The sequence below is a fragment of the Bactrocera oleae genome, chromosome 5 (assembly GCF_042242935.1).
Source record: "Bactrocera oleae isolate idBacOlea1 chromosome 5, idBacOlea1, whole genome shotgun sequence".
Lineage (NCBI taxonomy): Eukaryota > Metazoa > Arthropoda > Insecta > Diptera > Tephritidae > Bactrocera > Bactrocera oleae.
The window spans coordinates 65,022,518-65,444,878 of NC_091539.1; the positions used below are offsets into that span (position 1 = coordinate 65,022,518).

Here is a 422,361-nt window from a genome sequence, read left to right on the forward strand (position 1 = left end):
GAAAAAAAGTGAAAAGCAAATAAATAAAAGCGTAAAAAAGTGGAGCAGCAGCCGTTTGGCAGCGGTGCGCGGGGCCTATTGGCGTTCGTACGCGCTCGCGTATGAGCAACTAATTCGCAAAGCAAAAGGCAAGTGGCTAATGATAGCGCAGCAGTGATTCGAATGCTCGTCTATTTTACTATAGATACTTCACATTAGTGTAAATATTTTATATATAAATTGCATATATCTTCGGTTGTCTCGAAAGAAATGAGAGCCTTTGCTGTTCCTGAATGCTTTTGCGCTCAGCTCGGAGCTCGGGCTTGTAAGCTTTCTGTAGCGAGCCGAGCAAAAAATCGTAAAAAAAAATGTATATAACAGTATATATTTGCCTCTTACTATTGCTGCAATCTATATATATATAATAAACAAGGCCAACAAAAATAAGTTAGTAAGGAAAAAAAATGTGCAGAAGTAGCAAAGGCAGACGACAGATACTCGGTAGCTTTAAGGCTCGTAATGTGTGCGTACGGTCTCCATTGCTCATTTCCACGACAAACACACACATACACAGACATATTTATATATAAATGTGCAACGGCAGGAGCAGCAAAGAGCGCACGAAGCATAGCACGACTAACTGTAGAGTAGAGTAGGTTATGCATTCGTGTTAAAAATAGCACAAACCACTACAACAACAACAATAACACTGCGAACATTAACAATGTCTACAACAACAATTTACAACCATCCACTAATAAGTTGCTGTTCGCAGTTATCCTTTGACGCCGACGAGACGTGCCGATGTTTATATGCTTGAGGTAGGATTGTGGGCGTGAGCTGTGAAAATCCACACACATACATACAAACTACATATTAAGTAATGCATGCAAGGCCGAGGTAAGGGTGGAAGGTAGCTAAGCTGCAGCTGGTTCAGCAGCTGAAAGTCGAAGCATATGATAAGCAAAGCTGCGCAGGGGATTGAAGAGCGGTCAGGGGAGCTGTATTTGGCGAGAATATGCTTCTTTTGTTATGCATGTATGTAGTGGTATCATGTAGTGTGCATGCGTGTGTTTTTTTTTTTTTTTATCACACAAGTGTAGTGGTTAGCTGGCGGCACTGCGATTTTCGTGGCATTGGAGACGTTTAAACGGCGCGACGCAACGGCTGTGGCATTGCTTTGCGCAAATGAGGTCTCGTGGGCTATGGTGATTAAAAAGAAAACCCCCACAAAAAGTACTAAGTGACAAAAAATACAAAAACGAACGCAATATTAATGCTGAGGCTGTAGAGGTAAAATGACCTTTTTTAATTTTTGACAAGGGTTTTTCGCAATATACTCATATCATAAGGTAAATAGATGTATGCATGCATACTAACGGTGCTAAAAATAAAACTTGAAAGCGTAAAATAAATAATTCAAATTATTTTCGTAAAGTGAAGTGTGAAAGGTTATATAAAATTAATTTTCGCATTCTAATTGGAATAAAAACAAAATGTTTTTGGGATCATTCAACATTCTGAGGTGCCTCCCAAAACCCTTTTTAATCAGATTCTTCCATTTTTTGGATTATTAGCATTATTCCTAAGGTTAGTTCAGTTTTTGTACTCATGCCGATAATCAATGGATTCGAACTATGTAGTACGAAAGGCAGATCTACGTGTGCGAAAAGACCTTAGATTTTTATCTGAATTTATTTTATAAGAATTTTCAACAACAGCAAAATTCCTCCAAAATTCCAAAATTATGTGGGAAATGATTTCTGCTCCGACAAAACAAAACAAAAAAATATATAACATTAGCTTGAGGGGAAAAAAATCGTAACCTGTGATATGAATGTATCGAGAATAATTTTTGAATCTTGCTGATCGATCAAAGTTGCTACGCTGTGTTATTGACATTTGCACAAGATTTGCCATTATTATGAGAAAATCTACTATCTGTTTTATCTGTCTTATTTAATTTTTTTTATTGCGAATATGAGAAATTTTTGTGAAATTTTGATAGTTTCCTTTAAGGAAAAAATTTGGTCCTTTTTTAAATGCCAAAACTGAATTTCACATGATCACATCAAAAATTGGTAGATCATTTAATGGAGAATTATTTAGAAAAAATGTAGAAAAATCTTCAAGTGATTGGTTCGTGTGTCACCGAGTAATAACTGAAGTAAATTTGAAAAATATAGCTTGAGAACAACGCGTTTAAAAATTGATTGAGCTGACTAAACTCACCGGCTATACTTTATAAGGCTGTAACCCAAAACCTATTCGTAATATAGATTTAAAATTCTAGTATGTTATTTGTAAAGGTATCGACAGACTATGGAAATATGAAAAATAAATCGTTTTTTTTTAAGTTTTTTCAAACTAGGTGTGCCTTTGCCGGGTTAACGGATTTTAAACATTTTTATTCCATGTTGAAAATATTTCTTTTGATAGCCTTTCTTCAGTGCTAGAAAGTACAAAGTCTTGATAATTTTATATAAGGTAATGAGCACAGTTCAGAATAAAGAATCCGAATAAAGTTTATTTGTATTAAACGAATCGCGGTATCGTTCGATTTTTTTGCAGTATAACCATCCTTGCAACGAATATATTATATTTTATTCATTCATTATAATGAATTAAGCATTTATCTTTTTTTTTGAGAAAGGCAACTTAAATGAAAAATTATAATTTAATGCCATATTTCACAAAAAAAATTAATGGACAAAAATATTATTTTTGGCTTGTTGGGTGAAACAAACACTCAGACATAAGGCATACACACAAAGAAGAGATGTTGAAAGCTATGTTGAAAATATAGTTGTAAAGAGCTGCTGAATTATTGACGAACCAATGTCGTTGTAGCAAAAGAAGAAAGGCACAAGAAACATCAGTGATAATCATCAAATTATAATTTTATGCGCATATGCAAGTGTTTTATAAATAAATTTGGTGGGCAGTGCAGAATAACGCAGTAGACTCGGTTGTAGATTTAGGTTGGTGGAGGCTTAAGCTCCAAATTTTAAAGCTTAGTTGTACCAAAATTCAAACACATACATATACTATAGTATATACAGTAGCATATGCATATATTTCTCCATTTTCTTTCCTCCCATTTCCTTCGATCTAACAGATAGCGAGAATTTCAGTGCAATAACGTGGCTTAACCCACATCCAAGCGCTTCGGAATTATGCTAATCTTTTGCGAAAAACACTTGACTACACGATTACACCAACGTTTGCTAAGACTGATAGAATGGGGAAAGCCACGCTGGAACAGCAAAAGGGTAAATGATGTCGGCGGAAAGGGTAATGGGTTGGCGGCAATTGCGTTAAAAGCAAATTTACTGACATTGAAGCACAGTGATATAAATAAAAAATGTAAAATACCTTCACACACACATGCATACATATAAAACGGTAAATACCTTTATTAGCTGCTAAGGCAACAGACAGCTGATCCCAGAGTGGGACTGGAAGCTAATATGCATAAGTGCGCATTTACTCCTGTGCTTTTGCTGTTGTTGCGTGGTGGAGACGCGTTGTGGGAGTTGTCTGCATTAAAGATTTAAGGTAAATGCGGGGGCACACTAGAAATATGCTTGTACATACATGTATTGAGAATTGAGTTTTCATTTTTGAGACGATGACACATACAATACATTGCATACAATAATACATTGCAAAGTTGCCTTACCTAAAATGGGAAAACAAAAGTGCGGTATGACAACTTTGTATACAGAAGACTACCAGCATCTTAATATTATTTTGGAGCGCTTTGAAATTGATTTGACAAAGTGTTTGAAAAATGTCGAGCAAATCTATATCTATTGATATCATCTTTAAAATTTCACAATAAAATTTAGTGTTGCCAATTTTTGTAGAATATTTTTTTAAATTTAACTCTAAATTTCTAACCTATATGCTTATCCGTTTTTATCTCAGAAGAACGCTTTTGAAAATGTTTGGAAACTGTTTTTGCAAACTGCTATCGATTCCAACATTTTTTTAAAATTTTTTTGAACATGAATTATAATGACCCCACGGATGGCAAAAAGGTTTAACTGTAACACTTAGTGTAAAAAAAATCGATTTTTTCATAGAATATATGTTCAAAGATAAATACTAAAATTTTAAGTCAATATCTCAAATAGTTTTTGAGTTACATACTTCTACTAGTGTAGCCGCTCAGTTTAAATATGTATCTTCTTTAAATCCGTTTTTCTCGAAACAATATTTTTCAAATTTGCTTAGGTATTTATTACCTGGAGACAAATGATCCGAACAGTATCAAATTTTTTCTACATGTTGTATATATACCTAGCTCTCCATACAATGACCTACAATTTTTGTGATCGAAACAAAAATCGAATTTTGGGAGACCAAAAACTTAACTAAAACAAAAAATCCAACTCTTTTTTTAAACGCAGCTCTTTTTCAACCTTTGATTTTCATCCACACAGAAGGCCGGAGTGCAGCAGTTGAGAAATTTTTTAACACTGTCAGAGATCACGTGTATATTTATTCTAAAAATATGTATAAATATATAAATATAGTTTTTTTAATTCCCTTTTTTTATAATTTTCCCACATTATGTGTGCCCCATGAAATCCAAAAAATATATGCTATTAAAAACTGCAAAATTTATGGCAGAAGACGGATCGATCCCTTTGAAGATTCATCATGTTCTTAATTGTCTTTTCAAATTTTTGACTCTTCTTGGCAGTTACTTAGTAATATTTCATCTTCCATAGACATATATATTGTGGATTTGAGTTACCTTTTGGTGGCGTTGAACTACCAAGCCACCGATTACAAGTCCTGCACTGAAATATTTTTATAAAACTTTTAATTTATTTTTTTTGTTATATTATATTTAGTGTATAATTTATAAGGTTTCTTTCAAACCGGACCATATCTATAATAAAACCACGATCAATATCATAATAAAAATATTGATATAAATCATCAGTTCTTATGGGGAATAATATAGGCAAAGAAAACTAGCAGATTAGAAGACCGAGATATTATAAGGTATAGATGAGCGGTAGGTTTCAGACCAAAGAGTTGAACGCTTTCCCATGACAGTCGAATCTATCAAATCCTTGTTTTGTATATTTTTGAAATTTACATAACGAAAGAACAAGCTCTAATACATATTAAGGAATCAATCTTATTTAGTTTTTAAATCACCTTATTCAGATAACAATTATTATTCTTTCCTAGAGAAATGTGAATGTATATACATAAAGTGAGAGATAAAAGCAACATAAACCTCTTTTGCTTGATCATGAAACTTTTCAGTCTAATATTAATCTATTCCGCTACATTCTTCTTCTTTCTAAATGCAATGTCATTTAAACCAAATTATTCCAAATTTCTTTAGTCTCGATTGGGTTGCCATTTGCCACAAATTAGCCGAGTAAATGGCCAGAGTGTAAAAGTAATAAAAATATTCGCAAAAACAGCTTTATCACCAATTGTCTCGTTCTCAGGCGGCTAAAAAGCTTTATTATCGTCCTAATGGCTATTCTTGTCTTATATTTGTGTGTGTGTGGGTGTTTTATGAGTTAGGCCGACATGGCGTATGCGGCATATTTTCGCAATTGTTAATAAACCACAATAAAGCGGAATGTGAGAGTCGGGTAAAGACTTTTTACGAAAACTAACACACAAATGTACCGTTATACTGTGCATATGTGTTAATGCATTTCGGTAGTTTCCTACATAAATTTGCTTGTTATGGCCTTGCCTTTGGAATTTCTGCCACATTTGCCATATTTACTAATGGTGCAATCGCGTCAGCAGAAAAAACAACAATGCACAATATGTGGCTGACAGCAAGCTGTGGCAATAAAAACGGCTATCCTTAACGGCTTTCCAAAAACATATTATTGTCACTATGGAGAATTAAAGTTTTACGGTTAGCTCGAATTTGTAAGCCTCAAATTAAATTTGCTCACTTTAGTGTATAAGTGGATTGTTAATATGTAGGGTATGCGAATATTCTTTTTTAAATTGTTTGAAGCATGTCAAAAATAAATTGTTTCGGGAATGCGAGAATGATAAAAATAGAATTGTACAAAAGAGTAAACAATAATGTTCAATATAAAAAGAAGAGATTGCCTGTTGGCAATGCTGTACCATATGTAGCATAATTTATTAAACAATATGTAAAAAATATAATGAAATAGTTTATAATACAAGTTTAAGCCCCAAAGAGAAAAAAAGAAATCAAAAGCAAAAATTTTATGATAGATATGGCAACTCTTTAAACTTTGCAGAAAACTTGAATGGGGTTTTAGAAAAATTTTGTGGTCTAAATAGTAATTATAGCAACAAAATTATATATATTTTTTATTTTTATAGTGACTTTATATAATATATTCGCCTCGTCCTACCTGCTGAAAAAAAGAAGAGTATTGATTATAAATCAACAATAAAGAAAAAAGGGCTAGAAGATTATGAGAGAGAACATACATACACTATAAAAACTTGAAATACTCTGGGGTAACTTTCAGCTTGCATAAAAATTAAGCAAACAAGAAAAAACAAGTTTTCCATACTTAAACTTGATTTGGATCAGTCAGTTTGTATGGCAGCTATATGCTATATTAGTCCGATCTGAACAATTTTTGATTGTAGCGTCGAATACAAAAGCTTTCCATACAAGAACTTGATTCTGATCGTTTACTTTGTATGACAGCTACCATATATGCTATAGTGGTCCGATATCGGTGATTCAGACCAATGATCAGCTTCTTGGGGAGAAAAGAACATGGTTAAATTGACTCAGCTTGTCACTCTGAACATTTCTATGCCAAATTTATAAGGTCTTCGACATTTACTTCTGGGTTAACAAACACCGTGCTCAGAGCAGAGCAATAAACAATTTCGGATTTATTTTTATATATACAAAACGCTGTCATAACACTATTTTCATTACGGAAACATTAGTGATGCAATTTATTGACGTATTGCCTTTAGTTGCTGACGGATCTACTCAACTATTTCACTTCTATAATTAATTTCTTTCAATTTTATAAACTTAAGAACATGTACGCAAAAACATTTAAATAGTTCAGTAGAAGAAAATAAAAATATGAACAGCTCCAATTTACTGTCATATTCTCTTGTATTTACTAGCAAGGGTAAAGCTTGTGTACACACATATGTATTTATATTATATTGTATGTTTACACTTGACGCTGTTTTGTTTGTCAGTTTGCTGTTGTGTTCCAGTTCTCTCATTTATTTATACACAATTTTTCGGAAATCAATAAAACCACACCAGGGTACATATTAAGGCTTTTACCTACAAGTGTTTGTGTGTGTGTGTGTATTGCACATGTAGCAAAACGTTATGTGGGTGAATGTTTAACCCAATTTTTAGTATGTAAATATATGTACATAGATAATATGTACGACAAAAATAAATAAGAGAGTTGCTGGCTTAAAAGTATTTCTTCATGTTTATATAAATAAATAGTTTAATTATGGACATATTTTGATTTCAGAGCATGCAAATTTCGCCGAGATACTACATCCATATAATTTCGTAAATGAAAAAAATATGCAGTTTTTGTTTTAAAATAAATAAGATTCTACTGAAATTAAGTGCTTTGGGTTTATATTGTTTGTTTTTTCACCACAGGTGAACAGCAATAAAAAGTTTTTTTCTTATGGAAATAGAACGATTTTCAATCGAGTTCTCAGATAGGGTGCTTGTGAATAGTTTACTAAGATTCTTTTGATAAAAATTAATACCAATTTATGTATATAATACTATGGCTAAAATTATGTAAGTATGTACCATATATACTCGATAACTATCGAATCGATTTTTCTGAAAATTTCGGTAGAGACCTATTTCATCCTTTATTTAGTTTAGGTTAAGTTTGAAGGGCGATCCAAAAACGTATTGGATAAAACGGAAAGTTTCGGCAAAGCCCAATTCACACTTTTATTTAGATTAAGTCGATCAAAAACGGATAACACTTGGATAATGAAAAACCCTGTCCATTGTAATACCGAAGTAAGCTCAACTAATGATCTAGAAGAACAATTCTCAAATATCGACAAAGCGCTTTGAACCTATTACAAATTTGTTGGGGCGGCTGATATCAATTCCGGCTATTTCGCCAAGTTCGCCGAAGTCTTTGCAGCCCAAACGTCTTAACCTCAGTTTCGCCAAAGCTTAACAATGTAGAAGAAAATGTCTAGATTTTTCCTGATGGGAACTCTTGCGATTGCGGCAAGACGAACCCTATCTGAGAGCTAATAGTTCAGAGGATCTCTAGCGTTCTGCACTAAGCCAGAAAGATCTCGCAGTCGCACAGAAGGTAGTTGTTGACCACCACTAAGCTCACGAGAAGTCCAGAGATCCAGCGCTAGAACGAAGACCGAACTCGTTCCCAACCCGCTGTAATCGATACAAAGGTGTTAGGAGGTCATCGGCTTTGAAGTTCCAAGCGATTCCGCTATGACAAGGCACCTAAATGAATCTGATAATGAAGTAGCTTGATGCTATTGATGAATACAGATACTCCTTGACTACTTTTATGCGCACAATGAACGAGTTAAAAGCCAGTATTGCCGCTCTGCTGTCGGATTGAATGCCCACCTCCCTGAAAGAGGCTGAATTTTGAAGGCAATATATCTACTGCACCCTTAATGACAGCCACATCTGCTTGAAAATAGTGATTCTACAGTGGTAGCCAAAAACTATGCTTGAGGGAGAGCTCCTTACAGAAAACTCACGTTCCACCTTTCGCTCTAATTAACGAACTATTCGTGAAAAAGATCAAAAGTCTTGTTTTAATAAAGAGAAGTTTCGTGCTGTATTGTGAACAGAATGTGTCTCCATTTCCAGTTAACCTTTTAAGATCTGCTGTTTATTTCAAATTGCTGTGATGTTCAATAGAGTAATACTTAATTTTTTATACAAATATTACTGGATATGGAAAGGATATTATTTATTCTATGAACTATCAAGCAAATATTTATTTTTTGAGGAAGTCTTATAAGTACCGTATGAGGTTTGAGGCATAGAAATTAAGTCAAATGCTATCATAAATGCTTTTACCTTTACCTTACTCTCTCGAAGCCAATTTTTGAGCTTTCGAAAACCTCAAAAAATATTTTTCACATATTTATCAATACACTCGTACGCATATTTACATACAATATATATAAATACATACATACATATGCATGTTTAATTACTTCCATTAATAAGTCAAATAATATTCATAACATGTACATACATAAATGATCGGTGAATGCGTAAATTATAACTGCGGCAGCATATAAAAAGGCTTAAGTCAACTTATGCGGAGTTAGCGTTTTTAGCCTGTTGTAAAATTTTTTCATTATATTTAAATGCAGTTATATTGAAATTTCAATCATTTACTTATAAAATATTGTTTAAGACAAAACTTAACAACGATTTGCGATAAAGTAACTCAGAATAACTCAAAATATTCAAATTCAAATAAACGGACTTAAGCTATTCTACAATATTGCTACATATTTATAGTACACCAGGCGCTGTCGGCAATGTGTGAGTTTATAAATATTCATTTACCAAATTGGTAGATGAAAATGTTTCGTCAAAAAGCTGTGGTCACACCAAACGGAGATTACAATGCAGCGCTCGGCTATGTATCCAAAATGAATGATGTTGTGTGTTTAAAATATGCATGACTTTATATAACAGCATAGAGACAGAAATAAGTATTGTGTGCCTTGTAAATATTAATCTGTACAAGGCTGTGCTTAACTTATCTTATTGAGGATGCAGCTAAATCCGCACGCATACTGCCAAACCGTTATTGCGCCATCACTTGCGGCCACGTGTTTTGCGTTATTTGAAGCATCAACGGGGGGTGTGTTGTTGTAGACAATGTGAATAGCTATGGGTTGACAGCGCATATCTTGTTAATCCACCCTTCCCTTTGGTACAAGCGCCAACACGTGAACAGGAAAACTCAATTTTAGCCTTTGGCGGCAGGTGTAATTAAGGCTCCCGAATGCGTCGAGGAAAATACAACAATAATTATAATCTCGAATATGGAAACAAGCAGCACATAAAATTAACAACACCGAAAAGGTAGCGCCAAGTACAAAATGTGCGTGGGGTGGGGTTTGTTAATAATAGAAGATAGCAAGGATAACTGCTGTTGGCAAGCTGTGAAAGGTTTCATTATACACACACATACCCGCTGGCGAATGTGTGTTTGTGTGTAGCTAATGTTTTCTATGAAACACGTCATTGTGATTGCTTGGTCCGCAGATATCTGCATTCAAAGTCCTTACATAATTATCACCGAGTAAATGCTGCAATTAAAGCGCAAAATTATTACCCGTCACAGAATTATTATGCTAGCGATGTAAAAAAAAACACACACACATATATATATACATGTTAGGCCACCACAAAAGTCACATAAACACGGCAGTAACTGCCGAGTGCTGAAAGGATCTGCCACGTCGGTCAAATGATAAGCCGCACAATAATGATTTATGTGTCCATTAGCACTAACAACAGCAGCATCATCGTGATATGCATGCTTATTTTTACCGTTGGTGGGTAAAGTAGTCTTCAGTATTTCAATTGACGTTTCATCACTGAAATGAAAATGCAGCCCCTTTCGGCTTGTGCTAGCAGCTACAAGCGCTAAGAGTGTCATGTCGAAAGAGCGCCCCAGTAACCTTGAATGAAGGATATGCACATGTCAAACATTTTCTCTACGTACTTATGTGTGTATGACCGTATTTGTGTACATGTATGTATATTTTAGGGTGATTAAAAAAAAACGAATATTTTTTTTTCGCTTGGTACTCTGAAAGATAGGTTCTTAGACACCTCGAAGAAAGCATCTCCAAGTATGAGCTCTTAAGTGTAACGGTAAGGTCCTCCGTCTTACAGTTTTACATATATTTTAGTTTTAGCTTATAGAAAAGTTTTATCATAATCTCGTTTTCAACTCCTTCAAAAAAAATATCTTATTTCATAAATTTTTTAGGAAATTGTATGCTCTATAAAAAGGTCTCGTACGATTCTTCGTAAACCTAGATGTTTAAGACTTATTAACGGTTGAAATTTTAGTTATTTTAAGGCAACTTTTTTCTTGAATTTTATAAATCGATTAAAAAAGTCATTATAAATCGGAATTGATCACGAACACAAGTATTTGCGTGGCACAAGGCATTCAGCGAAGGTCGTGAAGTCATCGAAAACTTGCCTCATGCGTGTCGTCCATCCACCTCTGTTAATGACAATAACGTCGATAAAGTTACAGAAACAATGCTTGAAAATTGTCGGGTAAGCATCAGAGAGATAGCAGAGGATCTCAACATCTCTTATGGATCGGCTCAACAAATTTTGATTAATGTTTTAGGTATGAAGCGTGTTAATGATACACTCGTACCAAAAGACATGCATCTTTTGCAAAAACGACGTAGAGTAGAGGTCGCAAAGAGATGTTTGACAACGTAGCTGAGGACCCTACACTCATCAAACGCATCACTACCGGTGACCAGACGTGGGTTGATGAATATGATGTCGAAGCAGTCCAACAATCTGGCGAATAGCGCTCCAAAAATGAGCCAAAAGCCAAAAGACCAAAATTCGCTGAAGGCACTTAAGGCCATCCAAGCCGAGGTTTATAACAAGTGTATAGAAAATTGGATTAAACATTGGCATGCTTGTACGAGTATTGGCTTAGGATCCTATTTTGAAGACGATATTAAATATTTGTATTAAAATACGTGAAAATATAGCGGGTACCAAAATAAGTCTGAATTTTTCAAATATTTGCATTCAACATTTCGTTTCATTTACTAAAGTAAATTTCCATTATTTAAGGGAAAATTCCAAATTCCCTTAGTGTTTATAGGCGTCGCCATTTTGTACATAAAGCAATGTTTACGCAACTAATTTACTTTCGGTTTTTCTTAAATTCCTTTTCATTACTTTCGCCTTAGTTCCACAACATAAACGTCTTATTGCATTGTCTTCGAATTCATTTACAGTTATATAATGAGAACGTGCATGACAAAACATTGTGGGCTTTAAGTTAAAGAGTTTCTATCATCCACCCTCCCCCCACCTATCCCTGGTGACACTTTCACATGCTTAATATGGGCGTGTTGTACTTGCTTGAGCCGCTTGGCAGCGTGTACATTTTTAGCTCCGCACAGTTAGTTTTATTTATGTAGATACATAATGGGTGCAGCAAGGCGAAAACAAGGCAATAACACGGCGAAAAGTTTGTGCTTTCAGCACAGACAAGTTGGCGGCGATGACAACAATGAAAAAACATTGCGTGGTATTTTAATTTCCCCTACCGTCTTCGCAAGCAAAAAATTATCATTCAGCCTGCGCATTTGGTTGGTTAGCTTTTTATACCCTGAACAGGGTATACTCGCATTAAGTTGTCCACTATTGCATAAAGCTGTCATACAAACTGACTGATCAAAATTAAGTTCTTGTATGGAAACTTTTTTATTTCTGAAGTGTATTACAGCCAACTTAACGTTTTTCTTGTTTTTCTTTTTCATTGTTTATTTTTTTGTTTTTTTTTTTATATCGTTTTTGTACTCAATATAGAAGGCATTAGCGCACAAATCTACGAGCAAACAACTGAGCAATAAAGAGAATATACAAGTGTGTGGCTGTGTGCTTACAATGCGGTCGACTTTCGAACACACATTTTTGCACTTCTATTATCCTTTCTATTTCGTGTTCCCTCGCGAGGCGAATTGGCAGGCCATTTGGCAGGTGTGTGAATAGCAAACCTCGTGAGCTTTAAATATAGCTTACGATATAATACAGTGTACACATTTGCATATATGTATGTATATGTTAATATAACGGTGATGCCTTAGCGCTGTGACAACAATATAATAACCGCTGAAAATAATAACAACAACAATAATAATTCTGTGTCGCAGCCTATAACAATAGTTGGCATTGGTCGAAGAAACGGTATCATTGCCGCGTAATGACGACAGCGCAGGCAAAACAAGCGCCAAGCTACGGCCAACAACAGCAACGCACTTGTATCATGCAAATTTTGTATATACATACATATCTACTCTTTCACTTTTCACTAATATACACACACACACACACACTCATCTTTATTGTACATTTTTTAAATTGTTGTCTGCTTTCTTTTTCATTTACCTTCGCCAGCAGCGTCGTTGGCATTCCGATTCATGTAAATTAACTGTTTTTCGTCCTTGTAGCCGTCATTTTGATGTATATTTCTCGGCTATTGCTTAGATTCTATTTGTTCTTGTTGCTGTTTGTTATGGGTGTGTTGTCTGTTTATATATGTGTCTACAGTTGTTATTCTTTTTGCAGTATCGTTATGGCAAATGACTTTAGGTTCGTAGTAATTTTTCTTTGAAATAGCATCAATATTAAGTGGAAGCTGTTTTGCGCCTAAAATGCCATTACTGTGTGCTCAAAAATGTAATTGAAATATTGGAAATTGCTCTAATATCAGTTGCACTGAAAAGCTACAGTTCTTTTGCTTCGCTGAAACAAAGTGATCCCAGTGAATATACCAAATTCATAAGTTTTCTATTGTAATGTTCATTTGCCACTGATTTGGTTACTGGTGTTGGTAATAGCATAAATATCGGTATGAGTTTTCGTATAAGTATTGTTACAGGTATTATATTAATAATGTTATTTGTATTGGTCTTGGTATTGATACTGGCATTTGTAATTGTATTGGTATTGGTAATCGTACTTTTATTGGTATTGGCAGAAGTATTGGTTTTGGTTATAATACTGGCACTGATGTTGATACAGATATTGATGCTTTCGGTATTTGTTTTATTTTGGTATTCACATAGACATAGGTATTGGTATTGGTGTTGGTATTGGTATTAGTATTGGTATTGGCGTTGGTATTGGTTATGGTGTTGATGTTTGTATTGATACTAGTCTCGGTATTGGTACTGGCATTAGTATTGTTATTGGTAATGGTACATTTTTATTGTTTTTGGCAGAGATAGTGGTATTAGTATTTGTATTGATAGTGGCTGTTGTAATGGTAATGGTACTGTTGTTGATATTCGTATTACTGTTCGTAATTTTATTATTATTGCTATTTATATTGGCGTAATGGTATTGGTAATGTTACTTGGTAATGGTACTGTTGCTAATATTTAATTGATATTGGTATAGGTTATTGGTTTTTGTTTTTGTCTGGTATGGGTGTGGTATTAATATTGGTTTTGATATATATATTGACTTTAATATAAGTTTGGTATTAGTACTGACATTACTATTTGTATGGATGTTGATACGATTACGATTTTTGTAACTACTTATAATTATAATAATATAATCTCCAAAAAAGTTCATTTTGACTTAACAAGAACTTATGATAAAACTTCTAAATTAGGTTATTTTGACAGGCTTTCCTAAGCTCAATACTCACTGGCAATAGTTAAAAGCAGAAACCTGTAAGCACATTTCTTATACCATAACATATTTCCAATTGTTTGTGCTGGGACTTAAGCTAATACATATTTATGTACTAGGCGAATTTGAAACGAAGCAAAACGACAGAATATGAAAGTAAACTGAAATTATATACAGCGAGTGCAGACAAAGCAATAAACTTAACAAATTTAATTTAGCCAACAGACAGACACTCAGACACAAAGACGAAAAGAGCGGCAAACACCACGAAAGAAGGCATTTTGTGCCCTTATCAGCAGCGGCAAAGCGTTTCTGCCTATTGGCAGTCAAAGAATGTACGCGACAGTAATTTTCCACGTGTTTGAGTTAACTGCAGTTTAAAACAGTTTAGCTGTCTTGTTGAAATATCGACAGACATTACAATTAAAATTGAGATAATACTTGAACGAAACAATGCGCCTAAAATGGTAATGTTACGTATACGCACTGGCAGACTGGCGTTTTACCATGCAAACAGTTTATTCGTACGGCGCGCCTATTTACAAACTTGTAAGAACATGCGTGCAAACACACCCACAAATGCTGATTTGTATAGGTATGAGTGCGTGTGTACCATGTGTATGTGTGTTTGGTAGTCTGTCTGCCTTCATCAGCTCTGTCTACCGCGGCTGAATAACTAGCATTCAGTATAAGTATTTCTATATATATGATTATATAGACGGTTCTTGTACGTTTTTATGGCTCCCAGCAAGCTCTCCTGTCACTCTTCATCACCCGTTGTTCTCGCTTTTGCCACACTGTCTGCATTGAATACTCCTCGTTATACCTGCCCCGCACATAATGCTCAATTGCGTCGTACTACGTGATAACAGTTTTGATAAGAATTATGCCCGATACTTAAAGGCATCTACTCGGGCCTTAGGCAATTTAAATAAAATTCTCTGCACGTTTGTTGTTATCTGAAGTAGCAAAAACATTGAACGCCAAATTATGTTGTATAATGTCAATATCATTGCACTACACCCTGCTGCTTTGTGTTTAGGTGTGTGTATGTGTGTGCTTTGTAGTGTTGTGCGAATTTATGGTTCGTTTTCGGCAAAGTAACCCAACTAACTCGTTTAAATGCTTTGACGAGGAGTGCTTTTGTGCAGCAAAAGGGGTTTATTATTGCTATTGTTGTCTTTACGTTAGAGATAAAGGATAAAGATAGTTACTTGCGCAATAAGCTCTTAGTTACAGCACTGATTCTAATTTGAAATATTGTTATAGTTTTTTGCATTATGAAATCAAAATCTGTGTCTTTAGAAAGCGCAAAAGTAATAAAAACTTGTTCAAACAAATTTATCGCTTTATTAATAGAAGCAGTTTCATAATAAAAACTCCTTATCAGTTAAGCAAATAGGCATGTAATTAAAAAATTGTGGTTCAAAAAAACAATACATATAATGTAAAATAAAAAAAATATTTATATACACTTCAAAAGGTGCCCGTTAGACGCCAGTTCACTGTAATGTATAAGTCAGCAAGCGTGAGAAACAAAATAAAGCAAACGCTTGAGAGTGACACTTTCATTTTATTTAAGCCAAAAATTGCTTTAGTCCTTGACCTGATTGCAACCCATCATATTAATTTGTGTATCCAAACGGATTTTTGTACATATTTAGGCCTGTATATGGGTGTGTGTATCAGCGAGCACTTGTGAAATGTAAATAGAAATCAGTGTCAACCCTTTTCTGAACTTGAATTACACATGCTTGTACATACATGTGTACATGTTTATACACATAAAAAAATATTTAAAAAATTTCCAAATCACCCCTCTTACTTCTCGAATATGTTTTGGTTGTCCTTACTGTTTTGTTGTTTTTTGCTTGGAACATTTTTTTTTATTGAAATACAAATAATGTTAAATAAATAAGCACATGAAGTAAATATTTCCTTATTTACTACTAAATTGTTTATACCCTCAACAGGGTATATTAAGTTTAACACGAAGTTTCTAAGTTGTGTGGAAATTTGTCAAAACATCTTCACGAAATTCGACATGGATTATTGTGCAAGGCAACGCTACAATCTCCGAACATATTCTTTGAATCGGACCCTTGTAGCATATAGCCGCTATATAAACTGACCGATCAAAATCAAGATATTGATCTTTTAATACCTTTTTTTGCTATAAGAAATGCACTTGTGTAGGGTATTATTAATTCGGTACTGAGTTTATATAAAAATATCAGCCACTTAGCACTTGACTGCGAAATGAGAGAATTTTAATTTACATTTCTTTAATGCAAATACTTCGAATCCACGATAAGTATGTATATTATTTTGTCGAATATTGCACGTTGGTAAAGTTTTGCAGGAAGAGTAGGTGTTGTACAGTGGCTCAATCATTAAACCTGTGGTATGTATATTTCTACACGGTAAAAAAAATTCTCTACATAACAATTATCTATTATATTCATCGCCTTTGAATACCTCTTTAGGACATAAGATTGTGAGGCTATATGAGTTTGAAAAGTAAATTTTACATTTTTCATAGATCAGACGATCTATAGTTCCGATATCTAAGCAGACATTTAAAGGAAATTCACTATTCGTTGAGAATAACCTTGAATACTATGTGCTGATTAAACAAAAATGTTTCTAGAAAAAGATAAAAGTTTGAATATGAAAATAAATAAAATATTTTATACTAACATATAACATTTGCTACTACATTTCGATTAAATTTTTTGTTACTTTCAAAATAGCGATAAAAAGCTTATAGAAAACTTATAGAAAAATCTTATAGAAAGGCTTTTTATTTATCGAAGATGTTTCCAAAAAATAATTTTATTTTTTGAAAAAGCTACTCACATACAGACCTTAGGTTAATTCTGTGGGTTTCTATGCTTCTTTCAGACTCACACTGCCTCGGAAATATATATTATTCGCTATTTTATTTAAAAAATATCTTTGTTTTTCACCCCTTCTTTTACAGAGTATCAATTCAAATTTAGGTGTACTTTTGGATCACCTCTTATTTTTGTTACATATTCCTAACATAGGCAGCAATCACAATATATGAAGAATCCGTAAATGGCAGAGACAACTACAAGGTCTAACTGAGTCTGCCTTCTTTACTATCCTAAAAAATCGAAAAAATTAAATGTTTCGAATATTTCTTCTTCTTCGTACGTTTCCTAATAAAATCCTCAATCGTCTATATTATGTATGTGTAGATACATAACTTTTGCGAAGAAGCTGCAATGCCCTTTTGTCGTCGTCGATTTTCATATCGTGTAGTACTAGAAGTCTTATAGGTACACAGCAACGATCCAAAAGTAATTAGCAGCTGACAAAATTTACTGAGTAAACTGTTAATTGTGTTTAGGGTGCATAATAAATACAGGGAGGTTTTGGTTTTTGCCTAAATTTAACTCAACAATTTTTTATATTTTTTAATTAGCTAAATCACGTAAAATATTTAAACATTCAATTGAAACTAGTAAATGTTTCCATTTCATATACCTAAATACTTGATTGGAAAAATTCCCTCGCCTTTGAACCACCCGTTAGTGCACTTGTAATATTTGCTCTTATAAAGTGAGCAGTAGTGAGTGGTGGCGCCGATGATGAACTGTGTAAACATTCAATTCGAATGCCAATTATCGTCAGGAAAATGCCAAATAAACTTCTACCTGCCAACTTTTAAAGTGGGCCGACCGAAGGGGTGGGTGTTAATCAAATTGTGTTATGTAAAATTCATTTTCAATATAAATTGTGTTGCTTGAACATCGTATTTACCAACTGCAAGCACAGTCAACTACATATTTGTTATAATATATATACAATACATATATTTAAACGAGTATATGTACACACTGCCTTTGAGTTCGCTTCCTTCAATTATTGATTATTGTGTTTTTGATTAGCATCTGGCTTGAAGTGAATAATCTAATTAAAAACAGTTTAGACGTACGTGTATAATACATATAATATAGTATTCACGGTCAAATATGGAGACTTCAACGATAATAAAAAAATAATGCAATAAAACTGACAGAGAATGGAATAGTACAAATATATGTGTGTGTATGTATTTGTATTTGTTTTAATATTTGGCTGTGTGCATATTTTATTATGTAGTCATATGAAAGATATATTTTATATCCAAAGGGGCGACTGTATTAAAAATGCTTTTGATTTGGTACCAGAAGAATTTTATTTATCGGGCATAAGAACTTCTTATTTGCAAAAATATAAGCAAAGTGCAATCGAACACAAGGTTGCCACCTATTTCTAAAGCAACATTAGTTAAAAATTATAAGTCATGCGAATTAATAATAAAAAACTGCAAATTGTAATAATTTAAATAGTGCAAAATAGAACGTTGCCACCTATTTGAAAATTTTCAAACAAAAATGGCTAAGATTTTTCAAGTCATGCAAACTACTATGAAAAAATACTGCAAACTAAAATAGTTTAAAAAGTGGAAAATTAAAAGTTGCCACCTATTTGAAATAAAAAAATTAAAAATAGTTGGTTGCCACATTTTTTAAATTTTTGAAAACCAAAAATGCTAGACGGATGCGCTTCTGTTTGAAATATGTATGAAATAAATACTGATAAATACTGTCTAGAAAGGTTTAAGAAAGCTTACCGTTGAAACTATTTTGCTAGTTTGTATTTAAATTAAATTTTGAATTTTAGTAAAATTTAAAATAAAAACATACTACCGTGGAAATATTTTTGATTAATTTCATCAGCGGCTTATATACTGTAATAAATAAAAATTGAAATATAAAAATATAAAAAATAAAAATATATTTGAGAAAGGTTGCCACATTTATGTTTTGTATTAAATTAAATTGAACACACTGTGGAACATATTTTTGAGAAAGATTATCATCAGATAATTTATATTATTCAACTAAATTAAAAAGTAAAATATTACAATGGAACATTTTTTAAGCAATGTTGCCACCTGTTTAATTTTCACACAATTAAATTTAAATAAAACAAAATATCATGAAATGAGCATCATACTTAAAAGTTTTACGAAAGATTTATGACGAAGTCATACACAGTTATGTAGGATTGCCAATCTTCGAAATAATTAAAAAAATATCAAATTTAAACAATTTTTGTCATATCTTTCATATCGTAAATGTTGATTTCTAAAACAACCGCTTAGTATAATCAAATCTGTGCCAAATAATATTCAAAAATTTGTAGTATTTACCTATAATGAAACTTGTGACTATACTAATCTCACTTTTGAGTATCACACACTTAACGACAAAGCAATTTAGATAAAATGCCACAATAAAAGTTTCAATGGACTTACCAAGTACTGTCTATGAATTCATTTTCTATGAAAAATGAGTGATAGCAAGGTGGGAGGCGAACTGCAATTGAATATAGGCAACTAAATCACAACTCACGTGACACAATCACCGAAAGTGTGAAATTTTTTTGTGGAAAAAACCAAAAACAAATATCATATCAGCATATTAAAATTTTCCATGATTTTGGAAAAAAAAATCATACGAGCGTGAACGAGTACTTAAATATTTATGACCGCGAGGAAGTAGTTTGTATGGTGATTGTATAAAAATTGTGTGATTTTTAGTTAGTTGGAAATTCAAATATGCAAAATCTTGGAAGATTTTCCAAAGCGGCTTGTCTTTAGAGAAATAAATCATAATTAAATATGACAATAAAAGACGCTCGTAATAGCGACCCGCAGTGTCAAATAAATAAATTGTATATTTATTGTTGTCAAACAAATCATTTGAGTACTTTGTAAAAGTTAAATTTTCTAATAAATATTTTTCATAAGCAAACAGTATTTACTAGCGCATTATTAGCACCTAAGTGTTACTGAACTACTAATTTACATTGGAATCACCCTTCGCACTATTTTATCCTTTAACGGTTATTGGCAGCAACGTGTTGTGTAGTGGGCAAACACTTGCCTACGAAAGTAAATAATAATAAAACTTTTAATAAATATTTTCTTGTTATGCTAAGTTTATGCTTATCATGCTGTCATACATTGATAAAGCGGTTGAGAAGTCGCAAGATGTTTTTTATTTGGGTAAAATAACTGAAATAAGCCAAGAGTCAAAAAGAGATTGGTGCTAATTTTTAAGATAAAGTCTGTCTGAAAACAAGGCAAACATAAATCTGTAAACATATACGGTGAGCCAAACGACCGGAAAAATAAAAAAATTTACTTGTAAGAAAAACGCCGTTTACTTAGAAAAAAGAAACTCTGGAGGTTTTAAAAGAGCCCTATTTTATTCTGGTTTCCCTTTGCTTTCATTTTAAACTTTGTTTTAAAAAAAATGCTGTTTTTATATACAAGCAATTTTTTTTTAACATCTTCTTCCTGTAATTTTAATTACTGCTACAAAGCTCGGTTTTGCCAAACCGAATAATAAAATAAAGTCTTTCTTAAGAGAGTCGCTTATTGATTTGAATTTTGGACAAAATTAAGAAGGCTGATGAGAGACATAAAAAAAATTGTTTTTGCTACAAAGCCTCGCCAAGTGACTTCTGATCTCTTCTCAATGGTCGCTGAAGATTGTTTATCTACTTTTTAAAGGTAATTTATGCATCTGGTGCAATATAGCAGTTCCCTTCTACGCAATTTGCCACTCTTTTTCATTTGCTCGTATTTTTTGTATGTAATACCCATAATATAACAGTAATGTTTTAAAAAAGAATGAATAGGGATATAAACACCGAATTAACCGAAGCTATAATACCCTTGACAAATTATATACTTATAGGGTCTCCAACGTTACCTTCTGGGTGTTACAAACTTTGGGGCAAACTTAATGTACCCTGTTTAGGGTATAATTAACTAATCAAAAATATATTTGTGCACTGCGTTCATGAAACGTACAAGAATTTGAGAATGTGATATGAAAGGGAATGCCGAAAATTGTTCGAACAAGTTGGCAGAATTGTGTGAATGCAATGAGCGACACGAAAAATAAATTTTCCTACAATAAGTGACAAAAGACTCCTCGTATGAATGCAGTCTTACTCAGTTCGCAGTTGCTCTTGTAAGTGAGGGAAAGTCTACAATCAATATGTAGGTGAAATTACTTTCGTTATTATAACTTTCCAAATTGACGTACACCATAGAGACTCATACTGTCCATAACTATAGTTAGGTTTTAATTTTTCGAAAGACTTTTCCAAGTATATCATATACCATTCGTACATTTTCAAAGCAACAGTTACCCGTGAAGCAATTAGTTGGTTGACGATGGGCTTCAATATCTTGTTATAAATTCTATATTCCTAAGCGAATCGAATTACTTAGAAGCAAGGTATGAAACGTGTTGACTTTGAAAATATTTTCTGTGTACAAGCAGCCAAGTTTCTAGATGTTTATTTGTATACACATCCAATTTATATATTTGGTATATAAACTCGTGTAGACGTCGGATTAAGAAGTGAAAAAAGGCATTCTTCGATAATGTGCATTTTTGCTACAATTTATGATTATTGCCACGATTCATTTTCGCCGCTTGATATCCGCCTACTGTCTGCCTGCCTGCGGTATTTATTTAATATATTTGCGTTTAAGAAAATAGCTTTCTTCTCTGCTGTGTTGGCTTAGAAGCGCGCAAATGCTCTCATATATATGCATATGTATGTGTATAATATGCATTTAATAGACGCAGTTTTATAATTCTCACAAATTTAATTTTGGCATCAAGGCTGCTTAACTTCATATTAGCGAAGATTTCTTAATAATATGTTTTTCTATACTACTTGTATATGTACATGGATTAAAAATTTTTGTGAAGAGCTTTAATTCTCGAATTGTTGAAATGTGAATTCCTTTACAATTTAACAAGAATTAATGACTGTCACGAATTCCATATACAAAAGACAAAATAAGATTGCTATAGACACCGTCGAGTTAACGTTTACCCTTTCACACCTCGGTTGTATAATACAGCTGTACTTGTAGTAAACGTTATTTATTCGCCATTTTTCTACCCGCTTACCTTGAGCGTGGCTCTCTTGTTCACTATATTTCCCCATTATAATCTTTATATGGATTATAAGGCTTAAAGCATACCAAGAGCTGCATATCATTCGAAGATACTACCTATATACTCAATAATTTAACATATTTTACTCAGATGAAAGTATCTTTTATTAAAAATAATATCACATTTTTGCGCTCAAAAGAGCTTTTTACAAATCAAACATAAAATAATTAACAATACTTTTTAATAACATTAACTGCCAACTGTAATCGCCATTCCGTTTGACTGTAAAACTGTTATTCTCCCTGTGTCTGCCTGCATCTTCTTATGCGCTTGAATTTGCGACTCCACTATTTATTTTGTAGAAATTTTTTATCAAGGGCTGAAACCTAGCTCTACGTCTTTTATCTGCGTCTTTCTATTTCCGGCCTAGTTCGACCAATCCACCTGCACATATATGTACTGGTTTTTCCTGGGCATGCTTTAACCTGTTGCTGTATATATTATATTTGTAAGCTTCTTTTACATCTTGTAAACTTTTCACTGCAATAGATGCGGTCCTACGTCTAATATTTCTACATTTGATTTGTTTTTTATTGAATATTAAACTCTTCTAAAAAAGATTTTATCAATTTATTGTTCAAGCGATTACTATATTTCTATGGTTGTGTATCGAGACTAAATTTTAAAGTTTGAAAATGTTCCTTATCTAGAAAAGATTGTGAACTGATTGTAAAAACTTTATGTCTACGAGGGCGAATGATTTTTTGGGGAATCAGTTTGAAGGCCAACACTAAATCAATTAAGCAATTCCGAATAGACCACATCAGATACACAAATATCTTTATTTACTGGGTCGGTAACTAACGCACCCGATTCTGCGACCTTGACATAAACGAAAAGAGTTATTTCTTTGAAATCATTCAATGCATTGTTAAAAAGTGTTCTTACTTCTTACCTGTTTATTATCTGCATGTTAATATAATTAATTATGGCATTGTCTGTAACTCTTTCGACAAGGAAATGTTAAACTTTAGTCTTAAAATGTTCGGTTCTACTACAAACTTACTTATTTAATTATGTACGTGCTATAACATTTATATTATATTTTAAAAGTGAGCTTGTTTTTTTCTTAGAATTACATAATTCATTTAAGCATTCTTCTGATTACCGCAAGAATCATACGCCTTTGGAGATATACAATTCTTAAGTGAACATTTTTTGCAATTAACAAATGTCTTCTAAATTTAGAATTCAGTCATGAATGAAGGTCGGAGAAATAAAGTAGACCTTTGAATAATATATTAAAAAATTCCTGTTTAGTTTGCTTCATCTAATGTCGGACAGAGTAGAATCAAAATTTGATGATGAAATCGAAAGTAATTGAAAAGCTCCAGAATGCAACGGAAGTTATCAGTGTAATTAAAAAACCTGAAAAAGCGTTAACTGCGGCTTCACCGAAGGTATAATACTCTTGAGAGGTAAATTTCTTCTGTGTGTTACAAACTTCCTGGTAAACTTAATATACCCAGTTCAGGATAAAAAAATCGTGTATAATTGTGTTACTTAAAGCGACTAAAAGTAGTTAGAGTCAGACTGTGGCCAAACTCTTTAGGTGGCCAAGGAACACAAGGTTACAAAGTTTTATCTGTATATCTGAAAGTTTTTTCATACAATCGCTTGGACTATAAGACGGATGGATAGTGGAATATTCAGAGATGAATTCGTTTCATCATCTTTATAAATAATTCTCATATATATACTAGATATAGATAGTTATGGCTCGGTTAGTATTAAGTATTACAAACAACCGTTATTTGAAAGAAAAAGTTATAGTATGCGCCAAATTCTGCGAGGTCCGGCTTCCGATCGTCAGTTGGAGTTTTGGTAGACTTTCAATAGTAGACAATTTGGTACTTAAATTTCTATATAGAACCCATTTGAATTGACAAAATATCTAAATAATTTCGTTTCTTAAGATATTAAAGTTAAAGAACATAGTAAAATAGTTAAAAGGAATAATTAAATAAATCCTTACCTGTGCGTGAGAAATATAAAGCTTTAAACTAATAACTATATATTTTACGCTTAAAAGCATTTAACATTGAAATTTATTTAATTATGCCATTAAATTACAAGCCTCGCCAAGGGGCTTTACTTCGTAAACCATTTAAAATGTCACCTGTTCGCCCGTCCAGAAATAAACTCCTATTTGCTCGACTAGCTGGCGACAACTCTATTTTTGACGGTCATAATTGAAATGTACATTTATTTACGTATCTACCTATACATATATAAGTACATATGTATGTATTTATTCATGCATTTATGGAGATACGCGGAGTACACATTCTGACGTAAGGTGACAGCGAGTGGGCGTTTGACACGAGCGTCGCGTACTATTTCGTAAGCGAGTAATATAGTTTGTATAAACCGAAAGCTCTAACTCTATGGCGTGTAGATTAGAACATATGTACGTATTTTGTGGGTTTTACTCGTCAAAATACTTATTTATTCTGGCATTTACTAGTTTCATTTATAAAAATTCGATGCGTAAGTAGATTTGTTGGGACGTCATATCGAGTCGAGTCATCTGTTGGCGTTCGCATAAAAGTTTAACTGATAGCTAACAAGCATACATATATTTCATATATAATTTAATTTATACATTCATTTATATAATTTAAACGCGCGGACGCAACATGCGACATTTTTTACAATTTATGATTAGATACTCACCTGATTTTTTGTGCAATTTTTATTGTGTTTGTTGGCATAGTGGTTAGAGAGTTGTGACATTAGAAACATATAATAAGAGTATATATGGTATTTTTAGAAAATATTTCGGTCAAAATTTTTCATGTTGAGCAACAGAATTGTGAACAAATTGACAATGCCGATATAGCTGATACCAGGGTTGCTTGTTACTTTTCTACATAAGACCTCAAAAATCTATATGAGAACTAGAAATTTTCTTTTTTTTTAATTTTTTATGGATAATAATATTATGTTTATATGTAATAAGTTTTTGCATACAAGCAACCATATTTGCAAATATTTTCGATAACATATAATAATTAAGACTGGGTTCCAAAAGAGCTCAGAACCTTAGTGTGAATACAAAAAACAGTTAACAAGACTCTTTTGCACATAATCGTTTTAAAATGGTCTTGCAATCAACATTTGTAAAGGAAATAAAATATATTTGTGAACTTGGACTTACAAGTTGTTTCAGTCTAAATCATTTCAAAACCCTCTTCACCTAAATATTTTTGTGCTGTATAAATATTCAACAGAAATAAGATTTATGATAAAGCACACTTTATTAACATTAATTAAAATTTTTAGTTTTTTCGTAGGGCTTGAAAATTTTATGTTTTTATTTTAGACGCACGTGCCGTTTAGTCAATCTAGTCATATACCAAAAAAATTTCTTGAATGCTCTGCAAAACTAAATTTAAAACATAAAATTCATGTGACAATTAACAAACCACTCAACAATGAAGAAAAATTGAGGAAAATAAATAAGAAATGAGTGTATAAATCTTAAACGTAAAAAGGGAAATATTTATTTTTTTAGTCTTTCTTCCGACGCATGAATTTTTATATATGGGATGTATACTCGTAAAAGAGGGTGCCCATTTTGTGTAAATGTTTGTATTTTCTTTATAAAATATGTAATCTTGAAACCGAATTATGCTGCTAAGTGTTCTTTTACATCCTTTAGAGGTCTTTTATAGTCCGTAAAGATTGCTAAAATATAGTTTTTGTAGCAAAAACTAATTTCACAAGGGAAAATCATTAAAAAGAAATTTTACCTTAATAAATATTTATAACATGTCTTCCTATACCTAATATACCTTCCATAACTTTATTTTAGAGGTTAACATTTTTTAAAATGAAAATAAAAATTTATATACATATTAATTAATCGCTTAAATAAATAAAATAATAAAATAAATACCCCGTATAGTATGCAAAAAAATATGTCTATACATATTTATGCGCTATATAGGTATATGTATGTAAATAGATATATCGAAATTAAAAGTGAAATATTTCAAGCTTTTTTTAAATTTATTTTCATATTGTTTTGTGGCATTTAAATCTTGTCAAACTGCCAACACAACTATTCATTTTAATTTACGATAGCGAGCAATGGTACTGAGATACTGCGAGGGGCTGGTGCAACTATGCTCGTATTAATACAGTGATGGCGGAAAATTTTGAAGTACTCGCCACAAAAGTACTGACTGAAATCTGAAATTGGACATCATATTGTAATTAGCACTTCTCAGAAGTTAACGCAGAGTCGGTGCAAAGTTCTGCTGGTGTTGTCAGACTTTTCTTTTTAGCATTACTCAGAACAGGGTCTATTAAATTTGCCACGAAATTTGTAACACCCAGAAGGGAGCGTTGGATACCCTATAAATACAAACATTTATATAAAAGATCTGCGTAACCTTCTGTCATCTGTATATATGGCACCTAGTTCCTCAGTTTTTGAAGTATTGACATGAAATTTAACACACGTTCTTTTCTCCATAGAAAACTGCTTATTTGTCGGATGACTTAAACAAACTATCAAAGTCAAGTGCTTGTATGGGAAACTCGGCTATTACAACGTCATTTCCCGCAGTCCCTCGGAAGAAAGGTCCAACCGCGTTGATAGCAGAACTTCATACAGGATATTACAGAAAAAAATACGATTTTAATGAAGACCATAAAGTAGGTATTGGACGAGGGAAAAACAAGTGAAAATTGTATTTTAGGTCGACATTTTACAAAAAATTGCAAGTTTTGGTGCAAATTGTTCGAAGTTTGTGTTTTAAATAGTAGTAATTGAACACACAATTCTTTGTTCAAGAACATTTAAATTATATCTCGAAGACCTGTGTAAAATTTCTTTAAGATCGGTTGAGTATTTCGCGAGAAATCTTGACAACCGTCTTTAAAAATACAGTTTGGAACAAAACGCGTTTAAACTTTTAAATGACTAGTAAATACTATATATATAGCTGACCTTCAAGGCTGTATCTGCAAAAGATTTCAATACAAAAAAAAAAAAAATTTTTTGAAGCCTTGAAACCCATGTAATCTCTTAAAAAAGAGAATGCGATAGCAGCTCAGTAGCTGCTATTATTTGTTCCAACAGTATTTGCATACCTCTACATGTGGCTACGCCTATATATATTATATATGTACTCATAAATTATACGCAATCATAAAAATGCTCTAATCAATTCTGTCACAGTTATACATAACGGTATATTCATTAATTTATCACTTTTTGATGATGCGAGTAATGAATGCGATTCAAAATTCAATTAAACACATTAATTGTATGGCAATTAAGTTTGCACGCAAAACGCACTGTCATGCAAAGAAATAACGGTGCACGTGCCGATCAATAGTGGCCTGTTTTTTTCTGTGGCAGAAAGGGAAAATAGGTGAAATTTAATTACACTGTTCTTAATTAAATGTTAAGAAATTCAAGGAAATATTTACAGTACAGTACAGTATACTTTTGTATTGTGCAGCGAGATATGCCGAAACGCATAAATAACTTAAAGAAAATTCGTTATTCTGGGTTTAAGGAATGGGCACGGAGAAGGCTTTTGACATGTCAAGAACTTTCAACTCGGTTGCATTCTTCAAAGTATTATTAGGGTAGTGCTTTCTTTCCCTTCAATTTCAGTAATAATTTAAACTATAGAATAAGAAATTCAGTGAAGTGTAATGCAGATTTTAATATATACTTTTAAGGGGCACATCTCTGTTCAATCAGCTCCATCTGATCAAAAACCGAATTTTGCCGACCAAAAGTTTGGGTAAAATTTAACTTTTGTTTAAAAACCCTGCCATTTAGAGAAGTTTTGATTTGTTACCGATATTATTTTCGAAATGGAAGTTTTTTAGAGAATTTCCTTCACGGAGAAGCCCGGAATCGCTGCAGCAGGGGAGGACCTTTTTTTTAGAGTCGTGGGAGATCGCATGTAACCGAAAAATATTTAATTGTTTTCTTTAAGAAATTTAGTGTGTTTCTGTTTAATATGTATATATATACCCTTAAAATTTTACTATAAATTAATATAGCAAACTTTTTTTAATTCCCAAAATTGTATTTTTTAAAATTTTTTTAAGCTATTCCACTAGGTATGCCCTTTAACATGCTTTAAGTGGGAAAATTAGAGGTGTGGAAGTTTTAAATTGTTCAAAAGAAAAAAAAACGTGATACCGAAGACTCTTACCGTCTAAAATTTTAGTCGGTAATCTTGTTGGTGTTTTAGAAATCTAATTTTATGTCACAATTAGGAATCATTTGAGAGGAGTAAGAAGTAGCATCTATAAACTAGCATATATTAAATAATTTGACCCAGTTAGTCATCTAAAAACAATTAAAGTCTCTTTTACTAATTTTTTAAAGTTTATATATTATACTTTGAGTATGTATCGTATATATAATATTTCTGTATTAATATGCTGTTGTCACCTGATTATAACACGATCTTACATCTACGCACAGAGCAATGTTTTACTGGCGCTCCCAACCTTGAAAAAAATATTTACTTTCAGAAGGTAAGTGAAAATATCATATCTCAACATATTTGTCATTTGTTCACACATAAATAATAGTGTACTCGTATGTATGTATAAGCATATGTGTTGTGTGTATTTAGGCACACATCTTTTATTTGCTTTGCTTTTGCATTAAATATTTTTAGTTTCACTGACGTTTGTCACCGAAATTCCTCACGAAAGACGCAATTTTGTTTTTAAAGAAAAATTTAGTATATTTTTTTATTTTTATTTGCACAAAAACTTAGATAAAACTGTTCTTCTTTGACTAGTTGTTATTTGTGATTTGCAAATTTTATATGTACATATGTTACATATATTTGCAATATATATATATTATATATATTTGTTTGTATTATAAACTTTTTATATACAAATATATTGCGCTTTAGTGACGTTTATCTTGAAATGCTTGTATTACCATAATTTATTTTCTTTATAAAATATTTAATTTTCGTCGTTTTGTATATTATGTTATATGTACATATATACATACATATCTGTGTATGTGTCTCTATTGTTGTCAACCAATAATGGAATTTTTTGCCAAAATGAGGAACAAGTGCAGAAAATTTCGCAATAAATAATTAACAGTAAATTACAAATGCTTTAGCTGCGCCTTTGTTTTTAAGCCGCTGAAGAAAGAATAACAATTAATTGTTAAAAAATAAATGTACATTTAAGTATTTAAATATATGAAGTGCGTAATATATTTTTATATAATATTTAGTTACAGGTTTAACAATGAAACTGATAGGGTTGCCAACTGAAATATTAAGTAAAAAAAAAATCAAATAACATAAGCAAAAAAACTACAAACTGGCTAACAAACTGCAGAGTTTTATAAACGTTTACTGCTGAAAGTATTTTTGAGCAGACTGCCACTTGTTTAGAATTAATGTGGCAAATGAATCATTAAAATTTGAGTATCATGCTAAAATGGTTTAAGAGTGCTTATATGTAGTTAAAATTTATTAATTATTATTGAACTTCATAAAATTGGAAGATAGCGCCATTTTTACAATATGGGTGTGATTTCAATTGCACATATTCGGGAAAAATTTATTGATAAATATATAAGAACATAGGCTACGAGCTAAAGAGGTTGAAAACGCAGTCTGTTGGAATTTTTTTTATAAGGGTTGCCAACAGTTTTAAATTTTTTTTGCATAAATTAATAAAATATTATATTAAAATATTAGTATCCAACGAAACTGATTCGAGAAAAATTTCATATATATGTATATAAAATTAAAATGATTGCCAATACAAAATACAAAATTGTTCGAGAATTTTTCGTCAAATATGGTTTGTACTGTAATTTTCATATCTATCAACAGTTTTTTGTCACCTTAACCGATGCCAATACACTGAAGCTACATGTATGCATGGAAATTCAATTGTCAAAATGATTCAGTAAGCATAAGAACGCAAAACCACTTCAGAGTACTCATATCTTCAAAACACTCGAAGTACTCACTCATCTCTGTACTCAGGAGCAACTCTAGGTGCTTACTGATTAAGTGTCAGATGCATAGTACTGATATGTTTTAAATAAATTGAAATTAACATCGAATTTTGAATGTATCTTGTAAACAACGGGGTTTTTCATAAAATTAAAAATGATTGAGAAATATTTAAGAGAACTTTCGAATCTTTCAAAAAAGAGTGATACTTAGAAATAATGGCAAAACTTTATATTACTAAAATTTGTATATAGTTTTTCTTACTGTAAACTATTTTCTTACGGTTCTAGATTTATGACATGCTATCTCAAAATCAAGCGTTTATTTATAAATTGTTATAGAATATACTATTATATATTTTATTTAACACATTTATAGGTTTTGAAAATAATATTGCAAGCAAAGATGGATGGAATAAGTAGAAAACATGTTTAACACCTGAGACACTAAAACTAACTGAATATATGCATTTACAATATAAAATATATAAAAATTGAAGGAATAGTATAACATAATTTTTACCTCTGTAGCCTGGACCAAAAAATATTATTTCATTTTAAATAAAATATTTAAAAAATAATGTATTAAAATTATTTATCCATTCTTTCTGTGCTATATTTTTAACAACCGTATCTAGTTTAAAGTCTTCAAACTAAATTCAAATTGTTTGCATGGTTTTAACTGAAAGTTGTTGTTGGCAAAACTAAAACGACACACCAAAATGTGTCTGTATATAATCCACCATAAAGCAATATTTTTTAGCGAATTTGTCACGCAATTCCCATTGTTATCGTAAAACTTATGTTGAAAATTTAATAGCAGTGTTTAAAAGTTTGTAAGCCGCGTTAAAAATAACGATCATTTACACACGAGTGTAAGTACATACTTATATACAAAGTATATAGTATTTGTATGTACCCTAAGGCAAACAGATTGATAACAAACTTGCGAATGTAAACACTAGCGATTATATAAGCCACTGTAAGTATATACAAATAATTGAAAAAATAAAATAGAATACACAGATAATTTTATTTTTACTAATATGTAGAACAAATTTTACGGCTGAATGAACTTGAAAATTGCGTAACAAAATCTATACTGCCAACATTTACAGCGCTTCCTTGATAAGTGTAACTAATACAACTCTGTGTCGTCATTCATGTCTTGTTATTGTAAGAATCATAATTTGTAATAAAATATACTTTAGCCAAATTAGTGTTCTAAAAATATAGCAGCGATTTCAACAATTTCATGTTAGTATTACATTTGTAATCTTCAAGCTTAAATTTTTGAACCTTTCGATAAAAACTTTTTTCTACTCAAGTATTTAGACATCGCTTTGGTCAAGTTTGAAAACATCACCAGTGCAAAGTCTAAGCACTCGAATATAGTGTTTTTGAGACACGAAAGATGTGTGTTCCTACTGGAGACTTGATCAGATTAGAATCTTTGATTAATTTGCATTTAGTAAATATATTAGTGTACTTATATACTTACACACCCCTTTCATGAAATTAAATGTAGAAAAAACTTCAGCTGCGCCGAAGCATTAATACTCTTCACATGTGCATTTCTTATAGCATGAAAGGGTCTAAAAAGATCTTTATCTTGATTTTGATCTATCAGTTTATATGGCAACAATTCGGTACAGTGGTCCGTACAATATGCTCGGATATTGTGGCGATGCCTGAGATAATAATCGATGCTAAATTTTGTGACAAATAAAAAAGTCTTCGATACAAGAACTTGAGTTTGATCGGTCAGTTTGTATTAGAACTATATGCTATAGTAGTCCAATATCCACGTTTATTTCAGTAAAACAGTTTAAATTGATAGGAAACTTTTACAAGTTTATTGGGCAGGTATTTGAAGAATTTTAAGTAGAGAACTCTAAGAAAAATGTATGCTTTTAATTTAAGCTATCAATTCATACAACAACAGATTTAGCATGTATGAAATCTAACAAGTCTATATATACAGAATATATTAATAAAATCGAGGATTACTTATTTACTATACACAACATAACGGTGGTTTATCGGTATTTTTAATTATAAGTTATTTGACCAGCGTTTTCATTTTGACAGTTTGACTTTTGTCCGAAATGAGAAACATACCAGATCTCTTGGAAGGTTTTGCGAAAACATTGAGGGGCTAGCAACAATATCGGTCATGATAAGGAGAATTAGGAGCTAAACATTTTTCGTTTGGTTTCTATTTTGTCAGCATAAGAGTATACTGGTGTGGCAATATCTTGGTCACCTTGTAGCCCCGATTTGAAGTTGTTAAAATTTTTATATGAGATTTATTAAAAGATCGATCTTATGTGATCCAACTGTTAATGATTCAGATTCTTAAAGCAAATTTGGAAAAGTGGGAGATGGCCAGAAACAGTCGCAAGGTCTGACGTTCACAAGTTTAAGATGAACTGAGGCTGCAAAATGGATGAAAAAAATTAATTTTATATCGAGAAGAAAATGTTGAATTTACAAAACAATGTTTAATATCTACATAGGTAGGTAAGAAGCACCGTTACATTGTTGATTAATTTGAAGTTAGGAATAAGAGATTAACAAATACATAAGGAGCACTCTTTCTTTATAAAGTGATTTATACTAAAACACAAAACTAACGACATATGGACTACCTTGTTCGAATAAATGCATATAATTTCAAACATTACATGCTACTGAAGGCATACGAATCACCCTGTCTCCGAAAATCAATTTGAATTTAAAACGTTAAAACTGAAAAATACGTATGTTCCTCCCTGCTTTTAAAAATTAATGAAGTTAAACACTGTAAACTACAAAATCCATTACGACAACCTCCTTAATAATTATCGTTTACTTAAAAACTTAAAACTACTAAAAATATTAGAACCACCCTGTCTTAGTTATTTAAATATATAAGAACTACTAAATATATAAGAACAAGCCTGCCTCTAAAAACAATTAGGTCTGAAAAAAATAAAGCCAGTAAAGCAAAAGAACCACCCTATCATCCTACAGCTATTTCAAAACTCTATGCATGTCTGTACAAATTTCCATTTCTCATTTCATTGAGGGATTTATTGGATTGTATACGGAAGTCGGGGAGCACAATGTCACAGTTGCAGCACAATAGAATCGATAATTGGACAAAGTGGAATGCATGTGTATGTCCGTCCATCCCGATACAACACAAATTGCCTAATTGATCGCATACTTGTCGACATGTGGTTGTACGGATGCAAATACGAGCGATTGTGGAGGCATTTCATGCTGATTAGCAGGCGGCGGCGGGCAGGCGCGTGCAGCGCTGCACACTTAACAAACACAAAGCTCATTTAATTAGCGCTTTCGCGTGGTAGTGAAGCCGCACTCGCCACACGCCAACATTCGCAGCGTCCCTCGCCGCCGCCACCACTAACGCCTACAACAACGCTGCAGTCGCTCGTGTCGTAAGTTATGTCACACGAAATGCGCCAGCAAATACAACTGGAAGACAAACAATAAAATTAGCAAATAAACGCCAACGCCGAACAGACAGATCGACAGATAGACTGACTGAAGGGCTGATAGTCAGCGCGCGCTATCAACGAATATGAGCCGCTAAGGGCGGGTGGAGTCGCTAATGAGCCGTCGCTCTAAATACCAAGTGGACGCTCGCACATGCCAGCGCGCCAGCGAGCTGAGTCGCAATGCAGTTGGCGCGTCAAATGTATCAAGTGACAAATGCGCTGAGCAGCGTTGTTGCCATTGATCAAGCGCTTGAGAAACATTCTAGCTGAGTGAACTGCTAAACCGCTTATCGTCAGCGCCCTGAAGACGGTCAAACAATGCGTAGACCACAAAGGCCACAACGGTTATGTGTGGTGTGTTAACGGTTAATGTGCGCTAGCCTCATAGTAACTGTTTTTGTGTATACATATATTTATATGTACGTCATGTTGGCCAAGTAACATATTTGTACACAACATTTGACGCGGTCACATTGAACGCTCACCTCAGCGTCTGCGCTATCATCACGCCTTCGATCACAAGACGCGCATTAAATTTTATATGCATACTTGTACAATAGACGTCATGTTCATATCGAAAAAGGTAAATAAACAAACAATAAAACACGAACCACGCGAAAGCAAGTAAACACGCGTGAAAAAAAATGAATACACTCATATGTTAATTGTGGAAGCGGTTAGTAAGAGAACTGGCAACACCTTATCAACAAAGAATAAATGCACATGTACATATACCATAGACATGGCGAGGCGCAGAGCGATAGCTTCGAAACTGTGTCAACTCTTTAAAGTCGTTGTCAAGCACGCGCTTCGCTCCAATTTCCATTTCATAGGTATCTGTCAATTTGCTTTAGGCTACAACTTCTTAGTGTTTATCAATATTCCGTGTCTTTTTTTTTTGGTGAAAAAGCTGTTAGTAGAGTAAATGAGGAATTTTCGGTATTAAACGTAAGCTCAGTAAGACGAACACCAAATCCAAGTGTACGATTATCACGAACTTAAAATATATGAAAGAAGAAATCGTAAAATTTAATATAATTACATAATTTTAATAAAACTGCCAGCAGAAAATGTTAATCTAGAAACGGTTGTATTTTTACCTTGGAAAGGCTGCATGTCATAGCCGTAGCAGTATAAACCATATCCAAGCTTGCTTTTGGGCATGCTACTGAGATAAAAATTCGGTTACGTAACACTTACGTAACTTGTAACTGACTAAAAAAATCTTAAACCTTTAGGAGAGTGATCAAATATACCTAACTCTCACATATCATTTGAGTAACGACAAGAACAGAAGTAGAAAGAAGCAGCGAAAAATCATAAGCAATGAATACCTGATTTAATTTTATATTTATATGCAACAAAAATCTTGGAAAACTAATGAGTAATTAAAGAGGTATTATACCAGAATCGGTAAGATTTTAAATACTTTTTAGAATATATCTTGAAAAAATATTTTGTCAAAATTAGATATTGATTGGAATATTGAATAAAATGGAGTTAAAAATTCAAATTTGCAAGAAGCTTTTATTCAGGAGAGCGATGGTAATTCCTACGCTAAAGTGACTTCAGCAGATTATTTTTTACTCAATCTATTGCGAAACGTTTTGTGCCTTTGAAAACGAATTATTTTTTCGAAAGAGCTAGTGCGTCCATTGCCATTATGTCTAAATTGCCTATAGTTGACTATAAGAACTCTATAGGGGAATTCCTATGTCAATTGATGAGAAACCAATAGATTTTAATAAAGGCTCGAGGAAATTTTTATATATAAATTAAATAGTTGTGTTCTGAAGCTATTCCATAATAAAATTCTGAAACAAAAATTTACCAAACCATTGACTATTGTTCGTATCTGAGGAGTCGAAGAGTGGAGAAAAGACGGTGACAAGAATGTTTCACTTAATTAACCTAAACAACTGTCGAAATTTTAAAGAAGTGATGCTATGTGTCAAATTTACTGAGAGAGCGCTCTCCTTCGAACATAAGGGCATAGTGTGTTTTTGAAATTAAAAAAAAAAAAACTACCGTATCGATTGTTTTGAGGTTCAGCGTATATATAGACATGTTTTAAGAATACACAGTAAAATTTAAAAAAAATATGAAATATTTTTTGAGTTATACGAGATTGCCGAAAAATAAATCAAAAAATTACAAAATGGCGGTGTTTTAAAAATAAAAATTGAATTTTATCCAAAATTTTGGTCGTTTTTGGCCACCCAAAATACAAGTTTTGTTCAGATTAAAAATCGATAGGTCATTGTGTGTGTGTAATTATATAAAATACAGATAAATGATTTTTGATGATCGGATCATTTGTCTCAAACAAATCAAATAAAAATTTGTCGTTTGAGAAAATCGAGTTTAAAGATAAATTGATTGAGTGGACTTAACTGAGCAGCTTCACTTTGGAAGGTTGTAACTCAAAAACTATGTGAGATATTGATTTGAAATTTTAGCATGTTATTTTTAAAGTAATAAATTATTGAAATATAAAAAAAAGTCGACTAGTCACTAGGTGCATGCTAGGTGTGAAATTTTTACTAAATATAATCGTAATAGTTTTGCTGCTTCAATAAAGAACTATAAGTTGTTTTCGATTCGCCATTTCTCTGTTCGCTATCTCTTCCCACGGCTCTCTTGTCAAAAATGGTTTGTGTAAAAGCAGCGATAAAGTTAACGAGCTGAATAATGACACGATGGTTGAATGATATCTCATTAAAGTGGCATCTTCAATGCTATCAAGTTTTGTTTTATAGATTTCAGAAAATTTTTACAGCTATAAATGACTCAAATGAGAAATTATTGCAAAAATTAAAACATTTTTTCTAATGATTTCAAAAACTTAACTTGAACTAGTATGTAAATATATGTATGGTATATGTAATATAATATTTATATTTTATTGTAGACCGAAAGTAGTTGAAAATTTTAAAAATTGTAGCTAGTGTCTCTCTGATGAACTGCTCATTCGGCTCTGAAAAATTATCAAAATTTTAGTGATAATAATTTCCGCTACAAATTTAATTGTATTTTAATTTCAATACTTCAAACTTTTTTTCCAATAAATCTTCTCATATGTATAAATATTTTTTTTTAATTGTTATGTAAGTCTCAACATCTCCTCATACTATAATACTTCAGATCATAATTCAACAATTGAAAATAACTTCCTCAATATTTATATACATACATTTTATTTAAACAATTTTATTTCTGGCTGTGAATATTAATAAATATTTGTATTTTTACTAGCTGCTAATGAAGTGAAACTATTCACATTTTGGAATTTGGTTTAATGAGTTTGCAAAACTAAATACACGCTGAACTCAACACACACAATATTTTTAAAATATATATGCATGTTATGTATTTATTTATTTATTTATATATATTTTAGAAAAATTTTAATTTATTTATTTTTCGCCATTTCTAAAGATATTAGTAATTGAAAATAATACAGTTTATTTATAAAGCAACTAACAAGCTCCCTGCGTAGTGGCATATGTATGTATTAAGAAAAATAAATAAATATACTACAAGTACATAGTTTACCTTTGCAATATTTAGTTTATTTATTGTTTTTGTTAATTTTTGACTATTTGTTGCGGCTAAGCTCGCTCATCGCTAGCATTTGTTATCGCATTTAACACGCTACTAAAATGACGCAGTTTCGCAACTAGAAAAGCGTCGAAAAATGTATATGTGTATGTGTATATGTGTGTGTTTAGTTTTACGCATAATTCAATATAATTTCTACTGCCTGCGGCTTCTTAGTCTACAAAGGCAACTCACGCACTTTGATTTCACGCTTGTACTCAACGATATGTGTGTGTGAACGAATATGTATATGTGTGGTTATATGTTAATACATACCTATATTTATGCATGTTTATATCATGGGGTTGTGCACAAATATTTTCGTGGCTACATATTTGTTTAGTTTCCCCAATTGTAACACCCTCCTCTGCCTGCTGTCCGCTAAATGTACATAGTCACTTCCTGCTTTTTCAAAGTTATGCGTTTTGGTTGTTGTTGTAAATAGTTAGTATTTCAGTGTGCGTGATGTAGCTTTAATTATCTCATCATCAGCGTAATCATCATTACTGTGGGAATTACTGTATTCGTAGATAATGCCTTGAGCATGATAGTTCAGTTGTTGATAGTTCAGTTGTTGAGACGAACACTGCTTCAAGCGAAATTCAAATCTTATCAGTGGCGTTCGCATGTAAATCTGTATATATGTAAATATGTATATACATAGATATATGTATGTATTTATGTTTTATAATAGATTGGTATGTTGTTGTGAATTTCCAAGCGCTAAAGTATAATATCATGCGACTAGTCACCACTTTGGGCCTGGCACTTATCTTATCAGATATCTTGCGAATGGCGCTTGAATTTGAACGCTTTTTGCGCGTCGGCATTCTGACTATGCCAATTTTGACGTTGATGAAATACACAGTTATAAACACAATTATGCGGTAAGTTGACGAGATTTGAGAGAATTTAGATACCTTCACGTGTTCGACCTCCAAACGCAAGAGAGCCTGTACTCGTATGTAAGTGTGTGACATAGATAAGTGTTGCCATTTTGATTAAAATTAAATTAAATTGTTTTCTTCATTTATGCATTATAACGATCACCAGTATTTTAGTGAAACAAAGCGTTCAGTGAAGGCCGAGAAGTCATCAAAACGTTGCCTCAATCGAATATATCATCCACCTGTGTTAATGATAATAACGTGGAATAGATCAAAAAATACGGCTTAATAATCATCATACTGGTATCAGAAAGATGACAGAGGATCTCAACATCTCTTATGGATCGACTCAACACATTTTAGTTAGTGTATTGGGTATAAAGCGTGTTCTTGATAGACCCGTACCTAAAGGTTCTGAATCTTTTGCAAAAAGGATGTTAAGTTGGGTTTGAAAAAGAGGTTGAAGAAGAGATGACAACATAACATAGCTGAAGAAAATACATACATCAAACGCATCCATACTGGTGACGAGACATGGATTTATGAATACGATGTCAATCTAGCGAATGGTGCTCCAAAAATGAGCAGAAACCGAAAAATACAAAATGCGCTGAAAGCTAAAGACTATACCAGCCGAGGCTTAGAACAAGTGAATTAAAAATTCGATCACGAATTGACATGTATTCGCTTAAAAGGAGACCTTTTTGAAAACGATAATTTTTTTGCAAATTCGGGTCAAATTAGATCAGAGGTCTAAGGACAGAAAAAGAATCGCTGGCGTTCATATCCGAAAAATTATGAAGTTGATTAGGCAATTTGAAGACTAGTCCCTCTTCAAATGGTTGAAAATCTTTATATACATCTCAAAGTATAAGTAGACCTATTAACTTTATTAACTGAAAGATGCATTTTTTCCATGCTTCAAAAAAATTCCAAAATTCAAAAAATTCTAGTTTTCACGATTGAACAGCCCTAAACAAAATTTCAAAAAGTACTCAGTATCTATATCTTTCTCTAGGGAATTAAAAAATAATATAAACAATATAAAAATAAATAAAAAATATCAGAACTTTTTTTCAAGAAAAATTTGTGTTTTGGTAAAATTTTACACTTATTACTTGTATATATTGTTGTTGTCATTTTAAGGTTAGGTTTAACTATAGAAATTTTTATTACACTCTAGTGGTGCTCTTTCATAAAATTGATACCAACTTATATTATATTCGAGGAATTTATTTTGAAACTGATGTATTGATACATTTATTCTCAAAAATATCAACAATTTGGAAAGAACTACTTTCTGTAATACACAGTGGAGCTAACGTTTTGTGGATTTACACCTATCAATTTTAACAGTAATTAACTTTGACACATTTAACGGGAATACAAAACAAATTTTTATTATCACAAGAGCATCGTCAATATATCATTTGAAACTAAAAATAACAGCAGCATTGTTAACTCACAACTTGCCATTATCAAATTGATTGTTTGATTCGAGCGATAACCTTGTTTAGTGCGCAATAGATCGATCGCATTGATAGCCCGAGTGCGATGACGCGCCATTCTGATTTGAAAACAAAGCTAAAATTGGGTTAATTTCCTCAAACAATGCAAATATTTATGAGATGTTATGTAAGCAATTACTGGCGTGCTGGAAAAGCGGTAACAAGCTAGTAAACACACTATTTTTAGTATCTTCATATGATTTGGCATTTAATCGCTTCTCTTGGAGAGTTTCATCAGTTTTACTACGTAATTTAGCATGTTTGCTCAGAGCAAATAATTAAATCACTTAACTGCAATATTTAAATGATAAACAGCACTTAAACAAACTTCATAAATTACATTCAAGAGCAATTAAACAACACACAATGACACACACATACAGACATATTCACTTATTAAAAAATTAGCGAGTAAACACGAGCTGAGAATGAATCTGACGAAGTTTGTGTGGTAAATGAAGCACAAAAATGAAGATCAGCGACAACAATTACAACAACGGAAATACGCAGAGGCAAAGTGAGATAGAAGATAACATGTAATTAAGTACACAAATGCATAGAAAAATATTTTGCTGCGAAATAAAAGCAAATAAGCAGTTAAAATATGAATCAGAGAGAAAGAGAGAGAAAAAGTGTGAGAACTATTGTAGTATGAGAAATGCTACTTTTCAAAAAGCCTTAAAAACTTACAAAATAATTTAAAGTGGGGAAATCATTTTGGATGTATTCGAATAATAATAATGTTAATATCTACAAATACACACATAATAAAAATAAAATAGTGACACGAAAGTGCTAGGTAGATGCTCTCTATGCCTTAAACATTATTATATATTATAATTTAGTACAGTTACAGAAAATTACAAAGTGTAATAAACATCGAAAGTGCAAAGCAGAGCCAACATATAATAGTATTTTTATACTCTCGCAACCTGTTGCTACAGAGTATAATAGTTTTGTTCACCTAACGGTTGTTTGTATAACCTAAAACTAATCGAGTTAGATATAGGGTTATATAAATATAAATGATCAGGATGAAGAGACGAGTTGAAATCCGGGTGACTGTATGTCCGTCTGTCCGTCCGTGCAAGCTCTAACTTGAGTAAAAATTGAGATACCTTTATGAAACTTGGTAGACATGTTTCTTGGTACGGTGAGACGGTTGGTATTGCAGATGGGCGTAATCGGACCACTGCCACGCCCACAAAACGCCATTAATCAAAAACAAATAACTTGCCATAACTAAGCTCCACAATAAGATACAAGACTGTTATTTGGTACACAGGATCACATTAGGGAGGGGCATCTGCAGTTAAATTTTGTTTTAAAAAGTGGGCGTGGTCCCGCCTCTAATAGGTTTAATGTGCATATCTCCTAAACCGCTAGTGTTATAATAACAAAATTTACTGGAAGCAAATTTCTTATAGAACCTCTACCCACAGTGTGAAAATAGTTGAAATCGGGTGGCAACTCCGCCCACTCCCCATATAACGGTACTGTTAAAAACTACTAAAAGCGCGATAAATCAAGCACTAAACACGCCAGAGACATTAAATTTTATCTCTGAGATGGTATAAGATGACTTTATAGGAACCGCGTTCAAAATTAGTCAGCGGGCGTGGCACAGCCCACTTTTAGGGGAAAACCCATATCTTGAGATCTGCTTAACCGATTTCAACCAAATTCGGTGCATAACGTTCTTTTCATGTTTCTATGGCATAGTGCGAAAATGGGCGAAATCGGACTACAACCACGCTTACTTCCTATGTAACACCATTTTCAATTCCATCTGATTCTTTCACTTTCCACTATGGAAATCAGGTAACAATGATTAAATCGGCGTAAAACTTTGCGTGAATAATACGTTTAAAGTATGCCACCTTGTGACCAAAAATTGTCTAAATCGAACCAAAACTGTTCAAGCCCCTAAGTACCAAATATGTGGACCCCAGTGCCTATAGTTGACCTTCTACCGAAAATATCAGCCAATCCACAAAGAAATCTCAAACGAGTATACCATTTGACTTTGCGAGAGTATAAAATGTTCGGTTACATCCGAACTTAGCCCTTCCTTAGTTGTTTTTTATAGAAAACGGTAGATCAAGCAAAAGATGTTAATGGCTCCATAGAATTTTTTTGGTATTATTTACTCTATGAAACATTTCGCTATCAAAAATTTATTCGAAGCATTGGTGCTGAAGTTTCTATGTTCTATGTGAGTTATAAAACAAAAAATTATGTAGTAAATAATATTAATATGGTTATGTAAAATTCATTTCAATTACAAATATCTAAAGTTATATTCTTCTACAACCCAAAGAATTTTAGAAAAATTTTCAACCCAACGGTGAATAATGAAGAGATTGCATTTAAAGTTTTTTTTAGATTACCTCATAAAAGTCTCCAACATGTGAAAGAAATTGCTTTAGATTTTATAAAATGTCAACAACAGAAAGATATATTACTAAATGTTCTCATAAACGTTGACATTTATGCAGGGATTACTCGTTACATATCGTAATACAGGGCGTATACGTAACTTCACACTTTGAGTTTGAATGGAGGAAATATATGTTATTATACCACCCAAGTAATAGTAGTACAGGAAATGATAAAAAAAATATTTTAAAATTTGAAATATTTATTTAAATACATTAAAGGTTCAGAAACCTTCAGAAAACTGTTCAAAGTACAAACTATACCTCTTTTCGGCACAGTTTTTAACTGAGAATACTATATATGCCGTACAAAAAATTTAAATATAAAGTTTTTATAGAGAAATGTAATGTGATGTCTATCCAAATCTATTATAAAAACGGCGGCAAAATCAGTGAAAATAGAAAAATAATTGTTGGAGTTACTGTGCGCATATTACGACTTCTTAATAACATTGAATCTTATGGTGGAGAAAATATACATATGTATAACTAAATTATGACACTTATAATCCATATGTATCGTAAACTCACCAGAGGAACGGAAAACATTTTATTCCCATACTATTAATATCCAGATTTATGCGTGTAATAGAGTTTCTACAGAAAATGATGATCAATTGTAATTGTAAATAAGCTTATCAGTTTCCAAATCACAAAAATAACAAAAGTAAGCGTTGTTTTGATTTCATTAAATTTTTATTATTTAAAATTACTTTGAGAGGATTTTGTAAGTGTTTTTCTTTAAATTTGATTCCAATCGATCGGGCGAAACATAAAATTTTCGTTTTATCTCGAGCATTTCAAGGGTTACAAACAGCCGTTAGCGTAAACAAAGCAATCATACTCTACGCAATATGTTACTTTAGTATAAAAATAGGTAATACATAATTTTTTAAAAAAATTTTATGAGATTAAATAACATAACACCATAAATAATGCAATAAATGCGAAATTTGGAAAATATTTTAATGCAAATAAGTAGAAAAACCAATAATTTCGAGTATTTTTATAAACTTTCCAAAAAAATAATAATTTAATTTCAAAAATGTTTTCAACTTCTAATTATATAAGCTAATGATCAAAAAATTGTACACATATTAGTGTTAGATTGATTTATATACAATTAAGCTTTATTTACATAAGTACACATTAACAGATATACACCTCTACGACCATTTATGCACTGCTTCGTTAATGCTACCTGCGAAATTATGTTTATTGACAAATACTTTTCACGCGCGAATTATTATGTTTTGCTATTCTTTTGGTGATGTTTATTTTTTTGTATTTATTTGTTTATTTTTCGCAAAATTTCCGTTGACTTTTTCAACTCTATATAATTTGGCAAGCGAGTATGCGTACATCGCAATTGCGCGTTCATTTCGCAATTTAGCAATCATAGACTTGAATACACAAAATTTTGAGTATAAACGGTCACACATATTTGTAAATTAGTAAATATGACAACCCAGTGGAGCAAATAATAGATTTCTTTAAAGAATTGAATTTTTTGCCCGAGTTATTCGATTTTATATGAAAGTAAGTTTAAGTGAGATTCACAGGTGGTTAAGTTTCGCAAGATCCAAGTAAGTATATGTTTAGAGTTGGTGATGTAAAATTAAAGACTCGAACATTTTCTAGTTGCTATTGAGGGCTGTACACTGATATGAGCGATCTTCCAACTTTCTGAAAACAGCTTTGTATTACGTTTATTTTTTGCTACAAAATATGCCGCAGTCGTTGGTATTTTCTTAAGATCTGTGTACAAAGAAAACATCAAAATCTCTGGGGCCAAATCCTTAAAAAACGACAAGTCGTAATATAGGTGAAACACTTGCACCATGGTGTTTCTGAGGTATAGTCTCTCATTTGATATTCACGCTCTTTTACTGTTGCACTATCAAAAGGGTAAAAATGCAGTCAAGCAAGTCGAAAATTATGTGGAGTCTACGCAGAAGATATGTTGACCAAACACCAATGCCAAAATGGGTTTGCACAATTTCGTTTTGGCAATATCGCTCTTGGACATGCCCCACGTCTTGAAAGGCCTCGTGAAGCCTATGCGGATAAAATAAAGTCGTTAGCCGATGCAAATCGTCGAATAACAACTCGAGAGATTGCTGAAAGATTACATTTTTCGAATTTTTCATAAAATATTTTACACAATAAAAAACTCGTATTTAAATTGCACTAAAAAACGAAATGACTTAGTGAACGACCCAATAGCTAACAAACTATCTACATAAAAGCCATTTCCAACAGGGTGTTTATAGAACTAATACACTTACCATACACACGACTCATACGTAAGTATGATTACATATATCAGTACTTGCGTTGATATTTCTATTTGCTAGAGAATTTAGCTTATAAAATAAATTTGTTGTTGTTGTCACTATTTACGCAAATGATAGCGCGTGATTCACGAAATGACTAGGCACTGCTTATCAGCTGATAATATTCCCAGTTGTGTATATGCATATGTACGATGTATATACACATATAGGCGGTTAGTCAATGGGCTTTTATTATTTGCACTGGGTCAAGCAATCAAGTGTGAAATTCGGCTGAATCATTTTAATGAGGAAACCCCACAAAAGCGCAGGAGAGTGCATTATAACATGTGCTTGCATTTTATAGATTGCATGTGATTTTCCAAAGTTTGCCTAATTAATCAATAAACTTGAATTACTCAGAAACATACATATATGATAATTAAATGTCTACATTATTATAGATTATTTTCTAATTGTATCAGGAATTATTGTATATATGGAATATTCAAGCACTTTATTGATCAAAATACGGAAATGTCTTCTAGAAATACCTAAAAATACAAATACATATAATACTAAATAACTCTTGTTGAATTTTCTACTTTAGGAAGAGTGTATAAAGTTTTGCAATTAAGTATTAATCAAGGTTTCCAATAAAAACAAATCCACCTCAAAATGTATTTTCGCTTATCCAATTCAATCGAACTTATGGTTATACTAACTTACGAACTAAACAAAGTAGATCACCGAAAAACAGTTCTTGGATGGATAAAATGCGGTAGGAATCCGATAACGTAGAATGAACACTCGTTGCATTGGAACCACGCATGAAACTAACCACCTCTTTTTATGCTTCCTTAAGTCTAATTAACCGCTACAACAATAAAATACATACAAATACTTACATAACTTATTTTAATTTATTTATACACTCAAATAAAGTTTCTGTTTGAAGACTTTTTCGTGTTTAATTCACATGCTTCTCTTTTAAGACACTGAGCCGAAATTTATTTTAAAATAATTACATCCTTTGGTACGAGACCTATTGAAAGACATAACATTTCAAGCAAAGAAATATTTTTCTATGGAAATGTCAACAGATTAACTTTTTAGGTTATAATAAAAAGTCATAGAGGTTAAAAAAGTTCAGATAGAAACGAGTTCCAATAAGATAGATAACGCTCTGAAAATTTGCGCACGTCTTTTTCTCCCCTAGAAGCTGCTCATTTGTCGAAACGGCCGTTATCAGCTCTCATATAAACGGAATGATTAAAATCAAGTTCTTGTATGGAAAACTTTTTTATTTGATGAGATATCTTCACGAAATTTGTATGGGATAATTTTCTATGCTGCAATATTTGAAGAAATTTTACATATCGGACTATGGCAGAAGTTTGTATTGTATGGAAGTTTATTGCAACCGAACTTCATGTTTTTTCCTGTTACTCAATATTTTTTCGATTCGAAATTTCAAGTTATCAGAAAATAACCTTAAACTAACAACAACTATAAAAAAGTACAAAATCATTGAGTTACATACATTTTCTACAGAAAACCCTACAAAAAATTTAATATGCTCGGTTGACAGGTTAAAAAATTCTCAACAAATTCCATACTTTAAAAACGTAGTGTACTTTTAACCTTTTGAAAAGTAAGAAAAAATGTTTTGAATTTTTTCGGTGTTTTTATGAAACCCATAAAAGCTTTAATAAAGCCGCATAAATACTCTTTGGCACGCAGTTTTATTTATTACAGGTGAAATCAAAGTTAAATGAATCCAATTGATAAACATAAACTCATTAATAATTCGAATAATAAATGATTTTATTAGCACCAAAATAAAAGCCAACAAAATTAATTTCATACAAAATTTGATAAGTCGAAACAACGCCTAACCACATAACTTTATAAGCACATGTGTTTGGATATACAAAAAGTGCCCCAGAGGTTGGCGCATTTGTGGGTGCATAAATAATTCTCGGAAAAAAGACTGCGCAATTAAACGAATTGGCGCATATCAGAAATGAAGAATGCCACGAATAAAAACAATGGGCCAACAACGTGGAGCGTTTAGCAAACAGGTTGGAGAATGAAGACTGGAGATGGACGCAGGTGTGTAAGTAGCGCGAGTGCGGCTGTGGCGCTATCAAGCTTAACAGCTGCTGCTGCTTCTGCTTGCTGGCAAAAACGCAATGGTCTGAATCATAACAACAGCACGTTCGCCTTGCTGATTACCAAACAATTAATAACAACACTAGAAAAGTATGAAAACAAAACAACAAGAATTAATAAAGATACTGCCACAATGCCAAAGAAACACAATTGAACCTAACGCAGTGGTTTTTTCAACAAATTTATATTTATCTATAATTATTTTAGGTTGCAATACATAAACATTTCAATAGTTTTTTTTACCCTGGACAAGGTATATAAACAATTTTCTACGATGCTTGTGAAACTCAGAAGGAAACATCGGGGATCCTATAAAATAATATATAATATAAATGATCAGCGTTTCGTCGAGCCACGTCCGTTTGTCGGTACATACGCGAAGTAGTGCCTTAGATTTTGAAATATCGATCTGAAATTTTGCACACTTGCTTTTCTCTCAAATAAACAGATAAACTTCTTAGTCATTTGGCAACTCTGCAATATATGGAGCGCCGAAATGCGTATGAGGAAAATAATACTTTTTTGCACCTAAATGAAATCAATAAACTATTTGCCATAGATAAATCTAACCTTCTGTGAGCGAGACATTTAGCGCATGTCTGATTCATATCCAGAATAGAAAGATAGCAGAGACTTGAAATATTTCTTATAACTCGACTGTCCAACTTTTGTTTGTTATTGTGATATACAAGTTGTATCTATAAAAGATACCACCATCAAAAAGATGGATTTTTTATGACAGTACAGTCAATATAGTGAAGATCGTAAAACACATACGAACGCATCAACTTTTGGTCAGTTGTTTTATTCGCGAGATTAATTTCTTCCTGACTCTAGTTGTTCCGCAAATATTTGCGCCGGAACCCGCGCTATGTGTCTCTTGAGGTAATAAAAAATTGTAGGAGGAACTGAATATTATGCCTGCCAAGGCCTGTAGGAAAGTCAAGTTACATAAAAATCAGTTACCTAATCTGAAAAAGTTTCTTCATTAGTTAAGTCAGTTAAGAAAATGTTTACAAGAAATTCTCTTAAATGATATTATACAATAAAATACAATTCTGACGAGTTCTTTATTACTAAGTCATATGTAAGTCATTAAATTTCTATTTAAGCTGTTTGGTCATCAAATGTTTTTGAAGGTTCCTCGGCATTTATTGGAAATTTCTAAAAATTTCAGCGAATTTAGGTTTCAATATACAAATTTCGTAGAATAAAAAACTAAATATAACGCTGACCTGTACAACAACAAGAGCTATTGCAAAACTCGTCAAAATACAATGTTTATTTCACACCGAAAATAAATTCGTCTGGGGAGAAATATTCATAACATTTCATTAATTTGTACATTCAAGTGAAATGGACGCAAAAATATTGTGAATGAGTACACAAATATAATATTATATAATATATCTACACATGTAGTTCAAATAGTATAGCGGCTTGTTATATGGTAAAATAATTTTCATTTATTCTGCATAAACCATTTTTTTTAAAGTACTATAATATGTATATAGCAATATACACACATACATATGTGCAAGTTATAACAAGTAAAACATGTAGATATGTATATAATATATATGTATATATATGACATTTATGTATGAACATACATATGTGCGGTGCGATGCGTGCTTTCAAAACGCCAAATGCGTTTGCTTAGCGAAATATTTGTTTGTATGTATGACATTGCAGAACATTACTCGCTGTCTACAGATGCCAGCTGAAGAACAAACAAAAAGTTAATTGAAATATTGAGAACCGAAACTAAATTAAAACTGTACAACACATGTATGTAGTATACTACGAGTACATGAATATTTGACAGCAAATGTTGCCGTTCCCACGTAGCAGAGCATATTTTGTGTGTTGCAAGTCAAATGCTTAGCAATGTGATAATGTACACAATTGTTATGCATGAATTTAAACTTCGGTGTATAGTTATATTGTACTTAGACAATTATGTTGTACGAAAAGTATTAACCAATGCATTGATGTTTTCGGTACACATAGTTTAAATATTTAAACTTAAACGCGTTGTTCGCAAAATAATCGGTGAAGAAAATTTACCCTAAACGATTGAACTGATTAACTTGAAATTTTCACACGACCTTCTTAGACATATTTATATTTTGATTTTTTTAAACGATTCTAAAGTGTAAATTTTTTCACAAAAAGCTACTTTTTTTTAAAAACCGCGATTTCAAATTTTTGACTATTCGTTCTTTCGATCATTACTTGTATTCATTTATAATAATAATACGTTTTTTAGTTTTCCTTCTGGAGATCGGATACCGAATAAGGGAATACACAATTTTTAAAAATGAGTCACCGGTGATTGCAAGTGAATATAACTCCTTAAATCAATTGAGAGGCTATCACAATGTAAATGAGTAAGAAGAAAGCCGAGCTTGACTAAAAGGTTATACATCTGAGCTCTAGCATTATATGCATTAATTAACCATGTTTAATATTTCAATAATTAAGTCTATAACAATACATAAATATATATTATTTCAACTAACATATACAGATAAAATGATGGTTGTGACATATGTTTTTAAATTCGAGCAGATTTTTGCGTAAAGCGGCCTCATTCATTCATTATATCGCCCATTCACTAAATTTAAGCTTGACGTTTTCTACATAAAAAATTTTCCGCATCGATGTTAAGGTATGAAAGCAGTGAACTTCAGACAAGCATTTTCGAAATCTCTCTCGACGCCTTAAATATTGTAAACAAAACATATTTCCCTTTTCCACTGATACTCCCCCTGATATACATTTTTCATCACTATTTTATTATTACCGAACTATCATTCGCAGATTTTTGATGGATTTGACACCCAAAACCATCCCGTAGATCCACACTGCATATACATAGATATGTAAATAATGCTTAGAAATTTGCTAGATGCTCGCAGAAGCTTTTCTTCTCATTTGTAGCGGACTCTTCGATGTTGTGCTACAAAAGAAAGGATCTACAAGTCGCAAGTGGAATCGATTAAAAGCATTTTCATAGCATATACGAGTATGCGCACGCAAAGTTACAGTTTTTTGCGAAGTTGTGACGGTTATCAGAAAATAATATTGCTGTTATTCGTCGAAAACAGGATTAACGCAAAGAAATTGTGGTTATACACAACTCCCAACAAATTAATGTGAATTTCTATATACATGGTGACTATAAATCCAGCGCATAAAATCAGTCGTATATATTTCTTTTCGGCTGAAGGAACTGGTTTTGGAATCCTTCAAAAACATGGACACCACAAAAATAATTCGAGGTAGTGTGGATGGTGGAATGACCGCTTTTAGGAAGTAGAGTATTAAATAAGGAAGTAGGGCTCCAAAGCGTAATAAACTCTGGGATATCACCGGCAGTAACTTGAAAATGTGGTATTAGCAGAATTTAGAGCAAGCACGGAGTAAGTAAGTAAGATGGGACGCTATCACATTACCTTTGCTTATGTCCAGCCTTCAGGCATTTAAGATGGGATATCTTTCCCTCCTTATATTCCAATCTAAAGGAAACTGGACTGCTCGATTTCAAACATGACGTAACAATACTCTCCCAAAATTTATTCAGAAAGTTTAAAAAATTCAGTAAGTTTTGTTGCTTAAATTTATTGCTACCAAACACTTCACCAAAATACCCCAAATTACCAATTTAGATCGCCACCCAACTTTTCGTTTTTTTAAATTAAATTTTTTTTAATTACGCTGAAACGTTGTAATGCAGTACAAACCTAATTATTTCATCATTTGTGTCAGTTAGATAACACATACTGGAGTTCTGATAACATGATCCGAACACTTTATGTAAACAATTAATTTCAAATTAAATCCATTTAAGGATTTTAAAATTCATCGATCAAAACTTTTTAATACCATCACTTTGCATTTGCAAGCAATTGAATGTGGTACATGAAAGTGGGAAATTTCAGACCCCACAATGTCAACGAATGACGAACGAATTTCACTTGCGGTAATTTTCGGCACTCGAATGTCGCCGCTTCGGCTTTAATGTCATGTCAACCGCAATCAATCATAAAATTCTACTCGTACTACCGCAAACAACCCCCAAACTGTGTTTTGTGTGCATTTGCCTATTTGCACATAAACATTTCGTGAGTTTTTTTTTTTCGTATACCCACCCATAACGTGCTTTATGAAATATTTTATAATCGTTTGTGGCGCCTTTATGTGTACTTAAACTCTTCCGGCAATCAGAGGGAAAAATAAAAAAATAATAATGAAAACAAATTTCGGAGGCGTTTGACATGCGATTTTAGCATTAAAATTCTTAAACAACGTATTTGCGTACAATACAATTAAAATTTGAATTTTTGTCATCAGTAGCTGTGTTGAGTTAATGAATTTCTTATTGAAATTCTTTTTATGACTTGTTGACTCTATTTTTTAGACTTCAAATACTTAATGGCATGTATTCATTATATACAATAATTATAAGCTATATTTAGAATTTGACTGAAAAGCAATAGTATCGATAACTCAACTCTCTAGGTGGCGTCGGTGTCCAGATTTTTATAAAGCGGTTATTTATGGTCTGAAATTGTTCATTTTTAAACAAAATATATAACTTGAAAAACTAGAAAATATCCAAAATATGGTGGTATAGAGGTTTAATCTTCGAACCGAATTTATTTGAGCTATGATATGCTATGTAAGTAGTGTTCAAAATCAATTTTCTTAGAGAAGTTATTTCCAATCTTTTGTAGTCACTTGACTTTAAAATTGTAAGATTTGTTGAAGAGCATAGCATGGAGACTATTTTATCGAGTCCCCTAAATTTCATTCTAATGACTCCTTTTAATAGCAATATATTTTCGAAGGCAACTCTCCTTTATTTACGTAACTATATTGCGTAACTTTCCTGCAACCTTGAGATACTCCTGCACCCAAATATATTCTTACTTTTGACGTCACTCTGATATATACATAAGCTTAGTAAGCACATTAGGGTGGCTTGATATTTCGTTTCTGATTAAATATCTTTAGAAACCACAGTAAAATCGATCGCCTGCAACGAAATTGAGTATTTTTTTGTTATCCAATGCAATAATCAGCTGATATAAAGCAAAGAAAGTGTTGCCATCTACTTGAAAATTTTAAAACATAAAAATCTATAAATAAACATTATCTACAATATGGGCATAAAACAGAAAAGCTTTAAGAAATATTTTTATGTAGGGTTGCCAACAGTTGAAAAGCAGTTAGTGAATAACTGTTTTGAAGGTATTTTGAAGCAATTATTACAACTTGGGGAAAAAACTAAAGATGTTCAAAAATCCTTACTGCCGAAAATATTAGAATGAGGGTTGCCACCTATTTCATTTTTGTATACAATTAATTTGATAATATAAATGAAATAAATGAGAAATGGGCAATAAACTAAACAACGTTGTGGGCAATTTCAGTAGCAGATATTTTAAAGAAAGATTGCCACCTTTTGAAAAAAAATTTTGTCAAACTAATTCAGTAAAATAAATTTAAAAAAAAAATTATTAAAATATTGACTTGGAACGAAATATAATTGACACTTAAAGGTGCATATAAATATTTTCAATATCGTTGTCACTTGTTTAAATAGTAAAAGTTGAAAATCAGCAATCAATATAAATGAAGCAATCATAAATAAGAAGCAATTCGCATAACAGCCTGCTGTACAGTATCGGAACTGATCCAGATTTTATCCAGCCAAGGGCTTTCGAAGATATAACCCTGTTTGAATCGGTAAGGAAAAAAGTAAAGAAAGTACAACGAAGAGTTAATTAATTTCACCGGAAAACATTTCTTTCCCCTCTTGAAAAAAAGTACGAGAAAAACATAAAAAACTACTACCAACCTAATATAAATATATGTATATTTGTATCACCCCCATTTCAACTTTTGTTTTTCCATTTTTATTTCACCAATTATAAGCCTCAAATTAATTACAACCCCACCCAGTTGCATGCATTTGGCATTCTGGTCTTCCGGGCGATTAAGTCCGAAAGCGGAAGTAAAAAATTATGTACTATACGTACATACATACATACGTATCTACGCCCTTCGATCAGCTTAATTCACCCAAAAAATACTAAAAAAAAAACAAAAAAGATTGGAGAAAAGGCAAACAAAAACGAGGAAGTAAAACACAGAGCCAAAATTACAAATTACAACAATGTTCGTATAACGAGTCCACCGCCACCATATGTTCGTACTCGCATACCCATACTTGCGGCCTTCTGGTGTTCTGGTGTGTGGCCTTTGAAAAACGGTGGGGGCATGGTGGCAATTAAAGCACTTGATCCACTGACCTGTCATGTATCCGCTGATAAGTGTGTGTGCTTGCGTGTTGCCCTCGAACATTTTCCGTTTACCAACGGCAAACCGACGATTTTCCAATACACCCACAACATTGTTACGTGTATATATCTCCCCTTCCTCTACCGCGACAATTCGTGGATATCAGAGGAAACCATTCAACGTCGGTTTTAAATTTAATTTCACACATTGAGCGTGCTTACAAGCACTCACACATAGATGTGAAATCATGACCATTTTTACGAGGGTAGCTGGTGGGGTGTCCCTGTTGAGTGCTGTCCATTTACAAGTATATGAGTCTTCATGTCCCCCAACATTGACAACGTTATTAATGTTTAAATAATTAACAGCAGCGGAAAGCCTGAATGCAAATGATGACATTAAGAGCTTTTTTTCGGTTAGCTTTGTTTAAATTGCCGTTAGAAATACGTCGAATAGATTGCCAATGCAGTAAAAGCCCTAACCTCAAAAATCTTCTGTAGTAAATCTATGGTATTTAAGTACAGTATAACAAATATAATAAATAAAGATAATTATATATTATATATAATTAAATCCATTATTTTTCCAATAGATATTGCAAAATAGATCATGGTGTAGTAAAACACCTAATGCTTGTATTATGGAGGCCTTCCATAAGAAAAAAAACAAGATTCATATTCATATAAAAAAAAAAATAAGAAAAATATTTGCCAAATACATAGAAAACCTGCCTTAAATTTAGAAATATTTTTAAATGGAGACCCTCCTACTAAGAAAAGTTATCTTAAACAAAATGTTATAAAGCGTACACTAATGTATGAAATTTATGGGACTTTCATCGATGATTTTCAATACACAAAGCAAACCCAGCAGTTTTCTCCACATTCAATCGCCTCCCATTCGGCTGCACGACCTACATGGTCAGATTTATAAGCTCTTCACATAGTCCTCTCGCTAATTTTCTACAGATCTCTGATCAATTTCATCGAATTATATTATGTATACAAGGCTTTTGACGGACGGACATTGTTTACGGAACATTGATATGGTCGCCGAGAACCTTTTTTGACAACGGGCTTGAGTTCTAAACCCAGGATAAACTTTGCACAATCAGATTATAATCGCTCACAGGTAATTTCTATGAGGATTGCCTAAGACTAATGTTTATCGACTCTACTGGTCCTCGAAACATAGTTATCCTTGTCTTTGGTTTGTGATCCGCTTTTCTAACAGCCAATGACAATTGGCCAAGTGATTTGCCAATACATTAGGGTTTCTTTATCCATACGCACACATCAATTGATATTAAACGTAATAATTTCGCTGAAATATCTTACAGGTTGGTAACCTAGACACTGCCCCTGATCTACGTATGTAGTTATGCTGTCCAATTAATGCCAGCAATATCAAAACCAGAAAGACAATATGTTCACTAGCGACAGGGTGATAAATGCAAACAATTGGCAGGCCATCGAAGCCATTCAAATGCGTATCTACCACATGAGTGGCGACACATCTTTGACCCATTATTTTTCGCATTCTCTGCGTTTTCATTTTCTCTACTATACAGCAACCAACGAGAGGAGAGCGGTGTACACCTGACTGCCACGAGGCGTTAAAATTATGCAAGCACAACAAATAACTTGCTAATGAGGCGCCGTTGGATTTTTGCAAGACCAGCGTCGAAAGGGTTCTACTCAAAAACAGTAACAACAACAACATAAAGCGATATGCAACGAGCTCAAGGTGGCATGCAGGTCGCTGGTTGATGGAAAATTACGCACATACTCGCACACGCGTGCACATGTCCAGCGGCTATCTCGACGGTCAAGTGAAGGCGGGTGAGCGCCGGAAGGAGGCGTAAACTCGTAAATTGGCATCGTAGTAGGTCGTCATGCACGGCACAAATGATTGAATCAAGTGCAACGTAAAATGTGCACCTCTTCTATGGATGCACAACAGCAAAGTGTGTGAACTCGCACACAACCAAACAACAACAAGAGTCGAATACGCAAACACACGCTCAATATACTATATACAGTTTGTGCTGTTAAACACTTTAAATGCACGTTTTCTTTTCGTGATACTGATACATAGGTACTTTCTAGGTCAAAACTCTTCACTTGTCTTTTGTTTTCCTCACATACACATTTTTTTTTTTTGTTATATTTATTCCTCCTTATAGTATACATTTTTGCCTTGAAATCGTAGTGGTATTTGAGTGTGATACTCAATGCATTTAGTTTTCAACTTTGAGCTGAAATTGGTTGTTGTAGGGCGTGGCTAACGATAGAGTTGTTGACACGTGTCGCTGGAATGTGACGAATTTTTGTGAAAAAAATGTGAATAAATAAAAATAAACCATTTGAGTGGTAGCAAGTGTATGGAACCGCATAAATTGCTGCTTAGTGAAGGTGACACCATTAAACCTGCATACTTTATTTATAAGTCCTTAATGATACATGCAACGATGCTTTTTTAACTCTCTTTTCAAACAACCAAGAATTTTGTATTTTTATAACCGTCGTTTATTGTTAGCTTTCAATTTTTCGCAACTACAATGAAAGGCAAGTTTTTTTTACTTAAAAACATCAGTCCCGATCAAGGCCGAACCAATACTTGATTAGATCAAACAACTATGGTTATACACGTCTCAAAAGCAAAGAAAAATCTTAACCGCTGCATTTTGATAACGCTTTGAACGATATTCTTAAACAAAACGCATCGTGCGAAAATCGTCTCTTTTGGAGTGATGGGTAGAGGGAATCATTGGTTCATATTTCTTCAAAAATGAAGTCGACCATAATGTTACAGTCAATGGGGAACGCTATAGAGCCATGATTAATTACTTTTTCGTGCCTGAATTTGTGGTTGTGGATGTGGACGATCTTTAGCTCCAACAAGGCGGCGCTACATGCCATACAGCCAACGAAAAAATCAATTTATTGAAGAAAACTTTTGATAAGCGTCCCAGATCGTGCAATTTAACACCGCTGAACTATTTTCTGTGAGGTTATGTGAAGTCGCTTATCTGCGCAGATAAGCCTGAAACGATGCTCCGTTTGAATTTATTCGAACCAGTCGCGACGGTCACTTTCCCGAAGTCATTTATAAAACATAAGGCAAACCCTTATCTTTTTAATGAAGCAAAATTCTTGGCCATAAAGTTAATTTTTTTGCGTTTAATTTTTTCTTGAAAACCACACGTCTAAAAAAAACCAATTTATAAGAGCACTGCCTGAACTACAGGTGTGCGAAGAGTGTAAAGCTTGAAAACCTTTGAGTATGCGTTCGGTATCCGAGATAGTATGTTGCTAACGTCATTACAGTTGAATCTAAGATCTTAAAATATTACAGTACGTGATTTTTCCTAATATTGTATACTAGATCTTCGCGAGTTTTCAAAGAAGTTTCAGATGGTCTGGCGACTTTGACAAACACTTTGCAGGCACAATTTACGATTTTATACCCAAACGAGATAGAAATATGGTTTCGTAGTCAAAAGATGTTAATGTAGACGTATAGACTCTGAGAACACCAACTATTTTATTGTTAAAGACTCCATAAAAACTTATAAAATATTTTGATTTCTTTAAAGATAAGAAAAGTTAAAAGAAAGCAAATTTTTCTTTCCAAGAACTATTGTTTTTTGTTATTGGTTAAAAGGAAATGTATTTGTATTTGCATGATAATTTTAGATAATGAACAATACCTTCCGAAATCATCAATAAATAAGCTTTGCTTTTGATAATTTTCCAAAGAAAATATTTTTATTTGGTGCATTCATAAAATGTTAATAGCCAAAAGTTATGTTTAAGAACTTCTGTAGGACACTTACATGGACTTGCTATATTTTCAAAAACAGATTTCTTAAAATCCTTACACGAAATGACAAAATCTCCAAGACAAAAACCAACAACGCGCAACCCAATCCTATGCCAAGCATAACAAACACAGCATAATAATCTGCCAAAATGATGACATCAACCTGATTTTGTTCTTGTTTTCTCTCGCCTATCTCTAGCCGATACCAGCCCTGCACCAAGCCCGCCGAGCGTATCCACCAAATCACGTGCTCAAGCTGATCAATCAAGAATGAGTGCTTAGCCAAATACATGGTCCTTTGAAAATTCATAAAATCCTTACTCAAAATCACAAAATTATCCGTCGTTTTGTGCCGCTTCTCGTAGTAATGCAAGAAATCTAGCGTTTCAATAGCGAAGTAATTCCGCTTGGAGATGTGTTTTATATAATCAAAGACGCTCATACCATCCAAGCCCGTTGTCGTAATCGCCGGTAGTTTTCTCAAAAAATCCACATCAGTTAGTAAACCCCGATTCATAAACGATATAACGGTTGTAAAATTGCGCGCAACAAGCTCATAAAAATCCGACGGGACGCACGCAATCGTATCATGATGTGCATAAGTGAAGAGTATACCCTGATAGACGGCACGTATCAGTAGGGTAAAGCATAACCAGATGATGAATAGTAGGCGTCCATAATGCCGCATTGGAGTATGTGTTGTTGGCATGCCAAGTAAAATAGCTAGAGAGTTCAGGAACGTCTGTACATTCTTCTCAAAACCTTGCTTACAATATTTGCTCAACATTGACAACAAGGCCCAGCATACGAGGTACGTGCACCAAATGAGTAACCAAGTAATCGCATCGAAGGGAAAAATGAACTGCTCCAAGGAATTTAAAAAATATGCCTTCCTCGAGATGAATAAAATTTGACGGGTCTGGTAATAGCTGGAGACGCCTGAAACAACATCCAGCAGTACTGGACTTTGACTGAAAGCACCCAAAGCCATATCGGCTTCGCCGTGCTGTAGCTAAAGCAAGACAGGCAGACAAATATAAATTAGTTTGTAATTCTGCACAAGTGGCCGTTTTTTTTTTGTTAAATGATTTACCATTTTAATTGCGCCAAATTGAAATATATTATCTGATGGTACTTTCACTTCGATTGTGAAATTCAATATTTTACTTAGCTCACGTAGCAGATAACCCTCAATACCGCCCACTACATGATTGACGCCCTGATCATCAGTACGCAAGTAGGCGAAAGGTGGTATGTGCCAAATGGCGGCGCGCAAGACACAACCATGGAAATTCATTAACTTGCGTGGAAATAGTGTCGGGTTCACGAAGTGCGTGCCATTGAAGCGGCTTATAAGTACCGGTTCCACGCCACCGCAAAAGTCGTCCGTATATGGAAAATACGAGTATACCATTATCTCACCATGAGCATTCTGTGTCTGTACACTACAGTTAATCATGGAATTCTCCCAACAATATGCAAATATCTGCTGGAGATTGGCCTGCATTTGATCATCGCGCACTTGCAAAAAGATATAATAATACTCGTTGTAGTTGTTGTGACGCGTGTCGGACGCAATGTCAATCTCACTGCAATTGATAAAGAATTATATTATAGTCTAATATTCCAACGATTTTTGTCTCACCGAAATGCTTCAAATGAGTCCGTCAGTATGACATTATAACGTTTTGTGCCGTCCACGCGTTGCTTGGAGTTCTTGTGGAGCACCACAAAGCGTACCATAGACAGACCCCACATATGAAAGAGCTTTTCCATGAGATTATTGTAAAAATTGCACGTGTGCGGATTACGACAGCATATAATGAGCGTAAAGAATGTACCCATCTGGAGAAGTTGATTGTGTATGACTTGCATGGTCGCATGAGCAGCTATGAGATTCGCCTCGTCATGCTGTTCGCCCGACTTGCTGTGATAGCTCAAGTACAATTGCGTTATGTTCATTTTAAACAGAAATGAATCAGTTGCCAGAGATCTATTCGACTATATAGTCAAAGTGCTACTGCAACCATAACCTTAGAGGATCCACTATTTATGAATAATCCTTTGGTGTACCATCTATTTCTCGACAGTTTAAGTATGGATTTGCTTGCTTAAATTAATGTGGTATTAATTACGCCATAAACTTAAATTTATTTACTAGAAAGTTAAACAAAAGTCACTTAATTTCTGATTATGGAAATATTTTTCAACAAACATAAACATTTTGTTTAGGTTAATCAAACTGTCAGAATTGAATCACTTCATGTAAAACAGCTGGTATACTTACACCAACGTAACCCATTTGAACAGCCGAGTGCTTACTTTTAAGTTATCCAAACTAAACAAACCAGCTGGACGAATATATTAGGTGATTAATGAGAACTAGGTAAATAGTAAACAATAACGCGGACACGGACGCGCTATAGCGAATAAGTACCAGTTAGTGTTGAAAATACTTGATAGTTAAAGTGTCTTCTAAGAAAATATAGTAAAATAAACAACACTCAATAAGTCATTACATGGAACGTGGTTACAATAATTAATAAGAATAAATAATAAAAATGTTCAGTTTACACCATCTTTAGTAAATCGTTTGAAAAACCATGGCCGATATATTTAAGGTATTAAAACGCAAATATTACGCTGACCAGTTCAAATGGGCTAATGACTGTGTAAGTCCTCGAAAAACATTAACGTTAGTATTTTATGTTCAGATGAGAGAAATGAAAGCCATATTGTGGTGTTTCTCGAACTTAATTTCGTTTAATTTTGAATTCTTTCTTCTTTTCAGCAAATACTCATAAAAAACAGTAAAAACAGGACTACCAAACATAAGAAGACTTGATTTGCTTGACTTTTTGGTATTTCACTGATTTCTTTTTTTGCTCTAAAGAGACGTAGAAATTCAATATTTTGACCTTATTATTAAATTTGTACATTTTTTAGACATTTTTTAAGCAAATAATACCGACAACAAGAGAAGCCTTTCAATTTATTTGATCATTAATTTCTTCAATTTCTCTGTATTATGGTGACTTAATAGACTTCGTAATGCTAGTACCATAGAGCATCGCCAGAAGTAGAAGGTCGCTTGGAAGACAACAATCGCACGAGAAGTCTACTAGTATATCCAATATTCTACGAGCCGTACCATCTCTAGCTCCATATATCGAGTATGAGCTTTTCCATTCTTCCAGTTCGCTTTGATCAACTGATGATCGAGATAGCTCAGTAAAATTTAGTAAAAATTTTACGTTTTTGGAATAATGTAACCCGGTCATAAAATTGTGTGCTATTAATAATGGTAATGATTATATCATGTCCGTCAATCATGCTGATATTACAGTCATGTCTTCATATTTATAGTGTGGTTATCTTAATGAAACTAAGTCAGCAACCGCCCTATGGTACATGGATTCAAAATTTTGCCCCGGAATAAAATTACAAATTTTTATAATACATTTTGGCAGGTGATTTCAAACATTTCATATATGTATTTATTTCTTGCAAATTGAGATCTTATCAAACCGTCGTTAAACTCGAAATAGCTTTTTAAAGACTTACTTACCAGAAATTGTCTTTACATTAAATATAAGAAATATTTAAAATATATTTCTTTTTGCAAAATATTTTTCACTCGACATATGTATAATAAATATAGATAATATACATGTGTCAGTATCAGGAAGATATTTTACAAACTTCTCCAGAATTCATAGCAGACACAATGCATTTCTAAGAAATCTAGAATTTTCTATTACTCGAACAATTTCTATGACTTTGTGTGTTTGCTTCTTTCTTATCATGCTTTCATTGCTTCCAATTTTCTTGTGCAATTTCTTTGTAAAAAGCGAAACGGATGATTTGAATGAATGAATGAATATATTGTGGAAGTGTGAAAATCTGCATTGCAAATTTAACATTCAATTTGAATACAAAACTGTCAGTATAGTTCGCAATACCACGGAAATGATGCTGTGGGTAAATATGATGAATGACTGCATATATGCGCATGTTATGAAGGGTGTTCTGAAGAATTTTAAAATTTTTTTCTAGTACTTTGCTGTACGCCATATGAGATGAACAGAAATAGTTATAAATCTAAGTAAAAATAAAACAGAGTTGCATCTTTGGTTCCGGTTTGGTATTGTTGGCTTGAAAACAAAATTTTGATAAGAATTATGTGGTGGTACTGATTGTAATCCGAAAATCAGTAAATTGGTGAGCCTTTTTTTACTTGAATTTTTTTTGTTTTTAAGTGGCATGTGGGGGTAGGTTTCTCTCTGGTCTGGAATTTAAAAGAGATGAGAGACAAAAATTTATTTGTGAGAGTCAGAATTTTTAATTAGCATTTGGTGGGAGTTTTCCCTGGCATTTATAGCGAGATGAAAAATAAAGAAACAGTTGTGAGAATAAAATTTGTTAGCAGAAGTGTTTTATAGCAGTTTCGAGAATAAAAATCATATAGCTATAAGACTACTGTTATACACCAACTACCAATAACTCGAATAAGCGTAGCAAATGCTATTTTTAAGTATAACAGAACGAAAGTCAAAACATAAATTTTTTTAGAAAAAATGTTGGAGAAATAAAGCTACGTGAATGTATACATATGTCAGGCTCCCACATGAATCATCATCGAAAAATGGAGTATAAGCTAGATTATCAGGTATAGAATAAGCATAATTATAAAGCTCGGTTTCTGTTCAACAATTTCTATTCTAACTGCAGCTTAGTCTGAACTTTTTCTTAACTGGATATTTTGTCTAAGGTATTTCGATACATTAATATCAAACTTCAAAAAAATATCCGCTCAACCCATCGATAAGTTATCATAACCTACAATTCTCTGCTCACTAAAGATCCAATAATAAGCTAACAAGCACACAATACATAGATCATACACCTCTCAAAGCGCATACACTCTGACACACTTTCCACAATTGAAATGAGGCAAAATTAAATTTATTCAAAAACTACAAATGCCCATTCATAAAATTTCATTGCAGAAATTTAGAACACTTGCACTATCGCTAGCAGAAAAAACTACAGCAGAAACAACAACGCGATGAAATGAAATGAAAGTGTAACAAATGAAATAGTTCAATTGATGAGAGTGGCGAATCGTATTTGGCAAATCAACAGACGTGTGAAGACGGACAGGCAGAAGACAGACACACAACTTATCTTAGCGCAAATTTGGTCATCATAATGGCAATTGAAGCGACGATGATAGTGCTAGTGAAAATGTCATCAATGTTAATGAAAGTGTTGCCAATGAGCGACACACATACAAACACACACACACACGCATTCTCACACTTTCGCTTACAACGCCGCATTCAACTAATGACCGCGTACGCAAAAGAATTTTCACTTATCGACTTATAAAAGCGAACGCCAACGATGATGAATATGGCAATTGTAGAAATGATTTCGCATAAAAATTAATCAAATGAAAAACAAATAATAAAAAGAAAAAATAAGTTATTATTACGTTCAGAATGCGTCAGCGAAATCAAAATATAATAAATAGTTGACTAAATAAATCTATGAATATACAGTTATGGCTAGAAAAAACATGGGCAATTGACATGCTTTGCGATCTTACTTCTTCGACAAAAGAAGATTTCATTGCTAAGTGTCAGCTAACGGTTTGCTTGTACTCGGTAATGTTTTCATAGAAAGTAAAAGGAAAATACGAAGAAGTACGCGAAATGAAACGTCAAAAGACTTAATTAACTGCTTCATTTATTGATGGAAGAATTAGACAAAGATAATTGACGTGTGTATATGGGTAATTATATATGTATGTATACCTATTATGAGTAGTAAAAAACTTAAGTGCTTGATATAAATCAGTTGGTTTATTTAACTAGACATACCAACATATAATAGAAACTACGAAATTTTTACACAAAAAAATTTATGAATTTTTGAAATTAGTGAACTAAAAATTCAGTGAGTTTTATACCTAAATTATTGAATCTTTTATATACTATTATTTAGGAATTTTTTAAATCAATCATGTCAAAAATAGAGTGAATTTTATGACAAGTATCCGAAATTTTTAGATTTCCATTGGACTTTAATTAAAACAAAAAAACAAGAAACAAGAAAAAACGTTAACTTCAGCTGCACTGAAGCTATAATACCCTTCACAAATACGAAAGATTCCTTACAAGAACTTGTTTTTGATCGGTCAGTTTGTATGGCAGCTTTATGCTTTAGGCATTCGATCTGGAAAATTTCTTTGTAGATTCTACCATTGCTTTAGGCAATAACCCACGCAAAATTGAATTCGATCGGTCAGTTTGTACGGCAACTACATATATGCTATAGTGATCCGATCTAAACAATAGTTTCATAATCATTTATTAATATAGGTACATATACATATGTATATACAATTCGTCCGGTCCACCAAACATAATTTTAACCTCAGTCTGGAGAAAGTCTCGAGATGTTTCTATATCGCCTTCTTCTAAACAACTTTGACAATTGGCGTTTTTCAAAAATTTTACCTGAGGTATATTCAAATCAATTTTGACCGAACTTGCATACCTGATATCATTTTACATTCGAAATAAAATATTTTATATTACATTACGCAGAAAATCTTGCTTCATAAATTTGCTATTTCCAAAAGTGCTAATTTTATACACTGAAGAGCTCAACCGCCGGCATATTGAGCTGTGTTGATTTATTATATTCTATTGGGTATTTAAGATGTCAAAATCGTGCATTTGTTGTAAAATGTTGACACTATAAAGAGAAAAATTATAATTTTCGTCTTTTTGTTTTTACTCTACTGCTCCGAACTCAACCCACTCTTAATCAACGCGCCTTGCTTTAAAACAAAAACTCACAATTCCTTTAAAAGCCTCTACTGTATTCAAATAATCCATTTTATATTTAAATATATTGTAAACAAGTAAGGAAGAGCTAAGTTCGGATGTAACCGAACATTTCGTACTCTTGCAACTTGCCACGATCAAAGCCAGGGAAATATCTTCAGGTGCATACGGTTTGTTAGAGCAAAGAAAATCAATATATATAATATGTAGTATATGATAGTTTGGGGAATTTGTGAACCAATTTCACATATTTTCGGCATTAACTTATATCTATCTCGATTAGTTTTAGGTGATACAAACAACCGTTAGATGAACAAAACTATTATACTCTGTAGCAACAGGTTGCGAGAGTATAAATATATATATGTGCTTGTTCAGAGGATTAACAGCCAGGTAAACGAGTTCTGCTCAAACCAGTTGACTAACTTCTGTGTTGCGAAGGGAAGGGAAAGCTGTGACAGCTGTCCATCAGCCAGCCAATTAAAGTTGAAACAGGTAAATGGACGCATGGCTAAAAAAAGGATATCCAATTTCCAGCTCTCAGCTAATTATATATGCACAAAGGTATATAGCAACTTATATATTTAGAGACCAACAAAAAATGGATGAAATTTGTGCGTGAATACAATCGAGTACAATTGCAGATTCACACTTTAACGAACACAAATACATTCATACGATATATAAACAGTATGGGGCGGAGGGGCTTTAAGTCTGATACACCTGCAAGGAACGAAAGAATGAAATTTAATTAAATTAGTGAGTGCGCCAAGAAAAACCGATGCAAATATGATGAAGCCAAATAATCAAGCGTAAAATCGCGCCATTCCACTGATGGCTTCGAAGAAAGCGAATATAAATTGTGCTTAGCTGGCAGGCTATTCAATTAAGTCGCTGGAGAATGCAAGAAACGCGGGTGGATGTAAAGAGAAATTGATGGAATTAATGATAAAACGTCTGACTTTGTGAATACCTGCCGCTCGAGATCTGGCATCATCATACATCAATAATTACCTTGAAGAAAAGATGAGTTATTTCATTAACATAGAAAATTTGCGAAAAGCGAAAGCTCGATTTAATGATTATTCTAAAAATTTAATGCAAACAGTGCCTATGCAATTGGGAATTAGAGTGTAAAATAAATAATATAATATGGAATCAATTTGTTTTTAAATTATGAGCTTTGTACCTCAAATGTTGCTCGTATACGAAAAGATACTAGCTTTCTGCGTTTGAGAAGTTATGCTTTGGTTAATTATGTATCATAATTTAGGATGGTTCGGTAAACAAAATGCGACCAACTAACTCCTAAAAAAAAGAGAAAAGTTAAACTTCTTTCACCCAAAACTCCGTGGAGCAGAAGGATTCTACAGGAGTCATATTAGAAAATTTTCCGTAGAAAAAACAAATGTAATTTAAAATCGGGAACCTGAGCTCAACAGGAACCTCATTTCATCTATAACTTTCTTAATCTAGAACATAAAAAACATGCATTATTTTTTTTAAAATCACCAATGATAGACGACCGAATTCTTTGGTATCAACAAACAAGTTTTATCTTTCAATTTATTGGCAAGAAAACAATCAAAGAGATATATAACAGAAACCATACTATGTGGTGTCAAAAATAGTTGTAGCTGTTGTTATAAACATTTGCCAAAAAAAAAATAACAGATCTAATACCGATATTACACAGCGACAATATATACGAAAGGCTACAAAAAATTAGTATTTAAATAAGCTATATACCTTTTTTAAAGTACTACAGAATATATCTCGATACCATCAAACAATCCTCCTACACTCAATAAAAATCTAGGCTCTGGGTCAGCTTAAAATTCGTAGATACTCCGATGTGTCGTGCAATATTAAAAGACTCACAAATGAGTGAGTCTCAAAATAAATCTGTCCGCCACAATTCCCCTCAACACATTTCAATTCTATTAAATTAAGAATATTCAGTTATGGATCCATAATTTATAATTCGTTGCAGCGAATTTGTATACAAATAGCTTTCATTGACGCTCTTTACTGTTAGCTCACAAAATTTGAAACAAAATCGGAGAATTCTGCCGAAATTTCTTATACACTTTAGTCATTACTGCGAATTAAATGAAGTTTGTCGTAGTGAAATGTTTACGAACTCCGCATTCACTTCTCCCGCACACATCTAATGTTCTACCGTAAAATTAGAGCAATTCCATTAACTCGTAGAAAAAGCGTTTTCGGTTAAGAATCGTCGTTGTATAAATTAACATAGAAAATGTGAAATGCAAATGAAATGAAAGAAAAAAGGAAAATGAAAGAAAGAGTGTTTTCATCAACCGTAAATTTGTGAGACTTTAGAGAAAGCGAAAGTAAGTTAATATTTTAAGGTATTCTAGTTAAGTATAAATAGTACCGGGTCATATAAAGATTAACGGCTATATATGTATCTACACGATGGTTTAAATATTAATGATAAATTTTTAAAATTAATTTCAGTTTCTCTAGTTGCCTTAGTTTTTAACTTTTCTTAGCAAAACTAAAATCATTCGATAAAAACAAGTGTAAAGCAAATTAAAATTTTTTATTACATCCGTTTAGAGTTTGCTCGAATGATAATAGAATTAATGTGAAAGCTTAGCTAACTACTTAACTGAGCTTTTACACTCACTTGAGGTGTGGAGCTTTTACAACGGAATATTGTTTCTACAAATTTCGAGAAATCAGTAATCTATTTTATTTTGTTTATCTAGCTCTGCGGCTAAATCGATTCAGCTCGTCATGCTGTTCATTTATATATAATATACATTCTATAGGGTCTCCCGTTCAGGATATAAAAAGAAAATTAGAAGAAAGTAGAAAGCGAATAAATTTTCAAACTCGTACACTTAAGATGCCAGGCCAAACTTAGTAACACAGGCAAAATAAACTTTTATTAGCTTGCAGCAATTTTCCGGCTTTATTTTAATTTACATTTGTGTAATGCGCTCTCTGCACCTCCCATCTCCCGCTCTGAGTAATTCACACTTCAACTGCCATGCCAATTACCGTAACGTTGACAATAGATTCAGCGGCCGCAAAAGCAAACAGCCTCGGTTGCACTAAGGAAAGAATGAGACGTGTGTTGTTGGTTTAGCCACACGTTTTTGTCACAACAACCATCCAACAATAACAGCATAATCAACCGAAGTGCAAAGCTAAATTGAAGCGACCCTCAAGTTAAGGCCAAGGTTACTGGTACGTTGGTATTTACGTGTACATTTCAATTCCTTTGCCACCACCAAGGGCCAAATCACATTTTCCATTACCCCGCACACGTGCCACCCACCCCTCTGTGGCGCCGTCTCCCCTGCGGTTTTACGTTGAAAATGGTTTGTCGTGACTACTAATTATAACATTTTTATTTATCTTTTTCCCTTGTTTTTCGTCATCTTCATCAGTCTCACTCAACGACACGAGTCACGGATTGATGGCGGTGAGTCGAATTGGATGGAAGCTGCAAAGATTTTGCATACATTTATATACTTATGGTTGTCATGAGAAGAGCTGTAGCATAAAATTTCAAATTTTCCACCGTTTGACAGCGATTTCCATCTTAACTACCGTTTAGAAAAGTGCGTTACTCAGAGGTGTGCTCGTGCCGGAGCGGGTAGTTGCAAGTAAGGGATCTCAGCGACAACTTTTTGCTATGGTGATAATGAGTTTAATGCTGTTGTTGTTGCTGATATTTATTATTCTTTTATTTGAGTGCCAAATACTCTGATTATATACCCAACTTGACTTGTACTCTCTCCGTCTCTTTGCTCACACTTTTAATGACTTTCAATTTGTCCAATTTTAATGCAATGTCTCTAATTAGAATTTCTTTTTACTTAAGATTGACCCAGTTTACAAACTTTTTCGTTTTAATACAGCATGTTGTAAAAAATAATATTGCCAGGGTTGTCATATAAATTTGGAATTGTAAAGAAATACATAAACTATAAATGTAGTTTGAATGGTTCTAGTGATACCAACTGCCATCGAAACATCAAAAATTTTCCAAAGTTCATATAACATATATAAAATAATTCTTCATTTTATTCGAAAATGTGTGTGTATATTTTTTGTTAACTCAATTATATTTAGAACATGCTTAGTAAATATATGGTATTGTTTGGAAAGTATTTCTCTGGTGATATTACTTACGCTCTGTTATTAATAAAATATGCTTTTTAACGTCCTAAGTTTTATTGTCCTTTCTATTATTCTCTTATTACTGCAGCAATAATTAACTTTTATTACGAAAGCAGAACACTGAAAGTTTTTCAAGTACTCCCATCATTTTTCTTATATTTATGTTGTCATTTATTTTTAATTTTCGCAAATTTACTGTATACTCCAAAAAATATTGTAAAAAACGAATATTACACCAAATATTAGAAAGTTAATTAAATTTTCTCTAAAGTTTTGCATATTTAATAAAAACTTAAAATATATATAACAAATTTACAGAACTCATAAATAGATCTAATTTAGGAAATATGAAAAACAAATAGGATGTATCAAAAAGTCATAAAGACAAGTATAGTCATAAGTTAGGAAATATTTACAGAAATCAAAAAATTTCTAAAATTAGTTATACGTGTAATTTAACTCCAGCTATGAAATTTATTTTTAGTTTTTAGATGAATTAATTTATAAGTCATAATCTGCGCGCACAATTCGAAATTTTATTACTTAATTTTTGACTCAGAGCTCTTATGTTCATATACATATGACCTAGTATATATACATCTATTTTTGTTAATTTTTTTCAATTTTACATCTCCGTATCCCCCACAAAACAATCTCTCGACTCGATTTTATAAATTTGCAACTTCACAGTGCTGACTACAAATTTGCACAAACAAGAAATAATTTTTCACTAAACTGTGAAATATCACACTAATTTTAACAAAAGCAGATCAGTAACAAAGCTCTTATGAAATAAGCAAAAGTACTTATATAATGTTCAAACTGAGGTGAGGTACATATGTAAAGGGTCTACCAACAAGAACGACGGGATGTTAAAATGAAATTTGGTCAAAATGTGTACTGTTTTTTTTTATATTTTTATTTTTATTTTTTGTGTTATATATTATTTACGAATTGAACAAAATGTCGGCGAAATAGCCACCACGCCGTTTGCATATCTCCACCCATTTACTCCAATTTTCGATGACCCCCTGCAGCATTTCGACATTTTGTTTAAACATACCCCCAGATAAAATAATATACGGTCAAACGGTAAATTTTCGGGAATGCATTTGCGTTTCCTGAACCACACGATAATTTGACTCACCCCAATACCGACAATTTGGTTTGTTAACAAAGCCATTAAGCCAAAAATGGTGCTCATCTGGGAAGATGATATTTCGATGAACGTGAATTTGTAAATTTTTCGGAGAACGTAAATTTTTGAAATAATCTTGGACAATTTCCAAGAATTGCACCAAAATGAAATGTGAAATGATGAAATGGCAAACCTTACTGAACACACTGACAAAATTTGACACAAATTCGTAAAGAAACACGGCCGCCACGAGCTGTCAAAATCACGTCATCCCTATTGGTAGATGCTGTATGTGAGTTTTTATGTAATTTAGTATGAACTTTAACTATTTATTTGTTCCGTAAAAAAAATTATTATAAAATTTAGGAACGAAAATAAAGAATAAATTGATTTTAATACATATAAAAATTTTTTTATAAAAGTTTTAAATAAAATTCATACAGTTAATTAGCAAAATAGTTAAGTTTCTCATATTTTTTTTTCAACTGATTGGGTTGTCAAATTGAGAGGTGCATATGTTTGAAATTTAATAATCTGCTCCATCTACATGCATTTTTTAATTATAATATTTATATTAATAACTACAATTTGATTAGACATGGAATTGAAAAGTTTTATAAAAGTAATTAAGTAGGGAGTACACATCACCAGTATATTTTCAGACTTATCTTTTTAAGCCCATAGTAACTAAAAATATATATTTTTTTATTTTCTTAACTTTACTTAAATAAAAAACTCTGTAGTCCGCCCACTTTTCAGATCTGTATATGTATTTAAGTATTTTCCATTAGCATTTACGTTCTTATTAAGCGCTACTTGTTTAATTTTACGTTCGTATTATTATTACCGTAATTAGCGTGACATTGTGAACAACATCAAGGCGACAGTCAATGTCTAATAGGGCGGCACAATGTCAGAAACATTTGTGTGTACTTATGTACAGATATAAAGGAACCTTAATATATACTCATTTCTATTTTTAGTTAGGTTGTGGAAGGTATTTTAGGGCTATCTGTCATAGATATGCGCCGCAAAATTCTCTTATATTCGCAAAATTAATTTAAATGCCAAATAATTTCAAAAAGCGCTTAAGTTATGTTTTAGGTTTGGTCAATGTAGGTGTTTTAAAAATATTAAAACAGCTATTTTGTTGAAAAGTAGTTATAATATAATTTATAATATGCAAATTATTCGATGTTATAGTTGTAATTTTCTTTTTTATTAAATTATATTTAACATTCCTCAACTCGTGATTGTTTCCAGTCAATAAAATTACCGTCACTCCGTCGTCAAATCATTTTCTGTCAATTCGGCAAATCAAAATGAACATAAGTTCTGCCTGTCACTGGCAAAAATTTTATTTGATTTCTAGTATTTTAATGCAAATTAACCCTGTCTTGATTACAAATAAAATTTATATAAAATTTACATACTAATAAAATTTGTATACATGCATAAAAATTATATTAAACTTAAATGATAATAAAATTTATATACATATGTACATCTCTCTACTCCCCCACTTTAATTAGTGTCTTTCAATGAGTTTGTTTCCATTGACTCACACGTTGATTTTGCGTCAGCTCATTCGTCAGCTGATTGTCAATCAACGAAGCATTTTAGCTAAACAGGCAAACACACAGATAAAAGAGAAACAATATCGCCTAAACAATAACAAAAAACAACTGTATCCGCTGGAAAGACGATCCCAACCAACAAACAACAAAAACTTTTATTGTAAACAAAACGTGAGAAGGCAAAAGCATAAGCGGTAAAGGCCGGTAAGCGCCAGTAAGATATATAAAAGCGTTTAAAAATATAAGTCGATGTGTCAAGCTTTATACACATACACAAAAGTACATATGTATATATAAAGAGCGTTGAAAAATTATATACTCATTGTATACAAATTAAGCGATCATTTCAAGATCATAAAGATCACAATTATGATCCCATTAAGATTTGCTACATGACATGCGTTTTTTTGCCACCAACTTTTTATTATTTTGTTTTAAATTTTTTTGCTAAATACGCTCACACTTATCATTATGTGAACGCATGCGCATACACTTATTTGCCGGGAAACTTGTTCGAATATAACATTCAAATCAATTAAACGCACTCAGCACGCCACAAAATCGAAGTAGCAATGAAATACACAAATAACTTTAATGTAGCCTAATGACCAACAGTAAAAGTGCGTACGCAAGCTAGTTAGCGGCCAAGATACAAGCTGGTAAACGCGTGCACTGCGCCAATAAGCCGGTGAGTGTTAGCCAAACCCATTACCGTACATGCATACACACTCACACAAACACATACGCAATCAGGCAATTCTTAACGGTAAATGTGTGCGAACATTTAAATTGATTTAAATTGGCTTTGCGTTCGCGCCATTCAAGCATTGTGCGATTCCAGATCACTTTTAGAGGTCGCTCAAATGACTGAATGTCACCGTGTGAGGTCAAGTTTTGCACTACACCTTTGTGGTTTTGCATAGTGCGCATGCGCACATGATCACTTTTCGAGTGGCGTGGCCATTTGTCAAATAGTGGCTTGGTTGACGCCTCTATTGCGTTAACTCCATACAATGTTTGTCAGTGTGTCGATATGTATGAACCATGCATTTGTTTGCGTGTCATGCAACATTTAATTAAGACACTGAAATTTCGGCTCCGGCTTAATTAATTATGGCAAGTGAAGCGTATAAAGTGACAATGAGTTGTAATACAATGCACACGAGTGTATTTACATACATATATATAGGTATATATATATATTCGTAATAAATGTATTGTATGTACCAATGCAAACCATTTGGATAATTACATTTGAGAAATTTGTTGTAGTGTTGCAGTAGAAAAATCAATTAAAAGTCTGAAAAATCTGTAATAGGTATACCATCCGAATATAATTTCCAACAGCGTATTTTAAATTGCATTAGAAGCTGGCTTCGATTCACTTGTCGTTAGAGGATTGCATATCGAGCACAATTATTAAGCTTTTAAAAGATACTGGAAATTCTTACTGAGAAATCTAGCGCTGACATGACCTTTACCGCTTGCGCGATTGTTTTGCGCTTCATTCTTTGATGTAGAAATACATTCCGTGCCAAATAACATTTAATAGCCCTTTGGTTTCGAGCAATGTCCACGGCTTAGCGTTTCTATAAAGAATTTTATTTAATAATTAAACTTAAGTTTTTAAAATCCCTCATACATTTTTTGGATTTTTCATTTTTGACAGAAAGTTTTCGTTTGTGCCATTTACAATATAAAAACTGGTCTAAAATCTGTAAAACAAAAAACTAAAAAACTTAGCAGCACTGAAGAAAGCGGCTATACCAAATTAATAAGGTGTCCACATACTCGCTTGTATCCAATTCAACTCGCCAAACTTCTTATTCTTTTACATGTAAATGTTTTGACAAAAGAGCAGCATTCAAAATTCAGCGAGTGTAGAAATGACGAATGGTTAGAATATCCGTGTTTAACCTTTAACCCGTTTAAAAGGCACTTTTTGCTTCATATAAATTGTAAGAGAATGAGGATTTTTAACAGTTCTTTGACACTTGATTATGTGACTTATGGATGGATGAGTTTAGATGGCTTCGATTAGTCTAGATTGTGAAAATGAAATAGACAAAAAAATTGATAACCTATATTAAGGAAATTTGGAGCAAGACTCTCCCATTTAGCCAAAAAAAAACTAATAAGCTGAGCAAAAATACGTGTTAAGGGGCAGACCTTGTTTGACGGCCTAAAAAAAGGCGTCATTGTCCGTACACTGACCTACGTTCGGAAAAAATCAACGTTTTTTAACACGAAGAAGTCGAATTTTAATGAAATGGATAGCAGAAATTGGATTTTTGATCTGATCACTGAGCGGCTACACTTTAGAAGGCTGTGACTCAAAAACTATTTGAGATATCGATTTGCAATTTTAGGATGTTATTTTTACTGGTATAACCTAACGATATAAAAAATCGATCGAGAAAACAAAACGTTATAGATATTCGAATTTGCAATATACAAAACTAGATTGATCAGAAAAGAGCGGGATATAACTACACTCCGTCACTCCGGGAAAAAGTATCATAAATTGTTAAGACTCACATCTCCTGGAGTGAAACCTTTTTGATCGACGCCTATTAGGAGGTTTGATATTGAATGCCTATATGAAAAAAATACTTTTTAGTAAAATATGTCTTGTTTAATGAGATTTATATGAAAACTTACAACAAAAAATCAGTGAAAATATTTCACTATAGCCCTGGTCGCTTGAAACAAAGCTGCAAGAAAAGGACAGCATTGCAATAACTGTACAAAAAAGTGTATTCAAATTATTTTATTAGGAAATAGACGAGGTAAAATTGTTTAAGCAGAAACGAAAATACTCATGACTTCTTGATATTCGAAGCCGATCAATAAGTGATAACTTTTTCTATTTATCACGTAGTTCAATCTAATAGCTTTATTGTATTAGCATTCTGACTTACAACTAAGTTAAAATATTGTCAAAATCAAAGAATAATTTTTTAGAAGAACCTACAAACACCACATTTGAAACCCACTGCTTCAAATAAGTAATTTCTCGAACGATATTATATTACATATACTAATTTGAGGCACATTTATAATATACTTGTAAGTATAGCTACATGCATATGTAAGTACTTCGATAGTAGCTCATATATGTATGCATGAGTTTGATCATGATAAATGAAATGGGTAAATAACCCGCAATTAAATCACGGTATTTTGTTCAACTCTCAACCGTGAATAGTTGACCTTGACCGACTCACAAAATCGATGACACTAATTTTCCATTTATATTCGTAATAAATGTACCCACCCACCTGAGGAGAAAAACCAAATAGCGAAAACAATAAAACAGCAAAAAATAGAAATGAGCGAAGACAGTCACATTGACGGCACAGAATGACATTTGTTTGGGCTTTTTTCAGCACTTTTTTCCACTCCACTGGGCAACTCGTGCAACAGCGAATGGTGGCTAAATGTTGTAAATGACTATGTCGGAGCTATTAATGTGTATACATATATATTCATTTGTTTATGCAATTTATATTTAAAACTACTATCATTATTTAATTCATAAAACATTTACACAATAATTTCTAAATTAGGGGCATTGACTAAACTCTTTGCCGTTATATAGTTGCAGACGACATTTCGCTCATTTCTTGGACAAAAAAAATCAACAAAAACTACTTAAAATCACTTTTCATATTAATGAAGTCAACATTTTCTAGAGCAAACAAATAGAAAAAATCACTCAAAAAATATTGAAATTTTACGAACTCATGTATAAATTTATTTTTCAGACTTAACAAACCAAGAATATCTTACATATAAATATATATAATTTTGAAAAATATTTTTTTTTTCAAAAAAAATTGTCAAAATTGTCTTTAAAACTTTTTTACACAACTTTGTTACTGCAAAATTCAATTCAAACCCATCTCAATTTCAACAAGTTTGAGTTACAACTATACATAATTACTAACGCAAAGATCCACATTTGCTCCACTGTGCTTGACTTCATGGCAATTTTCCACACAACCGTTCATATTGCAATCGTTCGCCATTAACTTAAGCATGCTCTGTGAGTTATTTGGTGAAGTCACACCGATTTTCCAGCGCTATGAATTTGTGTTAGCTCTCGCTTGTGTCTAAATAAAGGTTCCTGGTTTGATTTCGAGCAGAGCGCGTGGAAAATGTGCATGAAAATGCAAACACGAGCGGCAGTTAATGTGAAGGTAATCGCAAGTACTCATTCTTTTTAAATGCGCAAAGTGGCGAATTACAAATGCCCCGTAATTATTGGCTAATTATGCGGATAAATGTTTACAAATTCGTTTTGTCTCTTATGTAATAACATTATTGTCTGCTTTCAGTGTCAATAACAGTTAAACGTGGAAATGTATTCCAAGCGTAGAACTGTTATATTATTGCTTTTTTATCTACAGTTTGTTTATTTTTATCGCTTTTAATTGTTAGGTAATAATGCATTCTTATGTTAAAATGGCTTAAGTCGACTTAAGTCAATGTTGACAACTTAAGCAATTCTGACCAACGTATTCAACATTTGTTGTTATATTTTATCATAAACACTGCTTTCATATTTGAAATTTATAAATACGATCAAATAAACGTATAGAATAAGTCTGGACTTTTACAAGAAATTGATGTACCTACTTTGGCTTAATTCAATTTAAGTTAATTTAATATTTCGAGACAGTATTTTTTTAATTTTTGTGAAACTACAAATGTTATTTCCTAATAATATTACATAATTATCCGGAAATGTAAAATTTTTTTCTCTCTTACTTTTAACGCTAGAATTCATTATAGCAGTTTCTTTTCAAATATGTTCTCAACTCTGTTTCGCAAAAGTTATTTTTAGAGTTTTAAAATATTTTCCGTTGGGTTTCCGTGTCGTCTAATATTATAGTTATCTATGCTATCTTTCAAATTTTGGTTTTAGGTCCTCCGGAACCACATTTAGGCCTATATACATAGGGGCCGTCCATATATTACGTCATTCTAAATTAGGGGGGGGTTGGTCTGCGGATGACGGTAAAGTCAAAGTCGGTAAAGACGGTGTCTTTAAGAAATGACGATAGGATGATTATAGAGGGGGGGGGGGGGGGGGGGGGTCTAAAATCTGAAAAAATCGATGACGTAATTTATGGACAGCCCCATATGTATATATTTTAGGGAACTGTTTGGTGTTTTATAATCAATTGTAGTTTCAATGTCACTTTTTTATGCATAATTAATAGACCAAGTAGTTTTGAAGTCTATAGCTAGCATACCTACAACGACCATCATCCGTGCAAATGTCCTTTCGGAGACCCTTTATAAAATTATATTTCCGAAATAAGTAAACATAAATATTATTTATATCCATCGATCGGAGAATTCTCAAAAATACATGGCAAGATACGGATTATGACTTTTTATACCAAAAAATAAACACATCCCTATTGAATACACTTAATTTCTTTGTGATTTTTAATATTTAAATACCATTTACAACATACCCTACAATTATTGTGACAACATTAACCTATGTTATGCGTCACGCTTTGTGCTTTCGTGTTGAAACAGCTGAATTGTTCAAAGTTAATTTTGTGCCCAAAAAGTTCAAGGTTATTCATTTGGATAAACAGCGACGTCATATTCAGTTTATATTCACTAAGCAAATCTACAAATAAATTTAATTCTAAATAAAACACTTTTAGTTTGTCTTTCCGGTAGAAATTTTACCTTAAAGTTTTTAAGTTACCAGAGCTCTGCTTACATCCACCTCAGTCTCCTGAACACACACCATTCGCTGACTGCCTGTATCCTGTTGCCAGCACAATCTCACAAGCGCACACTTTCGCTTATTCTCAACTCTAATTACACCATTAAGGCTAAATATGTTGCAGAATTGCCAATAAGTTTAAACTTGCTTGCCACAACGGTGCTTGTCGATACTCAGTAGACCACATTCAGAACCCACCACCTCTCCACCAGTTTGCTCCTTCGATTCTCTTTGCTGCGTATCCGATCTCCATGCCACCTTGTGCAGGGCGTATGTGTGGAGGTTCACCTCGTGACCGATGTCTTGCAGCGTTGTAATAAATTGTCAGCAATTTGGTGCAAATAAAAGTTGAATTGGTTGTTATACATACAAGTATGTGATTTGATAGCACTTACTTTTTGTTGGCAAAACGATTTGAAATACATATGTATGCCTTGGAAATATTGTTACGGGAAATATCCAACTCGTGTGGATATAGAGTTAATTTAAATGTGTGCTTCAAGTTGTAACATACGAACCCTTTGTAAGAATTAAATAGCATGTGACTTTTAATTGTATTTATAAAGTTTCCTAGAGGGATAGCTGTCAAAGTAAACTCATATAGTTAACATTTATGTTCAGTATTGTTATTTTATTTTCAAAATTTACTTCTTTAGCGATGAGCCAACTATTTTACTCATGTTGTAATTAATCCCAGGCTCTCTTATATCTATAAAAAGTTACTGACATACTTGGTTTGCAGGTCGAAGATATTAGTGATCGATACTTTCTTCAAAACAAACCTCAATGTTGCTTTATAGTTGCAGACTTCGGTACATCTTAGTGCTAAATGGTTACAGAAGAATGGTAAAACAAACCATACAGAGCTGAAACCATCAAAAAAAGGGTATTCCTACCACAAAATTGTTAGGTATCAAGAACTAAACCTCATTTGTATTGAATATACACATATACGTATATGTAGGTATTTTTATTTTTTTATCTTCGATTGGCCAAGATATGGAGAGTGGACAAATGAAACAAATATGGCATAAAATATAATATATATACTAGTTACGTTCTTGAATTGAATATATGTATATTGGGTAAGAATATTGTCTGTAAAATTTCTTGAGAAAAGACCATAGCCTAAACATATCGAAAACATGCTCATAGACACCACTTTTGGAGCTATAACTTAACCTCCAATAAACTACTACAAACTAGCAAGGCTAAAACATAGTGATAATATTGAAATCAGAACTGCCTCTCGCACAGTTGAAGCATTAATTTTTTTTTATCGTTAATGACTCATTTTGTCAGCTTATGTTTAAGGGCTGCTATTGGTGATGTATTTTCTTGATTTTCTTAAAAATTTTAACAGACACTTGTACAAGTAAAGGATTGCATAGTTTTCAGAATTAACTTTACTCTAAAGCATAACCATTAAGTCCGAAAAGCCATCGTCAACTGTTGTTCGATTTTGCTCGCTTTGGAGTACCCCTCAGTGAATTATTTCAATAATTTAAGTGTTGGTTGGTGGCAAAGTCTGATTGTGACCTGTAATATGAGGTCGCTAATATCACCGCACCATTTAACATACAATTGAAAGTACAAGTATGCAATGTTTTGAAATATGTAAATTGTAAGTTTTATTAAAATTCTCTGGAATGCACTCAGGAACTACGCTGCCATAATTGTTGCAAATGAATATTTCATTTATATGCAAACATATTGAAAAATTTACTCGTTCCATTACGTTATTTATTTGCATAAATAACCATTGAGCAGAGGGTGTCGGCATAAGCACTTATAATTCAGAATTCATAACCATTACTTAATGCAACGGTGCATTTAACGAATTTAAAATAATTAGGTCAGCGGGCAGATAAACTGGCGCAGCAAATGTTGTTGGAATATTGTTGTGAATGTATGTAGTGTATTTACTTGTACATGTGTCTATGTGGATGGGTGCACATATGTAATCAGAAATGTACACAAAATTACATGAATGAGTATATAAGTGTATTGCATGAGTCAAGTAGTACGCTGCCGGCGAGTGGCAACGCTGCAAAACGATGCATTTCATAAGGCTGGCTGTGCTGGGGTTGAATAGGTGGCTGGTGGTAGACCGACTGATGGATTGATGGCCAATGATGATAATGTTGTTAATAATGGAAGTAATGATGACAATGATGGAAGCGATGGAAGCGATGCGCGTACGTGGGTGACATTGCCGATGATGTTGCACAAAAATACATACATACACACATATTTATTCATGCATGCTTCCATGCCTTCATCATTTACAACGCTGCGACTTGCCAGCGCACTGGTGAGCAGTAATGCTCACATAAAAGCAAGAGAGTATAAATAAGGTTTATATGTAATTTATGCTTTCACAGACATACACACACACACCCAAGTGTAATGCATATACACAATACTAAGTGCGGTTTTTCATGTACTTCTGAGCGGCTATATGCAACATGCTGCATGTAAGGATTGCTGTAAATGTAATTTTGTGGTGTTGGTGAATGCTTTTGTAGCATGCTACCAATAAAGGATATGTGCATGGACATTGCAACCGCTGAATGAAAGCAATAATCATAATCATAAGTAGTTAATGTCGCATACGCGGCAATATTAACGAGCTACAGTAGTTTTACAAATTATTGTGCATGCGGCTGTGGTTGCAGCGTTGACGGCAACAAATTGTGGTAATATTTCACTGTGAGAAATGCAAGCGACTTTTTGCGAAAGGCAACAAAACATTAATAAGGTCAGAAATATGTAGGGAAGAGAGGAAGTATTAATTTGTTGAAATCGAAAAATTATTTAATTTGACGCTTCCTCTTCAATGGTTACCATCGTCGGTTTTCGATGAACCACTCCCAAGTATCCCGAAAACGGTTACCACGGAAGATAGCGTAACAAAAGTCCTCGATATCGTACTAATAAATCGCCGTGATCTCCACCTCTTGGCAAGAGCTATTTTGCGCTTAATCTCTAGGCTCAGATTTTTGGTGGCATTTATGTTCGTTTCGAGATGGACGAACTATTCACTTTTCAAATTTATAGCTGCCTAAAACTTTTATAGTGATTTACGTGAGAACCTGCCGACGACGGCCTAACCTCACGGTGCTCAAAAACACGACGGATCAAAACAATGCGTTGATCAGCGCTCCAAATAACGCAAGCTATTTGCAAGAATTTTTTGGATACCAATTTGTAGTGTGAAAGAGACACCTATTCCACCTTGGTTCGAGGCCGACCTAAAACTTCTGCCGTGCTGTGGTCCGGCACTTGGTTGCTTATGCAACTCCAAATTGAATTGAATTTTTCAGTTCTTCCAGCTTTTAGGTTTAAACCACAGCCACCACGAATCTCCCCGAAGGCCCAAACCCAATGAGTATATTGGACCGAAATCCAAGGGCTTTCTACACCCTGTGTAGCCGAAGCGACAGCCAGTTGAGCAATATGAAGCAGTTACTGTATCGTTTCATGAGCGCCACCGAAATATAGATCCACTGATACCTTCCAGGGACCAAGGAAGAGCCGTAACAGTGGACTTCACTTGGTGTTCTTGCGCCGAAGAAGGCGAAGACTGTCCATTCGGTGCCGTTCCTTTTATTTTACAAAATGGAACAAACGTATTTGTCAGACGGGTTAAAGAAATTGGAACATCGTTGTATCAACTGTATCGAGCCAAACAAAGTCTGTCTATAAATTGCATAGCAAAAACTCTCGTTTGTCTAGTTAAACACTCGGTTTTTCTAAACAAATACATATGAGAAAGCTTCTCTAATATTGCAAATAAAGTCCGCAAAGTTGAATGTTGCAAGTCCACCACGAAGCGGCGAGTCGGTCGAGTAGCGCTGAATGAACAGAAATGCGCAAACTTGAACTAGTTACTTTGTTTTTGTTTTCCATTTATATATATATATATATATATAATATTACAACATTCTTTCATATATACATGTATGTATATCTATATGTGCATTGTTGTCTTGCTAGCACAGTTTAGAAGTGTTTAGTGCTCGAATACTCGTCTGTGGCACATTTTACACTCTTCACTAGTTGCTAGTTTTGTGTCTGGCGGGCAACTAAATTAGCTAGTAATTTATTTATGTCAATAGAAGAGTCGGCCGGACGGACGCGTGTTAAGTGCTAGTGCACGCCGTTATACAAGCAAACTTGCAACCAGAGTGAGAAGTGCATATATGTATATAAAAACTACATATATACAAACATATATATATATATATATGTATATGTATTATATATGCATGTATATATATACTTATGTGTGCATGACTGTACCTTTGCGAGTATAAATGTTGCATTGTATAACTCTGAACACCAACTATCGCTTAACAAGCTATTTATGAATGTGTATGTGTGTGTGGCAAGTGGCCTTCATGTAGTGGTTTGTAGTGTAAAGTTTGTGGTGGCAGACCTAGAAAAAGGGGGAAAAAATTGAAAAATATTGTTTACGGTAATCTAACTTATTTCTCTATTCTATTTGACACAACAACACAAACGAGCAGTTTAATCTGGGATTATCTCTATTTGACCGTTTATCTTACTTTAAATCGCGAACGTTTTTTGTTTGGTTATCATTTAGCTGAGGTTATCTTTTTGTAATTTTATTTACATTTCCTACATATTCTGACATAAACTACGCCAACTTCCGGAGAATCAGACCACATGGCAGGGGTTGTAAATATGCAGTTGAGTTGACAATTAAATTATTTTTTTTTTAGTCCCAAAAACCTTATTTAAAAATAATTTTAAATTTATTTCCAAATACCTCATTGAAAATTAAAAATTAATAAAATGCCGGACTCAAAAATAAAATAAAATTTTAATTTCCAGTTTATAACTAAAAAAATTAAGTTTTCAATTTTTAATTTTAATCTGATGCCACGCAGGATTGCGAATTTTCTAATTAAAAATTTTAGTTCAAAATTAAATTTTACGAAAATCTGTATGCGTTTTCTTTAAAAAATAATTATAAATACATTCTTCCAATATTATATTAATAGCTTTAGAACTGATAAGACTTGCACCGGCTAATAATTCAACTCAGATTCCTATTTAATAATAAACCTAGATTGTTTAAAAAACAAAATGTTTACTTTAGCTGGACAGAAGCTATAATATCCTTTACTGGATTAAGTTAATCTTACAAAAACTTGATTTTGATCGTTCAGTTTGCATGGCAGCTATATGCTATAGGGGTCCGATATCGGCGGCTCCGACAAATTAGTTGCTTTTTTGGGAGATAAGGACGTGTGTACAATTTAAGTTCGATATACCAACAACCGACTGTCTAGACAGACGGACGGACGGATAGAGAGACGGGTAGAGAGCAAATTTTAACTAAATCGACTGAGCTCGTCACGCTGAAACAAAATAAAATATTCGTATAGTCAACGACCCAGACCAAACCGACCAGAGCAACTGGCTACTTCGGTGATATCTCAAATTGATCGGAGAAAGTGGATTGAAAATGTATTGAAACGAATACTAAATCTCTTAAGCAGCTCGAAGAATATTTCTAGAAATAAATACATATAATATAAAATAGTTGGCTAAATTTTTTATGTGGAAATATGTCTACCAAGCATTGTCACGTGAGACAATATTCAAAACATGAAAAACTCATCGATTTATTGGCTATAAAAAAACACTTAAAGCGATCATCGATTTCATTTCAAAAAATCTTCCCCTCCCTTTTACATCTTATAACTTGTTGGCAACCCTGAATTCACTATTTTCTAAACAAATTTAAATTGCATGTGTATTTTGCTTGCCTAGATATCCTAAAAGTATAATAGTATTCATTGTTTTCTAAGCTCTGCCAACTCATCAAATTTAAAGTAATAAAGTATTTCATTCATTATCTTATTAATCTCAAAACATCCAACCTTCAATACAATTCAAGCATATGTGAATAACCATAATAAGCAACCATAAATAATTATCGACAATTCACATAAACAAAGAAAGAAGAAAACACAAATTTAATATACAAAATAATGAAAGAAAAATTACATCACGAATAAGCATTCGTAAATAATTGAAAATTAAAACAGAAACAACTCAATTAACGTGGGCAATAAAAATAATTAATAACACATTGAAACGATCATAAAGTGACCATTAGACTTATGCAAATTAAGAGCTACAGACAAATTGCCGCCCACATATTTGCAAGTCTGTGCGCGAAATGGGAAATAAATAAGCTAAACGAAATGCTAAACGGCGGCTAAGCAATGCATGCATTCGTTTTCCATTTCGTCAAAGACCCAATAAGAAAAAAGATAAATTTTTAATTGTAAATAATTGATTGATAATGCTTCGAGCAAATTTTAACGAATTATAAATATTGCTAATTTATTTTCATAAATTCTTTTAAAAAGACTGGCAGTCTCTGCTCTTTCTTTCACCATCTCAGTTGAACATTTCTGATATAATAGATAGGTTTGCTATGTAGTCAGAGAACTTTTCAAAAAAAATATGTATTCCATTGACAATCAGAATTCGTAAGTAAATATATATTTTCAAGAGTTTTCTCTTCATAAGCATCAATTTAGTTATTTACCCTCCATATACGCTCATGAAAATTGAGGCATTGCATAACACAAGTTTTAATTTCCTACTGGGTGACATAATATGGAAGCTTTTAAGGCATTGTGATGTGATATGATTTCAAATGTATAAATCATTTTGCGACTCATAAAAGTTCTCCATATAAATATATTATTATAAAACAATCTCACCTTAAGCTGCTCTTTTCAAAAGGCAAAAATAATTAATAATATGATTAAATACAATTATTCGGAGAGGAAATACGAAATAGTGAGATTTTCGTCCAAAAAAAGCGTACTCGAAACTCATGAAAATCATATAATACCTATATGTATGTACATACATATCTTTATAAAAATAGTTTTATTTTGAATAATGCTTAAAAATTTTATCTGGCAACTTTAAAATAGATAAAAAGATAGAAATTGTTTACTTTAACATTTGCCGTTTCGAATGGAAATATGTTTGCCGAAAAGATCGCTAAACTGTTTTGGGGAGTCTACTTTAAGTAGGCCGTAGAGAACCATGATCATAACATCGGAAAAATGAAAGCAAGCATCCGGACAATCGATGTGTTGGCACCAAAAGAGAAGAGGTGGGGCTCTTAGCATCGCTCTTGGATCGACTTAACTGATTTTTATTAATGTTTTGTGATGAAAATTATCGCCAAGAGACTCAGAAAGAGATTTTTTTGGGTAACCAATGCATTGATTAGGTTTCACAAAAGAGTAGCTTGACGCTTAAATGCAAAAAACAGACTCTTTATTGATCAGATTTTATGTCGCTGGGACTTTTTCCTCTCACTGAAAGTTTAAAATACGCTCCCAGAAAAGCACCATAACTTAAGTGAGGCGCCCCCCCTAAGGCCACCCCTGCGGATACCTTTAAAAAGTTTATAAAAGATTTATGAAAAGGTGAGATGCTTATACCGACTTAAAAAGAGATTATTTCGGAGAACATAATAATGATTTGTACTAAAGCAATTTCTTTCCTTTATACAATTTACTTTTTAATTTGATGAACTGGCAATTTGCGCTCAACAGTGTGTCTAGTAACTCAATATCCAAAACGTGTGTATTTTGCACATAATTGTTTGGTTTTGTATACAAATATATACTGGTATGTATATGTACTTATGTCCTATACCAGAGATAACCACAATCCCAACAGCAACTGAGAGTGTTCTGACTACTAAATAAATTTCTAATTTGCCAACGGTCTCCAAGCACACATATTTACATGTTTACTTATGTGTAATCCCACTTAAGGTGCGCAACAACGCCCTAAAGTATACAACACAAATCTCTACAGTAAACTTATTGTTTGCTATTTATGCAAAAATTTACCAAAAAAAAACAAAAACAAAAAAAACGGTATAACTTTTCCACATTACTCCTGTAATTAAGGGCACAACAACAGTGTACCAGTCCCCCGAACTATGCCATGCAACATTAAAAGTAGCAATAACAACATTACAATAATATTTTTAAGAAGCCGTTGAAAAGTCTAAAATGCAAAGTAAATATGGCAAGTGAAAAAGGTCGCTTTCATGTTAATAAATTTCAATTTTCAAATGAAAGATAACCGAAAGTTGCCAGCAACAACAAAGCAACAAAAAAAGTTACCTTTTTTCATGCACAAAACATTGCGGTTTGGAGGCAAAAACAATAAACTGGCAAAAATATGAAACAAAGAATATCAAAGTGTTGTTCAGTTTTGCCAGCGACGGAAAACGCTTGTGGGTTGCATAGCCGACAGTGCGCAGGACATGATAAATGCCACAAAACATATGCCGAAACACACGCACACATGTGCAGTTATCTAAAGGCACTTCATGTGCACAGATCGCAAACGAAAATTTACACGCACACACATACACACAAACTTACAAGCTACATATATATATACGCTTACTACCAAATGCACAGTTAAGTTTTTGCATTAGATAGTTTCTCCATATAGTGGTGTGTAAGTATGTATATATATACAATATATGGTGGAAAGGGTTGTGCGTTTGAAAAAATATCCGAAAAAGCCATTTACTAGGTCAGACTCAGCATCTGCTATCTGTGTTGCACAGGTAGATGGCAGTTGAGCTGCTGCTGTTTTTGTTGTTTCTGGCTTGCGAAGTAGGTGAAATAATAGCAGCGAACGAAGTTGGCGCAGAGCGTGCAATAACAAAATCATTGCTAAGTGCATACACGAGATGGTATGTTTGTATGTATGTAGGTGCTTGCAAGGAATTACTGCGTTAAAGTAAAGGCTGTGGTAAATATACAAAAAAGTGCTAAAATCCTGGCAGATTTGTAAAAAAAAAAAATACAACTTCTTAAGTTGCTTTTGAGCAGTATTTCGGAATGCTAAATTCATTTTGGATTAGACACTTTCTAGTGGTAGTTTTTGGGCTCTGTAAGGCAAAAAAAAATGTCTGACCTGTCAAAGTTTTAAGTAAAAGGGTTAAAATGGAATTTGAGATAATTTTAGACAACGCGCTATCACATATTTAGGGAATTAACTGTTACTAGAACTAGTAAACTTAGCGAATAAATGAGTGGCTCAAGGTTACTAGAATTTGTAAACTTGGCGAATTTATGAGTGACCCAAGGGGTTATATCCACTTTCAACGAGTTTTTTGAAAGAGTATATAAATAAATAAATAAAAATTATATTTAAAGAGTTTAATGTAATTTAATAAGCGTTGATTTATTATGAAAAATTTTGGATTCCGTAGCTGACCTTCAGGAAATGCTTCGCAAAAAGGTGTCTGGCGGTGAGAAAGACTGAAATCATTACTTCTGTTCAAGAATTTAAGAAAACTGATTTATTTCCCGAAAAATTTAGCAATGTGTCCCAGCTAAAAAAGTATACTATTCCAAAACATGTGGCAACCTAAAGCAATATCCCTATCAATCTTACAAAAAAATTTAATTTAAATTTTATACATATTTTTCATTTCTATAGTGATTTTCCTGTATTAAAATCACCTTTGGACTATCATTATAAAAAATTTCATTATATTAATTATTGCTTTAAGAAAAGAGTCATCAAAGATCAAAACTTTATGCCAACTAAATATTAAAAGCGAAGTATATAGCTGTCTATATGAGTTTTATTAGTACCACTTGCATATACTAAACAATTATTAACTTAAAGATAGGGAAATTTATAACCTAACGAAATTGTAAATGTTGATGTTGCGTAGCCATGTGATAAGTCTTACTCAGAAATTGAAATTAAGAAACACTTTTGCTATTAAATTTTTAATACCATAAGCAAAAAATGCAATAAATATATACATATCTTGTTAAATAACAATAAAAATCTTAATAGTAGTAATTGCAACCACTTTATAACAGAATACTTTTGTATAATAATTCGTTTTCAAAAAATTTCGAAATTTATAGAAACCTTTAGTGAGAAACTTAAATCTATTTGATTGAAATTTTACAGCATAATTATTGATGGTATACACTAGACCATATAACAACCACAACTTTCAATACATATTAACATTTACTTCGAATTAATTGCAAGCACTTTAAGCAATAATCCAGACATGTGCTCTAAATGATTTATTTAAATAAAAACACAAATAAAATTAATTATGACAAAGAAAAGCACGGTCTGGTGGAATAAAGCCATCGCCCATTTCCAGCATTTGCATTTGCAGGGTACTCGCTCAGTCGTACATGTCCAGCAGTGCGTATACGCAACATGGCGACACAATTATATTGACGGAAAATAGGGCACACACATACACTTAATTTCCAAAACATATGTAATGTAAGAATTGAAATATACAAATAACCAACACATATCACTCTAAATATACACATCTATCTGGATTAGCAGCAAATACCAATAGAAATGGCAACAAATGCAATAAGTGTATCCTTTTTACCAGCATTAAAGTGCTTAAAGTAAATACATATGCAATTGGCAGCAACTATCTCATTTACTTTGTTATATACTATGTACAAACAATTATTGTGTACTCGGCTACAATAAAAGCTACAAAGCGCGCACCACTGACACAGAAAATGCAAGTTGCAGCGATTTGAGCTCAAACACGCTGTCGCACATAGCATAATGCCTTATTGTATATATACTTATGCATATAGTGATATACATATATATTGCCCAGCTCAGCCTACGCATTAATACAATTCGAACATATACATACATGCTTGAAATTTTGTTGTACACACACACACACACATTTGCATTCTTGCAAGCACATAATGCAATTGTTGCCGGTAAACTATATAGTCTACTGAAACCATAAGTATATATGAATGTATATATATATATATGTATAAAGGTATAGTCTATCTACTTCATGCAATAACTCAAACTTTAGCCCACCATTTACCACTCTACCCAGCGAGCTTTCTCTCGCTTTCACTCTTTGTGACTTCATTGCGCAGAGTTGCAATGTATGGCTTCGAAGCTTTTGTGGCTTGTGGCAGTCAACCATGTCTTGTACATATGTGCATGCATACATAGTTGGCTCTTATATATTTTAGTGATATATAGCAGTTTCATTTAAAGTTTTCAGGATTTATTTTAATATCAATTTTAAAGTACTTTAAAAACATAGTTTTTATGCGCTGTAAACTTGCAAACTACAAAGATTTAACTAGTTTGAGTTTATTTTAAGAAAATATTCACATAAAGGAAGAGGTTGACAAAGAGTAGTACAGATAACCGCAGTAGATACTTTTTGAATTTTTTTTAGTTTAACTCTTTATGTCGGCTGAGGAGAAGTTGCTTATCAAGTAAAAGGAATTTTTCACAAAGCAACGTTTTTTCTCATTTTTTCATCGTATTTTAATATCTTTAAGATGAAGTCACTTTAGACATATATAGATTCTTTTATGCATCTATTCTCTTGCAAAGGGAATTACATAAAATTGCTTCATTATCGATCGACAAAAATATATATTTGTATATACCAGCTGATCAAATTTGACCCAGACTGGTCCATTTAAAATGCGCGCGCAAGCCGAATCGATATAAAATGTTTCTCTATATTGGTACAAACTTTTTTAAGTTCTTTTGAAATCTGTATTCCAAAGTCAATTATGTTAGTATGTGTTTGACAGCTGTTTTTTTACGACCCAAAAAGTTCGGAAGAACGAGTTATTACTTGGTCATTCTGAGGGGTCTACAATTTGTCGTAAACGACCGTATTCATGGACCGTAAAATTCATGGATGTTTCAACACGAGAATGCGCCGTTAAATTCTAACATGATGATGACTAACCTCTTGGCCAAATACGAAACGAGATTCATCGCTTAGTCATCATATTTGACATATTTGGTTTCCTGTGACTTTTTATTGTTTTTGAAACAGAAAAATAGCTTCAGGGAATGCGCCATTAATCCGTTGAAGCTGTGAAAAAGTATCAAACTGCAATCTTTTTCGCGTTTACTTTAATTTAAAATTATATAATTATATATTTTCGAGAAAAAATTTAAAGACAAGCTTGGTATGACAATAACATATAATATATAGACTTTATCCAACTTATAAGTTGATCGAAAATTTTAGTGACGATATTTATAGAGGAAAGTTTTCGAGAACCTGTTTTGTGACAATATTACAATATATTACACACTACTAAGCATGTGCCCAAACTAGAACTTCAGCAAACTTAAGGCATTCGAATCCCTCGTATGCCTTAACGTCTCGATTTTCTTCCTATGCATAATATATATATGTGAATGCATGTTTTTCTAACTAAATAGGTACATACATATGTACACACGTTTCGCCAAGAGCTCTTTATAAGCTTGTTCATAAAATATTGAGCTTTCTTTTCTAATATCCGGTTAGCAAGCTGATATTGCGAGTCATTAACTGTTTCTTTTGCAGCTCCTCAGCTCAGCTACAGCAATCAATCTAGCTCTTTTTCTTTAACAGTTAACTATTTGTTTATATATGTGTGCACTTTGCATGTCATACACACATTTACCGTTTTATTTCTTCAATTTTTTATTCCAGTCATATGGTATATATCGGTATAAAACTTAAGCAAGCAATTAAGATGCCTTTAGTTTTTTCAGACCGCCAGCATATTAAATGTCAATAACAGATTTGCGAGAGTAGCTAGAGTAGATGTTAGATGACAATGAATAAAAGCAGTAAAAATAAAAGTAAAGCGTATAAATATAAAGCTGAGAAAACAGAAAAAATATTTCAGTTATGAAAAAATATGAGTACATAGGTATACATATATTATATACGAGTATAAGTATATATGTGCATAAATAGAAATCATATTTTCTATGCTATACGCTTACACTGTTTCAAAGCTCATACCCTCACACATATTTACATACCTAAATATGTTTCGTGCTGCATGCTTCTTTTGCTGGATTGCGATTGCCTCGTTAAAATTTTGTATGCTGTTTACAGCCTGAAGCCACTAATAATCTCATCCCTGTCATGCTTTTTTACATAATATTTATTTTGCCTTCAGGCGAAAAGCTTACCAAATCAAATTCCCTTCCTACACTCAATTTTATTTATGCAGCTTTAAGACACATGGCTGCCAGCCAGCCTGGCAGCCATATTGGTCATCCTGCTGCTCTCTTATATTTTTGTTTGTTTTGCCGCAAATGTTTTTTTTCAACTTTTTCAAATTTGTATCATTTCTTTTATAGACGTTCTTTCCTTTCCTTTCGTTTTGATCAGTTTACCGAAGCCCTAAAAGTATGCTTTGAATGTCAAACTTGTTTGGACAGCTGTAAGTTGTTGGTCGATTAGAAGGCTCTCGGATGAAAAGAAGGCATAATTTTGTCGTAGGGGGTATAACTTTGTAGAAAATGTAAACACAGCTGCTTTTAGGAAGCATGAAGAACTTAGCACTTCATAAAAATAGATATTGTTAATAGAGTTGCCGTTTGGAAATAATTTTTGTATATTTTTTCAACTATTATTTTCAATTTCTTTTCAAGATACAGATTCATGACATTCCGACTATATGACATCAAAACTACTCATTCACTATGATGTCTCACTCTCAAAGATTACGCAAAAGGCCTCAAAGCCATTTTAGCAACCCTTTATGTGTGCCAATTAGGTTTCCCAAATATATATACAGAATAAAATAAATATAATTTCAATATTTCCTTTTTTTGTGTAGGTAACACTGTTTATCACCGAGCAAATTTCTCTCACTCTCAAAAAAACCACATATAAATATTTTTACTTAATCATTCGCCTAGTCTCTAAACAACGCTCACTCTCTCATTCAACATTTACTCATGCTACCACTCAGTACTACTCTCACACCAGTATACGCTCTCCGCTCTTTCTCTCAGTTATCCTTTGCGCTTATTAGCCGGAACTAAAGCTTTTATATAATCTGCGAAGCATTTATGATGACGTCAAATAGCTCCAAAATATTTCATGCGCATCATCACGCCACTCATCCCGCAATCTGAGTGGCCTTCCGCTACTGTTTGGTTTGGCTGGTTCGTGTCCATACCGATGCTGTTGTTGTTATTGTTGCTCAGAAGAGTCCTTGTACGAAGGGTAAGGAACGGTTTGTTTTTGTTGCTGCTGAATTTTCCTCAATGTTGTGACGTCAGACGATTTTAGATACGTCAAATGGCGCTGACTTACGTCGTTGTTGTTTGCTATCGTTGGCAATATTCTACAGCAGCGCCTACGATTATATCCATACACGGGTACAAACATTGATATGGTACGAGACAGCTAGCCTCAGCATTATATTAATTTTATTTTTTTCATTCCAGCGTATTCGCACTTCCGTCATCTGCGTCCGTTGCGTTGACTATGTGCGAACGAATGTTGAAATTTTACGCATCAACTGAACACAACTGACGTTGAGGCCTCCGCGGCCCCTTAAAGAAGAAACAAAAAAATTGAGATTGTGCAGATTTAAGTGCAAATAAGTAGTCCTCCCACGATTTGCTGTAAATGAAAAAATATAATGAAATAAAAATATGCATATAAATAATAAAAATGAAAGAGTATGTGAAAATGGAGCCACTTAAATGGGACAATGAAAATTCCTCTGCGGGAAAAGATAAAAATAACTCGTTTAGGGGAATTCAATTATTCCCATTTTGATATTCTCGATTTACTGTTGACGTAATTATGAAATGTCAAAGTAGCTGTGGCTACACAAAACTGCTGGCAATGACCAACACAAGCAGGAGAAAAGTTAATTTATATATTTCTTATACGAACTTTGTTGATATATGATTAAAGAGCAGTTCTCGAACAAGTTCTTTGCAGAGTAATTAAAAAATGATATAATGAAAATGGAAAATAATTAATTTTTATAATTATATAAAGAAATATATTTTATTATTATAGTAACCAAAATTTTTGTAAATATTTAAAACAACCTGATTCTTAATTCTGTCACAATAATTAGGAGTGCCGCCGCAACACCGTAATGCTTCTGAAAATCAATGAAAAAATTTTTAAATAATTTTTCTTGAATTAACACTGATCGTTTTAAATGCAGAAATTTCGACCAACCGAATTTGGACAAAGACTCTTCAGTAGAGAGAAAGCTAGAGAGAATTGGAGGGATCCCCAGTTTTAGGCAGCACACAATTTTATCATCATATTTTAAACTAAGATATTGCCATTTTTTTTTTAACTTTCATTTTATCTAAGGCCAAAGCATATACAGTGTTAACCAAAAGTCGTCTAAAAATTTGTTTTTTACGAAAGTATACAAATAAAAAGTAATTTTTTCCATAACTGTCTCTTCCATGTGATCCTCGGTTAATTCGATTCTGCTATAAACTGGTGTAGAAATTTTTAATATATGCCTTAGGTCCCATATAGTCACTAGGTTACTGCCATAAAACATCGCTTTTAAGATTTGTTAGGAAGAGAAACTTATTATCACCGACTCTGAAAACAGCGTTTCAAGAAAAACGCGTTTAAAGTTAAAAAATACACTTACATTACTCTCAATCTCACATGTATTTACACTATATATACATATATGTAATTCGTTTTTTTGAAGTACTGTGAATATAACCCCCTAAGAGATAGATTTTCGTCCAATAGAGAGAATGTCGTATATAGATACAGAGACACAAAAATACCAACTAATATAATTTATGTTCGTTATTCATCTGCTTACTAGAAAGAGATGTCAGATAATTTGACAATTACACAAAATTACGCTGAATTATGGATATGAGAGAGTTATATTTCAATAAGTCTCTCAAAATGGCTCTCAGTAGCCTGGGTAATATCAAAAGAAACACCAAATGAATAGTTTTAGGTACATATACGAGATCACTAAAAGTAATAGAAATATTACATAATTTTTTAGAGCTTATGTTGGAGCAAAATTTACAGAAATTACTTTAAAGTTAAGTTGAATATTTTAATTAATGAAGATTATGAAAATATTATTGGAAATATTAAATAATAGGATAACCAATAACCTTGAAAAGTTTTGTCAAATAAGATATATTATACACTAATTTCTAGAGGAAATAAAGCCAAGTACAAGTCATAAGACAGCTCCAATACGAATGAACTGATCGGGTATCTGCTTAAAATGCCTAACCTCTGATATTTGTATTAGCATTTGTAGACACCAATTCCTTGATAAACAAAACACCTACCATCTTAGACCTACTAAATCAGTCCTAAAAAATTTACGACGCGCTTAGCGGAAATCAGATGCATTACGAGTTTACCGTGCTATAAAATTCTAAAGTAATATTTAGCCTTTGCCGTCAACTCCATAACGGCGCCAGAATATGTTATGAAAATCTCTCTCGAGTTTAGATTTGCCAAGCCACACCATGAAATCTACCACAATAATGAATGTAAAATAACACTAAAATAACAACAACACCACACACAAAGAAACAACAAACAAACCTAGATGTTTATAGTAGTTGCAATAAATTGTACAATAAAATTGCCGAAGGCGCTGCCGCAAAACGGAATTGACGCAAAATTATGCGAAGCGAAAGGCGATACCGCAAACCCACCGACCGACCGTTATAACGAACGCGCAAACAACAACGAAACAACAATTGTTCGGAAATAGCGCCGCGGGCGAGGGAAGGCGGGCGACCGCCAAGCGGTGCGCGTTGCAAGCAATGTGTTGCACATTCCCAGGGATGCATTTTATTGCGTGGGCGTCGAGCTGAAGAGCTGACAGCTGCATAGCTTGTTGGCTGGCGTCGCTGGGAAAATAGGTCAGGAGGCAATATGAGATGCAAAAACACATACATACATATGTACATATTATGCAGCACACATATACACAAATCCAATACTGCCGCCGACCACACGCTTTTTGCTTTTGCTTTCGTATATATGTATGTATGTATATACTGACGAATATGTTGTATGTACTACGCACTTATGGGCGGATACATCTTGAAAACGATACATTAATGCATACATATGTGCGTGTGGGTGTGTGTGCAAGCGCAAGGATACGTATAAATCTTGTGTGTGTACATGTGTATATATTTGCATTTTCATCGCTTTGTGGTGTTGAATAGCGCGGTCGTGTTGCCGTTATAGCAGTTGTTAGCACCATGGCGTACCACCATTACCATTGTGTTGGTGCAATGTGGCACGCACGTAGCAGCAACACTAGCAACTTGTGCATGCATTGCAAGCATATTGAAGCAGTTGTGCATGTGTATGTTTGTATGTATGTGAGTTTCGTATATAATTTGTACATCATTTGAAGTTATGTAGTGGAGTGTGTTTGTATGCTTATGTGACGAAAATTCAATTGGATTTCCACACGCCTCTTTAACTTGGTAACCCTCTGTCACATTTACCACTTTAACGGTATTTTTACAAGTGTTAATATGTTTTTTTTGGCTCTTGGATGTTGTTCATTGGCGTTGCTGACATCTCATTGCACGGTGGAATAATTCAAAAAAAGTGATGTAGAATATGTGTAGGGGCTTATAGTTTGAATGGGGGAATATATCTCGTGATTAAGAAAAAAAATGTTTTCGGAAGTTTTCCTCTTATTATTTCTAAAAGTTTCCTAACTGTTCAGATTGACAAGCTTCGGAGAATTTAAACAATTGAGTGAAATCTGATAAATATATGCACTCATGCAATTTTCGAAATCATTACATTTTACTCCAAACATAACGAATTGTTCTTCGAAATCCATATAACGCATGAAACTCCATTTCGTACACTATATGGTGACTTTGTTTATAATTTTGCTTGCGAGTAGGTATATGAAAACGTTCTAGGTCTCTCCGAGGTACGCGAGAAAGAGATGCGGACTGTCGGAGAAAGTTTACAGTTTTATTCCTAATTCCCTGGGAGGCTTAAACATTGACAATGGATATTATACGTAGGGCGATTTTAATAGAATATTCTCCAAATAACCTAAAAATACTCGTACTTCTTCCCGATCTATTCGGGAGGCCCTGATTCCTATAATATTGCATCTTTTTGAATTAGAAGTTCATATATTGTCTTCTCAGAAATCTGTGTAGATTTAAGTGACGTCCTTGTTGAACCTTAGAAAGTTGATAAGTCTAATCACGCTTACGAAAAACTTGATCCATATTTGCTTTCCCATGGGTGGTTTTCCCTTCGCCCACATTTGTATTCATAACCTCAAATTACAAAAGATATGGCATCATATTTCCAGATTAGGTGCTGTTAGAATATTAGAAATGCCTGACACAAAATGATAATATATACATAATTTGAGGTCTAAAACATCAGAATCTCTGTTAAATTTATCAAAACACTAATAGAAGAAACTAAAAATCTTCCACTGTGTATAATTATGGTTTTTACTCCTCTTCCAACTGATGCCAAAGTTCGTTCCACATTTTTCATTATACCCTGAACAAGGTATATTAAGTTTGCCACGAAGTTTGTAACACCCAGAAGGAAACGTCGGAGACCCTATAAAACACATACATAAATGATCAGCATGATGAGTTGAGTTGATTTAGCAATGCCCATCTGTCTGTCCGTCTGTCTGTATATATAAAAATTGATCCCTCAGTTTTTAAGGTGTCGATCTGAAATTTTGCACCTATTCTTTTCTCACAAAGAAGCTGCTAATTTGTCGGAACGGCCGATATCGGACCACTATAGCATATAGCTGCCATATTAACTGAATGATCGGAATCAAGTGTTTGTATGGAAAACTCTTTCATTTGACGAGGTATCTTCACGAAACTTGGCATGGATTATTATTTAAGGCAATAGTCTAATCGCCGAAGAAATTGTATAGATCGAATGACTATAGCATGTAGCTGCTATACAAACTGAACAATCGGAGTAATGTGCTTGCATGGAAAATTTGTTTATTTGACGAGGTATCTTCACGAAATCAGGCACGAGTTATCGCCTAAGGCAACAAATTATTCTCCGCAGAAATTGGTCAGATCAGATCATTATACTTGTATTATATAGCTGCCATACAAATTCAACGTTCGGAATCAAGTTCTTGTAAGGGACCTTTGTGTTTGTGAAGGGTATTATAGCTTCGGTGCAAACGAAGTTAACGTTTTTTTTTTGTTTTTACTTCTATTTGTGCCCTGCACCCCATTGTGCGCCGCGCAGGCGAGTGCCACCCATTGAGCGCATTTCACACGCATTCAAGCCACTCGACACTACGAAGCGTGCTCCATGCGGGTGAGCTGCGGCAAAATAGCTGAAAATTTTCGCCAAACTTATTTATGATATTATAACACGACAGCAACGCTTTCGAAAATGTGTGGCAGTGGTGCTTCGCGATTGTCTGCGGAATAGAAAAATCCTTGACACGCTGAAATTCTATAACAAGCTATGATAAGTAAATAAAATGGTGTATCAAATTTACGATTTTAACATTTCGTGAGATTTTCCACGCGTAAGTAGGGCAGATAAGCAAATGCCAAACTCATTTATGTAAGATACTTACATACATTTACTTACGACTACTTGTAAATATATAACAAGTGACATATTTTGGGTGGATTCAAGAAGGCAAGATTCTTCTTCTCAATTTCAAAAATCATACTACTATTGCGTTATTAATGTCACAGTACAACAAGTCTTAGGAAAAAAATCTATGAGGGAATTTCCTCGATTGACACATAATACCATCTTGGCTCTTTACATGGTCTACAGGACCAAGTGGAATCACTAGAAACTTCAAGTATAAAGCCGTTGAACTACTTGCTTTCAGCAGGGTTCTTCTTTACGCAGTTTTACGAATTTTAACCGACACTAGTCATTAGACAGTACAGGCGTTGACGCTAAAATTTAGACGGATGCCTATTGTAAAAATCGTCTGGAGAAAGGCTGAGCCTAAGTAAAAATATGAGTGAACCCCGACTGTCTAGCTTTCGCAAGATTGAGTTTAAAAAATCTTGGATATCATACTTTCGGGAAACCGGGAGAATTGACTAGAATCCATAGATTTATGGTTGGCTCAAAAAACTTCGTCGAAAACTTAGAGTATTTTGATTTATACCTAGGAGTTTTGGCACCACAGGTATTCAAGTGGGATTGCTATGATGCTCATAGCGAAAATGAACCTGAAACTTAACCTAATCAAGCTCTGTATGAATAGTACATTATTATTCTTTTGGTTTCTACAAGGCTCACAAAAAAACTGTTAGCTCCAATGCACCAACTTTTTTATAACTTCTTCTCAATTTCGAACAACTTTTTATGGCTGCAATCAAAATATACATCTGCCAAACATATTTCATGCAATTATGTTTTATAAAAAAGGTCAGGATGAAAATATACTAAATTTGCTAGCTTAGACGATAAGCCTCATACAAAGCTTACTTAGCTGTTACGGCATTAAATAACATTTATATTTTTGGTTTTTTTTTTTTAAATCGATTTTTGTGATAAGCCTGCTGGATTTTGATTTTATTTGGGGTTCATCACTCACAATTACACCATTTTTCGGTTATAGACACACAAACAACTTACTCAAACACGAAATCTAAAACAAATATCTCTCACGCTCTCATGTGTATTCACTTTATGCCCTGAAAATTCTGTTACAAATAAACCCAAAAACAAACAGCTATTTACATAAAAAACTACTCAAATTACTTAGCATTCGAAGGCAGGAATGTGAACTTTCAAATAATATTTACCACAAATTGGTTTTTGTTCGTGAATATTCAATTTGACCTGATTTTCCCCTCCATGTATGTACATATATGCATTTAATATGTTCTACTTATACATATGTAAACTTGTCAGTATATTTGCAGTAATTTCACCTCATAGCAAAATGTTTTAGAACTCGGGTAAGTTGATTGTTTGGTGTAGAAGCTCAACTCGCTACTCGTTATTTTTTGTTCGCTTTCAGACTCGTTTCCATACTGGCATTTGGAGAATGCTGTGATGGCTCAATTGATTTGATTGAAGATGTGGGGATGCCTGCCCCTATACATAAAGAGCGCATCACTTTACAAACCTATCAAGAGACTGGTAAGTGAAATATTTTCAGCACCGGTAGAAATCTTTTGAAGACTTTCAATTCTCGACAAAAGCGATTTAATAAACCAGAAACTTTACTTATCGGCAAACAAAGATTGCTGTATGCTATTGGCATCTGATATAGTCCAATGAGCTCAGTTGTGCTTAGAAGGTCTAAAAATATATAATACACGTAAGAGCCATTCAGTTGAACCACCGAGTAAATATCTCAAAGAATTATTTTTATCGCTTCACATATGAATACCCAACAGTACCTCGCAGCAGAAAAAGCTCACATGGGTTTTCTGAGCGAAGCTTTAACCTTCAAAAGACATGTGACTCCTTTCATAGCTTACGAATAATTGGTTTCTGGGATATATAGTGTTTTTAGTGAGGTTTTTTTTCGTATTTTTCGAATATTGATTTGTTGTCCCCGTTTCCAAAATTCAGTCTAAAAATCTTTAATATTATCCAATACAATGCTGCAAGCTGTTCAAGACTCGAAGAATTTAAATTTTACTTTCTCATGTATTTCTCAATAAACTTAGAAACTTTTTTTTTATTATAAATGGATCCTTGCTTAAGTAATGATTGTAAGAAAAAAATATTTTTTTTAAGAATAAATTTTTATATTGATTCCTTTCCACCACTCTAGGTACCTCATATCAACTTAAAAGAAGTGAACACCATTTGCACCACCTAAATCGAATGGTGATCGATTAAGGAAATTACTGTCTCATACTAGAAACGCAGTCAGCACACAACCGATATACTTGTAGTATATAGCTGGTATATGAAGCTTAAGGGTAATTTTTGGAATGATATGCATAGTACGTTTTCCAATCGATTTGCATCTGAACACGCAATGGTCAAACGGAAATTAAGGCGGACTATACTGGATACATAAAACGCTTATACAAATCGTAAACTGACAGAAAAAAGGAAGGGCAAAGTGGAACTAAAAATAAATGAAAAATAATTAATGAATATATGGATATATATACGACCCTATATATATTTGTTAGCGTTTCTTAGTGCCTAAGTTTAAGGAAGCACATACTTATGGACACATTAAGTGAAATTACTTTTTTGTTTTAGCATTGGTTGCTTTGTATAATTTCAACTTCCCCTCTACATTAAGTCGCCGTTTAGAGACACCTTCTGTTGCAGGATATGCCAACGTGCTGCGTGACGACGGCGACGACGACGACGACGCTTAATGTACCGTAACGAATGCACTCACTTAAACGGTACTAAAAGAAGCACTTTTTATGTGTAACGGTTCATGTATACACTATATAAAGATATGTAAATATATATATATGTGGTGGTGTTCAGCAGAGAATTCGATACACTTGACACCCACAATTGCCCCACAACAGCATAAGCATATACTCGAAGTATGTGTGTATGTGTATATTTATATATTTATGGGGTATTGTATGTATGTGTGTGAGTATGTGCGGCTCTTTTCAACTCTCACAACCTTCAAGTGAATAAATCGTTTTTTAGCACGAGAAAGTTGTGTCAAAACGCCAAAGAAATTAACACCTTAAAGAATATGCTTTTATAGTCGCACACAAAAAACACACATATACATGCACGTACAGCTAGATATGCATATATATAAACTTTCAATGCAGTATTTGTGCTTTTGACGCTGATACTGTAATGTACCTGGCTTGAAAAGCGCATTGAATTTTACACCTTGGCACACATACATTGTCACATTATGCAGATGACAAAAATACCGAAACTGGGAACAAAAATGTTGTAAGAGGTTGTTGGGCATGTGATCTGTACCTTTAGAGTGAAAGTAAAGTAAGAATTTAAGTTGATTATATTACATTGACTATTTCATCCTATTTACGGACTCGAATGAAGTTAATAGCTCTGAGCGTAAGGAACTTTGTCAACAGTTTTTTGACTGTAGAAAGCATGCATAATCATTTATAACACACAAAAAGAGCTTCATATATATTTAGTTCCAACTAAAGATATTTAAATGACATTGAATTCTAGCTAAGATTTTCTAAAAAACCACACAGATCTTCAGATTCATCTATAGATCAGACCAAAGCATCATTACTCGCTTTCAATGGACATAAATTCTCATACATTTTCTATTTAAACAATATTTTCAGAGGCTACTCTTGGAGACTGTATCCCCGCTCACATACCGACGAGGTATATGTGGAAACGCGGAAGTCATTGGAGAAGGAGGCGGCATAAGAAAGGAAACTTCAGTTTCAGACTCGTTTGGGTGCTTGGTCATAGCGGAATCGCTGGAAACTGAAAAGCCGATGAGCTAGCAAGAAGGTGCACTCTTACCCCGGAGATATGGGCCTCACGTGTGCTTATCAGGTTGGTCGACGACCAGTTTCTTCGCGATTGCGACTTCCTTCTGGTCTATATATTTTTTTTTGTTGTAGTGAAATAGCATCTGAACTTCGAATTGCCAACAATAATTCGGTGGTTTCAAAGCCAATTAAAATCAAGGAAAGCTTTAAAACTCAGTGATAGGAGGTCATCAAATGCATATAGTTATGAAACGAATTGTTGTTGTTGGAAAACCACTAAATAATAACATTTCTATTTTAACAGCGTCTAAATTTTCTCTCCACCATCAACTTACACTAATGCAAACTATTGATTCCTGACCGCAGCAACCAACCAAGCGAACGTATAAGTTTTGTAGCATCTTTACTACTTAAAAAGTAGCACAGTAAATTTTACGGACCAAGCAATAAGTACTTCAACTCTGCATACAACAACAACTATAGCAATATAAAAAGTGAACCCCTCTTCCAAGGGTATTGCAGCGCTAAGACGCGAATTTGCCACACTTCATTGAATAAATGCGAATGTATATACGCCATGTTTTCTATATACAAACATACACACTTACACACAAACGCAAATGCATTAAACTACAAGTATAAGTAGCAGTCAAACAAAGTTGAATTGATGTCAAATGGGTTTGTGCCACATAATCGAAAATCGTGAAAAGGTCCAGCAAATAGCAATACCCTCGAATAAAAATCTGTTGTTAATAAAAGAAAGCAAAAAAAAAAAACAAACAAAAAAAAAATTAATGAAAACGAAATATGAAATGAAGTGGAATATATTTGGGGCGAATCAAAGCATTGAGGGTTCGAAGCAAAACCCAAAAACAAAAAACAAAAAATGTTGAAGGATAAAATAAAACAGCAGCGCTAACCATAAACAGTTTGGGAAGTTGCTGACAATAAGTTGGAAACGAAATTCGAGCATAATCTGTGGCAACAACAATAGTGGCTTGCACAATTAAGTCGAAACAGAAAGCAGAAACGGCACTTGGTTCAAATGTGTTTCCTTTCATGTTGCGAATTTTGATGATGTCTTCATATTTTATGATTTTTTTTAAAATAGTTTTTTGTTGTTATTTTATTTTTATATATATTTTTGTTTTGTTTTGATTTCTTATAGGCGTGCTCTGGTGACATAAGGAGTAGTAATAACTCAAATGAGTATTCATAGAAAAGTGCTTGAAAGCATATGTGATAAATTACTACAGCAACTACATGCTCATACACATATGTATTTATGTGTATACAAATGTCGGTTATACATAAGCATTCAATCAGTGGTTGGTTGGGTGACATTAGTAAATATGCTGACAGGAAAATGAATTGGAAATGAAAGCACTTTATCTCTTTTCTATGTCAGCTTAGCTGCCTTGCTGCAAAATTATCACTTTGGCTTTGCTAACTTGCCTATATATTTTTCTTAATCTGAGGCAAATAAACATATGAACAGAGAAAACTAGAAAATTTTTCTTTTGTATATTTTTTTATTGTAATAACTATTATATCCTCTGCATTTATTAAAAAAAATTAATATCTTTATTTAAAAATATTTTTCTACACATGGCAATCCAATTCATGCATACTTTTATTTTTAAAATTTATATCATGTTGTATATATAATATACTTATTTTTTCAATGAATATATCGAAAATTTTTAAAGCCACGTGTCTTTACATATAAGTATATATGTATGTATGTACATTTACAGATATGGAGGAATTAATATCGAAAACTGAATAACTGACAGTTCTAAAATGATGCAAATAACAAGTCTACAGTGAATGGCATTTATCCAGAATAAAAAATTAAGAAATCGATTTTTATAATTTTATCGATTAAGCGCTAGAAAATTTTTTTTAATAATATATTATAAAAAGCATATGTATTTTTATATAAATTTATCGATTTTTTATATTTTTATCAATTAATCAACAGATTTTTTCATTAATCGATTAGTCCATGCAATAATATTTTCTTATAATTTTATCGATTACTCAAACTACAATTACTATTGCTACGTAGCTAATTCAATTTACTGCTGGGTGATAATATAGTATCTCGTCATATGTACAATCATACGCTTGTTCGCATACGAGTATTGTATATAACTGTACTTACACGCCGCTGGACAGGATATCCGCAATAGAAACAAATCATTGAGCTTACGGCACAACCAAATGACAAATGACTCCAACAAAACTCACATAAGTATTTTTTCGATTTATGTGCACATTGAAATGATACAGAGCCACTGGGCGTATGAGTTATATTTAATGAGTAATACACATGTATGCCATATAAAAAGACACTCAAACGCACTGCACGACCCACACGTTTTGCAAAGGAAATAGCAAAGCAAAGTCAAATAGATATCAATAAGTTGGGGAACACATGAAAACCATTAAAGAAATCATGACAAGACAAAATCCGTATATTTAAGCAGAAAAAAATCAATTTCAATTTATAAAACGTACTTGCATATTTTATTATTTTTTTTAGAAATTTTCTTTATTTTTCGTGCATGAATAATTATTCAAAGCCGAGTTTTTCACTTTTCATACATCATCTATTAAAAAAAATAATAAACCACCAAAATCACATAGTTTGAATATTTCATGAAATTGAGGTTTGATTTCAATTAAAATAAAATATTTTAAATAATACCAACCCAAAAAAATCCGCAAATAGATTTATTCATGAAGTTTGCATTTCATTTACATAAGCTCCACGCTTTTTTAATCTATTCGTCATATATTAAAGTTTTTATTTAAAATAAATCCTATTAAAAACACCGCAACCGCAACCATCGCCAACAATTCACATTTACATTTCGGTGCTTGTTTTGTTGGTTCATCTGTTTAACTCCCTGCAAATAAATAGCAAAACTGTAAATTGAAAATTGGAAAATTGCAGCTGTGTCACCACATCTATTATTGGGTAGTATTGGCATTTTATTGACAAATGCTGATGGCAATAGGAATTTTTTTGTTGTTTGTACTTAAATCGTTGTTGCTAAAATTGCTAGGAATTACTACAACCACAACATTTATTACAAATTTTACTCGCGGCACAAATTGAATAGCTTTTCTATTAGCATATACACTCATACATATATACAATACATTATGCCTTGCATGACAACGCCATTCGAGCCTCGCACGAGCACCACAGATTGCGAAATCAATTTTTGGTGCTCATAAATTCTGCCTCAAATATTATTTGCCAAATTATTAATGAGTTTATGCGGAACACGTACGCTCCTGTCGTTGGCATAATTTTATACTACATTCCTTTGCCACCACCACCCCTCTAAACTCATTAGATGGATTTTAGATATATTTTCCTCCCTACGCCCACTCTCATGCCTCATGGCGCCTCCGTATTAAGTAGATAATTTATTAATAAACAGTGGGAAATTGTTATTGTATTCCGATATGAGTTATTGTTTTCAGCTGCGCAAGGCTTTGCCATATTCGCACATTTTGGTATGCGTCGCCGTCACTCTAATTTGTAGGGACATGTTTGCGCGCGCATTGTTTCGGTTTATTAGAATTTCAGCCTGTGCCGTTGTATGAGAGCGGCCCATACATCAACACATTCCTCTTCTTGCAGCCTTTCAGGGTCAGGATAATTTAATTTTGACCTAAATGTGGCACGTGACATGTTACCACAATAAATCTGCCGTCACGTAAATTTTAGTGTTTCCTCTTGTCGTTCAAAGTTTTGTATGTGTTTGCATATGTATATATGTATTTTGCTTGAATTTCTAAATATATAAAAAGTGGTTGCATAATAAATATCTTTGGTGTAAAGCAAAAGGCTTACATCTCATACTTCAAAGGCTGCATCCGGTTTAAATAAAGAAATTTATGAGAGAAAATATAACTTTTGAACCTTCCATATTAGTTCCGTAAATTTGTACTACAAAAGTTACTGCAAGTTCTAACTAAACAATTTCGTATTATTTCAAGAGTAATATTTAATTATATAAACTTCAGAAAAATACACCTGGTTTGTAATGTAGCACTCTAAAACTAGAGTAGTTTTTCAGATTTCGAGGCACATGCTTTAAGAGGCAATGCTGGAAGACCTTATATGGTTGGGAAACCGTTCGAGTCAAGGTTGTACAGGTTTTGCCTTGTACTTCACATTGAGCGTCATTTGATTATTTACAAGAACTTGATTTTGATCGGTCAGTTTGTATGACAGCTATATGCTATATATATGTGACTATATGTGACTCGACCTGAATAAGTTTTGCGGAGATTGCATTATTGCCTTTAATAATGATCCATGCTAAATTTCGTGACGATATCTGATGAAATGAAAATGCTTTCCATACAAGTATGGTATTCCGATCGTTTAGTTTGTATGGCAGTTATATGCTATAGCAATTAGATATCAGCGCTGCTGATAAATGAGCAGCTCCTTGGAGAGAAAGGAACGTGTGCAAAATTTCAGATCGATTCAAATGGTACAATGAATATTTTTTTTGGGTTTTTTTTACTTATTTTCGTTGATAATTATATTTGCGCAAAGGTATGTTAATTTTTAATTGATTATAACTCCGATTATATTCCGTTTCTTATCTAGAACAGGGTCCACAAAAATGGATTCTCGAAATTTCATAAAATTTTGTTAAACCATTTAAGCACATTTATGGATTTTTTTTTCAAAATTTATACTATTATGTATTTATTACTCTCCACAACAGCAAAATTACTACAAATATTCATTTTAAAAAATTTCATATTCCATAATAATTTTTTTACAATTCATTTTTAAAACGTTGCTCCGTATACACACTAAACTTTATGAATAAAAAGGTATATTAGAATATTAGGTAGATAAAATTGTCAATGTAAATGCACAAAGTCAAATATATACATATATACATACTATATATCTATGTATGTATACGCAAAATATTTGCATACTGCAATAATGACGACAATGAGTAGAGCAATAACAGGGCTTTACCGCACAGGAGGGTGCCTCGATGCTGACGTCGCCGTTGGCGTTGGCGTCACTGTCGACGAGCTGCAATTTTGCGCATGACCTTCAACTTTGATTGTGATTTTACGCTGAGATTTTTAAGAACAACAACAAAATACCAGATTTTATTGCAAGGGTGAGATTTTTTTATAATATATACATAGCAGTATAGAGATAAAAACATCTATATCTATCTCAAATGTACATATATATATAAATATTTATATAGATATATATAAATATATATACGTCTGCGTACGGGTATATTGTATATAAAATACACTTAAACAACCACCTTTATTGAGTGAATTGGAAATTGTAGCATACTCCTGGGCGCCACTGGTTGACCGTATCTGTTGAACCCACCGCCTGGTGACTTTACCTTTTGGTCAGTCAACTGGATGACACGCGAACGGATATGCAACAGGACGCGTTGGCGTCATCATCCCAAAGCGGTGCTACTAACTCAACTCTATTGCAGCGGACCCCTCTCCGCTCTGGCCGTCAACCTGCCTTTGCTACGTGAACTCTGACATTTCTATGCTGGGAGCTTTGCCCGGGCTCGTCTACGCACAGTTGACGTTGTTGCTGCGCCACGTGCTGCACTTGAATCGCATCGTCTTCGTACACATTCCGCCCGCGCACAAGGGCGCCCTCGTGCAAATGCAAAGCTGCATTGCAGCTCGACGAGTCGTTTTAAATTTGGTTGCAACAGCAGATATGAAATTCATGCTGTCGATTTTAGCTACAACGGCAGCATGTGGGACGAACCATTGTAGGAAGTGTTTCATATAAGTGTGTGTAAGTGTGTAAGTGCATGTGTGCCGTAGCTATGTACAGCTGTGATTACGTAACAGCAATTGAGTGAAGGAAATTTCACAGGAGATGGTATGCAAATTCCTAAACGCCTACGCAGCAAGACGGATATACATATGTATATATTACATGTGTGTATATATGTATGTATGATGTGCTCCCTACAAATTTGCATATATAGAGTATATTCGGTAGTGCCTTGGTTCATATAAAATAATTGTTTTAGTATTGCGTTGTTTTGTCAAGAGTATTAAAGATGGCCTCCACTTTGTAGCAAGGAACTAGCACTCAGCAAAGTTCTCTTAGCTTATAATACCATTAAAGTAGATAAAGTTAAATTAAGTGAGTTTAGCTCAAGATAGTGGTAATTGTCATAAAAGGATACAGTGCAGAAGCATACTTATGAAGAAAATGTATAAGCAGAAGAAAGGAATGGAAGTGTAATATATAAATGGATCTACGAAATGTTGATAAGTATTTACCAACGAATAACAATCAATATTGACGGTCTTAGCAAACATATACGCAGCTATAGGTGTGTATCCGAGGCTTTTAAGTCATAGTACCCTAAAATGGCTGATTTTCATATTGATGAAGAGTTTTCGGCAGTTAAGCTCCACTGACTTCCTTTGCTTTAAACAATCGTCAAAAAAAAGTATCAATTCCTATCTCAGATAAAAAAAACTATACCGAATGATACGTGCTAGTGTTAGATCTTCACGGAACTAACTTAAGCACAAATTAGTTTTACCTCTCAAGTACGAACATTAAGAAGATTTGAGTATAGATCCGTGCTTCAATTTTAATAATTTAGATATATCAAGCAAAACCAATATGGAGTTCATAAGAACAAATCTTTTCGTCATATACAACATGGCACTTCTGTTCTCATTATATTTTAGATCTGCTCTCTTGTCCAAAAATCTTCATATCTAAGCAAAAATAAATTAAATTTAAAACAAAAAAATATATATGTGTATACCTTATTCAAGCAGCATAAGCGCTTGCTCTCATATCTCTAACTAATTATACCATAACATATTTTATTTATGCCAGTTGTTTGTTTGCTCCGCCACTCACCACATTTTGACGAATCGTAGAAAATTCTTATATACCAGAAAATATGCTTATATAAATATACCAATATATTCAACTTGTAAAGATCATCCAGAAATGTTTCACCTATCAAAAGTTGTCAAACATATACAAGGAACATTCAATTAATTTACTTTGTTAGACAACTTTATTATTAATTGTTAGAATGTTCATAAAAATTATTTTTAAAATTTAACCTTCACAATTTTAAAGTTTTCCCGACTATTGTTTATCTCTCGCTTCACTAAATATTCGTTTTCAAATATCAAATAAATTATCTAGTGTTCAAATATATACATACTTTAATGTATATACTTATATGTATCTACGTGCACACAAAATTCCATCCACTCGTGGGCGCGCAAAATTAATTACATTTATTTTCGCCATAAAAAGTTTTGAATGCTGTTTTCCGGGAGCTTGGTGCGTGTACTATGCGAGTATGTGTTAGTGTTGTTGCTTTGCCGTAGCTTACAAAAAATAAATTTCTTTCATCTTTCAAAAAGTTTCGTTGTTTGGCTGCGCTTATTATAACCAAGCACAAAGCTGTGCGCATGAGTATTATCGATTTTTAGTCACGATCCGCCAGAAAACAACATTTTCAGCAAACATTTTTTAAAGATTTTGGCCAGAAAGGATAATGTTATGATCGTATTCGCAGACATTTGAGTTTCAAAAATAAAAAATTCACAGAGTTAGATCTGAGCTGACTTAGAAATTACATTTATTTTTGTCTCATAAGTATGCTTTTTTTGGCCATTTTCAAAATTTCAAACTTATCACTCGAAAATGGTATTTTGAAAACGAAAACTTTAATTGGCTAATTTGAACCGTTAAACAATATGAATAATACAATGAAAGTTCGATACAACAGAACTTACCGCATTTTAATTTTTTAAATAAGTGGCAACTTTATTCAAAAATATCTTCAACCTAAAGCTTTGTCAAATACTCATATAGTAAATGATGCCAAATATACCATAGATTTGAGTACTTAAATTTTTCTTAATAAAGTGGCAACGTTGGTTGAAATATTTTTCCGTATATGATATATTACTGAAATATTACATTTGATATTAATTTGTTTTTCAAACATATTGTAGTAATTGATTTCAAGCTATATATCTTTGTGAATTTCGTTTTCTTAAATATGTGCTAACCTTTGTTAAAAAAAAATTATTGATTTATGTGATTTTAAAAATGTATCTGATATATCTGAAATAACGTTCATACCTTACATATCACACCAGAATTTTAAATTTGCCATATATGAATTTTTATCGATTTTTTTAATAAGTTAATTTGTTTAATTTTTATTAATTTAAAAAGAACAGTGAATGTCCTAGTAAAAAAAAAAAATAATAATAATAATTTTGATGCCTACTTTATGATTTTATTCATTTAAATACCGACAAGGTCGATTGCGTGCTCTAGTTTTGTCGCACACCGTATACGTGTGTTTATAGGAAGAGATGAATTTTGATTTTTCGCGAGCTGTGTACATTCGATTATCGATATTTTGTTTTTGTTACAATCGGACACATATGTTTATCATGTGCTTGTATTAGGAGCCAATTTCGACTAGTAGTTTGTTATTGACAACAGAAAAGGTTAGTCACATGTTAGTGTGTTCTTCGATTTTTGACTTTTGAAAGAAAGAGCGCATTTCAGAAGTGCTTCGAGGATTGGAAAAAGCGTTGGCACATGTGTATTATATCCAAAGGGGATTACTTTGAAGGGGAGAAAATAGTTATTGATGAATAAATAAATACTTTTTAAAAGTATTCAAAATTATTTTATTATTATTATTTTATTAGCAGATGGCATTCACGATTAGCGAATTCTTTTAAGCGAAACCTTTAAAATGTTTAAAAATTAATATAGGTGAATTATTTTACATCTTCCCTTTATTGGGGTTGCGATCGAATCTAGCCGTACTTTACTTGTTTTTATACCCTTAACAGGGTATATTAAGTTTATCACGAAGTTTTTTACACCTAGGAGGACCTCTACAACACACGAGTATATACAAATAATTGGCGATTTAGCCATGTCCGTTCGTCCCTCAGTTTTTGAGATTTTCCTCTTCAAAAAGCTACTTTTTCGTAGAAACCACCGATATCGAATAACTATGGCATATACAAACGAACCGATCGAAATCCGGTTGTTGTAAGGAGTCTTTTGTATTTGTAAAGGGTATTATAGCTGCGTTGCAACCGAAGTTAACGTTTTTTATTGTTTTTCTTTGTTTCTGCTTCTTTGAACTTCTATTTTTTTGTGCAACTTTAGATTTCAGTTTCTGCTTTTGTTTTTTGTTTTTGACATCGCCTCTATTTGAGCAAGCAAACAATTTTAATTAATTTCGCAAGTGAAAGTTTTCGGGTATGCGTTGCCTTGGTTACCCAATTACAATTATAAGCACATTAGGGCTGAACAAAATGCGATGAAGTGCTTAATGGAAAAGCTGGTTGTAAGTGTAAGCTTACTCATTATTGTTTTTTTCTTGTTCAGTACTTTCGATAAAAAAATCAATTCAGAATAATTATTTCGCGTCGCAGTAAGAATTGAATTTCTATCGTAGACTTTTTCTACTCACTGCAAGTCCTTGTAGCGAGCAATCTAGCACTCGTAGATTTGCTTTTAGCAATCACTTCCTACTATACAAAAGCATTGAAGTCCTTCGAGAGCTTTTCAAGAGGTTGCACTTAAGATTCATCGATTTTTACTTTCGCTCAACGACAGCAAATGTTTTTGTCATTTTTCGGTATGTGATGTACATATATGTACGAGTGTATGTATGTGTGTTCGTTTCATTAAAATTGCTATGCACATACTTTTTCGTTTCACTGTTAATTTCACCACTGACCTTGAATACTTTGCAATTTACAGCGCTAGTAAATCTTATTTATGTATGCAAGCATACAGTGGCGGACATATTTATAGATACATAACTGTATATAAATATTATTTTTGTGTAATAACACACGTATGTGTGTGCACTTCAACCTCTACGAAGGATAGCTTCTGTTTTTTGTATGCGTGTGTGTATTGATGTCGGATTAAATATCCTGCAGTAAATGCAACTGGCTCCAGCTGGTGGACTTTAACCTTGGCAATTTTTTTTCCAGACTTTTAGAGGAAATTATATTATATATAATATATATTAATTGTAGTATCAAATTTCGGAAACTTCTTGGATGAGGTAATGTATGAAACTGTTTGCTAATACAATTTCTTTTGTTTTGTAAAAATGTAGTCACTTTTAAACTAGTCCATGTATAAATACTCAAATAACTAATCTCATTTTTACAGTTAAAGAGTTATGTGACATGGCTTTACACACACACACACTCAAATCTTTTTGTTCACATAGTTAAAGATATGTATGTATGTATTTGTTGTTTCATAGGTAAATATTTATGCATATGATAGCAGGTCAACCTTTGAAGTGGTTACACGTGCAAATGGCAGCTGTGCCTTTGTTTTCTCATATTTTCCCTTCCTCTCTGACTCTCAGTTCCTAAATCGCCATCGTTGCATGTATATGCCTTAAAACATATGCAGCAATTCTGCTGGCTCAAATTAGAATATACATTTTGAAAAGGAAAAGGTTATCAATTTCACTTGGAAAGAATTTTGTATTAGAAATTATAAATCAAGACTTTCGTGCCAAATATTATAATTCTTAAAAGCCTTTAATTTAATAAATGTTTATATTTTAAATTATAAACTAAAATTTTTTATTGTTTACATAACATTCCTTTAATTTGCAACATAATTGTGTGACGAAACGAAATCTAGTCACGCTAGTAAAATATATAGCGCCAAAATGAAGGCTGAAATCAGTTCTATATATTTTTTGGAATGTTCGCAGAAAGTAACTTGATAATTTTAAGCAATAATTTAAGTATTGCCACCTGTTTGATAATTCTCAGTAATAAAAATTGTTAATATGAATATAATACATACTGAAACGTTTAAAAAAAGCTAAAAGTCCAAATATTTTACATATATAGTGTGAAAACGTTTCAGATAGCTATAGATCATAAATTTTAATATTTTTATAAAGGGTTGCCACCTGTTCAAATATTTGAGTAACAAAAAACCCAAAAAGGGTTTAAAGCTTATAGCTAAAAGAAAGCTTATAACTAAAAATATTTTTGTTAAGAGTTGCCACCTATTTAAATATATCTTTCCACTGAAATTGATGTTATGGAAAAATTATTACAACATTGGTATAAACTACACAGTTTACAGAAATATTAAAGCTGAAAATATTTGTGTGAAGGGTTGTCAATATTTTTTAAATGTGATATTCAAGTCTAAATTGTCAAAATAAATGGCATATTGCTATAGAAGCAGCAAGCTAAACTGGTTTAAGAATTATTTCTGCTGAAAGTATTAAACTTTCAATATTTTATTATTAAAACAAACAGTTTTCTAGAAATCTTAGAAGGACCACAACTTCTTTTTTTATAATCATGATAAACAAAGGATTTTAATTTTATACTATTTCTATGCATTCATTTTGTAGTCGGCTTTAGTTTCTTATCCAATAGGGTTTTATTATGAGCATTTTTTTCTATTCCTCCCACGGGGAAACCATATTGACCGACATGGTTTATAGCCGTACCATCAACCAATTGCAAAATTAATGACTATGCTACTGCTATTGCCATAAAAACTACCGTCTCAGAAGTTTATTTTCTTTTCATTCCATTTAATTGGACACCTACACAATTTTCTAACTAAGTAAGATGGTAAGCTTACAGTGGGCTAATTTTAAACTGGCAGTCTTTGAAGGATAAAAATGAGTTTATTGAGCATAATATCAGAAAAAAATAAATGAAAATTTAAAATTTTGGAATGAAACTGTATTAATTTCCTTAGAGGCTTCTTAAATAATAGATCTAAAATGGTAGGTGAATGAATGGTAGAGAGTTTATTTCACACATATTCTCAACCCATGGATGGATGATGTAATCGTATTCGATGATTTATTTATTTTTTTATCTAATATTGGTGGTAACACTGCGTCATCATCGTTTCAAATAAATATTCCTCAAATGTATTTTCATATTTCTGGCAAATTTTCTCGACTCATCTAAAAAAAGTAAAGACTTTGCGCTCTTGATTTCGGTCCGAATTCGAGTTGTTGATTTCAGTTAACAAATAATATCAAAATTGATTCTTTATAATCTAATTCTATTGTTGGCATCTTATCTCAAGCACCTTTCTTGTACCATTTTAGTCACCTTGCCGTCATTACGAACGATACAAACCATATATTGTACAAGTAGTTGCCCATTTATTTGATGTGCACACTCTTTCTTTTCGCTACCATCTAGCAAATCCCCTCTGCGATCTCCTCCATTTAGGCATCCTACATTATTTTGCCACCTTTTTGTTATCGTTGTTGCCATTTTAGTTAATGATGATAAACACAAATTATTGTTATAAGCTTTTTACTTTTCTCATTGTCTCAGCAAGGCTATTTTCTTTTATTCCTGTTATCTGTCAAATCAAATGACCATGAGAATTTGGACTTCCCGTCCTACATAATTTCCATAGATTACTTATATACACATATATTATATAATGTACTATATAGAATATAGCTGCCAGCATACATATTTACATTAGTTTTTCTCACTTCCAAGCGCAAACGTTATGTTTGTAGTTATGCCTTGATGTAATTTTTTTTTGTGTGAGCGGTTTTTTCCTGTGAGCGGTTTTATTTACTTTTTATTGTATTTGTTTCTCCCTCTACCAATATTTGCCGCCTTCAACATCAGAGCTGTCAATTTTAGCATTTTTACTTGAAAAGTGTTTTAAATAAATGATGCTGTCAAGGCAACAATCATCAACATGGTGTCAAGCGGAAGCGAAAGGATACGGAAACGGCGACTGTTACCGGCGCGCTGCAACTCTGATGTCGACATTGTTTATTTTTTTGTTCTTTTCCTTAAAATAACAGCTGCTGCTCTTACATACAAGTATGTATATCTGAGTATCTGCATAAGTAAATAGATGAAAATATACTCATAAGTACCCTAAAGGAAACGCTCTGTTCGACAACTGACAAATTTGAGGTAAGGATTTCGTAGAATTTGCATAAATTTTCAATACTATAGAAAAAAATAAAGTTCAAAATTTTGAAAGAGTGAATTAAAATCTAACCAAACCTTGAATTAAAATCTAAGCTTAGATGCACTTTATAGTTTTGCGGTTATGTTTTATCATATTTTTATCGTTTTTGATTTTTTATCCACGATATTTTCACTTACAAATTTTTCAAAATTATTGTTTGTTTTTTACCATATTTTATTTCTTTCGAATAATTTTTATTTTTTTTTTTGAAATTCATTACGCCATTATCAGTGTTCCCTTTATTTTTAAGGCTGCGACAACCTTGAACAGATCTTATATATATATTTTGCAACTCGATTGGAAAGTTCATGTTTCTCATATTTATTTATCGATTTCATGATTCTGTCAAAGTCTTTCAACAAGTTGTTGGTTTTAAGAGAGCTGTCAGCATTTTCGAACATTAAACGACATTAATTATTAAATTGTTATAAGTGAAAGTCATATTTTAAGTTATTTAGAATTCATTTTGAATTCAAAGTTAATGTGTAAATGGTCATTAAAATAATTCTAGTTTGCTCCAAAGAATTTAAATTCGAAAATGCAAAAAGATAATGTATGGCTTTTGTAATCTTATTACTGTTAAAAGTGATTCGTTCCAAAAATTGGCTTTCAAGGACATTCTTGGAAGCTCGTATCTCACATTTATATAAAATATTTTTTTGGAATTTCCTGATTTTACATTAAAATTCGTTTTACGCAGATTTCGAATAATGGATTCGGAATGCAAAAACCAACTACCAAACACGAAAAAATCGAGTTCAAGCAACCTGCACCGAATTTGGAAAAATGTTCGGAATCAGAAACTCGTCTGAGTTGTATCCGTTTACCTGCAGGGTAAACTCGAATAAGTTAACATATTATATAAGAGGTAAAAACAAAACAGACTTGCGTGGGCGCGTACAAACAACGCACATCGATTCCATGAGGCAACAGGAGGCACCATGAAATATTGTAGCGCAACAGCGAAGATAAATGAGGCAGCAGTTCGGTTTCATTGCGTGCAAAAATAAAAAATAACGTATTAAATCGGAGTCGAATTGCTCAAGTTATTTCAGAGAGTAGGAGTAAGTGATATTAAATAATACGCATATAAATTATATAAAATGGATTAATGATTAATTTTTTTGAATCATTAACATGTCAGTTCTATAAATGTGCTCGCAAACACAGTATTCCACGAACCATTGATAACTGTCAAATTAAGCAATGACTGCTGTCAATTTTATATGAGACTCTTAATTTGTACATAAAGCGAACGCTCGACAAGGTTTCGTACTTAACAAAAACAACAGCTAATAGAACTTAGAACATGTGGAATATATATTTCTGTAAACAATTAAATGCAAATATATAAATATATAAGTAATAAAATAACTCGCAAACCAAAGTATGTCAATAACATTTTCTGTCATTGAGTACTTTCCTTTTTCTACCCGGACCAGCTTCTCTAAACATATTAGTCCAAAGCGAGCACAGCACATCCAGACAACGGCCACGGCAACTCAGGCATATCCTTGAAGTTTCTGCGCGTTTCCATGCAAAACGTTTCCACCTTAGTCAGCGTGCGTTTCTTGATGGTGGAGACGCCGCCAACAATAACAATTCGGTCATTAAGCGTGGCAATATCATGCCCATGTCTAAAGTTAGGTAAATGCGGAAATTAATGAATGAAGTGACTGTTGCATAATAAAAAGAGTTAAGCACAAAAGTTAGTAAGTGCTTCGTAAAAGCGCGAGTAACAACAAAGTAAAAGTATTATTATATAACTAATTGTTTTTTAATGACCAACTTACATTGCTCACAAGTTATAACCTAGGTAACAATGTAAGCAAAAGCCTGTTAAAAGTCGATCATTAGTAATATTTTACGTACCTGGCCCATTTAATATCGCCATAATGATGCCAATGACCTTCGCTAAAGTCGTAGTGGTCAACGGAGGATAAAGATGTCAGTATATTATTCGAATCAAATCCTATACCACCGACAAGGTAAAGTTCATTGTCCGAAGGTCTACAGAATTTTCCAAATAATCTAAAAAGATTAATAAAATATTTAAAAAAAAAAAATTTTAACAGAATTTGAGCTCAAAAGTTTAAACTATAGTAGTAGCCATAGTTTAGATTTTTGAGTTTTCAAATATTGAGTGAAGTTGAGAGGTAGAACTTCTGAACCTTTTTTCAAGTTTGTCCACTAAGTTATTTCGTTATCAGTAGGTGAAGTAAGTCGTAAGTGAAAAATTGGTTACATTAGTTAATGGAGAAAGAATCACAACAAATATTTAAATAATATTATTGTACAGGGTTGAGATCGCTTGAAAAGTTAAAAAAGCATTATTTGAGGTCTACTTATTTCATTTATTGTATATATTCATTTCACAGCTTTCGGATAATTGGTGCGTGAGATATAGCATTTGGAGTACCATGATTTTGGAATTTTGATCCTATGTTGATGAAACTGGTGTTACGCGGGATCCGCGCCAAGCGAAGCAAATATACGTTAGTGGCCATATGCTCGTAAGCCTCGAAGGCGATGATTAGCTGTTACGGATGAAAACATAAATTTACCACAAATGATGTTGAATGACCCTACAGTGAAATTGATCCAAGGACAGTGACAGTTGGATATATCGTTCATGAATATTTGAATGTGAGTTACATTTTCTGTGCTTAGACCTCAAGAGAGTGGTTGCTGGAACGAAATCGGATTTTTCAAAAAATAAGTTCCTCCTAGCACAAAAAATGTAATAGAACCCTTGTTAACTCCTACTATACTATGCTGTTTCATATGGCTGTTCCTTATAAATATTTAGGTGTGAGTTGTATCTCCTGTCCTTGGAACCCAAGTAAATGGTTACTGGAAAAAGATCGAATATATCACATAAGTTCACTGTAGAACAGAAAACCGTTATAGAACCGCCCCTATTATCCCATGTAGTTTCATATTGGCGACTCTCATAAAGTATTGCTTTAATTTTTCTAGGAAACCAGGATGGAACAAATGTATATCCAGTTTCTTTATCGAACTAGCTACTATTAAAAAGACCGATATATTGCAAAAAATGCGCTCTCCATATGTTTTTTAATATTGTCCTGATCTTTTTTTAATTCACTACTCTGGATACTTCTTTTTATAAAGATATTTACTCAAAAACCAAACCCGTCATAAATGAATCAACAATTTCACTATGGCTCCCTCCAACCGCACAACAAAGTTAATCTAGCGCAAATGCCACTCAATATTTGTTGAAATCCACAAGAGTATTTTGTCGTAAAATCGAAATTTAAACCGCTTACCGGGGTATGCGCAAACGCTGCTTTGCTTTAATCCAACGTCCACTCTCAAAGCTTCTACCCATCCGTCCAATAGTGGGTTGAGTGCCATCACCAGCGCCAGCAACTACGGCAGCATCACTATTCACATCATTGACTTTAGCCATTGGCACATCCGAAACGTATTCGTCGCTGTAAGCACACTTCAAACTGTAATACTCCATCGTATCGGTGATTACATCCACGACTGCACTTTTTGTTGCCTCGACAGCAAAACTGTCACCACTACCATTGTTATCTCTGGCCCCGCCACCATCGGCACCATCTATGGCAGCACCCCTGCCACCTTGATTATTACCATCCACGGTCGGCATTGAAGTAGCGACGAAGCCATCATAGTTGTCGGATGCTCTCGTTTTGGTTTCGATTATGCCGCCAGCTATCCAAATCTCGTTATTCACCATAGCAGCCATCAAGCCGTAGCGACCCACATGCAAAGGGGCTTTCTAAAATCCATAAATGACAGGCAATGTAGTTAAACAGTCATAAACCAGTGTACATATGTGTTTGATTGTGTTCTGTGAGAGGAAGAGCGGGCCGGATATGAGAAAACACTTGTGCATTTGTAGATATTTAGAGTCCTTATGAATTGTAGTTGTATTTTAAGTAAATTATTTAAGTTATTTGTCATGACATTTGATACGTTCAATAATTGAAAGTCATTAAACGAAAAAAAAAATATTTTTTAAATATTCAGTTGATATTTTTTTTTTTTGATTTTTCGTATTATCAGATATCACGCAACATCGTAAACGAAACGAACTGTCAAACTTCCATAGTACAAGTATATGTTAAGATTGTCACCATGACGTCACTAGCTAATGTATTTTTCTGTCAAACCCGAAACAAAGTAGTAATAAAGCGAAACTGTCGCAACATCTATTTCTATGGTTCTTGATTATTTTTATTTTCGCTCCTTCTTGACTAAAAAATTAACTTCGCTAATTTATTTACCTTTTTCCATGTTTTGCGCACAACATTGTAATACCACACTGTACGCAAAGCGGTACCATTCACCCCTTCTCCACCAATCACGAAGAAACCGTTAACTGCTTTGATATTCCTTTGCCTGTGCTGTTCTTTTATGCCTTTGCAATGTTCGCACGCCACTTCGCCACCACAGTACTCATCAGACACAATCGCCGCGAAATCGCGTCGCAACTCTGGTAAATTGCTCTCAAATGTCCACTTCAGAGTCAGTGGATCGAAGCTCCACACCGATTTTTCGAAAATCTATAAAATTATAAAGATTTTGGAATATGCGAAATTAAATTCGTGAATTAACCCAAAAATTGTTCGATGTTCTCGGTTTTTCACTGAGTCAAAATGTGAGTATTTCATATAGATACAGTTATGTATAAAAGTTTTTAGCCTTTTAAGCTATCTAAGGTATCATTTAAAGAAAATTTAGTTAGAGAACCTTAAGGATTTTATCAGTTTCACAAGAGAAATTATTACTTCCTCTCATCTCATGTATAGGTATGGATGATATAACAATTCTAAGGTGCGATATCACAGTCGATATATATGATTCGATTAACCTAGTAGCCCACGATCCACCCCAGATCTTAAAAGGGTTAATAAAAATACTAAATATGACAGACTTCAAGAACCAAAAAGAGTGTTTAGATTAGTCGAAAACGAGATCCGCCAACTTTGAATCCGCTGGCGACACTGTATGAAAAGTGTACATAGATTTTTTATCTCTTTTTTAGCGAAATACTCGTATGCGACTACTATTTCTATTATTTTTCTTTTCTCAGTAGTTCTTAGAAGAAATAACGAAGTTATGAAAAATATTTACCTGGTAGTCATGACTTCGTCTGTTAAGTACAATTTGGAGATCAGAGAAGATGATTTTAAATTAAGAAAAGAAATAATTATGATGAATTTGAAATTAAGATTTCAATAACAAGGCAAACTCAATTTTTCCATAATTTTCGTTTCTAACTCAATGAGCTCGTTAGTTTCTTTCGTGACTGTCGTGCCAACCATTTTACTCTTAATTTGAGATTTGGATTCGCATTCTAAGAAAAGATCTTGACTAATATCAATAAGTCCATAGACCGTTGCAAAACCTTTCCAAGCCATTATCCACTTCTCAATTCCCATAAATTCAACCGAATCGCTAGAATAGTCAGAGAGAGTCTATGCAACTCACCGACTTTTTAGTGCAACCTAGCGCCGTCTTCGTGCCACCTATAATATAGATGAGTCCGTTGCAGACAACAGCTGCATGATGATGACGTGAACCGAAGGGCAAATAACACAAATGTTTCCACTGCAACGCGCCAGCATCGTAGTACAGCACACGATCACCAAAATTATCCATCTGATTGATTTGAGGATTAAGACCGCCGCAAGCACTGCAACCACCAATACCGTTATGATAATGCAACGGATCCAAAATATCAGCATCGCTGCCACCCAAAGTTTGTGTTCGCTTGCGTTGCTGTTGTTGTTGCAATGCCATAACTTTATCCTGCTGGCAATGCTGACAGTACGGATCGATGCCACCAAATATGAGAATCTTACGACCTTTGATGCTTTAAAGTAGCCAAACAAAATATTTATGAAAAATCTCGGCACTTCATATACATATATATACGTAACTCACGCTTTAAACTCAATTTCCTCGACTGTGGGCAAACCAAACTGTGGTGATTGCACTATTTGTGTCACATGTTGCTGCCGCTCCTGCTGCCCCATAGGCGGCTCATTGCGACATTCTATACGTGGCAAAACTGTCGTCTTCGAGTCACCGCCATTGTTGCATGGCTTTTGTGACCGCTTGGTATGCAAACGCGTCGGCTGTGTCATTGTCTTAGGCCCGTCGATTGTGCCGTCGGCGATAGCACAGACGCCACGTTGCATGCAACCATCCTCAATACAATGATGCACTTCAATGTTTTGTTCGCAGTCATCATTCAATATGCGTTGAACGTCATATTTCATCTCATGCAATTCACTCGGAATTGCTTTGTTCTCGTTGTTATTGTTGTTTGCGTTGCTGCATTGATAACTGTACTTAAATGGCTGTGGATCTAGTTCTTGAAATTGTGCATATCGTTGCGGATATCGATGGCGTTTGTGGTGTAGTTGATCCTGTTGCAGCCTATATGGAAACTCATAGCAGCTAGAGGCGGTAGAAGGCAACACTTGACTTGTTGTTATTTTGCTGAGGTTTTTCAGACTCGCCGAATTCACCATGGTGGTCATGTGGTCACCAAAACAACGTTGATCTGAAAAGTGTAGAAACACATACATATTGTACATAGCTGGATAGTAGACCCTTTCTGTAAGCTTAGCTAAGTTTATTATCTTATTTGAGAAGAATCTTTAGATATTGTTCAATAAAAGGTGAGCCGTTCAAGTTCTCGGCAGCTCTAAATGCATGCGAGACTGTATCATATAAAAAATAGCCCCTGGCAAAGGGTGACTGCGATTATTTTTTGAACTTGAGTCGAAATGTTTCGTTGAACCCCGGTCTTGCAGTGTGGACACACTGTTATGCCACATCGGTCCCACCAAGTTTAAGTACTTTTAAATTTTAGTGATCTTAGATCCACATAGTAGTGTTCAAAAACACTTCAGCTCACTTTATCAAGGTAAAAAACTTAGGCGCCTGAGAAGCCTATATGTTTCATTATTCAGACATTGCTAAAACCTGTGATGGATCTTTGGGATAGATTACTAAGTCTAAGTGATTTCGGCTTACTGAAACCTCTCCAGACCAGTATACGCAACTTGAGAGTTTTATCTCTAAACCACCTTAAACTAAGTATTTTAGAGACAAAGTGAGCACGTAAAGAGGATTGCATAAGTACTACTGTTTCACTTGTTCAGTAAGCTGAAGTAAGCCCAGAGTGCGAAATTAATTGAATTTCGATTCGAGAAGCTTGTAACATTATAGTGTAAATCAGGACGAATGCATACGAGTTCTATATAACTTTGACTATTAGTATACTCGTTAATATTTTCAGCAATAAGTTATACTTAATTTAAGTACTACGTATTTACCTCGAAGAACCGGTTTACGTTGCCTTAAACTGGTCTCAACTTGTACGCCCTGATCGCGACATTGCATTGTGAAAACGCTGGCCTGGAATGCAGAGAAAAGAAAAAGAATAGGAAATGAAATCTCGGTCTCAATTTTAATCATCAGTAGTCTTTATTTAATTTTTTTTTTTTTCTAAGATTTAATTATATATAAATTGAGTCACAATAATTTTCGAATAAAATGCCAAATCACAAATTTCAACAAAAATTTTTATAAATCAAATCTTCTAACAATATTTACTTGCAATATATATATATTTAGTTCGTATACGCGTAAGTTGTCTTCTAAAATAGGTGATTTGGTGTTGGTAAGTGACTAGAAAATATATTAACATACTAAATTTTGCTCGTTCAATTTGCGGCAATCGGAGCGTACGCAACACTGCATCGACTTCTCCACACCCTTAGCCATTTCCAGCGAGCGCCAATAATCCTTGCCAATCGTATGGATCATCTCCAGATATTCTAGATAAGATTTGTATGTCACATACTGCATATTCGGGCATTCGAGCCGATGGTGGTAGCTGCATTCTTTGTCGAAAACCCACTGACGTTGAACCGGTGCAACGAGCTGGTAGCGTTCCAGGAAATGCAAGAACTCTTCACGATTTTCACCATAGTATAATTGAGTGGTCGTATAGCTGGAAAGAATTGTAGAGAATAAAAAAAAAATTAGGCAGAGTTTAGGAGTGCCAGAGGCGGCTTCACTTACGAGATGCCGTCGTTGATCATGCGTTTAACCTCCGGATGACTAGCAATACGATCGATCTCAACGCAATCAATATTTTTGTTGAGTGTCACAAGAAACCACGGTGGCATCAAGCTGAAACGTACGCACTTCACAACCTGCAGCATATCCGCCTCGCGTTCTTCCCAATTGTAGTTCAACCAACGCACCACCGACATGAAGATCTGGAAGTGAAGAAAATAAATGAAAATATAAGGGGTTTGGTTAAAATAACGGAACTAAACAACAGTTGTACAATCTAATTATGTTTAGGATATCTTTTAGGGGCAAGATATATATGTTCAACTGATTTAGATTCCTGATGACCTTCATAAAAGCTTCAACATATCCATCGATCATTTGAAAAGAGCTTAAAATTTATAAGACCCTGCAGTTACCGGTAATATGTAGAGTCTTGAACCTCATATTAGACACATTTCACAGGTGGACCATTTTGAGTGGCACACACTGCAAATATGTCTTCCCCCCTTGTCAGTGGCGTAAAAATTCTTATCTTAATTTAGATATTAAGTCTGAAAAGCCCGATTATTAACTTAAAAGGCAGTCGTTTACAAGGACTGAGCTCTGGAAGAACTGCTCCAACAAAATCATTGAGCCTAAGGATTTTTGGTCGTGTGAAATATATTACAAATTCCTAGTCTATATAACGCATCTCTGTGGACTCACCTCAATTTCCGAGTTGACGCCAATTGTATTTGAACTCAGAAGCGTACAAATCTCTTTCGTGGTCAGTTCCAAGTACTCTTTGGAGGCGACAAGTGTTAGGAAAAATTTACAAATGCGTGTCAACATTAGCTGTTCCAAACTCTCCAGACCATAATTCCGAGCCTCAAGATAGAGTAAGAATGCAGTATCTTCCCGAAAGCGCACATCGTCGTCCAAGCAGAGCCAGCACTGATTCACCAAATTTTTAATGCGCAGAAAATTAGCCGCATTAAATAATTCCAGTATGCCCTCACGCTGCACCAACGGCTCCTCAGCCAACATCCAGTCGTAGACCATCATAAAAGCGCCCGGTGTTATCTTTTCTTCGGGCAATTGGATCAACACCTCATTGTTGCATTCCATGAAGAAATCCGAGTAACACTGCAGCACCATCATGTGACAGTTGAAGGTCACACCACCGATACGTATCTGCACATTCGGTTTGATGTGGTTGTCAATCATGTTACGTAACAATTTGTAGAGATTCTCTTTGGGCGGCTGGACTATATCTTCCCAACCCTGTATTTCATTAGTTTTGAAACCCATTTCGAGTAGAGACTTTTCTTTGAGCGTGCAGACCGTTTTCTGTTTTTGGCTATCATATTTGCCCGGTAATGGAATACTGGACGGTAGTATCTTGCTGGGTGGTGGTTTTGCAGCTTTGGACGCGGCAGCATCAAAGGTTTCTATAAAATAGAGAATAATGTAGATGCAATGCAAAATTGGCTGTTAGCAAACTTACGTGGCAACTTTTGAAAATCAATGCCTTGATCTTTAGCTTGACTTGAAGACTCGGAATTGTCGACAAAATTTAAACTGTAAAGAGAATGTAACGGAAATATTAAGCGCTGGCTTGGAATACTTGCACTTCATCAGTTACTCACTTCATGTACTTCACATTGTTCTCTAATGTGTCGGAAAACTGTGGTGAGCCCGTGGTACCGGTGGTTGAAATGCTCGACTCATTACTCTGAAATGCGAAACAAGTTGTACATATAGTCTAGTTGTCTTTTCGGCATTCAGCAAATGCCATTATATGTATATTACCTGAATTACCTTATTCAGCGGTTTATCCATTTGAAAAGATTTCTATAGCTAAGAATTGAATTAAAAATAGCTCTAACTGGTAAAAATGTTGTTTAATTTGGACAGCAAAATCAAATAAAATATATTTTATTTGAATTAACTGAAAATGAAAAAATCGACGAAATTTCTTGGCAGCAAAGTTTCTTTTAAAAAAATTTTCCCAATATGAAATGACATAGACGATTGAGTAATTAACGATAAGAAAAAGGTATATTTTCCTAAAACGATATTTTTATTACATTTTTTCTTAGCGTAAATCGAACTCGACAAAAACAAAAATCTTATACTCTCTCTAAAAATTAATTATAGTATTTATAGGAGTCGGTTTATGACTACTTTTACATTTATAGTGTTAGTGTACGAATCATTCTCGAAAAATGTTTCCAATTTACAAAAATTATTTAGGCGATCAAAAAGAATAACAACTTTTGAAGGTCACACCTCAAACCGCGGTTACACGGATCCGTTACAAGGTGTATTCGGTCCTAGTTCTCTTTAATATTAATATTTTGAAGAATACAATATAGCAACAAATTAGACTTGATAAATCTATATTTTAGTGAGATTAGACAAATACAGCCCAAAAATTTTTTTTAATTTAAACCAACGAACTAACAAAAAACGAACGAAAGCAAAAAACTTTAAAAAACAATTCGGTTGCACCGAAGCTAATCTTTCATTTTCCATATAAGGACCGATTCCTAGCTTCTTAAAGAGAAAAGGACGTATGCAAAATTCCCGATGAATAACTCAAAAACTGAGGGACTAGTTATACAAACAGACAGACGGACATGGCTAAATCGACACAGTTCGTCACGTAAATCATTTATATTATATATACATTTTATAGGCTTTCGGACGTATCCGTTTGGTGTAACAAGCCTCGTGACTAACTTAATATACCCTATTCAGAATAGAATAAATAGTCTATATACAAATACCATAGTAAATATTTTGCACTAGTGTTAGAGCTAATAAGTTATGAATTCTTTCTATTCTTTCTTATACCTTATGTGTATATATATACAGATATATATATATATAAATATTTAGCATATTATTGCTAATTACAACAATTACTTAATTTTCATTAAAGTTTAATTAATAATTTTTCTGGCATGGCTTAGAATTCGTCAAATATTACAAAAGCATAAATATCTACATATATGGCAACCCTGTAATTGACTATTTACATTCAGGACGTAAACAATCAAATTGCATTTGGACCAGGTGGAAATGTTCGAATTTGTAAAACATCTTTTTAAACCACAATTTCTACTAATAGTGATCGCTATTTTTACCGGTGTGTATTACAATGAAATTATTAATTGGATTGTGTACAAATATGCAGATCCGGCAAGTGAAAGTATAGCTATTAAACTCCAAAATCCCGAAGAGGCAGCGTTAAGTGAAGGGCTTTTCACGCGTGATGATTTGGCACAATTCAATGGTGAAAATGACGCACCATTATATTTGGCCATAATTGGTACGGTATTCGATGTAACGAAAGGGATAAAGCATTATGGGCCAGGATGCGCCTATAATTTTTTCGTAGGTCGTGATGCTTCTGTCTCATTCATAAATGGTCAATTCGAAAAGTTTGACGAAGAAAAGGCCGATGATGTCGTCTCGTTAAGACCCAGTGACCTAATCAGTCTAGAAAATTGGCAACAATTTTACAGGAAAGAATATGTATACAAAGGTAAACTTATAGGACGCTTTTATGACGAAAAGGGTGAAGCTACCGTCTACAATCACAAATACATGATGCTTTTGGAACAAGCGAAAGCTGCCAAAGCGCAAGCCGAACAATTACGCGAAGTGTATCCAGATTGCAATATTGAATGGTCAGTAGAGCGGGGATCACATGTCTGGTGCACCACAACCAGTGGTGCCAAACAACGTGAATGGGTGGGTTATCCACGAAAGTTGTTCGAAATTGGTGCCAACAACTTCCGCTGCGCTTGTGTGCAAGAAAAAGATTTGGACACAACTGAGGTGATGCTGAAGGAGTATGATAATTGCGCGCCACATTCTCATGAGTGTTACTATAAGGTGGATTAGCAAAATTAAACGTGCATGTGTGTGTGTGTATGTGTTTCTAGAACTGTTTTAAAATATTATACAAAGTTATTTATAACGAAACACTTTTTTATAAATTTTTGTGGAAAATCAACATTTTTATAAATTTTAGTAAAAAAAACAAAACGTATTTAACCTGTTACACTTTATACTAAAGCATTTTAAGTACTTAATCATTTTACAAAAAAAAAGTATTTGCTCTTAACATAACCAACAATAAGAGAGGCCTTAGTGTTCAATTTTTGTACAAAATAATAAATAAAAGCATATTTACCCGAAATATTGGTTATTTTATTTTACACAGTTTTTTAATCAACAAACTTAGTTCATTAGCATCAGTTATATTAATAAGATTGATGGTAAGTTTGGTTGTATTATTTCTTCATTTGCACAAATGAAAATACTTTGGTTTATTTTTAGTTAAAATAAAAAAAGGATACATATTCATGAGATATTAGAAAACTTGATAGGAATTCATCTAATTGACTTAAACAAAAGTAAACACCTGATGTTTTTGATAAAATCATATTGTAGGAAATAATTTTTATTTTAATGGAATTGTAAATTTTATATATTTCTTCATTTACAGCACTACCTCATTCGAAATAGCGCTAAGATCCATATGTTTGAATGACATTGGCCGGTGCCTGCGATTTTCCGCCCATTCTTTTGGATGTTTCCTCTTCCGATGATGATGCATATTGGCATTCACTTTGAATGTACGTGGGCAATGTGGACATTGGTACAAGTCCTCGCCTGTATGCGTTGTCATATGTTCCTACATAATTGTAATATTAATAATTACGGAAAATAATTGATATATTTCGAGTACATACTTTTAACACTTTTGAAGCCTTAAACGCTTTATCACACACCGTACATTTGTGTATACGCTCTCGTTGATGTACGTAGCGTTTATGGGACTTTAGTGCATCCTCGGTTAAAGCTACTTTTCCGCATTCACCGCATACGTACACAGTGGAACCGTCATGATGGGTTATGCGTTTATGTCGTTTCAAACTAAATTTGGAATGTAATTTGGCATCACATTGGTCGCAAGGCCAAAGTTGTTTGCCTGCACCATCATGTTCTAGCAAATGATATTTGAGTGCATAACGTCCACGAAAAGATTTACCACACTGGTCACAAACACTGTGATAAGCTGTACTATGCACATTGCGAATGTGAATGTTAAGGCGGCTCTCTAAAATAAAGCTGGAAACAGCAGAAAATACGATGTTTTGACAAATAAATACATAAATGCATAATGACAAATAATAAATTTATTTACCCCTTTCCGCATTCTTTGCAGATGTGGTCGGGATTACCCTCCGCATGTGTCTCCATGTGCGTTTTTAGAATTGGTAATTTTGCGAATTTTTTATGGCAAACTTCACATTCGAAACGCCGCTCTAATGCTTCAGGCTTGTGCATAGAATTCATATGCGCCACTAAACTTCTGCCATTAGCACTACATTTCCCACATTCGGCGCACTGAAACTTTTGTGGATTCAAATGCACTTGCAAATGTTCAACGAAGTGAAATCGTTGACTGTATTTATGCTTACAGCACAATACATAGCCTTTATTATTGTTATGCACTTCGCGAAAGTGTGTGCGTAGTTCAGTAAAATCAGCAGATAAATGGCCGCACAATTCACATGGTAACTGATCCTTGAAATGCTGAGCAATAAAGGCATCAAACTCCTTGGTTTTCGAGCTTTTTTCTTTAACTTTTTCAACACCATTAGCATCATTCTTATTTTCATCATCATCATAATCCAAATCAGTATCTATATCTGAAGCTTTTTTAGCAACTTTTTTTACTTTTTTTCGTCTTCCGGTCTTTTTCTTAGTAAGTGCTGATGTTTTGGTTTTCCTTAAATTTTTTCTGCTTAATAATGGCATATCGTCATAGAGACTGTCATTATCGTCATTTTCTACGTCTTCATCAGGAGGCGATTTCTTTGGCGATGTTGAAAGTTTGGCTTCACATATAGCTACAGGATCTTCAGTGTCCTCATTGAAATAGTCGTCGTTATCACAAGTATCGTCAGCAAATGATTCTGCATATATATTTAAGTTGTTTACATCCATTTCCATCTCCAATTTAACACTTTCTACCAGTTCCCTTTGATATGGTTGCTGTAGTAGTTTCAAACGTTCATCTTTTAAGATAACTAACTCCTTCTGCCATTGATGGAAATCATCTATGTGCCGCCAGCAGTTCACGCAAATCACCTGTGACGTAAACTCTGCTGCTCCCTGGCACTGTTCTGCATCTAATTCTGCTTTTACTTTGTCCATATTCTTTATCTAATGCATTTTATATACAAAATAACGTTTTAATACAAGTGGAAGCTATTATTTTGAACAACCTACCTCCTTTTCAAAATATTTCGCAACAACATTGTAAATTGTGGTATTTTCCCCACCAGAATCAAATAATTCTAAAGAATCGTGATCACAATCACTAATGCACAATCGGCATAACATCTTTTTCGATTTATTGTTTATTACAATTTTGTAAAAAATTTTGTTTAGCTTTCCAACGAAAAGACATCTAATAACATTTGCACAGGGTTGTATCAAAAAGCAAGCTGACGTTTATAAACCTATAGAGGTATTCACAGACGAAAGTAGTATTTACGTTTTCAATATAAATTTTACTGACCGTTAAATGCCGGTGAACCAACTTTCCCAACTACGAGATCTTCAGCATCAGTACCTTCAACTACAGTAATAACTGTTATTGAACGAATTAAGCAAATTGTTAATTTTCAAATCACGAATCTATTATAAGGTATTCACTACTATAGTTCCGTTTCACCGAAACCCTGTAAATAACATCAAATAATTTCAAACTAGAGAATTGTTTTAAAAATTTATTTTATTTATAAAACTACATCATTGGATTTAGTTGTCTGGCAATGAGCGGATGATGTCCGAGTCTCCAGGATCGGTGATGGACATTGTGCACACACGGAAGTATTTACCGCAAGCGGTACCCAATTCGATGTTGGTGCCACTGTAATGTTGCACTTCGGTCTTGGCCAACATAGCGTAATATTCAATCTCAGATTTCCTAAAAGTAAACAAATTCACTTTATAAAATAAAATATATACGACTGATCTGAGTGAATAGCATTTAGCCATCTCAGAAAGAGTCTCTAGTAGTAATTGCATATCAACACAATAGGTCTGATTCTAATACATTCATCATTTAGAAGCATTCTAAAGCTAATGAAACTAAAAAATTTCATTACCTGTATTACTACGCTGGAACCATTTGGATGTCTGTTATTGCAAGGTAGTTTTAAACCGCAAATTTTCGAGTACTATGCAACATTGGCTGAGAGTATCCACTCCATAGCTTCCATTACAAATGATTAAAAGAATGCAAACAAATATGGGAAACTTGTGTGGGAGCATACTTCTCAGTCTCGTAAGACTCCATATGGCTCCAGCAAGTAATTCTACTTTTACATTGCAAATGGTTGTATATGCGGCTCACCTCAACGCTGGGGTGTTGCTGGCAATCAATACCAATTTCGCTTTGCCTTGACGTAACGTCTTCAAAGCTTGTTTGTAACCTAAGCAGTATTTGCCCGATTTCATTACCAAAGCCAAACGGGCATTGGTGCTTTCCAAAGCCTTTTTCTGTAAACAGAATAGAAATTCACATAGTTAGGTTATGTTTAAATAAGGCGTCGGGACAGATCACCACGTGTCAATGAACAAATTAATTTATACCTGTTTCTTTACGGCAACCATGTTTGCTGATCTCTAGTTATGAATACAAAGTCAGATGGAAATCTGAAATATGTTTTAAAATAAAAAAAAACTTTTTAGATTTTTGAATTTACTTCGGAATAATTGAAAAATGCACCCACCTCCAAAGACGATTTGTAAGAAAAGAAATAATATTAAGTTGACAGCTGTCAAGAAAACTTCAAGTGCAGGGTTGTATTTAAATTTAATGCATTTAACTCTTTTTGAAATTCTTTTCCATCAAGTCATTAATTATATTGATAAATCAAATAGAAATAGGATAATATAATGTTTTTAAACAATTTTTATTAAGTAAGCTAATATGATAATGACATGGTAGAAATTATATACCTATAATCGATAACTAAGCAAATTGTTCGAGTAGCACTAAAAAAAAAATAACATCCTCTGCAGCATGTGTACAGATATAACGAAACGTCAAAATATTTTGTTTTGATTTTCACAACACAAGTCTAATCTACGTCAAACAAAAATATCTTTTGATTTTATTAAAACTATAAGAATAAAGAAATGAACAAAATAAAAAAGCCAAAATCTTTCCAAAAGCCTCCTCCATTAGTAGCGCCCCGTCGAGAGACACCTGAAAATGAGGCACAAATAGAATTGGAACTTTGTTGGTGTGTTCAGCAGTTGGAAAACGCACTTAATTCAGGAAAGCTATCTCAAAAGATAGGTCAGTTTCTACATACACATATTATATGAGTAGCTATTAATTGTTGAATTACTATCACAGCCGATGATACTGTGAAGAATGTACGGGTGCTTAAAAGTTCAACTGCACCGCTTGTTAAAAAGCGTCAGGTTATGAAAGCCGCACTTGGAGATTACCGTGCTAAAATGAAAGAAGAGGAAAAGAAAATGGCTCTTGGTATGCAAATATACATTTAATTTATATATCTTGCCTTAATCTATGTTTTTTTTATTTTAGCGGCTAAACAAATTAAATTTACACAAACTATTGAAGCAAATAAAAAGTCAAGCTTCTTAAAAAAAGCTGCTATTATCCAAACGGGGAAAGAGTTCCGCTTCAATTTTTCGACTCCTAACGTTGATGATGTTTCTGAATCAACGGAAAACGATTTAAGTGGCATAAAGAGTTTAGATATTAAAAACGAAAACGGGTCAACCATATCCAAAGACTTACATTTAACTGGCGGTGGTTTTAAATTTAACTTTATAGTAAATGAAAATAATGATGATTTAAATTTAAGTGGACTGTCCATTAAAAGCTAAAACTAAATTGAGAAAATAAAGAATTATGTTGAATTTAAGATGGGAGTGATATGCCTACGATTTCATTATGATAAGAGACTGCATACTTTTTCTTTGTACAAGTACTTCTGTTTTTTAATTAAATAAAATAGTAATTTTCGGTGAGATTTTTATTTGTAAAAAGATGTAATTTTATATCGCACAGAATTAACCCTTGATGTCGAAACCGTTTTCTTCGCTTTATATACTTTCTACGTAGTGATATGGCAGCACTGAAACATCAGTCAAGCAGATATCGAACGAGACAACGAAACGAAAAACGAGAAAATTTTGCAAGATTTTATTTGATAGGAATCGAGAATCGGCGAAAAAATTGGAAAAGGATAAGTTTAAGAAATACTGATCGGTTAATATTGGCGGCAAATTTTTAATGAAAATTATCTAATAAAGGCGTTGAATATTTGCACTGTAAAATGTTTTAGAAAATATTACCAAATTAGGAGAAAAGTGACATTTGGAGTAAGTTAATGTGTTGCGAGCGCGAGCCCACACGAAACGAGGTAGAAAGCCAATCCGAAAATAAAAGGTAAATGTGTATGGAGCCGCGAAAATTCCAAATTTGGGAAAACTCAAAATAGTCTTAGGACGACAAAACTTCAAATATTACCACAGAAAAAACTGTTAGTAGTCAAAAAGTGTTTACATCCCCTCGAAAACTCGCTTAAGGTCGAAAAAGGTCGGTTGACCAGAAATACCTACATTTACATTGGTAAATATTATTACGCTACCTGTACTCCGTAATAGTTTATAACTTAAAAAAATGGCTGGAAGGCAACGACCCGGTTTCAAATTTGTTATCCAGAAGGAACCCGAGCCGGAAATGTATGTTGTATATTCATTTAAAGCACCCTGTTATGTTTGATTTTAATCTATGTATGTATTCACCCGCAGTATGCCACCAAGAAATTTAGACTCGAGTGCTACAATTAATATAGGTAATCAACAATTTGAAATCAATGCAGACAGCTTGGAAAAGATTGCCGATTTAGGACGTGGAGCTTATGGTATTGTGGAAAAAATGAGGCATGAACAGACAGGCACGGTAATGGCGGTGAAACGCATAACAGCGACAGTTAACCGAAATGAACAGAAACGCCTACTTATGGACTTGGACATATCCATGCGTTCGAGCGACTGCCCATACACAGTGCATTTTTATGGCGCACTATTCCGAGAAGGTGACGTTTGGATTTGTATGGAAGTAATGGACACAAGCTTGGATAAATTTTACCCAAAGGTGTTTAGAAACAACCTAACTATGGAAGAAAGTGTGCTGGGCAAAGTATGCAACTAAGTGACCTTTTTGTTTACAGAATTTTTATAAGTAATTGTTGTTATAGATTGCCATGTCGGTTGTGAATGCGCTGCATTATCTGCATGCACAACTAAAAGTTATTCATCGCGATGTTAAACCATCAAACATTTTAATCAACCGGAGTGGTGAAGTAAAAATGTGTGATTTTGGTATCTCAGGTAAGCGAAAATGCGTAATGTTGCTGCCCATAAATGTCCACAATAAGTTTGACATTATAACAGCATGCTTGAAGCGAAAGCAATTGCATAACGCTTCTAAATGCCACTTGTTGATGTTGATATAACAGTAATTTGTATTATATGTTTTTATCTTAAGGTTACTTGGTTGATTCTGTTGCAAAAACGATTGATGCTGGGTGTAAACCATACATGGCACCCGAGCGCATCGACCCACAGGGCAATCCAGCTCAATATGATATACGTTCTGATGTCTGGTCGCTGGGTATCAGTATGATTGAAATGGCAACCGGCAGATTTCCATACAATCACTGGACTACACCATTTGAGCAATTGAAACAGGTAATTTTTTTGTAAATAAATTTTGTATCATTCTAAAATTGTTAAAACAATTAAAGGTGGTGAATGAGAGTCCACCACGTCTTGAACCTGGTCAATTTTCACCCCAATTCGAAGACTTTATAGTTAAGTGCTTGCAGAAAAATTATAAGGCACGTCCCAATTACGAACAGCTGCTGAAACACGAATTCATTGTCGAACACATAGAACGCGACACGGATATTTCAGAATTTGTGTCCAGAATATTGGATTTGCCGGAGTAATGGGTTCGTACATTGGCTACTTCCTTACTGAACTGTAAAATATTAATAATTGAAGAAAAAATAATAGTGGTTAAGTAAACGATTTATAATAAACAATTAACACTCCTATAAACACTTTAAACTAATTTAGCGCAGTGAGTTAAAAAAATATAAAAGGCTAAAATTACGAAATGAAAAAACGATACTTACTAATTATGCCTTAAAAACAAGTGTATCAGATGTTACATTATGTAGGACGTGAAGATGTAATTGTTTCATAGTATTTTGAAAACTGTTGTCTTATAAAGAGAAAAACATACATGTTTTATAAAAACAAAATGCGTAATGATGAGAGATTTATCATTCGACAACCAATAACAATTAATTAATAAAATATAAAGATCTATGAATATTATAAATTCAATCTTGGAGAATTAAGTGTGCCTATTTAGATTTTAATATAAAATTGTTATTCATGCCGTAATAAAAAAGCATAAAATACTTTAAGTATGTGCTGAAAATAAAAATATAAATAATATCGAAGCAAAAAATCAAAAAAAAAAACCATAAATATTTACGAAAGAAATGTAATGTGGTAAAATAATACTAAGCGCATAATTCATGAAAAACTGAAATAAACTGTGTGCTAATCGCCTAAAGCTTTGTAGTTGTTATTCTTTTTAAGGGTGTTAAAAATGTTAAATTTTATTCGCACAAATTAATTATTTTTATTTGTAAAATATGCATAAACAACAAAAATTGGACCGGCGCATTGAATATGCTGCAGTATGTCCTGTCAATTATCTGTCACTTTATGCAACTGCATACATATTTATACCAACAAACTTACAAAATACGGAAACGATAAAAATCAACTTTATTTTTCACTTCATTTGTCTCAAAAGTAAGAAAATCAGATTGTCATTTTAGCTCCAATTGGAATTATGAATTTCGCCGGTCGTTTACAATTCCGGCGTCTCATGTGTTTGATGGTGCGACAAAATTTTGCCAGCGAATGCGAAAATGCTATTAACAAACAAATACATTTGGAATTGAAGTCAAGCTACGATTACTTAGCTATGGTATGCATAAAGAGTATTTAATTTACAAAATACGTTTGTTTCTATATATGTATGTACATACATATACCATAAAATGTAAATATATATTTTTTGAAAGGCTCATCATTTCGACCGCAGCGATGTCGCCTTACCTGGATTATATGGATTTTTCAAGTCTGCTAGTTCAGAAGAGCGTGAACACGCAGTACAATTGATGACATACATAAACAAACGAGGCGGCACCATATGCTTGGAGGAGTTACCAGCGCCGCAATTTCAGTTTACAACCGTTAAGGCGGCGCTAATTGAAGCTTTGGATATGGAAAAGACAGTTAACGAGGTGAGCTCCACTACTTATTGAATCTATGCACATAATCGTAGTAATATTATATTTAAATTTTCCTCATTAAGTCCTTGTTGGCTTTGCATGCTTTGGCAAATGAGCACAACGATCCACATTTAAGTGACTTTTTAGAAACAAATTTCCTTGTTGAACAAGTGGATGCGCAGAAACAGTTAGCCGATTATATAACCCAAATAGAAAGATGTGAAAAAGAATTGGGTGTGCATATATTTGATAAAGATATTAAGGGCAAGGATATGCATTAGAGTATTGAAAATACAAAATCAAATGGCAAACAATTTAATATTTTGCGTAAAAGGTAAACTAATATATTTTGAATGTTAAGATGAAAATAGAATACACAGACAGAGTATTGCTTGCACTCGCTACCTATGTTTATACAAAACTTTTGTGATATGTACTGTGAATATATATCTTTTATCAACTATTACGCATATTTTATGTTTAAATTTATGCTTGAATCGTTAAAACGTCTACATATATGTATGTATGTCAATTATGTACTTTTATTTTGGTGAAAAAATATGCTCCTAAGGAAAGCTGAGAGTAAAAGCTACAGTATGGTGTGCTATTGCTACTAATATAAAAAATATATGTTAAAAATATATATATTAGATAATAATAAAACGGAAATTAAAAACAATAATAAATTTGTCTATCATTTGCAGATAACTTTCGTACAGAGATATAAGTTATTCAGTACATTTCTTCAAGGCAATGCTTTTAGGGCGATAAAGGCATAAAAAAATGCTAAAATGACTGTGGTGGCAGCGTTTACTTTTACAAAAAAAATTATATAATTAATAAAAACTATCGAATTTTTTAATATTTAATCGAAAAATTGTTATATATATATAAACAATCTCAGCTAATTGATATAAATTATATACTATATATCTTATATTTATTCAAATTTGAACAAAACAACTACGTTTGTGAGTAGATAGTTTGAAAAAAATATATTTAAAAGCATCATTGGACAATTGAGCAGCTACCGGATACACAGATAACCGGTTTTTCTCTTATCAGTAGAAATACGCAAACAGCTGATTTCAGTTGTCAACGTTTAACAACTGCAATTGTTGTTGATTGTTATTCTTCTTCGTATAGCTAAAATCGATAATAAGCCTTATCTTTAACAGTATCTTTTTTTATTATTTCAGTAAATTAAATGTGTAGTAAAGTTGTCTACACATAAATAATTTGATTCGCAACCATCTGCACAAACGGTACAAAGCTCTTGCTCTGCGCGAATTCTCAGACTTAATTTCCATAGTTTCGAAAGTGTGGTGATAAAAAATGTCACCTCGTTCAATTTTTTTGCTATCCTCTTCACGCGTCCATGGTTATGAGTTCTTGGAGCATGCGAAAGAACATTTAAAGGAATTTTTATCAAAGTAAGTACAAATTCACTACAATGCATAAAAATAATTTTAACCAATATATCTTTTACATACTTCGTGTGTAGACGCAATGTGAAAACGGTGCTCTTTGTTCCGTATGCACAGAACGATTACAATAAATACACAGAGCTTGTTGAAAACACACTATCTCCATGGGGTTTTAAAGTTGAAGGCTTACACGTAAAACAGAATCCCATACAAGCAGTGCTGCAGGCGGAGGCACTGTTCATCGGTGGTGGCAATACTTTTGTATTGCTTAAAGCGCTTTACGATGAAAATCTATTACCTATAATACGTGAACGTGTACTCAAAAAAGGTATACCGTATATTGGTTCGAGTGCCGGCACTAATGTGGCCACACTTTCCATACATACAACAAACGATATGCCGGTGACGTTTCCACCCACATTTGACGCATTGCGTCTGGTGCCATTCAACATCAATCCACATTATATGGAACCCGACGCAACGACACGTCATAAAGGTGAGACGCGTGACGAACGCATTAACGAATTTATTGAGTATCATAAAAAGCCGGTGTTGGGCTTACGCGAGGGCACCGCTTTATTGGTGGAGGGCGATAAGGCCGTTTTAATTGGCGATCGTAATGCGAAATTGTTTATGGCGTAAGTAAAGTAGTTTTTGTAGCTATGTAAAGTTAAACACAAAATGTTTAACTTTTCTTTTGCAGTAATAAGGAGCAAGTTGAATTTGCACCAAACACCGACCTGAGTTTTCTTTTAAGTCGATCTTAAATTGTATGAGCGAATGAAATACATTCGTTTAAATTGAATTTAAATGTCAAACTGAAGTATTTATATCTAGTGCATTGTTGTGTTTTTCACTGTCATTGTACATACATATATATATGTACATTGTTCTTGCATTCGTGCTGAATTATTGTGCTGCTGCTATTAACTGTTATGCTTAACGTATAATATTTGACAAATAAAAGGCATTTACTCCACATTCAACTTTTGATTTTTATTATTTTATTTGCTTGAATCGATATTATAACTGCATTTTATCTACATACGAATGTATGTATGTATAACAAAGTTTATTTTAAAGTATACACATGTAAAATAACTTAAACAGCTTATCATTTATTCATTTGTTTTGCGCCGCTAGTTCTAGTGTCCAATTTAATTACGAAACATAAAATACCTTTATGTATATGCAGATTGGTATTATGAATAAGCGCTGCAATATACATGCGCAGATATTCGATAGAAGTGAAATTTAAATATTATATATGTAACTTTAGGCACTCAACTGAATTTATTATACTTCTGCAAATCAATATACATACATACATACATATATTATTATAAAACAAAATTGTATGAGATATCGTTACTTGAGACGTTTAACACTTATTTTCTTGCATATAAATGAGTATATAAATTATAATAAGTAATTTTATTCTACGAACTGTTTAGATTAAAAAAAAGTTTTAGCGACAACATTTTTAACCGCCACAACATATATCGAATATCTTTTCGTAGGGAACATTCGCACACAAATACAAAATTTTTGTGAAATTATATATTTTTCCTATATGAAATGATTTTTAAATAACAAATTTTAATTATATCATCATTTTATACAATAGATCTTTGAGTTTTGCTTACTTTTACTGCCCTGCTAATATAATTTGCCTATTACTAAATATAATACTTTAATTATTTCGTTGTTCATATTCTTAAAACAAATTAGAGCATATCAAATTAATAGAAATTTAAAAGCTTTGGCACCTTTAATCATATAACAGCTACAGTATAATTTCTTTTAAAACTAAACATTAAACTATTTACAAATTCTTTTATTTTTTTTATATATTTTTTTTTTTAGTTTCCTATGGAAAATGAGAAAGAGGTAGAAAGAAACGGAAATTCACTTAATTACACTGGAAACTGCAAATATATACATACATAGGTTTGCATGTATGTATATAGCACGCTCCTTTTTACATAAGGAATGAAATTCATTTACGTACAATATTTAATTACAATCTGTTATACAAAAATATATTAACATATGTATGTGCGTCCGTGCATACATTTATATACATTTTTTTAAATTACATATTTCATGCAAACAGAATACTTGGCAGTCATGGCGAGATGAATATAAAATACTTAAGGCACTAAAATGATAGGACACATGCGAGAGGCTAACAAATAGAGTGTAATTTGAAAGTCGCATATTAGTAACTGAACACCAAATTACTTTAAAATGCTTGCTTACAAATTATCACGTACATTTGTATGTATGCGTAGATAGGTAAATATATATATATATACGTATTTGCAATTGGAAAGGAGAAGTTTGGGCATTTTTCTACTTCGATGACGTAGATAAAACACACTTAACAGCCATTATACATACAAAAATAACTACAAACAAATAGTTCCTGCGCCACTTACAAAACTACATATTTACACACTAGATAGATTTATATGTATGTATATGATAGCACTAATGCACTTGTAAATTACATAATTACATAAAAAAGTCATTTCGTTACATTCAATCGATAGGAATCAACTGTAGCTCAGCCGTTTTAATACGAAAAATAAAATAATTATAATAAATTAATTAACACTAAAATACACACACAACTCGCATGTAACATAATTAAAAAATTGTGCAAGCATTTTGGCATAGTAGACTAAAATAAAAAAGTACTAACTTTTTTCGTTTCTTAAGAAAAAAGAAAAATCATAAAATATGCTTAAACGAAAGCAAATGTTTGAGCATTAAATAGTTAGCATGCCCTTGACGCATGCAGTTTAACTGCGCAGTAGCCAAGTTGGCATTAAAAAAAACAAAAAAAAAAGAGTACAAAAAAAAAATCAAACACTACGCTCATTCACAATGAGTTAGTGCAGATTTTCTTCAACCGCTTAAATTCGCACGTTATTGCTTTGTGCAACTGTACACTTAACTATCTATTTGTGCAGAATGCTACGATCTTCGAAACGCAAGATCGCGTCGCCGATTTGTTTGCGCGACGCCAAATGTATGCATTTGCGACTGTCCAAGCCGTGCGCATGCGCCGTGTCACTCTCAACGCGCAACGCATCGTAACGCTGTGGTATTTCGTTGTATAACTGTGGCGGTACCTTATTACCCGCTTCGGCATTAGATTGTAGCGCCGGACAATTAAGCATTTCTTTACCATTACTTATATGATTCCTGATCGCGAAGCCATAACGCAAATTGGGCTCGGTGCCGCGCAGTATATGCACCGGCAGCTGCGAGGCCACAAACATATCCAAAATGGTGTTGATTTTCTGAACGCTGCGGCTGAGTAGCAGCTCAATGTCATTGTCGGTGCGTGTGATGGGCAATGTTGACTCAATCAATTTGCGCGCTGAAATGGTAAGAGACATTATTGTGAGCGTTAAGAAATTTGTAGTTGTTATATTTATATATGAGCAAACCTTGCACATAATCACGACTGTAGAAGGCGATTAGATCATAATTCCACTTGTCGAAATAGCCAGAACTTTGGCTCACATCACAGCTCTCACATTGTTTGCAAAAGTGCGCCAGTCTGCAGGGATACATCATGAAGCCGATGGGTGAGTATATTTGGAAACCCTGTATGGTGTTCATGCGCACCTAAGGTAGTATGGAAATGTAGTTGTAATTACAGTTATGCAACAGTAAACCTACTCTATTCAAGAAGTCCGCTTTGAAGCTAATATCTGTGGAGGCCATTAGTACCAGACTATCCAGGCCGATTTTCGGCAGCGCCAGATCAGCGACTGCTACGCTTAAAATATCATTGCGTCCATATATGGAGTTCAGCATAATATCCGCCATTGGCGGCATATCACTAAGCATTGGCGGCAGCCGTATGGATACCCAAGCTATGCGTGAACCATCGCTTTTGTACTTCGTTGACAGATTCAAAGCGAGTGTTTTGAGACTTTTGAAGGGATCATGCTCACCTTTGCTTATGGAGTCGTAGCGATAGAGGAAAATCTGTGCAGTAAAACAGTAATAAACAACAAAACTAAAATAAAACAAAGGATTAGCTTAACACGCACCATCAGCAGAAACGTGTTGTCTTGATTCTGCATGCAAATGCGTTCATATTCCGTTATGAAATTCACACCATTCACCGCCTGATGTTCGAAAGTCGGCACCATTATAGCGATGCGCGTGCTTTCGGTGACATATGGTGATGGTATCACCTCGACACGACCGAGCGGTTTAACAACTTGAAAACTCTTCGTCACCGATTCGTCGGTGTAGCGTGTGGTGTCGCGCATATTCAAATGAAACTGATAGTCCATGCCACGCGTTGCATCGAATTTCCTGTAAACCGTATGCAAATTAACATATTGCAAGTGTGGATATTTCCGCTTGCCATAGGCAATTGCAATTTCAAGCACTTTGTCGAAATCCAACTTGTCAGTGTGACTCAGTGGCTCGACGATATTTTCGGCGTTGGGTAGGAAGATGTGTGTGCTGTTGATGAGGTGCCATGTTATGATGTCATGTCGCGTTTCGGGCGCTGAGCCAAGTGGCACACCGAGTGGCCAGCGTATTTCGAGTATGTTATTCGATATTGAACCGTTAGCTATTTGATATGATTTGCGCTCCAAGTCAAAGCTGCGCTGCTGCACCAGTTCTAAGTGATGCTGAAAAAAGTAAATAAATTATATCCGGCTTGAATACTCGTATATATTGTATTATATATTCGTTGTTATGTATGGGTGTTATTTTAATCACGTAAAAAAGAATGCCAAAAATTACCCGAGAAAAATAGGCATGCAGTCGATAGAAATCGTCCATCGATGTTACGGGATACACAGCAGCCGCTTTTCGGAAAGCTTCATCTCTGGCAAGTATATTTAAATCCTTGAACAATTTCATGTGTGGCTGTAAACCGTAAATGTCTTCATGCACACCCTAAAAAATATGATTGAAATTTCAGTTAATTTGATAAATTGGTAGAATAGTTTTAGCAAATAAATTTAAGCTTAAAATATTTGTATAAAAAACTTTAAAACCAGAAAAGAATTTAGTGGACACACTTGAGAAAAGTAGCAGAATTTTTGAAAACTACAATTTCGTTGAACAGTTTTTTTTAAAAAAGAATGTTAGAGATATAAGAAAGTATTATAAAGGGTGTTTTTTTTTAGAGGTATAGAACTTTAAATTGCAATAAAACAACGATGATTATTCGATTGACATGAATTTTATTTATCCGAAAGATAATCTTGTGACATTACATTTTAAATATGATTTCTGGCATACCACCGCCACGGATAGCTCGGATGTGGTCCAATCTGGACGTCCAATTTTCGGCGACTTTTTCCAACATTTGTGGCCGTATATCGTATCGCATAGACCAATGGCTTTACATAACTCCACAGAAAGTAGTCTAGCGGTGTTAAATCACAAGATCTTGGAGGCCAATTCCCAGGTCCAAAACGTGAAATTAGGCGGTCACCAAACATGTCTTTCAATAAATCGATTATGGCACGAGCTGTGTGACATGTTGCGCCGTCTTGTTGGCTGTATCTACGCTTCGTTCAGATATTTTGTATTTGGTCTTTGCAATTCAGAGAAGGTGATTTGGGACTAAGTATCATATTGAGCACTATCAAAGGGGGGTCCCACTAAATTTTAATTACTGCCACAACGTTGTTGTCGTTTAAGAGTTCGTACAGCACATCCTTTAATTTTATTGGATATTCAATTATAAATTGAACATCCTAATAGCAGTTTTTGGGACGCCTTCGCCAAACGATCACAAAACACTCACTTCAGTGTCTATCGCTCTCATGGAAACTGTTAAAAGCTGTTACAACAAGAATATTATGTCGACCACGCCGTGCACAACAAATTACGACTAGCAATAATGAGAAATTTTCTATTCGTTAATAATAAACGAATCGTAATCGTGTCGCGATCTTAGTTTCGACTAAGATATTTTTTTTTTATAATAGCGGTGGCCCCACTACGAAAATAATATAATGATATGATCGGAGAAAAGAAATATGTATGTAGGTCTCTTCACTTAAGGGGTTATACCCGCTCGATTTTTACATTTTGCAGAATGTTGTGTATTTATGTATGCTGTGTATTTATGAATATGACGTCGAAACTGTCCAACAATTTAGCGAATGGCGCTCCATAAATGAACCAAAAACGAAAAAACCAAATTTCGCTGAAGGTACTGAAGTCCATCCCAGCCGAGGCTTATAAAAAGTATAAGGAAAATTGGATTCTCGCTAAAATTACTCTTCTTTTCATTTCATTTTCAGTTCTCAACTACGCTGCGTTAGTGAGTTCTGCTCTTGAAAACAAAGGAAACATAGGAAATTAACTACAATTTTTCCAGCAAGAATCTAATACCAGAGGGTATGTGGTTTCGATGGTTTAAAAAATACTATCGATAGTTTTTCCCCATGAAAGTTACTTCTCTTCGATGCTATCGATTGTTTTACAGCATTACTAGATGGTATTACCAAATGCTACTCTTTAAACTTATGTTGATTATGAAAGTATATTTGATTCATACCAGTTGTTGTTCGATTCGTCACTCTTAATTTTTTCATATTGCCATTATAATCGACGGATTTTTATCAGTGCTCCAAAAAGTAGACAACAATTATTATACCGAATCGGTTGCAAAGCTTTTGGTGCACCATTTTGAGAAGATGGGTTATCCAAAAAGTGAACTGTCCATAATTTTTGGGTATTTTCAAAACAATGATATACGATAAATTGATCTCCTTTACGTGTTCGGGCCTAAGCAGTTATTATTAAAAAAACAATCTGGCCGATGCTACAATTATATGATTTAACAAATTTGTGGTACTTGTGAGTATGTACGAGTATATGCCAATACATACATACATATGTACATCTGTGTTGCATATGTCTTCATAACAAATAAACATATACATATGTATGTATACTTTGTATGCACGAGTACATTTTTGTATTTTATTAGTGGGTTGGTGAGATCTGCGCCAGTTTAACCGCCATTAAAGTCATGCATTGAAAAATTTTGCGAGTTATGTACTCGCTTTATGAGCATTTTATTTTAACCTTGAGTTAAATGCTGCCGCGACACTGCTCTGCTTTTTTTTACTAGGCGACAGACCTTTAATGATTTCCAAGAATCTTCCTTTTTGTGTGGTTTCTTGTGCTTGTGCGCTTGACAATAGCGCTTTTTGGAGAATCTTCACGCGTTGTCAACGTTTTGTGTGTGTGCTTTCAACTTCGCATTTCATCTCTTGTGCTATTTAATGCTTGCCAGAAAGCAAATACATACTTGTAGATGCGCGAAAGATCAAAATCAACAACAACAACACCAACAAACGTTTTATGTTTACAAATGTTTATGCCTCAACTAGGAAGTCAATACTCTAGGCACACACATGGGGGCCTTGTTGTTGGTAGCCGCATATTACTATTTCATATATCTGTTTTAATAAATTTTCCGCAAAAGAAGTTTTATTGTTTAGATTGCCAAAGTAGAACGCTGCATGTTGGGAATCTACTAACTTAAGAAATATATACTTATGTGTGTGTGTGTGTGTGATCATTTTCGCAGAAGAATTGAATCATCAAAAAACAGTGTTAGGGGTGTGGGGGGTATTGGAAATATCAAAAGGCGTAAACTTCAAATTTTAATAATGACTCAGCAGGAAACCTTTATGATTTTACAAATACAAATAAAAATGCGTTTATGGTAAACATTATGCATCGTGTGTGTTTGCTTTTGCATATTTGTTTTCGGTTGTGGCGTGCAGGCATTTTTACTGTTTGTTTTCCACTGAAAAAGTAGTGAGTCTAAGACCGCAAATTTTGTGTTGAATATATAGAAGAACGTATATCGAAGTCATATTATGATTTGACAACCCTGACCCACTTCACTTTGCTTTCAAGGGGGTAGTGTTCAGTTAGAAACTAGCTAGGAATGCTTCTTTGCCTTAAATTTACATTTTAAGTCATATTATAAAATAAGATACCAAATGAAAAAGTACAGTACATCACGGGAACGTACCCATATTTATATTCGGAGAAAGACTGTTGACGCGGTAGTATTTCTCAATATTGTTTGGGGAAATTTACAAGATCAATAACAACGATAAAATGAATTCCTACGACATCTGTAGAAAATTTAACTTTATCATTTACATATACTTTAGATCCTTAAATTACATACAGTGCGATCCCTTGTCAGTATTTATCAATAAGAAACTTTCTAAGTTGGGTTACAAGCCTCTGATTTTGAGTTATCGAAGTGGAATTTTTTACACGTCCTTTTCTCCCCAAAATGTTGTATATTTATCGGAATCACCGATATCGAATAATTATAGCATATAGCCGGCATACAAACTGATCGATCAAATTCAAGTCTTTGTATGAAAAACAATTACATTTGACGAGATATCATCACGAAAAACGCATAAGTTCAAGGCCTCGGTATAATATCCGAACAAATTGTGCAAATCAGACTACTATAGCATATAGTATGTAGCTGTCATTCAAACTGACCGATCGAAATAGAGATTATTTTATACTTTTCTATGATATAAGAAACGCAACTGTTTTTTGAGTGTGCTACTCTATCAGCTGTATCTGTTTACTTTTTTTATTATTGACGTTTAAGTATCTCAAATTAATTAATTAAATAAGTTTCATCAATTTCTTTAAAAATATGGAAGGAAGCCACGATATTCAGGTAAATTAAGATGAAGAAAAGTGATATATAAGTATAAATATTTTATTGTTTTTGTGGTTGCAATGCAAACTAAAATGCCGGCGGTTCAATATCAAGAAGCTTTAATTTTATTATTTTTATTTTCTCGTGGCATAGTTATATTATTAATTTTTCACTACCAGCTGGTGAAGTGAAGAAATATTACACAATATGACATACAACAATTAAGGGGTGCTCACAAGTGTCGTATTTTTTAAGACTATTGAAATACGACATAAGACATAAGACGAAGCTTGTGAATTGCTTAAATATTTGTTTTGAGTTTATCCACAAATAATTTGGTTGAAATGCGGCATGAAATTATTTCGAATTCTGCTGACCAATCTCTCGTTGTGACGGATAAGTTAAGTGGACATCGATATGAAACCGACTCTGTTATTAACACGCCCACAAAAGGTAAGGGTCCCATGGGGAGCGGAGGAATTGTAACAAGTTTTAAAAGTGGGCCTGATTACCCTTAATTGCCTTCAAAATGACCAATTCGTAATTGCCAATCCGTCAATGATTTCGGGTAAACGAGCTGTTGTGTCAAGATATTCATTAGTGGAACTGTTGTGTCCACGTTCAATTTTTACAAAATAGTCCGATAATTATCAGGAGTATTAATCGGAAGTAGTCTGTTATAACGGGGAGCGTAAATTTCTCCCTTAGTTATTTGGATTCTTGGCTGAATTTAGAGTGAGATATAACTGTTAGTATGTATACGACGTGCAATTTACCTTTGAAGAAAATATGATTGCTGCTTTATCAAGAATGCAAGTGTACTCAAAGTGATAAAAAGCCAGTGAGGATCCTGAGTATGACGAAAACATGAGAACGTCGGTAAATTAACGAAAAAAGTCAGAGCAATACTTCTGAAACTTTTAAGTGTTAGCAATAGAGGGACAGCAGTTTGGTTGATACGCAACAAATTCGTTAGTTTTTCTATGCGAAAGTCTGCAGAGAGTTTATTGCCAATGTAGTGACAACCAAGAGTCATCGCTCGGCAATTATATACGGCCTTGAGCCGAATGACGATAAGTACTCCACGGCGAACCAAAGACGTAACGTACTTTGGTCAATATTCACAAAACCAGACGTTAATTGTAGAAGATTTAATAGTACTACATATTTGCCAACACATATCTATGTATAATCATTTCAACGAGTAAATGCGCTCGTAAAAGTAGCAAGCAATAATTTTCCACCATTAAAATTTAACGATTCAAGAATTAAGTGCAATAATAAATTAAAATGCATTATCCGCTTATATCAAGTTGATCTAAACTTGCTTGTAGTAATACAATTAAGTTGAATTGTTATGAATTTTAAACAAATTGTTTTGTAATCAATATTTACTGCCGCCGAGTGTGCATTTCATTGACCTTTGCCGATGAACGCGCAGCCGTTGGCACAATAAAAATTGCAATCAGCAGCTTGCTTTTTAATTAAGCGCGCCAGTTAACGGGCCATTGCAATTTCGCTTGAACAATTTGTAGAGTGCAAATACATTTGACGATAATTACATTAAGCATGTCAAATGCCAAAGCAAACACCATTAACTAATGCGCGAATGAGTGACAGACTAGCGATTGCGCTCCGAGCGCGGTATTGCTTGTGTGTGTGCCTGAATTTGAGAGACACGCGGAAGATGCGCAGTCGTGCCTGCACAGCCGACGACATTGCCGCGCATTTGACTCACCAACTCACCACAGCAGCTGCGGCGCACCAAACCGTTATCAACGAACGGCAATTCGAGCAATCAAAATTAATTGAAAATACAGAAATAACTGAAGAAAACGAATAATAATAAACGTCAGATGCAAATTAGTTAAGTACTCTAACATTTAATTGAGCAGCCGTAGCCAAATGCCCAGTCGGCCTCGATTTATTCGTTGAGCATAGCGGCTGCAGCAGTCGACACTTGACTGAGTCGCGCATTGCCTGTCTGTCCTCGCGTCTGCTAGTGGTTTGGCGTACCTCACAATTTATGCGGTCTTTAAGAGCCTACAATGCCGCTTGGTAAGTCCGCGGAGAAAGACGCAGAACTATCTGCTATCAAATTCTAAATTTAATATACCGACAGTGTGGAAGAGTAGGAGACTCTGTTGTGATACAATTTCAAGAAATTACTGTTATAAATACATTTGTACGTATGCATGTACGAGGGCGGTCTGATAATTATTTGGTCTACAAACAAAAAAAAAACGAAAATTTTGGTAAAATGATTAAGTCTCAACGTAGTCTCTTTTCAGCTTGATACACTTGACGCAGCGACCAAATTCGTACAGTCTCTCCTTCGGAAAAATGTTATTTTTGGTGTTCTGCAAAGTGGGCCTTCGTGTCTTCCATTATCACCATATTCGACTCAAATTATAGCAAGCTAGTGACGGTTCCAAATATGAAGAATCGGGAGGATATGGTAGCCTATTTCGGCGTTTTAGCCGTGGCGACGACGGAGGTGTGATCCGCTGGTTTGCCATGTTGAAAGAGAATTGTTTCTTCTTCAAAAGAGACCATATTTTCTGTAATTCAGCGAATTGGCACAGTAGAATCCTGTGACCTTTGAGTCTTTCTGTAGATTACACCTTGTGAACACTAGAAAACGGTGGCATCTTTCTGGTCGTTAGAACAATCTTCGCCTTTTCTCGAGCATGTTCGCTGGGGATAGCTTACTGTTTCTACAGTTTCTTGCCTTGTGGTGTGTGTGTGTGCCAGTGGATCCATGTTTCGTTGACGCAGCTTATGCAGAAAATGCTTCGTATTGGGCTTGAACAGCAACAAACTCTAATGTTGTTGTTTCAACTATTTGAATTCATTGCTTCGAATCACCGTTAGATATTGCTTTTTCCGAATTCGTCTAAAATCTATGGACACGCCGCTTCCACATGCCGTCAAAACAAAACTTCGAGTCTGATTCGGCAGACAGTAGTCGTCTATGATGGAACAATTTGAGTGGGAATATGAATAGGAGGTCATTGCCCGATAGCAAGTATATCTTGTGATAATTCAGCTATCGGGCGGTGAGGTTAAGTATTTGCTGAGCCATCCTCGTACGCATATATGTATGTCGCTATGTATGTATGTATATTTACTTACGATATTTATTTTTGTAATGAAATGCTTGGTGGCGTTGCTTCTTTTTACATATTTTCAGGGTCAGCAATAAATCATTGAACTCGAATAAAAAATCACTGACGAATTCTCACCTCATATTTTTGAAATGGTATCGAATTATTTTGTATGTTAACAGTATATGCATAACTAAATGTATATATGTACATATATGACTTACATACATACATATATACTAGTATTTACGTTAATCTGAGTGGTCGCAAAGTGGCATGACTTGATTTACGTGCCCGTCCGTTGGCCTGTTCGCCTGACTGTTTGATTAGGCTTGTGTAATTTCACTGCTAGTTTGCGCGTGCATGCTTATTCGGGAAGTCAACACATAATTTATAGAACAAATAAAATATAAAATTTAATTAAAGCGCAACTAAAACCGAAATATAGCTTATGTTAAACGAAAAAACGCCAAAGCGTGGCACGATCAACTTTTAAACGTACATTTAGCATAAGTATATATACCTATATACATATTTACATAAGCACATCCACGCATGTATCTAAATGTTCGCAAGTCAAGAGCATGCGTCCAAAATTCTGCTGTCATCACATTTTCATGTCGCTGACACCCAGAAGATTGCCGAGCAAGCCTTTTGATTAACGCTTTTCAATGGACTACATGCGTGACTATGCGGCGAACATGTCTGCAGTTTTTTCACCCATTCCGTTTGTTTTCGATTAAAAGATAACAGAAAAATATTTGCTTCAAAATATTTAAACATTCTGAATGAAATAATTTAAGTGGGAATATGGTTAGCAGGTCATTGCCCAAAAGAGACGTCAAATATAATCCGAAATATTTGGGCAAAATTCACATATCAAACAAACTAAGCGAAAATGTGGAGCGATATGATAATTTTTTGGTGTTAATCTTAATACACAGATCTAATTTGATACCATACATATATCTTACTTAATAACTGATATACCATAAAGAATAAGGATCAAGCGGAGCATACTTTGATCGATTTATGGGAAGAAGGTATACACGAATTTCACACATTTTTCGATAATTGTTTACTGCCTATTCTGTACTATAGTACGTAGGTGAGGATGAAATAAAGTAGAGGGTTTCAAAAGAGTTTTATATCGTTGTTGTCTGGAAATAATTCGATGAGCATTGCAACTTTACTTACTCTGCGACGCCTATTGTCTAATTTGAACGTTATTCATATAGAGAATCCTTAAAGAGGTGTGGAACTTTTAATAGTTTTGAACAATATATTAATATATTATATATCAAGTATATTATGACTTGCAAATAGTTGGACCGTATTTTGTGGAACTCAAACCTCAAAAAATATGCTCGCAGGAAAAAAATTTTACGATAGAAATCTTCGATCGGTCTTGATCAACATAATCAAAGACTGGATTCATAGGTACATATATTATATTATATAAATCTTTAAATACCTCCGATTTTGTACTTCCGTCATATTAAAAATGTGAACTAGATTTTTATTACTTTCGTGAGTGATACTGACTGTTTCAAGATAATACACAGTTCCATTATAATAAATATTGGAAACACTGTAGAGCGTTAAAAATATTCGCCAAACTGATTATTCTTAATCAATGCCTCATGGCCACAGCGAAAATGTGTAGGTCCCGTGACGATTTGTATTACAGTTCGAACATCACAAAACTCTTATCAGACTAATCCTTTGCTATTTATAAAATGACAGCATTATTTATTATTAAGTGTAGTCTATATTGTTTTTGGCGGATTTTTATTCTCTATTATTATTAAAGAGGCCGTTCAATGGTAATAAGATTTTTAAATATAAAAACAATGAGTATTGAAACGGAGTAGAATGGTATGGGAGAAAATATGTTTAGCAATGATAATTGATGTTATCTATTGATTAAAGTATACAGTTATTTATGTAAGGCCCTATAAAATTGTTTTAGGTGTTTACTGGGTAGTCTCTCAGTTTTTGAGACACGCCCTTTTTTCTCCAAGAAGCTGCTCATTTGTCGGAACCGCAGATATCGGACCACTGAAGCATATAGCTGCCCTACCAACTGACCGATCAAAAGCAATTCTTGGATGAAAAATTTTTTATTTGTGATTGATATTGTAGCTAACGTGTTGTCTTGTTTTTGTCAAAAAATCTGAAAACCAGACACGAAGTACTTAACCTATCAATACCACCACCACAAACGATTTACTGAATTATTGATAAAAATCGATTAAATGCTGTGAAGAACAATTAAACGCTTTAATAAAGACTGCAAAATCGAAACTAATTGAAGGAAAGTAAAGTAAAAACTTTTTCTGACGTTTATGTTACTGTTCTGAAATTCAATCAGAGTAAGTCTCCTTACCTTTAGTATTCTAAAATGGACTAAAAAGCTTAAAATTAGTAAGAATATTTATGGCAATTGCAAACCCAGAAGAATGAGTATAACGTGCGAATGCCACAGAAATATTTTTTAGTTATTTTTACCAGTTAAAATTATTCATTAAAAAATCGATCTACAATTAGTACCATGCAATACAATACAGTATGTCTGATGTTTTTATGCCTGGTTAAATTTCAGTTAGGCGTTTCTACTTGTAAACTCTTATTTTTCTCGACCAGGTCGACGCTAAGACCCAACTGTTGTGGGTATGTTGTTAAGGCTTTATAATATACATTTATATCAATATATTAAACTAAAAAGTAAGTGTGTGTTTTAATCGTTAAATTCACTTTATTTACAATATGTGCTAATAAGTTTTAAATTAAAATATATAAAATATTTACTTTTCTGCTATTTCGTCTGAAATTAAATTTTGTACAACAGTTCGACAACTTCTAACGCCGCAATGTTATATAAGCATTTTTGTTGATATTATGTTGAATGAGTGGCGGTGTTATCGTAATAATATAAAATATACAAAATGACGTTGCAACTTATTATCTTTCAAACAAATCGCTTATCGATTATTTTGAAATTAAACTAATATGTATATATTTACATATGTATTATATATATTTCCATTTAAATTTCTATTTATAATATATTTTATATTTTTCGCAGCACTTGCGACTTTTTTGACTACCCACTATCTACCATAAGGCTTCTGCTCTTCAACGCAGTCTGCATTTATAAATACTTATAATTCGCCTGCTGTCTAACTGACGCCTGTCTTCAATACTTATTTGTTGCAATCATCATTAACTCTTGTTAACATTCAATTATTCGTTGTATTCAACTAAATTTGGCTTGACTGAGATCTGTGAAGTTTACTATTAGGTACGCCGTTTGAATGCTTTAATTAATTTTACAATTTTTTTGCCAACATTTTCGATTGCATTGCGCGTAAGAAAAAAAAGCATTAATATTTTTAGAGAAGTATTTCGCAAAAGCCATGTTTGCTATTTATTTCACATAATTCTAGCTATTTTGCTAAGTTTGAGGTAGTTGCGTTAATAAGAATGCATATGATTATAACGGAAAAGGCAAACAGGCATGTATAATATATACAATATTTACATATTCACTTAACTACTACTATTTAGTACATCTATTTAAGTCAAGTATTCGCTCACCTGAAAGCTTGTCTGACATCCGGACAAATTACTTGAATACTTTACACAACGACCGATATTGACGCTATGCACATTGCTGACGCCATTACGCACACACCAATCCAGATTGTTGCGCATCTTGCGTATCACGCTGCTGCTGAGCACAATGCCAGCATTTAAATCACAGTAATTACGATCACTTTGACTGCCGAGATCGTCAACACCATTGGAATTCGAGATACGTCCGGACGCGACAGCCTCCGCCGCCGCCGCACTGTTACCGCCATTCGCGATATTCAGCTCCAGTCTGGCACCCATATATAGATCGAAAGTGATGCTGATGTGATAAAGCAGTGCTTTCAGTTTACGTGCATCCACATATACCGTATCTGGCATGATCAGAAAGTAATCGTAGTCATCGAGGTAATTATCCGCAATGTATTTTATCACATGGAATGGACGTAGACTCTCGCGTGTGTCCGTGAAGCCGACAATATTCTTGAGTTTATAGTTCGTTTTCACATTGTCGGCATTAATGAAAAACTTAATTTTATTCACCAAATGCGCTGTGGTGCGATTAATCGCTGTCGCTAATGTATTGATATTATCCTGTGACGTCATCACGCCAATGAAGATCTTCTCGCGTATACCCAACTCGGAGGAGTAATAGCGCGGACGAATGACATTCGTTGCCTGAAAGTGGAGTTAATAATTACAGTATTTAATAAAGCATATGCGTTGTTGAGTGTAATTGTGTATATTGTATGTATACCGCGAAGTAACTCCTATGGAAGGAATGGAAGGAGAGAAAAAACCAGAAGTGTGGTAGGTTTATTGCGCATAAGCGCAAGATAAAAAAAAGTGCCAAAGCATCGAAAAATCTCCAATTTATAAGACTAGTAAGAGCTGTAAAGTACTTGCCCCTGTCTTCTATCTTCAATTCGACTTGTACAGATATTGTTTCAAGCAGATGATAATGAGATATTCAACGATTTTTTATACCTTTTGTGGGGATAAGCGTAAATGTCATAAAATAAACTTATAACATAAGCAGACTTGCAATTTTTTATAAATAATATGATAAGTGAAGAAGGAAGATAATTTCTACATTACTTTATCATTATACCCGCGCGCAACGTGTTACTTACGGTTTTTGAAAACAATTAAATCGTGTATATTTTGTTCATCAAATTATAATTTGAGTTTTATTTTTTCTAGGTATCCAAAGAAGTATTCATCGAGATAATTTCATAAATATAGTAGTAGCACTAACAAAGCAAGGACTGTAAATTATTACTTACTTATTAAGACTGAGCGGTCCAGTTTAATAAGATTTTCTCATACAAAATTGTAACAACCGTCTCGTCGAGTAGGCCTGTAATATACTGCACTTCTATTTCGGAAGGCTACTATATTATAGTTGTTGGCTTACTTGCGTTGCCTATAACATAATTTCACTTTTGCGGAAAGCTACAGCAGCTAGTGTACTTGAAAACGAAGATAACAACCCCGAGTTTACATTTTTAGGAAGCACTGTTCAAAGTATTGGGTAATACTGCTATGCAATGGAGATTATTCGTTCATATCATTACAACGGATAATTCATAATGACTTAAATCTGTTTCCGTACAAAGTTCAAATAACAAGCCGTTTAAATGCTCTAGCATTGCCATTTTGCCAAAAAATGATTGAAATGGCCGAAGAAGACAATAACTTGATAAATTGCCTGTTTATGTCTGAGTAGGCCCATTTTGATCTAAACGGCAATGTAAACAAGCAAAAATGTCGTATATGGAGTGAATCAAATCCAGAAATAATTCACGAGACGGAACTTCACCCAGAATAAGTCACTGTGTGGTGCATAGTTTCATTAAGGTGTATTGTCAGGCCATACTTCTTTGAAGAAAACGGTGTAACAGTAACTGCCAATGGGCACCGTTATTTAAAGATGTTGAATTAGAATGATTAGGGTTGTCACAATGCCCATATGTATAAGGTTGATTTCGCTCAATTTTAGATGCTCCTTACTATCGAAGCTTTACAGACTAGTAATGCTACTTATGAGATTTAAAAGTGATTATTTTGAAAGCATTTTTTAATGTAAATATCCCATTCTATTGTAGTAGAATATGACTTTGCATTACAAATAAACTGATTTTAATCGTATTAGAACGTCAAATAGTTATTGGATTTGTACATTAATAGACAAGCTTTGACATCATCAGCTAAGCTGCTCATTTCATTTCATTTACTCGTACTTCGTACTTTACCAAAGTCAGAAAAATGTATTTGTTCAGAAAATTTAGTATTTAAGTATTTAAACAGAAAAGCTGTCTTCGCTACGTAAAGTCTTGGAGAGTAGTGAATCGAATAGCAAATGGGCGTATGTCATACAGTTTTCAAATATTGATATTCAGTTTTATCGCTTGAGAAATGTGTACACACCCGCTTATATTGAAAACAACTGAACTATATGGTAAGTATATTGTTGTTTTACCACAACATCATATTTGTAAAATATTCATACAATATTATTTTTAAAAGATTTTACTATGAATCAAATGACCTAGTTTGTTAAGCAAGCACATTTTTCCTACCAGGTGTACCAGTATGAAGTGTGCGTTTCGATACAAATGTAGGGTAGAATATATTTGTTGTGAACCAGCCATAATTTCTTTTTTGTTTAGTTGGCATGACATCTGTCAAACATATTCAATAACCTTACAGTCACTGAACCAACAACATGATATTTTTTCATTGTGTTGAAAATGTCAAATTTTGTATCGGAAAGTGATGATTTGCGGAAAGCATTAATTTTTTGTTTCCATTTGAAGAAAATTGCTGCAGAGTCGTATATGGATAATGATTTTAATGTGAGAAAGACAAATGGAAAACATGAAAGACATGAAAGAAAATCAGTTTTGCATCGAATTGTCACTGGCAATGGAAAATGTATTTATATTAAGAAACCTAAACAGAGAAAATCATAGGTTAATCTGGGACAATTATCATCAACGACTGCAAAAACAGATCGATTCGGTAAGAAGGCAATGCTCTGTGTTTGGTGTGATCAGAAGGGTATGGTATATCATAAGCATCTATAACCTGGTGAAACGGTTAATACTAATCGCTACAGACAACAAATTACCAATTAGAACTATGCATTGTTCAAAAAGCGACCATAATGCGCCAGAAGACACGGCAAAGTAGATTTGTTACACGACAATGAACCTGCACATTAAAAGGTTAGGGGTGGTCAGAATTTTCAAAAAATCAATTTGCTTTTTTTTGCATTTTTGTTAAGTATAATATCTTGAAAATATTCTCTGAAAATTTCAAGTTGATCCGATAATTACTTTTTGAGTTATTCGACAAATAACAAAGAGCGCTCGGGCACTTCAAAGCGCTCGGAAGCAGGTAGCTAGCGGCAGCTGCAAGGAACTTTAAATGCGTTTTTCTCAAAACTATGTTTTTCGAACTGGTGACAACTGTAACTCGTAAGCCGCTCAGTAGATCAAAATTAAATTTGTACAGCTTTTAGAATACATTATAAACTCGGGTCTGATCGAAGGAGTTTTTTTTGTTTCAAAAATTTTCCTTTTTAAGACCAATTAACTGTTGAAATTTCCTGAGGCCGCCATTTTGTTAATTTTTGAAAAAAAGCTTCGATCAGGCCCAGGATTATCTATTTATAAAACTGATTTTTTTTATCCGATTGATTTTAGATGAATTTCCAAGGACTTAAGATTGTCACCGCAAGGACCTTTTTTTGGAACTGGCACAGACAGCTATAGCTTTGGAATAAAAAAATTTTTTTCTTGAAATTTTCGTGACTTCATATTACGCGATATTACTACTTTTGTGAAATAACATGATTTAATAGCAAAAAAATTACTGAAATCTCCTCCGATTACTATATGTTTTCATCGATGTGACTTGTATTGGCTGAGTAGCACTGCGATACACCTGGTATACTGTTGGGTTTAGACGCTGCAAATATTAAAAAAATTGCATGAATTTGGCTTCGAATTGCTTCAGTATAAACAATGAACACCGGACCTGGCCTCCAGCGATTTGGAAAAAAACTTAAGACTTTGAATTTGCAATTAATTTTTACCAAAACGTTCACTTGGCTGCGCTCTGCGCAAAAAACATGAACCAAAAAATGTATATAAATTGGTTGGAACATTATGAAACTGGTTTGAATGGACAATATATGTTATTCATTTTATTTATTCTCCGTATTTATTTCTCCATATTTCAAAATGATAGATAATTATAAATTTTTTGGGATAAAAAGCCATACAAAAAAATGCAAAATAAAAAGGATTTTTACTTGTTAATGATTTTTTAACTAACTGATTTTATTTTATGCATCACAGCGCACCTTATCGGCTTAAAAAGCAGTCAGAACTTAATCCCCAAGAATACGCAATACCCATACTAGTTGGTATGCAAATGTCAAGATTGGCGCTATCGATCAATTTAAAAGCGGCAAACAACAACAGTAATCCACTGTTAAAATAAAAAATAAATAAAAATTTAAATTGTAAAAAATATATGAAAAACTTTTGAAAAATTGAGCACGCATAAACTTCATTGTATTACAAGTGGCTGTATTCTTAATTCTTAAATTGAAACAGAATACACATATGCATATACATATGTATGTACATGCAAATACATATACGAAATGCATACAGCTTTCAGCAATTGCTCCAGTTTTCTACCTGAGCATGAGCGCTTCTTTTGTACTCTTTGCACTACGACATGTAGTTCCAAAGCAAATATACAAGAGGAAAGTCTAGTAATGTGGGTTTCGTGGAATTTCGCAGAGCAACATGCGAAATATCTATTATTTATAAATAAAGATAAGATAAAAAATTTGCAAATCGACCAACTATGTTCGGCGAAATTGTGCTTCTGGGCCAAATCTTCTTCAAGGATAAACAAAACTTTGCTGAAAATGTACATACGTCGGCTAATGTGTAGGTACATACATATGTATATAAGTTGGTATGTAGAGATGTTTTTTTTAATTGCAAAACTCACATTGGCAAATCATAACTCAAGGCCGACGCATGAAATGTGATAAATACACAAATACACAAGCGCATGTTACTCATGGGTTAAGAGTAAAACCGCAGAGCATTAGTAAGTTTTAGCAGCAACTGTACTTTTTCCACTTAATGACCGCATAAATAAACTAATTTGCGTAAGCTAATAAATTGAAAGCGAAAAAATGAGATGAACTCATTTGATTAAAAGCAAATAAACTTATATATGTATATAAGTATATATAGAAACATACATACATAATACATAAACACTATTGCGGAGCACAACAAATACTAGCCATTTATTATGTATTAATTATTTATATGTATAATCGCCGCATGCATGCACAACTATACATAGAATATCTACATATATTGCATGTATATTTGTACAAATATGTATGTGTGTATATTAGTGCAAAAATTTTCAAAACTGAAACCAATTGAAAATAAATATTTGAAATATTTCAAACTAGTGAGCATATAAATTAGCAACACAAAGTAACATCTGGCCACACTAAGAAATAAAAAATCAAAATAAAAAAAAAAAACGCATGCAAAAAATTTGAACTGAAGTTGAGCTAATTTTCCGAGTGTGATTCCGAGTATTGATCGGTTTGTATTTATAGTGAATGATATAACAAAATAATGACTGTTGATTAAATTAAGAAATAAACTTATGTGGTGCAATAAATACCATAATATGGTGAAGATTTATAAAAATATTTTTTTTTTTTACTTTTCACGTTTATTTAATAATTACATGTACAATATCTGAAGCTATAACTTGTTCCCATCTTTCTGGCAATTTTTGCATTCTATCCCAAAAGAACTGCGCCGGCTTGGTGACCAAAATTGAATCAAGCCAATTTTTGATACACTGTTCTGGTGTGAATCGCATTCCAGTGAGGGCATTTTGCATCGATCGGAACAAATGATGGTCAGAAGGGGCAAGGTCTGGGTTATAAGGCGGGTGAGACAAAACTTTTGAGCCGCTGTTTTCCAAATAGTTTTTAACCGATCTTGCAACATGAGGCCGATCGTTTTCAAGATGAAGAATTATTGCCTCGTATTGTTGGTAAAACGACGAACTTTTCTGAAATGCAAAAACGTCTTTCAAAATGCTTTTAAATGTTTCCGGCTTCGTTTAAACCCAAAGATTCTAACAGCTGTGCTTCCCGTTCTTCATACTTAAACTTTTTTCGACGTCTAGAACTTTCTTGGTCTTCCAAGCCAAAATCACAGCTTTTAAATAGTGCAAATCACTTCTCCCATTCCGACGCTCTAAGATCGATCGGTCATCAGATCACCTGGCTTTCATTATCTCGATCGATAGTAAATGAGATTTTGGTTTCTTGGAAAAGCACGCCGACTTTAAGAAAATTTTAACTTTCACCAAACACACACATACACTCGAGGAATAGATTTTCCAGAACCTTAATTGTGAGACTAGGCGAATCAACGACAAACATAATCATATTAAATAATTGGAACATCTGGGCACAAGCAACGTAAGTGCCAAGTCCAGTAGAGAATTAGTAAAACCATTTCACAGCAAAATTGGAGTCAAAACATAGCGGACTTCCGAAATTACCTTGAGCTTTATTGAGCTTTTAAGGAATTTCCATAATCACCCGAGAAATTAGGAACGCAGCAAGCATCTGCCTTAGAATGCGCTTATCATAAGTGGCACGAGATTAAATGACAAAGTGATAGTGATGCATACCTCAAGCCATACCAAAATGCCGTACGAGGAGATTCCCTGACTACAATTTTTCTCTCGTTACGAAGATCAATGCCACCCTCCCATTTTTAACCCAAATCTTCAGTCATTTCCTAAAAAAAAATCGAATGAAATTAAATTTATTATAATTTATAATTTTTAATCTTCTTTCAATTTTGTCCACTAGTCGAATTAATACAACAGGGGTTATTTCAAGTCCACTTAATCTTAGATAAGTACATATAAACATACATATATGTATATACTCGTATGGTTATAAGCAGATATTCCCAAAAATTTGAAGTTTTTAACAAATTTCGTTCAAGACAATGTATGTATAAGAGTGCGCAGTCTACGGAAATTGAATCGTCTGACGTCGAAATTCCAGCTGAAACACTTAACTTCAATGACATGTGCACACAAACACATACAAACATGCATATGACATAGAGCAGATACGAGTGGCTTCGTAGGCTCTTGCGGGCATGGCTGCAGCCATAAATACACAAACCTCCGGTTACAAGACTACGAATAGGTGTCACTCAGAGAATCTAACGCAGTAAAAGGTGTGTCATTTGCTTCAAGTACTTTAATACTAATCCATTAAGTATAAGAAAATGTAAACGGGCATATTTACGTATGTCCACAGAAGTATGAGTGCACTTAAGTGTTTAAACATACAGTTATTGAAAATAAAACCAAATGCCGCTATAATTGCTGAAACAGCTTCTTAAGTCGCTGCACGGTGAATCAGATTACGAACACACACGAAAGCAAAACGATTATTTAGAACTATTGAAGAAACAATATTGATTTTAAGAGCAATGATAACAAATCTAATGCATGGGGGAAGGTAATTACGTTCAGAGGCAGAAGTACGCTATTACGTGTCTGCTGACATGAGTATATACACATATGTATTAGGGTGGTTAAAAAACAAGTAATGCTTTTTTTCGCTTTGGATTGTGAAAAATTTGTTGATCGACACCTCTTGGAAAGGCTCTCCAAGTATGCGCTATTAATAGTAACGAGAAGGTTCTCCTAATAACGGTTTTATATTTTTTTCTTATTATCAGATAGTAAGTTAATATCTCGCTTCCAACTACTTGAAAACATTTTTCGTTTCATAGATTTCGTAGGAAATAGCATGCTCTTCGAAATAATCTCTTACGGCTTTTTTGTAAACCTAACCCCTTAATATATATTAAAGGTTGAAGTTGGACTATTTTAAGACAAATAAATTTTTTTCTCTTGAACTTTATAACTCAATGAAAAAATATCATTTTAAATTGCAAAGTTCATAGTCTTGTAGGAAATTTTCTGCTCTACAAAAGCTCATATTTGGTGGTCTTATCCAAGCGACATCAACCAATTTATCAGAGTATGAATTAAAAAAAAATTTTTTTTTGACCTACCCTAATATAATATACTAATTATATATACCAAACGAAATGTATGTGTGTGCACCTCACTAGCAAATAAAAAAAGATAGATTGCTAGGGGAATTCTCTTTAAATTGCACATTTCATTTCTAAGAATATAATAAAGGCTACTTTGCAAGTCGATTTTATTTATAAATTATATGGAAATACATTAGTGAACTTTTTATTAAGAAAGTTATTCATTTAATTAATAATAAATTTGCATAACAATTTACACAGGAAAATTTGTTAATTTTCTATTAGTAATACACGAATCGATGCGAGTCTTGAATAGTGGCGAATCGAACAAGCCGCTAGTATAAATCACAAATACTGGCATAGTCAAGTAGAGAGATATAGAATATAGCCGTCATACAAACAAGCCAATCCAAGTTTTTGTAAGAAATCTTTTGATTTGTGAAGGAATTATAGCTTCGGTGCAACCGTAGTTAACGTTTTTTCTTGTTTTTCTTCCATTTTTTTCTTGGTAGCAAAAAATGCCACTAAGTATTGGTTCAGTGAAAGCTGAAGGATGATGATTTATACAATCTTGTTATCATTTCATTGATTTGTGACACTGTAAATTGATCGATTGCGAGCTCGCGCGGCTATCAATTTTTCGTGAGCTTTCGCAAACCCGAATATTTATGAACAATATGTTCAACAATTTTTTTTTGATAATGTTTGCGTCTTAGCTATATAGATCAACTTCATTTTAAGTCAACCCAAAATCAATTTTATGAATTTATATATATATTTTTTTTTTGTTTGCAACAGTCTCTTTTATGTGTTTTTTTTATTATAATTTTTACATCATAAAACAGTGTTTCAATTACTCCATCATTATGTATTGTTTGCCATGTCAAAAACCAATTGTCCGACAATACTGAAATTTATTATCTATTTCATTACCCTGGAAAGATGATACAACTTGACTGAAATTCAAATATATTAAAACGTTTCTAATCAGTTAGGCTGTGTGTGCTGTAATTAGTTAGTAGTGTGTATTTTTCTATCGGTAACTTTAATTAAAATTTTATATTGGCTCCGTATAAGAACCGAGCTTCACACACGAGCGTTTCCTGATAAAAATTGCCTCATAAATACATGTACAAAATACAGGTTGGTAGAAAAGTTTCTGCGCTCGAAATGAAAAAATGCTGTTTTTGGTACGAAATATATTTTAATCTCTCTAAACTTCAATACACTTATTCCAATGATCCTCCAATAATTTTATGCCGTCCCTTAAATGACTTTCCAGAAGCTCTGCAAAATACTTCTTCATTCGACGAAAAACGCTTTCCACGAAGGAATTGTTTCAGGTTTCTAAAGAGTTAATAGTCGCTGGGAGCCAAATTTGGTGAATACGGTGAATGCTTAAGCAATTCGTACTTTAATTCGTTTAATTTTGTCATTGTTAAAACACCTTTGTGAGCAGATGCATTCTCTTGAAAAAAAAATTATTTTTTTGTGCTGCAAACCAGGTCTTTTCTTATGAATTTTTTCCATCCAGCTGATTCAAATGGCTGCAATAATATTCAGAGTTTATTGTTTTATCTTTTTGCAGATAGTCAATCAACAAAACTACTTTTGCATCCCAAAAAACGGATGCCATAACCTTCTTTTTTCCTTGTGACTTCACCTGCTTTGGCGCTGAACAACCAGCTTCAGTCCAACTTAAACGTTTTTGTTTTAATTTAGGATCATGGTGGTAGTTCCAAGTCTCATCCATAGTTGTAAAACGACGCAAGAAATCGGTTTTATTCTGCTTAAAACGCTCTAAATTCTGCTGAGAAATTTGTTTTCGATCCAGTTTTTGTTGAATTGTTAACGTGTGCGGCAATAACTTTCCAAACAGCTTTTCATATGTGATTCTTCATGAAAAATATGAAGAAAAAAAATTGGAGCTAGTAGTGCTATTTCTTGGTAAGGTAACTTTTTAACCAACCTGTATATGTACATATGTATGTATGTACGTCAGTGCTTAGTTCTGTGCATTGTGAATATGGGTAAAGAGCAAATACATACTTTTAGGTTATCACAAACTTTCATAGAAACCATGCGATTACACGTGAGTAAATACAATAAGAAGTGGACAAGGTTAAGGTGAATTGTGCGCACATATACTTATATAATACATGCACACCATCATATCAAGTCAGTCTTCTTTAGTTGAAAATATAATCCATAGTGAATTTTTTTCTTTCTATTTTTACGGCCATACTTTGATGCCTGCCGCATAAACGCGTGAACTCACAACTAAAATATCCATATATGTATTTATTTATGAGCATGCAACAAGACGCTTAGCAACATTTTATTGTTGCATTTAGAACACGCGCCAGAAGTGATCTGCAATCTACAAATCTTATGCAAATATCAATTAACCGCTGCATAGCAATTGCCTCGTTCGCACATCGCGGCCACTTAGAAAAAAAAGAAAACAGAGAAACAACAACAACAAATAAGTAAACAATGAAACAGAAATCCGTGCAGCCTGCAAAGCAATCAGTTGTAATCTACGTGAATTGTTTGTAATTGAAAAATTCGAATACCCATTCATAAAGCCAGCCAACGCTGCCGATTCCACACAATTTGCGACTGTATTTCAATTTCCTTCTTTAACGGATCGCCAACGGATTTGTGTGTATGTGTGTGTGTATGGATGCGAGTGCATAGTGCCGGAGGCGACACGATCGACGGCTTGTACTTACGTTCGGTATGCTTTTACACTACACATACATACATACTTGTACAAACATTTACGCGAAGTGCAGAAAGCTCAATATTCTGGCATTCATGAATGCACTTGCATAGTTTTGTTTGTGTGTGTGCAAAAACACGAAATAATAACAAACACTCATTCTCTCACTGAAATATATCTGAATCGGATGTGTTACAGTTTATGGTTGGTAACTGATGAAGCAAATCGAACATTTGCAAGTGTTCGTCTTTTGACGTTTGACGTTAGTTACAAAAGACTGGCATAAATAACAAAAAGTTAACTTAACGATGCGAAATTCCTACATGTTGTAATGTCCATCAGTTTGACAGAAAGTCCAGAAAATTATGATTTATTTTGAAAAACTACGATTTCAAAATTCAGTATGCAACAAATCAAATTGGAAAAAATCTCATCAAAAACAGAATGAGCGGATCGTATGAGGCCATATCCACATTTTGCATCCCCAAAAGCTGATATGACTGTGCAAATTTTCATTGGTGAACTTCAAAATTGCAATCAGAATTTGAAGTAGGCTTGCAGAAACATACTTGAATGCTGATTACATTAACACCTTTGATCTCCAAAATATCACTGTTGAAAGCTTTAGTACCGAAATTGTAGACTATATTGTCTAGTTTGGGAACAGACACAAAATCATATTGTATAAGTGCGATCCAGTTGCACTATATAAATTTGAAAAATAACGTCACACGCTCTGGAGGGCCAAATGTCGAACACCTCGGTAAAATAATGGAAATCGTCGGATACGACCCTCATCTAAGTACTTTTTCGATTGCCTAGGAGCTAAAAATTGCTTATACAGCTTTTTGGAACCATTTAAATAAGTCCGTATACAAAAAAAAGCTCAATATATGGGTGCGACACGAGCTAACGCAAAAAAATCGCATTGACAGATTTTCACTCTGCAAATTGCTGCTGAATGTCAACAAAATCGATCACTTACAGCAACGTCTGGTGAAAACCAGCGCAAACCGTGGCCTTACCAGGATTGACGATCTGGTAGATTTTGCTATATGGTATGTTTGGTGGGTTGCGCAGGGAATCATTTACTATGAACTGCTTTTCTACAGCCAAACTCTTGATTCGGACCTGTACTCTCAACATTTGAACCGCATGAAGAAAGCAATCGTTCAAAAGCGGCCAGCTTTGGCCAATAGGTGAAGAATGCTAGTGACTCACCAGAAGCTCCGGGAGTTTGGTTGCAAGATTCCTATGCAACCACCTTATATTCCGGTTCTGGCACCAAGTGATTACTACCTGTTGCTATCTATGTATGGTGAATGATTTTGCTGCTGAAGAAATCGACTCAAGAGAAGCTTGTGAAAATCGACTGTCTCAGTTTTTCTTTGTCAATAGGGAAGAGGTTTTAAATGAAAGTGGCATTATGAAATGAACTTCGAAACGGTTTCGAACAAAACAGTGCTTACTTGACCAAAATCGTATTCAAACTTTCAATTTAAAGCAAAAATAATGGAACTAAAAGAAATATCTACAATGGTCTGTCGAATATAGCTATTATTATTGCTACTCCATTGAATTGGCAGTGGAATAGTAATGAAAAATGCTTTGTAGTTCTATTGTTTCTCCAAAAAAGTTTCGAATTATTGTAAATTTTTGTTAGAATTATAAAAAAATATATAATGGATGTTGCACTTGTAAAACCAGTTCAAATTATTAAAAATGTAGCAAACACTGTAAGAAAAACGTCACATATTTTACATCTGAATAAAGTTTTCCTAAATAAATTATAAACATATATACATAAACATTTTTTTTATTATTTTACATAATTGCAAAATTTTGAATTACTACTCCACATTTTCCCTTTTGTTAGAGGTAATGACATGAATGACTTATGGCCCACTCGACTACATTGTTGTTATGTATTTTTGATGTTACGCCTCACTAACATAAGTATGGTACATAGTAAATATTGTAGTTTTCGCGATAGAGATATGTGAATGGCAGCGAATATCTTACAGAAATAACTTTATGTCACACTATTTATATTTAGTCGTTACTACGCCAGTTAACTAAACAAAGTTACTGCGTACGAATTATGTTGGACTTTGATTCGAAAAGCGACGAGGAAAGATATTAGTGACTAGGGTTATTACTTGCCCGTAGCTTGCATACCCATTTGTAGTCTGTATATACAAGTACATATGTATACACCTAAGTTGCTATAGTTGTGGCAAATGAAGCAATCAGACATACAACACTTAATATAATGAAATTTGAGCGATTTACTCGGCGTGAGTGCGTTTAGATGAAGAAATATTTAAGCTGAAATTTAGCCACATATCTGTGTGTCTACTATAAGATGAGCAGCAATGAGGAAAATCTTATGAGGGAAATCTCACAGTAATTCAACGAGGCGATATAGATATACACACATACGAGTACATATGCTTGATATGTTGTACTTAAATGTGTTTGACAGCTAATGTTATTTATAATTTAGACAATTTTGCAAAAATAGGTCAAATGGACACAGGAAATATTATAGTAATAAATATTTGCGCCTTTTAAAATGTGTTTTTATTTAATTTTAAACATAGGACGTGGTATTTATAGTAACCTTAGAGTTATTATTGGCAAAAGGAAACTATAAATGATATACAGTGATGGTCTTATGATTAGAAACGGCTTAGTTCTTCTGTTTCTGCTTATATACGTCAAAATTTTCATTCACCAAATATAATACTATAACTTAGATATAGTTGTAAAAAGTAAGTATGGTATAAAAATCGAAAATACCAGTGAAATATTGAAGAAAACTCACTGAACATTATAGAAAATCTAAACCAGCATGCTCTCATAATTAGGACAATAATAATTATGTCATGAATCTCCAAAATATCATTAAAATTATTTAATATTTTAGTGAGTAACTATTACTTTTGACAATATGAGCCAGTCTTCTTCTCTACAAACTTTCAACTAAATTATGGCACGTTTGCACAGATATGTATGTACTTGCAATTTTGTTGCAACCATTGAACCGAGTCTTAATTTGCAAATAAGTTTTCAATTGTATATAATATATAACATTTATCTAATTTTAGTAGGTTTTAACCCATTATCAGATTGGAAAAGGTAAATTGCCGGCATATTTTCAAAAGAATACGGGTACATTAAATTAAACCTCGGTTCGGAATTATGGTTTTTTCGGTTTCGGTTTATTTTTGGAGCAACATTAGCTAGATTGTTGAACAATTTCGTACGTCTCATCGCCAGTAATGATGTGTTTGATGAATGTAGGGTCCTCAGCTACATTGTCGAGATTCAGGTTTTTCTGGTACGAGTCACCGCTTCATACCCAAAACATGATGAGTTGATCCACAAGAGATCTTGAAATCCTCTGCTAACTCTCGAATGCCAACACGCCGATTTTTAAGCAATGTTTCTTTAACTTTAATGAAGTTATCGTCATTTACAGCGGTGGATGGACGACTCACATGAGGCAAGTTTTCGTTGGCTTCGCGACCTTCCCAAAAACACTTCTGCAACATTTTCAACGATTCCGTAGCCGTGATTCCATTAGAAACATAAAATTTCTTTCCCTGCACATAGTTTCTAATTAAAAGACCACCACTGTATATACATATGTATAGTATATGTATGTTTTTAACCCAAAATATTGTCTGCTGCCAAATCTTGAATCTTACCAAGAAGCAATAATCCATATAATTTTCCATAATCACGGCAATTGATAGGGTGGTGTGTTTGGGAAAACCCTACTAAACTATTTTGCCGTGATTAAATGAAAATAATGGATTTATAAACGAGTAATCTAACTAAAAAGCAATATAAAGTTATTTATTATAGTATTTCACTTAATAATAATAAAACACATATTATTAATTTTAGCGATGTTTAAAAAATGCCATATAATGTATGTACACATGAACAATGTATGATCATACATATGTATGAATATTAATCTACAACAGAACTGTTAATGATAACAGCAATGAATGAGTGTTCGGCGTTTTGACGTAATCATGTGCGAAAAATGCTTTGACAAGACTATATACATATATATATATATAAGTACATATGTATGTATGTGCATATATTTATCGAAGCGATCGGTTTAAACGCAAAATTGTGTGGAAGCCAAAGAACAAATTAAAGGTGGCCCACCTTTGCAATATAGATAACTATATGGCGTTCGGCCACACAACGAACACATTTATTTATCATTACCGCGAACTTTATTGGGTATATATCCAAACACACACATGCACATTCATAGTTCATGTTCGTAGTCACCTATTCCCAAAAAAAAAATAAATAAAAAAAATTAACTAAAAAACAACAAGAAAAATAAACTTAAAAAGCTAGCGAAGAGCTAAAATAAAAATATTAACGCGTTCAACAGGCGAATTGAATTGAAAAGAAAATTGGCACAGTATAGCATACCTATGTATGTATGTATATATGTCCATGTATAATTGCAATGAAGCGAAGAAGGAAGACGGAGGTTGACGTGTTCAATAATAAGCCAGATAAGCGAAAGGTCAAAAAGCAAAAAACTAATAAAAAACAATATAGAAAAAAATATTAAATAAATAAAAATAAATAAATAAATAAAAATTAATAAATAAATAAAAATAAATAAATAAATAAAAATAAAGAAAAAAAATTTAAATAAAAAAGAGTAAAAATTGTAAATAAAATTTATAAATGATATTTTTATGTCTGTACGTTTTTGTAAAACACATGTACACAACAGCGGCGTAAATCGTTTCAACTGAAAACTAATGCGTCGATAATTGTGAACTTTGGTGCCGCTTTGTATTTCTGAAGTAGTCCAAGTACGAGTAATGGGTTGTTAACAAAACACGTGCTTTTCGCCTAATGAACTTCATACACATATGTATGTATGCATATAATATATGTGCAGGTGTATTTACAGACGTGTAAATAGCGGCGTCAATCTATTTGCAATGCTCTTAACAACAAAACGCATACAATAGTCATATTTATGTATAACGGAAATGGAATTAACAAGGATGATAATTGTTATTTGCATAAATATGTACTTAAGCAAATTGAATAAGTTCTATATGATTACATGGCATATTTCTAAATTTCTAATTACTAATATAAACACTTATAATTACTGCAATAAGAATAACAAGCACCGTTAATATTATATTATACTACGACTACCAATGGGACAGAACGCAGACCAACAAAGTCGCTCGTCTTAAGATTTTAAGAAAGTAAACAAATAGACGAAGAACAAGTGGCATGGCACCTTCATTCATGCCTACATTCATATGTATGTCATGTATTACATATGTACATATATAAATACTATACATATTTACTCGTATTTGTGTAGGCAGACTTCTGAATGGCATTAAAGCATATGGTGACATAAATACATACATACAAACAAACGAAAAATCAAGTCAATTAGAAAAGTACACAAACGGCAAATTTAATAGCGTGAGTGAAGAAATTGTATGTATTTATATGCATACTTAACTATGTATGAATATTTAAGTGGCTTTTGTTTATCAATTAATATTGAATCCATTAAAACAAAATTAAAGTCGAAACAAACAAGTACGAAGCCAAGTAAAGAGTTGTAAGTTAATACAAGAAAATACCTAAATCGACGACAAAATGTTAATAAAACTTTTAATTATATATTTTTTGTGGAAATATTTAAAATATTATGCATATTGAACTGAAAGTTAATATGTTTAAGTACTGAAGTAACTGAAATATCGAACCAAAACTAGGCTTGCAAATAATACGTTAAGAAGACAATTAATTTAAAAAAAAATAAAGTCCTGGTTGTAAAAGATTTGACAGTCATACTAATGAAATCAGCTGTCAACTCGTATAGCTTACACATACACACAAGTATATGCGTACATAATTTAAATTTAAATTTCCAATCTTCATCACTTACACTTACCGGTTTCTTAGCCGCCAAAGGTTTACTAATTAAATTCAAATGTGGCTCGAATTCTTCGCCGAACTTTTCTATCAGACTATTCTCGGCAGCCTCTTGGGGGCATTCCTCTTTTTGCACCAGATCCCAAACATCTTCTGGCAAATAGAAACTTAGCGCCAAACCCACGAGTATGCCGAATACGAAGTAGTGATTTCGGCTAAGCGCTGATCTACGCATGATCAGTTTTGTAAAATTTTAAAATATTAAAATCCAATTGGCACGACAGTGTGCTGCAGTCAAACAGCTGATTGAAGGTGAACAGGGCAAAACGGTGGACTCTCAGGAATAAGCAAAAACAGCAATTTCAAATTACAAACAGCTACCTAACTGTAACTGTTTAAGGTGTCAAACGTTGGGAGTAAACATCATCTTGACGAGGAACAATTAAAGCCTGCACTGTAGGTACTAGGTATGTAGTAATTATTTTTATTTTTTGCTGTTGTTATTGGAGATGAGCTGCTTTTGCTGGCAGCAAAGTGTGCGCTATCACTCTTGTATCTGCTGCTTGGTGAGCGCCAGCGCAAGATGTTGATCTGGCAATGAAGCTTGCCACTTGCTCCACGCGTTGCACCGCACGTACGCACACATGCATATAATTATCACGCTGTAACACAAACACACGCGCAAATGGTGAACCACGCACGCAACAGGCGAAGAAGCACTCAAACCGGCAGACGCAAACCGATTGGCCAAACAGCAGACAAAAACAAGATACACATTAAACAGACAATTGGATGCGCCACCAAAAGATATTTTGCCGATTCTTTTTCTGTCACGCCACTCTTTAAACACTTTTTATTTTGCAAAATCGTAAATTATTATTTTTTTAAGGTCACTATTTACATGTTAATTGATTTATCTTTTAAATATTTTCTTTTTAATTTTTGGCACAAGCATACTCTTCACTAATCGGTGGTGCTCGATAAATCACGTTTTACCGGTGTTTTGCCGACATATTCCATTCATATTTCACAACACACTTTATTTCATTCAATGGCAAGCTTAGAGCAACTGATTAAATTAATTTAAAAATCAGCATTAATTAACAGCATACAACGCAACAACAACAAAAGAGCACGGCAAATAATAATCAAAAATTTAATGCGAAAGAAATCGCGACATGCCGCTCGGAAAACACTACCGCACTCCACAACAGAATTAATAAATCTATTCACCAGCGAGGTGAATAACACAACACTGTTGTTGTTTTTTCTTATTTTTCATTTGGTAAATGCTTCAAGCATGTTCAAGCAAGCAAGATTTAGCGACATCCGACGGAGTGGGCTAATGTTAATGATTTGTTGGGAAATTGGACAACGATCTTCATTCGGTAATTTTACGAACACAATTGGCGTTTAAATCAGCAATATTATACGGAGATAGCAGCGCATATTTATTCATAAAAATAGAAAGCTAAATTCGTAAGACAACAATTAATATTATCTCCTTAACAAAAATATAAATATGTTCGCAAATAGTTAATTTTTTGTTAGGAAATTCTAAGAGGAAATGTACTCTTCGCTTGTCAAGTCAAGACAGCAACACCCACAGTGGCGACACCTGACATGCGTTACACAGCGAAAGGAGAGCGACATCTTGAGTGGCCTTTCGTTGTAAAATCAACTTGGCAGCACCGAGGAGAGCTAGTCATGTATTAGCAGAGAACGAAAAATATTAGTTTTTCTTTCACATCATTTTGTCGCGGACGGGGAAAATTTTTGGTCGCAGTGAAATTGATAGTTTTTTGTTTTGTGCAATTCTAATTGGAAATTAACAAGAACTAAATAAAATCAACTAACAGTGTTGAATGTGAGTACATTAAGTTGGTCAAGTGTGTATTGGTGAATTGAATTTTGCAGGAAATGCAATGAAAATTTATCACCAGGCTCCAGAAAAATTAGCAGAAAGTTGAAGTTCGAAAAACGCAACGGTGAACGAGAAGAAGCACACAAAAGTTACCTATTAGGAAAGGAGATTAGTTTTTCCTTTACTTAACTGTGGTGGTGTGAAGGGACATTTTCGAAAATTACCGCCCCCGCCCCCTTTAGTAGGGTGGTTGACTGGTGTGTAGCGACTGCGACTGAATGCTAACCAACGGTTGCTTGGTGGTTGCCGAATGAAATATGGGTTGCGTGGTAGCTCACATATACACACATGCATACATGCACACGTAAATATGTTTATGCGTCTGTAAGTAGGAGAACATCCCATAAGCTGCGCTAGGTGGGTCGTTAAAAGCAGAGTTAGTCAGTCAGGAATTTTTCAATGCTTCCCAATTTTGTGTGCGCATACCCAGTGAGCGCAAGGATTAAAATTTTACTCGCGCAATGCAGTGACCTGGATGTGGTTGTTAATATTGCGAGTGGGAGAAGAAGTACATATTGGTGTATGGCGATATGCGCACAAATTACCGTTGCTTTTATATTTGCTTTTCATATTCTTGTGTTGTTTTTGTTTTTTTTTCTTTTGCTACTTATTGCAGTGCTTGTTATTGTTTACGAGTACAAGCACGAACAACGTTTCATAGAAGAAAAATGAAGCAAGAAGCAAAAAATGTCTGGGCTGACCGCATAGGTACTACATAGTACCGATATTGAAATGAAAGTAAGGCAATACAAGCAGGTAACAGGTAATAATGTTTTAAGGCTACATTGTAGCAACATAATGGAAAACAGGGCACTGGTGTTGGAAAAAAAAATGTCAGAAATGTGTGCGTTTCGGCTGCGCGTTGTCAAATACACTATTATTACTGCTGCACAAATGATTTTCCATAGACTTTTTCATGTTCATATGTAAAAGTATGTGTGTGTGAGATATAAAATTTTAATTACAAATATTTCTGTTAAGCACCTATATGCATACATACAGATATGTACTCGTGCCTGAGTTTATTGTGGCGTTGAAAAAGTGGCTGCCACCCAAAGTAAACGAAAGTTGTGCGAAAAATGTCGGTGAAGTAATACTTTTATGGCCCCAAGTACCTACTTTAATACAAAAAAATATGTAGATATACATTTATTGCGCACACATACACAAACGCACATACTTATTTTCTAAATGTATGGCACTACATATGCGAGTATGTTACGAGTAACTGTGCTGAGAATTTGGCATGAATACAAATGTGCTGCTGCTGTTGTAGGCATTAGCGAACAGAATAAGCAAAGCGTATCGTAAAATAATTGAAGAAATTAACAAAACCACCAAAAATAAAAATATAATAAAGTAAAATTAGAAAACTACACTAAATACTTGTGAAATTTTTTTAAACAAAATACAAGAAAAATACAACAAAAAACGATAACAAATGAGAATTTGTTTCAACTTTGCTGCGTTGTGGCCGACGCTGTTGCTGCTACTACAACACGCTAAAAATAGCAGGAACATTAGAAAACCAAACACGGTTTGGCTCAAATTAATGGCGCTATATAGTAATTTTGCATTTAAAGAACAGAAGTAACGTGCTTTTTTAAATTCAAATGCTTTACAACGCCACATTCCGACATACGCGCTGCTTCCAGGTAAAAAGTGTGTATATGTATGCATATACATATCTACATAGCTATAAATAGTATTGAAAGCAGCAACAGCTATGCAAATATCGCAGTTATTTGCTAAGGTCTGACGTAAATATGTATGTGTGTGTATAGAAACGCTTATCGGCAGCTCTCAAGTCGCTATGATATCAAATAAATATCCACACGAATTTTCAAAACACATTTACATACATAAATGTATATACATATGTGTTTTGAATAAAATTTACGCTTTCGAAATCAACAAGTTTGATAATTATGCTGCGCACTGATAAACATTTATGAAACACCGAAACCAGTTTATCAAATTAGCTTGGCATAAGTGCGTGTATTCCTATTAAACTCTAAAAACGTGTGGATTTCTGGTGTTTTTTTTTTATTTTTTAATATTATTCATTAACATTTCAACGCTAATACGTAAACATTTTGTCAAAATACTGAGTAGTGTGGTACACACGCACTTTTGTCTATTTACATATATACCATATTTTCAGAAAAAGTTTTTATTTGAGATACATGGGGATAATTTGTGTATTTATTATATTCTGAAAGCAGATGAAAACGTTGGAGAACCTATCAAATATATACATATATATAAATGATCAGTGTGTCGAGCTGAGTCGATTTAGCCACATCCGTCTGCCTGTATATATGTGCACTACAAGTATTCCCTAATTTTTTGAGCTATTGTACCTGTAAAGGGTATTATTGTTTCCGTAAGCCGAAGTTCACGTTTTTCTTATTTTTTTTACCAAATTTACATAATTAAAATTTTTTCAAACAGATAAACACAATAGGACATGTTAATCTGGTAATTCTTTAGTTGTCTATCTCAGCAGTGTGGTAAATTTTGTTTCAAAACAGTTGGTTCAATATTATTGAATATTTATTTTTAAAAAATTTGTCTAAAATAATTTTGTAGCATATGTATTTTTTCGCCACGAATCAAATGAACTATTTAGGTTACGACGCAAAACAAACAGCTGATTTAATGTTAAAAGTAACGAAAAAAGTATCAAGTTGGTCACACTGATACTTCGTTACACGGTAGAACGAAAATCTGTTAATTTTACAAAAACAAAATGTATGTAAAAAACTACCGAATACCTCTAATATTTACCGCACATATTTATTTTCTAAAATCACATGCAGGTAAATAACAAAAATACAAAAAAAATTAAAATAAAAAGCAAAGCAAATTTATTTGTTTAGTTAAATATAATTAGCTTAATTCGCACAACAAATAGCGTTATCTGATATTTTTATCGCAAACAATCTTCAAGTTAGTTTAAAAATATATATGAAAATTAACGTGCTCAGCGCAGATGAATCGCAAATAGAGCGTTTAGACACTATTTTGCCTTTAGATTTTCATAAGTACGTTTAGTATTGATTTTTGCATAAATAAGCAACAGGCAAAAAGCCAAAAAGTGCAGAAATTTGATAACACGTTAAAATACTTGAAATAATTAGTTAGCAAATATCAAAATTCGAAACAATTTTGACAAAGTTCTGCAAATTTGGCTTATTCCTTTGAATAAAACAAAATAACCAGCGTTAAAGCTGACAAAATAGTTTTATTGGTGTGACCTTGCGTGTGCATGCGCAAATATGTAGAATATATGAAGAGTTGTACACATGGGTCGTATTGGAAAATTGTTGGGTAAAACTTTTTATCTACAGCTGTTCTAATCAGCAAGTTTTTGTTTAAAACTAAAAAAATTAAAATTTACAGTGCCGCTGGTACGTTTACCCGCTGCGCGTTGACGCTGTTGTCTCATTTCGAATTGTCTTACAACGCGCCAACAGCTTTTGTTATTATTTTTGTTTTTTAAATAAGTATGAAACAGTACGCGCGCACATAACAACAACCACCGTGACACTATATGCAAGTGAGCACACACACTTATATACATATATGTTGTGTGTACCAGATATTTCGCCACAGTGTCGGCAGCACACAGAACGATGGCCACCCAACTTCCCACTAACGTGTCAGCGTTAGTACGAATGAGCACAGCCAAACAAGTAGCTTACTATATTCGCATTAGTATAGGCACAAGGAATATAATATACTTTCTATGCATACAAATAGCAGCGGATGATGTACATACCACACACACATACATATGTACATGCAAGCGAGAGTACACAATGAAGCATGTAACAAACATAAATGCATACATATATAGATATGTATGTGTGTGGCTATCTATGCAAATGTGTGTGTGTGTGCTTGCATGTCATCGTGCAACAGTAGAGCAACACTTTACTTCAAAAACGATAAAATTAGACAAAGTGTCTGCCTGCCAGCTAGCCTGCCTACCTACTACCTGCTGGCGACCGAACGCTAAGTCTCCCATGCGTACGCGTTTGTTTTTCCTGGCACAATGCTCGCCACCTTTTTGTTGCCACACCTGTCAACCCGCAAGTGTTTGCAAGTTTGCGTTATTCGTGTTTTTTTTTCACTTTTCCTTTATTTGCACTGCAGCACAGAGCAGAGCAGCGGTGGCAGCAACAAGCCGAAACTGTGCAACTGTAAAAGTTTTTCGCTTAAACAAAACGGACTGTGAAGTAATTAGAGAGATGTGCTTTCGGTCACCTACATATCCAAATGGTAGATTGGTACCAAAATAGACTTTGGTAGTTGTTGTTATTTTTTTCTTTAGAGACATAATTTTTAAAAAATACCAGAAATAATTAAGCGTAATTTTTATTTGAAGATTGTTATTTAATTTTAAGTTTCATATACTAAAAAGTAATGTAATTATAATTCAAGTAATAATTACTTTCATGATTTTCAAAAAATTTAACGTTTTTTCATATAAAAATAACGCATGTACATACATATGTATGTACTTTTGAAAATATTCGCCGATAATTTGAAATTGATCAGGCAAATAGTTTCAGAGATTTGAGCGTATTTGTAAGAATTTGTTAACTTAGTGTAGCCGGCTCCTAAAACCTTTAGCGCATTTTTTTCGAAATGCGGTTTTCAGTGTCGGTTAAAAATTTTTTTCCGAAACGGCTGTACCGTTCAACTTGAAATTTTCCCACAATCTTCTTCAATAAATTGTCAGGTTATTGTCGCAGCAATACAATTTTTAATAGTAATTTCGATTTTTAAGCCACTCCGAAGTTGTTACACAAGAAACCACTGCTTTTTTGCGAAGCCTCCATTTTGTAAAAAATCAAAATTTTGATCAATCCTTCGATCATTGCCTGCTCTTTACTAATATTACGTTTTTTTTGTTTTTGTATTTGAGAAAATTTAAGCAGAAAAATCTTCCTCGCTGTCAGACAACTTTTTTCGGAGGTCCTCCTTGAGATCGGCTTCGGGATCAAGGGAAAACAAAATTATTTAAAATAAATCGCTGATTATGAAATTACAACATTAAATTCTATAAATGTACATTATGTTTATTAAACAAAATGCCTCTTCAAAAAACAAAAACAAAAATTTTCTGACTTCAAAGTGGATCAAACCCCTTAAAGGTTTTTTAAAATTTCAAAAATTTCTCCTCGTAAAATAGACTTAGAAGTTCGCCAAAAAAAATGTAAACTACCAACTAGGATACAAGGAGTGAGGTCATAAGCCAAATTTTGGTTATATAAAATTTGGTTATTATAAGGTTGGTAAAGGTTTGAGAGACTTTTAGGTCAAGGTCGTCGACAACGCCGTTGATAGCACAATTTTTAATCTAAGGCGTATAAATTGATTCGTTAAACGGAAATGTGCGATTTCATCATTATTCGTTACGATATCTCTCGTACTTGCAGTAGTTTATAACAAAACTCTTATATTATATTTAATGTAGTATCGATTATTACACGATTTTTCTGTTTTCATATTCTAGCATAGTCAACATACTTGTAATGTGCTGAAACATAACAAAGATTTGCTCTGCTTTTGTTCATGACGTCCCGAACACATATGTATATATATTTACTGTCAAAATGCACTTTAAAAGAAAAACAGAAGGAAACTGCTGAAATCTCTATTTCTATACATATATTCTATATATTCTTTAGCACGCAAATAGAGATGACCTGATACAAAAATTTTCGTGACAGAGCTATCAATTTCACTTATCAAACCTTATAGTTCCATTATCTGGCTTTATTGGTAGTCCAAAAAGACACTGAGATCTTGAAATAGGGATTGACGTTTTAATTTTTTTAAAATATTTTAATGGGTTCAAATATTAGTTTTACACTATAGAGACCAGAAAAAAAATTTCGTTTTTTTTGTTTTTATTCTCTTGGCAGCAACCTGTTCAATGTGCCTTGACCTTTATTTGGTGTAACCTTTACATTAAGCATTATTATTTTATTATATACAATAGTCGATTGCTGATTATCGATTATTTTTTTGAAAAGCCGATTGTTAGGTAAATATTATGTCAACCAACTTTGTCATCAGTTCTATTTGGTAATTTAATTTTTTTTTTGAAAGTACAGGATTAGCTTATTTCAGTTTGACGTTTCCACACACACAAACACACGCATAAAATAAGCTCATATGAGAATTTCGTACTGTTATGTGATCACTTTAATAAGCCCGTTGTATATAATATATACTACATATGTATGTATACGATCAGTCACAGATGGACGAAAGCGAAGGAAATGCCAAACTGCTGACCAATACGCGATGTACTCGCCAAAATAATAATAAAGCAGCGATGAAAATAAAAGAAAATTGCAGGTGTTTGTACGACAGCTAAACAATAAGTTGGCATACACGCACCCACACACACACACTCACTCACAGTGAATACCGTATAGCGGTGTCTTGTAGATAATTGTGTATTTCCTTACATGTGTTCGAGTAATTAAAGTTTATACTTGTAGGTATATACATATCTATGTGTTGTATGTTTACATATTTGCGTATATAAATAAATACATACCTCAAGAATTTGTAGTTTACAAACGGCTGAACTTTTATGCGACATAACATGCTTATGAGATGGTGCTGCGCGAAAAGGAGTATGCTCATATGTGTATATATGTATGTATATATGTGCTATGTACCTTTGCTGTCATGTTCGTGTGTGCAATTGAAGATCGTTTGCATTGTAGTCGCGAAGCCGTAGCTGTGTATGTGTGTGCACAAATGTAGGTGCAAATTAATTGTGCAAACACGCGCATGTACGAGTATTTATAAACCTTATTTGCCTACTTTACACTCGTGCTCAGATAAAATAAAAGTGTTCAAATGCTGGAATGCAGGCCGAAAAAAAACTTTATTGCTAAAACTTCTTCAGAGTTCGTTGCAGCTATTGCCATCTGTTATGTTTTATGTCTGGGTACACAACTTTTGTACAGTGAAACCTCAATATAATGATAATTAAAAAAAGCTCAAAAATTTTGCTCTTTCTGGTGGAGGGAACAACTATTTCGAAAGACCTTTTTGATAGAGTTTGACTTTGTCGGTCGAGACAATGTGTAATACGCACAAAAATCACGCCTACTTTTCATAGAGGGCAATTTTCGAACCCATCAGTTTAAATAACTCTTCAAAAGAAAGCTGAAGCAAAGATAGTGAAAGCCAACAAACAAATAGTGAACCTGACCTGTAGAAACTTTTTTCCAAATATGGTGAAATCGAAATCGGTGTAGGCAATAACCTAGCACCCGTATATTAAATATTAGGATCTTCAAATTTCCGGTTAAAATTTATACTAAAAAATAATTTATATTAAATATAAGGGTTAATAAAACAAATATCGATATTTTGCTTTGAACAATCTGAGTTGGTAACATAACGGGAGAAAACTTTATTTTAGTCCAAATATAACGGATGTGACGAATTATGGCCTTCCAATTACTTTTTCCTCATATATAATATATTCTTTGATATATAATATATCTAAATATAAATATATCCTTAGGTATACTTGTATGATATAACTGAATAAAGTTATGTAAAAATATTGTACCAAGTACATAAAGACATTTGGTACGGAAAATGATTGGAATTACATATATTATATCTTTCGCTAGACCTAAAATACTGAGTATACTGGTTTCCGTCTGTCCAGTTTATTTTAATATGTAATTGGAGTTTTTACTGTCACATATTTCGTTGCCGTGCTTTATTCATTCGACGATCGTTATTATTTTAAATCTGTGACTCTGCTGACACATGTGTGTTGTGAAAGTTACTCATACCACACGGCGAACATGTGTCAGCTCAAAATATAATACCATCTGTCAAACATGTGGCAACTTGTTGAAATCATATTTCAGTGGAAATGGTAAACAAAAACTTTATTTCATATGTATGAGTAGCATGATTTAATTTTAGTTATTGGTAAGCTTTCGCATCTTAGTCTTTCGGCGTAAAATTATTCATAGACACATTTATTTAGTTTCGCTGAATTTTTCGCAAGTTCGGTCTAAAATCTAGTATTGCTTATCTATGTTTACAAGTGGAAAGTACTGATTGCCTTTCGTATATTTATTCCAATTTCATGCCAAAGTAGTTTTATACAACTGCGTGAAATAAAAATAACAATAAAATAGAATTTCATTAATTTTAATTTGATGAGAAGTAATTAAAATCAGTAACACATGCGAATGAAATAAAAATTACATATACATAACATATGTATGTAAATGTATAAATACATATATATATACATATATGTTTTATTTTTGAAATTATATTACATGTACTTCGTCTCAACTTAATGGTTCCGTTGATGTGAGCAATTCCATGAAGTATTTATTTGTGTTATTATTTCTACTTTTCATTTTGAAATCTCTTTTTTTATTGTGCTCTAATAGACATACATATATATAAATATTTAATAAGTATTCAATTAGCTATCATTAAAAATTCAACTGAAAGGCTGAACGTTCGTATCGTTTCTATGAGTGATAGCCACTATAATTGAATTTATACGTTTCGTAATAAAACATAACCTTCAAAATATGATCAATTTTGAACCGGACTGACAAAAAAATGAACATTTTCATGTATTTTATTTCAAATCTTTATTATCGCCTTCAAACTAGCCTCCTTATGAGCCAACACAATCATGCCACGCTCATACTTGTAGAAATAGCCAATCTGGATAAAAAAATTTTCGTTCGGTTTGCGAGTCAAAGTTCATAGTTGTCGGTCAACTGTCGAAAATGTTGGTATTTAGATAATTCGACTTTTCATGAGCTAATGATGACGAAAGGTCAAATGAGGAGAATTTCTATGTAAAGCTCACCTAAGCGAACTCAATGAAAATGATGACGAAAATGAAAAAAACCGGTTTAGAATTCTTAAGCACACACCATATTTGTACGCATCTGGCTTTTAATCACTTTTTTTTTGTTTTTAGACCTCAAGAGAATTGTCGCTAGAAAATTTGGAAAATTTCTATAATCGTTCACATTTGAATATTTTTGTTGCTCATTTTCTCGTCGCCCTCACGCCTACAAACTACGAGTTTGGGCAACAAAAGTCCTCGTGAAACCTCGTGTATGTTAATAATGATATCGAATTTCGCCATATTGATGCGGGTTTCTTTCAAATTTAAAACCGAACTGTCAAACTCCCCTAGTATTTGTAAACAAAGCCTTGCTCTGCGTTAGTAATATTTCTATACACATCATTCTTGAAAAATCTGCTTTAGGTGATTTCAGGAAGTCCGTTATATAAAAAGGCACAACTGATTGAAAATTTATCTTATAGTTTCACGTCTACAAAAAATGTTAATCTCTTTATTATACGATATGATCAAATATGACGCGGATTGACCAAAAATAAAACTGCATTTTCACGTATTATCACTTGCAAAACAGGCTCCTGCGCCAACACAAGCTTACCAACGCTTAATCCAATTTTTCAGACATTGTTGTAAGTCTCGGCAGGCATGGCCTTCAACGAATTTTTGTTTTTTCGGTTTCAGCTCATTTTTGGAGCGCCATTCACTAGTTAGCTGGACAGTTTGGACTACATATTTATAAACCAATTTCTCGTCCCAACGAATAATGCGTTTGATATATGTAGGATACTCAGCTACGTTGTCAAGCATATCTTTTGTGATTTCTACTCAACGTACTTTTTCCAAAATATTCAAGTCTTTTGGTACGAGTCTATCTTTGACACGCTTCATACCCAAACCATTAATCAGAATGTAACAAAGAGAGATGGAATAAACTGCTGCTCACTACTGTACATGAGGAATAAGTATGCGCGTGCAAAAAATTAAAATCATCAAACTATTAAGATGATAAATGAATTGTTTAACTTCTGTTCAGATTTTATTGAAGTCACTTCACACATACATAAAAGCATTTGTGTTAATTTATATATATGTATGTACATACATTCGTGTTTACACATAAATTAACAATCAATTCATATTCGAGACATTGCATTCTAATTGATTTCTTTAAGTCACTTATTTCGAAGGCAAATAACGGAATTTCATGTTCAAGCACATTTTTGAAAGGAGTAAATTTGAGAAATTATTGTAAAATGAATCAATTAATAATAATTGTTGAAGAGAAATGTGAATTCGATGCGTAGTACATATATATGTACATATGGTATAATATATAATAACTTTAGAGGGCAATTGCCGAAATTGTATAAAAATTATATAATTTTTTTTTTCATTTTTGACAGCGCTTTACGACTTCAAGTTGGTTGCTCTTTCACATAGACGATAAAAATGACAAATGGAAAAATTTTTTTTTATTATAATAACCATATTTTTATTGAAAAATATTTGTATAATTTCAAAGATTTACAATTTCTTCTTCGCTAAGTACAAAATACAACAAATTTCGAGAAAATAAGAAAACGTAAAAAAATTTAACACTTTATTTGGTTGGCGGTAGGAAGCATAACGTCTGACATTTAATTAAATTATTTTTAAACTATATATATTTTAACTATGTCATACAGACATATATACATATGTTTACTATATATACATATATGTACAATTTATGAATTTAGTAGCTTTTGGGTTTATGAAGACCACACATATGTAGGTATATGCAACGTAACCGAGAGCGTGACTACCAAACGTTACGATTTGAGTTGAAAACCCAACGGCAACAATATTAAAAATTATAAAAAAATATCCGACACACCTGAACGGGCATAATCATACTGAAATATGATCATAAAAATCTTGCTTGTCATACAGAACTGACTTAACAAATAATTTGGGGTGTAAATTCAACACGCGCGGAACGAATGTCGGATGACAAGCTTGACCAAAGGCCTAGAAAAGTTAGCAAAGTGTATATATGAAAATACAAGGTAATCATATGCAGATTTGTATGTGTATATGAAAGTCGTTGCGGCAACGTTTGTTAGGCTTTACGGCACACAGGTATGTCGCCGACAAAAACACACCACCAAAAACTAACTGTAAAATAAATTATTTTAAAATTATATGTTAAAATACAAAAAAAAAAAAAATGAAAAATGAAAAACACGAAGAACAAAGTCACAATTGTTTTGCGAGATATTGAACAATGGAAGTTTCTGCTCAGCTGCGGGCCACATGTCGTATAAGTAATATGTACACAAACGCACACACTCACCTACATTTCATATGTGCATAGACATACACGCTAAATGCGGGTGCAAACGCTAACAGTGCCAAATACACATTTGTTTAAAAGAAACACATTTGCATACATACATTCACACACACATACACGAACAAGCAATAACACACACATGCATACATACACATATATGTAAGTCCATTAGTATATAGCAGTTTGTATACTTTGGTAGGCAGTGCATATTATTTGCCAACAAGTGTGCGCTTGCCTTCGTGCATCTGCATGCATGCGCTCATATATACATATATATGCATGTGTGTGTGTGTAAAAGTGTGCTTTAGCAAATCGTTCTCTCATTACGTTCTAAATTAATTGAAATAATTTACTTGGGCTTGTGCAAATGAATATGCATTGCTGCATTTCACCTCACTTCATCTCTCCCTCTCCCTATCCCCACCGTTAGGTTGTGTGTGTGTGCGAAATTTAAAGAGGATTTGCGGGATTAAAATGCAATCGCCTATGACACCGCATTGCCATTGTAAATATGCCGATTGTCAGCGTCGCAATGCATAAGCGACCACTTAATGAGAAATATCGCAAATATGTTTGCTTTGCAACGCCAGTGCACACAGCGTCGCCTAATTGATGGTGCATTTATCAAACAAAGCAATATTTGCAAATGCTGTTTTTAAAATGAATAATTTGAATTAATAAGGGATATGAGCCGCAAACAACTTTGGCAGGAAGACACAAGGGCAGCTTGCTTTACCTATCATTTGTTGTGCGCGCCGTCGAAATTCACTACAAATGATCACCGAGAACTGGGGCTGACATTGCGACATCCTTTGTCATATTGCAATAAAACACCTGACACTTTTTAATTCGTCCAAATATTACGCAGTGCTGGCAATTTAATTAACTTAATAAGTAGTAGTTTGACGCCGGCGGTTCCGACGAATGAGCAGCTTCTTGAAGCGAAAAGAACGTGTGCAAATTATCAGAACATTATCTCAAAAACTGAGGGACTAGTTCACGTAACATATATACAGGACAGCTTAATGGCTAAATCGACTCAGCTCGTCACGCTGATCATTTATATTCAAGTATATACTTTATAGGCTCTCCAACCTTTCCTACTCTGTGAAATTAAAAAACTAAAATAGTTGTTTCTAGTATATCTATAAACGCCTTGAACACTTTACTAATCTGTTTAAGAGTTTTATTTCTATACACGTTAGCTAACCTGGGTGGGTTAAATTGCGAAATCCAAAGTTTTTAAGCCTAGAAGATCTCGCAAAGACGAGATAATCAAGAAGGACATTATAGAATGAGTACACCTCGTCTTCTTCTTAGCAACTTCAATCACTGCCGCCCGGCAAGACTTTTAACATATTCGCATGGATGCTGATTATGATTAAAATGATACTGTGGAAATGATAGCTTGTTGCCAAGCTCAAGTGAGGCTCAACGATCCAGTAGCAAATCAAGAAGATCAAAGGAAGGCAGAGGAACTCCGATTTGTTCCCATTTTGCTCATAATGAAACTGAAGTGCCTTTTCCGGCAAGCTCATCTGCTTTAAAATGCAAAACCGTCGTGGCCAGCATCCATGCTGGTTTTATTATGAAAACACCGATTATTAGTTGCGCAATCCGAAAGACAGAGGCCCGTAAAACCGATGTTAGATGAAATTATTAATATTAGTCCAGTAAAAAGGGTTTTTAGCATAGTAGCATAATTAGTTTGTTCGATAACTTGTTGCCATTTTGAAAGTTATTTCATAATGACACACGCATAGAAATCCTACCCCTATCGGCAAAAAACCGGGACAGTTGAGTTTCAGAAGCTTCTTTTGTGGCGAATTTTTCGCCATATAAAGCCACAGATACTAATCACTTGATGCTAGATCCAAACTATAGAGTAGAGAGCTTCTGGCGAGCCAAAGCTAGTCGTTTCTGAACGTTTGCTTACTTCAGATATTCCAATTGTTGACAATACAGGTACGAATTAAGAGTTTCGCCGTAGGGTAGCTGCTAATGGTAGATGATTCCCTGCCAATCCCACCAAACACTCAGCCAGCCACTCCTGACAGTCAATTCTGACTTGGCCACCGTTAGCGCCGGCTAACTTCGCTCGACCACGATCCAAGATCACGATTCACCATTATTCCTCATCGTTATAAGAGGCTAATGATAGCTACGGACCTGTCGTTATCCATTTTTGGTACCGTCATTCATTGTCCGCTATATATAAAGCAAGTTCAACCGGAAGAAGGCAAAGCCAAATAAGCTAATGGAAACCAAAATCGCGCTGGTGTATGAGAAGAAGGCGTGGTACGGTTTAGACATTTTGGAAACTCTTTTAAGAACCGGAAAAATTTAAGACGAATTTACGTAAACGTCAATTATATCATGATCTTAAAAAACATATTATATGTTTAGTGGCAATGATCGTTGGCATAAATGTAAATGTTTTTATTTCTGAAGAATACATATATTTTTTCTTGAATTCATAATTTCTTTTAAAAGCATTATTCAGCGCATTTCAAGACGAACCATTCACATTATATACCAAAGTAGATTCAAGTTTAGTGAAAGCTTTTGCCACAACATTACGACCACAAATGCGAACTGTAGAAAAATGTAGCCGCTGTGATTGCAAAAGTTCATATGTTGCGAACTATTCATTAACCACAAATGCACTTAACCTTATCTGTAAATTGTTTTTAAATCGAAATTAAACAAAAAACTAAAAAAAAGTATGCATGTAAATGGTTTTATTAAATTGCAAAATACTCATACTCATACGGCGAATGTTAAAATTATACCCTTGGTGTTGAGATTATGGGTGCCGTTGAAACAGAGCTTTATTGTTCAAAGTATGTAATGCACACAAGCATATCTTGTATGAGCAAAGGCACAGCCGGGATTTCAGAGAGGAGGCGCATAATAAAAAGGCCCTGCAATGCAATGAGTGCAAAGCATACATTTATTAACTCAAATACTTATAATATATTATATGATAATTAAACACATCCATAAACTCGATATCCTTAATGGGGGGCATTCATACCCCATTTCATCAATACCTTTTTGGCTGAGCCACTGCATACGGCTATGCTTCTAAAATACAATTATTTAATTTAATTTGTCTGAAACGATTTTATGTACAATTTTTTGTAAATTTTAGATTTTTTTAAATATTTTTTTTTAATACTACTTTAGTGTGCAGGCAGAAATATAAAAACTAACAATATGTAAATTGTTGTACTTGCAGGCAGATTGTGCATTACCACTGCTAGCGACGGCCAAAAGTAGCCGCACCGCAGACAGTTTCTGGCAAATCGCTCAACAAATCACAGCGTATAACCAAAGCAAATTTAAATAGAACCAACAAACATGTCTTCGGTTACACAGCACACGGGCAATCAGCCGGTGGCGCAACAGAATGGTAAACAGCAATCAAATGCAGCCAACTCTGCAGGCACAACCACCACCAACAATAACATACACGACAAAGTGGCCGGCGGCAATGGGTCAGCTGGCAATGGCGCCGGTGGTGCGAACTCAGACACGCCATCACAACAAAGCCCCACCAAAAAGACAGGTCTCTCGACTAAAGAGCGCGTGATTGCCAGTGTACCCTTTCCGCCGAGTCGCAAACTAACTGTGGCCGATGTATTTGATGCACGCACCGGTAAGCCACAACATGACGTACTTAAACAACACTTTATACTCGAGGGACGCATCGAGGATGCCGCAGCTTTGCGTATCATCCAAGAGGGCGCTGCTTTGTTGCGGCAAGAAAAGACCATGATCGATATCGAGGCACCGGTAACAGTGTGTGGCGATATACATGGTCAATTCTATGATTTAATGAAGTTGTTCGAAATCGGTGGTTCACCCGCCTCTACCAAGTATCTCTTCCTGGGCGATTATGTGGATCGAGGTTACTTTAGTATTGAGTGTGTTTTGTATTTGTGGTCATTGAAAATCACATACCCAAATACATTATTCTTACTGCGTGGCAATCACGAATGCCGACATTTAACAGAGTATTTCACTTTCAAACAAGAGTGTAAGATCAAATACTCGGAACGTGTTTATGATGCGTGCATGGATGCTTTCGATTGTTTGCCGCTAGCGGCACTAATGAATCAACAATTTCTGTGTGTCCATGGTGGTTTGTCACCGGAAATACACGAACTGGAAGATATACGTCGTTTGGATAGATTTAAGGAGCCACCAGCATTCGGACCTATGTGCGATTTATTATGGTCAGATCCCTTAGAGGATTTTGGAAATGAGAAAAATTCCGACTTCTACACGCACAACTCGGTGCGCGGCTGTTCGTATTTCTATAGTTATGCAGCATGCTGTGACTTTTTGCAAAATAACAATCTTTTATCGATTATACGTGCACACGAGGCGCAGGACGCCGGCTATCGCATGTATCGCAAAAGTCAAACCACTGGGTTCCCATCGCTAATTACTATCTTCTCGGCACCGAATTATTTAGATGTATACAACAACAAAGCGGCGGTGTTGAAATATGAAAATAATGTAATGAACATCAGACAGTTCAACTGTTCTCCACATCCTTACTGGCTTCCCAATTTCATGGACGTATTCACTTGGTCGTTGCCGTTCGTGGGCGAGAAAGTTACCGAGATGCTGGTGAATGTATTGAATATTTGCTCGGACGATGAACTCATGACCGAGGAAAGTGAAGAGCCGTGCTCCGATGATGAAGCGGCGTTACGCAAGGAAGTCATACGAAATAAAATACGTGCGATCGGTAAAATGGCGCGTGTATTCTCAGTGTTACGTGAAGAATCTGAATCTGTACTGCAATTGAAGGGACTCACACCAACTGGTGCACTACCTTTGGGCGCACTATCTGGTGGCAAGCAGTCGTTGAAGAATGCGATGCAAGGCTTCTCGCCCAATCACAAGATCACTTCATTTGCCGAAGCGAAGGGTCTGGATGCTGTGAACGAGCGCATGCCGCCGCGACGCGACTCGACGCCATCGCCCGCTGAGGAGGGACAAAAGTCGTTGTCGGCTGCCGCTGCAGCAGCGGCGAATGCCAATGCCAACGCCAATGCGAATGCAATCAATGGATAATTCTAAGTCCATAGTGTTTTAGTAACCATGTATGTCTGTATTTAGCCTAAGCGGCCGATTGCAACGTTACGTTTCATAATAACATTGTGTTTGTTGTACTACGGGTAATACATATACGAGTAAACGAGTGGTCAAGCCACCAGTCAGTGGCGTAAATATTTGAAAAGGCGGTGAAGTGAGCGTAACTCTTAAGTTAATAAACAATTCAAAAGTTTAGGTATGAAATATCAAAATACAAATTGAATGCATCGTGGAGTTGTGTCAAAAGTATAACAGAAGCAGAAGAAGAAGAAAAGTAAACATTATTAAATTAAATATACATAAATGAAAACAAAAGCAGAAAAAAGGAAGGAAATGAAAGAATTTCATAGAAAATTTAATAAATATCTCGTTGTTGTTATTTCATCTCGTCCTACTTTCGATGCACGGTCGTACGCTATTTTATTCAATGTAACTGAAACTGGAAACGCATGCATCGGCGATGCCCTACTGCATTGGTGATCCGTGCTAAAACGGTAATATTTTGTATTTACCGTTAGTATATAATACAAGCAGTTCAAGTGCATACACACCCGTCCACACATATAGACATTAACATGGCTTTGTGTCGTGTAGGGGGGCATGTGTGGAGCGAGCTTCACGCATTGATGGCGCCGTGCACACTCATCTGGTGATCGTTTTGTGGTCTTATACGTGCCATCTTCGTTGTAGTCATACATACATATGTAATTGCTGCCTTTATTCGTTCTGTTCGCTCGGTCCTACATATACATATATATTTTATCTAAGTCATATATGCATTTTCCAAAAATGCCTAACAATTAGAAGAAAAAAAACGTATTTGTAAAGCGATTTATTGTAAAAAAATATATATATTTTAGTTAACATGTAGTTAAAAAAAATAGTATGTGTATACCCCTGTTCAACTGGCAGGGATGCTGTTGCTAACAATGATTATATACATACATACATACGTAGTATATGTATATGTAGTATCTATAAGATACAAACATATATATAAATTTTCTACTTTCTAGCGCTTGAGGAGTGAAACACTGTATGCTCTCGTTATAAGAAGTTTGTCCAACCGCACTCACTTCGCTCTATACATGTATAACTGCATATTGCCTAACTCTCACACTCTCTCTCTATCTATCTATCTAACTCTCAATTACTTAGACCGAGCCGAAAAAGAATCTCGAAATAATCATAAAGCTTAGCAATTTTTATTTTGGTATTTTTATAATGATTACATGTAATCTATATTGATCTACAAATTAATATTTACAAATACTATGCATAAAATGAAAATATGAATAAAGAATGATTGTTAACCAATTGTGTGCAGATCGCATTAAAAATTACTTAGTTAATTGTTAATCAATGAATAGAGACTATCATTTTTGGTTTTATATTATTTCCTTTCTATGTAAGCGAAATGTAACTATCTACTATAAAGAATTTAATGAAATTTTTCTTAAATAATATTACATTTACTTATAATTGAAATGTGAATTTACAATTAAGATTAAAGCTAAATAAATAAATAAAATTAAATAAATAATAAATGAATAAGTTAAATACAACAAAAATACAAAAAATATATATATGCAGAACAGAGAAAAAATGTTGAAACTAGTATCAACGCAATCAGCAAAGCAAATGCTAAGTTAATAAAAGCAAAGTACATGCATACATACTTTTTCATTAATTCAAAATTATTATACATATATAAATATAAAACTTATAGCAATTTGAAGTACTTTACATTATAGAAATACGTACATATAACTTTAAATATCGCCCAAAGTACAGCAAAGATAAAACAGTTTAAACTCAATGCACGAATACACAAAATTAACCAGAGACTTTCGGTATATAAGCGCTGCAAAACTGTGTTTTCAAACAAAATTGGTGTCTGATTTTCCCACAACTTTGTTATTATTATTATTTTTTTAATGAATTTGATTTGTGTAGACATATAAAGACACATAAGTACTGACATAAAAACGTAATTCGCAAGTAAAAATTATCGTTATCGTTATCGTTTTTCGTATTTTAATTATGTTTAGAAATCGTTAAACAAATAACTGTGAATTTAATTAAATATTTTTAATTAGATGATTTATTAGTTTTGAACTCTTAGTATAATGATTGATGATACCCACAAATTTTGAACGTAAGTTTGATAAAGTAATATGGCAAGAAATGTTTACAGTTCACAAACATAGTTTTGAGAAAAACACATTTGAAGTTTTACGCTCAATTTATCAAGCGCTTGCAGCTGCTGCTAGCTACCTGTTCTCAAACGTTCCACAGCGGCCGAAACCCCTTTACTAATTATCGAATGACTCACAAAGTATTTGTCGCACTTACTTCAAATACTCAGTGAATATTTCTAAGATATTATACTTAAAGAATGTGCAAACCAAATCGACTTTTCGAAAATTCTGACTACACCTTACCCCTTAGATAATTCAGATATTTTCATAATCTTTTTTATTAAACATGAGAAAACCTAATTTTTTTTTTTTAAATTAACGTAACCAGATTTTATAAATTCAGTTTGTGATCAGTGAAGATCAGCAATAAATTTTGATTACTTAAAAATTTTTAATTTTTTTTCTTAATATTATAAGTTTTTGAACTTTTCGTAAATTTGCTCATGAGAACTTATTATTAATTTTCATAATGATAGCACAAACTGAAATTATAGAAGAGTGAAATAAAAGCAAATTGATTACAGCTCGAAGAATTAAAAGAAAAAATTTGTGGACAGGAGTGAGAGAACAGAGCTGAAATTGACTAAAACAATCTTTTTTAATTTGTTAGAAAGTATAAGTTTCATACTTGAAAACTACACAATATTATGAAAGAGTTCGTATATATTTCCTTTCCGAAATCTAACCTCAATATTTTTGTTATGTAAAATAATAATTTCTTATGATGAAAATACTAGAGGAAGTTCGATCATAATTGTTCAATACATGTTGAACTTATTTAATGCCTCAAAACACATTTTCATTAAAAAAAAAATTTGTTTTCATAACAGACATCGCAAAGAGCAAAGCGAAAAACAATTGCACTGACTCCGTTTTAATAGCGAAAAGCAGCTGCGAAAGTCTCTATAGTAAAGCAACAAGAAATTCAAACACATAATATCAAAATATAACATACATATACATATATAACAAATATACATATTAGGAAATTATTATGAACAAGTTTGTAATCGTCAGAGAATGTTGCGAAAAAAATTGGAAAAAACTTATACACAAAAATGTAGTTTGAGTGAGGGAATACATATATTGTGAGAAAAAGAAAATCGAGAACGCCATAAATAAAAAACAAAAATTGCAAAGTAGCAGAGAGCACATCTTCATTTCTAGATAAATCTTTAAAATTTTTAAATTTTATTGTAAAAGTTACATATTAATTACGTATATCGTAAAAAAAAATTAAACAAAAACAACTTAATAACAATCCAAATCATATTGCAAAGCATTAAAAAGTCATGCAAAAAGTAATAAACAATTATTATAAAAACAACAAATAGCAAAACCAAAAGAAAACAAAAAAATCAACAAAAAAATATTTGCGAGCAAGAAATTACCTTTTAACGGTATACAAATCTTAATGCAATCCCTTATAAAATTTTTAAACATTTAAGTAACAAAACCAAATTATCAATGTTATTTAAATAAAAAGTATAATAAAAACAACCAAACGTTTACAGACTACAAAATTGAAAACAAAAAAATAATAACAATAAAAAAGAAACAAAAACAAAACAAAATATAAGTACCTATCCTCAAAATAAAATGCGCACATTTATTTATTTCCTTTCAAACGATTGTTTTATATCTAAAACTTTTTAATTTATCTTGCAATATCAGCTATTATGTAATGTTTTGCAAAATTAAACCAAAAATTGTACCGATTACTTATTCTGAAGATTCTAAAATTTTATACAATCTTTATCAAAACTGGCTTTGTAATTTTCTCTAGCAACCATTTTACTTCAACTTTTCTGCATTTCCGCTTTTACACCTATAAATTAAAATTTTTTTACAATTTTCAAAAATTTCAATACAATGTTTTGTAAATTTCTTTTTGACAGCTGATTGTTTTTCAGATCAGTACACAGTTGCTAGAAGGAGCATAATTAACGGTTGTAAATTAATGTTAGTGCAACGTCCACAATTAGTTATTTTTGCTGTTAGTATGTGAGAAAAGAGTAAGCTTGAATCAAGATATTTTCGCTCAATCGAAAAAACTCTTCAGTGAAATTATTAACAACGACGACCAAAAATTATTCCAAACTCATAAGTAAAGCAATAATAATAATTTCATATGCATATATAGGGTGCTTGGTACAGACACTCCTATTTCTTGAGATGAGAGAAGAATAAGCGGTTTTTTATTCCAGATATACATAAACGAGGGTTTGAGTGATGACTGCAAATGTAAAATAAGTTGTAATATAAATATTGGAACATGGAAATCACTGTGATTGGATGCAGGGGGTGTTAGTCACCAAAATAATTCACTGCATCCAATACTTGGCTAAATATTGTCATTAGACTTATTCAATAAATATTTAATATTTCTGGATATGATAAATAGAGTTCAAAGCAGCAATATCATCTGTTCAACTATAACCCAGACGGTCCATTTAAATTGACACGCCAATCAATAAAAAGTTTTCTCCTCGGCTGTTATAACCTTTTATATTCGTGTGATCTCCATAATTAGTTATAATTAATGAGTGTTTGGCAGCCGTTTGTTAGAAACGCGAAAGGTTTTTCTGGCGATTTTTACCATGGAAACAATTTAACAAGGAGTTTGCTTGAAACTTTCTTTCTAATGGAATCACAGAAATGTTTTTCGGCGTCTACTTTATCACGATCACAACTATTCGAGTGGCACACTGCATTCAGCGAGGTCGTTAATTTATAAAAAACTTGCTTCATGCATTAAGAAAATCGTGCTTGAATTCGTCGTGTTGGCATCAGAGCGATATCAGAGGACCTTAACCTCTTTAATGGATCGACTCAACAAATGTTGCTTAATGTTTTGGGTATAAAGCATGCCAATGATATACACGTACCAAAAGACCTGAATCTTTTGCAAAAACGATGTCGAGGTCTCGAAAGAGATGCTCGACAACGTATCTGAGGATCCTACATTCATCAAACGCATCATTACTGTTGACGAGATGGGGACTTGGGGACCAAAAAACTAAAATTTCCTGAAGGCACATCCCAGACTATGTTTATAAAATCTGTAAGAAAAATTGGATTAAGCACTGACATGCTTTTATTAGCTCGGGAGCCTGTTTTAAAGGTGTTAGTAAAGATTTGTCAGTCCGAGTAAAATTTGATCAGGTGTCAAAAACGTTTAACATAAACATATATGTAGTCTTCGATAATGAAGGAAACTGAAAGTCACGTTTGGAGTGTTATTGTAAAAAAATATATATCTATACATAATCATTAAAACTTGGAACATGACAACTCGTTTCAATATAAATAGGATTTTTTTGATTAAGCTCTGTAATTTTATATGTCATCTACGAACAAATTCATCAGATCAGACCACTATCTGTCATACAAACTGACCGAATTCTTGCCGTGTAACAAATAGCTCGTACCTTTGTATAAAAGTGTCTATATTTGTTCATTCAATTTATTTTCCATTTCAAACGAGCAGAAAAAGATAGAAATAAATAAATATTTGGTTAGGTTATTAAAGTTCTTAGAGGATTCAGCCGCTAAAAGCTTTGTTTTTCATTATTATTAGATACATGAAGATTACACGTGAAATAATTCCAAGTCAAACAAAGCTTGTTTTCATTATCGTTTCAGAAACAATAAAAAAAAGCCAATTGGTTGCTGCGTCTCAAGGTTAATTTATGTTCCATTCAGTAATTAGAATCGTAGGCATGTAATTTCCGGTGGAGAATTCAAATTACCTGAATTAGTAAGCTATAAGCTTTAAGTTTCAAGGTTACACGAGAAGAATGCATTATCAAGTGCAAGGAAAAACCTCTATATATTTTAATTTTTATTGTTCTCTCAGATAAATTATTAGATTAACGACTTTTATTGTAAAGGCACCCTTATATCATACAGACCTACGCATGCGACCATGTAGCAAAAAAGCGATATAGCAACACTGTAATATTGGATTGTCAAATAGAAAAGAAATGAAAATTTTTTCACCATTTAGGACTTGAGCAAATTAGCACAAAACTTGATAAAAATCGTTTAGAAAATTATATAAAATAGTGAAGTTTAAAAGTAAACGATGCAAAGATGAATTTTTCATAAAAAGTAGAAAAACTAACGTAGCCAGTGGAATAAAAATTTTTTTGCAGAAGCTGGCAGTGAGCAGAGTGCAATAAAACGATAGGTAAAAAAAAATAAGGCAAAGAGCAATAGTAGTGCATTGGCGAGTAGCAGTCAAAAAGGCAAAACAGGTACAAGGCAAGCAAGTAGTGAAAAAGGGAGACAGTGCAAGAAAACAGTGATTGAAAAGAGACCTAGAAAAGGAGTATACGTACAGAAACGAAAAGAGGAATATCAATAAAGCAGTGCGGAAAAAAATGAAATATCACTAAATACGGAAAAAATCAAAATTACGCAGACACAGTAAATTGTATCACAAACAAATTCGCGCATCATATTATATTAAAATTTCAGAGGTAATACCTCTATATTGTGGTGTAGTGATCAAGATAAGTGCTCGAATTCTGAGCAATTTATTTTTAGGCTCATAAGTAAAAACAATTCTATAAGAAAAAAATGTCTTCGAATAATCAATCATCCGCCTCGCAGGGTGTAAACCCCAGTTCAAATACAGCAAATGCAGCTAGTGGGGCAACAAGTGCGGTTTCAGATCAGCGCAGTGCTCCAACAGACACTCCATCTGCTGCTGGTGGCAGCAGCGCTACAACGACTGCTGGTGGACCAGCAGATAGTCCAACTCGAGTTGCAAAAACACCTGCTGTTAATACAAAGGAACGTGTAATTGATAATGTTCCATTTCCACCCAGCCATAAGTTAACTATGACCGAAGTGTTTGATCTGAGAACTGGCAAACCTAATCATGACATATTAAAACAGCATTTCATTCTTGAAGGTCGCATAGAGGAGGCACCTGCATTACGAATTATTCAAGAGGGGGCTGCTTTGTTGCGGCAAGAAAAAACTATGATAGACATCGAGGCGCCAGTGACCGTATGCGGTGATATACATGGACAGTTTTATGACCTCATGAAATTATTTGAAGTAGGAGGGTCACCAGCCTCCACTAAATACCTCTTCCTGGGCGATTATGTGGATCGAGGTTACTTTAGTATTGAGTGTGTTTTGTATTTGTGGTCATTGAAAATCACATACCCAAATACATTATTCTTACTGCGTGGCAATCACGAATGCCGACATTTAACAGAGTATTTCACTTTCAAACAAGAGTGTAAGATCAAATACTCGGAACGTGTTTATGATGCATGCATGGATGCTTTCGATTGTTTACCTCTAGCGGCTTTAATGAATCAACAATTTCTGTGTGTCCATGGTGGTTTGTCACCGGAAATACACGAACTGGAAGACATACGTCGTTTGGATAGATTTAAGGAGCCACCAGCATTCGGACCTATGTGCGATTTATTATGGTCAGATCCCTTAGAGGATTTCGGTAACGAAAAAAATTCAGACTTTTACTCGCACAACTCGGTGCGCGGCTGTTCGTATTTCTATAGTTATGCAGCATGCTGCGACTTTTTGCAAAATAACAATCTTTTATCGATTATACGTGCACACGAGGCGCAGGACGCCGGCTATCGCATGTATCGCAAAAGTCAAACCACTGGGTTCCCATCGCTAATTACTATCTTCTCGGCACCAAATTATTTAGATGTATACAACAACAAAGCGGCGGTGTTGAAATATGAAAATAATGTAATGAACATCAGACAGTTCAACTGTTCTCCACATCCTTACTGGCTTCCCAATTTCATGGACGTATTCACTTGGTCGTTGCCATTCGTGGGCGAGAAAGTTACCGAAATGCTGGTGAATGTATTGAATATTTGCTCGGACGATGAACTCATGACCGAGGAAAGTGAAGAGCCGTGCTCCGATGATGAAGCGGCGTTACGCAAGGAAGTCATACGAAATAAAATACGTGCGATCGGTAAAATGGCGCGTGTATTCTCAGTGTTACGTGAAGAATCTGAATCTGTACTGCAATTGAAGGGGCTCACACCAACTGGTGCACTACCTTTGGGCGCACTATCTGGTGGAAAGCAGTCGTTGAAGAATGCGATGCAAGGCTTCTCGCCCAATCACAAGATCACTTCATTTGCCGAAGCGAAGGGTCTGGATGCTGTGAACGAGCGCATGCCGCCGCGGAGAGATCAACCGCCAACACCCAGTGAAGAGCATATAAATAGTCAAGGAGGCACAACTGCGCATAACGGGTAATTAGACTAAAGTGTGTAAGTTATGAATATTTCATATGCAATAATAAACGATATATGTATGTGAGAGACATGTAGAGGGATGCATAAAACTTTGAAAGTGTAATACCTACATACGTTCAAATGTGCAATGCAATTAAATTATGCAAAATGTTAAATACCATTTATTAATTCATTCAAGTTTAAAGTTAATGAAAGAAATTACATATAAAATAAAAACAAAGCATTATTTAAGCCAAGCACCTATTGCAAGTTACAACTTTTGTTGTTGTAAAATATTGAAAAAACAAAATGCAAGAAAAAACTATGCCAGTCATTACTGTTTTTATAATACATACTATCTTTAGTTATGGACTACATTTTAATGTAAACATACATTTACTTTAATAAGCGACGTTAAAAATATATAAAAAAAAATTAAGGACCCTGTAAAAATTTCTTGAGTTTTATTTATTTAAAATGGCATTCCATTTTGGTACTCCTACACATTTTTTCACTTATTCTGGTGTTTTTGTTTAATTATTAAAAAATATTTTTTTCACAAAATACAAAACCAGCGACATGAAACTCATACAAACTTATACATTTTGTATTTCAACTTTCTTCACTTTTTTAAAGCAAGCTTGGATCAGTCAAGCTGTTATGTTATGGTGCCACCATTAACTAAAAGATTATTTTTAATGAACTCTCTCTATAAACGGTCTGTTGGCACTAAAATATTTTTCCAGTGTCCCATAGCAAAAAAGCACGGTGGAAAATTGGTAACAGTTTTTGGAGAACTTTTTAAATATAAATTGCACACATGGGGAAAATTTGTTAACTTAGATAAAGACATAAAAAATTAAAATAGTTACAAATAAAAAAATTATGATGAATATATAATGGAGTTTAGGTATTAAAACAGTCTTATTGTGTTGAGCAAGTACAAGTTCTTTAAGAGTTATATGTTTTGCCAACTTTTAAATGTAAGAATCAGAGCATATTCAAAACCAGTGACATTTTTATCGTTTGATCAATATTCACCAAGCTCATTACGAACATTAAGGAAGTGAAAATGCGTTTAGATTCAAACTGGAACGTTTTAATAACAATTAAATATTTATTTATAATGTTTACAAACCACTTAGTAACAAAAAATATATTCATATGTTTTATAAAAGAAACAACAAAGAGGGCAAAACAGAAGCTTAGTGTAAAATACATAAATTATGTATAATGAATCAGTGAAACGACAAAACTGTGAATGGCATAATTGAATGGCCAAAAAGTTGGCAAAGCAAACTGCTTGTTGTTGGAATATTTACGGTGTTAAAACATAACGTTGCTGACAGCGAAAACAAACCAAGTCACTTTTACAATAATTCTACCTTATCACATCATATTTCTCCCACTTTTATAAATAAGGAAAATAATGCAACGTATATTTTCAGAAAATACTTGTGAAGATTTGCTTTCGTAACTTCAAATTTGTATTTTTACTTACTTTGAAAACTTTCGCTTTCGGCAACAAATGTCACCTCTGTATGTATGAATATTCCAATGAAATGTGTACGGCGTGCGAGCGAATGACAAATGCATAACACATGTTATGTATAAATGTATAATGACAATGCAAACATATACATATACTCGCAAAAGAAAAGCAAAAAACACATATAAATATTAAAATTATAGTTAAAAAGTGCAGTACGAAAGATCAAAGTAAACGGACTTACATTTAAGTGTGTTTCATGTCAAAAGGCTAATAACAAAACTACATAAGTATAATTGCGATTAATATAAATTTGATGCCAAATCAAATTAATAAAAATACAATACAGATATTATAAGGTCCCAAGCTTGCTAAGCACTAATTAAGCAGCGTAATTATTAAATAACACTAAGTAAAAATGTTTATGAATGTAATACACACTGAATTTCTCTAAAAGCAAAGCAATTTAAATTCCACGCGGACAGTGTTACAAGAAGTGCAAGTATCATGTAAAAAATGGGAGTCGTGAAAATATTAAATAATAATTATAATGAAACACTTAAAATCACGTTAATTCAAAACTAGGCAAACAAAAAAGAAATGCTGCATATTTACGATATATAAACGTGTGTTTAATAACGCCGCAATTTAATACTGAAATGCATTTTAAAATTTAAACTCACCATTGATTTATGTGTTTTTCCTTTGCAATATAACAAAAAACAATTGCCTTCAATTTAATGGCAAATTATAGGAGTATTTTTACATTTCAAAATCAAATTAATTAAAATTATGTGAATGTATAGTTAATGTTTAAAGCAAATAGCATTTGAGAGCATTTAATTTGAAAACAAAAGAAAAGCAACAAGTGAAATTTAATCAAAAATATAAATAAAGAATTTTAAACTACTAGGAATGGTATGAAACAACATAAATGAATTAATGCTTAAAAGATGTAAAAGATAAGATAATATATATATATATATATATATTGCATTTCATGTATTGTAATATCTATTTAAGTGTAAGTAATGAAATTATTTTTTTATGTTATTGTATATAAAAAGAAATGCTGTACTTTGTGCTTAAACGAAACTTTTTTTTAACTACTGTTGTCATTATGTTATGCCATTTTAAATGAATTTTTAAACATAGATAAATATAATAATATAATCGAATAATTGTAACTTATTTAATTTTTTACAATTTTAATAATTAAATTATTTGTTCGATAAATAAATTTACATGTACTTATTTAATAGGAAATATGAAATACAAAAAATAAATAAAAAATAATAATGAACTAGCAATTATTAATAATATATCTCGAAAAATTAAACATAATTTAGTAATAAAATGAAGAGACAAATGCAAACAAGATAAAGTGTGATAAGCACAGATTTGAAGAATTGGATTTTCGAAGTTTAACTTGAATGAAATTGAAATTAGAGCATGCAGTGAAATGTGCAAACAAATTGAGATTGTTTCGGCGTGGTAGAACCTGTACTTCAAATAAACTCGTTCACACACTCATTAAGAGCTGATAACTACTACAATATATGAGTTGAATAGTTAAAATGGATTCAATTTAAAATCACCTTTATTAAAAACGAAAAACTGAGTGTCACAAAAAGAAAACACAGTGTGTCATTGTCGGTGCCACTTCTAACTAGCGATTATTCTTTACGCATTGTTAATGTGTATAACAGCACATGAGTTCTAATACCTAAACATCATATACGATGCGATAATTATAATTTTCAAAATATGAAATACTTATAGAATCTTCTTTGCCATAGCATACGGTTACTAAGAATTAAACATCAGTTAATCAACCTTCAGCAAATATCGAATCGCATTGTCACAAAAAAAAAAAGAAATAAACATAATAAAAATTTCATCTTCAGCGCAATGCAAATGTTTTTAAAAGTGTACTAAACACACATGTTTTTGAAAAATAGTTAAAACTGAAAAAAACACCATATATGCGGGTATAAATTAAAGAAAACTAGTTGTTTGTAGCGATTGCATACAAAGCTAACAACTAGATAGTGGTTTTGAAATATATTTCCAATGTGCAATATTGAGTATTAAGCCGAAACTGGCAAAAAAATATATATATAATATATGCTAAATACAGTTGATTGATACGTGAGATCAGATTGCAAGCGTGAAAGCAAACAAATTTGTAGAAATAGTACCAGGGAAAGAAAAAATTCGCTTAACGCTCAACTTTTGATTGGCGCGCAAATTTTTTCCAACGCTGATATCATTTTGTACATTTTTGTATACATATACACAATCAAAATTTTTAAAAATATAGATATGCAATGTAAAGTTTACTTGAAAATCTAAATACACCAAATGTTACAGAGTGACCCTTGAAGCAACATTATTCACCTTTCGAAACGCTCGTACAAGCACTACGAAATTGTAATGGATTAAAAAGTTTCACGCATAAATTACATAAATTGGTATGTGAAATGAAATATAAATAGAGTTGACATTTATTGTTGCCAGAGATTTGTTAAAAAATACAAAAAACTGCACTTTGTAACATTTAAAAAAAATTTAGCATAAGCAGCAATTAAATTCGCAACAGTGGAAAGGACGTTAAGATGTGATTAGCGTAAAGCTGCATATGAAATTACTCAAATATCAAAAAAAAAAAAATTATAATAACAAAACGAGATCATTGATTAGTATTAATGATAATATTAATAATTTTAAAGATATAGCAAAAGCACACTTAATTCTAAAACTAACAGAATCACAATCACAATACTATAACATACTTATAAATAAATACTTATGTATATTAAATATATGTACGTATATACAAAATTAACACATATTTTCTTAATTTCATAACATAACCATCTAGCACAATTTCGTTTGACTATTATTAAGATTGTTAAAAAATGATTTGAATATACGTACGTGCAAACTTATGTATGTATAACGTATGTGGGCCCGAACCGAGTACACAGTCGTCCATATAAGTGGTTAAAATGGCTTTTAGTTTAAAATTAGTATCTGCGCTATTATTTTGGTATCGTAAAAAATTAGGTTGAATTTGTTTACAATTTGAAATTTTAATAAAATTTGCTATAAACTTAAAGTAAATGATCAACACTACGAAAATATTCATCATTAAAATTTCTTCCGCTATTCGGTGTGGAAATAGCTTTACTGTTTGAATCTCTAAAGAAAGTTGTGTTCATATTTCAATCTACAATAATACACTGCAAATTAAACTATTTCCTGCTACGTCACAATTATTTGTAAACTATTATATCTCAAATAACCAGCTGCTTTGTGCCATACTTGTGTATACGAGTTTTGAGTGTAATTTATTTAAAACGTCACTATACCAACACTTCAACTACCAGTGATTAAATTTAAAAATGTAGAGAAGCAAAAATGTCAAAAAATAATCTTAATTAAAATTTTGTTTTATTATTTCTATACTTTTTGTCAAGCACCTCCTAAAAGTTATTATTTATTTAAAGTTAATATTTTTTAAATTATTTTTATTTGTATTTTAAATTTTAATTTAATTTGAAATTTTATTCGATTCATAATTACCAATTTTCCGTAGCAGTTTAGTGTTACCACATTGCTTTTACAGCATTTTGACCTTTATATTATTATTTTTTCAAAACAACTCCTAGATTACAAATAGCATTCGCCTACTAAAGCAATTCTAAAAGTTAATAAAAAATTAATATATATAATACATATATATATATATATATATAAATTGTAATTTATAAGCAAAATAATGTTAATTAAATTTTAAGTGTCTATGATATAAGAGTACACGCATGCATTGTATCATTGAACAACAACTACAACACCAATATCACGATTCCTTAGCTGGACAATTTCCTCAAAAGAAAAACAAAAAATAATAACTAAAAGTTCACTACTAAAATCTATTAGCACTTTTACATCACCTACATATTTATATAATATATATCGTGCACTATGTATGGCAAATATGTAGCTACATAATATATGCATAACATGTATTGTACTACAAATGTTTACATACATACATACTAATATAAATACATATGTAAAATTACTCCCATTACAAATAAATTCATAATTCAACATACACTTAGGTCAATCATTAAAAATCTACAAACGCAAACTTCTCAAACTCTTTCCAATTTAGTCATAAAATCTTAAGGGCAAAGTTGCGTACGAACAAAAGTTATTAACATAAGCTAATACAAAACAAAGGAAAGCGAAAAGAATATTGCAAATGAAAAGTCAGTATAAAAATAGCATAAATATTCATTCCGTATTGGGGCTTTAATAAAATTAAAATACAATCTCTTCTAAGAGAAGTTATTAAAAAAAAATATAAGGTTACACATAAATAAAATACATCATATGTATCATAAAAATATAACAACATGGTACAGCTGAGAGGAATATTGATTTAATGAATAATGAACCTAGTTACATTTCTACTAAACTAACTTAACTAAACTATTGTAACTTAACTTACTAAACTATAGAAACAAAGGAATGAAGAAATACCAACTATGAAAACGCTATGTGGAATACATTTTTTTACTTATACATCTACTTATATTTTAAACTTAATATATTCAATTTTATGAATTTAAATTATATACAAATAAAATAATCAACAACAAAGCAAGATATTGATGAAATCCGAAATAAAGAAAAACGAAATGTCTTTTACTTACACAGCTACTAATTTTCGTGAAACCCAGTGCAAGATATTTGAATTTGATTTGTAAAGTCCTTCTAATAGTTTAACGAAAGGCAACTGACAAAAAAGCTATTTCCTTTGTAAACGCTTGTTGCAGAAATTCAACATATTATTAAAATTAGATAATGCTTTTATATATAGCTAAATTACTTACCAACATTTAAATGTTTATGAATTAATAGGTTTATAAAAAAAGCGCTACAAAAATTTTTTTTCACAAATTTCATGTATGACGGCCATGCCACGTTTTAAATTATTTTGTTGTTTTATCTCTTTTGCTAAAGCAACGTTATTTCGTTTTCCGGCCATAACTTACACATCTACCGGAAACTAGGCAAACTATTGAACAAAGCAGATAAGATTTTCGAACTACGAAATAGCATAACGTAGAAACGTATTAAATTGCAACACTGTACGTAAATATCAAAATTACAATAGCAACTCTTATCAAAAACATTTAGCTGTCACTTTGGTCAACAGTTGTTTTAGCTAATTTTGTGAGTGAAAAGTGTAGATTTATTGTATATTCCTGCAATTAAAGAGTAAACAATATGCCTTGTTGGTATTGGGATAAAAAGGAGCTGCGTGATACACCATCCATTTTGGATGGAATATCGTTTGAAACTGAACGCCGCTACCGCAAAGAGGGCGCACGCTTTATAATGAATTGTGGCACAGAGATGGGACTAGGTCACAACACTATGGCTACCGGTGTAGTGTATTTTCATCGCTTTTATATGTTTCATTCCTTCAAAAGTTTTCCAAGATATGTTACTGCTTGCTGTTGCCTCTTTCTTGCTGGTAAAGTTGAAGAAACACCGAAGAAGTGTCGTGACATAATAAAAATAGCAAGGACTTTGCTGTCAGATACCTATTTTTATTCCTTCGGAGAAGATCCCAAAGAAGTAAGTAGTGCAAATTATGTATTTTTTGTTGGATTAATAACTGAAGTTTCTATTATGTTGTAGGAGGTTATGACATTGGAGCGCATTTTGCTGCAAACTATAAAATTTGACTTGCAAGTGGAACACCCCTACACATTTCTTTTAAAATATGCGAAATGCTTCCGTGGTGATCAAGTGAAATTACAAAAAATGGTGCAAATGGCTTGGAATTTCGTTAATGACTCCCTTAGCACAGTTGTATGCTTGCAATGGGAACCCGAAATCATCGCAGTAGCACTTATCCATCTTGCCAGTAAGCTGAGCAAATTTACAGTCGCCGATTGGGCTGGACGTCAACCGAATCATAACCGTTGGTGGGACATGTTTGTATCAGATGTAACAATGGAGATACTTGAGGATATATGCCATCAAGTTTTAGACTTATATCAACCCAACCAAAAAGAGACACCTGAATCCAATAGTCCACCGCAAAAACCACCTAGTCGCGCAGATAGTCCTACACCAACAAAACCTGTCATTACCATTGCCAACACAGGTTCACCCGCTGCAAAATTAAAACCAACACAACCTAGTACTTTTAACTCAGCCACAATTGCGCAATCCGCGATACCAGCTGCTAGTGAGCTAAGTAATATTCAGACCATTAGATCATTGGCAAATTCTGGCCCAGTTCCACCCACAGTAGGAGAACCTGCCGCTATACCTACGGTCGGTATGGCCTCAACTTATCACAACATGTATCCGCCACCTTCATCAGTAACTGCGCATCCAATACACTCGCTTTATAATTCATCAGTTCCTGCTCCACCTCAACCGCCACCACATAATTACGCAGGTCCTGGTGGACCATCAAATGTCGTACCACCACCACTTCCACCACCTATAGCACCATATAATATGGCACCAGCAGCACCATGGGGAGGCCCAGCTTTGAATACAAATTCACATTACCCATCAAATGTACAACCGCCTATGCCACCTGGACCAAGTGGTGGGGGCTCACAGCACGGATACCAGGGAACTTCTCAATATTCGCGACGTAATTACATGTGATTTACATTCTCATTAAACGCGAATGTGTATTCATGCAAAGCAGGTTATAGAATATTAAGAGGTCTACTAATCGCGTTAATGAATATTTGATACATATAAGAGATAATAAAAAATAAAGACAACTATAAAAAAAATTGTGTAAAATGTCTTTCTTTGGAAGTTTAGATACAGATGAAATCAAAGGTTTAAGACTTAAAGCATTAAAATTATTCTTATTTATATTTGCTTTAATACGATCGCATCTGGCAACTTTATGTGCATATGTCATCATCAAGCACCTACAAATATACAGCTGAAATCGGTTTTAAATTTTTAGTAAAGTGCTCATGGAGTGAATAATTACACTAAAAATCTATTTAAATAAAATAAGTGATATTAATATAACAGCGACAAGACATACAAAAACAATAATTAATACTAACAATTGTGTGTTGTTAAAAAACACGATTGCAATTGGCGTGTACTTCCAAGATTCTAAAAAGTGAGTGCTTCGTGGCTGCAATTAGCACCGATACGGCGGTGATGAAAGGCATATAGGAAGTTAGTAAGATGTTAACAGCAATTCCGCCTGATTTGTACCATCTCCATTCGACATAGCTTCCGGTGGAGAAACAATGGGAGGCGTTGTGAAATTACCATAAATACTGACGTGTTACATTGTAGTTATTACAAAAATTATTTCATGTCTTCTTCCAACACAATATGTATTAAAAGAGTAGGATCAATGAGTTCAATCAGTGTAATCATTGCATGTATTAAATTGCTATTAGTACAGCTAGATTGTCAGAATATTAGCTTCATATTTGACGCTATTTTCGTTATCTTTATTAAGTGTGTCACGAAAATATGATTTAGCATAGGATTTTTATACTTGTAGTTGACGCATTTCATGCAAACATAAACAAACTTTTGACAGTTCACAACTGTATGTAACAAAAATAATTACTTCCTAGTTATAGCATGCTATTTTTTTTCAAATATCATGTTATAACTATATCGTAAACGTAATATACGATATATTTTTATTAATACACTTTACATTGTAAAGACTCTTACAAACTTTAAAACTGTTTAAATTTAACAGAAGATTGCATAATTGTTAATTCAAAATATTATGCAAAACATATTAATATAAGATAACATATTAAGAAAACAACTGTCAAATGTTCATTCAACATGATTGTTGACTTCCGTAATTCGAATATTGAGGATAGTTTGTACGTTATTATGTTACTGCTCTTATGCTATTGTATAAAAATACTATACAATTCTTTATAATATATTTTAATAATATTTTAACGTTTTTTTTTTATCTAATGATATAAATATAATAAATTTAAGCAAACAAGAATTATAAAGATTTCGATGGATTAGTTCATTTTGGAATTTTTGCTTCGCAGGTAAATTGCATACATGTCAATTTATGGATCGATATTCGGAATAAGCAGTGAAAGAACAAGCAGCTACCCTTATTTTCCCTGGATTTTTTCTCCAAAGCAGCAGTCGGGCTAGATACTTTCGCAATTAAGAAGATAGTCAATAATTGAATTCTATTTGTGCAGTGTGTAATAGCAAAATGTCCTACGTAGGTTGAATAACAGTTTCATAAGTCAATTGCGGTGTTAAAATTAATTGACATATCTTTTTACAGCGTTTGAAAGCAACAAAATGTCCCACAGACGAATTGTCGGTAACAAACAAGGCCATCGTGAATATTAACGATTTTCCAGAGGATGTTAAGTACGTATGAAAAAAAAATGTTAAAAATATATTAACTGCATAAAATAATTTCCATAGTATATAACGGTAATTTGTAACATTTTTCAAGGTATGCCGACATATCGCCTGGTCCTGGACAACATTATATATTTGCACTTTTGCATACGAATGAGGTGGCACGGGGTCATGTTGGATTTTCGCTAGTGCAACGAAAATGGGCCACACTATCCATCAATCAGGATATCGACGTGAGACCTTATCGTTTTGATGCCAATTCCGATGTCATAACACTTGTCTCCTTCGAGACAGACTTTTTGCAGAAGAAAATGTAAAGTAGTTTTTATGCAATATTTCACATTATCGATTTATTCACTACTCTCTTTCGTAAACATAAACATATAATTGTTAATTTTGCTTTAATATCTCATCTGCAGTACCTCCCAGGAACCCTATGACTCTGACCAGATGGCTAAAGAATTTTTAATGCAATTTGCTGGTATGCCACTAACTGTTGGTCAGACCTTGGTCTTTGACTTTCAGGGTAAAAAGCTGCTAGGACTTGCTGTCAAAACATTAGAAGGTAAGTTTGAAAACCCCACAACACACAAAGAAAAAAGTTTGACGCGATTTGGGTAGTAATTCTTGTTTACTCAGCTCAACCGTTTTGCAATAATTTTGTTTTTCTTTTTCGAAATTTTTGGCACTAATAACGTTTGTTTTCACGTTCTAGCTGTGGATCCCAAATCACTTGGCGAAGGCAAAGAAACGAGTACTAAAAATGTACGCTTTGGCCGTATACTGGGCAATACAATCGTACAATTTGAGAAAGCTGAGAATTCCTCGCTAAACTTGCAAGGCAAGTCAAAGGGTAAAATTGTACGCCAATCAATTATCAATCCCGATTGGGATTTCGGCAAGATGGGCATCGGTGGTTTGGATAAGGAGTTCAATGCAATATTCCGACGTGCTTTCGCATCCCGTGTCTTCCCACCGGAACTTGTGGAGCAGCTGGGCTGCAAACACGTTAAAGGCATACTCTTGTATGGCCCACCTGGTACTGGTAAAACGCTGATGGCACGTCAAATTGGCACTATGTTAAATGCGCGCGAGCCGAAAATTGTTAATGGACCACAAATTTTGGACAAATACGTAGGCGAATCGGAGGCCAATATACGACGACTCTTTGCCGAGGCTGAGGAAGAGGAAAAACGGGTAAGCAGAAAATATTCATAACAAAAATAAAAAAAAAAACAATATAATTCACATTGCTTGCAGCTTGGTCCCAACAGCGGCTTGCATATTATAATTTTCGATGAAATAGATGCGATCTGCAAAGCTCGTGGCTCGGTCGCTGGCAATAGTGGCGTACACGATACCGTAGTCAATCAATTGCTTGCTAAAATTGATGGTGTCGAACAGTTGAACAACATACTGGTGATCGGCATGACAAACAGACGTGACATGATTGACGAAGCTTTGATGCGACCCGGTCGCTTGGAGGTGCAAATGGAGATTAGTTTGCCGAACGAAGAAGGTCGTGTGCAAATTCTAAATATACATACGAAGCGTATGCGGGAATTTAACAAGATAGCCGGTGATGTTGACTCGAAGGAAATTGCTACATTAACGAAGAACTTTAGTGGCGCTGAGCTGGAGGGTTTGGTGCGCGCAGCACAATCTACCGCTATGAATCGGCTGATTAAAGCCGACGCGAAGGTACATGTCGATCCACAAGCAATGGAGAAGCTTAAAGTTACACGCTCTGATTTCATGCACGCGCTAGAGAATGACATTAAGCCGGTAGGTTGACAACTGCTAGATAAAAAAAAACTTCTAACTCAATATTAGTTAATTGCATTGTATCCCATTAGGCATTCGGTACAGCACAGGAGATATTAGATAACATGCTATCACGTGGCATAATCAACTGGGGACAACCTGTGGCCAGTCTACTTGAGGACGGTATGCTATATGTGCAACAGGCGAAGGCGACCGAAAGCTCCGGCCTGGTGTCGGTGCTTATTGAGGGCTCACCCAATTCTGGCAAAACTGCATTGGCTGCTAAATTGGCAAAAATGTCAGATTTTCCATTCGTTAAAGTATGCTCACCCGAAGATATGGTCGGCTATACCGAATCGGCCAAATGCTTACACATTCGAAAAGTAAATATAAAACAGCTGATCGCATGAAAGAAACATTTTCCTAACATTTTACTCTACTGCTTTACCATAGATATTCGATGACGCTTACCGTTCCACTTTAAGCTGCATTGTTGTCGACAATGTTGAACGTTTGTTAGACTACGGTTCAATTGGTCCACGTTATTCCAATTTGACACTGCAAGCATTGTTGGTTTTGTTAAAGAAGCAGCCGCCAAAAGGACGCAAACTGCTCATCTTGGTTACTTCAAGCAGACGGTAAGGCGACTACAACAGTTTATATCTTAAAATATTTATTAAAATAATTGTGTACTTTGCATGGCATGCATCTAGTGCGGTTTTGGAGGAAATGGAAATGTTGACGGCGTTCACTTCCATCTTGCATGTACCCAATCTGTCTAGTCCAGAACATGTATTAGCCGTGCTCGAACATGCCGAGATATTCAGCAAGGGCGAATTGCAGGCTATTGGCAAGAAGATGTCTGGCAAAAAGTGAGTAACAAAACAAAAACAAAAAAAAAAAAAAAATTTCTGCTAATTCATTCATTTGTGCTTTCTTGTTGCATAGAATATTCATTGGAATCAAAACATTACTCGGACTGATTGATATGGCGCGACAAACGGAACCACAGCATAGAGCCATAAAATTCCTCTCAAAAATGGAAGAAGAAAATTTCTTAGGATTGTCTAAGGATCAGTAACTAGTACGAAAGGAATTCAACATGTCGATAGTGGAGCTTAAGGATATTTTCTAAATATAAAGACAACATTATGTTAAAAGTATAAACTAACAAAATGCATATATATATATACATATATACAAATTGCTTAACATTAAATTAAACAACTTATTAAAAATCATATAATATGCTAAAGAGTTGATAATGTGTACGCAATACAATTAAAAAATGGTGCATAAATATTGCAAAAGTGAAGCAATAGTTGAGCAACGGTGGTGGGCGGATATCGAGCGAGGCATTCATGAGAAAATAGAAAATAAAGCGTTTAAACGTGTACAGCTCAGCGTAAATAAAATAGTATTGATTTGTAGGCTTTTTAACATACATAGAGAAATTAATAGTGAAAGTATTAAATGCTTATATTTGGCACAAGGGATAGCGGTTTATATGTGATTGATTTATAGTTGTTAAATAAGCAATTGCGAAAGTGAAAAATTAAAATTAATTTAATAATTAATGCATAAGCACATTTAAGGCTCTCGTTTTGCAACAGCTGTGCACCAAACATACAATTTCAAAAATCGTTAGCTTTGCATCGTTTTAACCGTCCTACTATCAATTGGCGCTAGTAAACACATATTTCTTTTAAACAAGTATAGCGTATTCAGTTATGTTTGCATATATATAAAAAAAAATTTAATTACTTATTTATTATTCCACATTCCAAACTAAAATCTGTATATGCTAAACGTTTTGACATACACATGAAATAACTGTATAGTGCAGTTGGATTTTGCTGAAAACAAAGCAAAACAAAGTGAATTAATAACGCATGAATGTCAAAATGTCTGCACATAAGGCAAGCGCCATACTCACAATTTCTCGAAATTAATTTATTGGCATAAAACAAAAAAAAAAAAAAAAAATTATATAAAATAAAGAAATGAATTTTAATGCAATGAAAACTTGCTTGTGTTAATTAAAATTGGCCAAATTATATTAGCGTGCTTGCTTTTTCGTACAAGAATTTACGAAATGTTATAAATGTTTAATTATGGTGCAAGGCCCGCAGAAACTTAACCTCAATTAATAGTATTAAGAAAATCAACGACACATTGTAGTAAAATTTCTATTATAATATTATTCATAAAGTATAAATATAATTTATATTGTTATAAGGCTAGCGTGCAAGCTGTTGGAAAAAGTATTGGATGAATCGCTAGAATTACAGACCTAATTATTTTAGTTTGCTTGCACTTAAAGCACCAGCACTAATCATATATGGGTGCTAAAGTTCTAAATAGTGCACTGTTAACTTTTCCGTGTAGCTTAAATATATTTCTCGGAATAATATAAAATCTGAAAATTAGAACTATCATAAACGTATTGTTCGAGAGAGAGTTATTTTAGATGGCAAACTTTTCACTAGCATTTTATTAGCCAATATAAAAACTTTAAACGAATAGAAAAAATTAGACATTTAACTTTTTATAGGTTAGGAATAGTGTATTTTAATAGAATGATGACAGTGAAAAAATTTAAATTCCTATAATTCATTTTGGTGACAGAAATACTAAATAAACGAATAGTTTGCGCTTATGTGCTCTAGCGATTTGTTTTTTTTTGTTTTTGCTTTATATTTTACTCGAAAGTAAGCGTTATCAGGCTACAAAAGGCACGAGTGTTTTTATCAACGTATTGTTTTTAATAAGGTATTTATGAAAAAAGTGTTTACATAAAAAATTGTATTGAATAGTTAAATGAAACTCAATGTAAAAAAAAATGTTATTATGCTGTTGACTTCCCTATAAACCATGTTAAAACATCAACTTATTTCAATATGTGTATGTAATTAAAATTGACAACTAACATAATTATATATAACCAATGCTAATGCATAAAAAATATTAAATAAATACAAAAAAACAAAAACAAAATTAAAAAAAAAAATAAAAAAAAAAATTTAAAAACAAAAAAAAAAATACAAAAAAAATGTACAAAAATAAATAAATAAAAACAAATAACAAAAACTCACGATTTTGGAAAATGACTTCGAATAAACGCCAGAATGTGTCTATAGTTCGCTGAAACCGTAATATTTTTCGAAAATTCGAGGCGCTTGCACTTGAAATGCATTAATAATTTTCGATATTATAAACAGCAAGCTGCAGCAACAACTAAATTGTAATGATATAACTTATCAGAAATCTTTAGTAACCGCGTGCAAGCCAACAAAGCAGCATTTATCCGTACAATTTTCGTAATTCATATAAAACATTTGAACACAACGCATTTTTAGCCACAATTTTTAACGCAAATTTTAATTTCTTTTCGATTACAACAAGCCTTGCATTATTATTTATTTATTTTATTAACTAAATTTTAATTTCACTATATAAATATATTTTGCGCAAATAAATGCAGTGTGGTTTGGCCTCTTCTTTTAAATAACAGTTTTACTATGGTTTAATGACAATTTTCCGGTGCGCACACGACGTTGCAAACGCTGCAAAAAAAAAAATAATAATAAATAACAATAAATGACAATTAAGTAACTAACAGTAAATATAGCAAATAAAAGCACCTGATTAAATATATCTCTGATTAGGCGATTTCCATGACGGCGACGTTCTTCACGCTTGCGTTCCCGTTGCTTCAATATCTCGGGTAAATTCTCACAATGCCGCTGTGTCATTGCCTTCATCTCTTTGGTGGCGAAAATTCGCAAACGCTCTAAAAGTGCAATGTTAAATTAAGTAAAACAAAAAAAAAAAAGGATTATATATATATATATATAACATATGCACATCTTAGACACATACTAGTTGCGGGTGGCGGTAAATGTTGCAAACGCGTTTCCAACGAGTTTTCACTGGCATTCTCAATGATATCGCGCAATTCCTTACCACGCTCCTCACGCAGCACTTGTATTTGATTGAGTATAGCCTTACGCTCCTTTGTGTGCGCAATGAATTGGGGTTTGGCACGTACTAGATAGTCCTGCAAGGCGCACACTTCCGTCTCTTCACGCTGCAAATCGATGGACTCGCTGCTGGGTTTCGATGTATATTGATTGCTGGCGGCTGATGTGGCGCTGGTTGTTGTGGTGGTTGTTGTAGTTGTAGACGATGTAGTTTTCTTTTCGAATTGTATAACATATGCGATGGCTTTCGGCTTCACCTGCACGCAAATCGATTGGCCAGAACAAACGGGTTGTGGATTATAGGCAAAACACGTTGGGACATTCATACGTGCGCAGTTATATTGTAAACGTTTACCGAAAATCGGCTGTGAGCGACGTAAAGAATCGCCAGTTTGTACACCCACTCCTGGAGCTGGTACAGTCACGGCTGTCACGTCGTCATACTGATGTGTAGTCGTGGTGGTGGAACTAGTTGTGCTGCTTGATCCCATCGGTATGGAGACCTCGGATGAAATGCAAAATATTGACGAAGTCGATTGCTCGCTGTGTATTGTTTGTGTTTTATGGGAGTAATTGATGGCATCGCCTTGTTGCGATTGCACACGTGGCGGACAAGGTGGAGGAGCCGGTTGCGATCGTTTCATATTTGTTTGTGCTTGCGCTGCACACATATTGTTGTGCTGTTGATGAAAATACGTTTGATTATAAGGTCGCTGCGTTGAGGCACACTGACAATACGCATTGGGCGGCATATGGTGTGGCACAGAATAGTGTCCAGTTGTTGGCGCTGCTGGCGCATGCGTTATTGTATTGCAGCGCTGCTGCAGCTCATGTATAATCTGCTGTTGTTGTTGGATTAGCATTTGTTGTTGTTGGTGTAGCAATGACACGTACTGGCTGCGTTTCTTTAAGCGATATTGCTCTAAAAACTCACGCTTGCGTTGTTGTGCGTATGAGCCAACACTCTCGCCGTCATTACTGTCACCGGAAGGCGTGTCAATTTTGGAGCGCTGCTGTTGGCGTTGTTTGGCACTTGGCAATGGTCGGTTCGGTGGAGCTGTTATTGCAGATTCTTGCGTTAATATAGCAGCTGTTGGCAGAACTTGTTCTTCTTTAGTTGTAACTGTCTCGGTCATAGTGCGAAAAAGCGCTTTACCAGGCACTAAGTTGTCATATATGTTTGTCGTTTCAACGGGCTTGTCGTAAATGATTTGGGTTTCGCGCTTGCGTTGTTTCGTAGATTTGGTTTTCTCATCTAATTTAATAACATCCTCATTTGACTCCTCAATAATTATTTCGATTTCCTGCATCGCTTTGTCATTTTCACTGCTATGTGCGCTGGTTGTCGTCGAGCTGGTCACTGAAGCCAACTTTGTGTCCGTAAAAACAGTGTCGTATAACTTTTCCACATTTAGTGGCATCGATTCATGTATTTCCAAAGAATTTGCACGCTCTATATTCGGCTTGAGCAATAGACAGCGTAATGTTTCTAAGCGTTCAATTTCCGATTGTATCCATTGTAGTTGTGATTTTCGTTCCGGCTCGATTTTCTCGCTTGCAAAGCATTTGGTAAGTTTATTTTTTTTGGCGGCTAGCTTTACCATTTCCAACTTCTTCTGCTCATATTCAATTTCAGATTGTGTCATAGGATTCAGCCACTCGCGCATTGTAGAATGCGCAGCGGCGTCTACGTCTGTGTCAGAGGCGCCACCACTTTCAATATTTATTAGGGCTTTCTGTGTGGTGACATCTTTAGATGTAGTGCTAGCTTTAGATGCTGAAGAATCTTTGTCTGCATCTTTATTTATATTTACTGGTGCATTTGGCGGTGAGTTTTCTGAAATTTCCTGCACATTACTGTATTTCGTTTGTGTTAGATCCATCTCTTCCACTTGTGTGCCAGCACTTATACGCGCGTGCGCTATGCGTAACTTTTGTACATGCTCAGTATTTTCAGCAGCCAGTCGAGCCCTTGCCTTGGCAGAGGTTGTCGGCAGCGATGGTTTATTTATAACTTGAAAACGATAACAGTTAAAAATTAATTTGCTTAAATTTCAAAACACTTACCATCGACACTTATAAGATGTTCGTCAACTCCTTCGCTGCTTGTACTCGAAGGTAAATTACTCGCTAAATCGCTCATGTCCATCGTAGCTTTGCCAGTTCTTGCCACTGTAACCGCAGAACTTGTTTGGAGTGTTGCTTCCATATTTTCATTTACATTCTTATGTGTTTCACTTCTCTCCGTTTGTGCTGTTAATGCACTACTAAACTGTGCGACAGCAATCTCAGCGGCATCACCTTCGTCTTCGGCGTTGAGAGTTGATATGCGTTTAACGATATCTCGCACGAGTCTTTTCTTTTGCTTTTGACTTAAGCTTCGTGCATCTATTAGCGAACACAACAGTTGGATGCCTAAATCTAGCTGTGGCGAGTTGAGTATCGAGGAAGTAGATGAGGAGTTTTCTTTATTTTCGCTCAGAACTTTTTTCAAAGTATCGTGTACTTTTTGTAAGTCCGCTACTATACTCTCTTGTTTGGAACTGTGTTTTCTTGAGTCAGCTATTTTACAAGACGATAACATTTCATTAATTTCTGCTACGAATGGGTGCACGGATTCTTCGTTTACTTTGGACTTCATTACATTTTGATGGACACTTTTCAAAGCGCTTTTTTCAACACGTTTTTCTTCGTCTGTTGTGGATCGTCCTGAACGAGAAGAATAGTAATCGAAACTGCTCGGAGTTGCAGTGCCCGCTGCGGTTGAAGATGTAACAGAAGGCGTATTGGATAACGTCACTTGCACTTCCCGCGATATGTGCTGCGGTGGCACATATGTAGAAGTTTGCGCATATTGATCATATTTCTTTTGTAGTGACATTGATGTGCTTTTAGAAACCAATTTTGGTTGTAGCTTGCTACTCTTTCCTTTATCCAATTGCATCATTGTGCTGGAAGCTAAAGGTGGTGTATTACTTTCGGGTATATGTTGCTTTGTGGTTGTCGCCGGTTTGTGTATTTCGACATGTTTTTTCGTACTTTTCGAACACTCAACAGTATCGGTTTCCTTTTTCGAACTGCTGATAGATGAAATTTCTTGAAAATATTCTTTAAGCACAGAACGTTCTAAAATGCTGATATTGCTAGTTGATAATGACTTTCTATAGCCGACATCACCCAAAGAATCCCATTCCAGACGTTTGTGTGACTTTGTTATCGATTCGGGAGTCTGTGTTTGTTTACTTTGTCCTTTCCTAAGATTACTGGGTGGAGGTGTATGCAAGTCAGGAGCAGATGATGTACACTAAATATTAAAAATTTAATTGTCAAAAAGTAATCTGTATTTTTAATGTTTGCCTCACCTCGTCTGCTTTCGACTTTAGACCCTTTCCAATAGTGTTACTAGACTGCATTTCTATTGGTACTATAAATTCTTTCGGCTCACAATCACTTTCTGTGGTCGTATCCGTTTCTTGATGAAACAATCGTCTCATACTGCGTCCTTCATCTTCACTACGGCAACTGCTGTTTGTTGTTGTACTGCTACGGCTTTTGCAATCGCTGCGACTCCCGCATGGTGAATATAGACGCATGTACTTTTCTAAATCACGATCCTGTCCAAATTTTAAGTAATATTCGATAATTTTTTCATTAACTCGTGATGTGCGAGGAAGTTTCGCACTTTTACGCATTTTTATTTATGCTTCCTTTTGCGCCATTAGGCGCTTTTACAAAATTCGAATAGTTTTTGCTTCTTCTACGTTGAAGAGCGTAAATAAATTCACAATAAAAATCAATTCAATTATATTGACACACAACTTTCAAATTGTGGTGAGAATTCAAAGCACAATAATATTAGCTGAGCTTCCGATTAAGAGGAATGTAGCACAGGAAATGTATAAATTTTATAAATGTCTTACCATATAACTATCTATTTTCGTTCTTTTGATTTTTAAAATAGAAAAGTACAATAGCCAAATTAAGAAAAACATCTCTATACATATTTTTTTATTATAGTTTAGTGACGGATTGAAATAATTTAATTACAAATTTATGAGAAGATCATTCTAAATACATATTTTATTTACCCAGGAAACAAAGTTATCCGAAGTCTACCACTCATAAGTTCACCATCTAAAAGAAATTCAGAGTTCGTGCACTGTTTAGATCCTAAAGGTGAAAATGTTGATAGAAATAAATTTCGGATTCAGCTGTGCATATTTACCTACAGGAATGGATATACAAATGTATTATTAAAACTAATCTTTTATAGTGCTGCTATTTAAGAATACAAAATACAAAAGTTGTAGTTTTAGCCGCTTATTTTCGTCGATTAATAAATATAGCTTGTGTTTTGTTACTCGTATATAATTGTTGATTTTAGTTTAATCCGTAGTGCGAAAATCGTAGGTAGCTTGAGCCGCTATTGCGACACGTCGACAGATTTTAATGTGGCTGAAAGTGGAATTGTAGCATATCAAGTAACATTGTAGTAAAGCAGTTGGAAGCATTTATTTTATTTACATTATAACTTTTGTTTGTAAAATGCGTGTAAGTAATATTCGTGGAGGTCGTTTATGCCGCATAGCGTTGTGCTGTTGCATTATATTGCCGCTAATATTTCTGCTGGTCACATGGGGCGACACAAAGCGTGGAATAAGTAGTTACCACGGAAAATTTGCAAGATTTAATCATCAGCGATTGGAGGGAAGGCCGCGTGAGGTGCCAAAATTAGTCGAAGGTGAGTGAGATTTCTAAACATCTTTGTTTGTAAACTTGTATTATTTACTTTATCTTAGCCGGTAAAAAGTTCATTGTCTAGTTTTGACCTTGCTTTATATTTGATGTTCAATCAGAGAACTTAAGAACTTGTTTTAAGTTCTCTGGTTCAATACAGTGTTTGCGTATTTTAAAGAGAGAAGCACATACAACAATTTTTAAAACAAAATGTAAATTTTCTGCTGTTGAATATTTATTATAAATACTCGTTTTCGCAATACGCGAATATTGATGAATGTAACATTTTATGGAAATACCTCTGAGAACAATCTGTTTTAATAAATATAATATAAGTACAAGTTTGAGCAATACATGTTGTAAATAATACATCAATCACAAATATACTAATCAATTTTTCGAACATCAAAAATATATTAGCGCTACATAGTTGTTGACAATTTCGATTTAAAGATCGATTCAAATTTATAGATTTTACACACTCTAAAAAAAAAACTAAGGATTTTATTTAGTATTGGTAAAATTTTTTTTAACCGCTATCAAAACATATATGCCTTTAATTAATTAAATCCAAAGACATTGTTGTACAGACGTTGTTCTATAAAGTCACGCGTTATTGTTATCTCGTCTGTTTGCACTTACTCGTATATTTATATAAGACCTTATTGTTTTTTCTTTTTTTTCTCTATAATTTCTAACTGTTGGCTTGTTTTTAGGTCTTGGAAATTTTGAACCAAAAAATGTGGAAGAACGTGTGGGACCCGGCGAGAATGGTGATGCTCATCAACTGTCTGCCGACAAAAAAAATCTAGCAGATGAATCTGAAATGGAATATGGCATGAATATTGCATGTTCAGATGAGATATCAATGCATCGCTCGGTGCGGGATTCACGTTTGGATGAGTGCAAACATTGGGACTATCCCTATGATTTACCTAAAACTAGTGTTATCATTGTTTTTCATAATGAAGGCTTCTCAGTGCTTATGCGCACAGTGCATTCGGTGATCGATCGCTCGCCTAAGCATGTATTACATGAAATAGTGCTAGTAGATGATTTTTCTGATAAGCGGGACTTACGCGAGAAATTGGATAACTATTTGCTACAATTCAATGGTTTAGTAAAACTTATACGCAATGACGAGCGAGAGGGTCTAATTCGTACGCGTTCAAGAGGTGCACAAGAAGCGAGTGGTAAGCAAAATATTAAATATGTCAAAATTTTACCTTTGAAAATACACATTTTAACTAATTTACTTTACGCTTTGCAGGCGAAGTGATTGTCTTCCTCGATGCACATTGCGAAGTGAACACGAACTGGTTGCCACCGCTGTTAGCGCCCATCTATCGCGATCGTACGGTGATGACTGTGCCAATTATTGATGGCATTGATCATAAAACCTTCGAGTATCGTCCGGTCTATGGTAGCGACGCGCATTTCCGTGGCATTTTTGAATGGGGTATGTTATACAAGGAGAACGAGGTGCCCAAACGCGAACAACGACGACGCGCACACAATTCCGAACCCTACCGCAGTCCTACACATGCCGGCGGCTTATTTGCCATTAATCGTGAATATTTCCTGGAATTAGGTGCATACGATCCGGGTCTATTGGTTTGGGGTGGTGAAAATTTCGAATTGAGCTTCAAGATCTGGCAATGTGGTGGCAGCATTGAATGGGTGCCATGCTCGCGCGTTGGACACGTTTATCGCGGTTTCATGCCCTACAACTTTGGCAAATTGGCACAAGCCAAGAAAGGACCACTGATAACAATCAATTACAAGCGTGTCATCGAGACGTGGTTTGACGATACACACAAAGAGTACTTCTATACACGGGAACCGCTGGCGCGTTATCTCGATATGGGCGATATTAGCGAACAATTGGCGCTCAAGAAGCGTCTAAATTGCAAATCCTTCCAGTGGTTTATGGACAATATAGCATACGATGTGTACGACAAATTTCCCGCACTGCCAGCCAATTTGCATTGGGGCGAATTACGCTCCGTCGCCACAGATGGTTGCCTTGATTCGATGGGTCATCAGCCACCCGCCATTATGGGACTCTCACACTGCCACGGCGGTGGTAATAATCAATTGATACGTCTAAATGCCGCCGGGCAACTGGGTGTGGGTGAGCGTTGCGTGGAGGCAGATCGTCAGGGCATTAAATTAGCTGTATGCCGTTTGGGCACAGTGGACGGTCCGTGGAATTATGATGAGAACACCAAGCATTTGCTGCATCGCACACACAAGAAATGTGTGGCCGTGCATCCGACATCGCAGCAGCTATTCTTGGCACATTGCGACGTCAACGATGGCTATCAGCAATGGTGGTTCAAAGCGATCAAGCCCAGGTGGTAAGCGGCATGCCTCAACAGCAATGCGGCGCGGAGTTTCATTAGCAAGGAGGAGATTATGAAATGTATTTGTTGAATTTGAACAGATTTTTAAGATTTTAAAGCGAGTTGAGACGCAAATTACAGTGAGGATTATCTACAATATGATATACATATGCATGTATGTATATGTTTATGCATGCATGCTCGTAATTTTAGTTGTGTAAGCGCATTTATAATGCAAAATTATAAAACCGAAGCTTGCGAAGGGCACAGGAAGTATGATATTATTTTGTATGGCGCAAAGTGCTGTCAAAAGAAAACAAAAATCAAGCAATAACTGTAACCAATGTTATGAAACGTTAGTAAAAAAGAAAACAATCATATTTACGTGTATGTATATGTGAAAGTAACCGTTCCAAGCGTATTTACGCTCAAGTTTATTAAGTTTTAACTAAGTACTGGATTGACAGAATGGACGTGGATGGATTTGAAAATGGCCTTGAACATTTGAAATCGCGCTGACTTTTCAGCGCTAAAGATCTATGCTAACATTTTTTATATGTAGGTATATTCTTTTTTATAGATACATATTGAAATGCTTCAACATTGCCAACTATACATAGAGAATTTTAAGAAATTTTATCTTCCAATTGTTATAATTTATTACTATAAGCATATGGGACGTTAGTTTCTGGAACAGTACTATAATTTAAGTGAATCGTGTAATTGAATCTGTAACTTTATAATGTGTATCATATTTGTGTATATTTCGTGTGATACATAACGCTATTTTCTCGAAACGAAAATATGTATTTCATTGAAATTATTATGTATGTACGTGTGTACTTCTTTTACACACTTTTAACAATTTTATTTATTTCGTATTTATAAAGGAATTGCAAAAGTAGAATATAAGTCTGAAAAACCATGCAATAAATGATTTTAACGTATGCTGCTTGTTTATTCATTTTTGGTTGTGAGTTTATGAAATTAATAATAATTAAATAGTAATAGTAATTTAATAATAATAACAGAATTCGGCCGCTACAACAACAACAACAACAACAACAACAATAATTATAAAACAAAAAAATAGAAAAAAAACGTTAACTTCGCGGTTATATGGTTATATGCTATGGTGGTCCGATCTGAACAATTATTTCGGAGGTTGTGCCGTTGTGCCTGGGCAATAATTCATGTCAAATTTCGTGAAGATATCTCGTCAAACGAAAGAGTTTTCCATACAAGCACTTTATTCCGATCGTTCAGTTTGTATGCCAGCTATATGCTATGGTGGTCCGATCCAAGCAATTTGTTTGGAGATTGTACCGTTGCTTTAGACAATAATCTCTGCCAAATTTTGGAAAGATATTTTGTCAAATAGAAAAGTTTGCCATACAAGAACTTGCTTTTGATCGTTAAATTTCTGTTCTTCGACGTGTTCTTCTGGATGTTACAATTTTCGTAAAAATATCATAAATATTCAATACTAATTTGATCAAAAAAGTGCTATAAAATACCCAAAACTTAAATACTTAACATTAAGATACGATGATATTTGAGAAGACAAGCGGAAGTTGTTAGTCATTTCCAGACAACTCTAGTATACATCGTTATCTACGTCTCTAACTACAATATCTGTTAGTTGTGTCACTGCTCTTATGATATAAATTAATGCTGTCAGCAGCATTACAGTAGTCGAGAAGCCTGATATTGGAACTCTTGAAGAACTGAAGTGGTAGGTGTACATTTTTGTATTTGTTTTATTTATACATGTGTATGTATAAATATGATATAAAAAAATATATTGGTAACTGATAAATGTATAGATTTTTATCAATAGTTAGCCTACATTTGAACATATTGCAAAAAACATTTGTATATACAATACATTGTGGCCAGAAAGTTTTCGGAAATTGTCAACTCGTGCAATATCATCGATCAACCACCGTATTCACCGGATTTGGCCGCATTCAACTTTTTTTTTATTTCCAAAACTCAAGTTACCACTCCGTGGAGCCTGTTTCGACTCGATTGATGCCTTAAAAGAAATTCGCTGAGGGAACTAAAGGCGATCCCAGACAACGCCTACAACGCATGTTTCAATAATTGGAAAAAAAGGTGACATGCGTGTATCGCTTCAGAAGGAGCATATTTTGAAGACGAAAAACAAGATTATTGATGACGAATAAAAATTTTTCGTTTTATTTACAATTTCCGGAAACTTTCTGGTCACAAGTTATGTGCATACATATGTGTTTATAAATACTTAACTTGTTATGCAATGAGTCATTTGATAAATTACTTGTAGATATTGATTATAAATCAGTAACGGTAATCGAAAGTTAATCACTGTGTGGTTGAATAATTCCTAGAATTGTAAATATGCGTCATTGTAGGAAAGATTTTTCAAAAAGTTTCTAAAAATAATTCGAGACGAATTCTAGACCTTTCAAGTAAGGTGTAGATACCATTCTATGTCAAACTATTACGCATCGAAGAGTTCTTGCTAATTGGAAATATATAACAATCTCATATATGCGTAAACAAATCAAGCTAATTTGAATGATAAGAAAAGATTATTTTTTAGCAGTTCCGTATTATTAATGGGTATGAAAATTAAATTTATTATCTCCCTGAACACCTGTCAATCGAAATTTGGCACAGTGATCAAGTGAGCCCTCTTATTGCAAATAAACTCGGTGAGACCAGAATTGCGTTAAGGTAAATTGTCAAATAAAAAATATTTCCATACTGGGACTTGAGTTTGATCGATCTGTTTGTATGACAGCTATCAGTTATAGTCGTTCGTTATGCAAAATTTCAAATCGATATCTCTGAGGGTAGTAGTTCGCGTATATACAGACGGATTAAAGGATATGGCTAGATCGACTCAGCTCGTCTCTCTCTGAAATTGTGTATATAAACTTAATAGCGTGTCCGATGCTGTCTTCTGGGTGTTATAAATTTCGTGTCGAACTTATTATCCACTTTTCAGGATGTTCAAGTTATATTACCTTACTTTCGTCTATTAACAAAAAAGTATTGTATTTCCCCACCTCTTTTTAAATGAATATATGTATCACCAATAACCGATCAATTTCGAAATATTTAATACCAATTTCTGTAATATATTAGGTTAGGTCTTGCTCACTACTTTCTTTTTTTTTTGCATACAAGTCGTGTACTACTTATTGTTGTTAATCTCGAAAATCTTACAATCTAAAAAAATCGCGATCGTTAAAGACTAGCTTCGAAATTTTTGGGACTTGTAATATTTATTTTAGATTTTAATTTTAAAAGATATACGTTTCTGCTTACTAACATATACTGAAAATTTAGTAAATCCTTTCCACTCCTGTAAACCTGATGTCTAATCCAATATCAGAACTAGCTCTTTCTTAAACTTTAAATTAGACATAACTTATTCTTTCTAAGCTTTTGCTAGTTCTCCAATAATCGTTTAGTGTACGGATTGTACAGGAAGTATCCAAAAGTTTAAAGTCTGGTGATCAGTAAAAAATCAATATAAAATCCCGTAAATACCGAAATTGAGCAGTCAACAGAGTTGGCATCGCTACGACGGTGTTTTTTGTTTATCATTTGTTGTATTTGATAAGACCGCTGTCGCTTTAATTGTAGGCTCTTCATTGTTGTGGTATAAATGGGCAAAATCACGGCATTAGCTTGTCATTCAGTGATAGTAACTGTAAAAGTTTCTACAAGTTTTCTTTTGATCGAAAATGGCACGTTTCTACGCTTTGGCTGCCTTTACGCTCTGCGCCATTTTGGCTGTTAGTGTTGTGAGTGGCGGTATTGTCCGGGATAGCAGCAACGAAATAGCGCCAGAGAAAGTGCGTCCAATAATGGTGGTCAAGGATATCAATGAGTTTAAGAGAAAACATCCAGGCCTGTCCTTGCTAGCGTTAAAGAAGGAGAGTGGCCAAGCGAGAAGCGGCTCCACGGTCGAGTATAAATTAGGCGGTCGTGTACAAGGTAAGTTTGCTATAATGGAAACCCGCTCAAACACTTTGATTTATTACCGTTCTTTCTGTCATATTTCAGGCGACTTCTTGGCTGCTCAGATAGCCGACGCTTTTAATTATGAAGATGCGAAGGATGTGACGGTTCAATTGACTTACCCACAAGCTGGCACTGGCAGTATAGTCACCTATGTGTTAATCCGTTGCGAAGCGGACTCAACTGAGGGCAACGCTTACGTTGTTGCCGGCGGTATTGGCCAGCGTTTTATTTCCATTGTATTGGAGTCTACTGCAACGCAAACATTTTCCTACAATGCGCAATTCTATGGCTCAAATTAATCGAATTTCAAATAAATAATAAATACTATTTTATAAGCGAAAACTTTGTATAAATACATGAAGGTATCAAAAGAATAAAATATCTTCTTTGAGATTATTTGTAAAGGCGCTATACTGTCCTTCTTTATATGCTCATTTGTAGGATGGACTCATCCTTCTTAGATACTCTTTCTGATTGGTTAAGGTTAGATTCTGTACAGAATACTCTGCATTCAATTAGGGGAGTTATCCTAGCCAGCGTTACAGCAAATTTTTAACTGGTTTAATTATGTAGCTGGCGTGCTTAAGCTTGAAGAGGTTCCTTCTTATATTGTTTGATTTGCTATGATCTCTCTCCACGAACACGGTTTATTACGAAATTTGTAACACCTAGAAGGAAACGTCGGAGACCCTATAAGGTATAAATATGAATTAATAGCGTAATAAGCTATCGATACCGTCTGTATATACGCGAACTGGTCGCTCAGTTTTTGCACACATCTTTTTCTTATCAAGAAGCTGCATATTTGTTATAATACCAGTTCTATTACAATTATCAAGTATCCCTGCTGGTCCTTTTAGTTTACACGAGGTTTCAGACAGTCTCCGAATATCGCACCTTTGAAAATCTAAACTCATAGGTATTTACAATAAATAAATATCTTATATCGCACGTTTCATAAATCATGTATATATTGTATTTGGTTACGAGGGTCGCGTAGTAACAATTTTTTTTGTTTTTGCAAATTTTTAAGTTCTGATAAGGTGGTTGCCACTGTAAATAGACTGGCAAACGTATTCTTCAAACAAACCATGCGCACATAAATGTTGTTCTTAGCCTGAAAGTATGCTTCAATTTTTATATTTCATATTATTTGCAAATCATTTATGTCGAGCCAAGTTATTTTAGATATTGGAAATAATGATGAAACGTGATAAGCACATACCATACACTCTCAAAATAATTGATTATAAATTCATAAATTGTCTTCCAACTTTTCGATACCATTTTTCTAGTATGATATGGTTTTTGCTCCAAAAGAGATTATGTACCTCTTAATCTTTTTTTCCAGCGAACATTATTTTTTGGTCTGAGGACAAGTAAAAGTCGCTAGGGTCAGATCCGGATGCTTAAGAAATTTGAAGAAAAAATTAGCAAATATTTCCATTGTTTTCATTTATTTGTGACAAGGGAAATCGGTCATGGTTATCAGCTATTTTGATCAACTGTCGGCCATCCAAAGTAATTATGCCCTGAACTGCGTATATTAAGTTTGCCACGATGTTTGTAACATCTAAAAAGAAATCGCATTACTATAGCATATAGCTGCCATATCAAGTGGGATCAAGTGCTTGTATGCACAACTTTTTCAAATAAATTGTTCATATCGCATTACCATAACATATAGCTCCTATGCAAACTAAATGTGTTATTTTTGTATTAATTCTTTATCGTAGAAGGACACTGCTTATTTCATCACTTCAGAAATTCTTTCTTTATTATACTTATATTTAAGAGACTAATGTTGACGTAACTTGGCTATGATTTGTGTATCTCTCGTTTTAGGAATTGTCACACCAGAATCTTGCGATTTAATCTGATTTATCTGTCATTCAGAAATATATTCGATTTATTTATCTGCAAAATTTTTCTCAGGATTATTGACTGTCTTAACATTCTATGCTACTCGATTTATGTATCTTTAGTCATTTAAAATACTTTCAGTCACCGAAAGGCCAACATCGGATCACAAACTTTTTAGCTTGCCGACAAAATTTGGAATCCATCCATGATTCGACGAAACGGTAACGAAAATATTTAATTAGCTTAATTAGCAAGTTAATGGCGATTAGCATGTCTTTATTGATAAAGTTACTTCCTACCAACCAGAGTTGTGTGTATTTCGAAGAATTTTTTTTCAACTAAATCGATTCTTATGACGTATTGTGACACAAAGCCTAATAAATTAAATTTGGTAATATTCCAAATTATTTGATAACGCACCCATTTGCTTATATTATCAATACAAATGTGTGGTTAAGTATCGTGCTATATTACGTCATTTTTTTTAACACCTAAAAATATTAATTTCCTCAAGTGGTTCCATAAATATTCAAAATCCTTACCTAATATACAGTCTGTAGTTTTGAGTGTTCTTTCATTTGTTTCACTTTAATTAAATCTCAAAAAACCCAATCTAGCTTGTAAATACACGTATTAAAAAACTACTTCACCAGAAGCGCATTCGACATGCCACGTGACAGGTAAACACCTATTTTGCTTAGGTAATACAAACTTTATATATTTAATTTGTTTATAGAAAATGTTTTCATACTGCGTATGGACATTTTTCGCGTGGCAAAGGTTTACATTTATTATATGTATATCTCTATAAATGAAGTGTCACTAAATCATTAATATACAGTTAATTAAGATTTATCTTATATGTAAAGCCGTAACATTAGCGCGTTAAAATCTGTTCGCACCAAATCAATATTTTCGATAAGGTAAATGTTATGGCAAAATAAATAACAACAAGGTAGATAAGGGGCCACTTTTGTATAATAAAGTTCGGTGCTTCCACCGGTTAAACGTGTTTCAGCGCAAATATATGTATTAAATTTACCTATGAGGAGTATCAGATAAGCCACTGTTGTGGTAACTGATTATGTCTAACTGAATTGGTGATAATCATAATCAATAGTTTACCTACAAGTATTTTGTTTTGTTTTTTTTAATAAAGTACCTCTCTGTATCTCTGCGAGAATCAGAATGACGAACAGAATGTTTTCTCTATAAGCAGGAAAAGGCTTTTTGCTATTTCGTCCTTCCTTCACATACATATTTGATCAAGATGGCTATGCACTAACTTAAAACGGTATTCGAAGGGAGTGAAGCTTCTGAGACACGATAGAGACCAACTCTTTCGCTACTTTATATACCTATGGCATGTAGCTTCTTCTTTAGGTTGGAGATGACTTTTATTGTATCGAAAAGTATCCAGTATCAAAAATTAATTAAACATGTTTTTTTTTAGATTGGTTCAATCTTTTTTTTTGTTCGTTTAAAGTTAGATCTACACATGTCAATTAGTATGGGTTTTGCAGCTGTTTGTTTACGACGCGAAAAGTTTGTATGTCGATTTTTGTCATGGAAATAAATTGAACACCCAGCTTACTTGAAATTTTGTGTTTCCAATTCAATCACAGCTTTAAAAACGTTGAAAATGTCGAAGTAATCCTTTGGGGTCTCTACTTTATTACAAACACAAGTATTTGGATGTCATAAACCATTCAATGAAGATGGTGTAGTCATAGAAAATTGCCTCATGCGAATCGTCCATCAACCTCTACTAATGACGATAAAATCGAAAAAGTTAGAGAAACAGTGCTTGAAAATCATCGTATTGTCATTAGATAGACAGCCGAGGATCTCATCATCTCTTATGGGTCGACTCAACACGTTTTGATTCATGTTTTGTGTATGAAGCGAGTAGCGCTCCAAAATTGAGCCGGAACCGAAAAAACCAAAATTCGCGAAAGGCACTGAAGGACATCATAGCCGAGGCTTATAACATGTGTATGGAAAATTGTATTAAGCATTGGTTCCGTATCTTATTTTAAAGGCGATAATCAAGAATAAAATACGTAAAAATGTAGGTTTTTTTGTCAGTCCGTCCGTCCGCCTCAGTTTCCTATTTTCCGTAACACGTATGTATGTATGTTGACTAAGTGGTTCTAGATTAAATGGTTTGAAAACTAGAGGCTATATACTGCGCACACTATGAAAATTATATTTCAAGGCTTTCGAAGAAGTGATTCCTATCATGCTGGTTCTTGATTGGATCACGGTTCGGAGAGTGAAATAATATAATATATTATTACAATCATGCGATTGTCGTCTTTCGCAGATTTCACCAACTTAAATACTTATATACAAGTATATTCGTGATAACGTTCTGGAAATTCTACAAATAAAAATATATTATTTTACAAGTGTTATTGTAAATTTATTTTGGGCATGGAAATGCAAAGTCATCGAAATGGTGCGACCACTGTGCATTATCATTTACAGATTAAGATCTTTATGAAAAAGAACGACACACCTACGTTAATATGTCTGTGAATATTTCCTGTTATTCCTTTACCGTGCTGACTTTCTGGTTTCTTGTTATTGAAGATATTTTATTTAAATAAATATAAAATTTGGCAATTGTGGAGGGAAAGACGGCGCTTTAGCAGACTATTCAAGTACAAACTTTTTCTAATGTGAATGCCATCTACAGAGAGCAACGGTAATACCTATATTTCAACTCTTCGATACCATATTGTTGTGGGATTGATCTATTTCTGCAAAATTGACATTAATCTTCATAAGCATTATATTGAGACTTGAGATAGAGAAAAAGTTGTTGGTAATATACCATATTTGCAGATTACGGATAATGTGAAAGAAAATCGAAGTCGGATATGTAAATGGCTTGGCCACCTCCAAAAAAAGAGTATCTTGAAAATTATGTACGTGACTCTTAACAGGGAGTTTGGAAGTCAAATAGGAAATTAAGTTAGTTAGTTAGTTCTGCTTTTTAAGAATATTTTTTCTTTATATACCTTAAGTTTACATCTCACTACCTTTCTAGACAAAAATTGATTGGTAATAGGGCGTACTTGTTGAGATTTTCGGAAACCGCAGGACAATTTGTTTAGGTGGAATATGTGAGCTTTAGAGGATACGTCAATACAGCTGATATTCTAAAAATAATTCTTAGCGCCTTCTTTGAAACATATTTATAGGTGCAGATACGATAAGAAAAAATTCACGGCAATTATTTTTAATTATTATATATAGCTAAGTTGTAATTAAATTATTCAAACATTTTCAAGTGCAGTCAATTTGGTAGGTATGATTGATTTATATACATGCACCTAAGTGCCACGGTTTGAGATGCCAACTGATAATCAGTAGTCCATTGCATGCGTGAAGTGATAAAAGTTTATTACCACTCGTATCAGGTTTTGCACACCTAAAATAATTAAGGGATGACAAATCGCTACTTTTGAACTATAGAACAGGAAATTGCTTATGTGCTTTGCCAGCAATAAAACTCAACCCCATTTGAAATTGAGCTATTGAATTACCTTTTCCAATTTTCAGAGATTTCAATGTTAAATGAAGTTCTCATTCCAAAATTTTAGATAGAGTAGAGAAAATATGACGTCCCAATAATAGTGACTATTTAGGCTCGTATATATTGATATGGTATCACCTTACTTTGGCAAAAGTGTTTAGGTGATTCCACCAAGCCTCCATGTAGTTGAAATAGTCTTTTGCGTTCCACTCTGGGCAAGAGAGATATCGTAAGTTTTCGTTGTTTACCAGCGCTTTCTAAGCTCGTGGGAGCCCTAGATCCAAAGTTAGAGCGCAAGAGGACAGTGGAGTACCGACTCATTCTGATCTTATGAAATTGGAGTGAAGGTGCCTTCTCTTGTAAGCACATTGGTTTGAATTTTATAGCGATTCCAATGTGACCCGGCAAAGTTGCTTGATGCTACTGATAAAGGGGTCAAATACTCCTTGACTAGTCTTAAGTGCACTATCAGCGAGCTACAGGACAGTGGACCTTGATGAGAGCGAGCCACCTCCGCCTGCAAGACACTAAAGTAAAGAAATGTTAGTCTAAATTGTCTAAGCTAGAGAATGAAAGTCATCAAAAGGCCTGCAAGGGTGACTGAGAAATAAGACACAAGAGCCGTCTTTAATTTTCACGACTTTATTGTTGTTGAAGAATTCTTCAAGTTCTAGGTCGTTTGTTGTGGCTGCTGGATTTTATAAACAGCTTTTAGTGTTAAAATTATTCAGAGAGTGTCGGATACCTTACAAGTATAATGTTCAAATGTTTCAAAGTCTACGAGTGAGAAATTGAGCGGATATTTTTTCGACCTTTATATTATATATTATACTTGTATAGTTTGAATCATGGACGATGGATTGACTTGTTGATTCAAATAAAGGGGATATCCTTTTAAAAATATAAGCGCAAAGTAAGTAATGCACCATTTTTACTAAGCCTAACTGTCAGCTGTCGATTTTTTTTAGGGTTTTCCACACTTTACTACATAAATGGCGGCAAATTTAAATCTTTCATTAATTTTTGGACAGTTTAGAAAAATGTTTTGTCACGCTTTCACAGACATCATTACTCATATTATTAAATATTAGGGGTGAAGATAGAAGAGATACTCTCAGATAAAAAGGTAAAACAGAATGATTTCGATATCTGTCCCTATTAAGTGAGAGGTTGGCTAAGTTGTGGTAGATAGTAAGCGGTGCTTGAGGTTAGGTAAATATCATACAATTTATTCCTCACTCGATTATGGCATGACCCTTTTTACGAATTTGTATTAAGGACCTTCTTCAATATATTTCAATAATGTCAAAGTACGTTATTCGATGAATTGAGGGATTTATGAAAAGCAGTGAGTTTCTTACAGTTTAGTTTGAGGTTAAGTGGGATCTAGGTGTGGGCATCTACTGTCGCAAAATCTATACCTTCAGGCTTTCAGAACACAGTGATTTTGAAACAGAAGGACCTGTTATTGAAGAGTTGGAAAATCAACCTTATGCAAAAACAAAAAATTTGTTAGCGTTTGATTACCCTCTCTCTGTGGGACTGCGAATGAGTGGGTTTCTTGGTTTACTATGCTCTATTACTTTACAGTTTGGTTTCATATACTCTTGTGCTCAGGAAACGTTGAAAAATTATAGTTGTGTTGACGAAACCATAATTTTTCTTCTGCAAAAATATTTTATGCACTTTCAAGTATGTTCCTTATGTCACCCTGAATTTATTGACCCACCTTAATTTAGTTCTAAAATAGTTCTAGTATTTTATGTTGCTTGTGTGTCTGTATGTATGCTTGTATCCTTTACAAAAGCAGAAATTGCGGCCACAAAGGGCATCAGCTTTCGAGTACAGATGCGTACGCATTTCGCTATGATGAATGAATGACGCTTTCACCTGCTCTTGCTAGAGTTCTCCTATTGTTTTAATATTCTTATCATCAACTAACACATACGCAAGTATGTGTATATGTATTTAGTACCGAATTTTGAGAAATTAGTGAGAGTCATATTTTTCGCGTTGATAACACAATAATTTCAGTTGATGTACTGTTTGCTACCTGAAGATAGCAGTGAATGGAGAGTGGAAAATAGAGAGTCTACATAGAAGATTGATAATAGAAGAATGTTCCATGATATGAATACTTATACAAACATACATATAACTGTAAATGCATGAAGATGTATTGAGCAAGGTCTACCTGTTCATAGAAGAGCTGATTTACTTGCAAAATTTGTGGTTGGTTCCAAGCGATTGTCTATCTAGGCGAGCTTTTGCTATAAAAACTCACTAAAGCAATTCGGGAGCGATTGATTTGAAAACCGTTTAGTCGACAACGGACGCGTTTGCCATATAGGTAGATGAGCTACACTGAATATTGTTTTTGAAACCCAAAAAAAAGTGCCGTAAGTGTGTTGGAATTCCTAAAAAAAAAACAACAAACAAACAATATAAAAATGATTAACACATTGAGGAAGTGCTCTATTATCTTAATCTTCGTTACTTGTGCTTTGGCAGTTGATTTACAGTACTCGGAAATAGTAACGGTTAACAATGAAACGCGTTATATTGTGCTCAATCCAGATACCGCTTTGACTTTGTTCAGTAAAAATCATTATGTCGGCGGACAATATGTATTCACATCGGGCAAGAGAATTTCAGGTGAGAGACATTGGTAGTTGCGGTTGCTGTTACGAGCCGAAATTTTATGACAACTCTAAAGAATGTAAACTTAACGAAATTGTGTTCAAGTTTAACAGATTTGAACTAAAAGCTGTGTTGTTAAAATATAATGACATAATTTCGAAAATTTCTTTGACAATGTGATAAACTTCGACTTACGTTATGACTTAATTATACATATTAACGTACATATTTTGATGTTCTTATCACATTATCAGCGACAAGACTTTTTGCTTTATCTCAGACAAGACCTGAGAATCGAGAGCTTTAAATTACGATAAATAGCGAAAAAGCATTCGAAAAATTATTTTCGGGGATTCAAAATATACACTTTAGTTTAAGTCTGCTTAAGCTAATTCATGATGTTGCTATGGACACTTGCATATATATGCTCATTTGGTGGGACCCTATAATTTCGTACAGTTGGCTCGATTGCCATTTCTAGGTCTAAATATAATATATAAAACTCGAATAATATTCGAAAACTCTCGGACTAAAATCAATTTTTAGAATTTTTTGAGGTTAAAAAAGCCAATTTAGTTGATAGTCACGTACTTAAATAATAATTACGACATATGCTTCGAAATTATACATCCCGCTAATTTAATAATTAAAATAAATTTTTTTAAAAATTTAAGGTTTAGTCGAGTTCTAAAGTAGAATTTGGAGCTATCTATCCATAACCCTTACCATCTTTTAATTGGAAGTCTAATTTAAAAATGTATTTCTTATGTTGCCATATATTTTATATTTTCTTAAATTTATGTAAGAGGAAATAATATATGAAATATTCATAAAAAAGTAAATTGCCTTTTATTATTTTTTAATTCTCATATTTGTTACTCCAAGTATATAATCCATACTGGACAAATATATTTTGAATTTGGAAAATTATGTTAAAAATAGATATCATATAATACAATAATTTTTATAAACAGTTTGCTAAGTAGTTGAGATGAATAAAAACCTCCGTAAGATCTTTATGTAGATAAATTATTGCTCGATTAATATTATTATGAATTAATTATGGAGCTTAAAATTTTCCATAAAAAATTTCGACAATCAAATCGTTTACTTAGTGAATGCTAGTGAAATTACCGATAGATCGAAAGTACCCAAGAGTAAATTTTATATATTTTTCGCTATAAAAATGCTTTCCGAAAAGCTGTCTCTTCTTCTTTGTAACTTTTGAACTGCTGGGATATGTTTTATTTATACTTTTTTCTCCTATTCATTACAGGCGATCGCTTGATACTCAACTTCCAGGACTCAACGCAATTCACTAAGGGTGAAGATGTTGAAGCTCTACTACGTTATCCAGCCAAGGGTACCGATACAAATATTATAACTCAGGTAGATATCTATGCAGCAGTTTCTTCAGAAGATGCCGACTCATTCTTCGTTGATGGCGGTATTAACAAATCCTATTGTCAGATACTTATCGCCGGCAATAAGACAAATTATATCGAGTTTGAGATGTTCATTTATGGTTATTAGCTGTACGTCATGTGTGCCGTTATATTGAAAAATAATACATGAAAAAATTTTTGTTGAGCAAAAATTTGTGTCTCTGGAAAACTTAAAGAACAAACAAAGATGATTTAATAAAACTGTGATTTGAAGTAAAATTTGAATAATGAAAATTAAAAAAAAAGTTATGCTACGTTGAGCGTAGTAACAAGTTTGCTGTGAAGATAAAGTTATTGAGTTTTTAGAGTTTTCCGCAATATTGTCTAATAATAATAATAATAATTACAATATGAATAATAATGCGTTGGCGTGGTATTTATTACTAAACACTTTGATATTATTTTTTTTTGTGCGGGTTTTGAAACAACAATCACGGTTGGTGGTCACGAACGCATTGGACTAATGCCAATCGACTAGGAATACTTGTACTAAAAGGCTTACGAAATCCAGCGAACAAAGTAGTAATACTGAATTTTTGAAATCGAATTTTCGAAGCTGATTTTTCAAAACCGAAATTTAAATCGAATTTTGGAAAATAAAATTTCCACATTGAATTTTCGAAGCCAACTTTTTCATGAAACCGAATTTTCGAAATCGTATTTTCGAAATCGCGTTTGCGTAGTCCATTTTCCAAAATTGAAATTTCGAAAATTTGCTTTTTATATATTTCACTTTCGATTTTAATAATTTTCCAGATTTCAAAAAATTATACTATGCATACAGTTTTCGAGTGTTTTTTTCGCTCGTTGTACTTCAAAACTCTCATAATTTATTGGTGGTAGAACGTACACTTTAAGAGTACATTAAAAACAAAAAAAAAAAAACACAAACATTTACAAAATTTATATGTTAGGAATAGCAAAAAGATAAATGGGGTATAGATTGTGAATCCAGCTCTGGCAGATGAGTACCATATTTATTTTAAGATAAATTACCATATGTACCCATTTGTATTAGAAGTACTTTCTTCAATGGATTCTTTTCTTCTCATGATATTACGCATTATGAATATTGACTTGTTATTAGTCCTAGAATAACAAGATTGCGAAACGCGCTGACAAACTTTCATAGTAATTGTGAACAAAGCCTTCTCTTTTTCTTTCGCCTAGACTTTACGTACTAATGAACGCTCACAATCTCTATTTCTATCAGTTTTGAAAATGTTAGGAAAGGTAAAATTTTATTTTTTGTTTATGACAAATGAATCAATTGACGTATTCCAGAGATTACAAGCAAGATTTATATTTAAAAGAAGTTCTATGGCCAAAAACAACAACAAAATGGAAAATTTTATTGAAATCGTGTATTTGTAAGCATTTTGTAGACAACAAATTCATACGCGACTTTCGCAATTGATTCTATCTTTGGCAAATTTATAATTACTTTCTTATCAAATGGTAATAAGTTAATATTTTGTTTATATTGGCACGGTCGTACGACTCTATTGGCAACGGCAGCGTTTACGGTAAGTAGGTAAAAGTACTCAATGCATTGCAATTCGAATTCAGAGGCAAATACTATATTTCTTTATCTCAGCTGATAATCGTTTTTATGGCGTCGTGCCCGTATACACATCTGTCTACATACTTATATATAAGTACGCACAGACGTTTGGAGCATAAGTACCGCTATGTATAAATACATAAGAATACCTGGCACTTGCTTTCTATATGACAACACGAGTACTTTCGAGTAGTGTATATTTAAAATTACAAAGTGCCTATTTGTTTAACTAAACTAGAGGGTAAGTAAAGATAGTCCAAACGTTAAAACTAGATAATTGTGTGAAAACGATAGGATTATTAGCACTTGTCGGACAAGAGTGTTATCATGCTCACATTATAATATAAATATATACAGTTATAATTGGTGAGAACTGACAAAAAGAGCTATGCTGTATATTATTCTATAAATACAACTTAAGTGTTGGTGAGTACTTGTAAGACTTGGCATGTTGCTAGGTCTTAAACATCACTTATATTGGAGATTATGGATTCCACCTGGTCAAAATACTCGTCTAATGATTATAACTATACAGGGTGCGCCATATTTTATTTCGGCGTGTAAACATTAAATAACTTTAGAATAATCAAGAATATTCAATGCTCATTTCGAAATTATTTTAAGCCCATTAATGGTGTTTACATATCAATTAAACAGTTTTGCAACCTGTACGAATGTTTATACCCTGAACAGGGTATATTAAGCTTGCCACGAAGTTTGTAACACTCAGAAGGACACGTTAGAGATCCTATAAAATATGCATATAAATGATTAGCGTGACGAGTTGAGATAATCGTATAACAGTCTATTGGTATTAATGTACAGGATCTCCAGCGCTCTTTGCGAGGTTTAAAGGGGAACTAGTTATTTCTACTAATGATCTAGAGAGTTCTAGAAAGACCTTCTCTATTACTTTGACAATTTGAGTGAACAGAGTAATGCCTAACGAAATAAAGAAGCGATTGTAAAAAAACACACGAGTTATCATATAAAAATTATAGTAAGGAGTTTATTTACATAAAAATATCACTATATTTGAATGCTCTGAGAATTTTTGTCAAACCCGAGGGTAAAATGCACAAAATTTAAAATATAAATATTAATACAAAATTTGTTTGTTTTTATACCAAATTTAAACCAAAATTTTAGTTAAAAATAGGTAAATTTTTCAGTTGTTAAGTCTCGATTGTTATAGTTGGCAACCCACTTCTAGTTTGGATTAAAGTGTGATTTACTTTGAGTTTCAAAGATATACAATTTATTTGCGCTTGAACAAATATTTTATGTACAAATATTCCTGGGGAGTGTTTACAGATTCTTCCATACGATATCTTCAATAAAGTCCAGATATGCCGCAACCCTTGTGTAAAGGCTGGGGGTGACGCTGGCGCAGCCATCACCGGCTGACACAACTCCAATCACTTGCATCTTTCGAAACCTTTCATCAATGATGAGATTCAGCGGGCCACCAGAATCACCCCAACAGGCGTCGCTAATAAAATTCGGATCGCTGGCGCAAATTTGTGTGGGTAAAATACCGCGACTTGGTAAGACGCCGCCGCGCACATAAGCCTTAGTGCAATTATCTAAGGAAATAGTCTTGACACTCGCCTTTAGAAGTACATTCGATTTTCGACGTGCTGATATGGATGGAATACGAACAGAAAATAAAGAAAGGAATTAATTATTTATTTATCGACATTACAGTTTTCAATAATTACTTTTCAATTCCGTTATGCCCCAACCGGTTACGTTGAGCGTCGCTGTGGGTGGCGGATCAGCCAGATCTGTATGTAGGCAAACTGGAAATACTAGAGAAGAGTATTCAACATCATTTTTCAGCTCTATTATGGCAATATCATCATACTTTTCCAAATTCCGGTAATTCATGTGGGGGTAAAGAGCCTAAAATATGGAAAACTATAGAATTATTGAGTGATTTATTTTAGAAGAATATTACAATATTACCTCGATGGGCACATCGACAGCATTTTTTATTTGATCGGGATCATTGAAATCCGTTAACCCCAAGCGTACAATAATCGGTTTGCTATCCGGTCGATTAACACAATGCGCCGCCGTGAGCACAAAACGTTTGTCGATTAGTGCGCCGCCGCATCGAAACTCATAAGGTGAGTTTTGCGGATTGATAGGGGCATAGCCGATGGCAGCCATATGTGGATATTCGCCCGGGGCCACCGGTGATCCGCCTAATATATGTGGCACAGTGTATGGCTCGGCGAAGTCATCTAGTAAGCGGCAAGCTTTTTTTGCTTTTCGCTCCTGCACGCCGCCGAAGTCACCACGTGTCTGTTTGTCGCCATTTGAGTTTTTGTCACTTTCTAAGAAATCGTCTGTGGTATTAAAAATTTCCAGAAAATTTCTTTCGTTTATAATGGGACAGCAGATGATTTCTTCATAAATCGTAAAACCACATCGTTTCACATCAGCTTTCGTAAGTCCGAGGTTTTGCATTTGTTTTGCAATATCTGGACAATCCCGTGGTAATGTGCATTTGCCAAAAACTCCTTGTTTGATTTCACATGCATTGCCCTCTGGAAGTGGAAAATATTTTTTTTTATTTTAGTATTTAGAAAATATTTTGTGGTTATGTGACATACCACAGTCTCAAATAAAGAACGATTTTTAATGTTTTATATTTTCTAAAAAAAAATTGTATTCAATGCCCAATTGAACTAAGTAATTGTATTTATTAATAAAAATGGTAAGTATCAAATAAGAATTTTTTTATGACAGTTCATATCTATCATTATACCCTGAACAGGGTATATTAAGTTTACTACGAAGTTTGTAGCACCCAGAAGGAAACGTCGGATACCCTATGAAATACATATGTATTATATATAAATGATTAGCATGACGAGCTGAGTCGATTTAGCCATGTCCGTCTATCTGTATATACGCGAACTAGTCCCTCCGTTTTGAGATATCAATCTGAAATTTCGCACGCTGCTTATTTGTCGGAACCGACTGCCGATGTCGAATCACTCTAACATACAGTTGCTATACCAATTGAGCGGTCAATCAAGTGCTTGTATGGAAAGCTTTTTTGTATAACGAGATATCTTATCGAAATTTGGCATGGATTATTGGCGAAGACAATGGCAAAATATCCGCAGAAATTTTCGGATTGGATCACTATAGCATATAGCTGTCATACAAACTGGATGATCAAAATGAAGTTCTTCTAATGAATCTTTTTTATTTGTGATAGCTTCTGTGCAACCCGAGTTAACGTTTTTTCTTGTTTTACTTAACCTTAAGACGGTTGTATAAAAGAGATACTAAAGATCGGGAAAATAATAATAAAATAATTTATGGAATTAGGGTTGTCGGCGGCACTATGAGTATAGAAAAATTTTCTCAGAAAAGTCATCTGAAATTATGCACAAAAGAATACAGACCAACTTCGGCATTCAGATTGCTAATAACTAATCTTATAGGCTCTACGAATAATATCTAATCATTTTAGTACTAAGCAAATTTTTTTTTCATCATAGTGCCTTGAATGTGTGAACGTTTTAGATCATATCACAGCCCAAATAAAAATATCGCATTTAATCAGCACGATACTAAGTTGATCACATCACCAAATGATGTCACATCCTCAAGGCACGCCACTTTCTGAGTTTTCCATCACGTGACGTACATGACATTATAAACAAGCGTGGTGAAATATTTTAAATTTCTTATGGCTTGTCATTCATTTTAAAAAATTATCAGATCTTTTCATCACCTGGCATCACATCATATCACTAACAAATGAATTCATCACATCAAGAAGGCAAGTTAATCACATCATATCACTAACAAGTTAAATCAATCACATAACATCATAATATTATATTAACAAGTTATATCAATCACATAACATTTTAACATTAACTAGTTAAATCAGTCACATCACAGCTTCCATCATTATGTGACATCATAGCAGAATCAGAAATTAGCACTTAAGATCTATGTAAATTAAATTGTAAACACGCACTACTGTGTCAATAATATAACGAAGCAGTAATACATCACATTATATCATATTCATTACGCAAATTTTTTATGATAGATTCATCACAATTTACAATAGTTAGATTGTTCATAACATAACATTTTGCTATATTAGTTTTTGACTCAGTAGCAAAAATGCAAAGGGTGATCCATTTCGAAATTCCCTACTTTTTTAAAATAAAAATTACAGAAAATTCAAATTTAAAGGTAAATGTTTATTATCACTCGAAACAACAATATTTGGCAATTATTTTTTGAAGATTTTCTTTTTCAAACGTTGCCCGCGTCTACGTCTCAGATAGTCCATCCGTTGAGTTCAATTTCGATGACTCGTTCGAGCATTTCGACTGGTAACTGGCAAATGACACTCGTGATGTTTTGCTCCAAGGCCTGAAACGAAGCGGGAATGTCTGCATGGTCCTTAGACTTTACATATCCCCACAGGAAAAATTCTAACGATATCACACGATCTTGGTGGCCAATCGACCGGCCCAAAACGTGAAATTTTCTGCTCACCGAAGTGTTCTCTCAATAAATCAATTGATTGATGCGATGTGTGGCAAGTGGTGCCGTCTTGTTGAAACCAAATGTCGCCGAGATCACGAGCTTCAATTTCAGGCATCAAATAGTCGGTTATCATGGTGCGATAACGGTCGCTATTGACGGATACGTTCTTAATGATTTCACCGACTCACAAACTACACCAAACCGTTTTTTCTGGTTGAAATGGCAGCTATTGGATCTCTGCAGGTTGCTCTTCGTCACAAATGCGACAATTTTGCTTGTTTATATACCCATTGAGGCAGAAATGGACCTTATCGCGGAGCAAAATTTGGCTCAAAAATGTCGGATCTTCAGGGAACTTTTCAAGAGCCCATAGAGCAAAATGATGTCGCTTGGGAAGGTCGAGCGGCTTCAGTTCTGGCACAATATGTATTTTGTACGCCGAATCAACTCTCCGCAGTCTTCGTATACACTCTCAGCTACGGCAGCTATATTTTCTTTACTGCGTGCTGGACGTGGTCTATTCGGTCGAGTATTATCCAATAATGAATGCTGGGTCTCAAGATGGGTGATGGTTTTGCGAATAGTACGCTCAGTAGGTCGATTAATTAATGTGAATTTTCGTAATAAAGTTGAACCATTTGTAAACGCTGTTCAGGCGTAAGTCTTTCCATGATAAAATGACAAACAATACTAAACCACTAAAATAGCATGCTAGATTGACACGACTCGTAATTGGTAATCTGTCAAGGAAAAACTATTGGAAAAAGCACCTCTACTTGGATCACCCGTTACATACGTATTTATTGGTTTAATATACTAATAATTTTATGATATTTCAGCGAAATTCGTACAATGCTTTTACCGATCATACTTACCAATTTCAGCAGCGAATATCGGTGATAAAGTTATCAAAACAATATGCGCGCAAAAATACAATCTTAATACCAGACAAAGCTTATGCGTTGAAAACATTTTTTAATTGCAATAATTGATAATAAGAATTTAAGTACAGAGCGCGAGCGAGTAAGCGAAATATTATTCTACACAGATTTGTTGTCGAAACAGATTTGATTTCCTCGCAATCTGATCTGATCCGATCTTTCCACAAATTGTTTGTTCGCTCTCTTTTTTACTCTAATATATTCTATATATTATATTTTAATATCTGCCTGAGAACACCTGCGGCGATCGTTCGGTGAGATACGCTGTGGCAATGTCAGCAATTTATCTAACATAACTCGCCTACACAGTTTCATGAATTGCTTGAAGCTGGGAGAACATCACTAATCAAAGTACATTTGTTTATGTACATAAATACATATATATTTATATTGATCGCTAGTGTTTGTCTTAAAGACGTTGGTAATTGCTTGTTTAAGTTTGATAACAACTTTGTTATGCGCTTTCAAGATCTCCAAACAAATGCAAATCTATTTTTTCACTTTTTGACACTTATAAAAAACTGAACAAAATCAAATACACGGATTGTGTGCGAAAATCGCGAAAACGATATCGAGTTGATATTAACGACTCTCTCGTTGCAATGCCGCACAACGACTGAGCGGCTCAGTTTGAGACGACAGACTGTCTGCTGATCGAAAACCTAGTTTTTTCTATAAACAACACCATGCTACAGAAGAAAATGGTGTTGCAGATGGAATATCTGATCGTTATTTTGATTAACAAAATATTAAAATATTATATATTAATTATTTTTATTTTTATTTTCACAACTTGTTGCCAATGCATTTTTTTTTTTTTTGGAAATATTAGGTGAATATATGCATGTTTGTCTAGAGCTTATTTCTATGTATAATCCTAAAAAAAATTGGTTAGACTTTCTGCTAAGAGTTGATACAAATGGGCTCTTAAAAACTGATATGCAGAGCATTCAAATATTTTTCAAAAATTCTGGCATACAAACTAGAAGATCCGAAACAAGTTCTTGTATAGAAAACTTTTTTAAGTGACAAGGTATCTTCTGGAAATACGGCATACATGTTTATCTAAAGCAACGATAAATATTATGCAGATCGGATTCATATATCTTATAGCTGCAATACAAACAGACCGATCAAAATCAAGTTCGGGTATGGAAACTTATTTATTTGTGTATCGATGTAGCCGAAGTTAACGTTTCTTCTTATTTTTTTGGAATTAATTAAAGTTTCAATAATACCTATATCTCACATATTGACCGATATTTTCGGTTTTTCGGTTCGATTTCTATAATTGTTAGACGTGAGATAACCTACCCCGAAGGCTCTATTTGTGTACAATTTCCACTATTTTCATTAGTGCTTGATTTATACAAGTATAATGTAAAGTGAAAGAATTAGATGGAATTTAAAATTGTGATATACGCTTAGTTAGTAGGCGTGGTTTTAGTGCGATTTCGCAACGTAGCATAAAATTATCAGATAATCTTATGAACAAAAATTTGGTTAAAATTGGTGAAGTGATGCCTAAGATATATGTTTTCCCCTAAAGGTGTGCTAAGACATGCTCATTTACAGCGACTGCTACAAAGCTCGTCCGTACCATCCTCATTAAGAAATTTAATTCTTCTGACAAATTTCTTCAGTGAGTTATCGTACTTTTAGTATCGCAACAACATAATCGTTATAAGGGAGTTGGTTATTATCTATTTTCATACTTTATAAGAAGCTAGGGCAACTAGTTCTGAGTAATTTTAATAGAGCTGTAATGGTTTATGAAATATGTATATTAAATTTATTGTAAAACCACGCCCACTTTTTAACGTTGAACGTTCACTAAATTTTTATGCGAAAAGTCATAGGGCAAATCTTACTGTGTTTAGGAGACGTGAAACTTCTTATGCTAGCCAAAAAGTTGGGCTCGATCACTGTAAAGCTCTTTACTGGATACAAATCATTTGGCATTCATATTGTGAAACTTCTAAATATATCACGAATATTTATAACAATTTCAAATGGTTGTTGGTATGTTGATCTAACTTTAGATTCGTTTGATTATGGTAAAAATACTTAAGTTTTCGTATCATCAGCATTAACTACGGCTATGTAAGTCTGTTTTAGTGTCAATTACATTCGAAAATTCCTTTTCCGTCGCTTCATGTTAAATTTTTAATAATAACTGAATTACATATAATTTATCATCGATCATCTTATTTATTTTTTATTAAAATTTCACTTTTACTGATTTTTTAGCTTGTAACTTTCTCAGTTAGGCTTTCAAGCCATCAATAATCACAATATAGCGTAGTGTCTCTGTGTTTGTGACGACCACCTGTAGCGTAATACTTCGCTCACTTATGCCGCCCGCCGTAGTGTACGCTTGAGATGTAAAGCCCTCATCGCCCTCCAGATACAAACTGATTTTCGTAATAATTTGGTCGGCAGCGTCCGTTAAACTGTTATCGGCAGCATCATCAGTTGATTTCGGATATTGAATATTAACGATTATTTCACTTTGGTCAATGTTAGGTGTAACGGTCTCTTGAAATTGGTAAATCGGTATAGCGCCTAATGAATGAATTTTAAAATAAATTTTTAACGAAATTTAAAAAATTCTTTTACTAGCTAAATATACCCTCAACGGTGCTACCCAGTGTGAAGTGTTCAACGGTCGTGGCATCCAATGAGCTTAACTGTTCTCGCTCTGAAGCACTTAAAGGCGTTGCTGTAACGACCAAAATAGCGAAGATAAAGCAAGTAAATGAAACGCTCATCTTTGAAAAACTGTGTTTTAATATTTGCGGGAATGTAAGTTGCACTAACTGAAGATTTTGGTTTACGATTTCTTATATATGAGTCTCACTTATTTACACGGACACAACTGTTTTCTTGTAAAATCGTTTCGTTGTTTACATTGCTTGTAACGGCCTTTCGCGGCATCTTTTGAAAACTTCATTTCCGATAAAATATACTTATCATGTTGTATAACAACAATTTTTATTAACTTTTTACGAAGGTTGGTCTCGTAGTTTTTTTTATTAGATAGAAAATTTTAAAGGTAAAGTTGGTCTCATATTCTAGCATCAATCGTTAAAAAAATTAGATTTACGAGTAAATGTAAAAATTCGAGATTTTAAACTCATAGAGAGTATTGCTTAGTCTCTTAACTGCTCATTGTGTCAGAGAATGTAGGTCATATATTTCGTCATCAAAATACGAAACACTCACTTTGATGTAAAAATATTTGATCTTATGCTTTCAGTACTTGAGTAATATAGAGCTGATTATATTCCACTGAGGGAGTACATAATCTCTCATCTTCATCAGCATGTCAAGTGTGTAACGATAAATGTCAAAATTAAACAGAGAAATGCAAGCTGCATCTTAAATATTGACTATTGATATATGACGTACTACAGTGAGTGAAAGAGAGAGTGAGCGTGCCTCTCGGTGAGTAGTAGTTTCGAGACATGCCCGGTGAAAATACAATAGTAAATTATCAAAAAAATATTGCAGAAAGAAATTTTCGAATAGTTCTCAGTGCTGAGAGAGTTTTAAAAAAGCTTAACAGCTTTCAGCACTCTTCATTTCAGCGAATTTCCACAGGTATTAATGGTCGTGGTGGTAATTTTTCAGCTTCTAGTTGAGAATAATTACTGTTTTTTTTTTTTAAGTTGGATTTATTTTAGGATCTACGTAAGTAATTAATCTACAAAATATGAAGCTTCTTGTTTGAATTTAAATGTATTGTTTTGGTAGCGAATGATTGTTGTTGTAATTATAGCGGCAAAAAACATCGCAGTAATTTCGAGGAATGTTGCTGAGTTGATAGTCTTTGGCCGGATAAAAATTCGGGTCGGTTCCGGTTACGCACACTCGATGGCTGTGTTAATAGGACTTAGTTGGTTTGGCTTAGGCATTCGCGTTTCCACAAATACCGAATGAGCGGCCTTAAATGAAGAACGAGCAGCTACACACTCCTTAGGCGTTTGCACATAAGCCGACACCGCACGCGTATGGTACACGGCATTAGTAAAAGCTTAAAATTTATATTTACTTGGCCAGTGCTGACAGTATTCAAACGCACTTTTAGGTCAAAAAAGCTTCCACAGAAAAGCAAGGCAAAGCAAAGCAACCAAAAATTTTTTTTACTGGAAGTCGGAAATCAAAGTTCTTGGAAGTGCAATCTCGTGGCAGCATACTCAGAAGTGTTTAGATTTCAGTATTATTGCGCCAAAATATTACACTGACTGAGAGATCTCATTATCACCTAGTTAAATTTTTACCCTTAAAAGCATACTCAAGTTCAGATTACACGCAACATAGAGCTCACTTTTATATATGTATGTATGTATGTACACCTATTGTATATGTTTCACGAAACAAAATAAATTGCAGTCTTGTTTAAAAATACTTGTTTCGTGGAAATATTGTTTAACTGAAATATTCTTATCACAATGTAATAATATAAGAAATTAGTTCAGAACATTCAGTTGTGCGAATTAGTAGCGGCGGTTTGGTTGGATCGCGAATTTTGCGGATCAAGTTTTTTTGCAAAAAAAAGGATTACATGAAATTTGTGAATTTTTTTCCTAAATACCTATACGTATTTTACCTAAGTACAACCAACTAAAAATAAAAATATGAGTGCAGTGTAAAGTAAAGAGAAAAAGGATATGCTTTATAAATAGATAAAATAAAATATATAAAATACAGTTTATATTAATTTTTAATTACTTAATGCAATCGAGCTTCATTTACAATTAAAATGTTTGCGACAACAAGGCGAATTAGCTTCGCATTAATTATTTTATGTGCTTGTTCAAGGCTTGGCGCGGCAGAACAGGAAGGTAAGAGGCCATATATTTTTGAGAAACATAAAATTTTAGCTGACTTCGGCTATTTCGTTGACGTCAAACCTTTCTTGAGGGGAATACTATACTCTGATTGGTGTAGCGGTACTCGGATCAAATGATCGATTGTCTGGTAGTTATCAGTTAAAGTGGGATGCTATGATCTCTTTAAGAATATCCATGTGATTTTTATACAAATATTTCGAAAACTAAATGATAGAAAGAGTAAGAGGAATAATTAGTCTTAGTCAGTTCGTGGTCTCTTCTCTGTCATATGTGTAAGCAAAAAATCATAAAAACCTCTTTCCCTGAAATCCATTGATTTCAGTTAGTATAGTCGTTTTATATGTCTGAAGACTTGATTTTCGTTTGAATTCCTTCTTACGAGTTTCTCTTCAGAAGTGAAGCGGGCTAATGAACTGATACACATATAGACAATACAAAAGTAACTCGTGATGCTTCAGTTGCTGAGGTTTTTGAAAATGATATTAAGAGTAAGATGAGAGTGAACAGTAAATTAAAATAGAGCTAATTGTAGGCTACAAGCGTGGCTTAGTCAATATTAAAGCCCTTTTTAATAGTTTTTTCATTAAATTTTTGTTCTAAAGCTAAGAAGCCTTAAACTTCTCACCACCATTTACCATTTTCAAATAGCCTAGCTCGTAATATATTTGATGCAACAGATCTTTAGTCTAATCGGGCGCCGATTTCAACGACTTATCCATATATTTTACTGATGTCATGTTGCAATGTTGGCCTTTCTGTTTTACATGGATTATTCCAGAATTCTATCAGATTTTTTCTTCGTTTTTTCATTCCTTCACACATGTATATTCGTTCTACAATATGTAAATATGTAAATATACATGCTCTATTTCTATTAAAGAAAATGATCCATGTGAAACTGAAGAGTATGGAGGAGTGTGCACCACAAGCCGAAAATGTTTACATTTACAGAATACAATGGCAGCGATGGGCCTCAATAGCAGATTCGTGGGGAATTGTGGCTTTACCGTTTATGAAGAGATCATTTGTTGTCCGTAAGCATTTCTCAAAACTACTTTACTTAATTTTATTTTGTAATACTGAACATGAGTCTCTTTACCTGATAGAAACGAAGTGAGATTTAGAACAACAACCTCTAAATCTACAGAATTCACTACGATATCATCAAAATCCATTCGCGATTCGCTAAAGGGGCTTTCGCCCGAGGAAAGTAAGAGAAGAATCAAAGAGTTAATGCGAGAAGCAATGGGTGGATTAGAACGACCACCAACTAAGAGGTATGTAGAAATGGTAGCAATTTTGGTGCTCATGCATAAATTATAATTTTTGTTTTTGCAGCAATCTCACAAGTTTGCGTTCTTTGGAGCGCCCAGCTGATCGTGGTGAGTATAGTAGAAAAAGTACAAGAAATTTATTATACAGCAAATAAAAAATAATATCGAAAATATTTTAGCATGCAAGGAAGTCGAAAAACTGCTAATGCCTAGTCTCCAAGCGCATGTACTTGGTGGAGCCCCGACCAATTATGGCGAATATCCCCACATGGTTAGACTTATATTCGATTTAGATAGATTGAGGTGTGGTGGCGTCCTAATTGATAAGCGTTTCGTACTTACGGCTGCGCATTGCGTGCAAAACAAATTTGGAAAGCCAATAAAAGTAGTTTTGGGCGTAAGTGACTTCAATGATAAAGCACAGATTGACTATCGACAGGACATAGATATCAAAGTAAGTATATATTAATACCTACTTATATACGTTCGTGGTTTTTATTGACAATCTTTTATTTGAAATTAGAAAACCTATTTACCGCAAAACTACAGTGAGCTTAGCTTTTACGATGATATCGCATTGATTGAATTGGCCAGAGATGCCGAGTTTAGTCAAGGCGTAGCTCCAACCTGTCTATACACCAATCAAATGGAACTGCCCTATGATATTGATCTAATTGTGACTGGTTTTGGGCTAACAGAAAATAAAAGTACGACGTCTTAATGCAATTTTCTGCTTTTATCACTTTTTTTTTACTATATTTGTGTTTTATATTTTTAGAGGCTTCCGATCGTTTATTAGCAGCCAATTTAACGCACATACCTGCTTTATTATGCGATAAAAATTACGCTACTGTCAACGATATTCGGCTCAACCGCGGCATTATTGATACACAGCTCTGTGCCTTTTCAACGGATAGTGATGCTTGCCAGGGTGACTCTGGCGGTCCGATACATATTGTTAAAGATAAACATTTTAATAATTACCGAGTCGTTGGCATAGTTTCATTCGGTTTCGAGTGTGGCTCAGAATTGCCGGGTGTGTATACTAGAGTGTCAGAATATTTAGATTTTATCGAAGCTGTTGTATGGCCAGATGGCTGAGTGGTGTGATTACATAAGAAAACTGTGTATTATATATATTTTATATTTAGATACGTTTTTATATTATTATTAGTAAAAATTAGTTATTATAAAAAAATATTTTTTTTATTTATATAAAAATGTGTAGCAGAAAAAAAATTTATATATTTATAAACAATAATTCTTAATCAAATTGAAACGAAAGCCTAAAATTTTCTTACTTTTCCCACATCATATCTCTTTTTGTCTTGTTGTATATATTGTTGTATTGAAACACGCTCAATTGGCGTATATTATCTATTGAATTGAGTTACACTAGGCATTCGCAATCTCTGCTCGCAATCTTTGAACACTGCATTCTCGTCAAAAAATGTACCTCTGAGAGCAAAACAAAAGTTCGCGAGCTGAATTCATTAGAAGAGTCTATACGGTGCTCGAATTCGAGGGCTTACTAAAAATTGTTTGTTTCGGAAAGAAAAATTTCTCTACAAAAGAAAGAAGCACAAGTGCCAGAGAATAAACAAATGTTTCATCGCAACTTGTCCGTTTGAACAACTGGTTTAGTTTGGTCGAGTCTCTAGGTAAAGTTTGTTCGATTTGATACTCTCCAAAGTTTGTCATATAGTTCGGTAAAGGTTTTGATCCATTCATTTACTGTTTAACTTATGTACTGATCGATATAGATATACGCTATAAAGTTAACAAGGAAAAAACATATAATTACAATTAATATTTGTTATGTAATTATATTAGGTAAAGTAAAAAGTTCGTTCGGTTTTTTATTGATTTTTCAAAAGATGATAACTTTGTGTACATTTGTCCGATTTAAGTCAAATATGCGCCGTTTTGTTCGTAAACTTGTTGCCAACGAGATGCCAACTTCATTATACCTCCCTCTTGTAGAAGACTGCGTCCCTATTGCCAAAAAACTCGGAGAGCCAATTTTCACAGGCCTCTCTTGAGGCCAACTTCTCACCATTAAGCGCGTTCGCCATGGACAGGAAAAGATGGTAATATCTTGGTGCCAGGTCCGGGCTATAAGGTGGGTGCATTAGAACCTCCCATTCGAGCTTCAGGAGCTTCTGGCGAGTCACCAAAGACGTGTGTGGCCTGGCGTTGTCCTGATGGAACACAATTCGGCCTCTGTTGATCAAAGATGGCCTCTTTTGGATGAGTGCTGCCTTCAAGCGGTCCAGTTGTTAGCAGTAGCGGGCCGAATTGAGCGTTTGGCCATAGGGGAGCAGCTCGTAGTAGATGATTCCTTGCGAATCCCACCAAACACACAGCAAAACCTTCCTGGCCGTCAATCCGGTCTTGGCAACCTTCTGGGCCGCTTCTCCGAGCTTTGACCATGACTGTTTGCGCTCGATGTTGTTGTAAGTGACCCATTTTTCATCGCCAGTCACAATCCCCTTTAGAAACGGGTCGATTTTGTTGCGATTCAGCAGCGATTCGCAGATGGAAATTCGGTCCCTCATGTTTTTTGCGTTAGTTCGTGTGACACCCAAAGATCGAGCTCCTTTTTGAATCCGAGGTTATGCAAATGGTTCCAAACGGTTTTCTGGCTTATCTTTAGTTCCTCAGCAATTAAATAAGTGCTCACGTGACGGTCTGTTTCCACTATTTCCATGATTTTATCGCAATTTTCGACGACAGGCCTCCCGACGCGTGGTTCATCTTTGAGATCGAAATTACCGGAACGGAACCTAGCAAATCACTTTTGTGCTACACGTTCGCTTACAGTACCGGGCCCATAAACTAAATTAATGTTTTCAGCCGCTTTGGCTGCTTTTTCGCTTTGATCGAAGAAAAATTTTAAAATATAGCGAATTTTCTCTTTGTTGGTGTCCATCTTTGACGAGCGCTCACAACGAACTGAGTAAATCAATCGAAAAACTCTCAAAGACAAACTTTTAGCGCGAATAAGTATGTAAGTTTTCAGCGCCATATAGTATGACATGATGCGACACGTAACACTAGTACTACTATATACAATAACGCCATCTCTTAGATAAAAACCGAACGAACTTTTTACTTGACCTAATATATATGATATTTATATAAATACGATATTTATATAATATATAAATCGTATAACATCACTGAATGTAACATAATTTTGTCATTGTTTAATTAACGAACCACAAGTAAAGACAGGCGAATTTGATACCCAAAACCACATTGGATGGAGCTTATCACTTCAGTCGTGTTTCGGGGGAGTGTGTGACAACATTTGTTTATTGCATGAAACAATTTATTTAAACTTTTTTTATACAAATCAGTTCAAACAAGCGTGTGCAAAATTCACACACTACATTTTTCGCTTTATTCTGTGAATGATTGTTATGCAAATAAATGTATTTAAGTGAAATAATTTTAAAAATGTGCCTAAGAAGTATGACTCTTCGATGGTTCGACTTCCTTCTGTGTTAATTTGTTACTCATATCAAATATGCATAAAAATTATGCAAATTGTGGTCAGTTACAATTTTTTTATATATACCCTGTCACGAAGTTTGTAACACCCAGAAAGAAATGTCGGAGACCCTATAAAATACATACATAAATGTACATCATGATGAGCTGAGTTGATTTCGCCATGCCCATCTGTCTGTCTGTTTGTCCGTCTGTCTGTATATATACAAATTAGTCCCTCAGTTTTTACGCTATCGATCTGACGTTTTGCCCCTGTCCTTTTCTCACTAAAAAGCTGCTCATTTATCGGAATGGCTGATATCGGACCACTATAGCATATAGCTGTCATACAAACTGAACAATCGGAATCAATAGTTATATGGGAAACTTTTTTGACGAGGTATCTTCACGAAATTTAGCATGAGTTATTTTCTAAGGCAACAATGTAATCTCCGAAGTAATTGTTTAGATCGGTTCACTATAGCATATAGCTGCCATACAAACTGAACGATCGGAATCAAGTTCTTGTAAGGAGCCTTTGTATTTGTAAAGGGTATTATAATTTCGGTTAACGTTTTTTCTTGTTTTCTTTTTTAATATTTTTCAAAGCCTTCATCCATTAATAAATATTTTCATTAAAGACCAAATTTTACGCTACACTATTTCGGTGGATTTCTCATGCGAAAATCAAAAGTATTGCGCTTAGATTTACATTCAGCATTTCCACTCGTATTGCAAGATCAAATGCGTAGAGCATGCTTGTGAGAGTTTTTTAATTTATGGGGTCCCACAAAGCGGTTTTCAGTGTTAGTGAGGAAAACATCTTCGGAACGGCTGGACTGATCGACTTTTTCACATGATCTTCTTAGATATACTTGTCAGGTAATGATCAAAGAAATACAAGTTTTGCTAATAATTTCGATATTTTAAGCCACTCTGAAGTGTAGATTTTTTCGCAAAAATCCACTTATTTCTGCAAAGCCGCCATTTGGTCAAAAATCAAAATTTTGACTGGCCATTAACAATTATTACCTGTATGCTAAGATATCATACACATAGAGCAATATATGCGATATAAAGATATAGGAGATATTATTAGAAATGACACGATTTTATCTGTTTTTGGAATTACTACATATTTTTTCACAGACAAAGACGTTTTCTGTATTTTTGATATTAGTTATATGGGGCTAGGGCAAGTTTTCACACGATTTAATCTATTTTAAGCGTACATTGCAACGTTATTAGAAAAACACGTCTATTGAGATGACTCACATATTGGCCGATATATGCGATATAAAGTCAGCCAGGAAGTTCCAAAATCTTTATATCAGATCAGATTTCATACATTTTTACAGTGTCGATAGGGGTGCTTAAGGGATTTGTCTTGAGTGAATTTGGTTATTTGACTTGAATGGTTTGGAAGATATGTACATTAAACCTTTTACAGTGTGGGGCCACGCCCATTTTTTTAAAAACATCTTGGACAAATAGACGGACAGACCGACAGACAGGCATCCGGATTTCATCTCGTTTTGGTATTGATCATTTCTATATACTTACATATATAACCTTGTATCTAACTCGATTATTTTTGGGTGATACTTTAGGTGAACAAACCTATTATACTGTGTAGCAACATGTTTCAAGAATATAAAAATAAAGGTCTGTTGTTTTACAAGATACGTGTAGATGAAAATCGCTCAAAGAGCTATACGCTATTCCAAAAATCGAGTTTGTGCAGTGTTTCGACGATAAAAAAAAAGTGCTGGTATAAATATATAATATGAAATGGGGAATATTTTGATGGCGACAACATTAATGTAGACATATGATTAAATATTTTTTCAAACGAAAATTCCGATTAAAATTCCCACCGAATTGAGTTGCTTTATAATTTTGATAATTACTTTGTTTCATCGGTGTTGTGGAAATTTGGAGCTAGAATGATGCATATGTTACACAACATTACCATGCAATTTGTATAAGAAACTCCAACTTCTCATATAGAATTGTTCTCATGTAGAAAGGACAGATGTGAAACGTTGCGGTTTTTTAGTAAACGAGGAAATTATTTGCTGTCCGTAAGTGCTTTCTTTTTTTAATTGTACTATGACTGTTATGTCCAAAAGACTTTAATTTTAGCCAAAAGGAGATATTGGTTCGTACTTCTAATCGGCCAGCCGAACGGGGTGGGTGTAATGAAAAGTAAATTGATGTAGAAATATCGACATAAATTAAAAAACAACTCGAAATTTTAGCTTCCGAAAAATTGGAGAGTCGTTTAATAACGCATTGGATTATATACGACAGCAAAGTACAAAGAAGGTTCCCGTATATGGTTAATATTGTTTATAATGCATCTGGACACTTGATTAATATTTTGTATATAAAATTTTAACAGGTTATTCATATACATGAAAATTACTCATCTTTGATGAAATACGATGATATCGGTTTGATTGACTTGGCTGAAAATGTCAATTATGATAAAAATATATATCCCGCCTTTTTGCACACAGACGCGTCAGAATTATTCAACAACACCGAACTGGTTGTAACCGGCTGGGGGCGTGCCGAAAAATATCGTGAGTTCAGTTTTGGAGATAAGTCTAGTAAAAATACTTGTAAGTCCTAATAATATATATAAATAATAATACTGCAAAAGTTAAGTGGAACATTTATGGTTTATTAATTTTTTTAAAATGTTGTGGGACGCCACGCCCACTAATGGATTTAAAATATATATTTCAACATATCCTTCTAGCATTTCACGACACATACTTAGTAAAAACACGATAGATATAGTACTTAATATTTACTTGACGTTATTCTGTTACAGTTTAAAAATAGGCGAAATCAGACTACGTGCATAATACTTTGCTTAGCGTTGTGATTACGCCCATCTACGTACTCGTCCTTACTTTTTAGCCAAGGAAAACGTGTACACAGTTTCATTACGATCACTCAAGTTGCAGCTTACACAGACGGACAGACAGTCACCCGGATTTCAACTTGTCTCGTCATTCTGATCATTTATGTATATCTACATAACCCTATAATGAACTCGATTACTTTTAGGTAAGGTGAACAAAACTAATATACTCTGTAGTAACATTTTGTAACAGTAAACAAATTATGTATCACGTTTTCTCCGGGGTTATCACTTAAACTACTGAACCGATTTTAGTAAAATTTTGAACACTGTGTCCAGTTTGATTCAACTTAAAAGGTAGGATAGTTTACACCTTAATTATATTAAGAGCAAACCTTACCTAAAAAAAAAATATTTATTTTTGAACATAAGCATGTTACCAAAATTAAAAATAAAAATTCAGTAAAATGCCAAATGGAAAATGCATAAATTAAGTTAGTAGTATTAAGTCGTAAACTTAACTTTATAAAAGACAGTAACAGTTGAAGCTTGACTTTTAAATTGCAAAGCTTATATATAGTCTTATAGGAAATTTCCTGTTCTGCAAAAATGGTCACAATTAAGCTGATCAGTGATATGATTCACGTTGAGACGGTTCATTTTTATAGTTGCGCCAGAGTTTCAAACAATTGCCTAATAATAAGTCATACTGAATGCCTGAAAGAATTTCATTGCGGTATAGTAGTTTACGGGGAAACTTCTGAAAGCCGGATTGTGTATTTCTTGTGAAACCGTATCTGAGGCACTCGCTGTGCAGCCACAAACTTCTTTCATATCGTTCAATGCGAACCAAAAGCTATAGTTTACGATGAATTCTGTAGCGTCTCTCGGCGCTGCAGGCAGTGAGAAAGAGATGCAGAGAGCTCGGACTTGAAACAAAACCCCCGAATTTCTTTTTATTGCAATTAATTTTAGATTTATATGGTTTCTTGCAATGCACACATGTTATTATCAGCAGCGATATTTTTCTAACCTTTTACCCAAAAATTCAACGCTGAACGTTTCAGTTATTTAGTGAACGAAACGACGATCACAAGTACATAATTATAGTGAATTTGAATATTGTTTTCCAAACGCTCAAATTGCAGACACAGGAATGCTGGGTCTTTGTAAATAACATTAGTGTTGAACGGATGGTAGAACGGACGCTAACGGGATAATTAAAGAGTAAGGAAAATAAGCAACAACGTTCACTGCGGTTGCGCTGAAGTTAAAATACGTTTCACAAGATTACAAACAAGAACTTGATTTTGATCGATCAGTTTGTATCGCAGCTGATGCTATAATGGTGCGATATCAGTTCCGACAAATGCTTTGGAAAAAAGCACATGTAAAAAATTTCAGATCTCAAAAATTAAGGCACTAGTTCGTATATATACAGACTGACGGACAGACGGACGGACAGACAGGCGGACATGGCTAAATCGGCTTATGTTGTCATGCTGATCATTTATATAAGTATATATTTTATAGGGTCTCCGACGCTTCCTTCTGGGTGTTACAAACTTCTTGACAAACTTAATATACTCTGTTCAGGGTATAATTAGTGAAATATCTCAACGAAACTGGGAAGAATCTTTATTTCAAGCAAAATGGGCAGAATACTCACAAATAAGCTGAAACAAAACACTCGGTTGTTTGTGTTTCTCATGCTGTGCGCTTTCAGCGCTGCGAAACAGTACGACGGTGAGTATGAGTACAATTCGGTGAGCAATTCAAGGCAAATATAAAGGTGAATTAATTTTAGAGGGTGATTTCTGTGATTTTTCGGACTATAACGGGACGTGCTTGAGAGTAACAAAATGTTTGAATTTACCTGTCGTGGCGCAAACCTTGGGTTTGAAGCGAGAGCAAATTGGTCATTGTGGTTTTTCGGTGACGGAAGAAATAATTTGTTGTCCGTAAGTGAGTCGTTTTTATGCCATTAAAATACTTATATATTTTACTTCGCTATACCGGCCTTTCAAATGCTGACTTACACGACAGCATACTTCATAAAAATGTTTCAAGGGTTCCGCGTGTGGATGAAAACGAGATAATATATTTTATATTTAATGGGGCCAGAAATGCAACTATTAATAACTACCTAACAAGTGGCAATGAAAACCATGTGTTAACTGCAAAGGTAGGACAGAGAATGCAAGAAATACCCATTGAAAATAACGATGTGCCAAATAATGCCGGCAATAACGGTGAAAGTAGGGCTGTTGAAGATTCGAGCGAAGAGACGGCCCAAGTGCCTTTAAGCGCAACTGGAAAGGTGGTGGGGATTGGCAATATTCCCTTGCCAGTTAATGTGAACGGTAATTGTACTTTCTAGTTGAACTGCAGACTTGTGCTCATTTTCTCTAATATATACTTAAGCTCATACCCCTTGTAAGACGAGACACTACAATGGCATCTGCAAGGCAAAGTTACAGTGCAGACATTTAGCCGTTACCTTGGTGGACATGGGTTTAAATGATACGGATGTGACACTTTGCGATCATGAATACATAATTTGCTGTCCGTAAGTATTTAAGTATTTGTCAAGAAAGAGTTTTGTATCATTTGAATTTGTAATTGAGCATTCAATTTTAATCGCAGCAATATTGAACGACCCGCTGTTCGTGGTGAGTATTGAAGAAAGAAGTGTCCGCGATAAGCAAAATCAATAACAAATAAAACGAAAATATTTTTTAGCCTGCCGAGCTATTGAAAGCGAATTAGAACCATATCAAGAGGAACATATTTTCGGTGGTCACAAAGTGTCCGCCAAGGAATATCCATTTATGGCTTACATTGTTTATGACCAGCCGGATTTTGTTTGTGGTGGTACTTTGATCCATGAGCGTTTCGTGTTAACAGCAGCGCATTGTGTCGTACAACATGCGGTCAAAGCTATAAAAGTAACTTTGGGTATAGCAAATTTATATGATTCTAGAGAAGCGCGCTATCGGCAAGATATAGATATTAAGGTGAGTGATATGCACATCTAAAGTTTTGAAATGTAACTTATTTAGACATAATAGTAAGATCAAAAACTGGAACAATGTCGTGTTGCGCAACTTAAACTTTTGTTTCAAACCTACTTCGCTTGTTATCCATATTGCAGTATTTTGTTTTTATACAAAGTTTGTAACGCCCAGAAGGAAATGTCGGAGACCCTATAAAATCAAATAGAAATGATGAGTGTGACGAGCTGAGTTAATTTAACCATATCCGTCTGTCTATCGGACCGTCTGTCTGTATATACGCGAACTAGTGCCTGAGTTTTAGAGATATCTGAAATTTTGCACATGTTTTTTTCTATTAAAGAAGCTACTTATTGCCAGAACCGCTGATATTGGACCAATATGGCATATAGTTACCATTAAAACCAGATCAATTTCAACAAAATACAGCAGGTAACATTACCCTGACCTTTCCTACATTACAGTGCGAAAATGGGCTACACGCCTACTTCTCATATAATACTATTTTAAACTTCATCTGATTCTTTCACTTTCCAGTATACAAATCAAGAACCAATCAATATATCGGCCTACAACTGTTCAAGCCCTCAGCTATCCAATATGTGGACCCCAGTTCCTATTGAGAACTTTTTATCGAAAATGAGGGTCAATCTGTGAAATACGTACATTATTAAAATTCGAAAAAAGTCTTTTCATGATAAGATTATACTTGTATGTCATAAATGGATAGAACCGGATTATAACTTTCTTTAGCCCCTATATACCTAATAAAGGGTGCCTTAAAATTAACGCAAGATTAAAATTAAATAGAAAACACAATTTTTAGTCTTTTGATTGTAATTTTTTTATTGAATCATTTAGTGAGTACTTGTATACGCTGTAGAGAGCTTCTTGAAATTTGCAATTCTTGTCCACGACGCCGAATTGTGGTTCCTGGATTGTCACCGACACTCGCACGCATTGCTTCGATATTGTTATTTGAACGATTTGATTTTGGACGACTAGTGTTTTGGCGTCTCCAACGCAATTCTATAATTTTTCAGTTAATCTTGTCACAGTTGACAAAGTTAAAACACTATTCCGACCATATTTTGTATGAAATTTCCGAACTGTGTAATTTTCTAATTGGGTGAAAACTTGTCCTAACTCCTATACAACTGAAATTTAGGATTTTGAAACATTCGACTGACTTTACTCCTAATATAATAGTGATGGTAAGTGAGGTACCTTAATGAAATTCAGAGAGCACCTATTACTGTTAATAATATGTCGTAAAGCCAAAAATACAATAGATAAAATCAGGTCAATACTAACCCTATCTCCCATAGCCGTAATGCTTAACGCACGTTGCAAGAGTATGAAATGTTCGGTTACATCCGAACTTAGTCCTTCCTTACTTGTTCAATATAAAGTTCTACCAACACCTATAAATATTTTGCTGTCTTTGTTTTTTTCAAGTTGTAAGAGTATAAAATATTAGAACTTCTTTACTTATTTTGTTTATTTTCTGCGAATTATATTTCGTCGACAGAGAACGATTGACCATGAGAAATATTCAAGCTTATCAAATTATTACGACATCGCTGTGATTGAATTGGCTAAAGAGGTCAAACGCGGTCTAACAGTGTATCCGACATGTTTGCATACCGATCGAACAGAGCTACCTGATGACATTGAACTCACCACGGCTGGGTGGGGAATGACCGAGAATAAATGTATGTTATAAGCACCTTAAAATTATGATTTCACTTTAATGCAATTTATAATATTTATATCAATTTTTACTATATTGATATAGCCCTTTCAGAACATTTATTAGCAGTGCAATTGAAAAAAACACCGCTTTCAAAATGTATTCAAAGTTATGCACAATATATTGGACGATACATGAACCATGGCATTGCGGACACACAACTCTGTGCCCTTGCGCCTGGAAAGGATTCTTGTCTTGGTGACTCCGGTGGCCCTTTACTTCTGAGTGAAAATGCAGCATATAATAACTACAGAGTCGTCGGCATCACTTCATTTGGTTCAACGTGTGGCCAAACTGTGCCCGGTGTGTATACCAGGGTGTCAAAGTTTTTGGATTTCGTTGAAGCCATTGTATGGCCGGATGAATATTTTAAATATATATCGTTAACTACTTGAAATTAAAAATAACTACAACTATTTTAAGTGTTTTCGGAATAAAAAATTAAACTTAAATAACATTCTGACCGCGAAAGTTCTCTCAACAAATCAATTGCCACCGACATGTTTTAAGTACTCAAGGGAGTTTGAGTTACTTTAGATATTTTCGAAAGACAGTGTTTTTAGAAGGCATGTAATTCAAGCACTCGTAATATACAGCTATAAAATATGCTCAATAATACATTTTATCTGAAATTTCTGGTTCATATCAGTACGGTCTAATGTAGGCAAAGCAAAGCGACAGGAGCCGATGATCTGCCGGCCGAGCTATTCAAATAAATAGACAAAAATTGACAGCGTACATGTATCAGATTTTTTCCAAAATATCATCGGACGAAAGCATGCCCGACGATTGGAACCTAAGTGTGCTCTGCTCAATCCACAAAACTCCTGAATATCGCAGATGAGGTCTTATCAAATGCCCTGTGTAAGAGATTAAAACTCACTGTCAACAAACTGATTGAACTTTATCAGTGTGGCTTTAGACCTCGTTAATCTAGCCTTGACCAGATATTCACCATGCGTTAAATCTTGGAAAAAACTGATATTAATATTAGTTCACGCCTTTAGTTCTTTTTTCTTCCGGCTAGACAAATAAAATAAGCGAAGAGTTCTAGTGGTAAACGAGGACAAGACAAAATATCTCCGTTTTGGCTCTGTCATGGCTCGTATGCCACTGACGAAATCACTCCAGCTTTGCGGGTGTTCGATGCAGTGCCACCTGGTGGAAGCATAAGAAAGGGAAGTCCACCATTTCTTTAAAAAATCAGGTGGAAAATGAAGTGGTTTCGCTTGGTATTTCCAATTGGCGCCAAACTGCGAGAATAAAAAAAGATGCATACGAAAATGGAGTATTATCAGTACATACATTTGTACGAGTGTGTATGAATATTAAAAAATCATTATAACAAAAAATCCCTTCTCATATCAAATTTCCTGCGAATTCGCCCATATGCATGTATATGTGTATGTCTTATCAGCTTAATGTATAACGAACCCTGAGTACATTCGCTACAAAACGCATACTCCACGAGAGGCACACAGAAATGATCGGGCAGTCATTGTGAAACCAAGTGGTAGATAACAAATACTAAAAAGTGCACGGAAGTTTTGATTTTAATTTTGAGGTGAGAGTTATTTGACTGAATCGTGCGTCGAATGCCGAATTTGGTAGGAAACATCCACCACTGAATTCTAATTGTCGATAGTTCACTTACACTCGCTTTAAATATTATATGCATGTGAAAATGCGATTGATCTCGGTTACGCATTAAACGATACTTTATTTTTATAAAAAAGATATCAATGTTAAAATTAAAATGATTATAGATAAAAAGGTCCGATGATAAGCGAAAAGATGTGTTGTCTGATTCTCATTCGGTTGATGGTTTCGCATCGATATGTATAATCGAACAACATGTAGTGCGCAAGATCGCTTCTGTTTCGATGTGAGGTGAAGAAGATGCGGGAACCATGTGTTGTGTTGTCCTGTGTGGTGATGTTTTAGTGTGGTATTCTCAGGTGTGATGTGTTGTAATAGGGTGCGCCAGTTTTTCCCGAGTAGAGCCAGTTTTTAGCTCATTCATACAGCCTAATTGCTGGTAAATTAAAATGAGCATATCTAAGGTCAACTATGTCATTACAATAGGCACTAGGCTTCGTGGAAAAAGCAATTTTCAACTTATTTTTGAATTGGATTACCAACCAAGTAAAAAAATTTCAAACAATAGCTTTTGAAAAGACTCATCAGAACTCAATATTTTTTTTTACCATATACTACAATTTTTATAGTGTAGTGATTTTTATTTCTAAAAAAACTTTTTTTAGAAAATCATCCCGAAAAGCGGATTAATAATAAAAGAAATTTTTAATAAAATAAATATTCAAAATTGCGTACTGGTGTGTGCAGTTGGTCTCTATTTTTCACAATTTGGCAAAGAGTTACTTAGATGCCCACCAAACTCTGCCTAAATTAAACTTTGGTTCAAGAGACATATGGACGTGTAAGATTTTGGACAGTACGACTGGTCCTATAATTAAATGCCGTGAACTCTTTTCAGTGGGAATATTCTATTTCAGCCATTATAGCGTTATAATTAGTAAAATTAATCGATAACCATGAGCACATTTTTGCGGGCATTCGGAATAAATTTCATATCTCCTAATCAGCCTTTAAGTCAGCCGTGACGTTTAAACTATATTCCTATATAATATAATTTGCATATATGTGTACTTATACCGATTTAAATTTAGTATATATAGGCACTATGCCGGCGAACAAAATGCCTAACCTTTATAAACTCAGTGAGGTCGGCCAGATAATTATTCTCTTTGCTCTATGCAGGCTCAGTACTGCTCAAATACTTTACGGTAAATATGCTGCAATATTTATATACAATACTTTTTATTAAACGAATTAAATAATCATTACTGATAAAAATCTAGTTGGAGACTTTTGTGATTTTGCTGGCTACGATGGAACTTGTTTGGCAGCTAGCAAGTGTACTGACTTGCAAGCCAAAATGCAAGCACTGACCTTCGATAGATATCAAGTCGGCCGCTGTGGCTTTGAGGTTAAAGAGGAGATAATATGTTGTCCGTAAGATTAATTTAGTATATTTTAAACATTCTCGTTTTATAAATGTTTATCACTTTAACAAAATATTTGCAGAAAGTGGCCAACACCAGTGCAAACTCCATCTAAACTTTCCAACGCTTTTATAGATCTATCCAAACAGCCTGAGTTTGAAAACCGGCCGCCACCAGCCGGTGTGATTAGTGATAGTTCTATTCCCAGCATTACAAGTACACCTATGAATTTTAATCAAAATGGCAACATTTTTCAAGAACACATACAAGATGAAGAGGAGATATTAAAAGTTTTATTCAATGGCAACTTTGGTCCAGCTGGAATTGGCAATAATGTGGGGGAATGGAGTGGCGACTCTGCTCCGGTTTTAAATAGAAATAACAACATTTTCTTCAATGGAAATTCAGTACCAAATATAAAAAACAAACAAAATTTAAATGGCAACCCTGTTGTCGATGAAAATAAAAGATTTGAAGTTATATTCGGTGATAACCCTATACAGTTCGGAAATGATAATAGTCAAGATGAAAAGAAGGGGAATCCATTTCCGGAAGTAAATGAAAATAATAACGGATTCATCAGGGCAGATACAGTGCCGTATGTACAGGAGAACCAAAAGTTTAACAGTAACATTGCTATCGATGAAAATAAAAGATTTAAAGCAATATTCGGTGATAACCCTATACAGGTCGGAAATGATAACAGTCAAGATGAAAAGAAGGGAAATCCTTTTCCGGTAGTAAATAATAACGGATTCATCAGGGCAGATACATTGCCGAATGTACAGGAGAACCAAAATTTTAATGGCAACATTGCTATCGATGAAAATAAAAGATTTAAAGCTATATTCGGTGATAACCCTATACAGGTCGGAAATGATAATAGTCAAGATGAAAAGGAGGGGAATCCATTTCCTAAAGTAAAGGAAAATAATACCGGATTCATCATGACAAATACAGTGCCGAATGTACAGGACAACCCTGTTATCAATATAAATGGAAGAGGAAAAAGTATATTCGGTGATAACCCTATACAGGTCGGAAATGATAACAGTCAAGATGAAAAGAAGGGGAATCCTTTTCCGGTAGTAAATAATAACGGATTCATCAGGGCAGATACAGTGCCGAATGTACAGGAGAACCAAAAGTTTAACAGTAACATTGCTATCGATGAAAATAAAAGATTTAAAGCTATATTCGGTGATAACCCTATACAGGTCGGAAATGATAATAGTCAAGATGAAAAAAAGCGGATTCATTTCCCGGTAGTAAATGAAAATAATAACAGATTTATCATAGCGGATACAGTGCCGAATGTACAGGACAACCAAAATTTTAATGGCAACATTGCTATCGATGAAAATAAAAGATTTAAAGCTATATTCGGTGATAACCCTATACAGGTCGGAAATGATAACAGTCGAGATGAAAAGAAGGGGAATCCTTTTCCGGTAGTAAATAATAACGGATTCATCAGGGCAGATACATTGCCGAATGTACAGGAGAACCAAAATTTTAATGGCAACATTGCTATCGATGAAAATAAAAGATTTAAAGCTATATTCGGTGATAACCCTATACAGGTCGGAAATGATAACAGTCAAGATGAAAAGAAGGGGAATCCTTTTCCGGTCGTAAATAATAACGGATTCATCAGGGCAGATACATTGCCGAATATACAGGAGAACCAAAAGTTTAACAGTAACATTGCTATCGATGAAAATAAAAGATTTAAAGCTATATTCGGTGATAACCCTGTACAGGTCAAAGATGTAAATAGTCGAGATGAAAGGAAAAGAAACCCTGTTCCGTTAGTAAGAGGAAAAGATACCGTTTTTTTCAATGCAAATCCAGTAGCCCATGTACAGGAAAATCAAAACGTAAATGGTAACCCTGTTATCGATGAAAATGAAAGATTTAATGCTATATTCAATGGTAACCCTCTCCCGATTGGCGATGATATGGGGAGACCAAATGGTGTAATCAATCAAGATCCTGCTGAAAATTTTAATGCTAAAGGCAATGCTATCTTGGGCGGTAATCTTGAACAGGTCAGTAATGGTAATAATAAAGAGGAAAGGAAGGGAAATACTGTTTCGGGTGTAAATGGAAATAATAATGATTTTTTCAGCGGAAATCCAGTGTGGAATGTACAAGAAATCCAAAAGATAAATGGTAACCCTATTATCGATGAAAATGAAAGATTTAATTCTATTTTCAATGGCAGCCCTAGTCAAACTGGAAGTGTAAGTAGTATTGGGGAATGGAAGAGAAATTCTGTTCCGGATATAGTTGGGAATAATAACGGCATTTTTAATGCAAATACCATACCGAATTCACAAGCCAATATACATACACATGGTAACCCTGTTATCGATGAAAATAAAAAATTTAAAAATGATAAAGGTAGACTAAATGGTGTAATTAGTCAAAATCCTGGTATATTCGCCGGTAATGGTCAATTAGAAAGCAACCGTGAGCATTTTATTTTTAATGACAAGCCGTTACGAGTTAGACCTCCAAATGAGAGGACACATGATACAATCATGGAAAGTCGAAATTCATTCAATAATTGACATTTTAAAATGAGGAATCATAGAAGATTTGAAGCAGCAATAGACCGAAAAAAACAAGGAATTTATAGAGGGTCCAGTAGAAATACACTCATTCAATTTCCAAATAATTAAATGCAAATTATTTTATAATTATATATAATATATATTCAATACATTAAAATAATACAGTTAATTTATATCGTTGAAGCTTTAATGATTTTATTACTGCGCTCTAAAATTTGTGTGCTTTTTAACAGTATGGGAAAATACGCTTGAAATCCAGAGTATACGAGATTTCTTGCGCCTAATTTTTCGATTTGATATATCAAAAAATGTGCAGGTTAGATTAAGTTTTGGACCTGACCCCACGACGAAGGAAACGATGTACTGTGTTTTGATGCAATTTCTAGCAAATTTGAAGAGCTGAGGAGGGAGTGTTCAGACAATTATGTTTGACAATTTCAGTTTAAAGGGCGGCAGGCGTTCTTTCTGCTTCGGAAGCATCTCTTGTGTTGTTCAGCGCTCATCGAGTTCATATGAAGAGCCAAGTCACAAGAGGACAACGGAGCTCTGACCAGTCTACTTTGAAAACTCATCGCCTATCGTTATGGTTTCCAGTGAATCGACTGTTGCTTTCATGGCAGCTACCATTACTTGAAAGACGTTATAGTGGTCTGGAAGCATAAACTGCAGTTGATTGTGAGCTCACATATATTTTTGTAAATAATATGAAAGCAAAGCGGTATTTTTTTTTTAATTTTAATTATGGTGTCATTAAAGTTGGTAAGTTAATATCGGAATAATTGTGCCATACCTATTTAAATACCACGCTTTGGCACCCATATTTGATTAAATACAGGTATTTAAATTAATAAAAATATTGTCTTAAGTGCTCTTAAATATATTTTTTAAATACCCTCTATTCTATATTTACATATTAGAGTAAAGTTCATTTTTCTAACGTGTGGCATCTCTTTAAAAAATTCTGGCTTAAAATTAAAAAAAAAAATTGATTTTTAAATCTATATAGATACCATGCGAACCGATTTATATTTAAAAAGTCGATAAAATCAACATAGGTTTAATATAAGAATACTCTTTGAAACGTTTTATTAACGTCTTCTGGTACTGAGAAATTTAAAGATAAGCGTATATGTTTTTGGTATATGCAAAAAGAAAAGCTGATACTTTCAAAGCTTCTAGCATCTGCCAAGTTGCTTAAATGCTGTCATACTTCCAAATTCACTCTCTCCACTTTATCTATTTTCGACGCTCTTCACCTAACTTAACAAATTAATTTAAGTCTGCTGGCACTGCCAAGCCGGGCTTATCTGGTGAACATATTGACATATATATATTTATTTATGGCTGCGTTACATACTCGGAATATGTGAGCGCGCCTCTCAAAGTGACGTAAAATCAGAAGCTTGGCTCTCCAGCAACAAGTTCACAGTTGACATAACCAGTGTTCATTAGCGCACCGATTGGAGAAGATTTGTGCCATTTTTTTAACACCAAATCTTATACTTCGCTAGAGTATTTTTGCCAAAAATATAGGTAAATCTGTGAGATATATTATTGAAACTCGGAGAAATTGTTTCTTTAATAATAATAATATACCCTTGTGTCAAAAACGGGTTGAATTGGGTTAATACCCCCTTAGCCCCCATATACCGAATATAAAGAATGTGGAACTTCCAATTGACTTAATATCGCATATATCGGCCAATGTGTGATTTATGTTAATGCAACTGAGCGAGCGTGTTTTTCTAATAAAAGGGTATCTTTGTGCCTAAAGTGGATAAAATCGTGCTCAAACTTGCTTTCGCTCCCTTAGCCGGCTTTGACCCTTGCAGTTTGCAAGAGTATGAACTATTCGGTTACATCCAAACTTAGCCCTTCTTTACTTGTTATACTACGATTTGCTTTCGCCATCTACTACGCTTTCAAGTGGAGCGCGTTGAGAGCTCATGAGTTTGATGCAACGCAGCCCGCAAGGCAGTGCTCGCTTAGCTGTGGCATGTTGCTGAACATCATTTCACCGCATATTAAAAGTGGAACTAGAATACTGTTTGGAAGAATCTCAAAAACTCTAATTATAACTAATATAAAAAATAAAAAATATATATTTTAACACGCGACCAAATCAGTTCGGTGGAAACAGTTCGTTCAAATTTTGCATACTTTTGTTATACAAAGTACATATAAATTGAAAATAAACAGAAAAAAAACAATCACAAACCGGATGAGTAACTGTTGAGTACGCGCGAAAAACGCATCAAAAGAGTGTATAAACACAGAAACACAGCAGAAATCACTGTCTTAAACAATAAAAGTAAGGAAACACAATAAAGCGCAAAAAACAATAATAACGAAACAGAAATAGCGTCATATAGTGCAACCATACATATATATATTGATTCCAATGGCAAAGTGATAAGACTGACACCAAACGAACCAATAAGATTATATATAACATATATATGTATGTAAATATATGCGCTACTAATCTATCGATATATATGTACTTACTAAACATATGTATTTGCGTGTAATGCGAAAAGAACTTTTGGGCCCCTTTATGAAAGGTAAAATCTACACAGCGAAGTTATTTTTACTAGAGTCGCCAGTGTTCGAAATTTGACCATTACAAAATACAATTTATTAACAGTGTTAATAGTAATTAAATTTTATTGAAGAATTTGAACAATATGTGAACAAAATCTATAGAAAGTTGTAGTTAACAATTTGCATAAATAAATTTAAAAATAATTAAAATTTATAATTCATTCTCGTGCAAAATTATTTATTCTGTTTCTGGTTTTGGCTTAAGTCTTCCTTGAATGAATAATCGACTGAAATCGGCCAATTTGAATTTGTCGTCATTTGTGGTCACGTATGCAACTGCGAAAGGATGCCAAAATATAATTATTAGTATAAAATATTGATGTCTTGTTTGAATGAAATATCGAAAAGTTATCAGCTTAGGAATCAGCAATTTCGTAGAACAGCACCTTCTTCTGTAGAAGTTCAACATTCTAACGCAATTTATCGCGTTGATCCTTCAATTGATCGCAGTTATTGTTAAATAAATATTCATCGTCAAAAGGATCAAAAATAAAAATAAGAATCAGCAAATTCTGGCATTATGGTAGGTGTAGGCAAACCAAGTGACGTACATGTAACATTTTTTTTTTTTTACAAACCATACATGGATATTAATGTGCGTTAAAAATGTAATTATAACAGAATTCAGTGTTGCAACACATGAAGCCCAAACACATTTAAGAGTGAAAAGAAATCGCAACGACAAATTCGCCATAAACGATACACAATTATCCGATATCTGTATTTGCAACTTAACAGCGACGAAATGTACTTCGGTATACGACTGTGTTAAGTGTGACGCGAAATAACATTGACCAATGAAAACGCGTCACCGCGCTTGTAGTTGTTGTAGACGCTAAATATCCGTCAACGCATTCTTACCTATGTTCCCGTTGACGTACACTTTAAATAACGTTGTGCACTTCTGCTCGTCTTCTCCTTTCCAACGGTATGAACTTTATCCGTATATGTCAACGGCAAGACAGTCAAAAAAGGCACAAACTTTTTGTTTGCGGAATTATATATATAATAGCTATCGAAGAATATATGAATGTGTAATGTATGAGTAACTGTTAATTTTTAATATATAGTATAATTGTTATACTTACAATAAATACATAAAAAATAATTACGTCCTAATTTGACAACAAAATTTTTGTTTTCAAATTTTTTGTTTTCATAATTTGAAATGTTTTAAAAACCCCAAAAGTACTTATCACATTCAAAACGAAAAACAAAAAAAAATGTTTGCGGCTATCTGAACCGTTCAGTTTGACTGGCAGCTAAGAAGAAGACATCTTGTTAAATAAAAAGGGACACACATAAACTTGATTTTGATTGATCAGTTTGTATGGCAGCTATATCCTATAGTGATCCGATATCGACGGTTCCAACAAATGTGCAACTTCTTTGGGAATAAAGCGGGTTTCCAAAATGCAGATTAATATTACTAGAACTGAGGGATTAGTTCGCGTATACACAGACAGATGGACAGACAGTGATGTCTAAATCGACTCAGCTCGACACGCTGCTCATTTATATACAAGTACATAGTTAGTCCGGCCATAAGTTCTGTAACAAGTTCTGGTCGTTTTAAAAATGTAACTATAATACATTTTCAAATAAAATTATTTTTATTTAATAATGCATATATTAACTGAGTGAAAATCAAAACTTTATTCGAAATGTTCACCTTTTACTTTCACACAAGTCTTAAACGATTCGATCATACATCAATAGTAGCACGCACTGTTTCTATTGGTATTGACGACGCTGCTCTAAACAAATATTTTTGAAGACTTTCCAAATATCTGAGAACTATTCCACAAGCCATGTTCTCCAATTCTGACCAAAAACTGTAGTCCAATGGATTCCAATTTGGGCTTCCACTTGGTCAATCATCTGCAGCTATGAAACTAGGAATATTGCTTTTAAGCCACTGCTGGGTGGTTTTTGCCTTGCATACTGGAGCAGAATCTTGCTCTCCATCGAAGAGAGTATTGCTTAACCATTTCACCGTGCCTTCTAAAGTATCCTGCTGGTTCACTTTTGCCCCAGTTTGAACTTCTTTTTCACAGAAGTGTAACGCCTTTACAGGAGACTCTCACCAAATCTGGATGGTGAATATGTTGAACCCTTGGAATAACATGTTTTGTTTATAAATTGACCGACGGTAACCTTTCATGTCGAGATCATCTCGAATATGTCTTGCCATTGATAACGTCAATAAATACATTTCCCTTGAAATACGTTTCTGTCATCGAATGCGTTCGCGAACAGTTTTTATGGCCGAATTGGTGCGAATGACGCGCCCTTTCTCGGAAAAACGATAGTTCGGTAAACAAACATTATCGAAATATTAAGTTTTTTTCAAAGCTCATAAATTTCGCTTGCGCTTATTTCACAATCACCGCAATATGATTTTCTTCAGCTCCCCACTCCATTGCTAAGCACAGAACTAATTATTATTTATGAGTAGACACTATATACAAATATAAATAAAAGCACTTTTTTCTGCGAATTTGTCTCCGCTGTATGTATTGTAAACTTTGCAACAAAATTTATGTTGAGACTAAGTACTTATATACTTTATAGGGTCTGCCACGTTTCCTTTCGGGTGTTATAAACTTCGTGGCAAACGGAAGGGTATAAAAACATAAAATTGGTAATTATTTATGCTAATGAAAGCAATTATATATTATTGACAAAAAGTCCATTAAACAATATTTTTTTTTAATGTTTTGTTAAAAATATCATTTACGGCTTTCATTGTCATGAAATGCTAGTTTTTGAAGAGTTGATAAGAGAATTGCCAGCAGTTTTTTCGCTATAAATGAGTGTAGTAATGAAAAGTGTGGAGAAATAATTTTTCCCGCTGATTATTTTAAAATTAAGCAAGAATAATGTGGTATATCTAATGCGTTCAGAGCTACCAGTATACTAATGAACTATTTTGGTCAATATCTCTTTCTTTTGTTTGTCAAATTAAATAGTAGTCCGCCTACGTCAGTTTACATATAAGTAGCACTATGAAAGGAAAAACACTTAAGTTATTATTTATATAACCTGAATAGAGTATATTACTTTTGCTACGAAGTTTGTAAAAATCAGAAGTAAATGTCTGATACTCTATAAAACATACTTGTATATAGATCAGTGGGACGAGCTGAGTCGATTAGCCATTCCCAACTGTCCGCCAATCGGTCTGTTTGTCTGTATATACAGTTTTTAAGATATCAATCTGAAATTTCGCGCACGTTCTCTTTTTCCTCCCCAAGAAGCTGCTCGTTTGTCGGAATCGCCGATATCAGACTACTATAGGATATACAATTTGATCGATTAAAATCAAGTCCTTGTGTGGAAAAAGTATTTATTTGACATGATATCTTAACGAAATTCGTCATAGATTATTGCCAAGGCAACGCTGCAATTTCCAAATAAATTGTTTAGTTCGGACAACTATAGCATATAGCTGCAATACAAACTGTAAGACCCAAATCATGATTAAGATCTTTTTGTACCCTTTCAGCTTATATGAAATGCACCTGTAAAGGGTATAATAGTTTTGGCGTAACGATGTTCATGTTTTTTTTTTATTCTTCATTCCTTTGCACTCTATTCAAATCTACGGAAGTTGTTTATATGGAACAAACCTATTGCTAGCGTCGACATTTCATGGGATGTTCCTTTGAATTGTAAAATCTTAGGGTTTTTGAAAATTCGTTTTTATCACTTGACGTATGCAATAGCATCCTACCTAACCTATATCATTACCTACCTAGCCTAATATAGTATAGCGGTCAGTGAAATCGGCATAGCAAAATTTCAAAAATTTATACAAATATTTTAGTACGATTTCTAACGGTCACATTAGAACACCGTAGGCATATATAATAGCATTATATTTTATTAGTCGCATATATATTGGTAAATTTTACTAAACTTTCACACGGACACCGGTCTAAAGAGTTTTGAACTTTTAAAAGAAAAGCTATAAGAGCATGTACCATATTATATGTTAAACTTCTGACAAAGATTCATGAGAGACGGTGTTGGTTGTTTATGAAATGTTTAAAATAAAATAAAATAAAATAAAATAAATTAAAATGATATAAAATAAAATCAAATTAAATTAAGTTAAATAAAATTAAATTAAACGAGCCCAAATTAAATTAAAACACAACAAAAAATTTAAAAATTTAAATCATAAAAACCAAACTAAATAAATATAATTATTGCTTATGAAAATATTCATACAACAAGCACAGCTCAAGCTCCACTTCATCTTCGGCTGCACCAATCGCTTAATGTCAATGTCAAGGTGTTGTTCCGCAATCTGACGCAGCGCACAAGGTCACACGTATAAAAGTTAATATTTATTTGCTTATAAAACCGGTGTCGGACACAAGTAGCTACAAATATCTTTACATGTATACAAATTTAATTGCAGATTCATTCACGGTTCAATGACTTAATACCACCTGTGTCGCGTGTAGCTTCTATCATATGTACATACTTCCAACCATTTTGAGTGATAAAACTGCACCCAACACTTAAAGTTCGTTCAGTAGGAATACTGTGCACGTAAACTGATTTTATTTATAATCGAATAAATATCGGAAATTTTATTTCAAATATTCTAAATTACAACCAAGTGAACATTACAATATGCTGCTGCTACTGCTGCTGGGTAGCGTGCTCGCCGCTCTGCTTGGAATGACCACAGCTCAAATGCAGGGTAAGTAGTCGATATTAGAATAATTGTTGTACATACGAGTATGTAGATATATATTAATATACTATGGATCAAAAATGAACCAAAGTGACAAAAAGCTACTTTTTCAGGTATTTTAATACAAATATTTATTATCGCCTTTAAAATAAGCTCCTGAGCAAATACAAGCCTGTCAAAGCTTAATCCAATTTTCCATACACTTGTTATACAACTCGGCTGGGATGACTTTTAATGGCTTCAATGTATGTTTTAGTTTCGAAAAGAGAAAAAAGTCACTGGGAGCCAAATCGAGCGAATATGATGACTGAGCGATGACTCTAGTTTCATGTTTGGCCGAAGAGTCAGTCACAATCTTGTTAGAATATAACGTCGCATTGTCGTGGTGAAAAATGCATGAAATTTCTGCCATTCATTCACCAAAATGTATTGAGTCGATCCATAAGAGATGCTGAGATCCTCTGTAATATATCAGAGAGAGCCAAAAGGACGAATTTTGAGCTCTGTTTCAATAACAGAGGTGGTTAGACGACAGATAAGCTCTTTATAAACAAACAGTGGCCAATGACCCCTGAATCCTGAATTGCGCTCCAAATATCGACTGTGGTGTGGACTGTCTAGACCTCCAAATTGCCATTACCTATCCTCTAAGTTTTCGTCTAACTAAAAACATATCTCTGTAGTACTCTACGCTGAGTTTCAAGTAGGTTTTTGAAAATATAATAGTGTCATTATGAAACTCGTGCTTTCACTTTAAAAAGCCTCTTAAAAAATATGTGCAGTGTTATTGGTACGCACTTGCATTTGCTGATTCTGGCATCACTTAATTTTAAAAGTAGTTAGTTTCTTAGAAATTCGGTATGGTTCTTACATCACGTAATTATAAATTTTACTTCTATTCAGGTCTTTAAATCTATGTTTAATGATCGGTACCATCAAACCTAGTCTTTGCTTACTGCACAATTTTTGCAGATATGTAGAACTATACTCAATATCTTACTTAGCCTAGACCTACTTGCTTGTTTATTATACCTTGAACAGGGTATATTAAGTTTGCGACGAAGTTTGTATATAGTATATAAATGATCAGCGTGATGAGCTGATCCAATTCAACTATCTTCGTCGGGCCGTCTGATATTGATCTGAAAATTTTCACACAAATCAATCAAAGCCATGTATGGAAATCTTTTTTATAATAAGATATCTTCACACAATTTGGCATGGAATACTTTTCAAAACATTTTTCTGATATCGTATGAGTATCTTGGTCTGATGAAATGCTTATGTATTTATATAACGCGGGTATCTAACACAGATTTTATTCTCGTTTTAGTTGGTGATCAATGTCAAATTAGAATTTTTAAAGGCATTTGCACTGAGGCAAGCAAATGTACGGATCTGCCGTATACCATGTCTCAGCTGGGCCTGAAAAGACGTGATATACAACGTTGTGGATTCACTGTATTCGATGAAATAATCTGTTGTCCGTAAGTATATGCATTCAATATGTAATAAATCTATATTAGCGGCATTTATAATTTTTAACTACTGCAGCTCTCTTTCTACTCCCACCACAACCATAAAAACACGATCCGATGATCGTCCAGCTGTAAAAGGTGAGTTCAACAACATACATACATATATTTATATATAAAATATAAACTAAAAAGCGATTTTAACCTCACTCTTTCCAACCTGGTAGCTTGCATTGAAATCGATGGACAATTGCAGCCGCTGCTTACACCACACATTCTAGGCGGTACACCCGTAGAATTAGGTGAATATCCACATATGGTAGCTATTGGACTGACTAATACAGATGATGTTGTGGAGTACAATTGCGGCGGTACTTTGATTGCAAAGCGCTTTGTTTTAACTGCGGCCCATTGTCTAGTCACACAACAAATACCGGTTATGGTGCGAATGGGTGTGGTGAATTTCACTGACACCGAACAAATGAAGGGAGCTGTTGAAATCAAAATTAAGGTAACATATGTCTATGATTTTATACTTAAACATAAAAACATATAATGTATGTTCTCCCGCAGAAAACTCACATACATCCGGACTATACGAGCGCCTCTGTTTATAACGATGTGGGCTTGCTGGAATTAGAGGACGAAGTTATTTACAGTTACAATGTATTCCCGACATGCCTCTACACCGATCCGGATGATCCGCCAGCCAAATCTGTGCTCTATGTCACCGGCTGGGGTGTCATGAATAGAAACAGTAAGTTTCTATGTTATAGTTAGTATATCTTCTTGTTAAAAATTTGCTTTCTTCTTCCTTGTAGCGCGTGAAAAATCGGATGTTTTATTGAAAGCGCGTCAAACGATCGTCGACAACTCGAAATGTAATGAAAGTTACGTGGACAGCGGGTTGACACGTCGCAATAGGGAAGGTATCATCGCTAGTCAGATGTGCGCGCATGACCCTGGCTTAATAAAGGATGCCTGCCAGGGTGACTCAGGCGGTCCGCTGAATTTGGTTGTCGACGAGGCTTTAAACAAATATCGTGTAGTTGCTGTTATTTCGGCTGGATTTACCTGTGGCAGTTCCACACCTGGTCTTTACAGCCGCGTGTCTTCCTTTTTGGACTGGATCGAGAGCATCGTTTGGCCCAGTGGATAGATTTGACGATATTTTACGCTTTACCTTCTCGGAAGTGATAACTCTAAAATACGAAACCACCATATTGCCATACATTTTCTAAACTAGTTAAGGAGACAAAAATTAAATTAAGTAATGCATGAATTTATATTATAATATATCGGTCCGAAGAAAACATTTTAATAAAGAAACACCAAATTCAGTTTTGAATAAATATTTTTTACTCCCGGAAAAAGTTGCCTTACAAATACAATAGTTTAGTTATAATACTAAAACTAAGCGTTATAGTTGTAAAATTATATACATCTATTAAAACAAACAGGATGACGAGACGAATTGTTTCCGATATACATCCAACCGTTCGTGATGCAATCGATAACTTAAAAACTTACCTTAATCATATTACCAAGATACACATGTTGGCACCTTGGTAAAATGTTGAGGTTTATACTTAGTATGGAACATAAGAGCATCTAACTTTTCCGGCTAGTTTATCTGATCAAATTTGACCCGAACTGGTCCATCTAAACTGCTTATGGTCCATTCTCACCTCTGTTTATGACGATAACATCGAAAATGTAAAGAAAAAGTGCTTGATAGTGTCCATGTTGGCATCAGAGAGATAGCAGAGGTTCTCAACATATTTAATGGATCGACTCAGCACATTTTAGTTAATGTTTCGGTATGAAGCGTATCATTGTTAGACCAGAATATTTTTCAAACACGACGTATAGGCTGATGCTTATAACAAGCGTATTGACAATTTGATTAATCGTTGGAATGTTTGTATTGTCTCAAGAGCCTATTTTGAAGGCGATAGGAAAGTTTTTTTTTTTTAATTTGAAAAAATGTAGTTTTTTTTGTCACTTTGGGTCAATTTGAGCAGATGTATATAGATCAATTTCTTAGGCAAGTCATGACATTAAGAGAACATATTTTTCGGATGAATCTGTGAACAATCTCTAGACCTCATATCCAGTATAATTATATCATCTGTTCTTTTATTGGTAAACCAAGATACACATTCATACAAAAGCTGAAATGGGAATTGAATGTGACCCAAGGCGGTCTTTATTGGTGCCGTTGAAAATTTATTTCGATCAATCAATGTATCCTCGAGAAAAATTGGCAACAACGCCTTGAAATGATTTAAACAAACAAAAATTAAAATCAAGCCATGTGAAATAATATCCAGTAAAGGTTAATTTACGTCAGATATTATTTATGTATGGCGGTAAAAAAATAACTTTGTTATCAATTCTCTGAAAAGTAATTGAAAACATGTTTTAAGTAGTTCAAGCCACAGTAAAGCAATTCCGCTAAAAATTATAATAGTAGCTTATCACTATCTCATTTTTGCTGCCATTTCTTTGAAATAAACGATAATACTAAAATTTGGCCGGATTTCCCCGAGATTCTTTCATCATCCATCAGCTGTAAGCTAACGACTTTGGGGATTTTATGATGAATCATAATTAAGATGAGAAAAAATAAATAATCAGGAGCGCAAAATTCATATTTGTTTGCTACAAGTCTCTTGCCTTCTCTCAGTATATCTTATGGATCGTATGTACGAATTAAGGTATGTTTCGTCGCGGTGCTTAGACTTTGGTTTATCATGCCCTCATAGGGAGCTGAAACAAATATTACAAAAAATTTAATAATTGGTTTTGCTCAAAACAAACACAAAAGAATGAGAGTTACAAGTGTGCTGCCAAAGTGCTACAATTTCTTTTTTAATCTTGTCTGTAAGTGAATATTGTTGGCGGAAAACGGTGTTAGTATTTCTTTGAAATATTTTTATTCTCGAGGCTTGGTGTTTTAACCTATTCCTCCTCAGCACTTTGTTCAGTGCGGTGGAACCAACTGCGAAACATGCGATTTTAGTGTGTCAAACGTTTCGTCTCTTCACGACAATATTGATCCTAGTTTGTCGGATCAGAACTCTAATGCGGTTTGTATATAAATTTACAATTTTTTTAGATCCAAATACTTCAATGTCACATTGTTTTGGTGAATTATGTTCTGATCAGTTATATACTTCCAACGGTTTTTAAAAATAGTTTTTGCAAAAACTCTTTCATACCATACTATCCATTCTACCAACTATTAATACCAAAAAGACAGGAAAACGTCTGTGTTCTTGCTCAAAGTGGAACGTAAGAAATAGTGGCTGGTGTCTAGATTTGGGTTCTTACCCACAAAACCATGGTTCGTTCGTTACTAGGTACTTTTTATAATTTTATTGTGACCTCAACTTCCTTTTGGGTCTTCGATGAGCTATTATCAGAAAAATATTTTATGGAGCTTAGAGGCGGTATATGACTTAAATAACATACCTACATGCCTTGACTCTGATCTCGATCTCAGTGTTGGAAAGATCCTACATTCGATACCGATTATCAACCGTACATCAGTAACGAATTTTCTTAAAGTTCCTCGACAGATAAAACTTCCGCTTTTGAATAACCTCAAACCCATTAGCTATTTGGAGGTGGCTCTACCATAAATTTCTAGTATGGATGTTCACAAGGCATATGAAGATCTCTGTTCGATAAGTATCATATAATCTAGCTAACAAAGACCAACATTTCTAACAGAACTGGCAACTCTATAGGAAATTCTCGGTTAAGTTTAAAGAATAACAAAGAGCGCAGCTTGTCTATTTCTTAAAAAACCGGTTTCAGATGAATACTCTTATCTACACACTCCCTTAAGTATATTTGCTCCCACAACGTTAGCCGCCGCAGAAGCCAACATGCTCCGTACGCGAAGATTTGTTTCACTTGTCTCGCTACTGCCGTAAGCTTTGGTTCGTTGCTCGTTTAAGACCGCTAAACGTAACAGTAAAAGTTAAAAACTTTTAAATAAAGTTTTGTTATTAGTGCCTATATAAAATAATGGTAAACATGTTGAAAAAAATTTGCTACCTGTCGGTTTTCTTACTAGTGTCCATTTTCTGCCTAACCCAGGCAAAGCCGCCAGAAGTGGTGTTGTATGGTGAGTAGAAAGTGCGGTTGATTGTATTAGTGAAAAGTGATAACAGAGTTTCAAGAAAAGCAATCATCTCTAAAAAAAATCGTAAATTTTTAATAAAAAAAAATGTTTTTATTTCACCAGAGGGCGATGAGTGCGTTACAAACAGTTATGATGGCACCTGTTTGGTGGAGAAGCAATGCCCGCATTTAGAGGCTACGATGACTAGAAAAGGTCTACTAGCCAGAGATGTGGGTCACTGCGGCTATACGGTATACGAGGAAATCATTTGTTGTCCGTAAGTAATTGTCGGCTTGCTCTGCCTAAAACAATAGTAATGTACTTGTTCTTCTTGTACTTGTAGTTCAAACAATCCGGAACGCCCAATATACAATAAATATTTTGCACCAGTGATTATTCAACAATCAGTAACAGTAATTATTACCTCGACTGCGTTCATACAAACGGAAAAAATCGGCGATGACTTGATATTCAGCCAGCTCAATCTGACACTGCTCAATTAGAATTATAATCACATATTATATATTATATTATTAAGTATAAGCCTAGATATATATATATATGTATATATATATATTCAACTACATACATACGTGCGTATTTGCATATTAGCATGAATACATATTCGATTGTAATATCTCATAATAGACTGCAATAAATTCATTGCAATACAACAAAAAAAAATAAACGAAAAATTCTCATGAAATTTAATCAGTGTTAAATATACGTTTAGCACCTCGCTATATAAGCTTTAAACATACACACACATTTATTTTAAAAGAAATTTGTACTTATAAAAATTATAGTTTTCGCTTGCTTTTGCGTGATGCGAATGAAGTTTTATTTGTTTTTACTACAACCCGCTCAAAAAGTATAATTTGTATATATATCGGAATTCTCTTAATCAGCAATGAGGAAGGAAAGTATACATATATATTGTACCTTGTATGTAGTGTATGTAGATTGGCTTGACTACAAATTGTCAGAAGACAATCCAATAAGCAATAAGGCAATCCGACATACACTCAAGATCAAATTTGAATCGTACTGTTTACCGAATCCATCATAAATTGTTTCTTGGATTGGTACAACTCTTTTATGTTCGTGTGAAGTTTGATCTTCAATTGTATGCGTTTGCTGCAATTTTAAATTTCTTATGGAATCACGGTTACGGAATCATTGAAAATATTGCAAAAATTATTTGAGGAGTCTGCTTTATCACGTACACAAATATTTCAATGGCTCAAAGAACTCAGTAAAAGTCCTAAAGTCATCGAAAGCTGGTTGCATGCGAGTCGTTTATACTTTATTAGTGACGATAACATCAAAAAAGTTATAGAAACAGTGTTTGAAAATCGTCGTGTTGGATCTCAAAATCTCTTATCACTTGACTCAACACAATTTAGTTATTGTTTAGCAATGAAATTATCAATGAGAGACACATACAAAAATACCTGAATCATTTGCAACAACGAGGTCGAGTAAAGGTCACAAAAGAGATGCTCGACAACGTGATGATAAGTGACATAGGTTTATGAATATGACGTCGAAATTGTCCAACATCCCAATGAATGGCGCTATAAAAATATCCGAAATGAAAAAATCGAAATTCGCTGAAGGCTCTGAAGGCCATCCCAGTCGAGGCTTATAGCAAACGTGAAAAAAACTGAACTAGGCGTTGGCATCTTTTATAGGCTTAGTAGCCTATTTTGAAGGTAATAATAAATATTTTAATTAAAATATGTGGAAATGAGTTTTTTGTTCAGTCCGGGTCAAATTATTATTAACACTATTTGGTAGTGAGAATGGTATTTGCTGCAAAACAGACTTCACTCTTGGCAATTTCTTTCCAGGGGTTATTTTCCTGAGAACTGAGAACAAGAACAGATTTGGAGAATGTGCTGAACGCAGAAGCAATTTAAAGTCAAATCCATTCGGTTAAGCCATTGTTTTCATTGATTTGTGACACTATGCGTTGGTCAATTGTGAGCTCACTCAGCACTCCATTGACACGCCTTACATATTGTTGAACCATATGCCCAACACTTTCCTTTATCTATCTTTAAAACGTCAGCTATGTCCATAAAATCAAATATATGTTTTTTAGCTACCTGGTATACATATATATGCAAACACCTCGTAACTTCAACTCAATCGGTTTTCGTACGAAAAATCGTTAAACACTATTTTTAAGCATAGGCGACTTGGTCGAAAATGTTGAGTTACTATTTTACTTCGAACTAGCCAAGTTAAGCTGTTAAAAATCCTTGTTTGCCTAAATATGACACAGCTGCATCTCTTATATGTATGGTACATGTATAGACCGCAAAAAGCACTATTCTCGTTTGCCGACCGTTCTTCGGACTGAATTTGCTTGTATATGTAAATGAATAAAGTTTGATGGATCTCTTTAAGTAGACCTTTTATGGATAGTAAAATCTCGGCAAAATCAAATCTACAAGCCTTTATATTATATTTGTAGGATTTTCCTTATAGCTAAGGAAGATTTGCTTATTATAAAATTTAAATTAGGTAGAATTCTTATTTTCAATTCAATTCTATTCTATCTATTTATTCATAAAAAGAAAGAAAAGACACAGAAGAATTAAATCATTTATCATATTTAAGACAAAAAATTGAAATAAAAACAAATAATCGCCTTCAAATAAAACAGTGTTAGTAAAGTTTCAAATTTTCACAGTTACAACGCAGAGCACTTGTCGCCGTTGCCTACCACAATGCCAAAAAAGTTCAGGCTATGGCCGATTGCGTGTTGAAGCAACATGTGTTTGTTACCATACATTTAGCCGACGCTGTTCGGCGTGTCATACCAAAATAGATTATATTGGCTGTTTTATTCTATTTTATTTGGCTCTTTGCTTGCTTTTGTTTTTGGTCAACTGCTTTGCGCTAGCAATTCGTAAACAAAAACAATGAGTTCGCTCCAACGCCTTAAGATATGCAATGTATATTACTCTTAAATGCTAAGCTTTAAGCTCTGCTAAGGTGACCAGCTGTAGCAAAACTATTTAAAGGCGGCTATTAAAAGCTCAGCGAAATGATTTTTATATGTTGCATGCAACACTAGAAATTTTAGTTTATGTCGGGATGCGATAGTCGTTAGACGTACGCTGGCTTAACAAAACCGAGCAAAGGAAACGGATATTGTGGATAACAGTTAATTTGAAAAACAAAAATACAATAATGTGTGGTTGAGAGTTTGTTGGTGTATGCAGAATAATTGAAAATATTTGAGATCGGTAAATAAAAACAATTTTTGTGTTTGCTTATGGAATTATTAAAGTAAATATAAAGAAATTAAAGAAAAATTAATTAATTTAATAAAAAAAAAATTTTTTTATAAAAAAATATTTTGAAGAAATAAAAAAAAGAATTGAAAAATAAAAAAATTATTAAGAAAAGTTAAATAAGCAAAAAATTAACAAAACATTTAGTGAAAACATGAAAATTAGCATGAAGTTGTTATAGTAATGATTATAAAAATTTGGTTTTAAAGTGTTTGTCAATACAACTTTTCAATTTAAATTGATATAATTATATATAAAACACTACTGCAAGTGTAATTTAAATCACAGTGTTATATATACATATATAAATGGAAAAATATATCAATTTAAAAGTTTTGCTCTAAGCGCACCCACATATAACGTAGCTTTACCGTGTGTTTAAAAAATTCCGTTCTACATTCAGCTGTCGCCCACAAATCGTCTGTATATACACGCCTACTTAATTGTATTTACCAAAAAAACCAAAAAAAAATATTTAAAAAATCGTGTGATTCAAACATTTGAAATTGCCGGCCCCTTACATGTGACCTGACAATTGCTCTACTCGGCATAGCCTACATTTAGGAGCCAAAAGTCAAATTGAAACTAGTGAGTACATAAACACTGCGGCGCTGTAAGGCAGACAAGTTGTGACAGTCGGAACTAGTGCACCTGTTTCGCATATTAAATGTCAGTGTTGAACCGTTGCGTTGGGTTTGCTGCAAGCCTCGCATGATTTTTAACACAATTAGTATTGCAGTTATCGGCCTGAAAGTGGGCCGCTAGGAATACGAGCTGCATGCCTACAGCTAGTGCTGCAGGCTAACCTCGATTATTTGTTGCAACAACGGTGCGCCTAGGGAGAGCACGTGACCGTAGTAAACTGAGCTGTGCAGCTACATATACTTGTATGTGCTCTAACTATAGTTACATTGTTGGTGGTAGTGAAGAAGTAAGTTGCACTTTGAAATACTAGCTGTGAGAGTATATATATTAGGGTGGGTTAAAATAAAAACGAATGTAACAATTAAGAGCTCATACTAGGAAAGCCTTTCTTAGAGCTGTTTATCAACCAATTTTTCAGAGTACGGAGCGAAAAAAAACCTTATTTTTTTTTTTGATTCACTCTAATATTATATGTATATATATATGTGTGTGTGTGTTTAGGGTAACAAGTGCACTAAAAAGTGTATATAAATATTTTAAATCTTTGAATCACACATGTAAGTGCATAACTGTGTGTGAATGCAAACACCTTGTAATGCATACATTTAGGCGGATATGCTGGGTGTGTGTGAACTAAGTGGTACTGTTTGCACACTTTAGTTAGAACGAGTGCACGTTTTGCATATATTTTTAATTTGAGGCAATTATACCGGTAGAACTAACTAACTTTTCGCTCGCTTTGTTCTATTCTAACTGACACCCGCGCTGATAAGGATAAATTTCAGTGTTAAAAAAAGAAGTTGAAAAAAGCTGTAAAAAAGGCAGCAATATTTATTATACTCAATAACTCGCACGTGTTGAAATTTATGAGTGAAACTACTTAAATAAATTTATTGTTTGGCATTATTGCATCAGCGTTAGCGCCTAAATATATGCTTACCTGCTGGTAACCTTTGTGTTGGTATACGTGGAATTGTAACAGCTGTGTAAGTGATTGCTTTTTCCTAAATGCTGACAAGTGTTATCATTTATCGGCAAATTAATTTATATATTTTCGCAATAACGACTATAACAATATTTACAACGTTTACCCAATGCGCGAGTATAAGAAAATATTTGCACTACTGCTGATAAGTTGGTCAAATAAAGGGGGCAAGCGCTGTTGTATCGTTTTCAAATGCGAAGTCATGTCGTAGCAACCGTGTGACCTTGTTAAGGGCAATACAAGTTATTGCTAAAAAATAGCAATAGAAAAAGTGCGAAAGGTATGCGTTGGGGGGTGCAGTCGAAGTGGTTTCATTAGGTACTTTTGCAATTAGTGTGATTTTTGTGCACCAAATTAAATAAACAAAAAGTTTTGTTTTCTTAATTGCATTAAAATATCTTACCACAATTTACCTATAAACTATATGCGGTATAAAATCAAGCAGAATAATTAATATTATTATTTCGGGTATTTGAAACCAGGCTGTTTTAAAGTCTTTATCTTCTAATCGCTAAAATGTTAATTTTTTATTTTATTTAGTTCAAAAATATGTCCAAACTATAGGTTATCGAAATTTTTTAGATAAAAGAAAAGCTTTTAAAAATATTATTTTTGGCATTTTATTTAAAATATATATTTTGTATTATTTTTAGATTTTTGGTTTTGACAAGGGGTTATTCTATTCCAGGTTGAGAAATAAATTAAAAACTTACAGCTTTGTTGGGAATTCATTATTTGAGTTTCTCAGCAACCACATTTGGTCTAAATAAGCATTCGATATGACTATGACCCGTTTCCATGACAGTCGGAGTAACTGAAACGGACCCGGATTTTTATCCGGCCAAGGACTGTCAACTCGGCAGAATTCTGCCGCTACAACAACAACAACAACAACTATGAGTTTATAGAGTCAATATTACATTCATACGATAAAGGTGAATGAATTATATCTAGTATATAATGAGTAGTCTATCACGAAAAAAAGTCGATACTGATATTATGTAGCGAAACAAATAGTAATTATATGGTTTTGCACGAAATTATTCTATTTATTTCCTTAAATATTCTCTGCTTGTTTTCATTCAACGCGTACCATACTCGCTTTGTTTGAGTTTTGTCGCCAGTCAAACAAAAAAATTGAAAGCCAGAGAAAATGTGAGGAAACCTGAAGTGGCAAAGTCTAGGTTACGTACTTATATAAATAAGTTGTTTTATTGATTCGTTTAGCAAAATTTGACCAAAACATTATGTATGAGGAATGTCTTCTTAGCCTCAGGAAAACAAAGAAGTAGACATTTTCAGGCATTACCGTTCGTTAACTTCTACTTACTTAGCTGTGTTGCTTCTCAATATCCCGCTATGTGCTAAGCCTTGCTTAGGGGTTATATCCACTTGCAAGTTAGAAAAGAGGCGTTTCTTTGTGAACTATTTTTGAAGAAGCATTTTATTAATTAAATGAATAAAATAATCTAAATTTTCAGAATTTCATGTACTTTTATAACACCGTCTACTTAATTTTTGCTTTTATACCTCATAATAAGAATAATAAATAGTTCTGAATTTGCTTTTACTTGTATGTATAAAAAATGCAAAAATTCAACTTAATTAAAATACGCAAAAATTTTACATGTAAATAAATTATTAAAAGATAACGATCATCCATTTGTGATTCATTCTTACAACAGACTTCAAATGTTTAAAATTGTATAGTTTTACTTTTCATATCATGTTCCGTATAAGTTGCTCTTGTTAAACCCCAAATATAGTCCTCCATCATGCTTTTAGTATACTGGCCGTGGTAACGCTATTTTGATGAAGCGTTATCCTTTTTCTTTCGAATAAGCTTCCATAATATTTTTATATTTAACTAAATGAGAATGTAACATAAGCATCTACATCCGATAATGGTGTATCGGCGCGTCGTAATTACCAGCCCTAGGAAACCATGTCAGATCAGGCTAAAATTAATTTTTACCATTGAGTAGAGTAACAATGCTAAACTGACAGTCTGAGTGACGATTATCTGGTTACTTCAAACTTCAATCTTCATTGCTCTTCGCAAGTCTTTACATTTTTACTTAAATCATACTTTTTCTCTGCAATGTGCAAACACATACTGTCGTACATCATGAGCCTTGCAAGCTACACTAACTCCCGTGCTCTACCTTTATAATCGTCATTTTCCATGTATCTTTGCTTATATAACCAGAATATATTAAGTAAAGCCGATGCGCGAAAAAATTTTTTTTGACCTGTGTAATAGGTGATGTTTAAAAAATTTTTGGATTCCTTTGTCTACAGGAGGACCTACGAAAAAAGGTCTCGGGCTGTAAGGAAGATTTGGTAAAAATAAAAATCAATTTTTGTGGAAAAATGTATACTTCACAGGGGTTGAAAAAATCGAAATTATTGTCTTATCTAATCTTATTCCTTCGATCACATATATCATTTATATCAAATAATCTTATGTGAAAACTTCAAGCCGTTCGATCCAGCTGATTGAAAAAATTTTATTCACCGGCTTACACTTAGTTAAAAAATTCTTACAAATACGTTCATATCTACGAAACTCTTTTCCAGATCAACTTAAAATTGTCGGAGAATATTCTCAAATTTATATACATACCATATATTCGATATGCATTCAAAAAAAAGTTAATTTTTTTAAATATCCAAGTCGATAAAACCCTTTAAAATATATAATGCATGTTATACAAGTAGGAACGCCACGAGTTTTCAAATAAATAATAGATGCGCTGTTATATAAAATTTTGTAAACAAAATGTTTCTGCACTAATTACAATCTTTATAATATTATGTAATTTTTTGCGTCTACTATAACATCAAACAGAACTTTTAAAGAAAGAAAAGTGTGTAGCATAAAATTCAGCGCATTAAAAAACGTTTAAAGAACCGTTATAGTAGTGTGAAGCACGTTATTTAATAATTACCACTAGTAATTATTATTTATTAATATATTTCTATATGTTGTGTATGTTTGTAACATACGCAAATATCAATGACAAGTATTAATGGTAGAATGACAGGCAAATATTTTGCGTCTACGCAAGCATTAAAATGAGACATTTCACTTATATAATTAATACGTTAAGCATATTTAAACATATGAGCGTCTCAACAAAGGATGAAAAGTATTTTCCCAACACATACCCCCACGCAAGACATAGCAACACGTTTGAGTAATTATGTGTGCGTGTGGAGAAGGTTGAAATGTTGGAGATATTAATTAGCGTGGCGCACCCATTTCGGTCTATAAATACGAGTACTTCATGCAAAAACACACAGACACACATACATGTATGTGCACATTAATTTGCCTAGTTATAGTATATACAGTACTAGTATATGTATATATATAGTTAGTTCATTGGATAACACACAAGGCTATTGCGTTACTGCGCTGACGAGCCTTTGTGCCACATACCTCATGCCACATATAATAACATATATTACTTCTGTATATATTTCTAGTATTTGAAAAAGTACTCGTTGAAATTCCGCTTAAATACACATCTACAAAAGGCTTATCCTGTGTTAGTGAGTATTGTTATGTATGCTACATTCGATGATTGTGTGTGTAACGGTATTGCGCGTTGCTCGAGCAACTTTGTAATCATAAACCGAACACTTTTTATACATTACCGTTACATTTTTCGCATTAATAATTTTTTTAGTATAATGAACTTTAATGGGAAATCTGTCGAGTTTTAATTAACGCTTCATGCAGCGCTTTTTTTATGTAAGCGAAAGCTTTTAACGGAGGTTTTAATTTAATTTAACTTCTTCATAAATTTTAAATAGAAGCATAATTTGTTTTTGTGCTTGGTTTTCGAATAATCGAATTGTCGCATAACCTTTGTGATTTTATTAAGGTATTTCTGATTTTAGTTTATATGTTAATTAAATTGTCTGGTCAGGAAATACAAACCATTAATTATACCCTGAACAGAGTATATTAAATTTGTTACGAAGTTTGTCACACCCAGAATGAAACGTCGGAAACCACATAAACTGTATATATAAATAAATGATTAGCGTGACGACATTACTCTATTGGCGAACTAGTCTCTTAATTTTTGAGATAACAATCTGAAATTTTGCATATGTTCTTTTCTCCTCAAGAAGCTGCACATTTGTCGGAATCGTCGATATCGAAGTACTATAGCATATAGCTGTCATACAAACTGAACGAACAAAATAAATTTCTTGTATAGAAAAGTTTTTTATTTGATAAGATATCTACACGAAATTTGGCGTTAATTATTGTCCAAGGCAACGGTACAAATTCCGAATAAATTGTTTAGATTGGACTATAATTGCATATAACTGCCATACAAACTGACCGATCAAAATCAATTAATTGTATTGCATGAAAACTTTTCTATTTGTGAAGGATATTACAGGTTCGGTTCATCAATTGTCTGAGATTTTTGGACGGATATACATTTGCAATACAAATAATCCTACCAAATGAACCCATGGCGTGCCAAATCTGAAGGACTAGCTGGCCAGTAAATATCAACTTTTTTATTCCATCACAAATGTTAATAAAAGTTTCGTTGAAGAAACCGGGCTCCAGAGCTTTAGTATGATTAGTATACAAAGAAAAAGTAATAAGACTCTTATCTCAAATATTTTTCAAAAAAGTGTATAATTGCTAAAATAAACATTTAAGCAAAATTAAAGATTCGGATTTTTACAGTAGAATCTTATCGATATTCTTTCGGTAAAACAGTTTAATCTTTATATGCCAGCTTGATTTACACTCAAAAACTCAACAAAAAGCAAATTCAAAAGATAGATAAACAGCTTCCCAGATCAAGCATTCACGTCTATAATACAAGTACTTATGTTACCTATTGTAGTTATTTTAATGCGATTGTACTAAATCCTTTTGAACTTTACTTTCTGAAATGTTGTAAAAAAATGTTTTTCGGGAGGAGTTTAAAGCAAAAGGTCATATGAAGAACCAGCGCCATCTTCCGTCTAAATTTTTTTTTGGACTTTTTCGTGGTAGGTAAGCCAAACGGGCAAAAAATACGATTTTTCAGAATATTTGAAGTCTAAAGCCAACTGTCGAGTATATTTTGAAGCAGCGAAATTAGCTTTCACAAAATTTTAGCTGCAGCGCCAACTATGAAATATTTTTTATAAAAATTTTTATGATTTTTCAAACTTAAAAAAACAAGTATTTTATTTCTTAAGAAAAGTTTGACGAGCGGTATACTTGTAGTACATCTGTTGTAATTCTCTTAATATTTCATATATATTCAAGAAGCCCTGGGGTGTTTATATCTAGTAGCGCTTACAAACTCTTGTGAAACCAAATGCTACCTAAATATATTCTTTTATTATTTGTTATGTGCTTGTGGCAATTCGCCTTTGGACAGCGCCCCAGAGTAACAAAGTTAAATCGCTCAACATGCCAAAGAACATGTTCTGCACACAAGCGGCCATTTTGTCTACGAAATTTGCATGATTACCTTCCGCAATATTTCTTACATTACTCTGCTATTTTTTCTAGTACACATACACACACACCGTCAGTTGGCCGCTTTTCCAGCTGTGGAATTGATGTTGCACAATAACTTTTCGATTTCCTCTCTAGCCTCTTGCATACATATGTATGTAAGTAGGTGTACGAAAAAGTTTTCCAATCAAATCACAATGATATATTCACTATTAGGCATCGTTGCGTTAAGCGCTCGTTCATCACCGTCGCTACAAGTGACTATGAACGGAGCATACCACACACTCACAAACATACATACATATGTACATATATGGCCACTTGTTTGAAGATGACTAGATGTTGCTGCAAATATAGCTTTATAAGAAAATAATTCGCTTTCAATATAATACCTTATTGGTATGTGTACGTGTGTGTGTGCTGCAGTGCTTGTTCCAAATCGTCTTTTTATCGCCTTCTCTGCTTCGACAACACCTCGAATCATTGCATTTGTGGATTACTCGCTACTAAATTCCAATCACTTATACAATTACATTCCATCATTGACTGGCATTCCGCTCACGCTATTGTTCATTTTTCTTCTTCAAGAAAGTTTGTCGGTTATTATTCAAGTGGCTATAGAAATTGAGAGAACTTATGTTGCAGCTTTAACAATGTTGTTGAAATGGAGTACTATTTATATTTTATAGTGAGATAGAAGAAAAAATAAATAAATAAATAAATGAGGCAAAAATAAATCGTTGTGAAATAAGGTGACTTATATCGTTTCCCTCCTTCCTCTGCTTATTTTTATATAGCAACTTTTCATAACATCTGTTTGCTATGTGCCCACCACACACATATAACATAAGTACGTACATATGTTTTGAAGTAGCTATCTGTAGACTTGTTGTTGTACGGCGTTGATATGAAGTGCAATTACATGATTTAGTTGAGTGCTTGAAACACCTATACTGGCGGAAGAGTGGTGCTATGGCGTTAAGTGGACATTATCTCTAGCTGAAAGTGGCTCCAATATGCTGTTAAGTAAAGTGTGCTTGAGTTATTTATAGATATTGCGAAGAAGGGGATGAAAAATTGAAAATATGACACAGCTTTGAAAGGATGCTTTCAATGTTTCAAGTCAATCCTTTTTCTTTTGTTAAGTAGTAGAAAAAAGTTAGTTGTAAGGTATGAATTCGATTTAAGCTAAAGTCAACTTAAACGGATAAAATATATTGCTGAAAGAGATTATGATGAGATTACGTTGTGTAAAAGAGAAATATTTGTAATTCATTAGATTAGGTAAGGTTATGTTAATTGTAAAGTTAAGTTAGGTTAGTAATGTTTTTTATACATTCGCAACATGTTACTACAGAGTATAAATGTTTTGTTTACCTAACGATTGTTTGTAATACCTAAAACTAATCGAGAGAGATATGGAGTTATGTATATATGTATAAATAATCAGGATAATAAGGCGCGTTGAATTCCGGGCGATTGTCTGTCCATCCGTCCGTCGCTGCAAGCGATGATTTGTGTATAAATTAAAATATAGCGATGAAATTTGGCACACTTGTTACTTGGCGCCATAAGAAGGTGTCGTGACACTGCCCTCTAATAGGTTATAGTCTCTCTAGCATTAATTCATACATAGTGGAAATGTGAAAATGGCTGAAATCAGATGATAACCACGCCCGAAATCGGTTGATAACTGAAGTCCGCCGAATGAAATATATGGACCTAGCTTTTATACATAAATATTTTATATTTTTTATGAGATATATTATTAAAATTTAGAGATAATATTTTCCAGATAATAGTGTGCCCCTGTTTCAAGCACACTGAGTCAAGCAAACACAAAACTGTCTGAGAAGTTTTTTTAGTATGAAATCTAGTCTTTTGTAACATCATATATGTAATAGCGTAACGAGATCGCACTTATGCAATGCCAGATGCATATCACTAAAGCCAGCTCTTCGAAAAATATTGCATTTATTTTTATTAGTATTATAATTAAGAAAAACTGTAAAACATGCACACTGTTTTTGTATTTCGAAAAACATTTATAACTTTAAACCTAAGTATTTAATTTTAGGCAAGTAGCCATGGTAAAAGGTCAAAGTAGTAGAACTATATTTCACCATGGCCTCAGCACTCAAAAACTTATGAAATTTCCAAGAAAGATAGACTGAGAATAGCATATAGCTATCACATGCACAAAGACCTTTATTAAAATCTAAATATTTATAATATTCTTTTGGTTTTGCCACTTCGTGGACCTCTTGCCACAAAGTGAAAATAAAACAAAAATATATTTTCTAAAACAAAAGCTGCCTCCAATTTATGTTTACATTAGAGGCGGTCAATCGTAATTAGCAAAGACAAAAGCTTTGTTCACCTTCGTTGACACAGCACAGATTTGAAAAGTTGTGACAACTACATACAACCAAACCACATGTGCGTGTGTGTGTGTGTGCGAGGTTTATGTTTTCAGTTGCGGTTTCATTCCAGATGTGTCTGTGTTTAAACAAAAGATATAGTGATTTACAAGACACACACCTAGAAACCTAGTAAAAGGTATGGCAACGCACACACATACGTACATGCAACAGAATGTGACAACAAGTCTGTAATGCCATCATCAACATCAGCAGCAACATCAAAGGCAACAACAACAGCAACAACAAGAGCCGGCAACATCAACTGCTGCCAGGCGGCAAAGTGTGGATATGAGCATTTGGTTTAATGACAAAATTCGTTAGTTCCATTCAACGCGTACTTTGCCACACGCACACAATTGCAAACACAGATGCATGCTTGCTTACACACAATATGTAAAAATATATATATGTATATATATATATATATATATGTGCGTGTACACTGTTGAACTTGTTGCCTTGATTGCATTATTGGGCTGCAGGCATAGTTTGTCAGTGGTGATTCACAGCGCATCCTTGAACTTTTTTGCCCTAACGACAAAGTGTGGAGCCAATTCAAAGCGTTGCAAGTGCGGCGGGTGGCATGAGGCACACTACACGTATTTTGGTTAGACACACATATGTGTATACACTCACGTAACTGCATATTTGTTGTAATTTAGCATATGTTGTTAGGCGTAGTGTTTATTTGCATGCGTTTGTGTTTGTGTGTGTGTGTGTTTTTGTCAACCGATGTGCTTGGCTGAACCTTGTGTGCAACGCGCTGGGCCGCCTAAAAGTATGCCAAGTGGTTCAACTTTTCTATTATTCGCCTGCCTACTTAGTCGCTTGTTTGTTGGTGTTGTTGTTGTTTGAGTAGTTTTATTTCAGATTTCGCAGCGCTTTGTTTACTGTTATTTGGGTTCGTTCATCTGCGCAAACACATTTGCGTTCGTTGCGGTGATGATTTACCACTTGCACACTTACACACTTAAAAGCATACATCATATACGAGTGTTTTCATTGTTTGTGGTGAAGGTCTCAATGCAAAGGTTGTTGTTGAACGATTTAATTGGAAAACATTGTTTGGAATTTGTGTGAATTGTGCGTTCCATTTGTGGCAGATTTTAAATAAGTAAGTGAATTCAAAAAAAGTTTTTGGTGGCAACGGTTGGTTGATTGCGCATGGGAAGCTTTGTTGTGCGAATGCACCGAGGTTTTGTGATTAAAATAAGTAAATTTATTACATATTTCGATATTAGTATACACATAACATACAAACATTTGAAAAGCCATTTTACAATTTACTTTTTTGAAAGTAGGTCTTTGTATGGACAATATCTTCTAAATAGAGTTTTTTAGCACCGTGGTATATCGCGTGTAACTCGGAAAATTTTTTTTTCTTAAAATATTTTACAGTGTATTCTTAAAATATGAATGAATATATCGTTAGCAAGTATCAAAGCCAAGATCAAAGCCTGGAGAATACCTTCAGCAGCTATAAATGATATAAAAAGCAACCTCAAATAAAACATTACTTGACTTAAACTGAATCGAATTGGCTAATTTAATATATTGATTTGATGTATTTTTCCATGATGTTTCCATTTCAATTCAAATATCACACATTTTGAATAACCTAAACGGTTTAAAGTGGAAAGTCGGAAATCACTAATACCCTGTATAGGGACAGAGAAAGGTCTCTTTCTGATTACACAAACTTTTGACATTATTATGGTATACGCGAGAACATATTTTCAAACAATTTTATAAAAACATATATACCTATAACTCAACAAACAACGAAATCATTATATGTTGTACATATATGGGAGTTCGCGTAGTTCGTGGACCAATAAACATATTTTCGGCATTAAACTATAATATAACCAATATTATCCATTCAGCTTATTTCGTTAAGATATCTTACATATTGACCGATATATATGATATAGAGCCAATCAGCAGTTTAAAACTCTTATATTGGATATATGTGGGGGGATATTGACCCGATTTTAGCTAGTTTTGGCATTACTTCAGATTTATAACAGAAAAAGAGGCTTTTCGAGTTTCATTAAGGTACCACACATACCATCACATATATATATAAGGAGTAAAGTCAATTAGATTTTAGAAAACCCTGAAATTAGTTATATGAGGTCTAGGTCAAATTTTCCCCCGATTTTATCCATATTAGGTACAAAGATACACTGTTATTAGTAAATAACGCTCTATCAATTTTTTAAGATACTCACATATTGTCTGATATATGCGATATAAAGTCAGCCGGAAGTTCGAACAATTTTCTACTTGATATATGGGTTCTAAGAGACGTACTGATCCGATTCAACTCATTTTTACATACCAACATACCAGGAGACGATTCTCTCGGAATTTCAATTATATATCACACACATTGACCGATATTTTCGGTATATGAGCACGTGAACAGTTATAATTTAAATTTTTGTTATATGGGAAGCAGGCATGGTTTTTGTCCGATTTCGTCCATTTTCGCAACGTAATAAAAGAATGTCAGGATAATGTTATTACCGGATTTGGTGCAGTAGATGCCGAGCTATGGGTTTTCAGCTAAATGTGGGCAGTACCACGCTCATAGTAGGTACTTCAAAAATCATATTCAAATAAAAATATTATCGAATATAATTAATATCCATTTTAAATACTCATCCTTAATTTGAAGCACATCAGCATAACCATTCTCGAACTTTATGAACAGAAAAAGTACATTTTCAAATGTAAATAAATAAAGAAATGTGTATTAATGGAGCTATTTTCATCATTTAGCTAAAAAATAACCGAATTCCCTTAATGAATCACCGAAAAACCCGTCAAAAACTAACGTTAAAATTGAATTTGTCTGCTTCGAACCGCAAAATAGAACTCGCCAACAAATAATTACCCAAACAGTGGCAATTAATAAAATATGGTATATACGAGTGAATATATTGACAGAAACATCGCTGCAAACTGCGAATAATTAAGCATTGTATCAGCAACCTATACCGCGTATAACCATTTATTTAGGGTATCAAATTAATTACTCATTAAATGCTCACAGCACTCACATAAGCAACAAATTTGAATCAAAGGCGACCGATGTTTTGCACGAAGTGATTAATCCGTTAGGCAAAGCGTCGCTGCTTCCATTAAAACCTATGTATGCCATCATCATTATTACCTACAAACACGGTCCATGATGGCTAGTCATTTATTTGCACAAGCTACTCGGTTCGCACATAGCCCCACACACTCATATATTCATTTACATATACATACATATTATATGTGTTAGTCTAACACATTAATGAAGTCACTACCGCTTAACGGATTTCCAATGGCAAGAACATCCGTGTAATAGCTTGCGGTCGCTGTTGACCATACGCTTATAGTATGTATATATATGTGTGTCTATATACAAGCGTTTAGTAGCAAACATCATCTGGCTCGACATGTTGTCACTGTTAGTGTTGGAAAACGGTAAATTATTTTCGTTAATTTAATTTGATATGTCAGCGACAAGTCAAGCGTGTAGTGTCATGCAGCCAATAAACTGGGCAACATTAGCAATTTGTTACCGTTAACATAATAAATAAGCGAAAAAACTAAAAATTTAAATTTTTTAATAAATTAAAATTTTCATATTGTGATAATTTTGACTCTTTAGGTCTGGGTTGACCTAAAAGTTGGCAACTCTAATCCAAACTATCTGTAAATTAAATGCTTTTTGAATACCTTCCGTTTTATTTTCTAAAATGCTGTGTGTTTGCCGAAGGATTTGAAATATTTTGATTGACTTCGTCTTTTTTCGAAAGATGGCAACTCCATTAAAATATTGTTAAAATACTTTCCAACAGACTTTCCTAATTGATGTAAAGTTTTGTAATGCTTCTAGTTTTATATCTTTAGGTAGGTGGCAACACTCACAAAAATAGCAAAGTTTTGTATTTATTAAGTTTATTACATCTACATATGTTTTATAATTTAAAATACTTAATGCTTTGCTTAATTTACATGTTTACAAAAGATGGATACATTATTCAAAAAGTTTTCGAAATATTTTTCGACGGACTAGATTAATGACAGCCGTATACATTTTTCCTGATGTTTGTGATTTTACATTTTTCGGTAGGTGGCAACTCTACTAAAAGTACTAAAATATTTTCGTTCGTTACATTCTTAAATTATATTTTCATATAATTAATATGTTGATTTCTATAGGTGGCAACTCTGTCAAAAAATTTATGGAAATACTTTCCAACAGTTTTTTTATAAATGACATAAATAAGTTTGCATAAATTTTGTAATATTTCTGGTTTTACAACTTACGATAGCTGGCAATTCGATAACAAAACTAAAAGTTTATATTAATCAAGTTTGTTACATTTTCAAATTATATTGCTACTCCTCGAATAATAGACCACTTGAAAACTAATAAATGAATAGTTTTGGAATCTTGTTATAGGAAAATCAATGTCTTCCAAGGAGGCAGCATGGGCTTCGTAACAGGAGAGACGTTATGAATTCCAATATATTTTTTCCTATGTTTTTAAATAAATGTTTTTTTAAATACGTTATTAGTCATCAATTAATTTCGTAAGCCTGCTTTGGTTGAGCTAACATTCCATAAATTTTTGACGCGAGTTTTAATTTTCGGAGAAGGGCGTGAGTTATTCAGTTGCTGGTTTTCTGTTGCAAATCGTATGTGATAAAAGTTCAAAGTATTTTTGTTATTCCTGTTTGACCCTGCAACTAAGTGTTTGCTTTTGCGCTTATCTTTAACACATCTGAGTATACCATCAAATATTTTACGTAAAAATTAGTTTGATTAACATCTAACCCTTTGCACAGTCCGTGGTGGTAGCCCATGTTTCACAGTCAGTTCTGGAGCTTGCGGTATATGTTTGTGAGCTAAAGTTCGTATTCTGTATTAAGGTTGAGTAATTTTTGAGCCTTATAATCATTGTATTACTTTTTCAATAAAAGTTAGACTTTACTGTGAAACTGTTTCGTATACCTACCTAACCTATACAGTTAGATAAGGGATCTCTTTAAATGTCCATTCCCGAACTTCAGCAAAAAAGTTTAGATCGACGAAGTTTGCTCACTTGTTTATCCATTTTCAATTGTCTTGATCAAGAAGTGCTACTTTATTTCTTGTGCCACTATGTCATTATAGAACCCACTTTCAGTTGATTGGCAATTTGTAAAAATCTACAATTATTATAATAGTGACAATTAAAAGGTCAACACAAACTGGTTGATGCATTTTTCTAATATTCAACGCCGCAATTAAATGGCACAGCACAACTGTCACAAATGAAAAGTAAAGCGTTAAGAGTGACATTAAACGTAATCAACAGAAATGTGGAAAATGAGTACGCAATTGTTGTGCAGACTACATTGTTGTAGCATTTGCATGAATAACCCCGACCCCAATGGCCGCACTTTAGTTCACTGTTATAGTTGGTTAGCTAATAGCTAATATGTGTATATATAAGAATGTATGTGTTTATAAGAGCCAGATAGTAGCTTGTTAGTTTGCTTGTTAGTTAATTTGGCTTTATTGTGCCCCAGGGTAATTTTTTTTTAATCATGTTATGTATCAAATATTTATATATGGAGTGAGTTATATATAGAAGTACGTGGGCAAATAAGAGTTAAATGTAATAAATATAATAAATAAAAAGGTATGTAGAAACATGTGTTTATACGTTTGATTTGCATTTATGTATATAATATATATTTTTCTCATATTGCATTATATTCTTATTATTAATTAATTTTATCTATTTTCCAAACACAGCATTTAAAGCTTTCATTTCATTAAAATTTGATGATTTCTAAAGTTTTAACAAATCAATAATTTTTTAACGGGATTTAACAACTAAAGCTCTAACTTGGACAAAAATTTCTGTAATATAAGTTATTTAAAAATTTTCAACTGTTTTGCAATAACTACAATTACTACTTCTTTAATATTAAAACTTTCATGGGGTAGTGCACAGGGCGTATGAGTAACTTTTTACTTCAGCAATATATAATATGAAGTGCAATTTGTTCCGTATAGATAATTATTATACTCTGAACATACACTGTTTATCAAATCCGGAAAGAAACATCGGAGACCCTATAGTGTGACGAGCTAAGTCGACTTAGTCATGTCCGTCTGTATATACACGAACTAGTCCCTTAGGTTTTGAGAAATCGATCTGAAATTTTGCACTCGTCCTTTTCTTACCAAAAAGCCACCCATTTGTTGGAACCACTGATATCGGACCAGTATAGCATATAACAGCCATACAAACTGATCGATTGAATTAAATGGCTTGTATGGAAAGCTTTACGAAATTTTAAATGAGTTATTTTTTAAGACAATACTAGAATCTCCGTAAAAATTGTTTAGATCGGATCACTATGTCATATACCTGCCATACAAAGTGATCGATCAAAATCAAGTCCTTGTTGGAAAGCTTTTTCATTTGACGAGATATCTTCACGTAATTGGCATAGAGCCAAGGCCACGCTACAATTTGCGAATATATTCCTCAAATCGGACCACTATAGCATATAGATGCCTTCAAAACTGACCGATATAAATATATCAGGATAAATATCTTTTTATATCCTTTTATTATATAAGAAATGCATCATTTAAAGGGTGTTATAGCTTTGGTGCTGTGTAAGTTAAATATGTTTCCTGTTTTGTATTGGAAATTCTGCTAATATTTTCACGCATGAAATCTAATTAAGGCAGAAAAGTATTCTACTCATGTGCTGTGAACATATTAGGATAGAGATCTTATTTTGAACGAACCAAATTCTTTTTAAAGCAGCTATCTAAAATACTTTCTATACTACCAGGGTACATAAATAATATTTATGGTGTATGCTCTCAATAATAATAAGCACATGTACCAGCTCTGCTTAAAAAAATCACTCATACGCACTGTAGCACCATATTATAATTTTTATACTGTTTGTGTTACTTCTACGCCCGTAAGCAGGATATAAAAAACTTGTTGAAAAATATGCGCATATTAATATAAAGTGAATAATGTGATGGTACGCTAGCCATTTATAATTCTGCAAGGTCTGTCTGTACGTATACATCTGTGCGCGCAAGTAGATACATATGTATAGCACATATTTTTGCATAGTAATTACATACAAACATGTTTCCTTTTATATATGCATGCGTGATGCTGATTTTATGTACACAAATGTGTTGCATAAGAAATCATAAAAACAGCCGATTGAAGGACAGCGGCATAATATATATACTTATATATAAACATATATAGTATGTGTATGTGTGTCGAGCTTAAACTGATAAATACACACGAATAGCTCGCCACAAAATATATATTTGTAAACAAAATACAGACATTTCATATTTATTTACAGGTGCTGCGGGTTCTTGAACTCTAAAAATGCTAAAAAGAAGTGATTGCCTAGAATATTTTCATAACGAGAGACCGGATAATGTATGCACATTTGCGCACGTGTGTCGAAAATCACACACACACAAGCACGAAAATATTCTCGAATTTATGCCAGATCAGCAATATGGCACTTAATTTATTATTAAGATTTTATCGATGCTGAAGTTTAGCATTTTATTTTGTGTGGTGCCGCTGGAATCCAATTTATTTGCATATGTGCGGTTTATTGTGCGCTGATTAGGCAAATTTCATTTATCTGTAATTTTCTAAGTAAACAAACGTGTGTAAATATTCAGAAAAGAATGTTTTTGTTATTTTGCTTCTAAAGATGTCTGTTTCATTGTTATATGTACACATGTACGTATACTCGTATATGGTAATGTTAATTTTACTTTGATAAAAAGTTTATATTATTGTAATTCTTAGCTGATTTGAGTTCATTTGAAATAAAAATCTCCCTTACTCACGAAACATATGAGAGAAAAAATAAGAAAACTAATTATATTAATTTGTAATATTGAAAAAAAAAGTTCTTAAACATACATATTAAAATATTTGATATTTTTCCTACACTAACTTGGGCGTATATGGTTTTATTCGCCGCTGTAAGCAGGGACTTGAGTGTAAAAATTCTACTCACCACTATAAGTAAATAAATATCATGCATGAGTGCCAAAATTGTGCTCGTTAATGTTTGAAAATATTTGAGTGCCAATATTGTGCTCACCACTGCTAGAAAATATATGAGTGCCAAAATTTTACTTGCCACTAGTAGAAAAAAGTTGAATGCAAAAATATTGCTCATTACTGTCACTAAACTTTTGCTCCCCACTGTAAGCAAAATACTTGAGTGCCAAATTTCTGCGCACCAGTGCAAGCAAATATTTTGGTGCAAAAATTTTATTTACTATTTGAGTGTAAAAATTTTACTCACCACTGTGTAGTGTATATCGCAAAATTCTGCTGGGGACTGCACATAAATAAGTTAAGTGCCAAGACTTTGCTCAGCACTATAAAAAAATGTTGTGCTTAAATTCTGCTCGCAACTGTAAATAAATGTTTATGTATATAAGCCACAGTGGTCATTTACACACCTATAAAAATGATTTACATGCCTGTTTATTTAACGTTCACTAAAATATAATAAAATAGTTAGCGTGTTAAAGGTGTAATAAATAAGCTAACGAGCGCTTACCTTGCCACTAACGGCTAGCTGTTTACATATCCACTAAACAATGTAAGGAAGTCAAGTTCATGTTCAGGTTCAAGTTTGTTTACATCCGTGCGGCAGAAGCGTGTACAAGTAGGTAAATTAGTTAATTAATTTAGTGGCAGCAAAACAAAAACGAGTTTAAACAAAAAACAGCAACAAACAACGAAATTCAATCAAAAGAAATAAAATAGAAATGTTGTGGGTAATTAAAGACCAAAACGGGACTTTGAACTTTGTATATGTATGTTTGTCTATGTATATTAGAGTGTCCTTTATTTGTCCATTTTAGTTTTTTGCAAACGCCCAGTGAAGTTTAACTTTTTATGCGAAAAACAAGGTTCCAACGTAAACAAGTTCTTTATTTTTAATTTTAAACGTGCCTTAACTTTATTTTTTTTTTGGAATGTGTTGGAACTTTGGAAAAGTGTTTTCTAATTAAAATTTGGCGCTCTACCAAGAGGTCTTAATGTTTTTTTTCATAAAATTACCTTTTAATAGTTATCCGCAGTTATACATCAAATATACTAAGCGTTTATACTCATATACAGTACACCATGTCGTATGAGCAACACAGATTTTATAAGGCACTTGTTTGAAAGCTCAGTAAATTTGACATATAACGATAGCTGTGTATAATGCATATAATGGTTTTATGGAAAAAATTACAAAGATCTTTTTTTAAAGCGGAAAATTTAGTATTAGAATATTGTTAAAATAACTTCAAAGTCGTTGGTTTATTTGTTTTGGAGATAAGAAATTTTATGCAGATCTAAAAATCGCAAAATATTTGAGAAAAGTAAAATGATTTAGGCATAAATGATATTGTAAATAAAGAGCTAATAAAATTTTCAGGGCAAAAAATGAAACTTCAGGGGATGTTTGCAAAAAAAAAATATCAACTTGACAAATAACGGACACCTTAATGTATATGTATATATGGAAAAGCATATACTGATGTAGAAAATTTTACGCTCAAATGATTGAATGGTGACATAGTATATTAATTAAGCACATGCATGCATATTTGTACATATGTGTGAATATACTAAAAAAATAAGAGGAGTTCATTTAACATAATACTTCAGAAACTATTAATGAATTCACTGCTGCACATACATATTATATTATATGTGAGTATATGGCACAGCTTTTCATATTTAATTACCGTTATGCCGCTCCGAGAGTCATAAGCTGAAGATTAGGGCTGAAACTGTCTATATTAATTAATAATTTGCAAGCAGCATAGAATACAGTTTGCTAGGATTTATTTATGTACGCAAGAAATTTATAACAACGAAGTAGATGCATATACATCTGTATACATATATGCACCCATTGGTATATATAATGCCATAAAATATTCAAGGTTAACCAGCTATATGGTCGCTGAAAGGAAGGTTGTTTATTTGATGCCTGCTGTTTTTGTTTATGTTCTGCAAGAATATATGTAGCGGTTAAACTAGCACAGCCACTTAAGTGTAAACGTGCGTTTGTGTTTGTGGCTGTGACCTGCCTTAAGCAGACGTCATACTTGAAATGGGTCAACAGGTGGTCCAAAGGTTAAAAGTTTTTATTTGTTTGTGCGAATATACAACAACAACTACAACTATAAAAATATCTTTTCAGAACTCAACTTCATTGTCGAACTGTTATAAAATTAACTGTAAATATGGTTGAAAAGTTTTTGTTAGTTTGCGGATCTATCTTTTCACATTAGCACCTCGAGAGTTTTCTCTTCTTCTTTTTCTTGAATGTGTCTCTTTATAAAACTTTTCGCCAGGTTAAGTGGTAGCCAAATAACAAAAAGTTCTGTTGATAACTTTGCTTTCTAGATATTTTACCCTATTTAACCGCAAATTAGGGTAGACTTTGGGATGTCAAAACTAAAGAGCATCTAAAAATTTTAAAACTTGTTTTTTTCTTCTCCGTTATAATAATAAAATATATGATTACACTGCCTTTTTGTCGCGTGAATATTTTAATAAAAATTTTCCATTCAGAATTAAAATTTCTTAACGCACAATTTCTTACATCAAAAGCACTATCAATTCAACAGCGAATTTTCATCTAACTATTTGTGTAATATTTTTCAATTTATGTGGTAACAATTGTAAGTTGTTCTCCCTATTCACAATTGTCGCTCATTTTACACTAAATAAAAGTACAAATTATAAAAATATATGGCAATTTGTACACACCTGCATATATATTTAAACTTTTATCAGCAAGCTCCTTTTGTAAATTTTCTGTTTATTGAGAATTTGTAAAAATTAGGTATAAAGTCTGGTGGCAACGTCATACAATTTTATTTCTGATATTTAAGCATATTTGAATATATTTAATTTGTTAGTTTTATTGCAATAAATATTCATGTTATTTACATAACCAAGCCACAACACAAACTATAAACACATCTGGCAACGTGACAACCGCTGCAATAATTATTTAATACATGCCTTTGTGTAGATTTAAAGTCTTATTATTAAACAAATTATTGTACTAGAAGTGTGTAAATGATATTTGTAATTTTTTTTATTTCCAAATAAATATAAGGTGGCAACCACTTAAAATAAATTTGTAGTTATAAAAGTTGTTTGAGTCCTATCGAGTTAAAAGCCTTGATATGTTAAACTATTTCTGAACTGAAATACAAAATCATTCTGAAATACATCTGCTTTTTTTTATTCCAGGTGGCAACCACTGAAAAAAAAATTTTTTCTAACTGTTATTTATATTAAAATGTTAACATTTTTATCTTATAAATTATTTTGTTTTGTTGTGTACAAAATCATATTTAATTACTTTGTGCAACATACTGTTCTTTTGATAAGTCTTAACCGGTTACAAAATTTTACAGCGAACCTAAATTTGTAATTACTATGACCTCAAAAACTCTCTAGGGTATAATTATGTCTTCAGTAAATAAATATAATTAATATTTTTTTATTCAGCAACTTTCTTATTATTAATCTATACACATACATATATAATATTTTATACAGATTTATTATGTAGAGTTCAATATATTAAATACAAAAAAAAAAAAATTCTACCAACACGCTTACTTCATGCATTCCTGCTTGCCACATTCTTACACCACTCACAGGGCATTCGTGCACTGGCGTCATGGAATGCAGCGCGAGCATTTTCCAACCCACCTCACGTGCCACTCAACCAAATGAAAATTTAAATATTTCACTATCTACGTGCACTTATTGCGTTAATTTCAAGGGAGATAAGTCTTTATGGCATGCGGAATTGCAACTGCAAGTCAACTACTCAAATGCATTGCATGACAATTAACCATGTTTATTATTCTAGATAATACGGTAGATAATGTAGTCCATGGAAAACACATATAAATACATATAAGTGTGTGTTAACACATACTTATGCGCCATACGTATTTATAAATTTAAACGGAATTTTATTTTTAATGACCTTTTAAATAAATTGTTTGGTTTTCTTTGTGTGAATGTGTTTTATGTGTGTTGGTAATTATTCGCTTGTGGAAATATGCTTAAATTGCACGCAAATGAAACGGAATGCATGCTTTATCGCGTCAGCTGACACAGCAGAAGCAGCAGGATGCAGGTCAAGTTGTGCAGGTACTACACTGCGTATGAGCAATGTGTGCGCATTAATACTTGCATTAAGAAAGCATCAAGAATGAATGTAATTTAGATAAATATTTTTCGAAGTAAGGGAAGTTTTTCTTGGTGCATTGATTCATTTATATGTTGTTGTTAAATAAAAGCGAAAGCTTGTTATTTGATAAAGTTAGCGGATTATACTAACTTGTGAATTTCAACGAATCAATTTTACTTTTTATATATCGAAATTTTGAAATTGATCTGGTAAAAAGTCTCAGTAATATGAGCGTATTTGTAAGAGTTTTTTAACTTAGTGTAATCGGTTCCTAAAACTTTAAACGCATTTTTTTCGAAACTGTGTTTTAAGAGTCTGTGAGAAAATTTCTCAGAAACGGTTAAACCGATTGAAACTTTTACACAACCTTTTTTGATATATTTGTTAAGTATTATGAAATGTAAATTTCCTCACAAAAAATTACGTTTTGTTGAGAAACCGTCATTTTGTCAATATAAAAGTTTTTATTAGTCCTTCAAACATTACCTGCAATTATTAATAATAATAATAATTTTTTTTTTTTTGGTTTTTGGATTTTGGCTAATTTTAAGCAGAAAAATCTTTCTCACCGCCAGATACGTTTTTTCGAAGGTTCTTCTGGAGATCGGCTAAGGGAACAAGGGAATTTCAAAGTTTTCAAAGTGAATCGCCATACAAACTAGCTGATCGGCATTAAGTGCTTGTATGGAAAACTCTTTCATTTGACGGGATGTCCTTTTGAAATTTTTCATGAGATATTATATAAGGCAATAATGCAATCTCCAAAGAAATTGTTTAGATCGGATCACTATAGCATATAGTTGCCATACAAACTAACCGGAATCAAGTTCTTGTAAGGAATCTTTTGTATTTGTAAAGGTCATTATAGCTTCGGTGCCACCGAAGTTAACGGGTTTTCTTGTTTTTATTTATTCATTAAACAAAATGCGTCTTCGAAAGAAAGTCAGAAAAAAACGCAGCTTTCAGGCTAAGTATGTTTATGAGGGTCCATAGTTAAAACTTCAAATTTTCCCATGCTTTTGGTATCTTCGGTAATTATTGAAAACTAATCGAAATTTAATGCGCTTGACTTAACTATTGTACTTTGTACTCTTTATATCACTTGACACAATTTCCCTTTTCGATATGGATTAGCTGTGAGTTTTTCATATTAATTTAAGGATTTATGTTACATACCCATACAACTACCGAAAATAATTGCTGATATCAATGAACGCACAAAAGTCATGAAAACATTTTAATTATATGTCCACTAACATAACCGTTCGCTCACACAATGGCATGACAGAAGCGTGTATTATGAGCAATAACTGTGCTCACTGCTAATGGCATAACTATTAAGGAACTGCTGTTGAATAAATCATCAATCAAGAAGCAAATAGAGCAGTTAATGTGAGCTGCCCGCATTAAACTACCCAATTTAGGTTATGTTACTTTGAGCCAAAAGAAGCTCGTATTTTCATGGGACTCTATTTAGATATTATGTAGACTACAAATGTATTTAAAGAAGAACTTAAAAAAATCTGTTATAGTTTTATAAGTTCATTTCAATTGACGTCTATAGTATATTCCTGAAAGCCTTAAGAGGGGTTCTTTAATTAGTTGTGGATACCAAGGATATTCTATAATCGTCATAATGATTACTTGTGCTTTAGAAAGGCAGCCCAGAAAAGTTCAAATTTATCCACATGTTTTGTTTGATCTTAATGGAGATGTTTTTTTTTGTACCATTACTGAGCTATTTGGAGATCTTAATGAAGAAATCGGGTGCACTATAATATAACTAATTTTATTTTTTCTTAATTGATTGATTGATATATTCACTACTAAGTTTATTGGCGGTGCTTTCTCTTTGAGTTAGGTGACAAGTACCATTATGAACCATAAACACGGTCAAATAGACCAATTAAATCATCATCCAGCATTTTTTATAGGTCATGAGTGAAAAGAAACTAACTTAACTACCTACATATGTATCACATATAATATATTTTTATGTAATCTAGTAGTTATTCACATAAAAGGACACATTTGAGTTGTCTACGTGCAAGGTGTCAGTTATTTATTAATGCTCATTTGTCTGGAATTTTCTGTTCTCTTCCCATTTGTGGCTCATAAAAAGGAAAACAAATAAAATTATAAATACACTATGTGTACAGAATAAGATATAAACAAAAAGCACAAAAAAAATAGTAGAAAAAAAAAATAAAGTTTAGACCAAGCTTTGCGGCGCTATTTGCTTCTACTCTGTGGGTAATAAGAACTAATGTGCCGAACATTAATATTTGCTTTTTACATATTTACCGTTGTAGTACACAGAAATTGAGGTCCATAGTTTAGTTGTATGGAATGTTGCGACAGATTGATGGCTTGGCTTTTATTTGTAATGTGAAAATATTAACCTAAATTTGTCTTTATACTAGTAGTTGTTGTTATAGTGGAATAAAAAGAAATTGCTTTATGAGTATCTTAGGCATGCATCTTAATGTCCTAATTCGGTTATTTGTGTAGCATTTTATTTCAAAACAAAGTTGGCAAAAATAGTTTGGTCGAGAGCAGCGGCAAGGGAGGATAAAATAGGCTGCAATTTTATGTAAAGATTGATGAATTATAATAAAACTACTGTATGGTGTGTGTGTTGTTTTTAATATTTTGTTTTTGTTAATCTTAAACTCCGAATGCTCCTCTCCTTTTAGAACAACTGCATTATCTTTCTTCCACTCCTTTCTATTAGGAATAATATTAAATCATTACAAGGCGGAATTTACTTAAACATAATAGAAATATATTTTATTTACCTTAGGTTATGGGCTTCTATAAAGTTGCGTCTTTACTTACAATTCAGAGCTGTGGTCTTTGCGCTCTCTCAGGCGATTTTGGCTTCGACTAATACGCGCAGTACCGGCCTTCTTCATGTTAATTTCGAACGGAATTTCTGCATCCTTGCAAATGTCAATCAAGAGACTTCCTCATAATGTAGCCTGGAAACTTTCACAGAGTGTGGCCTATCTAGCGCTATTTTCCGGTTTAGTAATTACTTTAAAAATTTATGCACTTAGATATAATACTATATAAACAACAACAACCACATAGAATTTTTATTGTCTCAATTTCAACATCTAATTGGCAATGAGACCTTAAAACAAAAGACTTTTATATCAAACCGTTCAGCAAAATTAAGCCATATCATATTAGTGCATATATGGTATTCGCAGATACATATATGTTTACATATATGTTTAACATGTTCAGACGATTTTATGTTCGCACATACGATAATGCAGACCTCTAATGTCGCCATATCTTGACTTTACAACCACTTTTACAAAAGAGTATAATCTTATTTTAGTATCAAGGAATTTATACAAGCACTTACAGACATACATATATGTATGTATGGTAGTTAAAATCGATATTACTCCCATGATATTTTCTGCATACAAATATGGTATACTTGTATATATAGTAGTAGTTCCGCTTTAAATTTCATGCATAGTGAATGCGATCGCGTATCCATATTCACCATACTCAATTGACATTTGATGCCGGAGTGCGAGCATCTAACTGTTTGTATTGATATAAAAATGTATACTATATACGAGTATATACGATATATGTGTGTGCTTATAGTTTTACCAATATATTTTTCCAGCTCTAAACGAATTGCTAACCCTGGCAATTGAGTGTCAAACTGAAAAGCGTCGCTAATGGCAATGCCAACAAAGATTTCCTTATTGTCGCACCATTTTGTTTACGAGTGCAATCGACTAGCGTAACTGTATGCACATGCTGACAGCTTTGTACACAGTTATACAGATATATTATAAATATATATATTTACATATATTTGAAGTTATTGAGCGCTAGCGAGTACGAGAATAATAAAATAAAAGCAGAGATGATAGCAAAAATGAAACAAAACGAAGAAAACTAAATGCAATATAACATAAATGGATCTCAAGCTGCGTCAGGTAACATAATCAAATTGAATTGTGTTGTATTGCCAACACGAGAATAGCTGAAGGATATAAAGTGACAGACCAAGTGTTGTTCAACTGACGACATTAGATGTTTGTGTGTACGTAACTGTGCAAAATAATACTCAAATATACAAAAAAAAAATCATATTTAAAAGTAATTGTTGTTGTATGCTTCTTGTATGAGTGATCGTAATGGTATTATAGAATTTCTCAGTGTTAAGCTTTTACTATAAATTGGCTAAGAAGCTTTGATAGCTTGTCTTGAATTTTATTAAAATGCGAAAGTATTGCCTAGATAGTATTTCACATTTAAACAACCGATATTGTGTGGCTCAGATTGATGGACTGGATTTCATATAAGCTTCGAGATAGTACCTTAAGTAGTCAACTCATTATACTTTTCAGACATGACGAAGATATTAGTAATATTTAATTGTAGTGATGGAAATTACGTCTCAGTCTTAATAAGAGCGAAATCATTCAACAACCATACCCACTTGCAATAGAATACTATTTTAAATGTTTTTAAATTAAGACATCGGGCTAAAGCAATGACGAAAAGTAGTCGAAATCGAACAAAACTTTCTCAAGCCCCTACACACCGAAAATAAACAAGACTGAACGTATCGATAACTTTATATAAAAAATATCAGCAAATTGTAAAATATCTTAATGAAAGGAAATCAACTTTTTAAAAACGCCGTAGTTTTCGCGCTCATAATGTGATCTAGTGTTCAAAACAGTTTAAAAAAGGGTCAGTGCTTCCCTGACTTACATACTGTCTGATCAAATTTGACCTGGATTGGTCCACTGGTAAACTAGGAGCGCAAATCGAGTCGATAATTTTTCTTTATTTTTAGATTGGTAATTTTTTTTATGTTAGTGTGAAGCTTGTCTGTAGTAAAAGGGTTGCTCTGCTTGACTTTATGCCGTATAAATCAATATATGTGAGATATTTTACTGAATTTAAAGTTTTTTGATCACATAGTGGTTTAGCGCCATAAATAAATGAAATCGGGTGCAGAGCTACCACTAGCTCCCATATACCTTATTTTAAGATATTTACTCCTCTTTTCTATACTATGACCGAATATATTGGTTAATATATACGACATTTTAGTGGCAACATGCTTTCTCAGACATCTTGCAGTTTGGCACTAAAATTTTAAGAAATTGGTTAAAAACTCCATAACAATCCCATCTCTGTGGTTGTACAATAAACCGATAAACAATTTACGTTAATTAAAAAACTAAAAATTATCGATATTTTAAACAGTTAGTGCAGCTGCTCAGTTCAATCAGCATTATTCGTTTGTTTGAAAACGCTTTTTTTCAAAACCTCAATTTTTCTCAAAATTGCATTAGTGATTACTCAAAAGACAAAAGATTCGATCACTATCAATTTGTTTTTTTCTCTTTTAATGTTTAGTAAAGGGCTTTGCATACAATGGTGTAGCAGATCCAAATTTTTGGAGATCAAAAGCTACCAAAACTTTGAGTTTTTATTAATTAGTCAATTATTGATTTTTTTTTAACTTAGGTTAGTGTACGTACTATATTTTCTAGAGATATATTTTTTTATGTTTCATCTATGGAGAGCATAATCACTGCGGCAGAACAACAGAAGCAACATTATTTCTACAATGTTTTCCTAAATATTGCACTTTCTTAGTGGTACATTTAGTATTTTTAATTTTTTTATTAATACATATGTATTTACATCGTCCAATGAATAATTCACTTGCTCGAGCTGTGCCTTCAATTAGCCTGATTCTGAAAACCCATATATATTCGCTGATTCTGTACATAACTATGTAGTTGATGAATTGTATTTTTATCTCAAAACAATTACAAGCAACACACTCGTACATGAGTGCTCTCCAAATGCATTTGATAATTTTAACAACACATATTATATAAATAATTACATGCTTGCTGAGTGGTGGGCAATTTTAAAATAATTGCAAAAATAATAAACCGCATACTTGAGTTGAAAACAACACAATATAACTAAGTAGAAATAAAAGTATGCATGTAAGTATGTATGTACCATATGTAAGTACATATCTATGTATGTTTGTAAGAAGAACAATGCTAATTGCATGTTAGGCCGTTAGATTGGTGAAAGTGTGGAGATAGCGGTTGATTGCTCATACAATGTTGAGTGTTTGGAGCAAACACACATACTTACACACACACATACACAATATTCATACAGAACTTAACGCTGTGCAAACAAATAATTAAATACTCCAACATATTCATATGTTTTCGTAAAAAGAGCTTAAATGTGTAATATATATGTTGTTTTTACAAATTATTTTTTTAAGTAAAACACACTTTTACATAAGCATTAGAGTATAAATGCATGTAAGGCCACACGAAATCGCATTAAATATGTAGACATATAGCCGCATGTTAATAATGAAGCACCAGGCATAGTATTTTGGTGAATCAAGCTTTACTCAAGTGATGGAATTTTTTTTTTGCTCAAAACATGGATAAGAGTTTAAATTTCATTTCAGTTTTCTTCTTATTTATAGACTTTCATAATTTGCTTAAAAGTAATGAATTTATATAACTTTCGTTTTTTTGATGGCAACGAAATAGTGTTACGCAACGAAATCACGTCACGATCGCAGTATACCGTGAGTCACCAAAATGAGGGCTGCTAAAATTTACATCTACAAGTTTTGTGAGCTTTTCAATGCAATACTTGAATGCTTGAAAGCAAAAGTGTTAAAATGCAGTAGATAAATCAAATAGTTGAAAATAATTTTTAGGGAGGGTCGCCAGCATGATTGTAATTTTAAATCTAAAAAGTTGATAAGTCAAAGAAATTAGTACATTATGGGTAACGAACTGTGTAGCTTTAAAAATGCTTATGGTTGAAAATATTGTTGATGTGGGTTGCCACGCTTTCAAAATTTACAACCTATAAAAAACTATTATTTAAATTAATTGAATTGAAATTTTTCTGTGTATAATGTTATCAAAAAAATAGTCAGTAATAATTACTTGTATTTTTGTTTTTTGACACCCAAAGCACAGGGGAGCCGTCACTGACTACATTGTTCGTCAAGTTACTTCTCCCAATTAAACATGAATAATAATGAAGACACTTATATTGAGGTTATGTTGGATATGATCTCTGCATAACACTCTAATGATCTATGCATAACACTCTAACATAACTTAATTATATATATTTTCCATAAAATATACTCATGGAATTGCGTCAAGAAAGTTTAGATAGATTTCTCGTTACTTTATAGCTGTAAATATTTCTTAATTCCATGTCCGTGTCCTGAAAATACCTTAGAAATATCCGCTTATAACATAGGTGCATCTAACAGCTTTGTTAGCAGTATATAACAACTCAAGGAAGTTTGAAAAATGCAGTTTATTTTTCTAAATTCTCAAGTTGATCCCAGTAATAGTTTTGGAGGTACAGTTTTGAAAATTAGCGCGCTCGAGGTCAGCTATATGGTCATTTAAAATTTTAAACGCGAATTTCTCGAAACTGTGTTTTCAAAGTCGGTTGTCCGGATTTCTCGCTAACTACTTAACCGATCTTTTAGCAAAAAAACGTTAATAATATTTGCGTTTTATTCTAAACGTCTGCCAAAAATACAATTTTCACTTTATTTGTTTTTTCTGCGTCCAATATCTAGTTAAAGGCCTTCGTTCAAACACCTTGCTTTTTTTTTTACTTATGATGATCCTGTCAGAAGTTCTGCTGCTTTCCGAGAGACTGCCGGAAATGACGTCGTAACGACTAAATTTTAAATATTTTCCCATGAAAATTTCACAAAATCTTTGTCAAATATGTATTTTTGGAATAATAAAAAGTTTGAATAAAATATTTCATTTTTTATATGATAAAAAAAATAATTGAAAAAAGGACGTTTTTTGCTTGACGAAACCCATTTAACCCCTTAAAGAAGCTAAAAATAATTGCGTTGGGAGATTTTTCATCGAGAGTTGTCTAGCATAATTTCTGGTATTCTATTAATTACCTTATTCACTAAAAAAAAACTTTGGAATTCGTCTTCTTTTAAATCTGTAGAGAATTACTAGTTAAAATATGGCAACTCTGACTTTCATTTTGTAGATAAGTATTAACTTTTCTATTAAAATAAATTTGTATGCATCATAAATTTATGCAACTTCCATTAAACAACTGACAACAAAAACTCATGTATGCCTTAAATAAGCTGCATACATACACATACATACATACATACAAGAAAGCACGTGATGAAACTTAAACACAATATTGTTTTTGTTTTGGTTTAGCTAACATTCTCTACTTTTACTAAAATGAGTGGAAGCAGCAAACTTTATGCAACTAAGTTGAATATAAGCATAAGTGCAGGCTTCAAGGCAGACACACATACACACACACGCATATTTATTAATGTTAATGTTACTTTGGTGTTGAAAATCTGCACATTTCAAAGTTGAGAGTGATGAGAATAATGGAAAATAATTTTAAACTATTGAACGCCACTCAAGCATGACGCACCGTATGTCAAACAAAGTAGCCACATCTGCTGCTAATGCTGCTGCTATCATGGCATACGCTTTCGTCTTTCTGGCGTCTATTTTATTACCGGCGTTGCTGTAAAGCTGCTCGGAATGCATGTAAACGAATGTGTGTGCGTGTTGCATGTTGCACATTGCAAGTTGTTGCATCTGTCTCAGTTATTACAACATTACTGCTGGCGTTGCGCATTTGCCGTTATCGCTCGACTGCAGCTGCGTGCAAATTGCATTGGACACACATGCACACACACAAACAGACGCACAAACACATATACGCCGGAACATTCATAAAAATCACTGCAAATAAATCATTTCCACTATAATAAACTCAAGTGATAGCAAAGCGTTGCATATGTTCCAGGCGCTTGGCTGAATATGGCAGACACACACACACACATATTATATATATATATATATATTATTTTTTTGTAACCCAGCTGCAGTGCATGTCGCACAAAGAGAAGCAGAATTGGCTAACAAGCTAACCGAGTGCTTTATGTGAATTTATGCTATGAAACACTCCACACACAAACATATATGCATGTGTGTGTGTGCTTGCGATCTAAATGAGCGCACAAACGAGACGTATATGTGCCAGAGTGACGTGTGACGTTGACGTTGCATAGAAGTGCTCTGCCACACAAAGCGCATTTCAAATGGGCGAAAAACCCACAGGATGTGTGGAGAAATTACAATAAAAAGGCACAACAACAAGAAAAATTGAAATATAGTAAGAATAAATAAGTGAACTTAAAAACTTGCAGAACATTGTTAGCAAGTACATGGGTAATTTGCGGTACAAAAAGTCTATAGCAAACTCATATAACGGTATAGAGGGCTATAAAGGGTTATGCGGTACGGTTAGGACATAATTGTTACTTGCGAGTGACAATGGGTCAGCTTTTCTGCAACAAAAAAAAAATACAGTGAGTTTTTAAAATAGATTTGAAAGCTTTAGTGAAAGCTTTTAAAGCTTAGCGAAAGCTTTCGAAAGGATACGACTAGAAATTACTTAAATTAAAAATATATTTTATATACACAAAGTTTTTTTCGAGAGCTTTTGCTAATTTTTCTGCTAAAGAATGCTTAAAAACGTTCATAAAAATAAATTTGTATTACGTCATATCCAAAAATTAATCTTTTTTTCTTTCTTTTATATTTATAAAATTTTTCTAAAGCTTTCGCTAAACTTTCTGCTTAAAAAACCTTCATAAAAATAAATTTGTAATACAAAATGTACATAAGTTACCGAAACATAAAAAAGCTTTTCGAAAGCTTTCGCTAAACTTTCTTTTGAAAAATTTGAACAAGCGGTGTTAAAATGTCTTTCTATTACAAAATCTTTTATCCGAAATCTTTTGACACGAGGCAAGCAGTAATATAGCTTCAAGTATATTTATGACCAATAAGAATAGTAAGTTTTTAAATTGCACGCAGAATAGAAATTTTGTATTTGTACATTTATTCGTATTCCAGAACATTTTTCGCAGTTGAGCTTTATCGTTACGGTAACCAAGAGCAGATTTTGTACAGAGAGTTCGAAAATGGAATCTACTAACTACATCGGCTTCGCTTTAGGACCAGAGCTAGGCCAATTAACATACTCAAACTGTTCTCGAATATTCTTGATCAAGGCTGTACCACCAGCGGAACCAGGTTTAAAAACATTTAACTTTCTGCTTCGATATGGATAATAATGACAGTTTCGGTTCTAATTCCAATGGAGTACAAATTTCTTTGGTTGACACTTAAAACTATATGTACACAGATCTTTCTTTAATTATGCTAAATAACCAGCTATTGATAAAATATAAATAAATAAATAAATTTTTTGCTTACCAAATTATGTCACCCTGTACCACCATCAGCATGCATGCACATAAGTGAGTAAGTGTTCCAGAACAACGGCTGTCAAGAGGCACATCACGTGCTCGACCAAATTCGTTGTGGCATGTGTGCTGGCAGGCGGCAAGTAATGTGCTCCTCCTCCACTACTCCTTGCACGCCCACACACTCACTCACTCGGCTTGTGGCAGTAATGGCTGTGGCAGAAGAAAACTTGGCAGACCCATTTCTACTAAGAGTCAGCTCCATATGACGTAGTAGCTGTCGTTCTTGTTTTTTTTTTTTGAGTAGTTGTTGTTTTTTGCGATTTTCCTCGTCTTTGTTGGAGCTGCCGTTGGCAAGCTGTGCGGTTTTGTGGCAACAATATATGCAGGTCGTTGCACTCGCCGCCGCTGACAGGTCATCGCCAACAAACACAACATACTCATATGAAACATGCTGCATGCAACCTGCTGCACAAGTCCAATAAAGAAACACGTAGCGAGACACAAATATGTCAGCTTTAATGCATGTGTGTGTGTGTATGTGTGTGTACTTGTGGGCAGCTGAGGGCTGTTTGTAGTACCCTCCGCAAGCAGTCAATAACAGGCAACAAATTAAGGGTAATAAATTGAACGGAAGTTGCCGCTTTTTGCTGCAAAATGAAAAGTGCAACACACACACACATATATATACACGGACACACGAGAGCTAGCAAGAAAAACCACTGCTATTCACTGGTTGAATAGCCGCAAGCCGATACAAAAAATTGCTCCTTAGCGAGCATTTGTGTGTGGCAAGACAAACGGAAAAAATGTGGAAAGGTTGTTGGGAAAAATTCCACGTGCCACATTTGCCGCCATTGCCGCTGCCCACACACCCACACGCACACATATAAGCAGGTGGGTATGTAAAAGCTTCTTCACTATAATTCCAGCGCAACGTGCCAGCAACAACAGCAACAAGGCAAAATCTGCGTTATTTGCATCGTTTTTTATTTGTGTCGCTCTCTATGCAGCCTTCGAAGGCGCAAACTATTGGCAACTTTTTGTGCTGCGCTGTGAAAATGCTCACTTCCGCTTGCTGTTTCAGCGAAAATAAAGAAATCAGCTACCGGCGCGGGCCCACGAACCACCTTATAGCATAAACTTTCAACTCAACTGAAAGGAAACGGAAATGGCTTGGTTGCTGTTGTTTTTGCTGCTGCAGTAGCTGATTGGCGCTACCAGCGTTACTGTCTACTGTCTGCGGCAAGTGCGCGCGAAAATGCCGTTTCTACAAGTCACTTGAGAATTGCATTCGAAATTCTGGAAAAAACATTTTTTAGCTGCTCTCAGGTCGCTCCCCTTCGATTGTGTACCTCAATTGGCCATAAATTGAGCGAAGTGGGTAAACATAGAGTTTATAAAGAAAACCAACCGTGCATTGTTGCTGCAATTCCCTTTTGTAGTTGTTGCAGCAATTCTTTCTTCTAAAGTTGTTGTGTGTGGTTTCTTCTCTAGCAGCTATAAATATCGCCATGCTCTCGAGTGCATATTGGGAGCAATTTAGCTTTTCAATAATATACAGTTTTTCTTAGTAAGTCCGGAGGTATTACAAGGTGCGTATGGCATTAGCCGAAGTGCTATTTGAAATACTAATGAGTATTTGTGAATTATATTAATAGACTGAGTTGAAAATAGACTTTTCCTTGAAGTCGTATTTTTTCGTACTATAGTAGAGCTTTCAGTGTTGTTGCTTTTATTTTTATACATTGATTTGGATAAAACTAATTTTCCACAAATTTCGTAAAATCTAGAAAATATCTATTTAAATGATCAGCGTGACGACCTGAGTCGATTTAACCAAGCCTCTATGGTGTTATTTAAAACATGTGATTTTCAAGAAGAAATATAACGCAAGTAATATACTGTTATGTCCAAGTATTCAGCTTTATTATAAAAATGAGAGTTTGCCATTATTTTTTAAAAATTATTTCGAACAAGTGACCACCGGTACCGGCACGAATAAGTTCTAGCAAGAGAGCTATTTTCGACCACTTTTTGCATATGTCAGTATGTCAGATATAGCGCCCTAAATATTCTTCTTAAAAGGCGTCAATCGTCTTGCTCTTATCTGTGTAGACAAGCGACTTAACATAACCACATAAAAAATAGTCCAACGGTGTTAAATCGCACGGTCTCGGAGGCCACGCCACAGGCCTACGACGTGAAATAATGCGCTCACCAAAAGTTTCCTTCAATAAAATTATTGTTTTGTAGGCTGTATGGTATGTAGCGCCGACTTGTTGGAACCACAGGTCGTCCACATCAACATCCTTCAATTCAGACACGAAAAAGTCATTAATCATAGCTTTATAGCGTTCCCCGTTGACTGTAACATCATGAACGGCTCAATTTTTAAAGAAATATAGTAAAATAGTTCCCTCTGCAGATAGAGCACACCACTGACTGTTGTAGAATGTAACGGCGACTCAGCAATGGCTTGTGAATTATCATCCCCTAAAATGCGGCAATTTTATTTATTAACGTACCAATTCAACCAAAAAAAGGGTTTGTTTATCGCTAAACAAAATTTTATTGTGGAAATATATATAGTTAGGGTTGCCAATATGGAAACATGTTGCTTATCGATAATGTATTGTATTTCCGCTACTTCTGGAAGAGGTTTTATATTAAGTAGTGTTGCATACAAGTATAAACATATACACATTATTTATAAAAGTATAAAATGTTAATAATTTATTTCCTAATAATTCAACTTATTTCACATAAAAACTTCCAATTTCACGCTGATCAAATCACTTTTTTTTCTTCCTTGCAGTTACATACATAGATGTTTCGATGTCTCGTTAAATTCCACTAAAACTCTTCTGCGTACTTAAGCAGTCATCGGCAACCTACAGCCGTTGCTACAATTGAACATTAAATCACTTAAGAAACAACAAAAATAGCAATAGAAATCAATAAAAATGCGTTCCTCTCCCTACGCCTATCACATCGCCAACGATCTGAGCGAAGAGGAGGCAGATGGCGATGCACTGGACTATCACATGGCAGCGGCCATTAGCTCGAACCATCGGCATCAACAGCAACAACAAATAGAATTGAAATTGAAAGACATACCAGAGAAGTATTTGATGGTGATTGCTCACTTCCTGTCGGGCGATTTCAATGACACCGAAACGATGGACCGCCTTAACGGGCCCATACTGAAAGCGAGCATTAAGTCCGTCTATTGGCTGTTCCTCATCCAGTATGCGTTGCTGGCGTTGGCCGGTATTGCCATGAATGTCAGCATTATCGCGTATGCGATGTACCATCGCCTCTACAAGGATGTGACGCACGCATTCATCGTTAATTTGGCGTTGTGCCATTTGGTGCAGTGTGCGCTGGTGTTGCCCATCACATTGATGGTGATGCTCATACAGAATTGGATATTCGGACAATTTTTGTGCTTCTTTCTGCCAATGCTGCAGGTGAGTGCGAGAAGAGAAGTGGTGGAAAATTTTTATGTTGAAGTGTTGATGAGGTTAGAGATGTTAGATTGTTAGTTGACTATAGATAAAATGAAGAATGAAAATGAATAAGTAGTTTTGTCATAGAAAGCAATATATTGAAATAATTCTGCAGAAGTTTTGGGTTATGTATTGTATAATTTATATTTAAGTTGAAATAAATATTTATGTTAAAAAAAATATACTCTAATATAATTCATGAAACAACGAGATCATATTGTTCGCGTTTAGATAGAATATAAGGCATCAATTATCAGATAATTAGAGATTAAGATATTATATTATATTATATATTATATTATAATTAAGTATCAGATTAAGTTGTCAGATTATCCTTCGCAAGATTATCAATGAAAAATTGTTGTAAAGTGCAGTGATTTTTAGAAAAGCTTCGATGAGTCTACGAGACTTTAGGGATTTAAAAAAAATTCCTCTTATTACAGACGACTAAAGGAGGATTCCCTCAGACTAAGAGCTGATTGCGCTGCCAGTTGCATACAGAACAAGTCTTTTGGCAGTAAATGTTAAATGACGTTTAGTGCCTGACTTGACTTCACTGATGTATATATGGTAGTAGCTCCTCTTCGTGTACTTTCCATACGCCTTACCGTATTTATTTCTCGTTATTGGCCACCATACCAATATACTTGTACTGTCCATTACTTGGCTCTAACTACATTTGTGGTTGGAAAATCACGACTAGTATTGATGAATTTTGAATAAGATGTTGAGTTCTGCGATTGTGAATCTAAACCTCTACTGTCTAGAACATGTCGTCAAGCAGTGACACCAGACTTCATTTGTATTTTGGGTTGTCATTTAATTAACATGTTTTTTATTAAATTTCAACATAATAACACATTTTAACAAAAAAAATTTCATATTCGTAAAGTTGAGCCCTTGAACTTTACTAAACTCTAAGACTTCTATATCGTTACAAGAAATGTAGTCACAGCAATTTAAAATTAATTTTATTGCAAGCTCTTTCTCCAAAAATTTCCAAATTTATCACTTATTCAAATATTTACATAACTGCTATGTATATCTATATATTCATATGGAATGCGTCAGGTTAAAATTCATTTGTGGCAATTTGTTACAAGATTCGGTTAGTAATAGTTTTAAAGTACTTTAAAAATGCTTCATATAATTATATAATATTTTAAAAGATATTTTGTACATAAAAATATGGCAACTTCATTGAAGGTTTTCAAATTATTTTTCATAATATTTACTTACGGCAACATTTAGCCTTAGACCCTTTCGATTTCAAAAGCAAAATATGTGCTAAATTCAATACCTATACATATATGCTAGGTCGTAGTCGAACTAAATTTATTAAAAGTCCAATTCAATTCAGATACAATACAGTACAATTAGCTTTTACAAAATTATGCATTGATTCACTAGAAAATTTCCAGACACAAGAAAACAACTACGCTCTAATTTAATATTTCCTGAGAATGCCTAATCAAATAAATTTAAGCGAACAAACAGTTTACAAATTGTGCGAAAATCGAATTTGAAGTAAATAACAACATTTCTATAATATTTTGCACACCTTTGCTAAAAAAAAAAAAAATTATTTCAGTGCGGCTACGAAAGTGAAAAGGTAATAGAAGTAAGTTACGTATACGCAGTGTAGCACGGGTACGTCTGAAAAGCAATATGCATCTGACAGCTACGAGTATTTGCCATTTATGTGCGTGTGACACACAACTCTACATTTTTTTTCTTGCATACATATACACACATACATAAACATACATACTTGTATATAAATCAATAGGAGTATATGCCCACACCCACAAGCACCATTGAGGTCGGTGCGGCTAAGTGGACGTCGGCCGCTGTCACTTGTAATTGTCGTTATATCTATAAAACTGTTGTTGTGGAAATAAAATTTAATTCACATTGTTATTTCATGTGAGCACTACACTCAATGGCCGCAACTCAGCATGATGGGCATTTAGCCGGTTGGCGGCACTGTCCGCAGTTTAACCACACTGACATTTACACACATACATATATTATATGCGAGACCTGCGAGACAATAGCAGTTAATTTTTCAACACATTTTAGCTGCCTTGTCATTCCTTCATACTCTCATCATCCTGGAAATGGCATTTTTGACACGTGCTGGGAGGCACAAAAGCTTTGAAAGTGGAAACATAAAATTTATGTAGAGGTTTCACTTTCACTACCTTCAGCGCCTTCACTCTCACTCTAGTTTTCTCGCTTTGTCTTTCTCAGCTGTGGTTGCGATGACGCGCTTGTGGGTATATTCTGCACATTTATCGATAACATTCATTAGCGATAATTGCTTTCATTTTCAACGCGTTTCGCGCTACAAAGTCAAAGTGCTGGTAATAGATAGGACAGACAATAGGGAGCAACAACAAAAACTGGAAGACATAAATTAAATTAACTTAAACGCATTTTGCTGCTGTGTAAGCGTATGAGTGAGCAACAGCTGTTGTCTTTACACTCACACACACATACACAAATATAAATATTGTACTTTGACTCGCCGTCGTAGCTCATTACTCCCGATGCCAGTGACACATGCTAACTACAGCAGTTAGCTTTTGCTTCGTTTTATTTTAGTTTCAACAGCTTTAAGAAATGAAAATTCTTTTGCCACCCTCTTCAAATATTAAATTGCCAAAGTTATGGGTATTATTTTTTTGTTTCGTGTTGTTGTTCACCTTGCCTTGCCCTGGTGAATATTGCGTTTTTTTGTTGTACACTTTGACTTAGGTTCTCTCTTGTTGTGTCAATGACAAGAAACTTGATAAAATTTTGGCGCTTCTCAATTTCCTTAAACAGAACATAATCACCGGATATTGACCGGATTACACAATTATTTGCAATCATTGTCACGCAATATTGCTGTCATTTATTTTTAGTTAATGCGAATGGTCTCAAAAGTATTTAATGCGTTTGAGGGCGATGATAGCATTAGACCAAAGGCAGCAAAAGCGTATGGCTTAGCGTTCTTTGCTCTTTTATATCCGTATTTTCAAGTATCTTTCTGCTCACTTTCTAAATATAGCTCTATTTAATACAATAGCTGGTATTAAATGTGCTTTAAGCTAATTAGCTATGCGTAAAAAGTTTCAAGCATTATCGAATTTGTTCTATTATAAATAGAAATTTTTTCTTTGAAAACAAACAGCAAGAAAAGAGAAGAATGTTTAAGAACTCAGTTACCTTAGATATAGGAAGCAATTAAATATAAGTATATATGTATATATATGTATATGTATATATATGTTACTTATTTCAAGCGCTTACGCCTTACTTGTAGATGTCGATTAGGTTTAAATTTGACCAGTCATTTGTAAATTAATCTATTAAAGAATATTTATTTGAGAATCATCTTTGAGATTATCGCTTAAATCTAGAAAGTTTTTCCATTACCCTCTAAGTTTCTTCTAGATTCGATAAATGCATCTGAAAGAATAACTAATTACCGTTCATGAAAATGACTAGCATCTATGTAATTTAGAACGGATTCTTATCTTGCCACGCATTGTCAATTCAGCAGTATTTCTCTCAATAGTTGGGCACACGTGTTTTGTCCCTAAAATCACACCAAAAATCTACTTGCCGGGCGTTGTTATATATATATATTTGATGCATATATATATATATATATATATTAGTAGATACAAGCACTCCAGGATAATAAAAAATTATGTACAATCTATCTTTGTTTTTTCAACTGCCATAACGATAAAAAAATTAAGTTGTATGAAAAAAAAATGAAAAAAAACAAACGTCAGCGCTTCACCACAAGATTTAAGAGACACATTTTTATTCATTCCAGCATTATCCTGATATTTACATGCAATATTCATGCTTATCTAATTTTTTATCTTAAATTATGTGGGTAAGAATTTCGCCTTCGTAGGTCCGTAAATCTATAGCCCAAATTGCCATCATCATTGCAGCGGTTTTCTTTCAAACTATCCATCTCTTAAAATATAGCTTTTTGGTGACAAAAAAATACATATTAATGGTTGTTAGAACAACGTGAATTACCAGTTTTTCTAAGCTGAACAGGCCCTAAAAAGTATATGTATAACTGATCAGCGTGACGAACTGAGTTACTTTTGAGATGTAGATCTGAAATTTGGTCTAAATCATATAACTGCCATACAAACTGTACGATCAAAATCATGATCTTTTTATACTATAAAAATTCACCTGTGAGTGGTATTATAGTTTCGGTATAGTCGATGATAACGTTTTTTCTTGTTATGAGATATTTTATGACTATAACCGTTGAAAAAAGTTATTAAGAATCGGAAGTCCTTAAAGGGGGAAAAAAACTTTTGTGAACATATATTATATTTATATATATATATATACTGGCAGATATATTTAACTAGTACTTGTGTATTCCAAAAGTTCGTCTAAATCCAAAGGTGTAAGGTGTTTTTCACCCACTCTAATGTTCGCCTTTCCCTAGTTGTGGGGATATTAACCGGTCTAATCTCAATTGCTTAGCTTGAAAATCGTAACGAATTCAAATGGTCAACGTTGTTTGGAAGTCGACGTGGTGCAATCAGCTCAAGACTAACTTCTAAACTGTTTTGTGGGCTCATAGCTAAAACAACTTGGATCTGAAAGCTTGAGCCAACCACGTGAACTAGTAATATTATATATAAAATAGATAAGTAGATTTTAACTCAACTACAAGATTTCCTCTCTTTATTAATTATTTATTTTTCGTTTTAAAAATTTCATACTCATAACGAGTGTCAGCTATAAAACTTACCATAACCAAAATTAATTTCCATTTTTTAGTTCATTTCGTAAAATAAATCTCGTTATGGAAAAATTGTTCGCCACAATTCACCTCAGAAATAAACAAATTTTTTTAAGCGCGTTAATTATTTGATATCGAAACACTCACATGAACACAAATGTCCTGTGGGAAATGCAAGGGTTAATTACCATATAATATGCAACGATAATTCAGTGATTAGTAGCTAAAAGTATGTTATGTAATACTTTTGAATAACTATCTGCAACACTGCTGACAATATCCAACTCGGTTTACGGAAAAGATCTAACTGTGGTTTCACCGCGATTACGATTACCATTAGCATACACAGGCACACAAATATACATACATATTAGTACACATACAAACACACCTATATTTTTGCGGCGCAAAACTTTCGCTATTAAAACTACGCGAAAGTGTCATTTGCGGCAGATATGGAAAAGTTTGCGGCCTGCAGTCAATTGCCTTGTGGAAGTTACACGAAACAAGTTCAGTGACATCGGCAAATAGGCGAGTGTTTTAATAGACTAAAGAAAGAAGAATAAATAAAATAAAAATATATCTGAATTAATACAAATATATATTTATACTTAAAAGTAAATATTGCTTTGAAACCACTAACATTAGCTTAAAAGCTCTAATAAGCAAGCGGCAATATCAAACAAAGTTAATTATAAAGTTTTCAGTGTCAGTTTATAAATTCAGTATTAAAAAGAATAAATGTCAACTTAGCTGGAAATGAAACTGAAAAAACAAACAAACTCTCATTGAAGTTGCGCTTTTTAAAACTTAGTACACAACAACACTTTTGCCATATATATATTTACCAAACTATATTATACAACTGCCTTTATATTTGTATTTGTATTTCGATTTCAATTTCTCTTCTTTATGCTCACCACAGGACATTCCACTGCATGTTGCCATAATATCGCATATTCTCATCGCCTGGGATCGCATGCGTTGGCTGAGCGATCCACTGCAGGGCCGCCTGCCGGCCTTTGTGTGCTGCTGCGCGACTTGGCTTACCGGCATGGTGATTGCGTTGCCATATCCCATCTACACGATTTATGTTGAATTGGGGGTAAGTGAAATATGGCATTATTACTTTTTCCGATTTAATATATATGCTTTAGTGCTCGTCATGATAAATGGAATAAAGACTTAAGTTCAAATTTAAAATTTTTGAAAAAAGGTTGATTTAAGTGAATGGATTTAACTTCTGTTATTTCGATAAAATTTTTCATATATAAACTTCTAAATGCTAACTGAAAATCGACTTAGCCCGTGAAGCTCTCTTTTGGTTAAATGGGTAAGATAATCCACAAGCCGTTGTTAAGACGCCGTTCGATCCTCAAAAAGTGACTGTTTGGGTGTGATGTATGGGCAGAGGGAATCATTGGTCCAAATTTATTCAAAAATAAAACCGGCCATAATGCTGCAGTCAATAGGAAATACCACAAAGCTATGATGAATAAAATTTTCGGGCCTGAATTGGAGGATCTTGATGTGTACGACTTTTACTTTATTACTGAAAAGAAGACCGACTTCAAAGCAAAAGCTTTTATTCAATGGTTGTTTGGTTTTAGAATCTTAGAATTAAAAGTTAATCGAGCAGTTGTTTTTGGGTTATATATTTAAATAAATGTAGAGCTTGGTGTGGCTTTAAAACTTTCACAAAAAAATTGAGTATTTCTAAGTTTTACATCTATGGTGACACGCAATAAGTTAATTGCGAACTAAATTTATTTTTTTCTGCCTAAGCAAAGCCAAAAGTCAATAAGTTAATGTTAAAATTTGGATGTAGGATGAAGCAATATGAATACTGCATGTGATTTTCATTGGAAACTATTACTGGTGTCCATATAACCTAAATATAAAATATTTCCCAATTAAAGCTAATTTAAAATATAACAAAACCAACATGCTCACATTTCGTCAGCAGATTTATAACAGCTGTATATCGAGCTTGTGATTGCCTGCAGTATTCCACAGGCAGCAATTTCATTTGTATTTGTACAAGTATTTCCAACGAATTCCTGTTAGTTGATATTATTGTTCTCCGTTGCAAAATCGAGGTGAAAGTATATTATAGTTTTTGCTGTTGTAATTGTTGCCTGTAGTTTAAAATAGTAACAGTTTATATATGTTCTTGCTGTGTTGTGTTATTGTTATTTTCAATTATTCTTCATTGTTATTTCGAATAGTGTTCTCACACCTTCTCAGAAATCTGACAATTATTGCTGTCAATTTCGGCTTTACTTGACAGGCAATAGCTGAACCGTCACTAAAGCTCCTTCAATACCTAGTTGGTTATTATATAAAGGATAAATGCATAGGTACATGTATACATGAGCATTCATAGACATAAAATAAAGTATATTAGCTGAAAATAAATGTTTGTGCTTTCGAACGAGTGTACTTGAAAACTAGTTTCTCGCACCGCACCAAAAAAAAAAAAATCATTTGTAAGTGCACGTTCACTAACTTGCAGATGGCGAGCACTATAGTTGATATTGTGAAGTATAGTAGAAGAGTTGTTAATATATATATAAATTATATAAATATTATATAAAGCACTTTCAATTCGGTTATTATTTGGGATTCTAACTAATTGAGCTTACCTTTAGAGCTTTTATTAAATACAGCAGAGGTAAATTAATAAAAAATAACAATTATTTTTGAAATAAGAGCTGTTCAAGAACTTCAAATACAGTTTCCTTTCCGAAAACAAAAGCTTTGAGCTAGCTACCATTATTGTAATTAAAGCGCGCATAGTTTCAGAGAAATGTTATATGTATATGAATATGTTGCTCATATACACCTTTATAGCTTTTTGCAGAACTGAAATAAAAACAAGAAAACATGTTAATTTCGGCTGCACCGAAGCTACCTATAATAACCATTACATGTGCCTTTTTTATAGCATAAAATGGTATAAAAAGATCTTTATGAATGACAGCTATATTTTATGATGGTCCGATATCCGCAGTTCTGACAAATGAGCAGGTTTTTGGGGATAAAAGGAAGTGTCAAAATTTCAGATCGAATTAGTTAGCGCATTCTCATGCATAAGATGGACAGCCATACGGACATGGCTAAGTCGACGAGCTGAGTCTTTTATAGATATATTTGTATTTGTAGAGTTTCCAAGGTTTTTTTTTTAATTCATGGCATAATAAATATCCAACGTTTAAGTAATTTATTAGAGCATACATATAGGCGCTTGAGCCCAAAAATTCATCCATGAGAGAATGAGAAATCGATTGCTTTCGTTGTCTTCTTTTAGTTAACATTATAATTTTGTTTATTTTATACTCAATTAGTAGGTTTTATTAAATATATTCCTTAGAAATCCAGTGTAATTAACACAAAAAATATTGCCGACTGACTGTCCATTTCTTCTAAAGTTCGGAACTCCAACAGTTCTTGTTCAAAAAATGGTGACATTGACTGACCACCCAGCTCTCCAGATTTGACTTCCATAATTTCTTGCTTTGGAGTCGTAAATTATTGGGATACAGTTAATAACTTTTATGATTTAAGCGCTTAGTACGAGAGCAGAAGATGAAAAAGTATTTTATCAGAAAAAAAATATAATTGTTAGTCACGTTTCACTTTTAATGACTTTTTACCTAAATCTGTATCACGTCAGTCCACGCATAGTAGCATGCTCATCAGCTGGAACCTATTCTTTTTATTTAAATACATGAGAATTCCTTTCAAATAGTGTTGCCATCGCCTTAAATACATAAAAATTTTTGTCTCTATGTTATTTACTATCGGTTTTGCGTTGTATAGTTTCAGGCGTCATTTTTCTTTATTTTATAGACCATATTTCTACATTTTTTGCTCACTGCTTTCTACATTATGTGCTATTTTTGAGATTTCTAAGCGCCGCTACCCATCAAGCTGTGTCAATGTGAATTTATGTCAGTGTGTTAATAAAGTGGTCACTCTGTTTGCGTTTCATTTGCATAAATCAAGTTGATGTTTGATGAAGTCATTAGGTCATAATTTATTGGAACTGCACAAACTAGAAACAGTGTTCTATTAAGCGGCTTGCTGATGCCACATAAATGGTGATAGTGCCTTTTTTTGGGATTAAAGTCGATGTTTTATCATTTCAACGCAACTGTTATAATTTTTATGTATAAAAAGAAAATAACAAAGATACATCTGAATGTTTATTTTATTGGAATTAATAACTTAAAAAAAAGAATAAAAAATTAAAAACAAAAATTAAATTTTTTCAATATCCTTAAATTATAAAAATTCAAATATCACAATTTTCAAACTTTCTTTTGCAACCTTTTATACATATGAGCATCCTCTGCTCATATACCTATATAAATTTTTTGGAATAACTTAATATTTAAAATAAAAAAGATATTCATCATTAAGAATTTTTAATTTCTTATCCTTTTCAAAAACCACAGAAAATTTTAAAGGTAACAACAGATTGAACGTAGAATAATTTTATTAAGCCATAGACACGTTACCTGAGAAACACCAATTAACCTAGACCTCTTCATTTTTCATAATCCAATCCTACTGTTTTTATTTTCTAAGCCAATAATATAATATCTGAATAAATTCTTTATTGGGCAACTATATTATTAACTGTCATACTAACTGAAATATCAAGCTTTTGTAAGTAATTTTTTTTCTATTTTTTATTGTCTTAACTTTTACATGAAAATTTTACAAAACATTTCTCGAATATCATGCTTTAGTTTACAAATGGTTTTGATATAAATATTTTAACTGTCTCGTCTTGAAAATTCTCAAAAACGTGCCTTTTTCCTACAAATTAACTTTAGAGCCTTAAAGAATTAATTACTGATTTCTTTGCTTTTATTCGGTGTTAGAATATAGTAAAATATATTTAAAACTTATACTACAAGAATTTTGTTTAAATTTATCAATTATAATATGATTTATGCATTACTTTACATAAGTACACATTATTTTACCATTATTAATAATAATTACTGTTTATTATTGCAAATTCATATTGGCTTCGCTTTATATTAAAGCACAAAAAGTACAAAGTACTTAAAGACCGAATGCCAATGATATTTGCACTTTATTTATATCAATGAATTGCCTCCCATTGGTGGTGAGCATCGCAATAAATGCGCCAATTATAATGTTCACGCTTGATAACCAGAGACAGCTGAAGCTGAGGAATTTTCCAAGACACGTCCAATGACTTTGACCAATTTTCCCCAATTAAGCACGAGATGAAGAAAAAGTTAATAGGCTTTAATGAATTATTCGACCTTGTACATATATATATATATATATATATTCATATATGCATACATATATCTATTTATATTATTTAGTGAACAATAAAGACGCATATAGTTGGCAATTAGAAACAAAGAAGAAACACAACGAAATATAAAGCATATGAGAGCAGATGAATGACTCTTGAATAGAATTAATTTAAATGAATAAAAACAACAGTTACATGCGCGATCAGTTGTAAATAATCTGATTTAATGCGATACCATGCATCGCTGAATACACACGCAAACAAAATTAGCGTTACACACACAAACACACATACTTGCATGTAAGTGCATATGTGGAAATGCTGATGCTGAAGATTGAGAGCAAAGAAATTTTGATACGAAAACATTTATACATATGTTATGTATGTATGTATATTGAGTGATTAATTATTATAAAATTTTTATGTGAAATCAAGCAGAAATTGTGAAGCACATATTCTATATATGTATGTGTATGCATATATGTTTTTGTTAGGTAGCATTTATAATAATAAAAGCATGGAAAAACGTTGACTTCGGTTGCCCCGAAGCTATAATAGCCCTTCACAAATTCATAATATTCCTTACAAGAATTTGATTTTGAATCGTGCAGTTTGTATGGCAGCTTAAGCTATAGTGATGCCATATTGACCGTTCCAAGAAATGAGTAGCTTCTTGGCGGCAAAAGGACTCTCGCCATGCCTATTATTTACATATATATATGCTTATTAGGATTTCCAAAATTTCTTTCTAGGTGTTAGAAACCTCGTGACAAACTTAAGTATGTATATATATATATATTTATATGTGCGAATGTATGTATGGTATGTATGGATATAACTTGTAAATATGAGTAACTATTGATTCATAAGCGGACTGACAGCTCTGCCTATAAGCAGTCAAGCAGGCGCTTACCAGCCAAACAGTCTCTATTGAATTCGCTTGCAATTGTTGTTATTGTGGTTCTTGCTGTTTATGTTGTGTTTTTCCAACGGTACGACTCTTTCGGTTTCATTGAATGTTACTGAGGGTCTCAAAGTGGGAAAACAAGTGAATTATGACACAAATCGTGCGCAACAGAGAAGCGCCTGGGCTCACTTTACACGCTTTCATTTTCTCTGCAGACATACAAACATACTACTACTACTATCAACATACACACACACACTTATTCGGAAGCGTACGTGTCGCAATTCGAGCTTATTGGCTCAATGGATTTCTATGACTCCCACAAGTGGTTGTTATTTGCATTGTAATTGTTGTTGTTGTTGTTCATATTGTGAACTTATGTGTTTTCGTTTGGTTCGTGCATTGTTTTTGTTTATGAGCCTGTCCTCTCGAGAGCTCACACACTGAACGTCGTACTGTGTTTATTTGGCTCTTGAGCGCGCAACAGCTGTTCATTTAATCTCATAGAGGCGTGGTGCCTCTCCTCCCCCTCTTCTGCCTTGCAACTGTAGCTACGCAATAATTCATTTACATACGAGTATTGTACATGTTTGTTTGTGTGCGGTTAGTTTATGGCGGCGTACGTCACATTGCATTTGGATTGAACGAGTTCATTGAAGAGGAATTATGGCAACTAAAGTTGACATTTTGAACGACACAAATAATAATGAGTTAATGAATTACGCAGAAGGAATGATGAAAACATTGCGCGCTGACGCTGACGGCGAAAACTTTGTATAGTGAGTCGCAGAAGTGACCTGTGATAGAGGAAGAACATCACTGAAATTAGCATAAGTTTGTAGAATTAAAAGGAGGTACAATTTTTCGAAATTTTGGAGAAACTTTTTAAAGAAAAGTAAGACAGTGGTAATTTCGAGTAAAACAATAAAAATAAAATGCACACTTGAGACGTTAGAATTTAGTCTTAATATTAAGAGGTCTTAGTTAGTAGAGTCATAAAACAACGTTAACTTCGGCTACACCGAAGCTATAATACCTTTTACAAATACAAAAGATTCCTTACAAGAACTTGAGTCCTATTATTCAGTTTGTAGGCAAGTTATATGCGATAGTGATCTGATCTAAACAATTTCTTCGGAGATTGCATTATTCCCTTAGGTAAAACCCATGACAAATTTCGTGAAGATATCTCGTCAAATGAGAAAATTTTCCATACAAGCACTTGATACCGATCGTTCAGTTTGTATGGCAGCTATATACAATAGTGGTCCGGTTACAGATTTTCCTTTAGGAGAAAAGGACGTTGCCGAAATATGTTGCAGATCAATATCTCAAAAACTGAGGGATTAGTTCACGTATATACAGACAGACGGACATGGCTAAATCATTAAACATATACTTTAAAGGGTAGCAAACCTAATATAACCTATCCAGAGGATATGAGCCGACCTCGCCAATTTTTACAAAATAACTTTCACAGTGCTTTGCAATGGTATATATTATACATCTGATGCAGAGATAGTGTATAGTGTAAGGACGTATAAGCTTGCAACATCTAAGATTTCCTTTTCTGATTTATTTCATGGGCGATTTTATAGAAAATGAGAATGAAAAGTACGATGGAATGATTTCCAAATCTGTCTAGAAATTTACGAAATAAGATCATTATATCAACTTTAACACATATCAGTCATCGTAAAGAAAGACTGATGAAGAGATGAACACATTTCTGAATATTAAATGAATCTTTGCCCTAATTAATTTTCGAAAACGAAATTAAAACCTTTTGCAATTCAACGTGTGAAAATGGCAGCACAACAGCCGATTCCAACCATTACCAGAATTGACTCGGTTTTTATTCGGTCAAGTGCGGTTTTTTCGGCGATTTAACTTTAGATCGCGAAGTTGTAATAGAGTAGTGTTAAATTTTTATAAAAGTTTTTCAAAAATAAACGATACTAACACACCGCTTGAACTCAATTCAAGCTGGCACCATTGGATAAGTAGTTTCGCCGTTTTGAAGCCTGGCAACGGTAGATTATTGAAAAATTCTAATATTCCCACCCCACTTGTTTAGCAGTTAAGAGTTAAAGTTTAATAACCTGAGAACCTGTTAAGTGTTTATTTACACCCAATAAGCGAAATACTAATGCACAAAAAAAAAATCACAAAGAAACTTCCTGTGCACGAAGACACTCGTTTCGACCGGAAACTAAGGGAAATGTGTTGTGTAAAGGACGTGACTGACTGCACGGCATAAACTAGACACAAAATCTTTATTGCTTTATGCCTTTGATGCTGCAGCCATTTCCGGAGTTCACTCTTTACTCCCTCCATTTTACATTCTCGGCGTGGGTTGGGTTTGCGTTTATCTGCGACTTACGCCAAGTACCAACTGCACAACGCTGACCCTTACATAAGTGGCTAAGTATGTATATGTGGTTGTATATAATACTTTTTCGTGAATATATAAGCGTATATGTATGCCATATTTAGCGCTCGGCGCGAACGCTTTTGGCGCTAAGCCGTCAGCTTTATTGCCAACAACGCCATAACTTTTGACTGCGAGGGCAAAAATATTTTCCGAAGGGCTGCAAAAGTTGTGCTCAAGTGTCTTTTTTATTTTACTTTTTTGTGTTTTTCTTTTTATTGTTGTTGCGAATTCAACTGCCGGGCTCTTCAAAGATAAACAGTTGAGCTGCTATTTCCGTTGCTACTTTTTCGCATGATTTTAGTGTCGATTTTTTATAGCGTTTAAATTTAAGGCAAATGGTCATAATAAATGAAAATTTTATTTTCAGCGATTTTGTGTGAAATTTTAATATGTTTTAAATTTTTTTATATTATTTATAATGTAATAAATACTCCCAAGTACCCACCGAAAAGACCCTCAAACAAGAAAAAACGTTCGTTCAGTTTGTATGCGAGCTATGTGCGATAGTGATCAGATCTGAACAATTTCTTCGGAAATTGCATTATTCTCTTTGGTAAGACCCATGCCAAATTTCGTAAAGATATCTCGTCAAAGGAGAAAGTTTCCTATACAAGCACTTGAATCCGATTGTTCAGTTGGTATGGCAGCTATATGCTATAGTGGTCCGATATCGGCCAATCCGACAAATGAGCAGCTTCTTGTAGAGAAAGATACGTGTTCAAAATTTCAGTTCAATATCTTAAAAACTGAGGGACTAGTTCGCGTATACACGGACAGAATGACATGACTAATTCGACTCAGATAGTCATGTTGATTATTTATAGTTATATTTTAAAGGGTCTGCGATGTTTCCTTCTAGGTATTGCAAACTTCGTGGCAAACTTATTATACGCTGTTCAATGTATAAAAATATATACTTCTAATCCAAAAGTCATCAAAATTCGATCAAAAAATACGCAGCCAGCATACAAATCATATATAGAAAGTGGAAATATTTCGACCCTAATTTCTGAACAGCTTATTTATATTAACAAAAATATTCATAATTCATTGGCCCACCATACACAATCCAGTTAACTTCGCTATTCGCACACATACTCAAATATATAATAAGCCTTCTACCAAATCCCTAGCATATCCTTTGCATATTAAAATGTTAACTCCAATCAACTGACATTGATACAAATGTCCGGTCTTCCAGTTGACCGCCGAAATTCGGAGTAGTTCATTTGGAAATTGTATGACTGACAGTCATGCAAATGTCAGAAACATAATTTTTTTGTACACAGTGAAGGGTGTCATGACAAAGAATGAAAGCACAGTGATTTAAAATGCAATTGGCAATGTTCATAATGACAGGACATGAGTAAAGCATGGAGTGTAAAATTGTCTGAACTATAAACAACGAATATGTATGTATGTATGTTGAATCTCTGGGCACATTGAAGGGAAAAAGTAAGCAGGGTGTGAGGTGAAGCACAAAAAGGCTGTTTTCACAAGCGATTCCATTTTAGTTAATTCAAAATATTTTAAAAATTATAAAATTCATATAAGAATAAATATTGGCGCTTTAAACTGCTGGAGGAGGAGGTTGGGTTATATTACATTAAAATGTTCAACCAAATTAATTTGCATAATATCAAAACCACTTAAAAAAAAAAATTCATAAAGAACACATTTTTACTAACATTTATGATGAAGTAAAAACTGCCATTAATTTAAAGCATGTTATATTAAATTTGAGGTTAGAACTTGCCTAAAAATAATATAGCATAAAACTATTTGTGGAACATAAGCTAAAAACGCATTCAAAAGAATTTAACTAAATTGTATTTACTTAAGTGTCTAAGCCTGTCATGTACCAGACAAACGAACAAATAAAAAAAAACTCAAACAAATAGAAAAAATCACAAAAAGTTGCAAAAAAAAAAAAGAAAAACAAAAAATACAAGCATAATCATGCATGACCAAATCTGTATAAATCGCATTGTCCAAAAGTGTGGCAACATTATAGTGTGTGTTCAAAAGAAATGTGTCCAAAGAATGACTGAATTTGTGCACAACACCAACACTAATGTGACGTAACAGCGTGACATAAATGCGTGTGCCATGTAGGCACATATCAAACCTTTGTACGCACACATCACTCATACGCTCCGGTGCACACTTGACATTCAACTAGAAGTATAATTGCACGAGCAGACTTGTAACGGTTTATGGGTTGCTTTGGCAACATGTTTGCGCACTGAAATGGACACGAGTATACAGTGACATGCTTGTGCTTATAATTGTACACATAATATTACCTATGATACATAGATATATGTAAATATTATATTATATACCAGTAATATACGACCAGTTTTAAATAAAATCAGTGGTGCGGGGAAACTTTTCAACTACGCTCGCCAAAAACTTTTGCATTTTGTTAGCTAGCGGGTGAGTTTTATATTTCACCGGTGTCACTGTAAAAACATTTGTCATGTAGTGTTATATGCATATGTGTGCGCGTAACTAAGTGAATGTCAACGCATTTTCCACTAATTAGTTTGTGTTATGTTTTCAACTGATTTTCATCATATTCAATTCGCACCACGATACCTGGTATCCAAGATATTTGTGCGTAACTATGCAATTTCAGTTGCTAGTTAGTGGTTTTTAATTTTCAGCAAACACAACTGCCACAGCTGCAGCGGAGTAAATTAAAAAAATTACGGAAATTAGATGCGATTATAGCTTTGATCACCACATGTCAAAAAGGTCTTGAAAAATGGAATCGCTGTTTCGATAAAATTAAATGCGGACTTATATTTTTATTGTTTTCGCTTTTACATAAACTCCAACTTTAAAAATGTTTCCGCATTTAAATAAAAAAAATGTACAAACTTGAGTTTATTTAACATTTTGGTTTTTAGCATGAACTCTATTCAGGAACTGAGTTTAATATATATATTTTCCTTTATCGTGCTTTGTGCCACATCTTTTCTATGCTGTATGAAGTTTAAATTCTACACAACAACAAAATATTACAGCTCAATAGAAAATTATTGACCAACTGTACAAAATTTGGTCAAGCTGTCGACAATTTTAAGAGTTCTTCAGAATTTTAATACAAAAATAAAAAATTAAACTCAAAGTCTATTAAACATTCTGATGACAATACTGATAGCTAAAAATAAACTAAAATTTTTAAACTCGAGTTTAAAGCATGGTGTGAAAGTACCAAAGATTTGCAATAAATATTGTAAGTTGAAGATATTACTACCCTTATTTTTTATAAATCGGTAAAAAGTTGCCAAAAAAATCGTATTATTACAAAAATAAAATTTCAGAAGCATTGTTTAAAGCTATTGTAGTATTTTCTAAAAATATATTCCGGTAAATAAAGGACTTGTTTCCTGCACTTAAATGGTAGCTTTTTGGTAGTCTTTACAGCATCTTATGATAGAACTAACAAATAAGGTTATCCCTATTCACTATGGTGTTATTTCTGTAAGACTTTTTGATTAGGGTATATTAAGTTTGCGACGAAGTTTGTAACACCCAGAAGGAAACGTCGAAGACCTTTTTAGTCATGTCCGTCTGTCTGCATATATACAAACTAGTCCCTCAGTTTTTAAGTTAGCGATCTGAAATTTTGCACCTGTCCTTTTATCACTAAGAAGCTGCTCATTTATCGGAATGGCTGATATCGGACCACTATAGCATATAGCTGCCATACAAACGGAACAATCGGAATCAAGTGCTTGTATAGGAAACTTTTTTATTTGACGAGATATCTTTACGAAATTAGGCGTGAGTTATTCTTTAAGGCAACAATGTATTCTTCGCAGAAATGGTTCAGATTAGATCAATATATCATATAGCTGCAATACAAAATGAACGATTGAAATCTGTAAAGTTTTGTGAAGGTCATTATAGCTTCGGTGCAACCGAAGTTAGCATTTTTCCTGTTTTGAACTAATAAGTGATCAGTTTCGATTTTGAGAAATATATAGATTATAACATAAATAATTGAAATACGCGGGATATATTGAAAAAAAAAAATCGTTTATATTTTAGCGATAAATTTTACATTTGTTTTTTTATTGTTTTTCGATGACTTTTCGAACTGTTTTTCAGCTTGAAGTATTATACACCACTCTGTTTAGCAATATAGTTTAAACGTTCAACCGAGTAAGCCAACATTCTAATACAAATAGAAGTTCAAAGCGATAGAAAAGCAACAACACCGCTAAAATATTATTCTGATTACTTATTTATACCTTGCCTTGCCTCACACAACCCCCCGCTAGTGGTACTATGAATAATACTACAATCAGTTGTAATATGAGGCCCATAGAACTTTGTAATTAAATAGTTGGACAGAGCAATTAAACTTGTTACGCTGCTATTTCTATTCTGAGACTTGGCTTGGATAGTAATTAATATATCAAAATAAGTTTAGCCGAAACTTTTACTCCAAGCAATTAAATTTAATCAGTTTTAAAGTAATTTGAAGTGTTTCTTTGCATTGGAAATCTGGGTTGCGAAACGATTTAGTGAGATAAGAGAAAGTTCAGCTACACTTATAGGGAACACATCTATGACTTCCAGCTATATTGTGGATCCTAAAATATGCAACACAGAAATAGTTTTGCGGAGCACCGCAGATAATTAAAGTGCTCAGAAACAAACCAGTACGAGGAGTACGAGAGTTTAACTTAGAGAAAAGCTACTAAAAGTTAGATTGGTGTGTTAAACTACAAATTTATACCGGCTATTTTAATACTCCAGACTCAGCAGAAGAGAGTTCGCTTTCACACGTGAGCAGCTGCAAAAAACATGGTATTTAATTATCAAGATAATGCCTAGATATATTTATATACAAATATGTATATTTTCTCGAATCAACTCAAGTTTAAGTTTAATAGTAATACTAACGGAAAACTAATGAAGGCGTTTAAGATCTTATTGATTCTTAGCTCTCGTAGATAAAACACCATGTCCAAAATGCTAAGCCAAGTTTTTGCACTACGAAATTGTTGGAGATCAACACTGCGACTGAGCAGCACACGGAGCCATTTTTGAATATTCGGCTACATTCGAAAATAAACTTTTATGTATTGGTTGACTTTTTGCAGGCAACTGAAAACATTCCACAACATTTCTGAAATGAAAAAGCCTTTCATACTATTCATTCCTGGTTCAATGTGGGCCGTGGATCCATCCATTTAAAGGCTACCTAATGTCCAAGAGCAGATCAGAAATGGAGTGCAAACATCTCACAAGCATCTTTCAGTTTAGTAAACTGTAAATTTTGTATCATAGTATCTGTTTCTTTCCACTGAAGGAGGCTTGTTAGATGTTCTGGCACTATAACGAGGTGTGTTCAGAGGAAAATATGAAATTTGAATTTTTTTGAAAAGTCGCCAATATCTATTTTGGCGTTTAATGCAAGCACATGATAATCATAAGTGTCCGATTATAACAAAAACAAAATATCGATAATCGAATGTATACAGAATTGATAAATCTACACACCCCGAATATACATTGTTAAATCATTTGAGTTCTATTATATACAAGTATTATGTAAGTTTGGCGCTAGTAAAAAAATTTGGTAAAATCCACACACAAATAACATTAAAATTCAGAAGATAAAATTGTAAAAACTCTAAAGAAGTAAAACAAAAACTGGAAATGAACAATGACAATGTTTTTATTACCTTTTTTCTCTGTTCTTATTCCCTTAAGATCTCTTGTAGAAGACTTGAATACAAATGTATGCAGCTATTTGAGAGCTCTTATGTATGCAGCAGCAGCTTAAATCCTACAGGACAATATATTATGTCACAACAATATTTATTTAAGTACCTCAGCGAAAAGAGAAAATAATCGAAATCTGTAAAAAGTCAGTAACAATATTTGATAAAGTAAACTCCATCGGTGGGTGTGTGTAAGCAAGTGAAATCATGGAAGAAAGGATGATGTAGCATTTTAACTCATTGTGGGTGTGGCAGGTGTAGTGCTTTACAGTGAATAAGGTGAGGTGACGTGCTTGGTATAATAGAAAGCGCCTTAAGTACGGTTTAAGTTGCTCGACTGCTGTTTTTTTATATATACATACTTATACATGTATTTAGGTATATGTCTGTAGGTGTGTAAGACTTACTTTAAGACCTTTGTGCCGGCTTAGCTGCTAGTTGTAGTTTTTGCTGCCATTGTAGTTTTCAGCAATGATATTGCGTTTATAACGATATTGTCTTCTACAACAAAAAAAATTGTGATGCGCAAATACTAGTGAGTATCAAATTGAAACCCCCACCAAGCTCACGTTTTTGCTTGATTGAAATTAAAAGGCTGATTTAACCTTTCGAAGTACAATGCGTAGTAGTAAATAGGTAGCATAGCAAAATAAAGCGTAGGTAATGTAAACATACAAAAAGATGATAACAAAAAGCACGCTCTCATTCCCATATAGTATTTCCAGTGACAACGCAAATTATAGGGAAATATAAGTATTTTTCCACAGGTGCTTAAAGTTGTATATCGGTTAGGAAAGAAAGAAAAATTGTTTAGCTAAAATTTAAATTTATTGTTTAACATAGTTCTTAGAAAGAGTGATACACCAAATAAGGTGATTTTCCAACTTTTCGATACCATATTCTGATTTATTATTAGTCTGCTGTTTTAAGCTGTCCTCAGACTTTGTAATTAGCTTTTCATTCGTTAAGTTTCTCGAGCATTATTTTAAAGTCTTTGAAAGCAGGAGTAACGTGTTGGGGTCAGATCCAAAGAATACGCCATTATCTTCGTTAAATAGCACTGTCTTCTTCTTATTTTTTAAATGGATTCGTTTTGCCACGTCTTCGCCCTTTCAAAGTTTCAACAATGCTATGAAATAATTTTTATAGTAAATTGTCAAATAAAACTATTTTATGCGCTCGCGGTATAAAGACGCCATAACAGCCAGCTGACTTTTAAGTTTCTTCATACTACTAATGATTGAGGTTATCACGTGCTGTCTACTGCGAAAATAATTGATTGAAATCCGGAGTGAAATTAAGCATCTACATTTCATTCTTTGTCAGCTTCAACAATTGCTCGCGATTCTCACTTTTTACAGTGCTTTCGCATACCCAAATTTTTATTAGTGACAAAAACTCTTAACTCATTCTTTTGATATCTTCGGAGCATCAGTTATATCGATTGAATTCGTTTTAGGGTTGTCTGGATGTTTTTTTTTTTTTGGATATTCCCCAAAGTTTCTTTGGAACATCCATTGGATTCATTGAACAGAATTTAGCAAACTTTGATATCAGTTTTTTTTGATATCAGTTTTTTTCATATAGTATATTTTCGTATCAGTCGAATGTCTTCATCAAAAAATAGTATTTTATGACTGCAGAATCCTGTCCTGTGTATCCAAAATATTGCCAAAATACTACACCTCTTCATTTAAAGAAACTGTTTTGCGACAGTTCTAAAATTTGAAGATTATATCTAACTTTCAAAAGTATTAACTAAATTCCATAGGCTTCTTCCCATAGAAACGATCCGAAACTACCTTGTATTCACTTAATCTCAGTAAAATTCTATATATGCACATGCATAAAATCATTCTCAAAAACACCGACTTCAATTCCCTTCATCATTAACACCACAACAATATGCAGCTGTTAAAATGATCTGCAGTAACCAAATAAGCAATAAAAAAAACCTGCCATAAAACACACATTTCTATCATCAAATGCAATAATAAGTTCAAATCTCGCCGCAGAGTTGCATAGAGCACACATTGTTACTACTTTATGTACTTAATTACAGTTTATGTGTTCAACGAGTTGCCCGACAGATTGCTGTCATTGCCTGTCATTTATGTGTGTACTCGCATGTCACCGTTATTAACCGTACAACTGTTTCGGTTCTATTGCTTAAACAAATGTCTGACTTCTGTATTTGAACTGCTCATCTGCCGGCGCTCACCCTGTCACACTCACTTTTCCGGCACTTTTGTTTCAATAACGATCCATCTGCCTGCTGTGTACTCTCTCCCATCGAGGTTGAGTCATTTTATGGTTTTTCTTTTAATTACTCTGGTTAAGCTTTTAATTGCCCTTTATGTTGCCTAGTGGCAGAGATGCTGTCATCAGCAGGTAGAGTTGAATAATGGGCAGACGAGATTTGTATCTTTATTGGAATTTGTAGTAAAGGTTACATTTTTAATTTGGCACTTGAAAGACTTTTCGATAATCTTTTTCATACATTTACCTTTATTTCATTTAAATATTAGGGAAAATGTCTTTTATTAAGGCGAATATTTTTGTTGTTAATTTAATTTTAAATTTCTGGGTAGACAATTCATAGAAGAATACAAATTGGCCAGACGAAGCCATGGAAACTCAAAGAGTTTCATACAAATTTTACTGAGACATTTTCTAGCTTTTTAAATGTTAAGAAAGATGAGATATTTTTGAAAGACTACCTCTTTTTTGCTATTCGTCATTGGTTGTATTGAAATGACTGAAAATGTTTACTCACAACAAAAGAAAGTTTTCCTTAGGAGTATCGCAAAATTTGATTCCGATGAAGAACTTAAATTGCAGAATGTTTTCAAATTCTTTTTAATCAAGTTTTAATATATTAGTGAAATTTTATTGAATTAAATTTGGCAAGTTTCGAAAATTTATTTTCGGAAAAAATATATTTTATGTACTCTAACAACTCATTTATCGAGTAAATTTTTTTAAATACATTTTTTAAAGAGGTGTCAACTTTTCTGATATGTCCTTATATCTCATAATATTTCCGAATTTTTAGTTAAACTTTTTGAACAGGTGGCAACCCTCTATAAAGATTTAGCTTCTTTATATAATTTCGTAGCAATCTATCAATAAACGCAAAGAAATTTCATTTCAAATTCAAAATTAGTTTCCTTCGTAAGAAAATATGTAGTAAGAATTTATGGTCTTCATAATTTTAAGATGTTAATGATCAACACCTATTTCTTCACATTTTAAATCACGTAGTACTATTTTGTTGTAGTAACATCTCGCCTCCATGGGATATAAACTAACTATTTTTGACCAAAAAAAATTTTAATATTGTATTTTTCAGAAAATCTTATCTTATCTTATGATACTCAATAGTAAATGAGCAATTTATAATATTTCCTTACTGAAAAGTGGAATAAAGGGTGGTTATTATTATATTACGGAAGGTATTTGCCTAAATCGTCACTAACATTAAATATTCATAGGTTATAGAAGTGGTAATAAGATTTGTGGTGTCCTCTTTTTGTCGAACAAATTCATGACACACACCACAATAGAAAGAAGGGAGCTCAACTAAGCAGATGGCCTAGATGTGAGTGCCAATCATATGTATATATGTTACATACTTTCATAATATGTTCAGTGCGCCGTTCAAAAGACAAACAAAATTAGAAATAATCTTTCTCGGAACAGGAAGCTTCCAAACCCATATAAAAAAATTAGTTTGAAAGCTTAAAAATATTCATAAGTGTATATTAAATTCGCGTGTTATTGTTAACTTCCCTAGCATCAAAATTTATCAGCAGCTGTGAACAATTAATTAAATTTAATAGCGAAATTAAATTAATTTCCTGCAGAGCCATACCTAAGCCATTTGTGTCTTCTTTAGCTACGCAGACTGTTTATATTTCGAGAAAAGCGAACTTGTAAATATTTGCGTTTCCACTTTGTAAGAGTGTTTGAGGGTGTGTGTCTGCCAGCTGCTTTGCAAACTCGTGGCATTTTCCTTGTAAGACGAATCTCTTTATCAGCCACTTCGCCCATTGTTAAGCAGCGTGTCTAATAATCACTGAATGCCGTGTTTCGCCACTTCCTTGGTGCACCACCTCTAATACCAGCTGATTAAGCTCTTTCTCTGCCGTACACCACATTGTTACTTTTTGTTATTTCTCCAGGACCGGAATTTTAAACGCTTTACAAGGCACGCTCTAAAAAGGTTAAAGCGCTTTTATGAAGTGGAATTAAGGCACCTCCTTCAAGACGCCGCTTACGCGTGCACCTATTATGCCACTTAAACTCCCGCACACGTTCCAGTTTGCTTTTATGCGAATTCTGGCTACCGCTTCTCTTCGCTTTGACAGCTATACATTATATTAACAACCGGCTCAGGTCACAAGTTCATGTCGCGAATGAGTGCGTGTGTTTATGAATAACCAGCGCGCAATGTGCAAGTTATCCTTCTCTAGTGAATAACTGTGAAACTAACACAATAACGGGAAATAACAACACAGCCTCCGGAAAGTCGAATATACAAACTTACATGCGTACGTGCCTTCCGATTCGTCTTAGTCAGAAATATTCCTTTGCGACGTGATGGTTATCGTGATTATCTCACGCCTCAGAAAGCGTAATTCAAGTGTATGGGTGTCCAAACGTGTCTGAAGTTAACACTTTAACCCGACAGAACTCTAACTGATTGAAAATTAAGAGCTTTTTGCATACAAATTTATTTTGCAATAGAGCTCTTTCTAATCCAATGCCGTCTCTTTTAAGCTCTAGTCATTCGGTCTAAACTTTTTCTTATAGTAGTTGTACTTCTTTCAAATATTTAGTCTCCGGAGGTTCTTCTTTGATCCAAATACTATTTGACGGGTTATAGTAACAAGCGCTAAGTCAAAGCTAGAGAATTGAACGAGCTTGACAAACTATTTGTTTTCTGAGCCTTCGTCTTCTCTAATAACGCTTTGACTACCACTGACAACACCTGCGCTATCATTTTGAAATTCATGCAGGGAAAGAGAAAGCTGTTTAAAAAGATCTATCATACCGATATCACTAATGTATAGCGCCGCCACGGTCTGTTGTTTCAACTTGATTCTTTCCTCTGCTGGGTTAACCCATGCCCGTCCATCACATCTGACACTTGGTGAGCAAAAAATACACCGTCTGTCTTTTGTGTTGTGTCAGCTGCTTTTTCGCGTGAGCTGCGTTTAATGTAAAGTAAAATGATTATTTATGCGTTTTTGCCGCTTTGCCGAGTCGAACACATTTCGGCGAAAGTATTTATTTTCGCTGTCAAAATTATGCAAAAGTGTTCGAAAGGTCTAACGTGCCGGCATCGCTGAACCCTTTTTTGACGTTGCGCCAAAAAAAGTGTGATTGAGATATGCCTAGGCTAAAGGGCACATACTCATATATCAATCACGATAAATGCCCCAAAACGTTATTAATTGTTGGGTCAAATAGTTGGGTTAAATGTAATGATTGTTAACATTTATTGAGGGTGTAAGTGTAATTTTGATTTTTTAAAATATGTTGAAGCTTTTGAAGTTTTTTCGCAAGGCTTCAAAGTGTCAAAAATTTACTTATTGAAAACGTGTTAACAGCGGATAACAAAGACATTCACAGAACCTGGTTCGGCAAGAAAAATAATATATCTTGGCTTTTAATTTCTAGTGTGCTTTCTTGATTCATAAATATAGATTGGATTATATTAAGTTAGGTTAGGCTTAGATAGGTTAGCGCAATTCAAATATAGCTCTCTAAAACCTGAACTTACTGAAACTCTATGCAAGATACTAAGACTTCTTCTTCCTTGTAAACTTTAAATCCCTAAAGGTGGGCTCCATAAGAGAAAATGTGACTTCCAGTTGGCTATCAAAGTAAATGGTTAAGTTTTTGCTTTGGCGAACTATTTCTTGTAAAAATAGAGTAATTAAGTGGCTTAAAAGGTACTTCAAATAAAATTTTCTAAATTCATGACCCAGCTTCATATAAATGCCCAATATGCAACCTTTACTTAAACGCGCATTTTTTTCTCCTTATTTCTTAACCACCGAAGAGTAAACAACATTCAAGGACGAAATTGTGATAGTAAAATCAGCAAGTTTTTCACCGTAAGAATTTTATTAGCCGCCTGGTCTCTATACTCTTCAGAAATCCAAATTTGTCAGGTATAAGCACACAAGCTGTTGCCTAAATACTTAAAATCTTAAATTCCTTAGCAAATCTTTGGCAATAAAAATTTGAAAAGGTTCTTATAAGCTTGACGGCACTTTTGAGAAATGCAAAACTTTCACTTTTAATTACAAAACCGCATGAACGCATACATACACATCTAAAATAATAATATTATATATAATATGTATGCAGGTATGTAGATGAAGGGCAAAAGTCAGAGCTTGTGAGCGTTTCAATGTAAAATTTCACCAATTATTTCACATGTTTTTATTCTCTGTAAAACAACAACAAATTAATTCTGATTTTTGCTGAATTTCATTGCACATGTAAGGGCACGAGCTAGAAGCTGGCAACCCCGTAGATCGTCGTAGCGAAATATTTGCAGCGTTTGCAGCTTCTTTTCAACTGATGCGCCAGCACCTCCGCGAATTCACATGAATTTTCTTATTCGAAGGCAGTGTAAACATTCATAAAAATACAAATTAAGCGTCGTTTTCGCGGAAATGTCAACAAAACACGTTGCCTTCCACGCACGACTGCTAAAAAACTGTGAGAAACAAGAAAAAACGTTAACTGCGGTTGTAGCGAATCTACAATACCCTTTAAAAATGCTAACGACTCCTTACAAGAACTTGACTTTGATCGGCCAGTTTGTATGGCAGCTATATGCTATAGTGGTTCGATATCAGCGGTGCCGACAAATGAGCAGCTTCTTAAAGAGAAAAGGGCGTGTACAAAATTTCAGATCGATATCTCTAAAACTGAGGGATTGGTTCACGTATATACAGACAGAAGGACATGACTACATCGACTCAGCTCGTCATGCTGATTATGTAGATATATATTTTTTAGTGTCCCAAACGTTTTCTTCTGGGTGTTACAAACATCGTGGCAAAGTTAATATACCTATATGCTTAGAGTGTAAAAAGCTTTAACCACACATTCTCATAAGCTTTACTCGAGATCATACATTCTGGCTACTTGGGTAGCCATGCGTGTGTATCTTTATGCAATGCCCTGGCTACAAAATATTTATCAAAGTTCCGCAGAAAAAGTATAAGGAAAGACAACAGTCTTCGCAAAGGACTGAGTTCGTTTTTGCTGTCCATAAGTTTAATGACTTTACGTAATCGGCGTAAGAATCTGTAAAATACATGACACAGTGCAAACGCGGTAATCTCTTTTATTCCGGTTATTAATTGAAGTTGCTCATTATACTATATATACAATACTACAGCCTTCAGAGCTTTCACAGTAACTGACTGTAAACAACTACTTTCTCAATAAAGATTTTACTATATATAATTTAAAAAATTTCCGAGAACTGGGATAGCAGTAGCATCGCAAAACACAATGTAGGGGAAAGTTATAAAGGTCAGGCGACGTGCTTTAAGAATACCATTAAATATAGGTTGATTTCCATAACATAAATTCTCTTCGGTCTAAAGTTGAATAACACCAAACTGAAGTATAAATTGTCTACGCGATAAAAGTGAAACTTCCTCAGGTTTGTCGTACGCATTGACTTTAATAAAAAGAACGATCATTATTAGGAACATTTCATTATAGAATATTTTAAATACTGAAAATAGGTATAAGTTATTAATGACTAATTATGACTTAATTTCGAGATTTTAAAAACGATATGACTGGTTTGTAATTAACTCAAGCGCGATCTAAAACTTGCTTTCTTCAATATTTTTTATATCGCACAAATTTTGTATATATAATTTAAATTATGTATTTATAATGGAAACCCTTCTTAAAAATTATTTCGCTAGAAAATTTTCTTAAACCTATTTTTTTTTCCATTATATATGTACATATATTCATTATATACATATATACAATATAATTCATTTAACCAATTTATTTTTAAATATTTCTAAGCAACTGACAACCCTTATAAAAATATTTTCTTTTTAATTTGTGATCTTATTTAAAATTTCTTACATTGATGCTGATATTGACATTGCGACATTTCATTAATTGTATTAATGTCATAAAATAAAATTTTAAACTTCTGGCAACTTTTCTCAGAAAATGTTTAATTCTAACCTTATGTAAACTTCCTTTAATACAGATGTTGTTATAACTCCTTTATTTCATGAAATTTATATTACGAATATTATTAAAGAGGTGGCCACCCAAAATTATATATTCAACCTTTTAAAACATTTTCAATTCTAATATTCCATAAACTTTTTTAATACATGTGCAGTTAAAATAGATAAAAATTATTAAACAGATGGCAACCTCATAAAAAAGTTATTTTCCACTGTCGATTACTAAAAAGTTGTTTTTGATAATGTAATGTTCCTGTATATCATAAAAATAATTTTTAACAGGTGGCAACCTTTAATTATTTTTTTTTATCTAGTTATTAGGAAATTTCGAAAAAGATATAGAATTATCTTTAGTTTTTACAGTAGTTGTGTTCTGAGCCCAATGCACGTGACGGAATTTTGTTGCGTTACACAATGTCGTTGTGCAAATTTGACAATAATTCCAAATACTTGAACGAATGATACGAGTATTATAAATATCTTCATTAATTGACTTCAAAGTGAAATCTTCTTTTTGAACATCTCTAGAATACATCTTGAGAACACAAGCTTATTTACAAACTCATCTCTAATTCAATTAAACTTTTTTTTGTTCAAACTCGCATTTATTTGTACTACATTAGAATGTAATGATTAAGCAATCATACATAAGCACTTATATCAATATTAACATTATTTATTTACCGTAGCAGATACCGAAATATTCCATATAATCTATTTATGGGCTTCGCATATTCACAGTAATCACATGCCACACGCATTACTTGAATAATTAAAGTGAAATGAGCTTTTGTGGTCACCCACACCTTCTAAAGCTTGTGTAATTTCACTATTTACAGTTATATGCAAATAATCTAAATTCACGTAGGTGCACATTCCTTAAGCTCTAAAGCAAACATTTTACAAATCTTCAATCATACATGCAAGCAGTTATCGGTAGGGTAATAAAATTAAGAAATTACCAATAAGTATGAGCATATACATACTTGCATGTATATAGATATATGTATATATGTATACCTATGTACATGAAAGGTATGGTCAAAATTAAAAGTAAACTTTATGGCACCCACACATATTTATATATAGTATGTACATACAGGTCTACCAATTTGTTTATAATTTCTCATGCCTCACACTTTTACCCACTTTCGTTTTGTCTTTCGCTAATAATCGATATGTCAAATAGCAGTTTTCGATTGCTACATAAACCATAGTACAAAACGTTTTCTTACCCTATTTACTTGTACTCGCTACTATCATCAACACTCAATTGACGGCATTATACTTTAACACATGTATGACGTCAAAATAGATAATGAACCTGCTGGAAAATTTGTACGAATTTTTTATTGAAGTCAAAAAAAGTTAAAATTCGTTTCTGAATTCTATATTTCAAATATAATTTTGATGAAGGTGTTTATAATCTGTCTCTCGATAAATAATCGGTACAAATAATCCTGTATGTTTAAGATAGTTGATCAAAAATAGTTAAATAAAATTAATAGCTTGAAGTAATTGGTTTAAAATGGTTAAAATGGATCCATACCTTACCGAATATAGTTATAAAGAATCTCATGCGATTAAGGTTGTTGACGAAAATGCTAAAAATTGATCAGTACCTTATAAAATGTCGGTACAGTACAAATAATAAATAAGACTATAAAAGATATTTGTTCTGATTTTTATGGGTAATTTTGTATGACAACTATACGATATAGTAGTCCGACAATATGTTCAATGATCGTACCATTGTCTTTGACAATAATTCATGTCAAATTGCGTGAAAATACCTTGCAAAATAAAAATGTTTTCTATACAAGGATTTAAGTTTCATCGGTCAGTATGTGTGGCAGCTATACGCTATAGTAAGCCGATTTCGACGATTCCCACAAATGAGCAGCTTCTTGGAGTAAAACCGGTATGTAAAAAATTTCATTCGGATATTCGGAGCAATTTTTATAATCCCGAAAAAAACTGCACTTAAAACTTCGCTGACTTGAAACCAGTTTTAGACCCATATTCTCTTAGGCAGAGTTGTTCAGAATGATCCGTAGAACTTACATTCACGATTCTGCCATTTTTATTGTGTACTAAATTATTGTCTTAAATAAATTATCAAGATATCTTTTCAAATTTATTTTAAAACTTGTTAGATCGAAACTTTTTACTAAAAAATAGTAAAAGTAGTATCATTCTCTTAAAAAATTACTCTTTTATTACTGAGCGTGATTACCTTGGTGTCAATACTTTGTTTAGGATACGCATTTCCTACAAGGCTATAAGCAATATTAAGTCGCTCATTTGCTTATTGCAAGAGTGTGTAGCCACGTAATTACATATGCCTCTCTGCATAATAAATATCCAAAGTTCCAACTGGGCACGTGTGCAGCCAATATTAAAAATTCATTTTGCATTTTGCCTCTTCCCTTTCCCATTACGCTATGTTGTAATTTGTCATTTGGTACTACGAATATGTCCGTTAAACGTCGAAGAAATGTAGGTCTCTTCAGGTCGTTGTTGTGCTGTGTGCGTATACTGTATTTTTGCTTTACGAATATAAACTAAAATCAATTGAATCACTTGTCAAAATGAACATCAATTGCTTCGGTGGCCATTCGTCATTTGGTGTGGGGAAAATTCTTTTCGGCGCAAATGTTAATTGGCTGGCGGTTATATGTAAGAAACATATCTTATGTAAACAAACAGATCCTAATTAAGTATGCACGTTTTTATAAATTTATTATGCCGTGTCATTGATATTAAATGTTATTTAATTTGACGCTTAAACATGACACAGAAAAGGTTATGATGTTCATTTTGGTTTGAGTTACATAAGTCCTAGGCTTAGTCTCCTCAAGAGTGTTTTAGGCAATAACCATGGCCACGTCAAGCCCAACACAATTTGAAGACCAACGGTAATTTTAAATGTCTTTCTTCTGGGATTTCCCAATTGACGATTGGGATCATCAAATCAAAATGAAATTCCCGAATATCTGCATCAAATTTAAAAATATATATTTTTCGATACCCGACAACATACCCAACACTCGTTGGCTTATAAGCAGACGCTTGGCAACATTTCGAAAAAGTTAAGCTTCACCACTCACTATCTTGCCGTTATTAATAACTTGGCAGTCAAACCAACACTTATTGTAGGCGCTCTTTGTCTCAAATTGACTCGTATGTTAAAAGCTGGGAAATAATTGTACGATTGCGATCCGGGTACTGTTTTTGATCTGACCATGGTAGTACAAACTCTTTGTCTCAAAAAATACTCTCTAGATTTAAATCTACCTAAAACAAAAAATATAAATAATTGATTGAGATTTGTTTCTCAGGTGATTATTGCTTTAAGTGTGGGTCTAAATGTTTCCTGCCAAATCATGGATTTTACACATTTTAAGCCACCTCGCAATGGCTGTTAAGTATACCCTGAACAAGGTAAAAGAATATTAAGTTTGCCATGGAGTTTATAACAGCTAAAAAAACACCCTGTAAAATATATGCAGGCATAAATGATCAACGGGACGAGAGTCCATTTAGCCATGTCTAGTCCCTCAGTTTCTGAAATGTCGATCTAAGATATTGCACACATCTTATTTGCCCTAAGAAGCCGTTTATTTGCATCCTTGATATCGGATCACTATTGCATAAAGTGTCCATACAAATTGACCGATCGAAATCAAGTGCTTGTATTGAAAACTTTGTCATTTGACAAGATTTCTTCACAAAATTTGGCATGGCTTATTTTCCAAGGCACTTCTAAACAAGGCATTGCGAAACGCGATTTGGATCGAAAATCGTTACGGAGTGTTTTCATACGTATCCTGAAGTATCGAAAATTCTCTAATAAATTAAAATAATAAATACATATGAATAGGAAATAGTAGCTGTCCCCACGACAATCGCGGACCCATATTTTTACAAGACGTTATAATTATTTACATTTACTTATTGTCTCTTTCTTGCAATCAACTCTTTAAAGTCTATTCCCTCTCCTAAAAAAAATATTTTTATTTAACATGCATTACATGCCAAAGTTCAATGGGGGCAAGCTTATTAAAAACTTTAATATTCGTCCAAAATTTATTTAATATTTATTGTCTTTTGAAACTACCAACTAATCCCATACAAGTATACATATACATAACGTTATAAATCTGTATCTAGGCGAATCAATTTAATTGCATAATGTTTATTTGATTTCTTGTCCAACCTACTTATTGCCAACAATCTGCTTGTAAAAAGTGTAATTCCCAAGTCAATTTACGGGTTTTCGATTTTTATATAAAATTGCTCGTGGCAATCAAAGTGACATACAAGTAAACGTCGTACATATATTTAAAGTGTTTAAGTATGCACACGTACATAATCGTACATACATACATATGTACATATGTAGTACAAGTCGTTTTCCGAATGTTTGTCTCTTGTACTCGATGAGTAAGGGCTGAGCTTTTATGGCACAGCAATTTCAAATGATTCACGCGATCCAACAATCAAATAAACGGGCGTAACGCTGTCAAAGTTGGCGACCGAACTCGAATTGCGAGCACTTCCAGTGGCAATTTCGAGATGTCTGTGATGTATACTGCCATAAGTATGCTCTTGTAGATATGTAAGCTTGGTGGGGGGTGTGTCGGTGCCCAACACCAACGACTCAACAACTTGTCTACACATGTCTTTTTCGGTGTCAACGGTTCAACTTTGATTCAATGCTCCACTTGAATTCGCAGCCACGCCGACCCCAAAACGCTTCGCTTTAAACTCGGGTATCGCGGTTAAGTAAATTGGAGCGAAATTACAGTGGGAGTGTAAATATTTGATTAGATTCTTTGGAAAATCGTTAAGAGTGTTCTTGTGTCGGTAATCGTGTACATACTCATAGACCAGAAGGATATATTGACATAATGTATATACATACATATACAAATATATATTTCATTGGGTGACTATTACATGTTATTCAATCGCATCAATAAGTATACTAAACTTTTTTGTTATTATTTATGTTGAGCGTAAGCTTGGCAGCTGGTGCTTCTTTGGTGTTAACTAAGTATATAGATTACTGTTCTCTTTTGAATAAATATTAATTTTCTAATCAAATCCCTAAACATATTTACTCAGCTCTGAAGCTCTCCAATGTGATTTACAAAGACACAAACTAATAAAAAATGTTTCTCAAGTGCTTTTTTAAGAAGTGATTAAAACTAGAAGCAGTCTGAAATGATGAACTGGTGTGAAATGTTATCTTAATTGTATATTGGTTCCATATATCCTGTTTATCTCTGTCAAATTCTAGTATGATTGTAATGTGTATAAAAAATTAAAATCTGAAATGAAAATGAGCGAACTATGGTAAGCAAAGTTTAGTAAAAAACTGTTTTGTTGATTTTTGACCATCTTATTCAAGACTGAGCATTAAGCATTCTTACTCCTTAGTCTTCAACTCTCATATTAAATGAAAGGCCTCTTTCGCTTTAGGTCCGCAGATATGACCTTTTACAACTTATTTGATTGCATTGGGAATAATTATTGACTAAAAAATATCTAATAGTGTTAGTTTTATTTGTGGAAATATAGGTGTTATAATTAGAGGGTTATCGTTGCCGCTAAGAGAGGACGGTCGAATTAAGTCGGCAACGGCTAACATCAAACCATTTCTGTTTATCAGTGAATTGCAGAAGTTGCTTGAGAAAAAAATCAGCGCTTGGTGCACTCACATAAATTATACCCCTCCGGTTATTTCATATATTTTAAGTACAAAAACTTGAAAACATTTCTAATTCTTCTAATGAAAGTGTACTATTACTGAGTCATATACTTCCATAATTTTTTGGTTGACTTCGAAAGATTAGTCGAGAGTCTCAAAAAGAGATAATATTTGTAGCTACTTATACTTAGAAGAACTGTAAATGTAGAAAAAGAGGTACAAGAGAGTACAAAAATTTAATAAAATATATGTATGTTGATCTCAAGCTATGTTCTCTGCTTTGGCACTTAACTTGTGCCGCTTGGGTTTCAATTTCCTGCAGAAACCTTGTAACTCAGCTCTTTTTTCAGCTTTTAGGCTCTTTAGCTGAGTGACTTTTGAAAGCGTAAGATCTGCAAAGCTTGTTTCTAGCTTGCTGACGAATTAAACATAATTATATATGTTTGGAATGAGAGGTTACTTAGCATACTTATTATTTACACATAACTGTATAGAATACTTTAAGGCAGAAAAAAAAATGAATATAGTTATTTTATGGCCAAGAAATTAGCATCATATAAAGATAATGGTTTGACATGTGACATGACAAGTTTTAAAAATGATTTCGTGCAAGTGATCGCCGCGGCTGCCTTGAATAAATTCCAGCCCAGGGACCCAATTTTCAACCACTTTTGCCAGCGATTGGGACCGTTTCTCAGCAATAACGCGCGGAATATTCTCTCCCAAAGCATGAATCGCCTCGAGCTTATCGAATTTACCTAACTCCACAAAAAATAGTCCGGCGCTGTTATATCGCACGATCTTGGAGCCCACGTCAAAGGCACACGACGCAAGACAATGCGCTCACCAAATGTTTCCTTAAATAGATTTATTGTTTCGTTGGCTGTATGTCATGTAGCGCCGTCTTGCTGAAACCAATGGTCGTACCCATCAACATCCTCCAGTTCAGGGACGAAATAGTCGTTAATCCTGGCTCTATAGCGTTCTCCATTGACTGTACACCATAGCTGACTTTATTTTTGAAGATATATGGACCAATGATTGCCTCTGCCCATAGAGCACACCAAACATTGACTTTTGTAGGATGCAACGGTGTCTCACCAACGGCTTGTGGATTATCAGCACTCCTAATATGACAATTTTGTGCGGCAAGATCACCATTACCATCTCTTAACTAAAGATCGGGCATCAAAATATTCACATGTTTATATGTATGGTATAAACGAGTATCTTTATATGTGTATAATTATTTTTCTCCAAAAATTTTTTAACTCAAACAAATTTTCATTTACATTTCCAGGATTATGTGCCAGAGCTGAATGGCATCGGCCTATGTGTGGTCAACTTAATGGATGATATGCACGAATATATGCGTGGGCTCTTTCTACTAATGTAAGTAGCGCTAAATTATAAATTATTATTGTTTTTTAAATGACAATTTATAGACAAAGGGGAGCTTTAGTATAGCCTTTCCATAAAATTTAAAACTAGAAGTGTATGTTTTTTGTTTTACCCAGTCAAAGTACTCAGTTAGCAATCTATAACACTAAACCGGAAGTATTCACACATCTCCAGCAATCTTACAAGAAATAGAAAACTATTGTTCCAATATTTGTATTCCATAATATAATATTTACAAACACTTATAGCGATAAATTAGAAAAAAAATTTGTTTCGCTACAATTCATGTTTATTAAGTTTAAGCACCAGGCATTAAACAATAAAAATTTGTCAATATAATATTAAAATGCAAATTGTGCGAGCACGATTCCTAAAACCATTATTCTTACTTAACACAAGAACAACAATAGAGCGTGCTGGACTCAAAGCAAAGGCAGCGGCAGCCCATGCCAGCTCAACGCTTGGCTACACTTGGCTTTTGGCCCATCTATCAAAGTGGTCTTAGCTTTTTAAATTTAAGCAGTCATTGCTGATCGCTTAATGTACATTTAGACAAAGATTTATATTTGGATTTTGAAATGCAAACGAAATGTTCACCATATTTTGTAGCGCTAGCGTGCCACTGAAGTTGAGTATAAAACCGAGAGTGTGCGTGCTTGTAAGCGCCATTTTCTATTTACCACAAATAATGCTTCCTTTCCAAGTCTGCACCGTTGTTTGCTTTGCTTTTGTTACTTTATTTGCTCTGGCATGTTTTTACTTTTTGTTAATTTATCGCAATTTTTGCAGGTACTGTGCACCCTCCGTTCTGCTGGCTTATCTTTACATAAGAACTTCCCAGGAACTGCGACCACCTGACGGTCCGTTTGCCGTTATGATGTTTGAGCATCGCGCGGATATGCGAAATCGCCAACGGTATGTATTACATGATATGAAATTCGAGTAAAAAATAGACAACGTAATGTTGGAGTGTTCTTTTGCCACTCTCTTACAACATTCTGCTCTATTTGCATATACATATACATCATACTTTTATAATCTTCATTAACTATAGACTAACCATTTATGTGTAGATTCAGTAACTACTATACCTATTCGCAAGTTCAATCTTTGTTGTATGAAACTTATAAATCTTAATAAATATCAGGTTTTCGAATATGAACTCAAATTCTATTATAATTTTTAAGTCGACAGTTTTGATAATCTTATACTCAAACTGTATACAGTTTCTTCAGATCATTTTCTCCATTTTAGCCCTGATTCTTGTCATTACGCAAAGGTTTTGAAAATATAAAGCAACTGAAAGTAAGTTGGTTAATCTGCAGAACAGAAATAGACTTGCAAACGGTACAATCGTTCACCGAAGAGCGACACCTATTAGTGTCAATCTTTAATAGTACACAAACTTCATTGAAACCTCTCACTTGCGCCAACTTCGCGTGACGAAAGCGAGGAAATACATCTGCCAGTAAAAATAGCTATGACGATTCATTATAACGGTTAATGATGCACCACAGCGTTACGAAAACCAAGATAATCCGAGCAAAGCCAAGGGCTCACCTCGAGTGTGCTTAACTTTCTGATTCTATAGCTGCCTGTTTGCGCTTTTCTCTTCACTTCATGCGTTACAAATGCAGTTATAATAGAAAGTGAATTGCGTAATTACGTTTGCAGTTGTTTGTAATTGTTGTTTTGTTGCTTTGACTCAATGAGAGCTCTAAAAATAGCAAAAATAATTATAAAATAAATGCAGAAGTGTGGAAGTAATCTTCTTACAGTAAAAGGCAACGAAGAAGTACAATTGAAGCAGTGAAAGAATAATGTCAGTTGTCACTTTGTGGCTTCGAATAAAGTTGAATAGCACAATTGAGTATAAATAGCTGTTTTTGAAAATATACCTACGCGAAAGGGAATTGCGACAACATACCACGTTTCTGTATCATAAGGTTCTCAGTGAATATATTTTCTTTTCAATGGAATTTATTTCTATTTTGAAAGTTCTCTCGAAATTTGTGTTAAAAGCTCTGCTTCTAAAGTATGCTCACAAAGTTATGAGTTAAGGAGCAGTTAATGACATTATATACGTAAGAAAGACATGCAAATTGGGCGACCAAATTTGTTAAAGACATGACATGTTGAACTATCTTGTTGAAATCATTGTATTTAGGTAGTTGTGACGCAAAACGGCCGTCTAATAGAACAAAAAAGTGATATAAGGACAACGACAGAGCGCTCTCTGTCTTGAACATAACGGCGTCTTCTGCACTATGTCCATAAAAATGTTGGTAAAACTACCTGTAGCTCAAGCTTGGCTAAATTTTAAGGGCTCTTTTGCTTCCCTATGGTACTGAAGCCAATGAGCTTTCGATTTAATTTCCGTATCAATTGAAACTTGTATGTGACTAAAGATTTTCTGGATACAATTAGGACGTTACAAGGCTTTCGAGTAAAAAGTCCAGGTTGTTTGGAAGCCGACCATTTTACATCGTTAATCTGTCTGGGTTCTTTATAACTCTAGTTCGGTCGGTTCTTAGCTGATTCATTACTGAAATTTTCTGCCGAATACATGGGATCCACTCACTTATTAAGTAAATTGATGAAGCTTCACTTATGTGTTGTCTAATATAACGACCGCAGCATTTATACAAACAAAGTGGTACAGTTTTATAGTACTGGTCTACGAAAAAGCTACCCAAATGGTTAATATTTCATTTCATAGAACCTGTTTCTAGCCTGCCTGACTAGTTTTCTCGATACGGCTACGATGCTTGTTATTTTTACTGGACCCAAAAACTAAAAGCTCCGACTGATCTACAAGTATTGTAGAAGAAATAAAAATAGAAAATTTATTTTTCTAACTGTTTTTATTCTAATAATATACCATGTTCAGTGGATAAAAAGTGCTCACCTCCCATTTTATTACTACCACATTACTTCTTGAAACAAATAAGTAATGATTTATTAGTTTACTTTTATAATGACGAAAACTAAAAAAAAAACAATATAATTAAGTAGATTAAACAATTTGTCAAAAATGCTCAAAAAGAGCATTCTAAAAAAAAAGAGAACTTAAATAACCCAGCTGCTTAAAGTAATGAATTATCCACGAAGTGTTTCAATATTTCCAAAATTGTAATTAATGTTTTACGATTTACTTCTGGCAAGTCATAATTCTTCTATTCTACTAGTTTAGCTTCATCACCTGCTAAGCCACCATACAAATATAATAAAGTGTCGTAAACTTCTCCCCAGTAATGTCATCAGTCAGGGCAGCATATGCGCCGTGATTTAGTCCAAGACATTGTACGCCCCAACTAATCATCATTCATTATGCTCGTTCATAGCGGTAACTAAGCAAGACAACAACAACTAATGACATTATAAATATTTTACGCACCATTGGATATCATCAGGTCTCCTACACAATTTGCCTGTCGTCTCACCTGGACAACGCAACAGTGAATTAACAGGCGACTTCACTTACACAATTGCGCAACCAGAAGCCTCAAAGTATGTTTGTAACTGTATCTGAAGGGCGTTGTTGCTTACGCATAGACCACCAACTAAATTTAATATCATTATTAGTAGCCGGACGATATATGCGTAGCTAGGGATGAGACACAGAGAAACACACAACCACACTTAGACATATTAGTTGTAACTAAGTACTCATCGCCTTCTTTACCTCTCATTCGCAGCAACTCATCAGCCTCTTCGGTGGGTGGCAGCGTGGGCGCCACAATCACTTCCACCTCTGGTATCGGCTCAGCGCTCACCACACACACAAATGGCGGTGTCAGTGCCGGAGGTGGCGCTGGTTTGGGTCACAACACCTCATCCGTGCATTCGACAACTGGGTCCGCGACAACGAAGACCCGCTCATATGACTTGTATAGCGCCGAGTTGGATGTCTATCGAGAGAAACGGAAGCAACGCAACTTCGGCAGCATGGCCGCCACTCAGATACTTTGCCTGTGTCCGCTAATGATTCTACGCTTCGCACGTCTGTCCATGGAGGAGACCTATGAGAATCAGAAGCATTTCGACTTCACCTATTTGATGTTTGTGTGGATTGCTTTTCTGCCCACCGTCATTTTTCCTTGCATTTATGCTTCGCAGATACTACCCAGGTAAGAATGGTTGTATGGGAAAGGTGTGGGGTATGGCTTAATAGAAATGAGTGTGCTATTTTGCTCGTATGCAAGTCTGTGCGTGGCGTTATAGTATTTATGAGCTCACATGACCAGCTAACTACATATACTTAGTGAAATTAATTATGTAAATAGCTGCTTGGATGGGAAGACCAATGGCTTTGATTTTATTGCTGACTATTTAACTTTATGTTATGTGTGCTGCTAAACTAAGACAGCACCGAGGTGTGTTAGGAGATCAAACATCCACACGTTCGTATTATGGCAACTATTTGGCTTGTTTGCAACTATTTATTTCTTCCTGAGTATGTAAATCATAAGTAAGTTTAAAGTTTTTTGTTATCTTAGAAACCTTTAGTCTAGGGACTTTCATAGGAGAGACATAGAAGTGTGTCTAACAGCTTGGAACCATACTTAAAGTACTTCGATGGGCTGTGCTTTTTTGTGCAATGATTTTATTTTATTTTTTTTTTTGATATAATCGATGTTTTGACTATGCCTACAGTGGGACGGAGTTTTATTTATTCTTATTTTGGTATAAAATAGCCCTTAACCAAAACATTTCGAAATCCTAATCTCATATTTTTCTCATAGGAAATGTAATTGAATATCAGGAACAGGAGAGAGAGACCACATATATCGTCATAATATTATTTTAAGCACATATTTGGCGTTAATTAAGAGGGCTTCGCAGTGCTTCAAGGCTAAGGGTTTTATTTGTTCTTCGCTCTCTCTGTGCTCTCCGTCATCTTGCAATTTAACTGCACTTTTTTTGAGAAAAAGTGTTATTTTCTTATGTTTTTAGATCTACAGTTTTTCCAACAGCATTTTATTGACTTTCGCTTACTCTTTCGGATTTTGCTACCGACTTTCGGTTATACATATATGAAACTAGTTGTAGAGTTTGTAAATATCTCTAATAATAACATGACTTCCGCTGATTAATTTTTCTCGAAGAAATTGAGAATGTCTTGAATCCTTATGCAGTATTTTCGTACATGTCCTAATTTCTGACGTCCAGTATTGCGTATTGCAGAATGTAGAACTTTGATGTTTTTTAAGAGCTCTATTGGTAGTACCGAAGTCCTCGTATATGCTGTTGTATATTTATAGTTAAATATGATTTTTTAATAATATTTATACAGGCATTGTGCATTTTGTATAGTCGTCTATTGTAGCCCCCGCGGTTAAGTTAGATTCGGTTAGTCTGGTAGGCTAATGAGCCACGCATACACCAGTTTTGGTGCTTTGCGATACCAAATGAAGCTCCGTTACGAAGTCCAAGAGAAGTAGTCATCATTTAGGTTGCCTGCGCTTGACGCGAATTGCAATAGACTCTGTGGCTTCACAATCGATACCTCCATATCCAGTGTCTCATACCGTGGCATGCTTGAAGCATGGCCTTACCAATGCGAGACAAGTGTACAAGAGATGATCCATTGTTTCCCTGAAGTCTTGTTCTTGACATTTAATTCATAGGAAATAAATTTTCAATTTCACCTGAAATTTCCAAAATGCAAATTGTATTCTTATTTTCCGTTCAATTGAAATTCCCTCGGGGAAATTCATACTCAATATCTATCAATATTCCCAATTCTTAACAATTCTCTCTCTCGCTCTCTCCATCTCTCTCTCTCTCTCTCTCTGTCTGTCTCTATCCCTTTGCACACAATGTCACAATATAATCACTCATTTTGTTTGCCTTGCCATTTATACTGAGCTTAAGTGCAAAAACACCGTTATACCGCCGATACTGTGGTGAGCGTTTGCTTTGTTTAAGAAGCAGAGCCACAAAACAACAACAATTGCTATAAGAAAGCGCGCAAAATCAACAATGAGACTTGACTCAGTGACCCGACTCAGATCACACTGTCATAAAAAATATTCACCGAATTGAAGGCAATAGAAGAGAACGAAAGTGAAGAATAAATAAAAGGCAAGCAACTTGTTGAACCTTTGATGCCACTTTAGCTAATTTAATTATGTGTACATATGTATGTATATATTATATATAAGGGAGCATAAGCCAATATGACTAATTTGTAGGTAAATTGATGATATTGTGGTGTATGGGATTTGTTAGCCGCGATCCTGGGAATCATTATAAAAACTTGAAGAAGTTACATAAAGCTTTGGGATGAATCTATTTGACTTTGATACGTCATTTTGTAATTAGTTTTAATATTATTCTAGAACTGAAATGTATTTCGACGAATGTTTGATGGCGCTTAATGAAAAGCTGTTTCAGATCCTTAGTAAGCTCGCATATGGTACTTTAAATGTGTAACAAAGGGTGAAAAAGTTATAAAAAAGCTTTTGAGAAATATTTAATTTTTAGCTCTCGAGGTATAAATTTGGAAGCTTAGCACTTTTGATAAAAAGAAGTAATGTTCACAGGAGTTCTTTGGCGGTCGCTGCTCTGAGAAAATTGTATTTACTAAAGTATCTAAAAAGGTATAATTATAAAAGTATCTGTAAAAAATGCTCTGTTCACCTTCACCAGATAAAATTTGTTTTGACCATGGAGTTTGGCAGTCTGGATAAACAATTTTCTGCAACCCATTCACTTATGTATATTTAAATTCTCTTTGGAAAGGGAATATGTCCAGATAGGACAAGTTAAGCGAAACATGTTCAATTAAATTTCGGTAAGATTTGTTTCTTAGTGAGAAATGCCAGAAAAACTGGATATAAGTACTTTCTTTCCCTCTCTTTCTGCCACTATCTAAAATTGATGGGAAGGTTTGTTTTAGGCTTTAAGTCCAAAGATTAGTCAGGTTTGAAAAAATGAAAGTTGCGACTATCACAAAAAAACATTTTTGTTTTGGTAAGGTTACACCGAGGTGAAGTCAGATCTAGTTCAGTAAGGCTACTGAAGGCGACCAGAGGTATTTAGTTGTAGAATATAAAACGATTTCATATTAAAATCAGGACGGAAGTATCTGGCGAACCCACATACAATCGAATTATAGTCAGCGAATACTGTAAGTGAAGGAGGCATAACTTTGGATTATTTATGAAAGTCTACCCGATAAGCCACTGAACTAGTTTATAGAAGTAAGCTGGGTTACATTTAAAATGCTTAATTAAGAAATATTTGTAGATAAAACATATTACCTACTGATAAATTCGTTTGATCTCTGAGAGTCTAGAGTGATGTTCTCGATTATTTTGATGATCAACAGTTCTGATCTTTTCGAAATCCGTGCGTCCTTATCCTATCTACGTAGTACGAAGGTGAGCTGTTGAAGCAAATTTTGACTTCTAACATACAAGATAAAAGTTGTGGAAACTAAAAAGCATTGAAGTCCATGGATAAAGCAGTACATTTTTCAATGGTTTATATTTTTCGAACCGTTTCTTTTTTATTCTGAACACACCACAAGCCGTGTTTTCTAGTTGAAGTTAAAGGCTATAATTTCCAACACCATTATGTTGCCAAGGATATGCGAGTTGTACATTCTACTCTTCCGCATATGTACAGTATTATTTGGTATCACTTAGAATTTGTGTCAGTAGTTCTATTTATTTTTGGACACTTTTAATTAATCTTGCGTAATCTCGGCGAGAACGTTTGTTTTGCGCGAAGCATGCTCATTTTGCAATTTTGCATAGTCGTCGTTAAAACAAGGACATTGAATTACTAATTACGACCTGCTTGACTGAAGTCGCACAATCAGCCATCAGCCATAAGGATTTTCACTGATCCAAGTAGACGGTTTATTTTAATTAAATCCCAGTTTTGATGCGCTTGTTGTATTTCGCTAGAAAAGGCAACATTGTATCGCCATATCAGGACATATACTTTGTATTTATTTACAATTATTTGCTTTTTTTGCTCTTCTTCCCCCGCACGCCGCACACCCTCTATGAACAGAGATGAGCAGGAACGCATACGTGGCTATTTTCGTCTTTCGACGAAACGTTTCCATAAATCGCGCAGTTGCGGCGGCAGCGGCAGTGGCAACACGCCCAGCTCACGAGAGGATTCCATTGAAAAGGACGACAACACAAACGCTACGCAAGCTACATCGATACTCGTGAATGGCGAAGAATTCTTGAATGGGGGTAGCAACATTACCGGTACCGCGCTGGTGACACGTCACGAGCTCAATCGGGCTGCCAAGTTTCAACAACAGCAGCAACAGCATCACAACAATTGTCGACAGACTGGCAAGGACAGCGCCAACGGTGGTGCGGCGATTGGTCAGCATGCTTACGGCAAGTCGACTCCGCTGGCAAAGGATGTGCGTGTGAAGAAGAATGATGTGAAGATTAAGATAATATCGGATGGTGGCAAAGGAAATAAGACAACGTTGGCAGGCATTGGCGGTGCTGGGCAATTACAGGCACAACATGCAGTGAAGAGCGGCAGCGTGAGTAGCGGCAGTCGACGCGAGAGTGTTGCCGGTGGCGGCGGTGGCGGTGGTAGTGTTGCTGAGCGTAAATTGACGCTTGGCTCATTGGATAACTCCTGCTCGAATATGACCTCTTCGACCTACTGCAATGGCGCTAGTAGTCTGCTGGAGGATGATGGTGGTGCAAGCAATTTTGGCGACGGTGAAGACTCCTCAATAATGAGTGGCATGATTGTGCCAAGCGGCGGACAAAATGGCGTCAGCTATATGCAACATAAAAAGTGGAGCCTCAGCGGTCAACCGTTATTACGCAACAAGGATTTATCATTTAGCGATTGCAGCAGTTTCTCACATATGGACACAGCCAGTACGTTGGAACGCGACATGGAGATAATCGATATGTTGGAACGTGAACGTAGCATGGACATACAAGAAATGATTGAGCGTGAAAAGCACGGTGAGACGGTACGCATGACGGTGGGTGAACGACGCAAGCTGCCCGATATCGAAAAGATTTATCAGCGCTCGCCAAAATCAAAACTCGATCCGTATAGTTATGATGTGTCCTCACAGGTGACGCCGACACCGTCTACAGCAACGGCTAAGGACAGCATACCGAACTCTTTACTCTGCAGTGATCCGTTGCAGTCTAGCGGTGGTATTAGTAGTGGCGGCAGCACGAATGATGGTGGTTACAGCGTTGCGTCAACGTTCAATGGTGATGACGGTATGGCAGTGCATCGGCTGTCACGTGACGATGAAGGTGAGAGTGGCATAGATGTTGACGAGGAAGTGCCGTCCGATTTCTTCGACAAATATACGCCGGGCGCTGCCAATTCGGTGCCATATGCAAGTAGCGGCGGCGGCCCGGCAGCCAACACACCCACTTCCGCCTACCAGTATCAGTACTCGCGTCGTCTAAGCCGCAAATCGTCGCATCACAGTCAAGGCTCAAATTCACATCGCACTTCGAAGCGTGACAGCTTCAACTCATTAAATGGCAGCGATCTCATTGCGGGCGCATTTGGTGAGCTTGATCCAACGCAGCCGCTGTCTAAGATGTCAGTGGTGGAGGGACGTATGCGCCGTAGTAGTGGACGTACGTCCAGTTTCTCTTCCTCGGCGCGCAGTTCCATGAAGTCTCGCGACTACAGTCATGGTTCATCGCATTCGGCGCATCCAGAGCTGGACTTCAGGGAGAATATATTCGCCGAACTGTGAAGAGGTGAGTGCGGTAAGACTCGAGTTTAGGTGCCACGATCTAAATTGTGCATGCTTTATTGAACGAGGTGCCTAATTGGGTTAATTTAAGCAACGAAGATATGTTTGAAGTAGAAGGCTAGCTTTTAATACGAATAAATACAGAAACCCTTAAATAGTAGGTATTGGTATGGAAGTCCTGACAGAGCAGTTTTATAACAGTAGTTAAGAGTAAGTTTTTATTAATGTAGACAGATCCTAGTATGTGGTAAGTAATGTTAAGTATACATTTCAAATGTGATGAATATACAGAATGGGCTTAAGCATTCTAAAACGAAGTACGACATGGAGTTTTCTTAAGGACGAGGATTCACTATGCACAATACTGTTGGAATTTCGTTACGAATATGTTAGTTTGATTGTTATATGTGAAATTGAACACTCTTTTGACAAGAAGGATTGATATCTGGAGTAAAAGACGGAGCATACCTAACCAAGACTCTCAGATATGCTTGAGAATGAATTGCTTCAACTGCGATCGCCTTACAGTTTCATATTCGAAAACATTTGAACGATTGGTTGAGGTTAATTTCTGGTCAAGGAGACAGTTCTGAGGAAAATAGCTGGAATTGTTTTAAGTCTCGTTTCAAAAGTTCTGACATTGATATTTTCATGAGTAATGAGAATATCCGTAAGCTAGAAAGTTTGGCTCTTAAGAAATCTATGGTTTAAAAGAGAGTCTAAACAGCTCATGTAGGCATACTACTCAAACAGAAAAAGGACAAAATCTAAGCACTACTTTTCAAAATAAAAGAAAGAATAGCGAAAGGAAAATAATAAGGGAAAGAAGAACGCTGTTGAGTTTGTTGAGATTTTTAATTGATACTGGGCATTCATATGAGCACCAGATATCAAGTTTGCCAGATGAAGATTTTCACGAAACTTCGGTTCAATGAAGTACGCGTTTTAAACTATCTCCGTTAAGTTGATGAACTCAAACAAGAAAATTTGTTAAGAAAGATTGCTTAAGCATTCTAATATTTTTTAAGAAATATAATAAGGCATAGTTTATATGGACTAGTGGTCACATAAAGTGATGAATATAATGGTAAAACTCTCAGTAAGGCGAGAGAGAGAAGAGTTAAAAATACCTAAATGGTTTTTAGAAAAGCGTGTAAAACTCGAAAATGATGTCTTATAAAATGAAATCCTTTGAAGAAAAGTGTGGGTTCCTGGAAGGAGCCATAGTTTGAGTATACTAGAGCTATCGGAATAAAGCTGATATGTATGCGTATTTCAAAGAGAATAAGGCATGCAAGGTTACGTAACTTTGTATTTTATATAAGCATTTGTTAGTATGATAGCTAATTATGATATGTGCGTTAAAAATAATAAATATTTTTATAATACTTTTGTATAAGGTTGCTTGAGCTTGGAGACACCTTCGTTGGTAAAGAAACTGAGTCAGAATCTTATCTTGCAATTGAAAGTTATTTTTTAAAAGCAGCCTTTGATTCGCCTAAGCCTAAAACCCGAAGTAGCTTATCGAACAAACAACTGGTATAAATCTCATAAATTGACATAATCAAACAATTAGATACTGTTGAAAATAAAGTACAAGCTCTCATGTATTGAATTTAACTTCTCACTTTTTTGAAATGAGAGAGTATAGTTCGACTAAGCGAGCGGAGAAGTAAGCGAATCGAAGGCGGCTAGTATCATAACGTTTGAAAACACTTTTGAAAATAAATATACTGAGTTGAATTGTTTTTAATTATATATTAACAACAAAAATTCACCACTCTTGTGCGTGTGTCAATATTATTGAAGTGAACTTTTTTTAATTGTTTTCTACGTCAATAGCTTGGAGGAGGCATTTTAATGCGTATTTTTTTTTACTTAACTTTTAAATGTATAACAAACATACCAAAACATGAAATGTGAAATCAAATTAAATTTACTAATTAACTTAATTAAGCTGTTAATTAATAATAAATACAAATAATTGTTGCGTTTTTTGTCATTGTTAATGTGAAAGCACAAAATAAATAAAAACAACAAATAATATTTATATATGTACAACTACAGTGTTTAGCGTTAAACAAAAAATTTATAAAAAAAAAACTAATCAATATTATTGAAATATTGTTTAACAAGCGTATTTATTGTATTTATAAATGAAAATTTTGTATGTTGAAAAGTACTTAAAACTGTAATTTTAAAAAAGTTAAAACAATTTTTTAACCTGGATTAGCATTTAAAAAGAGCGCATGCATAAGCATACTATAATAGATATGCAAGTGTGTGTGTGCTGGAAGTGGGCGGGGCGTTTTGTAAGAGCAGCAGCAAGCATGTGCCAAGCTTTTAGCAGCTAAAATTTTCGATAAAAAAATTAAAAAAAAATATATAAAGAAAACTAAAGATTTCTAAAGCGCTGCATATATAATTATCAACACTGTAAAATAGTCCATGTTGATTTGTGTGAAACTACCTATACGAAATACAAATAAAACTATTATAACATATATACTTAAAATAAAACTAAAATGAATACCACTAGTTATGAACATATTTTAGTTTTTTTGTAAATTGTATTGTAAAAATATTGTTGTGACTTAATATTTCACAAATATTTCTGACTGCATGTTAAATTTATATACAGTTACACTAACAATTACATATACCACAATTTATACATAAATACAAAAAATAGCATAAGCAGAAAAACTACATAAACTTACACGTTTGCTTTAAGCATGTTTTAACAAAACTAAATAACAGTAATTTATAAGTATAAAAAATAATTTTTTAAAAAATCTAGAACTTGAAAGAAAAAAAATTTAGTTTTCAATTAACATTTTTAATATATTTTTTCATTAAAATCTTATTTTCATATTTAACAAAATTTTAATTATTTTTATTTTTATAAAAAACAGTTGGTCCTTTCATTTTTTTGACTTTTTTTTAACAAATAAATGCTAAACTCAAAATTTATATTTTGCCGGTTGAGCTATTTCGCTGTTTAAAAAGTTAAAGCGTTAAAGGCTTACCTTTAATCAGGCTTATTGTATTTCTATTAGTTTTCTGACTCTTTGCTCTAGGCATAATGTAATAAAAATGTAAAAGGGCAAGAAAGTGGAAACCCTCAAACTTAAACGGCTGGTATAACAAGAAGTGATTGCAGGCTGTACAAATATTATGAAATTTTCTAAGAACATTTGGAAAATCGCTTTACTGCAACGAAAGTGTGTGGAAATTCTGTCAAGTTCCAAATAAAAATATTGTTCGATATAAAATTACAAGAAAAAATTAGCATAGGTTAGTATTGTCGGCTAGTGAGCCACATATAGACCGGGTTTGGTCCTTTGCGATACCAAATGTTTACGCCTATAGTTGAAAATCATACTCGAGTAGGGTTGCCATCTTTTCAATTTTGTTTCTTCAAAACCATTAAATTTTACAACTGATTAAAGACTGCAAATATTCTGTACTTGCTTAGTCTCCTCTATCCCACGCATATTTTATTGCTTTTATTCCCTTTTGGTATACTTTACTGTTTTATTTTCGCTTCTTTTCTTAACTTATTAGTCAAATTATTTTTCGAAATTTCAAATTCATTATTACATTGTTACTTTTTAACACGAAAATAATACAAAAAAGCCAAGATAGTTGAAGTCAGTTAAAATTTTTTTGTTTCATTCATATTCACGAGATTTTTTAGAAACACTTTTAACCAAATAAACATCTTTTGAGCTTCAAACACGAATAATATTTCAAGTACTAAGCAAGTCTTTTTAATAATCAAAGTTGAAATATACAAAATAAATATCAAATTAATGCAGACAATTAAAAACAAAACTGCAAATATTTACTCGAATTCAAATAAAGCAAAAATATTTAAACTACAACAGCAAATAATCGCAATAAAGAACAAATAAAATTTAAAAAACATTTCACCACTTACAACTTAAATAGTTGAAACTTACTACACAAATACAACAACATATTTATACATACTTACAAACAAGGAAATGCTCAAATAAAAGGCATAAATACATACTTACATAACCACTTTATTGCATACCATACAAATCAAAGTACATAATTACAACAATACAAACAAAACGTACTAATATATTACAACATTGTTACAGCAAGCAAATAGCTTGAAGCTCTCTAAGTACCATTGAGCGCCGCTATTGAAGCGCAAAGCAAAATGTGAGACGAAAGAATAATCAAAAAACTATAAAACTTGTTGAAGCCACAGCGCATAAATCGTCAGCAGTCGACTGCACCGCTTACAAAAATCCTTTACATAAGTACATACATACATATGTATACTGGTAACTGTATACCACACTTGAAACTACTCGTAAAATACATACATCAGAGTATACTTATAATGAAATCTTTAATAAAAATACTTACATGCATACATACATATGTGCAACCCAAGAGAAAAATGAATAAAAATAAATAAAAACATGCGAAAAGCATGAAAATTTACGTAAACTATGAAAATGTTGAGTTTTATTGCAGCAATTTGCCGATGGCTTAATTCATGAGTCGCAGCGTATTTGCAACGCGTAAGTATTTGTGTGAGTTTATTTTTTTTTTGGCTGTGAATATAAGAGATGTATTGGTTAAAAAAATTATTAATTTTAATTCATAGCGGCAACTCTGTTCTGAGGATTTTTTAGTTTTTTTTAACAATTTTTAGTCATATTTTGTGTAATAGTAATAAAAATGCCATATATTATATATTCTTACGGCTTTATAGAGTTGGACCGATCTCTCGTCGTTTCACGCAATCATTTTGTTTTGGCCCTAGCACCAACTGGCAACTGTACGCGACGCTATGTCAGCGCAGCATGCACCCACTTTTATTAGGCTCTGGAAACTTTTTCTTCGGGATCTCTCTCATCCAGCACACCACTGATATTGCCGTTCCGGACAACATCAGCAAACGAGTTAGCGGGTATCACACCCTTTGTCCTCGGCGTTTTCTCTTGGCTGCCGCTATTGGCGGATCAAGCTTAAAATTGGATTGAGCCGCTTGTACTGCTGGAGTTCTTTCGTATGCTCCTCGTTGGTTGGCGGCTGCAGCTGTAAGCTTCTTCAGACGCTTCAGACGCTTTCTTCAGACAAAATGTGAAAATAAATTGTTAAAAATTGTAATTAGTTCAATTGAACTCTTAGAGTGGCACTAGCGATTGTACAAGTATATCATAGATAACTTAGGAAATTTAAAAAGTTGCAAAATTTGCAACCCTAAATAAATGAACACATTTGTAAGTATTTTTTGTTGATATTCACTATCAAATATTGAAAATTACTTGCATTAAGAAAAAAATCGTATATCTGATATAGTTGGCTACAAAGTCTGAAATTTTACTATATTAAAAATCTCATACAAAAGTTAGAATTATATTTTATTATTCACAAATAGATATCTTAAATTTTTTGTTTATTACTTTTTATTTTTTATAAAGTTGGCAACACTACTTGATATTCTGGAAATGGTTTTCACTATAAAAATTAAAATTTTTCAAAGAATCTTTAATATTTTTAATTTTGATTAACCAAATAGATGGCACCCTCACTTGGATTTATTTTTGTTGGAAAATAAATAATACAGAGTTCGCCAGACAATTGTAAACCTTTTGTAACTTGTTGTTGAAAAAAGATTTCAGATACCAAGGATTGTAAATTTCAAAAACTTAGAATCACCATATTTGCTGTGGAAGGCTAGAAGAGTAGAAGATATACTGATATTAGAATACGTGCTATTAAATATATACATACCATATATGTATGCGTACCTGCATTTCTAGAATACGCGTAGACATACACACTCCTGCAACCCACACGCACACCGTTGCACTATGCTGCTCCTGATAATATTTACACGTGAAATTGTTATTATTATTGTTGTTGCCGTAGTCGTTTTTGTTTTTGTTTTTGTTTGTGCCTTTATTTATGTATTTTCGCTTATAAAGTTTACTGCACCAGCTCTGTGCAAATTTGTTTACGCCAATTTGTTTGCACTCTTCGCCTTTTTTCCATGGAAATTTTGCTTTGTCGCTGTGTGTGCGTGTGTTGGCTTCAGCAGGTGTGAATTTACACTTTTCACTCTTTTTGCACATAATAAAAGCCATAAAACTGATGGCGGCAAAGTAAACGAAAAAACGCAAAGTACCGTTACACATTCTATATACTTAAATGACACAGGTGTGTAATCGGTGAGGATGATTCTTTTAGCGGTTGCAAAATTCTGGCAATGAGCGAGTTTAATCAATCAACAGGTAGATTGCTTTCACTCCACAGTTTCAGCTGTTTTCAACGCATTATTGATTGATTTGATTTGCAATAACTGGTAGTTGGGGTAGTTCTTCGAATTTTTTACTCGCAGATATTAGCGAAAATTTTGCTAAAGAAAAGAAAGATCGAGACTGGTCTGGTCGACTAAATTGTTGCAGTTTGAAATAAAATATCGGTTTAAATTTCTTTTCGAAACGGTTTAACTTGTAATGATGAGCTAATACTTGGCTAACAATGGTTAGTACTTACTAACTCTCTTTCACTCGCTCTATCACTATCTCTCTCTCTCTCTCTCCCTCTCTCTCTGGTCTAAATAATCTATAACTAACACTTGAATGCAAACATTTTTTCTTTAAAATTATAGCTTATAATAAAGAAAAATGATAATTATATTTATCTTCTACTTATTACAAAGCATTTTTAATTTAAAGCCTGACAATCCTATCTTATTCGCTCTTTTCGAAAATATAATTTTTTATTAAATACTCATAAGAAATCGCTTGTTGAACATCACCTAATCTAGTTCCAAAACTTGATTATGAATTGATACCAAAGCTCCGTGTCTAAAATTACTTCAAAATGTCCTACAGCAACCCGCTTGTTCGGCCGAAAATAATGAATTTCCATTTTCCAAATGAGCACGTTGGCACTGGTACAGCAGGTTGACATATTTGTAACAGCAGCATAGATGATAATATTTCCATTTATAGTAATCTTGTTGACTTTAATATACACAGCAACTGTTGTTGGTGATTTTATAGCATGCAGCCCTTATGAGTTCCCCACAGTGAAGTAATTCTATTACTCAATTCGAAATTATAATACATAAGAGTAATAATGAGTAAAGTTTTCCTTCATAAGAACGGGAAACTCTTCTAATGGAACGAACTGGAAAAAAGCTATCATAAAGTAAATTAAATGATATCTTCGAAATTTAAGAAAAGAGACGATTTTTAATTCTAAGGGTTCATTTATACATATTTAAGATAAAATAGTAACTCGTGATCTCTGACGGTGCTAAAAAAACCGTTATACCACTGCTACAGTGATATCGGCCTTCTCCATGGATAAGACCTAAAAAAATCTTTGATAAAAGTTATTGTCCACACAGTGACCAACGGCTGACAAAAATGCAAAATTTTACAAATTTTTGACGTGAAAAAAACAATTGAATTTTACCCAATATGTTGATCATCCAAAACTTGATTTTTGTTCAGATCAGAAAACTGTTAGGAGGAAATTTTATAGTGTTCGGACCAACTATGTTCGAATAATCAGTCAAGCATATTTAAATAATGCAATTTACGGAAAACCGCGTTTACATATCTTTAAGTGTAAACTGGTGCAACTAAGCGGCTACTCTTTGGAAGGCTGTAACTCAAAAATTATTTCTGATATCATTTTAAAATTTCAGTATTTAATTTTTGAAGTTATAACATATCGTAATTTTCAAAACAACCGACTTGTTTTTAAATTTCATACACGCTATGTCCCTTAAAGTCTTTCGCTTGCAACTGAATCACTGGAACAGATTTTAAATATTTAAATGGAGTAAGAGTGCTATAGATGAGCTGGCATTCGTTTTAACAATTCACACTCATTCTCCTTAATATTTTCACTAGCGACTATACATATTTTTTATGTTTTACTAGAATACTGCGAAAATATTATCATACGAAAAAATTTTAAAAATTTTCGACTAGAATTACGCTATTATTTTATTTTTTTTCTATCATTATTTTTGATAAGTTTAATTCTTTTCTAGTAGTTAGGTTAGGTATGTGACCTGGCTAAATATATATTATAGCTTATAGCTATGAAATGTTGCCTACATTTAGGATCATAATGACAACTAGCCAAAAAGAGCGCTATTGAAGTGATTAAACATTAATTTTAAAAAGAAATTATTACATATTAATTAATATATTTACGCAAAAATTCAACATGCAAAATCTGGAACACAGTTCTGAATGCAACACGACATAATTAAGACTTAATTTAACCTGAATGTGTACCAATATTTGTTTTGTATATGCAGTAAAGACCTACCACGCATATTCACGTTTACATGACACACAATTTCAATGCAAAATCAATTATCCCGCACAACATTGTCACTTGAACAGTTTACTTTTACATTTCGCATGCATTAAGTGGTACTTTTTTGCCTTAATGAGCTAAAAACGTGCTAATTAAGTTCGTTTACGGTTGTATGCAACCAATTGCGAATTTCCGTCGTTGTGTGCCGTATTTGTTTGCGTAAAAGTGTAAATAAGTATATATTGTTAAATGCACAACATCGTGTACAACAGGGCGTATGAGTGATCAATATGTGATTGCAGAGATATTTTTTACTTGGAAATTCTTATTGACAGTGAAATGCCAGCAACTTTGTTTGATGAATTGCTACGAAATAAAGAGAAAAAAGCACATAACGCAGAAAGGCAGACGGTTGGGCGCGGGTTTCAGCTTCTTTCTGCCTAAAAGATAGCAAACTACTCGTTTTTTACAAAGCATAAAAAATCTTTTTAAACGTATTTTTCACTCATAAAAATATTAAAAATCTGTTTTATGAGCAACTAAATCGGCGACTATGGGGTTAATGGTTTAAATCGCCAGAATTATTTTATGCTGCGCTATAAAAAGAAATATTGTTGACATGACAACATTTATTAGTGAAATCCAACAATATTTCTTATCATTTTCTTCACATATTCCCTTCCTTCTTTGCTCATGGCTACTTCTCCATTTAAGTCTTATTTTTGTGCTAATAGCGCTTCGATAAAACTATGAGGCCATCATGACTTTGGTTTAACTTTTCGATATTTACATAAATTTTATGAACTTGCACGAAATTTTATTTATTATATTTTAAACATGAAAGCAAATATAGAATTTTCATAAAAGTGAGGTAATATAAAAGATACTAAGGTGTTCCACAGAGCTTGACACTGGTGTGTGTTTTGGTTAAAATTCTTTTTAATTGAAACCTCTATTTCAATGGTTTATAAATATTTTCCAAAAATTTAATTTTAATTTTAAACCGATGGCAGCTCTCCTCATAAATTATTCTTAAAATTTGACTCTATTAATTTAAATAAGTGGATAAGAATTCTCTATTTTATTTGTATTGATTAAAAATTATTAGCAGGTAGCAACCTGCCGGTTCTACCTCAAGCGTTGTTAATATTCTCTAGTTCAAAAAAATGTTTAGCTCAAACGTTCTTAATACTCTTTAGTTCAAATTCATCTTAAATTAATTAATTTAATATATAATTTTTTTATAAAAATCTTTTGAACCGTTCGCAATTATTTTCAATTTTAGACTTTCTTAAAGTTCTACAGTTAATAAAATTCTTTTATTATTTGAATTCGAAATTACATAAAAATTATTAACGAGTGGCAGCCCTCCTAAAAAAATTCACATTAAGCTATATTAATACTCTTTGGTCGACATCCATTATTCATTTATCTATCTTAATAATTTTCTTAAATTAAATTTATTATTTATTATGCTCTACTCTGAAAATTTTAGTTAAGTCTAGATTTTCTTAAACTTGTAGGGTTTGATATAAATTTATTCCACACATACATTTTTTGCTCAACAATTTCCGACAGGTGGCAACACTAAAAGTTTTATTTATAATTGAGACCAAGCATTAAATTGGCACAAAATAAGTATTTTTACTCAACATTTAAATAGTTAACATACAATTAATTTTTACTCTATCTTGAACAACAATCTTTTGGCAAGCCATGTTGAGAATGTCTTTTGTAAGTGAACAAGTGATTAACGTGATTGTCACGCGTAATTTATTGACATACGCATAAAAGCAATTTTTAACACCTCAATCAGCAAAAAAAAGGGAAAAATACACGCATCTCCCACTCATTATGCTGGCGATGCGTATTCGAGCCAATATTTGCGCATACATACGCATACAAACTCATATTTGGTTATAAATATATATAAACCGGTAGATTGCGGTCATGTTGTCACTGATAAATATGTGGTTTAGATTTTGAGTACTTGGCGCTGCAATCTCGCTTGGAAGCCAGCCAAAATGGCAATTACTTGGCAGCCACAAAGTCTGTTTCTTGTAAGCATATGCAAGTGGATTCGTGTTAGATGAAATTTATGCGGTCACAATTTTGCATAATGTGGGACAGATGAAGTCACACTCGCACCTATTGCCAGGCCAGTGCTTAAAGTATTTCCGAAATAATAAATATGGAAATGAAGTTGCAGCACATCCTGTGTGAGTTCATCTTAATTGACTTAAACAAACGCTAGCTGGCAATATTGCTTGGTATGGCACTAATCACTTCGTATTTCGGTCTAAATTATTAGCATATCTTTGTGTAGGATTTCTCGCTACAAAAACTGCTATTGATATTGTTCAATTTATCCTGTGGGAATCTTTGGTTGCATAGTACCTTAATTTGCGGTTATGTTAAAATCAATTTAATCAAGCAACACACTTAAAGGAAAGAAATGTAAAGAATAAAAGTATCTTTGGACTATACCAACTGTAGAGCAACGTTTTAGAGATTACCTAAAGACAAATAAAATAAGAGCGGTTAATAAATGATGATCGTTATATGAATTAGACATTTTTTTGTAATTAGTCTTAATTTTCTATAATTTATGACCTGGAAAGAAAGTTCTGCATTCATATGTGATAAATAGAGATTTCGTATACAAAACTAGCTGCTCCTAGAAACAAATATTTGCCATGCCGACGATCATTTGACAGTGTAAGAAATATTTGCCGAATATTCTTGTGATAGTTTCCGAAATATCTTACAGTAAAGTAGTTCAACATATAGTCTTTTGTGTTCCAACCCTTAAAATATATTTAGGTTAAGTTAAATTAAACTTCTTTTAGTCTTCATCTGGAAAGTTCGTATGTCCTAAATATTTTAAAATTTTCAAATCAAGGGGAACAAAATCCAATTAATATGCTGAGACATGAAATGTATTATCGCAATTTTGAAAAAAAAAGACAATATGTTTATATCTATTTTAACTGCACTGAGAAAAATTATTCAGATATTAAAAAGTTGTCGGTTTCAACTGTGGTAACATGTCAAACTTATCGTAGAACAAACATATTATTATTTTTTAAAATTCTTATAAAATTACTTGACTACGACCGTCATTGATCTTGACCTAATGAAAATCCAACATAAAGGTTAAAAACTTATGAACGGCATGCATATACCATAATATGTATATCAGTATAATGTATGTTGATATTTAGGAGATACCTTTTGAAGTTAGTAGTATATGACATAATTTTTTGAAATCTAAATACACAAAGCATTTTTTGAAATGTGTGAGACGGCAATTTTTGACGGCAGTTATGGCAAAATTATGACACGATATTTTCTTCTTCTAACTATATGCTATAGAGTTCCGATATCGGCGGTTATGATAAATGAGCAGCTTCTTGGAGAGAAAGGCACGTGTGCAAAACTTCAGAACGATATCACAAACACTGAGGGACTAGTTCGCGTTTTATATAGACTCTTCTAAGTGTTACAAACTTCGTGACAAATATAACAAACGTTGTTTGACCACACCCTTAACTTGAACAAGGTATGGTAAAATTACACGAAAAAAACGAAAATTTATATATTATTTTTGTAAGTAAATTTTGACATTATTTAAATTTTTATTTAGTGTATAAAAGCGTACGCTTTTTCTAATTTTAATTTTGTCTTTTAAGTCACATTTAAGACTTCTGTTTTGTTGTGCTAGAGTCTAAGACCTCACTCAAAATTTGCTTACCAAAAAAATCTCTGCTAAATTGACGCTATTTGGTACATTTTTGTAAAGCTGCAAAATGTTATTTATTATTTTTAAGACAGGCGCATGAAAAGAAAACAAATAAATTACTCTTATTTGCAGACAATTGTTGAACGGTGTTAACTTGACAACGCAATGACGAACTGCAAATCCACGGTTCGAGGCCAAATGGCGCATTAAGAATGCCAAGATTAACTTGTCATTGTTTTTGTTGTTGCGTTTTTACTTTTTATTTTATATGCGATTTTTAAGTAGCGAAAAATTGCAGAAAAATGGCAAAATAAATGGCGCTGGCAAAGTGTCCGCTGAAAAGTGGCGAGCGGCAAATCGCATTAAAAATGCAAACAACGCAAGAGGAATTTGAAAATCGCTCCGCTATGCAGCGCGGAAATGTATTGGCAACCGAAAAAATGCAAATCAAGTGTAATTAAATGCAAACAAAAGACACGCGCACAAGCACTCACACACAAACCAGAAGCGGTGAAACTGATTGCGTGCGTTACGAGCACGCAGCCAGACAAACGGACAGACGAAAGAAATCCAATTTGCTGTATATTTCGCTAGTGACACTTCCTCCTCCCAGCCAATAAACGTGCTATACTGAAATATGCGTATATATATAAAATATATGTATATATGTGTATGTGTGTAATTGCGTGTATGTGCATGAAAAATAACAGTACAAATAAGCACAAATGAGCAGTGAACAAAATAACAATAAAGCGGCGCAAAAAGCGCACGCGGCAACGCCATTAACGAAAGGCAGTTACACTGCTTGTATATATGTATATGTGTAAGTGTTCATATGTATTTGTGTGTGCAAGAACATTAAATAAGCGTATAAAAGGCAAATAAACGCCAAGCAACAATGCACGTAAAGTCAATTGTGGCGGATTTAGTGGCGACATACGCGCTGTATTTGCACCCTTTTGTTGTTGTTATTATGTATTCTTTTTGTTGTTATTTTTTGTGTTTTTGTTGATAAAGCTTTGAGTTTGGCGTTGATTTTTGGTAGGAGTGTGACATAAGTTCACAAGCAAACTGACCACGGCCACTGAATTCCAAAACGGCGTAGCCGATTTTCGGCAAAGCGGCGCACGTAGCAGCCGAAAAGCAGCAGCAAAAACAACAACAGCAATATCAAGTAACAGTAGCTGTAAACGCTGCGCGGGGTCAGCGGTATGTGTGTGGCTTTTGCAAGCGGCAGACGGACAGCCAAGGCGTGCATCTGTATGTGCGATTTATTGGTTTAAATGCGCACGTGACTGGCATGCTACACGCCGCGCATAGCTCTCGAAGTTACCAAAAGCCGCGCTAAGCAAATTTACGCAGGCGCAGCGTCGACGGTTAATACTGGAAGTCATTAAAGCTTTTATAGCGTAATAGTTGCAGCGATTGAAAGGAAAATGAAACAATGCTATATTTTTCACTCGAGCGCTAATTCACAACGCATCGGTATGTACTTGTAGGCGAAATGGCTAAATTACTAGGGCAGGGCGTTTAGTAATAACAAAAATTAATAAACAATTGCTATGTGTAGACAGAACTCTTATTCAGAAAAGCTCTAAAAGCGAACTGTTCACTCGGAAGAGTTGAGATTGAGTTTTATAACCAAAACACTCTGAGTTATTCATCAATAAGAAGAGAAAGGAACGATATGGTCTAAAGCTTTTTTTTTTCTTGAAAAATTTCTTTTACACTTTCATAGAATGCTTGCGTTGAAAAAGAGAAGAATCTTGGAATATTAGTATCGGAATTGCAATCAGATTGTGTTTTAGGTTAGGTTAGTTGACTGATCTCTCAGCATGGCAAGTGACTGTTATGTACAGCCCTTTGTGAAGCCAGACGTAAAATAACTGCAGTTGAATATCAGCTATCGACAAAACGCCCTAAATCTATCACAAATCCGCATAAGCGCTTTATTTCTATTGCGGCTTTTTCACCTGAATATTCAACATTATGAGATCTGAGGTGTTTTTGCCTTTATCTGGCAAAAGCTGGAAATTCGAGGAGAAAGTAAAGTGTTGGGAATCTAATTTTATTTTGATTAAGCAACGTAATTTCAAATAATATTTTTATGTCTAACAGCTAGCACTCAAACGTAGCTACTTTTATCAACTGAGTTGGGAGAAGCTCAAAATGGATGGGAGAAAAATATATGTTGACAGCTTTTTTGTTGGCTAAAACCAAATGATTTGATTAGAATATATATCATAATTATGTTAAAAATATTAGTTGACAAAATGTAGGCATTCTGGAAATTTTGACGTTAGCTCGCCGTAAATTATACTTTGGCAGCTAATCAAGTAGCATTTCAGCATTGCCAATCTAAACTCATGAGATATAGCTCAAATTCTCAAAATATATTTGCGTTTAATAATTTATTTAGAGTGAGTGCGGATTAATATTGCTTGCACTTTAGTCGGTCAATGCTATTAGATTACACTAAACGTGTGAAATATTATATATAAACAAAGATGGAATAAGGGTTCGTCCACTAGTTACCTTAAAGACCGACCACCTCTAATGTAAATTTTAGTCAATTTAAAAAAATCACCAAATCGAGTATTTAAAAACAAAAGTAAACAAGTCTGTAGAAAGGTCATAAATGCAAGACCATTTTCAAAATTCCAAGGTTCAGGCAAATATTAACCTTATATAATAGAGAAAACTGTAGTAATATTGGATAGTGTACTCAGTATGCGAAGCCCACCTATGCTTTTCACTTCTGTCTCATGTTTAATAATGATAAAAAAAGTTACTTAGGTAGTTTTATCGATGAAAGTGGAAGTTGGAATTCATAATGAAATAGTTGAAGAAAGAAATACAAAATATTTAGTTTTAGCAGTAATCGCAAGTCGTTAGTGAACTTATGTGAACATTTGAGACCTAACAAGTTATGTAGTGCGATCAATACTGATCAATACTTTAGCAGACATTAATATATTTCAAAAATAAAATGCATTACTTATGATTCAATCAACGAGCAAATCGACCTACTGATATGATATTGCCCATCTGAAGGTATAACATTTTCTCAACTTTCTGGAAGTTGTGAATGTCAACATAAAAGAAAATTATTCAAGCTAATTTTTGATATCCAATTCTGCAATGAACCGTATAGTGATAGAAGGGGCAAAGCCTAGGCTGGTAAGGCGAAACTTGCCAGCCGCTGTTTTCCAAATAGTTTGCAGCCAGTCTTGTCTTGCGAGACCGAGTATTGTCATTATCGAAAATTATTGCTTTGTGTCCTTATCGCCAATTCCGGGGTTTTTTCGGCAATCGCTCGCCGCAATTTGATGAGTTCTTGTGTAGATGTGTTCATACTCGCCTAACGTATCATCATTCCAATAGCCAGAAGGCAGCGGAAACCCACAATAAGTTTATTATATATTTATGTGAATCAATGCACTTTTCCGATATATGAGATCAAAGTACAAGAGTTTTCTAGCTTCAGAAGATATTTGTCTTAAGCTGTGCGGGTTTTAGCTAACGAACCTAACCTAACCTTTGTGAATGCTTTTTGTTGAAGATCGATTAATACTTGTTCCACAATGTTCAATACTTTAATCGCACATAAATTTCTTTTGCAAGAGTAAAAGATAATAAAAAACCGAGAGAGTAAGTAACTACTAAATATTATTTGATATTTAGCAGGAAACAAATACAAGGAATAAAACTTCATATACTACCGACTCGTCTATGCATATTTCATTACCAACTATATGTACGAAAATTTCAACAACAACAACAAAATAAAATGTAAATCGACCTAACGCAATACTTTTCCAAAAAGCGATATTAATCCGCTTAACATATACAATTGTGCTTATTGGTAATAACCCTCCACAATCGGATTAAAAGACAATCGATAAAAAAATAAAAGTAAACACATTCGATATTCAACGCAGGGCAGACGCGATAAGCCCACTCTGCACACTAATAAGCCCCGCTTGCGCGTTGAGACATTCATTTTCGGCTTCTTGCTCATTCCGCGCACATTAGCACGCGACGACTTAGCGACTTAGCGACTTAACGACTTACTTAGCTAGCCATTCGTTCACACTGTTCGGCAGCAAGTGCACATTGCAACAAAAGCAAGCGCTTAACGGGCTAAAATTAAGTTGATATAAAACCAAAAACCGCAAAAGTGCCAGCGCCAATCAGTTGTCGTATTAAACGCGTGCACATTGTCGTTGTATACCGCAAGCAACGAGCTAACGAAACAAAAATTAACCGAACGCAAATAAGACGCAGAGCGTACAAGCACTAACCACCAAAAGAAAAAAGGATTCATTAGCTATGGCTCGTGGTAATTGTTCGCACACAGCCACCCAGGTGGCAATGCTCGGTTTAGTGGTCGCCTGCCTGTTGCATGCATCGTCGGCGCAATTGTCCTACCACACCGATTCTAATTCGAATTCATTCACCCTGAAGACACCGGCGCTGCAGCAGAGCTTCTCGCGCGTGTTTGGTGGCCAACAGCAACAACAACAACAACGTCAACAGGCATCGCCTGTTGCACAACAGCTACAGCCATTCGCCCAGCCGCTGTCACAGCCCCTGCTGCAGCAACAACAATTTGCGCAACCACAACAACAACAGTATGCGCCACCCCAGCAATATTCTCAAGCACAGGTGAGTGTTAGCGTGTTTGGTCTTTGTAACGACTAATCCGATTTGTAACGGTTGTTCACATCGCGATTACGGTGCTTTAAGTAAGGATTTAGAAGTTTTGTAATCAACAGCAAATAAGCTGTGTGTGTAAAAAATTTGTTATAATAACGGTAGTTTTGTTTGAAGAGACATTCTTTGAAACTGTATTTGGCGCCGATTTTGACCAAGGTCGTGGGTTTTTAGTGTCTAGTAAAGTTGCCCGCAGCACGTTGATTAAATTAGTGGAATACTCTTTACATAAATCGAAATCGCTGAAGGGCTTTCGGTATCTGGATTTTCATAGGCATCTCAGATAGCTATTGTTGTGTCAGTGTTTAAGAAATTTGAGCATTCCTTGATGCACCATCTGAGCTCAGTACAAGTTGGACATGTTTTTCGTAAAACATAGAGTTACGGAAAGGTTGTATTTTAAGCCAGTGTAAGGTTATATAGGCAATTCTGAACTTAATTTTTTGGAAGTATGGTTTTTCCTAGGGTCTTTTTAGAGTCTCTTTAGCAAAAGGAGTGTGTTCTCCGACTGCATTACTCACCATATCGGCAAATCTTCATAAGTTTGCTTTCATCATACATATCCCAGTGGTATAACCCCAGTTCTCCACAGACTCTACACAGAGTTTATATGAAACATTCTCTAATTAAACCCTTCTCAACGCACAAAGCTGAAACTAAACGTCAAGATTGCGCCAAAAAAGGACTCTAGGCTCTTACTTGCCACTTAATGTTGGTGCATTCAGAGACTAAAAAACCGAGGATTTAAATTTATGTTAAACATATTTTCAAGACTTCTTTTACTGTTGTACGAGTTTTACTTAAATATCTAAAACCTGTTTACTCTGAATATAATTTCTATCTTCTTACACTCAAATCATCGACAACCAAACATCTATCTCCAAAACAGTTTAGTCGCTGTACAAAAGTAACGCTGAGTACCAGAGATCAAAACAGTTTTCTGATAAAAAGAAAAAACATATTTTATTGAAAAATTCGAGCTTAAGTTCTTTTTCATCGCGTCATCGTGCCCTAACGTTCTTCCGATTCACTCGACGAAGCGAGAGACGAGAACGATGAATCTGATGATGAGTACGATGAACTACTCTGCGAAGAACTGTGTCGAAAAGCGGCACGTTTTTTACGTTCCTCATTTTCGATGTATGGCACACAATCAATGTACTCAGTATGGAATGAATAATCCGCATCATTGCTTATAGAATTATCTGCTTCCGTTGGCTGTGGGTCGACTTCAAGTCTGCGCCTACGTCCCGGCATTTTCAACGCATCGCCAAAGCCGAATACCATATCATTGCTTACCTTGATGCCCATAAATTCGAATTGCTTTTGATCGTGTGCGGCGGCGCCGTTATCTAAAACCTCTTTCATTTGACCCGCCAACATGAGGGCGCCGGTTTGGAAGTCCTTTTCGTAATGCAATAAAAATAATGGTGTTCATTTAAATTTATTTTGAGCTTAGTAGCGAAAAAAGTGTGAACAACCTGTGGTTCTGGCAACGGTAAAGTGTGCAAGCAGCAAAATGCAACACTGTGTATTAAAAATATGAGCTTTTGCATCCTCTGTCCGTCTGATTCAATTTAGCAAACGCGACTGTGTGGTATGTTATAGTTTATTTTTGCAGGCAAGCTCTCTTCGTGTGCAGTTGACAGGCAATTCGTGTAATTGAAGATTAGTGATGATTTGTGGCAATTAAATGAATATTGATGATATCTCTCATTAAATTGATAGCGGAGGAAAAATCCCACTTGCAGGTAATAATTATTTTAGGGTTTAGGATAGTTATGAATCAAATGGGTGGAGAAGAAAGGGACTGTGTTTTGTAGAAAAAGATCGAGAGAAAGAGCGGACACGGGTCAGGGGTTACAATCACTGTTTGGATGATTTTGAAAATTTATATGATTTATGAAAAAAGGACTACTGTACCCTCATAATGTAAATGAATTTGTGAATAAAGCCACTTATAATCTGTATAGTATTGTGCATACTTTAAAATTAATGAAAAAATCGACACGGAAATACGATAATTAATTTTGAAAGTTCTAGGAGAAAGTTTGAACGAGGCAATAGCATTCACCGGTTTTAGTCAAATATTGAAATGTTAATTTGGTTTATTTTTTTTTTTAATATTATTTATTATTGATAATTATTTCAAAGAGAAAAGAACTTTGTTTGAAAATAATTAATTCGTTTTTTTTTCAAAAATATATTGATAGCTTTCACAAAAACTTAAAGTTTTGTAACAAAGCATCGATTCATTCGATTTGTTTTGAAAAAAATTAATTAAAGTTTTTTTCGAAAAATTATTGAAAATTAGTTTCAAAAAATTAAGATTTCAAACAAAACATTATGAGTATACAAGCTTTTTTTCGAAAAAATATTGCTAAATTATAATTGTAAAAAATCAAGTTATGAAACAAAGCGTTATTTCGTTTTTATCGAAAACATATTGATTTACAAAACAAGAAGTCTGGTATCAAAAAATGACTTCGATTTTCTAATTGCAAAAAAATTTCATTTTGAAAAAAACTTAATTCGACTTTTTTTCGAAAAATTGTTGATAACTAAAAATTTGGTTTTTGTTTTTGGAAAAAAAAAATTAATTCGAAAAGTTATTGAAAAATAATTATAAAAAATAACATTATCTCAATTTCATTTTCATTTTTTTATCCTATTTAATGTTTTTGTTTTTTGTTTAAAAAGCATTTTTGAAATTCTTTTTTGATATTATTAGACTTAATAAAACTGTATATTGTTATTATTATTATATATCTAATTTCATATACAAAAAATTAAATACCAATTGGACATTTTAACAGGCAAATATTTTTGAAATGCTATAAAACTATTTTTTCTCTTCAAATGCGAAACGAACGAGAAGCCCGCTTGAGAAAAGCTCAAAACTTATTTCTAATAAAATGGTTTTGAAATTATGAATAAAAATAAAATTTAACTAAAAATAGTGAAGCCTGTTACACAGTTCAAAATTATTATATAAGCTGATTATTCAAAAAAATTTCCCATTATTATTATTCAAAAATATGTGTTCCAAAAAGCAGTTTCTTCATTCAAATTTAATATTTTACAGGCTCAGCAGTAAAGAACAATAAATATACATACATCTAAAATTTAATTGATATTCTCAATTTTGCAAAATAATATATAAATATATATATATATATATTTAATTAATTTTTTATATAAATTGCACAAGCTAATTAACTTTTCCGCACTCTATTTAGTTAATTTAAGCAGTCAATTAAGCCGCTGCTCAGAATTAACTTAATACGTTAGTAGAGTTTATTGCGACAGTGTATTTAATTTGCTTATGCAATTAAGAATTTTTTTAAAAACGAAAACCATATTTATAATTAAACCATGCCCCAAGGGAAGCTGATAGAATATCGCAAAACAAAACGAATCACATATTATCTCTTTGCATTTATTATTGAATATAATAATAATCAATTTCAGCGCGAGACCATTCTCGGCGCAATATAATTAAGTACTTATAGCTATTTAATTACAGGCATTTCTATTTCCGCTTCATTTTGATATTGCGTGTTCGATTATCGTTACCTTGACTGTGGGCAAATGAGAGTAGAGTAGGAGTAGGAAATGTATTGTACAAGCAATTCCGTTATTCATACGGATATTTAATTAATTATTGATTGCCATTATTATATAAATTTTGCGTTTTATTTATCAATGCTTGTATATGGAGTCCACAACCAGCTCATGTCAAACTTTTATTTTTCTCCGGTATCCCCCAAAATCATTAGAAGTTTCCAATTTTTTAAGTTGAATAACAAAAAACACCTATATACCCTTTACAGGTGCATTTTTAAAAGTAAAAAAGGGTATAAAAAGGATATTTTTTTGATCGCTAATTTTATATGGCAGCTATATGCCAAACTAGTAGTTGTGCGATCTGAACAATTTCTTCGGAAAATGTAGTGATGCCTTGGATTATAATCTACGACCAATTCCGGGGGGATACATATATTTTCAAAAAAAAAAAAAAAGTTTTTCATATAAGAACCAAACTTGGATCGGTCAGTTTGTATGATAGCTACCTATTTTCTATATTTGGCCGATATTAATTCTTTTTGATGAGAAAAGGACGTGTGCAAAATTTCTGGTCGATATCTCAAAAACCGAGGGACTAGTGCCTGTGTACCGACGAACAAACGGACATGGCTAAATCGACTCAGTTCATCATGTTGATCATTTGTACATAGTATATAAACTTAATAGGATCTCGAACTTTTCTTTTGGGTATTACAATCTTCGTGGCAAACTTAATATACCCTGTTCAGGGTATAATACTGAATCTGAAAATTTCGGAAGCCCGAAACAGTACCTTTGAAATTCCGATTTGGACTTGTTTATTGTTTAAAAAAAAAATCCCGATGTTTCGGGATTCTAAAATTTTTTTTCATGATAGATAACTTTGAACTCGATTAAAGGGATTTTTTGATGGACTTCGAATATTTTAAATAAAACATTGTGCAATAAAAATTCCAATACTACACAAAACAATTATTTATTAAAATTTAAATATCATCCATTAAAAGCATTAAAATATCTGCAAATCAGCTGAAATAGTTAATTGTCTGTAATTTCTTCCTTACGAAACTCTTACGCCTAAGCATTACCCGCTTACTACTTGTCGCCATCATTTGGTGAGAAAAGCTTCATAAAAGCGTCAATGCTATTCAACACAAACTGAATTATTGACTGAAAGATATCACCGAAGCTCATACCACCATCATCCGCTGCGCGCGCCAAACGCTTGTGGCTACCTGTTTTGCTAGCTGTCAGCGCTAAATGCGCGCCATGGCGAAGTGGTGAATCGGCTAACTGTCCAACTGAAGTTAATAAGGCGTTAAAAGGCTGCGAGCGGCGCGCATCGTGTTGGCGACCGGCTTGCGGTTGTTGTTGGCGCACACTACGCGCCAAAAACTGAAATGAAATACTTTTACTGGAGTTCTTTCATGAATTTAAACTATTTAATGGTTTTTTTATTTTTATTTTGAGCGCAAGTCTCTATTTCGCCTTGGCAATGGACCACTCACCGGCTGCGATTGCGTTTGCTGCTTCAGCTCGGCGCCACCGAGCATTAAAGCTCCCACTCTCGCTTTGAAGCACAGAAGAAAAGTTAAAACGACAAAGGAAATGCGTAGTGAATTTAATTGTTTACGTCTCATTTTCGCTTCCAATTATTTTATTTTGCAAATATTTATATGTCTGTGTGTTGGTTTCGATGCCGCAACGCCCCCAGCGATATTGTCCTCGTTAGGAAGTTGCTATGTGAGCGTATACTCGTGCTAAATGACGCTCTGCCTGCTGTACGAGCTCAATTTCAATTAAATATTCCACGGCATGGAATTCTAATGAAGGCATTTTAAAGCTACCGATAAATACGCGGTTTGATTATTGTTGCCGTTTAACACGGAAATGTGTTGTTTTTTGAAGTATTTTAATTGGTGCAAATTAGTGCCGAACATATAAGTTGAATGTAGTAGATCTAAAGCGATAAAACGCATACCAATCGCAGTAATTAAGGTTAGATAGACGAGAGAGACACATGCATAGGTTTGATAGTCACGTCACATAGATTCTGCCAAGTGCCACGTGACATATAAATTAATTGTGACAGGATACAAGCGAATAGATGGAAACTGAATCGACTCTCAGTTGATGCGCGATAAATGAGTTTACTCAAATTTTATTGCAGACGGCATGGTTAAGTAGCTAGGTGGCGTTGAGTTCGTTTTTTAACATTCCTGAGTGGTACTTGTAAGTTTGTACTTGTACTTGAAGAGTAAAGACATTAAAAATCAGTCATATCTGGAGAAATGCAAAGTGAAATTTCTGAGCAAATTTTTTTATAATTTGGATTAAGTTAAGTTTGGTAGCATTATGAACTTGGTCTATCCTGTGTATTTCTAGTCTTTACGGTTCAATACTCACTATTATCATGATATATACTACCTAGTTCACCACTTCAAACTTTATCATATATGAAAACTTGAAGTCATCTAGAATAAGTTGTTATCGGGAAGAGAAGCTTTTGCCCGGAATAAAAATCCATCAAAGTACTGCCCAGGCAAAATTTTGTATATTGTGGACTCTACCAGGTCTGCTAATTAAAGCAGCTACCTTGCTTGTGGCCTTCACTGTGAGATCGTACGAAAAATATAAAAAATATCAATTCTTAAATGGTTATTGCCTCTTTTAACAGTATGAACTATTTTCCCTGTTCTCAATGATAAATGTAAATATGTAGACCTAGTTGGTACTTCGCTAGATAAATCGACAAACTTATATTTAATTTGTCAAGTGGTTCTTTCGAAAATTTAACCTTCATCTGAGTATTCAAAGGAGCCTTTCTTAGAAATAAAGTTTCTAAAATTTTATCTTGACGGAAGTCAAAGGAAACCCAAACGGTGTAACCTTTTTTAATTTACGCAAACAAAATGACAGCTTATATCATATTTAACATGGGACAATACTTTTCTAGATGTTTCGGTAAAACTTTGAGGTTATGAGCTACTACTTGTAGCATATACGACATTTATTCCATAAACGTGGTGAGAATTCCAACAGCATTAGTTAGAAACTAAAAAAGCATCTTTGAAGAGCTTAAATTTTATTGCATTTCTCGCTCATGGGGATACATATAATCGGCATCTAAGCTTACTTAAGTTAAAAAAGTGGCGTAATATCCTCAAAGTAAAGAGTAAAGGTGGGCTAATGATAGAGAAGTAGTGCTTTAAAGACATTTTTAACTAATGCTTTATAACAATAATACAATATGTAAGTACATTTATTTCTATAATATTTAAATAATTTTCTAAAAGACAGAACAGCTTAATCACACCCACAACCAAAATATAATATTCACGATAACACCTTACGACCCATCATCTTCAGCATAGAAGTTTTCCTCCATACGCTTCATCATATCCATCACTGAGGAAGCAATGTGCTCATACGCACGATTCATTTTCTCGGTGAATTGCTGCATGTGGGCGCGAAATTCATCTCTAACCGCCGCTTGCTCACTCTCACCCAAACCTTCAAGATCGGCAGCTTCCACCTGCCGCCGACGTCGTCCACTTTTCTTCTTAGATTTGCTGTTGGTGCTCTTCTTGCCAGCGGCTGCTTTACGCGCCCTCATACGCGCGATACGCCGACGTGCCTCATCCACAATATCTTCACCATCACCGCCATTTCCAGCGCCACCCGTACCACCGCCGGTGCCGCCACCAACACAGGGCGCATTAATATTACGCATGAGTTTGGTGAAAGATGTATGCGGTCCTTTTGCCATTACATCGGCGGGCAGCTCATCGCTGGTAAGCGAGCGCTTGCGCCGATAATACGCATCCTTCTCACTAATATCGCTGCGTTGTATCATAGCTTCGCCCATGCCTATATTGCGTACAGCACCGCCTTTCTGTAACATCTCACCCAGAAGTGCAAAATAGTGGCTTATTAGTTGTTTGTGTAGCGGTATTAGGTGCTTACCTGTGGCGCTGCTGCCGCTGTTAATAGTTGAGACACACAACAGCACATCGCGAGCATTGCGAGGCTGCTAGGCAGACGCAACGGTCTTTCTATTTTCATTTTGTAGTATTTTAAATGTATGAGGTCCGTTTCTAAATCGTTTCCATGAGCGCGCTTCGGCTGTCTCAATCCAAATGATATTTTGAAATATTTATTTATGGGTTTTTGAGTTCACAAATTTTGCAAATTATTTTCAATTATTTTTTCATTTGATTTTCTATGAGCTTCTAACTCTATGTGAACCGTCATCTCTTAATCGCTTTGACAGAGTTTAATTGCTATCGGGAAGCCTTTGTTTGCCATTGCTAGTGTCATGCAACAGTTCGAAGCATCGCTTGCACATCGAACTACAGTCGTCCTCAACACATTTGCATAATATGAAACCACACACACACACATACAAATAAACAAACACATATGTGCTTGCCTCGTAGATAAGCAATTTGTTAATGTTGTTTGCTGTTTTTTGGTGTTCGCTCGAAAATGTAAATATTCTCGTTTATCTTTGATCTCAATTTAATTGCCATGAAATTGTTTAATTCCAGTGAAAATTAATTTTATTCATTTGCATAGCATCAGAGTGTTGTGTGCATAGATATTCATTGCTTTTTATGCAATTTGTTACTGTAAATGTGTTAATATGAAAGCGTTTGACTGATTTTTGATATAATTGGTGAGACATGTTTAATTAAATTAGCGTAATGGAAAATTCCTTAAAATTAAAAAAACAAATTTTTTTTAAGTAGTTGGAATTAAATTTATGACTTTTTATTATACAAATACAGAAAATAAATTAAACTTTTTTAATTAAAAATTAAAAAAAAATTTTTTTTGGAGAAAAAAAAAATATCTTTTATTATTGCTTCAAAACATATCTATTTTTTTATTATTTTTCTAAAGCACACTGTTTATTATCTCCTTTTTTAATACTTATTTGAAATTTTTATGCAAAATACTTATGTGATTTTTTTAATTTTTTTAAAACGGTACTAAATAAAAATTAAATAAACACTTTTTTTTACGGCAATAAAAACTATTATTTTTAATTTTAGCTTTAAAGATAACGGTTTTTGTTTTTTTTACTAAAAAGACTTCCTCTCTGAAAGTTTGGTTGAGCTAGCTTCAGCGGCTTAAAACATATGTGCATTTAACCATTTAGAGGGCAAGGCTACGCCCTTATACGAAAATGGGTTCTGCTAGGTACTTCTATAATAAAATAATGGAGAAATATTTAGTGTATGTTAAAGCGTATACATTAGGGTGGAACGAAAAAAAATTGTTTTTGCTTATCCGAGGGTAAAATCTGTAGATTATAAAAAAATAATATTTTAAAATTTTTTTTGTTAACGTTAAGAGGCCACAAAAAATCTTTTTAAGTTGATAACTTTTAATTGCCAGAAAGAGAACGCTCCACAACTTTTAGAAAACTTATCAAAATTTTTTTGCGAAATAAAAATTTTAACTCGCAAATTTATTTTAAAACTGAGCCTCTAGATGTTAATTTTTTTTCGTCAAAAAATTTTCTTTTTAAATAATCTACAGATTTTACCCTCAGGATAAGCAAAAAAAAAATTTTTTTCGCTCCACCCTAATATACATATATATCTTATGTAAATTTAATATACCTTTACGTTTATCTTTTTTAAGTAACCCGTTAATAGCACGCTTATACTAGCAAATAGGAAATTTACACTGTCACAACTGCAGAACTGAACAAAAAAAACCTGAGAAATATTTAAATGTCACAGCGACAAAGGTGAAAACTTATCTTTGCTTTTTCATTCTATATATGTTTTGTTCAATAAATGTTAAATACAAATAAAAACCCGCTTAAAAAATCTGTGTAAAAAATCATACGTTTCTAAGAAAATAGAAAAACGCTCCGCAGTCATAACAATTCAGTATCCATTACCAAAACCAGAGATGCATACATCCGAAGTGGACAATTACGTAAAAAACTTCTCGCGCGAAAAAAAAGTTTACACACTCAACTAATTGCTCTCGATCACTCTCTTTTCAGTACTCCCAGGCAGCTGAAGCCCAGTCGCCATACCAACAACAAGCGCTGCAATATGCCCAGCAATCTTACCCCTACGCCCAGCAATATACCACACAGGCTACGCCCACATACGCCGGTCAACAGGTCGCACAGGATCATTATGCTCAGACGCTGCAGCAAATCCAACAGCAACAACAACTGCAAGAGCAACTGTTGCAGGCGCAGCAACAGCAGCAACAATATTCGACGGCATCGCAGAAGACCGCGCAGCCGCAGCAAGTCGATCAGCTGCAAGCCGCCTATCTTGCCTACCAACAACAACAGCAGCAACAGCAATTGCAACAGCAACAACAATTACAACAGCAGCAGCAACAACAGCAACAGCAATACGTGAGCCAACAGGATTACCAACAGCAGTTGTTGCGTCAGCTCTACAACGAACATCGCCCCACCGCAGCTGCCTTTAACGCAGGCGCCAATCACCAAACTAGCCCGATCTACACCAGCACCGACTATGCCAACTACATGCAACGTCAACAACAATTGGCTGAACGTCAGTACGCCACTGCGCCCACAGCCGCTACTTATGCCGCCAATAACGGTCTGAGCACTTCGCCCATTCCACCGACTGTCGGTAGTGGCAGTGTCACTAGCACCACTGAAAAGCTTTTGGGCGTGCAGTACTCGCCATCGGACAAAGTGTCGCACGTGAAGTTCTCCAGCGGCAATTTGCGATACAACTTTTAAGTTCTCTTGCGGCTCGTGGACTGAGAGTGTAACGCGGTGTACACTTAGCGAGATGAGATGAGATGAAATGGCGACTTTCCTGCAAACATGTTCCTCGATTTTTTTTTTGGCTTTTTAGTGGAAAATTAAATCTCAGCAAGCGCACGAGGGCTACAGTGTAGTTCAACTGCTCTTGGTATACTTTGCGAGCTAAAAAAATATATGAAATTGAGTGCCTTTTCGTATCATTTATTTTGTATTTATAGCAACAGTCATCTAAATTTAAGTTCTCTTCTTTATTTAATTTATGCAGGTAGTGAAATTTTTTTCAAATTGTTCGATTAGATACACACTGACTGTTGAACCAAATCCTCTAATAAAAAACATATGAATATGTATCGTAATTTTTTCTATGGAAATCAGGCAAGGTTTACTTGAACAAAAAATAATACATATTACTCCAGCAGTGGAATACGACTATATTGACAAGCAGAATCTAGATATGCCTTAAGACCGCTTGTGAGAAAAACTCAATTTCACTATTTTATATAATTTTTTTTTATGTTTTTGCAGCAAACTTTTACCTCCGCAACTTCAGTTTGTAGTTCGAGGTATAAATAATGATGGAACAATCTTTCAATATAGTTCTCAACATATTTTTGGCATATGTCTTGATATTAATTCACAAATCATTGATGAGAATGATTTGTTGAGAAATATTATTTCGACTTAAAAAAAAACAAAAAAAAAAAACATGTACTTGTCGAGTTATGCCCCAAGTAGGATTTGGTTATAAATTTGTTAATATTCAGTTCCATAAAAGTTGTTTTTTTAATATAATATTTTCAAAAATTGTTTTCCTAATCTAATTTTGCTAATTTTCCACAACATTAGGTCAATAAAATTGCAAATTCGTTTTTATTTTCAATGCATAAAAGTTATTTATCCTCAATACAAAACTTTTTTCATAACTAATTATATTATCGTGTTTCACATTATCAAAAAGCTTCTCAGCCCCTTACTCCTAGAGCGAAGCTGGGCTTGTCAGCTGTTTTCAAAAAGTATATGCCATGTGCATGCAATGGAACTGGATCGCCCATAAGTATGCGTTCACCCCCGCAATTTTTTGCTTTCAAGTCTTCTAGGGAATTACAGGCATTGGCATGGAACCCCTTTTCACTATTAATAGATTCGGCGAAGTATTCATGAGATCGACCGTGACTGCAGCCAGCTGAAAAGACAAAATGAAAAAAAGACTTTAACTAGAGATAGAAACATATCGTTTCCTAACTAAAAAAAAAATAAAAAATTGTTCTATATTTTTACTATAAATTTAAATGCCCTGAATACCACCCACTATCAAATAGTTTTTCCAAATAGCGGTTGACCCTTGTTCAACTATGACAACACTACTAGCGTATAACATGAAATATATTAGACATTTGGAGTCGAATCAAAACTAGTAATCAAAATATAAACTCGGTAAAGAAACCAGCAAGGATGTAGATATTTCATGTAGAAATTGTTCCAAGCTCAGTCAGACAGTCTGTCATATTTTCAGTTTCGAAAATGTGTAAATTTTTAAACGAGTTATATGGATTTCTATTATGATGGAAAAACTTCAACTGAATGACCTAGAATCCGGTTCCATAATAAATAAGTTTCCGTACAACTATTTCAAAATAACTTTAAAAAAAAATTCCAAAAGCCCACATTCTACTAACTAAAAATCTTTGCCAACTCGCTGCAACCCGGTTGTGGTGCACGTCCACCATTCGGATAGAAATCAACGGTACCAATCGGTTTCTGGAAACCCAAAACGCCGGCACAGCTATGAATCACATCAACAAACTGCGCATCGGTGGCATCCAAATGATTCTCAGGGCCAATGCAGTTCTCAAAAGCCGGGCGTGCAGGATCAAGACCTGCAATATCGTCACATTTTTATAATAGAGCCGCGAATAAGTGGTAAAAAACTTACCTGTGATACGACCGACCCGATGTCTGGAATACGAACCGGCATAGCCCATAATGTGCGCGCCCAAGCTGTGCCCAATCAAATGTATGCGCTGCGGATCGGCATGGCGTTTCTCCACCAGCGAATCAATAAGCCGCGATACGGCGCGTCCCACATGTATAGCATAACGCGCCGGCTTCAGATAATAAATGCTATCCGCCTGATCGCGCCAATTTATAGCAAACACATTGACCATACCACGCTTCGTATAGGCCTGGCGTATCGACTGTATCGAACGGCTCTGCGTGCTCGACTTCCAACCGTGCACTAACATCTTTGTATCCAGTTCGGGTTTAAATTCGGCCAACAGCTCGTCCCACTCATCGATCTCGTGACGCTCTTGTAGCGTTGCTTCTTCGTAGGGTTCGATAGAGAAATTGCTGATGAAGGGAGTTGGGTCACTGCGGATGTGTGGTGGAGACAATAATTGCCGATTTTAATCACGAAATTGGACGCTTACCTATTATAATATTCGAATTGTATGAACATCGGCATATTGCGCTCGACCTCTGGTGGCGGCTCTAGCAGATAAGCCAATTCCGTATCGCCGTCATCATTCGCCATGTACATCCATGTGGTATTGTAATCCTCATCTCTTAACGGTATATGCGTGCGTACGCCAACTGTCAGAGTTAAATTAATTAATAAATTGCCTATAACTGTAAACGCGCTTACATACATAGCAACCAGACGGGGCGCACCACCTTTACAATCGCTGCAATGCCCGTCACAATCCATTGAAGTAGAACGAAAGTACCGGAAATTTCATTGCGACACGGATGTATGATGTTGCAGATGCATGCCACCGCATTGGCCATCGCTCGTTATTGACTTTTCGAAAATAATTGGTTAAACGTTTGAACTCTGTGCGGCTTTAGAAAACCAATCAAGGAAATGCGTGCGCCAGTGGCAGCGCTTCGACCGAAGTTTCTCAACTGATTTCAACACTTTGCGAATATTTGAGGTGATTGAGTAGTTGCCCTCAGCATTTAGAGATCATATATCATATACATATGTATGTATTTGGGTTATAAAGTACATATATAACAATTTGCAAGTAAATAAACTTAAGGGTCTGCATATACGGGGGTTGTTCCGAAAAGCAGTGAGTTTCAGTGTGACAACTTTTCAATTATCTGCTGAGATAAAATGTGCAAAATGTTCAATATTGACCTTCTCTATTACTCTATTTTTCTCTCTCTTTCTCTCTCTCTCTCTGTCTGACACTTTTAATATTTCTCTCTCACTCTATAATGGATAATTGGAGGCCCCGTTTTGTATTGTGGAGAAACCTACTAAGTTAGAGCCGGCCGATCTAATAAATGTTTTCGAGAAGTTTATTAATGACAAAAAAACTCTCGAGGCTTTCCTATAAGAAAAAATATTTTGATGTTGGTCAAAATGCGGATCGTACTGAAATCCTGTGTAGTGCAAGCACCCTGCTAACCGTATTTACATACCAGAAACCATCGACAGAAACCATCATATGAAAATGGAAGTCCGGAGAAAGTAAGTGTGTGTCAAAAAGAGATAGATCACACTTACAATAAACTATCTAAGCAATAGATGATATTTATTTGCCACACTACAAAGTGGTTTTCTTCATTGTCGAAGTGCAATAGAGACGAAAGATCGTGGGTTGTTTTCAAAAGTGTCCGCAAATCAGGTCGAGTTTAATCATAGACTACTGGATAGATTCAATGCAAATTTAGTACGAACATACACACTACATATCTCGAAAAGGTACTCTTCTAGAAGGTATCTACGACACTTTTTTTATATTCTATAGAACAGGTCAGTTCCCAGTTGTCAGAAATTATAATCGAATATAGTCGCCATAATTAATTCAATCACTCTATTCTTTAAAGAGAATAAAAACACTTACATATGATATTCCAAAATCTTTAACCATAAAACACAAAACCTTAACTCACTAACTTATCAATCGACCCTCACACAAAAGGCTGTTTACACATATATTTGGTGGGTGTGTTCCTGTTAGTCAACATGTCGTACAACGTCAATGTCATTGCTTTTCGTTGTAAGCAAGAACACTTATCAGTTCGAGCGAAACATTCATATCTCTACTTACATAAGAGATAAAGTCAGGGGCATTAAATTGTGGTTAATGTCATAATTAATGTAAATAAGTATTAAGACGGCTCTATATCTAAATAAATAATCATCGATACTGACTCCTCACTTTATTCGATCAAATTATGTACTTTAAAGGTACTTCAAGAACCTTTATAAGAATTGAAGAGTCGTTTACTCAGGGACGAAGGTAAGTACTATGAGTCAGATACAAAATGTAAAATGGCAGAGGGCAGTTTTTAGTGATTATTTTTAAAAAATAATTAAAACTTATAATACTCTTGCCCAACTTAAAACAAATTTTAGATCCTTGAAAATGATTAAATCAAAAACTCATAGCTCAATTTTAGAATTTAAAATATCTTGGATTAGGATCGGGATTTTTTCTGGTGCTTTCATGAAGATACCACCTGTACGAAGTGTTGGTTCAGTGTTGCCTCTCGTTCAGGCCAAAAACTCTTCTGCCTTCTTATCCTATTCTAACCGATCTTATTTCTATGCACAACAGCTGTATGTAAGACTCTAGCACCGCAACTTTACACGTGTTTATACCCGCAAAGTTTTTAGATATGCACTCTGTTTTTGTCTCCAAAAATACTTCCTTCTTGTTGTGCGACTATGTTAAGAAGATCTTAAATTTAAGCTGGGTGTTGTGAATCGAAACAGGTTTTTCTCTTATCATCATTCTTATAAAAAAAAATATGAACAAGTTTTTACGCGCTTTAATGTAAGCTATAAAAGTACATGATGCAATCGACGCGAATTTGCAATTAAAAAGCGTTTAGTCATAAAAGGAAATCTTCGCAGAACCGCAAGTGAACTGAGAAGAGCTTAAAATAATTTTGATTAATCGAAAAAGCGAAACAATGACAAGTTTAAAAGACAACATGCATTTTGAAGTAGTACTTAAATGAACATTTAACAATTAAAAACATCTACTTCAGTTGCACCGAACCTATTATACCCTTCACAAATACAAAAGATTCCATACAAAAATTTGGTTTTGATCGGTTAGTTTGTATGGCAGCTAGCGCATGATATTATATAATGCGGTGATATCGGTGGTACCAACAAATAAACAGTTTCTTAAGGAGAAATTTCAAATGAATATCTCAAAAATTGAGAGAAAAATGAGGAACTAGTTCGCCTATATATAGACAGATGGACAGACAGACGACATGGTTAAATCGACTCAGCTGATCATTTATATATAATACAATAAATACTTTATAGGGTCCGCGACGTTGCCTTCTGAATGTTATGAACTTCGTGACAAACTTAATGTACTCTGTTCAGGGTACACAAATAATATATACCCACATGCAAGAATATATAAATCAAATATATACATACAAATAATTTTGCGATGAATCAATGAAAGAGAAGCAAGCTTTCTTTTAGTTTTTTTTTATAAATTTAAGTACACTATATGTATATGTATAGTTTATAACTATATTCGTACCTTTTGCCAAGAGATGGCGTAACTTGGTTATTATTCCATTGTTCTAACATTCCGTAGATGCGTTGGAAAGCCACTGTTTAGTTTGAAGCGAAAACAACAACACTTTTTTTCACTTAAATAATTTGAACTTTGTGCTTGAAGAGTATTTTGTGGAGAGTGTTTCTTCATTACTTTAATCTGAACAAAATCTCAGCCAAAAGTCATGATATTTTTGTGAAAGTTTATGATGAACATGCTCTAGCTGAGCGAGTTGCCAAAAGTGGTTTGCACGATTTAAAAGTTGCGATTTGTGTTTCGAAGACGAAAAACATCCAAGCACGATAAGAGCTGGCAGAATCTTTGGGAATACCGCAAATTGCCATTTCAAAACTTATAAAAGCAGCCGGAAACATTCAAAAGTAGCGAAATTGAACCGGAAGCCATATTTAAATAAAATTTAGGTTATAATTCTATAACAACAAATAAAAGTTAAGTTAAACGTGTGTAAAATGAACAATTTTTTTTAGTTAAACTACGTTGATTTGAATAATATCTAAGGGCAAACAAGAAGACGAACCAAAAACTCGTGAATAAGACTCAGAATGAATAAGCACAACGTATTTTGTCAACATGTCATGTAAAAACCTAAAAACATAAAATTAAAATGTTTTTTAAGACGTGTTATATACAATTTTTTTATATTTATGTGCAATATTTAAGGTTAAACTCCAAACCGTGCCATAAACTCGAGTTTACGACGCAAAGTGAATATAAAATATAAGAATGTGGGAGATAGTGAGAATATAAAATATAAGAAACTCTAATTTTTACTTCTTCTGTTTGTTGAGCATATCGCCTTAGCGTTAATAAGAAAATTATGTATTTCAGTAATTTTCAAAAATTTTCCCAAAGCTATTTTACAAATAGCATATCAAGGCAACTGTCAAGCTTTCATATCACTTCTTGTAAAATCTCTATTAACAAATACGAAGAGGAAGTAAAGCAAAACCAAAGAGCAGCACGAAAGCAGCTGTTTGCTTGCTGACAACCGAGAACTAATAACGATGAGCTGACAGTAATAAGTTGAAATAGCAAAATTGTGCAGAAATATATATGCGTTTGTGGGTGGATTTCTGTAGCAAAGTGAAAAGTACAGTGCTACAGGGGGTATCACTTTGGTAGTATAAATTGTGAAACGGCATAGTTGACGTGGAATTGCCTGCATCATTGCTGGCATCGGTTACGACTCCAACATAATCAACAGCATTGTCATCTATCATGCTTAGTGCGTTGCATAGTACCGTTGGCTGGATTTATAATCGCACACACACACCCACAGAACTATGGAAGCGCATGTATAGAAGTTAAGAAGGGAAAATGTGCGTGTGCTCAATTTATATTGTAACTGTTATGTAGCTTAGTATGTATTGTATGTATGAGAGAGCTGATGAGTTACAGGCATCCTGATCAAGCCGCTTACAATGTCTTGCACAAAAAATAAACACAATTACTGCAATAACACACACAATGCAGTTTAAAGGTTTTATGACAAATTTACTTGCACTTCTCCGAAAGCTATGTGATTACAAATTTTGTTGTAGTATTTGTATTGTTGTTGTATAATTATGTGTGGAAAAATATTTATAGAATTACTTGTAAGCTACTCATATCTGACACAAAAGCATATTAAAGTGCCGGTGGATAACTGGCGTGTACTTGGCGTGTACAGCTGATTGACAATGTAAAAAGATACGGCAAGTTCCTCACGAGCAGCATACCTGATAGATTCGCTTTGTTACCTTAGCGTGCAGTGCAGTGCCAGAATTGAAGTGCAAAATATTCGATTTATATGCAGCAAGGTATTCCTTTGCTGAATAACAAATAAATAAGTCGAAATAGATAGTTTTTGCTGTAGTGTAGCTGTAGGGAGGAGTAAGCTGCTGTCTGCTGTGAATGGAACTAGTTAGAAACTACTTTTTCACTAGTTTAAAACTCAAGTCCAATTAGTCAGTCGATTGTCTTCTCTTGTATAAAAGCTTTTAGTAGTCTTTATGTGGTGAAATAGTCACAACTAGTTTCATACTAGTTCAAAAAAGCCAAAATTATGCGCCTAATCCAAAATCTCTAGAAAAGCTAGAAATAACATAAACTTTGGTTACACCGAGGCTATAATACGCTACACAGCTGCATTTTTTTTAGTATGAAAGGGTATATAATTATCTTTATCTAGATTTAGGTTGGTCAATTTGTATGTCAGCTACATGCTATAGTGCTCCAATCTAAATAATTTGTTCGAAAATTATAGCGCTGCCTTGAATAATAATCCATGCCGAATTTCGTGAAGATATCTTGTCAAATAAAAAATACTTTCATACAACGACTTGAGTTTATTCGATCAGTTTGTACGGCAGCTATATGCAATTGTGGTCCGACATCAGCGGTTCCGACAAATGTAAAACTTCTTGGAGAAAATTGGAAGTGTGCAAAGTTTCATTTCATTTCATCGATATATTAAGAACTGCGGGAGGCTTTGGTGTTCCAAATTTGTGTCAGCTACCGATTAAATTTTAACGATTTTCGGGACCTTTTTTACTCTGATAGTAACATACAGGGTGTCCTTTTAATGTGCAGTGAGACCAACGCATATTTATAACCGTCAAAATTCGCCGTTTATTTATGTTAAATCAATCACAGTTCCATATCAAACAGAGTTCTCGATTGATGCCCAGTATGCGCCTAGGATGCCTTGGAGATTAGTTCTTCGATAATGCATTGTCACATAAAATACAAATAACGTAACAACACTCTGCTTAAGTTTACAGGAGAAGAAAAAACGGTATTAAATGAATACTACCAATTCTGAAAGGGTTTCTGTATTTTGGTTATAATTTGGTTATATCTGTTGGGAAATGCTGAAAATTTTGTGTATTTACAATTATGGTAAAATAGATCATTAGTTCAAGACGTCTCATTCTAAACTTTCCGCTTTTAATAATAGTAGTAGCTCCTACCTTAGCTTTATGCTAAGGCACACACAAAGCAAATATAATCGAATAATATCAGTTGGAGCTAATAATATTGAAAACTACAGTCAATAAACAAGTTCTTAGAAATAGATAGAAGTTTATTGGCATATTAAGATGTTTAAAAGGCCTTAAACAAACACATATTTACCAATCAGAAATATATTTGCTGCCTATAAGCCCATAAGCAAGAGTCATGTGTACTTAAATATACAAATAAGACAATGAAGATATGTACATACATATAAACAATGCTATATAGCACAATCAAATAGAAATTGTTAATAGAATTAAAGGACACACCAGCAAAGCTCCATGTAAAGTCATGAGCTGTACAGAAATCAAATGAAAATTGTGAAAATATAAAAGTCCCAAAGGCACGTGCAGACAATGGGATTCTAATATACACATACGTTCATACACACATACACACATATTGCACATATATATAAATATATATATATATATATATTCAGCTACATCTATGTCCACAACAGTATAAGATAAGATATATACCAACCAACAATAATATTTGCTGCTGAAATTCCACGAAATACAAAAACACGTGTATGTTGTTGCACAAGCATTTTCAAAAGACTTAAGATATATATAGGAATATGTCACCGCTGGACAATTGCATTATACTGCTTGTGTTTGAACTGGCACATTTACATGATGTGGTAACATACAAACATTTATATAGATATATGTATATGAAATATTTGTACAACCGACAAGCAAAACGTTAACTCCAGTAACACCGAAGCTATAATGTCCTTCACAGGTGCATTTCTTAAAACATTAAAGGGTAGAAAAAGATCTTCATCTTGATTTTGATCAATCATTTTGTATGGCAGCTATATGCTATAGTTGTCCGATTTGAACAATTTCTTTGTATTTTATTGCGTTGCTTTAAACAATAATCCATCTCGAATTTCGTCAAGATATCTTGTCAAACAAAAAACTTTTCCATACAAGGACTTGTACTTGATCCGGCAGCTATAAGCTATAGTGGTCCAATTTCGGCGATGCCGACAAATGACCAGGTACTTATGAAGCAAAGCACGTGTGCAAAATATCAGATCTAGCATATATCTCAAAAACTGAGAGACTAGTTCACGTATGTACAGATGGACGGATAGATAGACATATGAACATAGCCTAATTGACTCACGCTGATCATTTATACACATATATACTGTGTATGATCTGCGACATTTTCTTCTGAGTATTGACAACATCGTGCTAAACTTAATATACCCTATTCAGGGTATAAAAATTCCAATAAGTATTGCTTGTAAACCCAATGCTCCGGATAAAAAAGTTGCATCAACACTAAAGCAAGCGATGGAAAATGTATAACAAAAGAAATTCAACAGTACGGCTAATAATCACAACAGCGCTTGCATATAGAAACCCCCACTGAAGAAATATTTTATTTGAGCATTGATTTTTATAGACAATAGACTTTTTGATTATTTGTTATGATGTAGATGTATATCGATAAAGTCATCGAAAGCAAGGTTAGGTGTGATAGTAATAACAGTTATCCGACATGACTCCCAAAGCAATGTCTTCTCCGTTTATACTTTTGTGAACAAAATATTCACTTCAGGTTACTATAAGTTCAACTTCTGTATATTCTATGTAGAAATAGATAAATATTTAGCCTCACTGGTCGATGGCGCCGCTATCGCAAAATAATTTAACTAACGTCTAGTATATTTTCATAAAGGACCACTGGCAATATTTCTATCGAATCGTAGTTTTGTTTCCGAACTTGAAAAAGTCACTCGCCATACAGAAAGAAACAAACCTTCAGCAATTGTACAAGTATTTTTCAGTCGGGTTAAAGATGTTGAATCGCTGGGTTAAGTGTATCGTGCTAAAAGGTAACTATGTTAAGAAATCGCATTTCTTCTCAAATTTTAGTATTTCTTATGTAGACTTAATATTCATCGGACGACCTCTTGGCATTATCCATGAAGCCAGAACTGTTAGAGTTTGAGCTTATACGTGAACTCAGTTTATGTGTTTCCAAACCAGAATTAAGAGCTTCAAGGACTATCTTTATACTGGACATGCTCAGCGAGATTAATAGACCTAACACTTTCTCATAAGGATTTGAGGATGCCTAAGTGGAAGACAGGTATTTTTTTTCTCACTTTATCATCTAAACTTTGTAAGCTGACTTCGCTTCAGTTTGATAATTATAGAGTACTTACTTTTCGTATAGTAAAAGCTCGCTCGATTTTAAAAGGCTTTACCCAAATTTGTAAAAGCTCTAGCGCTCTGGAAATTTAACTCACATTTTAATATTTAAGGGATTCGTCATGGCCAAGGCCTAATCGAAATAAAATTTCAAATCACTTCTATGTTTGGACATTCGACGGAAATTTAAGCAATATACCAGACCTAAAGCTAAGGTACCTGTTATCAAGTTCTAACACTGAAGCAACCAGCAAGGTCGTTTCGACTTTAACTTTGAAAAACTCACTAAAAGTCTTTCTATGGAATAGACCCATATACGAGGTGTGGCCAAAGGGAAAGGTGGATTTTCATTTTTTTTTTGAAAAGTATTTATCTATTCATCAATATTTATTTTGTCCCCTTCAATATAGTATATATACACAGTATATATATATACATACTTATATGCAGTGTATGTATGTACAATTATATTTTTATATACGTACATTTTTAAGAAATACTTTCTCACAATGTTAAACTTTAAAGATATTGCCTTATACACCATTTTGAGTTCTCAAATGTTATTCAAGAGATCAACTCTTTTGGAGCTTTTATCGAGCTTTTTAGTGATTGCTACTCTCAGATTATTTGAAGTATTCCATTATGCAATTTCATTCAATCGCGTTGATCGTGTGAATTGAATGATTCGTATTATTCGTCTATATCTACTCAAAGGTATAGTTAGCTGTTTAGCTATCTAATAAAATGAATCTTACTTGAAAACAGTTTCGAGTATATTGCTGTTTCTTGATAATATAGCGAGACATGTTGTTTTTAACTACAATACCAAGTAGTAATCAGAATCATTATTAAGCTGTTTACTATTTTTCAGAGAATATTTGAAGTATCATCAAATTTTACTCGGACTGATCAATTTAAACTACGCGCGCTATATTTTTCTAAAATAGCTGAAGCTACTGAAAGTCATCCCAGCCGAGACTTATAACAAATTGGATTAAACTTTGGGGTACTTGTAGTGGCTCAGGAGCCCATTTTAAAGGCGATAAAAAAATTTTATATTAAAATGCGTGAAAATGCATTTTTTTCCTCAGTCCAAGTCAAATTTAATCAGATGATATGCCTTCTTCACAACGGTACATAACCTATAAATTTTTTTCGAATTCACATAAACAAAAATCGTCTTTACCCACCATTCCGTTAATAGAAATTCTCAGCAGAAAACCTTGAAAAGTGAAACCCAATAAATCTTGACTTATTCCACAGTATTAACATTTTCTTTATTTAAGCATTTCATAAAAAATCGTACAATATACGAAAATAATATACAAAATGAAATCGCAAACAAAGGTGAAATGCGCATTGTGTAGAGAAAGTGAATTATGTATTTATGTATTATTATTTGACAAACATAAAACATCAAATGAAAAAGTAAAATTTAACCGCGATAAAAACAACTTATACAAATAGAGTAAAACATAAATGGAGAGAATAACAATGAATGAATTGGCGTGATGTTCGGAGGCTTTGGCGCAAGACACACACACCAACACACATACGAATATTGATATTTATTATATATACTAGTGTATTGGTAAATATTGAGGCGTTGTTGCACAAAACTACATTGTTGCAAGGAATTTCGTGCCAAAAACGAGCACACGAATTAAATGCAAATTACGGCGGAAGGCAATCGAATAGTCAAAATCGGCAAAGCAGGCAGAGGCAGCGGTGTGCGACAACTAGTGAACACAGTTCACGCACATACATGCATTTATTTGTGTGCAATGTTGTTATGCGGTCGGCTTTTGTAATTTTCCGCTCGCGTGGTAAATTGTGTTGCATACTTTTAGGCGTTGTGGCTTACACTGTTGTGCAGCGCCTATATTGACAACCACATCCGCGTGCACTGCTTGCGGTTGTATTGTAGGTGTATGTTGTTGTTTGTTGCTGCTTTATGTTATTGTTGCAACATAGTTTATTGTTGTTATTGCCACATTTTTACACGCAAAATATATAACGAAAGTTATTTACAAATTATGCATGCGCTTTTTCGTGTCTATTTTTTACACCTCAGCCCCCGCTTGTTTTTACCAACGCTTCCGCTTCTAGTGCCATTTTGCTGCTTGCTTTTGCTCGCGTTTTTTGCCGCTTTTGTTTGTTTTTTCGTGTTTGCCATTCATGCGTGTTTTATTGGTGTTTGTGTTGTCTTAATTGTTATTCATTGTTGTGGTGTTTGCTGCTGTTGTTGTTGTTGTCGGTGTCGTTGTTGTACATGCATGCAGATGAATTTGCTTTATTGTGTTTGTGTGCTTGTTGTAATTTCCTGCTGTTCTCCTACATAATTGTGTAATATTTTATTTTCTTCTTTTCTTATTTACTGCTTGGCTTTAATTTTATTTTTAAATTTTTTATTTTTATTTTAGTTTTTATGTTAATTTTTTTATTTTTGTTTTTGTTATTTAGTGTCACGACGTTGGCGTACTGTCGCTTCGTTTTCAGCGCTTCCGTCTCCACCCATTACTGCTGCTCTCTCACTCACTCCTACGCTCCGTTTGCTTAACTGTGTTTCTGCTTAGTAACCGTAATGCACGCCATGTCCAGCGACGGCGGTATGCACTAAAGCGGGTGCGGCGAGTGTCCTGCGAAGCGAATGTGTGAAAATTTTTATTAAAAGTGTAAGAAAAAATTGCGTTGCAAATAAATTTTGAGTAATTAGCTCACAACGTGACCCTTCGGTAGTAAACACTGCTTAGCAAGCGTTATTTAATATAACTTGCAACTATTTTAGTTTATTTGCAGTTTTCTTTTCGCTTTTACGCTCTACATTATTCGCATATACTTACTTAACAGCGAGTGGTGCCAAGGCTGGTGCAGCGAGTGGTAAACCATGAGCTAAGCTAGCGTGTCCAAGGAGTGCAGGTGCTACTTTAGTTATGTATTCAAGCATGAACAGCAGAAGAAAAGAGAAAAGAAAAATATCATATCATAAATATATATATTATAGTGGCAAAAATTAGCTATTTATATAATTACAACAAAGTAACAGTTTTATATACATAACATATACGTTAAAGTATGCTTCTAGGCGCATATACTTCTCAAATTATTAAATATTTTCCTTCACTTAACCATTGATCACCCGCTAACAACATAACAACTACAGTTATAATGAAATACCATCTGATCAAATTTGATTCGTTCATTTGACTTGCCCATTTAAACTGCACACGCAAACCGAATCGAAAATTTTGTTCTTCTTAGAATGTATAAAGTTCTTTAATGTTCGTGTGAAGTTTAATCTCCATATGTCCTTGAGTATGAGTTGGGCAGCTGTTTGTTTACGACGTGAAAAGTTTCTCTACAGATTTTTACCATGAAAAAAAAAATTGAACAAACAGTTTGCTTGAAATTGTATGTTTCCAATGCAATCATGGCTACGTGGGCATTGAAATTGTCCCACAATTTTTGTGGAGTCTACTTTATCACGGACACAAGTATTTGAATCACACAAATCTTTGGGATAAGGCTGCAAGGTCATAAAAAATTGTCGCATGCGAGTCATCCATTCACAGAAACAGTGCTTGAAAATCGTCAGGTTGGCATCAGAGAGACAGTAGACTATCTCAGTATCTTTTGTAGAACGACTCAATAATTTTGACCATTTTCAGGCGTTCACATCAAGCAATTCGTTGTAATTACCGGATTTGTGAACAAAAAATTTATAGATTTTTCACCACGATAACTGCATTCCAGCATGACTGTCACTGACTTTTTGGCCAAGAGTTATCGCTCAACCGCAGTATCCGCCAAATTTGGCTTCCTGTGACTTTTCTCTGCTCCCGAAACTGAAAAACCGAAGCCAATTCGCTAAAGGCTTTTAAGGTCACCCAACCGAGACTAATAATAAGTGTATAGAAAATTGGATTAAGCAGTGGAATACTTACAATTTTGGCTCGAGAGCCTATTTTGAGGGCAACAATAGAGGTTTGTATTAAAGTACTGGCAAATGTAATATTTTTTGTAAGTCAGGAAAAATTTGATATATATACATACGATTACCGTTCCGGTAATTTCGATGTCAAAGATGCAACACGCTCTGGAAGACCCATTTTCGAAAAAATCTATCAAATATTGGAAATCGCCAAGTTCAAACATCAATTACGATTGTACAGGATCTAAACATTGCACGAAAACCGTTTGGAACCATTTGAATAAGGCTGGATACGAAAAATAATAGTTAAAGCATTCAATTTAATGCAAAAATAATGGATTTCTTTTTACTATATACCTAATACTTTATTAAAATTCCGCCCGAAAGTATACTTCAAATTCATACTTGATTTTTTTTTTTTACTTGTAAGCACACTTGTAAGTAATCATGATTATTTGACTTAAAAACACAAAGCAGGAAATATTTTTGCTCTGCATCGACCAAAGTAGCACACAATGGGTAAGTGAACTTATTATTCACTTGGAGTACTCTACAGCGCTTGCTTCATCTCTTTAACCATGCAGTTCATTTATGTTGAGTATTCCAATACGCATTCCAATACTCATTTTGAAATCAAATTTCTCTTAATGAATGTGTATACATTTTTTTTACGTCAAAAGTGACGGATTGACAATTCGCTACAACGTAGAATCACTCTAAACTTTCTAGTAGTCTCCTAGCTATCTAAAATTTCACGTTTAACAGAGATTTTCATCCATAACTATTCGTTTCTATTTGTTTTTCTATTAAGAACTTATGCTTCTATCCCACTATGTATTTTCTAATTAAAAGCTCATTTACGAACTTTCGTGCTAATGATTAACTGAAACAAGTTGCTGCACACTGAGCTACGTGTAACTTTGAAAATAAAAACACGCGAGAGTAAAGCTTTTCAGTTTGCAACACATAACTAAATACACCGCGGCTTATTAATCAACAAATATGCGGTAGTTAATTATGCCGGCACTCACAAATTGTTAATTAAACACAAATGTTTCCACGAAACAGTATATAGTTTGACGACAACAAAATCCCCAGACCACAAAGCTTTTAAGCTCCGAGCATCACCAACATGTGTATACCCTGCAGTCGCTTCGCTGCTGCTTTATTATTGCAGCGATAATGGCTTGTTGCAATAATTAAAGTCGACATTATTTCGCCCCATCTCCGCTTAAGCCCCAGCACACCTCTTCTCTTCGTCGAACACCTTCTTACCTGATAGCCACCAACTTGTCATGTGGCGCTCGGCTAATAGCTCATCTTCGCTACCGAAGCATCGTAAACCGTTTAAATATGATGCGGTGTTGTTGTTGTGTAGTGTATTTGTATTATGCTTAAGCCACTTAAAATTTTCGGCCAGTCTTTGGGGCTTTACGAATTTAGTTAAATTGGCATTCGTTTTCTGTTTCTAAATTGCTGGTGTCGTAGGAACATAATTCTTCGAGCGACGCAGCCCGACATTCAGTATCAATCAACTTAAAAACATTAAAGCATCGTGTCCACAGCAGTTATTGAAATAATTTAGAGGAATGCCTAGTTGACAGTCTTTGGCCATATAAAAATCGGGTTCGTTCTGGTTACGTGAACCTAACTGTCATCGGTACCTATGGTATTTTGCGAATTATCCGGTTTGTGGTCCAATTTAAAAAGATTTTTTGCACAACACGTCAATTTTTTTTTAACACGAGAGTTAGCCTACAACTTTTAAGACATAATACTATCTTCCGTATATATCTAATAGATTATCTAGGGGAGTAATACAAATACGGATCCCTGCGGATGTGTTCACGGTGATCTTAATTAAGCAGTTGAATTACCGAGGATAGGATTAAGGGACCCGCTTCCAATCTAGGTTATGGAAAGACAACCGTCTCAAACATGTATCCCGCATGTTCCAATGATATTAGTTAGCGTAAATATAGCATTACAGCATATAGCATTTACAGTCGCTGCCGACAGTCACAGCTTTGAAGTTGTAGACAATTACCCAACCCAATAACAATATTAATCTTGAAGTCCAACGTCGTAGCGCTTCTACTAACAGGTGACTCTCTGAGCTGGATATGCAATCCAGAAGAAAAATAATCTCTCGACGAATTAATATTGTATGTTGTTTTAAGAAGATCTCATCACGGTTAGCCTAATGCTAATATTACGATTTCGACAGCCAGTAAGGAGGTTCCGCTAACACTTTCTAGCATGAAATTATAGAAACGAGGCTCAATATCTTATGAGATAGTACTATAAGCTGAAGATCTAGCTCCTACGTCACACGTTGCACTTTAACTGTCAACTTTAGTGTTGAGTTATTAAGTCGAAGAGACCGAATACCATATCGCCGTCTTCTTCTTCTTATTCCATTTCCTTCACTCCTGGTGATAGTAGGTGAAGAAGGAGGCTGCCACTGAATTCTGCTAAGCACATAATCTTTCATATTTTGCAATTCGGGTCAAAGTGCATGATAAACGTGAACAGGAAGAAGATTATATATACAGAAGCTTAGCAAGCTGAGCTTTTTGTAAAACATTAATTGACTTATAAAATTGTTTTTGTAATTCTTCGAATATAAAATTCTCAACAATTAGAGCTTATTGTTTTGCTCCTAATTGCAGCTAAACTGCGTCACTAAACAAAAAGTACGTGTTATAACCGGAAATTTCCACGCACAGAATTGCCAAGTAATTTGAAATTCCAAATGGGAGAGAAAGAGTTTTCACACCCCGAAACTTTCGAGCCGCGTGTGCACCATCACCACACCACCACACTCACAATAAAATGCATTTATTCACGCATTGTAAGAAAACACCGGTACACACGAGTGTGTCTACATGCCTCGCATCACTTAGCACAAAGACGGCCGAATAGAATTTACAGCATTCGCTAAATGTGTAACCTGAAGCATGGACTCGCATTCGTAAAGAGACAAAGATGTCAGGCGAGTCAAGTGCGAGTGCTAAAGACTTTGCACGCACACACACACACACACACACATGCTTATGGGATTTCAGCTAGCACTCGGCGAAATGGAATTTCTTAGTGCTGCTGGCACCTGCAATGTCTTTCCGCGTAGAAATTAAATGAGAAATGCCAGATGAGAAGAGCAAGCGCAGAAAGCAGAATAATGCAAGCGATAATGCAGATCAGATTTCACTTGGATTCACTTATACGCTGCTGCATATATACACACATATTTGTGTGTGTGTGTCAGTGTGTCCTGTTGTTTTTATGCGCACAAAAGGGATAACGGCACATTATGTTCATAGTGAGAAAGCCATAAATCAATGCAATGCAAAGCCAAGTGGTGAATACTCGTCGCAATTGAATTTATGACAAACATGCTCACAAACATACACACATATATGCTCACATACACACATGTTTTTTTGTGCTCATGCATTCCGTAGGCGCTTGCTTGTGGTTCGTTCTCTGAATGCTTGAAAAATGTATGTCATATATTATGTAATAATGTAGTTTCGATGTCAATCCGGGAGGCTGCTCATACAAGTATATATGTATATGTGTGGGTGATTTTTTTTGTGGCTTAAGACTCTTCAGCTCTTTTATCTGATAGAGTTAGAATTTATTATTTGTGAAAAATTAATGATGTGCTTAAAATGTTGACTAAGAATTTGTCTTGACTTTGAACTGGAAATTAAAAGAGCTGGGGCTCGCTTACTGCGGGTGGCATTGCCAACAACAAATTATTGACTTTTTTAGGAATATTGCAATTGAAATACGAGTATACATATATTCATTTGGGACTTATTTTTATATATAATTGTGAAAAAAATAGCACAAGAAGCCACAAAGGGCCCTTTTAGAATTTATTTTTAACCCAAAACTTCTGAAGTACTTTCCAAGTAGTCCCTTTTTACATTTAAGTATAATATTAACCTTCAATCGAGCAAAGTTTTTAGTTTCTAATTATATGAGTGAATATTGATATAAGTAATATAAATTGATTAGTTATGCGTTTTTCGAAAACCAGCAAAAACGTTAACCCGGTAAAATTGTAGGGTATCATGGTAACGCTATCAGGTCAAAAAAAAAAACAAAAATGAACAATTGTACCATAAAATAACTTGATTTTGATGGATCAGTTTATATATCAGCTATATCATTAAGTTGTCCGATATCGATAGGCTGTCACCGACATTTCTTCCTGGGTGCTACAAACTTCGTGACAAACTTTATTATGTCCTCATAAACTCGGCTGCTTTGTCTAAGTGGTCAACAGACTAATCATGTAACTGAGAAGTATTACCCTCCCTAGCAGTACTGGCGGTACGAACTTTATGACAACAATGACAAATTTCTGAAAATTTAGACATATTTAGAACTAAGACAAAAGAGTCGACCCCACAAGTCATTTTGTTAGACTAAAGTACAGTTTCTGACGCTTTATGTATTTTATTGACGCAATAACAAGCTTCATTTTAAGTTTCAAAGATGTACAAATCACATCAATGTGGCCATATCATTCGAATATGAATTTACAGAATCACATTCACGTAAAAATTAGAATAAGAAAGTTTTTGATTGTACATATTGTACATACTTTAACATATTGAACACCTTAACACCTGGTCTGCAGTTTTGAGGCATTATTGATAGCATGAGTTTGCTCATTAGCTATTGCCCTTAACAGCAGAACCCCAAAAATGGCATTTACAATAGTGGCAAAGTAAAAATTCGCTATTGTGACTTCACAAAAACCAAAAATTACCATTTCCTTTGGGATGGAATCCGCAAATTGCCAGAAAGATGAGTAAATGTTATATATTCAGATAGGTAATACTTTGAATAATACTATTGAACACGTTTTTTTTAATAAACGTTAAAAATTTTGAAAAACACGCACTAATATATTTATAAACCCATAGTAGGTTCTTAGCTCCAAAGCCAAATATTACCAGCTGCAAATATCTGTATATCTTTTGGTAACATATTTTTTGGTTCTAGGCGGTGAACTTAGTTATTATTTAGCTGTACGACATATTCATTATCTAGCTCCCTCAACTTATTTTTTTTAAGCCCCTTTTGACTTTATTATTCTGTTCTCTCCCAATTATCTTTTGAAAATTAAATTTACTCAATTTTTAAAGCACAGTTTTAGGCTGAATACATAATTGAACATATTTGGAGTTGACTAGATGCAACCGGCCGCATTTGACCTAAATAAATAATTTATGTACACCGCAAATTTGTTTATTAAATATTCAAAGGGATAATAATGAAAAATTTAATTTACCTTCAAACAAATTGCCATTCTGGTCGCCCTAAAGCTTTTGTAAGCAAGCTTTGGGCGCAACAACTTGCAAATTGCGCTCCAGAGAAAAATTTGCCTTCGCTAGAGTGTTTAAGGTTGTAACGGTTGACATAAATATATATAAGTAAATAGAGTACTGAAGCTATAATACCCCTTACAGGTGCTTTTTTTATAGCAAAAATGAGTTTTGATTTTGAGTCTGTCTATATGCCAACTATATGCTATAGTGTTCCGATCTGAAAAATTGCATGTTTGCCTTAGACAATAATCCAAGCCAAATTTCATGAAAATATCTCGTCAAATGAAAAAGTTTTCGATGCAAGCAGTTGATTGCGATCGTTGAGTTTATATGGCAGCCATATGCTATAGTAATTCAATATCAGCAGTTCCGACAAATGACCAGCGTCTTAATGAGAAAAGGACATATGCAAAATTTCAGATCGATATCTCAAAAACTGAGGGGTTAGTTCGCATATATACAGACGGACAGATGGAACGACGGACATGGCTAAATATACTCATACCGCTGATCAATAATATATATACTTTATAGGGTATCCGAATTTTCCTTCGTGGCAATCTGTTCAAGGTATAAAAACAAAAATAAATAAAATAACACAAAATAAACAACGGAAGCCGCAAGTAAAAAGCAGGAAGTTAAAAGTTTCCTACAAAATGCGAAACAAACATGCAACAACAACGGGAAGAATATGTTAGCGAAGAAGAACACAAGCGCCAAACAACTAAGCCAAGTCCCCTAGGGTCCGAACAAAAACTGTGGGAAAAAATTCCAACAAATTGCACACCCCTGTATGTATATATATATACATATGTGTGTTGCGTTGCGCGCCAGTGACTGCAACGATAGCCGCTCGGTTGGACAGGCAGAAGACTGACAGCTTAACGAAATTTGCTAACAAAACTGCCAGCGGCAGGCGATGCGCGCCGGAAGAGGCATCAATCAGTAGTCTGCCATGGACTTGGTCGCGGTGCATGAGAGAGCGACAACAAACAGCGAGCACAGTTTTATATGTTGGCGACATAACGGCAGTAGCGCGACAGTTGCCGAAAACGCCAAAAGCGGCGAATAGACAAAAAATTAATAATGATTGATTATTTTTGTTGCTGCAAGCCGCACAGTTTGCTGTCGTCACACCCCAAGCTCACGCGAGTGCTGCTCCTCCGTGTTGTTGTGAGCTATGCCGCATATAACGATAGTATTTCACAGCTGTCCAATATGTGTCCGAAACTGTGTGACGAATAAATAAATTGAATTGACAAACGTCCAGTTCGTCAATCGGGCGTTTATAGCGCTTGAAATGCTAGGAATGATGAGTAAGAGGGGAGGCAAGGGGACTAGGAGCAGACTGGTGTAATAGAGCAGAAACGATACGCAAGCAGTGGAAACATTGTAGCCTAATAGTTTAAAATAAGTCGCCTTGCAAGTTGTTTAAAAGTTTTCTTGAGTGTGTGTATGTACGTCTCTCTCTCTCTCTCTCTCTGTCCCTGGCAAAGCATATAGGAAGTGCAAGGAAATTATTTATAAAGCGACACACCACTACATACATATGCCCGCATGTGCTGTGTGTGGCAAGTTTCCTCTTTGGCAAAAGTAAATTAAAAACTGACTTATTGAGTACGTGACTGATTGGTCTGCATTTGATTGGAAAAGCAAAGAAAAATATGCTCTTAGTTCGAGAATTTCAAAGAAATTATTTTGACAGTACATTTACTGTAAAAATATGAATGAAAATATAGTATGGTAGAGAGAAAAAGGCAGTCGTAATTTAGGTCTAAAATGAGCATTTATTCCTTATGCATATCACGCTTTCACTCAATCAAAGAGGAGTAGCTCCAATAGTTTATGTTCGCTTCTCACTAAAAGTCAAAAACCCAGGCTCACATAAATTATGATTTTATGATCATTATTTTCAACTCTTCGATAATTATCTGCAAGTTCATGAGCGCTTTCTGTAATAACCTTTGTAAAAGCTTTTTGTTGATGTTCGAAAATTATAGATTATTAAGGAATTCTCGATTTCGAACTATCGCAAAATCTATTGTCTAGTGATGTTTCACTACGCAATGCCATTAAAAAGTTTCGCTATTTCAAACTGTCAACGAGGAGTTAAGCTTTTAAACTTTTATAGCGAAAATGTTACGTCTTAAAAGACAACTTTGTTCTTTAATTTCGGCCAAATGATAGACTACATATAATAACTAGTATCAAGTCACCGGCTGAACCGAAGCTAAAATGCCCTTCACAAATAGAAAATTTTCCATACAGGAATTTGGGTTTGATCTGCAAAGTTCATTCAAAGATTGTAGCGTTATTTGGAATAATATTCTATGCCAAATTTCGTGAAGATATCTTGTGATATTAAAAAGTTTTCCATACCAACCGATATCGGCGGTTTTGACAAAATAGCAACTTCTTGGGAAAGAAAGGACATATGCAAAAATTCAGATAGATATATCAAATACTGAGCGACTAGTTCGAGTATATACAGACGAACATGATCAAATCAACTCAGCTCATCACGCTGATCATTTATATGTACAGGGTCTCTGACGCTTTCTTTTCGGTGTAACAAACTTCGTGCTAAACTTAATATACCCTGTTTAGGGTATAAATATTTGTTTTGGACTTGTGTATATATAAGGTTAATATAAAATGTGATAAATTTCTTTGTGAATATGACACAATTTCCCATTTGAGTTACACAAACAAAACTTAGTTTCATAAACAACACACGTTTTCTAGCGTCTTTACCACAACAAAGAGCTTCAGCGCCTAAATGTATGTTTGTACATTTTTAATGCTCGTCTTCACTATGTTATCTATACACATTCTATAGTCGTTAATATATTTTAAAGTGTTTCGTTTTTATTCACGCTTCATTACAAAGTTCAACAGCACTTCACCTGACTGCATAAAGCTTTTAAGCTGATTAAATGTGGCAGTCAATATGTAACTTGGTGTTACCGCAAAAGAATTGTAAACCGTAAAGGTGTACAAGTATTTTTATGGGTGGTGGCCAACAAAAACAAAAATGTTTGTATGTGTTGTGTTGATTTTTTTTTTAAGAAAATGTCATAAGAAGTTAATGCGGTTGACGGTTCCTATGCCTACGCCGTTGGAGTTAACCTATAGCCTACTAACAGGCTTTTACGTACAAGTACTTTTGTATACCAGCGATGAGTGAATCTGTTGACAGAGCTCTTTGAATCATTGTTAACATATAAGCTAAATGATTATAACTGATTAATCAGATGATGGTATGGTGAGTTATTGAGTATGAATATAAGGAATTATAAAAATTTTTATTGTCTAAAAATATTGTTATATAATAGATACCCCTGCTTGGATATTGAAACCTTGAAATAATTACTTTATGTATATATGTATATAATTCATACTCATATTAGGAGGAGCCAATATAAATAATAATTTCGAATTTATGGATTAAAAGACACCTAACTACAGAGCAAAATATCCTTCCGAGGCAAAAACAACCTGCTTTCATTGAAAATACCATATCATATAAACCGTTTAGGACAAAATTTTTTACAATACGTATTCTAGTAGAGCATACAAGTTCTTAAATAATTTACCTCAGGGTTTTTCAATTCAAAAGTTCGATTCGCTTCTTTTAAAAGTAAGCTAAAATTACTGCCTTGCAGAGATATTTTTTTCACTGTATATAGATTCAATTTAATAATATGAAATTTATTTTAGCTCACCCTAATATATGTATATAGATACAATTGTATAAAAAGATTTGTCCATGCATATTTATATGCAATATTTATATTTAAATATACTTCTATGAAGAAGCACAGTCGCGTCTATAAATACTCAAAATATTTGTTCCACACATATGTACATACAAACCCACACACACATGCGTATTAAATATATACACAAACAATTAAAAAGTTCATTTCAACAGTAAAATCTTGGCAGTGCAAAAGTTGGCAGAATATAAAGTTAAATTGCTCATTAGTAAAAGTAAAAGCTATTTATACACCCACTTGCATATATATAAGTACAAACAAATGCATTACTATAAAATATGGTATATAAATATATGTATAATAAGTATGATATAGCATATAGGGCTCAGTGCAGAAACCTTGCAAAATGAATTGAAAACTTAAAAAAAGTATTCTACAATCTTTGAAAAATTGATAATATTCAAACTGCTGTCCAACAACACTATTCAATCGTGCTTAACTGTAGAACATTTTTTTGAAAATTGTGAGTGTTTAAAGCGAGAGCAATGAGCAGCATTGTTTGCAAATTTAAAAGTATATTGGTACAAAAAAAATTCTTATTTCACAAATTTAAAAAATTCGAAAAATACAAACATTTATTTTATAAACAGGTGGCAACACTACTTGATTTTTTTTTAATTATAAACTTCCTTTATCAGACTTAATATTTATTTATCTCATCTCAAAAAGAATTTATTAAACAGATGGCAACTTTATTTAAAAATTATTGTTTTAAATGTAAATACCATTTCATCAGCTTGACTTTTCCAATGTTGAATTATCGAATTATTATTTTTAGTTCAATATTTTAAAAAAGGTGGCAACCCTCGTGCTCTCAAAACTTTGAAAACTACCCGAATATTACACGAAATAATCCAAAAAGAAATTTAAATCGGTTCGGACTTTACTAAAGTACATACTGCATACTACAAGTGTGACGGAATGTTGTTGCGTAACACATATTTGTTGCAATTGTTCGGACTTAAAATCACAGGTTTCTTTGGAGATGTTTGAAGTTTAGCGCTAGAATAGGTAGATCGCAAGAAAGTACAAAATTTGAGCTAGAATATTTTTTATCGGCGAGTCAATTATTTCAAAGAATATTGAATAAAAGTTTTTAACCTTAAATTTGTCGCCCAAAATGTCTTCTAAAAATATACAGCTGCGTATTTTGAAGACTTACTTGCAAAATGGCTTCTAGAGATATAAAGCGGACCAATTTAACCTACGTTGACTGGTTGTTCATAGAATAAAATATCGCGGCAAAGAATTTTATACTTAGTTATAATAAAAATTACTGAAATATTATATTTTGAAACGCACATTGTTGCATCGAAGAGGTTTAGCTTCACTTATATCAGATTTAGGATATATTATATATACTATATAAACCAACACCAGTTGTAGAAATAAATATGGAGTTAACCAAATTTCATTTTCCTTTTTAGGGTTTTTAGTAATCTGACACACCCTGTTAAATTAAAAATATATACAATCGCAAAACATCTACTTCAATGCAATTAGTAGTATTTTCTTCAGATTACGCACAAAGCGTAGGAGCGCTTCTACATACCATAAGCAGATGCCGAAGCGTATTTCAAAGTAGCAGCGGGTGCGGCAGCGACATAACTATGCGAGAGTGCGGCAGGAGCGGCGGCGTAATGTCCATAGGCGGCGGGTGCAGTGGCAGCGGCGTAATGTCCATATGCGGCGGGTGCAGTGGCATACTGTATAGCTGGGGATTGATAGCTATAAGCCGGTGCTGGATAGCTGTAAGCAGGAGCGTGATAGCTCGCAGCCGGCGCAGCGTAGGTGATGCCATGCGCGAGAGCAGGTGCAGAATGCGCCAGAGCCAGTGCGGGTGCCGCGTAACCATGACTAATGGTGGCTGCCGGGGCGGTGTACGCATGTGCGGCGTAAGCGGTCGGCGCGGCATAAGCATGAGCGATGGGCGCAGCGGCAGCGATGACATGACCTTATTGTTTGCAATAGCGTTTTTTTATGTAAGCAGATTTGTAATAGCAGTGCGAAAGCAAGAGTACATATGTGCAAGAGTGCAGAAGAAGCATACGAGAGTGCAAAAGAATGTGTGAGTGCGAAATGTGTTGTAAATTCAGTTAAAGTGGTGTGAGTTGGTGCGAAATAAAACATTTTTTATATTAAATACTATTCTTAAATACACAACTTTTTTCGAACCCTCCGCCCCACAATCCCCTATTACTTACCACCATGTGGCGCAAGACCGGCGTCATTGCTAATGCTCGAGCGTTGCACGTGCGATTGCGAATGCGCAGTTTGTACGGCGCTGGAGTACTCCGACTGCGAGGATTGTCCGTAGTGACCCTTGACGGTGTGCTCTTGTGAGCTGCCCACGGAAGCGTGGTCCACGCTGGGCGCGGAGATGGAATAGGCCGCTGGGCCGCCGGGTCTGGCATGCGCGCAGGCAACCAATGCGGCAATAACGAAAATAACCTGCAACAGATAACACAAACCAACTGATAAAAACGCAATTAAAACCAAAAATGAAGACAAATTAATTTACGAGGCATATTTTGAGGCGCACAGCGAGTAATATACTCCGCGCAAGTAATTAAAGGCGATATTAATTGTTGCAAACAGCACCTGCTTTACAGCCGTACAGACAGTTACAGTTACGAGCAGTGGCGCAGCACATAAACTACACACACTCTCTCGCCTGAGCAGCCGCGCATGAAGTTCAACTTTCTGGCGCGTCTTTTGTGTCTGCGTCGTAATGGGTAAACTTTTTCACTACCGCGGCGCTGCTGCACACCCACACACACTGGCTTTACGGCATTCCATACACCAACACACGCATGCGCAAGTGTATAATGTTTAAAGTTTTAATTAACATTGCGAAAAATCGGAAAACCGATAATGTTGCGTTGCCACCATGTACAGCCTTGTTTCCACAACGACTTCATTACCACTGGATTTTTCATGAAAATAACAGTTAATTGTTGAATTTTAAGTGCGAGTAGCTTGCTATGTGTGCATCTAGATCAACATTAACTGCACAAGAATTCGGCGGTTCGTTATTAGTTGCATGTTTTTCCAGGAAATTGCGATACTCAAGTGCTGATACTAGCCAGCAGCAAAGTTTCAATACAAAGAAGTCTCCATTTGAGTTTCGGGTTGCGCTAAAGTTGATATTCGTGTGAAAAATCATTTGAGTGAAAATGCGAAAAAGTTATCAGAAGCGGTGCGCTGAGGTGATATGCATTTCATATGCCAAAAATACGATTACATATAATAATATAAGCATTTATGCACGTTAGGGTGGTTTTTACAAGATTTAATTGAAATATGGAAATAATAAAGAAAAATCATTAACTTCAGTTGTACCGAAAATACAGCTATATGCTATATTGGTTCGATATCGTCGGTTTCGAGAAAAGAGCAGCTTCTTGGTGACAAATAGATGAGTTCACAGTTTCAGATTGATATCTCAAAAACTGAGCGACTAGTTAACATATATACCGATAAATACAGACAGCCAAAAACAAAAACTAATATCGAATTTAAACGCTGAATTTAATCTCGCTGTTATTTATATGGAAAACTTTGAATACTTACTCAAATAAATTTAAAATTAAGCCAAAAATCTTGCATTGCAGGTACATTTGTTTCTGTATATAGGTTAATTTTAACACTTAATTGTTTCAGGTCCACCATAATATATACTTGCAAATATGTACACTTATACATATTATATTTATTTCTTTTCCATATAATAATTGTCCTTCACGACGATTAAGGTTACTCATACGCCCTGCCTATCAAAATAACTTCGTAACTTAAACTTAATTGAAAATTTAAATTGTGCTTCTTAGGTCTTTGGGGAGCAGAGAGGTCCATACACTAGCGGCTTTTACCAATTTATATATAATTTATTTGTTTTATGATTGAGGATGCTGATTAATTACTGATTTATTTGAGAAAAAGTGGTTCCATTCTATAAACTATTTGCTATTCTGAAACGCACTTAAAGTTTTAAATCTCTCAGTTTTGGCTTCAATAAGGTCACAATCTCCACCAAGCCATAGTACGAAAACCAAATACCAGTTATTATAGAAATTCAAAATCTTTACTACCGATGTGTCGGTGACGATGCTACTTCTATATATTTTTCGATTTGAATGAAAGTTCTTTCTCACCCGAAATCATTACTTAAGAAAATTGATAGTTGTTTATCTTATTTTACAAATATACCACTTAGTTCTGAAGTTCTTTTTTTTTTGTCAAATAATATTTCTGGAGGCAATCGTAACAAGCGAAACTATACCATATGAAAATGGGAGAGAACATTGCTGAAGGTGAAGAAGTGAATGTATTCTCAGATGATGATAATTGATGCAGATTTTGTAGTGGTGGCATCACAGGACAATTTTTAATGTATTTCTTAACCGATTTCTATAAAACGGTGGTCTGATCCAATAATTTTTTGACGGCAGTAGAAGATACCAACCACTGATATGCTATATATTTAAGGCCTTAAGGAAGCATGAACCAGCTTGAAGATCGTGGCAAACTGATATTTTTTATTGGGGGTTAAACAAAATCACTATTTGGAACACCATGTAATCGGCATTACAACAATAGTATACTGATCATAACCAAAAAAATGCCATCATTACAATTAACTTATGTTTCCATTTGAAGACTAAGCTCTTTTATGTTCTTAAACATCATTACCGACACAAAAGTTAAACTGTGTTGCAGCTCAGATTATTAAGAATGTTATGTGGCAAATAAAATTATTTTATGCTTGAAATTTTTGTTATTTTTGTGAGTTATTATTTATTTTATATATTACAAAAAAATTTAGTTTAAGATTTATTATTGTCAATTACTATAAATTATCTCAGCACTGTATGTTTAAGCATAGCCAACAGATTTTAGACATAATTGAATTCCTAAACAAGAAGTGAAAGCATTCATACTTAAAAAATATGAATAAAAGATTTACCGAAGTCACCAATACACAATTTATTCATAACCGAAATCTGAATTTTTGAAAAGAATAAATATTGTTGAAATCGCACAATTTTGTATAAGCAAAATTCACATCAAAATAATGTATGCCAATTTTAAACGAGTAAAATTTTTCAAGTGAAGCAATCCAAAGCTATGAGTGTATGCAAAATATGCACACAAAACTGAACTAGTGCATCATTTAGTATGTATCAGTGTGTGTATTTGCATTAAAGTGTCAACGTTTCGCACACAACTATAAACACTAACATCTCGACAACACTACAACACTGCACCGGTTTGACATTTTTTTTTTTGTTGCTGCAAAAATTTACTGAATTTGTTGGTGTGTTTATTTATTCGCTACACTCATTCTTGCAGAGTGACAATAAAGGTAAGTCAGTACTAGCATATATTATTATATGCCCGTATGCATTTGCGTATGTTCTATTGTATGTGTAAAAATATTTGATACTTTGTTTTAATTGTAATAAATAACATTTTGGTTGAAAACGTATTCAAGCTAAATGTTTCATATAGATGGCAACCCTGTTCAAATATATTTTTCACCTATAATATTTCTTAAAACGTTTCAGTTTGATATCTTAAATGTATATACTAATTTGCTGCTTTCATCTGATTTAATGATTATTATTATTTTCAAATATATGGCAACGATTCACAAAAGTATTTGTGACAGAATTTTTCTTAAACTTGTTTTGTTTGTCTATATATTTATTATGTAAATATTTCAATTCATAATAAAAAATAGATAAGTGGCAACCTTGCACAAGTATTTTTTCAGCTTTCTTAAATCTTTATAGTTCGATATTTATATTATATGTAGTAATTCGTTTTTCTCATCTAATTTATTCATTATTATTATTTTTAAATAGATGGCAACGCTTAAAAATATTTTACTTTACGAAGTATTTAAAATATTGTATTTAAAATAAAACCTGTATAGGTTGACCCTCGTTTATACCTCGTTTCAATTATGTCAATATTTCAATTATATAAAAAAAATTAATAAGGTGGCAGCCTTGCACAGAAATACTGTATGTTATAAATTTTCTTAAATCGTTTTAGGTTGATATTGTATCTACCATAATTATTATTTTTTTTTATATATAATTTATTGATTATTATTATTTTCAAATAGATGGCAACGCTTCATAAAAATATTTGTGACAGAGTTTTTCTTAAACTTGTCCTGTTTGGATACATTTTAATTATGTTAATATTTCAATTATAAATAAAAAATAAATAGGCGGCAACCCTGCCAAAATATTTTTTAGCTATAAGCTTTCTAAATTTGCTTTAGTCTTATATCTATATTGTAACTAGCAATTCGCTCTTCTCATCTAGTTTATTTATTGTTATTATGTTGGCAACGCTACAAAAAATATATAAGACAAAATCTTTCTTAAACTTATTAAACTTAAACAATTTTTATATATTTCTTTTATTTTAATATTACAATTAAATTTAAAAAAATAGCAGGTGACAATCGTGTACAAAAATATGATCGGTTATACGATTCCTTAAGTCACTTTAGTTAACGTCAATTTGATACCCTTAATGATATATTTTCATAACTTATCAGTTTTTTTCACCTAAAATATTCAAACAGGTGGCAAGCATTTCACTCTTTTATTAAAAAGTATCCAAGAGCTCTACCGGTTAGTTAAAAAAAAAAATAGATCTGAAAACTAACAATACGAGCCCTAACAAAATTATTTAAGAAGTTGCACTACTAAACTTATTCCCCTCTAAGGGATCTCTAAGTGACAGTAGTAAGATTCTTTAATTAGAAAATCACTCACGAGCGCAGCTGCTTCGTTGCAGCTAAAAATATTCAACATGCGATTAACTGGTACATGAATTGACTTAAGCCCGTGACGCAGAAGAAAAAGAGATAACTGCGCTTGCATTGACTTAAAGCACTGCGATGGTAAACAAAGGGAGAAAGAAGCAAGCAGAATTTACTCAGAATGAAATACGGAAAGATGCCGCGATTACGACACAGAAAATGGCTGAACTTGCGAGTAAACATCTCAAAATAAACTTTCGCCAAACAGCCGGCGAGTGAGTGAGCGGAGAAAGAGTGGAAAAAAATGTGTGAAAACTTTTACGAAAACAACAACACACGGATTGAAGAAAACAACTGCAGGGAAGCGCGTTCGCTGACTTCAGAAACTGTTAAAGGATTTATAACGAAGCAAGGGCAACAACATAAACAACCACACACTTGTATAAATGTATGTGTGTTCGTTTGCAGTTCGTTGCAAAGTTTTTCTCGTTTGAAGTACACTTTTCTTGGCTTTTTGATTTAAAATCTTCAATGGAAAATTTTTAGCCTGCCGCATTGACTTTATCAAAAGAGTTATGGATGTATGTTATGAGTATATATGGGAATATATTTTGATATAGGCAGGCTTTGTAAACTACTATTTCAAGAAAATTTAACTCGTTTGAGCGATGCAATATCAAAAACTTTTACTCGAAGTAGTTGAAAAAGTATCCATAAAAAAGTATTTCGAAATAAAAAAAAAACTTTTTAAGGGCACTATTAATACACAAATTAAGCACATTTTTTTATTAAATTAACTTTTTTTAATAGATAAAAAGTATTATTTACTAAAATTATAAATTTATACATATATATTCTTTTTTACTAAAATTTATTTTAATTTTTTTACTTTTCTTATTTAGGTCGAATTCAAAAAACTTATTATATTAAGAGATATTAAGTTTGCCACGATGTTTGTAACACCGGAAAAGAAATGTCAGAGACCCTATAAAGTATATACATATGTAAATGATCAGCATGACGAGCTGAGTCGATTTAACCCTGTCCGTCTGTCCGTCCGTCTGCCATACAACAAACAAACTTACCGATCAAAGTTTTTGTAAGGAATCTTTTGTTTTATTTATAATTTGTAATTTAGTTGAATTCCTATGGCAACCTTGCTTTTGTTCTAATATGTTTTCAACTTTAGCTATGACTTCAGAAAGTGAGTGTGAAATTTTGATTTACGCTTCGCCAAAATTTTAGCGAATTCCCATTCGCGCTCGAATCGCCAGTTTAAGCCCGTGAAATGTATTTTATATAAAGCAAATCCGTATAGTCTTATAAGAATATATATTTTTATATAATTATAGAAATGTGTGTGTCGTAGTGTATTTTTAACTTTGCGAACAACTTTTCCGCCACTTATTATATTCTGCTCGTATCCTTACATTTCCACAAACGCATACTTTTTCTGAAAAATGCACTTTGTAGCAAAAGGAGTGCATAAGAATTAAAGAATTTAAAATATTCCATGTGTATAAGGAAGAGAAAGTAAAGATGAATGGTGAGCACAAAACTTTGAGAATGAAAAAGAAGAGACTGAAATTTAAGTAAGTATTTTTCATGCGAAGACATTATTTTTTTTTTATAAAATATGTGTGATATGAAATAATCCAATAATGCTTTGTAAGGTGGTTGCGATGTTACGCAGCGATTCATATAAAATACATTAACTCAATTGAGACGTTTTCTTAATTTTGGCACTAAAGCGTCGATTTACGTTCTTTTAATATTTTAAGTAACAAAAAAATAAATTTAATTTATAGCTTTAAAGATGCTGGTCTCTTAAGCAGAGCAATCTACTGTCCAATTAATAGTTTTAAGATAAACAAGAATATATATTGTAGTGAGGACACAAATATGGCATTTTCTGACAAATTGTTCCTAAAGAAATACATAGGTTAACATACGAAAAATTCAAATTGTAAAATTTAAGCTACTGAGCAATGATAAATTTCTGTGAAGTAGTTGACGCGAGTATGTGTTCCAATGAAAGAACGATGAGTACTAAACTAAATTTCGGCAGGAGAAAAATAATTAAGTGAAAAAACGACCCAAAAAGCACAAACTTAAACAAGCCCTTAAAGTTGTCATACTTAAATACACGAATTTACTAATAAGTGGGACCGGCGATTTTTAAAAGATTAATAAAAGTTTTTTTTTTTTGGATTTTTACTTTGTTTGTTGATCAAAATTTTAACGTATACCAAAAAAATTGTATCAACATTCTACCTATCGAAGAAAGCAGGATGATATTTTTGTTGTAAATATGTGGGTTTTATTCAAAGTACAATCATACTAACTTTGGTGATACGTTTTAAAAAATCTTTGAAATTCAAGCGTTAAGAACCGTCAAGTAAATTATAGACAGTAAAAAATATTTTACAAAATTACAATACACTTTTAAAATCCCCGACTAGTATTCGTAAAATTTTGCAATATTTTTTCAAGCCTTTTACAACGTAAGACATTTTTTGTTCTCGATTTAACCCTATCTCCGAAGAATAGAAATGATTCTATTCTAACCCAAGTTCTATAGCGTTCTGAAAAGTTCAGTTGTCTTCGATAATGATTTTCATCCGTTGGGAGGAAAATGTAAAATATGTAAATTAGGTATATTTAGTTGATAAACTCGCGGCTCTAAAAGAAGCATAACGAAAATGTGATAAATCTCTCAAAAACGTCTATGACAAGATAATATATATAATAAACAGATGAAACGAAGATCAATAAAATAAATCCGTTGAAAATAGATTTATTCTTCTGTGAGTAATTATAGTATATGGAGATTTGTTTGCAGTTATAGAAAGGGATCTATTGTCCACGTCAAAGAGGAACGGAAGCGATAAAATATATTTGCAAATTTAATAAGGGACGAATATTAAGTCTAAAATACCTCGACTCTCACAATTTTAGACATCCAGCTAAAATAGCGGAAATAGAAATAAAGAACCTAAAAAAGTTCTGTGATAGGTTCAAGATGCTTTGTCGATGGTTAATATCCAACTACAAGAGTTTTCATCTAGCTTCACATAGGACTGTATTTATCAATCTACATGTAATCCGCATTAGCCATCTAACCTAACCTAACATAACCTAAAGTAATGTTAAGCATTTACTTTTCTTACCATTCGTTGGATTTTAAGTAGATTTATAGACTTCATCACACCGTTATACTTGTAGTCATGAAAAATTTATGCATAAAAATGAAAACTTGAGTTTTGAATTCTCCACTACAGAGCCTTGAGCCGGAATACAATAGAAAATGTATGAAACTGTGAAAAAACTCAAAAGTTTTGCTGAAAATCCAGCAACAAATATTAAATATTGAGCACATTCGGTAAAAAAAAAGCACCAGAACCGAGCCTTGAACCCAACAAAGCACTTGTAAGGCGCTTATAGCCAAAAAAAACATAAAAATATAACAGAAAACAAACAATATTCCAAAAACACTTTCATATGAGTTGCTCAAACCTTAGCGTGTCCTTTTTTAGGCACAACTTCAATATATTCAAAAAAAAAAAAATTATATATCCTTCCAAGTCTTCTTTAAAAGTCTTTTTATGCTAATATTAAACAACAACAAAAAACCACACTTTCACTTGCATACCTTGAAAGCCATTTTATATATTTTGTTTACGAAACTGCTGTGCTGCTTTACGAACGTGTAATTAAATTACGAAAAAATACACTGACAACTTTTGACGGGCGAGTTGTGGCTTAACTTTTGCTTGTTGGCAACACTTGGGCACTTCGGCAAACGATTTGCGGTGATCAAACGTTTTCAAAAACGCACTAAAAACTGTTTCAATTTCGTATTCTTTGCGTTTATTTATACGCTTGGGCCATAAAGTTGTGGCAGCAACAGCAGCCGTCGTCGCCTTAGCTGCGCAACAACAACAATAAACATATTATAGTATAACAACATCTAAAATATTGGAAACTGTATCTGTGGCAGCCAAACGGGTTTTTATTGTTTTCAGTTATTTTTTTTCTTTTAGTTTTCCGGTGCAAAATTCAAAGCAACGCGTAAGCTGCGTCGCGCTACAAATCTGCAACAACGGGCAGCAACATTTGCCGCGGCAAAGTTAATAAGAGCAGCAGAGCCGAAAAAAATCGACAACAACAAAAACAACAATTGTACTTATATTTCCAGCGGCCACAATGCAAAAGCCAGCTTAACGGCTGCCGCCATCGCTGCACGATTTTTCAACAAACACTTTTCCATTGGCAAGTTGGGGTGGCGGCTTGGACTTAAGCGTCACATTTAGTGGACTTTAAGTTTTTCTTTATGTATTTTTTTTTGTAAATCTTTATATTGCAGTTTTTTCATTTTTTTTTTTTTTGCATGGCCTTATATTTCACTCTAAATGTGTTGGATAACAAGGTAAATTTTTTTTCGGCTTGTTTAGGCTTAAAAATTCTGAGTGCCACAGCTCAACAAAGTAAAGTATATGCAAAATAATTCCCACTACTCTTTCCCAGGTTCTGAAAATGTTCGAAGCAAGATATTTAGATACCACTGATATTTGTAAATATTCTGGTTCTCTATTATTGATTCTTTAGTGAATCTAGTCTTCTTCAGAGAAATAGCCTTCTACGCCAGTTAATTCGTACGTTAAAGGCAATAATAAGGTCTTAAAGTCTTCCTGAGCATTTTTCTATCAGTCCCAGTCAGAATATTACTAATTTTTTTCGTTTTATTTACTTTACAAGAAACTATTAAACTGTTTCATTCAAGTTATACATTCACAAACGTCTCTAAATAGTTTTAATTATTTTTAAATTGAGAACTATATTTTGAAATATTTATGTATCACTATTTGACTAGATTGAAAAAAATTATTGACCAAATTGTCAATGGTAGCCCTTTGCTAAAAAATGAAGAAATATATTTCTAAAACTTGCTTAGAGATTCGAATTTAGACATTTAGATTAGACAGTTTTTCTTATAATTATCACTATAATCTTAGTTGTCAAGCTTCAGAAATTAATTCATATAGACGGAGTCAGTAGTCTAGTAGCCTGTTCATAAGTTCATCGGTGTAATAGATAATTTCTTCAGAACGACATTACCAATTCGACTGATTATTCTTATCTTTTGTCCGGTTTTGTTAAATAAAGGTTTCTGAGTAAGAATATTTTTAGGAATTATACTGACAAACTCAGAAAGTTAAGCGAAACTTTATATATCTAACTCCCGCAAATCGCAATGCAAATATTGAGGATCAATCTCAACCGAACAAAATATTTACTAAAAGGATGCCAACTTCCTCGAAGTTTTTCTATGAACACAAAAACATATGTACCCACATCTACCACGATTCAGGTTTGAGAAAATGCCTGTGGACGTCCAGAAGCCAATTTCGCAAGAGTTGTGCTAGGTACTTTGTGGAAGTTGTTCCAGCTGATGAATTTTAGGTATTGTCTGAAACATGTATTACTTGCAATATAAGTCTAGCACCACGATTCCCGAAATATAAGCAGTATTTCATTCCTCCAATAATGTAGTTACCTTTTAGTCCAATCGTAGTACTAGGTTTCTCCAAAAAATTTGAGCAGGGTACCCTATAGAGAGACTTGGAAGTTATCGTTCCGGAAAAATAGTTTTATTAAGCGTCTTCGGACTCCAATCAAGATCTTCTACTCCATAATCTGTGCGAACAACTTACTAAAAGTAATTTCAAGCGCATGCTAAATACTCATTTCTCCTTCATTTATAACGCGGTCTTTAGACCATCCTTGGTTGAGCTAAACTTACAAATGTTTATAATACATAGTGTCAAAAACCAAATACTAATTTTGTTAATTTACAATAGTTTCATTTAAATACCTTATTTGAAGGTTATATATGTTTTCGTTATATGACGAACATTCTTAGCTTTAAGCGTACACCAAAACTACCGATTTTGGATAAGGGCGAGAGGCGGAAAAGGGATAATAAGATAAAATCCCATAGAAAAATAGTGTATGAAACATCTCATAGAGACAGTTAGCTAAGTTTTTCCTAGTACTTTTTTATTCACATTAAGAGGCTTCTGCAAACATTAAGTTGCTTCTAAAAATCTAATGGATGACAAATGAAATAATCTTTTGGTCAGTAAGTAAGTTAGAATCTTAATACACTGATAGCATTATGTTTGTTATATGGCTATCGACTTTAGCTTTAAAGCTACAACAAATTGTGCTCCGCATAAGAACCACAAAAGGGATAATAACATCAAGCATCTTTCGAAATTATTGTTAAAATTACTTACTAGATATTTCGACCAGTTTTCTTTTGCTCCACATTGCTCGAAAAGTTTTAAGATGCCCCTGCATGGCTGATGAATTTGTTGAGACATTTTTTCCGGCTCAGTAATAAATAAAGAAGCTTCATATCATCATTATAATATTTTTGTCGTCTTGCTATCATCTTTTTAAAGTTTTACCAAACGAATCAATTTCGACTTCGCATGATAGTGGGTAAAGGGAAAATAATGTGGAGATTCATTGCTTCAGTTATCTTTTTGGTACATTTACTAGCTTTTCTCTAACTTGCGATGTACAACTTACTTTTGCTCCTCATTAGGAGACAAACCTGCAAGCCTTAAGTTACATTCAAGAGGCTGATGGATTTCTAGATTCTTCGATTCTCAAGCAAATTATTCAATATTTGAAAATCACACAATTGCGCGAAATACATGATAATGTATTAATATTTCCGATTTCACAGCTGCTCTTTCGAAATAGAGCGAATTAAGCACCATTTAACCAGCATAACCACTTTAATAATCTATACATTAATATATATGTAAATATCTTTGTATGTAAATGCAGCCAATTTCAAAATTTTTCCACCGCCCAAATATGCTTGTTTGCTACGTAAACTTTTTGATATCAAATTGTGACACAAGTTTTTTCAAACAGCCACAACAGAAGGCAGCAGAAGAGAACAAAACGAAAAAAAGGAATTGCAATTACAACAACAACAACATCGTAGGCAAAGTGCATTGCAAATTCGCACAACCTCCATCAATTCCGCGCCTTTCAGCAGCTGCCTTATCCTGCCTTTTTGCACGCTTTAACTTCTAAACTTTGCTGGCAGCTGCTCACTGTCGAACTTTTTTTCGTCTTTTTGCTACAATTTTTGCGCACACACACACATATACGATCGCATTGTATGCAAAATCTGACAAAAACCACGCACACGCTTCACTTGTAGGCCTAAAATTTGGACGGGCCTGACACGCGCCTCACCGCTCGTTGCGCTGTTGAGCCCACAAATCGGCGGTCGCACTTGGCATCGTCGGTTTATCGCTATGTTTGACTTTGTTTGCTGTTAGTCGCCGGGTTCGTTAAGTGCCGCCGCTACTTTGGAGCGGCACAATATAAAATTTATTATATTTTGAAACTTCAAACTTTTTTAGGTGGGACCACGAGCCACGTTGCGGCGTGCAGGTAAACACGCAGACAAGAATTTATGTATTTATTCATGCAGTTACATGTGTATGTTCGTGTGTGTGCGCGTGTTTTTCTGTGACAATTTCGTAAAAGTTTGTCGTCGAAACGGTGCGCGGCAAGCGAATGGGCGAACGGGTGAGCGGTGAACCGCAGCGCTGCTGAATGCAATGCACCAATAAGTGTCAAACTGCAAATTGGATATTTGATGAAAATACACTACACACACATACACACACACATTGCATATATTATATTTGTAATTGGTGTACTTCAGTGGGATCTAAACACTCAAGTGGTGCCATTGTAAGCTTCGAGAATGGAAATTTTCTGCAAATTGGGTAGGCTCGGTATTACAGCAAGGGACATAGAGATAGAGGCGGTTAAGCTTTTGTTATTGGTGGTTCGTTCTTATATAATTTGGTTTGATTTTCAATAGTTTTGATATAAATTTCAACATTTTTGCCGTTGGAAAACATACATATATACTTAGGTACTTAGGCTACAAAAAGAAAGGTGAAAAAGGTCGTTAAATGATAACTAATATATTGCTAATTTGTGGTCATGCGAAGCAAGAAAAGTGGAGCACGACAGATTAACAGAAACCATTGTAACGCGCTGAGCTATCGACTGAAACCATAACTCAAGCAGAGCGCACATCATACAAGTAACCAGCTCTACAAGGCGCAGTTCTGCTGACGTGAGATTGCCAACGACATGGTTTTGTTATTGTAGTGGCAAAAAAACATTACACTAAATAATTTTGAGATACACTTCCGATTTGACAGCACTTAACTTAACTTATTTAATTTTTAATTTAATTTTAATTAATTTAATTTTTAATTAATTAATTTTTTATATTTAATTTTTAATTTAATTAATTAATTTTTA

General features: G+C 33.8%; 32 protein-coding genes and 2 long non-coding RNA genes across 44 annotated transcripts; 21 read left to right on the forward strand and 13 right to left on the reverse strand.

Moving 5' to 3' along the window:
• Positions 1-56,939: 56,939 nt before the first annotated feature.
• LOC106618597 (uncharacterized) lies at positions 56,940-59,165 on the reverse strand. The gene is made up of 3 exons (XM_014236396.3): positions 58,627-59,165; positions 58,075-58,570; positions 56,940-57,993 (listed from the first exon to the last, which is right to left on the reverse strand). The coding sequence occupies exons 1-3, from the start codon at positions 58,941-58,943 to the stop codon at positions 57,004-57,006; spliced, it is 1,803 nt and encodes a 600-aa protein (XP_014091871.2). The 5' UTR covers positions 58,944-59,165; the 3' UTR covers positions 56,940-57,003.
• A 54,054-nt stretch (positions 59,166-113,219) lies between these two features.
• LOC118682090 (uncharacterized) lies at positions 113,220-114,210 on the forward strand. Its single transcript, XR_004977750.2, has 3 exons — positions 113,220-113,458; positions 113,606-113,969; positions 114,050-114,210. It is a non-coding gene; the product is annotated as an uncharacterized lncRNA (long non-coding RNA).
• LOC106620401 (uncharacterized) lies at positions 114,202-122,996 on the reverse strand. The gene is made up of 13 exons (XM_014238895.3): positions 122,794-122,996; positions 122,631-122,716; positions 122,489-122,562; positions 121,708-122,432; positions 121,006-121,205; positions 120,631-120,934; positions 120,255-120,336; positions 118,852-119,476; positions 118,396-118,780; positions 117,189-117,467; positions 116,199-116,680; positions 114,778-114,936; positions 114,202-114,542 (listed from the first exon to the last, which is right to left on the reverse strand). The coding sequence occupies exons 1-13, from the start codon at positions 122,821-122,823 to the stop codon at positions 114,362-114,364; spliced, it is 3,612 nt and encodes a 1,203-aa protein (XP_014094370.2). The 5' UTR covers positions 122,824-122,996; the 3' UTR covers positions 114,202-114,361.
• A 1,013-nt stretch (positions 122,997-124,009) lies between these two features.
• Positions 124,010-125,194, forward strand: LOC106620400 (neuferricin homolog). The gene has a single exon (XM_014238894.3). The coding sequence runs from the start codon at positions 124,069-124,071 to the stop codon at positions 124,894-124,896; it is 828 nt and encodes a 275-aa protein (XP_014094369.1). The 5' UTR covers positions 124,010-124,068; the 3' UTR covers positions 124,897-125,194.
• Positions 125,195-125,425: 231 nt separating this feature from the next.
• LOC106620417 (transcription factor grauzone) lies at positions 125,426-127,705 on the reverse strand. Its single transcript, XM_014238915.3, has 5 exons — positions 127,589-127,705; positions 127,297-127,529; positions 126,206-127,230; positions 125,751-126,129; positions 125,426-125,692 (listed from the first exon to the last, which is right to left on the reverse strand). The coding sequence occupies exons 2-5, from the start codon at positions 127,408-127,410 to the stop codon at positions 125,498-125,500; spliced, it is 1,713 nt and encodes a 570-aa protein (XP_014094390.1). The 5' UTR covers positions 127,411-127,529; positions 127,589-127,705; the 3' UTR covers positions 125,426-125,497.
• Positions 127,706-127,786: 81 nt separating this feature from the next.
• Positions 127,787-128,863, reverse strand: RpL30 (ribosomal protein L30). The gene is made up of 4 exons (XM_014238916.3): positions 128,808-128,863; positions 128,668-128,730; positions 128,429-128,574; positions 127,787-127,999 (listed from the first exon to the last, which is right to left on the reverse strand). The coding sequence occupies exons 2-4, from the start codon at positions 128,686-128,688 to the stop codon at positions 127,831-127,833; spliced, it is 336 nt and encodes a 111-aa protein (XP_014094391.1). The 5' UTR covers positions 128,689-128,730; positions 128,808-128,863; the 3' UTR covers positions 127,787-127,830.
• A 247-nt stretch (positions 128,864-129,110) lies between these two features.
• LOC106620406 (UPF0488 protein CG14286) lies at positions 129,111-129,977 on the forward strand. The gene is made up of 3 exons (XM_014238901.3): positions 129,111-129,379; positions 129,440-129,574; positions 129,635-129,977. The coding sequence occupies exons 1-3, from the start codon at positions 129,217-129,219 to the stop codon at positions 129,937-129,939; spliced, it is 603 nt and encodes a 200-aa protein (XP_014094376.1). The 5' UTR covers positions 129,111-129,216; the 3' UTR covers positions 129,940-129,977.
• Positions 129,978-130,192: 215 nt separating this feature from the next.
• On the forward strand, positions 130,193-132,709 carry lic (dual specificity mitogen-activated protein kinase kinase lic). Its single transcript, XM_014238919.3, has 5 exons — positions 130,193-130,800; positions 130,870-131,260; positions 131,319-131,451; positions 131,609-131,811; positions 131,868-132,709. The coding sequence occupies exons 1-5, from the start codon at positions 130,739-130,741 to the stop codon at positions 132,069-132,071; spliced, it is 993 nt and encodes a 330-aa protein (XP_014094394.1). The 5' UTR covers positions 130,193-130,738; the 3' UTR covers positions 132,072-132,709.
• Positions 132,710-132,828: 119 nt separating this feature from the next.
• On the forward strand, positions 132,829-134,252 carry Fer3HCH (Ferritin 3 heavy chain homologue). Of its 2 annotated transcripts, XR_004977746.2 has the most exons (4): positions 132,829-133,132; positions 133,230-133,451; positions 133,523-133,773; positions 134,144-134,252. XR_004977746.2 is itself a non-coding variant. In XM_014238922.3 (3 exons), exons 1-3 carry the CDS (start codon positions 132,995-132,997, stop codon positions 133,718-133,720), a joined length of 558 nt encoding a protein of 185 aa, XP_014094397.2. In that variant the 5' UTR covers positions 132,829-132,994; the 3' UTR covers positions 133,721-134,125. The 2 variants fall into 2 exon arrangements, 1 of the variants encoding a protein (XP_014094397.2); XM_014238922.3 differs by lacking the exon at positions 134,144-134,252 and having other exon boundaries at positions 133,523-134,125.
• Positions 134,253-134,535: 283 nt separating this feature from the next.
• Positions 134,536-135,852, forward strand: LOC106620405 (probable alpha-aspartyl dipeptidase). Its single transcript, XM_014238900.3, has 3 exons — positions 134,536-134,872; positions 134,944-135,504; positions 135,570-135,852. Exons 1-3 carry the CDS (start codon positions 134,775-134,777, stop codon positions 135,631-135,633), a joined length of 723 nt encoding a protein of 240 aa, XP_014094375.1. The 5' UTR covers positions 134,536-134,774; the 3' UTR covers positions 135,634-135,852.
• Positions 135,853-136,136: 284 nt separating this feature from the next.
• Chpf (Chondroitin polymerizing factor) lies at positions 136,137-168,350 on the reverse strand. Its single transcript, XM_014238898.3, has 7 exons — positions 167,157-168,350; positions 150,290-150,961; positions 139,652-139,807; positions 138,940-139,536; positions 138,563-138,874; positions 138,328-138,508; positions 136,137-138,257 (listed from the first exon to the last, which is right to left on the reverse strand). The coding sequence occupies exons 1-7, from the start codon at positions 167,370-167,372 to the stop codon at positions 137,833-137,835; spliced, it is 2,559 nt and encodes an 852-aa protein (XP_014094373.2). The 5' UTR covers positions 167,373-168,350; the 3' UTR covers positions 136,137-137,832.
• A 498-nt stretch (positions 168,351-168,848) lies between these two features.
• CanA-14F (Calcineurin A at 14F) lies at positions 168,849-189,239 on the forward strand. Its single transcript, XM_036368946.2, has 2 exons — positions 168,849-169,004; positions 183,540-189,239. The coding sequence occupies exon 2, from the start codon at positions 183,662-183,664 to the stop codon at positions 185,387-185,389; it is 1,728 nt and encodes a 575-aa protein (XP_036224839.2). The 5' UTR covers positions 168,849-169,004; positions 183,540-183,661; the 3' UTR covers positions 185,390-189,239.
• Positions 189,240-191,566: 2,327 nt separating this feature from the next.
• On the forward strand, positions 191,567-200,067 carry LOC106620412 (Protein phosphatase 2B at 14D). Its single transcript, XM_036368949.2, has one exon. It carries the CDS (start codon positions 192,196-192,198, stop codon positions 193,876-193,878), a length of 1,683 nt encoding a protein of 560 aa, XP_036224842.2. The 5' UTR covers positions 191,567-192,195; the 3' UTR covers positions 193,879-200,067.
• A 306-nt stretch (positions 200,068-200,373) lies between these two features.
• On the forward strand, positions 200,374-202,190 carry CycK (cyclin K). The gene is made up of 2 exons (XM_014238893.3): positions 200,374-201,003; positions 201,067-202,190. Exons 1-2 carry the CDS (start codon positions 200,650-200,652, stop codon positions 202,054-202,056), a joined length of 1,344 nt encoding a protein of 447 aa, XP_014094368.1. The 5' UTR covers positions 200,374-200,649; the 3' UTR covers positions 202,057-202,190.
• Positions 202,191-202,341: 151 nt separating this feature from the next.
• On the forward strand, positions 202,342-207,542 carry comt (comatose). 2 transcript variants are annotated; one of them, XM_014238918.3, is made up of 11 exons: positions 202,342-202,596; positions 203,457-203,641; positions 203,708-203,796; positions 203,885-204,103; positions 204,210-204,355; positions 204,506-204,987; positions 205,051-205,575; positions 205,647-205,937; positions 206,008-206,192; positions 206,268-206,426; positions 206,503-207,542. In XM_014238918.3, the coding sequence occupies exons 2-11, from the start codon at positions 203,633-203,635 to the stop codon at positions 206,633-206,635; spliced, it is 2,238 nt and encodes a 745-aa protein (XP_014094393.1). In that variant the 5' UTR covers positions 202,342-202,596; positions 203,457-203,632; the 3' UTR covers positions 206,636-207,542. The 2 variants fall into 2 exon arrangements, with proteins under 2 accessions (XP_014094393.1, XP_014094392.1); XM_014238917.3 differs by having other exon boundaries at positions 202,342-202,537.
• Positions 207,543-208,906: 1,364 nt separating this feature from the next.
• Positions 208,907-213,295, reverse strand: LOC106620416 (centrosome-associated protein Alms1a). The gene is made up of 5 exons (XM_014238914.3): positions 212,900-213,295; positions 211,605-212,841; positions 209,437-211,551; positions 209,199-209,347; positions 208,907-209,120 (listed from the first exon to the last, which is right to left on the reverse strand). Exons 1-5 carry the CDS (start codon positions 213,227-213,229, stop codon positions 209,058-209,060), a joined length of 3,894 nt encoding a protein of 1,297 aa, XP_014094389.2. The 5' UTR covers positions 213,230-213,295; the 3' UTR covers positions 208,907-209,057.
• Positions 213,296-213,687: 392 nt separating this feature from the next.
• Pgant7 (N-acetylgalactosaminyltransferase 7) lies at positions 213,688-217,566 on the forward strand. The gene is made up of 3 exons (XM_070110406.1): positions 213,688-214,278; positions 214,991-215,467; positions 215,545-217,566. Exons 1-3 carry the CDS (start codon positions 214,083-214,085, stop codon positions 216,636-216,638), a joined length of 1,767 nt encoding a protein of 588 aa, XP_069966507.1. The 5' UTR covers positions 213,688-214,082; the 3' UTR covers positions 216,639-217,566.
• Positions 217,567-220,290: 2,724 nt separating this feature from the next.
• Positions 220,291-221,046, forward strand: LOC106620407 (uncharacterized). The gene is made up of 2 exons (XM_036368940.2): positions 220,291-220,612; positions 220,682-221,046. The coding sequence occupies exons 1-2, from the start codon at positions 220,360-220,362 to the stop codon at positions 220,936-220,938; spliced, it is 510 nt and encodes a 169-aa protein (XP_036224833.1). The 5' UTR covers positions 220,291-220,359; the 3' UTR covers positions 220,939-221,046.
• Positions 221,047-228,332: 7,286 nt separating this feature from the next.
• On the forward strand, positions 228,333-230,350 carry LOC106620408 (uncharacterized). Its single transcript, XM_014238904.3, has 2 exons — positions 228,333-228,701; positions 229,963-230,350. Exons 1-2 carry the CDS (start codon positions 228,497-228,499, stop codon positions 230,217-230,219), a joined length of 462 nt encoding a protein of 153 aa, XP_014094379.1. The 5' UTR covers positions 228,333-228,496; the 3' UTR covers positions 230,220-230,350.
• Positions 230,351-232,676: 2,326 nt separating this feature from the next.
• Positions 232,677-237,796, reverse strand: LOC106620404 (serine protease persephone). The gene is made up of 4 exons (XM_014238899.3): positions 237,104-237,796; positions 233,664-234,250; positions 233,417-233,600; positions 232,677-233,335 (listed from the first exon to the last, which is right to left on the reverse strand). The coding sequence occupies exons 1-4, from the start codon at positions 237,198-237,200 to the stop codon at positions 233,004-233,006; spliced, it is 1,200 nt and encodes a 399-aa protein (XP_014094374.2). The 5' UTR covers positions 237,201-237,796; the 3' UTR covers positions 232,677-233,003.
• A 1,559-nt stretch (positions 237,797-239,355) lies between these two features.
• Positions 239,356-240,002, reverse strand: LOC106620411 (uncharacterized). Its single transcript, XM_014238906.3, has 2 exons — positions 239,802-240,002; positions 239,356-239,734 (listed from the first exon to the last, which is right to left on the reverse strand). The coding sequence occupies exons 1-2, from the start codon at positions 239,938-239,940 to the stop codon at positions 239,436-239,438; spliced, it is 438 nt and encodes a 145-aa protein (XP_014094381.2). The 5' UTR covers positions 239,941-240,002; the 3' UTR covers positions 239,356-239,435.
• A 1,637-nt stretch (positions 240,003-241,639) lies between these two features.
• Positions 241,640-244,497, forward strand: LOC106620415 (serine protease persephone). Its single transcript, XM_014238913.3, has 7 exons — positions 241,640-242,016; positions 242,906-243,059; positions 243,132-243,302; positions 243,364-243,407; positions 243,479-243,753; positions 243,823-244,006; positions 244,078-244,497. The coding sequence occupies exons 1-7, from the start codon at positions 241,935-241,937 to the stop codon at positions 244,398-244,400; spliced, it is 1,233 nt and encodes a 410-aa protein (XP_014094388.2). The 5' UTR covers positions 241,640-241,934; the 3' UTR covers positions 244,401-244,497.
• Positions 244,498-244,600: 103 nt separating this feature from the next.
• Positions 244,601-254,843, forward strand: LOC106620413 (serine protease persephone). Of its 2 annotated transcripts, XM_036368926.2 has the most exons (10): positions 250,230-250,896; positions 251,203-251,249; positions 251,280-251,415; positions 251,477-251,630; positions 251,716-252,032; positions 252,094-252,238; positions 252,316-252,341; positions 252,412-252,686; positions 254,215-254,398; positions 254,482-254,843. In XM_036368926.2, the coding sequence occupies exons 3-10, from the start codon at positions 251,322-251,324 to the stop codon at positions 254,829-254,831; spliced, it is 1,545 nt and encodes a 514-aa protein (XP_036224819.2). In that variant the 5' UTR covers positions 250,230-250,896; positions 251,203-251,249; positions 251,280-251,321; the 3' UTR covers positions 254,832-254,843. The 2 variants fall into 2 exon arrangements, with proteins under 2 accessions (XP_069965955.1, XP_036224819.2); XM_070109854.1 differs by lacking the exon at positions 250,230-250,896 and adding an exon at positions 244,601-244,960 and having other exon boundaries at positions 251,203-251,415.
• LOC106620397 (uncharacterized) lies at positions 248,366-249,161 on the forward strand. The gene is made up of 3 exons (XR_011396690.1): positions 248,366-248,878; positions 248,940-248,986; positions 249,056-249,161. It is a non-coding gene; the product is annotated as an uncharacterized lncRNA (long non-coding RNA).
• A 1,056-nt stretch (positions 254,844-255,899) lies between the features above and the next one.
• On the forward strand, positions 255,900-260,218 carry LOC106620398 (myb-like protein D). Of its 3 annotated transcripts, none has more exons than XM_036368937.2 (4): positions 255,900-256,000; positions 257,136-257,243; positions 257,319-257,472; positions 257,545-260,218. In XM_036368937.2, the coding sequence occupies exons 2-4, from the start codon at positions 257,141-257,143 to the stop codon at positions 260,036-260,038; spliced, it is 2,751 nt and encodes a 916-aa protein (XP_036224830.2). In that variant the 5' UTR covers positions 255,900-256,000; positions 257,136-257,140; the 3' UTR covers positions 260,039-260,218. The 3 variants fall into 3 exon arrangements, with proteins under 3 accessions (XP_036224830.2, XP_014094367.3, XP_036224831.2); XM_014238892.3 differs by having other exon boundaries at positions 255,904-256,000; positions 257,127-257,243; XM_036368938.2 differs by having other exon boundaries at positions 255,922-256,000; positions 257,218-257,243.
• Positions 260,219-261,556: 1,338 nt separating this feature from the next.
• Positions 261,557-270,183, forward strand: LOC138855702 (serine protease persephone-like). 4 transcript variants are annotated; one of them, XM_070109423.1, is made up of 7 exons: positions 261,557-261,574; positions 267,075-267,362; positions 268,690-268,843; positions 268,911-268,972; positions 269,059-269,342; positions 269,405-269,588; positions 269,653-270,183. In XM_070109423.1, the coding sequence occupies exons 2-7, from the start codon at positions 267,293-267,295 to the stop codon at positions 269,988-269,990; spliced, it is 1,092 nt and encodes a 363-aa protein (XP_069965524.1). In that variant the 5' UTR covers positions 261,557-261,574; positions 267,075-267,292; the 3' UTR covers positions 269,991-270,183. The 4 variants fall into 4 exon arrangements, with proteins under 4 accessions (XP_069965524.1, XP_069965521.1, XP_069965522.1 ...); XM_070109420.1 differs by lacking the exon at positions 261,557-261,574 and adding an exon at positions 262,015-262,352; XM_070109421.1 differs by lacking the exon at positions 261,557-261,574 and adding an exon at positions 262,367-262,605.
• Positions 270,184-272,729: 2,546 nt separating this feature from the next.
• LOC106620410 (uncharacterized) lies at positions 272,730-273,803 on the forward strand. The gene is made up of 3 exons (XM_014238905.3): positions 272,730-272,969; positions 273,090-273,243; positions 273,310-273,803. Exons 1-3 carry the CDS (start codon positions 272,870-272,872, stop codon positions 273,467-273,469), a joined length of 414 nt encoding a protein of 137 aa, XP_014094380.1. The 5' UTR covers positions 272,730-272,869; the 3' UTR covers positions 273,470-273,803.
• A 2,588-nt stretch (positions 273,804-276,391) lies between these two features.
• On the forward strand, positions 276,392-360,765 carry LOC106623700 (uncharacterized). The gene is made up of 7 exons (XM_036368936.2): positions 276,392-277,205; positions 311,300-311,954; positions 317,696-317,875; positions 346,435-346,526; positions 347,325-347,450; positions 350,234-350,665; positions 354,564-360,765. Exons 2-7 carry the CDS (start codon positions 311,448-311,450, stop codon positions 356,263-356,265), a joined length of 3,039 nt encoding a protein of 1,012 aa, XP_036224829.2. The 5' UTR covers positions 276,392-277,205; positions 311,300-311,447; the 3' UTR covers positions 356,266-360,765.
• An 11,868-nt stretch (positions 360,766-372,633) lies between these two features.
• Positions 372,634-383,758, forward strand: LOC106623701 (antigen LPMC-61). Its single transcript, XM_070110202.1, has 2 exons — positions 372,634-373,015; positions 382,656-383,758. The coding sequence occupies exons 1-2, from the start codon at positions 372,680-372,682 to the stop codon at positions 383,379-383,381; spliced, it is 1,062 nt and encodes a 353-aa protein (XP_069966303.1). The 5' UTR covers positions 372,634-372,679; the 3' UTR covers positions 383,382-383,758.
• On the reverse strand, positions 374,000-374,669 carry LOC106623703 (uncharacterized). Its single transcript, XM_014243304.3, has 2 exons — positions 374,545-374,669; positions 374,000-374,467 (listed from the first exon to the last, which is right to left on the reverse strand). Exons 1-2 carry the CDS (start codon positions 374,617-374,619, stop codon positions 374,075-374,077), a joined length of 468 nt encoding a protein of 155 aa, XP_014098779.2. The 5' UTR covers positions 374,620-374,669; the 3' UTR covers positions 374,000-374,074.
• LOC106623704 (uncharacterized) lies at positions 377,582-378,447 on the reverse strand. The gene is made up of 2 exons (XM_014243305.3): positions 378,139-378,447; positions 377,582-378,025 (listed from the first exon to the last, which is right to left on the reverse strand). The coding sequence occupies exons 1-2, from the start codon at positions 378,268-378,270 to the stop codon at positions 377,726-377,728; spliced, it is 432 nt and encodes a 143-aa protein (XP_014098780.2). The 5' UTR covers positions 378,271-378,447; the 3' UTR covers positions 377,582-377,725.
• Positions 379,862-380,800, reverse strand: LOC106623702 (uncharacterized). Of its 2 annotated transcripts, none has more exons than XM_014243302.3 (2): positions 380,597-380,800; positions 379,862-380,534 (listed from the first exon to the last, which is right to left on the reverse strand). In XM_014243302.3, the coding sequence occupies exons 1-2, from the start codon at positions 380,693-380,695 to the stop codon at positions 379,980-379,982; spliced, it is 654 nt and encodes a 217-aa protein (XP_014098777.1). In that variant the 5' UTR covers positions 380,696-380,800; the 3' UTR covers positions 379,862-379,979. The 2 variants fall into 2 exon arrangements, with proteins under 2 accessions (XP_014098777.1, XP_014098778.1); XM_014243303.3 differs by having other exon boundaries at positions 379,862-380,525; positions 380,597-380,789.
• Positions 383,759-384,259: 501 nt separating the features above from the next.
• Positions 384,260-386,330, reverse strand: LOC118679761 (pancreatic triacylglycerol lipase). Its single transcript, XM_036368930.2, has 5 exons — positions 386,057-386,330; positions 385,838-386,000; positions 385,342-385,778; positions 385,085-385,285; positions 384,260-384,591 (listed from the first exon to the last, which is right to left on the reverse strand). Exons 1-5 carry the CDS (start codon positions 386,193-386,195, stop codon positions 384,371-384,373), a joined length of 1,161 nt encoding a protein of 386 aa, XP_036224823.2. The 5' UTR covers positions 386,196-386,330; the 3' UTR covers positions 384,260-384,370.
• A 9,061-nt stretch (positions 386,331-395,391) lies between these two features.
• On the reverse strand, positions 395,392-417,831 carry LOC106620609 (cuticle protein 16.5). 2 transcript variants are annotated; one of them, XM_014239152.3, is made up of 5 exons: positions 417,641-417,831; positions 409,409-409,655; positions 408,757-409,158; positions 396,990-397,068; positions 395,392-396,785 (listed from the first exon to the last, which is right to left on the reverse strand). In XM_014239152.3, exons 1-5 carry the CDS (start codon positions 417,650-417,652, stop codon positions 396,719-396,721), a joined length of 807 nt encoding a protein of 268 aa, XP_014094627.2. In that variant the 5' UTR covers positions 417,653-417,831; the 3' UTR covers positions 395,392-396,718. The 2 variants fall into 2 exon arrangements, with proteins under 2 accessions (XP_014094627.2, XP_036224826.2); XM_036368933.2 differs by having other exon boundaries at positions 396,990-397,071.
• Between the last annotated feature and the right edge of the window lie 4,530 nt (positions 417,832-422,361).

What these genes read in the sequence shown, in the direction of transcription:
- LOC106618597 (XM_014236396.3), bottom strand. Translation starts at nt 58,943, where the DNA reads ATGAACATAACGCAATTGTACTTGAGCTATCACAGCAAGTCGGGCGAA. An exon ending in GACTCATTTGAAGCATTTCG is followed by an intron (nt 58,571 to 58,626) that starts GTGAGACAAAAA and finishes TATCAATTGCAG; the next exon opens with TGAGATTGACATTGCGTCCG. An exon ending in AATTTGGCGCAATTAAAATG is followed by an intron (nt 57,994 to 58,074) that starts GTAAATCATTTA and finishes GTCTTGCTTTAG; the next exon opens with CTACAGCACGGCGAAGCCGA.
- LOC106620401 (XM_014238895.3), bottom strand. Translation starts at nt 122,823, where the DNA reads ATGGATAAACCGCTGAATAAGGTAATTCAG. An exon ending in TGATTTTCAAAAGTTGCCAC is followed by an intron (nt 122,433 to 122,488) that starts GTAAGTTTGCTA and finishes TCTATTTTATAG; the next exon opens with AAACCTTTGATGCTGCCGCG. An exon ending in GCGTCAACTCGGAAATTGAG is followed by an intron (nt 121,206 to 121,707) that starts GTGAGTCCACAG and finishes CTTCACTTCCAG; the next exon opens with ATCTTCATGTCGGTGGTGCG.
- LOC106620400 (XM_014238894.3), top strand. Translation starts at nt 124,069, where the DNA reads ATGTTCGAATTTGTAAAACATCTTTTTAAACCACAATTTCTACTAATA.
- LOC106620417 (XM_014238915.3), bottom strand. Translation starts at nt 127,410, where the DNA reads ATGTTATGCCGATTGTGCATTAGTGATTGTGATCACGATTCTTTAGAA. An exon ending in CGAAATATTTTGAAAAGGAG is followed by an intron (nt 127,231 to 127,296) that starts GTAGGTTGTTCA and finishes AAAATGCATTAG; the next exon opens with ATAAAGAATATGGACAAAGT. An exon ending in AGGCTTCAAAAGTGTTAAAA is followed by an intron (nt 125,693 to 125,750) that starts GTATGTACTCGA and finishes ACAATTATGTAG; the next exon opens with GAACATATGACAACGCATAC.
- RpL30 (XM_014238916.3), bottom strand. Translation starts at nt 128,688, where the DNA reads ATGGTTGCCGTAAAGAAACAG. An exon ending in TGGTTGCCGTAAAGAAACAG is followed by an intron (nt 128,575 to 128,667) that starts GTATAAATTAAT and finishes TTCTGTTTACAG; the next exon opens with AAAAAGGCTTTGGAAAGCAC. An exon ending in AGCAACACCCCAGCGTTGAG is followed by an intron (nt 128,000 to 128,428) that starts GTGAGCCGCATA and finishes GTTTACTTTTAG; the next exon opens with GAAATCTGAGATTGAATATT.
- LOC106620406 (XM_014238901.3), top strand. Translation starts at nt 129,217, where the DNA reads ATGAACAAAATAAAAAAGCCAAAATCTTTCCAAAAGCCTCCTCCATTA. An exon ending in AAAGCTATCTCAAAAGATAG is followed by an intron (nt 129,380 to 129,439) that starts GTCAGTTTCTAC and finishes TTACTATCACAG; the next exon opens with CCGATGATACTGTGAAGAAT. An exon ending in GGAAAAGAAAATGGCTCTTG is followed by an intron (nt 129,575 to 129,634) that starts GTATGCAAATAT and finishes TTTTTATTTTAG; the next exon opens with CGGCTAAACAAATTAAATTT.
- lic (XM_014238919.3), top strand. Translation starts at nt 130,739, where the DNA reads ATGGCTGGAAGGCAACGACCCGGTTTCAAATTTGTTATCCAGAAGGAA. An exon ending in AAGGAACCCGAGCCGGAAAT is followed by an intron (nt 130,801 to 130,869) that starts GTATGTTGTATA and finishes ATTCACCCGCAG; the next exon opens with TATGCCACCAAGAAATTTAG. An exon ending in AAGAAAGTGTGCTGGGCAAA is followed by an intron (nt 131,261 to 131,318) that starts GTATGCAACTAA and finishes TTGTTGTTATAG; the next exon opens with ATTGCCATGTCGGTTGTGAA.
- Fer3HCH (XM_014238922.3), top strand. Translation starts at nt 132,995, where the DNA reads ATGAATTTCGCCGGTCGTTTACAATTCCGGCGTCTCATGTGTTTGATG. An exon ending in GCTACGATTACTTAGCTATG is followed by an intron (nt 133,133 to 133,229) that starts GTATGCATAAAG and finishes ATTTTTTGAAAG; the next exon opens with GCTCATCATTTCGACCGCAG. An exon ending in TGGAAAAGACAGTTAACGAG is followed by an intron (nt 133,452 to 133,522) that starts GTGAGCTCCACT and finishes TTCCTCATTAAG; the next exon opens with TCCTTGTTGGCTTTGCATGC.
- LOC106620405 (XM_014238900.3), top strand. Translation starts at nt 134,775, where the DNA reads ATGTCACCTCGTTCAATTTTTTTGCTATCCTCTTCACGCGTCCATGGT. An exon ending in TTAAAGGAATTTTTATCAAA is followed by an intron (nt 134,873 to 134,943) that starts GTAAGTACAAAT and finishes CTTCGTGTGTAG; the next exon opens with ACGCAATGTGAAAACGGTGC. An exon ending in AATGCGAAATTGTTTATGGC is followed by an intron (nt 135,505 to 135,569) that starts GTAAGTAAAGTA and finishes TTTCTTTTGCAG; the next exon opens with TAATAAGGAGCAAGTTGAAT.
- Chpf (XM_014238898.3), bottom strand. Translation starts at nt 167,372, where the DNA reads ATGCGTAGATCAGCGCTTAGCCGAAATCACTACTTCGTATTCGGCATA. An exon ending in TGCATGCCTATTTTTCTCGG is followed by an intron (nt 139,537 to 139,651) that starts GTAATTTTTGGC and finishes TACTTTTTTCAG; the next exon opens with CATCACTTAGAACTGGTGCA. An exon ending in CAGTCGTGATTATGTGCAAG is followed by an intron (nt 138,258 to 138,327) that starts GTTTGCTCATAT and finishes TTACCATTTCAG; the next exon opens with CGCGCAAATTGATTGAGTCA.
- CanA-14F (XM_036368946.2), top strand. Translation starts at nt 183,662, where the DNA reads ATGTCTTCGGTTACACAGCACACGGGCAATCAGCCGGTGGCGCAACAG.
- LOC106620412 (XM_036368949.2), top strand. Translation starts at nt 192,196, where the DNA reads ATGTCTTCGAATAATCAATCATCCGCCTCGCAGGGTGTAAACCCCAGT.
- CycK (XM_014238893.3), top strand. Translation starts at nt 200,650, where the DNA reads ATGCCTTGTTGGTATTGGGATAAAAAGGAGCTGCGTGATACACCATCC. An exon ending in TCGGAGAAGATCCCAAAGAA is followed by an intron (nt 201,004 to 201,066) that starts GTAAGTAGTGCA and finishes ATTATGTTGTAG; the next exon opens with GAGGTTATGACATTGGAGCG.
- comt (XM_014238918.3), top strand. An exon ending in CTGAGGAAGAGGAAAAACGG is followed by an intron (nt 204,988 to 205,050) that starts GTAAGCAGAAAA and finishes CATTGCTTGCAG; the next exon opens with CTTGGTCCCAACAGCGGCTT. An exon ending in AAGAAGATGTCTGGCAAAAA is followed by an intron (nt 206,427 to 206,502) that starts GTGAGTAACAAA and finishes CTTGTTGCATAG; the next exon opens with AATATTCATTGGAATCAAAA.
- LOC106620416 (XM_014238914.3), bottom strand. Translation starts at nt 213,229, where the DNA reads ATGCGTAAAAGTGCGAAACTTCCTCGCACATCACGAGTTAATGAAAAA. An exon ending in TAAAGTCGAAAGCAGACGAG is followed by an intron (nt 212,842 to 212,899) that starts GTGAGGCAAACA and finishes TTTAATATTTAG; the next exon opens with TGTACATCATCTGCTCCTGA. An exon ending in ACATCTTATAAGTGTCGATG is followed by an intron (nt 211,552 to 211,604) that starts GTAAGTGTTTTG and finishes ATCGTTTTCAAG; the next exon opens with TTATAAATAAACCATCGCTG.
- Pgant7 (XM_070110406.1), top strand. Translation starts at nt 214,083, where the DNA reads ATGCGTGTAAGTAATATTCGTGGAGGTCGTTTATGCCGCATAGCGTTG. An exon ending in GGTGCCAAAATTAGTCGAAG is followed by an intron (nt 214,279 to 214,990) that starts GTGAGTGAGATT and finishes GCTTGTTTTTAG; the next exon opens with GTCTTGGAAATTTTGAACCA. An exon ending in AGGTGCACAAGAAGCGAGTG is followed by an intron (nt 215,468 to 215,544) that starts GTAAGCAAAATA and finishes TACGCTTTGCAG; the next exon opens with GCGAAGTGATTGTCTTCCTC.
- LOC106620407 (XM_036368940.2), top strand. Translation starts at nt 220,360, where the DNA reads ATGGCACGTTTCTACGCTTTGGCTGCCTTTACGCTCTGCGCCATTTTG. An exon ending in ATTAGGCGGTCGTGTACAAG is followed by an intron (nt 220,613 to 220,681) that starts GTAAGTTTGCTA and finishes GTCATATTTCAG; the next exon opens with GCGACTTCTTGGCTGCTCAG.
- LOC106620408 (XM_014238904.3), top strand. Translation starts at nt 228,497, where the DNA reads ATGATTAACACATTGAGGAAGTGCTCTATTATCTTAATCTTCGTTACT. An exon ending in ATCGGGCAAGAGAATTTCAG is followed by an intron (nt 228,702 to 229,962) that starts GTGAGAGACATT and finishes TATTCATTACAG; the next exon opens with GCGATCGCTTGATACTCAAC.
- LOC106620404 (XM_014238899.3), bottom strand. Translation starts at nt 237,200, where the DNA reads ATGTTTTCAACGCATAAGCTTTGTCTGGTATTAAGATTGTATTTTTGC. An exon ending in CTGTCGATGTGCCCATCGAG is followed by an intron (nt 233,601 to 233,663) that starts GTAATATTGTAA and finishes TCCATATTTTAG; the next exon opens with GCTCTTTACCCCCACATGAA. An exon ending in GGGCATAACGGAATTGAAAA is followed by an intron (nt 233,336 to 233,416) that starts GTAATTATTGAA and finishes CATCCATATCAG; the next exon opens with CACGTCGAAAATCGAATGTA.
- LOC106620411 (XM_014238906.3), bottom strand. Translation starts at nt 239,940, where the DNA reads ATGAGCGTTTCATTTACTTGCTTTATCTTCGCTATTTTGGTCGTTACA. An exon ending in ACTGGGTAGCACCGTTGAGG is followed by an intron (nt 239,735 to 239,801) that starts GTATATTTAGCT and finishes TTCATTCATTAG; the next exon opens with GCGCTATACCGATTTACCAA.
- LOC106620415 (XM_014238913.3), top strand. Translation starts at nt 241,935, where the DNA reads ATGTTTGCGACAACAAGGCGAATTAGCTTCGCATTAATTATTTTATGT. An exon ending in TGGCGCGGCAGAACAGGAAG is followed by an intron (nt 242,017 to 242,905) that starts GTAAGAGGCCAT and finishes TTTCTATTAAAG; the next exon opens with AAAATGATCCATGTGAAACT. An exon ending in GAAGAGATCATTTGTTGTCC is followed by an intron (nt 243,060 to 243,131) that starts GTAAGCATTTCT and finishes TTTACCTGATAG; the next exon opens with AAACGAAGTGAGATTTAGAA.
- LOC106620413 (XM_070109854.1), top strand. Translation starts at nt 251,322, where the DNA reads ATGGGCAGAATACTCACAAATAAGCTGAAACAAAACACTCGGTTGTTT. An exon ending in GAAGAAATAATTTGTTGTCC is followed by an intron (nt 251,631 to 251,715) that starts GTAAGTGAGTCG and finishes CTTACACGACAG; the next exon opens with CATACTTCATAAAAATGTTT. An exon ending in TGAACGACCCGCTGTTCGTG is followed by an intron (nt 252,342 to 252,411) that starts GTGAGTATTGAA and finishes AATATTTTTTAG; the next exon opens with CCTGCCGAGCTATTGAAAGC.
- LOC106620398 (XM_036368937.2), top strand. Translation starts at nt 257,141, where the DNA reads ATGCCGGCGAACAAAATGCCTAACCTTTATAAACTCAGTGAGGTCGGC. An exon ending in TACTGCTCAAATACTTTACG is followed by an intron (nt 257,244 to 257,318) that starts GTAAATATGCTG and finishes ATAAAAATCTAG; the next exon opens with TTGGAGACTTTTGTGATTTT. An exon ending in GAGGAGATAATATGTTGTCC is followed by an intron (nt 257,473 to 257,544) that starts GTAAGATTAATT and finishes AAATATTTGCAG; the next exon opens with AAAGTGGCCAACACCAGTGC.
- LOC138855702 (XM_070109423.1), top strand. Translation starts at nt 267,293, where the DNA reads ATGCTGCTGCTACTGCTGCTGGGTAGCGTGCTCGCCGCTCTGCTTGGA. An exon ending in GATGAAATAATCTGTTGTCC is followed by an intron (nt 268,844 to 268,910) that starts GTAAGTATATGC and finishes TAACTACTGCAG; the next exon opens with CTCTCTTTCTACTCCCACCA. An exon ending in CTGTTGAAATCAAAATTAAG is followed by an intron (nt 269,343 to 269,404) that starts GTAACATATGTC and finishes GTTCTCCCGCAG; the next exon opens with AAAACTCACATACATCCGGA.
- LOC106620410 (XM_014238905.3), top strand. Translation starts at nt 272,870, where the DNA reads ATGGTAAACATGTTGAAAAAAATTTGCTACCTGTCGGTTTTCTTACTA. An exon ending in GCCAGAAGTGGTGTTGTATG is followed by an intron (nt 272,970 to 273,089) that starts GTGAGTAGAAAG and finishes TTATTTCACCAG; the next exon opens with AGGGCGATGAGTGCGTTACA. An exon ending in GAGGAAATCATTTGTTGTCC is followed by an intron (nt 273,244 to 273,309) that starts GTAAGTAATTGT and finishes TTGTACTTGTAG; the next exon opens with TTCAAACAATCCGGAACGCC.
- LOC106623700 (XM_036368936.2), top strand. Translation starts at nt 311,448, where the DNA reads ATGCGTTCCTCTCCCTACGCCTATCACATCGCCAACGATCTGAGCGAA. An exon ending in GATATGCGAAATCGCCAACG is followed by an intron (nt 347,451 to 350,233) that starts GTATGTATTACA and finishes TCTCATTCGCAG; the next exon opens with CAACTCATCAGCCTCTTCGG. An exon ending in GCTTCGCAGATACTACCCAG is followed by an intron (nt 350,666 to 354,563) that starts GTAAGAATGGTT and finishes CTCTATGAACAG; the next exon opens with AGATGAGCAGGAACGCATAC.
- LOC106623701 (XM_070110202.1), top strand. Translation starts at nt 372,680, where the DNA reads ATGGCTCGTGGTAATTGTTCGCACACAGCCACCCAGGTGGCAATGCTC. An exon ending in AGCAATATTCTCAAGCACAG is followed by an intron (nt 373,016 to 382,655) that starts GTGAGTGTTAGC and finishes CTCTCTTTTCAG; the next exon opens with TACTCCCAGGCAGCTGAAGC.
- LOC106623703 (XM_014243304.3), bottom strand. Translation starts at nt 374,619, where the DNA reads ATGCAAAAGCTCATATTTTTAATACACAGTGTTGCATTTTGCTGCTTG. An exon ending in TACCGTTGCCAGAACCACAG is followed by an intron (nt 374,468 to 374,544) that starts GTTGTTCACACT and finishes CATTACGAAAAG; the next exon opens with GACTTCCAAACCGGCGCCCT.
- LOC106623704 (XM_014243305.3), bottom strand. Translation starts at nt 378,270, where the DNA reads ATGAGACGTAAACAATTAAATTCACTACGCATTTCCTTTGTCGTTTTA. An exon ending in AGCAAACGCAATCGCAGCCG is followed by an intron (nt 378,026 to 378,138) that starts GTGAGTGGTCCA and finishes ATTTCATTTCAG; the next exon opens with TTTTTGGCGCGTAGTGTGCG.
- LOC106623702 (XM_014243302.3), bottom strand. Translation starts at nt 380,695, where the DNA reads ATGAAAATAGAAAGACCGTTGCGTCTGCCTAGCAGCCTCGCAATGCTC. An exon ending in CAGCGGCAGCAGCGCCACAG is followed by an intron (nt 380,535 to 380,596) that starts GTAAGCACCTAA and finishes CTTCTGGGTGAG; the next exon opens with ATGTTACAGAAAGGCGGTGC.
- LOC118679761 (XM_036368930.2), bottom strand. Translation starts at nt 386,195, where the DNA reads ATGGCCAATGCGGTGGCATGCATCTGCAACATCATACATCCGTGTCGC. An exon ending in GCGCCCCGTCTGGTTGCTAT is followed by an intron (nt 386,001 to 386,056) that starts GTATGTAAGCGC and finishes TAACTCTGACAG; the next exon opens with TTGGCGTACGCACGCATATA. An exon ending in TCGGGTCGGTCGTATCACAG is followed by an intron (nt 385,286 to 385,341) that starts GTAAGTTTTTTA and finishes ACGATATTGCAG; the next exon opens with GTCTTGATCCTGCACGCCCG.
- LOC106620609 (XM_036368933.2), bottom strand. An exon ending in CGGTCTTGCGCCACATGGTG is followed by an intron (nt 409,159 to 409,408) that starts GTAAGTAATAGG and finishes GCAAACAATAAG; the next exon opens with GTCATGTCATCGCTGCCGCT. An exon ending in TTGGCACCACTCGCTGTTAA is followed by an intron (nt 396,786 to 396,989) that starts GTAAGTATATGC and finishes TTCGCTTCGCAG; the next exon opens with GACACTCGCCGCACCCGCTT.